General features: G+C 56.0%; 2 protein-coding genes across 3 annotated transcripts in view; one reads left to right on the plus strand and one right to left on the minus strand.

The window, feature by feature from the left end:
• Positions 1–131939: 131939 nt before the first annotated feature.
• Positions 131940–472721, minus strand: pomca (proopiomelanocortin a). 2 transcript variants are annotated; one of them, XM_072515473.1, is made up of 3 exons: positions 472636–472721; positions 211748–211895; positions 131940–133032 (listed from the first exon to the last, which is right to left on the minus strand). In XM_072515473.1, the coding sequence occupies exons 2-3, from the start codon at positions 211877–211879 to the stop codon at positions 132226–132228; spliced, it is 939 nt and encodes a 312-aa protein (XP_072371574.1). In that variant the 5' UTR covers positions 211880–211895; positions 472636–472721; the 3' UTR covers positions 131940–132225. The 2 variants fall into 2 exon arrangements, with proteins under 2 accessions (XP_072371574.1, XP_072371570.1); XM_072515469.1 differs by lacking the exon at positions 472636–472721 and adding an exon at positions 472483–472541.
• Positions 472722–550073: 77352 nt separating this feature from the next.
• LOC140428792 (fibroleukin) overlaps positions 550074–571032 on the plus strand; it is a 66873-nt gene continuing 45914 nt past the window's right edge. The window contains exon 1 of the mRNA XM_072515485.1: positions 550074–550831. Coding sequence (XP_072371586.1) covers positions 550406–550831 — 426 coding nt within the window. The 5' untranslated portion in view covers positions 550074–550405. The remainder of the gene's footprint in view (positions 550832–571032) is intronic.

Raw genomic sequence — 571032 nt, forward strand, 5'->3', positions numbered from 1 at the left:
TGTGTGCGGCTGGGATGAGTGTGTGTGGGGTGTGTAATGTGTGTGTGCGGCTGGGATGAGTGTGTGTGGGGAGTGTAATGTGAGTGTGCGGCTGGGATGAGTGTGTGTTAGGTGTGTAATGTGTGTGTGCGGCTGGGATGAGTGTGTGTGGGGAGTGTAATGGGTGTGTGAGGCTGGGATGAGTGTGTGTGGGGAGTGTAATGTGTGTGTGCGGCTGTGATGAGTGTGTGTCGGGAGTGTAATGTGTGTGCGGCTGGGATGAGTGTGTGTGGGGAGTGTAATGTGTGTGTGTGGCTGGGATGAGTGTGTGTGGGGAGTGTAATGTGTGTGTGAGGCTGGGATGAGCGTGTGTGGGGAGTGTAATGTGGGTGTGCGTCTGGGATGAGTGTGTGTGGGGAGTGTAATGTGTGTGTGCGGCTGGGATGAGTGTGTGTAGGGAGTGTAATGTGTGTGTGCGGCTGGGATGAGCGTGTGTGGGGAGTGTAATGTGTGTGTGCGGCTGGGATGAGTGTGTGTGGGGCGTGTAATGTGTGTGTGCGGCTGGGATGAGTGTGTGTGGGGAGTGTATTGTGTGTGTGTGACTGGGGTGAGTGTTTGTGGGGAGTGTAATGTGTGTGTGCGGCTGTGATGAGTGTGTGTGGGGAGTGTAATGTGTGTGTGTGGCTGGGATGAGTGTGTGTGAGGAGTGTAATGTGTGTGTGTGGCTGGGGTGAGTGTGTGTGGGGAGTGTAATGTGTGTGTGCGGCTGGGATGAGTGTGTGTCGGGAGTGTAATGTGTGTGTGTGGCTTGGATGAGTGTGTGTGGGGAGTGTAATGTGTGTGTGCGTCTGGGATGAGTGTGTGTCGGGAGTGTAATGTGTGTGTGTGGCTTGGATGAGTGTGTGTGGGGAGTGTAATGTGTGTGTGAGGCTGGGATGAGTGTGTGTGGGGAGTGTAATGTGTGTGTGAGGCTGGGATGAGTGTGTGTGGGGAGTGTAATGTGTGTGTGAGACTGGGATGAGTGTGTGTGGGGAGTGTAATGTGTGTGTGTGGCTGGGATGAATGTGTGTGGGGAGTGTAATGTGTGTGTGCGGCTGGGATGAGTGTGTGTGGGGAGTGTAATGTGTGTGTGCGGCTGGGATGAGTGTGTGTGGGGAGTGTAATGTGTGTGCCGCTGGGATGAGTGTGTGTGGGGAGTGTAATGTGTGTGTGTGGCTGGGATGAGTGTGTGTGGCAAGTGTAATGTGTGTGTGCGTCTGGGATGAGTGTGTGTGGGGAGTGTAATGTGTGTGTGAGGCTGGGATGAGTATGTGTGGGGAGTGTAATGTGGGTGTGCGTCTGGGATGAGTGTGTGCGGGGAGTGTAATGTGTCTGTGCGGCTGGGATGAGTGTGTGTGGGGAGTGTAATGTGTGTGTGTGGCTGGGATGAGTGTGTGTGGGGTGTGTAATGTGTGTGTGCGGCTGGGATGAGTGTGTGTGGGGAGTGTAAAGTGAGTGAGACTGGGATGAGTGTGTGTGGGGAGTGTAATGTGGGTGTGCGTCAGGGATGAGTGTGTGTGGGGAGCGTAATGTGTGTGTGCCGCTGGGATGAGTGTGTGTGGGGAGTGTAATGTGTGTGTGGCTGGGATGAGTGTGTGTGGGGAGTGTAATGTGGGTGTGCGGCTGGGATGAGTGTGTGTGGGGTGTGTAATGTGTGTGTGCGGCTGGGATGAGTGTGTGTGGGGAGTGTAATGTGTGTGTGCGGCTGGGATGAGTGTGTGTGGGGAGTGTAATGTGTGTGCGGCTGGGATGAGTGTGTGTAGGGAGAGTATTTTGTGTGTGTGGCTGGGATGAGTGTGTGTGGGGAGTGTAATGTGTGTGTGCGGATGGGATGAGTGAGTGTGGGGAGTGTAATGTGTGTGTGCGGCTGGGATGAGTGTGTGTGGGGAGTGTGTGCGGCTGTGATGAGTGTGTGTAGGGAGTGTAATGTGTGTGTACGGCTGGGATGAGTGTGTGTGGGGAGTGTAATGTGTGTGTGTGGCTGGGATGAGTGTGTGTAGGGAGTGTAATGTGTGTGTGCGGCTGGGATGAGTGTGTGCGCGGAGTGTAATTGTGTGCGGCTGGGATGAGTGTGTGTGGGGAGTGTAATGTGTGTGTGCGGCTGGGATGAGTGTGTGTGGGGAGTGTAATGTGTGTGTGCGGCTGGGGTGAGTGTGTGTGGGGAGTGTAATGTGTGTGTGCGGCTGGGATGAGTGTGTGTGGGGAGTGTAATGTGTGTGTGCGGCTGGGATGAGTGTGTGTGGGGAGTGTAATGTGTGTGTGCGGCTGGGGGGAGTGTGTGTGGGGAGTGTAATGTGTGTGTGCGGCTGGGGTGTGTGTGGGGAGTGTAATGTGTGTGTGCGGCTGGGGGGAGTGTGTGTAGGGAGTGTAATGTGTGTGCGGCTGGGATGAGTGTGTGTGGGGAGTGTAATGTGTGTGTGCGGCTGGGATGAGTGTGTGTGGGGATTGTAATGTGTGTGTGCGGCTGGGATGAGTGTGTGTGGGGCGTGTAATGTGTGTGTGCTGCTGGGATGTGTGTGTGTGGGGAGTGTAATGTGTGTGTGCGGCTGGGGTGAGTGTGTGTGGGGAGTGTAAAGTGTGTGTGTGGCTGGGATGAGTGTGTGTGTGGAGTGTAATCTGTGTATGCGGCTGGGATGAGTGTGTGTGGGGAGTGTAATGTGTGTGTGCAGCTCTGATGAGTGTGTGTGGGGAGTGTAATGTGTGTGTGCGGCTGGAATGAGTGTGTGTGGGGAGTGTAATGTGTGTGTGCGGCTGGGATGAGTGTGTGTGGGGAGTGTAATGTGTGTGTGCGGCTGGGATGAGTGTGTGTGGGGAGTGTAATGTGTGTGCGCGGCTGGGATGAGTGTGTGTTGGGAGTGTAATGAGTGTGTGCGGCTGGGATGAGTGTGTGTGGGGAGTGTAATGTGTGTGTGGGGCTGGGATGAGTGTGTGTGGGGAGTGTAATGTGTGTGTGCGGCTGGGGTGAGTGTGTGTGGGGAGTGTAATGTGTGTGTGGGGCTGGGATGAGTGTGTGTGGGGAGTGTAATGTGTGTGTGCGGCTGGGGGGAGTGTGTGTGGGGAGTGTAATATGTGTGTGCGGCTGGGATGAGTGTGTGTGGGGAGTGTAATGTGTGTGTGCGGCTGGGGGGAGTGTGTGTGGGAGTGTAATGTGTGTGCGGCTGGGATGAGTGTGTGTGGGGAGTGTAATGTGTGTGTGCGGCTGGGATGAGTGTGTGTGGGGATTGTAATGTGTGTGTGCGGCTGGGATGAGTGTGTGTGGGGCGTGTAATGTGTGTGTGCTGCTGGGATGTGTGTGTGTGGGGAGTGTAATGTGTGTGTGCGGCTGGGATGAGTGTGTGTGGGGAGTGTAAAGTGTGTGTGTGGCTGGGATGAGTGTGTGTGGAGTGTAATCTGTGTATGCGGCTGGGATGAGTGTGTGTGGGGAGTGTAATGTGTGTGTGCAGCTCTGATGAGTGTGTGTGGGGAGTGTAATGTGTGTGTGCGGCTGGAATGAGTGTGTGTGGGGAGTGTAATGTGTGTGTGCGGCTGGGATGAGTGTGTGTGGGGAGTGTAATGTGTGTGTGCGGCTGGGATGAGTGTGTGTGGGGAGTGTAATGTGTGTGCGCGGCTGGGATGAGTGTGTGTTGGGAGTGTAATGAGTGTGTGCGGCTGGGATGAGTGTGTGTGGGGAGTGTAATGTGTGTGTGGGGCTGGGATGAGTGTGTGTGGGGAGTGTAATGTGTGTGTGCGGCTGGGGTGAGTGTGTGTGGGGAGTGTAATGTGTGTGTGGGGCTGGGATGAGTGTGTGTGGGGAGTGTAATGTGTGTGTGCGGCTGGGGGGAGTGTGTGTGGGGAGTGTAATATGTGTGTGCGGCTGGGATGAGTGTGTGTGGGGAGTGTAATGTGTGTGTGCGGCTGGGGGGAGTGTGTGTGGGAGTGTAATGTGTGTGTGCGGCTGGGGTGAGTGTGTGTGGGGAGTGTAATGTGTGTGTGCAGTTGGGGGGAGTGTGTGTAGGGAGTGTAATGTGTGTGCGGCTGGGATGAGTGTGTGTACGGAGTGTAATGTCTGTGTGCGGCTGGGGGGAGTGTGTGTGGGGAGTGTAATGTGTGTGTGCGGCTGGGATGAGTGTGCGTGGGGAGTGTAATGTGTGTGTGTGCCTGGGATGAGTGTGTGTGGGGAGTGTAATGTGTGTGTGTGGCTGGGATGAGTGTGTGTGGGGAGTGTAATGTGTGTGTGCGGCTGGGATGAGTGTGTGTTGGGAGTGTAATGTGTGTGTGCGGATGGGATGAGTGTGTGTGTGGAGTGTAATGTGTGTGTGTGGCTGGGATGAGTGTGTGTTGGGAGTGTAATGTGTGTGTGCGTCTGGGAGGAGTGTGCGTGGGGAGTGTAATGTGTGTGTGTGGCTGGGATGAGTGTGTGTAGGGAGTGTAATGTGTGTGTGCGGCTGGGATGAGTGTGTGCGCGGAGTGTAATTGTGTGCGGCTGGGATGAGTGTGTGTGGGGAGTGTAATGTGTGTGTGCGGCTGGGATGAGTGAGTGTGGGGAGTGTAATGTGTGTGTACGGCTGGGATGAGTGTGTGTGGGGAGTGTATTGTGTGTGTGCGGCTGGGATGAGTGTGTGTGGGGAGTGTAATATGTGTGTGCAGCTAGGATGAGTGTGTGTGGGGAGTGTAATGTGTGTGTGCGGCTGGGATGAGTGTGTGTGGGGAGTGTAATGTGTGTGTGCGGCTGGGATGAGTGTGTGTGGGGAGTTTAATGTGTGTGTGCGGCTGGGGTGAGTGTGTGTGGGGAGTGTAATGTGTGTGTGCGGCTGGGATGAGTGTGTGTGGGGAGTGTAATGTGTGTGTGCGGCTGGGATGAGTGTGTGTGGGGAGTGTAATGTGTGTGTGCGGCTGGGGGGAGTGTGTGTGGGGAGTGTAATGTGTGTGTGCGGCTGGGGTGTGTGTGGGGAGTGTAATGTGTGTGTGCGGCTGGGGGGAGTGTGTGTAGGGAGTGTAATGTGTGTGCGGCTGGGATGAGTGTGTGTGGGGAGTGTAATGTGTGTGTGCGGCTGGGATGAGTGTGTGTGGGGATTGTAATGTGTGTGTGCGGCTGGGATGAGTGTGTGTGGGGCGTGTAATGTGTGTGTGCTGCTGGGATGTGTGTGTGTGGGAAGTGTAATGTGTGTGTGCGGCTGGGGTGAGTGTGTGTGGGGAGTGTAAAGTGTGTGTGTGGCTGGGATGAGTGTGTGTGTGGAGTGTAATCTGTGTATGCGGCTGGGATGAGTGTGTGTGGGGAGTGTAATGTGTGTGTGCAGCTCTGATGAGTGTGTGTGGGGAGTGTAATGTGTGTGTGCGGCTGGAATGAGTGTGTGTGGGGAGTGTAATGTGTGTGTGCGGCTGGGATGAGTGTGTGTGGGGAGTGTAATGTGTGTGTGCGGCTGGGATGAGTGTGTGTGGGGAGTGTAATGTGTGTGCGCGGCTGGGATGAGTGTGTGTTGGGAGTGTAATGAGTGTGTGCGGCTGGGATGAGTGTGTGTGGGGAGTGTAATGTGTGTGTGGGGCTGGGATGAGTGTGTGTGGGGAGTGTAATGTGTGTGTGCGGCTGGGGTGAGTGTGTGTGGGGAGTGTAATGTGTGTGTGGGGCTGGAATGAGTGTGTGTGGGGAGTGTAATGTGTGTGTGCGGCTGGGGGGAGTGTGTGTGGGGAGTGTAATATGTGTGTGCGGCTGGGATGAGTGTGTGTGGGGAGTGTAATGTGTGTGTGCGGCTGGGGGGAGTGTGTGTGGGAGTGTAATGTGTGTGCGGCTGGGATGAATGTGTGTGCGGAGTGTAATGTGTGTGTGCGGCCTTGATGAGTGTGTGTGGGGATTGTAATGTGTGTGTGCGGCTGGGATGAGTGTGTGTGGGGCGTGTAATGTGTGTGTGCTGCTGGGATGTGTGTGTGTGGGGAGTGTAATGTGTGTGTGCGGCTGGGGTGAGTGTGTGTGGGGAGTGTAAAGTGTGTGTGTGGCTGGGATGAGTGTGTGTGTGGAGTGTAATCTGTGGATGCGGCTGGGATGAGTGTGTGTGGGGAGTGTAATGTGTGTGTGCAGCTCTGATGAGTGTGTGTGGGGAGTGTAATGTGTGTGTGCGGCTGGAATGAGTGTGTGTGGGGAGTGTAATGTGTGTGTGCGGCTGGGATGAGTGTGTGTGGGGAGTGTAATGTGTGTGTGCGGCTGGGATGAGTGTGTGTGGGGAGTGTAATGTGTGTGCGCGGCTGGGATGAGTGTGTGTTGGGAGTGTAATGAGTGTGTGCGGCTGGGATGAGTGTGTGTGGGGAGTGTAATGTGTGTGTGGGGCTGGGATGAGTGTGTGTGGTGAGTGTAATGTGTGTGTGCGGCTGGGGTGAGTGTGTGTGGGGAGTGTAATGTGTGTGTGGGGCTGGGATGAGTGTGTGTGGGGAGTGTAATGTGTGTGTGCGGCTGGGGGGAGTGTGTGGGGAGTGTAATATGTGTGTGCGGCTGGGATGAGTGTGTGTGGGGAGTGTAATGTGTGTGTGCGGCTGGGGGGAGTGTGTGTGGGAGTGTAATGTGTGTGTGCGGCTGGGGTGAGTGTGTGTGGGGAGTGTAATGTGTGTGTGCAGCTGGGAGGAGTGTGTGTAGGGAGTGTAATGTGTGTGCGGCTGGGATGAGTGTGTGTACGGAGTGTAATGTCTGTGTGCGGCTGGGGGGAGTGTGTGTGGGGAGTGTAATGTGTGTGTGCGGCTGGGATGAGTGTGTGTGGGGAGTGTAATGTGTGTGTGTGCCTGGGATGAGTGTGTGTGGGGAGTGTAATGTGTGTGTGTGGCTGGGATGAGTGTGTGTGGGGAGTGTAATGTGTGTGTGCGGCTGGGATGAGTGTGTGTTGGGAGTGTAATGTGTGTGTGCGGATGGGATGAGTGTGTGTGTGGAGTGTAATGTGTGTGTGTGGCTGGGATGAGTGTGTGTTGGGAGTGTAATGTGTGTGTGCGTCTGGGAGGAGTGTGTGTGGGGAGTGTAATGTGTGCGTGCGGCTGGGATGAGTGTGTGTAGGGAGTGTAATGTGTGTGTGCGGCTGGGATGAGCGTGTGTGGGGAGTGTAAGGTGTGTGTGCGGCTGGGATGAGTGTGTGTGGGGCGTGTAATGTGTGTGTGCGGCTGGGATGAGTGTGTGTGGGGAGTGTATTGTGTGTGTGTGGCTGGGGTGAGTGTTTGTGGGGAGTGTAATGTGTGTGTGCGGCTGTGATGAGTGTGTGTGGGGAGTGTAATGTGTGTGTGTGGCTGGGATGAGTGTGTGTGAGGAGTGTAATGTGTGTGTGTGGCTGGGGTGAGTGTGTGTGGGGAGTGTAATGTGTGTGTGCGGCTGGGATGAGTGTGTGTGGGGAGTGTAATGTGTGTGTGCGGCTGGGATGAGTGTGTGTGTGGGGAGTGTAATGTCTGTGTGCGGCTGGGATGAGTGTGTGTGGGGAATGTAATGTGTGTGTGCGGCTGGGATGAGTGTGTGTGGGGAGTGTAATGTGTGTGTGCGTCTGGGATGAGTGTGTGTCGGGAGTGTAATGTGTGTGTGTGGCTCGGATGAGTGTGTGTGGGGAGTGTAATGTGTGTGTGCGGCTGGGAGGAGTGTGTGTGGGGAGTGTAATGTGTGTGTGCGGCTGGGATGAGTGTGTGTGGGGAGTGTAATGTGTGTGTGGGGCTGGGATGAGTGTGTGTGTGGAGTGTAATGTGTGTGTGCGGCTGGGATGAGTGTGTGTGGGGAGTGTAATGTCTGTGTGCGGCTGGGATGAGTGTGTGTGGGGAGTGTAATGTGTGTGTGTGGCTTGGATGAGTGTGTGTGGGGAGTGTAATGTGTGTGTGCGGCTGGGATGAGTGTGTGTGGGGAGTGTAATGTGTGTCCCGCTGGGATGAGTGTGTGTGGGGAGTGTAATGTGTGTGTGCGGCTGTGATGAGTGTGTGTGGGGAGTGTAATGTGTGTGTGCGGCTGGGATGAGTGTGTGTGGGGAGTGTAATGTGTGTGCCGCTGGGATGAGTGTGTGTGGGGAGTGTAATGTGTGTGTGTGGCTGGGATGAATGTGTGTGGGGAGTGTAATGTGTGTGTGCGGCTGGGATGAGTGTGTATGGGGAGTGTAATGTGTGTGTGTGGCTGGGATGAGTGTGTGTGGGGAGTGTAATGTGTGTGTGCGGCTGGGATGAGTGTGTGTGGGGAGTGTAATGTGTGTGTGTGGCTGGGATGAGTGTGTGTGGGGAGTGTAATGTGTGTGTGCGGCTGGGATGAGTGTGTGTGGGGAGTGTAATGTGTGTGTGTGGCTGGGATGAGTGTGTGTGGGGAGTGTAATGTGTGTGTGCGGCTGGGATGAGTGTGTGTGGGGAGTGTAATGTGTGTGTGTGGCTGGGATGAGTGTGTGTGGGGAGTGTAATGTGGGTGTGCGTCTGGGATGAGTGTGTGTGGGGAGTGTAATGTGTGTGTGCGGCTGGGATGAGTGTGTGTGGGGAGTGTAATGTGGGTGTGCGTCCGGGATGAGTGTGTGTGGGGAGTGTAATGTGGGTGTGCGGCTGGGATGAGTGTGTGTGGGGTGTGTAATGTGTGTGTGCGGCTGGGATGAGTGTGTGTGGGGTGTGTAATGTGTGTGTGCGGCAGGGATGAGTGTGTGTGGGGAGTGTAATGTGTGTGTGAGGCTGGGATGAGTGTTTGTGGGGAGTGTAATGTGGGTGTGCGTCTAGGATGAGTGTGTGTGGGGAGTGTAATGTGTGTGTGCGGCTGGGATGAGTGTGTGTGGGGTGTGTAATGTGTGTGTGCGGCTGGGATGAGTGTGTGTGGGGAGTGTAAAGTGTGTGAGACTGGGATGAGTGTGTGTGGGGAGTGTAATGTGGGTGTGCGTCTGGGATGAGTGTGTGTGGGGAGCGTAATGTGTGTGTGCCGCTGGGATGAGTGTGTGTGGGGAGTGTAATGTGTGTGTGTGGCTGGGATGAGTGTGTGTGGGGAGTGTAATGTGTGTGTGAGGCTGGGATGAGTGTGTGTGGGGTGTGTAATGTGTGTGTGCGGCTGGGATGAGTGTGTGTGGGGAGTGTAATGTGTGTGTGCGGCTGGGATGAGTGTGTGTGGGGAGTGTAATGTGTGTGTGGCTGGGATGAGTGTGTGTGGGGTGTGTAATGTGTGTGTGCGGCTGGGATGAGTGTGTGTGGGGTGTGTAATGTGTGTGTGCGGCTGGGATGAGTGTGTGTGGGGAGTGTAATGTGTGTGTGCGGCTGGGATGAGTGTGTGTGGGGAGTGTAATGTGTGTGTGGCTGGGATGAGTGTGTGTGGGGAGTGTAATGTGAGTGTGCGGCTGGGATGAGTGTGTGTGGGGTGTGTAATGTGTGTGTGCGGCTGGGATGAGTGTGTGTGGGGAGTGTAATGGGTGTGTGAGGCTGGGATGAGTGTGTGTGGGGAGTGTAATGTGTGTGTGCGGCTGTGATGAGTGTGTGTCGGGAGTGTAATGTGTGTGCGGCTGGGATGAGTGTGTGTGGGGAGTGTAATGTGTGTGTGTGGCTGGGATGAGTGTGTGTGGGGAGTGTAATGTGTGTGTGAGGCTGGGATGAGCGTGTGTGGGGAGTGTAATGTGGGTGTGCGTCTGGGATGAGTGTGTGTGGGGAGTGTAATGTGTGTGTGCGGCTGGGATGAGTGTGTGTAGGGAGTGTAATGTGTGTGTGCGGCTGGGATGAGCGTGTGTGGGGAGTGTAATGTGTGTGTGCGGCTGGGATGAGTGTGTGTGGGGCGTGTAATGTGTGTGTGCGGCTGGGATGAGTGTGTGTGGGGAGTGTATTGTGTGTGTGTGACTGGGGTGAGTGTTTGTGGGGAGTGTAATGTGTGTGTGCGGCTGTGATGAGTGTGTGTGGGGAGTGTAATGTGTGTGTGTGGCTGGGATGAGTGTGTGTGAGGAGTGTAATGTGTGTGTGTGGCTGGGGTTAGTGTGTGTGGGGAGTGTAATGTGTGTGTGCGGCTGGGATGAGTGTGTGTGGGGAGTGTAATGTGTGTCTGCGGCTGGGATGAGTGTGTGTGTGGGGAGTGTAATGTGTGTGTGCGGCTGGGATGAGTGTGTGTGGGGAATGTAATGTGTGTGTGCGGCTGGGATGAGTGTGTGTGGGGAGTGTAATGTGTGTGTGTGGCTGGGATGAGTGTGTGTCGGGAGTGTAATGTGTGTGTGTGGCTTGGATGAGTGTGTGTGGGGAGTGTAATGTGTGTGTGCGTCTGGGATGAGTGTGTGTCGGGAGTGTAATGTGTGTGTGTGGCTTGGATGAGTGTGTGTGGGGAGTGTAATGTGTGTGTGCGTCTGGGATGAGTGTGTGTCGGGAGTGTAATGTGTGTGTGTGGCTTGGATGAGTGTATGTGGGGACTGTAATGTGTGTCCCGCTGGGATGAGTGTGTGTGGGGAGTGTAATGTGTGTGTGTGGCTGGGATGAATGTGTGTGGGGTGTGTAATGTGTGTGTGCGGCTGGGAGGAGTGTATGTGGGGACTGTAATGTGTGTCCCGCTGGGATGAGTGTGTGTGGGGAGTGTAATGTGTGTGTGCGGCTGGGATGAGTGTGTGTGGGGAGTGTAATGTGTGTGTGTGGCTGGGATGAGTGTGTGTGGGGAGTGTAATGTGTGTGTGAGGCTGGGATGAGTGTGTGTGGGGAGTGTAATGTGTGTGTGCCGCTGGGATGAGTGTGTGTGGGGAGTGTAATGTGTGTGTGCGTCTGGGATGAGTGTGTGTGGGGAGTGTAATGTGCGTGTGAGGCTGGGATGAGTATGTGTGGGGAGTGTAATGTGGGTGTGCGTCTGGGATGAGTGTGTGCGGGGAGTGTAATGTGTCTGTGCGGCTGGGATGAGTGTGTGTGGGGTGTGTAATGTGTGTGTGCGGCTGGGATGAGTGTGTGTGGGGAGTGTAATGTGGGTGTGCGTCTGGGATGAGTGTGTGTGGGGAGCGTAATGTGTGTGCGCGGCTGGGATGAGTGTGTGTGGGGAGTGTAATGTGTGTGTGCCGCTGGGATGAGTGTGTGTGGGGAGTGTAATGTGTGTGTGTGGCTGGGATGAGTGTGTGTGAGGAGTGTAATGTGTGTGTGAGGCTGGGATGAGTGTGTGTGGGGAGTGTAATGTGGGTGTGCGGCTGGGATGAGTGTGTGTGGGGAGTGTAATGTGTGTGTGCGGCTGGGATGAGTGTGTGTGTGGAGTGTAATGTGTGTGTGCGGCTGGGATGAGTGTGTGTGTGGAGTGTAATGTGTGTGTGTGGCTGGGATGAGTGTGTGTGTGGAGTGTAATGTGTGTGTGCGGCTGGGATGAGTGTGTGTGGGGAGTGTAATGTGTGTCCCGCTGGGATGAGTGTGTGTGGGGAGTGTAATGTGTGTCCCGCTGGGATGAGTGTGTGTAGGGAGTGTAATGTGTGTGTGCGGCTGGGATGAGTGTGTGTGGGGAGTGTAATGTGTGTCCCGCTGGGATGAGTGTGTGTGGGGAGTGTAATGTGTGTCCCGCTGGGATGAGTGTGTGTGGGGAGTGTAATGTGTGTCCCGCTGGGATGAGTGTGTGTAGGGAGTGTAATGTGTGTGTGTGGCTGGGATGAGTGTATGTGGGGAGTGTAATGTGTGTGTGTGGCTGGGATGAGTGTGTGTGGTGAGTGTAATGTGTGTGTGCGGCTGGGATGAGTGTGTGTAGGGAGTGTAATGTGTGTGTGCGGCTGTGATGAGTGTGTGTGGGGAGTGTAATGTGTGTGTGCGGCTGGGATGAGTGTGTGTGGGGAGTGTAATGTGTGTGCCGCTGGGATGAGTGTGTGTGGGGAGTGTAATGTGTGTGTGTGGCTGGGATGAATGTGTGTGGGGAGTGTAATGTGTGTGTGCGGCTGGGATGAGTGTGTATGGGGAGTGTAATGTGTGTGTGTGGCTGGGATGAGTGTGTGTGGGGAGTGTAATGTGTGTGTGCGGCTGGGATGAGTGTGTGTGGGGAGTGTAATGTGTGTGTGTGGCTGGGATGAGTGTGTGTGGTGAGTGTAATGTGTGTGTGCGGCTGGGATGAGTGTGTGTGGGGAGTGTAATGTGTGTGTGTGGCTGGGATGAGTGTGTGTGGGGAGTGTAATGTGTGTGTGCGGCTGGGATGAGTGTGTGTGGGGAGTGTAATGTGTGTGTGTGGCTGGGATGAGTGTGTGTGGGGAGTGTAATGTGGGTGTGCGTCTGGGATGAGTGTGTGTGGGGAGTGTAATGTGTGTGTGCGGCTGGGATGAGTGTGTGTGGGGAGTGTAATGTGGGTGTGCGTCCGGGATGAGTGTGTGTGGGGAGTGTAATGTGTGTGTGCGGCTGGGATGAGTGTGTGTGGGGTGTGTAATGTGTGTGTGCGGCTGGGATGAGTGTGTGTGGGGTGTGTAATGTGTGTGTGAGGCTGGGATGAGTGTTTGTGGGGAGTGTAATGTGGGTGTGCGTCTAGGATGAGTGTGTGTGGGGAGTGTAATGTGTGTGTGCGGCTGGGATGAGTGTGTGTGGGGTGTGTAATGTGTGTGTGCGGCTGGGATGAGTGTGTGTGGGGAGTGTAAAGTGTGTGAGACTGGGATGAGTGTGTGTGGGGAGTGTAATGTGGGTGTGCGTCTGGGATGAGTGTGTGTGGGGAGTGTAATGTGTGTGTGCCGCTGGGATGAGTGTGTGTGGGGAGTGTAATGTGTGTGTGCAGCTGGGATGAGTGTGTGTGGGGAATGTAATGTGTGTGTGTGGCTGGGATGAGTGTGTGTGGCAAGTGTAATGTGTGTGTGCGGCTGGGATGAGTGTGTGTGGGGAGTGTAATGTGTGTGTGTGGCTGGGGTGAGTGTGTGTGGGGAGTGTAATGTGTGTGTGCCGCTGGGGTGAGTGTGTGTGGGGAGTGTAATGTGTGTGTGTGGCTGGGATGAGTGTGTGTGGCAAGTGTAATGTGTGTGTGCGGCTGGGATGAGTGTGTGTGGGGAGTGTAATGTGTGTGTGTGGCTGGGATGAGTGTGTGTGGGGAGTGTAATGTGTGTGCAGCTGGGTTGAGTGTGTGTGGGGAGTGTAATGTGTGTGTGCGGCTGGGATGAGTGTGTGTGGGGAGTGTAATGTGTGTGTGCCGCTGGGATGAGTGTGTGTGGGGAGTGTAATGTGTGTGTGTGGCTGGGATGAGTGTGTGTGGGGAGTGTAATGTGTGTGGGCGGCTGGGATGAGTGTGTGTGGGGAGTGTAATGTGTGTGTGCCGCTGGGATGAGTGTGTGTGGGGTGTGTAATGTGTGTGTGTGGCTGGGGTGAGTGTGTGTGGGGTGTGTAATGTGTGTGTGCGGCTGGGATGAGTGTGTGTGGGGAGTGTAATGTGTGTGTGCGGCTGGGATGAGTGTGTGTGGGGAGTGTAATGTGTGTGTGCGGCTGGGATGAGTGTGTGTGGGGAGTGTAATGTGTGTGTGCGGCTGGGGTGAGTGTGTGTGGGGAGTGCAATGTGGGTGTGCGGCTGGGATGAATGTGTGTGGGGAGTGTAATGTGTGTGTGCCGCTGGGATGAGTGTGTGTGGGGAGTGTAATGTGTGTGTGCCGCTGGGATGAGTGTGTGTGGGGTGTGTAATGTGTGTGTGCGGCTGGGATGAGTGTGTGTGGGGAGTGTAATGTGTGTGTGTGGCTGGGATGAGTGTGTGTGGGGAGTGTAATGTGTGAGTGAGGCTGGGATGAGTGTGTGTGGGGTGTGTAATGTGTGTGTGCGGCTGGGATGAGTGTGTGTGGGGAGTGTAATGTGTGTGGGCGGCTGGGATGAGTGTGTGTGGGGAGTGTAATGTGTGTGTGCCGCTGGGATGAGTGTGTGTGGGGAGTGTAATGTGTGTGTGTGGCTGGGATGAGTGTGTGTGGGGAGTGTAATGTGTGAGTGAGGCTGGGATGAGTGTGTGTGGGGTGTGTAATGTGTGTGTGCGGCTGGGATGAGTGTGTGTGGGGAGTGTAATGTGTGTGTGCGGCTGGGATGAGTGTGTGTGGGGAGTGTAATGTGTGTGTGGCTGGGATGAGTGTGTGTGGGGTGTGTAATGTGTGTGTGCGGCTGGGATGAGTGTGTGTGGGGTGTGTAATGTGTGTGTGCGGCTGGGATGAGTGTGTGTGGGGAGTGTAATGTGAGTGTGCGGCTGGGATGAGTGTGTGTGGGGTGTGTAATGTGTGTGTGCGGCTGGGATGAGTGTGTGTGGGGAGTGTAATGGGTGTGTGAGGCTGGGACGAGTGTGTGTGGGGAGTGTAATGTGTGTGTGCGGCTGTGATGAGTGTGTGTCGGGAGTGTAATGTGTGTGCGGCTGGGATGAGTGTGTGTGGGGAGTGTAATGTGTGTGTGTGGCTGGGATGAGTGTGTGTGGGGAGTGTAATGTGTGTGTGAGGCTGGGATGAGCGTGTGTGGGGAGTGTAATGTGGGTGTGCGTCTGGGATGAGTGTGTGTGGGGAGTGTAATGTGTGTGTGCGGCTGGGATGAGTGTGTGTAGGGAGTGTAATGTGTGTGTGCGGCTGGGATGAGCGTGTGTGGGGAGTGTAATGTGTGTGTGCGGCTGGGATGAGTGTGTGTGGGGCGTGTAATGTGTGTGTGCGGCTGGGATGAGTGTGTGTGGGGAGTGTATTGTGTGTGTGTGACTGGGGTGAGTGTTTGTGGGGAGTGTAATGTGTGTGTGCGGCTGTGATGAGTGTGTGTGGGGAGTGTAATGTGTGTGTGTGGCTGGGATGAGTGTGTGTGGGGAGTGTAATGTGTGTGTGCGGCTGGGATGAGTGTGTGTGGGGAGTGTAATGTGTGTCTGCGGCTGGGATGAGTGTGTGTGTGGGGAGTGTAATGTGTGTGTGCGGCTGGGATGAGTGTGTGTGGGGAATGTAATGTGTGTGTTATGCTGGGATGAGTGTGTGTGGGGAGTGTAATGTGTGTGTGCGGCTGGGATGAGTGTGTGTCGGGAGTGTAATGTGTGTGTGTGGCTTGGATCAGTGTGTGTGGGGAGTGTAATGTGTGTGTGCGTCTGGGATGAGTGTGTGTCGGGAGTGTAATGTGTGTGTGTGGCTTGGATGAGTGTGTGTGGGGAGTGTAATGTGTGTGTGCGGCTGGGAGGAGTGTATGTGGGGACTGTAATGTGTGTCCCGCTGGGATGAGTGTGTGTGGGGAGTGTAATGTGTGTGTGCGGCTGGGATGAGTGTGTGTGGGGAGTGTAATGTGTGTGTGCGGCTGGGATGAGTGTGTGTGGGGAGTGTGATGTGTGTGTGTGGCTGGGATGAGTGTGTGTGGGGAGTGTAATGTGTGTGTGCGGCTGGGATGAGTGTGTGTGGGGAGTGTAATGTGTGTCCCGCTGGGATGAGTGTGTGTGGGGAGTGTAATGTGTGTGTGCGGCTGGGATGAGTGTGTGTGGGGAGTGTAATGTGTGTGTGCGGCTGGGATGAGTGTGTGTGGGGAGTGTAATGTGTGTGTGCGGCTGGGATGAGTGTGTGAGGGGTGTGTAATGTGTGTGTGCGGCTGGGATGAATGTGTGTGGGGAGTGTAATGTGTGTGTGCGGCTGGGATGAGTGTGTGTGGGGAGTGTAATGTGTGTGCCGCTGGGATGAGTGTGTGTGGGGAGTGTAATGTGTGTGTGTGGCTGGGATGAGTGTGTGTGGCAAGTGTAATGTGTGTGTGCGTCTGGGATGAGTGTGTGTGGGGAGTGTAATGTGTGTGTGAGGCTGGGATGAGTATGTGTGGGGAGTGTAATGTGGGTGTGCGTCTGGGATGAGTGTGTGCGGGGAGTGTAATGTGTCTGTGCGGCTGGGATGAGTGTGTGTGGGGTGTGTAATGTGTGTGTGCGGCTGGGATGAGTGTGTGTGGGGAGTGTAAAGTGAGTGAGACTGGGATGAGTGTGTGTGGGGAGTGTAATGTGGGTGTGCGTCTGGGATGAGTGTGTGTGGGGAGCGTAATGTGTGTGTGCGGCTGGGATGAGTGTGTGTGGGGAGTGTAATGTGTGTGTGTGGCTGGGATGAGTGTGTGTGGGGAGTGTAATGTGTGTGTGAGGCTGGGATGAGTGTGTGTGGGGAGTGTAATGTGGGTGTGCGGCTGGGATGAGTGTGTGTGGGGTGTGTAATGTGTGTGTGCGGCTGGGATGAGTGTGTGTGGGGAGTGTAATGTGTGTGTGCGGCTGGGATGAGTGTGTGTGGGGTGTGTAATGTGTGTGTGCGGCTGGGATGAGTGTGTGTGGGGAGTGTAATGGGTGTGTGAGGCTGGGATGAGTGTGTGTGGGGAGTGTAATGTGTGTGTGCGGCTGTGATGAGTGTGTGTCGGGAGTGTAATGTGTGTGCGGCTGGGATGAGTGTGTGTGGGGAGTGTAATGTGTGTGTGTGGCTGGGATGAGTGTGTGTGGGGAGTGTAATGTGTGTGTGAGGCTGGGATGAGCGTGTGTGGGGAGTGTAATGTGGGTGTGCGTCTGGGATGAGTGTGTGTGGGGAGTGTAATGTGTGTGTGCGGCTGGGATGAGTGTGTGTGGGGTGTGTAATGTGTGTGTGCGGCTGGGATGAGTGTGTGTGGGGAGTGTAATGTGTGTGTGAGGCTGGGATGAGTGTGTGTGGGGAGTGTAATGTGTGTGTGTGGCTGGGATGAGTGTGTGTGGGGAGTGTAATGTGTGTGTGTTGCTGGGATGAGTGTGTGTGTGGGGAGTGTAATGTGTGTGTGCGGCTGGGATGAGTGTGTGTGGGGAGTATAATGTGTGTGTGCGGCTGGGATGAGTGTGTGTGGGGAATGTAATGTGTGTGTGCGGCTGGGATGAGTGTGTGTGGGGAGTGTAATGTGTGTGTGCGGCTTGGATGAGTGTGTGTGGGGAGTGTAATGTGTGTGTGCGGCTGGGAGGAGTGTATGTGGGGACTGTAATGTGTGTCCCGCTGGGATGAGTGTGTGTGGGGAGTGTAATGTGTGTGTGTGGCTTGGATGAATGTGTGTGGGGAGTGTAATGTGTGTGTGCGGCTGGGATGAGTGTGTGTGGGGAGTGTAATGTGTGTGCCGCTGGGATGAGTGTGTGTGGGGAGTGTAATGTGTGTGTGTGGCTGGGATGAGTGTGTGTGGGGAGTGTAACGTGGGTGTGCGTCTGGGATGAGTGTGTGTGGGGAGTGTAATGTGTGTGTGCGGCTGGGATGAGTGTGTGTGGGGAGTGTAATGTGGGTGTGCGTCCGGGATGAGTGTGTGTGGGGAGTGTAATGTGGGTGTGCGGCTGGGATGAGTGTGTGTGGGGTGTGTAATGTGTGTGTGCGGCTGGGATGAGTGTGTGTGGGGTGTGTAATGTGTGTGTGCGGCTGGGATGAGTGTGTGTGGGGAGTGTAATGTGTGTGTGAGGCTGGGATGAGTGTGTGTGGGGAGTGTAATGTGGGTGTGCGTCTGGGATGAGTGTGTGTGGGGAGTGTAATGTGTGTGTGCGGCTGGGATGAGTGTGTGTGGGGAGTGTAAATTGTGTGAGACTGGGATGAGTGTGTGTGGGGAGTGTAATGTGGGTGTGCGTCTGGGATGAGTGTGTGTGGGGAGTGTAATGTGTGTGTGCGTCTGGGATGAGTGTGTGTGGGGAGCGTAATGTGTGTGTGCCGCTGGGATGAGTGTGTGTGGGGAGTGTAATGTGTGTGTGTGGCTGGGATGAGTGTGTGTGGGGAGTGTAATGTGTGTGTGAGGCTGGGATGAGTGTGTGTGGGGAGCGTAATGTGTGTGTGCCGCTGGGATGAGTGTGTGTGGGGAGTGTAATGTGTGTGTGTGGCTGGGATGAGTGTGTGTGGGGAGTGTAATGTGTGTGTGAGGCTGGGATGAGTGTGTGTGGGGAGTGTAATGTGGGTGTGCGGCTGGGATGAGTGTGTGTGGGGAGTGTAATGTGTGTGTGCGGCTGGGATGAGTGTGTGTGGGGAGTGTAATGTGTGTGTGTGGCTGGGATGAGTGTGTGTGGGGAGTGTGTGCGGCTGTGATGAGTGTGTGTAGGGAGTGTAATGTGTGTGTGCGGCTGGGATGAGTGTGTGTGGGGAGTGTGATGGGTGTGTGAGGCTGGGATGAGTGTGTGTGGGGTGTGTAATGTGTGTGTGCGGTTGGGATGAGTGTGCGTGGGGAGTGTAATGTGTGTGTGGGGCTGGGATGAGTGTGTGTGGGGAGTGTAATGTGTGTGCGGCTGGGATGAGTGTGTGTAGGGAGAATATTTTGTGTGTGTGGCTGGGATGAGTGTGTGTGGGGAGTGTAATGTGTGTGTGCGGCTGGGATGAGTGAGTGTGGGGAGTGTAATGTGTGTGTGCGGCTGGGATGAGTGTTTGTGGGGAGTGTAATGTGTGTGTGTGGCTGGGATGAGTGTGTGTGGGGAGTGTGTGCGGCTGTGATGAGTGTGTGTAGGGAGTGTAATGTGTGTGTGCGGCTGGGATGAGTGTGTGTGGGGAGTGTAATGTGTGTGTGTGGCTGGGATGAGTGTGTGTAGGGAGTGTAATGTGTGTGTGCGGCTGGGATGAGTGTGTGCGCGGAGTGTAATTGTGTGCGGCTGGGATGAGTGTGTGTGGGGAGTGTAATGTGTGTGTGCGGCTGGGATGAGTGTGTGTGGGGAGTGTAATGTGTGTGTGCGGCTGGGATGAGTGTGTGTGGGGAGTGTATTGTGTGTGTGCGGCTGGGATGAGTGTGTGTGGGGAGTGTAATATGTGTGTGCAGCTAGGATGAGTGTGTGTGGGGAGTGTAATGTGTGTGTGCGGCTGGGATGAGTGTGCGTGGGGAGTGTAATGTGTGTGTGCGGCTGGGATGAGTGTGTGTGGGGAGTGTAATGTGTGTGTGCGGCTGGGGTGAGTGTGTGTGGGGAGTGTAATGTGTGTGTGCGGCTGGGATGAGTGTGTGTGGGGAGTGTAATGTGTGTGTGCGGCTGGGATGAGTGTGTGTGGGGAGTGTAATGTGTGTGTGCGGCTGGGGTGAGTGTGTGTGGGGAGTGTAATGTGTGTGTGCGGCTGGGATGAGTGTGTGTGGGGAGTGTAATGTGTGTGTGCGGCTGGGGTGAGTGTGTGTGGGGAGTGTAATGTGTGTGTGCGGCTGGGGGGAGTGTGTGTGGGGAGTGTAATGTGTGTGTGCGGCTGGGGTGTGTGAGGGGAGTGTAATGTGTGTGTGCGGCTGGGGAGAGTGTGTGTAGGGAGTGTAATGTGTGTGCGGCTGGGATCAGTGTGTGTGGGGAGTGTAATGTGTGTGTGCGGCTGGGATGAGTGTGTGTGGGGATTGTAATGTGTGTGTGCGGCTGGGATGAGTGTGTGTGGGGCGTGTAATGTGTGTGTGCTGCTGGGATGTGTGTGTGTGGGGATTGTAATATGTGTGTGCGGCTGGGATGAGTGTGTGTGGGGAGTGTAATGTGTGTGTGCGGCTGGGGGGAGTGTGTGTGGGGAGTGTAATATGTGTGTGCGGCTGGGATGAGTGTGTGTGGGGAGTGTAATGTGTGTGTGCGGCTGGGGGGAGTGTGTGTGGGAGTGTAATGTGTGTGTGCGGCTGGGGTGAGTGTGTGTGGGGAGTGTAATGTGTGTGTGCAGCTGGGGGGAGTGTGTGTAGGGAGTGTAATGTGTGTGCGGCTGGGATGAGTGTGTGTACGGAGTGTAATGTCTGTGTGCGGCTGGGGGGAGTGTGTTTGTGGAGTGTAATGTGTGTGTGCGGCTGGGATGAGTGTGCGTGGGGAGTGTAATGTGTGTGTGTGGCTGGGATGAGTGTGTGTGGGGAGTGTAATGTGTGTGTGTGGCTGGGATGAGTGTGTGTGGGGAGTGTAATGTGTGTGTGCGGCTGGGATGAGTGTGTGTTGGGAGTGTAATGTGTGTGTGCGGATGGGATGAGTGTGTGTGTGGAGTGTAATGTGTGTGTGTGGCTGGGATGAGTGTGTGTTGGGAGTGTAATATGTGTGTGCGTCTGGGAGGAGTGTGTGTGGGGAGTGTAATGTGTGCGTGCGTCTTGGATGAGTGTGTGTAGGGAGTGTAATGTGTGTGTGCGGCTGGGATGAGCGTGTGTGGGGAGTGTAATGTGTGTGTGCGGCTGGGATGAGTGTGTGTGGGGCGTGTAATGTGTGTGTGCGGCTGGGATGAGTGTGTGTGGGGAGTGTATTGTGTGTGTGTGGCTGGGGTGAGTGTGTGTGGGGAGTGTAATGTGTGTGTGTGGCTGGGATGAGTGTGTGTGAGGAGTGTAATGTGTGTGTGTGGCTGGGGTGAGTGTGTGTGGGGAGTGTAATGTGTGTGTGCGGCTGGGATGAGTGTGTGTGGGGAGTGTAATGTGTGTGTGCGGCTGGGATGAGTGTGTGTGTGGGGAGTGTAATGTGTGTGTGCGGCTGGGATGAGTGTGTGTGGGGAATGTAATGTGTGTGTGCGGCTGGGATGAGTGTGTGTGGGGAGTATAATGTGTGTGTGCGTCTGGGATGAGTGTGTGTCGGGAGTGTAATGTGTGTGTGTGGCTTGGATGAGTGTGTGTGGGGAGTGTAATGTGTGTGTGCGGCTGGGAGGAGTGTGTGTGGGGAGTGTAATGTGTGTGTGCGGCTGGGATGAGTGTTTGTGGGGAGTGTAATGTGTGTGTGCAGCTGGGATGAGTGTGTGTGGGGAGTGTAATGTGTGCGTGGGGAGTGGGATGAGTGTGAGTGGGAAGTGTAATGTGTGTGTGCAGCTGGGATGAGTGTGTGTGGGGAGTGTAATGTGTGTGTGCGGCTGGGATGAGTGTGTGTGGGGAGTGTAATGTGTGTGTGCGGCTGGGATGAGTGTGTGTGGGGGGTGTAATGTGTGCGTGGGGAGTGGGATGAGTGTGAGTGGGGAGTGTAATGTGTGTGTGCGGCTGGGATGAGTGTGTGTGGGGAGTGTAATGTGTGTGTACGGCTGTGGTGAGTGTGTGTGGGGAGTGTAATGTGTGTGTGTGGCTGGGATGAGTGTGTGTGGGGAGTGTAATGTGTGTGTGCGGCTGGGATGAGTGTGTGTGGGGAGTGTAATGTGTGTGTGCGGCTGGGATGAGTGTGTGTGGGGAGTGTAATGTGTGTGTGCGGCTGGGATGAGTGTGTGTGGGGAGTGTAATGTGTGTGTGCCGCTGGGATGAGTGTGTGTGGGGAGTGTAATGTGTGTGTACGGCTGTGGTGAGTGTGTGTGGGGAGTGTAATGTGTGTGTGCCGCTGGGATGAGTGTGTGTGGGGAGTGTAATGTGTGTGTACGGCTGTGGTGAGTGTGTGTGGGGAGTGTAATGTGTGTGTGCGGCTGGGATGAGTGTGTGTGGGGAGTGTAATGTGTGTGTGCGGCTGGGATGAGTGTGTGGGGAGTGTAATGTGTGTGTGCGGCTGGGATGAGTGTGTGTGGGGAGTGTAATGTGTGTGTGCGGCTGGGATGAGTGTGTGGGGAGTGTAATGTGTGTGTGTGGCTGGGAGGAGTGTGTGTGGGGAGTGTAATGTGTGTGTGCGGCTGGGGTGAGTGTGTGTGGGGAGTGTAATGTGTGTGTGGGGCTGGGATGAGTGTGTGTGGGGTGTGTAGTGTGTGTGTGCGGCTGGGATGAGTGTGTGTGGGGAGTGTAATGTGTGTGTGCGGCTGGGATGAGTGTGTGTGGGGAGTGTAATGTGTGTGTGCCGCTGGGATGAGTGTGTGTGGGGAGTGTAATGTGTGTGCCGCTGGGATGAGTGTGTGTGGGGAGTGTAATGTGTGTGTGCGGCTGGGATGAGTGTGTGTGGGGAGTGTAATGTGTGTGTGAGGCTGGGATGAGTGTGTGTGGGGAGTGTAATGTGTGTGTGCGGCTGGGATGAGTGTGTGTGGGGAGTGTAATGTGGGTGTGCGTCCGGGATGAGTGTGTGTTGAGTGTAATGTGGGTGTGCGGCTGGGATGAGTGTGTGTGGGGTGTGTAATGTGTGTGGGCGGCTGGGATGAGTGTGTGTGGGCTGTGTAATGTGTGTGTGAGGCTGGGATGAGTGTGTGTGGGGAGTGTAATGTGGGTGTGCGTCTGGGATGAGTGTGTGTGGGGAGTGTAATGTGTGTGTGCGGCTGGGATGAGTGTGTGTGGGGTGTGTAATGTGAGTGTGCGGCTGGGATGAGTGTGTGTGGGGAGTGTAAAGTGTGTGAGACTGGGATGAGTGTGTGTGGGGAGTGTAATGTGGGTGTGCGTCTGGGATGAGTGTGTGTGGGGAGCGTAATGTGTGTGTGCCGCTGGGATGAGTGTTTGTGGGGAGTGTAATGTGTGTGTGTGGCTGGGATGAGTGTGTGTGGGGAGTGTAATGTGTGTGTGAGGCTGGGATGAGTGTGTGGGGAGTGTAATGTGGGTGTGCGGCTGGGGTGAGTGTGTGTGGGGTGTGTAATGTGTGTGTGCGGCTGGGATGAGTGTGTGTGGGGTGTGTAGTGTGTGTGTGCGGCTGGGATGAGTGTGTGTGGGGAGTGTAATGTGTGTGTGCGGCTGGGATGAGTGTGTGTGGGGTGTGTAATGTGTGTGTGCGGCTGGGATGAGTGTGTGTGGGGAGTGTAATGTGTGTGTGCGGCTGTGATGAGTGTGTGTCGGGAGTGTAATGTGTGTGCGGCTGGGATGAGTGTGTGTGGGGAGTGTAATGTGTGTGTGTGGCTGGGATGAGTGTGTGTGGGGAGTGTAATGTGTGTGTGAGGCTGGGATGAGCGTGTGTGGGGAGTGTAATGTGGGTGTGCGTCTGGGATAAGTGTGTGTGGGGAGTGTAATGTGTGTGTGCGGCTGGGATGAGTGTGTGTAGGGAGTGTAATGTGTGTGTGCGGCTGGGATGAGCGTGTGTGGGGAGTGTAATGTGTGTGTGCGGCTGGGATGAGTGTGTGTGGGGAGTGTAATGTGTGTGTGCGGCTGGGATGAGTGTGTGTGGGGTGTGTAATGTGTGTGTGCGGCTGGGATGAGTGAGTGTGGGGAGTGTAATGTGTGTGTGCGGCTGGGATGAGTGTGTGTGGGGTGTGTAATGTGTGTGTGCGGCTGGGATGAGTGTGTGTGGGGAGTGTAATGTGTGTGTGCGGCTGTGATGAGTGTGTGTCGGGAGTGTAATGTGTGTGCGGCTGGGATGAGTGTGTGTGGGGAGTGTAATGTGTGTGTGTGGCTGGGATGAGTGTGTGTGGGGAGCGTAATGTGTGTGTGAGGCTGGAATGAGCGTCTGTGGGGAGTGTAATGTGGGTGTGCGTCTGGGATAAGTGTGTGTGGGGAGTGTAATGTGTGTGTGCGGCTGGGATGAGTGTGTGTGGGGAGTGTAATGTGTGTGTGTGGCTGGGATGAGTGTGTGTGGGGAGTGTAATGTGTGTGTGAGGCTGGGATGAGCGTGTGTGGGGAGTGTAATGTGGGTGTGCGTCTGGGATAAGTGTGTGTGGGGAGTGTAATGTGTGTGTGCGGCTGGGATGAGTGTGTGTAGGGAGTGTAATGTGTGTGTGCGGCTGGGATGAGCGTGTGTGGGGAGTGTAATGTGTGTGTGCGGCTGGGATGAGTGTGTGTGGGGAGTGTAATGTGTGTGTGCGGCTGGGATGAGTGTGTGTGGGGTGTGTAATGTGTGTGTGCGGCTGGGATGAGTGTGTGTGGGGAGTGTAATGTGTGTGTGCGGCTGGGATGAGTGTGTGTGGGGTGTGTAATGTGTGTGTGCGGCTGGGATGAGTGTGTGTGGGGAGTGTAATGTGTGTGTGCGGCTGTGATGAGTGTGTGTCGGGAGTGTAATGTGTGTGCGGCTGGGATGAGTGTGTGTGGGGAGTGTAATGTGTGTGTGTGGCTGGGATGAGTGTGTGTGGGGAGTGTAATGTGTGTGTGCGTCTGGGATAAGTGTGTGTGGGGAGTGTAATGTGTGTGTGCGGCTGGGATGAGTGTGTGTAGGGAGTGTAATGTGTGTGTGCGGCTGGGATGAGCGTGTGTGGGGAGTGTAATGTGTGTGTGCGGCTGGGATGAGTGTGTGTGGGGCGTGTAATGTGTGTGTGCGGCTGGGATGAGTGTGTGTGGGGAGTGTATTGTGTGTGTGTGACTGGGGTGAGTGTTTGTGGGGAGTTTAATGTGTGTGTGCGGCTGTGATGAGTGTGTGTGGGGAGTGTAATGTGTGTGTGTGGCTGGGATGAGTGTGTGTGAGGAGTGTAATGTGTGTGTGTGGCTGGGGTGAGTGTGTGTGGGGTGTGTAATGTGTGTGCGCGGCTGGGATGAGTGTGTGTGGGGAGTGTAATGTGTGTGTGCGGCTGGGATGAGTGTGTGTGGGGAGTGTAATGTGTGTGTGCGGCTGGGATGAGTGTGTGTGGGGAGTGTAATGTGTGTGCGCGGCTGGGATGAGTGTGTGTGGAGAGTGTAATGTGTGTGTGCGGCTGGGATGAGTGTGTGTGGGGAGTGTAATGTGTGTGTGCGGCTGGGATGAGTGTGTGTGGGGAGTGTAATGTGTGTGTGCGGCTGGGATGAGTGTGTGTGGGGAGTGTAATGTGTGTCTGCGGCTGGGATGAGTGTGTGTGTGGGGAGTGTAATGTGTGTGTGCGGCTGGGATGAGTGTGTGTGGGGAATGTAATGTGTGTGTGCGGCTGGGATGAGTGTGTGTGGGGAGTGTAATGTGTGTGTGCGTCTGGGATGAGTGTGTGTCGGGAGTGTAATGTGTGTGTGTGGCTTGGATGAGTGTGTGTGGGGAGTGTAATGTGTGTGTGCGGCTGGGAGGAGTGTATGTGGGGACTGTAATGTGTGTCCCGCTGGGGTGAGTGTGTGTGGGGAGTGTAATGTGTGTGTGCGGCTGGGATGAGTGTGTGTGGGGAGTGTAATGTGTGTGTGTGGCTGGGATGAGTGTGTGTGGGGAGTGTAATGTGGGTGTGCGTCTGGGATGAGTGTGTGTGGGGAGTGTAATGTGTGTGTGAGGCTGGGATGAGTATGTGTGGAGAGTGTAATGTGGGTGTGCGTCTGGGATGAGTGTGTGTGGGGAGTGTAATGTGTGTGTGCGGCTGGGATGTGTGTGTGTGGGGTGTGTAATGTGTGTGTGCGGCTGGGATGAGTGTGTGTGGGGAGTGTAAAGTGTGTGAGACTGGGATGAGTGTGTGTGGGGAGTGTAATGTGAGTGTGCGTCTGGGGTGAGTGTGTGTGGGGAGCGTAATGTGTGTGTGCCGCTGGGATGAGTGTGTGTGGGGAGTGTAATGTGTGTGTGTGGCTGGGATGAGTGTGTGTGGGGAGTGTAATGTGTGTGTGAGGCTGGGATGAGTGTGTGTGGGGAGTGTAATGTGGGTGTGCGGCTGGGATGAGTGTGTGTGGGGTGTGTAATGTGTGTGTGCGGCTCGGATGAGTGTGTGTGGGGAGTGTAATGTGTGTGTGCGGCTGGGATGAGTGTGTGTGGGGAGTGTAATGTGTGTGCGGCTGGGATGAGTGTGTGTGGGGAGTGTAATGTGTGTGTGTGGCTGGGATGAGTGTGTGTGGGGAGTGTAATGTGTGTGTGAGGCTTGGATGAACGTGTGTGGGGAGTGTAATGTGGGTGTGCGTCTGGGATGAGTGTGTGTGGGGAGTGTAATGTGTGTGTGCGGCTGGGATGAGTGTGTGTGGGGTGTGTAATGTGTGTGTGCGGCTGGGATGAGTGTGTGTGGGGAGTGTAATGTGTGTGTGAGGCTGGGATGAGTGTGTGTGGGGAGTGTAATGTGTGTGTGCGACTGGGATGAGTGTGTGTGGGGAGTGTAATGTGTGTGTGTGGCTGGGATGAGTGTGTGTGGGGGAGTGTAATGTGTGTGTGCGGCTGGGATGAGTGTGTGTGGGGAATGTAATGTGTGTGTGCGGCTGGGATGAGTGTGTGTGGGGAGTGTAATGTGTGTGTGCGGCTGGGATGAGTGTGTGTGGGGAGTGTAATATGTGTGTGCGGCTGGGGTGAGTGTGTGTGGGGAGTGTAATGTGTGTGCCGCTGGGATGAGTGTGTGTGGAGAGTGTAATGTGTGTGTGTGGCTGGGATGAGTGTGTGTGGGGAGTGTAATGTGTGTGTGCGGCTGGGATGAGTGTGTGTGGGGAGTGTAATGTGTGTGTGCGGCTTGGATGAGTGTGTGTGGGGAGTCTAATGTGTGTGTGCGGCTGGGAGGAGTGTGTGTGGGGAGTGTAATGTGTGTGCCGCTGGGATGAGTGTGTGTGGGGAGTGTAATGTGTGTGTGTGGCTGGGATGAGTGTGTGTGGGGAGTGTAATGTGTGTGTGCGGCTGGGATGAGTGTGTGTGGGGAGTGTAATGTGTGTGCCGCTGGGATGAGTGTGTGTGGGGAGTGTAATGTGTGTGTGTGGCTGGGATGAGTGTGTGTGGGGAGTGTAATGTGGGTGTGCGTCTGGGATGAGTGTGTGTGGGGAGTGTAATGTGTGTGTGAGGCTGGGATGAGTATGTGTGGAGAGTGTAATGTGGGTGTGCGTCTGGGATGAGTGTGTGTGGGGAGTGTAATGTGTGTGTGCGGCTGGGATGAGTGTGTGTGGGGTGTGTAATGTGTGTGTGCGGCTGGGATGAGTGTGTGTGGGGAGTGTAAAGTGTGTGAGACTGGGATGAGTGTGTGTGGGGAGTGTAATGTGAGTGTGCGTCTGGGATGAGTGTGTGTGGGGAGCGTAATGTGTGTGTGCCGCTGGGATGAGTGTGTGTGGGGAGTGTAATGTGTGTGTGTGGCTGGGATGAGTGTGTGTGGGGAGTGTAATGTGTGTGTGAGGCTGGGATGAGTGTGTGTGGGGAGTGTAATGTGGGTGTGCGGCTGGGATGAGTGTGTGTGGGGTGTGTAATGTGTGTGTGCGGCTCGGATGAGTGTGTGTGGGGAGTGTAATGTGTGTGTGCGGCTGGGATGAGTGTGTGTGGGGAGTGTAATGTGTGTGCGGCTGGGATGAGTGTGTGTGGGGAGTGTAATGTGTGTGTGTGGCTGGGATGAGTGTGTGTGGGGAGTGTAATGTGTGTGTGAGGCTGGGATGAGCGTGTGTGGGGAGTGTAATGTGGGTGTGCGTCTGGGATGAGTGTGTGTGGGGAGTGTAATGTGTGTGTGCGGCTGTTATGAGTGTGTGTGGGGTGTGTAATGTGTGTGTGCGGCTGGGATGAGTGTGTGTGGGGAGTGTAATGTGTGTGTGAGGCTGGGATGAGTGTGTGTGGGGAGTGTAATGTGTGTGTGCGACTGGGATGAGTGTGTGTGGGGAGTGTAATGTGTGTGTGTTGCTGGGATGAGTGTGTGTGTGGGGAGTGTAATGTGTGTGTGCGGCTGGGATGAGTGTGTGTGGGGAATGTAATGTGTGTGTGCGGCTGGGAAGAGTGTGTGTGGAGAGTGTAATGTGTGTGTGCGTCTGGGATGAGTGTGTGTCGGGAGTGTAATGTGTGTGTGTGGCTGGGATGAATGTGTGTGGGGAGTGTAATGTGTGTGTGCGGCTGGGATGAGTGTGTGTGGGGAGAGTAATGTGTGTGTGTGGCTGGGATGAGTGTGTGTGGGGAGTGTAATGTGTGTGTGCGGCTGGGATGAGTGTGTGTGGGGAGTGTAATGTGTGTGTGCGGCTTGGATGAGTGTGTGTGGTGAGTGTAATGTGTGTGTGCGGCTGGGATGAGTGTGTGTGGGGAGTGTAATGTGTGTGTGTGGCTGGGATGAGTGTGTGTGGGGAGTGTAATGTGTGTGTGCGGCTGGGATGAGTGTGTGTGGGGAGTGTAATGTGTGTGTGTGGCTGGGATGAGTGTGTGTGGGGAGTGTAATGTGGGTGTGCGTCTGGGATGAGTGTGTGTGGGGAGTGTAATGTGTGTGTGCGGCTGGGATGAGTGTGTGTGGGGAGTGTAATGTGGGTGTGCGTCCGGGATGAGTGTGTGTGGGGAGTGTAATGTGGGTGTGCGGCTGGGAGTGGTGTGTGTGGGGTGTGTAATGTGTGTGTGCGGCTGGGATGAGTGTGTGTGGGGTGTGTAATGTGTGTGTGCGGCAGGGATGAGTGTGTGTGGGGAGTGTAATGTGTGTGTGAGGCTGGGATGAGTGTTTGTGGGGAGTGTAATGTGGGTGTGCGTCTAGGATGAGTGTGTGTGGGGAGTGTAATGTGTGTGTGCGGCTGGGATGAGTGTGTGTGGGGTGTGTAATGTGTGTGTGCGGCTGGGATGAGTGTGTGTGGGGAGTGTAAAGTGTGTGAGACTGGGATGAGTGTGTGTGGGGAGTGTAATGTGGGTGTGCGTCTGGGATGAGTGTGTGTGGGGAGCGTAATGTGTGTGTGCCGCTGGGATGAGTGTGTGTGGGGAGTGTAATGTGTGTGTGTGGCTGGGATGAGTGTGTGTGGGGAGTGTAATGTGTGTGTGAGGCTGGGATGAGTGTGTGTGGGGTGTGTAATGTGTGTGTGCGGCTGGGATGAGTGTGTGTGGGGAGTGTAATGTGTGTGTGCGGCTGGGATGAGTGTGTGTGGGGAGTGTAATGTGTGTGTGGCTGGGATGAGTGTGTGTGGGGTGTGTAATGTGTGTGTGCGGCTGGGATGAGTGTGTGTGGGGTGTGTAATGTGTGTGTGCGGCTGGGATGAGTGTGTGTGGGGAGTGTAATGTGAGTGTGCGGCTGGGATGAGTGTGTGTGGGGTGTGTAATGTGTGTGTGCGGCTGGGATGAGTGTGTGTGGGGAGTGTAATGGGTGTGTGAGGCTGGGACGAGTGTGTGTGGGGAGTGTAATGTGTGTGTGCGGCTGTGATGAGTGTGTGTCGGGAGTGTAATGTGTGTGCGGCTGGGATGAGTGTGTGTGGGGAGTGTAATGTGTGTGTGTGGCTGGGATGAGTGTGTGTGGGGAGTGTAATGTGTGTGTGAGGCTGGGATGAGCGTGTGTGGGGAGTGTAATGTGGGTGTGCGTCTGGGATGAGTGTGTGTGGGGAGTGTAATGTGTGTGTGCGGCTGGGATGAGTGTGTGTAGGGAGTGTAATGTGTGTGTGCGGCTGGGATGAGCGTGTGTGGGGAGTGTAATGTGTGTGTGCGGCTGGGATGAGTGTGTGTGGGGCGTGTAATGTGTGTGTGCGGCTGGGATGAGTGTGTGTGGGGAGTGTATTGTGTGTGTGTGACTGGGGTGAGTGTTTGTGGGGAGTGTAATGTGTGTGTGCGGCTGTGATGAGTGTGTGTGGGGAGTGTAATGTGTGTGTGTGGCTGGGATGAGTGTGTGTGGGGAGTGTAATGTGTGTGTGCGGCTGGGATGAGTGTGTGTGGGGAGTGTAATGTGTGTCTGCGGCTGGGATGAGTGTGTGTGTGGGGAGTGTAATGTGTGTGTGCGGCTGGGATGAGTGTGTGTGGGGAATGTAATGTGTGTGTGATGCTGGGATGAGTGTGTGTGGGGAGTGTAATGTGTGTGTGCGTCTGGGATGAGTGTGTGTGGGGAGTGTAATGTGTGTGTGTGGCTGGGATGAGTGTGTGTGGGGAGTGTAATATGTGTGTGTGGCTGGGATGAGTGTGTGTGGGGAGCGTAATGTGTGTGTGCCGCTGGGATGAGTGTGTGTGGGGAGTGTAATGTGTGTGTGTGGCTGGGATGAGTGTGTGTGGCAAGTGTAATGTGTGTGTGCGTCTGGGATGAGTGTGTGTGGGGAGTGTAATGTGTGTGTGAGGCTGGGATGAGTATGTGTGGGGAGTGTAATGTGGGTGTGCGTCTGGGATGAGTGTGTGCGGGGAGTGTAATGTGTCTGTGCGGCTGGGATGAGTGTGTGTGGGGTGTGTAATGTGTGTGTGCGGCTGGGATGAGTGTGTGTGGGGAGTGTAAAGTGAGTGAGACTGGGATGAGTGTGTGTGGGGAGTGTAATGTGGGTGTGCGTCTGGGATGAGTGTGTGTGGGGAGCGTAATGTGTGTGTGCCGCTGGGATGAGTGTGTGTGGGGAGTGTAATGTGTGTGTGTGGCTGGGATGAGTGTGTGTGGGGAGTGTAATGTGTGTGTGAGGCTGGGATGAGTGTGTGTGGGGAGTGTAATGTGGGTGTGCGGCTGGGATGAGTGTGTGTGGGGTGTGTAATGTGTGTGTGCGGCTGGGATGAGTGTGTGTGGGGAGTGTAATGTGTGTGTGCGGCTGGGATGAGTGTGTGTGGGGTGTGTAATGTGTGTGTGCGGCTGGGATGAGTGTGTGTGGGGAGTGTAATGGGTGTGTGAGGCTGGGATGAGTGTGTGTGGGGAGTGTAATGTGTGTGTGCGGCTGTGATGAGTGTGTGTCGGGAGTGTAATGTGTGTGCGGCTGGGATGAGTGTGTGTGGGGAGTGTAATGTGTGTGTGTGGCTGGGATGAGTGTGTGTGGGGAGTGTAATGTGTGTGTGAGGCTGGGATGAGCGTGTGTGGGGAGTGTAATGTGGGTGTGCGTCTGGGATGAGTGTGTGTGGGGAGTGTAATGTGTGTGTGCGGCTGGGATGAGTGTGTGTGGGGTGTGTAATGTGTGTGTGCGGCTGGGATGAGTGTGTGTGGGGAGTGTAATGTGTGTGTGAGGCTGGGATGAGTGTGTGTGGGGAGTGTAATGTGTGTGTGTGGCTGGGATGAGTGTGTGTGGGGAGTGTAATGTGTGTGTGTTGCTGGGATGAGTGTGTGTGTGGGGAGTGTAATGTGTGTGTGCGGCTGGGATGAGTGTGTGTGGGGAGTATAATGTGTGTGTGCGGCTGGGATGAGTGTGTGTGGGGAATGTAATGTGTGTGTGCGGCTGGGATGAGTGTGTGTGGGGAGTGTAATGTGTGTGTGCGGCTGGGATGAGTGTGTGTGGGGAGTGTAATGTGTGTGTGCGGCTTGGATGAGTGTGTGTGGGGAGTGTAATGTGTGTGTGCGGCTGTGATGAGTGTGTGTGGGGAGTGTAATGTGTGTGTGTGGCTGGGATGAGTGTGTGTGGGGAGTGTAATGTGTGTGTGCGGCTGGGATGAGTGTGTGTGGGGAGTGTAATGTGTGTCTGCGGCTGGGATGAGTGTGTGTGGGGAGTGTAATGTGTGTGTGCGGCTGGGATGAGTGTGTGTGGGGAATGTAATGTGTGTGTGATGCTGGGATGAGTGTGTGTGGGGAGTGTAATGTGTGTGTGCGGCTGGGATGAGTGTGTGTCGGGAGTGTAATGTGTGTGTGTGGCTTGGATGAGTGTGTGTGGGGAGTGTAATGTGTGTGTGCGTCTGGGATGAGTGTGTGTCGGGAGTGTAATGTGTGTGTGTGGCTTGGATGAGTGTGTGTGGGGAGTGTAATGTGTGTGTGCGGCTGGGAGGAGTGTATGTGGGGACTGTAATGTGTGTCCCGCTGGGATGAGTGTGTGTGGGGAGTGTAATGTGTGTGTGTGGCTGGGATGAATGTGTGTGGGGAGTGTAATGTGTGTGTGCGGCTGGGATGAGTGTGTGTGGGGAGTGTAATGTGTGTGCCGCTGGGATGAGTGTGTGTGGGGAGTGTAATGTGTGTGTGTGGCTGGGATGAGTGTGTGTGGCAAGTGTAATGTGTGTGTGCGTCTGGGATGAGTGTGTGTGGGGAGTGTAATGTGTGTGTGAGGCTGGGATGAGTATGTGTGGGGAGTGTAATGTGGGTGTGCGTCTGGGATGAGTGTGTGCGGGGAGTGTAATGTGTCTGTGCGGCTGGGATGAGTGTGTGTGGGGTTTGTAATGTGTGTGTGCGGCTGGGATGAGTGTGTGTGGGGAGTGTAAAGTGAGTGAGACTGGGATGAGTGTGTGTGGGGAGTGTAATGTGGGTGTGCGTCTGGGATGAGTGTGTGTGGGGAGCGTAATGTGTGTGTGCCGCTGGGATGAGTGTGTGTGGGGAGTGTAATGTGTGTGTGTGGCTGGGATGAGTGTGTGTGGGGAGTGTAATGTGTGTGTGAGGCTGGGATGAGTGTGTGTGGGGAGTGTAATGTGGGTGTGCGGCTGGGATGAGTGTGTGTGGGGTGTGTAATGTGTGTGTGCGGCTGGGATGAGTGTGTGTGGGGAGTGTAATGTGTGTGTGCGGCTGGGATGAGTGTGTGTGGGGTGTGTAATGTGTGTGTGCGGCTGGGATGAGTGTGTGTGGGGAGTGTAATGGGTGTGTGAGGCTGGGATGAGTGTGTGTGGGGAGTGTAATGTGTGTGTGCGGCTGTGATGAGTGTGTGTCGGGAGTGTAATGTGTGTGCGGCTGGGATGAGTGTGTGTGGGGAGTGTAATGTGTGTGTGTGGCTGGGATGAGTGTGTGTGGGGAGTGTAATGTGTGTGTGAGACTGGGATGAGCGTGTGTGGGGAGTGTAATGTGGGTGTGCGTCTGGGATGAGTGTGTGTGGGGAGTGTAATGTGTGTGTGCGGCTGGGATGAGTGTGTGTGGGGTGTGTAATGTGTGTGTGCGGCTGGGATGAGTGTGTGTGGGGAGTGTAATGTGTGTGTGAGGCTGGGATGAGTGTGTGTGGGGAGTGTAATGTGTGTGTGTGGCTGGGATGAGTGTGTGTGGGGAGTGTAATGTGTGTGTGTTGCTGGGATGAGTGTGTGTGTGGGGAGTGTAATGTGTGTGTGCGGCTGGGATGAGTGTGTGTGGGGAGTATAATGTGTGTGTGCGGCTGGGATGAGTGTGTGTGGGGAATGTAATGTGTGTGTGCGGCTGGGATGAGTGTGTGTGGGGAGTGTAATGTGTGTGTGCGGCTGGGATGAGTGTGTGTGGGGAGTGTAATGTGTGTGCCGCTGGGATGAGTGTGTGTGGGGAGTGTAATGTGTGTGTGCGGCTGGGGTGAGTGTGTGAGGGGAGTGTAATGTGTGTGTGTGGCTTGGATGAATGTGTGTGGGGAGTGTAATGTGTGTGTGCGGCTGGGATGAGTGTGTGTGGGGAGTGTAATGTGTGTGCCGCTGGGATGAGTGTGTGTGGGGAGTGTAACGTGGGTGTGCGTCTGGGATGAGTGTGTGTGGGGAGTGTAATGTGTGTGTGCGGCTGGGATGAGTGTGTGTGGGGAGTGTAATGTGGGTGTGCGTCCGGGATGAGTGTGTGTGGGGAGTGTAATGTGGGTGTGCGGCTGGGATGAGTGTGTGTGGGGTGTGTAATGTGTGTGTGCGGCTGGGATGAGTGTGTGTGGGGTGTGTAATGTGTGTGTGCGGCTGGGATGAGTGTGTGTGGGGAGTGTAATGTGTGTGTGAGGCTGGGATGAGTGTGTGTGGGGAGTGTAATGTGGGTGTGCGTCTGGGATGAGTGTGTGTGGGGAGTGTAATGTGTGTGTGCGGCTGGGATGAGTGTGTGTGGGGAGTGTAAATTGTGTGAGACTGGGATGAGTGTGTGTGGGGAGTGTAATGTGGGTGTGCGTCTGGGATGAGTGTGTGTGGGGAGCGTAATGTGTGTGTGCCGCTGGGATGAGTGTGTGTGGGGAGTGTAATGTGTGTGTGTGGCTGGGATGAGTGTGTGTGGGGAGTGTAATGTGTGTGTGAGGCTGGGATGAGTGTGTGTGGGGAGTGTAATGTGGGTGTGCGGCTGGGATGAGTGTGTGTGGGGAGTGTAATGTGTGTGTGCGGCTGGGATGAGTGTGTGTGGGGAGTGTAATGTGTGTGTGTGGCTGGGATGAGTGTGTGTGGGGAGTGTGTGCGGCTGTGATGAGTGTGTGTAGGGAGTGTAATGTGTGTGTGCGGCTGGGATGAGTGTGTGTGGGGAGTGTGATGGGTGTGTGAGGCTGGGATGAGTGTGTGTGGGGAGTGTAATGTGTGTGTGCGGTTGGGATGAGTGTGCGTGGGGAGTGTAATGTGTGTGTGGGGCTGGGATGAGTGTGTGTGGGGAGTGTAATGTGTGTGCGGCTGGGATGAGTGTGTGTAGGGAGAATATTTTGTGTGTGTGGCTGGGATGAGTGTGTGTGGGGAGTGTAATGTGTGTGTGCGGCTGGGATGAGTGAGTGTGGGGAGTGTAATGTGTGTGTGCGGCTGGGATGAGTGTTTGTGGGGAGTGTAATGTGTGTGTGTGGCTGGGATGAGTGTGTGTGGGGAGTGTGTGCGGCTGTGATGAGTGTGTGTAGGGAGTGTAATGTGTGTGTGCGGCTGGGATGAGTGTGTGTGGGGAGTGTAATGTGTGTGTGTGGCTGGGATGAGTGTGTGTAGGGAGTGTAATGTGTGTGTGCGGCTGGGATGAGTGTGTGCGCGGAGTGTAATTGTGTGCGGCTGGGATGAGTGTGTGTGGGGAGTGTAATGTGTGTGTGCGGCTGGGATGAGTGTGTGTGGGGAGTGTAATGTGTGTGTGCGGCTGGGATGAGTGTGTGTGGGGAGTGTATTGTGTGTGTGCGGCTGGGATGAGTGTGTGTGGGGAGTGTAATATGTGTGTGCAGCTAGGATGAGTGTGCGTGGGGAGTGTAATGTGTGTGTGCGGCTGGGATGAGTGTGCGTGGGGAGTGTAATGTGTGTGTGCGGCTGGGATGAGTGTGTGTGGGGAGTGTAATGTGTGTGTGCGGCTGGGGTGAGTGTGTGTGGGGAGTGTAATGTGTGTGTGCGGCTGGGATGAGTGTGTGTGGGGAGTGTAATGTGTGTGTGCGGCTGGGATGAGTGTGTGTGGGGAGTGTAATGTGTGTGTGCGGCTGGGGTGAGTGTGTGTGGGGAGTGTAATGTGTGTGTGCGGCTGGGATGAGTGTGTGTGGGGAGTGTAATGTGTGTGTGCGGCTGGGATGAGTGTGTGTGGGGAGTGTAATGTGTGTGTGCGGCTGGGGGGAGTGTGTGTGGGGAGTGTAATGTGTGTGTGCGGCTGGGGTGTGTGAGGGGAGTGTAATGTGTGTGTGCGGCTGGGGAGAGTGTGTGTAGGGAGTGTAATGTGTGTGCGGCTGGGATCAGTGTGTGTGGGGAGTGTAATGTGTGTGTGCGGCTGGGATGAGTGTGTGTGGGGATTGTAATGTGTGTGTGCGGCTGGGATGAGTGTGTGTGGGGCGTGTAATGTGTGTGTGCTGCTGGGATGTGTGTGTGTGGGGATTGTAATGTGTGTGTGCGGCTGGGATGAGTGTGTGTGGGGAGTGTAATGTGTGTGTGCGGCTGGGGGGAGTGTGTGTGGGGAGTGTAATATGTGTGTGCGGCTGGGATGAGTGTGTGTGGGGAGTGTAATGTGTGTGTGCGGCTGGGGGGAGTGTGTGTGGGAGTGTAATGTGTGTGTGCGGCTGGGGTGAGTGTGTGTGGGGAGTGTAATGTGTGTGTGCAGCTGGGGGGAGTGTGTGTAGGGAGTGTAATGTGTGTGCGGCTGGGATGAGTGTGTGTACGGAGTGTAATGTCTGTGTGCGGCTGGGGGGAGTGTGTTTGTGGAGTGTAATGTGTGTGTGCGGCTGGGATGAGTGTGCGTGGGGAGTGTAATGTGTGTGTGTGGCTGGGATGAGTGTGTGTGGGGAGTGTAATGTGTGTGTGTGGCTGGGATGAGTGTGTGTGGGGAGTGTAATGTGTGTGTGCGGCTGGGATGAGTGTGTGTTGGGAGTGTAATGTGTGTGTGCGGATGGGATGAGTGTGTGTGTGGAGTGTAATGTGTGTGTGTGGCTGGGATGAGTGTGTGTTGGGAGTGTAATATGTGTGTGCGTCTGGGAGGAGTGTGTGTGGGGAGTGTAATGTGTGCGTGCGGCTGGGATGAGTGTGTGTAGGGAGTGTAATGTGTGTGTGCGGCTGGGATGAGCGTGTGTGGGGAGTGTAATGTGTGTGTGCGGCTGGGATGAGTGTGTGTGGGGCGTGTAATGTGTGTGTGCGGCTGGGATGAGTGTGTGTGGGGAGTGTATTGTGTGTGTGTGGCTGGGGTGAGTGTGTGTGGGGAGTGTAATGTGTGTGTGTGGCTGGGATGAGTGTGTGTGAGGAGTGTAATGTGTGTGTGTGGCTGGGGTGAGTGTGTGTGGGGAGTGTAATGTGTGTGTGCGGCTGGGATGAGTGTGTGTGGGGAGTGTAATGTGTGTGTGCGGCTGGGATGAGTGTGTGTGTGGGGAGTGTAATGTGTGTGTGCGGCTGGGATGAGTGTGTGTGGGGAATGTAATGTGTGTGTGCGGCTGGGATGAGTGTGTGTGGGGAGTATAATGTGTGTGTGCGTCTGGGATGAGTGTGTGTCGGGAGTGTAATGTGTGTGTGTGGCTTGGATGAGTGTGTGTGGGGAGTGTAATGTGTGTGTGCGGCTGGGAGGAGTGTGTGTGGGGAGTGTAATGTGTGTGTGCGGCTGGGATGAGTGTGTGTGGGGGGTGTAATGTGTGCGTGGGGAGTGGGATGAGTGTGAGTGGGAAGTGTAATGTGTGTGTGCAGCTGGGATGAGTGTGTGTGGGGAGTGTAATGTGTGTGTGCGGCTGGGATGAGTGTGTGTGGGGAGTGTAATGTGTGTGTGCGGCTGGGATGAGTGTGTGTGGGGGGTGTAATGTGTGCGTGGGGAGTGGGATGAGTGTGAGTGGGGAGTGTAATGTGTGTGTGCGGCTGGGATGAGTGTGTGTGGGGAGTGTAATGTGTGTGTGCGGCTGGGATGAGTGTGTGTGGGGAGTGTAATGTGTGTGTGCCGCTGGGATGAGTGTGTGTGGGGAGTGTAATGTGTGAGTGTGGCTGGGATGAGTGTGTGTGGGGAGTGTAATGTGTGTGTGCGGCTGGGATGAGTGTGTGGGGAGTGTAATGTGTGTGTGTGGCTGGGAGGAGTGTGTGTGGGGAGTGTAATGTGTGTGTGTGGCTGGGAGGAGTGTGTGTGGGGAGTGTAATGTGTGTGTGCGGCTGGGGTGAGTGTGTGTGGGGAGTGTAATGTGTGTGCCGCTGGGATGAGTGTGTGTGGGGAGTGTAATGTGTGTGTGCGGCTGGGATGAGTGTGTGTGGGGAGTGTAATGTGGGTGTGCGTCCGGGATGAGTGTGTGTTGAGTGTAATGTGGGTGTGCGGCTGGGATGAGTGTGTGTGGGGTGTGTAATGTGTGTGGGCGGCTGGGATGAGTGTGTGTGGGCTGTGTAATGTGTGTGTGAGGCTGGGATGAGTGTGTGTGGGGAGTGTAATGTGGGTGTGCGTCTGGGATGAGTGTGTGTGGGGAGTGTAATGTGTGTGTGCGGCTGGGATGAGTGTGTGTGGGGTGTGTAATGTGAGTGTGCGGCTGGGATGAGTGTGTGTGGGGAGTGTAAAGTGTGTGAGACTGGGATGAGTGTGTGTGGGGAGTGTAATGTGGGTGTGCGTCTGGGATGAGTGTGTGTGGGGAGCGTAATGTGTGTGTGCCGCTGGGATGAGTGTTTGTGGGGAGTGTAATGTGTGTGTGTGGCTGGGATGAGTGTGTGTGGGGAGTGTAATGTGTGTGTGAGGCTGGGATGAGTGTGTGGGGAGTGTAATGTGGGTGTGCGGCTGGGGTGAGTGTGTGTGGGGTGTGTAATGTGTGTGTGCGGCTGGGATGAGTGTGTGTGGGGTGTGTAGTGTGTGTGTGCGGCTGGGATGAGTGTGTGTGGGGAGTGTAATGTGTGTGTGCGGCTGGGATGAGTGTGTGTGGGGTGTGTAATGTGTGTGTGCGGCTGGGATGAGTGTGTGTGGGGAGTGTAATGTGTGTGTGCGGCTGTGATGAGTGTGTGTCGGGAGTGTAATGTGTGTGCGGCTGGGATGAGTGTGTGTGGGGAGTGTAATGTGTGTGTGTGGCTGGGATGAGTGTGTGTGGGGAGTGTAATGTGTGTGTGAGGCTGGGATGAGCGTGTGTGGGGAGTGTAATGTGGGTGTGCGTCTGGGATAAGTGTGTGTGGGGAGTGTAATGTGTGTGTGCGGCTGGGATGAGTGTGTGTAGGGAGTGTAATGTGTGTGTGCGGCTGGGATGAGCGTGTGTGGGGAGTGTAATGTGTGTGTGCGGCTGGGATGAGTGTGTGTGGGGAGTGTAATGTGTGTGTGCGGCTGGGATGAGTGTGTGTGGGGTGTGTAATGTGTGTGTGCGGCTGGGATGAGTGAGTGTGGGGAGTGTAATGTGTGTGTGCGGCTGGGATGAGTGTGTGTGGGGTGTGTAATGTGTGTGTGCGGCTGGGATGAGTGTGTGTGGGGAGTGTAATGTGTGTGTGCGGCTGTGATGAGTGTGTGTCGGGAGTGTAATGTGTGTGCGGCTGGGATGAGTGTGTGTGGGGAGTGTAATGTGTGTGTGTGGCTGGGATGAGTGTGTGTGGGGAGCGTAATGTGTGTGTGAGGCTGGAATGAGCGTCTGTGGGGAGTGTAATGTGGGTGTGCGTCTGGGATAAGTGTGTGTGGGGAGTGTAATGTGTGTGTGCGGCTGGGATGAGTGTGTGTGGGGAGTGTAATGTGTGTGTGTGGCTGGGATGAGTGTGTGTGGGGAGTGTAATGTGTGTGTGAGGCTGGGATGAGCGTGTGTGGGGAGTGTAATGTGGGTGTGCGTCTGGGATAAGTGTGTGTGGGGAGTGTAATGTGTGTGTGCGGCTGGGATGAGTGTGTGTAGGGAGTGTAATGTGTGTGTGCGGCTGGGATGAGCGTGTGTGGGGAGTGTAATGTGTGTGTGCGGCTGGGATGAGTGTGTGTGGGGAGTGTAATGTGTGTGTGCGGCTGGGATGAGTGTGTGTGGGGTGTGTAATGTGTGTGTGCGGCTGGGATGAGTGTGTGTGGGGAGTGTAATGTGTGTGTGCGGCTGGGATGAGTGTGTGTGGGGTGTGTAATGTGTGTGTGCGGCTGGGATGAGTGTGTGTGGGGAGTGTAATGTGTGTGTGCGGCTGTGATGAGTGTGTGTCGGGAGTGTAATGTGTGTGCGGCTGGGATGAGTGTGTGTGGGGAGTGTAATGTGTGTGTGTGGCTGGGATGAGTGTGTGTAGGGAGTGTAATGTGTGTGTGCGGCTGGGATGAGCGTGTGTGGGGAGTGTAATGTGTGTGTGCGGCTGGGATGAGTGTGTGTGGGGCGTGTAATGTGTGTGTGCGGCTGGGATGAGTGTGTGTGGGGAGTGTATTGTGTGTGTGTGACTGGGGTGAGTGTTTGTGGGGAGTTTAATGTGTGTGTGCGGCTGTGATGAGTGTGTGTGGGGAGTGTAATGTGTGTGTGTGGCTGGGATGAGTGTGTGTGAGGAGTGTAATGTGTGTGTGTGGCTGGGGTGAGTGTGTGTGGGGAGTGTAATGTGTGTGTGCGTCTGGGATGAGTGTGTGTCGGGAGTGTAATGTGTGTGTGCGGCTGGGATGAGTGTGTGTGGGGAGTGTAATGTGTGTCTGCGGCTGGGATGAGTGTGTGTGTGGGGAGTGTAATGTGTGTGTGCGGCTGGGATGAGTGTGTGTGGGGAATGTAATGTGTGTGTGCGGCTGGGATGAGTGTGTGTGGGGAGTGTAATGTGTGTGTGCGTCTGGGATGAGTGTGTGTCGGGAGTGTAATGTGTGTGTGCGGCTGGGAGGAGTGTATGTGGGGACTGTAATGTGTGTCCCGCTGGGGTGAGTGTGTGTGGGGAGTGTAATGTGTGTGTGCGGCTGGGATGAGTGTGTGTGGGGAGTGTAATGTGTGTGCCGCTGGGATGAGTGTGTGTGGGGAGTGTAATGTGTGTGTGTGGCTGGGATGAGTGTGTGTGGGGAGTGTAATGTGGGTGTGCGTCTGGGATGAGTGTGTGTGGGGAGTGTAATGTGTGTGTGAGGCTGGGATGAGTATGTGTGGAGAGTGTAATGTGGGTGTGCGTCTGGGATGAGTGTGTGTGGGGAGTGTAATGTGTGTGTGCGGCTGGGATGTGTGTGTGTGGGGTGTGTAATGTGTGTGTGCGGCTGGGATGAGTGTGTGTGGGGAGTGTAAAGTGTGTGAGACTGGGATGAGTGTGTGTGGGGAGTGTAATGTGAGTGTGCGTCTGGGGTGAGTGTGTGTGGGGAGCGTAATGTGTGTGTGCCGCTGGGATGAGTGTGTGTGGGGAGTGTAATGTGTGTGTGAGGCTGGGATGAGTGTGTGTGGGGAGTGTAATGTGGGTGTGCGGCTGGGATGAGTGTGTGTGGGGTGTGTAATGTGTGTGTGCGGCTCGGATGAGTGTGTGTGGGGAGTGTAATGTGTGTGTGCGGCTGGGATGAGTGTGTGTGGGGAGTGTAATGTGTGTGCGGCTGGGATGAGTGTGTGTGGGGAGTGTAATGTGTGTGTGTGGCTGGGATGAGTGTGTGTGGGGAGTGTAATGTGTGTGTGAGGCTTGGATGAACGTGTGTGGGGAGTGTAATGTGGGTGTGCGTCTGGGATGAGTGTGTGTGGGGAGTGTAATGTGTGTGTGCGGCTGGGATGAGTGTGTGTGGGGTGTGTAATGTGTGTGTGCGGCTGGGATGAGTGTGTGTGGGGAGTGTAATGTGTGTGTGAGGCTGGGATGAGTGTGTGTGGGGAGTGTAATGTGTGTGTGCGACTGGGATGAGTGTGTGTGGGGAGTGTAATGTGTGTGTGTTGCTGGGATGAGTGTGTGTGTGGGGAGTGTAATGTGTGTGTGCGGCTGGGATGAGTGTGTGTGGGGAATGTAATGTGTGTGTGCGGCTGGGATGAGTGTGTGTGGGGAATGTAATGTGTGTGTGCGGCTGGGATGAGTGTGTGTGGGGAGTGTAATGTGTGTGTGCGGCTGGGATGAGTGTGTGTGGGGAGTGTAATGTGTGTGCCGCTGGGATGAGTGTGTGTGGGGAGTGTAATGTGTGTGTGTGGCTGGGATGAGTGTGTGTGGGGAGTGTAATGTGTGTGTGTGGCTGGGATGAGTGTTTGTGGGGAGTGTAATGTGCGTGTGTGGCTGGGATGAGTGTGTGTGGGGAGTGTAATGTGTGTGTGGGGCTGGGATGAGTGTGTGTAGGGAGTGTAATGTGTGCGTGCGGCTGGGATGAGTGTGTGTGGGGAGTGTAATGTGTGTGTGCGGCTGGGATGAGTGTGTGTGGGGAGTGTAATGTGTGTGTGCGGCTGGGATGAGTGTGTGTGGGGAGTGTAATGTGTGTGTGTGGCTGGGATGAGTGTGTGTGGGGAGTGTAATGTGTGTGTGTGGCTGGGATGAGTGTGTGTGGGGAGTGTAATGTGTGTGTGCGGCTGGGATGAGTGTGTGTGGGGAGTGTAATGTGTGTGTGTGGCTGGGATGAGTGTGTGTGGGGAGTGTAATGTGTGTGTGCGGCTGGGATGAGTGTGTGTGGGGAGTGTAATGTGTGCGTGCGGCTGGGATGAGTGTGTGTGGGGAGTGTAATGTGTGTGTGTGGCTGGGATGAGTGTGTGTCGGGAGTGTAATGTGTGTGTGTGGCTGGGATGAGTGTGTGTGGGGAGTGTAATGTGTGCGTGCGGCTGGGATGAGTGTGTGTGGGGAGTGTAATGTGTGTGTGTGGCTGGGATGAGTGTGTGTGGGGAGTGTAATGTGTGTGTGCGGCTGGGATGAGTGTGTGTGGGGAGTGTAATGTGTGTGCCGCTGGGATGAGTGTGTGTGGGGAGTGTAATGTGTGTGTGTGGCTGGGATGAGTGTGTGTGGAGAGTGTAATGTGGGTGTGCGTCTGGGATGAGTGTGTGTGGGGAGTGTAATGTGTGTGTGCGGCTGGGATGAGTGTGTGTGGGGTGTGTAATGTGTGTGTGCGGCTGGGATGAGTGTGTGTGGGGAGTGTAAAGTGTGTGAGACTGGGATGAGTGTGTGTGGGGAGTGTAATGTGAGTGTGCGTCTGGGATGAGTGTGTGTGGGGAGCGTAATGTGTGTGTGCCGCTGGGATGAGTGTGTGTGGGGAGTGTAATGTGTGTGTGTGGCTGGGATGAGTGTGTGTGGGGAGTGTAATGTGTGTGTGAGGCTGGGATGAGTGTGTGTGGGGAGTGTAATGTGGGTGTGCGGCTGGGATGAGTGTGTGTGGGGTGTGTAATGTGTGTGTGCGGCTCGGATGAGTGTGTGTGGGGAGTGTAATGTGTGTGTGCGGCTGGGATGAGTGTGTGTGGGGAGTGTAATGTGTGTGCGGCTGGGATGAGTGTGTGTGGGGAGTGTAATGTGTGTGTGTGGCTGGGATGAGTGTGTGTGGGGAGTGTAATGTGTGTGTGAGGCTGGGATGAGCGTGTGTGGGGAGTGTAATGTGGGTGTGCGTCTGGGATGAGTGTGTGTGGGGAGTGTAATGTGTGTGTGCGGCTGTTATGAGTGTGTGTGGGGTGTGTAATGTGTGTGTGCGGCTGGGATGAGTGTGTGTGGGGAGTGTAATGTGTGTGTGAGGCTGGGATGAGTGTGTGTGGGGAGTGTAATGTGTGTGTGCGACTGGGATGAGTGTGTGTGGGGAGTGTAATGTGTGTGTGTTGCTGGGATGAGTGTGTGTGTGGGGAGTGTAATGTGTGTGTGCGACTGGGATGAGTGTGTGTGGGGAGTGTAATGTGTGTGTGTTGCTGGGATGAGTGTGTGTGGGGAGTGTAATGTGTGTGTGCGGCTGGGATGAGTGTGTGTGGGGAGTGTAATGTGTGTGCCGCTGGGATGAGTGTGTGTGGGGAGTGTAATGTGTGTGTGCGGCTGGGATGAGTGTGTGTGGGGAGTGGAATGTGTGTGTGTGGCTGGGATGAGTGTGTGTGGGGAGTGTAATGTGTGTGTGCGGCTGGGATGAGTGTGTGTGGGGAGAGTAATGTGTGTGTGTGGCTGGGATGAGTGTGTGTGGGGAGTGTAATGTGTGTGTGCGGCTGGGATGAGTGTGTGTGGGGAGTGTAATGTGTGTGTGCGGCTTGGATGAGTGTGTGTGGGGAGTCTAATGTGTGTGTGCGACTGGGATGAGTGTGTGTGGGGAGTGTAATGTGTATCTGCGGCTGGGATGAGTGTGTGTGGGGAGTGTAATGTGTGTGTGCGGCTGGGAGGAGTGTATGTGGGGACTGTAATGTGTGTCCCGCTGGGATGAGTGTGTGTGGGGAGTGTAATGTGTGTGTGTGGCTGGGATGAATGTGTGTGGGGAGTGTAATGTGTGTGTGTGGCTGCGATGAGTGTGTGTGGGGAGTGTAATGTGTGTGTGTGGCTGCGATGAGTGTGTGTGGGGAGTGGAATGTGTGTGTGCGACTGGGATGAGTGTGTGTGGGGAATGTAATGTGTGTGTGCGGCTGGGATGAGTGTGTGTGGGGAGTGTAATGTGTGTGTGCGGCTGGGATGAGTGTGTGTGGGGAGTGTAATGTGTGTGTGCGGCTGGGATGAGTGTGTGTGGGGAGTGTAATGTGTGTGTGTGGCTGCGATGAGTGTGTGTGGGGAGTGGAATGTGTGTGTGCGACTGGGATGAGTGTGTGTGGGGAATGTAATGTGTGTGTGCGGCTGGGATGAGTGTGTGTGGGGAGTGTAATGTGTGTGTGCGGCTGGGATGAGTGTGTGTGGGGAGTGTAATGTGTGTGTGCCGCTGGGATGAGTGTGTGTGGGGAGTGTAATGTGTGTGTGTGGCTGGGATGAGTGTGTGTGGGGAGTGTAATGTGGTGTGCGTCTGGGATGAGTGTGTGTGGGGAGTGTAATGTGTGTGTGCGGCTGGGATGAGTGTGTGTGGGGAGTGTAATGTGGGTGTGCGTCCGGGATGAGTGTGTGTGGGGAGTGTAATGTGGGTGTGCGGCTGGGATGAGTGTGTGTGGGGAGTGTAATGTGTGTGTGAGGCTGGGATGAGTGTGTGTGGGGAGTGTAATGTGGGTGTGCGTCTGGGATGAGTGTGTGTGGGGAGTGTAATGTGTGTGTGCGGCTGGGATGAGTGTGTGTGGGGTGTGTAATGTGTGTGTGCGGCTGGGATGAGTGTGTGTGGGGAGTGTAAAGTGTGTGAGACTGGGATGAGTGTGTGTGGGAAGTGTAATGTGGGTGTGCGTCTGGGATGAGTGTGTGTGGGGAGTGTAATGTGTGTGTGCGGCTGGGATGAGTGTGTGTGGGGAGTGTAATGTGTGTGTGAGGCTGGGATGAGTGTGTGTGGGGAGTGTAATGTGGGTGTGCGTCCGGGATGAGTGTGTGTGGGGTGTGTAATGTGGGTGTGCGGCTGGGATGAGTGTGTGTGGGGTGTGTAATGTGTGTGTGCGGCTGGGATGAGTGTGTGTGGGGTGTGTAATGTGTGTGTGCGGCTGGGATGAGTGTGTGTGGGGAGTGGAATGTGTGTGTGCGGCTGGGATGAGTGTGTGTGGGGTGTGTAATGTGTGTGTGCGGCTGGGATGAGTGTGTGTGGGGAGTGTAATGTGTGTGTGAGGCTGGGTTGAGTGTGTGTGTGGAGTGTAATGTCTGTGTGCGGCTGTGATGAGTGTGTGTCGGGAGTGTAATGTGTGTGCGGCTGGGATGAGTGTGTGTGGGGAGTGTAATGTGTGTGTGTGGCTGGGATGAGTGTGTGTGGGGAGTGTAATGTGTGTGTGCGGATGGGATGAGTGTGTGTGTGGAGTGTAATGTGTGTGTGTGGCTGGGATGAGTGTGTGTTGGGAGTGTAATATGTGTGTGCGTCTGGGAGGAGTGTGTGTGGGGAGTGTAATGTGTGCGTGCGGCTGGGATGAGTGTGTGTAGGGAGTGTAATGTGTGTGTGCGGCTGGGATGAGCGTGTGTGGGGAGTGTAATGTGTGTGTGCGGCTGGGATGAGTGTGTGTGGGGCGTGTAATGTGTGTGTGCGGCTGGGATGAGTGTGTGTGGGGAGTGTATTGTGTGTGTGTGGCTGGGGTGAGTGTGTGTGGGGAGTGTAATGTGTGTGTGTGGCTGGGATGAGTGTGTGTGAGGAGTGTAATGTGTGTGTGTGGCTGGGGTGAGTGTGTGTGGGGAGTGTAATGTGTGTGTGCGGCTGGGATGAGTGTGTGTGGGGAGTGTAATGTGTGTGTGCGGCTGGGATGAGTGTGTGTGTGGGGAGTGTAATGTGTGTGTGCGGCTGGGATGAGTGTGTGTGGGGAATGTAATGTGTGTGTGCGGCTGGGATGAGTGTGTGTGGGGAGTATAATGTGTGTGTGCGTCTGGGATGAGTGTGTGTCGGGAGTGTAATGTGTGTGTGTGGCTTGGATGAGTGTGTGTGGGGAGTGTAATGTGTGTGTGCGGCTGGGAGGAGTGTGTGTGGGGAGTGTAATGTGTGTGTGCGGCTGGGATGAGTGTGTGTGGGGGGTGTAATGTGTGCGTGGGGAGTGGGATGAGTGTGAGTGGGGAGTGTAATGTGTGTGTGCAGCTGGGATGAGTGTGTGTGGGGAGTGTAATGTGTGTGTGCGGCTGGGATGAGTGTGTGTGGGGAGTGTAATGTGTGTGTGCGTCTGGGATGAGTGTGTGTGGGGGGTGTAATGTGTGCGTGGGGAGTGGGATGAGTGTGAGTGGGGAGTGTAATGTGTGTGTGCGGCTGGGATGAGTGTGTGTGGGGAGTGTAATGTGTGTGTGCGGCTGGGATGAGTGTGTGTGGGGAGTGTAATGTGTGTGTGCCGCTGGGATGAGTGTGTGTGGGGAGTGTAATGTGTGAGTGTGGCTGGGATGAGTGTGTGTGGGGAGTGTAATGTGTGTGTGCGGCTGGGATGAGTGTGTGGGGAGTGTAATGTGTGTGTGTGGCTGGGAGGAGTGTGTGTGGGGAGTGTAATGTGTGTGTGTGGCTGGGAGGAGTGTGTGTGGGGAGTGTAATGTGTGTGTGCGGCTGGGGTGAGTGTGTGTGGGGAGTGTAATGTGTGTGCCGCTGGGATGAGTGTGTGTGGGGAGTGTAATGTGTGTGTACGGCTGGGATGAGTGTGTGTGGGGAGTGTAATGTGGGTGTGCGTCCGGGATGAGTGTGTGTGGGGAGTGTAATGTGGGTGTGCGGCTGGGATGAGTGTGTGTGGGGTGTGTAATGTGTGTGTGCGGCTGGGATGAGTGTGTGTGGGCTGTGTAATGTGTGTGTGCGGCAGGGATGAGTGTGTGTGGGGAGTGTAATGTGTGTGTGAGGCTGGGATGAGTGTGTGTGGGGAGTGTAATGTGGGTGTGCGTCTGGGATGAGTGTGTGTGGTGAGTGTAATGTGTGTGTGCGGCTGGGATGAGTGTGTGTGGGGTGTGTAATGTGTGTGTGCGGCTGGGATGAGTGTGTGTGGGGAGTGTAAAGTGTGTGAGACTGGGATGAGTGTGTGTGGGGAGTGTAATGTGGGTGTGCGTCTGGGATGAGTGTGTGTGGGGAGCGTAATGTGTGTGTGCCGCTGGGATGAGTGTTTGTGGGGAGTGTAATGTGTGTGTGCGGCTGGGATGAGTGTGTGTGGGGAGTGTAATGTGTGTGTGAGGCTGGGATGAGTGTGTGTGGGGAGTGTAATGTGGGTGTGCGGCTGGGGTGAGTGTGTGTGGGGTGTGTAATGTGTGTGTGCGGCTGGGATGAGTGTGTGTGGGGTGTGTAGTGTGTGTGTGCGGCTGGGATGAGTGTGTGTGGGGAGTGTAATGTGTGTGTGCGGCTGGGATGAGTGTGTGTGGGGTGTGTAATGTGTGTGCGGCTGGGATGAGTGTGTGTGGGGAGTGTAATGTGTGTGTGCGGCTGTGATGAGTGTGTGTCGGGAGTGTAATGTGTGTGCGGCTGGGGTGAGTGTGTGTGGGGAGTGTAATGTGGGTGTGCGTCTGGGATAAGTGTGTGTGGGGAGTGTAATGTGTGTGTGCGGCTGGGATGAGTGTGTGTAGGGAGTGTAATGTGTGTGTGCGGCTGGGATGAGCGTGTGTGGGGAGTGTAATGTGTGTGTGCGGCTGGGATGAGTGTGTGTGGGGAGTGTAATGTGTGTGTGCGGCTGGGATGAGTGTGTGTGGGGTGTGTAATGTGTGTGTGCGGCAGGGATGAGTGTGTGTGGGGAGTGTAATGTGTGTGTGCGGCTGGGATGAGTGTGTGTGGGGTGTGTAATGTGTGTGTGCGGCTGGGATGAGTGTGTGTGGGGAGTGTAATGTGTGTGTGCGGCTGTGATGAGTGTGTGTCGGGAGTGTAATGTGTGTGCGGCTGGGATGAGTGTGTGTGGGGAGTGTAATGTGTGTGTGTGGCTGGGATGAGTGTGTGTGGGGAGTGTAATGTGTGTGTGAGGCTGGGATGAGCGTGTGTGGGGAGTGTAATGTGGGTGTGCGTCTGGGATAAGTGTGTGTGGGGAGTGTAATGTGTGTGTGCGGCTGGGATGAGTGTGTGTAGGGAGTGTAATGTGTGTGTGCGGCTGGGATGAGCGTGTGTGGGGAGTGTAATGTGTGTGTGCGGCTGGGATGAGTGTGTGTAGGGAGAGTATTTTGTGTGTGTGGCTGGGATGAGTGTGTGTGGGGAGTGTAATGTGTGTGTGCGGCTGGGATGAGTGTGTGTGGGGCGTGTAATGTGTGTGTGCGGCTGGGATGAGTGTGTGTGGGGAGTGTATTGTGTGTGTGTGACTGGGGTGAGTGTTTGTGGGGAGTTTAATGTGTGTGTGCGGCTGTGATGAGTGTGTGTGGGGAGTGTAATGTGTGTGCGCGGCTGGGATGAGTGTGTGTGAGGAGTGTAATGTGTGTGTGTGGCTGGGGTGAGTGTGTGTGGGGAGTGTAATGTGTGTGTGCGGCTGGGATGAGTGTGTGTGGGGAGTGTAATGTGTGTGTGCGGCTGGGATGAGTGTGTGTGGGGAGTGTAATGTGTGTCTGCGGCTGGGATGAGTGTGTGTCGGGAGTGTAATGTGTGTGTGTGGCTTGGATGAGTGTGTGTGGGGAGTGTAATGTGTATGTGTGGCTGGGATGAGTGTGTGTGGGGAGTGTAATGTGTGTGTGCGCTGGGATGAGTGTGTGTGGGGAGTGTAATGTGTGTGTGCGGCTGGGATGAGTGTGTGTGGGGAGTGTAATGTGTGTGTGCGGCTGGGATGAGTGTGTGTGGGGAGTGTAATGTGTGTCTGCGGCTGGGATGAGTGTGTGTGGGGAGTGTAATGTGTGTGTGGCTGGGATGAGTGTGTGTGGGGAGTGTAATGTGTGTGTGCGGCTGGGAGGAGTGTATGTGGGGACTGTAATGTGTGTCCCGCTGGGGTGAGTGTGTGTGGGGAGTGTAATGTGTGTGCCGCTGGGATGAGTGTGTGTGGGGAGTGTAATGTGTGTGTGTGGCTGGGATGAGTGTGTGTGGGGAGTGTAATGTGGGTGTGCGTCTGGGATGAGTGTGTGTGGGGAGTGTAATGTGTGTGAGGCTGGGATGAGTATGTGTGGAGAGTGTAATGTGTGTGTGCGTCTGGGATAAGTGTGTGTGGGGAGTGTAATGTGTGTGTGAGGCTGGGATGAGTATGTGTGGGGAGTGTAATGTGGGTGTGCGTCTGGGATAAGTGTGTGTGGGGAGTGTAATGTGTGTGTGCGGCTGGGATGAGTGTGTGTGGGGTGTGTAATGTGTGTGTGCGGCTGGGATGAGTGTGTGTGGGGAGTGTAAAGTGTGTGAGACTGGGATGAGTGTGTGTGGGGAGTGTAATGTGAGTGTGCGTCTGGGATGAGTGTGTGTGGGGAGCGTAATGTGTGTGTGCCGCTGGGATGAGTGTGTGTGGGGAGTGTAATGTGTGTGTGTGGCTGGGATGAGTGTGTGTGGGGAGTGTAATGTGTGTGTGAGGCTGGGATGAGTGTGTGTGGGGAGTGTAATGTGGGTGTGCGGCTGGGATGAGTGTGTGTGGGGTGTGTAATGTGTGTGTGCGGCTCGGATGAGTGTGTGTGGGGAGTGTAATGTGTGTGTGCGGCTGGGATGAGTGTGTGTGGGGAGTGTAATGTGTGTGCGGCTGGGATGAGTGTGTGTGGGGAGTGTCATGTGTGTGTGTGGCTGGGATGAGTGTGTGTGGGGAGTGTAATGTGTGTGTGAGGCTGGAATGAGCGTGTGTGGGGAGTGTAATGTGGGTGTGCGTCTGGGATGAGTGTGTGTGGGGAGTGTAATGTGTGTGTGCGGCTGGGATGAGTGTGTGTGGGGTGTGTAATGTGTGTGTGCGGCTGGGATGAGTGTGTGTGGGGAGTGTAATGTGTGTGTGAGGCTGGGATGAGTGTGTGTGGGGAGTGTAATGTGTGTGTGCGACTGGGATGAGTGTGTGTGGGGAGTGTAATGTGTGTGTGTTGCTGGGATGAGTGTGTGTGTGGGGAGTGTAATGTGTGTGTGCGGCTGGGATGAGTGTGTGTGGGGAATGTAATGTGTGTGTGCGGCTGGGATGAGTGTGTGTGGGGAGTGTAATGTGTGTGTGCGTCTGGGATGAGTGTGTGTCGGGAGTGTAATGTGTGTGTGTGGCTGGGATGAATGTGTGTGGGGAGTGTAATGTGTGTGTGAGGCTGGGATGAGTGTGTGTGGGGAGTGTAATGTGTGTGTGTGGCTGGGATGAGTGTGTGTGGGGAGTGTAATGTGTGTGTGCGGCTGGGATGAGTGTGTGTGGGGAGTGTAATGTGTGTGTGCCGCTGGGATGAGTGTGTGTGGGGAGTGTAATGTGTGTGTGCGGCTGGGATGAGCGTGTGTGGGGAGTGTAATGTGGGTGTGCGGCTGGGATGAGTGTGTGTGGGGAGTGTAATGTGTGTGTGCGGCTGGGATGAGTGTGTGTGGGGAGTGTAATGTGTGTGTGTGGCTGGGATGAGTGTGTGTGGGGAGTGTAATGTGTGTGTGCGGCTGGGATGAGTGTGTGTGGGGAGTGTAATGTGTGTGTGCCGCTGGGATGAGTGTGTGTGGGGAGTGTAATGTGTGTGTGCGGCTGGGATGAGTGTGTGTGGGGAGTGTAATGTGTGTGTGCGGCTGGGATGAGTGTGTGTGGGGAGTGTAATGTGTGTGTGCAGCTGGGATGAGTGTGTGTGGGGAGTGTAATGTGTGTGTGCGGCTGGGATGAGTGTGTGTGGGGAGTGTAATGTGTGTGTGCGGCTGGGATGAGTGTGTGTGGGGAGTGTAATGTGTGTGTGCAGCTGGGATGAGTGTGTGTGGGGAGTGTAATGTGTGTGTGCGGCTGGGATGAGTGTGTGTGGGGAGTGTAATGTGTGTGCCGCTGGGATGAGTGTGTGTGGGGAGTGTAATGTGTGTGTGGGGCTGGGATGAGTGTGTGTGGGGAGTGTAATGTGTGTGTGGCTGGGATGAGAGTGTGTGGGGAGTGTAATGTGTGTGTGCGGCTGGGATGAGTGTGTGTGGGGAGTGTAATGTGTGTGTATGGCTGGGATGAGTGTGTGTGGGGAGTGTAATGTGTGTGTGCGGCTGGGATGAGTGTGTGTGGGGAGTGTAATGTGTGTGTATGGCTGGGATGAGTGTGTGTGGGGAGTGTAATGTGGGTGTGCGTCTGGGATGAGTGTGTGTGGGGAGTGTAATGTGTGTGTGAGGCTGGGATGAGTATGTGTGGAGAGTGTAATGTGGGTGTGCGTCTGGGATGAGTGTGTGTGGGGAGTGTAATGTGTGTGTGCGGCTGGGATGAGTGTGTGTGGGGTGTGTAATGTGTGTGTGCGGCTGGGATGAGTGTGTGTGGGGAGCGTAAAGTGTGTGAGACTGGGATGAGTGTGTGTGGGGAGTGTAATGTGAGTGTGCATCTGGGATGAGTGTGTGTGGGGAGCGTAATGTGTGTGTGCCGCTGGGATGAGTGTGTGTGGGGAGTGTAATGTGTGTGTGCGGCTGGGATGAGTGTGTGTGGGGAGTGTAATGTGTGTGTGTGGCTGGGATGAGTATGTGTGGGGAGTGTAATGTGTGTGTGAGGCTGGGATGAGTGTGTGTGGGGAGTGTAATGTGGGTGTGCGGCTGGGATGAGTGTGTGTGGGGTGTGTAATGTGTGTGTGCTGCTCGGATGAGTGTGTGTGGGGAGTGTAATGTGTGTGTGCGGCTGGGATGAGTGTGTGTGGGGAGTGTAATGTGTGTGCGGCTGGGATGAGTGTGTGTGGGGAGTGTAATGTGTGTGTGCGGCTGGGATGAGTGTGTGTGGGGAGTGTAATGTGTGTGTGAGGCTGGGATGAGCGTGTGTGGGGAGTGTAATGTGGGTGTGCGTCAGGGATGAGTGTGTGTGGGGAGTGTAATGTGTGTGTGCGGCTGGGATGAGTGTGTGTGGGGTGTGTAATGTGTGTGTGCGTCTGGGATGAGTGTGTGTGGGGAGTGTAATGTGTGTGTGAGGCTGGGATGAGTGTGTGTGGGGAGTGTAATGTGTGTGTGCGACTGGGATGAGTGTGTGTGGGGAGTGTAATGTGTGTGTGTTGCTGGGATGAGTGTGTGTGTGGGGAGTGTAATGTGTGTGTGCGGCTGGGATGAGTGTGTGTGGGGAATGTAATGTGTGTGTGCGGCTGGGAAGAGTGTGTGCGGAGAGTGTAATGTGTGTGTGCGTCTGGGATGAGTGTGTGTCGGGAGTGTAATGTGTGTGTGTGGCTGGGATGAATGTGTGTGGGGAGTGTAATGTGTGTGTGCGGCTGGGATGAGTGTGTGTGGGGAGTGTAATGTGTGTGCCGCTGGGATGAGTGTGTGTGGGGAGAGTAATGTGTGTGTGCGGCTGGGATGAGTGTGTGTGGGGAGTGTAATGTGTGTGCGGCTTGGATGAGTGTGTGTGGGGAGTCTAATGTGTGTGTGCGGCTGGGAGGAGTGTATGTGGGGAGTGTAATGTGTGTGTGTGGCTGGGATGAATGTGTGTGGGGAGTGTAATGTGTGTGTGTGGCTGGGATGAATGTGTGTGGGGAGTGTAATGTGTGTGTGTGGCTGGGATGAATGTGTGTGGGGTGTGTAATGTGTGTGTGCGGCTGGGATGAGTGTGTGTGGGGAGTGTAATGTGTGTGTGTGGCTGGGATGAATGTGTGTGGGGTGTGTAATGTGTGTGTGCGGCTGGGATGAGTGTGTGTGGGGAGTGTAATGTGTGTGTGCGGCTGGGATGAGTGTGTGTGGGGAGTGTAATGTGTGTGTGTGGCTGGGATGAATGTGTGTGGGGTGTGTAATGTGTGTGTGCGGCTGGGATGAGTGTGTGTGGGGAGTGTAATGTGTGTGTGTGGCTGCGATGAGTGTGTGTGGGGAGTGGAATGTGTGTGTGCGACTGGGATGAGTGTGTGTGGGGAATGTAATGTGTGTGTGCGGCTGGGATGAGTGTGTGTGGGGAGTGTAATGTGTGTGTGTGGCTGGGATGAATGTGTGTGGGGAGTGTAATGTGTGTGTGTGGCTGCGATGAGTGTGTGTGGGGAGTGGAATGTGTGTGTGCGACTGGGATGAGTGTGTGTGGGGAATGTAATGTGTGTGTGCGGCTGGGATGAATGTGTGTGGGGAGTGTAATGTGTGTGTGTGGCTGGGATGAATGTGTGTGGGGAGTGTAATGTGTGTGTGCGGCTGGGATGAGTGTGTGTGGGGAGTGTAATGTGTGTGTGTGGCTGGGATGAATGTGTGTGGGGAGTGTAATGTGTGTGTGTGGCTGCGATGAGTGTGTGTGGGGAGTGGAATGTGTGTGTGCGACTGGGATGAGTGTGTGTGGGGAATGTAATGTGTGTGTGCGGCTGGGATGAGTGTGTGTGGGGAGTGTAATGTGTGTGTGCGGCTGGGATGAGTGTGTGTGGGGAGTGTAATGTGTGTGTGCCGCTGGGATGAGTGTGTGTGGGGAGTGTAATGTGGTGTGCGTCTGGGATGAGTGTGTGTGGGGAGTGTAATGTGTGTGTGCGGCTGGGATGAGTGTGTGTGGGGAGTGTAATGTGGGTGTGCGTCCGGGATGAGTGTGTGTGGGGAGTGTAATGTGGGTGTGCGGCTGGGATGAGAGTGTGTGGGGTGTGTAATGTGTGTGTGCGGCTGGGATGAGTGTGTGTGGGGTGTGTAATGTGTGTGTGCGGCTGGGATGAGTGTGTGTGGGGAGTGTAATGTGTGTGTGAGGCTGGGATGAGTGTGTGTGGGGAGTGTAATGTGGGTGTGCGTCTGGGATGAGTGTGTGTGGGGAGTGTAATGTGTGTGTGCGGCTGGGATGAGTGTGTGTGGGGTGTGTAATGTGTGTGTGCGGCTGGGATGAGTGTGTGTGGGGAGTGTAAAGTGTGTGAGACTGGGATGAGTGTGTGTGGGGAGTGTAATGTGGGTGTGCGTCTGGGATGAGTGTGTGTGGGGAGCGTAATGTGTGTGTGCCGCTGGGATGAGTGTGTGTGGGGAGTGTAATGTGTGTGTGTGGCTGGGATGAGTGTGTGTGGGGAGTGTAATGTGTGTGTGAGGCTGGGATGAGTGTGTGTGGGGAGTGTAATGTGGGTGTGCGGCTGGGATGAGTGTGTGTGGGGTGTGTAATGTGTGTGTGCGGCTGGGATGAGTGTGTGTGGGGTGTGTAATGTGTGTGTGCGGCTGGGATGAGTGTGTGTGGGGAGTGGAATCTGTGTGTGCGGCTGGGATGAGTGTGTGTGGGGTGTGTAATGTGTGTGTGCTGCTGGGATGAGTGTGTGTGGGGAGTGTAATGTGTGTGTGAGGCTGGGATGAGTGTGTGTGGGGAGTGTAATGTCTGTGTGCGGCTGTGATGAGTGTGTGTCGGGAGTGTAATGTGTGTGCGGCTGGGATGAGTGTGTGTGGGGAGTGTAATGTGTGTGTGTGGCTGGGATGAGTGTGTGTGGGGAGTGTAATGTGTGTGTGAGGCTGAGATGAGCGTGTGTGGGGAGTGTAATGTGGGTGTGCGTCTGGGATGAGTGTGTGTGGGGAGTGTAATGTGTGTGTGCGGCTGGGATGAGTGTGTGTGGGGTGTGTAATTTGTGTGTGCGGCTGGGATGAGTGTGTGTGGGGAGTGTAATGTGTGTGTGAGGCTGGGATGAGTGTGTGTGGGGAGTGTAATGTGTGTGTGCGGCTGGGATGAATGTGTGTGGGGAGTGTAATGTGTGTGCGGCTGGGATGAGTGTGTGTGGGGCGTGTAATGTGTGTGTGCGGCTGGGATGAGTGTGTGTGGGGAGTGTATTGTGTGTGTGCGGCTGGGGTGAGTGTGTGTGGGGAGTGTAATGTGTGTGTGCGGCTGGGATGAGTGTGTGTGGGGCGTGTAATGTGTGTGTGTGGCTGGGATGAGTGTGTGTGGGGAGTGTAATGTGTGTGTGTGGCTGGGGTGAGTGTGTGTGGGGAGTGGAATGTGTGTGTGCGGCTGGGATGAGTGTGTGTGGGGTGTGTAATGTGTGTGTGCGGCTGGGATGAGTGTGTGTGGGGAGTGTAATGTGTGTGTGAGGCTGGGATGAGTGTGTGTGGGGAGTGTAATGTCTGTGTGCGGCTGTGATGAGTGTGTGTCGGGAGTGTAATGTGTGTGCGGCTGGGATGAGTGTCTGTGGGGAGTGTAATGTGTGTGTGTGGCTGGGGTGAGTGTGTGTGGGGAGTGTAATGTGTGTGTGAGGCTGAGATGAGCGTGTGTGGGGAGTGTAATGTGGGTGTGCGTCTGGGATGAGTGTGTGTGGGGAGTGTAATGTGTGTGTGCGGCTGGGATGAGTGTGTGTGGGGTGTGTAATTTGTGTGTGCGGCTGGGATGAGTGTGTGTGGGGAGTGTAATGTGTGTGTGAGGCTGGGATGAGTGTGTGTGGGGAGTGTAATGTGTGTGTGCGGCTGGGATGAGTGTGTGTGGGGAGTGTAATGTGTGTGCGGCTGGGATGAGTGTGTGTGGGGCGTGTAATGTGTGTGTGCGGCTGGGATGAGTGTGTGTGGGGAGTGTATTGTGTGTGTGCGGCTGGGGTGAGTGTGTGTGGGGAGTGTAATGTGTGTGTGCGGCTGGGATGAGTGTGTGTGGGGCGTGTAATGTGTGTGTGTGGCTGGGATGAGTGTGTGTGGGGAGTGTAATGTGTGTGTGTGGCTGGGGTGAGTGTGTGTGGGGAGTGGAATGTGTGTGTGCGGCTGGGATGAGTGTGTGTGGGGTGTGTAATGTGTGTGTGCGGCTGGGATGAGTGTGTGTGGGGAGTGTAATGTGTGTGTGAGGCTGGGATGAGTGTGTGTGGGGAATGTAATGTCTGTGTGCGGCTGTGATGAGTGTGTGTCGGGAGTGTAATGTGTGTGCGGCTGGGATGAGTGTCTGTGGGGAGTGTAATGTGTGTGTGTGGCTGGGGTGAGTGTGTGTGGGGAGTGTAATGTGTGTGTGAGGCTGAGATGAGCGTGTGTGGGGAGTGTAATGTGGGTGTGCGTCTGGGATGAGTGTGTGTGGGGAGTGTAATGTGTGTGTGCGGCTGGGATGAGTGTGTGTGGGGTGTGTAATTTGTGTGTGCGGCTGGGATGAGTGTGTGTGGGGAGTGTAATGTGTGTGTGAGGCTGGGATGAGTGTGTGTGGGGAGTGTAATGTGTGTGTGCGGCTGGGATGAGTGTGTGTGGGGAGTGTAATGTGTGTGCGGCTGGGATGAGTGTGTGTGGGGCGTGTAATGTGTGTGTGCGGCTGGGATGAGTGTGTGTGGGGAGTGTATTGTGTGTGTGCGGCTGGGGTGAGTGTGTGTGGGGAGTGTAATGTGTGTGTGCGGCTGGGATGAGTGTGTGTGGGGCGTGTAATGTGTGTGTGTGGCTGGGATGAGTGTGTGTGGGGAGTGTAATGTGTGTGTGTGGCTGGGGTGAGTGTGTGTGGGGAGTGTAATGTGTGTGTGCGGCTGGGATGAGTGTGTGTGGGGAGTGTAATGTGTGTGTGCGGCTGGGATGAGTGTGTGTGTGGGGAGTGTAATGTGTGTGTGCGGCTGGGATGAGTGTGTGTGGGGAATGTAATGTGTGTGTGCGGCTGGGATGAGTGTGTGTGGGGAGTGTAATGTGTGTGTGTGGCTGGGATGAGTGTGTGTGGGGAGTGTAATGTGTGTGTGCGGCTGGGATGAGTGTGTGTGGGGTGTGTAATGTGTGTGTGGCTGGGATGAGTGTGTGTCGGTAGTGTAATGTGTGTGTGTGGCTGGGATGAGTGTGTGTGGGGTGTGTAATGTGTGTGTGCGGCTGGGATGAGTGTGTGTTGGGAGTGTAATGAGTGTGTGCGGCTGGGATGAGTGTGTGTGGGGAGTGTAATGTGTGTGTGGCGCTGGGATGAGTGTGTGTGGGGAGTGTAATGTGTGTGTGCGGCTGAGATGAGTGTGTGTGGGGTGTGTAATGTGTGTGTGCGGCTGGGATGAGTGTGTGTGGGGAGTGTAATGTGTGTGTGCGGCTGTGATGAGTGTGTGTCGGGAGTGTAATGTGTGTGCGGCTGGGATGAGTGTGTGTGGGGAGTGTAATGTGTGTGTGCGGGTGGGGTGAGTGTGTGTGGGGAGTGTAATGTGTGTGTGGGGCTGGGATGAATGTGTGTGGGGAGTGTAATGTGTGTGTGCAACTGGGGGGAGTGTGTGTTGGGAGTGTAATGTGTGTGTGGGGCCGGGATGAGTGTGTGTGGGGAGTGTTCTGTGTGTGTGTGGCTGGGATGAGTGTGTGTGGGGAGTGTAATGTGTGTGTGCGGCTGGGTTGAGTGTGTGTGGGGAGTGTAATGTGTGTGTGCGGCTGGGATGAATGTGTGTGGGGAGTTTAATGTGTGTGTGCGGCTGGGGGGAGTGTGTGTGGGGAGTGTAGTGTGTGTGTGCGGCTGGGGTGTGTGTGGGGAGTGTAATGTGTGTGTGCGGCTGGGGGGAGTGTGTGTAGGGAGTGTAATGTGTGTGCGGCTGGGATGAGTGTGTGTGGGGAGTGTAATGTGTGTGTGCGGCTGGGATGAGTGTGTGTGGGGAGTGTAATGTGTGTGCGCGGCTGGGATGAGTGTGTGTTGGGAGTGTAATGAGTGTGTGCGGCTGGGATGAGTGTGTGTGGGGAGTGTAATGTGTGTGTGGGGCTGGGATGAGTGTGTGTGGGGAGTGTAATGTGTGTGTGCGGCTGGGGTGAGTGTGTGTGGGGAGTGTAATGTGTGTGTGGGGCTGGGATGAGTGTGTGTGGGGAGTGTAATGTGTGTGTGCGGCTGGGGGGAGTGTGTGTGGGGAGTGTAATATGTGTGTGCGGCTGGGATGAGTGTGTGTGGGGAGTGTAATGTGTGTGTGCGGCTGGGGGGAGTGTGTGTGGGAGTGTAATGTGTGTGTGCGGCTGGGGTGAGTGTGTGTGGGGAGTGTAATGTGTGTGTGCAGCTGTGGGGAGTGTGTGTAGGGAGTGTAATGTGTGTGCGGCTGGGATGAGTGTGTGTACGGAGTGTAATGTGTGTGTGCGGCTGGGGGGAGTGTGTGTGGGGAGTGTAATGTGTGTGTGCGGCTGGGATGAGTGTGCGTGGGGAGTGTAATGTGTGTGTGTGGCTGGGATGAGTGTGTGTGGGCAGTGTAATGTGTGTGTGTGGCTGGGATGAGTGTGTGTGGAGAGTGTAATGTGTGTGTGCGGCTGGGATGAGTGTGTGTTGGGAGTGTAATGTGTGTGTGCGGATGGGATGAGTGTGTGTGTGGAGTGTAATGTGTGTGTGTGGCTGGGATGAGTGTGTGTTGGGAGTGTAATGTGTGTGTGCGTCTGGGAGGAGTGTGTGTGGGGAGTGTAATGTGTGCGTGCGGCTGGGATGAGTGTGTGTAGGGAGTGAAATGTGTGTGTGCGGCTGGGATGAGTGTGTGTGGGGAGTGTAAAGTGTGTGTGCGGCCGGGATGAGTGTGTGTGGGGAGTGTAATGTGTGTGTGCAGCTGGGATGAGTGTGTCTGGGTAGTGTAATGTGTGTGTGAGGCTGGGATGAGTGTGTGTGGGGAGTGTAATGTGAGTGTGCAGCTGGGATGAGTGTGTGTGGGTAGTGTAATGTGTGTGTGAGGCTGGGATGAGTGTGTGTGGGGAGTGTAATGTGTGTATGCGGCTGGGATGAGTGTGTGTGGGGAGTGTAATGTGTGTGTGCGGCTGGGATGAGTGTGCGTGGGGAGTGTAATGTGTGTGTGTGGCTGGGGTGAGTGTGTGTGGGGAGTGTAATGTGTGTGTGTGGCTGGGGTGAGTGTGTCTGGGGAGTGTAATGTGTGTGTGTGGCTGGGATGAGTGTGTGTGGGGAGTGTAATGTGTGTGTGAGGCTGGGATGAGCGTGTGTGGGGAGTGTAATGTGGGTGTGCGTCTGGGATGAGTGTGTGTGGGGAGTGTAATGTGTGTGTGCGGCTGGGATGAGTGTGTGTGGGGTGTGAAATGTGTGTGTGCGGCTGGGATGAGTGTGTGTGGGGAGTGTAATGTGTGTGTGAGTCTGGGATGAGTGTGTGTGGGGAGTGTAATGTGTGTGTGCGGCTGGGATGAGTGTGTGTGGGGAGTGTAATGTGTGTGTGCGGCTGGGATGAGTGTGTGTGGGGCGTGTAATGTGTGTGTGCGGCTGGGATGAGTGTGTGTGGGGAGTGTATTGTGTGTGTGCGGCTGGGGTGAGTGTGTGTGGGGAGTGTAATGTGTGTGTGCGGCTGGGATGAGTGTGTGTGGGGCGTGTAATGTGTGTGTGTGGCTGGGATGAGTGTGTGTGGGGAGTGTAATGTGTGTGTGTGGCTGGGGTGAGTGTGTGTGGGGAGTGTAATGTGTGTGTGCGGCTGGGATGAGTGTGTGTGGGGTGTGTAATTTGTGTGTGCGGCTGGGATGAGTGTGTGTGGGGAGTGTAATGTGTGTGTGAGGCTGGAATGAGTGTGTGTGGGGAGTGTAATGTGTGTGTGCGGCTGGGATGAGTGTGTGTGGGGAGTGTAATGTGTGTGCGGCTGGGATGAGTGTGTGTGGGGCGTGTAATGTGTGTGTGCGGCTGGGATGAGTGTGTGTGGGGAGTGTATTGTGTGTGTGCGGCTGGGGTGAGTGTGTGTGGGGAGTGTAATGTGTGTGTGCGGCTGGGATGAGTGTGTGTGGGGCGTGTAATGTGTGTGTGTGGCTGGGATGAGTGTGTGTGGGGAGTGTAATGTGTGTGTGTGGCTGGGGTGAGTGTGTGTGGGGAGTGGAATGTGTGTGTGCGGCTGGGATGAGTGTGTGTGGGGTGTGTAATGTGTGTGTGCGGCTGGGATGAGTGTGTGTGGGGAGTGTAATGTGTGTGTGAGGCTGGGATGAGTGTGTGTGGGGAGTGTAATGTCTGTGTGCGGCTGTGATGAGTGTGTGTCGGGAGTGTAATGTGTGTGCGGCTGGGATGAGTGTCTGTGGGGAGTGTAATGTGTGTGTGTGGCTGGGGTGAGTGTGTGTGGGGAGTGTAATGTGTGTGTGAGGCTGAGATGAGCGTGTGTGGGGAGTGTAATGTGGGTGTGCGTCTGGGATGAGTGTGTGTGGGGAGTGTAATGTGTGTGTGCGGCTGGGATGAGTGTGTGTGGGGTGTGTAATTTGTGTGTGCGGCTGGGATGAGTGTGTGTGGGGAGTGTAATGTGTGTGTGAGGCTGGGATGAGTGTGTGTGGGGAGTGTAATGTGTGTGTGCGGCTGGGATGAGTGTGTGTGGGGAGTGTAATGTGTGTGCGGCTGGGATGAGTGTGTGTGGGGCGTGTAATGTGTGTGTGCGGCTGGGATGAGTGTGTGTGGGGAGTGTATTGTGTGTGCGGCTGGGGTGAGTGTGTGTGGGGAGTGTAATGTGTGTGTGCGGCTGGGATGAGTGTGTGTGGGGCGTGTAATGTGTGTGTGTGGCTGGGATGAGTGTGTGTGGGGAGTGTAATGTGTGTGTGTGGCTGGGTGAGTGTGTGTGGGGAGTGGAATGTGTGTGTGCGGCTGGGATGAGTGTGTGTGGGGTGTGTAATGTGTGTGTGCGGCTGGGATGAGTGTGTGTGGGGAGTGTAATGTGTGTGTGAGGCTGGGATGAGTGTGTGTGGGGAGTGTAATGTCTGTGTGCGGCTGTGATGAGTGTGTGTCGGGAGTGTAATGTGTGTGCGGCTGGGATGAGTGTCTGTGGGGAGTGTAATGTGTGTGTGTGGCTGGGGTGAGTGTGTGTGGGGAGTGTAATGTGTGTGTGAGGCTGAGATGAGCGTGTGTGGGGAGTGTAATGTGGGTGTGCGTCTGGGATGAGTGTGTGTGGGGAGTGTAATGTGTGTGTGCGGCTGGGATGAGTGTGTGTGGGGTGTGTAATTTGTGTGTGCGGCTGGGATGAGTGTGTGTGGGGAGTGTAATGTGTGTGTGAGGCTGGGATGAGTGTGTGTGGGGAGTGTAATGTGTGTGTGCGGCTGGGATGAGTGTGTGTGGGGAGTGTAATGTGTGTGCGGCTGGGATGAGTGTGTGTGGGGCGTGTAATGTGTGTGTGCGGCTGGGATGAGTGTGTGTGGGGAGTGTATTGTGTGTGTGCGGCTGGGGTGAGTGTGTGTGGGGAGTGTAATGTGTGTGTGCGGCTGGGATGAGTGTGTGTGGGGCGTGTAATGTGTGTGTGTGGCTGGGATGAGTGTGTGTGGGGAGTGTAATGTGTGTGTGTGGCTGGGGTGAGTGTGTGTGGGGAGTGTAATGTGTGTGTGCGGCTGGGATGAGTGTGTGTGGGGAGTGTAATGTGTGTGTGCGGCTGGGATGAGTCTGTGTGTGGGGAGTGTAATGTGTGTGTGCGGCTGGGATGAGTGTGTGTGGGGAATGTAATGTGTGTGTGCGGCTGGGATGAGTGTGTGTGGGGAGTGTAATGTGTGTGTGCGGCTGGGATGAGTGTGTGTCGGGAGTGAAATGTGTGTGTGTGGCTGGGATGAGTGTGTGTGGGGTGTGTAATGTGTGTGTGCGGCTGGGATGAGTGTGTGTTGGGAGTGTAATGAGTGTGTGCGGCTGGGATGAGTGTGTGTGGGGAGTGTAATGTGTGTGTGGCGCTGGGATGAGTGTGTGTGTGGAGTGTAATGTGTGTGTGCGGCTGGGGTGAGTGTGTGTGGGGAGTGTAATGTGTGTGTGGGGCTGGGATGAATGTGTGTGGGGAGTGTAATGTGTGTGTGCAACTGGGGGGAGTGTGTGTTGGGAGTGTAATGTGTGTGTGGGGCCGGGATGAGTGTGTGTGGGGAGTGTTCTGTGTGTGTGTGGCTGGGATGAGTGTGTGTGGGGAGTGTAATGTGTGTGTGCGGCTGGGTTGAGTGTGTGTGGGGAGTGTAATGTGTGTGTGCGGCTGGGATGAATGTGTGTGGGGAGTTTAATGTGTGTGTGCGGCTGGGGGGAGTGTGTGTGGGGAGTGTAGTGTGTGTGTGCGGCTGGGGTGTGTGTGGGGAGTGTAATGTGTGTGTGCGGCTGGGGGGAGTGTGTGTAGGGAGTGTAATGTGTGTGCGGCTGGGATGAGTGTGTGTGGGGAGTGTAATGTGTGTGTGCGGCTGGGATGAGTGTGTGTGGGGAGTGTAATGTGTGTGCGCGGCTGGGATGAGTGTGTGTTGGGAGTGTAATGTGTGTGTGGGGCTGGGATGAGTGTGTGTGGGGAGTGTAATGTGTGTGTGCGGCTGGGGTGAGTGTGTGTGGGGAGTGTAATGTGTGTGTGGGGCTGGGATGAGTGTGTGTGGGGAGTGTAATGTGTGTGTGCGGCTGGGGGGAGTGTGTGTGGGGAGTGTAATATGTGTGTGCGGCTGGGATGAGTGTGTGTGGGGAGTGTAATGTGTGTGTGCGGCTGGGGGGAGTGTGTGTGGGAGTGTAATGTGTGTGTGCGGCTGGGGTGAGTGTGTGTGGGGAGTGTAATGTGTGTGTGCAGCTGTGGGGAGTGTGTGTAGGGAGTGTAATGTGTGTGCGGCTGGGATGAGTGTGTGTACGGAGTGTAATGTGTGTGTGCGGCTGGGGGGAGTGTGTGTGGGGAGTGTAATGTGTGTGTGCGGCTGGGATGAGTGTGCGTGGGGAGTGTAATGTGTGTGTGTGGCTGGGATGAGTGTGTGTGGGCAGTGTAATGTGTGTGTGTGGCTGGGATGAGTGTGTGTGGAGAGTGTAATGTGTGTGTGCGGCTGGGATGAGTGTGTGTTGGGAGTGTAATGTGTGTGTGCGGATGGGATGAGTGTGTGTGTGGAGTGTAATGTGTGTGTGTGGCTGGGATGAGTGTGTGTTGGGAGTGTAATGTGTGTGTGCGTCTGGGAGGAGTGTGTGTGGGGAGTGTAATGTGTGCGTGCGGCTGGGATGAGTGTGTGTAGGGAGTGAAATGTGTGTGTGCGGCTGGGATGAGTGTGTGTGGGGAGTGTAAAGTGTGTGTGCGGCCGGGATGAGTGTGTGTGGGGAGTGTAATGTGTGTGTGCAGCTGGGATGAGTGTGTCTGGGTAGTGTAATGTGTGTGTGAGGCTGGGATGAGTGTGTGTGGGGAGTGTAATGTGAGTGTGCAGCTGGGATGAGTGTGTGTGGGTAGTGTAATGTGTGTGTGAGGCTGGGATGAGTGTGTGTGGGGAGTGTAATGTGTGTATGCGGCTGGGATGAGTGTGTGTGGGGAGTGTAATGTGTGTGTGCGGCTGGGATGAGTGTGCGTGGGGAGTGTAATGTGTGTGTGTGGCTGGGGTGAGTGTGTGTGGGGAGTGTAATGTGTGTGTGTGGCTGGGGTGAGTGTGTCTGGGGAGTGTAATGTGTGTGTGTGGCTGGGATGAGTGTGTGTGGGGAGTGTAATGTGTGTGTGAGGCTGGGATGAGCGTGTGTGGGGAGTGTAATGTGGGTGTGCGTCTGGGATGAGTGTGTGTGGGGAGTGTAATGTGTGTGTGCGGCTGGGATGAGTGTGTGTGGGGTGTGAAATGTGTGTGTGCGGCTGGGATGAGTGTGTGTGGGGAGTGTAATGTGTGTGTGAGTCTGGGATGAGTGTGTGTGGGGAGTGTAATGTGTGTGTGCGGCTGGGATGAGTGTGTGTGGGGAGTGTAATGTGTGTGTGCGGCTGGGATGAGTGTGTGTGGGGCGTGTAATGTGTGTGTGCGGCTGGGATGAGTGTGTGTGGGGAGTGTATTGTGTGTGTGCGGCTGGGGTGAGTGTGTGTGGGGAGTGTAATGTGTGTGTGCGGCTGGGATGAGTGTGTGTGGGGCGTGTAATGTGTGTGTGTGGCTGGGATGAGTGTGTGTGGGGAGTGTAATGTGTGTGTGTGGCTGGGGTGAGTGTGTGTGGGGAGTGTAATGTGTGTGTGCGGCTGGGATGAGTGTGTGTGGGGAGTGTAATGTGTGTGTGCGGCTGGGATGAGTGTGTGTGTGGGGAGTGTAATGTGTGTGTGCGGCTGGGATGAGTGTGGGTGGGGAATGTAATGTGTGTGTGCGGCTGGGATGAGTGTGTGTGGGGAGTGTAATGTGTGCGTGTGGCTGGGATGAGTGTGTGTAGGGAGTGAAAAGTGTGTGTGCGGCTGGGATGAGTGTGTGTGGGGAGTGTAATGTGTGTGTGCGGCCGGGATGAGTGTGTGTGGGGAGTGTAATGTGTGTGTGCAGCTGGGATGAGTGTATCTGGGTATTGTAATGTGTGTGTGTGGCTGGGATGAGTGTGTGTGGGGATTGTAATGTGAGTGTGCAGCTGGGATGAGTGTGGGTGGGTAGTGTAATGTGTGTGTGAGGCTGGGATGAGTGTGTGTGGGGAGTGTAATGTGTGTATGCGGCTGGGATGAGTGTGTGTGTGGAGTGTAATGTGTGTGTGCGGCTGGGATGAGTGTGCGTGGGGACTGTAATGTGTGTGTGTGGCTGGGGTGAGTGTGTGTGGGGAGTGTAATGTGTGTGTGTGGCTGGGGTGAGTGTGTGTGGGGAGTGTAATGTGTGTGTGTGGCTGGGATGAGTGTGTGTGGGGAGTGTAATGTGTGTGTGAGGCTGGGATGAGCGTGTGTGGGGAGTGTAATGTGGGTGTGCGTCTGGGATGAGTGTGTGTGGGGAGTGTAATGTGTGTGTGCGGCTGGGATGAGTGTGTGTGGGGTGTGTAATGTGTGTGTGCGGCTGGAATGAGTGTGTGTGGGGAGTGTAATGTGTGTGTGAGTCTGGGATGAGTGTGTGTGGGGAGTGTAATGTGTGTGTGCGGCTGGGATGAGTGTGTGTGGGGAGTGTAATGTGTGTGTGCTGCTGGGATGAGTGTGTGTGGGGCGTGAAAGGTGTGTGTGCGGCTGGGATGAGTGTGTGTGGGGAGTGTATGGTGTGTGTGCGGCTGGGGTGAGTGTGTGTGGGGAGTGTAATGTGTGTGTGCGGCTGGGATGAGTGTGTGTGGGGCGTGTAATGTGTGTGTGTGGCTGGGTTGAGTGTGTGTGGGGAGTGTAATGTGTGTGTGCGGCTGGGATGAGTGTGTGTGGGGAGTGTAATGTGTGTGTGCGGCTGGGATGAGTGTGTGTGTGGGGAGTGCAATGTGTGTGTGCGGCTGGGATGAGTGTGTGTGGGGAATGTAATGTGTGTGTGCGGCTGGGATGAGTGTGTGTGGGGAGTGTAATGTGTGTGTGCGGCTGGGATGAGTGTGTGTCGGGAGTGTAATGTGTGTGTGCGGCTGGGATGAGTGTGTGTGGGGTGTGTAATGTGTGTGTGCGGCTGGGATGAGTGTGTGTTGGGAGTGTAATGAGTGTGTGCGGCTGGGATGAGTGTGTCTGGGGAGTGTAATGTGTGTGTGGCGCTGGGATGAGTGTGTATGGGGAGTGTAATGTGTGTGTGCGGCTGGGGTGAGTGTGTGTGGGGAGTGTAATGTGTGAGTGGGGCTGGGATGAATGTGTGTGGGGAGTGTAATGTGTGTGTGCATCTGGGGGGAGTGTGTGTGGGGAGTGTAATGTGTGTGTGGGGCCGGGATGAGTGTGTGTAGGGAGTGTTCTGTGTGTGTGTGGCTGGGATGAGTGTGGGTGGGGAGTGTAATGTGTGTGTGTGGCTGGGATGAGTGTGTGTGGGTAGTGTAATGTGTGTGTGCGGCTGGGATGAGTGTGTGTGGGGAGTGTAATGTGTGTGTGCGGCTGGGATGAGTGTGTGTGGGGAGTGTAATGTGTGTGTGAGGCTGGGATGAGTGTGTGTGGGGAGTGTAATGTGGGTGTGCGGCTGGGATGAGTGTGTGTGGGGTGTGTAATGTGTGTGTGCGGCTCGGATGAGTGTGTGTGGGGAGTGTAATGTGTGTGTGCGGCTGGGATGAGTGTGTGTGGGGAGTGTAATGTGTGTGTGGCTGGGATGAGTGTGTGTGGGGAGTGTAATGTGTGTGTGAGGCTGGAATGAGCGTGTGTGGGGAGTGTAATGTGGGTGTGCGTCTGGGATGAGTGTGTGTGGGGAGTGTAATGTGTGTGTGCGGCTGTGATGAGTGTGTGTGGGGTGTGTCATGTGTGTGTGCGGCTGGGATGAGTGTGTGTGGGGAGTGTAATGTGTGTGTGAGGCTGGGATGAGTGTGTGTGGGGAGTGTAATGTGTGTGTGCGACTGGGATGAGTGTGTGTGGGGAGTGTAATGTGTGTGTGTTGCTGGGATGAGTGTGTGTGTGGGGAGTGTAATGTGTGTGTGCGGCTGGGATGAGTGTGTGTGGGGAATGTAATGTGTGTGTGCGGCTGGGATGAGTGTGTGTGGGGAGTGTAATGTGTGTGTGCGGCTGGGATGAGTGTGTGTTGGGAGTGTAATGAGTGTGTGCGGCTGGGATGAGTGTGTCTGGGGAGTGTAATGTGTGTGTGGCGCTGGGATGAGTGTGTATGGGGAGTGTAATGTGTGTGTGCGGCTGGGGTGAGTGTGTGTGGGGAGTGTAATGTGTGTGTGGGGCTGGGATGAATGTGTGTGGGGAGTGTAATGTGTGTGTGCATCTGGGGGGAGTGTGTGTGGGGAGTGTAATGTGTGTGTGGGGCCGGGATGAGTGTGTGTAGGGAGTGTTCTGTGTGTGTGTGGCTGGGATGAGTGTGGGTGGGGAGTGTAATGTGTGTGTGTGGCTGGGATGAGTGTGTGTGGGTAGTGTAATGTGTGTGTGCGGCTGGGATGAGTGTGTGTGGGGAGTGTAATGTGTGTGTGCGGCTGGGATGAGTGTGTGTGGGGAGTGTAATGTGTGTGTGAGGCTGGGATGAGTGTGTGTGGGGAGTGTAATGTGTGTGTGCGGCTGTGATGAGTGTGTGTGGGGTGTGTAATGTGTGTGTGCGGCTGGGATGAGTGTGTGTGGGGAGTGTAATGTGTGTGTGAGGCTGGGATGAGTGTGTGTGGGGAGTGTAATGTGTGTGTGCGACTGGGATGAGTGTGTGTGGGGAGTGTAATGTGTGTGTGTTGCTGGGATGAGTGTGTGTGTGGGGAGTGTAATGTGTGTGTGCGGCTGGGATGAGTGTGTGTGGGGAATGTAATGTGTGTGTGCGGCTGGGATGAGTGTGTGTGGGGAGTGTAATGTGTGTGTGCGGCTGTGATGAGTGTGTGTGAGGAGTGTAATGTGTGTGCGGCTGGGATGAGTGTGTGTGGGGAGTGTAATGTGTGTGTGCGTCTGGGATGAGTGTGTGTCGGGAGTGTAATGTGTGTGTGTGGCTGGGATGAATGTGTGTGGGGAGTGTAATGTGTGTGTGCGGCTGGGATGACTGTGTGTGGGGAGTGTAATGTGTGTGCCGCTGGGATGAGTGTGTGTGGGGAGAGTAATGTGTGTGTGTGGCTGGGATGAGTGTGTGTGGGGAGTGTAATGTGTGTGTGCGGCTGGGATGAGTGTGTGTGGGGAGTGTAATGTGGGTGTGCGTCTGGGATGAGTGTGTGTGGGGAGTGTAATGTGTGTGTGTGGCTGGGATGAGTGTGTGTGGGGAGTGTAATGTGTGTGTGAGGCTGGGATGAGTATGTGTGGAGAGTGTAATGTGGGTGTGCGTCTGGGATGAGTGTGTGTGGGGAGTGTAATGTGTGTGTGCGGCTGGGATGAGTGTGTGTGGGGTGTGTAATGTGTGTGTGCGGCTGGGATGAGTGTGTGTGGGGAGTGTAAAGTGTGTGAGACTGGGATGAGTGTGTGTGGGGAGTGTAATGTGAGTGTGCGTCTGGGATGAGTGTGTGTGGGGAGCGTAATGTGTGTGTGCCGCTGGGATGAGTGTGTGTGGGGAGTGTAATGTGTGTGTGTGGCTGGGATGAGTGTGTGTGGGGAGTGTAATGTGTGTGTGAGGCTGGGATGAGTGTGTGTGGGGAGTGTAATGTGGGTGTGCGGCTGGGATGAGTGTGTGTGGGGTGTGTAATGTGTGTGTGCGGCTCGGATGAGTGTGTGTGGGGAGTGTAATGTGTGTGTGCGGCTGGGATGAGTGTGTGTGGGGAGTGTAATGTGTGTGCGGCTGGGATGAGTGTGTGTGGGGAGTGTAATGTGTGTGTGTGGCTGGGATGAGTGTGTGTGGGGAGTGTAATGTGTGTGTGAGGCTGGGATGAGCGTGTGTGGGGAGTGTAATGTGGGTGTGCGTCAGGGATGAGTGTGTGTGGGGAGTGTAATGTGTGTGTGCGGCTGGGATGAGTGTGTGTGGGGTGTGTAATGTGTGTGTGCGTCTGGGATGAGTGTGTGTGGGGAGTGTAATGTGTGTGTGAGGCTGGAATGAGTGTGTGTGGGGAGTGTAATGTGTGTGTGCGACTGGGATGAGTGTGTGTGGGGAGTGTAATGTGTGTGTGTTGCTGGGATGAGTGTGTGTGTGGGGAGTGTAATGTGTGTGTGCGGCTGGGATGAGTGTGTGTGGGGAATGTAATGTGTGTGTGCGGCTGGGAAGAGTGTGTGCGGAGAGTGTAATGTGTGTGTGCGTCTGGGATGAGTGTGTGTCGGGAGTGTAATGTGTGTGTGTGGCTGGGATGAATGTGTGTGGGGAGTGTAATGTGTGTGTGCGGCTGGGATGAGTGTGTGTGGGGAGTGTAATGTGTGTGTGCGGCTGGGATGAGTGTGTGTGGGGAGTGTAATGTGTGTGCGGCTTGGATGAGTGTGTGTGGGGAGTCTAATGTGTGTGTGTGGCTGGGATGAGTGTGTGTGGGGAGTGTAATGTGTGTGTGCGGCTGGGAGGAGTGTGTGTGGGGAGTGTAATGTGTGTGTGCGGCTGGGATGAGTGTGTGTGGGGAGTGTAATGTGTGTGCGGCTTGGATGAGTGTGTGTGGGGAGTCTAATGTGTGTGTGCGGCTGGGAGGAGTGTATGTGGGGACTGTAATGTGTGTGCCGCTGGGATGAGTGTGTGTGGGGAGTGTAATGTGTGTGTGCGGCTGGGATGAGTGTGTGTGGGGAGTGTAATGTGTGTGCGGCTTGGATGAGTGTGTGTGGGGAGTGTAATGTGTGTGTGCGGCTGGGATGAGTGTGTGTGGGGAGTGTAATGTGTGTGCGGCTTGGATGAGTGTGTGTGGGGTGTGTAATGTGTGTGTGCGGCTGGGATGAGTGTGTGTGGGGACTGTAATGTGTGTGTGCGGCTGGGATGAGTGTGTGTGGGGAGTGTAATGTGTGTGTGTGTCTGGGATGAGTGTGTGTGGGGAGTGTAATGCGTATGTGCGGCTGGGATGAGTGTGTGTGGGGAGTGTAATGTGTGTGTGCGGCTGGGATGAGTGTGTGTGGGGAGTGTAATGTGTGTGTGCGGCTGGGATGAGTGTGTGTGGGGAGTGTAATGTGTGTGTGCGGCTGGGATGAGTGTGTGTGGGGAGTGTAATGTGTGTGTGCGGCTGGGCTGAGTGTGTGTGGGGAGTGTAATGTGTGTGGGGCTGGAATGAGTGTGTGTGGGGAGTGTAATGTGTGTGTGCGGCTGGGAAGAGTGTGTGCGGAGAGTGTAATGTGTGTGTGCGTCTGGGATGAGTGTGTGTCGGGAGTGTAATGTGTGTGTGCGGCTGGGATGAGTGTGTGTGGGGAGTGTAATGTGTGTGCCGCTGGGATGAGTGTGTGTGGGGAGAGTAATGTGTGTGTGTGGCTGGGATGAGTGTGTGTGGGGAGTGTAATGTGTGTGTGCGGCTGGGATGAGTGTGTGTGGGGAGTGTAATGTGTGTGTGCCGCTGGGATGAGTGTGTGTGGGGAGTGTAATGTGTGTGTGTGGCTGGGATGAGTGTGTGTGGGGAGTGTAATGTGGTGTGCGTCTGGGATGAGTGTGTGTGGGGAGTGTAATGTGTGTGTGCGGCTGGGATGAGTGTGTGTGGGGAGTGTAATGTGGGTGTGCGTCCGGGATGAGTGTGTGTGGGGAGTGTAATGTGGGTGTGCGGCTGGGATGAGTGTGTGTGGGGTGTGTAATGTGTGTGTGCGGCTGGGATGAGTGTGTGTGGGGTGTGTAATGTGTGTGTGCGGCTGGGATGAGTGTGTGTGGGGAGTGTAATGTGTGTGTGAGGCTGGGATGAGTGTGTGTGGGGAGTGTAATGTGGGTGTGCGTCTGGGATGAGTGTGTGTGGGGAGTGTAATGTGTGTGTGCGGCTGGGATGAGTGTGTGTGGGGTGTGTAATGTGTGTGTGCGGCTGGGATGAGTGTGTGTGGGGAGTGTAAAGTGTGTGAGACTGGGATGAGTGTGTGTGGGGAGTGTAATGTGGGTGTGCGTCTGGGATGAGTGTGTGTGGGGAGCGTAATGTGTGTGTGCCGCTGGGATGAGTGTGTGTGGGGAGTGTAATGTGTGTGTGTGGCTGGGATGAGTGTGTGTGGGGAGTGTAATGTGTGTGTGAGGCTGGGATGAGTGTGTGTGGGGAGTGTAATGTGGGTGTGCGGCTGGGATGAGTGTGTGTGGGGTGTGTAATGTGTGTGTGCGGCTGGGATGAGTGTGTGTGGGGTGTGTAATGTGTGTGTGCGGCTGGGATGAGTGTGTGTGGGGATTGGAATCTGTGTGTGCGGCTGGGATGAGTGTGTGTGGGGTGTGTAATGTGTGTGTGCGGCTGGGATGAGTGTGTGTGGGGAGTGTAATGTGTGTGTGAGGCTGGGATGAGTGTGTGTGGGGAGTGTAATGTCTGTGTGCGGCTGTGATGAGTGTGTGTGGGGAGTGTAATGTGTGTGTGTGGCTGGGATGAGTGTGTGTCGGGAGTGTAATGTGTGTGCGGCTGGGATGAGTGTGTGTGGGGAGTGTAATGTGTGTGTGTGGCTGGGATGAGTGTGTGTGGGGAGTGTAATGTGTGTGTGAGGCTGAGATGAGCGTGTGTGGGGAGTGTAATGTGGGTGTGCGTCTGGGATGAGTGTGTGTGGGGAGTGTAATGTGTGTGTGCGGCTGGGATGAGTGTGTGTGGGGTGTGTAATTTGTGTGTGCGGCTGGGATGAGTGTGTGTGGGGAGTGTAATGTGTGTGTGAGGCTGGGATGAGTGTGTGTGGGGAGTGTAATGTGTGTGTGCGGCTGGGATGAGTGTGTGTGGGGAGTGTAATGTGTGTGCGGCTGGGATGAGTGTGTGTGGGGCGTGTAATGTGTGTGTGCGGCTGGGATGAGTGTGTGTGGGGAGTGTATTGTGTGTGTGCGGCTGGGGTGAGTGTGTGTGGGGAGTGTAATGTGTGTGTGCGGCTGGGATGAGTGTGTGTGGGGCGTGTAATGTGTGTGTGTGGCTGGGATGAGTGTGTGTGGGGAGTGTAATGTGTGTGTGCGGCTGCGATGAGTGTGTGTGGGGAGTGTAATGTGTGTGTGAGGCTGGGGTGAGTGTGTGTGGGGAGTGGAATGTGTGTGTGCGGCTGGGATGAGTGTGTGTGGGGTGTGTAATGTGTGTGTGCGGCTGGGATGAGTGTGTGTGGGGAGTGTAATGTGTGTGTGCGGCTGGGATGAGTGTGTGTGGGGAGTGTAATGTGTGTGTGAGGCTGGGATGAGTGTGTGTGGGGAGTGTAATGTCTGTGTGCGGCTGTGATGAGTGTGTGTCGGGAGTGTAATGTGTGTGCGGCTGGGATGAGTGTCTGTGGGGAGTGTAATGTGTGTGTGTGGCTGGGGTGAGTGTGTGTGGGGAGTGTAATGTGTGTGTGAGGCTGAGATGAGCGTGTGTGGGGAGTGTAATGTGGGTGTGCGTCTGGGATGAGTGTGTGTGGGGAGTGTAATGTGTGTGTGCGGCTGGGATGAGTGTGTGTGGGGTGTGTAATTTGTGTGTGCGGCTGGGATGAGTGTGTGTGGGGAGTGTAATGTGTGTGTGAGGCTGGGATGAGTGTGTGTGGGGAGTGTAATGTGTGTGTGCGGCTGGGATGAGTGTGTGTGGGGAGTGTAATGTGTGTGCGGCTGGGATGAGTGTGTGTGGGGCGTGTAATGTGTGTGTGCGGCTGGGATGAGTGTGTGTGGGGAGTGTATTGTGTGTGTGCGGCTGGGATGAGTGTGTGTGGGGCGTGTAATGTGTGTGTGTGGCTGGGATGAGTGTGTGTGGGGAGTGTAATGTGTGTGTGTGGCTGGGGTGAGTGTGTGTGGGGAGTGGAATGTGTGTGTGCGGCTGGGATGAGTGTGTGTGGGGTGTGTAATGTGTGTGTGCGGCTGGGATGAGTGTGTGTGGGGAGTGTAATGTGTGTGTGAGGCTGGGATGAGTGTGTGTGGGGAGTGTAATGTCTGTGTGCGGCTGTGATGAGTGTGTGTCGGGAGTGTAATGTGTGTGCGGCTGGGATGAGTGTCTGTGGGGAGTGTAATGTGTGTGTGTGGCTGGGGTGAGTGTGTGTGGGGAGTGTAATGTGTGTGTGAGGCTGAGATGAGCGTGTGTGGGGAGTGTAATGTGGGTGTGCGTCTGGGATGAGTGTGTGTGGGGAGTGTAATGTGTGTGTGCGGCTGGGATGAGTGTGTGTGGGGTGTGTAATTTGTGTGTGCGGCTGGGATGAGTGTGTGTGGGGAGTGTAATGTGTGTGTGAGGCTGGGATGAGTGTGTGTGGGGAGTGTAATGTGTGTGTGCGGCTGGGATGAGTGTGTGTGGGGAGTGTAATGTGTGTGCGGCTGGGATGAGTGTGTGTGGGGCGTGTAATGTGTGTGTGCGGCTGGGATGAGTGTGTGTGGGGAGTGTATTGTGTGTGTGCGGCTGGGGTGAGTGTGTGTGGGGAGTGTAATGTGTGTGTGCGGCTGGGATGAGTGTGTGTGGGGCGTGTAATGTGTGTGTGTGGCTGGGATGAGTGTGTGTGGGGAGTGTAATGTGTGTGTGTGGCTGGGGTGAGTGTGTGTGGGGAGTGTAATGTGTGTGTGCGGCTGGGATGAGTGTGTGTGGGGAGTGTAATGTGTGTGTGCGGCTGGGATGAGTGTGTGTGTGGGGAGTGTAATGTGTGTGTGCGGCTGGGATGAGTGTGTGTGGGGAATGTAATGTGTGTGTGCGGCTGGGATGAGTGTGTGTGGGGAGTGTAATGTGTGTGTGCGGCTGGGATGAGTGTGTGTCGGTAGTGTAATGTGTGTGTGTGGCTGGGATGAGTGTGTGTGGGGTGTGTAATGTGTGTGTGCGGCTGGGATGAGTGTGTGTTGGGAGTGTAATGAGTGTGTGCGGCTGGGATGAGTGTGTGTGGGGAGTGTAATGTGTGTGTGGCGCTGGGATGAGTGTGTGTGTGGAGTGTAATGTGTGTGTGCGGCTGGGGTGAGTGTGTGTGGGGAGTGTAATGTGTGTGTGGGGCTGGGATGAATGTGTGTGGGGAGTGTAATGTGTGTGTGCAACTGGGGGGAGTGTGTGTTGGGAGTGTAATGTGTGTGTGGGGCCGGGATGAGTGTGTGTGGGGAGTGTTCTGTGTGTGTGTGGCTGGGATGAGTGTGTGTGGGGAGTGTAATGTGTGTGTGCGGCTGGGTTGAGTGTGTGTGGGGAGTGTAATGTGTGTGTGCGGCTGGGATGAATGTGTGTGGGGAGTGTAATGTGTGTGTGCGGCTGGGATGAGCGTGTGTGGGGAGTGTAATGTGTGTGTGCGGCTGGGATGAGCGTGTGTGGGGAGTGTAATGTGTGTGTGCGGCTGGGATGAGTGTGTGTGGGGAGTGTAATGTGTATGTGAGGCTGGGATGAGTGTGTGTGGGGAGTGTAATGTGTATGTGAGGCTGGGATGAGTGTGTGTGGGGAGTTTAATGTGTGTGTGCGGCTGGGGGGAGTGTGTGTGGGGAGTGTAGTGTGTGTGTGCGGCTGGGGTGTGTGTGGGGAGTGTAATGTGTGTGTGCGGCTGGGGGGAGTGTGTGTAGGGAGTGTAATGTGTGTGCGGCTGGGATGAGTGTGTGTGGGGAGTGTAATGTGTGTGTGCGGCTGGGATGAGTGTGTGTGGGGAGTGTAATGTGTGTGCGCGGCTGGGATGAGTGTGTGTTGGGAGTGTAATGAGTGTGTGCGGCTGGGATGAGTGTGTGTGGGGAGTGTAATGTGTGTTGGGGCTGGGATGAGTGTGTGTGGGGAGTGTAATGTGTGTGTGCGGCTGGGGTGAGTGTGTGTGGGGAGTGTAATGTGTGTGTGGGGCTGGGATGAGTGTGTGTGGGGAGTGTAATGTGTGTGTGCGGCTGGGGGGAGTGTGTGTGGGGAGTGTAATATGTGTGTGCGGCTGGGATGAGTGTGTGTGGGGAGTGTAATGTGTGTGTGCGGCTGGGGGGAGTGTGTGTGGGAGTGTAATGTGTGTGTGCGGCTGGGGTGAGTGTGTGTGGGGAGTGTAATGTGTGTGTGCAGCTGTGGGGAGTGTGTGTAGGGAGTGTAATGTGTGTGCGGCTGGGATGAGTGTGTGTACGGAGTGTAATGTGTGTGTGCGGCTGGGGGGAGTGTGTGTGGGGAGTGTAATGTGTGTGTGCGGCTGGGATGAGTGTGCGTGGGGAGTGTAATGTGTGTGTGTGGCTGGGATGAGTGTGTGTGGGCAGTGTAATGTGTGTGTGTGGCTGGGATGAGTGTGTGTGGAGAGTGTAATGTGTGTGTGCGGCTGTGATGAGTGTGTGTTGGGAGTGTAATGTGTGTGTGCGGATGGGATGAGTGTGTGTGTGGAGTGTAATGTGTGTGTGTGGCTGGGATGAGTGTGTGTTGGGAGTGTAATGTCTGTGTGCGTCTGGGAGGAGTGTGTGTGGGGAGTGTAATGTGTGCGTGCGGCTGGGATGAGTGTGTGTAGGGAGTGAAATGTGTGTGTGCGGCTGGGATGAGTGTGTGTGGGGAGTGTAAAGTGTGTGTGCGGCCGGGATGAGTGTGTGTGGGGAGTGTAATGTGTGTGTGCAGCTGGGATGAGTGTGTCTGGGTAGTGTAATGTGTGTGTGAGGCTGGGATGAGTGTGTGTGGGGAGTGTAATGTGAGTGTGCAGCTGGGATGAGTGTGTGTGGGTAGTGTAATGTGTGTGTGAGGCTGGGATGAGTGTGTGTGGGGAGTGTAATGTGTGTATGCGGCTGGGATGAGTGTGTGTGGGGAGTGTAATGTGTGTGTGCGGCTGGGATGAGTGTGCGTGGGGAGTGTAATGTGTGTGTGTGGCTGGGGTGAGTGTGTGTGGGGAGTGTAATGTGTGTGTGTGGCTGGGGTGAGTGTGTCTGGGGAGTGTAATGTGTGTGTGTGGCTGGGATGAGTGTGTGTGGGGAGTGTAATGTGTGTGTGAGGCTGGGATGAGCGTGTGTGGGGAGTGTAATGTGGGTGTGCGTCTGGGATGAGTGTGTGTGGGGAGTGTAATGTGTGTGTGCGGCTGGGATGAGTGTGTGTGGGGTGTGAAATGTGTGTGTGCGGCTGGGATGAGTGTGTGTGGGGAGTGTAATGTGTGTGTGAGTCTGGGATGAGTGTGTGTGGGGAGTGTAATGTGTGTATGCGGCTGGGATGAGTGTGTGTGTGGAGTGTAATGTGTGTGTGCGGCTGGGATGAGTGTGCGTGGGGACTGTAATGTGTGTGTGTGGCTGGGGTGAGTGTGTGTGGGGAGTGTAATGTGTGTGTGTGGCTGGGGTGAGTGTGTGTGGGGAGTGTAATGTGTGTGTGTGGCTGGGATGAGTGTGTGTGGGGAGTGTAATGTGTGTGTGAGGCTGGGATGAGCGTGTGTGGGGAGTGTAATGTGGGTGTGCGTCTGGGATGAGTGTGTGTGGGGAGTGTAATGTGTGTGTGCGGCTGGGATGAGTGTGTGTGGGGTGTGTAATGTGTGTGTGCGGCTGGGATGAGTGTGTGTGGGGAGTGTAATGTGTGTGTGAGTCTGGGATGAGTGTGTGTGGGGAGTGTAATGTGTGTGTGCGGCTGGGATGAGTGTGTGTGGGGAGTGTAATGTGTGTGTGCGGCTGGGATGAGTGTGTGTGGGGCGTGAAAGGTGTGTGTGCGGCTGGGATGAGTGTGTGTGGGGAGTGTATGGTGTGTGTGCGGCTGGGGTGAGTGTGTGTGGGGAGTGTAATGTGTGTGTGCGGCTGGGATGAGTGTGTGTGGGGCGTGTAATGTGTGTGTGTGGCTGGGTTGAGTGTGTGTGGGGAGTGTAATGTGTGTGTGCGGCTGGGATGAGTGTGTGTGGGGAGTGTAATGTGTGTGTGCGGCTGGGATGAGTGTGTGTGTGGGGAGTGCAATGTGTGTGTGCGGCTGGGATGAGTGTGTGTGGGGAATGTAATGTGTGTGTGCGGCTGGGATGAGTGTGTGTGGGGAGTGTAATGTGTGTGTGCGGCTGGGATGAGTGTGTGTCGGGAGTGTAATGTGTGTGTGCGGCTGGGATGAGTGTGTGTGGGGTGTGTAATGTGTGTGTGCGGCTGGGATGAGTGTGTGTTGGGAGTGTAATGAGTGTGTGCGGCTGGGATGAGTGTGTCTGGGGAGTGTAATGTGTGTGTGGCGCTGGGATGAGTGTGTATGGGGAGTGTAATGTGTGTGTGCGGCTGAGGTGAGTGTGTGTGGGGAGTGTAATGTGTGTGTGGGGCTGGGATGAATGTGTGTGGGGAGTGTAATGTGTGTGTGCATCTGGGGGGAGTGTGTGTGGGGAGTGTAATGTGTGTGTGGGGCCGGGATGAGTGTGTGTAGGGAGTGTTCTGTGTGTGTGTGGCTGGGATGAGTGTGGGTGGGGAGTGTAATGTGTGTGTGTGGCTGGGATGAGTGTGTGTGGGTAGTGTAATGTGTGTGTGCGGCTGGGATGAGTGTGTGTGGGGAGTGTAATGTGTGTGTGCGGCTGGGATGAGTGTGTGTGGGGAGTGTAATGTGTGTGTGCGGCTGGGGGGAGTGTGTTTGGGGAGTGTAATGTGTGTGTGCGGCTGGGGTGTGTGTGGGAAGTGTAATGTGTGTGTGCGGCTGGGGGGAGTGTGTGTGGGGAGTGTAATATGTGTGTGCGGCTGGGATGAGTGTGTGTGGGGAGTGTAATGTGTGTGTGCGGCTGGGGGGAGTGTGTGTGGGAGTGTAATGTGTGTGTGCGGCTGGGGTGAGTGTGTGTGGGGAGTGTAATGTGTGTGTGCAGCTGTGGGGAGTGTGTGTAGGGAGTGTAATGTGTGTGCGGCTGGCATGAGTGTGTGTACGGAGTGTAATGTGTGTGTGCGGCTGGGGGGAGTGTGTGTGGGGAGTGTAATGTGTGTGTGCGGCTGGGATGAGTGTGCGTGGGGAGTGTAATGTGTGTGTGTGGCTGGGATGAGTGTGTGTGGGCAGTGTAATGTGTGTGTGTGGCTGGGATGAGTGTGTGTGGAGAGTGTAATGTGTGTGTGCGGCTGGGATGAGTGTGTGTTGGGAGTGTAATGTGTGTGTGCGGATGGGATGAGTGTGTGTGTGGAGTGTAATGTGTGTGTGTGGCTGGGATGAGTGTGTGTTGGGAGTGTAATGTGTGTGTGCGTCTGGGAGGAGTGTGTGTGGGGAGTGTAATGTGTGCGTGCGGCTGGGATGAGTGTGTGTAGGGAGTGAAATGTGTGTGTGCGGCTGGGATGAGTGTGTGTGGGGAGTGTAAAGTGTGTGTGCGGCCGGGATGAGTGTGTGTGGGGAGTGTAATGTGTGTGTGCAGCTGGGATGAGTGTGTCTGGGTAGTGTAATGTGTGTGTGAGGCTGGGATGAGTGTGTGTGGGGAGTGTAATGTGAGTGTGCAGCTGGGATGAGTGTGTGTGGGTAGTGTAATGTGTGTGTGAGGCTGGGATGAGTGTGTTTGGGGAGTGTAATGTGTGTATGCGGCTGGGATGAGTGTGTGTGGGGAGTGTAATGTGTGTGTGCGGCTGGGATGAGTGTGCGTGGGGAGTGTAATGTGTGTGTGTGGCTGGGGTGAGTGTGTGTGGGGAGTGTAATGTGTGTGTGTGGCTGGGGTGAGTGTGTCTGGGGAGTGTAATGTGTGTGTGTGGCTGGGATGAGTGTGTGTGGGGAGTGTAATGTGTGTGTGAGGCTGGGATGAGCGTGTGTGGGGAGTGTAATGTGGGTGTGCGTCTGGGATGAGTGTGTGTGGGGAGTGTAATGTGTGTGTGCGGCTGGGATGAGTGTGTGTGGGGTGTGAAATGTGTGTGTGCGGCTGGGATGAGTGTGTGTGGGGAGTGTAATGTGTGTGTGAGTCTGGGATGAGTGTGTGTGGGGAGTGTAATGTGTGTGTGCGGCTGGGATGAGTGTGTGTGGGGAGTGTAATGTGTGTGTGCGGCTGGGATGAGTGTGTGTGGGGCGTGTAATGTGTGTGTGCGGCTGGGATGAGTGTGTGTGGGGAGTGTATTGTGTGTGTGCGGCTGGGGTGAGTGTGTGTGGGGAGTGTAATGTGTGTGTGCGGCTGGGATGAGTGTGTGTGGGGCGTGTAATGTGTGTGTGTGGCTGGGATGAGTGTGTGTGGGGAGTGTAATGTGTGTGTGTGGCTGGGGTGAGTGTGTGTGGGGAGTGTAATGTGTGTGTGCGGCTGGGATGAGTGTGTGTGGGGAGTGTAATGTGTGTGTGCGGCTGGGATGAGTGTGTGTGTGGGGAGTGTAATGTGTGTGTGCGGCTGGGATGAGTGTGGGTGGGGAATGTAATGTGTGTGTGCGGCTGGGATGAGTGTGTGTGGGGAGTGTAATGTGTGCGTGCTGCTGGGATGAGTGTGTGTAGGGAGTGAAAAGTGTGTGTGCGGCTGGGATGAGTGTGTGTGGGGAGTGTAATGTGTGTGTGCGGCCGGGATGAGTGTGTGTGGGGAGTGTAATGTGTGTGTGCAGCTGGGATGAGTGTGTCTGGGTAGTGTAATGTGTGTGTGTGGCTGGGATGAGTGTGTGTGGGGATTGTAATGTGAGTGTGCAGCTGGGATGAGTGTGTGTGGGTAGTGTAATGTGTGTGTGAGGCTGGGATGAGTGTGTGTGGGGAGTGTAATGTGTGTATGCGGCTGGGATGAGTGTGTGTGTGGAGTGTAATGTGTGTGTGCGGCTGGGATGAGTGTGCGTGGGGACTGTAATGTGTGTGTGTGGCTGGGGTGAGTGTGTGTGGGGAGTGTAATGTGTGTGTGTGGCTGGGGTGAGTGTGTGTGGGGAGTGTAATGTGTGTGTGTGGCTGGGATGAGTGTGTGTGGGGAGTGTAATGTCTGTGTGCGGCTGTGATGAGTGTGTGTCGGGAGTGTAATGTGTGTGCGGCTGGGATGAGTGTGTGTGGGGAGTGTAATGTGTGTGTGTGGCTGGGATGAGTGTGTGTGGGGAGTGTAATGTGTGTGTGAGGCTGAGATGAGCGTGTGTGGGGAGTGTAATGTGGGTGTGCGTCTGGGATGAGTGTGTGTGGGGAGTGTAATGTGTGTGTGCGGCTGGGATGAGTGTGTGTGGGGTGTGTAATTTGTGTGTGCGGCTGGGATGAGTGTGTGTGGGGAGTGTAATGTGTGTGTGAGGCTGGGATGAGTGTGTGTGGGGAGTGTAATGTGTGTGTGCGGCTGGGATGAGTGTGTGTGGGGAGTGTAATGTGTGTGCGGCTGGGATGAGTGTGTGTGGGGCGTGTAATGTGTGTGTGCGGCTGGGATGAGTGTGTGTGGGGAGTGTATTGTGTGTGTGCGGCTGGGGTGAGTGTGTGTGGGGAGTGTAATGTGTGTGTGCGGCTGGGATGAGTGTGTGTGGGGCGTGTAATGTGTGTGTGTGGCTGGGATGAGTGTGTCTGGGGAGTGTAATGTGTGTGTGTGGCTGGGGTGAGTGTGTGTGGGGAGTGGAATGTGTGTGTGCGGCTGGGATGAGTGTGTGTGGGGTGTGTAATGTGTGTGTGCGGCTGGGATGAGTGTGTGTGGGGAGTGTAATGTGTGTGTGAGGCTGGGATGAGCGTGTGTGGGGAGTGTAATGTCTGTGTGCGGCTGTGATGAGTGTGTGTCGGGAGTGTAATGTGTGTGCGGCTGGGATGAGTGTCTGTGGGGAGTGTAATGTGTGTGTGTGGCTGGGGTGAGTGTGTGTGGGGAGTGTAATGTGTGTGTGAGGCTGAGATGAGCGTGTGTGGGGAGTGTAATGTGGGTGTGCGTCTGGGATGAGTGTGTGTGGGGAGTGTAATGTGTGTGTGCGGCTGGGATGAGTGTGTGTGGGGTGTGTAATTTGTGTGTGCGGCTGGGATGAGTGTGTGTGGGGAGTGTAATGTGTGTGTGAGGCTGGGATGAGTGTGTGTGGGGAGTGTAATGTGTGTGTGCGGCTGGGATGAGTGTGTGTGGGGAGTGTAATGTGTGTGCGGCTGGGATGAGTGTGTGTGGGGCGTGTAATGTGTGTGTGCGGCTGGGATGAGTGTGTGTGGTGAGTGTATTGTGTGTGTGCGGCTGGGGTGAGTGTGTGTGGGGAGTGTAATGTGTGTGTGCGGCTGGGATGAGTGTGTGTGGGGCGTGTAATGTGTGTGTGTGGCTGGGATGAGTGTGTGTGGGGAGTGTAATGTGTGTGTGTGGCTGGGGTGAGTGTGTGTGGGGAGTGTAATGTGTGTGTGCGGCTGGGATGAGTGTGTGTGGGGAGTGTAATGTGTGTGTGCGGCTGGGATGAGTGTGTGTGTGGGGAGTGTAATGTGTCTGTGCGGCTGGGATGAGTGTGTGTGGGGAATGTAATGTGTGTGTGCGGCTGGGATGAGTGTGTGTGGGGAGTGTAATGTGTGTGTGCGGCTGGGATGAGTGTGTGTCGGGAGTGTAATGTGTGTGTGCGGCTGGGATGAGTGTGTGTGGGGTGTGTAATGTGTGTGTGCGGCTGGGATGAGTGTGTGTTGGGAGTGTAATGAGTGTGTGCGGCTGGGATGAGTGTGTGTGGGGAGTGTAATGTGTGTGTGGCGCTGGGATGAGTGTGTGTGTGGAGTGTAATGTGTGTGTGCGGCTGGGGTGAGTGTGTGTGGGGAGTGTAATGTGTGTGTGGGGCTGGGATGAATGTGTGTGGGGAGTGTAATGTGTGTGTGCAACTGGGGGGAGTGTGTGTTGGGAGTGTAATGTGTGTGTGGGGCCGGGATGAGTGTTTGTGGGGAGTGTTCTGTGTGTGTGTGGCTGGGATGAGTGTGTGTGGGGAGTGTAATGTGTGTGTGCGGCTGGGTTGAGTGTGTGTGGGGAGTGTAATGTGTGTGTGCGGCTGGGATGAATGTGTGTGGGGAGTTTAATGTGTGTGTGCGGCTGGGGGGAGTGTGTGTGGGGAGTGTAGTGTGTGTGTGCGGCTGGGGTGTGTGTGGGGAGTGTAATGTGTGTGTGCGGCTGGGGGGAGTGTGTGTAGGGAGTGTAATGTGTGTGCGGCTGGGATGAGTGTGTGTGGGGAGTGTAATGTGTGTGTGCGGCTGGGATGAGTGTGTGTGGGGAGTGTAATGTGTGTGCGCGGCTGGGATGATTGTGTGTTGGGAGTGTAATGAGTGTGTGCGGCTGGGATGAGTGTGTGTGGGGAGTGTAATGTGTGTGTGGGGCTGGGATGAGTGTGTGTGGGGAGTGTAATGTGTGTGTGCGGCTGGGGTGAGTGTGTGTGGGGAGTGTAATGTGTGTGTGGGGCTGGGATGAGTGTGTGTGGGGAGTGTAATGTGTGTGTGCGGCTGGGGGGAGTGTGTGTGGGGAGTGTAATATGTGTGTGCGGCTGGGATCAGTGTGTGTGGGGAGTGTAATGTGTGTGTGCGGCTGGGGGGAGTGTGTGTGGGAGTGTAATGTGTGTGTGCGGCTGGGGTGAGTGTGTGTGGGGAGTGTAATGTGTGTGTGCAGCTGTGGGGAGTGTGTGTAGGGAGTGTAATGTGTGTGCGGCTGGGATGAGTGTGTGTACGGAGTGTAATGTGTGTGTGCGGCTGGGGGGAGTGTGTGTGGGGAGTGTAATGTGTGTGTGCGGCTGGGATGAGTGTGCGTGGGGAGTGTAATGTGTGTGTGTGGCTGGGATGAGTGTGTGTGGGCAGTGTAATGTGTGTGTGTGGCTGGGATGAGTGTGTGTGGAGAGTGTAATGTGTGTGTGCGGCTGGGATGAGTGTGTGTTGGGAGTGTAATGTGTGTGTGCGGATGGGATGAGTGTGTGTGTGGAGTGTAATGTGTGTGTGTGGCTGGGATGAGTGTGTGTTGGGAGTGTAATGTGTGTGTGCGTCTGGGAGGAGTGTGTGTGGGGAGTGTAATGTGTGCGTGCGGCTGGGATGAGTGTGTGTAGGGAGTGAAATGTGTGTGTGCGGCTGGGATGAGTGTGTGTGGGGAGTGTAAAGTGTGTGTGCGGCCGGGATGAGTGTGTGTGGGGAGTGTAATGTGTGTGTGCAGCTGGGATGAGTGTGTCTGGGTAGTGTAATGTGTGTGTGAGGCTGGGATGAGTGTGTGTGGGGAGTGTAATGTGAGTGTGCAGCTGGGATGAGTGTGTGTGGGTAGTGTAATGTGTGTGTGAGGCTGGGATGAGTGTGTGTGGGGAGTGTAATGTGTGTATGCGGCTGGGATGAGTGTGTGTGGGGAGTGTAATGTGTGTGTGCGGCTGGGATGAGTGTGCGTGGGGAGTGTAATGTGTGTGTGTGGCTGGGGTGAGTGTGTGTGGGGAGTGTAATGTGTGTGTGTGGCTGGGGTGAGTGTGTCTGGGGAGTGTAATGTGTGTGTGTGGCTGGGATGAGTGTGTGTGGGGAGTGTAATGTGTGTGTGAGGCTGGGATGAGCGTGTGTGGGGAGTGTAATGTGGGTGTGCGTCTGGGATGAGTGTGTGTGGGGAGTGTAATGTGTGTGTGCGGCTGGGATGAGTGTGTGTGGGGTGTGAAATGTGTGTGTGCGGCTGGGATGAGTGTGTGTGGGGAGTGTAATGTGTGTGTGAGTCTGGGATGAGTGTGTGTGGGGAGTGTAATGTGTGTGTGCGGCTGGGATGAGTGTGTGTGGGGAGTGTAATGTGTGTGTGCGGCTGGGATGGGTGTGTGTGGGGCGTGTAATGTGTGTGTGCGGCTGGGATGAGTGTGTGTGGGGAGTGTATTGTGTGTGTGCGGCTGGGGTGAGTGTGTGTGGGGAGTGTAATGTGTGTGTGCGGCTGGGATGAGTGTGTGTGGGGCGTGTAATGTGTGTGTGTGGCTGGGATGAGTGTGTGTGGGGAGTGTAATGTGTGTGTGTGGCTGGGGTGAGTGTGTGTGGGGAGTGTAATGTGTGTGTGCGGCTGGGATGAGTGTGTGTGGGGAGTGTAATGTGTGTGTGCGGCTGGGATGAGTGTGTGTGTGGGGAGTGTAATGTGTGTGTGCGGCTGGGATGAGTGTGGGTGGGGAATGTAATGTGTGTGTGCGGCTGGGATGAGTGTGTGTGGGGAGTGTAATGTGTGCGTGCGGCTGGGATGAGTGTGTGTAGGGAGTGAAAAGTGTGTGTGCGGCTGGGATGAGTGTGTGTGGGGAGTGTAATGTGTGTGTGCGGCCGGGATGAGTGTGTGTGGGGAGTGTAATGTGTGTGTGCAGCTGGGATGAGTGTGTCTGGGTAGTGTAATGTGTGTGTGTGGCTGGGATGAGTGTGTGTGGGGATTGTAATGTGAGTGTGCAGCTGGGATGAGTGTGTGTGGGTAGTGTAATGTGTGTGTGAGGCTGGGATGAGTGTGTGTGGGGAGTGTAATGTGTGTATGCGGCTGGGATGAGTGTGTGTGTGGAGTGTAATGTGTGTGTGCGGCTGGGATGAGTGTGCGTGGGGACTGTAATGTGTGTGTGTGGCTGGGGTGAGTGTGTGTGGGGAGTGTAATGTGTGTGTGTGGCTGGGGTGAGTGTGTGTGGGGAGTGTAATGTGTGTGTGTGGCTGGGATGAGTGTGTGTGGGGAGTGTAATGTGTGTGTGAGGCTGGGATGAGCGTGTGTGGGGAGTGTAATGTGGGTGTGCGTCTGGGATGAGTGTGTGTGGGGAGTGTAATGTGTGTGTGCGGCTGGGATGAGTGTGTGTGGGGTGTGTAATGTGTGTGTGCGGCTGGGATGAGTGTGTGTGGGGAGTGTAATGTGTGTGTGAGTCTGGGATGAGTGTGTGTGGGGAGTGTAATGTGTGTGTGCGGCTGGGATGAGTGTGTGTGGGGAGTGTAATGTGTGTGTGCGGCTGGGATGAGTGTGTGTGGGGCGTGAAAGGTGTGTGTGCGGCTGGGATGAGTGTGTGTGGGGAGTGTATGGTGTGTGTGCGGCTGGGGTGAGTGTGTGTGGGGAGTGTAATGTGTGTGTGCGGCTGGGATGAGTGTGTGTGGGGCGTGTAATGTGTGTGTGTGGCTGGGTTGAGTGTGTGTGGGGAGTGTAATGTGTGTGTGCGGCTGGGATGAGTGTGTGTGGGGAGTGTAATGTGTGTGTGCGGCTGGGATGAGTGTGTGTGTGGGGAGTGCAATGTGTGTGTGCGGCTGGGATGAGTGTGTGTGGGGAATGTAATGTGTGTGTGCGGCTGGGATGAGTGTGTGTGGGGAGTGTAATGTGTGTGTGCGGCTGGGATGAGTGTGTGTCGGGAGTGTAATGTGTGTGTGCGGCTGGGATGAGTGTGTGTGGGGTGTGTAATGTGTGTGTGCGGCTGGGATGAGTGTGTGTTGGGAGTGTAATGAGTGTGTGCGGCTGGGATGAGTGTGTCTGGGGAGTGTAATGTGTGTGTGGCGCTGGGATGAGTGTGTATGGGGAGTGTAATGTGTGTGTGCGGCTGGGGTGAGTGTGTGTGGGGAGTGTAATGTGTGTGTGGGGCTGGGATGAATGTGTGTGGGGAGTGTAATGTGTGTGTGCATCTGGGGGGAGTGTGTGTGGGGAGTGTAATGTGTGTGTGGGGCCGGGATGAGTGTGTGTAGGGAGTGTTCTGTGTGTGTGTGGCTGGGATGAGTGTGGGTGGGGAGTGTAATGTGTGTGTGTGGCTGGGATGAGTGTGTGTGGGTAGTGTAATGTGTGTGTGCGGCTGGGATGAGTGTGTGTGGGGAGTGTAATGTGTGTGTGCGGCTGGGATGAGTGTGTGTGGGGAGTGTAATGTGTGTGTGCGGCTGGGGGGAGTGTGTTTGGGGAGTGTAATGTGTGTGTGCGGCTGGGGTGTGTGTGGGGAGTGTAATGTGTGTGTGCGGCTGGGGGGAGTGTGTGTGGGGAGTGTAATATGTGTGTGCGGCTGGGATGAGTGTGTGTGGGGAGTGTAATGTGTGTGTGCGGCTGGGTGGAGTGTGTGTGGGAGTGTAATGTGTGTGTGCGGCTGGGGTGAGTGTGTGTGGGGAGTGTAATGTGTGTGTGCAGCTGTGGGGAGTGTGTGTAGGGAGTGTAATGTGTGTGCGGCTGGGATGAGTGTGTGTACGGAGTGTAATGTGTGTGTGCGGCTGGGGGGAGTGTGTGTGGGGAGTGTAATGTGTGTGTGCGGCTGGGATGAGTGTGCGTGGGGAGTGTAATGTGTGTGTGTGGCTGGGATGAGTGTGTGTGGGCAGTGTAATGTGTGTGTGTGGCTGGGATGAGTGTGTGTGGAGAGTGTAATGTGTGTGTGCGGCTGGGATGAGTGTGTGTTGGGAGTGTAATGTGTGTGTGCGGATGGGATGAGTGTGTGTGTGGAGTGTAATGTGTGTGTGTGGCTGGGATGAGTGTGTGTTGGGAGTGTAATGTGTGTCTGCGTCTGGGAGGAGTGTGTGTGGGGAGTGTAATGTGTGCGTGCGGCTGGGATGAGTGTGTGTAGGGAGTGAAATGTGTGTGTGCGGCTGGGATGAGTGTGTGTGGGGAGTGTAAAGTGTGTGTGCGGCCGGGATGAGTGTGTGTGGGGAGTGTAATGTGTGTGTGCAGCTGGGATGAGTGTGTCTGGGTAGTGTAATGTGTGTGTGAGGCTGGGATGAGTGTGTGTGGGGAGTGTAATGTGAGTGTGCAGCTGGGATGAGTGTGTGTGGGTAGTGTAATGTGTGTGTGAGGCTGGGATGAGTGTGTGTGTGGGTAGTGTAATGTGTGTAAGCGGCTGGGATGAGTGTGTGTGGGGAGTGTAATGTGTGTGTGCGGCTGGGATGAGTGTGCGTGGGGAGTGTAATGTGTGTGTGTGGCTGGGGTGAGTGTGTGTGGGGAGTGTAATGTGTGTGTGTGGCTGGGGTGAGTGTGTGTGGGGAGTGTAATGTGTGTGTGAGGCTGGGATGAGCGTGTGTGGGGAGTGTAATGTGGGTGTGCGTCTGGGATGAGTGTGTGTGGGGAGTGTAATGTGTGTGTGCGGCTGGGATGAGTGTGTGTGGGGTGTGAAATGTGTGTGTGCGGCTGGGATGAGTGTGTGTGGGGAGTGTAATGTGTGTGTGAGTCTGGGATGAGTGTGTGTGGGGAGTGTAATGTGTGTGTGCGGCTGGGATGAGTGTGTGTGGGGAGTGTAATGTGTGTGTGCGGCTGGGATGAGTGTGTGTGGGGCGTGTAATGTGTGTGTGCGGCTGGGATGAGTGTGTGTGGGGAGTGTATTGTGTGTGTGCGGCTGGGGTGAGTGTGTGTGGGGAGTGTAATGTGTGTGTGCGGCTGGGATGAGTGTGTGTGGGGCGTGTAATGTGTGTGTGCGGCTGGGATGAGTGTGTGTGGGGAGTGTAATGTGTGTGTGTGGCTGGGGTGAGTGTGTGTGGGGAGTGTAATGTGTGTGTGCGGCTGGGATGAGTGTGTGTGGGGAGTGTAATGTGTGTGTGCGGCTGGGATGAGTGTGTGTGTGGGGAGTGTAATGTGTGTGTGCGGCTGGGATGAGTGTGGGTGGGGAATGTAATGTGTGTGTGCGGCTGGGATGAGTGTGTGTGGGGAGTGTAATGTGTGCGTGCTGCTGGGATGAGTGTGTGTAGGGAGTGAAAAGTGTGTGTGCGGCTGGGATGAGTGTGTGTGGGGAGTGTAATGTGTGTGTGCGGCCGGGATGAGTGTGTGTGGGGAGTGTAATGTGTGTGTGCAGCTGGGATGAGTGTGTCTGGGTAGTGTAATGTGTGTGTGTGGCTGGGATGAGTGTGTGTGGGGATTGTAATGTGAGTGTGCAGCTGGGATGAGTGTGTGTGGGTAGTGTAATGTGTGTGTGAGGCTGGGATGAGTGTGTGTGGGGAGTGTAATGTGTGTATGCGGCTGGGATGAGTGTGTGTGTGGAGTGTAATGTGTGTGTGCGGCTGGGATGAGTGTGCGTGGGGACTGTAATGTGTGTGTGTGGCTGGGGTGAGTGTGTGTGGGGAGTGTAATGTGTGTGTGTGGCTGGGGTGAGTGTGTGTGGGGAGTGTAATGTGTGTGTGTGGCTGGGATGAGTGTGTGTGGGGAGTGTAATGTGTGTGTGAGGCTGGGATGAGCGTGTGTGGGGAGTGTAATGTGGGTGTGCGTCTGGGATGAGTGTGTGTGGGGAGTGTAATGTGTGTGTGCGGCTGGGATGAGTGTGTGTGGGGTGTGTAATGTGTGTGTGCGGCTGGGATGAGTGTGTGTGGGGAGTGTAATGTGTGTGTGAGTCTGGGATGAGTGTGTGTGGGGAGTGTAATGTGTGTGTGCGGCTGGGATGAGTGTGTGTGGGGAGTGTAATGTGTGTGTGCGGCTGGGATGAGTGTGTGTGGGGCGTGTAAGGTGTGTGTGCGGCTGGGATGAGTGTGTGTGGGGAGTGTATGGTGTGTGTGCGGCTGGGGTGAGTGTGTGTGGGGAGTGTAATGTGTGTGTGCGGCTGGGATGAGTGTGTGTGGGGCGTGTAATGTGTGTGTGTGGCTGGGTTGAGTGTGTGTGGGGAGTGTAATGTGTGTGTGCGGCTGGGATGAGTGTGTGTGGGGAGTGTAATGTGTGTGTGCGGCTGGGATGAGTGTGTGTGTGGGGAGTGCAATGTGTGTGTGCGGCTGGGATGAGTGTGTGTGGGGAATGTAATGTGTGTGTGCGGCTGGGATGAGTGTGTGTGGGGAGTGTAATGTGTGTGTGCGGCTGGGATGAGTGTGTGTCGGGAGTGTAATGTGTGTGTGCGGCTGGGATGAGTGTGTGTGGGGTGTGTAATGTGTGTGTGCGGCTGGGATGAGTGTGTGTTGGGAGTGTAATGAGTGTGTGCGGCTGGGATGAGTGTGTCTGGGGAGTGTAATGTGTGTGTGGCGCTGGGATGAGTGTGTATGGGGAGTGTAATGTGTGTGTGCGGCTGGGGTGAGTGTGTGTGGGGAGTGTAATGTGTGTGTGGGGCTGGGATGAATGTGTGTGGGGAGTGTAATGTGTGTGTGCATCTGGGGGGAGTGTGTGTGGGGAGTGTAATGTGTGTGTGGGGCCGGGATGAGTGTGTGTAGGGAGTGTTCTGTGTGTGTGTGGCTGGGATGAGTGTGGGTGGGGAGTGTAATGTGTGTGTGTGGCTGGGATGAGTGTGTGTGGGTAGTGTAATGTGTGTGTGCGGCTGGGATGAGTGTGTGTGGGGAGTGTAATGTGTGTGTGCGGCTGGGATGAGTGTGTGTGGGGAGTGTAATGTGTGTGTGCGGCTGGGGGGAGTGTGTTTGGGGAGTGTAATGTGTGTGTGCGGCTGGGGTGTGTGTGGGGAGTGTAATGTGTGTGTGCGGCTGGGGGGAGTGTGTGTAGGGAGTGTAATGTGTGTGCGGCTGGGATGAGTGTGTGTGGGGAGTGTAATGTGTGTGTGCGGCTGGGATGAGTGTGTGTGGGGATTGTAATGTGTGTGTGCGGCTGGGATGAGTGTGTGTGGGGCGTGTAATGTGTGTGTGCTGCTGGGATGTGTGTGTGTGGGGAGTGTAATGTGTGTGTGCGGCTGGGGTGAGTGTGTGTGGGGAGTGTAAAGTGTGTGTGTGGCTGGGATGAGTGTGTGTGTGGAGTGAAATCTGTGTATGCGGCTGGGATGAGTGTGTGTGGGGAGTGTAATATGTGTGTGCAGCTCTGATGAGTGTGTGTGGGGAGTGTAATGTGTGTGTGCGGCTGGAATGAGTGTGTGTGGGGAGTGTAATGTGTGTGTGCGGCTGGGATGAGTGTGTGTGGGGAGTGTAATGTGTGTGTGCGGCTGGGATGAGTGTGTGTGGGGAGTGTAATGTGTGTGCGCGGCTGGGATGAGTGTGTGTTGGGAGTGTAATGAGTGTGTGCGGCTGGGATGAGTGTGTGTGGGGAGTGTAATGTGTGTGTGGGGCTGGGATGAGTGTGTGTGGGGAGTGTAATGTGTGTGTGCGGCTGGGGTGAGTGTGTGTGGGGAGTGTAATGTGTGTGTGGGGCTGGGATGAGTGTGTGTGGGGAGTGTAATGTGTGTGTGCGGCTGGGGGACGTGTGTGTGGGGAGTGTAATATGTGTGTGCGGCTGGGATGAGTGTGTGTGGGGAGTGTAATGTGTGTGTGCGGCTGGGGGGAGTGTGTGTGGGAGTGTAATGTGTGTGTGCGGCTGAGGTGAGTGTGTGTGGGGAGTGTAATGTGTGTGTGCAGCTGGGGGGAGTGTGTGTAGGGAGTGTAATGTGTGTGCGGCTGGGATGAGTGTGTGTACGGAGTGTAATGTGTGTGTGCGGCTGGGGCGAGTGTGTGTGGGGAGTGTAATGTGTGTGTGCGGCTGGGATGAGTGTGCGTGGGGAGTGTAATGTGTGTGTGTGGCTGGGATGAGTGTGTGTGGGGAGTGTAATGTGTGTGTGTGGCTGGGATGAGTGTGTGTGGGGAGTGTAATGTGTGTGTGCGGCTGGGATGAGTGTGTGTTGGTAGTGTAATGTGTGTGTGCGGATGGGATGAGTGTGTGTGTGGAGTGTAATGTGTGTGTGTGGCTGGGATGAGTGTGTGTTGGGAGTGTAATGTGTGTGTGCGTCTGGGAGGAGTGTGTGTGGGGAGTGTAATGTGTGTGTGCGGCTGGGATGAGTGTGTGTAGGGAGTGTAATGTGTGTGTGCGGCTGGGATGAGTGTGTGTGGGGAGTGTAATGTGTGTGTGCGGCTGGGATGAGTGTGTGTGGGGAGTGTAATGTGTGTGTGCAGCTGGGATGAGTGTGTGTGGGTAGTGTAATCTGTGTGTGAGGCTGGGATGAGTGTGTGTGGGGATTGTAATGTGAGTGTGCAGCTGGGATGAGTGTGTGTGGGTAGTGTAATGTGTGTGTGAGGCTGGGATGAGTGTGTGTGGGGAGTGTAATGTGTGTATGCGGCTGGGATGAGTGTGTGTGGGGAGTGTAATGTGTGTGTGCGGCTGGGATGAGTGTGCGTGGGGAGTGTAATGTGTGTGTGTGGCTGGGGTGAGTGTGTGTGGAGTGTAATGTGTGTGCGGCTGGGATGAGTGTGTGTCTCGGGAGTGTAATGTGTGTGTGTGGCTGGGATGAGTGTGTGTGGGAAGTGTAATGTGGGTGTGCATCTGGGATGAGTGTGTGTGGGGAGCGTAATGTGTGTGTGCCGCTGGGATGAGTGTGTGTGGGGAGTGTAATGTGTGTGTGTGGCTGGGATGAGTGTGTGTGGGGAGTGTAATGTGTGTGTGAGGCTGGGATGAGTGTGTGTGGGGAGTGTAATGTGTGTGTTTGGCTGGGGTGAGTGTGTGTGGGGAGTGTAATGTGTGTGTGCGGCTGGGATGAGTGTGTGTGGGGAGTGTAATGTGTGTGTGAGGCTGGGATGAGCGTGTGTGGGGAGTGTAATGTGGGTGTGCGTCTGGGATGAGTGTGTGTGGGGAGTGTAATGTGTGTGTGCGGCTGGGATGAGTGTGTGCTGGGTGTGTAATGTGTGTGTGCGGCTGGGATGAGTGTGTGTGGGGAGTGTAATGTGTGTGTGAGGCTGGGATGAGTGTGTGTGGGGAGTGTAATGTGTGTGTGCGGCTGGGATGAGTGTGTGTGGGGTGTGTAATGTGTGTGTGCGGCTGGGATGAGTGTGTGTGGGGAGTGTAATGTGTGTGTGGGGCTGGGATGAGTGTGTGTGGGGAGTGTAATGTGTGTATGCGGCTGGGATGAGTGTGTGTGTGGAGTGTAATGTGTGTGTGCGGCTGGGATGAGTGTGCGTGGGGAGTGTAATGTGTCTGTGTGGCTGGGGTGAGTGTGTGTGGGGAGTGTAATGTGTCTGTGTGGCTGGGGTGAGTGTGTGTGGGGAGTGTAATGTGTGTGTGTGGCTGGGATGAGTGTGTGTGGGGAGTGTAATGTGTGTGTGAGGCTGGGATGAGCGTGTGTGGGGAGTGTAATGTGGGTGTGCGTCTGGGATGAGTGTGTGTGGGGAGTGTAATGTGTGTGTGCGGCTGGGATGAGTGTGTGTGGGGTGTGTAATGTGTGTGTGCGGCTGGGATGAGTGTGTGTGGGGAGTGTAATGTGTGTGTGAGTCTGGGATGAGTGTGTGTGGGGAGTGTAATGTGTGTGTGCGGCAGGGATGAGTGTGTGTGGGGAGTGTAATGTGTGTGTGCGGCTGGGATGAGTGTGTGTGGGGCGTGTAATGTGTGTGTGCGGCTGGGATGAGTGTGTGTGGGGAGTGTATTGTGTGTGTGCGGCTGGGGTGAGTGTGTGTGGGGAGTGTAATGTGTGTGTGCGGCTGGGATGAGTGTGTGTGGGGCGTGTAATGTGTGTGTGTGGCTGGGTTGAGTGTGTGTGGGGAGTGTAATGTGTGTGTGCGGCTGGGATGAGTGTGTGTGGGGAGTGTAATGTGTGTGTGCGGCTGGGATGAGTGTGTGTGTGGGGAGTGTAATGTGTGTGTGCGGCTGGGATGAGTGTGTGTGGGGAATGTAATGTGTGTGTGCGGCTGGGATGAGTGTGTGTGGGGAGTGTAATGTGTGTGTGCGGCTGGGATGAGTGTGTGTCGGGAGTGTAATGTGTGTGTGCGGCTGAGATGAGTGTGTGTGGGGTGTGTAATGTGTGTGTGCGGCTGGGATGAGTGTGTGTTGGGAGTGTAATGAGTGTGTGCGGCTGGGATGAGTGTGTCTGGGGAGTGTAATGTGTGTGTGGCGCTGGGATGAGTGTGTGTGGGGAGTGTAATGTGTGTGTGCGGCTGGGGTGAGTGTGTGTGGGGAGTGTAATGTGTGTGTGGGGCTGGGATGAATGTGTGTGGGGAGTGTAATGTGTGTGTGCATCTGGGGGGAGTGTGTGTGGGGAGTGTAATGTGTGTGTGGGGCCGGGATGAGTGTGTGTAGGGAGTGTTCTGTGTGTGTGTGGCTGGGATGAGTGTGGGTGGGGAGTGTAATGTGTGTGTGTGGCTGGAATGAGTGTGTGTGGGTAGTGTAATGTGTGTGTGCGGCTGGGATGAGTGTGTGTGGGGAGTGTAATGTGTGTGTGCGGCTGGGATGAGTGTGTGTGGGGAGTGTAATGTGTGTGTGCGGCTGGGGGGAGTGTGTTTGGGGAGTGTAATGTGTGTGTGCGGCTGGGGTGTGTGTGGGGAGTGTAATGTGTGTGTGCGGCTGGGGGGAGTGTGTGTAGGGAGTGTAATGTGTGTGCGGCTGGGATGAGTGTGTGTGGGGAGTGTAATGTGTGTGTGCGGCTGGGATGAGTGTGTGTGGGGATTGTAATGTGTGTCTGCGGCTGGGATGAGTGTGTGTGGGGCGTGTAATGTGTGTGTGCTGCTGGGATGTGTGTGTGTGGGGAGTGTAATGTGTGTGTGCGGCTGGGGTGAGTGTGTGTGGGGAGTGTAAAGTGTGTGTGTGGCTGGGATGAGTGTGTGTGTGGAGTGTAATCTGTGTATGCGGCTGGGATGAGTGTGTGTGGGGAGTGTAATATGAGTGTGCAGCTCTGATGAGTGTGTGCGGGGAGTGTAATGTGTGTGTGCGGCTGGAATGAGTGTGTGTGGGGAGTGTAATGTGTGTGTGCGGCTGGGATGAGTGTGTGTGGGGAGTGTAATGTGTGTGTGCGGCTGGGATGAGTGTGTGTGGGGATTGTAATGTGTGTGCGCGGCTGGGATGAGTGTGTGTTGGGAGTGTAATGAGTGTGCGCGGCTGGGATGAGTGTGTGTGGGGAGTGTAATGTGTGTGTGGGGCTGGGATGAGTGTGTGTGGGGAGTGTAATGTGTGTGTGCGGCTGGGGTGAGTGTGTGTGGGGAGTGTAATGTGTGTGTGGGGCTGGGATGAGTGTGTGTGGGGAGTGTAATGTGTGTGTGCGGCTGGGGGACGTGTGTGTGGGGAGTGTAATATGTGTGTGCGGCTGGGATGAGTGTGTGTGGGGAGTGTAATGTGTGTGTGCGTCTGGGGGGAGTGTGTGTGGGAGTGTAATGTGTGTGTGCGGCTGGGGTGAGTGTGTGTGGGGAGTGTAATGTGTGTGTGCAGCTGGGGGGAGTGTGTGTAGGGAGTGTAATGTGTGTGCGGCTGGGATGAGTGTGTGTACGGAGTGTAATGTGTGTGTGCGGCTGGGGCGAGTGTGTGTGGGGAGTGTAATGTGTGTGTGCGGCTGGGATGAGTGTGCGTGGGGAGTGTAATGTGTGTGTGTGGCTGGGATGAGTGTGTGTGGGGAGTGTAATGTGTGTGTGTGGCTGGGATGAGTGTGTGTGGGGAGTGTAATGTGTGTGTGCGGCTGGGATGAGTGTGTGTTGGTAGTGTAATGTGTGTGTGCGGATGGGATGAGTGTGTGTTTGGAGTGTAATGTGTGTGTGTGGCTGGGATGAGTGTGTGTTGGGAGTGTAATGTGTGTGTGCGTCTGGGAGGAGTGTGTGTGGGGAGTGTGATGTGTGTGTGCGGCTGGGATGAGTGTGTGTAGGGAGTGTAATGTGTGTGTGCGGCTGGGATGAGTGTGTGTGGGGAGTGTAATGTGTGTGTGCGGCTGGGATGAGTGTGTGTGGGGAGTGTAATGTGTGTGTGCAGCTGGGATGAGTGTGTGTGGTTGTGTAATGTGTGTGTGAGGCTGGGATGAGTGTGTGTGGGGATTGTAATGTGAGTGTGCAGCTGGGATGAGTGTGTGTGGGTAGTGTAATGTGTGTGTGAGGCTGGGATGAGTGTGTGTGGGGAGTGTAATGTGTGTATGCGGCTGGGATGAGTGTGTGTGGGGAGTGTAATGTGTGTGTGAGGCTGGGATGAGTGTGTGTGGGGATTTTAATGTGAGTGTGCAGCTGGGATGAGTGTGTGTGGGTAGTGTAATGTCTGTGTGAGGCTGGGATGAGTGTGTGTGGGGAGTGTAATGTGTGTATGCGGCTGGGATGAGTGTGTGTGGGGAGTGTAATGTGTGTGTGCGGCTGGGATGAGTGAGCGTGGGGAGTGTAATGTGTGTGTGTGGCTGGGGTGAGTGTGTGTGGAGTGTAATGTGTGTGTGCGGCTGGGATGAGTGTGTGTCTCGGGAGTGTAATGTGTGTTTGTGGCTGGGATGAGTGTGTGTGGGGAGTGTAATGTGTGTGTGCGGCTGGGATGAGTGTGCGTGGGGAGTGTAATGTGTGTGTGTGGCTGGGATGAGTGTGTGTGGGGAGTGTAATGTGTGTGTGTGGCTGGGATGAGTGTGTGTGGGGAGTGTAATGTGTGTGTGCGGCTGGGATGAGTGTGTGTTGGTAGTGTAATGTGTGTGTGCGGATGGGATGAGTGTGTGTTTGGAGTGTAATGTGTGTGTGTGGCTGGGATGAGTGTGTGTTGGGAGTGTAATGTGTGTGTGCGTCTGGGAGGAGTGTGTGTGGGGAGTGTGATGTGTGTGTGCGGCTGGGATGAGTGTGTGTAGGGAGTGTAATGTGTGTGTGCGGCTGGGATGAGTGTGTGTGGGGAGTGTAATGTGTGTGTGCGGCTGGGATGAGTGTGTGTGGGGAGTGTAATGTGTGTGTGCAGCTGGGATGAGTGTGTGTGGTTGTGTAATGTGTGTGTGAGGCTGGGATGAGTGTGTGTGGGGATTGTAATGTGAGTGTGCAGCTGGGATGAGTGTGTGTGGGTAGTGTAATGTGTGTGTGAGGCTGGGATGAGTGTGTGTGGGGAGTGTAATGTGTGTATGCGGCTGGGATGAGTGTGTGTGGGGAGTGTAATGTGTGTGTGAGGCTGGGATGAGTGTGTGTGGGGATTTTAATGTGAGTGTGCAGCTGGGATGAGTGTGTGTGGGGAGTGTAATGTGTGTGTGCGGCTGGGATGAGTGTGCGTGGGGAGTGTAATGTGTGTGTGTGGCTGGGGTGAGTGTGTGTGGAGTGTAATGTGTGTGTGCGGCTGGGATGAGTGTGTGTCTCGGGAGTGTAATGTGTGTTTGTGGCTGGGATGAGTGTGTGTGGGAAGTGTAATGTGTGTGTGCGGCTGGGAGGAGTGTGTGTAGGGAGTGTAATGTGTGTGTGCGGCTGGGATGAGTGTGTGTGGGGAGTGTAATGTGTGTGTGTGGCTGGGATGAGTGTGTGTGGGGAGTGTAATGTGTGTTTGTGGCTGGGATGAGTGTGTGTGGGAAGTGTAATGTGTGCGTGCGGCTGGGAGGAGTGTGTGTGGGGAGTGTAATGTGTGTGTGTGTGGCTGGGATGAGTGTGTGTGGGGAGTGTAATGTGTGTGTGCGGCTGGGATGAGTGTGTGTGGGGAGTGTAATGTGTGTGTGCGGCTGGGATGAGTGTGTGTGGGGAGTGTAATGTGTGTGTGCGGCTGGGATGAGTGTGTGTGGGGAGTGTGATGTGTGTGTGCGGCTGGGATGAATGTGTGTGGGGAGTGTAATGTGTGTGTGCGGCTGGGATGAGTGTGTGTGGGGAGTGTAATGTGTGTGTGTGGCTGGGATGAGTGTGTGTGGGGAGTGTAATGTGGGTGTGCGTCTGGGATGAGTGTGTGTGGGGAGCGTAATGTGTGTGTGCCGCTGGGATGAGTGTGTGTGGGGAGTGTAATGTGTGTGTGTGGCTGGGATGAGTGTGTGTGGGTAGTGTAATGTGTGTGTGCGGCTGGGATGAGTGTGTGTGGGGAGTGTAATGTGTGTGTGCGGCTGGGATGAGTGTGTGTGGGGAGTGTAATGTGTGTGTGCGGCTGGGGGGAGTGTGTTTGGGGAGTGTAATGTGTGTGTGCGGCTGGGGTGTGTGTGGGGAGTGTAATGTGTGTGTGCGGCTGGGGGGAGTGTGTGTAGGGAGTGTAATGTGTGTGCGGCTGGGATGAGTGTGTGTGGGGAGTGTAATGTGTGTGTGCGGCTGGGATGAGTGTGTGTGGGGATTGTAATGTGTGTGTGCGGCTGGGATGAGTGTGTGTGGGGCGTGTAATGTGTGTGTGCTGCTGGGATGTGTGTGTGTGGGGAGTGTAATGTGTGTGTGCGGCTGGGGTGAGTGTGTGTGGGGAGTGTAAAGTGTGTGTGTGGCTGGGATGAGTGTGTGTGTGGAGTGAAATCTGTGTATGCGGCTGGGATGAGTGTGTGTGGGGAGTGTAATATGTGTGTGCAGCTCTGATGAGTGTGTGTGGGGAGTGTAATGTGTGTGTGCGGCTGGAATGAGTGTGTGTGGGGAGTGTAATGTGTGTGTGCGGCTGGGATGAGTGTGTGTGGGGAGTGTAATGTGTGTGTGCGGCTGGGATGAGTGTGTGTGGGGAGTGTAATGTGTGTGCGCGGCTGGGATGAGTGTGTGTTGGGAGTGTAATGAGTGTGTGCGGCTGGGATGAGTGTGTGTGGGGAGTGTAATGTGTGTGTGGGGCTGGGATGAGTGTGTGTGGGGAGTGTAATGTGTGTGTGCGGCTGGGGTGAGTGTGTGTGGGGAGTGTAATGTGTGTGTGGGGCTGGGATGAGTGTGTGTGGGGAGTGTAATGTGTGTGTGCGGCTGGGGGACGTGTGTGTGGGGAGTGTAATATGTGTGTGCGGCTGGGATGAGTGTGTGTGGGGAGTGTAATGTGTGTGTGCGGCTGGGGGGAGTGTGTGTGGGAGTGTAATGTGTGTGTGCGGCTGAGGTGAGTGTGTGTGGGGAGTGTAATGTGTGTGTGCAGCTGGGGGGAGTGTGTGTAGGGAGTGTAATGTGTGTGCGGCTGGGATGAGTGTGTGTACGGAGTGTAATGTGTGTGTGCGGCTGGGGCGAGTGTGTGTGGGGAGTGTAATGTGTGTGTGCGGCTGGGATGAGTGTGCGTGGGGAGTGTAATGTGTGTGTGTGGCTGGGATGAGTGTGTGTGGGGAGTGTAATGTGTGTGTGTGGCTGGGATGAGTGTGTGTGGGGAGTGTAATGTGTGTGTGCGGCTGGGATGAGTGTGTGTTGGTAGTGTAATGTGTGTGTGCGGATGGGATGAGTGTGTGTGTGGAGTGTAATGTGTGTGTGTGGCTGGGATGAGTGTGTGTTGGGAGTGTAATGTGTGTGTGCGTCTGGGAGGAGTGTGTGTGGGGAGTGTAATGTGTGTGTGCGGCTGGGATGAGTGTGTGTAGGGAGTGTAATGTGTGTGTGCGGCTGGGATGAGTGTGTGTGGGGAGTGTAATGTGTGTGTGTGGCTGGGATGAGTGTGTGTTGGGAGTGTAATGTGTGTGTGCGGCTGGGATGAGTGTGTGTTGGTAGTGTAATGTGTGTGTGCGGATGGGATGAGTGTGTGTGTGGAGTGTAATGTGTGTGTGTGGCTGGGATGAGTGTGTGTTGGGAGTGTAATGTGTGTGTGCGTCTGGGAGGAGTGTGTGTGGGGAGTGTAATGTGTGTGTGCGGCTGGGATGAGTGTGTGTGGGGAGTGTAATGTGTGTGTGTGGCTGGGATGAGTGTGTGTGGGGAGTGTAATGTGGGTGTGCGTCTGGGATGAGTGTGTGTGGGGAGCGTAATGTGTGTGTGCCGCTGGGATGAGTGTGTGCGGGGAGTGTAATGTGTGTGTGTGGCTGGGATGAGTGTGTGTGGGGAGTGTAATGTGTGTGTGAGGCTGGGATGAGTGTGTGTGGGGAGTGTAATGTGTGTGTGCGGCTGGGATGAGTGTGTCTCTCGGGAGTGTAATGTGTGTTTGTGGCTGGGATGAGTGTGTGTGGGGAGTGTAATGTGTGTCCCGCTGGGATGAGTGTGTGTGGGGAGTGTAATGTGTGTGTGTGGCTGGGAGGAGTGTGTGTGGGAAGTGTAATGTGTGTGTGCGGCTGGGAGGAGTGTGTGTGGGGAGTGTAATGTGTGTGTGTGGCTGGGATGAATGTGTGTGGGGAGTGTAATGTGTGTGTGCGGCTGGGATGAGTGTGTGTGGGGAGTGTAATGTGTGTGTGTGGCTGGGATGAGTGTGTGTGGGGAGTGTAATGTGGGTGTGCGTCTGGGATGAGTGTGTGTGGGGAGCGTAATGTGTGTGTGCCGCTGGGATGAGTGTGTGTGGGGAGTGTAATGTGTGTGTGTGGCTGGGATGAGTGTGTGTGGGTAGTGTAATGTGTGTGTGCGGCTGGGATGAGTGTGTGTGGGGAGTGTAATGTGTGTGTGCGGCTGGGATGAGTGTGTGTGGGGAGTGTAATGTGTGTGTGCGGCTGGGGGGAGTGTGTTTGGGGAGTGTAATGTGTGTGTGCGGCTGGGGTGTGTGTGGGGAGTGTAATGTGTGTGTGCGGCTGGGGGGAGTGTGTGTAGGGAGTGTAATGTGTGTGCGGCTGGGATGAGTGTGTGTGGGGAGTGTAATGTGTGTGTGCGGCTGGGATGAGTGTGTGTGGGGATTGTAATGTGTGTGTGCGGCTGGGATGAGTGTGTGTGGGGCGTGTAATGTGTGTGTGCTGCTGGGATGTGTGTGTGTGGGGAGTGTAATGTGTGTGTGCGGCTGGGGTGAGTGTGTGTGGGGAGTGTAAAGTGTGTGTGTGGCTGGGATGAGTGTGTGTGTGGAGTGAAATCTGTGTATGCGGCTGGGATGAGTGTGTGTGGGGAGTGTAATATGTGTGTGCAGCTCTGATGAGTGTGTGTGGGGAGTGTAATGTGTGTGTGCGGCTGGAATGAGTGTGTGTGGGGAGTGTAATGTGTGTGTGCGGCTGGGATGAGTGTGTGTGGGGAGTGTAATGTGTGTGTGCGGCTGGGATGAGTGTGTGTGGGGAGTGTAATGTGTGTGCGCGGCTGGGATGAGTGTGTGTTGGGAGTGTAATGAGTGTGTGCGGCTGGGATGAGTGTGTGTGGGGAGTGTAATGTGTGTGTGGGGCTGGGATGAGTGTGTGTGGGGAGTGTAATGTGTGTGTGCGGCTGGGGTGAGTGTGTGTGGGGAGTGTAATGTGTGTGTGGGGCTGGGATGAGTGTGTGTGGGGAGTGTAATGTGTGTGTGCGGCTGGGGGACGTGTGTGTGGGGAGTGTAATATGTGTGTGCGGCTGGGATGAGTGTGTGTGGGGAGTGTAATGTGTGTGTGCGGCTGGGGGGAGTGTGTGTGGGAGTGTAATGTGTGTGTGCGGCTGAGGTGAGTGTGTGTGGGGAGTGTAATGTGTGTGTGCAGCTGGGGGGAGTGTGTGTAGGGAGTGTAATGTGTGTGCGGCTGGGATGAGTGTGTGTACGGAGTGTAATGTGTGTGTGCGGCTGGGGCGAGTGTGTGTGGGGAGTGTAATGTGTGTGTGCGGCTGGGATGAGTGTGCGTGGGGAGTGTAATGTGTGTGTGTGGCTGGGATGAGTGTGTGTGGGGAGTGTAATGTGTGTGTGTGGCTGGGATGAGTGTGTGTGGGGAGTGTAATGTGTGTGTGCGGCTGGGATGAGTGTGTGTTGGTAGTGTAATGTGTGTGTGCGGATGGGATGAGTGTGTGTGTGGAGTGTAATGTGTGTGTGTGGCTGGGATGAGTGTGTGTTGGGAGTGTAATGTGTGTGTGCGTCTGGGAGGAGTGTGTGTGGGGAGTGTAATGTGTGTGTGCGGCTGGGATGAGTGTGTGTAGGGAGTGTAATGTGTGTGTGCGGCTGGGATGAGTGTGTGTGGGGAGTGTAATGTGTGTGTGCGGCTGGGATGAGTGTGTGTGGGGAGTGTAATGTGTGTGTGCAGCTGGGATGAGTGTGTGTGGGTAGTGTAATCTGTGTGGGAGGCTGGGATGAGTGTGTGTGGGGATTGTAATGTGAGTGTGCAGCTGGGATGAGTGTGTGTGGGTAGTGTAATGTGTGTGTGAGGCTGGGATGAGTGTGTGTGGGGAGTGTAATGTGTGTATGCGGCTGGGATGAGTGTGTGTGGGGAGTGTAATGTGTGTGTGCGGCTGGGATGAGTGTGCGTGGGGAGTGTAATGTGTGTGTGTGGCTGGGGTGAGTGTGTGTGGAGTGTAATGTGTGTGCGGCTGGGATGAGTGTGTGTCTCGGGAGTGTAATGTGTGTGTGTGGCTGGGATGAGTGTGTGTGGGAAGTGTAATGTGGGTGTGCGTCTGGGATGAGTGTGTGTGGGGAGCGTAATGTGTGTGTGTGGCTGGGATGAGTGTGTGTGGGGAGTGTAATGTGTGTGTGCCGCTGGGATGAGTGTGTGTGGGGAGTGTAATGTGTGTGTGTGGCTGGGATGAGTGTGTGTGGGGAGTGTAATGTGTGTGTGAGGCTGGGATGAGTGTGTGTGGGGAGTGTAATGTGTGTGTTTGGCTGGGGTGAGTGTATGTGGGGAGTGTAATGTGTGTGTGCGGCTGGGATGAGTGTGTGTGGGGAGTGTAATGTGTGTGTGAGGCTGGGATGAGCGTGTGTGGGGAGTGTAATGTGGGTGTGCGTCTGGGATGAGTGTGTGTGGGGAGTGTAATGTGTGTGTGCGGCTGGGATGAGTGTGTGCTGGGTGTGTAATGTGTGTGTGCGGCTGGGATGAGTGTGTGTGGGGAGTGTAATGTGTGTGTGAGGCTGGGATGAGTGTGTGTGGGGAGTGTAATGTGTGTGTGCGGCTGGGATGAGTGTGTGTGGGGTGTGTAATGTGTGTGTGTGGCTGGGATGAGTGTGTGTGGGGAGTGTAATGTGTGTGTGCGGCTGGGATGAGTGTGTGTGGGGAGTGTAATGTGGGTGTGTGGCTGGGATGAGTGTGTGTGGGGAGTGTAATGTGTGTGTGAGGCTGGGATGAGTGTGTGTGGGGAGTGTAATGTGGGTGTGCGGCTGGGATGAGTGTGTGTGGGGTGTGTAATGTGTGTGTGCGGCTGGGATGAGTGTGTGTGGGGTGTGTAATGTGTGTGTGCGGCTGGGATGAGTGTGTGTGGGGAGTGTAATGTGTGTATGCGGCTGGGATGAGTGTGTGTGTGGAGTGTAATGTGTGTGTGCGGCTGGGATGAGTGTGCGTGGGGAGTGTAATGTGTCTGTGTGGCTGGGGTGAGTGTGTGTGGGGAGTGTAATGTGTCTGTGTGGCTGGGGTGAGTGTGTGTGGGGAGTGTAATGTGTGTGTGTGGCTGGGATGAGTGTGTGTGGGGAGTGTAATGTGTGTGTGAGGCTGGGATGAGCGTGTGTGGGGAGTGTAATGTGGGTGTGCGTCTGGGATGAGTGTGTGTGGGGAGTGTAATGTGTGTGTGCGGCTGGGATGAGTGTGTGTGGGGTGTGTAATGTGTGTGTGCGGCTGGGATGAGTGTGTGTGGGGAGTGTAATGTGTGTGTGAGTCTGGGATGAGTGTGTGTGGGGAGTGTAATGTGTGTGTGCAGCTGGGATGAGTGTGTGTGGGGAGTGTAATGTGTGTGTGCGGCTGGGATGAGTGTGTGTGGGGCGTGTAATGTGTGTGTGCGGCTGGGATGAGTGTGTGTGGGGAGTGTATTGTGTGTGTGCGGCTGGGGTGAGTGTGTGTGGGGAGTGTAATGTGTGTGTGCGGCTGGGATGAGTGTGTGTGGGGCGTGTAATGTGTGTGTGTGGCTGGGTTGAGTGTGTGTGGGGAGTGTAATGTGTGTGTGCGGCTGGGATGAGTGTGTGTGGGGAGTGTAATGTGTGTGTGCGGCTGGGATGAGTGTGTGTGTGGGGAGTGTAATGTGTGTGTGCGGCTGGGATGAGTGTGTGTGGGGAATGTAATGTGTGTGTGCGGCTGGGATGAGTGTGTGTGGGGAGTGTAATGTGTGTGTGCGGCTGGGATGAGTGTGTGTCGGGAGTGTAATGTGTGTGTGCGGCTGAGATGAGTGTGTGTGGGGTGTGTAATGTGTGTGTGCGGCTGGGATGAGTGTGTGTTGGGAGTGTAATGAGTGTGTGCGGCTGGGATGAGTGTGTCTGGGGAGTGTAATGTGTGTGTGGCGCTGGGATGAGTGTGTGTGGGGAGTGTAATGTGTGTGTGCGGCTGGGGTGAGTGTGTGTGGGGAGTGTAATGTGTGTGTGCATCTGGGGGGAGTGTGTGTGGGGAGTGTAATGTGTGTGTGGGGCCGGGATGAGTGTGTGTAGGGAGTGTTCTGTGTGTGTGTGGCTGGGATGAGTGTGGGTGGGGAGTGTAATGTGTGTGTGTGGCTGGAATGAGTGTGTGTGGGTAGTGTAATGTGTGTGTGCGGCTGGGATGAGTGTGTGTGGGGAGTGGAATGTGTGTGTGCGGCTGGGATGAGTGTGTGTGGGGAGTGTAATGTGTGTGTGCGGCTGGGGGGAGTGTGTTTGGGGAGTGTAATGTGTGTGTGCGGCTGGGGTGTGTGTGGGGAGTGTAATGTGTGTGTGCGGCTGGGGGGAGTGTGTGTAGGGAGTGTAATGTGTGTGCGGCTGGGATGAGTGTGTGTGGGGAGTGTAATGTGTGTGTGCGGCTGGGATGAGTGTGTGTGGGGATTGTAATGTGTGTCTGCGGCTGGGATGAGTGTGTGTGGGGCGTGTAATGTGTGTGTGCTGCTGGGATGTGTGTGTGTGGGGAGTGTAATGTGTGTGTGCGGCTGGGGTGAGTGTGTGTGGGGAGTGTAAAGTGTGTGTGTGGCTGGGATGAGTGTGTGTGTGGAGTGTAATCTGTGTATGCGGCTGGGATGAGTGTGTGTGGGGAGTGTAATATGAGTGTGCAGCTCTGATGAGTGTGTGCGGGGAGTGTAATGTGTGTGTGCGGCTGGAATGAGTGTGTGTGGGGAGTGTAATGTGTGTGTGCGGCTGGGATGAGTGTGTGTGGGGAGTGTAATGTGTGTGTGCGGCTGGGATGAGTGTGTGTGGGGATTGTAATGTGTGTGCGCGGCTGGGATGAGTGTGTGTTGGGAGTGTAATGAGTGTGCGCGGCTGGGATGAGTGTGTGTGGGGAGTGTAATGTGTGTGTGGGGCTGGGATGAGTGTGTGTGGGGAGTGTAATGTGTGTGTGCGGCTGGGGTGAGTGTGTGTGGGGAGTGTAATGTGTGTGTGGGGCTGGGATGAGTGTGTGTGGGGAGTGTAATGTGTGCGTGCGGCTGGGGGACGTGTGTGTGGGGAGTGTAATATGTGTGTGCGGCTGGGATGAGTGTGTGTGGGGAGTGTAATGTGTGTGTGCGGCTGGGGGGAGTGTGTGTGGGAGTGTAATGTGTGTGTGCGGCTGGGGTGAGTGTGTGTGGGGAGTGTAATGTGTGTGTGCAGCTGGGGGGAGTGTGTGTAGGGAGTGTAATGTGTGTGCGGCTGGGATGAGTGTGTGTACGGAGTGTAATGTGTGTGTGCGGCTGGGGCGAGTGTGTGTGGGGAGTGTAATGTGTGTGTGCGGCTGGGATGAGTGTGCGTGGGGAGTGTAATGTGTGTGTGTGGCTGGGATGAGTGTGTGTGGGGAGTGTAATGTGTGTGTGTGGCTGGGATGAGTGTGTGTGGGGAGTGTAATGTGTGTGTGCGGCTGGGATGAGTGTGTGTTGGTAGTGTAATGTGTGTGTGCGGATGGGATGAGTGTGTGTTTGGAGTGTAATGTGTGTGTGTGGCTGGGATGAGTGTGTGTTGGGAGTGTAATGTGTGTGTGCGTCTGGGAGGAGTGTGTGTGGGGAGTGTGATGTGTGTGTGCGGCTGGGATGAGTGTGTGTAGGGAGTGTAATGTGTGTGTGCGGCTGGGATGAGTGTGTGTGGGGAGTGTAATGTGTGTGTGCGGCTGGGATGAGTGTGTGTGGGGAGTGTAATGTGTGTGTGCAGCTGGGATGAGTGTGTGTGGTTGTGTAATGTGTGTGTGAGGCTGGGATGAGTGTGTGTGGGGATTGTAATGTGAGTGTGCAGCTGGGATGAGTGTGTGTGGGTAGTGTAATGTGTGTGTGAGGCTGGGATGAGTGTGTGTGGGGAGTGTAATGTGTGTATGCGGCTGGGATGAGTGTGTGTGGGGAGTGTAATGTGTGTGTGAGGCTGGGATGAGTGTGTGTGGGGATTGTAATGTGAGTGTGCAGCTGGGATGAGTGTGTGTGGGTAGTGTAATGTCTGTGTGAGGCTGGGATGAGTGTGTGTGGGGAGTGTAATGTGTGTATGCGGCTGGGATGAGTGTGTGTGGGGAGTGTAATGTGTGTGTGCGGCTGGGATGAGTGTGCGTGGGGAGTGTAATGTGTGTGTGTGGCTGGGGTGAGTGTGTGTGGAGTGTAATGTGTGTGTGCGGCTGGGATGAGTGTGTGTCTCGGGAGTGTAATGTGTGTTTGTGGCTGGGATGAGTGTGTGTGGGAAGTGTATTGTGTGTGTGCGGCTGGGAGGAGTGTGTGTAGGGAGTGTAATGTGTGTGTGCGGCTGGGATGAGTGTGTGTGGGGAGTGTAATGTGTGTTTGTGGCTGGGATGAGTGTGTGTGGGAAGTGTAATGTGTGCGTGCGGCTGGGAGGAGTGTGTGTGGGGAGTGTAATGTGTGTCCTGCTGGGATGAGTGTGTGTGGGGAGTGTAATGTGGGTGTGCGCCTGGGATGAGTGTGTGTGGGGAGTGTAATGTGTGTCCCGCTGGGATGAGTGTGTGTGGGGAGTGTAATGTGTGTGTGCGGCTGGGATGAGTGTGTGTGGGGAGTGTAATGTGTGTGTGCGGCTGGGATGAGTGTGTGTGGGGAGTGTAATGAATGTGTGCGGCTGGGGTGAGTGTGTGTGGGGAGTGGAATGTGTGTGTGCGGCTGGGATGAGTGTGTGTGGGGAGTGTAATGCGTGTGTGCAGCTGGGATGAGTGTGTGTGGGGAGTGTAATGTGTGTGTGCGGCTGGGATGAGTGTGTGTGTGGAGTGTAATGTGTGTGTGCGGCTGGGATGAGTGTGTGTGGGGAGTGTAATGTGTGTGTGCGGCTGGGATGAGTGTGTGTGTGGAGTGTAATGTGTGTGTGCGGCTGGGATGAGTGTGTGTGGGGAGTGTAATGTGTGTGTGCGGCTGGGATGAGTGTGTGTGGGGAGTGTAATGTGTGTGTGTGGCTGGGATGAGTGTGTGTGGGGAGTGTAATGTGTGTGTGCGGCTGGGATGAGTGTGTGTGGGGAGTGTAATGTGTGTGTGCGGCTGGGATGAGTGTGTGTGGGGAGTGTAATGTGTGTGCGCGGCTGGGATGAGTGTGTGTGGGGAGTGTAATGTGTGTGCGGCTGGAATGAGTGTCTGTGGGGAGGGTAATGTGTGTGTGCGGCTGGGATGAGTGTGTGTGGGGAGTGTAATGTGTGTGTGTGGCTGGGATGAGTGTGTGTGGGGAGTGTAATGTGTATGTGCGGCTGGGATGAGTGTCTGTGGGGAGGGTAATGTGTGTGTGCTGCTGGGATGAGTGTGTGTGGGGAGTGTAATGTGTGTGTGAGGCTGGGATGAGTGTGTGTGGGGAGTGTAATGTGTGTGTGTGGCTGGGATGAGTGTGTGTGGGGAGTGTAATGTGAGTGTGCGGTTCGGATGAGTGTGTGTGGGGAGTGTAATGTGTGTGCCGCTGGGATGAGTGTGTGTGGGGAGTGTAATGTGTGTGTGCGGCTGGGATGAGTGTGTGTGGGGAGTGTAATGTGTGTGCCGCTGGGATGAGTGTGTGTGGGGAGTGTAATGTGTGTGTGAGGCTGGGATGAGTGTGTCTCTCGGGAGTGTATTGTGTGTGTGCGGCTGGGAGGAGTGTGTGTGGGGAGTGTAATGTGTGTGTGAGGCTGGGATGAGTGTGTGTGGGGAGTGTAATGTGTGTGTGCGGCTGGGATGAGTGTGTCTCTCGGGAGTGTATTGTGTGTGTGCGGCTGGGAGGAGTGTGTGTGGGGAGTGTAATGTGTGTGTGCGGCTGTGATGAGTGTGTGTGGGGAGTGTAATGTGTGTCCCGCTGGGATGAGTGTGTGTGGGGAGTGTAATGTGTGTGTGTGGCTGGGATGAGTGTGTGTGGGGAGTGTAATGTGGGTGCGCGGCTGGGATGAGTGTGTGTGAGGAGTGTAATGTGTGTGTGCGGCTGGGATGAGTGTGTGTGGGGAGTGTAATGTGTGTGTGTGGCTGGGATGAGTGTGTGTGGGGAGTGTAATGTGTGTGCGCGGCTGGGATGAGTGTGTGTGAGGAGTGTAATGTGTGTGTGCGGCTGGGATGAGTGTGTGTGGGGAGTGTAATGTGTGTGTGCGGCTGGGATGAGTGTGTGTGGGGAGTGTAATGTGTGTGTGTGGCTGGGATGAGTGTGTGTGGGGAGTGTAATGTGTGTGTGTGGCTGTGATGAGTGTGTGTGGGGAGTGTAATGTGTGTCCCGCTGGGATGAGTGTGTGTGGGGAGTGTAATGTGTGTGTGTGGCTGGGATGAGTGTGTGTGGGGAGTGTAATGTGGGTGTGCGTCTGGGATGAGTGTATGTGGGGAGTGTAATGTGTGTGTGCCGCTGGGATGAGTGTGTGTGGGGAGTGTAATGTGTGTGTGCGGCTGGGATGAGTGTGTGTGGGGAGTGTAATGTGTGTGTGTGGCTGTGATGAGTGTGTGTGGGGAGTGTAATGTGTGTCCCGCTGGGATGAGTGTGTGTGGGGAGTGTAATGTGTGTGTGTGGCTGGGATGAGTGTGTGTGGGGAGTGTAATGTGGGTGTGCGTCTGGGATGAGTGTATGTGGGGAGTGTAATGTGTGTGTGCCGCTGGGATGAGTGTGTGTGGGGAGTGTAATGTGTGTGTGCGGCTGGGGTGAGTGTGTGTGGGGAGTGTAATGTGTGTGTGTGGCTGGGATGAGTGTGTGTGGGGAGTGTAATGTGTGTGTGCGGCTGGGATGAGTGTGTTTGGGGAGTGTAATGTGTGTGTGCGGCTGGGATGAGTGTGTGTGGGGAGTGTAATGTGTGTGTGCGGCTGGGATGAGTGTGTGTGGGGAGTGTAATGTGTGTGTTTGGCTGGGGTGAGTGTGTGTGGGGAGTGTAATGTGTGTGTGCGGCTGGGATGAGTGTGTTTGGGGAGTGTAATGTGTGTGTGCGGCTGGGATGAGTGTGTGTGGGGAGTGTAATGTGTGTGTGCGGCTGGGATGAGTGTGTGTGGGGAGTGTAATGTGTGTGTGCGGCTGGGATGAGTGTGTTTGGGGAGTGTAATGTGTGTGTGCGGCTGGGATGAGTGTGTGTGGGGAGTGTAATGTGTGTGTGCGGCTGGGATGAGTGTGTGTGGGGAGTGTAATGTGTGTGTGAGGCTGGGATGAGCGTGTGTGGGGAGTGTAATGTGGGTGTGCGTCTGGGATGAGTGTGTGTGGGGAGTGTAATGTGTGTGTGCGGCTGGGATGAGTGTGTGCTGGGTGTGTAATGTGTGTGTGCGGCTGGGATGAGTGTGTGTGGGGAGTGTAATGTGAGTGTGAGGCTGGGATGAGTGTGTGTGGGGAGTGTAATGTGTGTGTGCGGCTGGGATGAGTGTGCGTGGGGAGTGTAATGTGTGTGTGTGGCTGGGGTGAGTGTGTGTGGAGTGTAATGTGTGTGTGCGGCTGGGATGAGTGTGTGTCTCGGGAGTGTAATGTGTGTTTGTGGCTGGGATGAGTGTGTGTGGGAAGTGTAATGTGTGTGTGCGGCTGGGAGGAGTGTGTGTAGGGAGTGTAATGTGTGTGTGCGGCTGGGATGAGTGTGTGTGGGGAGTGTAATGTGTGTTTGTGGCTGGGATGAGTGTGTGTGGGAAGTGTAATGTGTGCGTGCGGCTGGGAGGAGTGTGTGTGGGGAGTGTAATGTGTGTCCTGCTGGGATGAGTGTGTGTGGGGAGTGTAATGTGTGTGTGCGGCTGGGATGAGTGTGTGTGGGGAGTGTAATGTGTGTGTGTGGCTGGGATGAGTGTGTGTGGGGAGTGTAATGTGTGTGTGTGGCTGGGATGAATGTGTGTGGGGAGTGTAATGTGTGTGTGCGGCTGGGATGAGTGTGTGTGGGGAGTGTAATGTGTGTGCCGCTGGGATGAGTGTGTGGGGAGTGTAATGTGTGTGTGCGGCTGGGATGAGTGTGTGTGGGGAGTGTAATGAATGTGTGCGGCTGGGGTGAGTGTGTGTGGGGAGTGGAATGTGTGTGTGTGGCTGGGATGAGTGTGTGTGGGGAGTGTAATGTGTGTGTGTGTGGCTGGGATGAGTGTGTGTGGGGTGTGTAATGTGTGTGTGCGGCTGGGATGAGTGTGTGTGGGGAGTGTAATGTGTGTGTGCGGCTGGGATGAGTGTGTGTGGGGTGTGTAATGTGTGTGTGCGGCTGGAATGAGTGTGTGTGGGGAGTGTAATGTGTGTGTGCGGCTGGGGTGAGTGTGTGTGGGGAGTGTAATGTGTGTGTGCGGCTGGGATGAGTGTGTGTGGGGAGTGTAATGTGTGTGTGCGGCTGGGATGAGTGTGTGTGGGGAGTGTAATGCGTGTGTGCGGCTGGGCTGAGTGTGTGTGGGGAGTGTAATGTGTGTGCCGCTGGGATGAGTGTGTGTGGGGAGTGTAATGTGTGTGTGTGGCTGGGATGAGTGTGTGTGGGGAGTGTAATGTGTGTGTGCGGCTGGGATGAGTGTGTGTGGGGAGTGTAATGTGTGTGTGCGGCTGGGATGAGTGTGTGTGGGGAGTGTAATGTGTGTGTGCGGCTGGGATGAGTGTGTGTGGGGAGTGTAATGTGTGTGTGCGGCTGGGATGAGTGTGTGTGGGGAGTGTAATGTGTGTGCCGCTGGGATGAGTGTGTGTGGGGAGTGTAATGTGTGTGCCGCTGGGATGAGTGTGTGTGGGGAGTGTAATGTGTGTGTGCGGCTGGGATGAGTGTGTGTGGGGAGTGTAATGAATGTGTGCGGCTGGGATGAGTGTGTGTGGGGAGTGTAATGTGTGTGTGGGGCTGGGATGAGTGTGTGTGGGGAGTGTAATGTGTGTGTGTGGCTGGGATGAGTGTGTGTGGGGAGTGTAATGTGGGTGTGCGTCTGGGATGAGTGTGTGTGGGGAGTGTAATGTGTGTGTGCCGCTGGGATGAGTGTGTGCGGGGAGTGTAATGTGTGTGTGTGGCTGGGATGAGTGTGTGTGGGGAGTGTAATGTGTGTGTGAGGCTGGGATGAGTGTGTGTGGGGAGTGTAATGTGTGTGTGCGGCTGGGAGGAGTGTGTGTGGGGAGTGTAATGTGTGTCCCGCTGGGATGAGTGTGTGTGGGGAGTGTAATGTGTGTGTGCGGCTGGGATGAGTGTGTGTGGGGAGTGTAATGTGTGTGCCGCTGGGATGAGTGTGTGTGGGGAGTGTAATGTGTGTGTGTGGCTGGGATGAGTGTGTGTGGGGAGTGTAATGTGGGTGTGCGTCTGGGATGAGTGTGTGTGGGGAGCGTAATGTGTGTGTGCCGCTGGGATGAGTGTGTGTGGGGAGTGTAATGTGTGTGTGTGTCTGGGATGAGTGTGTGTGGGGAGTGTAATGTGTGTGTGTGTCTGGGATGAGTGTGTGTGTGGAGTGTAATGTGTGTGTGAGGCTGGGATGAGTGTGTGTGGGGAGTGTAATGTGTGTGTTTGGCTGGGGTGAGTGTGTGTGGGGAGTGTAATGTGTGTGTGCGGCTGGGATGAGTGTGTGTGGGGAGTGTAATGTGTGTGTGAGGCTGGGATGAGCGTGTGTGGGGAGTGTAATGTGAGTGTGCGTCTGGGATGAGTGTGTGTGGGGAGTGTAATGTGTGTGTGCGGCTGGGATGAGTGTGTGTGGGGAGTGTAATGTGTGTGTGCGGCTGGGATGAGTGTGTGTGGGGAGTGTAATGTGTGTGTGCGGCTGGGATGAGTGTGTATGTGGGGAGTGTAATGTGTGTGTGCGGCTGGGATGAGTGTGTGTGGGGAATGTAATGTGTGTGTGCGGCTGGGATGAGTGTGTGTGGGGAGTGTAATGTGTGTGTGCATCTGGGATGAGTGTGTGTCGGGAGTGTAATGTGTGTGTGTGGCTGGGATGAGTGTGTGTGGGGAGTGTAATGTGTGTGTGCGGCTGGGAGGAGTGTATGTGGGGAGTGTAATGTGTGTCCCGCTGGGATGAGTGTGTGTGGGGAGTGTAATGTGTCTGTGTGGCTGGGATGAATGTGTGTGGGGAGTGTAATGTGTGTGTGCGGCTGGGATGAGTGTGTGTGGGGAGTGTAATGTGTGTGCCGCTGGGATGAGTGTGTGTGGGGAGTGTAATGTGTGTGTGTGGCTGGGATGAGTGTGTGTGGGGAGTGTAATGTGTGTGTGCGGCTGGGATGAGTGTGTGTGGGGAGTGTAATGAATGTGTGCGGCTGGGATGAGTGTGTGTGGGGAGTGTAATGTGGGTGTGGGGCTGGGATGAGTGTGTGTGGGGAGTGTAATGTGTGTGTGTGGCTGGGATGAGTGTGTGTGGGGAGTGTAATGTGTGTGTGCGTCTGGGATGAGTGTGTGTGGGGAGCGTAATGTGTGTGTGCCGCTGGGATGAGTGTGTGTGGGGAGTGTAATGTGTGTGTGTGTCTGGGATGAGTGTGTGTGTGGAGTGTAATGTGTGTGTGAGGCTGGGATGAGTGTGTGTGGGGAGTGTAATGTGTGTGTTTGGCTGGGGTGAGTGTGTGTGGGGAGTGTAATGTGTGTGTGCGGCTGGGATGAGTGTGTGTGGGGAGTGTAATGTGTGTGTGAGGCTGGGATGAGCGTGTGTGGGGAGTGTAATGTGAGTGTGCGTCTGGGATGAGTGTGTGTGGGGAGTGTAATGTGTGTGTGCGGCTGGGATGAGTGTGTGTGGGGAGTGTAATGTGTGTGTGCGGCTGGGATGAGTGTGTGTGGGGAGTGTAATGTGTGTGTGCGGCTGGGATGAGTGTGTATGTGGGGAGTGTAATGTGTGTGTGCGGCTGGGATGAGTGTGTGTGGGGAATGTAATGTGTGTGCGCGGCTGGGATGAGTGTGTGTGGGGAGTGTAATGTGTGTGTGCGGCTGGGATGAGTGTGTATGTGGGGAGTGTAATGTGTGTGTGCGGCTGGGATGAGTGTGTGTGGGGAATGTAATGTGTGTGTGCGGCTGGGATGAGTGTGTGTGGGGAGTGTAATGTGTGTGTGCATCTGGGATGAGTGTGTGTCGGGAGTGTAATGTGTGTGTGTGGCTGGGATGAGTGTGTGTGGCAAGTGTAATGTGTGTGTGCGTCTGGGATGAGTGTGTGTGGGGAGTGTAATGTGTGTCCCGCTGGGATGAGTGTGTGTGGGGAGTGTAATGTGTCTGTGTGGCTGGGATGAATGTGTGTGGGGAGTGTAATGTGTGTGTGCGGCTGGGATGAGTGTGTGTGGGGAGTGTAATGTGTGTGCCGCTGGGATGAGTGTGTGTGGGGAGTGTAATGTGTGTGTGTGGCTGGGATGAGTGTGTGTGGGGAGTGTAATGTGTGTGTGCGGCTGGGATGAGTGTGTGTGGGGAGTGTAATGTGGGTGTGTGGCTGGGATGAGTGTGTGTGGGGAGTGTAATGTGTGTGTGAGGCTGGGATGAGTGTGTGTGGGGAGTGTAATGTGGGTGTGCGGCTGGGATGAGTGTGTGTGGGGAGTGTAATGTGGGTGTGTGGCTGGGATGAGTGTGTGTGGGGAGTGTAATGTGTGTGTGAGGCTGGGATGAGTGTGTGTGGGGAGTGTAATGTGGGTGTGCGGCTGGGATGAGTGTGTGTGGGGTGTGTAATGTGTGTGTGCGGCTGGGATGAGTGTGTGTGGGGTGTGTAATGTGTGTGTGCGGCTGGGATGAGTGTGTGTGGGGTGTGTAATGTGTGTGTGCGGCTGGGATGAGTGTGTGTGGGGAGTGTAATGTGTGTGTGCGGCTGGGATGAGTGTGTGTGGGGTGTGTAATGTGTGTGTGCGGCTGGGATGAGTGTGTGTGGGGAGTGTAATGTGTGTGTGAGTCTGGGATGAGTGCGTGTGGGGAGTGTAATGTGGGTGTGCGTCTGGGATGAGTGTGTGTGGGGAGCGTAATGTGTGTGTGCCGCTGGGATGAGTGTGTGTGGGGAGTGTAATGTGTGTGTGTGGCTGGGATGAGTGTGTGTGGGGAGTGTAATGTGTGTGTGAGGCTGGGATGAGTGTGTGTGGGGAGTGTAATGTGGGTGTGCGGCTGGGATGAGTGTGTGTGGGGAGTGTAATGTGTCTGTGCAGCTGCAGCTTGTCAGCCTCCCGAGTGCCAATCACGGACCCGGCCAATCCGGCCCCGTTTCCCATTGGAATGGATTAAAAAGAACAAAGAAATGTACAGCACAGGAACAGGCCCTTCGGCCCTCCAAGCCCGTGCCGACCATGCTGCCCGACTAAACTACAATCTTCTACACTTCCTGGGTCCGTATCCCTCTATTCCCATCCTATTCATATATTTGTCAAGATGCCCCTTAAATGTCACTATCGTCCCTGCTTCCACCACCTCCTCCGGTAGTGAGTTCCAGGCACCCACTACCCTCTGCGTAAAAAACTTGCCTCGTACATCTACTCTAAACCTTGCCCCTCTCACCTTAAACCTATGCCCCCTAGTAATTGACCCCTCTACCCTGGGGAAAAGCCTCTGACTATCCACTCTGTCTATGCCCCTCATAATTTTGTATACCTCTATCAGGTCGCCCCTCAACCTCCTTCGTTCCAGTGAGAACAAACCGAGTTTATTCAATCGCTCCTCATAGCTTATGCCCTCCATACCAGGCAACATTCTGGTAAATCTCTTCTGCACCCTCTCTAAAGCCTCCACATCCTTCTGGTAGTGTGGCGACCAGAATTGAACACTATACTCCAAGTGTGGCCTAACTAAGGTTCTATACAGCTGCAACATGACTTGCCAATTCTTATACTCAATGCCCCGGCCAATGAAGGCAAGCATGCCGTATGCCTTCTTGACTACCTTCTCCACCTGTGTAGCCCCTTTCAGTGATCTGTGGACCTGTACTCCTAGATCTCTTTGACTTTCAATACTCTTGAGGGTTCTACCATTCACTGCATATTCCCTACCTGCATTAGCCCTTCCAAAATGCATTACCTCACATTTGTCCAGGTTAAACTCCATCTGCCATCTCTCCGCCCAAGTCTCCAGACAATCTAAATCCTGCTGTATCCTCAGACAGTCCTCATCGCTATCCGCAATTCCACCAACCTTTGTGTCGTCTGCAAACTTACTAATCAGACCAGTTACATTTTCCTCCAAATCATTTATATATACTACAAAGAGCAAAGGTCCCAGCACTGATCCCTGTGGAACACCACTGGTCACAGCCCTCCAATTAGAAAAGCATCCCTCCATTGCTACCCTCTGCCTTCTATGGCCTAGCCAGTTCTGTATCCACCTTGCCAGTTCACCCCTGATCCCGTGTGACTTCACCTTTTGTACCAGTCTACCATGAGGGACCTTGTCAAAGGCCTTACTGAAGTCCATATAGACAACATCTACTGCCCTACCTGCATCAATCATCTTAGTGACCTCCTCGAAAAACTCTATCAAGTTAGTGAGACACGACCTCCCCTTCACAAAACCGTGCTGCCTCTCACTAATACGTCCATTTGCTTCCAAATGGGAGTAGATCCTGTCTCGAAGAATTCTCTCCAGTAATTTCCCTACCACTGAAGTAAGGCTCACCGGCCTGTAGTTCCCGGGATTTTCCTTGCTACCCTTCTTAAACAGAGGAACAACATTGGCTATTCTCCAGTCCTCCGGGACATCCCCTGAAGACAGCGAGGATCCAAAGATTTCTGTCAAGGCCTCAGCAATTTCCTCTCCAGCCTCCTTCAGTATTCTGGGGTAGATCCCATCAGGCCCTGGGGACTTATCTACCTTAATATTTTTTAAGACACCCAACACCTCGTCTTTTTGGATCACAATGTGACCCAGGCTATCTACACCCCCTTCTCCAGACTCAACATCTACCAATTCCTTCTCTTTGGTGAATACTGATGCAAAGTATTCATTTAGTACCTCGCCCATTTCCTCTGGAGTCACAATTTTAAGAGATACAGGGGCTAGTCAATCTTTAATGGTAAGAGATGAGGAATTATGTAGTTTGGGAAGAATGTTACCAGAAAAGGTGTTGATATGTGGAATTCAGGGTGAGAGGAATGGCGTTCCATTATATAAGGTAAGGTTGGAAAGTCCAGTGAAGAGTGGTGAAGTGGTAGTAGGAGTAATAGATAAACTATCTATTATCTACTATCTACTATCCAGGAATACAGTTTATCTTGGGTAATGATATAGTTGGATCTCAGGTGGGAGTGATGCCTACTGTGGTTGATAAGCCATTGGAAAATCAGCCAACTGAAGCGTTGAAGGACGAATATCCTGGGATTTTTCCGGATTGTGTAGTAACAAGGTCGGAAAGTCACAGGTTAAGACAAGAGGAAAAATCAAAGAGTGAAGTTGAAGTTGAAGTGCAATTATCAGAAATGATTTTTGATCAGATGGTTGAAAAAGAACAAGAACAGGTGGAGGATGAGGCGGATATTTTTAGTTCAGGAAAATTGGCGGAGTTTCAACAGAAAGATGTAGAAATAAAACGGATATATCAAAAAGCATATACGGAAGAGGAATCTGAGAGTATACCAGAGTGTTATTACCGTAAAAATGATGTCTTGATGAGAAAATGGGGACCTGTACATATGCAGGCGGATGAAAAGTGGGCAGAAGTTCATCAAATGGACTGACCTCATTAACACTACACCCTGTATGCTTCACCCGATGCCAGTGCTTATGTAGTTACATTGTATATGTTGTGTTGCCCTATTATGTATTTTCTTTTATTCCCTTTTCTTCTCATGTACTTAATGATCTGTTGAGCTGCTCGCAGAAAAATACTTTTCACTGTACCTCGGTACACGTGACAATAAACAAATCCAATCCAAGTAGTATAGCCGGTAGGGTATAGAAAGGAGGTGTTGCGAGTTGCACATGAGGTACCAGTGGGAGGTCATTTGGGAGTAAGGAAAACTCAAGCTAAAATCCAAAAACATTTTTATTGGCCTGGACTACATAAAGATGTAGTTCTATTTTGTCAATCATGTCACACATGTCAAGTGATAGGGAAACCTCAAGCAGTGATAAAACCAGCGCCCTTAATCCCCATTCCAGCATTTGAGGAACCTTTTATGAGGGTCCTAATTGATTGTGTAGGACCGCTTCCTAAAACAAATGGTGGGAATCAGTATCTTTTGACTGTAATAGATATGTCTACTAGATTACCAGAGGCCATTCCAGTACGTAATATTACAGCTAAAAGGATTGTGGAGGAGTTACTTAAATTCTTTACTAGATATGGACTACCCACAGAATTCAATCGGATCAAGGATCAAATTTTACTTCAAAGTTATTCAAAGAAGTTATGGATAGCTTCGGAGTAAAACAATTTAAATCAACTGCGTACCATCCAGACTCACAGGGAGCGTTAGAAAGGTGGCATCAGACATTAAAGACAATGTTGAGGGCTTATTGTCAAGATTATCCAGAGGATTGGGATAAAGGAATTCCATTCGTACTATTTGCAATTAGGGATGCACCTAATGAGTCAACCAAATTTAGTCCTTTTGAACTAATTTTTGGTCATGAGGTAAGAGGACCACTTAAATTGATTAAGGAAAGATTGGTGGGTGAGAAATCGGAAATTACATTATTGGATTACGTGTCAAATTTTAGGGAACGATTAAATAGAGCAGGTGAATTGGCTAGACAACATTTAAAAGTTGCACAAAATGTGATGAAATGGGTAGTGGACAAGAAATCCAAAGTTTGTAGTTTGCCAGTGGGGATAAAGTTTTAGTGTTGTTACCACTGGTAGGGGAGCCTTTAAAAGCTAGGTTTTGAGAACCGTATCAGATTGAAAGGAAATTAAGTGAGGTGAATTATGTGGTAAAAACACCAGATAGAAGGAAGACTCACCGAGTGTGTCATGTGAATATACTTAAAAGGTACTTTGAAAGGGAAGGAGAGAAAAAGGAGGTTTTAATGATTGTAACTCAAAGTGACGAACCAAATCCAGATGACTGTGAATTTGACATACCTCAAATTAAATTGGAAAATGAGGATGTTCTTAACAATTGTGATGAATTGTTAAGTTACCTTCCAGAGGAAAAACAAACTGACCTGAAAGAGTTACTGATACCACATGGGCAAGTTTGTAGAGATAAATTGGGAAGTACTAAAATGGCTATACATGATGTAGATGTGGGAAATGCTGTTCCTATCAAACAACATCCATATAGACTTAATCCTTTAAAATTGGCACAGGTTAACAGAGAGATTGAGAGTATGCTGAAGAATGGCATAATTGCAGTGGGTTGCAGCCAATGGAGCTCACCCATGGTGATGGTACCTAAACCAGACGGTACCCAACGGTTGTGTGTGGTCTATAGAAAGGGGAATGCAGTTACAAGAACGGACTCTTATCCTGTCCCACCATTGAAGGATTGCATGGAGAAAGTGGGACAATCTGCTTTTATTTCCACCTTCCAGACATGTAAAGAACATTTAAAACATCGTATGGAGTTCTTCGATCAACTTCAGGAGGCGGGTTTGGTGATGAACCTAGCCAAAAGTGAATTTGGAGAAGCCCGAATCACTTTCCTTGTGCACTTTCTGATATCTTCAAGATGAAGGGAAATACTGCAATTTCTTAGCATGAATGAATTTGATCGAACAGTTGTGCAAACGTTTTGTGGCGTGGTAACCCCACTGATGGAATTGCTGAAGAAACATAAAAAATGTCAATTGTCAGCCGACTTGCAACAGGCATTTGACAGCCTGAAAGCTGTGATCACCAATGCTCCTGTATTGGGGAATTGCAAGGGACGCTGTGGTCAGATTGAACTAAAGTATCTGATTCTAAAGAGAAATGCCGAGCAGTAGAGGAATGGATGGATTGTGCAGAGACTTTGTTCAAAGAGTCTGTCAATCGAGAAGGATTTCGGTTGGAGGAAGAAGAACAAAGAAAAATGGACTATATTGTTATAGCTGTTTGAGTGTGTTGTTTTCTTTAAACGGAAAGGTATATTTACTGTTTACATTCTTAGTGGATGGTGCAAAAGTGAAAAATGAAACCATCTTGAAGTTGATGGTTTATTTTTTTTTCTTGGGGGGAGGTGTCATGCGAAAGTGCCTTTAAGACATGGATGTTTAAGCAATGTACCTTTAAGAAAACAGTGATGTCAGAGAGTGGGTGGAGCTGAGGTCAGGTCAGCCATTTTGCAGTTTTGTTTTGCAGTTTTGAAAAGAGCTGGATGTGTGTCTGTGTTTTGCAGTGAGCTGGATCTCTGCCATCTCTGGATCATTTGGGTGATTTAAACTCATAATAGTGAAGCCTTTAACCTGATATGATTTTGTTTGAAGTTGTTAAGTCTCTTGGAAGTTTGAAGGAACATTTTAAGGAATTATTTACTGTTGCAATATTTTCTGAGTTATCTTTGAAGTAAGGGGTGTTAAGAGATCCAATGTTTATTTAAGATGTTAAGTTGAGTTCATGGAATAAACAGTGTTTTGTGTTTAAAAACCCACGTGTCCATAATTATAATCCCACACCTAGGGAACAAGCCGTGTGCTCGGAAAAGCAACAAATCCATTAAAGGGAGAGGTTGGTTGAACTCCATGATACATTTTGGGGTTCTGAAAACGCCTCGCCCATAACAACTTCAAAGAATTCCATACTGACTTTTTCTGATTACACCTCTGCTTTTCAAATGCTGTGCTATGAAATTCTTGAGAATGGACTCGAGCAACTTCCCTACTACCGACGTTAAGCTCACTGGTCTATAGTTCCCTGTTTTCTCTCTCCGTCCCTTTTTGAATAGCGGGGTTATTTTCGCTACCGTCCAATCAGTAGGAACCATTCCAGAGGCCAACGAATTTTGGAAAATGGCCACCAATGGATCTACTGGAAACAGTTGGTGTAGGAGGGAGGGTTTCAGTTATCTGGACCACTGGGAGCTCTGCTGGGGCAGGTATAAGAATGACTTGTATAAGAAGGACGGGTTGCATCTAAACTGGAGAGGCATAAATATCCTGGCCGTGAGGTTTGCTAGTGTCACACGGGAGGGTTTAAACTAGTATGGCAGGGAGAATTAGGGAATAGGGCCAGTATGGCTCTGAGGAAGAGCAGACAGGGAGATGTTGCTGAAAACAGCAGGACTGGTGGCCTGAAGTGCATATATTTTAATGCAAGAAGTATAACAGGTAAGGTAGATGAACGTAGAGCTTGGATTAGTACTTGACACTATGATGTTGTTGCCATTACAGAGACCTGGTTGAGGGAAGGACAGGATTGGCAGCTAAACGTTCCAGGATTTAGATGTTTCAGGCGGGATAGAGGGGGATGTAAAAGGGGTGGAGGAGTTGCCCTACTGGTTCGGGAGAATATCACAGCTGTACTGCGGGAAGACACCTCAGAGGGCAGCAAGGCTATATGGGTAGAGATCAGGAATAAGAAGGGTGCAGTCACAATGTTGGGGGTTTACTACAGGCCTCCCAACAGCCAGCAGGCGATAGAGGAGCAGATAGGTAGACAGATTTTGGAAAACAGTAAAAACAACAGGGTTGTGGTGATGGGAGACTTCAACTTCCCCAATATTGACTGGGACTCACTTAGTGCCAGGGGCTTAGACGGGGCGGAGTTTGTAAGGAGCCTCCAGGAGGGCTTCTTAAAACAACATGTAGACAGTCCGACTAGAGAAGGGGCTGCGCTGGACCTGGTATTGGGGAATATGAGGAAAGTAGGAAGGAACTTAAGCAAGGAGTCAGGAGGGCTAGAAGGGGTCATGAAATGTCATTGGCAAATACGGTTAAGGAAAATCCCAAAGCTATTTACACGTACATAAAAAGCACGAGGGTAGCCAGGGAAAGGGTTGGCCCATTGAAGGACAGGGGAGGGAATCTATGTGTGGAGCCAGAGGAAATTGGCGAGGTGCTAAATTAATACTTTGCATCAGTATTCACCAAAGAGAAGGAATTGGTAGATGTTGAGTCTGGAGAAGGGTGTGTAGATAGCCTGGGTCACATTGAGATCCAAAAAGACGAGGTGTTGGGCATCTTGAAAAATATTAAGGTAGATAAGTTCCCAGGGCCTGATGGGATCTACCCCAGAATACTGAAGGAGGCTGGAGAGGAAATTGCTGAGGCCTTGACAGAAATCTTTGGATCCTCACTGTCTTCAGGTGATGTCCCGGAGGACTGGAGAATAGCCAATGTTGTTCCTCTGTTTAAGAAGGGTAGCAAGGATAATCCAGGGAACTACAGGCCAGTGAGCCTTACGTCAGTGGTAGGGAAATTACTGGAGAGAATTCTTCGAGACAGGATCTACTCCCATTTGGAAGCAAATGGACGTATTAGTGAGAGGCAGCATGGTTTTGTGAAGGGGAGGTCGTGTCTCACTAACTTGATAACTTGATAGAGTTTTTTGAGGAGGTCACAAAGGTGATTGATGCAGGTAGGGCAGTGGATGTTGTCTATATGGACTTCAATAAGGCCTTTGACAAGGTCCCTCATGGTAGACTGGTACAAAAGGTGAAGTCCCTCATGGTAGACTGGTACAAAAGGTGAAGTAACACGGGATCCGAGGTGAGTTGGCTAGGTCACAGAAGACAGAGATTAGCAATGGAAGGATGCTTTTCTGATAGGAGGGCTGTGACCAGTGGTGTTCCGCAGGGATCAGTGCTGGGACCATTGCAATGGCAAACGCATAAATGTTTTCTAAGTTAGATGCCTCAAAAGGATTTTGGCAGCTACAACTTGAGGAGTCCAGCAGAAAGCTTTGTACTTTCAACACGCTGTATGGAAGATATTGTTTCAATCGCATGCCTTTTGGAATTAACTCTGCCTCTGAAATTTTCCATCGAGCAATGGAAACTATAACAGAAGGTATTGACGGGGTACGGGTGTACGTCAATGATATTATCATCTGGTCTGCAACACCAGAAGAACACAATTCCAGATCACTACAAGTGCTGTGACACATTGATTCGTGAGGATTGAAGCTCAACAAATCCAAGTGTCAATTTGGGATTTCCAAACTGCTGTTTTTGGGTGACCTCATATCGAAGGACAGTGTACACCGGACAGTGATAAAGTTAAAGCTATACAGACAATGCCTGTTCCGACAGACAGAAAAGCAGACATGAGAATACTTAGAGTTGTAACTTTCTTGGAAAATTTATTCCAATCTTTTGTCCAGGACGACAGTTCTTCAACAACTGACGAAGAAAAATGTTTCTTTTTCTTGGATTTCACAACATAAAGAAGGTCCGGCCTCAAATCCGCACTGACCACAGCCCCACTGACCACAGCCCCACTGACCACAGCCCCACTGACCACAGCCCCACTGCTCACATTATTTCATCCGACAAAGGAGACAAGGATCTCGACAGACGCGAGTCAGGATGGGATAGGAGCTGTTCTTCTACAGAAGGCATCAAAAGATGTGTGGAGACCGGTAGTGTGTGCTTCTTGAGCTGTGACGACACAGAACAACGCTGCGCACAGATTGGAAAAGAATGTCTTGGTCTGGTGACAGGTGTTGAAAATGTCACTGTTATATTTATGGTCTACCTAGATTTGTGATTCAGACTGATTATAGGACACTTGTGAATATAGAACATAGAACATAGAACAATACAGCGCAGTACAGGCCCTTCGGCCCACGATGTTGCACCGAAACAAAAGCCATCTAACCTACACTATGCCATTATCATCCATATGTTTATCCAATAAACTTTTAAATGCCCTCAATGTTGGCGAGTTCACTACTGTAGCAGGTAGGGCATTTCACGGCCTCACTACCCTTTGCGTAAAGAACCTACCTCTGACCTCTGTCCTATATCTATTACCCCTCAGTTTAAAGCTATGTCCCCTCGTGCCAGCCATTTCCATCCGCGGGAGAAGGCTCTCACTGTCCACCCTATCCAACCCCCTGATCATTTTGTATGCCTCTATTAAGTCTCCTCTTAACCTTCTCTCCAACGAAAACAACCTCAAGTCCATCAGCCTTTCCTCATAAGATTTTCCCTCCATACCAGGCAACATCCTGGTAAATCTCCTCTGCACCCGCTCCAAAGCCTCCACGTCCTTCCTATAATGCGGTGACCAGAACTGTACGCAATACTCCAAATGCGGCCGTACCAGAGTTCTGTACAGCTGCAACATGACCTCCCGACTCCGGAACTCAATCCCTCTACCAATAAAGGCCAACACTCCATAGGCCTTCTTCACAACCCTATCAACCTGGGTGGCAACTTTCAGGGATCTATGTACATGGCCACCTAGATCCCTCTGCTCATCCACACTTTCAAGAACTTTACCATTAGCCAAATATTCCGCATTCCTGTTATTCCTTCCAAAGTGAATCACCTCACACTTCTCTACATTAAACTCCATTTGCCACCTCTCAGCCCAGCTCTGCAGCTTATCTATATCCCTCTGTAACCTGCTACATCCTTCCACACTATCGACAACACCACCGACTTTAGTATCATCTGCAAATTTACTCACCCACCCTTCTGTGCCTTCCTCTAGGTCATTGATAAAAATGACAAACAGCAACGGCCCCAGAACAGATCCTTGTGGTACTCCACTTGTGACTGTACTCCATTCTGAACATTTCCCATCAACCACCACCCTCTGTCTTCTTTCAGCTAGCCAATTTCTGATCCACATCTCTAAATCACCCTTAATCCCCAGCCTCCGTATTTTTTGCAATAGCCTACCGTGGGGAACCTTATCAAACGCTTTGCTGAAATCCATATACACCACATCAACTGCTCTACCCTCGTCTACCTGTTCAGTCACCTTCTCAAAGAACTCAATAAGGTTTGTGAGGCATGACCTACCCTTCACAAAGCCATGCTGACTATCCCTGATCATATCATTCCTATCTAGATGATTATAAATCTTGTCCCTTATAATCCCCTCCAAGACTTTACCCACTACAGACGTGAGGCTCACCGGTCTATAGTTGCCGGGGTTGTCTCTGCTCCCCTTTTTGAACAAAGGGACCACATTTGCTGTCCTCCAGTCCTCTGGTACTATTCCTGTAGCCAATGATGACATAAAAATCAAAGCCAAAGGTCCAGCAATCTCTTCCCTGGCCTCCCATAGAATCCTAGGATAAATCCCATCAGGTCCCGGGGACTTATCTATTTTCAGCCTGTCCAGAATTGCCAACACCTCTTCCCTACGTACCTCAATGCCATCTATTCTATTAGCCTGGGGCTCAGCATTCTCCTCCACAACATTATCTTTTTCCTGAGTGAATACTGACGAAAAATATTCATTTAGTATCTCGCCTATCTCTTCAGACTCCACACACAATTTCCCATCCCTGTCCTTGACTGGTCCTACTCTTTCCCTAGTCATTCGCTTATTCCTGACATACCTATAGAAAGCTTTTGGGTTTTCCTTGATCCTTCCTGCCAAATACTTCTCATGTCCCCTCCTTGCTCGTCTTAGCTCTCTCTTTAGATCCTTCCTCGCTACCTTGTAACTATCCATCGCCCCAACCGAAACTTCACACTTCATCTTCACATAGGCCTCCTTCTTCCTCTTAACAAGAGATTCCACTTCCCTGGTAAACCACGGTTCCCTCACTCGACGCCTTCCTCCCTGTCTGACCGGTACATACTTATCAAGAACACGCAGTAGCTGATCCTTGAACAAGCCCCACTTATCCAGTGTGCCCAACACTTGCAGCCTACTTCTCCACCTTATGCCCCCCAATATGATTCACAAAAGTCTAAATGACCTATCACCCAGATTGCAACGAATGCGAATGAAACTAAGAAGATATGGAGCTGGATTCTCCAATCTGTGGCTATGTCCCCAGGATTCGTCTGGTCTTGCGACCAGAAAGTTGGTGCTGCCCCCGCACTGATCCTCCATCCGGAGGGAGGCTTGCAGCCGCGCAGCATGAAGCTCCCGGCTTTCCCTGTGGATACGGCTGGAGAATGGCCGGATCTGTGGCCATGCAACATGGCACCGGCCATGCTGAGACCCGGCCTGCCAAAACCTGCCCCCCCAGAGCTCCCCTCGACACCCCAGACCACCCCCCACCAGTCCCCTCAGCTCCCGACGAAGGCCCCCCTACCAGCGGAACCCCTGCCCCCCCCCCGAATGTGGCGACGCTGGACTCAGTCCGCAGCCGCCACACGAGGCCCTCGAGAGGGCCTCAGCTGACGTCCATACGGAGCACACCGGTTTGAGGGGGCGGAGCCGCCCCCGATTCCAGTGTAAGCAGGGCTTCTCCAGCCAATCGCCCGATTTCGGCGTCAGCGATTGGAGAATCCCGTCCATGATTTTTGTCCAGCATATACTCCCAGAAAAGATCTAATCCTTGCAGATACATTAGCTCAGTGGGCTAAACAGCTGGCTTGTAATGCAGAACAAGGCCAGCAGCTCGGGTTCAATTCCCGTACCAGCCTCCCCGAACAGGTGCCGGAATGTGGTGACTAGGGGCTTTTCACAGTAACTTCATTGCAGTGTTAATGTAAGCCTACTTGTGACAATAAAGATTATTATTATTACATGATTGATGGATGACCAAATGCAGCTGTTCCAGCTTAAGAAGTGTTAAAGGCGACCTCGCTGTGGCAAATGGATTTTTACTCAAACTGGATAGAATAGTCATTCTGGCAAAGTTTAAAAGACAGATTCTTCCCCAGATCCATGAAGGACAGCAGAGTATTGAGAAATGTAAGTGACGCGCGAGGCAATCTGTGTATTCACCTGGCATCAATTCAGACATTGAAAATTATGTTTCTGAATGTGACATTTGTCAAAGAAAACAGGCTGCTCAACAGAAAGAGAAATTCACAATGATGGATATTGTCACAATTCCATGGTCTAAAGTGGGAATCGATGTTTTCCACTTTCAAGGCAAAGACTACCTCGTCATTATTGACTATGACTCAAATTATCCAGAAGTGATTAAAGTTTCAAACTAAAGTTGTTTTTTCTAGACATGGGATACCATTGACGGTCGTAACGGACAATGGACCTTGTTTCAACAGTTGGGAATGGACTGAATTTTCTAAATACAACAATGTTAATCACGTCACGTCAAGCCCTCTATATCCCCAGTCGATTGGAAAGGCTGAGAGAGGTATAGGTATCGTGAAGAAATTGTTGAAGAAAGCATATGAGGCGAGATAAGATTTTATGCTAGCTTTACTAAGTTATCGAGCTGCTTCTTTATCGACAGGTCTCTCGCTAGCGATCCTCTCATGAATAGACAGCTGCATACCACATTGCCAAGTCTAACTGTACCAAATCTGGATGATAAATCAATTGTAAACAAGATGAGAAATCAGCAGCAAACTCAAAGCTTGTATTATAACAAGGCATCCAAACAGCTGATTCCACTAGTTCCAGGAGATTGTGTACCTGTCCAAGATCCAAACTTGACGTGGAGATGCCGGTGTTGGACTGGGGTGAGCACAGCAAGAAGTCTGACAGCACCAGGTTAAAGCCCAGCAGGTTTGTTTCAAACACTAGCTTTCGGAGCACTGCTCCTTCACCTGAGGATTCACCTGAGGAAGGAGCAGCGCTCCGAAAGCTAGTGATTCGAAACAAACCTGTTGGACTTTAACCTGGTGTTGTAAGACTTCTTACCAAGATCCAAACAGGCGGGTGGTCCTGTACCACTCGTGTTCTACTCAACGTCCTGATACAAATATCCATCAGGCCGGACAATTCTTACTCACTGAAAAGATCAACAAGATCAAGAAAGAAACCTGATCATCTCAATTTATGAACCGTAAAACACTGATTTAACTCGTGTGACTTTTAATGATGTTCATTATTGTACAATTCCCATACAGTAGCTATATGTATATTTGAATGCAAGTTCAATTTTTTCAAAGGAAGGGGGATGTCACCAATGTCCTCGGGGGTGTGTTTGCTAGTGCAGTTGGGGAGGGTTTAAACTAATGTGGCAGGGGGATGGGAACCGATGTAGGAAGTCAGTGGGGACAGAAACAAAAGGCAGGAAGGGAGAGTGTGTAAAGCATGACCAGAGAAAGCAGGGCAGAGAACAAGGAAGGTCTACATTAAACTGCATTTATTTCAATGCAAGGGGCCTGACGGGCAAAGCGGATGAACTCAGGGCATGGACGGGCACATGGGACTGGGATATTATAGCTATGACTGAAACATGGCTAAGGGAGGGGCAGGACTGGCAGCTCAATGTTCCGGGGTACAGATGCTATAGAAAGGATAGAACAGGAGGTAAGAGAGGAGGGGGAGTGGCGTTTTTGATTAGGGAGAACATCACGGCAGTACTTAGAGGGGATATATCCGAGGGTTCGCCCACTGAGTCTATATGGGTGGAACTGAAAAATAAGAAGGGAGAGATCACCTTGATAGGACTGTACTACAGGCCCCCAAATAGTCAGCGGGAAATTGAGGAGCAAATATGTAAGGAGATTACAGATAGCTGCAAGAATAATAGGGTGGTAGTAGTAGGGGACTTTAACTTTCCCAACATTGACTGGGACAGCCATAGCATTAGGGGCTTGGATGGAGGGAAATTTGTTGAGTGTATTCAGGAGGAATTTCTCATTCAGTATGTGGATGGACCGACTAGAGAGGGGGCAAAACTTGACCTCGTCTTGGGAAATAAGGAAGGGCAAGTGACAGAAGTGCTAGTGAGGGATCACTTTGGGACAAGTGACCATAACTCCATTAGTTTTAAGATAGCTATGGAGAATGATAGGTCTGGCCCAAGAGTTAAAATTCTTAATTGGGGCAAGGCCAATTTTGATGGTATCAGACAGGAACTTGCAGAGGTAGATTGGGGGAGACTGTTGGCAGGCAAAGGGACGGCTGGTAAATGGGAGGCTTTTAAAAATGTGTTAACCAGGGTGCAGGGTAAGCACATTCCCTTTAGAGTGAAGGGCAAGGCTGGTAGAAGTAGGGAACCCTGGATGACTCGAGATATTGAGACTCTGGTCAAAAAGAAGAAGGAGGCATATGACGTACATAAGCAACTGGGATCAAGTGGATCCCTTGAAGAGTATAGAGATTGTCGAAATAGAGTTAAGAGGGAAATCAGGAGGGCAAAAAGGGGACATGAAATTGCTTTGGCAAATAATGCAAGGGAGAATCCAAAGAGATTCTACAGATACATAAAGGGGAAAAGAGTAACTAGGGACAGAGTAGGGCCTCTTAAGGATCAACAAGGGCATCTATGTGCAGAGCCACAAGAGTTGGGTGAGATCCTGAATGAATAGTTCTCATCGGTATTCACGGTGGAGAAAGGCATGGATGTTAGGAAACTAAGGGAAATAAATAGTGATGTCTTGAGAAGTGTGCATATTACAGAGGAGGAGGTGCTGGAAGTCTTAAAGCGCATCAAGGTAGATAAATCCCCGGGACCTGATGAAATGTATCCCAGGATGTTGTGGGAGGCTAGGGAGGAAATTGCGGGTCCCCTAACAGAGATATTTGAATCATCGGCAGCCACAGGTGAGGTGCCTGAAGATTGGAGAGTGGCGAATGTTGTGCCCTTGTTTAAGAAGGGCAGCAGGGAAAAGCCTGGGAACTACAGACCGGTGAGCCTAACGTCTGTAGTAGGTAAGTTGCTAGAAGGTATTCTGAGAGACAGGATCTACAAGCATTTAGAGAGGCACGGACTGATTCGGGGCAGTCAGCATGGCTTTGCGCGTGGAAAATCATGTCTCACAAATTTGATTGAGTTTTTTGAGGGGGTGACCAAGAAGGTAGATGAGGGCAGTGCAGTAGACGTTGTCTACATGGACTTTAGCAAAGCCTTTGACAAGGTATCGCATGGTAGGTTGTTGCAGAAGGTTAAAGCTCACGGGATCCAGGGTGAGGTTGCCAATTGGATTCAAAATTGGCTGGACGACAGAAGACAGAGGGTGGTTGTAGAGGGTTGTTTTTCAAACTGGAGGCCTGTGACCAGTGGTGTGCCTCAGGGATCGGTGCTGGGTCCACTGATATTTGTGATTTATATTAATGATTTGGATGAGAATTTAGGAGGCATGGTTCGTAAGTTTGCAGATGACACCAAGATTGGTGGCACAGTGGATAGTGAAGAAGGTTATCTAGGATTGCAACGGGATCTTGATCAATTAGGCCAGTGGGCCGACGAATGGCAGATGGAGCTTAATTTAGATAAATGTGAGGTGATGCATTTTGGCAGATCGAATCAGGCCAGGACCTACTCAGTTAATGGTATGGCGTTGGGGAGAGTTATAGAACAAAGAGATCTAGGAGTATAGGTTCATAGCTCCTTGAAGGTGGAGTCGCAGGTGGACAGGGTGGTGAAGGAGGCATTCGGCATGCTTGGTTTCATTGGTCAGAACATTGAATACAGGAGTTGGGACGTCTTGTTGAAGTTGTACAAGACATTGGTACGGCCACACTTGGAATACTGTGTGCAGTTCTGGTCACCCTATTATAGAAAGAATATTATCAAACTGGAAAGAGTGCAGAAAAGATTTACTAGGATGTCGCCGGGACTTGATGGTTTGAGTTATAAGGAGAGGCTGGATAGACTGGGACTTTTTTCCCTGGAGCGTAGGAGGCTTAGGGGTGATCTTATAGAGGTCTATAAAATAATGAGGGGCATAGATAAGGTAGATAGTCAACATCTTTTCCCAAAGGTAGGGGAGTCTAAAACTAGAGGGCATAGGTTTAAGGTGAGAGATTCAGAAGGGCCCAGAGGGGCAATTTCTTCACTCAGAGGGTAGTGAGTGTCTGGAATGGGCTGCCAGAGGTAGTAGTAGAGGCGGGTACAATTGTGTCTTTTAAAAAGCATTTAGATAGTTACATGAGTAAGATGGGTATAGAGGGTTATGGGCCAAGTGCGGGCAACTGGGACTAGCTTAATGGTAAAAACTGGGCGGCATGGACTGGTTGGGCCGAAGGGCCTGTTTCCATGCTGTAAATTTCTATGATTCTATGATTCTATATGGATATTGTAAAGCACATAAAGGGTTAATGTAATGTTGCTGCTCTAGTCACTAGATGGTGCTACAGAGCAACCATATAAATATCACATGCCTCCTTGACTTCTCGGAGATAGATGGAGAGAGCAAGTCAGAGAAGTTGTGAGATAGTTGAACTAATAGTATAGTTAATTGTGTTGATGTGAAGTGTAATCTTTACTTCACTAATTCCGTAGTAATATGTTCAAATCTAATTCAGTGTAGTGTAATTGTTTATTAAACACAGCTTGCTGTTCTTTGTTAGCACTACATTTGGAAAAGAGTAAAAACAACAGTGTTGTTGTGATGGGAGACTTCAACTTCCCCAATATTGACTGGGACTCACTTAGTGCCAAGGGCTTAGACGGGGCGGAGTTTGTAAGGAGCATCCAGGAGGGCTTCTTAAAACAATATGTAAACAGTCCAACTAGGGAAGGGGCGGTACTGGACCTGGTATTGGGGAATGAGCCCGGCCAGGTGGTAGATGTTTCAGTAGGGGAGCATTTTGGTAACAGTGACCACAATTCAGTAAGTTTTAAAGTACTGGTGGACAAGGATAAGAGTGGTCCGAGGATGAATGTGCTAAATTGGGGGAAGGCTAATTATAACAATATTAGGCGGGAACTGAAGAACATAGATTGGGGGCGGATGTTTGAGGGCAAATCAACATCTGACATGTGGGAGGCTTTCAAGTGTCAGTTGAAAGGAATACAGGACCGGCATGTTCCTGTGAGGAAGAAAGATAAATACGGCAATTTTCGGGAACCTTGGATGACGAGTGATATTGTAGGCCTCATCAAAAAGAAAAAGGAGGCATTTGTCAGGGCTAAAAGGCTGGGAACAGACGAAGCCTGTGTGGCATATAAGGAAAGTAGGAAGGAACTTAAGCAAGGAGTCAGGAGGGCTAGAAGGGGTCACGAAAAGTCATTAGCAAATAGGGTTAAGGAAAATCCCAAGGCTTTTTACACGTACATAAAAAGCAAGAGGGTAGCCAGGGAAAGGGTTGGCCCACTGAAGGATAGGCAAGGGAATCTATGTGTGGAGCCAGAGGAAATGGGCGAGGTACTAAATGAATACTTTGCATCAGTATTCACCAAAGAGAAGGAATTGGTAGATGTTGAGTCTGGAGAAGGGGGTGTAGATAGCCTGGGTCACATTGTGATCCAAAAAGACGAGGTGTTGGGTGTCTTAAAAAATATTAAGGTAGATAAGTCCCCAGGGCCTGATGGGATCTACCCCAGAATACTGAAGGAGGCTGGAGAGGAAATTGCTGAGGCCTTGACAGAAATCTTTGGATCCTCGCTGTCTTCAGGGGATGTCCCGGAGGACTGGAGAATAGCCAATGTTGTTCCTCTGTTTAAGAAGGGTAGCAAGGAAAATCCCGGGAACTACAGGCCGGTGAGCCTTACTTCAGTGGTAGGGAAATTACTGGAGAGAATTCTTAGAGACAGGATCTACTCCCATTTGGAAGCAAATGGACATATTAGTGAGAGGCAGCACGGTTTTGTGAAGGGGAGGTCGTGTCTCACTAACTTGATAGAGTTTTTCGAGGAGGTCACTAAGATGATTGATGCAGGTAGGGCAGTAGATGTTGTCTATATGGACTTCAGTAAGGCCTTTGACAAGGTCCCTCATGGTAGACTGGTACAAAAGGTGAAGTCACACGGGATCAGGGGTGAACTGGCAAGGTGGATACAGAACTGGCTAGGCCATAGAAGGCAGAGGGTAGCAATGGAGGGATGCTTTTCTAATTGGAGGGCTGTGACCAGTGGTGTTCCACAGGGATCAGTGCTGGGACCTTTGCTCTTTGTAGTATATATAAATGATTTGGAGGAAAATGTAACTGGTCTGATTAGTAAGTTTGCAGACGACACAAAGGTTGGTGGAATTGCGGATAGCGATGAGGACTGTCTGAGGATACAGCAGGATTTAGATTGTCTGGAGACTTGGGCGGAGAGATGGCAGATGGAGTTTAACCTGGACAAATGTGAGGTAATGCATTTTGGAAGGGCTAATGCAGGTAGGGAATATACAGTGAATGGTAGAACCCTCAAGAGTATTGAAAGTCAAAGAGATCTAGGAGTACAGGTCCACAGATCACTGAAAGGGGCTACACAGGTGGAGAAGGTAGTCAAGAAGGCATACGGCATGCTTGCCTTCATTGGCCGGGGCATTGAGTATAAGAATTGGCAAGTCATGTTGCAGCTGTATAGAACCTTAGTTAGGCCACACTTGGAGTATAGTGTTCAATTCTGGTCGCCACACTACCAGAAGGATGTGGAGGCTTTAGAGAGGGTGCAGAAGAGATTTACCAGAATGTTGCCTGGTATGGAGGGCATAAGCTATGAGGAGCGATTGAATAAACTCGGTTTGTTCTCACTGGAACGAAGGAGGTTGAGGGGCGACCTGATAGAGGTATACAAAATTATGAGGGGCATAGACAGAGTGGATAGTCAGAGGCTTTTCCCCAGGGTAGAGGGGTCAATTACTAGGGGGCATAGGTTTAAGGTGAGAGGGGCAAGGTTTAGAGTAGATGTACGAGGCAAGTTTTTTACGCAGAGGGTAGTGGGTGCCTGGAACTCGCTACCGGAGGAGGTGGTGGAAGCAGGGACGATAGGGACATTTAAGGGGCATCTTGACAAATATATGAATAGGATGGGAATAGAGGGATACGGACCCAGGACGTGTAGAAGATTGTAGTTTAGTCGGGCAGTATGGTCGGCATGGGCTTGGAGGGCCGAAGGGCCTGTTCCTGTGCTGTACATTTCTTTGTTCTTTGTTCTTTGTTCAACCTTCACATCCTAAAAGAACTAAAACAAAGAACATAACAAGGGCCAATTCAGCCCGGCCAGTCCACCGACCCTGCCTATGCTTGGGTTGTGGGGGTGAGCCCCACGCAGACACGGGGAGAATGTGCAAACTCCACACAGATAGTGACCGGGGGCCAGGATATGAGATTAGAAAAAACAGCATTTTATAAGAGAAGAGGTTTGACAGATGTGTTCAAAATGTTGAGGTGTTTTAGGGTAAAATGTGAGAAAGAAACAGGTGAGATGATGAGAATGATTTTTACAACAAGTTGTGATGATTTTGAAAGCACCATCTCAAAGGACAGGAGAAGCAGATTTCATCATAACTTTCAACAGGAAGGATTTAAACGAGTATGGCAGGAAGATGGGTAAAGGGGGCGGGGTTGCATTGTCAGTAAGGAATGAAGTTAAACCGATAGCAAGGAGCGATATAGGATCAGAAGGCACAGAATCTCTGTGGGTAGAGTTGTGGAATCACAAAGGTAAAAAGACCCTGATGGGGGTATGTACAGGCCCCCTAGCAGTAGTCAGGATGTGGGGCAGAAAATAAATCAGGAGATAGAAAAGGCTGTAAAAAAGGCAAATTACAATAATCATGGGAGACTTCAATATGCAGGTGGACTGGGAAAATCAGGGTGGGAGTGGATCCCAAGAAAAGGAATTTGTGGAATGTCATAAGAGATGTTTTTTTGGAGCAGCTTGTGACAGAACCGACTAGGGAACAGGCAATTCTGGATTTGGTGATGTGTAATGATGCAGACTTGATTAGGGAACTTAAGGTGAAGGAACCCTTAGGGAGCAGTGACCACAATATGATAGAATTGACCCGGCAGTTTGAGAGGGAGAAGCTGCAATCAGATGTAACGGTATTACAATTAAATAAGGGTAACTACAAAGACATGAGGGAGGAGCTGGCCAGAGTTGATTGGAAAAGGAGCTGAGCAGGGAAGACAGTGGAACAGCAATGGCAGGAGTTTTGGGGGAGGCACAACAGAAATTCATCCCAAGGAGGAGGAAACATGCTGAGGGGAGGACAAGGCATCCATGGCTGGCGAGGGAAGTCAAGGACAGCATACAAGCAAAAGAAAAAGCAGACAAAGTGGCGAGTATTAGCGGAAAGCCTGAGAATTGGGAATCCTTTAAAAGCGAGCAGAGGGCAACTAAAAAGCAATAAGGGGGAGAAGATGAAATATGAGTGCAAGCAAACTAGTGTGAAAAGAAGATCAGAAGAGTTTTTTTTTAATATATAAAATGTAAGAGAGAGGCAAAAATAGACATTGGACCGCTGGAAAATGTGTCTGGAGAAGTAATAATAGGAAACAAAGAAATGGCAGAGGAACTGAATAGTTACTTTACATCAGTCTTCACGGTGGAAGACACCAGTGGGATGCCAGAGTTCCAGGAGAACCAGGGGGCAGAGGTGAGTGCAGTGACCATTACTAAGGAGAAGGTTCTGGGGAAACTGAAAGGTCTGAAGGTGGATAAATCACCTGGACCGGATGGACTACACCCCAGGGTTCTAAAAGAGATAGCTGAGGAGATTGTGGAGGCATTGGTGGTGATCTTTCAGGAATCACTGGAGGCAGGAAAGGTCCCAGAGGACGGGAAAGTGGGTAATGTAACACCGCTGTTTAGGAAGGCAGGGAAGCAGAAGACAGGAAATTATAGGCCGTTTAGCCTGATTTTGGTCATTGGTAAGATTTTAGAGTCCATTATTAAAGATGAGATTGCGGAGTACTTGGAAGTGCATAAAATAGGACTGAGTCAGCACGGCTTCGTCAAAGGGAGGTCGTGTCTGACAAATCTGTTCGAGTTCTTTGGGGAAATAACAAGGAAGTTAGACAGAGGAGAACCAGTGGACGTGATTTATTTAGATTTCCAAAAGGCCTTTGACAAGGTGCCGCACAGGAGACTTAAATAAGTTCAGAGCTCATGGTGTTCAGGGTAAGATCCTGGCATGGATAGAGGATTGGCTGACTGGCAGAAGGCAGAGAGTGGGGATAAAGGGGTCTTTTTCAGGATGGCAGCCGGTGACTAGTGGTGTGCCTCAGGGGTCGGTGCTGGGACCACAACTTTTCACAATATACATTAATGATCTGGAAGAAGGAACTGATGGCACTGTTGATAAGTTTGCATTTGGTACAAAGATCTGTAGAGGGACAGGTAGTATTGAGGAAGCAAGGGGGCTGCAGAAGGATTTGGACAGGCTAGGAGAGTGAGCAAAGAAGTGGCAGATTGAATACAATGTGGAAAAGTGTGAGGTTATGCACTTTGGAAGGAGGAATTTAGGCACAGACTATTTTCTAAATGGGGAAATGCTTCGGAAATCAGAAGCACAAAGAGACTTGGGAGTCCTTGTTCACGATTCTCTTAAGGTTAATGTGCAGGTTTAGTCGGCAGTTCGGAAGGCAAATGCAATGTTAGCATTCATGTCAAGAGGGCTAGAATACAAGAGCAGGGATGTACTTCTGAGGCTGTATAAGGCTCTGGTCAGACCCCATTTGGAGTATTGTGAGCAGTTTTGAGCCCCGTATCTAAGGAAGGATGTGCTGGCCTTGGAAAGGGTGCAGAGGAGGTTCAGAAGAATGATCCCTGGAATGAAGAACTTGCCGAATGAGGAACGGTTGAGGACTCTGGGTCTGTACTCGTTGGAGTTTAGAAGGATGAGGGGGGGGATCTTATTGAAACTTACAGGATACTGCGAGGCCTGGATAGAGTGGACGTGGAGAGGATGTTTCCACTTGTAGGAGAAACTAGAACCAGAGGACACAATCTCAGACTAAAGGGACGATCCTTTAAAACAGAGATGAGGAGGAATTTCTTCAGCCAGAGGGTGGTGAATCTGTGGAACTCTTTGCCGCAGAAGGCTGTGGAGGCCAAATCACTGAGTGTCTTTAAGACAGAGTTAGATAGGTTCTTGATCAATAAGGGGATCAGGGGTTATGGGGAGAAGGCAGGAGAATGGGGGTGAGAAAGTATCAGCCATGATTGAATGGCGGAGCAGACTCGATGGGCCGAGTGGCCTAATTCTGCTCCTATGTCTTCTGGTGTTATAAATGCACCATGGGCATCCTCTGATCATGTGCGATTCTCACACCTGTAAGGTTTTAGTCAGCTAAATATTGTCAGAATTTACTGAACTATTGATAGGCATTTGTGTCGGCATAAAACAAGAATCTTTGCTATTCACACCGCCTGGAAAAAAGTTGTGTAAAATTATTAGGAGTCCATCTGTGCTGTTTCTGGTCATGATCGCTGCTATTTCTGGAGCAGCTTGTTCTGGAGTTGTCAGAATTATTCTCATGGCAACAGAGGATTTAGGAACTAGAAATGTCTGGTTTGGCCAATGGGAGGCAGTGTCTGGACTATTGCCATTTTATTGAGGTTAGAGGATTTGCGTGAGAAAGCTGCAGAATGCACCAGGTAACTTGTGACTGTCATTGCTAAAGTCAGGGACTGCGCAACCCATTCCATACCACCAGTTTGAAACTACATGGAAATAACCACATACACCCAGGAGATTGACGTAGCTTGCAAATAGAGTGTATTTTTCATCCTTCATTTACATATTGTACAGCTCAATAAATAGGAAAATATCTTTGCACATCCCAGGACTGGTATCAGACTCATTGAAGCCTCTATGTACAACATTAACTCCTTTATTGATTGCTGGACACAATAAACAAGACATTGTACAGGTTCTATTTGAAAAAACTTTGTCAACAACAGCTTTTTAAGAATGCTATCATAGATCTATAGACTGCTCCTCTGTGTTTCAGCTACGAATCTTGATTGAGGGTTATCTATCTATTGGGTTTGAACCTTCTTCTCCTCACCATCCTTGACAATGACATTCCGGAAGAGAGTCAGAAGTGGCTTTTGGCCTCTCTCATCCCAGGCCTTCATGAAACCTCCATAGCGTTTATCTTTCATTGGCGTACCCCATCGAAAGTGGCCAATTCTGTAGTCCTCCTCATCTTTCTTCACCTCTTCTTCAGGCAGGTCATTGTCCATGTTTTCCTGGAGCACATCTTCAAGGTTGGGAAACTGCAGTGAGTGAATCCTGAGACGGTCAGGACCCAAGATATTTGGTTCCCTGCCCCACCTGAAGTGGGTCATTTTGTACATCTTCCCATCTTTCTTCTTCGCAGCTCCCTGCATCTCCTCATCACCCAGTCCAGACGGCTGGACAGGGTAATCCAATTCGACAGCTGCTTCGCGCTTCAGTTCGGGCCCTATATTCTCCACGGAATCAAAGCTATTTGGATAAACCTTGATGGCCTTCCTCTTCTTACCCATTGGCTTCCCCCATCGGAAATGTTCCATCGAATAGGATCTCTTTTCATCTTCCCTTGGAAACAGATTCTCCATCTCTTCATCTTCTACCTCAGATGTTTGGGATTGGACAGCGGGAAGGAATACTCTGACCGATTCAACTTCCCGCTTGTTGCCTGGAAAGTTGGTGTTGTTGCCTCTCTTTTTCCCAAATTTATTCCAGCGGAAATGACCCATGACATAATTCCTGATGCTTTCTGCAATTGGCTGCAGATGGTTGTTTCCAGGGTAGATTGGAGATTCAAGTGTCTTGTCCACTTTGCAAGCTTCAATACATTCCTTTTGAGAACAAGTGGAAGATGGATTGTTATTTTCATTCAAAATATTTGTGTTGCACCTTAACTCGACTGAACAATTCAATGTGAGTCAAAATATTATAATCAAACATTGTCTCAAAAAAAATAACTCTGCAAGTCCTTTCTTTCCCCGTTTGTATTCACGCCCAAAACTCTGGAGATTTTACCAAGTTGAGGTGTTATTTAGCTAAAATGGACGAGAAACAAGAACTAAACAAGTTACAAGTTAGCTAGGAAGGACCTAAAGAGAGAGCTAAGAAGAGCCAGGAGAGGACATGAGAAGTCTTTGGCAGGTAGGATCAAGGATAACCCTAAAGCTTTCTATAGATATGTCAGGAATAAACGAATGACTAGGGTAAGAGTAGGGCCAGTCAAGGACAGTAGTGGGAAGTTGTGCGTGGAGTCCGAGGAGATAGGAGAGGTGCTAAATGAATATTTTTCGTCAGTATTCACACAGGAAAAAGACAATGTTGTTGAGGAGAATACTGAGATTCAGGCTACTAGACTAGAAGGCCTTGAGGTTCATAAGGGGAGGAGGTGTTAGCAATTCTGGAAAGTGTGAAAATAGATAAGTCACCTGGGCTGGATGGGATTTATCCTAGGATTCTCTGGGAAGCTAGGGAGGAGATTGCTGAGCCTTTGGCCTTGATCTTTAAGTCATCTTTGTCAACAGGAATAGTGCCAGAAGACTGGAGGATAGCAAATGTTGTCCCCTTGTTCAAGAAGGGGAGTAGAGACAACCCCGGTAACTATAGACCAGTGAGCCTTACTTATGTTATGGGCAAAATCTTGGAAAGGTTTATAAGAGATAGGGTATATAATCATCTGGAAAGGAATAATTTGATTAGAGATAGTCAACACGGTTTTGTGAAGGGTAGCTCGTGCCTCACAAACCTTATAGAGTTCTTTGAGAAGGTGACCAAACAGGTGGATGAGGGTAAAGCAGTTGATGTGGTGTATATGGATTTCAGTAAAGCGTTTGATAAGGTTCCCCACGGTAGGCTACTGCAGAAAATACGGAAGCATGGGATTCAGGGAGATTTAGCAGTTTGGATCAGAAATTGGCTAGCTGGAAGAAGACAAAGGGTGGTGGTTGATGGGAAGTGTTCAGACTGGAGTCCAGTTACTCGTGATGTACCACAAGGATCTGTTTTGGGGCCACTGCTGTTTGTCATTTTTATAAATGACCTAAAGGAGGGCGTAGAAGGATGGGTGAGTAAATTTGCAGATGACACTAAAGTCGGTGGAGTTGTGGACAGTGCGGAAGGATGTTACAAGTTACAGAGGGACATAGATAAGCTGCAGCGCTGGGCTGAGAGGTGGCAAATGGTGTTTAATGCAGAAAAGTGTGAGGTGATTCATTTTGGAAGGAATAACAGGAAGACAGAGTACTGGGCTAATGGTAAGATTCTTGGCAGTGTGGATGAGCAGAGAGATCTCGGTGTCCATGTCCATAGATCCCTGAAAGTTGCCACTCAGGTTGAGAGGGTTGTTAAGAAGGCGTATGGTGTGTTAGCTTTTATTGGTAGAGGGATTGAGTTTCGGAGCCATGAGGTCATGTTGCAGCTGTACAAAACTCTGGTGTGGCCGCATTTGGAGTATTGCATGCAATTCTGGTCGCCGCATTATAGGAAGGATGTGGAAGCATTGGAAAGGGTGCGGAGGAGATTTACCAGAATGTTGCCTGGTATGGAGGGAAGATCTTATGAGGAAAGGCTGAGGGACTTGAGGCTGTTTTCGTTCGAGAGAAGAAGGTTAAGAGGTGACTTAATTGAGGCATACAAGATGATCAGAGGATTGGATAGGGTGGACAGTGAGAGTCTGTTTCCTCGGATGGTGATGTCTAGCACGAGGGGGACATTGCTTTAAATTGAGGGGAGATAGATATAGGACAGATGTCAGAGGTAGGTTCTTTACTCAGAGAGTAGTAATGGCGTGGAATGCCCTGCCTGCAACAGAAGTGGACTCACCAACACTAAGGACATTCAAATGTTCATTGGATAGACATAGGGACAATAAGGGAATAGTGTAGATGGGCTTTAGCGTGGTTTCACAGGTCGGCGCAACATCGAGGGCCGAAGGGCCTGTACTGCGCTGTAATGTTCTATGTTCTATGTACTAAAGACCAATCAGTGTCAGATCAGTGGAAAGTATTTCGAGAGATGGGTGTGTCTATGGTTCTTAATGAATACACGCTGCCCATTTTCACAAAAGAGAGAGATGATGAACTTGTTGGAGATTTGGTCCCTCACCTTAGGAAGGATATTACTGCCAGAGAGGGAGTTCAAGGAATATTCACCAGACTTGTTCCGGGGCTGGCGGGACTGTCTTGTGAAGAGAGATTGGGGAAACTAGGCCTGTATTCTCTGTTTGACAAAGAGTCATCCAGACTGGAAACATTCGCTCCATTCTCTCTCCACAGAGGCTGTCTGACCTGCTGAGATTGTCCAGTATTTTCTGTTTGTGTTGCTCTATTCTGTGTAGTTTTTAAGACTGAGGGAGTGATCTGATTGAAAAATATTTAACGTGATAGACTGGAGTCGATGGAGGTTAGATGTTCCTCCGGGTTGGGGATTGTAGAACCAGGGCTCACAATTTCAAAATAAGGGGGAATGCACTGCAGGCCGAGATGAGGAGGATTTATTTTACTCCGAAGGTTGGGAGCCATTGGGAAGCTCGTCATTAGGGAAAGCAGAGATGGATGGATTTCTGATGAACAATAACATAAAGGGCTATGGGGACAGTGTGGGAAAAAGGCATTGAACTGGATGGAGCCGCCATGATGGTATTAAATGGCAGTGACACGGCAGGTTCAATCGGCCTACCCCTGCTTTTATATCCTTATATTCCTGTGATAGTGACATTGCAATGAGGGGGCAGGTGAAATATTCTATCAAATTAGAAGAGTGAGAAAGGAAGTATTAAGGGGTTTAACATCTTTGAAAGTGGAGAAATGTATCCAAAGCTGGACACAGGCTGGACACTGGCTGGACACTGGCTGGAGACTGGTTGGACAGAGGCTGGACACTGGCTGGACACTGGCTGGATACTGGCTGGAGACTGGTTGGACAGAGGCTGGACACTGGCTGGACACTGGCTGGATACAGGCTGGACACAGGCTGGACACTGGCTGGGCACTGGCTGGATACTGGCTGGACACTGGCTGGACACTGGCTGGGCACTGACTGGATACAGCGTGGACACTGGCTGGATACAGGCTGGACACAGGCTGGGCACTGGCTGGACACTGGCTGGATACTGGCTGAATACTGGCTGGGCACTGGCTGGATACAGGCTGGACACAAACTGGACACTGGCTGGACACAGGCTGGGCACTGGCTGGGCACAGGCTGGATACTGGCTGGACACTGGTTGGATACAGGCTGGACACTGGCTGGACACTGGCTGGACACAAACTGGACACTGGCTGGACACAGGCTGGGCACTGGCTGGGCACAGGCTGGATACTGGCTGGACACTGGTTGGATACAGGCTGGACACTGGCTGGACACTGGCTGGACACAAACTGGACACTGGCTGGATACAGGCTGGACACTGGATGGATACAGGCTGGACACAGGCTGGACACTGGCTGGACACAAACTGGACACTGGCTGGATACAGGCTGGACACTGGCTCGATACAGGCTGGACACTGGCTGGATACAGGCTGGACACAGGCTGGACACTGGCTGGATACAGGCTGGACACTGGCTGGACACTGGCTGGAACAGGCTGGACACAGGCTGGATACAGGCTGGATACAGGCTGGACACTGGCTGGACACAGGCTGGACACTGGCTGGACACAGGCTGGAACAGGCTGGACACTGGCTGGACACATGCTGGACACTGGCTGGATACTGGCTGGATACAGGCTGGACACTGGCTGGACACAGGCTGGACACTGGCTGGATACAGGCTGGACACTGGCTGGACACAGGCTGGACACTGGCTGGACACAGGCTGGATACAGGCTGGACACTGGCTGGACACAAACTGGGCACTGGCTGGATACAGGCTAGACACTGGCTGGATACAGGCTGGACACTGGCTGGACACTGGCTGGACACAAACTGGACACTGGCTGGATACAGGCTGGACACTGGCTGGATACAGGCTGGACACTGGCTGGATACAGGCTGGACACAGGCTGGACACTGGCTGGATACAGGCTGGACACTGGCTGGACACTGGCTGGAACAGGCTGGACACAGGCTGGATACAGGCTGGATACAGGCTGGACACTGGCTGGACACAGGCTGGACACTGGCTGGACACAGGCTGGAACAGGCTGGACACTGGCTGGACACAGGCTGGACACTGGCTGGATACTGGCTGGATACAGGCTGGATACAGGCTGGACACTGGCTGGACACAGGCTGGACACTGGCTGGACACTGGCTGGATACAGGCTGGACACTGGCTGGACACTGGCTGGACACAGGCTGGACACTGGCTGGATACAGGCTGGACACTGGCTGGACACAGGCTGGACACTGGCTGGACACAGGCTGGATACAGGCTGGACACTGGCTGGACACAGGCTGGACACTGGCTGGACACTGGCTGGACACAGGCTGGATACAGGCTGGACACTGGCTGGACACAGGCTGGACACAGGCTGGATACAGGCTGGACACTGGCTGGACACTGGCTGGAGACTGGTTGGACACTGGCTGGACACTGGCTGGATACAGGCTGGACACAGGCTGGACACTGGCTGGACACAGGCTGCAAAAGGCTGGAACAGGCTGGACACTGGCTGGACACAGGCTGGACACTGGCTGGATACAGGCTGGACACAGGCTGGACACTGGCTGGGCACTGGCTGGATACTGGCTGGACACTGGCTGGACACTGGCTGGACACTGACTGGATACAGCGTGGACACTGGCTGGATACAGGCTGGACACAGGCTGTGCACTGGCTGGACACTGGCTGGATACTGGCTGAATACTGGCTGGGCACTGGCTGGGCACTGACTGGATACAGCGTGGACACTGGCTGGATACAGGCTGGACACAGGCTGGACACAGGCGGGACACTGGCTGGACACAGGCTGGGCACTGGCTGGGCACAGGCTGGATACTGGCTGGACACTGGCTGGATACAGGCTGGACACTGGCTGGACACTGGCTGGACACAAACTGGACACTGGCTGGATACAGGCTGGACACTGGCTGGATACAGGCTGGACACTGGCTGGACACTGGCTGGACACAAACTGGACACTGGCTGGATACAGGCTGGACACTGGCTGGATACATGCTGGACACTGGCTGGATACAGGCTGGACACAGGCTGGACACTGGCTGGATACAGGCTGGACACTGGCTGGACACTGGCTGGAACAGGCTGGACACAGGCTGGATACAGGATGGATACAGGCTGGACACTGGCTGGACAATGGCTGGACACTGGCTGGACACAGGCTGGAACAGGCTGGACACTGGCTGGACACAGGCTGGACACTGGCTGGATACTGGCTGGATACAGGCTGGATACAGGCTGGACACTGGCTGTACACAGGCTGGACACTGGCTGGACACTGGCTGGATACAGGCTGGACACTGGCTGGACACTGGCTGGACACAGGCTGGACACTGGCTGCATACAGGCTGGACACTGGCTGGACACAGGCTGGACACTGGCTGGACACAGGCTGGATACAGGCTGGACACTGGCTGGACACTGGCTGGACACAAACTGGGCACTGGCTGGATACAGGCTGGACACTGGCTGGATACAGGCTGGACACTGGCTGGACACTGGCTGGACACAAACTGGACACTGGCTGGATACAGGCTGGACACTGGCTGGATACAGGCTGGACACTGGCTGGATACAGGCTGGACACAGGCTGGACACTGGCTGGATACAGGCTGGACACTGGCTGGAACAGGCTGGACACAGGCTGGATACAGGCTGGATACAGGCTGGACACTGGCTGGACACAGGCTGGACACTGGATGGACACAGGCTGGAACAGGCTGGATACTGGCTGGACACTGGCTGGACACAGGTTGGACACAGGCTGGACACAGGCTGCAAAAGGCAGGAACAGGCTGGACACTGGCTGGACACACGCTGGACACTGGCTGGATACAGGCTGGACACTGGCTGGACACTGGCTGGAGACTGGTTGGACACTGGCTGGATACTGGCTGGACACTGGCTGCAAAAGGCAGGAACAGGCTGGACACAGGCTGGACACAGGCTGGACACAGGCTGGACACAGGCTGCAAAAGGCAGGAACAGGCTGGACACTGGCTGGACACACGCTGGACACTGGCTGGATACAGGCTGGACACAGGCTGGACACTGGCTGGGCACTGGCTGGATACTGGCTGGACACTGGCTGGACACTGGCTGGGCACTGACTGGATACAGCGTGGACACTGGCTGGATACAGGCTGGACACAGGCTGGGCACTGGCTGGACACTGGCTGGATACTGGCTGAATACTGGCTGGGCACTGGCTGGATACAGGCTGGACACAAACAGGACACTGGCTGGACACAGGCTGGGCACTGGCTGGGCACAGGCTGGATACTGGCTGGACACTGGCTGGATACAGGCTGGACACTGGCTGGACACTGGCTGGACACAAACTGGACACTGGCTGGATACAGGCTGGACACTGGCTGGATACAGGCTGGACACTGGCTGGACACTGGCTGGACACAAACTGGACACTGGCTGGATACAGGCTGGACACTGGCTGGATACAGGCTGGACACTGGCTGGATACAGGCTGGACACAGGCTGGACACTGGCTGGATACAGGCTGGACACAGGCTGGACACTGGCTGGACACAGGCTGGAACAGGCTGGACACTGGCTGGACACAGGCTGGACACTGGCTGGATACTGGCTGGATACAGGCTGGATACAGGCTGGACACTGGCTGTACACAGGCTGGACACTGGCTGGACACTGGCTGGATACAGGCTGGACACGGGCTGGACACTGGCTGGACACAGGCTGGACACTGGCTGGATACAGGCTGGACACCGGCTGGACACAGGCTGGACACTGGCTGGATACAGGCTGGACACTGGCTGGACACTGGCTGGACACAAACTGGGCACTGGCTGGATACAGGCTGGACACTGGCTGGATACAGGCTGGACACTGGCTGGGCACTGGCTGGACACAAACTGGACACTGGCTGGATACAGGCTGGACACTGGCTGGATACAGGCTGGACACTGGCTGGATACAGGCTGGACACAGGCTGGACACTGGCTGGATACAGGCTGGACACTGGCTGGAACAGGCTGGACACAGGCTGGATACAGGCTGGATACAGGCTGGACACTGGCTGGACACAGGCTGGACACTGGCTGGACACAGGCTGGAACAGGCTGGACACTGGCTGGACACAGGCTGGACACTGGCTGGATACTGGCTGGATACAGGCTGGATACAGGCTGGACACTGGCTGGACACAGGCTGGACACTGGCTGGACACTGGCTGGATACAGGCTGGACACTGGCTGGACACTGGCTGGACACAGGCTGGACACTGGCTGGATACAGGCTGGACACTGGCTGGACACAGGCTGGACACTGGCTGCACACAGGCTGGATCCAGGCAGGACACTGGCTGGACACTGGCTGGACACAGGCTGGACACTGGCTGGACACTGGCTGGACACAGGCTGGATACAGGCTGGACACTGGCTGGACACAGGCTGGACACTGGCTGGACACTGGCTGGATACTGGAAGGATACAGGCTGGACACTGGCTGGACACAGGCTGGACACTGGCTGGACACAGGCTGGATACAGGCTGGACACTGGCTGGACACTGGCTGGACCCAGGCTGGACACTGGCTGGACACAGGCTGGACACAGGCTGGATACTGGCTGGACACAGGCTGGACACAGGCGGGGCACAGGCTGGACACTGGCTGGACCCAGGCTGGACACAGGCTGGACACTGGCTGGGCACTGGCTGGATACTGACTGGACACTGGCTGGATACTGGCTGGATACTGGCTGGACACTGGCTGGACACAGGCTGGACACTGGCTGGATAAAGGCTGGACACTGGCTGGACACAGGCTGGATACTGGCTGGATACTGGCTGGAAACTGGCTGGACACAGGCTGGACACTGGCAGGATAAAGGCTGGACACTGGCTGGACACAGGCTGGACACTGGCTGGACACAGGCTGGACACTGGCTGGACACAGGCTGGACACACCCTGGACACTGGCTGGACACTGGCTGGACACTGGATGGAAACAGGTTGGAAACAGGCTGGATACAGGCTGGACACAGGCTGGACACTGACTGGACACTGGCTGGAACAGGCTGGACACGTCCCTGGACACTGGCTGGACACTGGCTGGACACTGGCTGGATACAGGCTGGACACTGGCTGGACACTGGCGGGAACGAGCTGGACACAGGCTGGATACTGGCTGGACACTGGCTCGACACTGGCTGGACACAGGCTGGACACTGGCTGCATACAGGCTGGAAACAGGCTGGACACTGGCTGGACACTGGCGGGAACGAGCTGGACACAGGCTGGATACTGGCTGGACACTGGCTGGAAACAGGCTGAACACTGGCTGGACACAGACTGGACACAGGCTGGATACTGGCTGAACACTGGCTGGACACAGGCTGTACACTGGCTGGATACAGGCTGGACACTGGCAGGACACTGGCTGGACACAGGCTGGACACTGGCTGGATAAAGGCTGGACACTGGCTGGATACAGGCTGGATACTGGCTGGACACTGGCTGGACACAGGCTGGACACAGGCTGGACACAGGCTGGACACTGGCTGGACACTGGCTGGACACAGGCTGGACACTGGCTGGACACAGGCTGGACACAGGCTGGACACTGGCTGGATACTGGCTGGATACTGGCTGGACACAGGCTGGAAACTGCCTGGACACAGGCTGGATACTGGCTAGATACAGGCTGTACACTGGCTGGACACAGGCTGGACACTGGCTGGACACTGGCTGGACACACCCTGGACACAGGCTGGACACTGGCTGGAAACAGGCTGGACACTGGCTGGATACAGGCTGGACACTGGCTGGATACAGGCTGGACACAGGCTGGACACTGGCTGGATACAGGCTGGACACTGGCTGGACACTGGCTGGAACAGGCTGGACACAGGCTGGATACAGGCTGGATACAGGCTGGACACTGGCTGGACACAGGCTGGACACTGGCTGGACACAGGCTGGAACAGGCTGGACACTGGCTGGACACAGGCTGGACACTGGCTGGATACTGGCTGGATACAGGCTGGATACAGGCTGGACACTGGCTGGACACAGGCTGGACACTGGCTGGACACTGGCTGTATGCAGGCTGGACACTGGCTGGAGACTGGCTGGACACAGGCTGGACACTGGCTGGACACTGGCTGGACACAGGCTGGATACAGGCTGGACACTGGCTGGACACAGGCTGGACACAGGCTGGACGCAGGCTGCAAATGGCTGGAACAGGCTGGACACTGGCTGGACACACGCTGGACACTGGCTGGATACAGGCTGGACACAGGCTGGACACTGGCTGGGCACTGGCTGGATACTGGCTGGACACTGGCTGGACACTGGCTGGGCACTGACTGGATACAGCGTGGACACTGGCTGGATACAGGCTGGACACAGGCTGGGCACTGGCTGGACACTGGCTGGATACTGGCTGAATACTGGCTGGGCACTGGCTGGATACAGGCTGGACACAAACTGGACACTGGCTGGACACAGGCTGGGCACTGGCTGGGCACAGGCTGGATACTGGCTGGACACTGGCTGGATACAGGCTGGATACTGGCTGGACACTGGCTGGACACAAACTGGACACTGGCTGGATACAGGCTGGACACTGGCTGGATACAGGCTGGACACTGGCTGGACACTGGCTGGACACAAACTGGACACTGGCTGGATACAGGCTGGACACTGGCTGGATACAGGCTGGACACTGGCTGGGTACAGGCTGGACACAGGCTGGACACTGGCTGGATACAGGCTGGACACTGGCTGGACACTGGCTGGAACAGGCTGGACACAGGCTGGATACAGGCTGGATACAGGCTGGTCACTGGCTGGACACAGGCTGGACACTGGCTGGACACAGGCTGGAACAGGCTGGACACTGGCTGGACACAGGCTGGACACTGGCTTGATACTGGCTGGATACAGGCTGGATACAGGCTGGACACTGGCTGGACACAGGCTGGACACTGGCTGGACACTGGCTGGATACAGGCTGGACACTGGCTGGACACTGGCTGGACACAGGCTGGACACTGGCTGGATACAGGCTGGACACAGGCTGGACACTGGCTGGACACAGGCTGGATACAGGCTGGACACTGGCTGGACACTGGCTGGACGCAAACTGGGCACTGGCTGGATTCAGGCTGGACACTGGCTGGATACAGGCTGGACACTGGCTGGACACTGGCTGGACACAAACTGGACACTGGCTGGATACAGGCTGGACACTGGCTGGATACAGGCTGGACACTGGCTGGATACAGGCTGGACACAGGCTGGACACTGGCTGGATACAAGCTGGACACTGGCTGGAACAGGCTGGACACAGGCTGGATACAGGCTGGATACAGGCTGGACACTGGCTGGACACAGGCTGGACACTGGCTGGACACAGGCTGGAACAGGCTGGACACTGGCTGGCCACAGGCAGGACACTGGCTGGATACTGGCTGGATACAGGCTGGATACAGGCTGGACACTGGCTGGACACAGGCTGGACACTGGCTGGATACATGCTGGACACTGGCTGGATACAGGCTGGACACAGGCTGGACACTGGCTGGATACAGGCTGGACACTGGCTGGACACTGGCTGGAACAGGCTGGACACAGGCTGGATACAGGATGGATACAGGCTGGACACTGGCTGGACAATGGCTGGACACTGGCTGGACACAGGCTGGAACAGGCTGGACACTGGCTGGACACAGGCTGGACACTGGCTGGATACTGGCTGGATACAGGCTGGATACAGGCTGGACACTGGCTGTACACAGGCTGGACACTGGCTGGACACTGGCTGGATACAGGCTGGACACTGGCTGGACACTGGCTGGACACAGGCTGGACACTGGCTGCATACAGGCTGGACACTGGCTGGACACAGGCTGGACACTGGCTGGACACAGGCTGGATACAGGCTGGACACTGGCTGGACACTGGCTGGACACAAACTGGGCACTGGCTGGATACAGGCTGGACACTGGCTGGATACAGGCTGGACACTGGCTGGACACTGGCTGGACACAAACTGGACACTGGCTGGATACAGGCTGGACACTGGCTGGATACAGGCTGGACACTGGCTGGATACAGGCTGGACACAGGCTGGACACTGGCTGGATACAGGCTGGACACTGGCTGGAACAGGCTGGACACAGGCTGGATACAGGCTGGATACAGGCTGGACACTGGCTGGACACAGGCTGGACACTGGATGGACACAGGCTGGAACAGGCTGGATACTGGCTGGACACTGGCTGGACACAGGTTGGACACAGGCTGGACACAGGCTGCAAAAGGCAGGAACAGGCTGGACACTGGCTGGACACACGCTGGACACTGGCTGGATACAGGCTGGACACTGGCTGGACACTGGCTGGAGACTGGTTGGACACTGGCTGGATACTGGCTGGACACTGGCTGCAAAAGGCAGGAACAGGCTGGACACAGGCTGGACACAGGCTGGACACAGGCTGGACACAGGCTGCAAAAGGCAGGAACAGGCTGGACACTGGCTGGACACACGCTGGACACTGGCTGGATACAGGCTGGACACAGGCTGGACACTGGCTGGGCACTGGCTGGATACTGGCTGGACACTGGCTGGACACTGGCTGGGCACTGACTGGATACAGCGTGGACACTGGCTGGATACAGGCTGGACACAGGCTGGGCACTGGCTGGACACTGGCTGGATACTGGCTGAATACTGGCTGGGCACTGGCTGGATACAGGCTGGACACAAACAGGACACTGGCTGGACACAGGCTGGGCACTGGCTGGGCACAGGCTGGATACTGGCTGGACACTGGCTGGATACAGGCTGGACACTGGCTGGACACTGGCTGGACACAAACTGGACACTGGCTGGATACAGGCTGGACACTGGCTGGATACAGGCTGGACACTGGCTGGACACTGGCTGGACACAAACTGGACACTGGCTGGATACAGGCTGGACACTGGCTGGATACAGGCTGGACACTGGCTGGATACAGGCTGGACACAGGCTGGACACTGGCTGGATACAGGCTGGACACAGGCTGGACACTGGCTGGACACAGGCTGGAACAGGCTGGACACTGGCTGGACACAGGCTGGACACTGGCTGGATACTGGCTGGATACAGGCTGGATACAGGCTGGACACTGGCTGTACACAGGCTGGACACTGGCTGGACACTGGCTGGATACAGGCTGGACACGGGCTGGACACTGGCTGGACACAGGCTGGACACTGGCTGGATACAGGCTGGACACCGGCTGGACACAGGCTGGACACTGGCTGGATACAGGCTGGACACTGGCTGGACACTGGCTGGACACAAACTGGGCACTGGCTGGATACAGGCTGGACACTGGCTGGATACAGGCTGGACACTGGCTGGGCACTGGCTGGACACAAACTGGACACTGGCTGGATACAGGCTGGACACTGGCTGGATACAGGCTGGACACTGGCTGGATACAGGCTGGACACAGGCTGGACACTGGCTGGATACAGGCTGGACACTGGCTGGAACAGGCTGGACACAGGCTGGATACAGGCTGGATACAGGCTGGACACTGGCTGGACACAGGCTGGACACTGGCTGGACACAGGCTGGAACAGGCTGGACACTGGCTGGACACAGGCTGGACACTGGCTGGATACTGGCTGGATACAGGCTGGATACAGGCTGGACACTGGCTGGACACAGGCTGGACACTGGCTGGACACTGGCTGGATACAGGCTGGACACTGGCTGGACACTGGCTGGACACAGGCTGGACACTGGCTGGATACAGGCTGGACACTGGCTGGACACAGGCTGGACACTGGCTGCACACAGGCTGGATCCAGGCAGGACACTGGCTGGACACTGGCTGGACACAGGCTGGACACTGGCTGGACACTGGCTGGACACAGGCTGGATACAGGCTGGACACTGGCTGGACACAGGCTGGACACTGGCTGGACACTGGCTGGATACTGGAAGGATACAGGCTGGACACTGGCTGGACACAGGCTGGACACTGGCTGGACACAGGCTGGATACAGGCTGGACACTGGCTGGACACTGGCTGGACCCAGGCTGGACACTGGCTGGACACAGGCTGGACACAGGCTGGATACTGGCTGGACACAGGCTGGACACAGGCGGGGCACAGGCTGGACACTGGCTGGACCCAGGCTGGACACAGGCTGGACACTGGCTGGGCACTGGCTGGATACTGACTGGACACTGGCTGGATACTGGCTGGATACTGGCTGGACACTGGCTGGACACAGGCTGGACACTGGCTGGATAAAGGCTGGACACTGGCTGGACACAGGCTGGATACTGGCTGGATACTGGCTGGAAACTGGCTGGACACAGGCTGGACACTGGCAGGATAAAGGCTGGACACTGGCTGGACACAGGCTGGACACTGGCTGGACACAGGCTGGACACTGGCTGGACACAGGCTGGACACACCCTGGACACTGGCTGGACACTGGCTGGACACTGGATGGAAACAGGTTGGAAACAGGCTGGATACAGGCTGGACACAGGCTGGACACTGACTGGACACTGGCTGGAACAGGCTGGACACGTCCCTGGACACTGGCTGGACACTGGCTGGACACTGGCTGGATACAGGCTGGACACTGGCTGGACACTGGCGGGAACGAGCTGGACACAGGCTGGATACTGGCTGGACACTGGCTCGACACTGGCTGGACACAGGCTGGACACTGGCTGCATACAGGCTGGAAACAGGCTGGACACTGGCTGGACACTGGCGGGAACGAGCTGGACACAGGCTGGATACTGGCTGGACACTGGCTGGAAACAGGCTGAACACTGGCTGGACACAGACTGGACACAGGCTGGATACTGGCTGAACACTGGCTGGACACAGGCTGTACACTGGCTGGATACAGGCTGGACACTGGCAGGACACTGGCTGGACACAGGCTGGACACTGGCTGGATAAAGGCTGGACACTGGCTGGATACAGGCTGGATACTGGCTGGACACTGGCTGGACACAGGCTGGACACAGGCTGGACACAGGCTGGACACTGGCTGGACACTGGCTGGACACAGGCTGGACACTGGCTGGACACAGGCTGGACACAGGCTGGACACTGGCTGGATACTGGCTGGATACTGGCTGGACACAGGCTGGAAACTGCCTGGACACAGGCTGGATACTGGCTAGATACAGGCTGTACACTGGCTGGACACAGGCTGGACACTGGCTGGACACTGGCTGGACACACCCTGGACACAGGCTGGACACTGGCTGGAAACAGGCTGGACACTGGCTGGATACAGGCTGGACACTGGCTGGATACAGGCTGGACACAGGCTGGACACTGGCTGGATACAGGCTGGACACTGGCTGGACACTGGCTGGAACAGGCTGGACACAGGCTGGATACAGGCTGGATACAGGCTGGACACTGGCTGGACACAGGCTGGACACTGGCTGGACACAGGCTGGAACAGGCTGGACACTGGCTGGACACAGGCTGGACACTGGCTGGATACTGGCTGGATACAGGCTGGATACAGGCTGGACACTGGCTGGACACAGGCTGGACACTGGCTGGACACTGGCTGTATGCAGGCTGGACACTGGCTGGAGACTGGCTGGACACAGGCTGGACACTGGCTGGACACTGGCTGGACACAGGCTGGATACAGGCTGGACACTGGCTGGACACAGGCTGGACACAGGCTGGACGCAGGCTGCAAATGGCTGGAACAGGCTGGACACTGGCTGGACACACGCTGGACACTGGCTGGATACAGGCTGGACACAGGCTGGACACTGGCTGGGCACTGGCTGGATACTGGCTGGACACTGGCTGGACACTGGCTGGGCACTGACTGGATACAGCGTGGACACTGGCTGGATACAGGCTGGACACAGGCTGGGCACTGGCTGGACACTGGCTGGATACTGGCTGAATACTGGCTGGGCACTGGCTGGATACAGGCTGGACACAAACTGGACACTGGCTGGACACAGGCTGGGCACTGGCTGGGCACAGGCTGGATACTGGCTGGACACTGGCTGGATACAGGCTGGATACTGGCTGGACACTGGCTGGACACAAACTGGACACTGGCTGGATACAGGCTGGACACTGGCTGGATACAGGCTGGACACTGGCTGGACACTGGCTGGACACAAACTGGACACTGGCTGGATACAGGCTGGACACTGGCTGGATACAGGCTGGACACTGGCTGGGTACAGGCTGGACACAGGCTGGACACTGGCTGGATACAGGCTGGACACTGGCTGGACACTGGCTGGAACAGGCTGGACACAGGCTGGATACAGGCTGGATACAGGCTGGTCACTGGCTGGACACAGGCTGGACACTGGCTGGACACAGGCTGGAACAGGCTGGACACTGGCTGGACACAGGCTGGACACTGGCTTGATACTGGCTGGATACAGGCTGGATACAGGCTGGACACTGGCTGGACACAGGCTGGACACTGGCTGGACACTGGCTGGATACAGGCTGGACACTGGCTGGACACTGGCTGGACACAGGCTGGACACTGGCTGGATACAGGCTGGACACAGGCTGGACACTGGCTGGACACAGGCTGGATACAGGCTGGACACTGGCTGGACACTGGCTGGACGCAAACTGGGCACTGGCTGGATTCAGGCTGGACACTGGCTGGATACAGGCTGGACACTGGCTGGACACTGGCTGGACACAAACTGGACACTGGCTGGATACAGGCTGGACACTGGCTGGATACAGGCTGGACACTGGCTGGATACAGGCTGGACACAGGCTGGACACTGGCTGGATACAAGCTGGACACTGGCTGGAACAGGCTGGACACAGGCTGGATACAGGCTGGATACAGGCTGGACACTGGCTGGACACAGGCTGGACACTGGCTGGACACAGGCTGGAACAGGCTGGACACTGGCTGGCCACAGGCAGGACACTGGCTGGATACTGGCTGGATACAGGCTGGATACAGGCTGGACACTGGCTGGACACAGGCTGGACACTGGCTGGACACTGGCTGGATACAGGCTGGACACTGGCTGGACACTGGCTGGACACAGGCTGGACACTGGCTGGATACAGGCTGGACACTGGCTGGACACAGGCTGGACACTGGCTGGACACATGCTGGATACAGGCTGAACACTGGCTGGACACTGGCTGGACACAGGCTGGACACTGGCTGGACACTGGCTGGACACAGGCTGGATACAGGCTGGACACTGGCTGGACACAGGCTGGACACAGGCTGGACACTGGCTGGACACTGGCTGGATACAGGCTGGACACTGGATGGACACAGGCTGGACACTGGCTGGACACAGGCTGGATACAGGCTGGACACTGGCTGGACACTGGCTGGACCCAGGCTGGACACTGGCTGGACACAGGCTGGACACAGGCTGGATACTGGCTGGACACAGGCTGGACACTGGCTGGACACAGGATGGACACTGGCTGGATACAGGCTGGACACTGGCTGGGCACTGGCTGGATACTGACTGGACACTGGCTGGATACTGGCTGGATACTGGCTGGACACTGGCTGGACACAGGCTGGACACTGGCTGGATAAAGGCTGGACACTGGCTGGACACAGGCTGGACACTGGCTGGATAAAGGCTGGACACTGGCTGGACACAGGCTGGACACTGGCTGGACACAGGCTGGACACTGGCTGGACACAGGCTGGACACACCCTGGACACTGGCTGGACACTGGCTGGACACTGGATGGAAACAGGTTGGAAACAGGCTGGACACAGGCTGGACACTGACTGGACACTGGCTGGAACAGGCTGGACACGTCCCTGGACACTGGCTGGACACTGGCTGGACACAGGCTGGACACTGGCTGGACACTGGCTGGACACAGGCTGGATACAGGCTGGACACTGGCTGGACACAGGCTGGACACAGGCTGGATACAGGCTGGACACTGGCTGGACACAGGCTGCAAAAGGCTGGAACAGGCTGGACACTGGCTGTACACGGGCTGGACACTGGCTGGACACTGGCTGGATACAGGCTGGACACGGGCTGGACACTGGCTGGACACACGCTGGACACTGGCTTGATACAGCCTGGACACAGGCTGGACACTGGCTGGGCACTGGCTGGATACTGGCTGGACACTGGCTGGACACTGGCTGGGCACTGACTGGATACAGCGTGGACACTGGCTGGATACAGGCTGGACACAGGCTGGGCACTGGCTGGACACTGGCTGGATACTGGCTGAATACTGGCTGGGCACTGGCTGGATACAGGCTGGACACAAACTGGACACTGGCTGGACACAGGCTGGGCACTGGCTGGGCACAGGCTGGATACTGGCTGGACACTGGCTGGATACAGGCTGGACACTGGCTGGACACTGGCTGGACACAAACTGGACACTGGCTGGATACAGGCTGGACACTGGCTGGATACAGGCTGGACACTGGCTGGACACTGGCTGGACACAAACTGGACACTGGCTGGATACAGGCTGGACACTGGCTGGATACAGGCTGGACACTGGCTGGATACAGGCTGGACACAGGCTGGACACTGGCTGGATACAGGCTGGACACTGGCTGGACACTGGCTGGAACAGGCTGGACACAGGCTGGATACAGGCTGGATACAGGCTGGTCACTGGCTGGACACAGGCTGGACACTGGCTGGACACAGGCTGGAACAGGCTGGACACTGGCTGGACACAGGCTGGACACTGGCTGGATACTGGCTGGATACAGGCTGGATACAGGCTGGACACTGGCTGGACACAGGCTGGACACTGGCTGGACACTGGCTGGATACAGGCTGGACACTGGCTGGACACTGGCTGGACACAGGCTGGACACTGGCTGGATACAGGCTGTACACTGGCTGGACACAGGCTGGACACTGGCTGGACACAGGCTGGATACAGGCTGGACACTGGCTGGACACTGGCTGGACACAAACTGGGCACTGGCTGGATACAGGCTGGACACTGGCTGGATACAGGCTGGACACTGGCTGGACACTGGCTGGACACAAACTGGACACTGGCTGTATACAGGCTGGACACTGGCTGGATACAGGCTGGACACTGGCTGGATACAGGCTGGACACAGGCTGGACACTGGCTGGATACAGGCTGGACACTGGCTGGAACAGGCTGGACACAGGCTGGATACAGGCTGGATACAGGCTGGACACTGGCTGGACACAGGCTGGATACTGGCTGGACACAGGCTGGAACAGGCTGGACACTGGCTGGACACAGGCAGGACACTGGCTGGATACTGGCTGGATACAGGCTGGATACAGGCTGGACACTGGCTGGACACAGGTTGGACACTGGCTGGACACTGGCTGGATTCAGGCTGGACACTGGCTGGACACTGGCTGGACACAGGCTGGACACTGGCTGGATACAGGCTGGACACTGGCTGGACACAGGCTGGACACTGGCTGGACACATGCTGGATACAGGCTGGACACTGGCTGGACACTGGCTGGACACAGGCTGGGCACTGGCTGGACACTGGCTGGACACAGGCTGGATACAGGCTGGACACTGGCTGGACACAGGCTGGACACAGGCTGGACACTGGCTGGACACTGGCTGGATACAGGCTGGACACAGGCTGGACACTGGCTGGACACAGGCTGGATACAGGCTGGACACTGGCTGGACACTGGCTGGACCCCGGCTGGACACTGGCTGGACACAGGCTAAACACAGGCTGGATACTGGCTGGACACAGGCTGGACACTGGCTGGACACAGGATGGACACTGGCTGGATACAGGCTGGACACTGGCTGGGCACTGGCTGGATACTGACTGGACACTGGCTGGAGACTGGCTGGATGCTGGCTGGACACTGGCTGGACACAGGCTGGACACTGGCTGGAACAGGCTGGACACAGGCTGGATACAGGCTGGATACAGGCTGGTCACTGGCTGGACACAGGCTGGACACTGGCTGGACACAGGCTGGAACAGGCTGGACACTGGCTGGACACAGGCTGGACACTGGCTGGATACTGGCTGGATACAGGCTGGATACAGGCTGGACACTGGCTGGACACAGGCTGGACACTGGCTGGACACTGGCTGGATACAGGCTGGACACTGGCTGGACACTGGCTGGACACAGGCTGGACACTGGCTGGATACAGGCTGTACACTGGCTGGACACAGGCTGGACACTGGCTGGACACAGGCTGGATACAGGCTGGACACTGGCTGGACACTGGCTGGACACAAACTGGGCACTGGCTGTATACAGGCTGGACACTGGCTGGATACAGGCTGGACACTGGCTGGATACAGGCTGGACACAGGCTGGACACTGGCTGGATACAGGCTGAACACTGGCTGGAACAGGCTGGACACAGGCTGGATACAGGCTGGATACAGGCTGGACACTGGCTGGACACAGGCTGGATACTGGCTGGACACAGGCTGGAACAGGCTGGACACTGGCTGGACACAGGCAGGACACTGGCTGGATACTGGCTGGATACAGGCTGGATACAGGCTGGACACTGGCTGGACACAGGTTGGACACTGGCTGGACACTGGCTGGATTCAGGCTGGACACTGGCTGGACACTGGCTGGACACAGGCTGGACACTGGCTGGATACAGGCTGGACACTGGCTGGACACAGGCTGGACACTGGCTGGACACATGCTGGATACAGGCTGGACACTGGCTGGACACTGGCTGGACACAGGCTGGACACTGGCTGGACACTGGCTGGACACAGGCTGGATACAGGCTGGACACTGGCTGGACACAGGCTGGACACAGGCTGGACACTGGCTGGACACTGGCTGGATACAGGCTGGACACAGGCTGGACACTGGCTGGACACAGGCTGGATACAGGCTGGACACTGGCTGGACACTGGCTGGACCCCGGCTGGACACTGGCTGGACACAGGCTAAACACAGGCTGGATACTGGCTGGACACAGGCTGGACACTGGCTGGACACAGGATGGACACTGGCTGGATACAGGCTGGACACTGGCTGGGCACTGGCTGGATACTGACTGGACACTGGCTGGAGACTGGCTGGATGCTGGCTGGACACTGGCTGGACACAGGCTGGACACTGGCTGGATAAAGGCTGGACACTGGCTGGACACAGGCTGGATACTGGCTGGATACTGGCTGGACACTGGCTGGACACAGGCTGGACACTGGCTGGATAAAGGCTGGACACTGGCTGGACACAGGCTGGACACTGGCTGGACACAGGCTGGACACTGGCTGGACACAGGTTGGACACACCCTGGACACTGGCTGGACACTGGCTGGACACTGGATGGAAACAGGTTGGAAACAGGCTGGACACAGGCTGGACACAGGCTGGACACAGGCTGGACACTGACTGGACACTGGCTGGAACAGGCTGGACACGTCCCTGGACACTGGCTGGACACTGGCTGGACACTGGCTGGATACAGGCTGGACACTGGCTGGACACTGGCGGGAACGAGCTGGACACAGGCTGGATACTGGCTGGACACTGGCTGGACACTGGCTGGACACAGGCTGGACACTGGCTGCATACAGGCTGGAAACAGGCTGGACACTGGCTGGACACTGGCGGGAACGAGCTGGACACAGGCAGGATACTGGCTGGACACTGGCTGGAAACAGGCTGAACACTGGCTGGACACAGGCTGGACACAGACTGGACACAGGCTGGATACAGGCTGGACACTGGCTGGACACAGGCTGGACACAGACTGGACACAGGCTGGATACAGGCTGGACACTGGCTGAACACTGGCTGGACACAGGCTGTACACTGGCTGGATACACGCTGGACACTGGCAGGACACTGGCTGGACACAGGCTGGACACTGGCTGGATAAAGGCTGGACACTGGCTGGACACAGGCTGGATACTGGCTGGACACTGGCTGGACACAGGCTGGGCACAGGCTGGACACTGGCTGGACACTGGCTGGACACAGGCTGGACACAGGCTGGACACTGGCTGGACACAGGCTGGACACAGGCTGGACACTGGCTGGACACTGGCTGGACACACCCTGGACACAGGCTGGACACAGGCTGGAAACTGGCTGGACACTGGCTGGACACTGGCTGGACACAGGCTAGACACAGGCTGGACACTGGCTGGAAACAGGCTGGACACAGGCTGGACACTGGCTGGATACAGGCTAGACACAGGCTGGACACAGGCTGGACACTGGCTGGACACTGGCTGGACACAGGCTGGAAACAGGCTGGACACTGGCTGGACACTGGCTGGACTCTGGCTGGATACAAGCTGGACACTGGCTGGACACAGGCTAGACACAGGCTGGACACAGGCTGGACACTGGCTGGACACAGGCTGGACACTGGCTGGACGCAGGCTGGACACAGGCTGGACACAGGCTGGACACTGGCTGGACACAGGCTAGACACAGGCTGGATACTGGCTGGAAACAGGCTGGACACAGGCTGGACACTGGCTGGACACTGGCTGGACACAGGCTGGACACTGGCTGGATACAGGCTGGACATAGGCTGGACACAGGCTGGACACTGGCTGGACACAGGCTGGACACAGGCTGGACACTGGCTGGACACAGGCTGGTCACTGGCTGGATACTGGCTGAATACAGGCTGGACATTGGCTGGACACTGGCTGGACACTGGCTGGACACAGGCTAGACACAGGCTGGACACTGGCTGGACACAGGCTAGATACTGGCTGGACACTGGCTGGATACAGGCTGGATACAGGCTGGATACTGGCTGGACACTGGCTGGACACAGGCTAGACACAGGCTGGACACTGGCTGGAAACAGGCTGGACACAGGCTGGACACTGGCTGGACACTGGCTGGACACAGGCTGGACACTGGCTTGATACAGACTGGACATAGGCTGGACACAGGCTGGACACTGGCTGGAAACTGCCTGGACACAGGCTGGACACAGGCTGGACACTGGCTGGACACAGGCTGGTCACTGGCTGGATACTGGCTGAATACAGGCTGGACATTGGCTGGACACTGGCTGGACACTGGCTGGACACAGGCTAGACACAGGCTGGACACTGGCTGGACACAGGCTAGATACTGGCTGGACACTGGCTGGATACAGGCTGGATACAGGCTGGATACTGGCTGATACTGGCTGGACACTGGCTGGACACTGGCTGGATACTGGCTGGACACTGGCTGGATACTGGCTGGACACTGGCTGGATACTGGCTGGATACTGGCTGGATACAGGCTGGACACTGCTGGATACAGGCTGGACACTGGCTGGACACTGGCTGGATACAGGCTGGACACTGGCTGGATACTGGCTGGATGCTGGCTGGATACAGGCTGGACACAGGCTGGACACTGTCTGGATGCTGGCTGGACACTGGCTCGTCACTGGCTGGACACAGGCTGGACACAGGCTGGACACAGGCTGGATACAGGCTGGACACAGGCTGGGCACTGGCTGGATACTGGCTGGATACAGGCTGGACACAGGCTGGACACTGGCTGGGTACTGGCTGGATACTGGCTGGTCACTGGCTGGACACTGGCTGGATACTGGCTGGACACAGGCTGGACACTGGCTGGACACTGGCTGGAAACTGGCTGGACACTGGCTGGATACTGGCTGGATACAGGCTGGACACAGGCTGGACACTGGCTGGACACTGGCTGGATACAGGCTGGACACAGGCTGGACACAGGCTGGACACTGGCTGAGCACAAACTGGACACTGGCTGGACACAGGCTGGAACAGGCTGGACAGAGGCTGGACACAGGCTGGACACTGGCTGGATACTCGCTAGACACTGGCTGGATACAGGCTGGATACTGGCTGGTCACTGGCTGGATACAGGCTGGACATGGGCTGGACACAGGCTGGATACAGGCTGGACACTGGCTGGATACTGGCTGGATACAGGCTGGACACTGGCTCGACACAGGCTGGATACTGGCTGGAAACTGGCTGGACACTGGCTGGACACTGGCTGGAAACTGGCTGGACACAGGCTGGATACAGGATGGACACAGGCTGGACACTGGCTGGATACTGGCTGGATACAGGCTGGAAACAGGCTGGACACTGGCTGGATAATGACTGGACACTGGCTGGTCACTGGCTGGACACTGGCTGGATACTGGACACAGGCTGGACACAGGCTGGACACTGGCTGCAAAAGGCTGGAACAGGCTGGAAACTGGCTGGACACTGGCTGGATACTGGCTGGATACAGGCTGGACACAGGCTGGATACTGGCTGGACACTGGCTGGATACAGGCTGGACACTGGCTGGACACAGGCTGGACACTGGCTGAGCACAAACTGGACACTGGCTGGACACAGGCTGGAACAGGCTGGACAGAGGCTGGACACAGGCTGGACACTGGCTGGATACTCGCTAGACACTGGCTGGATACAGGCTGGATACTGGCTGGTCACTGGCTGGATGCAGGCTGGACACTGGCTGGACACAGGCTGGATACAGGCTGGACACTGGCTGGATAGTGGCTGGATACAGGCTGGACACTGGCTGGACACAGGCTGGACATTGGCTGGACACAGGCTGGACACTGGCTGGAAACTGGCTGGACACTGGCTGGACACTGGCTGGAAACTGGCTGGACACAGGCTGGACACAGGCTGGATACTGGCTGAATACTGGCAGGATACAGGCTGGACACAGGCTGGACACTGGATGGACACTGGCTGGATACAGGCTGGACACTGGCTGGACACAGGCTGGACACTGGCTGAGAACAAACTGGGCACTGGCTGGACACAGGCTGGATACAGGCTGGACACTGGCTGGATAGAGGCTGGACACTGGCTGAACACAGGCTGAACACTGGCTGGATACTGGCTGGACACTGGCTGGACACTGGCTGGAACAGGCTGGACACTGGCTGGACACAGGCTGGACACAGGCTGGATACTGGCTGGACACTGGCTGGACACTGGCTGGACACAGGCTGGATACTGGCTGGACACTGGCTGGACACTGGCTGGAACAGGCTGGACACTGGCTGGACACTGGCTGGACACAGGCTGGATACTGGCTGGACCCTGGCTGGACACTGGCTGGACACAGGCTGGACACTGGCTGGACACAGGCTGGACACTGGCTGGATACAGGCTGGACACTGGCTGGATAGAGGCTGGACACTGGCTGAACACAGGCTGAACACTGGCTGGATACTGGCTGGACACTGGCTGGACACTGGCTGGACACAGGCTGGACACAGGCTGGATACTGGCTGGACACTGGCTGGACACTGGCTGGACACAGGCTGGATACTGGCTGGACACTGGCTGGACACTGGCTGGAACAGGCTGGACACTGGCTGGACACTGGCTGGACACAGGCTGGATACTGGCTGGACACTGGCTGGACACAGGCTGGACACTGGCTGGACACTGGCTGGACACAGGCTGGACACAGGCTGGACACTGGCTGGACACAGGCTGGACACTGGCTGGATACAGGCTGGACACTGGCTGGACACAGGCTGGAAACAGGCTGGATACAGGCTGGACACTGGCTGGATACAGGCTGGACACTGGCTGGACACTGGCTGAACACTGGCTGGATACAGGCTGGACACTGGCTGGAACAGGCTGGAACAGGCTGGACACTGGCTGGATACTAGCTGGACACTGGCTGGAAAAGGCTGGAACAGGCTGGACACTGGCTGGACTCTGGCTGGATACTGGCTGGACACAGGATGGACACTGGCTGGACACTGGCTGGAACAGGCTGGACACAGGCTGGATACTGGCTGGATACTGGCTGGACACTGGCTGGATACAGGCTGGACACTGGCTGGATACTGGCTGGACACTGGCTGGATACAGGCTGGATACAGGCTAGGCACAGGCTGGACACAGGCTGGACACTGGCTGGATCCAGGCTGGACACTGGCTGGACACTGGCTGGATACTGGCTGGACACTGGCTGGATACTGGCTGGACACTGGCTGGATACTGGCTGGATACTGGCTGGATACAGGCTGGACACTGCTGGATACAGGCTGGACACTGGCTGGACACTGGCTGGATACAGGCTGGACACTGGCTGGATACTGGCTGGATGCTGGCTGGATACAGGCTGGACACAGGCTGGACACTGTCTGGATGCTGGCTGGACACTGGCTCGTCACTGGCTGGACACAGGCTGGACACAGGCTGGACACAGGCTGGATACAGGCTGGACACAGGCTGGGCACTGGCTGGATACTGGCTGGATACAGGCTGGACACAGGCTGGACACTGGCTGGGTACTGGCTGGACACTGGCTGGTCACTGGCTGGACACTGGCTGGATACTGGCTGGACACAGGCTGGACACTGGCTGGACACTGGCTGGAAACTGGCTGGACACTGGCTGGATACTGGCTGGATACAGGCTGGACACAGGCTGGACACTGGCTGGACACTGGCTGGATACAGGCTGGACACTGGCTGGACACAGGCTGGACACTGGCTGGAAACTGGCTGGACACAGGCTGGATACAGGATGGACACAGGCTGGACACTGGCTGGATACTGGCTGGATACAGGCTGGAAACAGGCTGGACACTGGCTGGATAATGACTGGACACTGGCTGGTCACTGGCTGGACAATGGCTGGATACTGGACACAGGCTGGACACAGGCTGGACACTGGCTGCAAAAGGCTGGAACAGGCTGGAAACTGGCTGGACACTGGCTGGATACTGGCTGGATACAGGCTGGACACAGGCTGAATACTGGCTGGACACTGGCTGGATACAGGCTGGACACTGGCTGGACACAGGCTGGACACTGGCTGAGCACAAACTGGACACTGGCTGGACACAGGCTGGAACAGGCTGGACAGAGGCTGGACACAGGCTGGACACTGGCTGGATACTCGCTAGACACTGGCTGGATACAGGCTGGATACTGGCTGGTCACTGGCTGGATGCAGGCTGGACACTGGCTGGACACAGGCTGGATACAGGCTGGACACTGGCTGGATAGTGGCTGGATACAGGCTGGACACTGGCTGGACACAGGCTGGACATTGGCTGGACACAGGCTGGACACTGGCTGGAAACTGGCTGAACACTGGCTGGACACTGGCTGGAAACTGGCTGGACACAGGCTGGACACTGGCTGGATACTGGCTGAATACTGGCAGGATACAGGCTGGACACAAGCTGGACACTGGCTGGACACTGGCTGGATACAGGCTGGACACTGGCTGGACACAGGCTGGACACAGGCTGAGAACAAACTGGACACTGGCTGGACACAGGCTGGATACAGGCTGGACACTGGCTGGATAGAGGCTGGACACTGGCTGAACACAGGCTGAACACTGGCTGGATACTGGCTGGACACTGGCTGGACACTGGCTGGAACAGGCTGGACACTGGCTGGACACAGGCTGGACACAGGCTGGATACTGGCTGGACACTGGCTGGACACTGGCTGGACACAGGCTGGATACTGGCTGGACACTGGCTGGACACTGGCTGGAACAGGCTGGACACTGGCTGGACACTGGCTGGACACAGGCTGGATACTGGCTGGACACTGGCTGCACACTGGCTGGACACAGGCTGGACACTGGCTGGACACAGGCTGGACACTGGCTGGATACAGGCTGGACACTGGCTGGATAGAGGCTGGACACTGGCTGAACACAGGCTGAACACTGGCTGGATACTGGCTGGACACTGGCTGGACACTGGCTGGACACAGGCTGGACACAGGCTGGATACTGGCTGGACACTGGCTGGACACTGGCTGGACACAGGCTGGATACTGGCTGGACACTGGCTGGACACTGGCTGGAACAGGCTGGACACTGGATGGACACTGGCTGGACACAGGCTGGATACTGGCTGGACACTGGCTGGACACTGGCTGGACACAGGCTGGACACTGGCTGGACACTGGCTGGACACAGGCTGGACACAGGCTGGACACTGGCTGGACACAGGCTGGACACTGGCTGGATACAGGCTGGACACTGGCTGGACACAGGCTGGAAACAGTCTGGATACAGGCTGGACACTGGCTGGATACAGGCTGGACACTGGCTGGACACTGGCTGAACACTGGCTGGATACAGGCTGGACACTGGCTGGAACAGGCTGGAACAGGCTGGACACTGGCTGGATACTAGCTGGACACTGGCTGGAAAAGGCTGGAACAGGCTGGACACTGGCTGGACTCTGGCTGGATACTGGCTGGACACAGGATGGACACTGGCTGGACACTGGCTGGAACAGGCTGGACACAGGCTGGATACTGGCTGGATACTGGCTGGACACTGGCTGGATACAGGCTGGACACTGGCTGGATACTGGCTGGACACTGGCTGAACACTGGCTGGATACAGGCTGGACACTGGCTGGACACTGGCTGGACGCTGGCTGAACACTGGCTGGATACAGGCTGGACACTGGCTGGAACAGGCTGGATACTGGCTGGACACTGGCTGGAAAAGGCTGGAACAGGCTGGACACTGGCTGGATACAGGCTGGATACAGGCTGGACACTTGCTGGACACAGGCTGGACACTGGCTGGACACTGGCTGGATACAGGCTGGACACTGGCTGGACACTGGCTGGACACTGGCTGGATACAGGCTGGATACAGGCTGGACACTTGCTGGACACAGGCTGGACACTGGCTGGACACTGGCTGGATACAGGCTGGATACAGGCTGGACACTGGCTGGACACAGGCTGTATACTGGCTGGACACAGGCTGGACACTGGCAAGACACTGGCTGGACACTGGCTGGATACTGGCTGGATACAGGCTGGGCACTGGCTGGATACCGGCTGTACACTGGCTGTATACTGGCTGGATACAGGCTGGACACTGGCTGGATACTGGCTGGATACTGTCTGGACACTGGCAGGACACTGGCTGGACACTGGCTGGATACTGGCAGCACGCCGGCTGGACACTGGCTGGACTCTGCCTGGACTCTGGACACTGGCTGGAAACTGGCTACACATAGACTGGACACTGGCTGGACTAGGGAAGCTCAAGTATCCCTTTCAAATGCTGGCTGGACACTGGCTGGATACTGGCTGGACACAGGCTGGACACTGGCTGGACACTGGCTGGACACAGGCTGGACACACCCTGGACACTGGCTGGACACTGGCTGGACATTGGCTGGACACAGGCTGGACACTGGCTGGACACAGGCTGGACACTGGCTGGATACTGGCTGGACACAGGCTGGACACTGGCTGGACACAGGCTGGACACTGGCTGGACACAGGCTGGACACTGGCTGGACACAGGCTGGATACTGGCTGGACACAGGCTGGACACAGGCTGGACACTGGCTGGACACAGGCTGGACACTGGCTGGACACAGGCTGGACACTGGCTGGACACAGGCTGGATACTGGCTAGGTACAGGCTGTACACTGGCTGGACACAGGCTGGACACTGGCTGGACACTGGCTGGACACAGGCTGGAAACAGGCTGGACACATGCTGGACAATGGCTGGACACAGGCTGGACACAGGCTAGACACAGACTGGACACTGGCTGGAAACAGGCTGGACACAGGCTGGACACTGGCTGGATACTGGCTGGACACAGGCTGGACACAGGCTGGATACTGGCTGGACGCTGGCTGGACACAGGCTGGACACAGGCTGGACACTGGCTGGATACTGGCTGGACACAGGCTGGAAACAGGCTGGACACAGGCTGGACACAGGCTGCACACAGGCTGGACACTGGCTGGACACTGTCTGGACACAGGCTGGACACTGGCTGGATACTGCCTGGACACAGGCTGGATACTGGCTGGTCACTGGCTGGACACTGGCTGGACACAGGCTGGACACAGGCTGGACACTGGCTGGACACAGGCTGGACACTGGCTGGACACTGGCTGGACACAGGCTGGACACAGGCTGGACACTGGCTGGACACTGGCTGGACACAGGCTGGACACTGGCTGGATACTGGCTGGACACAGGCTAGACACAGGCTGGACACAGGCTGGATACTGGCTGGACACAGGCTGGACACTGGCTGGATACTGGCTGGACTCTGGATGGATACAGGCTGGATACAGGCTAGACACAGGCTGGACACAGGCTGGTCACTGGCTGGATACTGGCTGGGCACTGGCTGGATACTGGCTGGACACAGGCTGGGCACTGGCTGGATACTGGCTGGGCACTGGCTGGACACAGGCTGGACACAGGCTGGACACTGGCTGGAAACAGGCTGGATACTGGCTGGACACAGGCTGGACGCTGTCTGGATACTGGCTGGAAACTGGCTGGACTCTGGCTGGATACCGGCTGGACACTGGCTGGACACTGGCTGGACACTGGCTTGACACAGGCTAGACACAGGCTAGACACAGGCTGAACACTGGCTGGACACAGGCTGGATAGTGGCTGGACACAGGCTGGACACAGGCTGGACACAGGCTGGACACTGGCTGGACACAGGCTAGATACTGGCTGGACACTGGCTGGATACAGGCTGGATACAGGCTGGACACTGGCTGGATACAGGCTAGACACTGGCTGGATACTGGCTGGACACTGGCTGGATACTGGCTGGACACTGGCTGGATACTGCTGGATACTGGCTGGAAACAGGCTGGACACTGGCTAGACACAGGCTGGACACTGGCTGGATACAGGCTGGACACTGGCTGGATACTGGCTGGATACTGGCTGGATACAGGCTGGACACTGGCTGGATACTGGCTGGACACTGGCTGGATACTGGCTGGACACTGGCTGGATACTGGCTGGATACTGGCTGGATACAGGCTGGACACTGCTGGATACTGGCTGGAAACAGGCTGGACACTGGCTAGACACAGGCTGGACACTGGCTGGATACAGGCTGGACACTGGCTGGACACTGGCTGGATACTGGCTGGACACTGGCTGGATACTGGCTGGATACTGGCTGGACACTGGCTGGATACTGGCTGGATACTGGCTGGATACAGGCTGGACACTGGCTGGATACTGGCTGGACACTGGCTGGATACTGGCTGGACACTGGCTGGATACTGGCTGGATACTGGCTGGATACAGGCTGGACACTGCTGGATACTGGCTGGAAACAGGCTGGACACTGGCTAGACACAGGCTGGACACTGGCTGGATACAGGCTGGACACTGGCTGGACACTGGCTGGATACTGGCTGGACACTGGCTGGATACTGGCTGGACACTGGCTGGACACAGGCTGGACACTGGCTGGATACAGGCTGGACACTGGCTGGACACTGGCTGGAACAGGCTGGACACAGGCTGGATACAGGCTGGATACAGGCTGGACACTGGCTGGATACTGGCTGGATACAGGCTGGACACTGCTGGATACTGGCTGGAAACAGGCTGGACACTGGCTAGACACAGGCTGGACACTGGCTAGACACTGGCTGGATACTGGCTGGACACTGGCTGGATACAGTCTGGACACTGGCTGGACACTGGCTGGATACTGGCTGGACACTGGCTGGATACTGGCTGGACACTGGCTGGATACTGGCTGGATACAGGCTGGACATTGCTGGAGACTGGCTGGAAACAGGCTGGACACAGGCTGGACACTGGCTGGATGCTGGCTGGACACTGGCTCGTCACTGGCAGGACACAGGCTGGACACAGGCTGGACACAGGCTGGATACAGGCTGAACACAGGCTGGACACTGGCTGGATACTGGCTGGATACAGGCTGGACACAGGCTGGTCACTGGCTGGGTACTGGCTGGACACAGGCTGGACACTGGCTGGACACTGGCTGGAAACTGGCTGGACACTGGCTGGATACTGGCTGGATACAGGCTGGACACAGGCTGGACACTGGCTGGACACTGGCTGGATACAGGCTGGACATTGGCTGGACACTGGCTGAGCACAAACTGGACACTGGCTGGACACAGGCTGGAACAGGCTGGACAGAGGCTGGACACAGGCTGGACACTGGCTGGATACTCGCTAGACACTGGCTGGATACAGGCTGGATACTGGCTGGTCACTGGCTGGATACAGGCTGGACACTGGCTGGACACAGGCTGGATACAGGCTGGACACTGGCTGAATACTGGCTGGATACAGGCTGGACACTGGCTGGACGCAGGGTGGACACAGGCTGGACACTGGCTGGAAACTGGCTGGACACTGGCTGGACACTGGCTGGAAACTGGCTGGACACAGGCTGGATACAGGCTGGACACAGGCTGGACACTGGCTGGATACTTGCTGGATACAGGCTGGAGACAGGCTGGACACTGTCTGGATAATGGCTGGACACTGGCTGGTCACTGGCTGGACACTGGCTGGATACTGGACACAGGCTGGACACTGGCTGGACACTGGCTGGAAACTGGCTGGACACTGGCTGGATACTGGCTGGATACAGGCTGGACACAGGCTGGACACTGGCTGGACACTGGCTGGATACAGGCTGGACACTGGCTGGACACAGGCTGGACACTGGCTGCGCACAAACTGGACACTGGCTGGACACAGGCTGGAACAGGCTGGACAGACGCTGGACACAGGCTGGACACTGGCTGGATACTCGCTAGACACTGCCTGGATACAGGCTGGATACTGGCTGGTCACTGGCTGGATGCAGGCTGGACACTGGCTGGACACAGGCTGGATACAGGCTGGACACTGGCTGGATACTGGCTGGATACAGGCTGGACACTGGCTGGACACAGGCTGGACACAGGCTGGACATTGGCTGGACACAGGCTGGACACTGGCTGGAAACTGGCTGGACACTGGCTGGAAACTGGCTGGACACAGGCTGGACACTGGCTGGATACTGGCTGAATACTGGCTGGATACAGGCTGGACACTGGCTGGACACTGGCTGGACAATGGCTGGATACAGGCTGGACACTGGCTGGACACTGGCTGGATACAGGCTGGACACTGGCTGGATAGAGGCTGGACACTGGCTGAACACAGGCTGAACACTGGCTGGATACTGGCTGGATACTGGCTGGACACTGGCTGGAACAGGCTGGACACTGGCTGGACACAGGCTGGACACAGGCTGGACACTGGCTGGACACAGGCTAGATACTGGCTGGACACTGGTTGGATACAGGCTGGATACAGGCTGGACACTGGCTGGATACAGGCTAGACACTGGCTGGATACTGGCTGGACACTGGCTGGATACTGGCTGGACACTGGCTGGATACTGCTGGATACTGGCTGGAAACAGGCTGGACACTGGCTAGACACAGGCTGGACACTGGCTGGATACAGGCTGGACACTGGCTGGACACTGGCTGGATACTGGCTGGACACTGGCTGGATACTGGCTGGATACTGGCTGGATACAGGCTGGACACTGGCTGGATACTGGCTGGACACTGGCTGGATACTGGCTGGTCACTGGCTGGATACTGGCTGGATACTGGCTGGATACAGGCTGGACACTGCTGGATACTGGCTGGAAACAGGCTGGACACTGGCTAGACACAGGCTGGACACTGGCTGGATACAGGCTGGACACTGGCTGGACACTGGCTGGATACTGGCTGGACACTGGCTGGATACTGGCTGGACACTGGCTGGACACAGGCTGGACACTGACTGGATACAGGCTGGACACTGGCTGGACACTGGCTGGAACAGGCTGGACACAGGCTGGATACAGGCTGGATACAGGCTGGACACTGGCTGGATACTGGCTGGATACAGGCTGGACACTGCTGGATACTGGCTGGAAACAGGCTGGACACTGGCTAGACACAGGCTGGACACTGGCTAGACACTGGCTGGATACTGGCTGGACACTGGCTGGATACAGTCTGGACACTGGCTGGACACTGGCTGGATACTGGCTGGACACTGGCTGGATACTGGCTGGACACTGGCTGGATACTGGCTGGATACAGGCTGGACATTGCTGGAGACTGGCTGGAAACAGGCTGGACACAGGCTGGACACTGGCTGGATGCTGGCTGGACACTGGCTCGTCACTGGCAGGACACAGGCTGGACACAGGCTGGACACAGGCTGGATACAGGCTGAACACAGGCTGGACACTGGCTGGATACTGGCTGGATACAGGCTGGACACAGGCTGGTCACTGGCTGGGTACTGGCTGGACACAGGCTGGACACTGGCTGGACACTGGCTGGAAACTGGCTGGACACTGGCTGGATACTGGCTGGATACAGGCTGGACACAGGCTGGACACTGGCTGGACACTGGCTGGATACAGGCTGGACATTGGCTGGACACTGGCTGAGCACAAACTGGACACTGGCTGGACACAGGCTGGAACAGGCTGGACAGAGGCTGGACACAGGCTGGACACTGGCTGGATACTCGCTAGACACTGGCTGGATACAGGCTGGATACTGGCTGGTCACTGGCTGGATACAGGCTGGACACTGGCTGGACACAGGCTGGATACAGGCTGGACACTGGCTGAATACTGGCTGGATACAGGCTGGACACTGGCTGGACGCAGGGTGGACACAGGCTGGACACTGGTTGGAAACTGGCTGGACACTGGCTGAACACTGGCTGGAAACTGGCTGGACACAGGCTGGATACAGGCTGGACACAGGCTGGACACTGGCTGGATACTTGCTGGATACAGGCTGGAGACAGGCTGGACACTGTCTGGATAATGGCTGGACACTGGCTGGTCACTGGCTGGACACTGGCTGGATACTGGACACAGGCTGGACACTGGCTGGACACTGGCTGGAAACTGGCTGGACACTGGCTGGATACTGGCTGGATACAGGCTGGACACAGGCTGGACACTGGCTGGACACTGGCTGGATACAGGCTGGACACTGGCTGGACACAGGCTGGACACTGGCTGCGCACAAACTGGACACTGGCTGGACACAGGCTGGAACAGGCTGGACAGACGCTGGACACAGGCTGGACACTGGCTGGATACTCGCTAGACACTGCCTGGATACAGGCTGGATACTGGCTGGTCACTGGCTGGATGCAGGCTGGACACTGGCTGGACACAGGCTGGATACAGGCTGGACACTGGCTGGATACTGGCTGGATACAGGCTGGACACTGGCTGGACACAGGCTGGACACAGGCTGGACATTGGCTGGACACAGGCTGGACACTGGCTGGAAACTGGCTGGACACTGGCTGGAAACTGGCTGGACACAGGCTGGACACTGGCTGGATACTGGCTGAATACTGGCTGGATACAGGCTGGACACTGGCTGGACACTGGCTGGACAATGGCTGGATACAGGCTGGACACTGGCTGGACACTGGCTGGATACAGGCTGGACACTGGCTGGATAGAGGCTGGACACTGGCTGGACACAGGCTGGACACTGGCTGGATACAGGCTGGACACTGGCTGGACACTGGTTGGAAAAGGCTGGAACAGGCTGGAACAGGCGGGACACTGGCTGGAGACAGGCTGGACACTGGCTGGACACAGGCTGGACACTGGCTGGACACTGGCTGGATACAGGCTGGACACTGGCTGGACACTGGTTGGATACAGGCTGGACACTGGCTGGTCACTGGCTGGACACAGGCTGGATACTGGCTGGACACTGGCTGGATACAGGCTGGATACAGGCTGGACACTGGCTGGACACTGGCAGGCCACAGGCTGGATACTGGCTGGACACAGGCTGGACACTGGCAAGACACTGGCTGGATACTGGCTGGACACTGGCTGGATACTGGCTGGACACTGGCTGGATACTGGCTGGACACTGACAGGACACTGGCTGGACACTGGCTGGACACAGGCTGGACACTGGCTGGACACAGGCTGGATACTGGCTGGACACTGGCTGGACACTGGCTGGAACAGGCTGGACACTGGCTGGACACTGGCTGGACACAGGCTGGATACTGGCTGGACACTGGCTGGACACTGGCTGGACACAGGCTGGACACTGGCTGGACACTGGCTGGACACAGGCTGGACACAGGCTGGACACTGGCTGGACACAGGCTGGACACTGGCTGGATACAGGCTGGACACTGGCTGGAAAAGGCTGGAACCGGCTGGAACAGGCTGGACACTGGCTGGAGACAGGCTGGACACTGGCTGGACACAGGCTGGACACTGGCTGGACACTGGCTGGATACAGGCTGGACACTGGCTGGACACTGGCTGGATACAGGCTGGACACTGGCTGGATACAGGCTGGATACAGGCTGGACACTGGCTGGACACTGGCTGGACACAGGCTGGATACTGGCTGGGCACAGGCTGGACACTGGCAAGACACTGGCTGGACACTGGCTGGATACTGGCTGGACACTGGCTGGACACAGGCTGGACACAGGCTGGAAAAGGCTGGAACAGGCTGGACACTGGCCGGGTACTGGCTGGATACTGGCAGCACGCCGGCTGGACACTGGCTGGACTCTGTCTGGACTCTGGACACTGGCTGGAAACTGGCTACACATAGACTGGACACTGGCTGGACTAGGGAAGCTCAAGTATCCCTTTCAAATGCTGGCTGGACACTGGCTGGATACTGGCTGGACACAGGCTGGACACTGGCTGGACACTGGCAGGACACTGGCTGGACACTGGCTGGATACTGGCAGCACGCCGGCTGGACACTGGCTGGACTCTGTCTGGACTCTGGACACTGGCTGGAAACTGGCTACACATAGACTGGACACTGGCTGGACTAGGGCAGCTCAAGTATCCCTTTCAAATGCTGGCTGGACACTGGCTGGATACTGGCTGGACACAGGCTGGACACACCCTGGACACTGGCTGGACATTGGCTGGACACTGGCTGGACATTGGCTGGACACTGGCTGGATACTGGCTGGATACTGTCTAGACACAGGCTGGATACTGGCTGGACACAGGCTGGATACTGGCTAGACACAGGCTGGACACTGGCTGGACACTGGCTGGACATTGGCTGGACACTGGCTGGATACTGGCTGGATACTGGCTAGACACAGGCTGGATACTGGCTGGATACTGGCTGGACAGAGGCTGGATACTGGCTGGACACTGGCTGGATACTGGCTAGACACAGGCTGGATACTGGCTGGATACTGGCTGGATACTGGCTGGACAGAGGCTGGATACTGGCTGGACACTGGCTGGATACTGGCTAGACACAGGCTGGATACTGGCTGGATACTGGCTAGACACAGGCTGGATACTGGCTGGACACTGGCTGGACAGAGGCTGGATACTGGCTGGACACTGGCTGGATACTGGCTAGACACAGGCTGGATACTGGCTGGATACTGGCTAGACACAGGCTGGATACTGGCTGGACACTGGCTGGATACTGGCTAGACACAGGCTGGATACTGGCTAGACACAGGCTGGAAACAGGCTGGACACTGGCTGGACACTGGCTGGACACAGGCTGGACACTGGCTGGACACTGGCTGGACACAGGCTGGACACAGGCTGGATACTGGCTGGACACAGGCTGGACACACGATGCCAGATGTAATGATGGCAAACATTGTATCCTAGTTCAGGCGTAATTACCAGCCGGTCAGTGTAACCCCAGTGGTGAGAAAATCCTTGGGAATAATTCTGGTGGGGTGCGATGAATCTTCATTTCGAAAGGAGTGGACTCATCAAAGACAGTGAGACTGGATTTGTGAGGAGAAGGCGGTGTCTGGCTAACATTGATATTTCAATGTTGTATATTCCAGCAAAGCACCCACAAGGCAGACTGGTCACCACACATCGTGAATTGCATCGAAAATCGGCTCGGGTGCAGGGAGTGAAGGGGAGTTTGTGAATGTGAGGATGATTGATATATGATTGAGAGGGCTCCGTGTTGGATCAGGTGGGATTGACAGGGCTCCGTGTTGGATCAGGTGGGATTGACAGGGCTCCGTGTTGGATCAGGTGGGATTGAGAGGGCTCCGTGTTGGATCAGGTGGGAATGAGAGGGCTCCGTGTTGGATCAGGTGGGATTGACAGGGCTCAGTGTTGGATCAGGTGGGAATGAGAGGGCTCCGTGTTGGATCAGGTGGGATTGACAGGGCTCAGTGTTGGATCAGGTGGGATTGAGAGGGCTCCGTGTTGGATCAGGTGGGATTGACAGGGCTCAGTGTGGATCAGGTGGGATTGACAGGGAGCAGTGTTGGATCAGGTGGGATTGACAGAGCTCCGTGTTGGATCAGGTGGGATTGACAGGGCTCAGTGTTGGATCAGGTGGGATTGAGAGGGCTCAGTGTTGGATCAGGTGGGATTGACAGGGCTCAGTGTTGGATCAGGTGGGATTGACAGGGAGCAGTGTTGGATCAGGTGGGATTGACAGGGCTCCGTGTTGGATCAGGTGGGATTGACAGGGCTCCGTGTTGGATCAGGTGGGATTGACAGGGCTCCGTGTTGGATCAGTTGGGATTCACAGGGCTCAGTGTTGGATCAGGTGGGGTTGACAGGGCTCAGTGTTGTATCAGGTGGGATTGACAGGGCTCCGTGTTGGATCAGGTGGGATTGACAGGGCTCAGTGTTGGATCAGGTGGGATTGAGAGGGCTCCGTGTTGGATCAGGTGGGATTGACAGGGCTCCGTGTTGGATCAGGTGGGATTGACAGGGCTCCGTGTTGGATCAGGTGGGATTGACAGGGCTCAGTGTTGGATCAGGTGGGATTCACAGGGCTCCGTGTTGGCTCAGGTGGGATTGAGAGGGCTCCGTGTTGGATCAGGTGGGATTCACAGGGCTCCGTGTTGGATCAGGTGGGATTGACAGGGCTCAGTGTTGGATCAGGTGGGATTGACAGAGCTCAGTGCTGGATCAGGTGGGATTCACAGGGCTCAGTGTTGGATCAGGTGGGATTGAGAGGGCTCCGTGTTGGATCAGGTGGGATTGACAGGGCTCCGTGTTGGATCAGGTGGGATTGACAGGGCTCCGTGTTGGATCAGGTGGGATTGACAGGGCTCAGTGTTGGATCAGGTGGGATTCACAGGGCTCCGTGTTGGCTCAGGTGGGATTGAGAGGGCTCCGTGTTGGATCAGGTGGGATTCACAGGGCTCCGTGTTGGATCAGGTGGGATTGACAGGGCTCAGTGTTGGATCAGGTGGGATTGACAGAGCTCAGTGCTGGATCAGCTGGGATTCACAGGGCTCAGTGTTGGATCAGTTGGGATTGAGAGGGCTCCATGTTGGATCAGGTGGGATTGAGAGGGCTCCGTGTTGGATCAGGTGGGATTCACAGGGCTCCGTGTTGGCTCAGGTGGGATTGACAGGGCTCAGTGTTGGATCAGGTGGGATTGAGAGGGCTCCGTGTTGGATCAGGTGGGATTGACAGGGCTCCGTGTTGGATCAGGTGGGATTGACAGGGCTCCGTGTTGGATCAGGTGGGATTGACAGGGCTCAGTGTTGGATCAGGTGGGATTCACAGGGCTCCGTGTTGGCTCAGGTGGGATTGAGAGGGCTCCGTGTTGGATCAGGTGGGATTCACAGGGCTCCGTGTTGGATCAGGTGGGATTGACAGGGCTCAGTGTTGGATCAGGTGGGATTGACAGAGCTCAGTGCTGGATCAGCTGGGATTCACAGGGCTCAGTGTTGGATCAGTTGGGATTGAGAGGGCTCCATGTTGGATCAGGTGGGATTGAGAGGGCTCCGTGTTGGATCAGGTGGGATTCACAGGGCTCCGTGTTGGCTCAGGTGGGATTGACAGGGCTCAGTGTTGCATCAGGTGGGATTGAGAGGGCCCCGTGTTGGATCAGGTGGGATTGACAGGGCTCCGTGTTGGATCAGGTGGGATTGACAGGGCTCAGTGTTGGATCAGGTGGGATTGACAGGGCTCCGTGTTGGATCAGGTGGGATTGACAGGGCTCAGTGCTGGATCAGGTGGGATTGAGAGAGCTCCGTGTTGGCTCAGGTGGGATTGACAGGGCTCCGTGTTGGATCAGGTGGGATTGACAGGGCTCAGTGTTGGATCAGGTGGGATTCACAGGGCTCCGTGTTGGCTCAGGTGGGATTGACAGGGCTCCGTGTTGGATCAGGTGGGATTGACAGGGCTCAGTGTTGGATCAGGTGGAATTGACAGGGCTCCGTGTTGGATCAGGTGGGATTGAGAGGGCTGATTGTTGGATCAGGTGGGATTGACAGGGCTCAGAGTTGGATCAGGTGGGATTGACAGGGATCAGTGTTGGATCAGGTGGGATTGACAGGGCTCCGTGTTGGATCAGGTGGGATTGAGAGGGCTCCGTGTTGGATCAGGTGGGATTGACAGGGCTCAGTGTTGGATCAGGTGGGATTGACAGGGCTCCGTGTTGGATCAGGTGGGATTGAGAGGGCTCCGTGTTGGATCAGGTGGGATTCACAGGGCTCCGTGTTGGATCAGGTGGGATTGACAGGGCTCAGTGTTGGATCAGGTGGGATTGACAGGGCTCCGTGTTGGCTCAGGTGGGATTGACAGGGCTCCGTGTTGGATCAGGTGGGATTGACAGGGCTCCGTGTTGGATCAGGTGGGATTCACAGGGCTCCGTGTTGGCTCAGGTGGGATTGACAGGGCTCCGTGTTGGATCAGGTGGGATTGACAGGGCTCCGTGTTGGATCAGGTGGGATTCACAGGGCTCCGTGTTGGCTCAGGTGGGATTGACAGGGCTCCGTGTTGGATCAGGTGGGATTGACAGGGCTCAGTGTTGGATCAGGTGGGATTGACAGGGCTCCGTGTTGGATCAGGTGGGATTGACAGGGCTCCGTGTTGGATCAGGTGGGATTGACAGGGCTCCGTGTTGGATCAGGTGGGATTGACAGGGCTCAGTGCTGGATCAGGTGGGATTGACAGGGCTCCGTGTTGGATCAGGTGGGATTGAGAGGGCTCCGTGTTGGATCAGGTGGGATTGACAGGGCTGATTGTTGGATCAGGTGGGATTGACAGGGCTCAGAGTTGGATCAGGTGGGATTGACAGAGCTCAGTGTTGAATCAGGTGGGATTCACAGGGCTCCGTGTTGGATCAGGAGGGATTGACAGGGCTCCGTGTTGGATCAGGTGGGATTGACAGGGCTCCGTGTTGGATCCAATGGGATTCACAGGGCTCCATGTTGGATCAGGTGGGATTCACAGGGCTCAGTGTTGGATCAGGTGGGATTGACAGGGCTCCGTGTTGGATCAGGTGGGATTGACAGGGCTCCGTGTTGGATCAGGTGGGATTGAGAGGGCTCCGTGTTGGATCAGGTGGGATTGACAGGGCTCCGTGCTGGATGAGGTGGGATTGACAGGGATCAGTGTTGGATCCAATGGGATTCACAGGGCTCCGTGTTGGATCAGGTGGGATTGACAGGGCTCCGTGTTGGATCAGGTGGGATTGACAGGGCTCCGTGTTGGATCAGGTGGGATTGACAGGGCTCCGTGCTGGATCAGGTGGGATTGACAGGGCTCCGTGTTGGATCAGGTGGGATTGACAGGGCTCCGTGTTGGATCAGGTGGGATTGACAGGGCTCGTGTTGGATCAGGTGGGATTGACAGGGCTCAGTGTTGGATCAGGTGGGATTGAGAGGGCTCAGTGTTGGATCAGGTGGGATTGACAGGGCTGATTGTTGGATCAGGTGGGATTGACAGGGCTCAGAGTTGGATCAGGTGGGATTGACAGGGATCAGTGTTGGATCCAATGGGATTCACAGGGCTCCATGTTGGATCAGGTGGGATTCACAGGTCTCCGTGTTGGATCAGGTGGGATTGAGAGGGCTTCGTGTTGGATCAGGTGGGATTCACAGGGCTCCGTGTTGGATCAGGTGGGATTGACAGGGCTCAGTGTTGGATCAGGTGGGATTCACAGGGCTCCTTGTTGGCTCAGGTGGGATTGACAGGGCTCCGTGTTGGATCAGGTGGGATTGACAGGGCTCCGTGTTGGATCAGGTGGGATTGACAGGGCTCAGTGTTGGATCAGGTGGGATTGACAGGGCTCCGTGTTGGATCAGGTGGGATTGACAGGGCTCAGTGCTGGATCAGGTGGGATTGACAGGGCTCAGTGTTGGATCAGGTGGGATTGAGAGGGCTCCGTGTTGGATCAGGTGGGATTGACAGGGCTCCGTGTTGGATCAGGTGGGATTGAGAGGGCTCCGTGTTGGATCAGGTGGGATTGACAGGGCTCCGTGTTGGATCAGGTGGGATTGACAGGGCTCCGTGTTGGATCAGGTGGGATTGAGAGGGCTCCGTGTTGGATCAGGTGGGATTGACAGGGCTGATTGTTGGATCAGGTGGGATTGACAGGGCTCAGAGTTGGATCAGGTGGGATTGACAGGGCTCGGTGTTGGATCAGGTGGGATTGACAGGGCTCAGTGTTGAATCAGGTGGGATTCACAGGGCTCCGTGTTGGATCAGGTGGGAGTGACAGGGCTCCGTGTTGGATCAGGTGGGATTCACAGGGCTCCGTGTTGGATCAGGTGGGATTGACAGGGCTCCGTGTTGGATCAGGAGGGATTGACAGGGCTCCGTGCTGGATGAGGTGGGATTGACAGGGATCAGTGTTGGATCCAATGGGATTCACAGGGCTCCATGTTGGATCAGGTGGGATTCACAGGGCTCATGTTGGATCAGGTGGGATTGACAGGGCTCCGTGTTGGATCAGGTGGGATTGAGAGGGCTCCGTGTTAGATCAGGTGGGATTGACAGGGCTCCGTGCTGGATGAGGTGGGATTGACAGGGCTCAGTGTTGGATTAGGTGGGATTGACAGGGCTCCGTGTTGAATCAGGTGGGATTGACAGGGCTCCGTGCTGGATGAGGTGGGATTGACAGGGATCAGTGTTGGATCCAATGGGATTCACAGGGCTCCCTGTTGGATCAGGTGGGATTGACAGGGCTCCGTGTTGGATCAGGTGGGATTGACAGGGCTCCGTGTTGGATCAGGTGGGATTGACAGGGTTCCGTGTTGGCTCAGGTGGGATTGACAGGGCTCAGTGTTGGATCAGTTGGGATTGAGAGGGCTCCGTGTTGGATCAGGTGGGATTGACAGGGCTCAGTGTTGGATCAGGTGGGATTGACAGGGCTCCGTGTTGGCTCAGGTGGGATTGACAGGGCTCCGTGTTGGATCAGGTGGGATTGACAGGGCTCCGTGTTGGATCAGGTGGGATTCACAGGGCTCCGTGTTGGCTCAGGTGGGATTGACAGGGCTCCGTGTTGGATCAGGTGGGATTGACAGGGCTCCGTGTTGGATCAGGTGGGATTCACAGGGCTCCGTGTTGGCTCAGGTGGGATTGACAGGGCTCCGTGTTGGAGCAGGTGGGATTGACAGGGCTCAGTGTTGGATCAGGTGGGATTGACAGGGCTCCGTGTTGGATCAGGTGGGATTGACAGGGCTCCGTGTTGGATCAGGTGGGATTGACAGGGCTCCGTGTTGGATCAGGTGGGATTGACAGGGCTCAGTGCTGGATCAGGTGGGATTGACAGGGCTCCGTGTTGGATCAGGTGGGATTGAGAGGGCTCCGTGTTGGATCAGGTGGGATTGACAGGGCTGATTGTTGGATCAGGTGGGATTGACAGGGCTCAGAGTTGGATCAGGTGGGATTGACAGAGCTCAGTGTTGAATCAGGTGGGATTCACAGGGCTCCGTGTTGGATCAGGAGGGATTGACAGGGCTCCGTGTTGGATCAGGTGGGATTGACAGGGCTCCGTGTTGGATCCAATGGGATTCACAGGGCTCCATGTTGGATCAGGTGGGATTCACAGGGCTCAGTGTTGGATCAGGTGGGATTGACAGGGCTCCGTGTTGGATCAGGTGGGATTGACAGGGCTCCGTGTTGAATCAGGTGGGATTGAGAGGGCTCCGTGTTGGATCAGGTGGGATTGACAGGGCTCCGTGCTGGATGAGGTGGGATTGACAGGGATCAGTGTTGGATCCAATGGGATTCACAGGGCTCCGTGTTGGATCAGGTGGGATTGACAGGGCTCCGTGTTGGATCAGGTGGGATTGACAGGGCTCCGTGTTGGATCAGGTGGGATTGACAGGGCTCCGTGCTGGATCAGGTGGGATTGACAGGGCTCCGTGTTGGATCAGGTGGGATTGACAGGGCTCGTGTTGGATCAGGTGGGATTGACAGGGCTCCGTGTTGGATCAGGTGGGATTGACAGGGCTCGTGTTGGATCAGGTGGGATTGACAGGGCTCAGTGTTGGATCAGGTGGGATTGAGAGGGCTCAGTGTTGGATCAGGTGGGATTGACAGGGCTGATTGTTGGATCAGGTGGGATTGACAGGGCTCAGAGTTGGATCAGGTGGGATTGACAGGGATCAGTGTTGGATCCAATGGGATTCACAGGGCTCCATGTTGGATCAGGTGGGATTCACAGGTCTCCGTGTTGGATCAGGTGGGATTGAGAGGGCTTCGTGTTGGATCAGGTGGGATTCACAGGGCTCCGTGTTGGATCAGGTGGGATTGACAGGGCTCAGTGTTGGATCAGGTGGGATTCACAGGGCTCCTTGTTGGCTCAGGTGGGATTGACAGGGCTCCGTGTTGGATCAGGTGGGATTGACAGGGCTCCGTGTTGGATCAGGTGGGATTGACAGGGCTCAGTGTTGGATCAGGTGGGATTGACAGGGCTCCGTGTTGGATCAGGTGGGATTGACAGGGCTCAGTGCTGGATCAGGTGGGATTGACAGGGCTCAGTGTTGGATCAGGTGGGATTGAGAGGGCTCCGTGTTGGATCAGGTGGGATTGACAGGGCTCCGTGTTGGATCAGGTGGGATTGAGAGGGCTCCGTGTTGGATCAGGTGGGATTGACAGGGCTCCGTGTTGGATCAGGTGGGATTGACAGGGCTCCGTGTTGGATCAGGTGGGATTGAGAGGGCTCCGTGTTGGATCAGGTGGGATTGACAGGGCTGATTGTTGGATCAGGTGGGATTGACAGGGCTCAGAGTTGGATCAGGTGGGATTGACAGGGCTCCGTGTTGGATCAGGTGGGATTGACAGGGCTCAGTGTTGAATCAGGTGGGATTCACAGGGCTCCGTGTTGGATCAGGTGGGAGTGACAGGGCTCCGTGTTGGATCAGGTGGGATTCACAGGGCTCCGTGTTGGATCAGGTGGGATTGACAGGGCTCCGTGCTGGATGAGGTGGGATTGACAGGGATCAGTGTTGGATCCAATGGGATTCACAGGGCTCCATGTTGGATCAGGTGGGATTCACAGGGCTCAGTGTTGGATCAGGTGGGATTGACAGGGCTCCGTGTTGGATCAGGTGGGATTGAGAGGGCTCAGTGTTGGATCAGGTGGGATTGACAGGGCTCCGTGCTGGATGAGGTGGGATTGACAGGGCTCAGTGTTGGATTAGGTGGGATTGACAGGGCTCCGTGTTGAATCAGGTGGGATTGACAGGGCTCCGTGCTGGATGAGGTGGGATTGACAGGGATCAGTGTTGGATCCAATGGGATTCACAGGGCTCCCTGTTGGATCAGGTGGGATTGACAGGGCTCCGTGTTGGATCAGGTGGGATTGACAGGGCTCCGTGTTGGATCAGGTGGGATTCACAGGGCTCCGTGTTGGATCAGGTGGGATTGACAGGGCTCAGTGTTGGATCAGGTGGGATTGACAGGGCTCCGTGTTGGCTCAGGTGGGATTGACAGGGCTCCGTGTTGGATCAGGTGGGATTGACAGGGCTCCGTGTTGGATCAGGTGGGATTCACAGGGCTCCGTGTTGGCTCAGGTGGGATTGACAGGGCTCCGTGTTGGATCAGGTGGGATTGACAGGGCTCCGTGTTGGATCAGGTGGGATTCACAGGGCTCCGTGTTGGCTCAGGTGGGATTGACAGGGCTCCGTGTTGGATCAGGTGGGATTGACAGGGCTCCGTGTTGGATCAGGTGGGATTCACAGGGCTCAGTGTTGAATCAGGTGGGATTGACAGGGCTCCGTGTTGGATCAGGTGGGATTGACAGGGCTCCGTGTTGAATCAGGTGGGATTGAGAGGGCTCCGTGTTGGATCAGGTGGGATAGACAGGGCTCAGTGTTGGATCAGGTGGGATTGACAGGGCTCAGTGTTGGATCAGGTGGGATTGACAGAGCTCAGTGTTGGATCAGGTGGGATTGACAAGGCTCCGTGTTGGATCAGGTGGGATTCACAGGGCTCAGTGTTGAATTAGGTGGGATTGAGAGGGCTCCGTGTTGGATCAGGTGGGATTGACAGGGCTCCGTGTTGGATCAGGTGGGATTGACAGGGCTCAGTGTTGAATCAGGTGGGATTGACAGGGCTCCGTGTTGGATCAGGTGGGATTGACAGGGCTCAGTGTTGGATCAGGTGGGATTGACATGCCTCAGTGTTGAATCAGGTGGGATTGACAGGGCTCCGTGTTGGATCAGGTGGGATTGACAAGGCTCCGTGTTGGATCAGGTGGGATTGACATGCCTCAGTGTTGAATCAGGTGGGATTGACAGGGCTCCGTGTTGGATCAGGTGGGATTGACAGGGCTCAGTGTTGGATCAGGTGGGATTGACAGGGCTCAGTGTTGGATCAGGTGGGATTGAGAGGGCTCAGTGTTGGACCAGGTGGGATTGAGAGGGCTCAGTGTTGGACCAGGTGGGATTGAGAGAGCTCCGTGTTGGATCAGGTGGGAGTGACAGGGCTCCGTGTTGGATCAGGTGGGATTCACAGGGCTCCGTGTTGGATCAGGTGGGATTGAGAGGGCTCAGTGTTGGATCAGGTGGGATTGACAGGGCTCAGTGTTGGATCAGTTGGGATTGAGAGGGCTCAGTGTTGGATCAGGTGGGATTGACAGGGCTCCGTGTTGGATCAGGTGGGATTGACAGGGCTCCGTGTTTGATCAGTTGGGATTCACAGGGCTCCGTGTTTGATCAGGTGGGATTGACAGAGCTTCGTGTTGGATCAGGTGGAATTCACAGGGCTCAGTGTTGGATCAGGTGGGATTGACAGGGCTCAGTGTTGGATCAGTTGGGATTGACAGGGCTCCGTGTTGGATCAGGTGGGATTGACAGGGCTCAGTGTTGGATCAGGTGGGATTGAGAGGGCTCAGTTTTGGATCAGGTGGGATTGACAGGGCTCCGTGTTGGATCAGGTGGGATTGACTGGGCTCCGTGTTGGATCAGGTGGGATTGACAGGGATCAGTGTTGGATCAGGTGGGATTGACAGGGCTCAGTGTTGGATCAGGTGGGATTGACAGGGCTTCGTGTTGGATCAGGTGGGATTGACAGGGCTTCGTGTTGGATCAGGTGGGATTGACAAGGCTCAGTGTTGGATCAGGTGGGATTGACAGGGCTCAGTGTTGGATCAGGTGGGATTCACAGGGCTCCGTGTTGGATCAGGTGGGATTGACAGGGCTCAGTGTTGGATCAGTTGGGATTGACAGGGCTCCGTGTTGGATCAGGTGGGTTTGACAGGGCTCAGTGTTGGATCAGTTGGGATTCACAGGACTCCGTGTTGGATCAGGTGGGATTGACAGGGCTCAGTGTTGGATCAGGTGGAATTCACAGGGCTCAGTGTTGGATCAGGTGGGATTGACAGGGCTCAGTGTTGGATCAGGTGGGATTGACAGAGCTCAGTGTTGGATCAGGTGGGATTGACAGGGCTCCATGTTGGATCAGGTGGGATTGAGAGGGCTCCGTGTTGGATCAGGTGGGATTGACAGAGCTCAGTGTTGAATCAGCTGGGATTCACAGGGCTCAGTGTTGTATCAGGTGGGATTGAGACGGCTCAGTGTTGGATCAGTTGGGATTGACAGGGCTCAGTGTTGGATCAGCTGGGATTCACAGGGCTCAGTGTTGTATCAGGTGGGATTGACAGAGCTCAGTGTTGAATCAGCTGGGATTCACAGGGCTCCGTGTTGGATCAGCTGGGATTCACAGGGCTCAGTGTTGTATCAGGTGGGATTGACAGAGCTCAGTGATGAATCAGCTGGGATTCACAGGGCTCAGTGTTGGATCAGGTGGGATTGAGAGGGCTCCGTGTTGGATCAGGTGGGATTGACAGAGCTCAGTGTTGAATCAGCTGGGATTCACAGAGCTCAGTGTTGTATCAGGTGGGATTGAGACGGCTCCGTGTTGGATCAGTTGGGATTGAGAGGGCTCCGTGTTGTATCAGGTGGGGTTGAGACGGCTCCGTGTTGGATCAGGTGGGATTGAGAGAGCTCAGTGTTGGATCAGGTGGGATTGACTGGGCTCCGTGTTGGATCAGGTGGGATTGACTGGGCTCCGTGTTGGATCAGGTGGGATTGACAGGGATCAGTGTTGGATCAGGTGGGATTGACAGGGCTCCGTGTTGGATCAGGTGGGATTGACAGGGCTTCGTGTTGGATCAGGTGGGATTGACAGGGCTTCGTGTTGGATCAGGTGGGATTGACAAGGCTCAGTGTTGGATCAGGTGGGATTGACAGGGCTCAGTGTTGGATCAGGTGGGATTTACAGGGCTCCGTGTTGGATCAGGTGGGATTGACAGGGCTCAGTGTTGGATCAGGTGGGATTGACAAGGCTCAGTGTTGGATCAAGTGGGATTGACAGGGCTCAGTGTTGGATCAGGTGGGATTGAGAGGGCTCATTGTTGGACCAGGTGGGATTGAGAGGGCTCAGTGTTGGACCAGGTGGGATTGAGAGAGCTCCGTGTTGGATCAGGTGGGATTCACAGGGCTCCGTGTTGGATCAGGTGGGATTGACAGGGCTCCGTGTTGGATCAGGTGGGATTGACAGGGATCAGTGTTGGATCAGGTGGGATTGACAGGGCTCCGTGTTGGATCAGGTGGGATTGACAGAGCTCCGTGTTGGATCAGGTGGAATTCACAGGGCTCAGTGTTGGATCAGGTGGGATTGACAGGGCTCAGTGTTGGATCAGGTGGGATTGACAGAGCTCCGTGTTGGATCAGGTGGAATTCACAGGGCTCAGTGTTGGATCAGGTGGGATTGACAGGGCTCCGTGTTGGATCAGGTGGAATTCACAGGGCTCAGTGTTGGATCAGGTGGGATTGACAGAGCTCCGTGTTGGATCAGGTGGAATTCACAGGGCTCAGTGTTGGAACAGGTGGGATTGACAGGGCTCCGTGTTGGATCAGGTGGGATTGACAGGGCTCAGTGTTGGATCAGGTGGGATTGACAGAGCTCAGTGTTGGATCAGGTGGGATTGACAGGGCTCCGTGTTGGATCAGGTGGGATTGACAGGGCTCAGTGTTGGATCAGGTGGGATTGACAGAGCTCCGTGTTGGATCAGGTGGAATTCACAGGGCTCAGTGTTGGAACAGGTGGGATTGACAGGGCTACGTGTTGGATCAGGTGGGATTGACAGGGCTCCGTGTTGGATCAGGTGGGATTGACAGGGCTCAGTGTTGGATCAGGTGGGATTGACAGAGCTCAGTGTTGGATCAGGTGGGATTGACAGGGCTCCGTGTTGGATCACGTGGGATTGACAGGGCTCAGTGTTGGATCAGGTGGGATTGACAGAGCTCAGTGTTGGATCAGGTGGGATTGACAGGGCTCCGTGTTGGATCAGGTGGGATTGACAGGGCTCAGTGTTGGATCAGTTGGGATTCACAGGGCTCCGTGTTGGATCAGGTGGGATTGACTGGGCTCAGTGTTGGATCAGTTGGGATTCACAGGGCTCCGTGTTGGATCAGGTGGGATTGACAGAGCTCCGTGTTGGATCAGGTGGAATTCACAGGGCTCCGTGTTGGATCAGGTGGGATTGACAGAGCTCCGTGTTGGATCAAGTGGGATTGACAGGGCTCAGTGTTGGATCAGGTGGGATTGACAGAGCTCAGTGTTGGATCAGGTGGGATTGACAGGGCTCAGTGTTGGATCAGGTGGGATTGACAGGGCTCAGTGTTGGATCAGTTGGGATTCACAGGGCTCCGTGTTGGATCAGGTGGGATTGACAGGGCTCCGTGTTGGATCAGGTGGGATTGAGACGGCTCCGTGTTGGATCAGGTGGGATTGAGAGGGCTCAGTGTTGGATCAGGTGGGATTGACAGGGCTCCGTGTTGGATCAGGTGGGATTGACATGGCTCAGTGTTGGATCAGGTGGGATTGACAGGGCTCCGTGCTGGATGAGGTGGGATTGACAGGGCTCCATGTTGGATCAGGTGGGATTCACAGGGCTCAGTGTTGGATCAGGTGGGATTGACAGGGCTCCGTGTTGGATCAGGTGGGATTGAGAGGGCTCCGTGTTGGATCAGGTGGGATTCACAGGGCTCCGTGTTGGATCAGGTGGGATTGACAGGGCTCAGTGTTGGATCAGGTGGGATTGACAGGGCTCCGTGTTGGATCAGGTGGGATTGACAGGGCTCCGTGTTGGATCAGGTGGGATTGACAGGGTTCCGTGCTGGATCAGGTGGGATTGACAGGGCTCAGTGTTGGATCAGGTGGGATTGACAGGGCTGATTGTTGGATCAGGTGGGATTGACAGGGCTGATTGTTGGATCAGGTGGGATTGACAGGTTTCCGTGTTGGATCAGGTGGGATTGACAGGGATCAGTGTTGGATCCAATGGGATTCACAGGGCTCCGTGTTGGATCAGGTGGGATTGACAGGGCTCAGTGTTGGATCAGGTGGGATTGACAGGGCTCCGTGTGGAATCAGGTGGGATTGAGAGGGCTCCGTGTTGGATCAGGTGGGATTGACAGGGCTCAGTGTTGGATCAGGTGGGATTGACAGGGCTCCGTGTTGGATCAGGTGGGATTGACAGGGATCAGTGTTGGATCAGGTGGGATTGACAGGGCTCCATGTTGGATCAGGTGGGATTGACAGGGCTCCGTGTTGGATCAGGTGGGATTGACAGGGGTCAGTGTTGGATCAGGTGGGATAGACAGGGCTCCGTGTTGGATCAGGTGGGATTGACAGGGCTCCGTGTTGGAGCAGGTGGGATTGACAGAGCTCAGTGTTGAATCAGGTGGGATTGACAGGGCTCCGTGTTGGATCAGGTGGGATTGACAGGGCTCCGTGTTGGAGCAGGTGGGATTGACAGAGCTCAGTGTTGGATCAGGTGGGATTGACAGGGATCCGTGTTGGATCAGGTGGGATTGACAGGGCTCCGTGTTGGAGCAGGTGGGATTGACAGGGCTCCCTGTTGGATCAGGTGGGATTGAGAGGGCTCCGTGTTGGATCAGGTGGGATTGACAGGGCTCCGTGTTGGATCAGGTGGGATTGACAGGGCTCCGTGTTGGATCAGGTGGGATTGACAGGGCTCCTTGTTGGATCAGGTGGGATTGAGAGTGCTCAATGTTGGCTCAGGTGGGATTGAGAGGGCTCAGTGTTGGCTCAGGTGGGATTGACAGGGCTCCGTGTTGGATCAGGTGGGATTGACAGGGCTCCGTGTTGGATCAGGTGGGATTCACAGGGCTCAGTGTTGAATCAGGTGGGATTGACAGGGCTCCGTGTTGGATCAGGTGGGATTGACAGGGCTCCGTGTTGGATCAGGTGGGATTCACAGGGCTCAGTGTTGAATCAGGTGGGATTGACAGGGCTCCGTGTTGGATCAGGTGGGATTGACAGGGCTCCGTGTTGAATCAGGTGGGATTGAGAGGGCTCCGTGTTGGATCAGGTGGGATTGACAGGGCTCAGTGTTGGATCAGGTGGGATTGACAGGGCTCAGTGTTGGATCATGTGGGATTGACAGAGCTCAGTGTTGGATCAGGTGGGATTGACAGGGCTCAGTGTTGGATCAGGTGGGATTGACAGGTCTCAGTGTTGGATCAGGTGGGATTGACAAGGCTCCGTGTTGGATCAGGTGGGATTCACAGGGCTCAGTGTTGAATTAGGTGGGATTGAGAGGGCTCCGTGTTGGATCAGGTGGGATTGACAGGGCTCCGTGTTGGATCAGGTGGGATTGACAGGGCTCAGTGTTGAATCAGGTGGGATTCACAGGGCTCCGTGTTGGATCAGGGGGGATTGACAGGTTTCCGTGTTGGATCAGGTGGGATTCACAGGGCTCCGTGTTGGATCAGGTGGGATTGACAGGGCTCAGTGTTGGATCAGGTGGGATTGACAGAGCTCAGTGTTGGATCAGGTGGGATTGACAGGGCTCAGTGTTGGATCAGGTGGGATTGACAGAGCTCAGTGTTGGATCAGGTGGGATTGACAAGGCTCCGTGTTGGATCAGGTGGGATTGACATGCCTCAGTGTTGAATCAGGTGGGATTGACAGGGCTCCGTGTTGGATCAGGTGGGATTGAGAGGGCTCAGTGTTGGACCAGGTGGGATTGAGAGGGCTCAGTGTTGGACCAGGTGGGATTGACAGAGCTCCGTGTTGGATCAGGTGGGATTGACAGGGCTCAGTGTTGGATCAGGTGGGATTGACAGGGCTCAGTGTTGGATCAGGTGGGATTGAGAGGGCTCAGTGTTGGACCAGGTGGGATTGAGAGGGCTCAGTGTTGGACCAGGTGGGATTGAGAGAGCTCCGTGTTGGATCAGGTGGGAGTGACAGGGCTCCGTGTTGGATCAGGTGGGATTGACAGGGCTCCGTGTTGGATCAGGTGGGATTCACAGGGCTCAGTGTTGGATCAGGTGGGATTGAGAGGGCTCAGTGTTGGATCATGTGGGATTGACAGGGCTCAGTGTTGGATCAGGTGGGATTGAGAGGGCTCAGTGTTGGATCAGGTGGGATTGACAGGGCTCCGTGTTGGATCAGGTGGGATTGACAGGGCTCCGTGTTGGATCAGGTGGGATTGACAGGGCTCAGTGTTGGATCAGGTGGGATTCACAGGGCTCCGTGTTGGATCAGGTGGGATTGAGAGGGCTCAGTGTTGGATCAGGTGGGATTGACAGGGCTCCGTGTTGGATCAGGTGGGATTGACAGGGCTCAGTGTTGGATCAGGTGGGATTCACAGGGCTCCGTGTTGGATCAGGTGGGATTGAGAGGGCTCAGTGTTGGATCAGTTGGGATTCACAGGGCTCCGTGTTTGATCAGGTGGGATTGACAGAGCTCCGTGTTGGATCAGGTGGAATTCACAGGGCTCAGTGTTGGATCAGGTGGGATTGACAGGGCTCAGTGTTGGATCAGGTGGGATTGACAGGGCTCAGTGTTGGATCAGGTGGGATTGAGAGGGCTCAGTGTTGGATCAGGTGGGATTGACAGGGCTCCGTGTTGGATCAGGTGGGATTGACAGGGCTCAGTGTTGGATCAGGTGGGATTGACAGAGCTCAGTGTTGGATCAGGTGGAATTCACAGGGCTCAGTGTTGGATCAGGTGGGATTGACAGGGCTCAGTGTTGGATCAGGTGGGATTGACAGGGCTCCGTGTTGGATCAGGTGGGATTGACAGAGCTCCGTGTTGGATCAGGTGGGATTGACAGGGCTCAGTGTTGGATCAGGTGGGATTGACAGGGCTCAGTGTTGGATCAGGTGGGATTGACAGGGCTCCGTGGTGGATCAGGTGGGATTGACAGAGCTCCGTGTTGGATCAGGTGGAATTCACAGGGCTCAGTGTTGGATCAGGTGGGATTGACAGGGCTCCGTGTTGGATCAGGTGGGATTGACAGGGCTCCGTGCTGGATCAGGTGGGATTGACAGGGCTCCGTGTTGGATCAGGTGGGATTGACAGGGCTCAGTGTTGGATCAGTTGGGATTCACAGGGCTCCGTGTTGGATCAGGTGGGATTGACAGAGCTCCGTGTTGGATCAGGTGGAATTCACAGGGCTCAGTGTTGGATCAGGTGGGATTGACAGGGCTCCGTGTTGGATCAGGTGGGATTGACAGAGCTCAGTGTTGGATCAGGTGGGATTGACAGGGCTCCGTGTTGGATCAGGTGGGATTGACAGGGCTCAGTGTTGGATCAGTTGGGATTCACAGGGCTCCGTGTTGGATCAGGTGGGATTGACAGGGCTCCGTGTTGGATCAGGTGGGATTGACAGAGCTCCGTGTTGGATCAGGTGGGATTGACAGGGCTCAGTGTTGGATCAGGTGGGATTGACAGGGCTCAGTGTTGGATCAGGTGGGATTGACAGGGCTCCGTGTTGGATCAGGTGGGATTGACAGAGCTCCGTGTTGGATCAGGTGGAATTCACAGGGCTCCGTGTTGGATCAGGTGGGATTGACAGGGCTCCGTGTTGGATCAGGTGGGATTGACAGGGCTCCGTGCTGGATCAGGTGGGATTGACAGAGCTCAGTGTTGGATTAGGTGGAATTCACAGGGCTCCGTGTTGGATCAGGTGGGATTGACAGAGCTCCGTGTTGGATCAGGTGGGATTGACAGGGCTCAGTGTTGGATCAGGTGGGATTGACAGAGCTCAGTGTTGGATCAGGTGGGATTGACAGGGCTCCGTGTTGGATCAGGTGGGATTGACAGGGCTCAGTGTTGGATCAGGTGGGATTGACAGGGCTCCGTGTTGGATCAGGTGGGATTGACAGGGCTCAGTGTTGGATCAGTTGGGATTCACAGGGCTCCGTGTTGGATCAGGTGGGATTGACAGGGCTCAGTGTTGGATCAGGTGGGATTGACAGGGCTCCGTGTTGGATCAGGTGGAATTCACAGGGCTCCGTGTTGGATCAGGTGGGATTGACAGAGCTCCGTGTTGGATCAGGTGGGATTGACAGGGCTCAGTGTTGGATCAGGTGGGATTGACAGAGCTCAGTGTTGGAACAGGTGGGATTGACAGGGCTCCGTGTTGGATCAGGTGGGATTGACAGGGCTCAGTGTTGGATCAGTTGGGATTCACAGGGCTCCGTGTTGGATCAAGTGGGATTCACAGGGCTCCGTGTTGGATCAGGTGGGATTGAGAGGGCTCAGTGTTGGATCAGGTGGGATTGAGACGGCTCCGTGCTGGATCAGGTGGGATTGACAGGGCTCCGTGTTGGATCAGGTGGGATTGACAGGGCTCCGTGTTGGAGCAGGTGGGATTGACAGGGCTCCGTGTTGGATCAGGTGGGATTGACAGGGCTCCGTGTTGGATCAGGTGGGATTGAGAGGGCTCAGTGTTGGATCAGGTGGGATTCACAGGGCTCCGTGTTGGATCAGGTGGGATTGACAGGGCTCCGTGCTGGATAAGGTGGGATTGACATGGCTCAGTGTTGGATCAGGTGGGATTGACAGGGCTCCGTGTTGGATCAGGTGGGATTGACAGGGCTCAGTGTTGGATCAGTTGGGATTGACAGGGCTCCGTGTTGGATCAGGTGGGTTTGACAGGGCTCAGTGTTGGATCAGTTGGGATTCACAGGACTCCGTGTTGGATCAGGTGGGATTGACAGGGCTCAGTGTTGGATCAGGTGGAATTCACAGGGCTCAGTGTTGGATCAGGTGGGATTGACAGGGCTCAGTGTTGGTTCAGGTGGGATTGACAGGGCTCCATGTTGGATCAGGTGGGATTGAGAGGGCTCCGTGTTGGATCAGGTGGGATTGACAGAGCTCAGTGTTGAATCAGCTGGGATTCACAGGGCTCAGTGTTGTATCAGGTGGGATTGAGACGGCTCCGTGTTGGATCAGGTGGGATTGACAGAGCTCAGTGTTGGATCAGCTGGGATTCACAGGGCTCAGTGTTGTATCAGGTGGGATTGAGACGGCTCCGTGTTGGATCAGGTGGGATTGACAGAGCTCAGTTTTGAATCAGCTGGGATTCACAGGGCTCCGTGTTGTATCAGGTGGGGTTGAGACGGCTCCGTGTTGGATCAGGTGGGATTGAGAGAGCTCAGTGTTGGATCAGGTGGGATTGACTGGGCTCCGTGTTGGATCAGGTGGGATTGACTGGGCTCAGTGTTGGATCAGGTGGGTTTGACTGGGCTCCGTGTTGGATCAGGTGGGATTGAGAGGGCTCCGTGTTGGATCAGGTGGGATTGACAGGGCTCCGTGTTGGATCAGGTGGGATTCACAGGGCTCAGTGTTGGATCAGGTGGGATTGACTGGGCTCCGTGTTGGATCAGGTGGGATTGACAGGGATCAGTGTTGGATCAGGTGGGATTGAGACGGCTCCGTGTTGGATCAGGTGGGATTGAGACGGCTCAGTGTTGGATCAGGTGGTATTGACAGGGCTCAGTGTTGGATCAGGTGGGATTGACAGGGATCAGTGTTGGATCAGGTGGGTTTGACAGGGCTCCGTGTTGGATCAGGTGGGATTGACAGGGCTCAGTGTTGGATCAGGTGGGATTGACAGGGCTCCGTGTTGGATCAGGTGGGATTCACAGGGCTCCCTGTTGGATCAGGTGGGATTGACAGGGCTCAGTGTTGGATCAGGTGGGTTTGACAGGGCTCAGTGTTGGATCAGGTGGGATTGACAGGGCTCAGTGTTGGATCAGGTGGGATTGACAGGGCTCAGTGTTGGATCAGGTGGGATTGACAGGGCTCAGTGTTGGATCAGGTGGGATTCACAGGGCTCCGTGTTGGATCAGGCGGGATTGACAGGGCTTCGTGTTGGATCAGGTGGGATTGACAAGGCTCAGTGTTGGATCAGGTGGGATTGACAGGGCTCAGTGTTGGATCAGGTGGGATTCACAGGGCTCCGTGTTGGATCAGGTGGGAATGACAGGGCTCAGTGTTGGATCAGTTGGGATTGACAGGGCTCCGTGTTGGATCAGGTGGGTTTGACAGGGCTCAGTGTTGGATCAGTTGGGATTCACAGGACTCCGTGTTGGATCAGGTGGGATTGACAGGGCTCAGTGTTGGATCAGGTGGGATTGACAGAGCTCAGTGTTGGATCAGGTGGGATTGACAGGGCTCCATGTTGGATCAGGTGGGATTGAGAGGGCTCCGTGTTGGATCAGGTGGGATTGACAGAGCTCAGTGTTGAATCAGCTGGGATTCACAGGGCTCAGTGTTGTATCAGGTGGGATTGAGACGGCTCCGTGTTGGATCAGGTGGGATTGACAGAGCTCAGTGTTGGATCAGCTGGGATTCACAGGGCTCAGTGTTGTATCAGGTGGGATTGACAGAGCTCAGTGTTGAATCAGCTGGGATTCACAGGGCTCAGTGTTGGATCAGGTGGGATTGAGAGGGCTCCGTGTTGGATCAGGTGGGATTGACAGAGCTCAGTGTTGAATCAGCTGGGATTCACAGGGCTCAGTGTTGTATCAGGTGGGTTGGAGACGGCTCCGTGTTGGATCAGTTGGGATTGAGAGGGCTCCGTGTTGTATCAGGTGGGGTTGAGACGGCTCCGTGTTGGATCAGGTGGGATTGAGAGAGCTCAGTGTTGGATCAGGTGGGATTGACTGGGCTCCGTGTTGGATCAGGTGGGATTGACAGGGCTCAGTGTTGGATCAGGTGGGATTGTCTGGGCTCCGTGTTGGATCAGGTGGGATTGACTGGGCTCCGTGTTGGATCAGGTGGGATTGACAGGGATCAGTGTTGGATCAGGTGGGATTGACAGGGCTCCGTGTTGGATCAGGTGGGATTGACAGGGCTTCGTGTTGGATCAGGTGGGATTGACAGGGCTTCGTGTTGGATCAGGTGGGATTGACAAGGCTCAGTGTTGGATCAGGTGGGATTGACAGGGCTCAGTGTTGGATCAGGTGGGATTCACAGGGCTCCGTGTTGGATCAGGTGGGATTGACAGGGCTCAGTGTTGGATCAGGTGGGATTGACAAGGCTCAGTGTTGGATCAGGTGGGATTGACAGGGCTCAGTGTTGGATCAGGTGGGATTGAGAGGGCTCATTGTTGGACGAGGTGGGATTGAGAGGGCTCAGTGTTGGACCAGGTGGGATTGAGAGAGCTCCGTGTTGGATCAGGTGGGATTCACAGGGCTCCGTGTTGGATCAGGTGGGATTGACAGGGCTCCGTGTTGGATCAGGTGGGATTGACAGGGATCAGTGTTGGATCAGGTGGGATTGACAGGGCTCCGTGTTGGATCAGGTGGGATTGACAGAGCTCCGTGTTGGATCAGGTGGAATTCACAGGGCTCAGTGTTGGATCAGGTGGGATTGACAGGGCTCAGTGTTGGCTCAGGTGGGATTGACAGGGCTCCGTGTTGGATCAGGTGGGATTGACAGGGCTAAGTGTTGGATCAGTTGGGATTCACAGGGCTCCGTGTTGGATCAGGTGGGATTGACAGAGCTCCGTGTTGGATCAGGTGGAATTCATAGGGCTCAGTGTTGGATCAGGTGGGATTGACATGGCTCCGTGTTGGATCAGGTGGGATTGACAGGGCTCAGTGTTGGATCAGGTGGGATTGACAGGGCTCCGTGTTGGATCAGGTGGGATTGACAGGGCTCCGTGTTGGATCAGGTGGGATTGACAGGGCTCAGTGTTGGATCAGGTGGGATTGACAGAGCTCAGTGTTGGATCAGGTGGGATTGACAGGGCCCCGTGCTGGATCAGGTGGGATTGACAGGGCTCAGTGTTGGATCAGGTGGGATTGACAGAGCTCAGTGTTGGATCAGGTGGGATTGACAGGGCTCCGTGTTGGATCAGGTGGGATTGACAGGGCTCCGTGTTGGATCAGGTGGGATTGACAGGGCTCAGTGTTGGATCAGGTGGGATTGACAGGGCTCAGTGTTGGATCAGGTGGGATTCACAGGGCTCAGTGTTGGATCAGGTGGGATTGACAGGGCTCCGTGTTGGATCAGGTGGGATTGACAGGGCTCAGTGTTGGATCAGTTGGGATTCACAGGGCTCCGTGTTGGATCAGGTGGGATTGACTGGGCTCAGTGTTGGATCAGTTGGGATTCACAGGGCTCCGTGTTGGATCAGGTGGGATTGACAGGGCTCCGTGTTGGCTCAGGTGGAATTCACAGGGCTCCGTGTTGGATCAGGTGGGATTGACAGAGCTCCGTGTTGGATCAGGTGGAATTCACAGGGCTCCGTGTTGGATCAGGTGGGATTGACAGAGCTCCGTGTTGGATCAGGTGGGATTGACAGGGCTCAGTGTTGGATCAGGTGGGATTGACAGGGCTCCGTGTTGGATCAGGTGGGATTTACAGGGCTCCGTGTTGGATCAGGTGGGATTGACAGGGCTCAGTGTTGGATCAGTTGGGATTCACAGGGCTCCGTGTTGGATCAGGTGGGATTGACAGGGCTCAGTGTTGGATCAGGTGGGATTGACAGAGCTCAGTGTTGGATCAGGTGGGATTGACAGGGCTCCGTGTTGCATCAGGTGGGATTGACAGGGCTCAGTGTTGGATCAGTTGGGATTCACAGGGCTCCGTGTTGGATCAGGTGGGATTGACAGGGCTCCGTGTTGGATCAAGTGGGATTGAGAGGGCTCAGTGTTGGATCAGGTGGGATTGAGACGGCTCCGTGTTGGATCAGGTGGGATTGAGAGGGCTCAGTGTTGGATCAGGTGGGATTGACAGGGCTCCGTGTTGGATCAGGTGGGATTGACATGGCTCAGTGTTGGATCAGGTGGGATTGACAGGGCTCAGTGTTGGATCAGGTGGGATTGACAGGGCTCCGTGTTGGATCAGGTGGGATTGACAGGGCTCCGTGTTGGATCAGGTGGGATTGACAGGGCTCAGTGTTGAATCAGGTGGGATTGACAGGGCTCAGTGTTGGATCAGTTGGGATTCACAGGACTCAGTGTTGGATCAGGTGGGATTGAGAGGGCTCAGTGTTGGATCAGGTGGGATTGACAGGGCTCAGTGTTGGATCAGGTGGGATTGACAGAGCTCAGTGTTGGATCAGGTGGGATTGACAGGGCTCCATGTTGGATCAGGTGGCATTGAGAGGGCTCAGTGTTGTATCAGGTGGGATTGAGACGGCTCCGTGTTGGATCAGGTGGGATTGAGAGGGCTCCGTGTTGGATCAGGTGGATTGAGAGGGCTCCGTGTTGGATCAGGTGGGATTGACAGGTCTCCGTGTTTTATCAGGTGGGATTGAGACGGCTCCATGTTGGATCAGGTGGGATTGACAGAGCTAAGTGTTCGATCAGCTGGGATTCACAGGGCTCAGTGTTGTATCAGGTGGGATTGAGACGGCTCCATGTTGGATCAGGTGGGATTGACAGAGCTAAGTGTTGGATCAGCTGGGATTCACAGGGCTCAGTGTTGGATCAGGTGGGATTGAGACGGCTCCGTGTTGGATCAGTTGGGATTGAGAGGGCTCCGTGTTGGATCAGGTGGGATTGAGAGGGCTCCGTGTTGGATCAGGTCGGATTGACAGGGCTCAGTGTTCGATCAGGTGGGAGTGAGAGGGCTCCATGTTGGATCAGGTGGGATTGACAGGGCTCCGTGTTGGATCTGGTGGGATTGAGAGGGCTCTGTGTTGGATCAGGTGGGATTGACTGGGCTCCGTGTTGGATCAGGTGGGATTGACAGGGCTCCGTGTTGGATCAGGTGGGATTGAGAGGGCTCTGTGTTGGATCAGGTGGGATTGACAGGGCTCCGTGTTGGATCAGGTGGGATTGAGAGGGCTCTGTGTTGGATCCGGTGGGATTGACTGGGCTCCGTGCTGGATCAGGTCGGATTGACAGGGCTCAGTGTTCGATCAGGTGGGAGTGAGAGGGCTCCATGTTGGATCAGGTGGGATTGACAGGGCTCCGTGTTGGATCTGGTGGGATTGAGAGGGCTCTGTGTTGGATCAGGTGGGATTGACTGGGCTCCGTGTTGGATCAGGTGGGATTGACAGGGCTCCGTGTTGGATCAGGTGGGATTGAGAGGGCTCTGTGTTGGATCAGGTGGGATTGACAGGGCTCCGTGTTGGATCAGGTGGGATTGAGAGGGCTCTGTGTTGGATCCGGTGGGATTGACTGGGCTCCGTGCTGGATCAGGTGGGATTCACAGGGATCAGTGTTGGGTCAGGTGGGATTCACAGGCTCCGTGTTGGATCAGGTGGGATTGACAGGGCTCCGTGTTGGATCAGGTGGGATTGAGAGGGCTCAGTGTTGGATAAGGTGGGATTGACAGGGCTCCGTGTTGGCTCAGGTGGGATTGACAGGGCTCCGTGCTGGATCAGGTGGGATTGACAGGGCTCAGTGTTGGCTCAGGTGGGATTGACAGGGCTCCGTGTTGGCTCAGGTGGGATTCACAGGGCTCCGTGTTGGCTCAGGTGGGATTGACAGGGCTCCGTGCTGGATCAGCTGGGATTGGCAGGGCTCCGTGCTGGATCAGGTGGGATTGACAGGGCTCCGTGCTGGATCAGGTGGGATTCACAGGGCTCCGTGTTGGCTCAGGTGGCATTCACAGGGCTCCGTGTTGGCTCAGCTGGGATTGGCAGGGCTCCGTGCTGGATCAGGTGGGATTGACAGGGCTCCGTGTTGGATCAGGTGGGATTGACAGGGCTCCATGTTGGATCAGGTGGGATTGAGAGGGCTCAGTGTTGGATCAGGTGGGATTCACAGGGCTCCGTGTTGGATCAGGTGGGATTGAGAGGGCTCAGTGTTGGATCAGGTGGGATTCACAGGGCTCCGTGTTGGATCAGGTGGGATTGGCAGGGCTCCGTGCTGGATCAGGTGGGATTGACAGGGCTCCGTGTTGCATCAGGTGGGATTGACAGGGCTCCATGTTGGATCAGGTGGGATTGAGAGGGCTCCGTGTTGGATCAGGTGGGATTGACAGGGCTCAGTGTTGGATCAGGTGGGATTGACAGGGCTCAGTGTTGGATCAGGTGGGATTGACAGGGCTCCGTGTTGGATCAGGTGGGATTGACAGAGCTCCGTGTTTGATCAGGTGGAATTCACAGGGCTCAGTGTTGGATCAGGTGGGATTGACAGGGCTCCGTGTTGGATCAGGTGGGATTGACAGGGCTCCGTGCTGGATCAGGTGGGATTGACAGAGCTCAGTGTTGGATCAGGTGGGATTGACAGGGCTCAGTGTTGGATCAGGTGGAATTCACAGGGCTCCGTGTTGGATCAGGTGGGATTGACAGGGCTCAATGTTGGATCAGGTGGAATTCACAGGGCTCCGTGTTGGATCAGGTGGGATTGACAGAGCTCCGTGTTGGATCAGGTGGGATTGACAGGGCTCAGTGTTGGATCAGGTGGGATTGACAGAGCTCAGTGTTGGATCAGGTGGGATTGACAGGGCTCCGTGTTGGATCAGGTGGGATTGACAGGGCTCAGTGTTGGATCAGGTGGGATTGACAGGGCTCCGTGTTGGATCAGGTGGGATTGACAGGGCTCAGTGTTGGATCAGGTGGGATTGACAGGGCTCAGTGTTGGATCAGTTGGGATTCACAGGGCTCCGTGTTGGATCAGGTGGGATTGACAGGGCTCCGTGTTGGATCAGGTGGAATTCACAGGGCTCCGTGTTGGATCAGGTGGGATTGACAGAGCTCCGTGTTGGATCAGGTGGGATTGACAGGGCTCCGTGTTGGAACAGGTGGGATTGACAGGGCTCCGTGTTGGATCAGGTGGGATTGACAGGGCTCCGTGTTGGATCAGGTGGGATTGAGAGGGCTCAGTGTTGGAACAGGTGGGATTGACAGGGCTCCGTGTTGGATCAGGTGGGATTGACAGGGCTCAGTGTTGGATCAGTTGGGATTCACAGGGCTCCGTGTTGGATCAGGTGGGATTGACAGGGCTCAGTGTTGGAACAGGTGGGATTGACAGGGCTCCGTGTTGGATCAGGTGGGATTGACAGGGCTCAGTGTTGGATCAGTTGGGATTCACAGGGCTCCGTGTTGGATCAGGTGGGATTGACAGGGCTCCGTGTTGGATCAGGTGGGATTGAGAGGGCTCAGTGTTGGATCAGGTGGGATTGAGACGGCTCCGTGCTGGATCAGGTGGGATTGACAGGGCTCCGTGTTGGATCAGGTGGGATTGACAGGGCTCCGTGTTGGATCAGGTGGGATTGACAGGGCTCCGTGTTGGATCAGGTGGGATTGACAGGGCTCCGTGTTGGATCAGGTGGGATTGAGAGGGCTCAGTGTTGGATCAGGTGGGATTGACAGGGCTCCGTGCTGGATAAGGTGGGATTGACATGGCTCAGTGTTGGATCAGGTGGGATTGACAGGGCTCCGTGTTGGATCAGGTGGGATTGACAGGGCTCAGTGTTGGATCAGTTGGGATTGACAGGGCTCCGTGTTGGATCAGGTGGGATTGACAGGGCTCAGTGTTGGATCAGGTGGAATTCACAGGGCTCAGTGTTGGATCAGGTGGGATTGACAGGGCTCAGTGTTGGATCAGGTGGGATTGACAGAGCTCAGTGTTGGATCAGGTGGGATTGACAGGGCTCCATGTTGGATCAGGTGGGATTGAGAGGGCTCCGTGTTGGATCAGGTGGGATTGACAGAGCTCAGTGTTCAATCAGCTGGGATTCACAGGGCTCAGTGTTGTATCAGGTGGGATTGAGACGGCTCCGTGTTGGATCAGGTGGGATTGACAGAGCTCAGTGTTGGATCAGCTGGGATTCACAGGGCTCAGTGTTGTATCAGGTGGGATTGACAGAGCTCAGTGTTGAATCAGCTGGGATTCACAGGGCTCAGTGTTGGATCAGGTGGGATTGAGAGGGCTCCGTGTTGGATCAGGTGGGATTGACAGAGCTCAGTGTTGGATCAGCTGGGATTCACAGGGCTCAGTGTTGTATCAGGTGGGATTGACAGAGCTCAGTGTTGAATCAGCTGGGATTCACAGGGCTCAGTGTTGGATCAGGTGGGATTGACAGGTTTCCGTGTTGGATCAGGTGGGATTGAGAGGGCTCCGTGTTGTATCAGGTGGGGTTGAGACGGCTCCGTGTTGGATCAGGTGGGATTGAGAGAGCTCAGTGTTGGATCAGCTGGGATTCACAGGGCTCAGTGTTGTATCAGGTGGGATTGACAGGGCTCCATGTTGTATCAGGTGGGATTGAGAGGGCTCCGTGTTGGATCAGGTGGGATTGACAGAGCTCAGTGTTGAATCAGCTGGGATTCACAGGGCTCAGTGTTGTATCAGGTGGGATTGAGACGGCTCCGTGTTGGATCAGGTGGGATTGACAGAGCTCAGTGTTGGATCAGCTGGGATTCACAGGGCTCAGTGTTGTATCAGGTGGGATTGACAGAGCTCAGTGTTGAATCAGCTGGGATTCACAGGGCTCAGTGTTGGATCAGGTGGGATTGAGAGGGCTCCGTGTTGGATCAGGTGGGATTGACAGAGCTCAGTGTTGAATCAGCTGGGATTCACAGGGCTCAGTGTTGTATCAGGTGGGATTGAGACGGCTCCGTGTTGGATCAGTTGGGATTGAGAGGGCTCCGTGTTGTATCAGGTGGGGTTGAGACGGCTCCGTGTTGGATCAGGTGGGATTGAGAGAGCTCAGTGTTGGATCAGGTGGGATTGACTGGGCTCCGTGTTGGATCAGGTGGGATTGACAGGGCTCAGTGTTGGATCAGGTGGGATTGACTGGGCTCCGTGTTGGATCAGGTGGGATTGACTGGGCTCCGTGTTGGATCAGGTGGGATTGACAGGGCTCCGTGTTGGATCAGATGGGATTGACAGGGATCAGTGTTGGATCAGGTGGGATTGACAGGGCTCCGTGTTGGATCAGGTGGGATTGACAGGGCTTCGTGTTGGATCAGGTGGGATTGACAGGGCTTCGTGTTGGATCAGGTGGGATTGACAAGGCTCAGTGTTGGATCAGGTGGGATTGACAGGGCTCAGTGTTGGATCAGGTGGGATTCACAGGGCTCCATGTTGGATCAGGTGGGATTGACAGGGCTCCGTGTTGGATCAGGTGGGATTGACAGGGCTCAGTGTTGAATCAGGTGGGATTGACAGAGCTCAGTGTTGGATCAGGTGGGATTGACAGGGCTCAGTGTTGGATCAGGTGGGATTGAGAGGGCTCATTGTTGGACGAGGTGGGATTGAGAGGGCTCAGTGTTGGACCAGGTGGGATTGAGAGAGCTCCGTGTTGGATCAGGTGGGATTCACAGGGCTCCGTGTTGGATCAGGTGGGATTGACAGGGCTCCGTGTTGGATCAGGTGGGATTGACAGGGATCAGTGTTGGATCAGGTGGGATTGACAGGGCTCCGTGTTGGATCAGGTGGGATTGACAGAGCTCCGTGTTGGATCAGGTGGAATTCACAGGGCTCAGTGTTGGATCAGGTGGGATTGACAGGGCTCAGTGTTGGCTCAGGTGGGATTGACAGGGCTCCGTGTTGGATCAGGTGGGATTGACAGGGCTAAGTGTTGGATCAGTTGGGATTCACAGGGCTCCGTGTTGGATCAGGTGGGATTGACAGAGCTCCGTGTTGGATCAGGTGGAATTCACAGGGCTCAGTGTTGGATCAGGTGGGATTGACAGGGCTCCGTGTTGGATCAGGTGGGATTGACAGGGCTCAGTGTTGGATCAGGTGGGATTGACAGGGCTCCGTGTTGGATCAGGTGGGATTGACAGGGCTCCGTGTTGGATCAGGTGGGATTGACAGGGCTCAGTGTTGGATCAGGTGGGATTGACAGAGCTCAGTGTTGGATCAGGTGGGATTGACAGGGCCCCGTGCTGGATTAGGTGGGATTGACAGGGCTCAGTGTTGGATCAGGTGGGATTGACAGAGCTCAGTGTTGGATCAGGTGGGATTGACAGGGCTCCGTGATGGATCAGGTGGGATTGACAGGGCTCCGTGTTGGATCAGGTGGGATTGACAGGGCTCAGTGTTGGATCAGGTGGGATTGACAGAGCTCAGTGTTGGATCAGGTGGGATTGACAGGGCTCCGTGTTGGATCAGTTGGGATTCACAGGGCTCCGTGTTGGATCAGGTGGGATTGACTGGGCTCAGTGTTGGATCAGTTGGGATTCACAGGGCTCCGTGTTGGATCAGGTGGGATTGACAGGGCTCCGTGTTGGCTCAGGTGGAATTCACAGGGCTCCGTGTTGGATCAGGTGGGATTGACAGAGCTCCGTGTTGGATCAGGTGGAATTCACAGGGCTCCGTGTTGGATCAGGTGGGATTGACAGAGCTCCATGTTGGATCAGGTGGGATTGACAGGGCTCAGTGTTGGATCAGGTGGGATTGACAGAGCTCAGTGTTGGATCAGGTGGGATTGACAGGGCTCCGTGTTGGATCAGGTGGGATTGACAGGGCTCAGTGTTGGATCAGTTGGGATTCACAGGGCTCCGTGTTGGATCAGGTGGGATTGACAGGGCTCCGTGTTGGATCAAGTGGGATTGAGAGGGCTCAGTGTTGGATCAGGTGGGATTGAGACGGCTCCGTGTTGGATCAGGTGGGATTGAGAGGGCTCAGTGTTGGATCAGGTGGGATTGACAGGGCTCCGTGTTGGATCAGGTGGGATTGACATGGCTCAGTGTTGGATCAGGTGGGATTGACAGGGCTCAGTGTTGGATCAGGTGGGATTGACAGGGCTCCGTGTTGGATCAGGTGGGATTGACAGGGCTCAGTGTTGAATCAGTTGGGATTGACAGGGCTCAGTGTTGGATCAGTTGGGATTCACAGGACTCAGTGTTGGATCAGGTGGGATTGAGAGGGCTCAGTGTTGGATCAGGTGGGATTGACAGGGCTCAGTGTTGGATCAGGTGGGATTGACAGAGCTCAGTGTTGGATCAGGTGGGATTGACAGGGCTCCATGTTGGATCAGGTGGCATTGAGAGGGCTCAGTGTTGTATCAGGTGGGATTGAGACGGCTCCGTGTTGGATCAGGTGGGATTGAGAGGGCTCCGTGTTGGATCAGGTGGATTGAGAGGGCTCCGTGTTGGATCAGGTGGGATTGACAGGTCTCCGTGTTGTATCAGGTGGGATTGAGACGGCTCCATGTTGGATCAGGTGGGATTGACAGAGCTAAGTGTTCGATCAGCTGGGATTCACAGGGCTCAGTGTTGTATCAGGTGGGATTGAGACGGCTCCATGTTGGATCAGGTGGGATTGACAGAGCTAAGTGTTGGATCAGCTGGGATTCACAGGGCTCAGTGTTGGATCAGGTGGGATTGAGACGGCTCCGTGTTGGATCAGTTGGGATTGAGAGGGCTCCGTGTTGGATCAGGTGGGATTGAGAGGGCTCCGTGTTGGATCAGGTGGGATTGACAGGGCTCAGTGTTCGATCAGGTGGGAGTGAGAGGGCTCCATGTTGGATCAGGTGGGATTGACAGGGCTCCGTGTTGGATCTGGTGGGATTGAGAGGGCTCTGTGTTGGATCAGGTGGGATTGACTGGGCTCCGTGTTGGATCAGGTGGGGTTGACAGGGCTCCGTGTTGGATCAGGTGGGATTGACTGGGCTCCGTGCTGGATCAGGTGGGATTCACAGGGATCAGTGTTGGATCGAATGGGATTCACAGGCTCCGTGTTGGATCAGGTGGGATTGACAGGGCTCCGTGTTGGATCAGGTGGGATTGAGAGGGCTCAGTGTTGGATAAGGTGGGATTGACAGGGCTCCGTGTTGGCTCAGGTGGGATTGACAGGGCTCCGTGCTGGATCAGGTGGGATTGACAGGGCTCAGTGTTGGCTCAGGTGGGATTGACAGGGCTCCGTGTTGGCTCAGGTGGGATTCACAGGGCTCCGTGTTGGCTCAGGTGGGATTGACAGGGCTCCGTGCTGGATCAGGTGGCATTCACAGGGCTCCGTGTTGGCTCAGGTGGGATTGGCAGGGCTCCGTGCTGGATCAGGTGGGATTGACAGGGCTCCGTGTTGGATCAGGTGGGATTGACAGGGCTCCATGTTGGATCAGGTGGGATTGAGAGGGCTCAGTGTTGGATCAGGTGGGATTCACAGGGCTCCGTGTTGGATCAGGTGGGATTGAGAGGGCTCAGTGTTGGATCAGGTGGGATTCACAGGGCTCCGTGTTGGATCAGGTGGGATTGGCAGGGCTCCGTGCTGGATGAGGTGGGATTGACAGGGCTCCGTGTTGCAGCAGGTGGGATTGACAGGGCTCCATGTTGGATCAGGTGGTATTGAGAGGGCTCAGTGTTGGATCAGGTGGGATTCACAGGGCTCCGTGTTGGATCAGGTGGGATTGAGAGGGCTCAGTTTTGGATCAGGTGGGATTCACAGGGCTCCGTGTTGGATCAGGTGGGATTCACAGGGCTCAGTGTTGGCTCAGGTGGGATTGACAGGGCTCAGTGTTGGCTCAGGTGGGATTCACAGGGCTCAGTGTTGGATCAGGTGGGATTGACAGGGCTCAGTGTTGGATCAGGTGGGATTCACAGGGCTCAGTGTTGGATCAGGTGGGATTCACAGGGCTCCGTGTTGGATCAGGTGGGATTGAGAGGGCTCAGTGTTGGATCAGGTGGGATTCACAGGGCTCCGTGTTGGATCAGGTGGGATTCACAGGGCTCAGTGTTGGATCAGGTGGGATTCACAGGGCTCAGTGTTGGGTCAGGTGGGATTGAGGGGGCTCCGTGTTGGATCAGGTGGGATTGACAGGGCTCCGTGTTGGATCAGGTGGGATTGACAGGGCTCCGTGCTGGATCAGGTGGGATTGACAGGGCTCCGTGTTGGATCAGGTGGGATTGACAGGGCTCCGTGTTGGATCAGGTGGGATTGACAGGGCTCCGTGTTGGCTCAGGTGGGATTGACAGGGCTCCGTGTTGGCTCAGGTGGGATTGACAGGGCTCCGTGTTGGATCAGGTGGGATTGACAGAGCTCAGTGTTGGATCAGGTGGGATTGACAGGGCTCCGTGTTGGATCAGGTGGGATTGAGACGGCTCCGTGTTGGATCAGGTGGGATTGAGACGGCTCCGTGTTGGATCAGGTGGGATTGAGAGGGCTCTGTGTTGGATCAGGTGGGATTGACAGGGCTCCGTGTTGGATCAGGTGGGATTGACATGGCTCAGTGTTGGATCAGGTGGGATTGACAGGGCTCCGTGCTGGATCAGGTGGGATTGACAGGGCTCCGTGCTGGATCAGGTGGGATTGACAGGGCTCCGTGTTGGATCAGGTGGGATTGACATGGCTCAGTGTTGGATCAGGTGAGATTGACAGGGCTCCGTGTTGGATCAGTTGGGATTCACAGGGCTCCGTGTTGGATCAGGTGGGATTGACTGGGCTCAGTGTTGGATCAGTTGGGATTCACAGGGCTCCGTGTTGGATCAGGTGGGATTGACAGGGCTCCGTGTTGGCTCAGGTGGAATTCACAGGGCTCCGTGTTGGATCAGGTGGGATTGACAGAGCTCCGTGTTGGATCAGGTGGAATTCACAGGGCTCCGTGTTGGATCACGTGGGATTGACAGGGCTCCGTGTTGGATCAGGTGGGATTGACAGGGCTCAGTGTTGGATCAGGTGGGATTGACAGGGCTCCGTGCTGGATCAGGTGGGATTGACAGAGCTCAGTGTTGGATCAGGTGGGATTGACAGGGCTCAGTGTTGGATCAGGTGGAATTCACAGGGCTCCGTGTTGGATCAGGTGGGATTGAGAGGGCTCTGTGTTGGATCAGGTGGGATTGACAGGGCTCCGTTTTGGATCAGGTGGGATTGAGAGGGCTCTGTGTTGGATCCGGTGGGATTGACTGGGCTCCGTGCTGGATCAGGTGGGATTGACAGGGATCAGTGTTGGATCGAATGGGATTCACAGGCTCCGTGTTGGATCAGGTGGGATTGACAGGGCTCCGTGTTGGATAAGGTGGGATAGACAGGGCTCCGTATTGGCTCAGGTGGGATTGACAGGGCTCCGTGCTGGATCAGGTGGGATTGACAGGGCTCAGTGTTGGCTCAGGTGGGATTGACAGGGCTCCGTGTTGGCTCAGGTGGGATTCACAGGGCTCCGTGTTGGCTCAGGTGGGATTGACAGGGCTCCGTGCTGGATCAGGTGGCATTCACAGGGCTCCGTGTTGGCTCAGGTGGGATTGGCAGGGCTCCGTGCTGGATCAGGTGGGATTGACAGGGCTCCGTGTTGGATCAGGTGGGATTGACAGGGCTCCATGTTGGATCAGGTGGGATTGAGAGGGCTCAGTGTTGGATCAGGTGGGATTCACAGGGCTCCGTGTTGGATCAGGTGGGATTGAGAGGGCTCAGTGTTGGATCAGGTGGGATTCACAGGGCTCCGTGTTGGATCAGGTGGGATTGGCAGGGCTCCGTGCTGGATCAGGTGGGATTGACAGGGCTCCGTGTTGGATCAGGTGGGATTGACAGGGCTCCATGTTGGATCAGGTGGGATTGAGAGGGCTCAGTGTTGGATCAGGTGGGATTCACAGGGCTCCGTGTTGGATCAGGTGGGATTGAGAGGGCTCAGTGTTGGATCAGGTGGGATTCACAGGGCTCCGTGTTGGATCAGGTGGGATTCACAGGGCTCAGTGTTGGCTCAGGTGGGATTGACAGGGCTCAGTGTTGGCTCAGGTGGGATTCACAGGGCTCAGTGTTGGATCAGGTGGGATTGACAGGGCTCAGTGTTGGATCAGTTGGGATTCACAGGGCTCAGTGTTGGATCAGGTGGGATTCACAGGGCTCCGTGTTGGATCAGGTGGGATTGAGAGGGCTCAGTGTTGGATCAGGTGGGATTCACAGGGCTCCGTGTTGGATCAGGTGGGATTCACAGGGCTCAGTGTTGGATCAGGTGGGATTCACAGGGCTCAGTGTTGGGTCAGGTGGGATTGAGGGGGCTCCGTGTTGGATCAGGTGGGATTGACAGGGCTCCGTGTTGGATCAGGTGGGATTGACAGGGCTCCGTGCTGGATCAGATGGGATTGACAGGGCTCCGTGTTGGATCAGGTGGGATTGACAGGGCTCCGTGTTGGATCAGGTGGGATTGACAGGGCTCCGTGTTGGCTCAGGTGGGATTGACAGGGCTCCGTGTTGGCTCAGGTGGGATTGACAGGGCTCCGTGTTGGATCAGGTGGGATTGACAGAGCTCAGTGTTGGATCAGGTGGGATTGACAGGGCTCCGTGTTGGATCAGGTGGGATTGAGACGGCTCCGTGTTGGATCAGGTGGGATTGAGACGGCTCCGTGTTGGATCAGGTGGGATTGAGAGGGCTCTGTGTTGGATCAGGTGGGATTGACAGGGCTCCGTGTTGGATCAGGTGGGATTGACATGGCTCAGTGTTGGATCAGGTGGGATTGACAAGGCTCCGTGTTGGCTCAGGTGGGATTGACAGGGCTCCGTGTTGGATCAGGTGGGATTGACATGGCTCAGTGCTGGATCAGGTGGAATTGACAGGGCTCCGTGCTGGATCAGGTGGGATTGACAGGGCTCCGTGTTGGATCAGGTGGGATTGACAGGGCTCCGTGTTGGATCAGGTGGGATTGGCATGGCTCAGTGTTGGATCAGGTGGGATTGACAGGGCTCTGTGTTGGATCAGTTGGGATTCACAGGGCTCCGTGTTGGATCAGGTGGGATTGACTGGGCTCAGTGTTGGATCAGTTGGGATTCACAGGGCTCCGTGTTGGATCAGGTGGGATTGACAGGGCTCCGTGTTGGCTCAGGTGGAATTCACAGGGCTCCGTGTTGGATCAGGTGGGATTGACAGAGCTCCGTGTTGGATCAGGTGGAATTCACAGGGCTCCGTGTTGGATCAGGTGGGATTGACAGGGCTCCGTGTTGGATCAGGTGGGATTGACAGGGCTCAGTGTTGGATCAGGTGGGATTGACAGAGCTCAGTGTTGGATCAGGTGGGATTGACAGGGCTCCGTGTTGGATCAGGTGGGATTGACAGGGCTCCGTGTTGGATCAAGTGGGATTGAGAGGGCTCAGTTTTGGATCAGGTGGGATTGAGACGGCTCCGTGTTGGATCAGGTGGGATTGAGAGGGCTCAGTGTTGGATCAGGTGGGATTGACAGGGCTCCGTGTTGGATCAGGTGGGATTGACATGGCTCAGTGTTGGATCAGGTGGGATTGACAGGGCTCAGTGTTGGATCAGGTGGGATTGACAGGGCTCCGTGTTGGATCAGGTGGGATTGACAGGGCTCAGTGTTGAATCAGGTGGGATTCACAGGACTCAGTGTTGGATCAGGTGGGATTGAGAGGGCTCAGTGTTGGATCAGGTGGGATTGACAGGGCTCAGTGTTGGATCAGGTGGGATTGAAAGAGCTCAGTGTTGGATCAGGTGGGATTGACAGGGCTCCATGTTGGATCAGGTGGCATTGAGAGGGCTCAGTGTTGTATCAGGTGGGATTGAGACGGCTCCGTGTTGGATCAGGTGGGATTGAGAGGGCTCCGTGTTGGATCAGGTGGGATTGAGAGGGCTCCGTGTTGGATCAGGTGGGATTGACAGGGCTCCGTGTTGTATCAGGTGGGATTGAGACGGCTCCATGTTGGATCAGGTGGGATTGACAGAGCTAAGTGTTCGATCAGCTGGGATTCACAGGGCTCAGTGTTGTATCAGGTGGGATTGAGACGGCTCCATGTTGGATCAGGTGGGATTGACAGAGCTAAGTGTTGGATCAGCTGGGATTCACAGGGCTCAGTGTTGGATCAGGTGGGATTGAGACGGCTCCGTGTTGGATCAGGTGGGATTGACAGGGCTCCGTGTTGTATCAGGTGGGATTGAGACGGCTCCATGTTGGATCAGGTGGGATTGACAGAGCTAAGTGTTCGATCAGCTGGGATTCACAGGGCTCAGTGTTGTATCAGGTGGGATTGAGAGGGCTCCGTGTTGGATCAGGTGGGATTGAGAGGGCTCCGTGTTGGATCAGGTGGGATTGACAGGGCTCAGTGTTCGATCAGGTGGGAGTGAGAGGGCTCCATGTTGGATCAGGTGGGATTGACAGGGCTCCGTGTTGGATCTGGTGGGATTGAGAGGGCTCTGTGTTGGATCAGGTGGGATTGACTGGGCTCCGTGTTGGATCAGGTGGGATTGACAGGGCTCCGTGTTGGATCAGGTGGGATTGAGAGGGCTCTGTGTTGGACCGGTGGGATTGACTGGGCTCCGTGCTGGATCAGGTGGGATTGACAGGGATCAGTGTTGGATCGAATGGGATTCACAGGCTCCGTGTTGGATCAGGTGGGATTGACAGGGCTCAGTGTTGGATCAGGTGGGATTGAGAGGGCTCAGTGTTGGATAAGGTGGGATTAACAGGGCTCCGTGTTGGCTCAGGTGGGATTGACAGGGCTCCGTGCTGGATCAGGTGGGATTGACAGGACTCAGTGTTGGCTCAGGTGGGATTGACAGGGCTCCGTGTTGGCTCAGGTGGGATTCACAGGGCTCCGTGTTGGCTCAGGTGGGATTGACAGGGCTCCGTGCTGGTTCAGGTGGGATTCACAGGGCTCCGTGTTGGCTCAGGTGGGATTGGCAGGGCTCCGTGCTGAATCAGGTGGGATTGACAGGGCTCCGTGTTGGATCAGGTGGGATTGACAGGGCTCCATGTTGGATCAGGTGGGATTGAGAGGGCTCAGTGTTGGATCAGGTGGGATTCACAGGGCTCCGTGTTGGATCAGGTGGGATTGAGAGGGCTCAGTGTTGGATCAGGTGGGATTCACAGGGCTCCGTGTTGGATCAGGTGGGATTGGCAGGGCTCCGTGCTGGATCAGGTGGGATTGACAGGGCTCCGTGTTGGATCAGGTGGGATTGACAGGGCTCCATGTTGGATCAGGTGGGATTGAGAGGGCTCAGTGTTGGATCAGGTGGGATTCACAGGGCTCCGTGTTGGATCAGGTGGGATTGAGAGGGCTCAGTGTTGGATCAGGTGGGATTGACAGGGCTCCGTGTTGGATCAGGTGGGATTCACAGGGCTCAGTGTTGGCTCAGGTGGGATTGACAGGGCTCAGTGTTGGCTCAGGTGGGATTCACAGGGCTCAGTGTTGGATCAGGTGGGATTGACAGGGCTCAGTGTTGGATCAGGTGGGATTCACAGGGCTCAGTGTTGGATCAGGTGGGATTCACAGGGCTCCGTGTTGGATCAGGTGGGATTGAGAGGGCTCAGTGTTGGATCAGGTGGGATTCACAGGGCTCCGTGTTGGATCAGGTGGGATTCACAGGGCTCAGTGTTGGATCAGGTGGGATTCACAGGGCTCAGTGTTGGGTCAGGTGGGATTGAGGGGGCTCCGTGTTGGATCAGGTGGGATTGACAGGGCTCCGTGTTGGATCAGGTGGGATTGACAGGGCTCCGTGCTGGATCAGGTGGGATTGACAGGGCTCCGTGTTGGATCAGGTGGGATTGACAGGGCTCCGTGTTGGATCAGGTGGGATTGACAGGGCTCAGTGTTGGATCAGGTGGGATTGACAGGGCTCCGTGTTGGCTCAGGTGGGATTGACAGGGCTCCGTGTTGGCTCAGGTGGGATTGACAGGGCTCCGTGTTGGATCAGGTGGGATTGACAGAGCTCAGTGTTGGATCAGGTGGGATTGACAGGGTTCCGTGTTGGATCAGGTGGGATTGAGACGGCTCCGTGTTGGATCAGGTGGGATTGAGACGGCTCCGTGTTGGATCAGGTGGGATTGAGAGGGCTCTGTGTTGGATCAGGTGGGATTGACAGGGCTCCGTGTTGGATCAGTTGGGATTCACAGGGCTCCGTGTTGGATCAGGTGGGATTGACAGGGCTCAGTGTTGGATCAGTTGGGATTCACAGGGCTCCGTGTTGGATCAGGTGGGATTGACAGGGCTCAGTGTTGGATCAGTTGGGATTCACAGGGCTCCGTGTTGGATCAGGTGGGATTGACAGGGCTCCGTTTTGGATCAGTTGGGATTCACAGGGCTCCGTGTTGGATCAGGTGGGATTGACAGGGCTCCGTGCTGGATCAGGTGGGATTGACAGGGCTCCGTGCTGGATCAGGTGGGATTCACAGGGCTCCGTGTTGGATCAGGGGGGATTGACAGGTTTCCGTGTTGGATCAGGTGGGATTGACAGGGCTCAGTGTTGGATCAGGTGGGATTGACAGGTTTCCGTGTTGGATCAGGTGGGATTGACAGGGCTCAGTGTTGAATCAGATGGGATTGACAGGGCTCCGTGTTGGATCAGGTGGGATTGACAGGGCTCAGTGTTGGATCAGGTGGGATTGACAGGGCTCCGTGCTGGATCAGGTGGGATTGACAGGGCTCCGTGCCGGATCAGGTGGGATTGACAGGGCTCCGTGTTGGATCAGGTGGGATTAACAGGGCTCAGTGTTGGATCAGGTGGGATTGAGAGGGCTCAGTGTTGGACCAGGTGGGATTGACAGGGCTCCGTGTTGGCTCAGGTGGGATTGACAGGGCTCCGTGTTGGCTCAGGTGGGATTGACAGGGCTCCGTGTTGGATCAGGTGGGATTCACAGGGCACCGTGTTGAATCAGGTGGGATTGAGAGGGCTCAGTGTTGGCTCAGGTGGGATTGACAGGGCTCCATGTTGGATCAGGTGGGATTGACAGGGCTCAGTGTTGGATCAGGTGGGATTCTCAGGGCTCAGTGTTGAATCAGGTGGGATTGACAGGGCTCAGTGTTGGATCAGTTGGGATTGACAGGGCTCAGTGTTGAATCAGGTGGGATTCACAGGGCTCCGTGTTGGATCAGGTGGGATTGACAGGGCTCCATGTTGGCTCAGGTGGGATTGACAGAGCTCAGTGTTGAATTAGGTGGGATTGAGAGGGCTCAGTGTTGGATCAGGTGGGATTGACAGGGCTCCGTGTTGGCTCAGGTGGGATTGACAGGGCTCCGTGCTGGATTAGGTGGGATTGAGAGGGCTCAGTGTTGGATCAGGTGGGATTGAGAGGGCTCAGTGTTGGCTCAGGTGGGATTGACAGAGCTCAGTGTTGGATCAGGTGGGATTAAGAGGGCTCAGTGTTGGATCAGGTGGGATTGAGAGGGCTCAGTGTTGGTTCAGGTGGGATTGACAGGGCTCAGTGTTGGATCAGGTGGGATTGAGAGGGCTCCGTGCTGGATCAGGTGGGATTGACAGGGCTCAGTGTTGGCTCAGTTGGGATTGACAGGGCTCCGTGTTGGCTCAGGTGGGATTCACAGGGCTCCGTGTTGGATCAGGTGGGATTGACAGGGCTCAGTGTTGGCTCAGGTGGGATTGACAGGGCGACGTGTTGGCTCAGGTGGGATTCACAGGGCTCCGTGTTGGCTCAGGTGGGATTGACAGGGCTCCGTGCTGGATCAGATGGGATTGACAGGGCTCAGTGTTGGCTCAGGTGGGATTGACAGGGCTCCGTGTTGGCTCAGGTGGGATTCACAGGGCTCCGTGTTGGCTCAGGTGGGATTGACACGGCTCCGTGCTGGATCAGGTGTGATTCACAGGGCTCCGTGTTGGCTCAGGTGGGATTGACAGGGCTCCGTGTTGGATCAGGTGGGATTGACAGGGCTCCATGTTGGATCAGTTGGGATTCACAGGGCTCCGTGTTGGATCAGGTGGGATTGAGAGGGCTCAGTGTTGGATCAGGTGGGATTGAGAGGGCTCAGTGTTGGATCAGTTGGGATTCACAGGGCTCCGTGTTGGATCAGGTGGGATTGACAGGGCTCCATGTTGGATCAGGTGGGATTGACAGGGCTCAGTGTTGGATCAGTTGGGATTCACAGGGCTCCGTGTTGGATCAGGTGGGATTGAGAGGGCTCAGTGTTGGATCAGGTGGGATTCACAGGGCTCCGTGTTGGATCAGGTGGGATTCACAGGGCTCAGTGTTGGCTCAGCTGGGATTGACAGGGCTCCGTGTTGGATCAGTTGGGATTGACAGGGCTCAGTGTTGGATCAGGTGGGATTGAGAAGGCTCCGTGTTGGATCAGATGGGATTGACAGGGAGCAGTGTTGGATCAGATGGGATTGACAGGGCTCCGTGTTGGATCAGGTGGGATTGACAGGGCTCCGTGCTGGATCAGGTGGGATTGACAGGGCTCCGTGTTGGATCAGGTGGGATTGACAGGGCTCCGTGTTGGCTCAGGTGGGATTGACAGGGCTCCGTGTTGGCTCAGGTGGGATTGAGAGGGCTCCGAATGGCTCAGGTGGGATTGAGAGGGCTCCGTGTTGGCTCAGGTGGGCTTGAGAGGGCTCCGAATGGCTCAGGTGGGATTGAGAGGGTGTTGTATTCTTGCTTTCTGTGATATATATTCATGATTTGGATTTGAATGTAGAGGGATAAGAAGTTTGCAGATTCTTTTGTTCGTTCATGTATGTGAGCATCGCTGGTTAATGAATAATCTTTATTAGTGTCACAGGTAGGCTTACATTAACACTGCAATGAAGTACCTGTGAAAAGCCCCTCCTGGTTTGATACTGGTTAGGTCAGTATTGATCACCAATCACTAATTGCCCTTGAGAAGATGTGGTAAACCACCTTCTTGACCCGCTTTAGTCCCCAATGCACAGTTGTGTGGGAGGGTGAGCTGTGAGGAGGATACATAGATCCTTCAGTGTGATTTGGACAACTTGAGAGAGTGGGCAAATCAATGCAGATGTGGTACAATTTGGATAAATGCGAGGTTAACCACTTTGGAGACCGTTCGGCCTTCGAGCCTGCCCTGCCATTCATTATGATCAAAGAACAAAGAACAAAGAACAGTACAGCAGAGGAACAAGCCCTCCAAGCCTGTGGCGATCATAATAATAATCTTTATTATTGTCACAAGTATGCTCACATTAACACTGTAGGAAGTCTTACACCAGGTTAAAGTCCAACAGGTTTGTTTTGAATCACTAGCTTTCGGAGCACTGCTCCTTCCTCAGGTGAATCTTCCTCAGGAAGGAGCTGTTCTCCGAATGCTAGTGATTTGAAACAAAGCTGTTGGACTTTAACCTGGTGTTGTAAGACTTCTTACTGTGCTCACCCCAGTCCAACGCCGGTATCTCCACATCACATTAACACTGCAATGAAGTTACTGTGAAAATCCCCTAGTCGCCACACTCCGGCGCCTGTTCGGGTACACAGGGAGAATTCAGAATGTCCAATTCACCTAACAGCACGTCTTTCGGGACTTGTGGGAGGAATCCGGAGCACCCGGAGGAAACCCACGCAGACACGGGGAGAACATGCAGACTCCACACAGACAGTGACCCAGTGGGGAATTGAACCTGGGACCCTGGCGCTGTGAAGCCACAGTGCTAGCCACTGTGCTGCCATGCTGACCATGATGCTTTACCCAAAAAAAAAACGTCCGCCCTTACTCGGTCCGTATCCTCTATTTTCTCCCTATTCATGGACCCATCCAGGTGCCTCTTAAATGTTGCTAATGTGCTGTTTCCACCACATCCTCTGGCAGCGCGTTCCAGACACCCACCAATCTCTGTGTGAAAAACTTACCCCGCACATCTCCCACATTTCCCCTCTCACCCTGAACCTGTGTCCCACTTGTATTTGACACTTCCACCCTTGGAAAAAGCCTCTGACTATCCACCCTGTCTATACCTCTCGTAATTTTGTAGACCTCAGTCAGGTCTCCCCTCAGCCTCCGTCTTTCCAGTGAAAACAATCCTGGTTTATTCAACCTCTCCTCATAGCCAACACCCTCAAGGCCAGGCAACATCCTGGTGAACCTTTGCACTCTCTCCAAAGCTTCCACGTCCTTCTGATAATGTGGTGACCAGAACTGCACACAATACTCCAAATGCAGCCTAACCAGGGTTTTATACAGCTGCAACATGATTTCCCAACTCCTGTACTCAATGCCCCGGCTGATGAAGGCAAGCATGCCATATGCCTTCTTAATATGGCTACCTGTGTTGCCACTTTTAGGGAACATAGATACATAGAAGATAGGAGCAGGAGGAGGCCTTTTGGCCCTTCGAGGCTGCTCTGCCATTTATCACAATCATAGCTGATCATCCAACTCAATAGCCTAATCCTGCTTTCTCCCCATAGCCTTTGATCCCATTCTCCCCAAGTGCGATATCCAGCCACCTCTTGAATATATTCAAAGTTTTAGCATCAACTACTTCCTGTGGTAATGAATTCCACAGACTCACCACTCTCTGTGTGAAGAAATGTCTCCTCATCTCTGTCCGAAATGGTTTACCCTGAATCCTCAGGCTGTGGACCTGCACGCCCAGATCCCTCTGTATGTTAATGTTCCTCAGGATTCTGCCATTTACAGTATAATTCATACCTAGATTTGATCCTCCAAATTGCATCACCTCGCATTTGTCCGGATTAAACTCCCATCTGCCATTTCTGTGCCTAAGTCTCCAATCTATCTATATCCTGTTGTGTCCTCTGACAATCCTCGGCACGATCAGCAACTCCACCAATCTTCGTGTCATCCGCAAACGTACTAATCAGACCATCCACATTTTCCTCCAGATCATTTATAAACTACAAACAACAGAGGTCCCAGCACTGATCCCTGAGGAACACCACTAGCTACAGATCTCCAGACAGAAAAACACCCTTCCACCGCTACTCTCTATAATAATAATCTTTATTGTCACAAGTAGGCTTGCATTAACACTGCAATGAAGTTACTGTGAAAATCCCCTAGTCGCCACATTCCGGCGCCTGTTCGGGTACACTGAGGGAGAATTCAGAATGTTCAATTCACCTAACAAGCACGTCTTTCGGGACTTGTGGGAGGACTCCGGAGCCCCCGGAGGAAACCCACGCAGACACGGGGAGAACGTGCAGACTCTGCACAGACAGTGACCCAAGCGGGGAATCGAACCTGGGACCCTGGAGCTGTGAAGCAACAGTGCTAACCACTGTGCCACCGTGCCGCCCATTAGCGAGCATGTGGTTTTCAGCGGGAGATGGGTTGGGTGAGGGGCAGAGATGGACATCATCCAGGTGGGAGAAGGCAGGCTTTGTGAGGAAGAGGAAAAGGATTTTCAGGTTGTCTGGGGTTAAATAGGATTCCCAGAGCGGACACAATGTGGTTCTGCCTGAGACGGCGTGGCAGGGGCTGAACACAACGGCTTTTGTGTGATCATTACCGAGACTGATTGTGAGTATTGCGGTTGCATTCTGACTTACCAGCAGTTTGGGAGATGCAAACAGTTCCTTGCACTTATTCTGGTCCCAGCAGCCCCCCAGCTGGCAAGCGGCGAAGGTCCATACCATACTGAACACCGCCACGATTCCGCTCCACATCGACAGCTGCATCATAGACACACTCCCACCCCTGCTCGCAAAGAAAAGAGAAAGATCCATCAGTCAGAATCCCTCCCCAGCACACCGACTGTACCTGCTGGTGTTACACAGACATCCCCAGCACACCGACTGTACCTGCTGGTGTTACACAGACATCCCAGCACACCGACTGTACCTGCTGGTGTTACACAGACATCCCCAGCACACCGACTGTACCTGCTGGTGTTACACAGACACCCCCAGCACACCGACTGTACCTGCTGGTGTTACATAGACACCCCCAGCACACCGACTGTACCTGCTGGTGTTACACAGACACCCCCAGCACACCGACTGTACCTGCTGGTGTTACACAGACACCCCCAGCACACCGACTGTACCTGCTGGTGTTACACAGACATCCCTAGCACACCGACTGTACCTGCTGGTGTTACACAGACATCCCTAGCACACCAACTGTATCTGCTGGTGTTACACAGACATCCCTAGCACACCGACTGTATCTGCTGGTGTTACACAGAGACCCCTAGCACAACGACTGTACCTGCTGGTGTTACACAGACACCCCCAGTACACCGACTGTGTCTGCTGGTGTTACACAGAGACCCCCAGCACACCGACTGTACCTGCTGGTGTTACACAGACATCCCCAGCACACCGACTGTATCTGCTGGTGTTACACAGACACCCCCAGCACAACGACTGTACCTGCTGGTGTTACACAGACACCCACAGCACACCGACTGTATCTGCTGGTGTTACACAGACATCCCCAACACACCGACTGTACCTGCTGGTGTTACACAGACATCGCCAGCACACCGACTGTACCTGCTGGTGTTACACAGACACCCCCAGCACACCGACTGTACCTGCTGGTGTTACATAGACACCCCCAGCACACTGACTGTACCTGCTGGTGTTACATAGACACCCCCAGCACACCAACTGTACCTGCTGGTGTTACACAGACATCCCCAGCACACTGACTGTACCTGCTGGTGTTACATAGACACCCCCAGCACACCAACTGTACCTGCTGGTGTTACACAGACATCCCCAGCACACCGACTGTACCTGCTGGTGTTACACAGACATCCCCAGCACACCGACTGTACCTGCTGGTGTTACACAGACATCCCAGCACACCGACTGTACCTGCTGGTGTTACACAGACATCCCCAGCACACCGACTGTACCTGCTGGTGTTACACAGACATCCCCAGCACACCGACTGTATCTGCTGGTGTTGCACAGACACCCCCAGCACACCGACTGTATCTGCTGGTGTTACACAGACATCCCCAGCACACCGACTGTACCTGCTGGTGTTACATAGACACCCCCAGCACACCGACTGTACCTGCTGGTGTTACACAGACACCCCCAGCACACCGACTGTACCTGCTGGTGTTACACAGACACCCCCAGCACACCAACTGTACCTGCTGGTGTTACACAGACATCCCTAGCACACCGACTGTACCTGCTGGTGTTACACAGACATCCCTAGCACACCAACTGTATCTGCTGGTGTTACACAGACATCCCTAGCACACCGACTGTATCTGCTGGTGTTACACAGAGACCCCTAGCACAACGACTGTACCTGCTGGTGTTACACAGACACCCCCAGCACACCGACTGTGTCTGCTGGTGTTACACAGAGACCCCCAGCACACCTACTGTACCTGCTGGTGTTACACAGACACCCCCAGCACACCGACTGTACCTGCTGGTGTTACACAGACACCCCCAGCACAACGACTGTACCTGCTGGTGTTACACAGACACCCCCAGCACACCAACTGTGTCTGCTGGTGTTACACAGACACCCCCAGCACACCGACTGTATCTGCTGGTGTTACACAGACACCCCCAGCACACCGACTGTACCTGCTGGTGTTACACAGACACCCCCAGCACACCGACTGTATCTGCTGGTGTTACACAGACACCCCCAGCACACCGACTGTACCTGCTGGTGTTACACAGACACCCCCAGCACACCGACTGTACCTGCTGGTGTTACACAGACACCATGAGAACTGTATCCAATTCTGCTCAGATTGACGATACAGAGCTGAGTGGAGCTCTGCTGTTGAACCTTAGGGTCAGAGTTTGAGTTACTGGAAATGGCATTTGGCTCACATTGCTGAGAATGTGGTGCAGGTCGGTGCCATCGCCGCAGGTTGAGGTGGTTTCTGCGACCTGCTTCCTCACCTCACATCTCAGAGGCTGATGCGCGATCCATTAAACTCAAAGACGAGGTTGTAACATAACTGAAGGCTTTAATAGACTAGAACTGTCCCCCAGCAGCTTCGGTACAGAATGAGGCTGCTGGGACGGCACCGGTTCTTATACCCCGCCTGTCAGGGCGGAGCTACATACCAAACAGCCAATGGTAAACTCCGAGGTTTACCCAATGGTCTACAGCCTCTCGGGTACTGCAATACCTGATAATACCACATTCACCCCCTGTTAAAAAAGAGTCCGGCGGGGGTGATGGCCAGTGGTTACAATTGCATTTAACATGGTATGATCAGATATGGAGGCACCGTGATACCTCCTTACAGAGATGTCGAGAATATTTACAAGCGTGGAAGATATATACAGTCAGTGTTCATTTACAGTTACAGTGAAGCAATCAGTCGGTCGGGTAGCCTGGTCGTCCTCCTGGATCGTGTGAGCCTCGGTGGTGGTTCTGGTGGGGGTCCGGGCGTCTGCGACTCCGGGAGCGTGGCTTCGGCCTCCATGGCAGCTTCGTCACCCCTAGACGGCGCTGGTGGGGCAAACGGTTGGGCAGAGAGGGGGGCGCCTGTAGGGGGCGTCGGTGGGTGGATGGCCTAGGTAGGAGTGACGGGAGGACTGACCCTCCAGTGAGGTGCTGTGGGGGGGGGGAGGGGGGGGGGTAATGGTTCGGGTGCGCATGGGGTTCCGGCGGGCGCCAGGTCCCGGAGGGAGACTGTATCTTGCCGGCCGTCAGCGAACGCCATGTAGGCGTACGAGGGGTTAGCGTGCAGCAGGTGGACCCTCTCGACCAACGGGTCCGACTTATGCGCCCACACGTGCTTCCGGAGCAGGATGGGTCCGGGTGTCGCTAGCCAGGTTGGAAGCGAGGTCCCGGAGGAGGACTTCCTGGGGAAAACAAGGAGACGTTCATGAGGTGTCTGATTGGTAGTTGTACAGAGCAGCGACCGGATGGAGTGGAGGGCCTCCGGGAGGACTTCCTGCCAGCGGGAGACTGGGAGATTCCTGGACCGTAGGGCCAGTAGGACGGTCTTCCAGACCGTTCCGTTCTCCCTCTCTACCTGTCCGTTACCCCGGGGGTTGTAACTGGTCGTCCTGCTCGAGGCGATGCCCTTGCTGAGCAGGAATTGATGCAGTTCGTCGCTCATAAAGGAGGAACCCCTATCACTGTGCATGTAAGCGGGGAACCCGAACAGTGTAAAGACACCCTGGAGGGCCTTGATGGCGGTGGTTGCGGTCATGTCGGGGCAGGGGATGGCGAATGGGAACCGGGAGTACTCGTCAATCACGTTCAGGAAGTACGTGTTGCAGTCGGTGGAGGGGAGGGGGCCTTTGAAGTCCATGCCGAGGCGTTCAAAGGGACGGGAAGCCTTTATCAGGTGCGCCCTCTCTGGCCGGTAGAAGTGCGGTTTGCACTCCGCGCAGATTTGGCAATTCCTGGTGGCTGTCCTGACCTCCTCGATGGAGTGGGGCAGGTTGCGGGTCTTAATGAAGTGGAAAAAGTGAGTGACCCCCGGGTGGCAGAGGTCCTCGTGGAGGGCTCGGAGGCGGTCCACTTGTGCGTTGGCACATGTGCCGCGGGATAGGGCGTCAGGAGGCTCGTTTAGCTTCCCGGGACGATACAAGATCTCGTAGTTGTAGGTGGAGAGTTCGATCCTCCACCGCAAGATCTTGTTGTTTTTGTATCTTGCCCCGCTGTGCATTATCGAACATGAAAGCTACCGACTGTTGGTCAGTGAGGAGAGTGAATCTCCTGCCGGCCAGGTAATGCCTCCAATGTCGCACAGCTTCTCCTGTGGCCTGGGCCTCCTTTTCCACTGAGGAGTGGCGGATTTCTGAGGCGTGGAGGGTTCGGGAGAAAAAGGCCACGGACCTGCCCGCTTGGTTGAGAGTGGCCGCCAGAGCTACGTCAGACACATCGCTCTCGACCTGGAATGGGAGGGACACGTCGATGGCGTGCATTGTGGCCTTTGCAATGTCTGCTTTGATGCGGCTGAAGGCCTGGCGGGCCTCCGTCGACAGGGGGAAGGTTGTGGACTGGATTAGGGGTCGGGCTTTGTCTGCGTAGTTGGGGATCCACTGTGCGTAATAACTGAAAAACCCGAGGCAGCGCTTCAGGGCCTTGGAGCAGTGAGGGAGGGGGAACTCCATAAGGGGGCGCATGCGCTCAGGGTCAGGGCCTATAACTCCATTTCGCACTACGTAGCCGAGGATGGCTAGGCGGTCGGTGCTAAACACGCATTTATCCTTATTATACCTTAAGTTAAGGATTTTCGCGGTCTGGAGAAATTTCCGGAATTTGAAATGAAAATGAAAATCGCTTATCGTCACAAGTAGGCTTCAAATGAAGTTACTGTGAAAAGCCCCTAGTCGCCACATTCCGGCGCCTGTTCGGGGAGGCTGTTACGGGAATTGAACCGTGCTGCTGGCCTGCCTTGGTCTGCTTTCAAAGCCAGCGATTTAGCCCTGTGCTAAACAGCCCCAGTGCATTGGTTGGTGTCGTGGTCCTGCTGGTCGTGGCCGCAGATGGTGACGTTATCCAGAGACGGTAATGTTGCGCGTAAGCCGTATCGGTCAACCATTCGGTCCATCTCTCGCTGGAAGACCGAGACCCCGTTAGTGACACCAAAGGGAACCCTTAAAAATTGGTACCACCGCCCATCTGCTTCGAAGGCAGTGTACTGGCGGTCACTAGTGCGGAGGGGTAGCTGATGGTAGGAGGACTTGAGATCCACCGTGGAGAAGACCTTGTAATGCACGATCCTGTTTACCAGGTCGGATATGCGGGGGAGAGGGTACGCGTCCAGTTGCGTAAACCTGTTGATGGTCTGATTGTAGTCGATGACCATCCTATGTTTCTCCCCGGTCTTTACCACCACTACTTGAGCTCTCCAGAGACTGTTGCTCGCTTCGATGACCCCTTCCCTCAGCAGCCTTTGGACCTCGGACCTGATAAAGGTCCGGTCCTGGGCGCTGTACCGTCTGCTCCTGGTGGCGACGGGTTTGCAATCCGGGGTGAGGTTCGCAAACAGGGAAGGCGGGTCGACCTTAAGGGTCGCGAGGCCGCAGACAGTAAGGGGGGTATAGGGCCGCCTAATTTAAAGGTCAGGCTTTGCAAGTTACATTGGAAGTCCAACCCCAGGAGGGTGGCCGCGAAGAGGTGCGGCAGGACATAAAGGCGGAAATTGTTGAATTTCCTGCCTTGGACAGTGAGGTCTGCTAGGCAGAACCGCTTTATCTCCACCGAGTGTGACCCGGAGGCCAGGGAGATCCTTTGGTTTACAGGGTGAGTAACAAGTGAACAGCGCCTTACCGTGTTGGGGTGTATAAAGCTCTCCGTGCTCCCAGAGTCGATCAGGCAAAACGTCTCGTGGCCGTTGATGAAGACCGTCGTCGTTGCAGTCGCGAGTGTCCGAGGTCGATTTTGGTCCAACGTCACCGAGGCCAGATGGAGCAGTTGCGGGTTGTGATCGGGCAGCATGTAGTCGGCCGTGCTGGGGGCCTGGGGCCCCATCCAAGATGGTGTCTCCCATGGATCGCACATGGTGGTCGGGGATGGACAAAATGGCGGCGGGGATGGACAAAATGGCGGCGCCCACCCATCCAGCGTGGTGTCTGAGGGGCAAGATGGCCGCGCCCGTGGGTCGGACGTGGCCCTAGGATAGGGGGGTGGCGGTGAGTGCTGGCTGCCTCAGGCCCAAGGGGAGGATAGCCGCGGCGGTCCGGAGTCGCTGGAGACCGCGGCCATGGCCCGTGCTTGGCAGACCCCCACAAAATGGCCCTTCTTGCCGCACCCTTTGCAGGTGGAGGTGCGGGCCGGGCAGCGCGTGCGGAGATGCTTCGCCTGCCCACAGAAGAAACAGCGGGGCCTGACGGAGTTAGCGGGCTGTCTTACAGCGCAGGCCTGCGGGGACACGGGGAAGGTCAGTGGGGCTGCCGCTGCGGGATGCCACGCAGCCCAGGGGGCCGCCGCGCGGTCGGACGCATAGGACTGCACGTTTCTGGAGGCAACATCCATGGACCCTGCCAGGGCCCGTGCCTCTCACTCCCAGGGTGTCCTTTTCTAAGAGTCTTTGGCGGATCTCTGAGGAGCTCATACCTGCTACGTAGGCATCCCAGATTAGAAGTTCCGTGAGCTCACTGCCCGAAACTTGCGGGCAGCCACAGTTTCTGCCCAGCACCAGTAGCGCACGGTAGAAGTCCTCCAGCGATTCCCCGGGGCTTTGCTGTCTGGTTGCGAGCAGGTGACGTGCGTAGACCTGGTTTACAGGGCGTATATAATGTCCCTTTAACAGTTCGATCACAGCATCGAAGTCCTCCGCCTCCTCGATGAGGGTGAAGATCCCAGGGCTTACTCTCGAGTGCAGGAGATGCAGTTTCTGTTCCCCTGAGGGGGTGCCTCCGGCCGTCTCGAGGTAGCCTTTAAAGCACGCCAGCCAGTGCTTAAATATCGCCGCCGAGTTCTCCGCGTGGGGGCTGAGTTGGAGAGCCATTCTTTCAGCTTAAGTCTAGCTGATTGAATTGATGCACGGTCAATTAAAGTCAAAGAACAGCTTGTAACATAACTGAAGGCTTTAATCGACTAGATCTGTTCCCCAGCAGCTTCGGTTCTTATACCCCGCCCGTCAAGGCGGAGCTACGTACCAACAGCCAATGGTAGACTCCTAGGTTAAACTAATGGTCTTCAGCCTCTTGGGTACTGGAATACCTGATAATACCGCACAGGCTACAGCAGAGAAACGCCCTCTGGAATGGTGTGGATCCTCCTGCTCCTGACGGAAAGGTGAAACTGCCGAGGGATTGGAGGAAACTCATCTTCCAGGGTCACAGAATTCCTCCGGATGGTTTGCGCTGTGACGGGGTGTGATGTTTGAAATCACTTCCAGCCTGGCATGAACAATGAGGAGCCATGTGTGGGAGGAAGAGAGATGGACATTTCTCCTGGGAGAAGCTCATATGGAGGGAAATCTGATCATGGACAAGATGGAATAATTACATTGAAATATTACTTTGAATAGAACTAAAGAACTCCAGGTTTAAATGAGGAAAACTCGCAGAGTGTTTGTGGAATAGAAACGCAGAGTGGAATATTGAAGAAACCTAATTCCAACGGGTCTTTGCAGCCTTTGTCCAGGTGCTCTTACCTGCTCTAGTTATGATCATGTCTACTTCCAGCTCTCCTCATCTCTCTCCCTCCCTCGAGCTCTTCTCTCTCTCCAGTTCTCCTTGTCTCTCTATATCTCTCTCTCCAACTCTTCTCTCTTTCCAGCTCTCCTTGACTCTCACTCTCTCTCCCTCCCTCCAGCTCTTCTCTCTCTCCAGTTCTCCTTGTCTCTCTCTCTCCCTCCCTCCACCTCTTCTCTCCATCCAGTTCTCCTTGTCTCTCTCTCTCTATCTCTCCCTCCAGCTCTTCTCTCTCTCCAGTTCTCCTTGACTCTCTCTCTCTATCTCTCCCTCCAGCTCTTCTCTCTCTCCAGTTCTCCTTGTCTCTCTCGATCTCTCTCTCCAACTCTTCTCTCTCTCCAGTTCTCCTTGACTCTCTCTATCTCTATCTCTCCCTCCAATTCTTCTCTCTCTCCAGTTCTCCTTGTCTCTCTCTCTCTGTCTCTCTCTCCAACTCTTCTCTCTCCCCAGTTCTCCTTGACTCTCTCTCTCTCTATCTCTCCCTCCAGCTCTTCTCTCTCTCCAGTTCTCCTTGACTCTTTCTCTCTCTCCTTCCGTCCAACTCTTCTCTCTCTCCAGTTCTCCTTGACTCTCTCTCTCTATCTCTCTCTCCAGCTCTTCTCTCTCTCCAGTTCGCCTTGTCTCTCTCTATCTCTCTCTCCAATTCTTCACTCTCTCCAGTTCTCCTTGAGTCTTTCTCTCTCTCCTTCCGTCCAACTCTTCTGTCTCTCCAGTTCTCCTTTTACTCTCTCTCTCTATCTCTCCCTCCACCTCTTCTCTCTCTCCAGTTCTCCTCTCTCTCTCTCTATCTCTCTCTCCAACTCTTCTCTCTCTCCAGTTCTCCTTGTCTCTCTCTGTCTCTCCCTCCACCTCTTCTCTCTCCAGTTCTCCTCTCTCTCTCTCTGTCTCTCTCTCCAACTCTTCTCTCTCTCCAGTTCTCCTTGTCTCTCTCTCACTCTGTCTCCAACTCTTCTCTCTCTCCAGTTCTCCTCTCTCTCTCTCTATCTCTCCCTTCAGCTCTTCTCTCTCCCCAGTTCTCCTTGACTCTCTCTCTCTATCTCTCCCTCCAGCTCTTCTCTCTCTCCAGTTCTCCTTGTCTCTCTCTCTCCAATTCTTCTCTCTCTCCAGTTCTCCTTGTCTCTCTCTATCTCTCTCTCCAATTCTTCTCTCTCTCCAGTTCTCCTTGACTCTATCTCTCTCTATCTCTCCCTCCACCTCTTCTCTCTCTCCAGTTCTCCTCTCTCTCTCTCTATCTCTCTCTCCAACTCTTCTCTCTCTCCAGTTCTCCTTGACTTTTTCTCTCTCTCCTTCCGTCCAACTCTTCTCTCTCTCCAGTTCTCCTTGACTCTCTCTCTCTATCTCTACCTCCAGCTCTTCTCTCTCTCCAGTTCTCCTCTCTCTCTCTCTATCTCTCTCTCCAACTCTTCTCTCTCTCCAGTTCTCCTTGACTTTTTCTCTCTCTCCTTCCGTCCAACTCTTCTCTCTCTCCAGTTCTCCTTGACTCTCTCTCTCTATCTCTACCTCCAGCTCTTCTCTCTCTCCAGTTCTCCTTGTCTCTCTCTATCTCTCTCTCCAATTCTTCACTCTCTCCAGTTCTCCTTGACTCTTTCTCTCTCTCCTTCCGTCCAACTCTTCTCTCTCTCCAGTTCTCCTTGACTCTCTCTCTCTATCTCTCCCTCCACCTCTTCTCTCTCTCCAGTTCTCCTCTCTCTCTCTCTATCTCTCTCTCCAACTCTTCTCTCTCTCCAGTTCTCCTTGTCTCTCTCTGTCTCTCCCTCCACCTCTTCTCTCTCCAGTTCTCCTCTCTCTCTCTCTGTCTCTCTCTCCAACTCTTCTCTCTCTCCAGTTCTCCTTGTCTCTCTCTCACTCTGTCTCCAACTCTTCTCTCTCTCCAGTTCTCCTCTCTCTCTCTCTATCTCTCCCTCCAGCTCTTCTCTCTCCCCAGTTCTCCTTGACTCTCTCTGTCTATCTCTCCCTCCAGCTCTTCTCTCTCTCCAGTTCTCCTTGTCTCTCTCTCTCCAATTCTTCTCTCTCTCCAGTTCTCCTTGTCTCTCTCTATCTCTCCCTCCAATTCTTCTCTCTCTCCAGTTCTCCTTGACTCTCTCTCTCTATCTCTCCCTCCAGCTCTTCTCTCTCTCCAGTTCTCCTTGACTCTCTCTCTCTCTATCTCTCCCTCCAATTCTTCTCTCTCTCCAGCTCTCCTTGTCTCTCTCTATCTCTCCCTCCAATTCTTCTCTCTCTCCAGTTCTCCTTGTCTCTCTCTCTCTCTATGTCTCCCTCCAGCTCTTCTCTCTCCCCAGTTCTCCTTGACTCTCTCTCTCTCCAGCTCCCCTTGTCCCTTCTCTCTCTCTCTCTCCATTTCCGAGAATGTTACAATGCAGGAGGAGGCCGTTTGATCTGTACAGTTGTTTCCACTCTCCGCTCTTTCCCAACAATCTATAATCCCTCCCATCTGTCTAATTTCCATTTGAAAGTTGGAATTTTGTTGCCTCCAACATGGTGTCGGGAAGCTCCTTCCAGATTAGAACAATTCACTGCTCAAAAAGATCTGCATCTCAGCCACACTCTCTCGATGTTGTTCTCCCCTCCTCCATCACCTTTCTCCCTCACACCGCACTTCTCTTTCACCTCTGCCTTTTCTTCTATCTGTCTCTCTACCACTCTCTGATCCGTTCAACCGGCAAAGAGGCCTTGGCACCAGAATCAGGAATAGTCTGGGTCACTGCGGACATCAGTCTGGGTCACAGCGGAGTGTCGGAGTGTCGGAGAGACTGGACATCAGTCTGGGTCACTGCGGAATGTCGGAGAGACTGGACATCAGTCTGGGTCACTGCGGAGTGTCGGAGAGACTGGACATCAGTCTGGGTCACTGCGGAGCGTCGGAGAGACTGGACATCAGTCTGGGTCACTGCGGAGTGTCGGAGAGACTGGACATAAGTCTGGGTCACTGCGGAGTGTCGGAGAGACTGGACATCAGTCTGGGTAACTGCAGGGTGTCGGAGTGTCGGGGAGACTGGACATCAGTCTGGGTCACAGCGGAGTGTCGGAGTGTCGGGGAGACTGGACATCAGTCTGGGTCACAGCGGAGTGTCGGAGTGTCGGAGAGACTGGACATCAGTCTGGGTCACAGCGGAGTGTCGGAGTGTCGGAGAGACTGGACATCAGTCTGGGTCACTGCGGAATTTCGGAGAGACTGGACATCAGTCTGGCTCACTGCGGAGTGTCGGAGTGTAGGAGAGACTGGACATCAGTCTGGGGCACTGCGGAGTGTCGGAGTGTCGGAGAGACTGGACATCAGTCTGGATCACTGCGGAATTTCGGAGAGACGGGACATCAGTCTGGGTCACTGCGGAGTGTCGGAGAGACTGGACATCAGTCTGGGTCACTGCGGAGTGTCGGAGAGACTGGATATCAGTCTGGGTCACTGCGGAGTGTCGGAGAGACTGGACATCAGTCTGGGTCACTGCAGAGTGTCGGAGAGACTGGACATCAGTCTGGGTCACTGCAGAGTGTCGGAGAGACTGGACATCAGTCTGGGTCACTGCGGAGTGTCGGAGAGACTGGACATCAGTCTGGGTCACTGCAGAGTGTCGGAGAGACTGGACATCAGTCTGGGTCACTGCGGAGTGTCGGAGAGACTGGATATCAGTCTGGGTCACTGCGGAGTGTCGGAGAGACTGGACATCAGTCTGGGTCACTGCAGAGTGTCGGAGAGACTGGATATCAGTCTGGGTCACTGCGGAGTGTCGGAGAGACTGGACATCAGTCTGGGTCACTGCAGAGTGTCGGAGAGACTGGACATCAGTCTGGGTCACTGCGGAGTGTCGGAGAGACTGGATATCAGTCTGGGTCACTGCGGAGTGTCGGAGAGACTGGACATCAGTCTGGGTCACTGCGGAGTTTCAGAGTTACTGGACATCAGTCTGGGTCACTGCGGAGTGTCGGAGAGACTGGACATCAGTCTGGTTCACTGCGGAATGTCGGAGAGACTGGACATCAGTCTGGGTCACTGCGGAGTGTCGGAGAGACTGGACATCAGTCTGAGTCACTGCGGAGTGTCGGAGTGTCGGAGAGACTGGACATCAGTCTGGGTCACTGCGGAGTGTCGGAGAGACTGGACATCAGTCTGGGTCACTGCGGAGTGTCGGAGAGACTGGACATCAGTCTGGGTCACTGCGAAGTGTCGGAGAGACTGGACATCAGTCTGGTTCACTGCGGAATGTCGGAGAGACTGGACATCAGTCTGGGTCACTGCGGAGTGTCGGAGAGACTGGACATCAGTCTGAGTCACTGCGGAGTGTCGGAGTGTCGGAGAGACTGGACATCAGTCTGGGTCACTGCGGAGTGTCGGAGAGACTGGACATCAGTCTGGGTCACTGCGGAGTGTCGGAGAGACTGGACATCAGTCTGGGTCACTGCGGAGTGACGGAGTGTCGGAGAGACTGGACATCAGTCTGGGTCACTGCGGAGTGTCGGAGAGACTGGACATCAGTCTGGGTCACTGCGGAGTGTCGGAGAGACTGGACATCAGTCTGGGTCACTGCGGAGTGACGGAGTGTCGGAGAGACTGGACATCAGTCTGGGTCACTGCGGAATTTCGGAGAGACGGGACATCAGTCTGGGGCACTGCGGAGTGTCTGAGAGACTGGACATCAGTCTGGGTCACTGCGGAGTGTTGGAGAGATTGGACATCAGTCTGGGTCACTGCGGAGGGTCGGAGTGCCGGAGAGACTGGACATCAGTCTGGGTCACTGCGGAGTGTCGGAGAGACTGGACATCAGTCTGGGTCACTGCGGAGTGTCGGAGTGTCGGAGAGACTGGACATCAGTCTGGGTCACTGCGGAGTGTCGCAGTGTCGGAGAGACTGGACATCAGTCTGGGTCACTGCGGAGTGTCGGAGTGTCGGAGAGACGGGACATCAGTCTGGGTCACTGCGGAGTGTCGGAGAGACTGGACATCAGTCTGGGTCACTGCGGAGTGTCGCAGTGTCGGAGAGACTGGACATCAGTCTGGGTCACTGCGGAGTGTCGGAGTGTCGGATGGACTGGACATCAGTCTGGGTCACTGTGGACTGTCGGAGTGTCGGAGAGACTGGACATCAGTCTGGGTCACTGCGGAGTGTCGGAGAGACTGGACATCAGTCTGGGACACTGCGTCGTGTCGGAGAGACTGGACATCAGTCTGGGTCACTGCGGAGTGTCGGAGTGGCGGAGAGACTGGACATCAGTCTGTGTCACTGCGGAGTGTCGGAGAGACTGGACATCAGTCTGGGTCACTGCGGAGTGTCGGAGTGTTGGAGACACTGGACATCAGTCTGGGTCACTGCGGAGTTTCGGAGAGACTGGACATCAGTCTGGGTCACTGCGGAGTGTCGGGGTGTCGGAGAGACTGGACATTAGTCTGTTCACTGCGGAGTGTCGGAGAGACTGGACATCAGTCTGGGTCACTGCGGAGTGTCGGAGTGTCGGAGAGACTGGACATCAGTCTGGGTCACTGCGGAATTTCGGAGAGACGGGACATCAGTCTGGGTCACTGCGGAGGGTCGGAGTGTCGTAGAGACTGGACATCAGTCTGGGTCACAGCGGAGTGTCGGAGAGACTGGACATCAGTCTGGGTCACTGCGGAGTGTCGGAGTGTCGGAGAGACTGGACATTAGTCTGGGTCACTGCGGAGTGTCGGAGAGACTGGACATCAGTCTGGGTCACTGCGGAGTGAGGGAGTGTTGGAGAGACTGGACATCAGTCTGGGTCACTGCGGAATTTCGGAGAGACGGGACATCAGTCTGGGGCACTGCGGAGTGTCGGAGAGACTGGACATCAGTCTGGGTCACTGCGGAGTGTTGGAGAGACTGGACATCAGTCTGGGTCACTGCGGAGGGTCGGAGTGTCGGAGAGACTGGACATCAGTCTGGGTCACTGCGGAGTGTTGGAGAGAGTGGACATCAGTCTGGGTAACTGCGGAGTGTCGGAGAGACTGGACATCAGTCTGGGTCACTGCGGAGTGTCGGAGAGACTGGACATCAGTCTGGGTCACTGCGGAGGGTCGGAGTGTCGGAGAGACTGGACATCAGTCTGGGTCACTGCGGAGTGTCGGAGAGACTGGGCATCAGTCTGGGTCACTGCGGAGTGTTGGAGAGACTGGACATCACTCTGGGTCACTGCGGAGTGACGGAGAGACTGGACATCAATCTGGGTCACTGCGGAGTGTCGGATTGTCGGAGAGACTGGACATCAGTCTGGGTCACTGCGGAGTGTCGGAGTGTCGGAGAGACTGGACATTAGTCTGGGTCACTGCGGAGTGTCGGAGTGACTGGACATCAGTCTGGGTCACTGCGGAGGGTCGGAGTGTCGGAGAGACTGGACATCAGTCTGGGTCACTGCGGAGTGACGGAATGTCGGAGAGACTGGACATCAGTCTGGGTCACTGCGGAATTTCGGAGAGACGGGACATCAGTCTGGGGCACTGCAGAGTGTCGGAGACACTGGACATCAGTCTGGGTCACTGCGGAGTTTCGGAGAGACTGGACATCAGTCTGGGTCACTGCGGAGTGTCGGAGTGTCGGAGACACTGGACATCAGTCTGGGTCACTGCGGAATTTCGGAGAGACGGGACATCAGTCTGGGTCACTGCGGAGGGTCGGAGTGTCATAGAGACTGGACATCAGTCTGGGTCACAGCGGAGTGTCGGAGAGACTGGACGTCAGTCTGGGTCACTGCGGAGTGTCGGAGTGTCGGAGAGACTGGACATTAGTCTGGGTTACTGCGGAGTGTCGGAGAGACTGGACATCAGTCTGGGTCACTGCGGAATTTCGGAGAGACGGGACATCAGTCTGGGGCACTGCGGAGTGTCGGAGAGACTGGACATCAGTCTGGGTCACTGCGGAGTGTTGGACAGACTGGACATCAGTCTGGGTCACTGCGGAGGGTCGGAGTGTCGGAGAGACTGGACATCAGTCTGGGTCACTGCGGAGTGTCGGAGAGACTGGACATCAGTCTGGGTCACTGCGGAGTGTCGGAGTGTCGGAGAGACTGGACATCAGTCTGGGTCACTGCGGAGTGTCGGAGAGACTGGACATCAGTCTGGGTCACTGCGGAGTGTCGGAGTGTCGGAGAGACTGGACATCAGTCTGGGTCACTGCGGAATTTCGGAGAGACGGGACATCAGTCTGGGGCACTGCGGAGTGTCGGAGAGACTGGACATCAGTCTGGGTCACTGCGGAGTGTTGGAGAGACTGGACATCAGTCTGGTCACTGCGGAGTGTCGGAGGGAGTGGACATCGGTCTGGGTCACTGCGGAGTGTCGGAGAGACTGGACATCAGTCTGGGTCACTGCGGAGTGTCGGAGAGACTGGACATCAGTCTGGGTCACTGCGGAGGGTCGGAGTGTCGGAGAGACTGGACATCAGTCTGGGTCACTGCGGAGTGTCGGAGAGACTGGACATCAGTCTGGGTCACTGCGGAGTGTTGGAGAGACTGGACATCAGTCTGGGTCACTGCGGAGTGACGGAGAGACTGGACATCAATCTGGGTAACTGCGGAGTGTCGGAGAGACTGGACATCAGTCTGGGTCACTGCGGAGTGACGGAATGTCGGAGAGACTGGACATCAGTCTGGGTCACTGCGGAGTGTCGGAGAGACTGGACATCAGTCTGGGTCACTGTGGACTGTCGGAGTGTCGGAGAGACTGGACATCAGTCTGGGTCACTGCGGAGTGTCGGAGAGACTGGACATCAGTCTGGGACACTGCGTCGTGTCGGAGAGACTGGACATCAGTCTGGGTCACTGCGGAGTGTCGGAGTGGCGGAGAGACTGGACATCAGTCTGGGTCACTGCGGAGTGTCGGAGTGTTGGAGACACTGGACATCAGTCTGGGTCACTGCGGAGTTTCGGAGAGACTGGACATCAGTCTGGGTCACTGCGGAGTGTCGGAGAGACTGGACATCAGTCTGGGTCACTGCGGAGTGTCGGAGTGTCGGAGAGACTGGACATCAGTCTGGGTCACTGCGGAGTGTCGGAGTGTCGGAGAGACTGGACATTAGTCTGTTCACTGCGGAGTGTCGGAGAGACTGGACATCAGTCTGGGTCACTGCGGAATTTCGGAGAGACGGGACATCAGTCTGGGTCACTGCGGAGGGTCGGAGTGTCGTAGAGACTGGACATCAGTCTGGGTCACAGCGGAGTGTCGGAGAGACTGGACATCTGTCTGGGTCACTGCGGAGTGTCGGAGTGGCGGAGAGACTGGACATCAGTCTGGGTCACTGCGGAGTGTCGGAGTGTTGGAGACACTGGACATCAGTCTGGGTCACTGCGGAGTGTCGGAGTGTCGGAGAGACTGGACATCAGTCTGGGTCACTGCGGAATTTCGGAGAGACGGGACATCAGTCTGGGTCACTGCGGAGGGTCGGAGTGTCGTAGAGACTGGACATCAGTCTGGGTCACAGCGGAGTGTCGGAGAGACTGGACATCAGTCTGGGTCACTGCGGAGTGTCGGAGTGTCGGAGAGACTGGACATCAGTCTGGGTCACTGCGGAGTGTCGGAGAGACTGTACATCAGTCTGGGTCACTGCGGAGTGTCGGAGAGACTGGACATTAGTCTGGGTCACTGCGGAGTGTCGGAGAGACTGGGCATCAGTCTGGGTCACTGCAGAGTGTCGGAGTGTCGGAGAGACTGGACATCAGTCTGGGTCACTGCGGAGTGAGGGAGTGTTGGAGAGACTGGACATCAGTCTGGGTCACTGCGGAATTTCGGAGAGACTGGACATCAGTCTGGGTCACTGCGGAGTGTCGGAGAGACTGGACATCAGTCTGGGTCACTGCGGAGGGTCGGAGTGTCGGAGAGACTGGACATCAGTCTGGGTCACTGCGGAGTGTCGGAGAGACTGGACATCAGTCTGGGTCACTGCGGAGTGTTGGAGAGACTGGACATCAGTCTGGGTCACTGCGGAGGGTCGGAGTGTCGGAGAGACTGGACATCAGTCTGGGTCACTGCGGAGTGTTGGAGAGAGTGGACATCAGTCTGGGTCACTGCGGAGTGTCGGAGAGACTGGACATCAGTCTGGGTCACTGCGGAGTGTCGGAGAGACTGGACATCAGTCTGGGTCACTGCGGAGGGTCGGAGTGTCGGAGAGACTGGACATCAGTCTGGGTCACTGCGGAGTGTCGGAGAGACTGGACATCAGTCTGGGTCACTGCGGAGTGTTGGAGAGACTGGACATTACTCTGGGTCACTGCGGAGTGACGGAGAGACTGGACATCAATCTGGGTCACTGCGGAGTGTCGGATTGTCGGAGAGACTGGACATCAGTCTGGGTCACTGCGGAGTGTCGGAGAGACTGGACATCAGTCTGGGTCACTGCGGAGTGTTGGAGAGACTGGACATCACTCTGGGTCACTGCGGAGTGACGGAGAGACTGGACATCAATCTGGGTCACTGCGGAGTGTCGGAGTGTCGGAGAGACTGGACATCAGTCTGGGTCACTGCGGAGTGTCGGAGTGTCGGAGAGACTGGACATTAGTCTGGGTCACTGCGGAGTGTCGGAGTGACTGGACATCAGTCTGGGTCACTGCGGAGTGTCGTAGAGACTGGACATCAGTCTGGGTCACTGCGGAGTGACGGAGACACTGGACATCAGTCTGGGTCACTGCGGAGTTTCGGAGAGACTGGACATCAGTCTGGGTCACTGCGGAGTGTCGGAGAGACTGGACATCAGTCTGGGTCACTGCGGAGTTTCGGAGAGACTGGACATCAGTCTGGGTCACTGCGGAGTGTCGGAGTGTCGGAGACACTGGACATCAGTCTGGGTCACTGCGGAATTTCGGAGAGACGGGACATCAGTCTGGGTAACTGCGGAGGGTCGGAGTGTCATAGAGACTGGACATCAGTCTGGGTCACAGCGGAGTGTCGGAGAGACTGGACATCAGTCTGGGTCACTGCGGAGTGTCGGAGTGTCGGAGAGACTGGACATTAGTCTGGGTTACTGCGGAGTGTTGGAGAGACTGGACATCAGTCTGGGTCACTGCGGAATTTCGGAGAGACGGGACATCAGTCTGGGGCACTGCGGAGTGTCGGAGAGACTGGACATCAGCCTGGGTCACTGCGGAATTTCGGAGAGACGGGACATCAGTCTGGGGCACTGTGGAGTGTCGGAGAGACTGGACATCAGTCTGGGTCATTGCGGAGTGTTGGAGAGACTGGACATCAGTCTGGTCACTGCGGAGTGTCGGAGAGAGAGGACATCGGTCTGGGTCACTGCGGAGTGTCGGAGAGACTGGACATCAGTCTGGGTCACTGCGGAGTGTCGGAGAGACTGGACATCAGTCTGGGTCACTGCGGAGGGTCGGAGTGTCGGAGAGACTGGACATCAGTCTGCGTCACTGCGGAGTGTCGGAGAGACTGGACATCAGTCTGGGTCACTGCGGAGTGTTGGAGAGACTGGACATCAGTCTGGGTCACTGCGGAGTGACGGAGAGACTGGACATCAATCTGGGTCACTGCGGAGTGTCGGATTGTCGGAGAGACTGGACATCAGTCTGGGTCACTGCGGAGTGTCGGAGTGTCGGAGCGACTGGACATTAGTCTGGGTCACTGCGGAGTGTCGGAGTGACTGGACATCAGTCTGGGTCACTGCGGAGTGTCGTAGAGACTGGACATCAGTCTGGGTCACTGCGGAGTGACGGAATGTCGGAGAGACTGGACATCAGTCTGGGTCACTGCGGAATTTCGGAGAGACGGGACATCAGTCTGGGTCACTGCGGAGTGTCGGAGAGACTGGACATCAGTCTGGGTCACTGCGGAGTGTCGGAGAGACTGGACATCAGTCTGGGTCACTGCGGAGTGTCGGAGTGTCGGAGAGACTGGACATCAGTCTGAGTCACTGCGGAATTTCGGAGAGACGGGACATCAGTCTGGGGCACTGCGGAGTGTCGGAGAGACTGCACATCAGTCTGGGTCACTGCGGAGTGTCGGAGAGACTGGACATCAGTCTGGGTCACTGCGGAGTGTTGGAGAGACTGGACATCAGTCTGGGTCACTGCGGAGTGTCGGAGAGAATGGACATCAGTCTGGGTCACTGCGGAGTGTCGGAGAGACTGGACATCAGTCTGGGTCACTGCGGAGTGTCGGAGAGACTGGACATCAGTCTAGGTCACTGCGGAGTGTCGAGTGTCGGAGAGACTGGACATCAGTCTGGGTCACTGCGGAGTGTCGGAGAGACTGGACATCAGTCTGGGACACTGCGTCGTGTCGGAGAGATAGGACATCAGTCTGGGTCACTGCGGAGTGTCGGAGTGTCGGAGAGACTGGACATTAGTCTGGGTCACTGCGGAGTGTCGGAGTGACTGGACATCAGTCTGGGTCACTGCGGAGTGTCGTAGAGACTGGACATCAGTCTGGGTCACTGCGGAGTGACGGAATGTCGGAGAGACTGGACATCAGTCTGGGTCACTGCGGAATTTCGGAGAGACGGGACATCAGTCTGGGGCACTGCGGAGTATCGGAGAGACTGGACATCAGTCTGGGTCACTGCGGAGTGTCGGAGTGTCGGAGAGACTGGACATCAGTCTGGGTCACTGCGGAGTTTCGGAGAGACTGGACATCAGTCTGGGTCACTGCGGAGTGTCGGAATGTCGGAGAGACTGGACATTAGTCTGTTCACTGCGGAGTGTCGGAGAGACTGGACATCAGTCTGGGTCACTGCGGAATTTCGGAGAGACTGGACATCAGTCTGGGTCACTGTGGAGTGTCGGAGTGTCGGAGAGACTGGACATCAGTCTGGGTCACTGCGGAATTTCGGAGAGACGGGACATCAGTCTGGGTCACTGTGGAGTGTCGGAGTGTCGGAGAGACTGGACATCAGTCTGGGTCACTGTGGAGTGTCGGAGAGACTGGACATCAGTCTGGGTCACTGCGGAGGGTCGGAGTGTCGGAGAGACTGGACATCAGTCTGGGTCACAGCGGAGTGTCGGAGAGACTGGACATCAGTCTGGGTCACTGCGGAGTGTCGGAGTGTCGGAGAGACTGGACATTAGTCTGGGTCACTGCGGAGTGTCGGAGAGACTGGACATCAGTCTGGGTCACTGCGGAGTGAGGGAGTGTTGGAGAGACTGGACATCAGTCTGGGTCACTGCGGAGGGTCGGAGTGTTGGAGAGACTGGACATCAGTCTGGGTCACTGCGGAATTTCGGAGAGACGGGACATCAGTCTGGGGCACTGCGGAGTGTCGGAGAGACTGGACATCAGTCTGGGTCACTGCGGAGGGTCGGAGTGTCGGAGAGACTGGACATCAGTCTGGGTCACTGCGGAGTGTCGGAGTGTCGGAGAGACTGGACATCAGTCTGGGTCACTGCGGAATTTCGGAGAGACGGGACATCAGTCTGGGGCACTGCGGAGTGTCGGAGAGACTGGACATCAGTCTGGGTCACTGCGGAGTGTTGGAGAGAGTGGACATCAGTCTGGGTCACTGCGGAGTGTCGGAGAGACTGGACATCAGTCTGGGTCACTGCGGAGTGTCGGAGAGACTGGACATCAGTCTGGGTCACTGCGGAGGGTCGGAGTGTCGGAGAGACTGGTCATCAGTCTGGGTCACTGCGGAGTGTCGGAGAGACTGGACATCAGTCTGGGTCACTGCGGAGTGTTGGAGAGACTGGACATCAGTCTGGGTCACTGCGGAGTGACGGAGAGACTGGACATCAATCTGGGTCACTGCGGAGTGTCGGATTGTCGGAGAGACTGGACATCAGTCTGGGTCACTGCGGAGTGTCGGAGTGTCGGAGAGACTGGACATTAGTCTGGGTCACTGCGGATTGTCGGAGAGACAGGACATCAGTCTGGGTCACTGCGGAGTGTCGGAGTGTCGGAGAGACTGGACATCAGTCTGGGTCACTGCGGAGTGTCGTAGAGACTGGACATCAGTCTGGGTCACTGCGGAGTGACGGAATGTCGGAGAGACTGGACATCAGTCTGGGTCACTGCGGAATTTCGGAGAGACGGGACATCAGTCTGGGTCACTGCGGAGTGTCGGAGAGACTGGACATCAGTCTGGGTCACTGCGGAGTGTCGGAGTGGCGGAGAGACTGGACATCAGTCTGGGTCACTGCGGAGTGTCGGAGTGTCGGAGAAACTGGACATCAGTCTGGGTCACTGCGGAGTGTCGGAGAGACTGGACATCAGTCTGGGTCACTGCGGAGTGTCGGAGAGACTGGACATCAGTCTGGGTCACTGCGGAATTTCGGAGAGACGGGACATCAGTCTGGGTCACTGCGGAGTGTCGGAGAGACTGGACATCAGTCTGGGTCACTGCGGAGTGTTGGAGAGACTGGACATCAGTCTGGGTCACTGCGGAGTGTCGGAGAGAATGGACATCAGTCTGGGTCACTGCGGAGTGTCGGAGAGACTGGACATCAGTCTGGGTCACTGCGGAGTGTCGGAGAGACTGGACTTCAGTCTGGGTCACTGCGGAGTGTCGGAGTGACTGGACATCAGTCTGGGTCACTGCGGAGTGTCGGAGAGACGGGACATCAGTCTGGGTCACTGCGGAGTGTCGGAGTGTCGGAGAGACTGGACATCAGTCTGGGTCACTGCGGAGTGTCGGAGAGACTGGACATCAGTCTGGGTCACTGCGGAGTGACGGAATGTCGGAGTGACTGGACATCAGTCTGGGTCACTGCGGAATTTCGGAGAGACGGGACATCAGTCTGGGGCACTGCGGAGTGTCGGAGAGACTGGACATCAGTCTGGGTCACTGCGGAGTGTCGGAGAGACTGGACATCAGTCTGGGTCACTGCGGAGTGTCGGAGTGTCGGAGAGACTGGACATCAGTCTGGGTCACTGCGGAATTTCGGAGAGACGGGACATCAGTCTGGGTCACTGCGGAGTGTCGGAGAGACTGGACATCAGTCTGGGTCACTGCGGAGTGTTGGAGAGACTGGACATCAGTCTGGGTCACTGCGGAGTGTCGGAGAGACTGGACATCAGTCTGGGTCACTGCGGAGTGTTGGAGAGACTGGACATCAGTCTGGGTCACTGCGGAGTGTCGGAGAGACTGGACATCAGTCTGGGTCACTGCGGAGTGTTGGAGAGACTGGACATCAGTCTGGGTCACTGCGGAGTGTCGGAGAGAATGGACATCAGTCTGGGTCACTGCGGAGTGTCGGAGAGACTGGACATCAGTCTGGGTCACTGCGGAGTGTCGGAGTGTCGGAGAGACTGGACATCAGTCTAGGTCACTGCGGAGTGTCGAGTGTCGGAGAGACTGGACATCAGTCTGGGTCACTGCGGAGTGTCGGAAAGACTGGACATCAGTCTGGGACACTGCGTCGTGTCGGAGAGATAGGACATCAGTCTGGGTCACTGCGGAGTGTCGGAGTGACGGAGAGACTGGACATCAGTCTGGGTCACTGCGGAGTGTCGGAGTGTTGGAGAGACTGGACATCAGTCTGGGTCACTGCGGAGTGTCGGAGTGTCGGAGAGACTGGACATTACTCTGGGTCACTGCGGAGTGACGGAGAGACGGGACATCAATCTGGGTCACTGCGGAGTGTCGGATTGTCGGAGAGACTGGACATCAGTCTGGGTCACTGCGGAGTGTCGGAGTGTCGGAGAGACTGGACATTAGTCTGGGTCACTGCGGAGTGTCGGAGTGACTGGACATCAGTCTGGGTCACTGCGGAGTGTCGTAGAGACTGGACATCAGTCTGGGTCACTGCGGAGTGACGGAATGTCGGAGAGACTGGACATCAGTCTGGGTCACTGCGGAGTGTCGGAGTGTCGGATGGACTGGACATCAGTCTGGGTCACTGTGGACTGTCGGAGTGTCGGAGAGACTGGACATCAGTCTGGGTCACTGCGGAGTGTCGGAGAGACTGGACATCAGTCTGGGACACTGCGTCGTGTCGGAGAGACTGGACATCAGTCTGGGTCACTGCGGAGTGTCGGAGTGTCGGAGAGACTGGACATCAGTCTGGGTCACTGCGGAGTGTCGGAGTGGCGGAGAGACTGGACATTAGTCTGGGTCACTGCGGAGTGTCGGAGTGGCGGAGAGACTGGACATCAGTCTGGGTCACTGCGGAGTGTCGGAGTGTTGGAGACACTGGACATCAGTCTGGGTCACTGCGGAGTTTCGGAGAGACTGGACATCAGTCTGGGTCACTGCGGAGTGTCGGAGTGTCGGAGAGACTGGACATCAGTCTGGGTCACTGCGGAATTTCGGAGAGACGGGACATCAGTCTGGGTCACTGCGGAGGGTCGGAGTGTCGTAGAGACTGGACATCAGTCTGGGTCACAGCGGAGTGTCGGAGAGACTGGACATCAGTCTGGGTCACTGCGGAGTGTCGGAGTGTCGGAGAGACTGGACATTAGTCTGGGTCACTGCGGAGTGTCGGAGAGACTGGACATCAGTCTGGGTCACTGCGGAGTGTCGGAGAGACTGGGCATCAGTCTGGGTCACTGCAGAGTGTCGGAGTGTCGGAGAGACTGGACATCAGTCTGGGTCACTGCGGAGTGAGGGAGTGTTGGAGAGACTGGACATCAGTCTGGGTCACTGCGGAATTTCGGAGAGACGGGACATCAGTCTGGGGCACTGCGGAGTGTCGGAGAGACTGGACATCAGTCTGGGTCACTGCGGAGTGTTGGAGAGACTGGACATCAGTCTGGGTCACTGCGGAGGGTCGGAGTGTCGGAGAGACTGGACATCAGTCTGGGTCACTGCGGAGTGTTGGAGAGAGTGGACATCAGTCTGGGTCACTGCGGAGTGTCGGAGAGACTGGACATCAGTCTGGGTCACTGCGGAGGGTCGGAGTGTCGGAGAGACTGGACATCAGTCTGGGTCACTGCGGAGTGTCGGAGAGACTGGACATCAGTCTGGGTCACTGCGGAGTGTTGGAGAGACTGGACATCACTCTGGGTCACTGCGGAGTGACGGAGAGACTGGACATCAATCTGGGTCACTGCGGAGTGTCGGATTGTCGGAGAGACTGGACATCAGTCTGGGTCACTGCGGAGTGTCGGAGTGTCGGAGAGACTGGACATTAGTCTGGGTCACTGCGGAGTGTCGGAGTGACTGGACATCAGTCTGGGTCACTGCGGAGTGTCGTAGAGACTGGACATCAGTCTGGGTCACTGCGGAGTGTCGGAGAGACTGGACATCAGTCTGGGTCACTGCGGAATGTCGGAGAGACTGGACATCAGTCTGGGTCACTGCGGAGTTTCGGAGAGACTGGACATCAGTCTGGGTCACTGCGGAGTGTCGGAGTGTCGGAGACACTGGACATCAGTCTGACTCACTGCGGAATTTCGGAGAGACGGGACATCAGTCTGGGTCACTGCGGAGGGTCGGAGTGTCATAGAGACTGGACATCAGTCTGGGTCACAGCGGAGTGTCGGAGAGACTGGACATCAGTCTGGGTCACTGCGGAGTGTCGGAGTGTCGGAGAGACTGGACATCAGTCTGGGTCACTGCGGAGTGTCGGAGTGTCGGAGAGACTGGACATTAGTCTGGGGCACTGCGGAGTGTCGGAGAGACTGGACATCAGTCTGGGTCACTGCGGAATTTCGGAGAGACGGGACATCAGTCTGGGGCACTGTGGAGTGTCGGAGAGACTGGACATCAGTCTGGGTCACTGCGGAGTGTTGGAGAGACTGGACATCAGTCTGGTCACTGCGGAGTGTCGGAGAGAGAGGACATCGGTCTGGGTCACTGCGGAGTGTCGGAGAGACTGGACATCAGTCTGGGTCACTGCGGAGTGTCGGAGAGACTGGACATCAGTCTGGGTCACTGCGGAGGGTCGGAGTGTCGGAGAGACTGGACATCAGTCTGCGTCACTGCGGAGTGTCGGAGAGACTGGACATCAGTCTGGGTCACTGCGGAGTGTTGGAGAGACTGGACATCAGTCTGGGTCACTGCGGAGTGACGGAGAGACTGGACATCAATCTGGGTCACTGCGGAGTGTCGGATTGTCGGAGAGACTGGACATCAGTCTGGGTCACTGCGGAGTGTCGGAGTGTCGGAGCGACTGGACATTAGTCTGGGTCACTGCGGAGTGTCGGAGTGACTGGACATCAGTCTGGGTCACTGCGGAGTGTCGTAGAGACTGGACATCAGTCTGGGTCACTGCGGAGTGACGGAATGTCGGAGAGACTGGACATCAGTCTGGGTCACTGCGGAATTTCGGAGAGACGGGACATCAGTCTGGGGCACTGCGGAGTGTCGGAGAGACTGGACATCAGTCTGGGTCACTGCGGAGTGTCGGAGAGACTGGACATCAGTCTGGGTCACTGCGGAGTGTCGGAGTGTCGGAGAGACTGGACATCAGTCTGAGTCACTGCGGAATTTCGGAGAGACGGGACATCAGTCTGGGGCACTGCGGAGTGTCGGAGAGACTGCACATCAGTCTGGGTCACTGCGGAGTGTCGGAGAGACTGGACATCAGTCTGGGTCACTGCGGAGTGTTGGAGAGACTGGACATCAGTCTGGGTCACTGCGGAGTGTCGGAGAGAATGGACATCAGTCTGGGTCACTGCGGAGTGTCGGAGAGACTGGACATCAGTCTGGGTCACTGCGGAGTGTCGGAGAGACTGGACATCAGTCTAGGTCACTGCGGAGTGTCGAGTGTCGGAGAGACTGGACATCAGTCTGGGTCACTGCGGAGTGTCGGAGAGACTGGACATCAGTCTGGGACACTGCGTCGTGTCGGAGAGATAGGACATCAGTCTGGGACACTGCGTCGTGTCGGAGAGACTGGACATCAGTCTGGGTTACTGCGGAGTGTTGGAGAGACTGGACATCAGTCTGGGTCACTGCGGAGTGTCGGAGTGACGGAGAGACTGGACATCAGTCTGGGTCACTGCGGAGTGTCGGAGTGTTGGAGAGACTGGACATCAGTCTGGGTCACTGCGGAGTGTTGGAGAGACTGGACATCAATCTGGGTCACTGCGGAGTGTCGGATTGTCGGAGAGACTGGACACCAGTCTGGGTCACTGCGGAGTGTCGGAGTGTCGGAGAGACTGGACATTAGTCTGGGTCACTGCGGAGTGTCGGAGTGACTGGACATCAGTCTGGGTCACTGCGGAGTGTCGTAGAGACTGGACATCAGTCTGGGTCACTGCGGAGTGACGGAATGTCGGAGAGACTGGACATCAGTCTGGGTCACTGCGGAATTTCGGAGAGACGGGACATCAGTCTGGGGCACTGCGGAGTATCGGAGAGACTGGACATCAGTCTGGGTCACTGCGGAGTGTCGGAGTGTCGGAGAGACTGGACATCAGTCTGGGTCACTGCGGAGTTTCGGAGAGACTGGACATCAGTCTGGGTCACTGCGGAGTGTCGGAATGTCGGAGAGACTGGACATTAGTCTGTTCACTGCGGAGTGTCGGAGAGACTGGACATCAGTCTGGGTCACTGCGGAATTTCGGAGAGACTGGACATCAGTCTGGGTCACTGTGGAGTGTCGGAGTGTCGGAGAGACTGGACATCAGTCTGGGTCACTGCGGAATTTCGGAGAGACGGGACATCAGTCTGGGTCACTGCGGAGGGTCGGAGTGTCGGAGAGACTGGACATCAGTCTGGGTCACAGCGGAGTGTCGGAGAGACTGGACATCAGTCTGGGTCACTGCGGAGTGTCGGAGTGTCGGAGAGACTGGACATTAGTCTGGGTCACTGCGGAGTGTCGGAGAGACTGGACATCAGTCTGGGTCACTGCGGAGTGAGGGAGTGTTGGAGAGACTGGACATCAGTCTGGGTCACTGCGGAGGGTCGGAGTGTTGGAGAGACTGGACATCAGTCTGGGTCACTGCGGAATTTCGGAGAGACGGGACATCAGTCTGGGGCACTGCGGAGTGTCGGAGAGACTGGACATCAGTCTGGGTCACTGCGGAGGGTCGGAGTGTCGGAGAGACTGGACATCAGTCTGGGTCACTGCGGAGTGTCGGAGTGTCGGAGAGACTGGACATCAGTCTGGGTCACTGCGGAATTTCGGAGAGACGGGACATCAGTCTGGGGCACTGCGGAGTGTCGGAGAGACTGGACATCAGTCTGGGTCACTGCGGAGTGTTGGAGAGAGTGGACATCAGTCTGGGTCACTGCGGAGTGTCGGAGAGACTGGACATCAGTCTGGGTCACTGCGGAGTGTCGGAGAGACTGGACATCAGTCTGGGTCACTGCGGAGGGTCGGAGTGTCGGAGAGACTGGTCATCAGTCTGGGTCACTGCGGAGTGTCGGAGAGACTGGACATCAGTCTGGGTCACTGCGGAGTGTTGGAGAGACTGGACATCAGTCTGGGTCACTGCGGAGTGACGGAGAGACTGGACATCAATCTGGGTCACTGCGGAGTGTCGGATTGTCGGAGAGACTGGACATCAGTCTGGGTCACTGCGGAGTGTCGGAGTGTCGGAGAGACTGGACATTAGTCTGGGTCACTGCGGATTGTCGGAGAGACAGGACATCAGTGTGGGTCACTGCGGAGTGTCGGAGTGTCGGAGAGACTGGACATCAGTCTGGGTCACTGCGGAGTGTCGTAGAGACTGGACATCAGTCTGGGTCACTGCGGAGTGACGGAATGTCGGAGAGACTGGACATCAGTCTGGGTCACTGCGGAATTTCGGAGAGACGGGACATCAGTCTGGGTCACTGCGGAGTGTCGGAGAGACTGGACATCAGTCTGGGTCACTGCGGAGTGTCGGAGTGTCGGAGAGACTGGACATCAGTCTGGGTCACTGCGGAGTGTCGGAGTGTCGGAGAAACTGGACATCAGTCTGGGTCACTGCGGAGTGTCGGAGAGACTGGACATCAGTCTGGGTCACTGCGGAGTGTCGGAGAGACTGGACATCAGTCTGGGTCACTGCGGAATTTCGGAGAGACGGGACATCAGTCTGGGTCACTGCGGAGTGTCGGAGAGACTGGACATCAGTCTGGGTCACTGCGGAGTGTTGGAGAGACTGGACATCAGTCTGGGTCACTGCGGAGTGTCGGAGAGAATGGACATCAGTCTGGGTCACTGCGGAGTGTCGGAGAGACTGGACATCAGTCTGGGTCACTGCGGAGTGTCGGAGTGTCGAAGAGACTGGACATCAGTCTAGGTCACTGCGGAGTGTCGAGAGTCGGAGAGACTGGACATCAGTCTGGGTCACTGCGGAGTGTCGGAGAGACTGGACATCAGTCTGGGTCACTGCGGAGTGTCGGAGTGTCGGAGCGACTGGACATTAGTCTGGGTCACTGCGGAGTGTCGGAGTGACTGGACATCAGTCTGGGTCACTGCGGAGTGTCGTAGAGACTGGACATCAGTCTGGGTCACTGCGGAGTGTCGGAGAGACTGGACATCAGTCTGGGTCACTGCGGAGGGTCGGAGTGTCGGAGAGACTGGTCATCAGTCTGGGTCACTGCGGAGTGTCGGAGAGACTGGACATCAGTCTGGGTCACTGCGGAGTGTTGGAGAGACTGGACATCAGTCTGGGTCACTGCGGAGTGACGGAGAGACTGGACATCAATCTGGGTCACTGCGGAGTGTCGGATTGTCGGAGAGACTGGACATCAGTCTGGGTCACTGCGGAGTGTCGGAGTGTCGGAGAGACTGGACATTAGTCTGGGTCACTGCGGATTGTCGGAGAGACAGGACATCAGTCTGGGTCACTGCGGAGTGTCGGAGTGTCGGAGAGACTGGACATCAGTCTGGGTCACTGCGGAGTGTCGTAGAGACTGGACATCAGTCTGGGTCACTGCGGAGTGACGGAATGTCGGAGAGACTGGACATCAGTCTGGGTCACTGCGGAATTTCGGAGAGACGGGACATCAGTCTGGGTCACTGCGGAGTGTCGGAGAGACTGGACATCAGTCTGGGTCACTGCGGAGTGTCGGAGTGTCGGAGAGACTGGACATCAGTCTGGGTCACTGCGGAGTGTCGGAGTGTCGGAGAAACTGGACATCAGTCTGGGTCACTGCGGAGTGTCGGAGAGACTGGACATCAGTCTGGGTCACTGCGGAGTGTCGGAGAGACTGGACATCAGTCTGGGTCACTGCGGAATTTCGGAGAGACGGGACATCAGTCTGGGTCACTGCGGAGTGTCGGAGAGACTGGACATCAGTCTGGGTCACTGCGGAGTGTTGGAGAGACTGGACATCAGTCTGGGTCACTGCGGAGTGTCGGAGAGACTGGACATCAGTCTGGGGCACTGCGGAGTGTCGGAGTGTCGGAGAGACTGGATATCAGTCTGGGTCACTGCGGTGTGTCGGAGTGTCGGAGAGACTGGACATCAGTCTGGGTCACGGCGGAGTGTTGGAGAGACTGGACATCAGTCTGGGTCACTGCGGAGTGTCGGAGAGACTGGACATCAGTCTGGGTCACTGCGGAGTGTTGGAGAGACTGGACATCAGTCTGGGTCACTGCGGTGTGTCGGAGTGTCGGAGAGACTGGACATCAGTCTGGGTCACTGCGGAGTGTCGGAGAGACTGGACATCAGTCTGGGTCAATGCGGAGTGTCGAAGAGACTGGACATCAGTCTAGGTCACTGCGGAGTGTCGAGAGTCGGAGAGACTGGACATCAGTCTGGGTCACTGCGTCGTGTCGGAGAGACTGGACATCAGTCTGGGTCACTGCGGAGTGTCGGAGAGACTGGACATCAGTCTGGGGCACTGCGGAGTGTCGGAGTGTCGGAGAGACTGGATATCAGTCTGGGTCACTGCGGAGTGTCGGAGAGACTGGACATCAGTCTGGGGCACTGCGGAGTGTCGGAGTGTCGGAGAGACTGGATATCAGTCTGGGTCACTGCGGTGTGTCGGAGTGTCGGAGAGACTGGACATCAGTCTGGGTCACTGCGGAGTGTTGGAGAGACTGGACATCAGTCTGGGTCACTGCGGAGTGTCGGAGAGACTGGACATCAGTCTGGGTCACTGCGGAGTGTTGGAGAGACTGGACATCAGTCTGGGTCACTGCGGTGTGTCGGAGTGTCGGAGAGACTGGACATCAGTCTGGGTCACTGCGGAGTGTCGGAGAGACTGGACATCAGTCTGGGTCAATGCGGAGTGTCGAAGAGACTGGACATCAGTCTAGGTCACTGCGGAGTGTCGAGAGTCGGAGAGACTGGACATCAGTCTGGGTCACTGCGTCGTGTCGGAGAGACTGGACATCAGTCTGGGTCACTGCGGAGTGTCGGAGAGACTGGACATCAGTCTGGGTCACTGCGGAGTGTCGGAGAGACTGTACATCAGTCTGGTTCACTGCGTAATGTCGGAGTGTCGGGGAGACTGGACCTCAGTCTGGGTCATTGCGGAGTGTCGGAGAGACTGGACATCAGTCTGGGTCACTGCGGAGTGTCGGAGAGTCTGGACATCAGTCTGGGTCACTGCGGAATGTCGGAGAAAGTGGACATTGGTCTTGGTCACTGCGCAGAGTCGGAGTGTCGGAGAGACTGGACATCAGTCTGGGTCACTGCGGAGTGTCGGAGTGTCGGAGAGACTGGACATCAGTCTGGGTCACTGCGGAGTGTCGGAGGGACTGGACATCAGTCTGGGTCACTGCGGAGTGTTGGAGAGACTGGACATCATTCTGGGACACATCGTCGTGTCTGAGAGACTGGACATCAGTCTGGGTCACTGCGGAGTGTCGGAGAGACTGGACATCAGTCTGGGTCACTGAGGAGTGTCGGAGAGATTGGATATCAGTCTGGGTCACTGAGGAGTGTCGGAGAGATTGGATATCAGTCTGGGTCACTGTGGAGTGTCGGAGAGACTGGACATCAGTCTGGGTCACTGCGGAGTGTCGGAGGGACTGGACATTAGTCTGGGTCCCTGCGGAGCGTCGGAGAGACTGGACATCATTCTGGGACACATTGTCGTGTCTGAGAGACTGGACATCAGTCTGGGTCACTGCGGAGTGTCGGAGAGACTGGACATCAGTCTGGGTCACTGAGGAGTGTCGGAGAGATTGGATATCAGTCTGGGTCACTGTGGAGTGTCGGAGTTTCGGAGAGACTGGACATCAGTCTGGATCACTGCGGAGTGTCGGAGAGACTGGACATCAGTCTGGGTCACTGCGGAGTGTCGGAGAGACTGGACATCAGTCTGGGTCACTGCAGAGTGTCAGAGAGACTGGACATCAGTCTGGGTCACTGCGGAGTGTCGGAGTGTCGGAGAGACTGGACATCAGTCTGGGTCACTGCGGAGTGTCGGAGAGACTGGACATCAGTCTGGGTCACTGCGGAGTGTCGGAGAGACTGGACATCAGTCTGGGTCACTGCGGCGTGTCGGAGAGACTGGACATCGGTCTGGGTCACTGCGGAGTGTCGGAGAGTCGGGACATCAGTCTGGGTCACTGCGGAGCGTCGGAGAGACTGGACATCAGTCTGGTTCACTGCGTAATGTCGGAGTGTCGGGGAGACTGGACCTCAGTCTGGGTCACTGCGGAGTGTCGGAGAGACTGGACATCAGTCTGGGTCACTGCGGAGTGTCGGAGAGTCTGGACATCAGTCTGGGTCACTGCGGAGTGTCGGAGAGACTGGACATCAGTCTGGGTCACTGCGGAGTGTCGGAGTTTCGGAGAGACTGGACATTAGTCTGGGTCACTGCGGAGTGTCGGAGAGACTGGACATCAGTCTGGGTCACTGCGGTGTGTCGGAGTGTCGGAGAGTCTGGACATCAGTCTGGGTCACTGCGGAGTGTCGGAGTGTCAGAGAGACTGGACATCAGACTGGGTCACTGCGGGGTGTCGGAGAGACTGGACATCAGTCTGGGTCACTGTGGAGTGTCGGAGAGACTGGACATCAGTCTGGGTCACTGCGGAGTGTCGGAGAGACTGGACATCAGTCTGGGTGAATGCGGGGTCTCGGAATGTCGGAGAGACTGGACATCAGTCTGGGTCACTGCGGAGTGTCGGAGAGACTGGACATCAGTCTGGGTCACTGCAGGGTTTCGGAGAGACTGGACATCAGTCTGGGTCACTGCGGAGTGTCGGAGAGACTGGACATCAGTCTGGGTCACTGCGGAGTGTCGGAGAGACTGGACATCAGTCTGGGTCACTGCGGAGTGTCGGAGAGACTGGACACCAGTCTGGGTCACTGCGGAGTGTCGGAGAGACTGGACATCAGTCTGGGTCACTGCGGAGTGTCGGAGTGTCAGAGAGACTGGACATCAGACTGGGTCACTGCGGGGTGTCGGAGAGACTGGACATCAGTCTGGGTCACTGTGGAGTGTCGGAGAGACTGGACATCAGTCTGGGTCACTGCGGAGTGTCGGAGAGACTGGACATCAGTCTGGGTCAATGCGGGGTCTCGGAATGTCGGAGAGACTGGACATCAGTCTGGGTCACTGCGGAGTGTCGGAGAGACTGGACATCAGTCTGGGTCACTGCAGGGTTTCGGAGAGACTGGACATCAGTCTGGGTCACTGCGGAGTGTCGGAGAGACTGGACATCAGTCTGGGTCACTGCGGAGTGTCGGAGAGACTGGACATCAGTCTGGGTCACTGCGGAGTGTCGGAGAGACTGGACATCAGTCTGGGTCACTGCGGAGTGTCGGAATGTCGGAGAGACTGGACATCAGTCTGGGTCACTGCGGAGTGTCGGAGAGACTGGACATCAGTCTGGGTCACTGCGGAGTGTCGGACAGACTGGACATCAGTCTGGGTCCCTGCGGAGTGTCGGAGAGACTGGACATCAGTCTGGGTCACTGCGGAGTGTCGGAGAGACTGGATATCAGTCTGGGTCACTGCGGAGTGTCGGAGAGACTGGACATCAGTCTGGGTCACTGCGGAGTGTCGGAGAGACTGGACATCAGTCTGGGTCACTGCGGAATGTCGGAGAGACTGGACATCAGTCTGGGTCACTGTGGAGTGTCGGAGAGACTGGACATCAGTCTGGGTCACTGCGGAATGTCGGAGAGACTGGACATCAGTCTGGGTCACTGCGGAGTGTCGGAGAGACTGGACATCAGTCTGGGTCACTGCGGAGTGTCGGAGTGTCGGAGAGACTGGACATCAGTCTGGGTCACTGCGGAGTGTCGGAGAGACTGGACATCAGTCTGGGTCACTGCGGAGTGTCGGAGAGACTGGACATCAGTCTGGGTCACTGCGGAGTGTCGGAGAGACTGGACAGCAGTCTGGGTCACTGCGGGGTGTCGGAGAGACTGGACATCATTCTGGGTCACTGCGGAGTGTCGGAGAGACTGGACATCAGTCTGGGTCACTGCGGAGTGTGGGAGTGTTGGAGAGACTGGACATCAGTCTGGGTCACTGCGGAGTGTCGTAGAGACTGGACATCAGTCTGGGTCACTGCGGAGTGTCGGAGTGTCGGAGAGACTGGACATCAGTCTGGGTCACTGCGGAGTGTCGGAGTGTCGGAGAGACTGGACATCAGTCTGGGTCACTGCGGAGTGTCGGAGAGACTGGACATCAGTCTGGGTCACTGCGGAGTGTCGGAGAGACTGGACATCAGTCTGGGTCACTGCGGAGTGTCGGAGTGTCGGAGAGACTGGACATCAGTCTGGGTCACTGCGGAATGTCGGAGAGACTGGACATCAGTCTGGTTCACTGCGTAATGTCGGAGTGTCGGGGAGACTGGACCTCAGTCTGGGTCATTGCGGAGTGTCGGAGAGACTGGACATCAGTCTGGGTCACTGCGGAGTGTCGGAGAGTCTGGACATCAGTCTGGGTCACTGCGGAATGTCGGAGAAAGTGGACATTGGTCTTGGTCATTGCGCAGAGTCGGAGTGTCGGAGAGACTGGACATCAGTCTGGGTCACTGCGGAGTGTCGGAGTGTCGGAGAGACTGGGCATCAGTCTGGGTCACTGCGGAGTGTCGGAGGGACTGGACATCAGTCTGGGTCACTGCGGAGTGTCGGAGTGTCGGAGAGACTGGACATCAGTCTGGGTCACTGAGGAGTGTCGGAGAGATTGGATATCAGTCTGGGTCACTGAGGAGTGTCGGAGAGATTGGATATCAGTCTGGGTCACTGTGGAGTGTCGGAGAGACTGGACATCAGTCTGGGTCACTGCGGAGTGTCGGAGGGACTGGACATTAGTCTGGGTCCCTGCGGAGCGTCGGAGAGACTGGACATCATTCTGGGACACATCGTCGTGTCTGAGAGACTGGACATCAGTCTGGGTCACTGCGGAGTGTCGGAGAGACTGGACATCAGTCTGGGTCACTGCGGAGTGTCGGAGAGACTGGACATCAGTCTGGGTCACTGCAGAGTGTCAGAGAGACTGGACATCAGTCTGGGTCACTGCGGAGTGTCGGAGTGTCGGAGAGACTGGACATCAGTCTGGGTCACTGCGGAGTGTCGGAGAGACTGGACATCAGTCTGGGTCACTGCGGAGTGTCGGAGAGACTGGACATCAGTCTGGGTCACTGCGGAGTGTCGGAGAGACTGGACATCGGTCTGGGTCACTGCGGAGTGTCGGAGAGTCGGGACATCAGTCTGGTTCACTGCGTAATGTCGGAGTGTCGGGGAGACTGGACCTCAGTCTGGGTCACTGCGGAGTGTCGGAGAGACTGGACATCAGTCTGGGTCACTGCGGAGTGTCGGAGAGTCTGGACATCAGTCTGGGTCACTGCGGAGTGTCGGAGAGACTGGACATCAGTCTGGGTCACTGCGGAGTGTCGGAGTGTCGGAGAGACTGGACATTAGTCTGGGTCACTGCGGTGTGTCGGAGTGTCGGAGAGTCTGGACATCAGTCTGGGTCACTGCGGAGTGTCGGAGTATCGGAGAGTCTGGACATCAGTCTGGGTCACTGCGGAGTGTCGGAGAGACTGGACATCAGTCTGGGTCACTGCGGAGTGTCGGAGTGTCGGAGAGACTGGACATCAGTCTGGGTCACTGCGGAGTATCGGAGTGTCAGAGAGACTGGACATCAGACTGGGTCACTGCGGGGTGTCGGAGAGACTGGACATCAGTCTGGGTCACTGTGGAGTGTCGGAGAGACTGGACATCAGTCTGGGTCACTGCGGAGTGTCGGAGAGACTGGACATCAGTCTGGGTCAATGCGGGGTCTCGGAATGTCGGAGAGACTGGACATCAGTCTGGGTCACTGCGGAGTGTCGGAGAGACTGGACATCAGTCTGGGTCACTGCGGAGTGTCGGAGAGACTGGACATCAGTCTGGGTCACTGCGGAGTGTCGGAGAGACTGGACACCAGTCTGGGTCACTGCGGAGTGTCGGAGAGACTGGACATCAGTCTGGGTCACTGCAGAGTGTCGGAGAGACTGGACATCAGTCTGGGTCACTGCGGAGTGTCGGAATGTCGGAGAGACTGGACATCAGTCTGGGTCACTGTGGAGTGTCGGAGTGTCAGAGAGACTGGACATCAGTCTGGGTCACTGCGGAGTGTCGGAGAGACTGGACATCAGTCTGGGTCAATGCGGAGTGTCGGAGAGACTGGACATCAGTCTGGGTCCCTGCGGAGTGTCGGAGAGACTGGACATCAGTCTGGGTCTCTGGAGAGTGTCGAAGAGACTGGACATCAGTCTGGGTCCCTGCGGAATGTCGGAGAGACTGGACATCAGTCTGGGTCACTGCGGAGTGTCGGAGAGACTGGACATCAGTCTGGGTCCCTGCGGAATGTCGGAGAGACTGGACATCAGTCTGGGTCACTGCGGAGTGTCGGAGAGACTGGATATCAGTCTGGGTCACTGCGGAGTGTCGGAGAGACTGGACATCAGTCTGGGTCACTGCGGAGTGTCGGAGAGACTTGACATCAGTCTGGGTCACTGCGGAATGTCGGAGAGACTGGACATCAGTCTGGGTCACTGTGGAGTGTCGGAGAGACTGGACATCAGTCTGGGTCACTGCGGAATGTCGGAGAGACTGAACATCAGTCTGGGTCACTGCGGAGTGTCGGAGTGTCGGAGAGACTGGATATCAGTCTGGGTCACTGCGGAATGTCCGAGAGACTGGACATCAGTCTGGGTCACTGCGGAGTGTCGGAGAGACTGGACATCAGTCTGGGTCACTGCGGAGTGTCGTAGAGACTGGACATCAGACTGGGTCACCGCGGAGTGTCGGAGAGACTGGACATCAGCCTGGGTCACTGCGGTGTGTCGGTGTGTCGGAGAGACTGGACATCAGTCTGGGTCACTGCGGAGTCTCGGAGAGACTGGACATCAGTCTGGGTCACTGCGGAATGTCGGAGAGACTGGACATCAGTCTGGGTCACTGCGGAGTGTCGGAGAGACTGGACATCAGTCTGGGTCACTGCGGAGTGTCGGAGAGACTGGACATCAGTCTGGGTCACTGCGGAATGTCGGAGAGACTGGACATCAGTCTGGGTCACTGCGGAGTGTCGGAGAGACTGGACATCAGTCTGGGTCACTGCGGAGTGTCGGACAGACTGGACATCAGTCTGGGTCAATGCGGGGTCTCGGAATGTCGGAGAGACTGGACATCAGTCTGGGTCACTGCGGAGTGTCGGAGAGACTGGACATCAGTCTGGGTCCCTGCGGAGTGTCGGAGAGACTGGACATCAGTCTGGGCCTCTGGGGAGTGTCGAAGAGACTGGACATCAGTCTGGGTCACTGCGGAGTGTCAGAGTGTCGGAGAGACTGGACATCAGTCTGGGACACTGCGGAGTGTCGGAGAGACTGGACATCAGTCTGGGTCACTGCGGAGTGTCGGAGAGACTGGATATCAGTCTGGGTCACTGCGGAGTGTCGGAGAGACTGGACATCAGTCTGGGTCACTGCGGAGTGTCGGAGAGACTGGACATCAGTCTGGGTCACTGCGGAATGTCGGAGAGACTGGACATCAGTCTGGGTCACTGTGGAGTGTCGGAGAGACTGGACATCAGTCTGGGTCACTGCGGAATGTCGGAGAGACTGGACATCAGTCTGGGTCACTGCGGAGTGTCGGAGAGACTGGACATCAGTCTGGGTCACTGCGGAGTGTCGGAGAGACTGGACATCAGTCTTGGTCACTGCGGAGTGTCGGAGTGTCGGAGAGACTGGACATCAGTCTTGGTCACTGCGGAGTGTCGGAGTGTCGGAGAGACTGGACATCAGTCTGGGTCACTGCGGAGTGTCGGAGAGACTGGATATCAGTCTGGGTCACTGCGGAGTGTCGGAGAGACTGGACATCAGTCTGGGTCACTGCGGAGTGTCGGAGAGACTGGACATCAGTCTGGGTCACTGCGGAGTGTCGGAGAGACTGGACAGCAGTCTGGGTCACTGCGGGGTGTCGGAGAGACTGGACATCAGTCTGGGTCACTGCGGAGTGTGGGAGTGTTGGAGAGACTGGACATCAGTCTGGGTCACTGCGGGGTGTCGGAGAGACTGGACATCAGTCTGGGTCACTGCGGAGTGTCGTAGAGACTGGACATCAGTCTGGGTCACTGCGGAGTGTCGGAGTGTCGGAGAGACTGGACCTCAGTCTGGGTCACTGCGGAGTGTCGGAGTGTCGGAGAGACTGGACATCAGTCTGGGTCACTGCGGAATGTCGGAGAGACTGGACATCAGTCTGAGTCACTGCGGAGTGTGGGAGTGTCGGAGAGACTGGACATCAGTCTGGGTCACTGCGGAGTGTCGGAGTGTCGGTGAGACTGGACATCAGTCTGGGTCACTGCGGAGTGTCGGAGTGTCGGAGAGACTGGACATCTGTCTGCGTCACTGCGGAGTGTCGGAGTGTCGGAGAGACTGGACAGCAGTCTGGGTCACTGCGGAGTGTCGGAGAGACTGGACAGCAGTCTGGGTCACTGCGGGGTGTCGGAGAGACTGGACATCATTCTGGGTCACTGCGGAGTGTCGGAGAGACTGGACATCAGTCTGGGTCACTGCGGAGTGTGGGAGTGTTGGAGAGACTGGACATCAGTCTGGGTCACTGCGGAGTGTCGTAGAGACTGGACATCAGTCTGGGTCACTGCGGAGTGTCGGAGTGTCGGAGAGACTGGACCTCAGTCTGGGTCACTGCGGAGTGTCGGAGTGTCGGAGAGACTGGACATCAGTCTGGGTCACTGCGGAGTGTCGGAGAGACTGGACATCAGTCTGGTTCACTGCGTAATGTCGGAGTGTCGGGGAGACTGGACGTCAGTCTGGGTCATTGCGGAGTGTCGGAGAGACTGGACATCAGTCTGGGTCACTGCGGAGTGTCGGAGAGTCTGGACATCAGTCTGGGTCACTGCGGAATGTCGGAGAAAGTGGACATTGGTCTTGGTCACTGCGCAGAGTCGGAGTGTCGGAGAGACTGGACATCAGTCTGGGTCACTGCGGAGTGTCGGAGTGTCGGAGAGACTGGACATCAGTCTGGGTCACTGCGGAGTGTCGGAGGGACTGGACATCAGTCTGGGTCACTGCGGAGTGTTGGAGAGACTGGACATCATTCTGGGACACATCGTCGTGTCTGAGAGACTGGACATCAGTCTGGGTCACTGCGGAGTGTCGGAGAGACTGGACATCAGTCTGGGTCACTGAGGAGTGTCGGAGAGATTGGATATCAGTCTGGGTCACTGAGGAGTGTCGGAGAGATTGGATATCAGTCTGGGTCACTGTGGAGTGTCGGAGAGACTGGACATCAGTCTGGGTCACTGCGGAGTGTCGGAGGGACTGGACATTAGTCTGGGTCCCTGCGGAGCGTCGGAGAGACTGGACATCATTCTGGGACACATTGTCGTGTCTGAGAGACTGGACATCAGTCTGGGTCACTGCGGAGTGTCGGAGAGACTGGACATCAGTCTGGGTCACTGAGGAGTGTCGGAGAGATTGGATATCAGTCTGGGTCACTGTGGAGTGTCGGAGTTTCGGAGAGACTGGACATCAGTCTGGATCACTGCGGAGTGTCGGAGAGACTGGACATCAGTCTGGGTCACTGCGGAGTGTCGGAGAGACTGGACATCAGTCTGGGTCACTGCAGAGTGTCAGAGAGACTGGACATCAGTCTGGGTCACTGCGGAGTGTCGGAGTGTCGGAGAGACTGGACATCAGTCTGGGTCACTGCGGAGTGTCGGAGAGACTGGACATCAGTCTGGGTCACTGCGGAGTGTCGGAGAGGCTGGACATCAGTCTGGGTCACTGCGGCGTGTCGGAGAGACTGGACATCGGTCTGGGTCACTGCGGAGTGTCGGAGAGTCGGGACATCAGTCTGGGTCACTGCGGAGCGTCGGAGAGACTGGACATCAGTCTGGTTCACTGCGTAATGTCGGAGTGTCGGGGAGACTGGACCTCAGTCTGGGTCACTGCGGAGTGTCGGAGAGACTGGACATCAGTCTGGGTCACTGCGGAGTGTCGGAGAGTCTGGACATCAGTCTGGGTCACTGCGGAGTGTCGGAGAGACTGGACATCAGTCTGGGTCACTGCGGAGTGTCGGAGTGTCGGAGAGACTGGACATTAGTCTGGGTCACTGCGGAGTGTCGGAGAGACTGGACATCAGTCTGGGTCACTGCGGTGTGTCGGAGTGTCGGAGAGTCTGGACATCAGTCTGGGTCACTGCGGAGTGTCGGAGAGACTGGACATCAGTCTGGGTCACTGCGGAGTATCGGAGTGTCAGAGAGACTGGACATCAGACTGGGTCACTGCGGGGTGTCGGAGAGACTGGACATCAGTCTGGGTCACTGTGGAGTGTCGGAGAGACTGGACATCAGTCTGGGTCACTGCGGAGTGTCGGAGAGACTGGACATCAGTCTGGGTCAATGCGGGGTCTCGGAATGTCGGAGAGACTGGACATCAGTCTGGGTCACTGCGGAGTGTCGGAGAGACTGGACATCAGTCTGGGTCACTGCAGGGTTTCGGAGAGACTGGACATCAGTCTGGGTCACTGCGGAGTGTCGGAGAGACTGGACATCAGTCTGGGTCACTGCGGAGTGTCGGAGAGACTGGACATCAGTCTGGGTCACTGCGGAGTGTCGGAGAGACTGGACACCAGTCTGGGTCACTGCGGAGTGTCGGAGAGACTGGACATCAGTCTGGGTCACTGCGGAGTGTCGGAATGTCGGAGAGACTGGACATCAGTCTGGGTCACTGCGGAGTGTCGGACAGACTGGACATCAGTCTGGGTCAATGCGGGGTCTCGGAATGTCGGAGAGACTGGACATCAGTCTGGGTCACTGCGGAGTGTCGGAGAGACTGGACATCAGTCTGGGTCCCTGCGGAGTGTCGGAGAGACTGGACATCAGTCTGGGTCTCTGGGGAGTGTCGAAGAGACTGGACATCAGTCTGGGTCACTGCGGAGTGTCAGAGTGTCGGAGAGACTGGACATCAGTCTGGGACACTGCGGAGTGTCGGAGAGACTGGACATCAGTCTGGGTCACTGCGGAGTGTCGGAGAGACTGGATATCAGTCTGGGTCACTGCGGAGTGTCGGAGAGACTGGACATCAGTCTGGGTCACTGCGGAGTGTCGGAGTGTCGGAGAGACTGGACATCAGTCTGGCTCACTGCGGAGTGTGGGAGTGTTGGAGAGACTGGACATCAGTCTGGGTCACTGCGGAGTGTCGGAGAGACTGGATATCAGTCTGGGTCACTGCGGAGTGTTGGAGAGACTGGACATCAGTCTGGGTCACTGCGGAGTGTCGGAGTGTCGGTGAGACTGGACATCAGTCTGGGTCACTGCGGAGTGTCGGAGTGTCGGAGAGACTGGACATCTGTCTGCGTCACTGCGGAGTGTCGGAGTGTCGGAGAGACTGGACATCAGTCTGGGTCACTGCGGAGTGTCGGAGAGACTGGACAGCAGTCTGGGTCACTGCGGGGTGTCGGAGAGACTGGACATCATTCTGGGTCACTGCGGAGTGTCGGAGAGACTGGACATCAGTCTGGGTCACTGCGGAGTGTGGGAGTGTTGGAGAGACTGGACATCAGTCTAGGTCACTGCGGAGTGTCGTAGAGACTGGACATCAGTCTGGGTCACTGCGGAGTGTCGGAGTGTCGGAGAGACTGGACCTCAGTCTGGGTCACTGCGGAGTGTCGGAGTGTCGGAGAGACTGGACATCAGTCTGGGTCACTGCGGAGTGTCGGAGTGTCGGAGAGACTGGACATCAGTCTGGGTCACTGCGGAGTGTCGGAGTGTCGGAGAGACTGGACCTCAGTCTGGGTCACTGCGGAGTGTCGGAGTGTCGGAGAGACTGGACCTCAGTCTGGGTCACTGCGGAGTGTCGGAGTGTCGGAGAGACTGGACATCAGTCTGGGTCACTGCGGAGTGTCGGAGTGTCGGAGAGACTGGACCTCAGTCTGGGTCACTGCGGAGTGTCGGAGTGTCGGAGAGACTGGACATCAGTCTGGTTCACTGCGTAATTTCGGAGTGTCGGGGAGACTGGACGTCAGTCTGGGTCATTGCGGAGTGTCGGAGAGACTGGACATCAGTCTGGGTCACTGCGGAGTGTCGGAGAGTCTGGACATCAGTCTGGGTCACTGCGGAATGTCGGAGAAAGTGGACATTGGTCTTGGTCACTGCGCAGAGTCGGAGTGTCGGAGAGACTGGACATCAGTCTGGGTCACTGCGGAGTGTCGGAGTGTCGGAGAGACTGGACATCAGTCTGGGTCACTGCGGAGTGTCGGAGGGACTGGACATCAGTCTGGGTCACTGCGGAGTGTTGGAGAGACTGGACATCATTCTGGGACACATCGTCGTGTCTGAGAGACTGGACATCAGTCTGGGTCACTGCGGAGTGTCGGAGAGACTGGACATCAGTCTGGATCACTGCGGAGTGTCGGAGAGACTGGACATCAGTCTGGGTCACTGCGGAGTGTCGGAGAGACTGGACATCAGTCTGGGTCACTGCAGAGTGTCAGAGAGACTGGACATCAGTCTGGGTCACTGCGGAGTGTCGGAGTGTCGGAGAGACTGGACATCAGTCTGGGTCACTGCGGAGTGTCGGAGAGACTGGACATCAGTCTGGGTCACTGCGGAGTGTCGGAGAGGCTGGACATCAGTCTGGGTCACTGCGGCGTGTCGGAGAGACTGGACATCGGTCTGGGTCACTGCGGAGTGTCGGAGAGTCGGGACATCAGTCTGGGTCACTGCGGAGCGTCGGAGAGACTGGACATCAGTCTGGTTCACTGCGTAATGTCGGAGTGTCGGGGAGACTGGACCTCAGTCTGGGTCACTGCGGAGTGTCGGAGAGACTGGACATCAGTCTGGGTCACTGCGGAGTGTCGGAGAGTCTGGACATCAGTCTGGGTCACTGCGGAGTGTCGGAGAGACTGGACATCAGTCTGGGTCACTGCGGAGTGTCGGAGTGTCGGAGAGACTGGACATTAGTCTGGGTCACTGCGGAGTGTCGGAGAGACTGGACATCAGTCTGGGTCACTGCGGTGTGTCGGAGTGTCGGAGAGTCTGGACATCAGTCTGGGTCACTGCGGAGTGTCGGAGAGACTGGACATCAGTCTGGGTCACTGCGGAGTATCGGAGTGTCAGAGAGACTGGACATCAGACTGGGTCACTGCGGGGTGTCGGAGAGACTGGACATCAGTCTGGGTCACTGTGGAGTGTCGGAGAGACTGGACATCAGTCTGGGTCACTGCGGAGTGTCGGAGAGACTGGACATCAGTCTGGGTCAATGCGGGGTCTCGGAATGTCGGAGAGACTGGACATCAGTCTGGGTCACTGCGGAGTGTCGGAGAGACTGGACATCAGTCTGGGTCACTGCAGGGTTTCGGAGAGACTGGACATCAGTCTGGGTCACTGCGGAGTGTCGGAGAGACTGGACATCAGTCTGGGTCACTGCGGAGTGTCGGAGAGACTGGACATCAGTCTGGGTCACTGCGGAGTGTCGGAGAGACTGGACACCAGTCTGGGTCACTGCGGAGTGTCGGAGAGACTGGACATCAGTCTGGGTCACTGCGGAGTGTCGGAATGTCGGAGAGACTGGACATCAGTCTGGGTCACTGCGGAGTGTCGGACAGACTGGACATCAGTCTGGGTCAATGCGGGGTCTCGGAATGTCGGAGAGACTGGACATCAGTCTGGGTCACTGCGGAGTGTCGGAGAGACTGGACATCAGTCTGGGTCCCTGCGGAGTGTCGGAGAGACTGGACATCAGTCTGGGTCTCTGGGGAGTGTCGAAGAGACTGGACATCAGTCTGGGTCACTGCGGAGTGTCAGAGTGTCGGAGAGACTGGACATCAGTCTGGGACACTGCGGAGTGTCGGAGAGACTGGACATCAGTCTGGGTCACTGCGGAGTGTCGGAGAGACTGGATATCAGTCTGGGTCACTGCGGAGTGTCGGAGAGACTGGACATCAGTCTGGGTCACTGCGGAGTGTCGGAGTGTCGGAGAGACTGGACATCAGTCTGGCTCACTGCGGAGTGTGGGAGTGTTGGAGAGACTGGACATCAGTCTGGGTCACTGCGGAGTGTCGGAGAGACTGGATATCAGTCTGGGTCACTGCGGAGTGTTGGAGAGACTGGACATCAGTCTGGGTCACTGCGGAGTGTCGGAGTGTCGGTGAGACTGGACATCAGTCTGGGTCACTGCGGAGTGTCGGAGTGTCGGAGAGACTGGACATCTGTCTGCGTCACTGCGGAGTGTCGGAGTGTCGGAGAGACTGGACATCAGTCTGGGTCACTGCGGAGTGTCGGAGAGACTGGACAGCAGTCTGGGTCACTGCGGGGTGTCGGAGAGACTGGACATCATTCTGGGTCACTGCGGAGTGTCGGAGAGACTGGACATCAGTCTGGGTCACTGCGGAGTGTGGGAGTGTTGGAGAGACTGGACATCAGTCTGGGTCACTGCGGAGTGTCGTAGAGACTGGACATCAGTCTGGGTCACTGCGGAGTGTCGGAGTGTCGGAGAGACTGGACCTCAGTCTGGGTCACTGCGGAGTGTCGGAGTGTCGGAGAGACTGGACATCAGTCTGGGTCACTGCGGAGTGTCGGAGTGTCGGAGAGACTGGACATCAGTCTGGGTCACTGCGGAGTGTCGGAGTGTCGGAGAGACTGGACCTCAGTCTGGGTCACTGCGGAGTGTCGGAGTGTCGGAGAGACTGGACCTCAGTCTGGGTCACTGCGGAGTGTCGGAGTGTCGGAGAGACTGGACATCAGTCTGGGTCACTGCGGAGTGTCGGAGTGTCGGAGAGACTGGACCTCAGTCTGGGTCACTGCGGAGTGTCGGAGTGTCGGAGAGACTGGACATCAGTCTGGTTCACTGCGTAATTTCGGAGTGTCGGGGAGACTGGACGTCAGTCTGGGTCATTGCGGAGTGTCGGAGAGACTGGACATCAGTCTGGGTCACTGCGGAGTGTCGGAGAGTCTGGACATCAGTCTGGGTCACTGCGGAATGTCGGAGAAAGTGGACATTGGTCTTGGTCACTGCGCAGAGTCGGAGTGTCGGAGAGACTGGACATCAGTCTGGGTCACTGCGGAGTGTCGGAGTGTCGGAGAGACTGGACATCAGTCTGGGTCACTGCGGAGTGTCGGAGGGACTGGACATCAGTCTGGGTCACTGCGGAGTGTTGGAGAGACTGGACATCATTCTGGGACACATCGTCGTGTCTGAGAGACTGGACATCAGTCTGGGTCACTGCGGAGTGTCGGAGAGACTGGACATCAGTCTGGGTCACTGAGGAGTGTCGGAGAGATTGGATATCAGTCTGGGTCACTGTGGAGTGTCGGAGAGACTGGACATCAGTCTGGGTCACTGCGGAGTGTCGGAGGGACTGGACATTAGTCTGGGTCCCTGCGGAGCGTCGGAGAGACTGGACATCATTCTGGGACACATTGTCGTGTCTGAGAGACTGGACATCAGTCTGGGTCACTGCGGAGTGTCGGAGAGACTGGACATCAGTCTGGGTCACTGAGGAGTGTCGGAGAGATTGGATATCAGTCTGGGTCACTGTGGAGTGTCGGAGTTTCGGAGAGACTGGACATCAGTCTGGATCACTGCGGAGTGTCGGAGAGACTGGACATCAGTCTGGGTCACTGCGGAGTGTCGGAGAGACTGGACATCAGTCTGGGTCACTGCAGAGTGTCAGAGAGACTGGACATCAGTCTGGGTCACTGCGGAGTGTCGGAGTGTCGGAGAGACTGGACATCAGTCTGGGTCACTGCGGAGTGTCGGAGAGGCTGGACATCAGTCTGGGTCACTGCGGCGTGTCGGAGAGACTGGACATCGGTCTGGGTCACTGCGGAGTGTCGGAGAGTCGGGACATCAGTCTGGGTCACTGCGGAGCGTCGGAGAGACTGGACATCAGTCTGGTTCACTGCGTAATGTCGGAGTGTCGGGGAGACTGGACCTCAGTCTGGGTCACTGCGGAGTGTCGGAGAGACTGGACATCAGTCTGGGTCACTGCGGAGTGTCGGAGAGTCTGGACATCAGTCTGGGTCACTGCGGAGTGTCGGAGAGACTGGACATCAGTCTGGGTCACTGCGGAGTGTCGGAGTGTCGGAGAGACTGGACATTAGTCTGGGTCACTGCGGAGTGTCGGAGAGACTGGACATCAGTCTGGGTCACTGCGGTGTGTCGGAGTGTCGGAGAGTCTGGACATCAGTCTGGGTCACTGCGGAGTGTCGGAGAGACGGGACATCAGTCTGGGTCACTGCGGAGTGTCGGAGAGACTGGACATCAGTCTGGGTCACTGCGGAGTATCGGAGTGTCAGAGAGACTGGACATCAGACTGGGTCACTGCGGGGTGTCGGAGAGACTGGACATCAGTCTGGGTCACTGTGGAGTGTCGGAGAGACTGGACATCAGTCTGGGTCACTGCGGAGTGTCGGAGAAACTGGACATCAGACTGGGTCACTGCGGGGTGTCGGAGAGACTGGACATCAGTCTGGGTCACTGTGGAGTGTCGGAGAGACTGGACATCAGTCTGGGTCAATGCGGGGTCTCGGAATGTCGGAGAGACTGGACATCAGTCTGGGTCACTGCGGAGTGTCGGAGAGACTGGACATCAGTCTGGGTCACTGCAGGGTTTCGGAGAGACTGGACATCAGTCTGGGTCACTGCGGAGTGTCGGAGAGACTGGACATCAGTCTGGGTCACTGCGGAGTGTCGGAGAGACTGGACATCAGTCTGGGTCACTGCGGAGTGTCGGAGAGACTGGACACCAGTCTGGGTCACTGCGGAGTGTCGGAGAGACTGGACATCAGTCTGGGTCACTGCGGAGTGTCGGAATGTCGGAGAGACTGGACATCAGTCTGGGTCACTGCGGAGTGTCGGAGAGACTGGACATCAGTCTGGGTCACTGCGGAGTGTCGGACAGACTGGACATCAGTCTGGGTCTCTGCGGAGTGTCGGAGAGACTGGATATCAGTCTGGGTCACTGCGGAGTGTCGGAGAGACTGGATATCAGTCTGGGTCACTGCGGAGTGTCGGAGAGACTGGACATCAGTCTGGGTCACTGCGGAGTGTCGGAGAGACTGGATATCAGTCTGGGTCACTGCGGAGTGTCGGAGAGACTGGACATCAGTCTGGGTCACTGCGGAGTGTCGGAGAGAATGGACATCAGTCTGGGTCACTGTGGAGTGTCGGAGAGACTGGACATCAGTCTGGGTCACTGCGGAATGTCGGAGAGACTGGACATCAGTCTGGGTCACTGCGGAGTGTCGGAGAGACTGGACATTAGTCTGGGTCACTGCGGAGTGTCGGAGTGTCGGAGAGACTGGACATCAGTCTGGGTCACTGCGGAGTGTCGGAGAGACTGGACATCAGTCTGGGTCACTGCGGAGTGTCGGAGAGACTGGACAGCAGTCTGGGTCACTGCGGGGTGTCGGAGAGACTGGACATCATTCTGGGTCACTGCGGAGTGTCGGAGAGACTGGACATCAGTCTGGGTCACTGCGGAGTGTGGGAGTGTTGGAGAGACTGGACATCAGTCTGGGTCACTGCGGAGTGTCGTAGAGACTGGACATCAGTCTGGGTCACTGCGGAGTGTCGGAGTGTCGGAGAGACTGGACCTCAGTCTGGGTCAATGCGGAGTGTCGGAGTGTCGGAGAGACTGGACATCAGTCTGGGTCACTGCGGAGTGTCGGAGAGACTGGACATCAGTCTGGGTCACTGCGGAGTGTCGGAGAGACTGGACATCAGTCTGGGTCATTGCGGCGTGTCGGAGAGACTGGACATCGGTCTGGGTCACTGCGGAGTGTCGGAGAGTCGGGACATCAGTCTGGGTCACTGCGGAGTGTCGGAGAGACTGGACATCAGTCTGGTTCACTGCGTAATATCGGAGTGTCGGGGAGACTGGACCTCAGTCTGGGTCACTGCGGAGTGTCGGAGAGACTGGACATCAGTCTGGGTCACTGCGGAGTGTCGGAGAGTCTGGACATCAGTCTGGGTCACTGCGGAGTGTCGGAGAGACTGGACATCAGTCTGGGTCACTGCGGAGTGTCGGAGTGTCGGAGAGACTGGACATTAGTCTGGGTCACTGCGGAGTGTCGGAGAGACTGGACATCAGTCTGGGTCACTGCGGTGTGTCGGAGTGTCGGAGAGTCTGGACATCAGTCTGGGTCACTGCGGAGTGTCGGAGAGACTGGACATCAGTCTGGGTCACTGCGGAGTATCGGAGTGTCAGAGAGACTGGACATCAGACTGGGTCACTGCGGGGTGTCGGAGAGACTGGACATCAGTCTGGGTCACTGTGGAGTGTCGGAGTGACTGGACATCAGTCTGGGTCACTGCGGAGTGTCGGAGAGACTGGACATCAGTCTGGGTCAATGCGGGGTCTCGGAATGTCGGAGAGACTGGACATCAGTCTGGGTCACTGCGGAGTGTCGGAGAGACTGGACATCAGTCTGGGTCACTGCAGGGTTTCGGAGAGACTGGACATCAGTCTGGGTCACTGCGGAGTGTCGGAGAGACTGGACATCAGTCTGGGTCACTGCGGAGTGTCGGAGAGACTGGACATCAGTCTGGGTCACTGCGGAGTGTCGGAGAGACTGGACACCAGTCTGGGTCACTGCGGAGTGTCGGAGAGACTGGACATCAGTCTGGGTCACTGCGGAGTGACGGACAGACTGGACATCAGTCTGGGTCAATGCGGGGTCTCGGAATGTCGGAGAGACTGGACATCAGTCTGGGTCACTGCGGAGTGTCGGAGAGACTGGACATCAGTCTGGGTCCCTGCGGAGTGTCGGAGAGACTGGACATCAGTCTGGGTCTCTGGGGAGTGTCGAAGAGACTGGACATCAGTCTGGGTCACTGCGGAGTGTCAGAGTGTCGGAGAGACTGGACATCAGTCTGGGACACTGCGGAGTGTCGGAGAGACTGGACATCAGTCTGGGTCACTGCGGAGTGTCGGAGAGACTGGATATCAGTCTGGGTCACTGCGGAGTGTCGGAGAGACTGGACATCAGTCTGGGTCACTGCGGAGTGTCGGAGTGTCGGAGAGACTGGACATCAGTCTGGCTCACTGCGGAGTGTGGGAGTGTTGGAGAGACTGGACATCAGTCTGGGTCACTGCGGAGTGTCGGAGTGTCGGTGAGACTGGACATCAGTCTGGGTCACTGCGGAGTGTCGGAGTGTCGGAGAGACTGGACATCTGTCTGCGTCACTGCGGAGTGTCGGAGTGTCGGAGAGACTGGACATCAGTCTGGGTCACTGCGGAGTGTCGGAGAGACTGGACAGCAGTCTGGGTCACTGCGGGGTGTCGGAGAGACTGGACATCAGTCTGGGTCACTGCGGAGTGTCGGAGTGTCGGAGAGACTGGACATCAGTCTGGCTCACTGCGGAGTGTGGGAGTGTTGGAGAGACTGGACATCAGTCTGGGTCACTGCGGAGTGTCGGAGTGTCGGTGAGACTGGACATCAGTCTGGTTCACTGCGTAATGTCGGAGTGTCGGGGAGACTGGACCTCAGTCTGGGTCACTGCGGAGTGTCGGAGAGACTGGACATCAGTCTGGGTCACTGCGGAGTGTCGGAGAGTCTGGACATCAGTCTGGGTCACTGCGGAGTGTCGGAGAGACTGGACATCAGTCTGGGTCACTGCGGAGTGTCGGAGTGTCGGAGAGACTGGACATTAGTCTGGGTCACTGCGGAGTGTCGGAGAGACTGGACATCAGTCTGGGTCACTGCGGTGTGTCGGAGTGTCGGAGAGTCTGGACATCAGTCTGGGTCACTGCGGAGTGTCGGAGAGACGGGACATCAGTCTGGGTCACTGCGGAGTGTCGGAGAGACTGGACATCAGTCTGGGTCACTGCGGAGTATCGGAGTGTCAGAGAGACTGGACATCAGACTGGGTCACTGCGGGGTGTCGGAGAGACTGGACATCAGTCTGGGTCACTGTGGAGTGTCGGAGAGACTGGACATCAGTCTGGGTCACTGCGGAGTGTCGGAGAAACTGGACATCAGACTGGGTCACTGCGGGGTGTCGGAGAGACTGGACATCAGTCTGGGTCACTGTGGAGTGTCGGAGAGACTGGACATCAGTCTGGGTCAATGCGGGGTCTCGGAATGTCGGAGAGACTGGACATCAGTCTGGGTCACTGCGGAGTGTCGGAGAGACTGGACATCAGTCTGGGTCACTGCAGGGTTTCGGAGAGACTGGACATCAGTCTGGGTCACTGCGGAGTGTCGGAGAGACTGGACATCAGTCTGGGTCACTGCGGAGTGTCGGAGAGACTGGACATCAGTCTGGGTCACTGCGGAGTGTCGGAGAGACTGGACACCAGTCTGGGTCACTGCGGAGTGTCGGAGAGACTGGACATCAGTCTGGGTCACTGCGGAGTGTCGGAATGTCGGAGAGACTGGACATCAGTCTGGGTCACTGCGGAGTGTCGGAGAGACTGGACATCAGTCTGGGTCACTGCGGAGTGTCGGACAGACTGGACATCAGTCTGGGTCTCTGCGGAGTGTCGGAGAGACTGGATATCAGTCTGGGTCACTGCGGAGTGTCGGAGAGACTGGATATCAGTCTGGGTCACTGCGGAGTGTCGGAGAGACTGGACATCAGTCTGGGTCACTGCGGAGTGTCGGAGAGACTGGATATCAGTCTGGGTCACTGCGGAGTGTCGGAGAGACTGGACATCAGTCTGGGTCACTGCGGAGTGTCGGAGAGAATGGACATCAGTCTGGGTCACTGTGGAGTGTCGGAGAGACTGGACATCAGTCTGGGTCACTGCGGAATGTCGGAGAGACTGGACATCAGTCTGGGTCACTGCGGAGTGTCGGAGAGACTGGACATTAGTCTGGGTCACTGCGGAGTGTCGGAGTGTCGGAGAGACTGGACATCAGTCTGGGTCACTGCGGAGTGTCGGAGAGACTGGACATCAGTCTGGGTCACTGCGGAGTGTCGGAGAGACTGGACAGCAGTCTGGGTCACTGCGGGGTGTCGGAGAGACTGGACATCATTCTGGGTCACTGCGGAGTGTCGGAGAGACTGGACATCAGTCTGGGTCACTGCGGAGTGTGGGAGTGTTGGAGAGACTGGACATCAGTCTGGGTCACTGCGGAGTGTCGTAGAGACTGGACATCAGTCTGGGTCACTGCGGAGTGTCGGAGTGTCGGAGAGACTGGACCTCAGTCTGGGTCAATGCGGAGTGTCGGAGTGTCGGAGAGACTGGACATCAGTCTGGGTCACTGCGGAGTGTCGGAGAGACTGGACATCAGTCTGGGTCACTGCGGAGTGTCGGAGAGACTGGACATCAGTCTGGGTCATTGCGGCGTGTCGGAGAGACTGGACATCGGTCTGGGTCACTGCGGAGTGTCGGAGAGTCGGGACATCAGTCTGGGTCACTGCGGAGTGTCGGAGAGACTGGACATCAGTCTGGTTCACTGCGTAATATCGGAGTGTCGGGGAGACTGGACCTCAGTCTGGGTCACTGCGGAGTGTCGGAGAGACTGGACATCAGTCTGGGTCACTGCGGAGTGTCGGAGAGTCTGGACATCAGTCTGGGTCACTGCGGAGTGTCGGAGAGACTGGACATCAGTCTGGGTCACTGCGGAGTGTCGGAGTGTCGGAGAGACTGGACATTAGTCTGGGTCACTGCGGAGTGTCGGAGAGACTGGACATCAGTCTGGGTCACTGCGGTGTGTCGGAGTGTCGGAGAGTCTGGACATCAGTCTGGGTCACTGCGGAGTGTCGGAGAGACTGGACATCAGTCTGGGTCACTGCGGAGTATCGGAGTGTCAGAGAGACTGGACATCAGACTGGGTCACTGCGGGGTGTCGGAGAGACTGGACATCAGTCTGGGTCACTGTGGAGTGTCGGAGTGACTGGACATCAGTCTGGGTCACTGCGGAGTGTCGGAGAGACTGGACATCAGTCTGGGTCAATGCGGGGTCTCGGAATGTCGGAGAGACTGGACATCAGTCTGGGTCACTGCGGAGTGTCGGAGAGACTGGACATCAGTCTGGGTCACTGCAGGGTTTCGGAGAGACTGGACATCAGTCTGGGTCACTGCGGAGTGTCGGAGAGACTGGACATCAGTCTGGGTCACTGCGGAGTGTCGGAGAGACTGGACATCAGTCTGGGTCACTGCGGAGTGTCGGAGAGACTGGACACCAGTCTGGGTCACTGCGGAGTGTCGGAGAGACTGGACATCAGTCTGGGTCACTGCGGAGTGACGGACAGACTGGACATCAGTCTGGGTCAATGCGGGGTCTCGGAATGTCGGAGAGACTGGACATCAGTCTGGGTCACTGCGGAGTGTCGGAGAGACTGGACATCAGTCTGGGTCCCTGCGGAGTGTCGGAGAGACTGGACATCAGTCTGGGTCTCTGGGGAGTGTCGAAGAGACTGGACATCAGTCTGGGTCACTGCGGAGTGTCAGAGTGTCGGAGAGACTGGACATCAGTCTGGGACACTGCGGAGTGTCGGAGAGACTGGACATCAGTCTGGGTCACTGCGGAGTGTCGGAGAGACTGGATATCAGTCTGGGTCACTGCGGAGTGTCGGAGAGACTGGACATCAGTCTGGGTCACTGCGGAGTGTCGGAGTGTCGGAGAGACTGGACATCAGTCTGGCTCACTGCGGAGTGTGGGAGTGTTGGAGAGACTGGACATCAGTCTGGGTCACTGCGGAGTGTCGGAGTGTCGGTGAGACTGGACATCAGTCTGGGTCACTGCGGAGTGTCGGAGTGTCGGAGAGACTGGACATCTGTCTGCGTCACTGCGGAGTGTCGGAGTGTCGGAGAGACTGGACATCAGTCTGGGTCACTGCGGAGTGTCGGAGAGACTGGACAGCAGTCTGGGTCACTGCGGGGTGTCGGAGAGACTGGACATCATTCTGGGTCACTGCGGAGTGTCGGAGAGACTGGACATCAGTCTGGGTCACTGCGGAGTGTGGGAGTGTTGGAGAGACTGGACATCAGTCTGGGTCACTGCGGAGTGTCGTAGAGACTGGACATCAGTCTGGGTCACTGCGGAGTGTCGGAGTGTCGGAGAGACTGGACCTCAGTCTGGGTCACTGCGGAGTGTCGGAGTGTCGGAGAGACTGGACATCAGTCTGGGTCACTGCGGAGTGTCGGAGAGACTGTACATCAGTCTGGTTCACTGCGTAATGTCGGAGTGTCGGGGAGACTGGACCTCAGTCTGGGTCATTGCGGAGTGTCGGAGAGACTGGACATCAGTCTGGGTCACTGCGGAGTGTCGGAGAGTCTGGACATCAGTCTGGGTCACTGCGGAATGTCGGAGAAAGTGGACATTGGTCTTGGTCACTGCGCAGAGTCGGAGTGTCGGAGAGACTGGACATCAGTCTGGGTCACTGCGGAGTGTCGGAGTGTCGGAGAGACTGGACATCAGTCTGGGTCACTGCGGAGTGTCGGAGGGACTGGACATCAGTCTGGGTCACTGCGGAGTGTTGGAGAGACTGGACATCATTCTGGGACACATCGTCGTGTCTGAGAGACTGGACATCAGTCTGGGTCACTGCGGAGTGTCGGAGAGACTGGACATCAGTCTGGGTCACTGAGGAGTGTCGGAGAGATTGGATATCAGTCTGGGTCACTGAGGAGTGTCGGAGAGATTGGATATCAGTCTGGGTCACTGTGGAGTGTCGGAGAGACTGGACATCAGTCTGGGTCACTGCGGAGTGTCGGAGGGACTGGACATTAGTCTGGGTCCCTGCGGAGCGTCGGAGAGACTGGACATCATTCTGGGACACATTGTCGTGTCTGAGAGACTGGACATCAGTCTGGGTCACTGCGGAGTGTCGGAGAGACTGGACATCAGTCTGGGTCACTGAGGAGTGTCGGAGAGATTGGATATCAGTCTGGGTCACTGTGGAGTGTCGGAGTTTCGGAGAGACTGGACATCAGTCTGGATCACTGCGGAGTGTCGGAGAGACTGGACATCAGTCTGGGTCACTGCGGAGTGTCGGAGAGACTGGACATCAGTCTGGGTCACTGCAGAGTGTCAGAGAGACTGGACATCAGTCTGGGTCACTGCGGAGTGTCGGAGTGTCGGAGAGACTGGACATCAGTCTGGGTCACTGCGGAGTGTCGGAGAGACTGGACATCAGTCTGGGTCACTGCGGAGTGTCGGAGAGACTGGACATCAGTCTGGGTCACTGCGGCGTGTCGGAGAGACTGGACATCGGTCTGGGTCACTGCGGAGTGTCGGAGAGTCGGGACATCAGTCTGGGTCACTGCGGAGCGTCGGAGAGACTGGACATCAGTCTGGTTCACTGCGTAATGTCGGAGTGTCGGGGAGACTGGACCTCAGTCTGGGTCACTGCGGAGTGTCGGAGAGACTGGACATCAGTCTGGGTCACTGCGGAGTGTCGGAGAGTCTGGACATCAGTCTGGGTCACTGCGGAGTGTCGGAGAGACTGGACATCAGTCTGGGTCACTGCGGAGTGTCGGAGTGTCGGAGAGACTGGACATTAGTCTGGGTCACTGCGGAGTGTCGGAGAGACTGGACATCAGTCTGGGTCACTGCGGTGTGTCGGAGTGTCGGAGAGTCTGGACATCAGTCTGGGTCACTGCGGAGTGTCGGAGTGTCAGAGAGACTGGACATCAGACTGGGTCACTGCGGGGTGTCGGAGAGACTGGACATCAGTCTGGGTCACTGTGGAATGTCGGAGAGACTGGACATCAGTCTGGGTCACTGCGGAGTGTCGGAGAGACTGGACATCAGTCTGGGTCACTGCAGGGTTTCGGAGAGACTGGACATCAGTCTGGGTCACTGCGGAGTGTCGGAGAGACTGGACATCAGTCTGGGTCACTGCGGAGTGTCGGAGAGACTGGACATCAGTCTGGGTCACTGCGGAGTGTCGGAGAGACTGGACACCAGTCTGGGTCACTGCGGAGTGTCGGAGAGACTGGACATCAGTCTGGGTCACTGCGGAGTGTCGGAGTGTCAGAGAGACTGGACATCAGACTGGGTCACTGCGGGGTGTCGGAGAGACTGGACATCAGTCTGGGTCACTGTGGAGTGTCGGAGAGACTGGACATCAGTCTGGGTCACTGCGGAGTGTCGGAGAGACTGGACATCAGTCTGGGTCAATGCGGGGTCTCGGAATGTCGGAGAGACTGGACATCAGTCTGGGTCACTGCAGGGTTTCGGAGAGACTGGACATCAGTCTGGGTCACTGCGGAGTGTCGGAGAGACTGGACATCAGTCTGGGTCACTGCGGAGTGTCGGAGAGACTGGACATCAGTCTGGGTCACTGCGGAGTGTCGGAGAGACTGGACACCAGTCTGGGTCACTGCGGAGTGTCGGAGAGACTGGACATCAGTCTGGGTCACTGCGGAGTGTCGGAATGTCGGAGAGACTGGACATCAGTCTGGGTCACTGCGGAGTGTCGGAGAGACTGGACATCAGTCTGGGTCACTGCGGAGTGTCGGACAGACTGGACATCAGTCTGGGTCCCTGCGGAGTGTCGGAGAGACTGGACATCAGTCTGGGTCTCTGGGGAGTGTCGAAGAGACTGGACATCAGTCTGGGTCACTGCGGAGTGTCAGAGTGTCGGAGAGACTGGACATCAGTCTGGGACACTGCGGAGTGTCGGAGAGACTGGACATCAGTCTGGGTCACTGCGGAGTGTCGGAGAGACTGGATATCAGTCTGGGTCACTGCGGAGTGTCGGAGAGACTGGACATCAGTCTGGGTCACTGCGGAGTGTCGGAGAGACTGGACATCAGTCTGGGTCACTGTGGAGTGTCGGAGAGACTGGACATCAGTCTGGGTCACTGCGGAATGTCGGAGAGACTGGACATCAGTCTGGGTCACTGCGGAGTGTCGGAGAGACTGGACATCAGTCTGGGTCACTGCGGAGTGTCGGAGTGTCGGAGAGACTGGACATCAGTCTGGGTCACTGCGGAGTGTCGGAGAGACTGGACATCAGTCTGGGTCACTGCGGAGTGTCGGAGAGACTGGACATCAGTCTGGGTCACTGCGGAGTGTCGGAGAGACTGGACAGCAGTCTGGGTCACTGCGGGGTGTCGGAGAGACTGGACATCATTCTGGGTCACTGCGGAGTGTCGGAGAGACTGGACATCAGTCTGGGTCACTGCGGAGTGTGGGAGTGTTGGAGAGACTGGACATCAGTCTGGGTCACTGCGGAGTGTCGGAGTGTCGGAGAGACTGGACATCAGTCTGGGTCACTGCGGAGTGTCGGAGTGTCGGAGAGACTGGACATCAGTCTGGGTCACTGCGGAGTGTCGGAGAGACTGGACATCAGTCTGGGTCACTGCGGAGTGTCGGAGAGACTGGACATCAGTCTGGGTCACTGCGGAGTGTCGGAGTGTCGGAGAGACTGGACATCAGTCTGGGTCACTGCGGAATGTCGGAGAGACTGGACATCAGTCTGGTTCACTGCGTAATGTCGGAGTGTCGGGGAGACTGGACCTCAGTCTGGGTCATTGCGGAGTGTCGGAGAGACTGGACATCAGTCTGGGTCACTGCGGAGTGTCGGAGAGTCTGGACATCAGTCTGGGTCACTGCGGAATGTCGGAGAAAGTGGACATTGGTCTTGGTCATTGCGCAGAGTCGGAGTGTCGGAGAGACTGGACATCAGTCTGGGTCACTGCGGAGTGTCGGAGTGTCGGAGAGACTGGGCATCAGTCTGGGTCACTGCGGAGTGTCGGAGGGACTGGACATCAGTCTGGGTCACTGCGGAGTGTTGGAGAGACTGGACATCATTCTGGGACACATCGTCGTGTCTGAGAGACTGGACATCAGTCTGGGTCACTGCGGAGTGTCGGAGAGACTGGACATCAGTCTGGGTCACTGAGGAGTGTCGGAGAGATTGGATATCAGTCTGGGTCACTGAGGAGTGTCGGAGAGATTGGATATCAGTCTGGGTCACTGTGGAGTGTCGGAGAGACTGGACATCAGTCTGGGTCACTGCGGAGTGTCGGAGGGACTGGACATTAGTCTGGGTCCCTGCGGAGCGTCGGAGAGACTGGACATCATTCTGGGACACATCGTCGTGTCTGAGAGACTGGACATCAGTCTGGGTCACTGCGGAGTGTCGGAGAGACTGGACATCAGTCTGGGTCACTGCGGAGTGTCGGAGAGACTGGACATCAGTCTGGGTCACTGCAGAGTGTCAGAGAGACTGGACATCAGTCTGGGTCACTGCGGAGTGTCGGAGTGTCGGAGAGACTGGACATCAGTCTGGGTCACTGCGGAGTGTCGGAGAGACTGGACATCAGTCTGGGTCACTGCGGAGTGTCGGAGAGACTGGACATCAGTCTGGGTCACTGCGGAGTGTCGGAGAGACTGGACATCGGTCTGGGTCACTGCGGAGTGTCGGAGAGTCGGGACATCAGTCTGGTTCACTGCGTAATGTCGGAGTGTCGGGGAGACTGGACATCAGTCTGGGTCACTGCGGAGTGTCGGAGAGACTGGATATCAGTCTGGGTCACTGCGGAGTGTCGGAGTGTCGGAGAGACTGGACATCAGTCTGGGTCACTGCGGAGTGTCGGAGTGTCGGAGAGACTGGACATTAGTCTGGGTCACTGCGGTGTGTCGGAGTGTCGGAGAGTCTGGACATCAGTCTGGGTCACTGCGGAGTGTCGGAGTATCGGAGAGTCTGGACATCAGTCTGGGTCACTGCGGAGTGTCGGAGAGACTGGACATCAGTCTGGGTCACTGCGGAGTGTCGGAGTGTCGGAGAGACTGGACATCAGTCTGGGTCACTGCGGAGTATCGGAGTGTCAGAGAGACTGGACATCAGACTGGGTCACTGCGGGGTGTCGGAGAGACTGGACATCAGTCTGGGTCACTGTGGAGTGTCGGAGAGACTGGACATCAGTCTGGGTCACTGCGGAGTGTCGGAGAGACTGGACATCAGTCTGGGTCAATGCGGGGTCTCGGAATGTCGGAGAGACTGGACATCAGTCTGGGTCACTGCGGAGTGTCGGAGAGACTGGACATCAGTCTGGGTCACTGCGGAGTGTCGGAGAGACTGGACATCAGTCTGGGTCACTGCGGAGTGTCGGAGAGACTGGACACCAGTCTGGGTCACTGCGGAGTGTCGGAGAGACTGGACATCAGTCTGGGTCACTGCAGAGTGTCGGAGAGACTGGACATCAGTCTGGGTCACTGCGGAGTGTCGGAATGTCGGAGAGACTGGACATCAGTCTGGGTCACTGTGGAGTGTCGGAGTGTCAGAGAGACTGGACATCAGTCTGGGTCACTGCGGAGTGTCGGAGAGACTGGACATCAGTCTGGGTCAATGCGGAGTGTCGGAGAGACTGGACATCAGTCTGGGTCCCTGCGGAATGTCGGAGAGACTGGACATCAGTCTGGGTCTCTGGAGAGTGTCGAAGAGACTGGACATCAGTCTGGGTCCCTGCGGAATGTCGGAGAGACTGGACATCAGTCTGGGTCACTGCGGAGTGTCGGAGAGACTGGACATCAGTCTGGGTCACTGCGGAATGTCGGAGAGACTGGACATCAGTCTGGGTCACTGCGGAGTGTCGGAGAGACTGGACATCAGTCTGGGTCACTGCGGAATGTCGGAGAGACTGGACATCAGTCTGGGTCACTGTGGAGTGTCGGAGAGACTGGACATCAGTCTGGGTCACTGCGGAATGTCGGAGAGACTGAACATCAGTCTGGGTCACTGCGGAGTGTCGGAGTGTCGGAGAGACTGGATATCAGTCTGGGTCACTGCGGAGTGTCGGAGTGTCGGAGAGACAGGACATCAGTCTGGGTCACTGCGGAATGTCCGAGAGACTGGACATCAGTCTGGGTCACTGCGGAGTGTCGGAGAGACTGGACATCAGTCTGGGTCACTGCGGAGTGTCGTAGAGACTGGACATCAGACTGGGTCACCGCGGAGTGTCGGAGAGACTGGACATCAGCCTGGGTCACTGCGGTGTGTCGGTGTGTCGGAGAGACTGGACATCAGTCTGGGTCACTGCGGAGTGTCGGAGAGACTGGACATCAGTCTGGGTCACTGCGGAGTCTCGGAGAGACTGGACATCAGTCTGGGTCACTGCGGAATGTCGGAGAGACTGGACATCAGTCTGGGTCACTGCGGAGTGTCGGAGAGACTGGACATCAGTCTGGGTCACTGCGGAGTGTCGGAGAGACTGGACATCAGTCTGGGTCACTGCGGAATGTCGGAGAGACTGGACATCAGTCTGGGTCACTGCGGAGTGTCGGAGAGACTGGACATCAGTCTGGGTCACTGCGGAGTGTCGGACAGACTGGACATCAGTCTGGGTCAATGCGGGGTCTCGGAATGTCGGAGAGACTGGACATCAGTCTGGGTCACTGCGGAGTGTCGGAGAGACTGGACATCAGTCTGGGTCCCTGCGGAGTGTCGGAGAGACTGGATATCAGTCTGGGTCACTGCGGAGTGTCAGAGTGTCGGAGAGACTGGACATCAGTCTGGGACACTGCGGAGTGTCGGAGAGACTGGACATCAGTCTGGGTCACTGCGGAGTGTCGGAGAGACTGGATATCAGTCTGGGCCTCTGGGGAGTGTCGAAGAGACTGGACATCAGTCTGGGTCACTGCGGAGTGTCAGAGTGTCGGAGAGACTGGACATCAGTCTGGGACACTGCGGAGTGTCGGAGAGACTGGACATCAGTCTGGGTCACTGCGGAGTGTCGGAGAGACTGGATATCAGTCTGGGTCACTGCGGAGTGTCGGAGAGACTGGACATCAGTCTGGGTCACTGCGGAGTGTCGGAGAGACTGGACATCAGTCTGGGTCACTGCGGAATGTCGGAGAGACTGGACATCAGTCTGGGTCACTGTGGAGTGTCGGAGAGACTGGACATCAGTCTGGGTCACTGCGGAATGTCGGAGAGACTGGACATCAGTCTGGGTCACTGCGGAGTGTCGGAGAGACTGGACATCAGTCTTGGTCACTGCGGAGTGTCGGAGTGTCGGAGAGACTGGACATCAGTCTGGGTCACTGCGGAGTGTCGGAGAGACTGGACATCAGTCTTGGTCACTGCGGAGTGTCGGAGTGTCGGAGAGACTGGACATCAGTCTGGGTCACTGCGGAGTGTCGGAGAGACTGGATATCAGTCTGGGTCACTGCGGAGTGTCGGAGAGACTGGACATCAGTCTGGGTCACTGCGGAGTGTCGGAGAGACTGGACATCAGTCTGGGTCACTGCGGAGTGTCGGAGAGACTGGACAGCAGTCTGGGTCACTGCGGGGTGTCGGAGAGACTGGACATCAGTCTGGGTCACTGCGGAGTGTGGGAGTGTTGGAGAGACTGGACATCAGTCTGGGTCACTGCGGAGTGTCGTAGAGACTGGACATCAGTCTGGGTCACTGCGGAGTGTCGGAGTGTCGGAGAGACTGGACCTCAGTCTGGGTCACTGCGGAGTGTCGGAGTGTCGGAGAGACTGGACATCAGTCTGGGTCACTGCGGAGTGTCGGAGAGACTGGACATCAGTCTGGGTCACTGCGGAGTGTCGGAGAGACTGGACATCAGTCTGGGTCACTGCGTAATGTCGGAGTGTCGGGGAGACTGGACCTCAGTCTGGGTCATTGCGGAGTGTCGGAGAGACTGGACATCAGTCTGGGTCACTGCGGGGTGTCGGAGAGACTGGACATCAGTCTGGGTCACTGCGGAGTGTCGGAGAGTCTGGACATCAGTCTGGGTCACTGCGGAATGTCGGAGAAAGTGGACATTGGTCTTGGTCACTGCGCAGAGTCGGAGTGTCGGAGAGACTGGACATCAGTCTGGGTCACTGCGGAGTGTCGGAGTGTCGGAGAGACTGGACATCAGTCTGGGTCACTGCGGAGTGTCGGAGGGACTGGACATCAGTCTGGGTCACTGCGGAGTGTTGGAGAGACTGGACATCATTCTGGGTCACTGCGGAGTGTCGGAGAGACTGGATATCAGTCTGGGTCACTGCGGAGTGTCGGAGAGACTGGACATCAGTCTGGGTCACTGCGGAGTGTCGGAGTGTCGGAGAGACTGGACATCAGTCTGGGTCACTGCGGAGTGTCGGAGAGACTGGACATCAGTCTGGGTCACTGAGGAGTGTCGGAGAGATTGGATATCAGTCTGGGTCACTGTGGAGTGTCGGAGAGATTGGATATCAGTCTGGGTCACTGTGGAGTGTCGGAGAGACTGGACATCAGTCTGGGTCACTGCGGAGTGTCGGAGGGACTGGACATTAGTCTGGGTCACTGAGGAGTGTCGGAGAGATTGGATATCAGTCTGGGTCACTGAGGAGTGTCGGAGAGATTGGATATCAGTCTGGGTCACTGTGGAGTGTCGGAGAGACTGGACATCAGTCTGGGTCACTGCGGAGTGTCGGAGGGACTGGACATTAGTCTGGGTCCCTGCGGAGCGTCGGAGAGTCTGGACATCATTCTGGGACACATCGTCGTGTCTGAGAGACTGGACATCAGTCTGGGTCACTGCGGAGTGTCGGAGAGACTGGACATCAGTCTGGGTCACTGCGGAGTGTCGGAGTGTCGGAGAGACTGGACATCAGTCTGGGTCACTGCGGAGTGTCGGAGAGACTGGACATCAGTCTGGGTCACTGCGGAGTGTCGGAGAGACTGGACATCAGTCTGGGTCACTGCGGAGTGTTGGAGAGACTGGACATCAGTCTGGGTCACTGCAGAGTGTCAGAGAGACTGGACATCAGTCTGGGTCACTGCGGAGTGTCGGAGTGTCGGAGAGACTGGACATCAGTCTGGGTCACTGCGGAGTGTCGGAGAGACTGGACATCAGTCTGGGTCACTGCGGAGTGTCGGAGAGACTGGACATCAGTCTGGGTCACTGCGGAGTGTCGGAGAGACTGGACATCGGTCTGGGTCACTGCGGAGTGTCGGAGAGACTGGACATCAGTCTGGGTCACTGCGGAGTGTCGGAGTGTCGGGGAGACTGGACCTCAGTCTGGGTCACTGCGGAGTGTCGGAGAGACTGGACATCAGTCTGGGTCACTGCGGAGTGTCGGAGAGTCGGGACATCAGTCTGGGTCACTGCGGAGTGTCGGAGTGTCGGGGAGACTGGACCTCAGTCTGGGTCACTGCGGAGTGTCGGAGAGACTGGACATCAGTCTGGGTCACTGCGGAGTGTCGGAGAGACTGGACATCAGTCTGGGTCACTGCGGAGTGTCGGAGTGTCGGACAGTCGGGACATCAGTCTGGGTCACTGCGGAGTGTCGGAGTGTCGGGGAGACTGGACCTCAGTCTGGGTCACTGCGGAGTGTCGGAGAGACTGGACATCAGTCTGGGTCACTGCGGAGTGTCGGAGAGACTGGACATCAGTCTGGGTCACTGCGGAGTGTCGGAGTGTCGGAGAGTCTGGACATCAGTCTGGGTCACTGCGGAGTGTCGTAGAGACTGGACATCAGTCTGGGTCACTGCGGAGTGTCGGAGTGTCGGAGAGACTGGACCTCAGTCTGGGTCACTGCGGAGTGTCGGAGTGTCGGAGAGACTGGACATCAGTCTGGGTCACTGCGGAATGTCGGAGAGACTGGACATCAGTCTGGTTCACTGCGTAATGTCGGAGTGTCGGGGAGACTGGACCTCAGTCTGGGTCATTGCGGAGTGTCGGAGAGACTGGACATCAGTCTGGGTCACTGCGGAATGTCAGAGAGACTGGACATCAGTCTGGGTCACTGCGGAATGTCAGAGAGACTGGACATCAGTCTGGGTCACTGCGGAGTGTCGGAGAGTCTGGACATCAGTCTGGGTCACTGCGGAATGTCAGAGAGACTGGACATCAGTCTGGGTCACTGCGGAATGTCAGAGAGACTGGACATCAGTCTGGGTCACTGCGGAGTGTCGGAGAGACTGGACATCAGTCTGGGTCACTGCGGAGTGTCGGAGTGTCGGAGAGACTGGACATCAGTCTGGGTCACTGCGGAATTTCAGAGAGACTGGACATCAGTCTGGGTCACTGCGGAGTGTCGGAGGGACTGGACATCAGTCTGGGTCACTGCGGATTGTTGGAGAGACTGGACATCAGTCTGGGTCACTGAGGAGTGTCGGAGTGTCGGAGAGACTGGACATCAGTCTGGGTCACTGCGGAGTGTCGGAGGGACTGGACATCAGTCTGGGTCACTGCGGATTGTTGGAGAGACTGGACATCATTCTGGGACACATCGTCGTGTCTGAGAGACTGGACATCAGTCTGGGTCACTGCGGAGTGTCGGAGAGACTGGACATCAGTCTGGGTCACTGAGGAGTGTCGGAGAGATTGGATATCAGTCTGGGTCACTGCGGAGTGTCGGAGTGTCGGAGAGACTGGACATCAGTCTGGGTCACTGCGGAGTGTCGGAGAGATTGGATATCAGTCTGGGTCACTGTGGAGTGTCGGAGAGACTGGACATCAGTCTGGGTCACTGCGGAGTGTCGGAGGGACTGGACATTAGTCTGGGTCCCTGCGGAGCGTCGGAGAGTCTGGACATCATTCTGGGACACATCGTCGTGTCTGAGAGACTGGACATCAGTCTGGGTCACTGCGGAGTGTCGGAGAGACTGGACATCAGTCTGGGTCACTGCGGAGTGTCGGAGAGACTGGACATCAGTCTGGGTCACTGCAGAGTGTCAGAGAGACTGGACATCAGTCTGGGTCACTGCGGAGTGTCGGAGGGACTGGACATCAGTCTGGGTCACTGCGGAGTGTCGGAGTGTCGGAGAGACTGGACATCAGTCTGGGTCACTGCGGAGTGTCGGAGAGACTGGACATCAGTCTGGGTCACTGCGGAGTGTCGGAGAGACTGGACATCAGTCTGGGTCACTGCGGAGTGTCGGAGAGACTGGACATCGGTCTGGGTCACTGCGGAGTGTCGGAGAGTCGGGACATCAGTCTGGTTCACTGCGTAATGTCGGAGTGTCGGGGAGACTGGACCTCAGTCTGGGTCACTGCGGAGTGTCGGAGAGACTGGACATCAGTCTGGGTCACTGCGGAGTGTCGGAGAGTCTGGACATCAGTCTGGGTCACTGCGGAGTGTCGGAGAGACTGGACATCAGTCTGGGTCACTGCGGAGTGTCGGAGTGTCGGAGAGACTGGACAATAGTCTGGGTCACTGCGGTGTGTCGGAGTGTCGGAGAGTCTGGACATCAGTCTGGGTCACTGCGGAGTGTCGGAGTGTCGGAGAGTCTGGACATCAGTCTGGGTCACTGCGGAGTGTCGGAGAGACTGGACATCAGTCTGGGTCACTGCGGAGTATCGGAGTGTCAGAGAGACTGGACATCAGACTGGGTCACTGCGGGGTGTCGGAGAGACTGGACATCAGTCTGGGTCACTGTGGAGTGTCGGAGAGACTGGACATCAGTCTGGGTCACTGCGGAGTGTCGGAGAGACTGGACATCAGTCTGGGTCAATGCGGGGTCTCGGAATGTCGGAGAGACTGGACATCAGTCTGGGTCACTGCGGAGTGTCGGAGAGACTGGACATCAGTCTGGGTCACTGCAGGGTTTCGGAGAGACTGGACATCAGTCTGGGTCACTGCGGAGTGTCGGAGAGACTGGACATCAGTCTGGGTCACTGCGGAGTGTCGGAGAGACTGGACATCAGTCTGGGTCACTGCGGAGTGTCGGAGTGTCAGAGAGACTGGACATCAGTCTGGGTCACTGCGGAGTGTCGGAGAGACTGGACATCAGTTTGGGTCACTGCGGAGTGTCGGAGAGACTGGACATCAGTCTGGGTCACTGCGGAGTGTCGGAGAGACTGGACATCAGTCTGGGTCACTGCGGAGTGTCGGAGAGACTGGACATCAGTCTGGGTCACTGCGGAGTGTCGGAGAGACTGGACATCAGTCTGGGTCACTGCGGAGTGTCAGAGAGACTGGACATCAGTCTGGGTCACTGCGGAGTGTCGGAGTGTCGGAGAGACTGGACATCAGTCTGGGTCACTGCGGAGTGTCGGAGAGACGGGATATCAGTCTGGGTCACTGCGGAGTGTCGGAGAGACTGGACATCAGTCTGGGTCACTGCGGAGTGTCGGAGAGACTGGACATCAGTCTGGGTCACTGCGGAGTGACGGAGTGTCGGAGAGACAGGACATCAGTCTGGCTCACTGCGGAGTGTCAGAGAGACTGGACATCAGTCTGGGTCGCTGCGGAGTGTCGGAGAGACTGGACATCAGTCTGGGTCTCAGCGGAGTGTCGGAGTGTCGGGGAGACTGGACATCAGTCTGGGTCACAGCGGAGTGTCGGAGTGTCGGAGAGACTGGACATCAGTCTGGGTCACAGCGGAGTGTCGGAGTGTCGGGGAGACTGGACATCAGTCTGGGTCACAGCGGAGTGTCGGAGTGTCGGAGAGACTGGACATCAGTCTGGGTCACAGCGGAGTGTCGGAGTGTCGGAGAGACTGGACATCAGTCTGGGTCACAGCGGAGTGTCGGAGTGTCGGAGAGACTGGACATCAGTCTGGGTCACTGCGGAATTTCGGAGAGACGGGACATCAGTCTGGGGCACTGCGGAGTGTCGGAGTGTCGGAGAGACTGGACATCAGTCTGGATCACTGCGGAATTTCGGAGAGACGGGACATCAGTCTGGGGCACTGCGGAGTGTCTGAGAGACTGGACATCAGTCTGGGTCACTGCAGAGTGTCGGAGAGACTGGACATCAGTCTGGGTCACTGCGGAGTGTCGGAGAGACTGGACATCAGTCTGGGTCACTGCGGAGTGTCGGAGAGACTGGATATCAGTCTGGGTCACTGCGGAGTGTCGGAGAGACTGGACATCAGTCTGGGTCACTGCGGAGTTTCAGAGTTACTGGACATCAGTCTGGGTCACTGCGGAGTGTCGGAGAGACTGGACATCAGTCTGGTTCACTGCGGAATGTCGGAGAGACTGGACATCAGTCTGGGTCACTGCGGAGTGTCGGAGAGACTGGACATCAGTCTGAGTCACTGCGGAGTGTCGGAGTGTCGGAGAGACTGGACATCAGTCTGGGTCACTGCGGAGTGTCGGAGAGACTGGACATCAGTCTGGGTCACTGCGGAGTGTCGGAGAGACTGGACATCAGTCTGGGTCACTGCGAAGTGTCGGAGAGACTGGACATCAGTCTGGTTCACTGCGGAATGTCGGAGAGACTGGACATCAGTCTGGGTCACTGCGGAGTGTCGGAGAGACTGGACATCAGTCTGAGTCACTGCGGAGTGTCGGAGTGTCGGAGAGACTGGACATCAGTCTGGGTCACTGCGGAGTGTCGGAGAGACTGGACATCAGTCTGGGTCACTGCGGAGTGTCGGAGAGACTGGACATCAGTCTGGGTCACTGCGGAGTGACGGAGTGTCGGAGAGACTGGACATCAGTCTGGGTCACTGCGGAGTGTCGGAGAGACTGGACATCAGTCTGGGTCACTGCGGAGTGTCGGAGAGACTGGACATCAGTCTGGGTCACTGCGGAGTGACGGAGTGTCGGAGAGACTGGACATCAGTCTGGGTCACTGCGGAATTTCGGAGAGACGGGACATCAGTCTGGGGCACTGCGGAGTGTCTGAGAGACTGGACATCAGTCTGGGTCACTGCGGAGTGTTGGAGAGATTGGACATCAGTCTGGGTCACTGCGGAGGGTCGGAGTGCCGGAGAGACTGGACATCAGTCTGGGTCACTGCGGAGTGTCGGAGAGACTGGACATCAGTCTGGGTCACTGCGGAGTGTCGGAGAGACTGGACATCAGTCTGGGTCACTGCGGAGTGTCGGAGTGTCGGAGAGACTGGACATCAGTCTGGGTCACTGCGGAGTGTCGGAGAGACTGGACATCAGTCTGGGTCACTGCGGAGTGTTGGAGAGACGGGACATCAGTCTGGGTCACTGCGGAGTGTCGGAGAGACTGGACATCAGTCTGGGTCACTGCGGAGTGTCGGAGAGACTGGACATCAGTCTGGGTCACTGCGGAGTGTCGCAGTGTCGGAGAGACTGGACATCAGTCTGGGTCACTGCGGAGTGTCGGAGTGTCGGATGGACTGGACATCAGTCTGGGTCACTGTGGACTGTCGGAGTGTCGGAGAGACTGGACATCAGTCTGGGTCACTGCGGAGTGTCGGAGAGACTGGACATCAGTCTGGGACACTGCGTCGTGTCGGAGAGACTGGACATCAGTCTGGGTCACTGCGGAGTGTCGGAGTGGCGGAGAGACTGGACATCAGTCTGGGTCACTGCGGAGTGTCGGAGTGTTGGAGACACTGGACATCAGTCTGGGTCACTGCGGAGTTTCGGAGAGACTGGACATCAGTCTGGGTCACTGCGGAGTGTCGGAGTGTCGGAGAGACTGGACATTAGTCTGTTCACTGCGGAGTGTCGGAGAGACTGGACATCAGTCTGGGTCACTGCGGAGTGTCGGAGAGACTGGACATCAGTCTGGGTCACTGCGGAGTGTCGGAGTGTCGGAGAGACTGGACATCAGTCTGGGTCACTGCGGAATTTCGGAGAGACGGGACATCAGTCTGGGTCACTGCGGAGGGTCGGAGTGTCGTAGAGACTGGACATCAGTCTGGGTCACAGCGGAGTGTCGGAGAGACTGGACATCAGTCTGGGTCACTGCGGAGTGTCGGAGTGTCGGAGAGACTGGACATTAGTCTGGGTCACTGCGGAGTGTCGGAGAGACTGGACATCAGTCTGGGTCACTGCGGAGTGAGGGAGTGTTGGAGAGACTGGACATCAGTCTGGGTCACTGCGGAATTTCGGAGAGACGGGACATCAGTCTGGGTCACTGCGGAGTGTTGGAGAGACTGGACATCAGTCTGGGTCACTGCGGAGGGTCGGAGTGTCGGAGAGACTGGACATCAGTCTGGGTCACTGCGGAGTGTTGGAGAGAGTGGACATCAGTCTGGGTAACTGCGGAGTGTCGGAGAGACTGGACATCAGTCTGGGTCACTGCGGAGTGTCGGAGAGACTGGACATCAGTCTGGGTCACTGCGGAGGGTCGGAGTGTCGGAGAGACTGGACATCAGTCTGGGTCACTGCGGAGTGTCGGAGAGACTGGGCATCAGTCTGGGTCACTGCGGAGTGTTGGAGAGACTGGACATCACTCTGGGTCACTGCGGAGTGACGGAGAGACTGGACATCAATCTGGGTCACTGCGGAGTGTCGGATTGTCGGAGAGACTGGACATCAGTCTGGGTCACTGCGGAGTGTCGGAGTGTCGGAGAGACTGGACATTAGTCTGGGTCACTGCGGAGTGTCGGAGTGACTGGACATCAGTCTGGGTCACTGCGGAGGGTCGGAGTGTCGGAGAGACTGGACATCAGTCTGGGTCACTGCGGAGTGACGGAATGTCGGAGAGACTGGACATCAGTCTGGGTCACTGCGGAATTTCGGAGAGACGGGACATCAGTCTGGGGCACTGCAGAGTGTCGGAGACACTGGACATCAGTCTGGGTCACTGCGGAGTTTCGGAGAGACTGGACATCAGTCTGGGTCACTGCGGAGTGTCGGAGTGTCGGAGACACTGGACATCAGTCTGGGTCACTGCGGAATTTCGGAGAGACGGGACATCAGTCTGGGGCACTGCGGAGTGTCGGAGAGACTGGACATCAGTCTGGGTCACTGCGGAGTGTTGGAGAGACTGGACATCAGTCTGGTCACTGCGGAGTGTCGGAGGGAGTGGACATCGGTCTGGGTCACTGCGGAGTGTCGGAGAGACTGGACATCAGTCTGGGTCACTGCGGAGTGTCGGAGAGACTGGACATCAGTCTGGGTCACTGCGGAGGGTCGGAGTGTCGGAGAGACTGGACATCAGTCTGGGTCACTGCGGAGTGTCGGAGAGACTGGACATCAGTCTGGGTCACTGCGGAGTGTTGGAGAGACTGGACATCAGTCTGGGTCACTGCGGAGTGACGGAGAGACTGGACATCAATCTGGGTAACTGCGGAGTGTCGGAGAGACTGGACATCAGTCTGGGTCACTGCGGAGTGTCGGATTGTCGGAGAGACTGGACAGCAGTCTGGGTCACTGCGGAGTGTTGGAGAGACTGGACATCAGTCTGGGTCACTGCGGAGTGACGGAGAGACTGGACATCAATCTGGGTCACTGCGGAGTGTCGGAGTGTCGGAGCGACTGGACATTAGTCTGGGTCACTGCGGAGTGTCGGATTGTCGGAGAGACTGGACATCAGTCCGGGTCACTGCGGAGTGTCGGATTGTCGGAGAGACTGGACATCAGTCCGGGTCACTGCGGAGTGTCGGAGAGACTGGACATCAGTCTGGGTCACTGCGGAGTGTCGGAGTGTCGGAGCGACTGGACATTAGTCTGGGTCACTGCGGAGTGTCGGAGTGACTGGACATCAGTCTGGGTCACTGCGGAGTGTCGTAGAGACTGGACATCAGTCTGGGTCACTGCGGAGTGACGGAATGTCGGAGAGACTGGACATCAGTCTGGGTCACTGCGGAATTTCGGAGAGACGGGACATCAGTCTGGGGCACTGCGGAGTGTCGGAGAGACTGGACATCAGTCTGGGTCACTGCGGAGTGTCGGAGAGACTGGACATCAGTCTGGGTCACTGCGGAATTTCGGAGAGACGGGACATCAGTCTGGGGCACTGCGGAGTGTCGGAGAGACTGGACATCAGTCTGGGTCACTGCGGAGTGTTGGAGTGTCGGAGAGACTGGACATCAGTCTGGGTCACTGCGGAGTGTCGGAGAGACTGCACATCAGTCTGGGTCACTGCGGAGTGTCGGAGAGACTGGACATCAGTCTGGGTCACTGCGGAGTGTTGGAGTGTCGGAGAGACTGGACATCAGTCTGGGTCACTGCGGAGTGTCGGAGAGACTGCACATCAGTCTGGGTCACTGCGGAGTGTTGGAGTGTCGGAGAGACTGGACATCAGTCTGGGGCACTGCGGAGTGTCGGAGAGACTGGACATCAGTCTGGGTCACTGCGGAGTGTCGGAGAGACTGGACATCAGTCTGGGTCACTGCGGAGTGTTGGAGTGTCGGAGAGACTGGACATCAGTCTGGGTCACTGCGGAGTGTTGGAGTGTCGGAGAGACTGGACATCAGTCTGGGTCACTGCGGAATGTCAGAGAGACTGGACATCAGTCTGGGTCACCGCGGAGTGTCGGAGTGTCGGAGAGACTGGACATCAGTCTGGGTCACTGCGGAGTGTCGGAGAGAATGGACATCAGTCTGGGTCACTGCGGAGTGTCGGAGAGACTGGACATCAGTCTGGGTCACTGCGGAGTGTCGGAGTGTCGGAGAGACTGGACATCAGTCTAGGTCACTGCGGAGTGTCGAGTGTCGGAGAGACTGGACATCAGTCTGGGTCACTGCGGAGTGTCGGAGAGACTGGACATCAGTCTGGGACACTGCGTCGTGTCGGAGAGATAGGACATCAGTCGGGGTCACTGCGGAGTGTCGGAGTGACGGAGAGACTGGACATCAGTCTGGGTCACTGCGGAGTGTCGGAGTGTTGGAGAGACTGGACATCAGTCTGGGTCACTGCGGAGTGTCGGAGTGTCGGAGAGACTGGACATTACTCTGGGTCACTGCGGAGTGACGGAGAGACTGGACATCAATCTGGGTCACTGCGGAGTGTCGGATTGTCGGAGAGACTGGACATCAGTCTGGGTCACTGCGGAGTGTCGGAGTGTCGGAGAGACTGGACATTAGTCTGGGTCACTGCGGAGTGTCGGAGTGACTGGACATCAGTCTGGGTCACTGCGGAGTGTCGGAGTGTAGGAGAGACTGGACATCAGTCTGGGTCACTGCGGAGTGTCGGAGTGTCGTAGAGACTGGACATCAGTCTGGGTCACTGCGGAGTGACGGAATGTCGGAGAGACTGGACATCAGTCTGGGTCACTGCGGAGTGTCGGAGAGACTGGACATCAGTCTGGGTCACTGTGGACTGTCGGAGTGTCGGAGAGACTGGACATCAGTCTGGGTCACTGCGGAGTGTCGGAGAGACTGGACATCAGTCTGGGACACTGCGTCGTGTCGGAGAGACTGGACATCAGTCTGGGTCACTGCGGAGTGTCGGAGTGGCGGAGAGACTGGACATCAGTCTGGGTCACTGCGGAGTGTCGGAGTGTTGGAGACACTGGACATCAGTCTGGGTCACTGCGGAGTTTCGGAGAGACTGGACATCAGTCTGGGTCACTGCGGAGTGTCGGAGAGACTGGACATCAGTCTGGGTCACTGCGGAGTGTCGGAGTGTCGGAGAGACTGGACATCAGTCTGGGTCACTGCGGAGTGTCGGAGTGTCGGAGAGACTGGACATTAGTCTGTTCACTGCGGAGTGTCGGAGAGACTGGACATCAGTCTGGGTCACTGCGGAATTTCGGAGAGACGGGACATCAGTCTGGTTCACTGCGGAGGGTCGGAGTGTCGTAGAGACTGGACATCAGTCTGGGTCACAGCGGAGTGTCGGAGAGACTGGACATCTGTCTGGGTCACTGCGGAGTGTCGGAGTGGCGGAGAGACTGGACATCAGTCTGGGTCACTGCGGAGTGTCGGAGTGTTGGAGACACTGGACATCAGTCTGGGTCACTGCGGAGTTTCGGAGAGACTGGACATCAGTCTGGGTCACTGCGGAGTGTCGGAGTGTCGGAGAGACTGGACATCAGTCTGGGTCACTGCGGAATTTCGGAGAGACGGGACATCAGTCTGGGTCACTGCGGAGGGTCGGAGTGTCGTAGAGACTGGACATCAGTCTGGGTCACAGCGGAGTGTCGGAGAGACTGGACATCAGTCTGGGTCACTGCGGAGTGTCGGAGTGTCGGAGAGACTGGACATCAGTCTGGGTCACTGCGGAGTGTCGGAGAGACTGTACATCAGTCTGGGTCACTGCGGAGTGTCGGAGAGACTGGACATTAGTCTGGGTCACTGCGGAGTGTCGGAGAGACTGGACATCAGTCTGGGTCACTGCGGAGTGTCGGAGAGACTGGGCATCAGTCTGGGTCACTGCAGAGTGTCGGAGTGTCGGAGAGACTGGACATCAGTCTGGGTCACTGCGGAGTGAGGGAGTGTTGGAGAGACTGGACATCAGTCTGGGTCACTGCGGAATTTCGGAGAGACGGGACATCAGTCTGGGGCACTGCGGAGTGTCGGAGAGACTGGACATCAGTCTGGGTCACTGCGGAGTGTTGGAGAGACTGGACATCAGTCTGGGTCACTGCGGAGGGTCGGAGTGTCGGAGAGACTGGACATCAGTCTGGGTCACTGCGGAGTGTTGGAGAGAGTGGACATCAGTCTGGGTCACTGCGGAGTGTCGGAGAGACTGGACATCAGTCTGGGTCACTGCGGAGTGTCGGAGAGACTGGACATCAGTCTGGGTCACTGCGGAGGGTCGGAGTGTCGGAGAGACTGGACATCAGTCTGGGTCACTGCGGAGTGTCGGAGAGACTGGACATCAGTCTGGGTCACTGCGGAGTGTTGGAGAGACTGGACATCACTCTGGGTCACTGCGGAGTGACGGAGAGACTGGACATCAATCTGGGTCACTGCGGAGTGTCGGATTGTCGGAGAGACTGGACATCAGTCTGGGTCACTGCGGAGTGTCGGAGTGTCGGAGAGACTGGACATTAGTCTGGGTCACTGCGGAGTGTCGGAGTGACTGGACATCAGTCTGGGTCACTGCGGAGTGTCGTAGAGACTGGACATCAGTCTGGGTCACTGCGGAGTTTCGGAGAGACTGGACATCAGTCTGGGTCACTGCGGAGTGTCGGAGTGTCGGAGACACTGGACATCAGTCTGGGTCACTGCGGAATTTCGGAGAGACGGGACATCAGTCTGGGTCACTGCGGAGGGTCGGAGAGACTGGACATCAGTCTGGGTCACAGCGGAGTGTCGGAGAGACTGGACATCAGTCTGGGTCACAGCGGAGTGTCGGAGAGACTGGACATCAGTCTGGGTCACTGCGGAGTGTCGGAGTGTCGGAGAGACTGGACATTAGTCTGGGTTACTGCGGAGTGTTGGAGAGACTGGACATCAGTCTGGGTCACTGCGGAATTTCGGAGAGACGGGACATCAGTCTGGGGCACTGCGGAGTGTCGGAGAGACTGGACATCAGTCTGGGTCACTGCGGAATTTCGGAGAGACGGGACATCAGTCTGGGGCACTGTGGAGTGTCGGAGAGACTGGACATCAGTCTGGGTCACTGCGGAGTGTTGGAGAGACTGGACATCAGTCTGGTCACTGCGGAGTGTCGGAGAGAGAGGACATCGGTCTGGGTCACTGCGGAGTGTCGGAGAGACTGGACATCAGTCTGGGTCACTGCGGAGTGTCGGAGAGACTGGACATCAGTCTGGGTCACTGCGGAGGGTCGGAGTGTCGGAGAGACTGGACATCAGTCTGCGTCACTGCGGAGTGTCGGAGAGACTGGACATCAGTCTGGGTCACTGCGGAGTGTTGGAGAGACTGGACATCAGTCTGGGTCACTGCGGAGTGACGGAGAGACTGGACATCAATCTGGGTCACTGCGGAGTGTCGGATTGTCGGAGAGACTGGACATCAGTCTGGGTCACTGCGGAGTGTCGGAGTGTCGGAGCGACTGGACATTAGTCTGGGTCACTGCGGAGTGTCGGAGTGACTGGACATCAGTCTGGGTCACTGCGGAGTGACGGAATGTCGGAGAGACTGGACATCAGTCTGGGTCACTGCGGAATTTCGGAGAGACGGGACATCAGTCTGGGGCACTGCGGAGTGTCGGAGAGACTGGACATCAGTCTGGGTCACTGCGGAGTGTCGGAGAGACTGGACATCAGTCTGGGTCACTGCGGAGTGACGGAATGTCGGAGAGACTGGACATCAGTCTGGGTCACTGCGGAATTTCGGAGAGACGGGACATCAGTCTGGGGCACTGCGGAGTGTCGGAGAGACTGGACATCAGTCTGGGTCACTGCGGAGTGTCGGAGAGACTGGACATCAGTCTGGGTCACTGCGGAGTGTCGGAGTGTCGGAGAGACTGGACATCAGTCTGAGTCACTGCGGAATTTCGGAGAGACGGGACATCAGTCTGGGGCACTGCGGAGTGTCGGAGAGACTGCACATCAGTCTGGGTCACTGCGGAGTGTCGGAGAGACTGGACATCAGTCTGGGTCACTGCGGAGTGTCGGAGAGACTGGACATCGGTCTGTGTCACTGCAGAGTGTCGGAGTGTCGGAGAGACTGGACATCAGTCTGGGTCACTGCGGAGTGTTGGAGAGACTGGACATCAGTCTGGGTCACTGCGGAGTGTCGGAGAGAATGGACATCAGTCTGGGTCACTGCGGAGTGTCGGAGAGACTGGACATCAGTCTGGGTCACTGCGGAGTGTCGGAGAGACTGGACATCAGTCTAGGTCACTGCGGAGTGTCGAGTGTCGGAGAGACTGGACATCAGTCTGGGTCACTGCGGAGTGTCGGAGAGACTGGACATCAGTCTGGGACACTGCGTCGTGTCGGAGAGATAGGACATCAGTCTGGGTCACTGCGGAGTGTCGGAGTGACGGAGAGACTGGACATCAGTCTGGGTCACTGCGGAGTGTCGGAGTGTTGGAGAGACTGGACATCAGTCTGGGTCACTGCGGAGTGTCGGAGTGTCGGAGAGACTGGACATTACTCTGGGTCACTGCGGAGTGACGGAGAGACTGGACATCAATCTGGGTCACTGCGGAGTGTCGGATTGTCGGAGAGACTGGACACCAGTCTGGGTCACTGCGGAGTGTCGGAGTGTCGGAGAGACTGGACATTAGTCTGGGTCACTGCGGAGTGTCGGAGTGACTGGACATCAGTCTGGGTCACTGCGGAGTGTCGTAGAGACTGGACATCAGTCTGGGTCACTGCGGAGTGACGGAATGTCGGAGAGACTGGACATCAGTCTGGGTCACTGCGGAATTTCGGAGAGACGGGACATCAGTCTGGGGCACTGCGGAGTATCGGAGAGACTGGACATCAGTCTGGGTCACTGCGGAGTGTCGGAGTGTCGGAGAGACTGGACATCAGTCTGGGTCACTGCGGAGTTTCGGAGAGACTGGACATCAGTCTGGGTCACTGCGGAGTGTCGGAATGTCGGAGAGACTGGACATTAGTCTGTTCACTGCGGAGTGTCGGAGAGACTGGACATCAGTCTGGGTCACTGCGGAATTTCGGAGAGACTGGACATCAGTCTGGGTCACTGTGGAGTGTCGGAGTGTCGGAGAGACTGGACATCAGTCTGGGTCACTGCGGAATTTCGGAGAGACGGGACATCAGTCTGGGTCACTGTGGAGTGTCGGAGTGTCGGAGAGACTGGACATCAGTCTGGGTCACTGTGGAGTGTCGGAGAGACTGGACATCAGTCTGGGTCACTGCGGAGGGTCGGAGTGTCGGAGAGACTGGACATCAGTCTGGGTCACAGCGGAGTGTCGGAGAGACTGGACATCAGTCTGGGTCACTGCGGAGTGTCGGAGTGTCGGAGAGACTGGACTTTAGTCTGGGTCACTGCGGAGTGTCGGAGAGACTGGACATCAGTCTGGGTCACTGCGGAGTGAGGGAGTGTTGGAGAGACTGGACATCAGTCTGGGTCACTGCGGAGGGTCGGAGTGTTGGAGAGACTGGACATCAGTCTGGGTCACTGCGGAATTTCGGAGAGACGGGACATCAGTCTGGGGCACTGCGGAGTGTCGGAGAGACTGGACATCAGTCTGGGTCACTGCGGAGGGTCGGAGTGTCGGAGAGACTGGACATCAGTCTGGGTCACTGCGGAGTGTCGGAGTGTCGGAGAGACTGGACATCAGTCTGGGTCACTGCGGAATTTCGGAGAGACGGGACATCAGTCTGGGGCACTGCGGAGTGTCGGAGAGACTGGACATCAGTCTGGGTCACTGCGGAGTGTTGGAGAGAGTGGACATCAGTCTGGGTCACTGCGGAGTGTCGGAGAGACTGGACATCAGTCTGGGTCACTGCGGAGTGTCGGAGAGACTGGACATCAGTCTGGGTCACTGCGGAGGGTCGGAGTGTCGGAGAGACTGGTCATCAGTCTGGGTCACTGCGGAGTGTCGGAGAGACTGGACATCAGTCTGGGTCACTGCGGAGTGTTGGAGAGACTGGACATCAGTCTGGGTCACTGCGGAGTGACGGAGAGACTGGACATCAATCTGGGTCACTGCGGAGTGTCGGATTGTCGGAGAGACTGGACATCAGTCTGGGTCACTGCGGAGTGTCGGAGTGTCGGAGAGACTGGACATTAGTCTGGGTCACTGCGGATTGTCGGAGAGACAGGACATCAGTCTGGGTCACTGCGGAGTGTCGGAGTGTCGGAGAGACTGGACATCAGTCTGGGTCACTGCGGAGTGACGGAATGTCGGAGAGACTGGACATCAGTCTGGGTCACTGCGGAATTTCGGAGAGACGGGACATCAGTCTGGGTCACTGCGGAGTGTCGGAGAGACTGGACATCAGTCTGGGTCACTGCGGAGTGTCGTAGAGACTGGACATCAGTCTGGGTCACTGCGGAGTGACGGAATGTCGGAGAGACTGGACATCAGTCTGGGTCACTGCGGAATTTCGGAGAGACGGGACATCAGTCTGGGTCACTGCGGAGTGTCGGAGAGACTGGACATCAGTCTGGGTCACTGCGGAGTGTCGGAGTGGCGGAGAGACTGGACATCAGTCTGGGTCACTGCGGAGTGTCGGAGTGTCGGAGAAACTGGACATCAGTCTGGGTCACTGCGGAGTGTCGGAGAGACTGGACATCAGTCTGGGTCACTGCGGAGTGTCGGAGAGACTGGACATCAGTCTGGGTCACTGCGGAATTTCGGAGAGACGGGACATCAGTCTGGGTCACTGCGGAGTGTCGGAGAGACTGGACATCAGTCTGGGTCACTGCGGAGTGTTGGAGAGACTGGACATCAGTCTGGGTCACTGCGGAGTGTCGGAGAGAATGGACATCAGTCTGGGTCACTGCGGAGTGTCGGAGAGACTGGACATCAGTCTGGGTCACTGCGGATTGTCGGAGAGACTGGACATCAGTCTGGGTCACTGCGGTGTGTCGGAGTGTCGGACAGACTGGACATCAGTCTGGCTCACTGCGGAGTGTCGGAGAGACTGGACTTCAGTCTGGGTCACTGCGGAGTGTCGGAGTGACTGGACATCAGTCTGGGTCACTGCGGAGTGTCGGAGAGACGGGACATCAGTCTGGGTCACTGCGGAGTGTCGGAGTGTCGGACAGACTGGACATCAGTCTGGGTCACTGCGGAGTGTCGGAGAGACTGGACATCAGTCTGGGTCACTGCGGAGTGACGGAATGTCGGAGTGACTGGACATCAGTCTGGGTCACTGCGGAATTTCGGAGAGACGGGACATCAGTCTGGGGCACTGCGGAGTGTCGGAGAGACTGGACATCAGTCTGGGTCACTGCGGAGTGTCGGAGAGACTGGACATCAGTCTGGGTCACTGCGGAGTGTCGGAGTGTCGGAGAGACTGGACATCAGTCTGGGTCACTGCGGAATTTCGGAGAGACGGGACATCAGTCTGGGGCACTGCGGAGTGTCGGAGAGACTGCACATCAGTCTGGGTCACTGCGGAGTGTCGGAGAGACTGGACATCAGTCTGGGTCACTGCGGAGTGTTGGAGAGACTGGACATCAGTCTGGGTCACTGCGGAGTGTCGGAGAGAATGGACATCAGTCTGGGTCACTGCGGAGTGTCGGAGAGACTGGACATCAGTCTGGGTCACTGCGGAGTGTCGGAGTGTCGGAGAGACTGGACATCAGTCTAGGTCACTGCGGAGTGTCGAGTGTCGGAGAGACTGGACATCAGTCTGGGTCACTGCGGAGTGTCGGAAAGACTGGACATCAGTCTGGGACACTGCGTCGTGTCGGAGAGATAGGACATCAGTCTGGGTCACTGCGGAGTGTCGGAGTGACGGAGAGACTGGACATCAGTCTGGGTCACTGCGGAGTGTCGGAGTGTTGGAGAGACTGGACATCAGTCTGGGTCACTGCGGAGTGTCGGAGTGTCGGAGAGACTGGACATTACTCTGGGTCACTGCGGAGTGACGGAGAGACGGGACATCAATCTGGGTCACTGCGGAGTGTCGGATTGTCGGAGAGACTGGACATCAGTCTGGGTCACTGCGGAGTGTCGGAGTGTCGGAGAGACTGGACATTAGTCTGGGTCACTGCGGAGTGTCGGAGTGACTGGACATCAGTCTGGGTCACTGCGGAGTGTCGTAGAGACTGGACATCAGTCTGGGTCACTGCGGAGTGACGGAATGTCGGAGAGACTGGACATCAGTCTGGGTCACTGCGGAGTGTCGGAGTGTCGGATGGACTGGACATCAGTCTGGGTCACTGTGGACTGTCGGAGTGTCGGAGAGACTGGACATCAGTCTGGGTCACTGCGGAGTGTCGGAGAGACTGGACATCAGTCTGGGACACTGCGTCGTGTCGGAGAGACTGGACATCAGTCTGGGTCACTGCGGAGTGTCGGAGTGTCGGAGAGACTGGACATCAGTCTGGGTCACTGCGGAGTGTCGGAGTGGCGGAGAGACTGGACATTAGTCTGGGTCACTGCGGAGTGTCGGAGTGGCGGAGAGACTGGACATCAGTCTGGGTCACTGCGGAGTGTCGGAGTGTTGGAGACACTGGATATCAGTCTGGGTCACTGCGGAGTTTCGGAGAGACTGGACATCAGTCTGGGTCACTGCGGAGTGTCGGAGTGTCGGAGAGACTGGACATTAGTCTGGGTCACAGCGGAGTGTCGGAGAGACTGGACATCAGTCTGGGTCACTGCGGAGGGTCGGAGTGTCGTAGAGACTGGACATCAGTCTGGGTCACAGCGGAGTGTCGGAGAGACTGGACATCAGTCTGGGTCACTGCGGAGTTTCGGAGAGACTGGACATCAGTCTGGGTCACTGCGGAGTGTCGGAGTGTCGGAGAGACTGGACATTAGTCTGGGTCACAGCGGAGTGTCGGAGAGACGGGACATCAGTCTGGGTCACTGCGGAGGGTCGGAGTGTCGTAGAGACTGGACATCAGTCTGGGTCACAGCGGAGTGTCGGAGAGACTGGACATCAGTCTGGGTCACTGCGGAGTGTCGGAGTGTCGGAGAGACTGGACATTAGTCTGGGTCACTGCGGAGTGTCGGAGAGACTGGACATCAGTCTGGGTCACTGCGGAGTGTCGGAGAGACTGGGCATCAGTCTGGGTCACTGCAGAGTGTCGGAGTGTCGGAGAGACTGGACATCAGTCTGGGTCACTGCGGAGTGAGGGAGTGTTGGAGAGACTGGACATCAGTCTGGGTCACTGCGGAATTTCGGAGAGACGGGACATCAGTCTGGGGCACTGCGGAGTGTCGGAGAGACTGGACATCAGTCTGGGTCACTGCGGAGTGTTGGAGAGACTGGACATCAGTCTGGGTCACTGCGGAGGGTCGGAGTGTCGGAGAGACTGGACATCAGTCTGGGTCACTGCGGAGTGTTGGAGAGAGTGGACATCAGTCTGGGTCACTGCGGAGTGTCGGAGAGACTGGACATCAGTCTGGGTCACTGCGGAGGGTCGGAGTGTCGGAGAGACTGGACATCAGTCTGGGTCACTGCGGAGTGTCGGAGAGACTGGACATCAGTCTGGGTCACTGCGGAGTGTTGGAGAGACTGGACATCACTCTGGGTCACTGCGGAGTGACGGAGAGACTGGACATCAATCTGGGTCACTGCGGAGTGTCGGATTGTCGGAGAGACTGGACATCAGTCTGAGTCACTGCGGAGTGTCGGAGTGTCGGAGAGACTGGACATTAGTCTGGGTCACTGCGGAGTGTCGGAGTGTCGGAGAGACTGGACATCAGTCTGGGTCACTGCGGAGTGTCGGAGTGTCGGAGAGACTGGACATTAGTCTGGGTCACTGCGGAGTGTCGGAGTGACTGGACATCAGTCTGGGTCACTGCGGAGTGTCGGAGTGTCGGAGAGACTGGACATTAGTCTGGGTCACTGCGGAGTGTCGGAGTGACTGGACATCAGTCTGGGTCACTGCGGAGTGTCGGAGTGTCGGAGAGACTGGACATTAGTCTGGGTCACTGCGGAGTGTCGGAGTGTCGGAGAGACTGGACATCAGTCTGGGTCACTGCGGAGTGTCGGAGTGTCGGAGAGACTGGACATTAGTCTGGGTCACTGCGGAGTGTCGGAGTGACTGGACATCAGTCTGGGTCACTGCGGAGTGTCGTAGAGACTGGACATCAGTCTGGGTCACTGCGGAGTGACGGAGACACTGGACATCAGTCTGGGTCACTGCGGAGTTTCGGAGAGACTGGACATCAGTCTGGGTCACTGCGGAGTGTCGGAGTGTCGGAGACACTGGACATCAGTCTGGGTCACTGCGGAATTTCGGAGAGACGGGACATCAGTCTGGGTCACTGCGGAGGGTCGGAGTGTCATAGAGACTGGACATCAGTCTGGGTCACAGCGGAGTGTCGGAGAGACTGGACATCAGTCTGGGTCACTGCGGAGTGTCGGAGTGTCGGAGAGACTGGACATTAGTCTGGGTTACTGCGGAGTGTTGGAGAGACTGGACATCAGTCTGGGTCACTGCGGAATTTCGGAGAGACGGGACATCAGTCTGGGGCACTGCGGAGTGTCGGAGAGACTGGACATCAGTCTGGGTCACTGCGGAATTTCGGAGAGACGGGACATCAGTCTGGGGCACTGTGGAGTGTCGGAGAGACTGGACATCAGTCTGGGTCACTGCGGAGTGTTGGAGAGACTGGACATCAGTCTGGTCACTGCGGAGTGTCGGAGAGAGAGGACATCGGTCTGGGTCACTGCGGAGTGTCGGAGAGACTGGACATCAGTCTGGGTCACTGCGGAGTGTCGGAGAGACTGGACATCAGTCTGGGTCACTGCGGAGGGTCGGAGTGTCGGAGAGACTGGACATCAGTCTGCGTCACTGCGGAGTGTCGGAGAGACTGGACATCAGTCTGGGTCACTGCGGAGTGTTGGAGAGACTGGACATCAGTCTGGGTCACTGCGGAGTGACGGAGAGACTGGACATCAATCTGGGTCACTGCGGAGTGTCGGATTGTCGGAGAGACTGGACATCAGTCTGGGTCACTGCGGAGTGTCGGAGTGTCGGAGCGACTGGACATTAGTCTGGGTCACTGCGGAGTGTCGGAGTGACTGGACATCAGTCTGGGTCACTGCGGAGTGTCGTAGAGACTGGACATCAGTCTGGGTCACTGCGGAGTGACGGAATGTCGGAGAGACTGGACATCAGTCTGGGTCACTGCGGAATTTCGGAGAGACGGGACATCAGTCTGGGGCACTGCGGAGTGTCGGAGAGACTGGACATCAGTCTGGGTCACTGCGGAGTGTCGGAGAGACTGGACATCAGTCTGGGTCACTGCGGAGTGTCGGAGTGTCGGAGAGACTGGACATCAGTCTGAGTCACTGCGGAATTTCGGAGAGACGGGACATCAGTCTGGGGCACTGCGGAGTGTCGGAGAGACTGGACATCAGTCTGGGTCACTGCGGAGTGTTGGAGAGACTGGACATCAGTCTGGGTCACTGCGGAGTGTCGGAGAGAATGGACATCAGTCTGGGTCACTGCGGAGTGTCGGAGAGACTGGACATCAGTCTGGGTCACTGCGGAGTGTCGGAGAGACTGGACATCAGTCTAGGTCACTGCGGAGTGTCGAGTGTCGGAGAGACTGGACATCAGTCTGGGTCACTGCGGAGTGTCGGAGAGACTGGACATCAGTCTGGGACACTGCGTCGTGTCGGAGAGATAGGACATCAGTCTGGGTCACTGCGGAGTGTCGGAGTGACGGAGAGACTGGACATCAGTCTGGGTCACTGCGGAGTGTCGGAGTGTTGGAGAGACTGGACATCAGTCTGGGTCACTGCGGAGTGTCGGAGTGTCGGAGAGACTGGACATTACTCTGGGTCACTGCGGAGTGACGGAGAGACTGGACATCAATCTGGGTCACTGCGGAGTGTCGGATTGTCGGAGAGACTGGACATCAGTCTGGGTCACTGCGGAGTGTCGGAGTGTCGGAGAGACTGGACATTAGTCTGGGTCACTGCGGAGTGTCGGAGTGACTGGACATCAGTCTGGGTCACTGCGGAGTGTCGTAGAGACTGGACATCAGTCTGGGTCACTGCGGAGTGACGGAATGTCGGAGAGACTGGACATCAGTCTGGGTCACTGCGGAATTTCGGAGAGACGGGACATCAGTCTGGGGCACTGCGGAGTATCGGAGAGACTGGACATCAGTCTGGGTCACTGCGGAGTGTCGGAGTGTCGGAGAGACTGGACATCAGTCTGGGTCACTGCGGAGTTTCGGAGAGACTGGACATCAGTCTGGGTCACTGCGGAGTGTCGGAATGTCGGAGAGACTGGACATTAGTCTGTTCACTGCGGAGTGTCGGAGAGACTGGACATCAGTCTGGGTCACTGCGGAATTTCGGAGAGACTGGACATCAGTCTGGGTCACTGTGGAGTGTCGGAGTGTCGGAGAGACTGGACATCAGTCTGGGTCACTGCGGAATTTCGGAGAGACGGGACATCAGTCTGGGTCACTGCGGAGGGTCGGAGTGTCGGAGAGACTGGACATCAGTCTGGGTCACAGCGGAGTGTCGGAGAGACTGGACATCAGTCTGGGTCACTGCGGAGTGTCGGAGTGTCGGAGAGACTGGACATTAGTCTGGGTCACTGCGGAGTGTCGGAGAGACTGGACATCAGTCTGGGTCACTGCGGAGTGAGGGAGTGTTGGAGAGACTGGACATCAGTCTGGGTCACTGCGGAGGGTCGGAGTGTTGGAGAGACTGGACATCAGTCTGGGTCACTGCGGAATTTCGGAGAGACGGGACATCAGTCTGGGGCACTGCGGAGTGTCGGAGAGACTGGACATCAGTCTGGGTCACTGCGGAGGGTCGGAGTGTCGGAGAGACTGGACATCAGTCTGGGTCACTGCGGAGTGTCGGAGTGTCGGAGAGACTGGACATCAGTCTGGGTCACTGCGGAATTTCGGAGAGACGGGACATCAGTCTGGGGCACTGCGGAGTGTCGGAGAGACTGGACATCAGTCTGGGTCACTGCGGAGTGTTGGAGAGAGTGGACATCAGTCTGGGTCACTGCGGAGTGTCGGAGAGACTGGACATCAGTCTGGGTCACTGCGGAGTGTCGGAGAGACTGGACATCAGTCTGGGTCACTGCGGAGTGTTGGAGAGACTGGACATCAGTCTGGGTCACTGCGGAGTGACGGAGAGACTGGACATCAGTCTGGGTCACTGCGGAGGGTCGGAGTGTCGGAGAGACTGGTCATCAGTCTGGGTCACTGCGGAGTGTCGGAGAGACTGGACATCAGTCTGGGTCACTGCGGAGTGTTGGAGAGACTGGACATCAGTCTGGGTCACTGCGGAGTGACGGAGAGACTGGACATCAATCTGGGTCACTGCGGAGTGTCGGATTGTCGGAGAGACTGGACATCAGTCTGGGTCACTGCGGAGTGTCGGAGTGTCGGAGAGACTGGACATTAGTCTGGGTCACTGCGGATTGTCGGAGAGACAGGACATCAGTCTGGGTCACTGCGGAGTGTCGGAGTGTCGGAGAGACTGGACATCAGTCTGGGTCACTGCGGAGTGTCGTAGAGACTGGACATCAGTCTGGGTCACTGCGGAGTGACGGAATGTCGGAGAGACTGGACATCAGTCTGGGTCACTGCGGAATTTCGGAGAGACGGGACATCAGTCTGGGTCACTGCGGAGTGTCGGAGAGACTGGACATCAGTCTGGGACACTGCGGAGTGTCGGAGAGACTGGACATCAGTCTGGGTCACTGCGGAGTGTCGGAGTGGCGGAGAGACTGGACATCTGTCTGGGTCACTGCGGAGTGTCGGAGTGTCGGAGAAACTGGACATCAGTCTGGGTCACTGCGGAGTGTCGGAGAGACTGGACATCAGTCTGGGTCACTGCGGAGTGTCGGAGAGACTGGACATCAGTCTGGGTCACTGCGGAATTTCGGAGAGACGGGACATCAGTCTGGGTCACTGCGGAGTGTCGGAGAGACTGGACATCAGTCTGGGTCACTGCGGAGTGTTGGAGAGACTGGACATCAGTCTGGGTCACTGCGGAGTGTCGGAGAGAATGGACATCAGTCTGGGTCACTGCGGAGTGTCGGAGAGACTGGACATCAGTCTGGGTCACTGCGGAGTGTCGGAGTGTCGAAGAGACTGGACATCAGTCTAGGTCACTGCGGAGTGTCGAGAGTCGGAGAGACTGGACATCAGTCTGGGTCACTGCGGAGTGTCGGAGAGACTGGACATCAGTCTGGGTCACTGCGGAGTGTCGGAGTGTCGGAGCGACTGGACATTAGTCTGGGTCACTGCGGAGTGTCGTAGAGACTGGACATCAGTCTGGGTCACTGCGGAGTGACGGAATGTCGGAGTGACTGGACATCAGTCTGGGTCACTGCGGAATTTCGGAGAGACGGGACATCAGTCTGGGGCACTGCGGAGTGTCGGAGAGACTGGACATCAGTCTGGGTCACTGCGGAGTGTCGTAGAGACTGGACATCAGTCTGGGTCACTGCGGAGTGACGGAATGTCGGAGTGACTGGACATCAGTCTGGGTCACTGCGGAATTTCGGAGAGACGGGACATCAGTCTGGGGCACTGCGGAGTGTCGGAGAGACTGGACATCAGTCTGGGTCACTGCGGAGTGTCGGAGAGACTGGACATCAGTCTGGGTCACTGCGGAGTGTCGGAGTGTCGGAGAGACTGGACATCAGTCTGGGTCACTGCGGAATTTCGGAGAGACGGGACATCAGTCTGGGGCACTGCGGAGTGTCGGAGAGACTGCACATCAGTCTGGGTCACTGCGGAGTGTCGGAGAGACTGGACATCAGTCTGGGTCACTGCGGAGTGTTGGAGAGACTGGACATCAGTCTGGGTCACTGCGGAGTGTCGGAGAGACTGGACATCAGTCTGGGTCACTGCGGAGTGTCGGAGAGACTGGACATCAGTCTGGGGCACTGCGGAGTGTCGGAGAGACTGGACATCAGTCTGGGTCACTGCGGAGTGTCGGAGTGTCGGAGAGACTGGACATCAGTCTAGGTCACTGCGGAGTGTCGAGTGTCGGAGAGACTGGACATCAGTCTGGGTCACTGCGGAGTGTCGGAGTGTTGGAGAGACTGGACATCAGTCTGGGTCACTGCGGAGTGTCGGAGTGTCGGAGAGACTGGACATTACTCTGGGTCACTGCGGAGTGACGGAGAGACGGGACATCAATCTGGGTCACTGCGGAGTGTCGGATTGTCGGAGAGACTGGACATCAGTCTGGGTCACTGCGGAGTGTCGGAGTGTCGGAGAGACTGGACATTAGTCTGGGTCACTGCGGAGTGTCGGAGTGACTGGACATCAGTCTGGGTCACTGCGGAGTGACGGAATGTCGGAGAGACTGGACATCAGTCTGGGTCACTGCGGAGTGTCGGAGTGTCGGATGGACTGGACATCAGTCTGGGTCACTGTGGACTGTCGGAGTGTCGGAGAGACTGGACATCAGTCTGGGTCACTGCGGAGTGTCGGAGAGACTGGACATCAGTCTGGGACACTGCGTCGTGTCGGAGAGACTGGACATCAGTCTGGGTCACTGCGGAGTGTCGGAGTGGCGGAGAGACTGGACATCAGTCTGGGTCACTGCGGAGTGTCGGAGTGTTGGAGACACTGGACATCAGTCTGGGTCACTGCGGAGTTTCGGAGAGACTGGACATCAGTCTGGGTCACTGCGGAGTGTCGGAGTGTCGGAGAGACTGGACATTAGTCTGTTCACTGCGGAGTGTCGGAGAGACTGGACATCAGTCTGGGTCACTGCGGAATTTCGGAGAGACGGGACATCAGTCTGGGTCACTGCGGAGGGTCGGAGTGTCGTAGAGACTGGACATCAGTCTGGGTCACAGCGGAGTGTCGGAGTGTCGGAGAGACTGGACATCAGTCTGGGTCACTGCGGAGTGTCGGAGTGTCGGAGAGACTGGACATCAGTCTGGGTCACTGCGGAGTGAGGGAGTGTTGGAGAGACTGGACATTAGTCTGGGTCAATGCGGAGTGTTGGAGAGACGGGACATCAGTCTGGGGCACTGCGGAGTGTCGGAGAGACTGGACATCAGTCTGGGTCACTGCGGAGTGTTGGAGAGACTGGACATCAGTCTGGGTCACTGCGGAGGGTCGGAGTGTCGGAGAGACTGGACATCAGTCTGGGTCACTGCAGAGTGTTGGAGAGAGTGGACATCAGTCTGCGTCACTGCGGAGTGTCGGAGAGACTGGACATCAGTCTGGGTCACTGCGGAGTGAGGGAGTGTTGGAGAGACTGGACATTAGTCTGGGTCAATGCGGAGTGTTGGAGAGACGGGACATCAGTCTGGGGCACTGCGGAGTGTCGGAGAGACTGGACATCAGTCTGGGTCACTGCGGAGTGTTGGAGAGACTGGACATCAGTCTGGGTCACTGCGGAGGGTCGGAGTGTCGGAGAGACTGGACATCAGTCTGGGTCACTGCAGAGTGTTGGAGAGAGTGGACATCAGTCTGCGTCACTGCGGAGTGTCGGAGAGACTGGACATCAGTCTGGGTCACTGCGGAGGGTCGGAGTGTCGGAGAGTCTGGACATCAGTCTGGGTCACTGCGGAGTGTCGGAGAGACTGGACATCAGTCTGGGTCACTGCGGAGTGTTGGAGAGACTGGACATCAGTCTGGGTCACTGCGGAGTGTCGGAGAGACTGGACATCAGTCTGGGTCACTGCGGAGTGTCGGAGAGACTGGACATCAGTCTGGGTCACTGCGGAGTGTCGGAGAGACTGGACATCAGTCTGGGTCACTGCGGAGTGACGGAGAGACTGGACATCAGTCTGGGTCACTGCGGAGTGTCGGAGAGACTGGACATCAGTCTGGGTCACTGCGGAGTGTCGGAGAGACTGGACATCAGTCTGGGATACTGCGGAGTGTCGGAGTGTCGGAGAGACTGGACATCAGTCTGGGATACTGCGGAGTGTCGGAGTGTCAGAGAGACTGGACATCAGTCTGGGATACTGCGGAGTGTCGGAGAGACTGGACATCAGTCTGGGTCACTGCGGAGTGTCGGAGAGACTGGACATCAGTCTGGGTCACTGCGGAGGGTCGGAGTGTCGGAGAGACTGGACATCAGTCTGGGTCACTGCGGAGTGTCGGAGAGACTGGACATCAGTCTGGGTCACTGCGGAGTGTTGGAGAGACTGGACATCACTCTGGGTCACTGCGGAGTGACGGAGAGACTGGACATCAGTCTGGGTCACTGCGGAGTGTCGGAGAGACTGGACATCAGTCTGGGTCACTGCGGAGTGTCGGAGAGACTGGACATCAGTCTGGGTCACTGCGGAGTGTCGGAGAGACTGGACATCAGTCTGGGTCACTGCGGAGTGTCGGAGAGACTGGACATCAGTCTGGATCACTGCGGAGTGTCGGAGAGACTGGACATCAGTCTGGGTCACTGCGGAGTGTCGGAGTGTCGGAGAGACTGGACATTAGTCTGGGTCACTGCGGAGTGTCGGAGTGACTGGACATCAGTCTGGGTCACTGCGGAGTGTCGTAGAGACTGGACATCAGTCTGGGTCACTGCGGAGTGACGGAATGTCGGAGAGACTGGACATCAGTCTGGGTCACTGCGGAATTTCGGAGAGACGGGTCATCAGTCTGGGTCACTGCGGAGTGTCGGAGACACTGGACATCAGTCTGGGTCACTGCGGAGTTTCGGAGAGACTGGACATCAGTCTGGGTCACTGCGGAGTGTCGGAATGTCGGAGAGACTGGACATCAGTCTGGGTCACTGCGGAATTTCGGAGAGACTGGACATCAGTCTGGGTCACTGCGGAATTTCGGAGAGACGGGACATCAGTCTGGGTCACAGCGGAGTGTCGGAGAGACTGGACATCAGTCTGGGTTACTGCGGAGTGTCGGAGAGACTGGACATCAGTCTGGGGCACTGCGGAGTGAGGGAGTGTTGGAGAGACTGGACATCAGTCTGGGTCACTGCGGAATTTCGGAGAGACGGGACATCAGTCTGGGTCACTGCGGAGTGTCGGAGAGACTGGACATCAGTCTGGGTCACTGCGGAATTTCGGAGAGACGGGACATCAGTCTGGGGCACTGCGGAGTGTCGGAGAGACTGGACATCAGTCTGGGTCACTGCGGAGTGTTGGAGAGACTGGACATCAGTCTGGGTCACTGCGGAGTGTCGGAGTGTCGGAGAGACTGGACATCAGTCTGGTCACTGCGGAGTGTCGGAGAGAGTGGACATCGGTCTGGGTCACTGCGGAGTGTCGGAGAGACTGGACATCAGTCTGGGTCACTGCGGAGTGTCGGAGAGACTGGACATCAGTCTGGGTCACTGCGGAGGGTCGGAGTGTCGGAGAGACTGGACATCAGTCTGGGTCACTGCGGAGTGTCGGAGAGACTGGACATCAGTCTGGGTCACTGCGGAGTGTTGGAGTGTCGGAGAAACTGGACATCAGTCTGGGTCACTGCGGAGTGTCGGAGAGACTGGACATCAGTCTGGGTCACTGCGGAGTGTCGGAGAGACTGGACATCAGTCTGGGTCACTGCGGAGTGACGGATTGTCGGAGAGACTGGACATCAGTCTGGGTCACTGCGGAGTGTCGGATTGTCGGAGAGACTGGACATCAGTCTGGTTCACTGCGGAGTGTCGGAGTGTCGGAGCGACTGGACATTAGTCTGGGTCACTGCGGAGTGTCGGAGTGACTGGACATCAGTCTGGGTCACTGCGGAATGTCGTAGAGACTGGACATCAGTCTGGGTCACTGCGGAGTGACGGAATGTCGGAGAGACTGGACATCAGTCTGGGTCACTGCGGAATTTCGGAGAGACGGGACATCAGTCTGGGGCACTGCGGAGTGTCGGAGAGACTGGACATCAGTCTGGGTCACTGCGGAGTGTCGGAGAGACTGGACATCAGTCTGGGTCACTGCGGAGTGTCGGAGTGTCGGAGAGACTGGACATCAGTCTGAGTCACTGCGGAATTTCGGAGAGACGGGACATCAGTCTGGGGCACTGCGGAGTGTCGGAGAGACTGCACATCAGTCTGGGTCACTGCGGAGTGTTGGAGAGACTGGACATCAGTCTGGGTCACTGCGGAGTGTCGGAGAGACTGGACATCAGTCTGGGTCACTGCGGAGTGTCGGAGAGACTGGACATCAGTCTGGGTCACTGCGGAGTGTCGGAGTGTCGGAGAGACTGGACATCAGTCTGGGTCACTGCGGAGTGTCGGAGAGACTGGACATCAGTCTGGGACACTGCGTCGTGTCGGAGAGATAGGACATCAGTCTGGGTCACTGCGGAGTGTCGGAGTGACGGAGAGACTGGACATCAGTCTGGGTCACTGCGGAGTGTCGGAGTGTCGGAGAGACTGGACATTACTCTGGGTCACTGCGGAGTGACGGAGAGACTGGACATCAATCTGGGTCACTGCGGAGTGTCGGATTGTCGGAGAGACTGGACACCAGTCTGGGTCACTGCGGAGTGTCGGAGTGTCGGAGAGACTGGACATTAGTCTGGGTCACTGCGGAGTGTCGGAGTGACTGGACATCAGTCTGGGTCACTGCGGAGTGACGGAATGTCGGAGAGACTGGACATCAGTCTGGGTCACTGCGGAATTTCGGAGAGACGGGACATCAGTCTGGGGCACTGCGGAGTATCGGAGACACTGGACATCAGTCTGGGTCACTGCGGAGTGACGGAATGTCGGAGAGACTGGACATCAGTCTGGGTCACTGCGGAATTTCGGAGAGACGGGACATCAGTCTGGGGCACTGCGGAGTATCGGAGACACTGGACATCAGTCTGGGTCACTGCGGAGTTTCGGAGAGACTGGACATCAGTCTGGGTCACTGCGGAGTGTCAGAGTGTCGGAGAGACTGGACATTAGTCTGTTCACTGCGGAGTGTCGGAGAGACTGGACATCAGTCTGGGTCACTGCGGAATTTCGAGAGACGGGACATCAGTCTGGGTCACTGCGGAGGGTCGGAGTGTCGTAGAGACTGGACATCAGTCTGAGTCACTGCGGAGTGTCTGAGAGACTGGACATCAGTCTGGGTCACAGCGGAGTGTCGGAGAGACTGGACATCAGTCTGGGTCACTGCGGAGTGTCGGAGTGTCGGAGAGACTGGACATTAGTCTGGGTCACTGCGGAGTGTCGGAGTGTCGGAGAGACAGGACATCAGTCTGGTCACTGCGGAGTGAGGGAGTGTTGGAGAGACTGGACATCAGTCTGGGTCACTGCGGAGTGAGGGAGTGTTGGAGAGACTGGACATCAGTCTGGGTCACTGCGGAATTTCGGAGAGACGGGACATCAGTCTGGGTCACTGCGGAGTGTTGGAGAGAGTGGACATCAGTCTGGGTCACTGCGGAGTGTCGGAGAGACTGGACATCAGTCTTGGTCACTGCGGAGTGTTGGAGAGACTGGACATCAGTCTGGGTCACTGCGGAGGGTCGGAGTGTCGGAGAGACTGGACATCAGTCTGGGTCACTGCGGAGTGTCGGAGTGTTGGAGAGACTGGACATCAGTCTGGGTCACTGCGGAATTTCGGAGTGTCGGAGAGACTGGACATCAGTCTGGGGCACTGCGGAGTGTCGGAGAGACTGGACATCAGTCTTGGTCACTGCGGAGTGTCGGAGTGTCGGAGAGACTGGACATCAGTCTGGGTCACTGCGGAATTTCGGAGAGACGGGACATCAGTCTGGGGCACTGCGGAGTGACGGAGAGACTGGACATCAGTCTTGGTCACTGCGGAGTGTTGGAGAGACTGGACATCAGTCTGGGTCACTGCGGAGGGTCGGAGTGTCGGAGAGACTGGACATCAGTCTGGGTCACTGCGGAGTGTCGGAGTGTCGGAGAGACTGGACATCAGTCTGGGTCACTGCGGAATTTCGGAGAGACGGGACATCAGTCTGGGGCACTGCGGAGTGTCGGAGAGACTTGACATCAGTCTGGGTCACTGCGGAGTGTTGGAGAGAGTGGACATCAGTCTGGGTCACTGCGGAGTGTCGGAGAGACTGGACATCAGTCTGGGTCACTGCGGAGGGTCGGAGTGTCGGAGAGACTGGTCATCAGTCTGGGTCACTGCGGAGTGTCGGAGAGACTGGACATCAGTCTGGGTCACTGCGGAGTGTTGGAGAGACTGGACATCAGTCTGGGTCACTGCGGAGTGACGGAGAGACTGGACATCAATCTGGGTCACTGCGGAGTGTCGGATTGTCGGAGAGACTGGACATCAGTCTGGGTCACTGCGGAGTGTCGGAGTGTCGGAGAGACTGGACATTAGTCTGGGTCACTGCGGAGTGTCGGAGTGACTGGACATCAGTCTGGGTCACTGCGGAGTGTCGTAGAGACTGGACATCAGTCTGGGTCACTGCGGAGTGACGGAATGTCGGAGAGACTGGACATCAGTCTGGGTCACTGCGGAATTTCGGAGAGACGGGACATCAGTCTGGGTCACTGCGGAGTGTCGGAGAGACTGGACATCAGTCTGGGTCACTGCGGAGTGTCGGAGTGGCGGAGAGACTGGACATCAGTCTGGGTCACTGCGGAGTGTCGGAGTGTCGGAGAAACTGGACATCAGTCTGGGTCACTGCGGAGTGTCGGAGAGACTGGACATCAGTCTGGGTCACTGCGGAGTGTCGGAGAGACTGGACATCAGTCTGGGTCACTGCGGAGTGTCGGAGTGTCGGAGAGACTGGACATCAGTCTAGGTCACTGCGGAGTGTCGAGTGTCGGAGAGACTGGACATCAGTCTGGGTCACTGCGGAGTGTCGGAGAGACTGGACATCAGTCTGGGACACTGCGTCGTGTCGGAGAGATAGGACATCAGTCTGGGTCACTGCGGAGTGTCGGAGTGGCGGAGAGACTGGACATCAGTCTGGGTCACTGCGGAGTGTCGGAGTGTTGGAGAGACTGGACATCAGTCTGGGTCACTGCGGTGTGTCGGAGAGACTGGACATCAGTCTGGGTCACTGCGGAGTGTCGGAGTGTCGGAGAGACTGGACATTAGTCTGGGTCACTGCAGAGTGTCGGAGTGTCGGAGAGACTGGACATCAGTCTGGGTCACTGCGGAGTGTCGGTTAGACTGGACATCAGTCTGGGTCACTGCGGAGTGTCGGAGTGTCGAAGAGACTGGACATCAGTCTGGGTCACTGCGGAGTTTCGGAGAGACTGGACATCAGTCTGGGTCACTGCGGAGTGTCGGAGTGTCGGAGAGACTGGACATTAGTCTGTTCACTGCGGAGTGTCGGAGAGACTGGACATCAGTCTGGGTCACTGCGGAATTTCGGAGAGACGGGACATCAGTCTGGGTCACTGCGGAGGGTCGGAGTGTCGTAGAGACTGGACATCAGTCTGGGTCACAGCGGAGTGTCGGAGAGACTGGACATCAGTCTGGGTCACTGCGGAGTGTCGGAGTGTCGGAGAGACTGGACAGTAGTCTGGGTCACTGCGGAGTGTCGGAGAGACTGGACATCAGTCTGGGTCACGGCGGAGTGTCGGAGAGACTGGACATCAGTCTGGGTCACTGCGGAGTGTCGGAGAGACTGGACATCAGTCTGGGTCACTGCGGAGTGTCGGAGTGTCGGATGGACTGGACATCAGTCTGGGTCACTGCGGACTGTCGGAGTGTCGGAGTGTCGGAGAGACTGGACATCAGTCTGGGTCACTGCGGAGTGTCGGAGAGACTGGACATCAGTCTGGGACACTGCGTCGTGTCGGAGAGACTGGACATCAGTCTGGGTCACTGCGGAGTGTCGGAGTGGCGGAGAGACTGGACATCAGTCTGGGTCACTGCGGAGTTTCGGAGAGACTGGACATCAGTCTGGGTCACTGCGGAGTGTCGGAGTGTCGGAGAGACTGGACATTAGTCTGTTCACTGCGGAGTGTCGGAGAGACTGGACATCAGTCTGGGTCACTGCGGAATTTCGGAGAGACGGGACATCAGTCTGGGTCACTGCGGAGGGTCGGAGTTTCGTAGAGACTGGACATCAGTCTGGATCACAGCGGAGTGTCGGAGAGACTGGACATCAGTCGGGGTCACTGCGGAGTGTCGGAGTGTCGGAGAGACTGGACATTAGTCTGGGTCACTGCGGAGTGTCGGAGAGACTGGACATCAGTCTGGGTCACTGCGGAATTTCGGAGAGACGGGACATCAGTCTGGGGCACTGCGGAGTGTCGGAGAGACTGGACATCAGTCTGGGTCACTGCGGAGTGTTGGAGAGACTGGACATCAGTCTGGGTCACTGCGGAGGGTCGGAGTGTCGGAGAGACTGGACATCAGTCTGGGTCACTGCGGAGTGTCGGAGTGTCGGAGAGACTGGACATCAGTCTGGGTCACTGCGGAATTTCGGAGAGACGGGACATCAGTCTGGGGCACTGCGGAGTGTCGGAGAGACTGGACATCAGTCTGGGTCACTGCGGAGTGTTGGAGAGAGTGGACATCAGTCTGGGTCACTGCGGAGTGTCGGAGAGACTGGACATCAGTCTGGGTCACTGCGGAGTGTCGGAGAGACTGGACATCAGTCTGGGTCACTGCGGAGGGTCGGAGTGTCGGAGAGACTGGACATCAGTCTGGGTCACTGCGGAGTGTCGGAGAGACTGGACATCAGTCTGGGTCACTGCGGAGTGTTGGAGAGACTGGACATCAGTCTGGGTCACTGCGGAGTGTCGGAGAGACTGGACATCAGTCTGGGTCACTGCGGAGTGTCGGAGTGTCGGAGAGACTGGACATCAGTCTGGGTCACTGCGGAGTGTCGGAGTGTTGGAGAGACTGGACATTTGTCTGGGTCACTGCGGAGTGTCGGAGAGACTGGACATCAGTCTGGGTCACTGCGGAATGACGGAGTGTCGGAGAAACTGGACATCAGTCTGGGTCACTGCGGAATTTCGGAGAGACGGGACATGAGTCTGGGTCACTGCGGAGTGTCGTAGAGACTGGACATCAGTCTGGGTCACTGCGGAATGACGGAGTGTCGTAGAAACTGGACATCAGTCTGGGTCACTGCGGAATTTCGGAGAGACGGGACATCAGTCTGGGGCACTGCGGAGTGTCGGAGAGACTGGACATCAGTCTGGGTCACTGCGGAGGGTCGGAGTGTCAGAGAGACTGGACATCAGTCTGGGTCACTGCAGAGTGTCGGAGTGTCGGAGAGACTGGACATCAGTCTGGGTCACTGCGGAATTTCGGAGAGACGGGACATCAGTCTGGGGCACTGCGGAGTGTCGGAGAGACTGGACATCAGTCTGGGTCACTGCGGAGGGTCGGAGTGTCGGAGAGACTGGACATCAGTCTGGGTCACTGCGGAGTGTCGGAGAGACTGGACATCAGTCTGGGTCACTGCGGAGTGTCGGAGAGAATGGACATCAGTCTGGGTCACTGCGGAGTGTCGGAGAGACTGGACATCAGTCTGGGTCACTGCGGAGTGTCGAGTGTCGGAGTGACTGGACATCAGTCTGGGTCACTGCGGAGTGTCGGAGAGACTGGACATCAGTCTGGGACACTGCGTCGTGTCGGACAGATAGGACATCAGTCTGGGTCACTGCGGAGTGTCGGAGTGGCGGAGAGACTGGACATCAGTTTGGGTCACTGCGGAGTGTCGGAGTGTTGGAGAGACTGGACATCAGTCTGGGTCACTGCGGCGTGTCGGAGAGACTGGACATCAGTCTGGGTCACTGCGGACTGCCGGAGTGTCGGAGAGACTGGACATTAGTCTGTTCACTGCGGAGTGTCGGAGAGACTGGACATCAGTCTGGGTCACTGCGGAATTTTGGAGAGACGGGACATCAGTCTGGGTCACAGCGGAGGGTCGGAGTGTCGTAGAGACTGGACATTAGTCTGGGTCACTGCGGAGTGTCGGAGTGTCGGAGAGACTGGACATTAGTTTGGTCACTGCGGAGTGTCGGTGAGACTGGACATCAGTCTGGGTCACAGCGGAGTGTCGGAGAGACTGGACATCAGTCTGGGTCACTGCGGAGTGTCGGAGAGACTGGACATTAGTCTGGGTCACTGCGGAGTGTCGGTGAGACTGGACATCAGTCTGGGTCACTGCGGAGTGTCGGAGTGTCGAAGAGACTGGACATCAGTCTGGGTCACTGCGGAGTGTCGGAGTGTTGGAGACACTGGACATCAGTCTGGGTCACTGCGGAGTTTCGGAGAGACTGGACATCAGTCTGGGTCACTGCGGAGTGTCGGAGTGTCGGAGAGACTGGACATTAGTCTGTTCACTGCGGAGTGTCGGAGAGACTGGACATCAGTCTGGGTCACTGCGGAATTTCGGAGAGACGGGACATCAGTCTGGGTCACTGCGGAGGGTCGGAGTGTCGTAGAGACTGGACATCAGTCTGGGTCACAGCGGAGTGTCGGAGAGACTGGACATCAGTCTGGGTCACTGCGGAGTGTCGGAGTGTCGGAGAGACTGGACATCAGTCTGGGTCACTGCGGAGTGTTGGAGAGACTGGACATCAGTCTGGGTCACTGCGGAGGGTCGGAGTGTCGGAGAGACTGGACATCAGTCTGGGTCACTGCGGAGTGTCGGAGTGTCGGAGAGACTGGACATCAGTCTGGGTCACTGCGGAATTTCGGAGAGACGGGACATCAGTCTGGGGCACTGCGGAGTGTCGGAGAGACTGGACATCAGTCTGGGTCACTGCGGAGTGTCGCAGTGTCGGAGAGACTGGTCATCAGTCTGGGTCACTGCGGAGTGTCGGAGTGTCGGAGAGACTGGACATTAGTCTGGGTCACTGCGGAGTGTCGGAGTGACTGGACATCAGTCTGGGTCACTGCGGAGTGTCGGAGAGACTGGACATCAGTCTGGGGCACTGCACAGTGTCGGAGAGACTGGACATCAGTCTGGGTCACTGCGGAGTGTTGGAGTGTCGGAGAGACTGGACATCAGTCTGGGTCACTGCGGAATTTCGGAGAGACGGGACATCAGTCTGGGGCACTGCAGAGTGTCGGAGAGACTGGACATCAGTCTGGGTCACTGCGGAGTGTCGGAGTGTCGGAGAGACTGGACATCAGTCTGAGTCACTGCGGAGTGTCGGAGTGTCGGAGAGACTGGACATCAATCTGGGTCACTGCGGAATTTCGGAGAGACGGGACATCAGTCTGGGGCACTGCAGAGTGTCGGAGAGACTGGACATCAGTCTGGGTCACTGCGGAGTGTTGGAGAGACTGGACATCAGTCTGGGTCACTGCGGAGGGTCGGAGTGTCGGAGAGACTGGACATCAGTCTGGGTCACTGCGGAGTGTCGGAGAGACTGGACATCAGTCTGGGTCACTGCGGAGTGTCGGAGTGTCGGAGAGACTGGACATCAGTCTGGGTCACTGCGGAGTGTTGGAGAGACTGGACATTAGTCTGGGTCACTGCGGAGTGTCGGAGAGACTGGACATCAGTCTGGGTCACTGCGGAGTGTCGGAGAGCATGGACATCAGTCTGGGTCACTGCGGAGTGTCGGAGAGACTGGACATCAGTCTGGATCACTGCGGAGTGTCGGAGTGTCGGAGAGACTGGACATCAGTCTGGGTCACTGCGGAGTGTCGGAGAGACTGGACATCAGTCTGGGTCACTGCGGAGTGTCGGAGTGTCGGAGAGACTGGACATCAGTCTGGGTCACTGCGGAGTGTCGAGTGTCGGAGAGACTGGACATCAGTCTGGGTCACTGCGGAGTGTCGGAGAGACTGGACATCAGTCTGGGACACTGCGTCGTGTCGGAGAGATAGGACATCAGTCTGGGTCACTGCGGAGTGTTGGAGAGACTGGACATCAGTCTGGGTCACTGCGGAGTGTCGGAGTGTTGGAGAGACTGGACATCAGTCTGGGTCACTGCGGTGTGTCGGAGTGGCGGAGAGACTGGACATCAGTCTGGGTCACTGCGGAGTGTCGGAGTGTTGGAGAGACTGGACATCAGTCTGGGTCACTGCGGAGTGGCGGAGAGACTGGACATCAGTCTGGGTCACTGCGGAGTGTCGGAGAGACTGGACATTAGTCTGTTCACTGCGGAGTGTCGGAGAGACTGGACATCAGTCTGGGTCACTGCGGAATTTCGGAGAGACGGGACATCAGTCTGGGTCACTGCGGAGGGTCGGAGTGTCGGAGAGACTGGACATAAGTCTGGGTCACAGCAGAGTGTCGGAGAGACTGGACATCAGTCTGGGACACTGCGTCGTGTCGGAGAGATAGGACATCAGTCTGGGTCACTGCGGAGTGTCGGAGTGGCGGAGAGACTGGACATCAGTCTGGGTCACTGCGGAGTGTCGGAGTGTTGGAGAGACTGGACATCAGTCTGGGTCACTGCGGAGTGTCGGAGAGACTGGACATCAGTCTGGGTCACTGCGGAGTGTCGGAGTGTCGGAGAGACTGGACATTAGTCTGTTCACTGCGGAGTGTCGGAGAGACTGGACATCAGTCTGGGTCACTGCGGAATTTCGGAGAGACGGGACATCAGTCTGGGTCACTGCGGAGGGTCGGAGTGTCGTAGAGACTGGACATAAGTCTGGGTCACAGCGGAGTGTCGGAGAGACTGGACATCAGTGTGGGTCACTGTGGAGTGTCGGAGTGTCGGAGAGACTGTACATCAGTCTGGGTCACTGCGGAGTGTCGGTGAGACTGGACATCAGTCTGGGTCACTGCGGAATGTCGGAGTGTCGAAGAGACTGGACATCAGTCTGGGTCACTGCGGAGTGTCGGAGAGACTGGACATCAGTCTGGGTCACTGCGGAGTGTCGGAGAGACTGGACATCAGTCTGGGTCACTGCGGAGTGTTGGAGAGACTGGACATCAGTCTGGGTCACTGCGGAGGGTCGGAGTGTCGGAGAGACTGGACATCAGTCTGGGTCACTGCGGAGTGTCGGAGAGACTGGACATCAGTCTGGGTCACTGCGGAATTTCAGAGAGACGGGACATCAGTCTGGGTCACTGCGGAATTCCGGAGAGACGGGACATCAGTCTGGGTCACTGCGGAGGGTCGGAGTGTCGGAGAGACTGGACATCAGTCTGGGTCACTGCGGAGTGTCGGAGTGTCGGAGAGACTGGACATCAGTCTGGCTCACTGCGGAATTTCGGAGAGACGGGACATCAGTCTGGGGCACTGCGGTGTGTCGGAGAGACTGGACATCAGTCAGGGTCACTGCGGAGGGTCGGAGTATCGGAGAGACTGGACATCAGTCTGGGTCACTGCGGAGTGTCGGAGTGTCGGAGAGACTGGACATCAGTCTGGGTCACTGCGGAGTGTTGGAGAGACTGGACATTAGTCTGGGTCACTGCGGAGTGTCGGAGAGACTGGACATCAGTCTGGGTCACTGCGGAGTGTCGGAGAGCATGGACATCAGTCTGGGTCACTGCGGAGTGTCGGAGAGACTGGACATCAGTCTGGGTCACTGTGGAATTTCGGAGAGACGGGACATCAGTCTGGGTCACTGCGGAGTGTCGGAGTGTCGGAGAGACTGGACATCAGTCTGGGTCACTGCGGAATTTCGGAGAGACGGGACATCAGTCTGGGTCACTGCGGAGGGTCGGAGTGTCGGAGAGACTGGACATAAGTCTGGGTCACAGCAGAGTGTCGGAGAGACTGGACATCAGTCTGGGACACTGCGTCGTGTCGGAGAGACTGGACATCAGTCTGGGTCACTGCGGAGTGTCGGAGTGGCGGAGAGACTGGACATCAGTCTGGGTCACTGCGGACTGTCGGAGTGTTGGAGAGACTGGACATCAGTCTGGGTCACTGCGGAGTGTCGGAGAGACTGGACATCAGTCTGGGTCACTGCGGAGTGTCGGAGTATCGGAGAGACTGGACATCAGTCTGGGTCACTGCGGAATTTCGGAGAGACGGGACATCAGTCTGGGTCACTGCGGAGGGTCGGAGTGTCGTAGAGACTGGACATAAGTCTGGGTCACAGCGGAGTGTCGGAGAGACTGGACATCAGTCTGGGTCACTGTGGAGTGTCGGAGTGTCGGAGAGACTGGACATTAGTCTGGGTCACTGCGGAGTGTCGGTGAGACTGGACATCAGTCTGGGTCACTGCGGAGTGTCGGAGTGTCGAAGAGACTGGACATCAGTCTGGGTCACTGCGGAGTGAGGGAGTGTCGGAGAGACTGGACATCAGTCTGGGACACTGCGGAGTGTCGGAGTGTCGGAGAGACTGGACATCAGTCTGGGTCACTGCGGAGTGTCGGAGTGTCGGAGAGACTGGACATCAGTCTGGGTCACTGCGGAGTGTCGGAGTGTCGGAGAGACTGGACATCAGTCTGGGTCACTGCGGAATTTCAGAGAGACGGGACATCAGTCTGGGTCACTGCGGAATTCCGGAGAGACGGGACATCAGTCTGGGGCACTGCGGAGTGTCGGAGAGACTGGACATCAGTCTGGGTCACTGCGGAGTGTCGGAGTGTCGGAGAGACTGGACATCAGTCTGGGTCACTGCGGAGTGTCGGAGTGTCGGAGAGACTGGACATCAGTCTGGGTCACTGCGGAATTTCGGAGAGACGGGACATCAGTCTGGGGCACTGCGGAGTGTCGGAGAGACTGGACATCAGTCTGGGTCACTGCGGAGTGTTGGAGAGACTGGACATCAGTCAGGGTCACTGCGGAGGGTCGGAGTATCGGAGAGACTGGACATCAGTCTGGGTCACTGCGGAGTGTCGGAGAGCATGGACATCAGTCTGGGTCACTGCGGAATTTCGGAGAGACGGGACATCAGTCTGGGTCACTGCGGAGTGTCGGAGAGACTGGACATCAGTCTGGGTCACTGCGGAGTGTTGGAGAGACTGGACATCAGTCTGGGTCACTGCGGAGTGTCGGAGAGACTGGACATCAGTCTGGGTCACTGCGGAGTGTCGGAGAGACTGGACATCAGTCTGGGTCACTGCGGAGTGTCGGAGTGTCGGAGAGACTGGACATCAGTCTGGGTCACTGCGGAGTGTCGGAGAGACTGGACATTAGTCTGGGTCACTGCGGAATTTCGGAGAGACTGGACATCAGTCTGGGTCACAGCGGAGTGTCGGAGAAACTGGACATCAGTCTGGGTCACTGCGGAGTGTCGGAGAGACTGGACATTAGTCTGGGTCACTGCGGAGTGTCGGAGAGACTGGACATTAGTCTGGGTCACTGCGGAATTTCGGAGAGACTGGACATCAGTCTGGGTCACTGCGGAATTTCGGAGAGACTGGACATCAGTCTGGGTCACAGCGGAGTGTCGGAGAAACTGGACATCAGTCTGGGTCACTGCGGAGTGTCGGAGAGACTGGACATTAGTCTGGGTCACTGCGGAGTGTCGGAGAGACTGGACATCAGTCTGGGTCACTGCGGAGTGTCGTAGAGACTGGACATCAGTCTGGGTCACTGCGGAGTGACGGAGTGTCGGAGAGACTGGACATTAGTCTGGGTCACTGCGGAGTGTCGGAGAGACTGGACATCAGTCTGGGTCACTGCGGAGTGTCGGAGTGTCGGAGAGACTGGACATTAGTCTGGGTTACTGCGGAGTGTCGGAGAGACTGGACATCAGTCTGGGTCACTGCGGAATTTCGGAGAGACGGGACATCAGTCTGGGGCACTGCGGAGTGTCGGAGAGACTGGACATCAGTCTGGGTCACTGCGGAGTGTTGGAGAGACTGGACATCAGTCTGGGTCACTGCGGAGGGTCGGAGTGTCGGAGGGACTGGACATCAGTCTGGGTCACTGCGGAGTGTCGGAGTGTCGGAGAGACTGGACATCAGTCTGGGTCACTGCGGAATTTCGGAGAGACGGGACATCAGTCTGGGGCACTGCGGAGTGTCGGAGAGACTGGACATCAGTCTGGGTCACTGCGGAGTGTTGGATAGACTGGACATCAGTCTGGGTCACTGCGGAGGGTCGGAGTGTCGGAGAGACTGGACATCAGTCTGGGTCACTGCGGAGTGTCGGAGTGTCGGAGAGACTGGACATCAGTCTGGGTCACTGCGGAGTGTCGAGTGTCGGAGAGACTGGACATCAGTCTGGGTCACTGCGGAGTGTCGGAGAGACTGGACATCAGTCTGGGACACTGCGTCGTGTCGGAGAGACTGGACATCAGTCTGGGTCACTGCGGAGTGTCGGAGAGACTGGACATCAGTCTGGGTCACTGCGGAGTGTCGGAGAGACTGGACATCAGTCCGGGTCACTGCAGAGTGTCGGAGAGACTGGACATCAGTCTGGGTCACTGCGGAGTGTCGGAGTGTTGGAGAGACTGGACATCAGTCTGGGTCACTGCGGAGTGTCGGAGAGACTGGACATCAGTCTGGGTCACTGCGGAGTGTCGGAGTGTCGGAGAGACTGGACATTAGTCTGTTCACTGCGGAGTGTCGGAGAGACTGGACATCAGTCTGGGTCACTGCGGAATTTCGGAGAGACGGGACATCAGTCTGGGTCACTGCGGAGGGTCGGAGTGTCGTAGAGACTGGACATAAGTCTGGGTCACATAAGAGTGTCGGAGAGACTGGACATCAGTCTGGGTCACTGCGGAGTGTCGGAGTGTTGGAGAGACTGGACATCAGTCTGGGTCACTGCGGAGTGTCGGAGAGACTGGGCATCAGTCTGGGTCACTGCGGAGTGTCGGAGTGTCGGAGAGACTGGACATTAGTCTGTTCACTGCGGAGTGTCGGAGAGACTGGACATCAGTCTGGGTCACTGCGGAATTTCGGAGAGACGGGACATCAGTCTGGGGCACTGCGGAGTGTCGGAGAGACTGGACATCAGTCTGGGTCACTGCGGAGTGTCGGAGTGTCGGAGAGACTGGACATCAGTCTGGGTCACTGCGGAGTGTCGAGGGTCGGAGAGACTGGACATCAGTCTGGGTCACTGCGGAGTGTCGGAGAGACTGGACATCAGTCTGGGACACTGCGTCGTGTCGGAGAGATAGGACATCAGTCTGGGTCACTGCGGAGTGTCGGAGTGGCGGAGAGACTGGACATCAGTCTGGGTCACTGCGGAGTGTCGGAGTGTTGGAGAGACTGGACATCAGTCTGGGTCTCTGCGGAGTGTCGGAGAGACTGGACATCAGTATGGGTCACTGCGGAGTGTCGGAGTGTCGGAGAGACTGGACATTACTCTGTTCACTGCGGAGTGTCGGAGAGACTGGACATCAGTCTGGGTCACTGCGGAATTTCGGAGAGACGGGACATCAGTCTGGTTCACTGCGGAGGGTCGGAGTGTCGTAGAGACTGGACATAAGTCTGGGTCACAGCGGAGTGTCGGAGAGACTGGACATCAGTCTGGGTCACTGCGGAGTGTCGGAGTGTTGGAGAGACTGGACATCAGTCTGGGTCACTGCGGAGTGTCGGAGAGACTGGACATCAGTCTGGGTCACTGCGGAGTGTCGGAGTGTCGGAGAGCCTGGACATTAGTCTGTTCACTGCGGAGTGTCGGAGAGACTGGACATCAGTCTGGGTCACTGCGGAATTTCGGAGAGACGGGACATCAGTCTGGGTCACTGCGGAGGGTCGGAGTGTCGTAGAGACTGGACATAAGTCTGGGTCACAGCGGAGTGTCGGAGAGACTGGACATCAGTCTGGGTCACTGTGGAGTGTCGGAGTGTCGGAGAGACTGGACATTAGTCTGGGTCACTGCGGAGTGTCGGTGAGACTGGACATCAGTCTGGGTCACTGCGGAGTGTCGGAGTGTCGAAGAGACTGGACATCAGTCTGGGTCACTGCGGAGTGAGGGAGTGTCGGAGAGACTGGACCTCAGTCTGCGTCACTGCGGAATTTCAGAGAGACGGGACATCAGTCTGGGTCACTGCGGAATTTCAGAGAGACGGGACATCAGTCTGGGTCACTGCGGAATTTCAGAGAGACGGGACATCAGTCTGGGTCACTGCGGAGGGTCGGAGAGACTGGACATCAGTCTGGGTCACTGCGGAGTGTTGGAGAGACTGGACATCAGTCTGGGTCACTGCGGAGGGTCGGAGTGTCGGAGAGACTGGACATCAGTCTGGGTCACTGCGGAGTGTCGGAGTGTCGGAGAGACTGGACATCAGTCTGGGTCACTGCGGAATTTTGGAGAGACGGGACATCAGTCTGGGGCACTGCGGAGTGTCGGAGAGACTGGACATCAGTCAGGGTCACTGCGGAGGGTCGGAGTATCGGAGAGACTGGACATCAGTCTGGGTCACTGCGGAGTGTCGGAGAGCATGGACATCAGTTTGGGTCACTGCGGAGTGTCGGAGTGTCGGAGAGACTGGACATCAGTCTGGGTCACTGCGGAGTGTCGGAGAGACTGGACATCAGCCTGGGACACTGCGGAGTGTCGGAGAGACTGGACATCAGTCTGGGTCACTGCGGAGTGTCGGAGTGTCGGAGAGACTGGACATCAGTCTGGGTCACTGCGGATTGTCGAGTGTCGGAGAGACTGGACATCAGTCTGGGTCACTGCGGAGTGTCGGAGAGACTGGACATCAGTCTGGGACACTGCGTCGTGTCGGAGAGATAGGACATCAGTCTGGGTCACTGCGGTGTGTCGGAGTGGCGGAGAGACTGGACATCAGTCTGGGTCACTGCGGAGTGTCGGAGTGTTGGAGAGACTGGACATCAGTCTGGGTCACTGCGGAGTGTCGGAGAGACTGGACATCAGTCTGGGTCACTGCGGAGTGTCGGAGTGTCGGAGAGACTGGACATTAGTCTGTTCACTGCGGAGTGTCGGAGAGACTGGACATCAGTCTGGGTCACTGCGGAATTTCGGAGAGACGGGACATCAGTCTGGGTCACTGCGGAGGGTCGGAGTGTCGGAGAGACTGGACATCAGTCTGGGTCACTGCGGAGTGTCGGAGAGACTGGACATCAGTCTGGGTCACTGCGGAGTGTCGGAGTGTCGGAGAGACTGGACATTAGTCTGGGTCACTGCGGAGTGAGGGAGTGTCGGAGAGACTGGACACCAGTCTGGGTCACTGCGGAGTGTCGGTGAGACTGGATATCAGTCTGGGTCACTGCGGAGTGTCGGAGTGTCGAAGAGACTGGACATCAGTCTGGGTCACTGCGGAGTGAGGGAGTGTCGGAGAGACTGGACACCAGTCTGGGTCACTGCGGAATTTCGGAGAGACGGGACATCAGTCTGGGGCACTGCGGAGTGTCGGAGAGACTGGACATCAGTCTGGGTCACTGCGGAGTGTTGGAGAGACTGGACATCAGTGTGGGTCACTGCGGAGTGTCGGAGAGACTGGACATCAGTCTGGGTCACTGCGGAGTGTCGGAGAGACTGGACATCAGTCTGGGTCACTGCGGAGTGTCGGAGTGTCGGAGAGACTGGACATTAGTCTGGGTCACTGCGGAGTGTCGGAGAGACTGGACATCAGTCTGGGTCACTGCGGAGTGTCGGAGAGACTGGACATCAGTCTGGGTCACAGCGGAGTGTCGGAGAGACTGGACATCAGTCTGGGTCACTGCGGAGTGTCGGAGTGTCGGAGAGACTGGACATTAGTCTGGGTCACTGCGGAGTGTCGGAGAGACTGGACATCAGTCTGGGTCACTGCGGAGTGTCGTAGAGACTGGACATCAGTCTGGGTCACTGCGGAATTTCGGAGTGTTGGAGAGACTGGACATCAGTCTGGGTCACTGCGGAGTGTCGGAGTGTCGGAGAGACTGGACATCAGTCTGGGTCACTGCGGAATTTCGGAGAGACGGGACATCAGTCTGGGGCACTGCGGAGTGTCGGAGAGACTGGACATCAGTCTGGGTCACTGCGGAGTGTTGGATAGACTGGACATCAGTCTGGGTCACTGCGGAGGGTCGGAGTGTCGGAGAGACTGGACATCAGTCTGGGTCACTGCGGAGTGTCGGAGTGTCGGAGAGACTGGACATCAGTCTGGGTCACTGCGGAGTGTCGAGTGTCGGAGAGACTGGACATCAGTCTGGGTCACAGCGGAGTGTCGGAGAGACTGGACCTCAGTCTGGGTCACTGTGGAGTGTCGGAGTGTCGGAGAGACTGGACATCAGTCTGGGTCACTGCGGAATTTCATAGAGACGGGACATCAGTCTGGGTCACTGCGGAATTCCGGAGAGACGGGACATCAGTCTGGGGCACTGCGGAGTGTCGGAGAGACTGGACATCAGTCTGGGTCACTGCGGAGTGTTGGAGAGACTGGACATCAGTCTGGGTCACTGCGGAGGGTCGGAGTGTCGGAGAGACTGGACATCAGTCTGGGTCACTGCGGAGTGTCGGAGTGTCGGAGAGACTGGACATCAGTCTGGGTCACTGCGGAATTTCGGAGAGACGGGACATCAGTCTGGGGCACTGCGGAGTGTCGGAGAGACTGGACATCAGTCTGGGTCACTGCGGAGTGTCAGAGAGACTGGACATCAGTCTGGGTCACTGCGGAGTGTTGGAGAGACTGGACATCAGTCAGGGTCACTGCGGAGGGTCGGAGTATCGGAGAGACTGGACATCAGTCTGGGTCACTGCGGAGTGTCGGAGAAACTGGACATCAGTCTGGGTCCCTGCGGAGTGTTGGAGAGACTGGACATCAGTCTGGGTCACTGCGGAGTGTCGGAGAGACTGGACATCAGTCTGGGTCACTGCGGAGTGTCGGAGTGTCGGGGAGACTGGACATTAGTCTGGGTCACTGCGGAGTGTCGGAGAGACTGGACATCAGTCTGGGGCACTGCGGAGTGTCGGAGAGAATGGACATCAGTCTGGGTCACTGCGGAGTGTCGGAGAGACTGGACATCAGTCTGGGTCACTGCGGAGTGTCGGAGTGTCGGAGAGACTGCACATCAGTCTGGGTCACTGCGGAGTGTCGAGTGTCGGAGAGACTGGACATCAGTCTGGGTCACTGCGGAGTGTCGGAGAGACTGGACATCAATCTGGGACACTGCGTCGTGTCGGAGTGTCGGAGAGACTGGACATCAGTCTGGGTCACTGCGGTGTGTCGGAGTGGCGGAGAGACTGGACATCAGTCTGGGTCACTGCGGAGTGTCGGAGTGTCGGAGAGACTGCACATCAGTCTGGGTCACTGCGGAGTGTCGAGTGTCGGAGAGACTGGACATCAGTCTGGGTCACTGCGGAGTGTCGGAGAGACTGGACATCAGTCTGGGTCACTGCGGAGTGTCGGAGTGTCGGAGAGACTGGACATTAGTCTGTTCACTGCGGAGTGTCGGAGAGACTGGACATCAGTCTGGGTCACTGCGGAATTTCGGAGAGACGGGACATCAGTCTGGGTCACTGCGGAGGGTCGGAGTGTCGGAGAGACTGGACATTAGTCTGTTCACTGCGGAGTGTCGGAGAGACTGGACATCAGTCTGGGTCACTGCGGAATTTCGGAGAGACGGGACATCAGTCTGGGTCACTGCGGAGGGTCGGAGTGTCGGAGAGACTGGACATCAGTCTGGGTCACTGCGGAGTGTCGGTGAGACTGGATATCAGTCTGGGTCACTGCGGAGTGTCGGAGTGTCGAAGAGACTGGACATCAGTCTGGGTCACTGCGGAGTGAGGGAGTGTCGGAGAGACTGGACACCAGTCTGGGTCACTGCGGAATTTCGGAGAGACGGGACATCAGTCTGGGGCACTGCGGAGTGTCGGAGAGACTGGACATCAGTCTGGGGCACTGCGGAGTTTCGGAGAGACTGGACATCAGTCTGGGTCACTGCGGAGTGTTGGAGAGACTGGACATCAGTCTGGGTCACTGCGGAGTGTCGGAGAGACTGGACATCAGTCTGGGTCACTGCGGAGTGTCGGAGAGACTGGACATCAGTCTGGGTCACTGCGGAGTTTCGGAGAGACTGGACATCAGTCTGGGTCACTGCGGAGTGTTGGAGAGACTGGACATCAGTCTGGGTCACTGCGGAGTGTCGGAGAGACGGGACATCAGTCTGGGTCACTGCGGAGTGTCGTAGAGACTGGACATCAGTCTGGGTCACTGCGGAGTGACGGAGTGTCGGAGAGACTGGACATCAGTCTGGGTCACTGCGGAATTTCGGAGAGACGGGACATCAGTCTGGGGCACTGCGGAGTGTCGGAGAGACTGGACATCAGTCTGGGTCACTGCGGAGTGTTGGATAGACTGGACATCAGTCTGGGTCACTGCGGAGGGTCGGAGTGTCGGAGAGACTGGACATCAGTCTGGGTCACTGCGGAGTGTCGGAGTGTCGGAGAGACTGGACATCAGTCTGGGTCACTGCGGAGTGTCGAGTGTCGGAGAGACTGGACATCAGTCTGGGTCACTGCGGAGTGTCGGAGAGACTGGACATTAGTCTGGGTCACTGCGGAGTGTCGGAGAGACTGGACATCAGTCTGGGACACTGCGTCGTGTCGGAGAGACTGGACATTAGTCTGGGTCACTGCGGAGTGTCGGTGAGACTGGACATCAGTCTGGGTCACTGCGGAGTGTCGGAGAGACTGGACATTAGTCTGGGTCACTGCGGAGTGTCGGAGAGACTGGACATCAGTCTGGGTCACTGCGGAGTGAGGGAGTGTCGGAGAGACTGGACATCAGTCTGGGTCACTGCGGAATTTCAGAGAGACGGGACATCAGTCTGGGTCACTGCGGAATTCCGGAGAGACTGGACATCAGTCTGGGTCACTGCGGAGTGTCGGAGTGTCGGAGAGACTGGACATCAGTCTGGGGCACTGCGGAGTGTCGGAGAGACTGGACATCAGTCTGGGTCACTGCGGAGTGTTGGAGAGACTGGACATAAGTCTGGGTCACTGCGGAGGGTCGGAGTGTCGGAGAGACTGGACATCAGTCTGGGTCACTGCGGAGTGTCGGAGTGTCGGAGAGACTGGACATCAGTCTGGGTCACTGCGGAATTTCGGAGAGACGGGACATCAGTCTGGGGCACTGCGGAGTGTCGGAGAGACTGGACATCAGTCTGGGTCACTGCGGAGTGTTGGAGAGACTGGACATCAGTCTGGGTCACTGTGGAGGGTCGGAGTGTCGGAGAGACTGGACATCAGTCTGGGTCACTGCGGAGTGTTGGAGAGACTGGACATCAGTCTGGGTCACTGTGGAGGTTCGGAGTATCGGAGAGACTGGACATCAGTCTGGGTCACTGCGGAGTGTCGGAGAAACTGGACATCAGTCTGGGTCCCTGCGGAGTGTTGGAGAGACTGGACATTAGTCTGGGTCACTGCGGAGTGTCGGAGAGACTGGACATCAGTCTGGGTCACTGCGGAGTGTCGTAGAGACTGGACATCAGTCTGCGTCACAGCGGAGTGACGGAGTGTCGGAGAGACTGGACATCAGTCTGGGTCACTGCGGAATTTCGGAGAGACGGGACATCAGTCTGGGGCACTGCGGAGTGTCGGAGAGACTGGACATCAGTCTGGGTCACTGCGGAGTGTTGGAGAGACTGGACATCAGTCTGGGTCACTGTGGAGGGTCGGAGTGTCGGAGAGACTGGACATCAGTCTGGGTCACTGCGGAGTGTCGGAGTGTCGGAGAGACTGGACATCAGTCTGGGTCACTGCGGAGTGTCGGAGAGACTGGACATCAGTCTGGGTCACTGCGGAGTGTCGGAGAGACTGGACATCAGTCTGGGTCACTGCGGAATTTCGGAGAGACGGGACATCAGTCTGGGGCACTGCGGAGTGTCGGAGAGACTGGACATCAGTCTGGGTCACTGCGGAGTGTTGGAGAGACTGGACATCAGTCTGGGTCACTGCGGAGGGTCGGAGTGTCGGAGAGACTGGACATCAGTCTGGGTCACTGCGGAGTGTCGGAGAGACTGGACATCAGTCTGGGTCACTGCGGAGTGTCGGAGAGACTGGACATCAGTCTGGGTCACTGCGGAGTGTCGGAGAGACTGGACATCAGTCTGGGTCACTGCGGAGTGTCGGAGTGTCGGAGAGACTGGACATCAGTCTGGGTCACTGCGGAGTGTCGGAGTGTCGGAGAGACTGGACATCAGTCTGGGTCACTGCGGAGTGTCGGAGAGACTGGACATCAGTCTGGGACACTGCGTCGTGTCGGAGAGACTGGACATCAGTCTGGGTCACTGCGGAGTCTCGGAGAGACTTGACATCAGTCTGGGACACTGCGTCGTGTCGGAGAGACTGGACATCAGTCTGGGTCACTGCGGAGTGTCGGAGTGGCGGAGAGACTGGACATCAGTCTGGGTCACTGCGGAGTGTTGGAGAGACTGGACATCAGTCTGGGTCACTGCGGAGTGTCGGAGAGACTGGACATCAGTCTGGGTCACTGCGGAGTGTCGGAGTGTCGGAGAGACTGGACATCAGTCTGGGTCACTGCGGAGTGTCGGAGTGTCGGAGAGACTGGACATCAGTCTGGGTCACTGCGGAGTGTCGGAGAGACTGGACATCAGTCTGGGACACTGCGTCGTGTCGGAGAGACTGGACATCAGTCTGGGTCACTGCGGAGTGTCGGAGTGTTGGAGAGACTGGACATCAGTCTGGGTCACTGCGGAGTGTCGGAGAGACTGGACATCAGTCTGGGTCACTGCGGAGTGTCGGAGTGTTGGAGAGACTGGACATCAGTCTGGGTCACTGCGGAGTGTCGGAGAGACGGGACATCAGTCTGGGACACTGCGGAGTGTCGGAGAGACTGGACATCAGTCTGGGTCACTGCGGAGTGTCGGAGAGACTGGACACCAGTCTGGGTCACTGCGGAGTGTCGGAGTGACTGGACATCAGTCTGGGTCACTGCGGAGTGTCGGAGTGTCGGAGAGACTGGACATCAGTCTGGGTCACTGCGGAGTGTCGGAGAGACTGGACATCAGTCTGGGTCACTGCGGAGTGTCGGAGAGACTGGACATCAGTCTGGGTCACTGCGGTGTGTCGGAGAGACTGGACATTAGTCTGTTCACTGCGGAGTGTCGGAGAGACTGGACATCAGTCTGGGTCACTGCGGAATTTCGGAGAGACGGGACATCAGTCGGGGTCACTGCGGAGTGTCGGAGAGACTGGACATCAGTCTGGGTCACAGCGGAGTGTCGGAGTGTCGGAGAGACTGGACATCAGTCTGGGTCACAGCGGAGTGTCGGAGAGACTGGACATCAGTCTGGGTCACTGCGGAGTGTTGGAGTGTCGGAGAGACTGGACATTAGTCTGGGTCACTGCGGAGTGTCGGAGAGACTGGACATCAGTCTGGGTCACTGCGGAGTGTCGGAGTGTCGGAGAGACTGGACATCAATCTGGGTCACTGCAGAGTGAGGGAGTGTCGGAGAGACTGGACATCAGTCTGGGTCACTGCGGAGTGTTGGAGAGACTGGACATCAGTCTGGGTCACTGCGGAGTGTCGGAGTGTCGGAGAGACTGGACATCAGTCTGGGTCACTGCGGAATTTCGGAGAGACGAGACATCAGTCTGGGTCACTGCGGAGTGTCGGAGAGACTGGACATCAGTCTGGGTCACTGCGGAGTGTTGGAGAGACTGGACATCAGTCTGGGTCACTGCGGAGTGTCGGAGTGTCGGAGAGACTGGACATCAGTCTGGGTCACTGCGGAATTTCGGAGAGACGGGACTTCAGTCTGGGTCACTGCGGAGTGTCGGAGAGACTGGACATCAGTCTGGGTCACTGCGGAGTGTTGGAGAGACTGGACATCAGTCTGGGTCACTGCGGAGTGTCGGAGTGTCGGAGAGACTGGACATCAGTCTGGGTCACTGCGGAGTGTCGGAGAGACTGGACATCAGTCTGGGTCACTGCGGAGGGTCGGAGTGTCGGAGAGACTGGACATCAGTCTGGGTCACTGCGGAGTGTCGGAGTGTCGGAGAGACTGGACATCAGTCTGGGTCACTGCGGAGTGTCGGAGAGACTGGACATCAGTCTGGGTCACTGCGGAGTGTTGGAGAGACTGGACATCAGTCTGGGTCACTGCGGAGTGTCGGAGAGACTGGACATCAGTCTGGGTCACTGCGGAGTGTCGGAGAGACTGGACATCAGACTGGGTCACTGCGGAGTGTCGGAGTGTCGGAGAGACTGGACATCAGTCTGGGTCACTGCGGAGTGTCGTATTGTCGGAGAGACTGGACATCAGTCTGGGTCACTGCGGAGTGTCGGAGAGACTGGACATCAGTCTGGGACACTGCGTCGTGTCGGAGAGACTGGACATCTGTCTGGGTCACTGCGGAGTGTCGGAGTGTTGGAGAGACTGGACATCAGTCTGGGTCACTGCGGAGTGTCGGAGTGTCGGAGAGACTGGACATCAGTCTGGGTCACTGCGGAGTGTCGGAGAGACTGGACATCAGTCTGGGTCACTGCGGAATGTCAGAGAGACTGGACATCAGTCTGGGTCACTGCGGAGTGTCGGAGAGACTGGACATCAGTGAGGGTCACTGCGGAGTGTTGGAGTGCAGGAGAGACTGGACATCAGACTGGATCACTGCGGAGTGTCGGAGAGACTGGACATCAGTCTGGGTCACTGCAGAGTGTCGGAGTGTCGGAGAGACTGGACATCAGTCTGGGACACTGCGGAGTGTCGGAGAGACTGGACATCAGTCTGGGTCACTGCAGAGTGTCGGAGTGTCGGAGAGACTGGACATCAGTCTGGGTCACTGCGGAGTGTCGGAGAGAGTGGACATTGGTCTGTGTCACTGCGGAGTGTCGGAGAGACTGGACATCAGTCTGGGTCACTGCGGAATGTCGGAGAGACTGGACATCAGTCTGGGTCACTGCGGAGGGTCCGGGTGTCGGAGAGACTGGACATCAGTCTGGGTCACTGCGGAGTGTCGGAGAGACTGGACATCAGTCTGGGTCACTGCGGAGTGTTGGAGTGTCGGAGAGACTGGACATCAGTCTGGCTCACTGCGGAGTGTCGGAGAGACTAGACATCAGTCTGGGTCACTGCGGAGTGTCCGAGAGACTGGACATTGGTCTGTGTCACTGCAGAGTGTCGGAGTGTCGGAGAGACTGGACATCAGTCTGGGTCACTGCGGAGGTTCGGAGTGTCGGAGAGACTGGACATCAGTCTGGGTCACTGCGGAGTGTCGGAGAGACTGGACATCAGTCTGGGTCACTGCGGAGTGTCGGAGTGTCGGAGAGACTGGACATCAGTCTGGGTCACTGCGGAGTGTCGGAGAGCTGGACATCAGTCTGGGTCACTGCGGAGTGTCGGAGAGACTGGACATCAGTCTGGGTCACTGCGGAGTGTCGGAGAGACTGGACATCAGTCTGGGTCACTGCGGAGTGTCGGAGTGTCGGAGAGACTGGACATTAGTCTGTTCACTGCGGAGTGTCGGAGAGATTGGACATCAGTCTGGGTCACTGCGGAATTTCGGAGAGACTGGACATCAGTCTGGGTCACTGCGGAGTGTTGGAGAGACTGGACATCAGTCTGGGTCACTGCGGAGTGTCGGAGGGTCGGAGAGACTGGACAACAGTCTGGGATACTGCGGAGTGTCGGAGAGACTGGACATCAGTCTGGGTCACTGCGGAGTGTCGGAGCGACTGGACATCAGTCTGGGTCACTGCGGAGTGTCGGAGTGTCGGAGAAACTGGACATCAGTCTGGGTCACTGCGGAGTGTCGGAGAGACTGGACATCAGTCTGGGTCACTGCGGAGTGTCGGAGTGTCGGAGAGACTGGACATCAGTCTGGGTCACTGCGGAATTTCGGAGAGACGGGACATCAGTCTGGGGCACTGCGGAGTGTCGGAGAGACGGGACATCAGTCTGGGGCACTGCGGAGTGTCGGAGAGACTGGACATCAGTCTGGGTCACTGCGGAGTGTCGGAGTGTCGGAGAGACTGGACATCAGTCTGGGTCACTGCGGAGTGTCGGAGAGACTGGACATCAGTCTGTGTCACTGCGGAGTGTCGGAGTGTCGGAGAGACTGGACATCAGCCTGGGTCACTGCGGAGTGTCGGAGAGTCGGAGAGACTGGACTTCAGTCTGGGTCACTGCGGAATTTCAGAGAGACGGGACATCAGTCTGGGGCACTGCGGAGTGTCGGAGAGACTGGACATCAGTCTGGGACACTGCGTCGTGTCGGAGAGACTGGACATCAGTCTGGGTCACTGCGGAGTGTCGGAGTGTTGGAGAGACTGGACATCAGTCTGGGTCACTGCGGAGTGTCGGAGTGTCGGAGAGACTGGACATTAATCTGTTCACTGCGGAGTGTCGGAGAGACTGGACATCAGTCTGGGTCACTGCGGAGTGTCGGAGAGACTGGACATCAGTCTGGGTCACTGCGGAATGTCAGAGAGACTGGACATCAGTCTGGGTCACTGCGGAGTGTCGGAGAGACTGGATATCAGTCTGGGTCACTGCGGAGTGTTGGAGTGCAGGAGAGACTGGACATAAGACTGGATCACTGCGGAGTGTCGGAGAGACTGGACATCAGTCTGGGTCACTGCGGAGTGTCGGAGAGAGTGGACATTGGTCTGTGTCACTGCGGAGTGTCGGAGTGTCGGAGAGACTTGACATCAGTCTGGGTCACTGCGGAATGTCGGAGAGACTGGACATCAGTCTGGGTCACTGCGGAGTGTCGGAGAGACTTGCCATCAGTCTGGGTCACTGCGGAGTGTCGGAGTGTCGGAGAGACTGGACATCAGTCTGGGTCACTGCGGAGTGTCGGAGAGACTAGACATCAGTCTGGGTCACTGCGGATTGTCGGAGAGAGTGGACATCAGTCTGGGTCACTGCAGAGTGTCAGAGTGTCGGAGAGTCTGGACATCAGTCTGGGTCACTGCGGAGTGTGGGAGAGACTGGACATCAGTCTGGGTCACTGCGGAGTGTCGGAGAGAGTGGACATTGGTCTGTGTCACTGCAGACTGTCGGAGTGTCGGAGAGACTGGACATCAGTCTGGGTCACTGCGGAATGTCGGAGAGACTGGACATCAGTCTGGGTCACTGCGGAGGGTCGGAGTATCGGAGAGACTGGACATCAGTCTGGGTCACTGCGGAGTGTCGGAGAGACTGGACATCAGTCTGGGTCACTGCGGAGTGTCGGAGTGTCGGAGAGACTGGACATCAGTCTGCGTCACTGCGGAGTGTCGGAGAGACTGGACTTCAGTCTGGGTCACTGCGGAGTGTCGGAGTGGCGGAGAGACTGGACATCAGTCTGGGTCACTGCGGAGTGTTGGAGAGACTGGACATCAGTCTGGGTCACTGCGGAGTGTCGGAGAGACTGGACATCAGTCTGGGTCACTGCGGAGTGTCCGAGAGACTGGACATCAGTCTGGGTCACTGCGGAGTGTCGGAGAGACTGGACAACAGTCTGGGATACTGCGGAGTGTCGGAGAGACTGGACATCAGTCTGGGTCACTGCGGAGTGTTGGAGAGACTGGACATCAGTCTGGGTCATTGCGGAGTGTCGGAGTGTCGGAGAGACTGGACATTAGTCTATTCACTGCGGAGTGTCGGAAAGACTGGACATCAGTCTGGGTCACTGCGGAATTTCGGAGAGACGGGACATCAGTCTGGGTCACTGCGGAGTGTCGGAGAGACTGGACATCAGTCTGGGTCACTGCGGAGTGTTGGAGAGACTGGACATCAGTCTGGGTCACTGCGGAGGGTCGGAGTGTCGGAGAGACTGGACATCAGTCTGGGTCACTGCGGAGTGTCGGAGTGTCGGAGAGACTGGACATCAGTCTGGGGCACTGCGGAGTGTCGCAGAGACTGGACATCAGTCTGGGTCACTGCGGAGTGTCAGAGAGACTGGACATCAGTCTGGGTCACTGCGGACTGTCGGAGAGACTGGACATCAGTCTGGGTCACTGCGGAGTGTCGGAGAGACGGGACATCAGTGTGGGTCACTGCGGAGTGTTGGAGTGCAGGAGAGACTGGACATCAGTCTGGGTCACTGCGGAGTGTCGGAGAGACTGGACATCAGTCTGGATCACTGCGGAGTGTCGGAGAGACTGGACATCAGTCTGGGTCACTGCAGAGTGTCGGAGTGTCGGAGAGACTGGACATCAGTCTGGGACACTGCGGAGTGTCGGAGAGACTGGACATCAGTCTGGGTCACTGCAGAGTGTCGGAGTGTCGGAGAGACTGGACATCAGTCTGGGTCACTGCGGAGTGTCGGAGAGAGTGGACATTGGTCTGTGTCACTGCGGAGTGTCGGAGAGACTGGACATCAGTCTGGGTCACTGCGGAATGTCGGAGAGACTGGACATCAGTCTGGGTCACTGCGGAGGGTCCGGGTGTCGGAGAGACTGGACATCAGTCTGGGTCACTGCGGAGTGTCGGAGAGACTGGACATCAGTCTGGGTCACTGCGGAGTGTTGGAGTGTCGGAGAGACTGGACATCAGTCTGGCTCACTGCGGAGTGTCGGAGAGACTAGACATCAGTCTGGGTCACTGCGGAGTGTCGGAGAGACTGGACATCAGTCTGGGTCACTGCGGAGTGTCGGAGTGTCGGAGAGACTGGACATCAGTCTGGGTCACTGCGGAGTGTCGGAGAGACTGGACATCAGTCTGGGTCACTGCGGAGTGTCGGAGAGACTGGACATCAGTCTGAGTCACTGCTGAGTGTCGGAGAGACTGGACATCAGTCTGGGTCACTGCGGAGTGTCGGAGTGTCGGAGAGACTGGACATTAGTCTGTTCACTGCGGAGTGTCGGAGAGACTGGACATCAGTCTGGGTCACTGCGGAATTTCGGAGAGACTGGACATCAGTCTGGGTCACTGCGGAGTGTTGGAGAGACTGGACATCAGTCTGGGTCACTGCGGAGTGTCGGAGAGACTGGACATCAGTCTGGGTCACTGCGGAGTGTCGGAGTGTCAGAGAGACTGGACATCAGTCTGGGTCACTGCGGAGTGTCCGAGAGACTGGACATCAGTCTGGGTCACTGCGGAGTGTCGGAGGGTCGGAGAGACTGGACAACAGTCTGGGATACTGCGGAGTGTCGGAGAGACTGGACATCAGTCTGGGTCACTGCGGAGTGTCGGAGAGACTGGACATCAGTCTGGGTCACTGCGGAGTGTTGGAGAGACTGGACATCAGTCTGGGTCACTGCGGAGTGTCGGAGAGACTGGACACCAGTCTGGGTCACTGCGGAATTTCGGAGAGACGGGACATCAGTCTGGGGCACTGCGGAGTGTCGGAGTGTCGGAGAGACTGGACATCAGTCTGGGTCACTGCGGAGTGTCGGAGAGTCGGAGAGACTGGACTTCAGTCTGGGTCACTGCGGAATTTCAGAGAGACGGGACATCAGTCTGGGGCAGTGCGGAGTGTCGGAGAGACTGGACATCAGTCTGGGTCACTGCGGAGTGTCGGAGAGACTGGACATCAGTCTGGGACACTGCGTCGTGTCGGAGAGACTGGACATCAGTCTGGGTCACTGCGGAGTGTCGGAGTGTTGGAGAGACTGGACATCAGTCTGGGTCACTGCGGAGTGTCGGAGTGTCGGAGAGACTGGACATTAATCTGTTCACTGCGGAGTGTCGGAGAGACTGGACATCAGTCTGGGTCACTGCGGAGTGTCGGAGAGACTGGACATCAGTCTGGGTCACTGCGGAATGTCAGAGAGACTGGACATCAGTCTGGGTCACTGCGGAGTGTCGGAGAGACTAGACATCAGTCTGGGTCACTGCGGATTGTCGGAGAGAGTGGACATCAGTCTGGGTCACTGCAGAGTGTCAGAGTGTCGGAGAGTCTGGACATCAGTCTGGGTCACTGCGGAGTGTGGGAGAGACTGGACATCAGTCTGGGTCACTGCGGAGTGTCGGAGAGAGTGGACATTGGTCTGTGTCACTGCAGACTGTCGGAGTGTCGGAGAGACTGGACATCAGTCTGGGTCACTGCGGAATGTCGGAGAGACTGGACATCAGTCTGGGTCACTGCGGAGGGTCGGAGTATCGGAGAGACTGGACATCAGTCTGGGTCACTGCGGAGTGTCGGAGAGACTGGACATCAGTCTGGGTCACTGCGGAGTGTCGGAGTGTCGGAGAGACTGGACATCAGTCTGCGTCACTGCGGAGTGTCGGAGAGACTGGACATCAGTCTGGGTCACTGCGGAGTGTCGGAGTGGCGGAGAGACTGGACATCAGTCTGGGTCACTGCGGAGTGTTGGAGAGACTGGACATCAGTCTGGGTCACTGCGGAGTGTCGGAGAGACTGGACATCAGTCTGGGTCACTGCGGAGTGTCCGAGAGACTGGACATCAGTCTGGGTCACTGCGGAGTGTCGGAGAGACTGGACAACAGTCTGGGATACTGCGGAGTGTCGGAGAGACTGGACATCAGTCTGGGTCACTGCGGAGTGTTGGAGTGACTGGACATCAGTCTGGGTCATTGCGGAGTGTCGGAGTGTCGGAGAGACTGGACATTAGTCTATTCACTGCGGAGTGTCGGAGAGACTGGACATCAGTCTGGGTCACTGCGGAATTTCGGAGAGACGGGACATCAGTCTGGGTCACTGCGGAGTGTCGGAGAGACTGGACATCAGTCTGGGTCACTGCGGAGTGTTGGAGAGACTGGACATCAGTCTGGGTCACTGCGGAGGGTCGGAGTGTCGGAGAGACTGGACATCAGTCTGGGTCACTGCGGAGGGTCGGAGTGTCGGAGAGACTGGACATCAGTCTGGGTCACTGCGGAGTGTCGGAGTGTCGGAGAGACTGGACTTCAGATTGGGTCACTGCGGAATTTCAGAGAGACGGGACATCAGTCTGGGGCACTGCGGAGTGTCGCAGAGACTGGACATCAGTCTGGGTCACTGCGGAGTGTCGGAGAGACTGGACATCAGTCTGGGACACTGCGTTGTGTCGGAGAGACTGGACATCAGTCTGGGTCACTGCGAAGTGTCGGAGTGGCGGAGAGACTGGACATCAGTCTGGGTCACTGCGGAGTGTCGGAGTGTTGGAGAGACTGGACATTAGTCTGGGTCACTGCGGAGTGTCGGAGTGTCGGAGTGACTGGACATTAATCTGTTCACTGCGGAGTGTCGGAGAGCCTGGACATCAGTCTGGGTCACTGCGGAGTGACGGAGAGACTGGACATCAGTCTGGGTCACTGCGGAATGTCAGAGAGACTGGACATCAGTCTGGGTTACTGCGGAGTGTCGGAGAGACTGGATATCAGTCTGGGTCACTGCGGAGTGTTGGAGTGCAGGAGAGACTGGACATCAGACTGGATCACTGCGGAGTGTCGGAGAGACTGGACATCAGTCTGGGTCACTGCAGAGTGTCGGAGTGTCGGAGAGACTGGACATCAGTCTGGGACACTGCGGAGTGCCGGAGAGACTGGACATCAGTCTGGGCCACTGCGGAGTGTCGGAGAGAGTGGACATTGGTCTGTGTCACTGCGGAGTGTCGGAGTGTCGGAGAGACTGGACATCAGTCTGGGTCACTGCGGAGTGTCGGAGTGTCGGAGAGACTGGACATCAGTCTGGGTCACTGCGGAGTGTTGGAGTGTCGGAGAGACTGGACATCAGTCTGGCTCACTGCGGAGTGTCGGAGAGACTAGACATCAGTCTGGGTCACTGCGGAGTGTCCGAGAGACTGGACATCAGTCTGGGTCACTGCGGAGGTTCGGAGTGTCGGAGAGACTGGACATCAGTCTGGGTCACTGCGGAGTGTCGGAGAGACTGGACATCAGTCTGGGTCACTGCGGAGTGTCGGAGTGTCGGAGAGACTGGACATCAGTCTGGGTCACTGCGGAGTGTCGGAGAGCTGGACATCAGTCTGGGTCACTGCGGAGTGTCGGAGAGACTGGACATCAGTCTGGGTCACTGCGGAGTGTCGGAGAGACTGGACATCAGTCTGGGTCACTGCGGAGTGTCGGAGTGTCGGAGAGACTGGACATTAGTCTGTTCACTGCGGAGTGTCGGAGAGATTGGACATCAGTCTGGGTCACTGCGGAATTTCGGAGAGACTGGACATCAGTCTGGGTCACTGCGGAGTGTTGGAGAGACTGGACATCAGTCTGGGTCACTGCGGAGTGTCGGAGGGTCGGAGAGACTGGACAACAGTCTGGGATACTGCGGAGTGTCGGAGAGACTGGACATCAGTCTGGGTCACTGCGGAGTGTCGGAGCGACTGGACATCAGTCTGGGTCACTGCGGAGTGTCGGAGTGTCGGAGAGACTGGACATCAGTCTGGGTCACTGCGGAGTGTCGGAGAGACTGGACATCAGTCTGGGTCACTGCGGAGTGTCGGAGAGTCGGAGAGACTGGACTTCAGTCTGGGTCACTGCGGAATTTCAGAGAGACGGGACATCAGTCTGGGGCACTGCGGAGTGTCGGAGAGACTGGACATCAGTCTGGGACACTGCGTCGTGTCGGAGAGACTGGACATCAGTCTGGGTCACTGCGGAGTGTCGGAGTGTTGGAGAGACTGGACATCAGTCTGGGTCACTGCGGAGTGTCGGAGTGTCGGAGAGACTGGACATTAATCTGTTCACTGCGGAGTGTCGGAGAGACTGGACATCAGTCTGGGTCACTGCGGAGTGTCGGAGAGACTGGACATCAGTCTGGGTCACTGCGGAATGTCAGAGAGACTGGACATCAGTCTGGGTCACTGCGGAGTGTCGGAGAGACTGGATATCAGTCTGGGTCACTGCGGAGTGTTGGAGTGCAGGAGAGACTGGACATAAGACTGGATCACTGCGGAGTGTCGGAGAGACTGGACATCAGTCTGGGTCACTGCGGAGTGTCGGAGAGAGTGGACATTGGTCTGTGTCACTGCGGAGTGTCGGAGTGTCGGAGAGACTTGACATCAGTCTGGGTCACTGCGGAATGTCGGAGAGACTGGACATCAGTCTGGGTCACTGCGGAGTGTCGGAGAGACTTGCCATCAGTCTGGGTCACTGCGGAGTGTCGGAGTGTCGGAGAGACTGGACATCAGTCTGGGTCACTGCGGAGTGTCGGAGAGACTAGACATCAGTCTGGGTCACTGCGGATTGTCGGAGAGAGTGGACATCAGTCTGGGTCACTGCGGAGTGTCGGAATGTCGGAGAGACTGGACATTAGTCTGGGTCACTGCGGATTGTCGGAGAGAGTGGACATCAGTCTGGGTCACTGCGGAGTGTCAGAGTGTCGGAGAGTCTGGACATCAGTCTGGGTCACTGCGGAGTGTGGGAGAGACTGGACATCAGTCTGGGTCACTGCGGAGTGTCGGAGAGAGTGGACATTGGTCTGTGTCACTGCAGACTGTCGGAGTGTCGGAGAGACTGGACATCAGTCTGGGTCACTGCGGAATGTCGGAGAGACTGGACATCAGTCTGGGTCACTGCGGAGGGTCGGAGTATCGGAGAGACTGGACATCAGTCTGGGTCACTGCGGAGTGTCGGAGAGACTGGACATCAGTCTGGGTCACTGCGGAGTGTCGGAGTGTCGGAGAGACTGGACATCAGTCTGCGTCACTGCGGAGTGTCGGAGAGACTGGACTTCAGTCTGGGTCACTGCGGAGTGTCGGAGTGGCGGAGAGACTGGACATCAGTCTGGGTCACTGCGGAGTGTTGGAGAGACTGGACATCAGTCTGGGTCACTGCGGAGTGTCGGAGAGACTGGACATCAGTCTGGGTCACTGCGGAGTGTCCGAGAGACTGGACATCAGTCTGGGTCACTGCGGAGTGTCGGAGAGACTGGACAACAGTCTGGGATACTGCGGAGTGTCGGAGAGACTGGACATCAGTCTGGGTCACTGCGGAGTGTTGGAGAGACTGGACATCAGTCTGGGTCATTGCGGAGTGTCGGAGTGTCGGAGAGACTGGACATTAGTCTATTCACTGCGGAGTGTCGGAGAGACTGGACATCAGTCTGGGTCACTGCGGAATTTCGGAGAGACGGGACATCAGTCTGGGTCACTGCGGAGTGTCGGAGAGACTGGACATCAGTCTGGGTCACTGCGGAGTGTTGGAGAGACTGGACATCAGTCTGGGTCACTGCGGAGGGTCGGAGTGTCGGAGAGACTGGACATCAGTCTGGGTCACTGCGGAGTGTCGGAGTGTCGGAGAGACTGGACTTCAGATTGGGTCACTGCGGAATTTCAGAGACACGGGACATCAGTCTGGGGCACTGCGGAGTGTCGCAGAGACTGGACATCAGTCTGGGTCACTGCGGAGTGTCAGAGAGACTGGACATCAGTCTGGGTCACTGCGGACTGTCGGAGAGACTGGACATCAGTGTGGGTCACTGCGGAGTGTTGGAGTGCAGGAGAGACTGGACATCAGACTGGATCACTGCGGAGTGTCGGAGAGACTGGACATCAGTCTGGGTCACTGCAGAGTGTCGGAGTGTCGGAGAGACTGGACATCAGTCTGGGACACTGCGGAGTGTCGGAGAGACTGGACATCAGTCTGGGTCACTGCAGAGTGTCGGAGTGTCGGAGAGACTGGACATCAGTCTGGGTCACTGCGGAGTGTCGGAGAGAGTGGACATTGGTCTGTGTCACTGCGGAGTGTCGGAGAGACTGGACATCAGTCTGGGTCACTGCGGAATGTCGGAGAGACTGGACATCAGTCTGGGTCACTGCGGAGGGTCCGGGTGTCGGAGAGACTGGACATCAGTCTGGGTCACTGCGGAGTGTCGGAGAGACTGGACATCAGTCTGGGTCACTGCGGAGTGTTGGAGTGTCGGAGAGACTGGACATCAGTCTGGCTCACTGCGGAGTGTCGGAGTGACTGGACATCAGTCTGGGTCACTGCGGAGTGTCGGAGAGACTGGACATCAGTCTGGGTCACTGCGGAGTGTCGGAGAGACTGGACATCAGTCTGGGTCACTGCGGAGTGTCGGAGTGTCGGAGAGACTGGACATCAGTCTGGGTCACTGCGGAGTGTCGGAGAGACTGGACATCAGTCTGGGTCACTGCGGAGTGTCGGAGAGACTGGACATCAGTCTGAGTCACTGCTGAGTGTCGGAGAGACTGGACATCAGTCTGGGTCACTGCGGAGTGTCGGAGTGTCGGAGAGACTGGACATCAGTCTGGGTCACTGCGGAGTGTGGGAGAGACTGGACATCAGTCTGGGTCACTGCGGAGTGTCGGAGAGAGTGGACATTGGTCTGTGTCACTGCAGACTGTCGGAGTGTCGGAGAGACTGGACATCAGTCTGGGTCACTGCGGAATGTCGGAGAGACTGGACATCAGTCTGGGTCACTGCGGAGGGTCGGAGTATCGGAGAGACTGGACATCAGTCTGGGTCACTGCGGAGTGTCGGAGAGACTGGACATCAGTCTGGGTCACTGCGGAGTGTCGGAGTGTCGGAGAGACTGGACATCAGTCTGCGTCACTGCGGAGTGTCGGAGAGACTGGACATCAGTCTGGGTCACTGCGGAGTGTCGGAGTGGCGGAGAGACTGGACATCAGTCTGGGTCACTGCGGAGTGTTGGAGAGACTGGACATCAGTCTGGGTCACTGCGGAGTGTCGGAGAGACTGGACATCAGTCTGGGTCACTGCGGAGTGTCCGAGAGACTGGACATCAGTCTGGGTCACTGCGGAGTGTCGGAGAGACTGAACAACAGTCTGGGTCACTGCGGAGTGTCGGAGAGAGTGGACATCAGTCTGGGTCACTGCGGAGTGTCGGAGAGACTGGACATCAGTCTGGGTCACTGCGGAGTGTTGGAGTGACTGGACATCAGTCTGGGTCATTGCGGAGTGTCGGAGTGTCGGAGAGACTGGACATTAGTCTATTCACTGCGGAGTGTCGGAGAGACTGGACATCAGTCTGGGTCACTGCGGAATTTCGGAGAGACGGGACATCAGTCTGGGTCACTGCGGAGTGTCGGAGAGACTGGACATCAGTCTGGGTCACTGCGGAGTGTTGGAGTGCAGGAGAGACTGGACATCAGACTGTATCACTGCGGAGTGTCGGAGAGACTGGACATCAGTCTGGGTCACTGCGGAGTGTCGGAGAGACTGGACATCAGTCTGGGTCACTGCGGAGTGTTGGAGAGACTGGACATCAGTCTGGGTCACTGCGGAGGGTCGGAGTGTCGGAGAGACTGGACATCAGTCTGGGTCACTGCGGAATTTCAGAGAGACGGGACATCAGTCTGGGTCACTGCGGAGTGTCGCAGAGACTGGACATCAGTCTGGGTCACTGCGGAGTGTCGGAGAGACTGGACATCAGTCTGGGACACTGCGTTGTGTCGGAGAGACTGGACATCAGTCTGGGTCACTGCGAAGTGTCGGAGTGGCGGAGAGACTGGACATCAGTCTGGGTCACTGCGGAGTGTCGGAGTGTTGGAGAGACTGGACATTAGTCTGGGTCACTGCGGAGTGTCGGAGTGTCGGAGTGACTGGACATTAATCTGTTCACTGCGGAGTGTCGGAGAGCCTGGACATCAGTCTGGGTCACTGCGGAGTGACGGAGAGACTGGACATCAGTCTGGGTCACTGCGGAATGTCAGAGAGACTGGACATCAGTCTGGGTTACTGCGGAGTGTCGGAGAGACTGGATATCAGTCTGGGTCACTGCGGAGTGTTGGAGTGCAGGAGAGACTGGACATCAGACTGGATCACTGCGGAGTGTCGGAGAGACTGGACATCAGCCTGGGTCACTGCAGAGTGTCGGAGTGTCGGAGAGACTGGACATCAGTCTGGGACACTGCGGAGTGCCGGAGAGACTGGACATCAGTCTGGGCCACTGCGGAGTGTCGGAGAGAGTGGACATTGGTCTGTGTCACTGCGGAGTGTCGGAGTGTCGGAGAGACTGGACATCAGTCTGGGTCACTGCGGAGTGTCGGAGTGTCGGAGAGACTGGACATCAGTCTGGGTCACTGTGGAGTGTCGGAGTGTCGGAGAGACTGGACATCAGTCTGGGTCACTGCGGAATGTCGGAGAGACTGGACATCAGTCTGGGTCACTGCGGAGGGTCCGAGTGTCGGAGAGACTGGACATCAGTCTGGGTCACTGCGGAGTGTCGGAGAGACTTGCCATCAGTCTGGGTCACTGCGGAGTGTCGGAGTGTCGGAGAGACTGGACATCAGTCTGGATCACTGCGGAGTGTCGGAGAGACTAGACATCAGTCTGGGTCACTGCGGATTGTCGGAGAGAGTGGACATTGGTCTGTGTCTCTGCAGCGTGTCGGAGTGTCGGAGAGACTGGACATCAGTCTGGGTCACTGCGGAGTGTCGGAGTGTCGGAGAGACTGGACATCAGTCTGGGTCACAGCGGAGTGTCGGAGAGACTGGACATCAGTCTGGGTAACTGCGGAGTGTCGGAGTGGCGGAGAGACTGGACATCAGTCTGGGTCACTGCGGGGTGTCGGAGAGACTGGACATCAGTCTGGGTCACTGCGGAGTGTCGAAGTGTTGGAGAGGCTGGACATCAGTCTGGGTCACTGCGGAGTGTCGGAGAGACTGGACATCAGTCTGGGTCACTGCGGAGTGTCGGAGTGTCGGCGAGACTGGACATTAATCTGTTCACTGTGGAGTGTCGGAGAGATTGGACATCAGTCTGGGTCACTGTGGAATTTCGGAGAGACGGGACATCAGTCTGGGGCACTGCGGAGTGTCGGAGAGACTGGACATCAGTCTGGGTCACTGCGGAGTGTTGGAGAGACTGGACATCAGTCTGGGTCACTGCGGAGTGTCGGAGAGACTGGACATCAGTCTGGGTCACTGCGGAGTGTCCGAGAGACTGGACATCAGTCTGGGTCACTGCGGAGTGTTGGAGAGACTGGACATCAGTCTGGTTCACTGCGGAGAGTCGGAGAGACTGGACATCAGTCTGGGTCACTGCGGAGTGTTGGAGAGACTGGACATCAGTCTGGGTCACTGCGGAGTGTCGGAGTGTCGGAGAGACTGGACATTAGTCTATTCACTGCGGAGTGTCGGAGAGACTGGACATCAGTCTGGGGCACTGCGGAGTGTCAGAGAGACTGGACATCAGTCTGGGTCACTGCGGAGTGTTGGAGAGACTGGACATCAGTCTGGGTCACTGCGGAGGGTCGGAGTGTCGGAGAGACTGGACATCAGTCTGGGTCACTGCGGAATTTCAGAGAGACGGGACATCAGTCTGGGGCACTGCGGAGTGTCGGAGAGACTGGACATCAGTCTGGGTCACTGCGGAGTGTCGGAGAGACTAGACATCAGTCTGGGACACTGCGTCGTGTCGGAGAGACTGGACATCAGTCTGGGTCACTGCGGAGTGTCGGAGTGGCGGAGAGACTGGACATCAGTCTGGGTCACTGCGGAGTGTCGGAGTGTTGGAGAGACTGGACATCAGTCTGGGTCACTGCGGAGTGTCGGAGAGACTGGACATCAGTCTGGGTCACTGCGGAATGTCAGAGAGACTGGACATCAGTCTGGGTCACTGCGGAGTGTCGTATTGTCGGAGAGACTGGATATCAGTCTGGGTCACTGCGGAGTGTCGGAGAGACTGGACATCAGTGAGGGTCACTGCGGAGTGTTGGAGTGCAGGAGAGACAGGACATCAGACTGGATCACTGCGGAGTGTCGGAGAGACTGGACATCAGTCTGGGTCACTGCAGAGTGTCTTAGTGTCGGAGAGACTGGACATCAGTCTGGGACACTGCGGAGTGTCGGAGAGACTGGACATCAGTCTGGGTCACTGCGGAGTGTCGGAGAGAGTGGACATTGTTCTGTGTCACTGCGGAGTGTCGGAGTGTCGGAGAGACTGGACATCAGTCTGGGTCACTGCGGAATGTCGGAGAGACTGGACATCAGTCTGGGTCACTGCGGAGGGTCCGAGTGTCGGAGAGACTGGACATCAGTCTGGGTCACTGCGGAGTGTCGGAGAGACTTGCCATCAATCTGGGTCACTGCGGAGTGTCGGAGTGTCGGAGAGACTGGACATCAGTCTGGGTCACTGCGGAGTGTTGGAGTGTCGGAGAGACTGGACATCAGTCTGGCTCACTGCGGAGTGGCGGAGAGACTAGACATCAGTCTGTGTCACTGCAGAGTGTCGGAGAGACTGGACATCAGTCTGGGTCACTGCGGAATGTCGGAGAGACTGGACATCAGTCTGGGTCACTGCGGAGTGTCGGAGAGACTGGACATCAGTCTGGGTCACTGCGGAGTGTCGGAGTGGCGGAGAGACTGGACATCAGTCTGGGTCACTGCGGAGTGTCGGAGAGACTGGACATCAGTCTGGGTCACTGCGGAGTGTCGGAGTGTCGGAGAGACTGGACATTAGTCTGTTCACTGGGGAGTGTCGGAGAGACTGGACATCAGTCTGGGTCACTGCGGAATTTCGGAGATACGGGACATCAGTCTGGGGCACTGCGGAGTGTCGGAGAGACTGGACATCAGTCTGGGTCACTGCGGAGTGTTGGAGAGACTGGACATCAGTCTGGGTCACTGCGGAGTGTCCGAGAGACTGGACATCAGTCTGGGTCACTGCGGAGTGTCGGAGTGTCGGAGAGACTGGACAACAGTCTGGGATACTGCGGAGTGTCGGAGAGACTGGACATCAGTCTGGGTCACTGCGGAGTGTCGGAGAGACTGGACATCAGTCTGGGTCACTGCGGAGTTTCGGAGAGACTGGACATCAGTCTGGGTCACTGCGGAGTGTCGGAGTGTCGGAGAGACTGGACAACAGTCTGGGTCACTGCGGAGTGTCGGAGAGACTGGACATCAGTCTGGGTCACTGCGGAGTGTTGGAGAGACTGGACATCAGTCTGGGTCACTGCGGAGTATCGGAGTGTCGGAGAGACTGGACATCAGTCTGGGTCACTGCGGAATTTCGGAGAGACGGGACATCAGTCTGGGGCACTGCGGAGTGTCGGAGAGACTGGACATCAGTCTGGGTCACTGCGGAGTGTTGGAGAGACTGGACATCAGTCTGGGTGACTGCGGAGTGTCGGAGTGTCGGAGAGACTGGACATCAGTCTGGGTCACTGCGGAGTGTCGGAGAGACTGGACATCAGTCTGGGTCACTGCGGAGGGTCGGAGTGTCGGAGAGACTGGACATCAGTCTGGTTCACTGCGGAGGGTCGGAGTGTCGGAGAGACTGGACATCAGTCTGGGTCACTGCGGAGTGTCGGAGTGTCGGAGAGACTGGACATTAGTCTGGGTCACTGCGGAGTGTCGGAGAGACTGGACATCAGTCTGGGTCACTGCGGAGTGTCGGAGAGACTGGACATCAGTCTGGGTCACTGCGGAATTTCGGAGATACGGGACATCAGTCTGGGGCACTGCGGAGTGTCGGAGAGACTGGACATCAGTCTGGGTCACTGCGGAGTGTTGGAGAGACTGGACATCAGTCTGGGTCACTGCGGAGTGTCCGAGAGACTGGACATCAGTCTGGGTCACTGCGGAGTGTCGGAGTGTCGGAGAGACTGGACAACAGTCTGGGTCACTGCGGAGTGTCGGAGAGACTGGACATCAGTCTGGGTCACTGCGGAGTTTCGGAGAGACTGGACATCAGTCTGGGTCACTGCGGAGTGTCGGAGTGTCGGAGAGACTGGACAACAGTCTGGGTCACTGCGGAGTGTCGGAGAGACTGGACATCAGTCTGGGTCACTGCGGAGTGTTGGAGAGACTGGACATCAGTCTGGGTCACTGCGGAGTATCGGAGTGTCGGAGAGACTGGACATCAGTCTGGGTCACTGCGGAATTTCGGAGAGACGGGACATCAGTCTGGGGCACTGCGGAGTGTCGGAGAGACTGGACATCAGTCTGGGTCACTGCGGAGTGTTGGAGAGACTGGACATCAGTCTGGGTGACTGCGGAGTGTCGGAGTGTCGGAGAGACTGGACATCAGTCTGGGTCACTGCGGAGTGTCGGAGAGACTGGACATCAGTCTGGGTCACTGCGGAGGGTCGGAGTGTCGGAGCGACTGGACATCAGTCTGGGTCACTGCGGAGGGTCGGAGTGTCGGAGAGACTGGACATCAGTCTGGGTCACTGCGGAGTGTCGGAGTGTCGGAGAGACTGGATATCAGTCTGGGTCACTGCGGAATTTCAGAGAGACGGGACATCAGTCTGGGGCACTGCGGAGTGTTGGAGAGACTGGACATCCGTCTGGGTCACTGCGGAGGGTCGGAGTGTCGGAGAGACTGGACATCAGTCTGGGTCACTGCGGAGTGTCGGAGAGACTGGACATCAGTCTGGGACACTGCGTCGTGTCGGAGAGACTGGACATCAGTCTGGGTCACTGTGGAGTGTCGGAGTGTTGGAGAGACTGGACATCAGTCTGGGTCACTGCGGAGTGTCGGAGTGTCGGAGAGACTGGACATTAATCTGTTCACTGCGGAGTGTCGGAGAGACTGGACATCAGTCTGGGTCACTGCGGAGTGTCGGAGAGACTGGACATCAGTCTGGGTCACTGCAGAGTGTCGGAGAGAGTGGACATTGGTCTGTGTCACTGCGGAGTGTCGGAGTGTCGGAGAGACTGGACATCAGTCTGGGTCACTGCGGAATGTCGGAGAGACTGGACATCAGTCTGAGTCACTGCGGAGTGTCAGAGTGTCGGAGAGACTGGACATTAGTCTGTTCACTGCGGAGTGTCGGAGAGACTGGACATCAGTCTGGGTCACTGCGGAATTTCGAGAGACGGGACATCAGTCTGGGTCACTGCGGAGGGTCGGAGTGTCGTAGAGACTGGACATCAGTCTGAGTCACTGCGGAGTGTCTGAGAGACTGGACATCAGTCTGGGTCACAGCGGAGTGTCGGAGAGACTGGACATCAGTCTGGGTCACTGCGGAGTGTCGGAGAGACTGGACATTAGTCTGGGTCACTGCGGAGTGTCGGAGTGTCGGAGAGACAGGACATCAGTCTGGTCACTGCGGAGTGAGGGAGTGTTGGAGAGACTGGACATCAGTCTGGGTCACTGCGGAGTGAGGGAGTGTTGGAGAGACTGGACATCAGTCTGGGTCACTGCGGAATTTCGGAGAGACGGGACATCAGTCTGGGTCACTGCGGAGTGTTGGAGAGAGTGGACATCAGTCTGGGTCACTGCGGAGTGTCGGAGAGACTGGACATCAGTCTTGGTCACTGCGGAGTGTTGGAGAGACTGGACATCAGTCTGGGTCACTGCGGAGGGTCGGAGTGTCGGAGAGACTGGACATCAGTCTGGGTCACTGCGGAGTGTCGGAGTGTCGGAGAGACTGGACATCAGTCTGGGTCACTGCGGAATTTCGGAGAGACTGGACATCAGTCTGGGTCACTGCGGAGTGAGGGAGTGTTGGAGAGACTGGACATCAGTCTGGGTCACTGCGGAATTTCGGAGTGTCGGAGAGACTGGACATCAGTCTGGGGCACTGCGGAGTGTCGGAGAGACTGGACATCAGTCTTGGTCACTGCGGAGTGTCGGAGTGTCGGAGAGACTGGACATCAGTCTGGGTCACTGCGGAATTTCGGAGAGACGGGACATCAGTCTGGGGCACTGCGGAGTGACGGAGAGACTGGACATCAGTCTTGGTCACTGCGGAGTGTTGGAGAGACTGGACATCAGTCTGGGTCACTGCGGAGGGTCGGAGTGTCGGAGAGACTGGACATCAGTCTGGGTCACTGCGGAGTGTCGGAGTGTCGGAGAGACTGGACATCAGTCTGGGTCACTGCGGAATTTCGGAGAGACGGGACATCAGTCTGGGGCACTGCGGAGTGTCGGAGAGACTTGACATCAGTCTGGGTCACTGCGGAGTGTTGGAGAGAGTGGACATCAGTCTGGGTCACTGCGGAGTGTCGGAGAGACTGGACATCAGTCTGGGTCACTGCGGAGGGTCGGAGTGTCGGAGAGACTGGTCATCAGTCTGGGTCACTGCGGAGTGTCGGAGAGACTGGACATCAGTCTGGGTCACTGCGGAGTGTTGGAGAGACTGGACATCAGTCTGGGTCACTGCGGAGTGACGGAGAGACTGGACATCAATCTGGGTCACTGCGGAGTGTCGGATTGTCGGAGAGACTGGACATCAGTCTGGGTCACTGCGGAGTGTCGGAGTGTCGGAGAGACTGGACATTAGTCTGGGTCACTGCGGAGTGTCGGAGTGACTGGACATCAGTCTGGGTCACTGCGGAGTGTCGTAGAGACTGGACATCAGTCTGGGTCACTGCGGAGTGACGGAATGTCGGAGAGACTGGACATCAGTCTGGGTCACTGCGGAATTTCGGAGAGACGGGACATCAGTCTGGGTCACTGCGGAGTGTCGGAGAGACTGGACATCAGTCTGGGTCACTGCGGAGTGTCGGAGTGGCGGAGAGACTGGACATCAGTCTGGGTCACTGCGGAGTGTCGGAGTGTCGGAGAAACTGGACATCAGTCTGGGTCACTGCGGAGTGTCGGAGAGACTGGACATCAGTCTGGGTCACTGCGGAGTGTCGGAGAGACTGGACATCAGTCTGGGTCACTGCGGAGTGTCGGAGTGTCGGAGAGACTGGACATCAGTCTAGGTCACTGCGGAGTGTCGAGTGTCGGAGAGACTGGACATCAGTCTGGGTCACTGCGGAGTGTCGGAGAGACTGGACATCAGTCTGGGACACTGCGTCGTGTCGGAGAGATAGGACATCAGTCTGGGTCACTGCGGAGTGTCGGAGTGGCGGAGAGACTGGACATCAGTCTGGGTCACTGCGGAGTGTCGGAGTGTTGGAGAGACTGGACATCAGTCTGGGTCACTGCGGTGTGTCGGAGAGACTGGACATCAGTCTGGGTCACTGCGGAGTGTCGGAGTGTCGGAGAGACTGGACATTAGTCTGGGTCACTGCAGAGTGTCGGAGTGTCGGAGAGACTGGACATCAGTCTGGGTCACTGCGGAGTGTCGGTTAGACTGGACATCAGTCTGGGTCACTGCGGAGTGTCGGAGTGTCGAAGAGACTGGACATCAGTCTGGGTCACTGCGGAGTTTCGGAGAGACTGGACATCAGTCTGGGTCACTGCGGAGTGTCGGAGTGTCGGAGAGACTGGACATTAGTCTGTTCACTGCGGAGTGTCGGAGAGACTGGACATCAGTCTGGGTCACTGCGGAATTTCGGAGAGACGGGACATCAGTCTGGGTCACTGCGGAGGGTCGGAGTGTCGTAGAGACTGGACATCAGTCTGGGTCACAGCGGAGTGTCGGAGAGACTGGACATCAGTCTGGGTCACTGCGGAGTGTCGGAGTGTCGGAGAGACTGGACAGTAGTCTGGGTCACTGCGGAGTGTCGGAGAGACTGGACATCAGTCTGGGTCACGGCGGAGTGTCGGAGAGACTGGACATCAGTCTGGGTCACTGCGGAGTGTCGGAGAGACTGGACATCAGTCTGGGTCACTGCGGAGTGTCGGAGTGTCGGATGGACTGGACATCAGTCTGGGTCACTGCGGACTGTCGGAGTGTCGGAGTGTCGGAGAGACTGGACATCAGTCTGGGTCACTGCGGAGTGTCGGAGAGACTGGACATCAGTCTGGGACACTGCGTCGTGTCGGAGAGACTGGACATCAGTCTGGGTCACTGCGGAGTGTCGGAGTGGCGGAGAGACTGGACATCAGTCTGGGTCACTGCGGAGTTTCGGAGAGACTGGACATCAGTCTGGGTCACTGCGGAGTGTCGGAGTGTCGGAGAGACTGGACATTAGTCTGTTCACTGCGGAGTGTCGGAGAGACTGGACATCAGTCTGGGTCACTGCGGAATTTCGGAGAGACGGGACATCAGTCTGGGTCACTGCGGAGGGTCGGAGTTTCGTAGAGACTGGACATCAGTCTGGATCACAGCGGAGTGTCGGAGAGACTGGACATCAGTCGGGGTCACTGCGGAGTGTCGGAGTGTCGGAGAGACTGGACATTAGTCTGGGTCACTGCGGAGTGTCGGAGAGACTGGACATCAGTCTGGGTCACTGCGGAATTTCGGAGAGACGGGACATCAGTCTGGGGCACTGCGGAGTGTCGGAGAGACTGGACATCAGTCTGGGTCACTGCGGAGTGTTGGAGAGACTGGACATCAGTCTGGGTCACTGCGGAGGGTCGGAGTGTCGGAGAGACTGGACATCAGTCTGGGTCACTGCGGAGTGTCGGAGTGTCGGAGAGACTGGACATCAGTCTGGGTCACTGCGGAATTTCGGAGAGACGGGACATCAGTCTGGGGCACTGCGGAGTGTCGGAGAGACTGGACATCAGTCTGGGTCACTGCGGAGTGTTGGAGAGAGTGGACATCAGTCTGGGTCACTGCGGAGTGTCGGAGAGACTGGACATCAGTCTGGGTCACTGCGGAGTGTCGGAGAGACTGGACATCAGTCTGGGTCACTGCGGAGGGTCGGAGTGTCGGAGAGACTGGACATCAGTCTGGGTCACTGCGGAGTGTCGGAGAGACTGGACATCAGTCTGGGTCACTGCGGAGTGTTGGAGAGACTGGACATCAGTCTGGGTCACTGCGGAGTGTCGGAGAGACTGGACATCAGTCTGGGTCACTGCGGAGTGTCGGAGTGTCGGAGAGACTGGACATCAGTCTGGGTCACTGCGGAGTGTCGGAGTGTTGGAGAGACTGGACATTTGTCTGGGTCACTGCGGAGTGTCGGAGAGACTGGACATCAGTCTGGGTCACTGCGGAATGACGGAGTGTCGGAGAAACTGGACATCAGTCTGGGTCACTGCGGAATTTCGGAGAGACGGGACATGAGTCTGGGTCACTGCGGAGTGTCGTAGAGACTGGACATCAGTCTGGGTCACTGCGGAATGACGGAGTGTCGTAGAAACTGGACATCAGTCTGGGTCACTGCGGAATTTCGGAGAGACGGGACATCAGTCTGGGGCACTGCGGAGTGTCGGAGAGACTGGACATCAGTCTGGGTCACTGCGGAGGGTCGGAGTGTCAGAGAGACTGGACATCAGTCTGGGTCACTGCAGAGTGTCGGAGTGTCGGAGAGACTGGACATCAGTCTGGGTCACTGCGGAATTTCGGAGAGACGGGACATCAGTCTGGGGCACTGCGGAGTGTCGGAGAGACTGGACATCAGTCTGGGTCACTGCGGAGGGTCGGAGTGTCGGAGAGACTGGACATCAGTCTGGGTCACTGCGGAGTGTCGGAGAGACTGGACATCAGTCTGGGTCACTGCGGAGTGTCGGAGAGAATGGACATCAGTTTGGGTCACTGCGGAGTGTCGGAGAGACTGGACATCAGTCTGGGTCACTGCGGAGTGTCGAGTGTCGGAGTGACTGGACATCAGTCTGGGTCACTGCGGAGTGTCGGAGAGACTGGACATCAGTCTGGGACACTGCGTCGTGTCGGACAGATAGGACATCAGTCTGGGTCACTGCGGAGTGTCGGAGTGGCGGAGAGACTGGACATCAGTTTGGGTCACTGCGGAGTGTCGGAGTGTTGGAGAGACTGGACATCAGTCTGGGTCACTGCGGCGTGTCGGAGAGACTGGACATCAGTCTGGGTCACTGCGGACTGTCGGAGTGTCGGAGAGACTGGACATTAGTCTGTTCACTGCGGAGTGTCGGAGAGACTGGACATCAGTCTGGGTCACTGCGGAATTTTGGAGAGACGGGACATCAGTCTGGGTCACAGCGGAGGGTCGGAGTGTCGTAGAGACTGGACATTAGTCTGGGTCACTGCGGAGTGTCGGAGTGTCGGAGAGACTGGACATTAGTTTGGTCACTGCGGAGTGTCGGTGAGACTGGACATCAGTCTGGGTCACAGCGGAGTGTCGGAGAGACTGGACATCAGTCTGGGTCACTGCGGAGTGTCGGAGAGACTGGACATTAGTCTGGGTCACTGCGGAGTGTCGGTGAGACTGGACATCAGTCTGGGTCACTGCGGAGTGTCGGAGTGTCGAAGAGACTGGACATCAGTCTGGGTCACTGCGGAGTGTCGGAGTGTTGGAGACACTGGACATCAGTCTGGGTCACTGCGGAGTTTCGGAGAGACTGGACATCAGTCTGGGTCACTGCGGAGTGTCGGAGTGTCGGAGAGACTGGACATTAGTCTGTTCACTGCGGAGTGTCGGAGAGACTGGACATCAGTCTGGGTCACTGCGGAATTTCGGAGAGACGGGACATCAGTCTGGGTCACTGCGGAGGGTCGGAGTGTCGTAGAGACTGGACATCAGTCTGGGTCACAGCGGAGTGTCGGAGAGACTGGACATCAGTCTGGGTCACTGCGGAGTGTCGGAGTGTCGGAGAGACTGGACATCAGTCTGGGTCACTGCGGAGTGTTGGAGAGACTGGACATCAGTCTGGGTCACTGCGGAGGGTCGGAGTGTCGGAGAGACTGGACATCAGTCTGGGTCACTGCGGAGTGTCGGAGTGTCGGAGAGACTGGACATCAGTCTGGGTCACTGCGGAATTTCGGAGAGACGGGACATCAGTCTGGGGCACTGCGGAGTGTCGGAGAGACTGGACATCAGTCTGGGTCACTGCGGAGTGTCGCAGTGTCGGAGAGACTGGTCATCAGTCTGGGTCACTGCGGAGTGTCGGAGTGTCGGAGAGACTGGACATTAGTCTGGGTCACTGCGGAGTGTCGGAGTGACTGGACATCAGTCTGGGTCACTGCGGAGTGTCGGAGAGACTGGACATCAGTCTGGGGCACTGCACAGTGTCGGAGAGACTGGACATCAGTCTGGGTCACTGCGGAGTGTTGGAGTGTCGGAGAGACTGGACATCAGTCTGGGTCACTGCGGAATTTCGGAGAGACGGGACATCAGTCTGGGGCACTGCAGAGTGTCGGAGAGACTGGACATCAGTCTGGGTCACTGCGGAGTGTCGGAGTGTCGGAGAGACTGGACATCAGTCTGAGTCACTGCGGAGTGTCGGAGTGTCGGAGAGACTGGACATCAATCTGGGTCACTGCGGAATTTCGGAGAGACGGGACATCAGTCTGGGGCACTGCAGAGTGTCGGAGAGACTGGACATCAGTCTGGGTCACTGCGGAGTGTTGGAGAGACTGGACATCAGTCTGGGTCACTGCGGAGGGTCGGAGTGTCGGAGAGACTGGACATCAGTCTGGGTCACTGCGGAGTGTCGGAGAGACTGGACATCAGTCTGGGTCACTGCGGAGTGTCGGAGTGTCGGAGAGACTGGACATCAGTCTGGGTCACTGCGGAGTGTTGGAGAGACTGGACATTAGTCTGGGTCACTGCGGAGTGTCGGAGAGACTGGACATCAGTCTGGGTCACTGCGGAGTGTCGGAGAGCATGGACATCAGTCTGGGTCACTGCGGAGTGTCGGAGAGACTGGACATCAGTCTGGATCACTGCGGAGTGTCGGAGTGTCGGAGAGACTGGACATCAGTCTGGGTCACTGCGGAGTGTCGGAGAGACTGGACATCAGTCTGGGTCACTGCGGAGTGTCGGAGTGTCGGAGAGACTGGACATCAGTCTGGGTCACTGCGGAGTGTCGAGTGTCGGAGAGACTGGACATCAGTCTGGGTCACTGCGGAGTGTCGGAGAGACTGGACATCAGTCTGGGACACTGCGTCGTGTCGGAGAGATAGGACATCAGTCTGGGTCACTGCGGAGTGTTGGAGAGACTGGACATCAGTCTGGGTCACTGCGGAGTGTCGGAGTGTTGGAGAGACTGGACATCAGTCTGGGTCACTGCGGTGTGTCGGAGTGGCGGAGAGACTGGACATCAGTCTGGGTCACTGCGGAGTGTCGGAGTGTTGGAGAGACTGGACATCAGTCTGGGTCACTGCGGAGTGGCGGAGAGACTGGACATCAGTCTGGGTCACTGCGGAGTGTCGGAGTGTCGGAGAGACTGGACATTAGTCTGTTCACTGCGGAGTGTCGGAGAGACTGGACATCAGTCTGGGTCACTGCGGAATTTCGGAGAGACGGGACATCAGTCTGGGTCACTGCGGAGGGTCGGAGTGTCGGAGAGACTGGACATAAGTCTGGGTCACAGCAGAGTGTCGGAGAGACTGGACATCAGTCTGGGACACTGCGTCGTGTCGGAGAGATAGGACATCAGTCTGGGTCACTGCGGAGTGTCGGAGTGGCGGAGAGACTGGACATCAGTCTGGGTCACTGCGGAGTGTCGGAGTGTTGGAGAGACTGGACATCAGTCTGGGTCACTGCGGAGTGTCGGAGAGACTGGACATCAGTCTGGGTCACTGCGGAGTGTCGGAGTGTCGGAGAGACTGGACATTAGTCTGTTCACTGCGGAGTGTCGGAGAGACTGGACATCAGTCTGGGTCACTGCGGAATTTCGGAGAGACGGGACATCAGTCTGGGTCACTGCGGAGGGTCGGAGTGTCGTAGAGACTGGACATAAGTCTGGGTCACAGCGGAGTGTCGGAGAGACTGGACATCAGTGTGGGTCACTGTGGAGTGTCGGAGTGTCGGAGAGACTGTACATCAGTCTGGGTCACTGCGGAGTGTCGGTGAGACTGGACATCAGTCTGGGTCACTGCGGAATGTCGGAGTGTCGAAGAGACTGGACATCAGTCTGGGTCACTGCGGAGTGTCGGAGAGACTGGACATCAGTCTGGGTCACTGCGGAGTGTCGGAGAGACTGGACATCAGTCTGGGTCACTGCGGAGTGTTGGAGAGACTGGACATCAGTCTGGGTCACTGCGGAGGGTCGGAGTGTCGGAGAGACTGGACATCAGTCTGGGTCACTGCGGAGTGTCGGAGAGACTGGACATCAGTCTGGGTCACTGCGGAATTTCAGAGAGACGGGACATCAGTCTGGGTCACTGCGGAATTCCGGAGAGACGGGACATCAGTCTGGGTCACTGCGGAGGGTCGGAGTGTCGGAGAGACTGGACATCAGTCTGGGTCACTGCGGAGTGTCGGAGTGTCGGAGAGACTGGACATCAGTCTGGCTCACTGCGGAATTTCGGAGAGACGGGACATCAGTCTGGGGCACTGCGGTGTGTCGGAGAGACTGGACATCAGTCAGGGTCACTGCGGAGGGTCGGAGTATCGGAGAGACTGGACATCAGTCTGGGTCACTGCGGAGTGTCGGAGTGTCGGAGAGACTGGACATCAGTCTGGGTCACTGCGGAGTGTTGGAGAGACTGGACATTAGTCTGGGTCACTGCGGAGTGTCGGAGAGACTGGACATCAGTCTGGGTCACTGCGGAGTGTCGGAGAGCATGGACATCAGTCTGGGTCACTGCGGAGTGTCGGAGAGACTGGACATCAGTCTGGGTCACTGTGGAATTTCGGAGAGACGGGACATCAGTCTGGGTCACTGCGGAGTGTCGGAGTGTCGGAGAGACTGGACATCAGTCTGGGTCACTGCGGAATTTCGGAGAGACGGGACATCAGTCTGGGTCACTGCGGAGGGTCGGAGTGTCGGAGAGACTGGACATAAGTCTGGGTCACAGCAGAGTGTCGGAGAGACTGGACATCAGTCTGGGACACTGCGTCGTGTCGGAGAGACTGGACATCAGTCTGGGTCACTGCGGAGTGTCGGAGTGGCGGAGAGACTGGACATCAGTCTGGGTCACTGCGGACTGTCGGAGTGTTGGAGAGACTGGACATCAGTCTGGGTCACTGCGGAGTGTCGGAGAGACTGGACATCAGTCTGGGTCACTGCGGAGTGTCGGAGTATCGGAGAGACTGGACATCAGTCTGGGTCACTGCGGAATTTCGGAGAGACGGGACATCAGTCTGGGTCACTGCGGAGGGTCGGAGTGTCGTAGAGACTGGACATAAGTCTGGGTCACAGCGGAGTGTCGGAGAGACTGGACATCAGTCTGGGTCACTGTGGAGTGTCGGAGTGTCGGAGAGACTGGACATTAGTCTGGGTCACTGCGGAGTGTCGGTGAGACTGGACATCAGTCTGGGTCACTGCGGAGTGTCGGAGTGTCGAAGAGACTGGACATCAGTCTGGGTCACTGCGGAGTGAGGGAGTGTCGGAGAGACTGGACATCAGTCTGGGACACTGCGGAGTGTCGGAGTGTCGGAGAGACTGGACATCAGTCTGGGTCACTGCGGAGTGTCGGAGTGTCGGAGAGACTGGACATCAGTCTGGGTCACTGCGGAGTGTCGGAGAGACTGGACATCAGTCTGGGTCACTGCGGAATTTCAGAGAGACGGGACATCAGTCTGGGTCACTGCGGAATTCCGGAGAGACGGGACATCAGTCTGGGGCACTGCGGAGTGTCGGAGAGACTGGACATCAGTCTGGGTCACTGCGGAGTGTCGGAGTGTCGGAGAGACTGGACATCAGTCTGGGTCACTGCGGAGTGTCGGAGTGTCGGAGAGACTGGACATCAGTCTGGGTCACTGCGGAATTTCGGAGAGACGGGACATCAGTCTGGGGCACTGCGGAGTGTCGGAGAGACTGGACATCAGTCTGGGTCACTGCGGAGTGTTGGAGAGACTGGACATCAGTCAGGGTCACTGCGGAGGGTCGGAGTATCGGAGAGACTGGACATCAGTCTGGGTCACTGCGGAGTGTCGGAGAGCATGGACATCAGTCTGGGTCACTGCGGAATTTCGGAGAGACGGGACATCAGTCTGGGTCACTGCGGAGTGTCGGAGAGACTGGACATCAGTCTGGGTCACTGCGGAGTGTTGGAGAGACTGGACATCAGTCTGGGTCACTGCGGAGTGTCGGAGAGACTGGACATCAGTCTGGGTCACTGCGGAGTGTCGGAGAGACTGGACATCAGTCTGGGTCACTGCGGAGTGTCGGAGTGTCGGAGAGACTGGACATCAGTCTGGGTCACTGCGGAGTGTCGGAGAGACTGGACATTAGTCTGGGTCACTGCGGAATTTCGGAGAGACTGGACATCAGTCTGGGTCACAGCGGAGTGTCGGAGAAACTGGACATCAGTCTGGGTCACTGCGGAGTGTCGGAGAGACTGGACATTAGTCTGGGTCACTGCGGAGTGTCGGAGAGACTGGACATTAGTCTGGGTCACTGCGGAATTTCGGAGAGACTGGACATCAGTCTGGGTCACTGCGGAATTTCGGAGAGACTGGACATCAGTCTGGGTCACAGCGGAGTGTCGGAGAAACTGGACATCAGTCTGGGTCACTGCGGAGTGTCGGAGAGACTGGACATTAGTCTGGGTCACTGCGGAGTGTCGGAGAGACTGGACATCAGTCTGGGTCACTGCGGAGTGTCGTAGAGACTGGACATCAGTCTGGGTCACTGCGGAGTGACGGAGAGACTGGACATCAGTCTGGGTCACTGCGGAATTTCGGAGAGACGGGACATCAGTCTGGGGCACTGCGGAGTGTCGGAGAGACTGGACATCAGTCTGGGTCACTGCGGAGTGTTGGAGAGACTGGACATCAGTCTGGGTCACTGCGGAGGGTCGGAGTGTCGGAGGGACTGGACATCAGTCTGGGTCACTGCGGAGTGTCGGAGTGTCGGAGAGACTGGACATCAGTCTGGGTCACTGCGGAATTTCGGAGAGACGGGACATCAGTCTGGGGCACTGCGGAGTGTCGGAGAGACTGGACATCAGTCTGGGTCACTGCGGAGTGTTGGATAGACTGGACATCAGTCTGGGTCACTGCGGAGGGTCGGAGTGTCGGAGAGACTGGACATCAGTCTGGGTCACTGCGGAGTGTCGGAGTGTCGGAGAGACTGGACATCAGTCTGGGTCACTGCGGAGTGTCGAGTGTCGGAGAGACTGGACATCAGTCTGGGTCACTGCGGAGTGTCGGAGAGACTGGACATCAGTCTGGGACACTGCGTCGTGTCGGAGAGACTGGACATCAGTCTGGGTCACTGCGGAGTGTCGGAGAGACTGGACATCAGTCTGGGTCACTGCGGAGTGTCGGAGAGACTGGACATCAGTCCGGGTCACTGCAGAGTGTCGGAGAGACTGGACATCAGTCTGGGTCACTGCGGAGTGTCGGAGTGTTGGAGAGACTGGACATCAGTCTGGGTCACTGCGGAGTGTCGGAGAGACTGGACATCAGTCTGGGTCACTGCGGAGTGTCGGAGTGTCGGAGAGACTGGACATTAGTCTGTTCACTGCGGAGTGTCGGAGAGACTGGACATCAGTCTGGGTCACTGCGGAATTTCGGAGAGACGGGACATCAGTCTGGGTCACTGCGGAGGGTCGGAGTGTCGTAGAGACTGGACATAAGTCTGGGTCACATAAGAGTGTCGGAGAGACTGGACATCAGTCTGGGTCACTGCGGAGTGTCGGAGTGTTGGAGAGACTGGACATCAGTCTGGGTCACTGCGGAGTGTCGGAGAGACTGGGCATCAGTCTGGGTCACTGCGGAGTGTCGGAGTGTCGGAGAGACTGGACATTAGTCTGTTCACTGCGGAGTGTCGGAGAGACTGGACATCAGTCTGGGTCACTGCGGAATTTCGGAGAGACGGGACATCAGTCTGGGGCACTGCGGAGTGTCGGAGAGACTGGACATCAGTCTGGGTCACTGCGGAGTGTCGGAGTGTCGGAGAGACTGGACATCAGTCTGGGTCACTGCGGAGTGTCGAGGGTCGGAGAGACTGGACATCAGTCTGGGTCACTGCGGAGTGTCGGAGAGACTGGACATCAGTCTGGGACACTGCGTCGTGTCGGAGAGATAGGACATCAGTCTGGGTCACTGCGGAGTGTCGGAGTGGCGGAGAGACTGGACATCAGTCTGGGTCACTGCGGAGTGTCGGAGTGTTGGAGAGACTGGACATCAGTCTGGGTCTCTGCGGAGTGTCGGAGAGACTGGACATCAGTATGGGTCACTGCGGAGTGTCGGAGTGTCGGAGAGACTGGACATTACTCTGTTCACTGCGGAGTGTCGGAGAGACTGGACATCAGTCTGGGTCACTGCGGAATTTCGGAGAGACGGGACATCAGTCTGGTTCACTGCGGAGGGTCGGAGTGTCGTAGAGACTGGACATAAGTCTGGGTCACAGCGGAGTGTCGGAGAGACTGGACATCAGTCTGGGTCACTGCGGAGTGTCGGAGTGTTGGAGAGACTGGACATCAGTCTGGGTCACTGCGGAGTGTCGGAGAGACTGGACATCCGTCTGGGTCACTGCGGAGTGTCGGAGTGTCGGAGAGCCTGGACATTAGTCTGTTCACTGCGGAGTGTCGGAGAGACTGGACATCAGTCTGGGTCACTGCGGAATTTCGGAGAGACGGGACATCAGTCTGGGTCACTGCGGAGGGTCGGAGTGTCGTAGAGACTGGACATAAGTCTGGGTCACAGCGGAGTGTCGGAGAGACTGGACATCAGTCTGGGTCACTGTGGAGTGTCGGAGTGTCGGAGAGACTGGACATTAGTCTGGGTCACTGCGGAGTGTCGGTGAGACTGGACATCAGTCTGGGTCACTGCGGAGTGTCGGAGTGTCGAAGAGACTGGACATCAGTCTGGGTCACTGCGGAGTGAGGGAGTGTCGGAGAGACTGGACCTCAGTCTGCGTCACTGCGGAATTTCAGAGAGACGGGACATCAGTCTGGGTCACTGCGGAATTTCAGAGAGACGGGACATCAGTCTGGGTCACTGCGGAATTTCAGAGAGACGGGACATCAGTCTGGGTCACTGCGGAGGGTCGGAGAGACTGGACATCAGTCTGGGTCACTGCGGAGTGTTGGAGAGACTGGACATCAGTCTGGGTCACTGCGGAGGGTCGGAGTGTCGGAGAGACTGGACATCAGTCTGGGTCACTGCGGAGTGTCGGAGTGTCGGAGAGACTGGACATCAGTCTGGGTCACTGCGGAATTTTGGAGAGACGGGACATCAGTCTGGGGCACTGCGGAGTGTCGGAGAGACTGGACATCAGTCAGGGTCACTGCGGAGGGTCGGAGTATCGGAGAGACTGGACATCAGTCTGGGTCACTGCGGAGTGTCGGAGAGCATGGACATCAGTTTGGGTCACTGCGGAGTGTCGGAGTGTCGGAGAGACTGGACATCAGTCTGGGTCACTGCGGAGTGTCGGAGAGACTGGACATCAGCCTGGGTCACTGCGGAGTGTCGGAGAGACTGGACATCAGTCTGGGTCACTGCGGAGTGTCGGAGTGTCGGAGAGACTGGACATCAGTCTGGGTCACTGCGGATTGTCGAGTGTCGGAGAGACTGGACATCAGTCTGGGTCACTGCGGAGTGTCGGAGAGACTGGACATCAGTCTGGGACACTGCGTCGTGTCGGAGAGATAGGACATCAGTCTGGGTCACTGCGGTGTGTCGGAGTGGCGGAGAGACTGGACATCAGTCTGGGTCACTGCGGAGTGTCGGAGTGTTGGAGAGACTGGACATCAGTCTGGGTCACTGCGGAGTGTCGGAGAGACTGGACATCAGTCTGGGTCACTGCGGAGTGTCGGAGTGTCGGAGAGACTGGACATTAGTCTGTTCACTGCGGAGTGTCGGAGAGACTGGACATCAGTCTGGGTCACTGCGGAATTTCGGAGAGACGGGACATCAGTCTGGGTCACTGCGGAGGGTCGGAGTGTCGGAGAGACTGGACATCAGTCTGGGTCACTGCGGAGTGTCGGAGAGACTGGACATCAGTCTGGGTCACTGCGGAGTGTCGGAGTGTCGGAGAGACTGGACATTAGTCTGGGTCACTGCGGAGTGAGGGAGTGTCGGAGAGACTGGACACCAGTCTGGGTCACTGCGGAGTGTCGGTGAGACTGGATATCAGTCTGGGTCACTGCGGAGTGTCGGAGTGTCGAAGAGACTGGACATCAGTCTGGGTCACTGCGGAGTGAGGGAGTGTCGGAGAGACTGGACACCAGTCTGGGTCACTGCGGAATTTCGGAGAGACGGGACATCAGTCTGGGGCACTGCGGAGTGTCGGAGAGACTGGACATCAGTCTGGGTCACTGCGGAGTGTTGGAGAGACTGGACATCAGTGTGGGTCACTGCGGAGTGTCGGAGAGACTGGACATCAGTCTGGGTCACTGCGGAGTGTCGGAGAGACTGGACATCAGTCTGGGTCACTGCGGAGTGTCGGAGTGTCGGAGAGACTGGACATTAGTCTGGGTCACTGCGGAGTGTCGGAGAGACTGGACATCAGTCTGGGTCACTGCGGAGTGTCGGAGAGACTGGACATCAGTCTGGGTCACAGCGGAGTGTCGGAGAGACTGGACATCAGTCTGGGTCACTGCGGAGTGTCGGAGTGTCGGAGAGACTGGACATTAGTCTGGGTCACTGCGGAGTGTCGGAGAGACTGGACATCAGTCTGGGTCACTGCGGAGTGTCGTAGAGACTGGACATCAGTCTGGGTCACTGCGGAATTTCGGAGTGTTGGAGAGACTGGACATCAGTCTGGGTCACTGCGGAGTGTCGGAGTGTCGGAGAGACTGGACATCAGTCTGGGTCACTGCGGAATTTCGGAGAGACGGGACATCAGTCTGGGGCACTGCGGAGTGTCGGAGAGACTGGACATCAGTCTGGGTCACTGCGGAGTGTTGGATAGACTGGACATCAGTCTGGGTCACTGCGGAGGGTCGGAGTGTCGGAGAGACTGGACATCAGTCTGGGTCACTGCGGAGTGTCGGAGTGTCGGAGAGACTGGACATCAGTCTGGGTCACTGCGGAGTGTCGAGTGTCGGAGAGACTGGACATCAGTCTGGGTCACAGCGGAGTGTCGGAGAGACTGGACCTCAGTCTGGGTCACTGTGGAGTGTCGGAGTGTCGGAGAGACTGGACATCAGTCTGGGTCACTGCGGAATTTCATAGAGACGGGACATCAGTCTGGGTCACTGCGGAATTCCGGAGAGACGGGACATCAGTCTGGGGCACTGCGGAGTGTCGGAGAGACTGGACATCAGTCTGGGTCACTGCGGAGTGTTGGAGAGATTGGACATCAGTCTGGGTCACTGCGGAGGGTCGGAGTGTCGGAGAGACTGGACATCAGTCTGGGTCACTGCGGAGTGTCGGAGTGTCGGAGAGACTGGACATCAGTCTGGGTCACTGCGGAATTTCGGAGAGACGGGACATCAGTCTGGGGCACTGCGGAGTGTCGGAGAGACTGGACATCAGTCTGGGTCACTGCGGAGTGTCAGAGAGACTGGACATCAGTCTGGGTCACTGCGGAGTGTTGGAGAGACTGGACATCAGTCAGGGTCACTGCGGAGGGTCGGAGTATCGGAGAGACTGGACATCAGTCTGGGTCACTGCGGAGTGTCGGAGAAACTGGACATCAGTCTGGGTCCCTGCGGAGTGTTGGAGAGACTGGACATCAGTCTGGGTCACTGCGGAGTGTCGGAGAGACTGGACATCAGTCTGGGTCACTGCGGAGTGTCGGAGTGTCGGGGAGACTGGACATTAGTCTGGGTCACTGCGGAGTGTCGGAGAGACTGGACATCAGTCTGGGTCACTGCGGAGTGTCGGAGAGAATGGACATCAGTCTGGGTCACTGCGGAGTGTCGGAGAGACTGGACATCAGTCTGGGTCACTGCGGAGTGTCGGAGTGTCGGAGAGACTGCACATCAGTCTGGGTCACTGCGGAGTGTCGAGTGTCGGAGAGACTGGACATCAGTCTGGGTCACTGCGGAGTGTCGGAGAGACTGGACATCAATCTGGGACACTGCGTCGTGTCGGAGTGTCGGAGAGACTGGACATCAGTCTGGGTCACTGCGGTGTGTCGGAGTGGCGGAGAGACTGGACATCAGTCTGGGTCACTGCGGAGTGTCGGAGTGTCGGAGAGACTGCACATCAGTCTGGGTCACTGCGGAGTGTCGAGTGTCGGAGAGACTGGACATCAGTCTGGGTCACTGCGGAGTGTCGGAGAGACTGGACATCAGTCTGGGTCACTGCGGAGTGTCGGAGTGTCGGAGAGACTGGACATTAGTCTGTTCACTGCGGAGTGTCGGAGAGACTGGACATCAGTCTGGGTCACTGCGGAATTTCGGAGAGACGGGACATCAGTCTGGGTCACTGCGGAGGGTCGGAGTGTCGGAGAGACTGGACATTAGTCTGTTCACTGCGGAGTGTCGGAGAGACTGGACATCAGTCTGGGTCACTGCGGAATTTCGGAGAGACGGGACATCAGTCTGGGTCACTGCGGAGGGTCGGAGTGTCGGAGAGACTGGACATCAGTCTGGGTCACTGCGGAGTGTCGGTGAGACTGGATATCAGTCTGGGTCACTGCGGAGTGTCGGAGTGTCGAAGAGACTGGACATCAGTCTGGGTCACTGCGGAGTGAGGGAGTGTCGGAGAGACTGGACACCAGTCTGGGTCACTGCGGAATTTCGGAGAGACGGGACATCAGTCTGGGGCACTGCGGAGTGTCGGAGAGACTGGACATCAGTCTGGGGCACTGCGGAGTTTCGGAGAGACTGGACATCAGTCTGGGTCACTGCGGAGTGTTGGAGAGACTGGACATCAGTCTGGGTCACTGCGGAGTGTCGGAGAGACTGGACATCAGTCTGGGTCACTGCGGAGTGTCGGAGAGACTGGACATCAGTCTGGGTCACTGCGGAGTTTCGGAGAGACTGGACATCAGTCTGGGTCACTGCGGAGTGTTGGAGAGACTGGACATCAGTCTGGGTCACTGCGGAGTGTCGGAGAGACGGGACATCAGTCTGGGTCACTGCGGAGTGTCGTAGAGACTGGACATCAGTCTGGGTCACTGCGGAGTGACGGAGTGTCGGAGAGACTGGACATCAGTCTGGGTCACTGCGGAATTTCGGAGAGACGGGACATCAGTCTGGGGCACTGCGGAGTGTCGGAGAGACTGGACATCAGTCTGGGTCACTGCGGAGTGTTGGATAGACTGGACATCAGTCTGGGTCACTGCGGAGGGTCGGAGTGTCGGAGAGACTGGACATCAGTCTGGGTCACTGCGGAGTGTCGGAGTGTCGGAGAGACTGGACATCAGTCTGGGTCACTGCGGAGTGTCGAGTGTCGGAGAGACTGGACATCAGTCTGGGTCACTGCGGAGTGTCGGAGAGACTGGACATCAGTCTGGGTCACTGCGGAGTGTCGGAGAGACTGGACATTAGTCTGGGTCACTGCGGAGTGTCGGAGAGACTGGACATCAGTCTGGGACACTGCGTCGTGTCGGAGAGACTGGACATTAGTCTGGGTCACTGCGGAGTGTCGGTGAGACTGGACATCAGTCTGGGTCACTGCGGAGTGTCGGAGAGACTGGACATTAGTCTGGGTCACTGCGGAGTGTCGGAGAGACTGGACATCAGTCTGGGACACTGCGTCGTGTCGGAGAGACTGGACATTAGTCTGGGTCACTGCGGAGTGTCGAAGAGACTGGACATCAGTCTGGGTCACTGCGGAGTGAGGGAGTGTCGGAGAGACTGGACATCAGTCTGGGTCACTGCGGAATTTCAGAGAGACGGGACATCAGTCTGGGTCACTGCGGAATTCCGGAGAGACTGGACATCAGTCTGGGTCACTGCGGAGTGTCGGAGTGTCGGAGAGACTGGACATCAGTCTGGGGCACTGCGGAGTGTCGGAGAGACTGGACATCAGTCTGGGTCACTGCGGAGTGTTGGAGAGACTGGACATAAGTCTGGGTCACTGCGGAGGGTCGGAGTGTCGGAGAGACTGGACATCAGTCTGGGTCACTGCGGAGTGTCGGAGTGTCGGAGAGACTGGACATCAGTCTGGGTCACTGCGGAATTTCGGAGAGACGGGACATCAGTCTGGGGCACTGCGGAGTGTCGGAGAGACTGGACATCAGTCTGGGTCACTGCGGAGTGTTGGAGAGACTGGACATCAGTCTGGGTCACTGTGGAGGGTCGGAGTGTCGGAGAGACTGGACATCAGTCTGGGTCACTGCGGAGTGTTGGAGAGACTGGACATCAGTCTGGGTCACTGTGGAGGTTCGGAGTATCGGAGAGACTGGACATCAGTCTGGGTCACTGCGGAGTGTCGGAGAAACTGGACATCAGTCTGGGTCCCTGCGGAGTGTTGGAGAGACTGGACATTAGTCTGGGTCACTGCGGAGTGTCGGAGAGACTGGACATCAGTCTGGGTCACTGCGGAGTGTCGTAGAGACTGGACATCAGTCTGCGTCACAGCGGAGTGACGGAGTGTCGGAGAGACTGGACATCAGTCTGGGTCACTGCGGAATTTCGGAGAGACGGGACATCAGTCTGGGGCACTGCGGAGTGTCGGAGAGACTGGACATCAGTCTGGGTCACTGCGGAGTGTTGGAGAGACTGGACATCAGTCTGGGTCACTGTGGAGGGTCGGAGTGTCGGAGAGACTGGACATCAGTCTGGGTCACTGCGGAGTGTCGGAGTGTCGGAGAGACTGGACATCAGTCTGGGTCACTGCGGAGTGTCGGAGAGACTGGACATCAGTCTGGGTCACTGCGGAGTGTCGGAGAGACTGGACATCAGTCTGGGTCACTGCGGAATTTCGGAGAGACGGGACATCAGTCTGGGGCACTGCGGAGTGTCGGAGAGACTGGACATCAGTCTGGGTCACTGCGGAGTGTTGGAGAGACTGGACATCAGTCTGGGTCACTGCGGAGGGTCGGAGTGTCGGAGAGACTGGACATCAGTCTGGGTCACTGCGGAGTGTCGGAGAGACTGGACATCAGTCTGGGTCACTGCGGAGTGTCGGAGAGACTGGACATCAGTCTGGGTCACTGCGGAGTGTCGGAGAGACTGGACATCAGTCTGGGTCACTGCGGAGTGTCGGAGTGTCGGAGAGACTGGACATCAGTCTGGGTCACTGCGGAGTGTCGGAGTGTCGGAGAGACTGGACATCAGTCTGGGTCACTGCGGAGTGTCGGAGAGACTGGACATCAGTCTGGGACACTGCGTCGTGTCGGAGAGACTGGACATCAGTCTGGGTCACTGCGGAGTCTCGGAGAGACTTGACATCAGTCTGGGACACTGCGTCGTGTCGGAGAGACTGGACATCAGTCTGGGTCACTGCGGAGTGTCGGAGTGGCGGAGAGACTGGACATCAGTCTGGGTCACTGCGGAGTGTTGGAGAGACTGGACATCAGTCTGGGTCACTGCGGAGTGTCGGAGAGACTGGACATCAGTCTGGGTCACTGCGGAGTGTCGGAGTGTCGGAGAGACTGGACATCAGTCTGGGTCACTGCGGAGTGTCGGAGTGTCGGAGAGACTGGACATCAGTCTGGGTCACTGCGGAGTGTCGGAGAGACTGGACATCAGTCTGGGACACTGCGTCGTGTCGGAGAGACTGGACATCAGTCTGGGTCACTGCGGAGTGTCGGAGTGTTGGAGAGACTGGACATCAGTCTGGGTCACTGCGGAGTGTCGGAGAGACTGGACATCAGTCTGGGTCACTGCGGAGTGTCGGAGTGTTGGAGAGACTGGACATCAGTCTGGGTCACTGCGGAGTGTCGGAGAGACGGGACATCAGTCTGGGACACTGCGGAGTGTCGGAGAGACTGGACATCAGTCTGGGTCACTGCGGAGTGTCGGAGAGACTGGACACCAGTCTGGGTCACTGCGGAGTGTCGGAGTGACTGGACATCAGTCTGGGTCACTGCGGAGTGTCGGAGTGTCGGAGAGACTGGACATCAGTCTGGGTCACTGCGGAGTGTCGGAGAGACTGGACATCAGTCTGGGTCACTGCGGAGTGTCGGAGAGACTGGACATCAGTCTGGGTCACTGCGGTGTGTCGGAGAGACTGGACATTAGTCTGTTCACTGCGGAGTGTCGGAGAGACTGGACATCAGTCTGGGTCACTGCGGAATTTCGGAGAGACGGGACATCAGTCGGGGTCACTGCGGAGTGTCGGAGAGACTGGACATCAGTCTGGGTCACAGCGGAGTGTCGGAGTGTCGGAGAGACTGGACATCAGTCTGGGTCACAGCGGAGTGTCGGAGAGACTGGACATCAGTCTGGGTCACTGCGGAGTGTTGGAGTGTCGGAGAGACTGGACATTAGTCTGGGTCACTGCGGAGTGTCGGAGAGACTGGACATCAGTCTGGGTCACTGCGGAGTGTCGGAGTGTCGGAGAGACTGGACATCAATCTGGGTCACTGCAGAGTGAGGGAGTGTCGGAGAGACTGGACATCAGTCTGGGTCACTGCGGAGTGTTGGAGAGACTGGACATCAGTCTGGGTCACTGCGGAGTGTCGGAGTGTCGGAGAGACTGGACATCAGTCTGGGTCACTGCGGAATTTCGGAGAGACGAGACATCAGTCTGGGTCACTGCGGAGTGTTGGAGAGACTGGACATCAGTCTGGGTCACTGCGGAGTGTCGGAGTGTCGGAGAGACTGGACATCAGTCTGGGTCACTGCGGAATTTCGGAGAGACGGGACTTCAGTCTGGGTCACTGCGGAGTGTCGGAGAGACTGGACATCAGTCTGGGTCACTGCGGAGTGTTGGAGAGACTGGACATCAGTCTGGGTCACTGCGGAGTGTCGGAGTGTCGGAGAGACTGGACATCAGTCTGGGGCACTGCGGAGTGTCGGAGAGACTGGACATCAGTCTGGGTCACTGCGGAGTGTTGGAGAGACTGGACATCAGTCTGGGTCACTGCGGAGTGTCGGAGTGTCGGAGAGACTGGACATCAGTCTGGGTCACTGCGGAATTTCGGAGAGACGGGACTTCAGTCTGGGTCACTGCGGAGTGTCGGAGAGACTGGACATCAGTCTGGGTCACTGCGGAGTGTTGGAGAGACTGGACATCAGTCTGGGTCACTGCGGAGTGTCGGAGTGTCGGAGAGACTGGACATCAGTCTGGGTCACTGCGGAGTGTCGGAGAGACTGGACATCAGTCTGGGTCACTGCGGAGGGTCGGAGTGTCGGAGAGACTGGACATCAGTCTGGGTCACTGCGGAGTGTCGGAGTGTCGGAGAGACTGGACATCAGTCTGGGTCACTGCGGAGTGTCGGAGAGACTGGACATCAGTCTGGGTCACTGCGGAGTGTTGGAGAGACTGGACATCAGTCTGGGTCACTGCGGAGTGTCGGAGAGACTGGACATCAGTCTGGGTCACTGCGGAGTGTCGGAGAGACTGGACATCAGACTGGGTCACTGCGGAGTGTCGGAGTGTCGGAGAGACTGGACATCAGTCTGGGTCACTGCGGAGTGTCGTATTGTCGGAGAGACTGGACATCAGTCTGGGTCACTGCGGAGTGTCGGAGAGACTGGACATCAGTCTGGGACACTGCGTCGTGTCGGAGAGACTGGACATCTGTCTGGGTCACTGCGGAGTGTCGGAGTGTTGGAGAGACTGGACATCAGTCTGGGTCACTGCGGAGTGTCGGAGTGTCGGAGAGACTGGACATCAGTCTGGGTCACTGCGGAGTGTCGGAGAGACTGGACATCAGTCTGGGTCACTGCGGAATGTCAGAGAGACTGGACATCAGTCTGGGTCACTGCGGAGTGTCGGAGAGACTGGACATCAGTGAGGGTCACTGCGGAGTGTTGGAGTGCAGGAGAGACTGGACATCAGACTGGATCACTGCGGAGTGTCGGAGAGACTGGACATCAGTCTGGGTCACTGCAGAGTGTCGGAGTGTCGGAGAGACTGGACATCAGTCTGGGACACTGCGGAGTGTCGGAGAGACTGGACATCAGTCTGGGTCACTGCAGAGTGTCGGAGTGTCGGAGAGACTGGACATCAGTCTGGGTCACTGCGGAGTGTCGGAGAGAGTGGACATTGGTCTGTGTCACTGCGGAGTGTCGGAGAGACTGGACATCAGTCTGGGTCACTGCGGAATGTCGGAGAGACTGGACATCAGTCTGGGTCACTGCGGAGGGTCCGGGTGTCGGAGAGACTGGACATCAGTCTGGGTCACTGCGGAGTGTCGGAGAGACTGGACATCAGTCTGGGTCACTGCGGAGTGTTGGAGTGTCGGAGAGACTGGACATCAGTCTGGCTCACTGCGGAGTGTCGGAGAGACTAGACATCAGTCTGGGTCACTGCGGAGTGTCCGAGAGACTGGACATTGGTCTGTGTCACTGCAGAGTGTCGGAGTGTCGGAGAGACTGGACATCAGTCTGGGTCACTGCGGAGGTTCGGAGTGTCGGAGAGACTGGACATCAGTCTGGGTCACTGCGGAGTGTCGGAGAGACTGGACATCAGTCTGGGTCACTGCGGAGTGTCGGAGTGTCGGAGAGACTGGACATCAGTCTGGGTCACTGCGGAGTGTCGGAGAGCTGGACATCAGTCTGGGTCACTGCGGAGTGTCGGAGAGACTGGACATCAGTCTGGGTCACTGCGGAGTGTCGGAGAGACTGGACATCAGTCTGGGTCACTGCGGAGTGTCGGAGTGTCGGAGAGACTGGACATTAGTCTGTTCACTGCGGAGTGTCGGAGAGATTGGACATCAGTCTGGGTCACTGCGGAATTTCGGAGAGACTGGACATCAGTCTGGGTCACTGCGGAGTGTTGGAGAGACTGGACATCAGTCTGGGTCACTGCGGAGTGTCGGAGGGTCGGAGAGACTGGACAACAGTCTGGGATACTGCGGAGTGTCGGAGAGACTGGACATCAGTCTGGGTCACTGCGGAGTGTCGGAGCGACTGGACATCAGTCTGGGTCACTGCGGAGTGTTAGAGAGACTGGACATCAGTCTGGGTCACTGCGGAGTGTCGGAGTGTCGGAGAGACTGGACATCAGTCTGGGTCACTGCGGAATTTCGGAGAGACGGGACATCAGTCTGGGGCACTGCGGAGTGTCGGAGAGACGGGACATCAGTCTGGGGCACTGCGGAGTGTCGGAGAGACTGGACATCAGTCTGGGTCACTGCGGAGTGTCGGAGTGTCGGAGAGACTGGACATCAGTCTGGGTCACTGCGGAGTGTCGGAGAGACTGGACATCAGTCTGTGTCACTGCGGAGTGTCGGAGTGTCGGAGAGACTGGACATCAGCCTGGGTCACTGCGGAGTGTCGGAGAGTCGGAGAGACTGGACTTCAGTCTGGGTCACTGCGGAATTTCAGAGAGACGGGACATCAGTCTGGGGCACTGCGGAGTGTCGGAGAGACTGGACATCAGTCTGGGACACTGCGTCGTGTCGGAGAGACTGGACATCAGTCTGGGTCACTGCGGAGTGTCGGAGTGTTGGAGAGACTGGACATCAGTCTGGGTCACTGCGGAGTGTCGGAGTGTCGGAGAGACTGGACATTAATCTGTTCACTGCGGAGTGTCGGAGAGACTGGACATCAGTCTGGGTCACTGCGGAGTGTCGGAGAGACTGGACATCAGTCTGGGTCACTGCGGAATGTCAGAGAGACTGGACATCAGTCTGGGTCACTGCGGAGTGTCGGAGAGACTGGATATCAGTCTGGGTCACTGCGGAGTGTTGGAGTGCAGGAGAGACTGGACATAAGACTGGATCACTGCGGAGTGTCGGAGAGACTGGACATCAGTCTGGGTCACTGCGGAGTGTCGGAGAGAGTGGACATTGGTCTGTGTCACTGCGGAGTGTCGGAGTGTCGGAGAGACTTGACATCAGTCTGGGTCACTGCGGAATGTCGGAGAGACTGGACATCAGTCTGGGTCACTGCGGAGTGTCGGAGAGACTTGCCATCAGTCTGGGTCACTGCGGAGTGTCGGAGTGTCGGAGAGACTGGACATCAGTCTGGGTCACTGCGGAGTGTCGGAGAGACTAGACATCAGTCTGGGTCACTGCGGATTGTCGGAGAGAGTGGACATCAGTCTGGGTCACTGCAGAGTGTCAGAGTGTCGGAGAGTCTGGACATCAGTCTGGGTCACTGCGGAGTGTGGGAGAGACTGGACATCAGTCTGGGTCACTGCGGAGTGTCGGAGAGAGTGGACATTGGTCTGTGTCACTGCAGACTGTCGGAGTGTCGGAGAGACTGGACATCAGTCTGGGTCACTGCGGAATGTCGGAGAGACTGGACATCAGTCTGGGTCACTGCGGAGGGTCGGAGTATCGGAGAGACTGGACATCAGTCTGGGTCACTGCGGAGTGTCGGAGAGACTGGACATCAGTCTGGGTCACTGCGGAGTGTCGGAGTGTCGGAGAGACTGGACATCAGTCTGCGTCACTGCGGAGTGTCGGAGAGACTGGACTTCAGTCTGGGTCACTGCGGAGTGTCGGAGTGGCGGAGAGACTGGACATCAGTCTGGGTCACTGCGGAGTGTTGGAGAGACTGGACATCAGTCTGGGTCACTGCGGAGTGTCGGAGAGACTGGACATCAGTCTGGGTCACTGCGGAGTGTCCGAGAGACTGGACATCAGTCTGGGTCACTGCGGAGTGTCGGAGAGACTGGACAACAGTCTGGGATACTGCGGAGTGTCGGAGAGACTGGACATCAGTCTGGGTCACTGCGGAGTGTTGGAGAGACTGGACATCAGTCTGGGTCATTGCGGAGTGTCGGAGTGTCGGAGAGACTGGACATTAGTCTATTCACTGCGGAGTGTCGGAGAGACTGGACATCAGTCTGGGTCACTGCGGAATTTCGGAGAGACGGGACATCAGTCTGGGTCACTGCGGAGTGTCGGAGAGACTGGACATCAGTCTGGGTCACTGCGGAGTGTTGGAGAGACTGGACATCAGTCTGGGTCACTGCGGAGGGTCGGAGTGTCGGAGAGACTGGACATCAGTCTGGGTCACTGCGGAGTGTCGGAGTGTCGGAGAGACTGGACATCAGTCTGGGGCACTGCGGAGTGTCGCAGAGACTGGACATCAGTCTGGGTCACTGCGGAGTGTCAGAGAGACTGGACATCAGTCTGGGTCACTGCGGACTGTCGGAGAGACTGGACATCAGTCTGGGTCACTGCGGAGTGTCGGAGAGACGGGACATCAGTGTGGGTCACTGCGGAGTGTTGGAGTGCAGGAGAGACTGGACATCAGTCTGGGTCACTGCGGAGTGTCGGAGAGACTGGACATCAGTCTGGATCACTGCGGAGTGTCGGAGAGACTGGACATCAGTCTGGGTCACTGCAGAGTGTCGGAGTGTCGGAGAGACTGGACATCAGTCTGGGACACTGCGGAGTGTCGGAGAGACTGGACATCAGTCTGGGTCACTGCAGAGTGTCGGAGTGTCGGAGAGACTGGACATCAGTCTGGGTCACTGCGGAGTGTCGGAGAGAGTGGACATTGGTCTGTGTCACTGCGGAGTGTCGGAGAGACTGGACATCAGTCTGGGTCACTGCGGAATGTCGGAGAGACTGGACATCAGTCTGGGTCACTGCGGAGGGTCCGGGTGTCGGAGAGACTGGACATCAGTCTGGGTCACTGCGGAGTGTCGGAGAGACTGGACATCAGTCTGGGTCACTGCGGAGTGTTGGAGTGTCGGAGAGACTGGACATCAGTCTGGCTCACTGCGGAGTGTCGGAGAGACTAGACATCAGTCTGGGTCACTGCGGAGTGTCGGAGAGACTGGACATCAGTCTGGGTCACTGCGGAGTGTCGGAGTGTCGGAGAGACTGGACATCAGTCTGGGTCACTGCGGAGTGTCGGAGAGACTGGACATCAGTCTGGGTCACTGCGGAGTGTCGGAGAGACTGGACATCAGTCTGAGTCACTGCTGAGTGTCGGAGAGACTGGACATCAGTCTGGGTCACTGCGGAGTGTCGGAGTGTCGGAGAGACTGGACATTAGTCTGTTCACTGCGGAGTGTCGGAGAGACTGGACATCAGTCTGGGTCACTGCGGAATTTCGGAGAGACTGGACATCAGTCTGGGTCACTGCGGAGTGTTGGAGAGACTGGACATCAGTCTGGGTCACTGCGGAGTGTCGGAGAGACTGGACATCAGTCTGGGTCACTGCGGAGTGTCGGAGTGTCAGAGAGACTGGACATCAGTCTGGGTCACTGCGGAGTGTCCGAGAGACTGGACATCAGTCTGGGTCACTGCGGAGTGTCGGAGGGTCGGAGAGACTGGACAACAGTCTGGGATACTGCGGAGTGTCGGAGAGACTGGACATCAGTCTGGGTCACTCCGGAGTGTCGGAGAGACTGGACATCAGTCTGGGTCACTGCGGAGTGTTGGAGAGACTGGACATCAGTCTGGGTCACTGCGGAGTGTCGGAGAGACTGGACACCAGTCTGGGTCACTGCGGAATTTCGGAGAGACGGGACATCAGTCTGGGGCACTGCGGAGTGTCGGAGTGTCGGAGAGACTGGACATCAGTCTGGGTCACTGCGGAGTGTCGGAGAGTCGGAGAGACTGGACTTCAGTCTGGGTCACTGCGGAATTTCAGAGAGACGGGACATCAGTCTGGGGCAGTGCGGAGTGTCGGAGAGACTGGACATCAGTCTGGGTCACTGCGGAGTGTCGGAGAGACTGGACATCAGTCTGGGACACTGCGTCGTGTCGGAGAGACTGGACATCAGTCTGGGTCACTGCGGAGTGTCGGAGTGTTGGAGAGACTGGACATCAGTCTGGGTCACTGCGGAGTGTCGGAGTGTCGGAGAGACTGGACATTAATCTGTTCACTGCGGAGTGTCGGAGAGACTGGACATCAGTCTGGGTCACTGCGGAGTGTCGGAGAGACTGGACACCAGTCTGGGTCACTGCGGAATTTCGGAGAGACGGGACATCAGTCTGGGGCACTGCGGAGTGTCGGAGTGTCGGAGAGACTGGACATCAGTCTGGGTCACTGCGGAGTGTCGGAGAGTCGGAGAGACTGGACTTCAGTCTGGGTCACTGCGGAATTTCAGAGAGACGGGACATCAGTCTGGGGCAGTGCGGAGTGTCGGAGAGACTGGACATCAGTCTGGGTCACTGCGGAGTGTCGGAGAGACTGGACATCAGTCTGGGACACTGCGTCGTGTCGGAGAGACTGGACATCAGTCTGGGTCACTGCGGAGTGTCGGAGTGTTGGAGAGACTGGACATCAGTCTGGGTCACTGCGGAGTGTCGGAGTGTCGGAGAGACTGGACATTAATCTGTTCACTGCGGAGTGTCGGAGAGACTGGACATCAGTCTGGGTCACTGCGGAGTGTCGGAGAGACTGGACATCAGTCTGGGTCACTGCGGAATGTCAGAGAGACTGGACATCAGTCTGGGTCACTGCGGAGTGTCGGAGAGACTAGACATCAGTCTGGGTCACTGCGGATTGTCGGAGAGAGTGGACATCAGTCTGGGTCACTGCAGAGTGTCAGAGTGTCGGAGAGTCTGGACATCAGTCTGGGTCACTGCGGAGTGTGGGAGAGACTGGACATCAGTCTGGGTCACTGCGGAGTGTCGGAGAGAGTGGACATTGGTCTGTGTCACTGCAGACTGTCGGAGTGTCGGAGAGACTGGACATCAGTCTGGGTCACTGCGGAATGTCGGAGAGACTGGACATCAGTCTGGGTCACTGCGGAGGGTCGGAGTATCGGAGAGACTGGACATCAGTCTGGGTCACTGCGGAGTGTCGGAGAGACTGGACATCAGTCTGGGTCACTGCGGAGTGTCGGAGTGTCGGAGAGACTGGACATCAGTCTGCGTCACTGCGGAGTGTCGGAGAGACTGGACATCAGTCTGGGTCACTGCGGAGTGTCGGAGTGGCGGAGAGACTGGACATCAGTCTGGGTCACTGCGGAGTGTTGGAGAGACTGGACATCAGTCTGGGTCACTGCGGAGTGTCGGAGAGACTGGACATCAGTCTGGGTCACTGCGGAGTGTCCGAGAGACTGGACATCAGTCTGGGTCACTGCGGAGTGTCGGAGAGACTGGACAACAGTCTGGGATACTGCGGAGTGTCGGAGAGACTGGACATCAGTCTGGGTCACTGCGGAGTGTTGGAGTGACTGGACATCAGTCTGGGTCATTGCGGAGTGTCGGAGTGTCGGAGAGACTGGACATTAGTCTATTCACTGCGGAGTGTCGGAGAGACTGGACATCAGTCTGGGTCACTGCGGAATTTCGGAGAGACGGGACATCAGTCTGGGTCACTGCGGAGTGTCGGAGAGACTGGACATCAGTCTGGGTCACTGCGGAGTGTTGGAGAGACTGGACATCAGTCTGGGTCACTGCGGAGGGTCGGAGTGTCGGAGAGACTGGACATCAGTCTGGGTCACTGCGGAGGGTCGGAGTGTCGGAGAGACTGGACATCAGTCTGGGTCACTGCGGAGTGTCGGAGTGTCGGAGAGACTGGACTTCAGATTGGGTCACTGCGGAATTTCAGAGAGACGGGACATCAGTCTGGGGCACTGCGGAGTGTCGCAGAGACTGGACATCAGTCTGGGTCACTGCGGAGTGTCGGAGAGACTGGACATCAGTCTGGGACACTGCGTTGTGTCGGAGAGACTGGACATCAGTCTGGGTCACTGCGAAGTGTCGGAGTGGCGGAGAGACTGGACATCAGTCTGGGTCACTGCGGAGTGTCGGAGTGTTGGAGAGACTGGACATTAGTCTGGGTCACTGCGGAGTGTCGGAGTGTCGGAGTGACTGGACATTAATCTGTTCACTGCGGAGTGTCGGAGAGCCTGGACATCAGTCTGGGTCACTGCGGAGTGACGGAGAGACTGGACATCAGTCTGGGTCACTGCGGAATGTCAGAGAGACTGGACATCAGTCTGGGTTACTGCGGAGTGTCGGAGAGACTGGATATCAGTCTGGGTCACTGCGGAGTGTTGGAGTGCAGGAGAGACTGGACATCAGACTGGATCACTGCGGAGTGTCGGAGAGACTGGACATCAGTCTGGGTCACTGCAGAGTGTCGGAGTGTCGGAGAGACTGGACATCAGTCTGGGACACTGCGGAGTGCCGGAGAGACTGGACATCAGTCTGGGCCACTGCGGAGTGTCGGAGAGAGTGGACATTGGTCTGTGTCACTGCGGAGTGTCGGAGTGTCGGAGAGACTGGACATCAGTCTGGGTCACTGCGGAGTGTCGGAGTGTCGGAGAGACTGGACATCAGTCTGGGTCACTGCGGAGTGTTGGAGTGTCGGAGAGACTGGACATCAGTCTGGCTCACTGCGGAGTGTCGGAGAGACTAGACATCAGTCTGGGTCACTGCGGAGTGTCCGAGAGACTGGACATCAGTCTGGGTCACTGCGGAGGTTCGGAGTGTCGGAGAGACTGGACATCAGTCTGGGTCACTGCGGAGTGTCGGAGAGACTGGACATCAGTCTGGGTCACTGCGGAGTGTCGGAGTGTCGGAGAGACTGGACATCAGTCTGGGTCACTGCGGAGTGTCGGAGAGCTGGACATCAGTCTGGGTCACTGCGGAGTGTCGGAGAGACTGGACATCAGTCTGGGTCACTGCGGAGTGTCGGAGAGACTGGACATCAGTCTGGGTCACTGCGGAGTGTCGGAGTGTCGGAGAGACTGGACATTAGTCTGTTCACTGCGGAGTGTCGGAGAGATTGGACATCAGTCTGGGTCACTGCGGAATTTCGGAGAGACTGGACATCAGTCTGGGTCACTGCGGAGTGTTGGAGAGACTGGACATCAGTCTGGGTCACTGCGGAGTGTCGGAGGGTCGGAGAGACTGGACAACAGTCTGGGATACTGCGGAGTGTCGGAGAGACTGGACATCAGTCTGGGTCACTGCGGAGTGTCGGAGCGACTGGACATCAGTCTGGGTCACTGCGGAGTGTCGGAGTGTCGGAGAGACTGGACATCAGTCTGGGTCACTGCGGAGTGTCGGAGAGTCGGAGAGACTGGACTTCAGTCTGGGTCACTGCGGAATTTCAGAGAGACGGGACATCAGTCTGGGGCACTGCGGAGTGTCGGAGAGACTGGACATCAGTCTGGGACACTGCGTCGTGTCGGAGAGACTGGACATCAGTCTGGGTCACTGCGGAGTGTCGGAGTGTTGGAGAGACTGGACATCAGTCTGGGTCACTGCGGAGTGTCGGAGTGTCGGAGAGACTGGACATTAATCTGTTCACTGCGGAGTGTCGGAGAGACTGGACATCAGTCTGGGTCACTGCGGAGTGTCGGAGAGACTGGACATCAGTCTGGGTCACTGCGGAATGTCAGAGAGACTGGACATCAGTCTGGGTCACTGCGGAGTGTCGGAGAGACTGGATATCAGTCTGGGTCACTGCGGAGTGTTGGAGTGCAGGAGAGACTGGACATAAGACTGGATCACTGCGGAGTGTCGGAGAGACTGGACATCAGTCTGGGTCACTGCGGAGTGTCGGAGAGAGTGGACATTGGTCTGTGTCACTGCGGAGTGTCGGAGTGTCGGAGAGACTTGACATCAGTCTGGGTCACTGCGGAATGTCGGAGAGACTGGACATCAGTCTGGGTCACTGCGGAGTGTCGGAGAGACTTGCCATCAGTCTGGGTCACTGCGGAGTGTCGGAGTGTCGGAGAGACTGGACATCAGTCTGGGTCACTGCGGAGTGTCGGAGAGACTAGACATCAGTCTGGGTCACTGCGGATTGTCGGAGAGAGTGGACATCAGTCTGGGTCACTGCGGAGTGTCGGAATGTCGGAGAGACTGGACATTAGTCTGGGTCACTGCGGATTGTCGGAGAGAGTGGACATCAGTCTGGGTCACTGCGGAGTGTCAGAGTGTCGGAGAGTCTGGACATCAGTCTGGGTCACTGCGGAGTGTGGGAGAGACTGGACATCAGTCTGGGTCACTGCGGAGTGTCGGAGAGAGTGGACATTGGTCTGTGTCACTGCAGACTGTCGGAGTGTCGGAGAGACTGGACATCAGTCTGGGTCACTGCGGAATGTCGGAGAGACTGGACATCAGTCTGGGTCACTGCGGAGGGTCGGAGTATCGGAGAGACTGGACATCAGTCTGGGTCACTGCGGAGTGTCGGAGAGACTGGACATCAGTCTGGGTCACTGCGGAGTGTCGGAGTGTCGGAGAGACTGGACATCAGTCTGCGTCACTGCGGAGTGTCGGAGAGACTGGACTTCAGTCTGGGTCACTGCGGAGTGTCGGAGTGGCGGAGAGACTGGACATCAGTCTGGGTCACTGCGGAGTGTTGGAGAGACTGGACATCAGTCTGGGTCACTGCGGAGTGTCGGAGAGACTGGACATCAGTCTGGGTCACTGCGGAGTGTCCGAGAGACTGGACATCAGTCTGGGTCACTGCGGAGTGTCGGAGAGACTGGACAACAGTCTGGGATACTGCGGAGTGTCGGAGAGACTGGACATCAGTCTGGGTCACTGCGGAGTGTTGGAGAGACTGGACATCAGTCTGGGTCATTGCGGAGTGTCGGAGTGTCGGAGAGACTGGACATTAGTCTATTCACTGCGGAGTGTCGGAGAGACTGGACATCAGTCTGGGTCACTGCGGAATTTCGGAGAGACGGGACATCAGTCTGGGTCACTGCGGAGTGTCGGAGAGACTGGACATCAGTCTGGGTCACTGCGGAGTGTTGGAGAGACTGGACATCAGTCTGGGTCACTGCGGAGGGTCGGAGTGTCGGAGAGACTGGACATCAGTCTGGGTCACTGCGGAGTGTCGGAGTGTCGGAGAGACTGGACTTCAGATTGGGTCACTGCGGAATTTCAGAGACACGGGACATCAGTCTGGGGCACTGCGGAGTGTCGCAGAGACTGGACATCAGTCTGGGTCACTGCGGAGTGTCAGAGAGACTGGACATCAGTCTGGGTCACTGCGGACTGTCGGAGAGACTGGACATCAGTGTGGGTCACTGCGGAGTGTTGGAGTGCAGGAGAGACTGGACATCAGACTGGATCACTGCGGAGTGTCGGAGAGACTGGACATCAGTCTGGGTCACTGCAGAGTGTCGGAGTGTCGGAGAGACTGGACATCAGTCTGGGACACTGCGGAGTGTCGGAGAGACTGGACATCAGTCTGGGTCACTGCAGAGTGTCGGAGTGTCGGAGAGACTGGACATCAGTCTGGGTCACTGCGGAGTGTCGGAGAGAGTGGACATTGGTCTGTGTCACTGCGGAGTGTCGGAGAGACTGGACATCAGTCTGGGTCACTGCGGAATGTCGGAGAGACTGGACATCAGTCTGGGTCACTGCGGAGGGTCCGGGTGTCGGAGAGACTGGACATCAGTCTGGGTCACTGCGGAGTGTCGGAGAGACTGGACATCAGTCTGGGTCACTGCGGAGTGTTGGAGTGTCGGAGAGACTGGACATCAGTCTGGCTCACTGCGGAGTGTCGGAGTGACTGGACATCAGTCTGGGTCACTGCGGAGTGTCGGAGAGACTGGACATCAGTCTGGGTCACTGCGGAGTGTCGGAGAGACTGGACATCAGTCTGGGTCACTGCGGAGTGTCGGAGTGTCGGAGAGACTGGACATCAGCCTGGGTCACTGCGGAGTGTCGGAGAGACTGGACATCAGTCTGGGTCACTGCGGAGTGTCGGAGAGACTGGACATCAGTCTGAGTCACTGCTGAGTGTCGGAGAGACTGGACATCAGTCTGGGTCACTGCGGAGTGTCGGAGTGTCGGAGAGACTGGACATCAGTCTGGGTCACTGCGGAGTGTGGGAGAGACTGGACATCAGTCTGGGTCACTGCGGAGTGTCGGAGAGAGTGGACATTGGTCTGTGTCACTGCAGACTGTCGGAGTGTCGGAGAGACTGGACATCAGTCTGGGTCACTGCGGAATGTCGGAGAGACTGGACATCAGTCTGGGTCACTGCGGAGGGTCGGAGTATCGGAGAGACTGGACATCAGTCTGGGTCACTGCGGAGTGTCGGAGAGACTGGACATCAGTCTGGGTCACTGCGGAGTGTCGGAGTGTCGGAGAGACTGGACATCAGTCTGCGTCACTGCGGAGTGTCGGAGAGACTGGACATCAGTCTGGGTCACTGCGGAGTGTCGGAGTGGCGGAGAGACTGGACATCAGTCTGGGTCACTGCGGAGTGTTGGAGAGACTGGACATCAGTCTGGGTCACTGCGGAGTGTCGGAGAGACTGGACATCAGTCTGGGTCACTGCGGAGTGTCCGAGAGACTGGACATCAGTCTGGGTCACTGCGGAGTGTCGGAGAGACTGGACAACAGTCTGGGTCACTGCGGAGTGTCGGAGAGAGTGGACATCAGTCTGGGTCACTGCGGAGTGTCGGAGAGACTGGACATCAGTCTGGGTCACTGCGGAGTGTTGGAGTGACTGGACATCAGTCTGGGTCATTGCGGAGTGTCGGAGTGTCGGAGAGACTGGACATTAGTCTATTCACTGCGGAGTGTCGGAGAGACTGGACATCAGTCTGGGTCACTGCGGAATTTCGGAGAGACGGGACATCAGTCTGGGTCACTGCGGAGTGTCGGAGAGACTGGACATCAGTCTGGGTCACTGCGGAGTGTTGGAGTGCAGGAGAGACTGGACATCAGACTGTATCACTGCGGAGTGTCGGAGAGACTGGACATCAGTCTGGGTCACTGCGGAGTGTCGGAGAGACTGGACATCAGTCTGGGTCACTGCGGAGTGTTGGAGAGACTGGACATCAGTCTGGGTCACTGCGGAGGGTCGGAGTGTCGGAGAGACTGGACATCAGTCTGGGTCACTGCGGAATTTCAGAGAGACGGGACATCAGTCTGGGTCACTGCGGAGTGTCGCAGAGACTGGACATCAGTCTGGGTCACTGCGGAGTGTCGGAGAGACTGGACATCAGTCTGGGACACTGCGTTGTGTCGGAGAGACTGGACATCAGTCTGGGTCACTGCGAAGTGTCGGAGTGGCGGAGAGACTGGACATCAGTCTGGGTCACTGCGGAGTGTCGGAGTGTTGGAGAGACTGGACATTAGTCTGGGTCACTGCGGAGTGTCGGAGTGTCGGAGTGACTGGACATTAATCTGTTCACTGCGGAGTGTCGGAGAGCCTGGACATCAGTCTGGGTCACTGCGGAGTGACGGAGAGACTGGACATCAGTCTGGGTCACTGCGGAATGTCAGAGAGACTGGACATCAGTCTGGGTTACTGCGGAGTGTCGGAGAGACTGGATATCAGTCTGGGTCACTGCGGAGTGTTGGAGTGCAGGAGAGACTGGACATCAGACTGGATCACTGCGGAGTGTCGGAGAGACTGGACATCAGCCTGGGTCACTGCAGAGTGTCGGAGTGTCGGAGAGACTGGACATCAGTCTGGGACACTGCGGAGTGCCGGAGAGACTGGACATCAGTCTGGGCCACTGCGGAGTGTCGGAGAGAGTGGACATTGGTCTGTGTCACTGCGGAGTGTCGGAGTGTCGGAGAGACTGGACATCAGTCTGGGTCACTGCGGAGTGTCGGAGTGTCGGAGAGACTGGACATCAGTCTGGGTCACTGTGGAGTGTCGGAGTGTCGGAGAGACTGGACATCAGTCTGGGTCACTGCGGAATGTCGGAGAGACTGGACATCAGTCTGGGTCACTGCGGAGGGTCCGAGTGTCGGAGAGACTGGACATCAGTCTGGGTCACTGCGGAGTGTCGGAGAGACTTGCCATCAGTCTGGGTCACTGCGGAGTGTCGGAGTGTCGGAGAGACTGGACATCAGTCTGGATCACTGCGGAGTGTCGGAGAGACTAGACATCAGTCTGGGTCACTGCGGATTGTCGGAGAGAGTGGACATTGGTCTGTGTCTCTGCAGCGTGTCGGAGTGTCGGAGAGACTGGACATCAGTCTGGGTCACTGCGGAGTGTCGGAGTGTCGGAGAGACTGGACATCAGTCTGGGTCACAGCGGAGTGTCGGAGAGACTGGACATCAGTCTGGGTAACTGCGGAGTGTCGGAGTGGCGGAGAGACTGGACATCAGTCTGGGTCACTGCGGGGTGTCGGAGAGACTGGACATCAGTCTGGGTCACTGCGGAGTGTCGAAGTGTTGGAGAGGCTGGACATCAGTCTGGGTCACTGCGGAGTGTCGGAGAGACTGGACATCAGTCTGGGTCACTGCGGAGTGTCGGAGTGTCGGCGAGACTGGACATTAATCTGTTCACTGTGGAGTGTCGGAGAGATTGGACATCAGTCTGGGTCACTGTGGAATTTCGGAGAGACGGGACATCAGTCTGGGGCACTGCGGAGTGTCGGAGAGACTGGACATCAGTCTGGGTCACTGCGGAGTGTTGGAGAGACTGGACATCAGTCTGGGTCACTGCGGAGTGTCGGAGAGACTGGACATCAGTCTGGGTCACTGCGGAGTGTCCGAGAGACTGGACATCAGTCTGGGTCACTGCGGAGTGTTGGAGAGACTGGACATCAGTCTGGTTCACTGCGGAGAGTCGGAGAGACTGGACATCAGTCTGGGTCACTGCGGAGTGTTGGAGAGACTGGACATCAGTCTGGGTCACTGCGGAGTGTCGGAGTGTCGGAGAGACTGGACATTAGTCTATTCACTGCGGAGTGTCGGAGAGACTGGACATCAGTCTGGGGCACTGCGGAGTGTCAGAGAGACTGGACATCAGTCTGGGTCACTGCGGAGTGTTGGAGAGACTGGACATCAGTCTGGGTCACTGCGGAGGGTCGGAGTGTCGGAGAGACTGGACATCAGTCTGGGTCACTGCGGAATTTCAGAGAGACGGGACATCAGTCTGGGGCACTGCGGAGTGTCGGAGAGACTGGACATCAGTCTGGGTCACTGCGGAGTGTCGGAGAGACTAGACATCAGTCTGGGACACTGCGTCGTGTCGGAGAGACTGGACATCAGTCTGGGTCACTGCGGAGTGTCGGAGTGGCGGAGAGACTGGACATCAGTCTGGGTCACTGCGGAGTGTCGGAGTGTTGGAGAGACTGGACATCAGTCTGGGTCACTGCGGAGTGTCGGAGAGACTGGACATCAGTCTGGGTCACTGCGGAATGTCAGAGAGACTGGACATCAGTCTGGGTCACTGCGGAGTGTCGTATTGTCGGAGAGACTGGATATCAGTCTGGGTCACTGCGGAGTGTTGGAGTGCAGGAGAGACAGGACATCAGACTGGATCACTGCGGAGTGTCGGAGAGACTGGACATCAGTCTGGGTCACTGCAGAGTGTCTTAGTGTCGGAGAGACTGGACATCAGTCTGGGACACTGCGGAGTGTCGGAGAGACTGGACATCAGTCTGGGTCACTGCGGAGTGTCGGAGAGAGTGGACATTGTTCTGTGTCACTGCGGAGTGTCGGAGTGTCGGAGAGACTGGACATCAGTCTGGGTCACTGCGGAATGTCGGAGAGACTGGACATCAGTCTGGGTCACTGCGGAGGGTCCGAGTGTCGGAGAGACTGGACATCAGTCTGGGTCACTGCGGAGTGTCGGAGAGACTTGCCATCAATCTGGGTCACTGCGGAGTGTCGGAGTGTCGGAGAGACTGGACATCAGTCTGGGTCACTGCGGAGTGTTGGAGTGTCGGAGAGACTGGACATCAGTCTGGCTCACTGCGGAGTGGCGGAGAGACTAGACATCAGTCTGTGTCACTGCAGAGTGTCGGAGAGACTGGACATCAGTCTGGGTCACTGCGGAATGTCGGAGAGACTGGACATCAGTCTGGGTCACTGCGGAGTGTCGGAGAGACTGGACATCAGTCTGGGTCACTGCGGAGTGTCGGAGTGGCGGAGAGACTGGACATCAGTCTGGGTCACTGCGGAGTGTCGGAGAGACTGGACATCAGTCTGGGTCACTGCGGAGTGTCGGAGTGTCGGAGAGACTGGACATTAGTCTGTTCACTGGGGAGTGTCGGAGAGACTGGACATCAGTCTGGGTCACTGCGGAATTTCGGAGATACGGGACATCAGTCTGGGGCACTGCGGAGTGTCGGAGAGACTGGACATCAGTCTGGGTCACTGCGGAGTGTTGGAGAGACTGGACATCAGTCTGGGTCACTGCGGAGTGTCCGAGAGACTGGACATCAGTCTGGGTCACTGCGGAGTGTCGGAGTGTCGGAGAGACTGGACAACAGTCTGGGATACTGCGGAGTGTCGGAGAGACTGGACATCAGTCTGGGTCACTGCGGAGTGTCGGAGAGACTGGACATCAGTCTGGGTCACTGCGGAGTTTCGGAGAGACTGGACATCAGTCTGGGTCACTGCGGAGTGTCGGAGTGTCGGAGAGACTGGACAACAGTCTGGGTCACTGCGGAGTGTCGGAGAGACTGGACATCAGTCTGGGTCACTGCGGAGTGTTGGAGAGACTGGACATCAGTCTGGGTCACTGCGGAGTATCGGAGTGTCGGAGAGACTGGACATCAGTCTGGGTCACTGCGGAATTTCGGAGAGACGGGACATCAGTCTGGGGCACTGCGGAGTGTCGGAGAGACTGGACATCAGTCTGGGTCACTGCGGAGTGTTGGAGAGACTGGACATCAGTCTGGGTGACTGCGGAGTGTCGGAGTGTCGGAGAGACTGGACATCAGTCTGGGTCACTGCGGAGTGTCGGAGAGACTGGACATCAGTCTGGGTCACTGCGGAGGGTCGGAGTGTCGGAGAGACTGGACATCAGTCTGGGTCACTGCGGAGGGTCGGAGTGTCGGAGAGACTGGACATCAGTCTGGGTCACTGCGGAGTGTCGGAGTGTCGGAGAGACTGGACATTAGTCTGGGTCACTGCGGAGTGTCGGAGAGACTGGACATCAGTCTGGGTCACTGCGGAGTGTCGGAGAGACTGGACATCAGTCTGGGTCACTGCGGAATTTCGGAGATACGGGACATCAGTCTGGGGCACTGCGGAGTGTCGGAGAGACTGGACATCAGTCTGGGTCACTGCGGAGTGTTGGAGAGACTGGACATCAGTCTGGGTCACTGCGGAGTGTCCGAGAGACTGGACATCAGTCTGGGTCACTGCGGAGTGTCGGAGTGTCGGAGAGACTGGACAACAGTCTGGGTCACTGCGGAGTGTCGGAGAGACTGGACATCAGTCTGGGTCACTGCGGAGTTTCGGAGAGACTGGACATCAGTCTGGGTCACTGCGGAGTGTCGGAGTGTCGGAGAGACTGGACAACAGTCTGGGTCACTGCGGAGTGTCGGAGAGACTGGACATCAGTCTGGGTCACTGCGGAGTGTTGGAGAGACTGGACATCAGTCTGGGTCACTGCGGAGTATCGGAGTGTCGGAGAGACTGGACATCAGTCTGGGTCACTGCGGAATTTCGGAGAGACGGGACATCAGTCTGGGGCACTGCGGAGTGTCGGAGAGACTGGACATCAGTCTGGGTCACTGCGGAGTGTTGGAGAGACTGGACATCAGTCTGGGTGACTGCGGAGTGTCGGAGTGTCGGAGAGACTGGACATCAGTCTGGGTCACTGCGGAGTGTCGGAGAGACTGGACATCAGTCTGGGTCACTGCGGAGGGTCGGAGTGTCGGAGCGACTGGACATCAGTCTGGGTCACTGCGGAGGGTCGGAGTGTCGGAGAGACTGGACATCAGTCTGGGTCACTGCGGAGTGTCGGAGTGTCGGAGAGACTGGATATCAGTCTGGGTCACTGCGGAATTTCAGAGAGACGGGACATCAGTCTGGGGCACTGCGGAGTGTTGGAGAGACTGGACATCCGTCTGGGTCACTGCGGAGGGTCGGAGTGTCGGAGAGACTGGACATCAGTCTGGGTCACTGCGGAGTGTCGGAGAGACTGGACATCAGTCTGGGACACTGCGTCGTGTCGGAGAGACTGGACATCAGTCTGGGTCACTGTGGAGTGTCGGAGTGTTGGAGAGACTGGACATCAGTCTGGGTCACTGCGGAGTGTCGGAGTGTCGGAGAGACTGGACATTAATCTGTTCACTGCGGAGTGTCGGAGAGACTGGACATCAGTCTGGGTCACTGCGGAGTGTCGGAGAGACTGGACATCAGTCTGGGTCACTGCAGAGTGTCGGAGAGAGTGGACATTGGTCTGTGTCACTGCGGAGTGTCGGAGTGTCGGAGAGACTGGACATCAGTCTGGGTCACTGCGGAATGTCGGAGAGACTGGACATCAGTCTGAGTCACTGCGGAGGGTCCGAGTGTCGGAGAGACTGGACATCAGTCTGGGTCACTGCGGAGTGTCGGAGAGACTTACCATCAGTCTGGGTCACTGCGGAGTGTCGGAGTGTCGGAGAGACTGGATATCAGTCTGGGTCACTGCGGAGTGTTGGAGTGTCGGAGAGACTGGACATCAGTCTGGCTCACTGCGGAGTGTCGGAGAGACTAGACATCAGTATGGGTCACTGCGGAGTGTCGGAGAGAGTGGACATTGGTCTGTGTCACTGCAGAGTGTCGGAGTGTCGGAGAGACTGGACATCAGTCTGGGTCACTGCGGAATGTCGGAGAGACTGGACATCAGTCTGGGTCACTGCGGAGTGTCGGAGAGACTGGACATTAGTCTGTTCACTGCGGAGTGTCGGAGAGACTGGACATCAGTCTGGGTCACTGCGGAGTGTCGGAGTGTCGGAGAGACTGGACATCAGTCTGGGTCACTGCGGAATGTCGAAGTGTTGGAGAGACTGGACATCAGTCTGGGTCACTGCGGAGTGTCGGAGTGTCGTAGAGACTGGACATCAGTCTGGGTCACTGCGGAGTGTCGGAGTGTCGGAGAGACTGGACATCAGTCTGGGTCACTGCGGAGTGTCGGAGTGTCGTAGAGACTGGACATCAGTCTGGGTCACTGCGGAGTGTCGGAGTGTCGGAGAGACTGGACATCAGTCTGGGTCACTGCGGAGTGTCGGAGTGTCGTAGAGACTGGACATCAGTCTGGGTCACTGCGGAGTGTCGGAGAGACTGGACATCAGTCTGGGTCACTGCGGAGTGTCGGAGAGACTGGACATTAGTCTGTTCACTGCGGAGTGTCGGAGAGACTGGACATCAGTCTGGGTCACTGCGGAATTTCGGAGATACGGGACATCAGTCTGGGGCACTGCGGAGTGTCGGAGAGACTGGACATCAGTCTGGGTCACTGCGGAGTGTTGGAGAGACTGGACATCAGTCTGGGTCACTGCGGAGTGTCGGAGAGACTGGACTTCAGTCTGGGTCACTGCGGAGTGTCGGAGAGACTGGACATCAGTCTGGGTCACTGCGGAGTGTTGGAGAGACTGGACATCAGTCTGGGTCACTGCGGAGGGTCGGAGTGTCGGAGAGACTGGACATCAGACTGGGTCACTGCGGAGTGTCGGAGAGACTGGTCATCAGTCTGGGACACTGCGTCGTGTCGGAGAGACTAGACATCAGTCTGGGTCACTGCGGAGTGTCGGAGTGGCGGAGAGACTGGACATCAGTCTGGGTCACTGCGGAGTGTCGGAGTGTTGGAGAGACTGGACATCAGTCTGGGTCACTGCGGAGTGTCGGAGTGTCGGAGAGACTGGACATTAATCTGTTCACTGCGGAGTGTCGGAGAGACTGGACATCAGTCTGGGTCACTGCGGAGTGTCGGAGAGACTGGACATCAGTCTGGGTCACTGCGGAATGTCAGAGAGACTGGACATCAGTCTGGGTCACTGCGGAGTGTCGGAGAGACTGGATATCAGTCTGGGTCACTGCGGAGTGTTGGAGTGCAGGAGAGACTGGACATCAGACTGGATCACTGCGGAGTGTCGGAGAGACTGGACATCAGTCTGGGTCACTGCAGAGTGTCGGAGAGACTGGACATCAGTCTGGGACACTGCGGAGTGTCGGAGAGAGTGGACATTGGTCTGTGTCACTGCGGAGTGTCGGAGTGTCGGAGAGACTGGACATCAGTCTGGGTCACTGCGGAATGTCGGAGAGACTGGACATCAGTCTGAGTCACTGCGGAGGGTCCGAGTGTCGGAGAGACTGGACATCAGTCTGGGTCACTGCGGAGTGTCGGAGAGACTTGCCATCAGTCTGGGTCACTGCGGAGTGTTGGAGTGTCGGAGAGTGTTGGGGCAGCACGGCGGTACAGTGGTTAGCATTGCTGCCTCACGGCACCGAGGTCCCAGGTTCGATCCCGGCTCTGGGTCACTGTCCGTGTGGAGTTTGCACATTCTCCCCGTGTCTGCGTGGGTTTCGCCTCCACAGCCCAAAGATGTGCAGGTTAGGTGGATTGGCCACACTAAATTGCCCCTTAATTGGAAAAAATGAATTGGGTACTCTTAAATTTGGGCAGCACGGTAGCACAAGTGGATAGCACTGTGGCTTCACAGCGCCAGGGTCTCAGGTTCGATTCCAGCTTGGGTCACTGCGGAGTGTCGGAGTGTCGGAGAGACTGGACATTAGTCTGGGTCACTGCGGAGTATCGGAGTGTCGGAGAGACTGGACATTAGTCTATTCACTGCGGAGTATCGGAGAGACTGGACATCAGTCTGGGTCACTGCGGAGTGTTGGAGAGACTGGACATCAGTCTGGGTCACTGCGGAGTGTCGTATTGTCGGAGAGACTGGACATCAGTCTGGGTCACTGCGGAGTGTCGGAGTGTCGGAGAGACTGGACATTAGTCTGGGTCACTGCGGAGTATCGGAGTGTCGGAGAGACTGGACATTAGTCTATTCACTGCGGAGTGTTGGAGAGACTGGACATCAGTCTGGGTCACTGCGGAGTGTTGGAGAGACTGGACATCAGTCTGGGTCACTGCGGAATTTCAGAGAGACGGGACATCAGTCTGGGGCACTGCGGAGTGTCGGAGAGACTGGACATCAGTCTGGGTCACTGCGGAGTGTTGGAGAGACTGGACATCAGTCTGGGTCACTGCGGAGTGTCGTATTGTCGGAGAGACTGGACATCAGTCTGGGTCACTGCGGAGTGTCGGAGAGACTGGACATCAGTCTGGGACACTGCATCGTGTCGGAGAGACTGGACATCAGTCTGGGGCACTGCGGAGTGTCGGAGAGACTGGACATCAGTCTGGGTCACTGCGGAGTGTTGGAGAGACTGGACATCAGTCTGGGTCACTGCGGAGTGTCGGAGAGACTGGACATCAGTCTGGGTCACTGCGGAGTATCCGAGAGACTGGACATCAGTCTGGGTCACTGCGGAGTGTTGGAGAGACTGGACATCAGTCTGGGTCACTGCGGAGTGTCGGAGAGACTGGACATCAGTCTGGGTCACTGCGGAGTATCCGAGAGACTGGACATCAGTCTGGGTCACTGCGGAGTGTCGGAGTGTCGGAGAGACTGGACAACAGTCTGGGATACTGCGGAGTGTCGGAGAGACTGGACATCAGTCTGGGTCACTGCGGAGTGTTGGAGAGACTGGACATCAGTCTGGGTCACTGCGGAGTGTCGGAGTGTCGGAGAGACTGGACATCAGTCTGGGTCACTGCGGAGTGTCGGAGAGACTGGACATCAGTCTGGGTCACTGCGGAGTGTCGGAGAGACTGGACATCAGTCTGGGTCACTGCGGAATTTCAGAGAGACGGGACATCAGTCTGGGGCACTGCGGAATTTCGGAGAGACTGGACATCAGTCTGGGTCACTGCGGAATTTCAGAGAGACGGGACATCAGTCTGGGTCACTGCGGAGTGTCGGAGAGACTGGACATCAGTCTGGGTCACTGCGGAATTTCAGAGAGACTGGACATCAGTCTGGGTCACTGCGGAGTGTCGGAGAGACTGGACATCAGTCTGGGTCACTGCGGAGTGTCGGAGTGTCGGAGAGACAGGACATCAGTCTGGGTCACTGCGGAGTGTCGTATTGTCGGAGAGACTGGACATCAGTCTGGGTCACTGCGCAGTGTCGGAGAGACTGGACATCAGTCTGGGTCACTGCGGCGTGTCGGAGTGTTGGAGAGACTGGACATCAGTCTGGGTCACTGCGGAGTGTCGGAGAGACTGGACATCAGTCTGGGTCACTGCGGAGTGTCGGAGTGTCGGAGAGACTGGACATCAGTCTGGGTCACTGCGGAGTGTCGGAGAGACTGGACATCAGTCTGGGTCACTGAGGAATGTCAGAGAGACTGGACATCAGTCTGGGTCACTGCGGAGTGTCGGAGAGACTGGACATCAGTCTGGGTCACTGAGGAATGTCAGAGAGACTGGACATCAGTCTGGGTCACTGCGGAGTGCAGGAGAGACTGGACATCAGACTGGATCACTGCGGAGTGTCGGAGAGACTGGACATCAGTCTGGGTCACTGCAGAGTGTCGGAGTGTCGGAGAGACTGGACATCAATCTGGGTCACTGCGGAATGTCGGAGAGAGTGGACATTGGTCTGTGTCACTGCGGAGTGTCGGAGTGTCGGAGAGACTGGACATCAGTCTGGGTCACTGCGGAATGTCGGAGAGACTGGACATCAGTCTGGGTCACTGCGGAGTGTCGTATTGTCGGAGAGACTGGACATCAGTCTGGGTCACTGCGGAGTGTCGGAGTGTCGGAGAGACTGGACATTAGTCTGGGTCACTGCGGAGTATCGGAGTGTCGGAGAGACTGGACATTAGTCTATTCACTGCGGAGTGTTGGAGAGACTGGACATCAGTCTGGGTCACTGCGGAGTGTTGGAGAGACTGGACATCAGTCTGGGTCACTGCGGAATTTCAGAGAGACGGGACATCAGTCTGGGGCACTGCGGAGTGTCGGAGAGACTGGACATCAGTCTGGGTCACTGCGGAGTGTTGGAGAGACTGGACATCAGTCTGGGTCACTGCGGAGTGTCGTATTGTCGGAGAGACTGGACATCAGTCTGGGTCACTGCGGAGTGTCGGAGAGACTGGACATCAGTCTGGGACACTGCATCGTGTCGGAGAGACTGGACATCAGTCTGGGTCACTGCGGAGTGTCGGAGAGACGGGACATCAGTCTGGGGCACTGCGGAGTGTCGGAGAGACTGGACATCAGTCTGGGTCACTGCGGAGTATCCGAGAGACTGGACATCAGTCTGGGTCACTGCGGAGTGTTGGAGAGACTGGACATCAGTCTGGGTCACTGCGGAGTGTCGGAGAGACTGGACATCAGTCTGGGTCACTGCGGAGTATCCGAGAGACTGGACATCAGTCTGGGTCACTGCGGAGTGTCGGAGTGTCGGAGAGACTGGACAACAGTCTGGGATACTGCGGAGTGTCGGAGAGACTGGACATCAGTCTGGGTCACTGCGGAGTGTTGGAGAGACTGGACATCAGTCTGGGTCACTGCGGAGTGTCGGAGTGTCGGAGAGACTGGACATCAGTCTGGGTCACTGCGGAGTGTCGGAGAGACTGGACATCAGTCTGGGTCACTGCGGAGTGTCGGAGAGACTGGACATCAGTCTGGGTCACTGCGGAATTTCAGAGAGACGGGACATCAGTCTGGGGCACTGCGGAATTTCGGAGAGACGGGACATCAGTCTGGGGCACTGCGGAGTGTCGGAGAGACTGGAGATCAGTCTGGGTCACTGCGGAATTTCAGAGAGACTGGACATCAGTCTGGGTCACTGCGGAGTGTCGGAGAGACTGGACATCAGTCTGGGTCACTGCGGAGTGTCGGAGTGTCGGAGAGACAGGACATCAGTCTGGGTCACTGCGGAGTGTCGTATTGTCGGAGAGACTGGACATCAGTCTGGGTCACTGCGCAGTGTCGGAGAGACTGGACATCAGTCTGGGTCACTGCGGAATTTCAGAGAGACTGGACATCAGTCTGGGTCACTGCGGAGTGTCGGAGAGACTGGACATCAGTCTGGGTCACTGCGGAGTGTCGGAGTGTCGGAGAGACAGGACATCAGTCTGGGTCACTGCGGAGTGTCGTATTGTCGGAGAGACTGGACATCAGTCTGGGTCACTGCGCAGTGTCGGAGAGACTGGACATCAGTCTGGGACACTGCGTCGTGTCGGAGAGACTGGACATCAGTCTGGGTCACTGCGGCGTGTCGGAGTGTTGGAGAGACTGGACATCAGTCTGGGTCACTGCGGAGTGTCGGAGAGACTGGACATCAGTCTGGGTCACTGCGGAGTGTCGGAGTGTCGGAGAGACTGGACATCAGTCTGGGTCACTGCGGAGTGTCGGAGAGACTGGACATCAGTCTGGGTCACTGAGGAATGTCAGAGAGACTGGACATCAGTCTGGGTCACTGCGGAGTGTCGGAGAGACTGGACATCAGTCTGGGTCACTGAGGAATGTCAGAGAGACTGGACATCAGTCTGGGTCACTGCGGAGTGCAGGAGAGACTGGACATCAGACTGGATCACTGCGGAGTGTCGGAGAGACTGGACATCAGTCTGGGTCACTGCAGAGTGTCGGAGTGTCGGAGAGACTGGACATCAGTCTGGGACACTGCGGAGTGTCGGAGAGACTGGACATCAATCTGGGTCACTGCGGAATGTCGGAGAGAGTGGACATTGGTCTGTGTCACTGCGGAGTGTCGGAGTGTCGGAGAGACTGGACATCAGTCTGGGTCACTGCGGAATGTCGGAGAGACTGGACATCAGTCTGGGTCACTGCGCAGGGGCCGAGTGTCGGAGAGACTGGACATCAGTCTGGGTCACTGCGGAGTGTCGGAGAGACTGGACATCAGTCTGGGTCACTGCGGAGTGTCGGAGAGACTGGACATCAGTCTGGGTCACTGCGGAGTGTCGGAGTGTCGGAGGGACTGGACATCAGTCTGGGTCACTGCGGAGTGTCGGAGAGACTGGACATCAGTCTGGGTCACTGCGGAGTGTCGGAGAGACTGGACATCAGTCTTGGTCACTGCGGAATGTCGGAGAGACTGGACATCAGTCTGGGTCACTGCGGAGGGTCGGAGTGTCGGAGAGACTGGACATCAGTCTGGGTCACTGTGGAGTGTCGGAGAGACTGGACATCAGTCTGGGTCACTGCGGAGTGTCGGAGTGTCGGAGAGACTGGACATCAGTCTGGGTCACTGCGGAGTGTCGGAGAGACTGGACATCAGTCTGGGTCACTGCGGAGTGTCGGAGAGACTGGACATCAGTCTGGGTCACTACGGAGTGTCGGAGTGTCGGAGGGACTGGACATCAGTCTGGGTCACTGCGGAGTGTCGGAGTGTCGGAGAGACTGGACATCAGTCTGGGTCACTGCGGAGTGTCGGAGAGACTGGACATCAGTCTGGGACACTGCGTCGTGTCGGAGAGACTGGACATCAGTCTGGGTCACTGCGGAGTGTCGGAGTGTCGGAGAGACTGGACATCAGTCTGTGTCACTGCGGAGTGTCGGAGTGTTGGAGAGACTGGACATCAGTCGGGGTCACTGCGGAGTGTCGGAGCGACTGGACATCAGTCTGGGTCACTGCGGAGTGTCGGAGTGTCGGAGAGACTGGACATTAGTCTGGGACACTGCGGAGTGTCGGAGAGACTGGACATCAGTCTGGGTCACTGCGGAGTGTCGGAGAGACTGGACATCAGTCTGGGTCACTGCGGAATGTCAGAGAGACTGGACATCAGTCTGGGTTACTGCGGAGTGTCGGAGAGACTGGACATCAGTCTGGGTCACTGCGGAGTGTTGGAGTGTCGGAGAGACTGGACATCAGTCTGGGTCACTGCGGAGTGTTGGAGTGCTGGAGAGACTGGACATCAGTCTGGGTCACTGCGGAGTGTCGGAGTGTCGGAGAGACTGGACATCAGTCTGGGTCACTGCGGAGTGTCGGAGAGACTGGACATCAGTCTGGGTCACTGCGGAGTGTCGGAGTGTTGGAGAGACTGGACATTAGTCTGTTCACTGCGGAGTGTCGGAGAGACTGGACATCAGTCTGGGTCACTGCGGAGTGTCGGAGAGACTGGACATCAGTCTGGCTCACTGCGGAATTTCAGAGAGACGGGACATCAGTCTGGGGCACTGCGGAGTGTCGGAGAGACTGGACATCAGTCTGGGTCACTGCGGAGTGTTGGAGAGACTGGACATCAGTCTGGGTCTCTGCGGAGGGTCGGAGTGTCGGAGAGACTGGACATCAGTCTGGGTCACTGCGGAGTGTCGGAGAGACTGGATATCAGTCTGGGTCACTGCGGAGTGTTGGAGAGACTGGACATCAGTCTGGGTCACTGCGGAGTGTCGGAGAGACTGGACATCAGTCTGGGTCACTGCGGAGTGTCGCAGAGACTGGACATCAGTCTGGGTCACTGCGGAGTGTCGGAGTGTCGGAGAGACTGGACATCAGTCTGGGTCACTGCGGAGTGTCGTATTGTCGGAGAGACTGTACATCAGTCTGGGTCACTGCGGAGTGTCGGAGAGACTGGACATCAGTCTGGGACACTGCGTCGTGTCGGAGAGACTGGACATCAGTCTGGGTCACTGCGGAGTGTCGGAGTGGCGGAGAGACTGGACATCAGTCTGGGTCACTGCGGAGTGTCGGAGTGTTGGAGAGACTGGACATCAGTCTGTGTCACTGCGGAGTGTCGGAGAGACTGGACATCAGTCTGGGTCACTGCGGAGTGTCGGAGAGACTGGACATCAGTCTGGGTCACTGCGGAGTGTCGGAGTGTTGGAGAGACTGGACATCAGTCTGTGTCACTGCGGAGTGTCGGAGAGACTGGACATTAGTCTGTTCACTGCGGAGTGTCGGAGAGACTGGACATCAGTCTGGGTCACTGCGGAGTGTCGGAGAGACTGGACATCAGTCTGGGTCACTGCGGAATGTCAGAGAGACTGGACATCAGTCTGGGTCACTGCGGAGTGTCGGAGAGACTGGACATCAGTCTGGGTCACTGCGGAGTGTTGGAGTGCAGGAGAGACTGGACATCAGACTGTATCACTGCGGAGTGTCGGAGAGACTGGACATCAGCCTGGGTCACTGCAGAGTGTCGGAGTGTCGGAGATACTGGACATCAGTCTGGGTCACTGCGGAGTGTCGGAGAGACTGGACATCAGTCTGGCTCACTGCGGAGTGTCGGAGAGAGTGGACATTGGTCTGTGTCACTGCGGAGTGTCGGAGTGTCGGAGAGACTGGACATCAGTCTGGGTCACTGCGGAATGTCGGAGAGACTGGACATCAGTCTGGGTCACTGCGGAGGGGCCGAGTGTCGGAGAGACTGGACATCAGTCTGGGTCACTGCGGAGTGTCGGATAGACTGGACATCAGTCTGGGTCACTGCGGAGTTTCGGAGTGTCGGAGAGACTGGGCATCAGTCTGGGTCACTGCGGAGTGTCGGAGAGACTGGACATCAGTCTGGGTCACTGCGGAGTGTCGGAGTGTCGGAGAGACTGGACATTAGTCTGTTCACTGCGGAGTGTCGGAGAGACTGGACATCAGTCTGGGTCACTGCGGAGTGTCGGAGAGACTGGACATCAGTCTGGGTCACTGAGGAATGTCAGAGAGACTGGACATCAGTCTGGGTCACTGCGGAGTGTCGGAGAGACTGGACATCAGTCTGGGTCACTGAGGAATGTCAGAGAGACTGGACATCAGTCTGGGTCACTGCGGAGTGCAGGAGAGACTGGACATCAGACTGGATCACTGCGGAGTGTCGGAGAGACTGGACATCAGTCTGGGTCACTGCAGAGTGTCGGAGTGTCGGAGAGACTGGACATCAGTCTGGGACACTGCGGAGTGTCGGAGAGACTGGACATCAATCTGGGTCACTGCGGAATGTCGGAGAGAGTGGACATTGGTCTGTGTCACTGCGGAGTGTCGGAGTGTCGGAGAGACTGGACATCAGTCTGGGTCACTGCGGAATGTCGGAGAGACTGGACATCAGTCTGGGTCACTGCGCAGGGGCCGAGTGTCGGAGAGACTGGACATCAGTCTGGGTCACTGCGGAGTGTCGGAGAGACTGGACATCAGTCTGGGTCACTGCGGAGTGTCGGAGAGACTGGACATCAGACTGGGTCACTGCGGAGTGTCGGAGTGTCGGAGGGACTGGACATCAGTCTGGGTCACTGCGGAGTGTCGGAGAGACTGGACATCAGTCTGGGTCACTGCGGAGTGTCGGAGAGACTGGACATCAGTCTTGGTCACTGCGGAATGTCGGAGAGACTGGACATCAGTCTGGGTCACTGCGGAGGGTCGGAGTGTCGGAGAGACTGGACATCAGTCTGGGTCACTGTGGAGTGTCGGAGAGACTGGACATCAGTCTGGGTCACTGCGGAGTGTCGGAGTGTCGGAGAGACTGGACATCAGTCTGGGTCACTGCGGAGTGTCGGAGAGACTGGACATCAGTCTGGGTCACTGCGGAGTGTCGGAGAGACTGGACATCAGTCTGGGTCACTACGGAGTGTCGGAGTGTCGGAGGGACTGGACATCAGTCTGGGTCACTGCGGAGTGTCGGAGTGTCGGAGAGACTGGACATCAGTCTGGGTCACTGCGGAGTGTCGGAGAGACTGGACATCAGTCTGGGACACTGCGTCGTGTCGGAGAGACTGGACATCAGTCTGGGTCACTGCGGAGTGTCGGAGTGTCGGAGAGACTGGACATCAGTCTGTGTCACTGCGGAGTGTCGGAGTGTTGGAGAGACTGGACATCAGTCGGGGTCACTGCGGAGTGTCGGAGCGACTGGACATCAGTCTGGGTCACTGCGGAGTGTCGGAGTGTCGGAGAGACTGGACATTAGTCTGGGACACTGCGGAGTGTCGGAGAGACTGGACATCAGTCTGGGTCACTGCGGAGTGTCGGAGAGACTGGACATCAGTCTGGGTCACTGCGGAATGTCAGAGAGACTGGACATCAGTCTGGGTTACTGCGGAGTGTCGGAGAGACTGGACATCAGTCTGGGTCACTGCGGAGTGTTGGAGTGTCGGAGAGACTGGACATCAGTCTGGGTCACTGCGGAGTGTTGGAGTGCAGGAGAGACTGGACATCAGTCTGGGTCACTGCGGAGTGTCGGAGTGTCGGAGAGACTGGACATCAGTCTGGGTCACTGCGGAGTGTCGGAGTGTCCGAGAGACTGGACATCAGTCTGGGTCACGGCGGAGTGTCGTAGTGTCGGAGAGACTGGACATCAGTCTGGGTCACTGCGGAGTGTCGGAGAGACTGGACATCAGTCTGGGTCACTGCGGAGTGTCGGAGTGTTGGAGAGACTGGACATTAGTCTGTTCACTGCGGAGTGTCGGAGAGACTGGACATCAGTCTGGGTCACTGCGGAGTGTCGGAGAGACTGGACATCAGTCTGGCTCACTGCGGAATTTCAGAGAGACGGGACATCAGTCTGGGGCACTGCGGAGTGTCGGAGAGACTGGACATCAGTCTGGGTCACTGCGGAGTGTTGGAGAGACTGGACATCAGTCTGGGTCTCTGCGGAGGGTCGGAGTGTCGGAGAGACTGGACATCAGTCTGGGTCACTGCGGAGTGTCGGAGAGACTGGATATCAGTCTGGGTCACTGCGGAGTGTTGGAGAGACTGGACATCAGTCTGGGTCACTGCGGAGTGTCGGAGAGACTGGACATCAGTCTGGGTCACTGCGGAGTGTCGCAGAGACTGGACATCAGTCTGGGTCACTGCGGAGTGTCGGAGTGTCGGAGAGACTGGACATCAGTCTGGGTCACTGCGGAGTGTCGTATTGTCGGAGAGACTGTACATCAGTCTGGGTCACTGCGGAGTGTCGGAGAGACTGGACATCAGTCTGGGACACTGCGTCATGTCGGAGAGACTGGACATCAGCCTGGGTCACTGCGGAGTGTCGGAGTGGCGGAGAGACTGGACATCAGTCTGGGTCACTGCGGAGTGTCGGAGTGTTGGAGAGACTGGACATCAGTCTGTGTCACTGCGGAGTGTCGGAGAGACTGGACATCAGTCTGGGTCACTGCGGAGTGTCGGAGAGACTGGACATTAGTCTGTTCACTGCGGAGTGTCGGAGAGACTGGACATCAGTCTGGGTCACTGCGGAGTGTCGGAGAGACTGGACATCAGTCTGGGTCACTGCGGAATGTCAGAGAGACTGGACATCAGTCTGGGTCACTGCGGAGTGTCGGAGAGACTGGACATCAGTCTGGGTCACTGCGGAGTGTTGGAGTGCAGGAGAGACTGGACATCAGACTGTATCACTGCGGAGTGTCGGAGAGACTGGACATCAGCCTGGGTCACTGCAGAGTGTCGGAGTGTCGGAGATACTGGACATCAGTCTGGGTCACTGCGGAGTGTCGGAGAGACTGGACATCAGTCTGGCTCACTGCGGAGTGTCGGAGAGAGTGGACATTGGTCTGTGTCACTGCGGAGTGTCGGAGTGTCGGAGAGACTGGACATCAGTCTGGGTCACTGCGGAATGTCGGAGAGACGGGACATCAGTCTGGGTCACTGCGGAGGGGCCGAGTGTCGGAGAGACTGGACATCAGTCTGGGTCACTGCGGAGTGTCGGATAGACTGGACATCAGTCTGGGTCACTGCGGAGTGTCGGAGTGTCGGAGAGACTGGGCATCAGTCTGGGTCACTGCGGAGTGTCGGAGAGACTGGACATCAGTCTGGGTCACTGCGGAGTGTCGGAGAGACTGGACATCAGTCTGGGTCACTGCGGAGTGTCGGAGAGACTGGACATCAGTCTGGGTCACTGCGGAGTGTCGGAGTGTCGGAGAGACTGGACATCAGTCTGGGTCACTGCGGAATGTCGGAGAGACTGGACATCAGTCTGGGTCACTGCGGAGGGTCGGAGTGTCGGAGAGACTGGACATCAGTCTGGGTCACTGTGGAGTGTCGGAGAGACTGGACATCAGTCTGGGTCACTGCGGAGTGTCGGAGAGACTGGACATCAGTCTGGGTCACTGCGGAGTGTCGGAGAGACTGGACATCAGTCTGGGTCACTGCGGAGTGTCGGAGAGACTGGACATCAGTCTGGGACACTGCGTCGTGTCGGAGAGACTGGACATCAGTCTGGGTCACTGCGGAGTGTCGGAGTGTCGGAGAGACTGGACATCAGTCTGGGTCACTGCGGAGTGTCGGAGTGTTGGAGAGACTGGACATCAGTCTGGGTCACTGCGGAGTGTCGGAGCGACTGGACATCAGTCTGGGTCACTGCGGAGTGTCGGAGTGTCGGAGAGACTGGACATTAGTCTGGGACACTGCGGAGTGTCGGTGAGACTGGACATCAGTCTGGGTCACTGCGGAATGTCAGAGAGACTGGACATCAGTCTGGGTCACTGCGGAGTGTTGGAGTGTCGGAGAGACTGGACATCAGTCTGGGTCACTGCGGAGTGTCGGAGAGACTGGACATCAGTCTGGGACACTGCGTCGTGTCGGAGAGACTGGACATCAGTCTGGGTCACTGCGGAGTGTCGGAGAGACTGGACATCAGTCTGGGTCACTGCGGAATGTCAGAGGGACTGGACATCAGCCTGGGTCACTGCGGAGTGTTGGAGTGTCGGAGAGACTGGACATCAGTCTGGGTCACTGCGGAGTGTCGGAGAGACTGGACATCAGTCTGGGACACTGCGTCGTGTCGGAGAGACTGGACATCAGTCTGGGTCACTGCGGAGTGTCGGAGTGTCGGAGAGACTGGACATCAGTCTGGGTCACTGCGGAGTGTCGGAGTGTTGGAGAGACTGGACATCAGTCTGGGTCACTGCGGAGTGTCGGAGTGTTGGAGAGACTGGACATCAGTCTGGGTCACTGCGGAGTGTTGGAGAGACTGGACATCAGTCTGGGTCACTGCGGAGTGTCGGAGTGTTGGAGAGACTGGACATCAGTCTGGGTCACTGCGGAGTGTCGGAGCGACTGGACATCAGTCTGGGTCACTGCGGAGTGTCGGAGTGTCGGAGAGACTGGACATTAGTCTGGGACACTGCGGAGTGTCGGTGAGACTGGACATCAGTCTGGGTCACTGCGGAGTGTCGGAGAGACTGGACATCAGTCTGGGTCACTGCGGAATGTCAGAGAGACTGGACATCAGTCTGGGTTACTGCGGAGTGTCGGAGAGACTGGACATCAGTCTGGGTCACTGCGGAGTGTTGGAGTGCAGGAGAGACTGGACATCAGTCTGGGTCACTGCGGAGTGTCGGAGTGTCCGAGAGACTGGACATCAGTCTGGGTCACTGCGGAGTGTCGGAGTGTCCGAGAGACTGGACATCAGTCTGGGTCACTGCGGAGTGTCGGAGTGTCCGAGAAACTGGACATCAGTCTGGGTCACGGCGGAGTGTCGGAGTGTCGGAGAGACTGGACATCAGTCTGGGTCACTGCGGAGTGTCGGAGAGACTGGACATCAGTCTGGGTCACTGCGGAGTGTCGGAGTGTCGGAGAGACTGGACATTAATCTGTTCACTGCGGAGTGTCGGAGAGACTGGACATCAGTCTGGGTCACTGCGGAGTGTCGGAGAGACTGGACATCAGTCTGGGTCACTGCGGAATTTCAGAGAGACGGGACATCAGTCTGGGGCTCTGCGGAGTGTCGGAGAGACTGGACATCAGTCTGGGTCACTGCGGAGTGTTGGAGAGACTGGACATCAGTCTGGGTCTCTGCGGAGGGTCGGAGTGTCGGAGAGACTGGACATCAGTCTGGGTCACTGCGGAGTGTCGGAGAGACTGGATGTCAGTCTGGGTCACTGCGGAGTGTTGGAGAGACTGGACATCAGTCTGGGTCACTGCGGAGTGTCGGAGAGACTGGACATCAGTCTGGGTCACTGCGGAGTGTCGGAGAGACTGGACATCAGTCTGGGTCACTGCGGAGTGTCGGAGTGTCGGAGAGACTGGACATCAGTCTGGGTCACTGCGGAGTGTCGGAGTGTCGGAGAGACTGGACATCAGTCTGGGTCACTGCGGAGTGTCGGAGAGACTGGACATCAGTCTGGGTCACTGCGGAGTGTCGGAGAGACTGGACATCAGTCTGGGTCACTGCGGAGTGTTGGAGAGACTGGACATCAGTCTGGGTCACTGCGGAGTGTCGGAGAGACTGGACATCAGTCTGGGTCACTGCGGAGTGTCGGAGAGACTGGACATCAGTCTGGGTCACAGCGGAGTGTTGGAGTGCAGGAGAGACTGGACATCAGTCTGGGTCACTGCGGAGTGTCGGAGAGACTGGACATCAGTCTGGGTCACAGCGGAGTGTTGGAGTGCAGGAGAGACTGGACATCAGACTGGATCACTGCGGAGTGTCGGAGAGACTGGACATCAGTCTGGGTCACTGCGGAGTGTCGGAGAGAGTGGACATTGGTCTGTGTCACTGCGGAGTGTCGGAGAGACTGGACATCATTCTGGGTCACTGCAGAGTGTCGGAGTGTCGGAGAGACTGGACATCTGTCTGGGACACTGCGGAGTGTCGGAGAGACTGGACATCAGTCTGGGTCACTGCGGAGTGTCGGAGAGAGTGGACATTGGTCTGTGTCACTGCGGAGTGTCGGAGAGACTGGACATCAGTCTGGGTCACTGAGGAATGTCAGAGAGACTGGACATCAGTCTGGGTCACTGCGGAGTGTCGGAGAGACTGGACATCAGTCTGGGTCACAGCGGAGTGTTGGAGTGCAGGAGAGACTGGACATCAGACTGGATCACTGCGGAGTGTCGGAGAGACTGGACATCAGTCTGGGTCACTGCAGAGTGTCGGAGTGTCGGAGAGACTGGACATCAGTCTGGGACACTGCGGAGTGTCGGAGTGTCGGAGAGACTGGACATCAGTCTGGGTCACTGCGGAATGTCGGAGAGACTGGACATCAGTCTGGGTCACTGCGGAGTGTCGGAGAGAGTGGACATTGGTCTGTGTCACTGCGGAGTGTCGGAGTGTCGGAGAGACTGGACATCAGTCTGGGTCACTGCGGAATGTCGGAGAGACTGGACATCAGTCTGGGTCACTGCGCAGGGGCCGAGTGTCGGAGAGACTGGACATCAGTCTGGGTCACTGCGGAGTTTCGGAGAGACTGGACATCAGTCTGGGTCACTGCGGAGTGTCGGAGAGACTGGACATCAGTCTGGGTCACTGCGGAGTGTCGGAGTGTCGGAGGGACTGGACATCAGTCTGGGTCACTGCGGAGTGTCGGAGAGACTAGACATCAGTCTGGGTCACTGCGGAGTGTCGGAGAGAGTGGACATTGGTCTGTGTCACTGCAGAGTGTCGGAGTGTCGGAGAGACTGGACATCAGTCTGGGTCACTGCGGAGTGTTGGAGAGACTGGACATCAGTCTGGGTCACTGCGGAGTGTCGGAGAGACTGGACATCAGTCTGGGTCACTGCGGAGTGTCGGAGAGACTGGACATCAGTCTGGGTCACAGCGGAGTGTTGGAGTGCAGGAGAGACTGGACATCAGTCTGGGTCACTGCGGAGTGTCGGAGAGACTGGACATCAGTCTGGGTCACAGCGGAGTGTTGGAGTGCAGGAGAGACTGGACATCAGACTGGATCACTGCGGAGTGTCGGAGAGACTGGACATCAGTCTGGGTCACTGCGGAGTGTCGGAGAGAGTGGACATTGGTCTGTGTCACTGCGGAGTGTCGGAGAGACTGGACATCATTCTGGGTCACTGCAGAGTGTCGGAGTGTCGGAGAGACTGGACATCTGTCTGGGACACTGCGGAGTGTCGGAGAGACTGGACATCAGTCTGGGTCACTGCGGAGTGTCGGAGAGAGTGGACATTGGTCTGTGTCACTGCGGAGTGTCGGAGAGACTGGACATCAGTCTGGGTCACTGAGGAATGTCAGAGAGACTGGACATCAGTCTGGGTCACTGCGGAGTGTCGGAGAGACTGGACATCAGTCTGGGTCACAGCGGAGTGTTGGAGTGCAGGAGAGACTGGACATCAGACTGGATCACTGCGGAGTGTCGGAGAGACTGGACATCAGTCTGGGTCACTGCAGAGTGTCGGAGTGTCGGAGAGACTGGACATCAGTCTGGGACACTGCGGAGTGTCGGAGTGTCGGAGAGACTGGACATCAGTCTGGGTCACTGCGGAATGTCGGAGAGACTGGACATCAGTCTGGGTCACTGCGGAGTGTCGGAGAGAGTGGACATTGGTCTGTGTCACTGCGGAGTGTCGGAGTGTCGGAGAGACTGGACATCAGTCTGGGTCACTGCGGAATGTCGGAGAGACTGGACATCAGTCTGGGTCACTGCGCAGGGGCCGAGTGTCGGAGAGACTGGACATCAGTCTGGGTCACTGCGGAGTTTCGGAGAGACTGGACATCAGTCTGGGTCACTGCGGAGTGTCGGAGAGACTGGACATCAGTCTGGGTCACTGCGGAGTGTCGGAGTGTCGGAGGGACTGGACATCAGTCTGGGTCACTGCGGAGTGTCGGAGAGACTAGACATCAGTCTGGGTCACTGCGGAGTGTCGGAGAGAGTGGACATTGGTCTGTGTCACTGCAGAGTGTCGGAGTGTCGGAGAGACTGGACATCAGTCTGGGTCACTGCGGAATGTCGGAGAGACTGGACATCAGTCTGGGTCACTGCGGAGGGTCGGAGTGTCGGAGAGACTGGACATCAGTCTGGGTCACTGTGGAGTGTCGGAGAGACTGGACATCAGTCTGGGTCACTGCGGAGTGTCGGAGTGTCGGAGAGACTGGACATCAGTCTGGGTCACTGCGGAGTGTCGGAGAGACTGGACATCAGTCTGGGTCACTGCGGAGTGTCGGAGAGACTCGACATCAGTCTGGGTCACTACGGAGTGTCGGAGTGTCGGAGGGAGTGGACATCAGTCTGGGTCACTGCGGAGTGTCGGAGTGTCGGAGAGACTGGACATCAGTCTGGGTCACTGCGGAGTGTCGGAGAGACTGGACATCAGTCTGGGACACTGCGTCGTGTCGGAGAGACTGGACATCAGTCTGGGTCACTGCGGAGTGTCGGAGTGTCGGAGAGACTGGACATCAGTCTGTGTCACTGCGGAGTGTCGGAGTGTTGGAGAGACTGGACATCAGTCTGGGTCACTGCGGAGTGTCGGAGCGACTGGACATCAATCTGGGTCACTGCGGAGTGTCGGAGTGTCGGAGAGACTGGACATTAGTCTGGGACACTGCGGAGTGTCGGAGAGACGGGACATCAGTCTGGGTCACTGCGGAGTGTCGGAGAGACTGGACATCAGTCTGGGTCACTGCGGAATGTCAGAGAGACTGGACATCAGTCTGGGTTACTGCGGAGTGTCGGAGAGACTGGACATCAGCCTGGGTCACTGCGGAGTGTCGGAGTGTCGGAGAGACTGGACATCAGTCTGGGTCACTGCGGAATGTCGGAGTGTCCGAGAGACTGGACATCAGTCTGGGTCACGGCGGAGTGTCGGAGTGTCGGAGTGTCGGAGAGACTGGACATCAGTCTGGGTCACTGCGGAGTGTCGGAGAGACTGGACATCAGTCTGGGTCACTGCGGAGTGTCGGAGTGTTGGAGAGACTGGACATTAGTCTGTTCACTGCGGAGTGTCGGAGAGACTGGACATCAGTCTGGGTCACTGCGGAGTGTCGGAGAGACTGGACATCAGTCTGGCTCACTGCGGAATTTCAGAGAGACGGGACATCAGTCTGGGGCACTGCGGAGTGTCGGAGAGACTGGACATCAGTCTGGGTCACTGCGGAGTGTTGGAGAGACTGGACATCAGTCTGGGTCTCTGCGGAGGGTCGGAGTGTCGGAGAGACTGGACATCAGTCTGGGTCACTGCGGAGTGTCGGAGAGACTGGATATCAGTCTGGGTCACTGCGGAGTGTTGGAGAGACTGGACATCAGTCTGGGTCACTGCGGAGTGTCGGAGAGACTGGACATCAGTCTGGGTCACTGCGGAGTGTCGGAGAGACTGGACATCAGTCTGGGTCACTGCGGAGTGTCGGAGTGTCGGAGAGACTGGACATCAGTCTGGGTCACTGCGGAGTGTCGGAGAGACTGGACATCAGTCTGGGACACTGCGTCGTGTCGGAGAGTCTGGACATCAGTCTGGGTCACTGCGGAGTGTCGGAGTGGCGGAGAGACTGGACATCAGTCTGGGTCACTGCGGAGTGTCGGAGTGTTGGAGAGACTGGACATCAGTCTGTGTCACTGCGGAGTGACGGAGAGACTGGACATCAGTCTGGGTCACTGCGGAGTGTCGGAGAGACTGGACATTAGTCTGTTCACTGTGGAGTGTCGGAGAGACTGGACATCAGTCTGGGTCACTGCGGAGTGTCGGAGAGACTGGACATCAGTCTGGGTCACTGCGGAATGTCAGAGAGACTGGACATCAGTCTGGGTCACTGCGGAGTGTTGGAGTGCAGGAGAGACTGGACATCAGTCTGGGTCACTGCGGAGTGTCGGAGTGTTGGAGAGACTGGACATCAGTCTGTGTCACTGCGGAGTGACGGAGAGACTGGACATCAGTCTGGGTCACTGCGGAGTGTCGGAGAGACTGGACATTAGTCTGTTCACTGTGGAGTGTCGGAGAGACTGGACATCAGTCTGGGTCACTGCGGAGTGTCGGAGAGACTGGACATCAGTCTGGGTCACTGCGGAGTGTCGGAGAGACTGGACATCAGTCTGGGTCACTGCGGAGTGTTGGAGTGCAGGAGAGACTGGACATCAGACTGTATCACGGCGGAGTGTCGGAGAGACTGGACATCAGTCTGGGTCACTGCGGAGTGTTGGAGAGACTGGACATCAGTCTGGCTCACTGCGGAGTGTCGGAGAGACTGGACATCAGCCTGGGTCACTGCGGAGTGTCGGAGAGACTGGACCTCAGTCTGGGTCACTGCGGAGTGTTAGGGAGACTGGACATCAGTCTGGGTCACTGCGGAGTGTTGGAGAGACTGGACATCAGTCTGGGTCACTGCGGAGTGTTGGAGAGACTGGACATCAGTCTGGGTCACTGCGGAGTGTCGGAGTGTCGGAGAGACTGGACATCAGTCTGGGTCACTGCGGAGTGTTGGAGAGACTGGACATCAGTCTGGCTCACTGCGGAGTGTCGGAGAGAGTGGACATTGGTCTGTGTCACTGCGGAGTGTCGGAGTGTCGGAGAGACTGGACATCAGCCTGGGTCACTGCAGAGTGTCGGAGTGTCGGAGAGACTGGACATCAGTCTGGGTCACTGCGGAGTGTTGGAGAGACTGGACATCAGTCTGGGTCACTGCGGAGTGTTGGAGAGACTGGACATCAGTCTGGGTCACTGCGGAGTGTCGGAGTGTCGGAGAGACTGGACATCAGTCTGGGTCACTGCGGAGTGTTGGAGAGACTGGACATCAGTCTGGCTCACTGCGGAGTGTCGGAGAGAGTGGACATTGGTCTGTGTCACTGCGGAGTGTCGGAGTGTCGGAGAGACTGGACATCAGTCTGGGTCACTGCGGAATTTCGGAGAGACTGGACATCAGTCTGGGTCACTGCGGAGGGTCCGAGTGTCGGAGAGACTGGACATCAGTCTGGGTCACTGCGGAGTGTCGGAGAGACTAGACATCAGTCTGGGCCACTGCGGAGTGTCGGAGAGAGTGGACATTGGTCTGTGTCACTGCAGAGTGTCGGAGTGTCGGAGAGACTGGACATCAGTCTGGGTCACTGCGGAATGTCAGAGAGACTGGACATCAGTCTGGGTCACTGCGGAGGGTCGGAGTGTCGGAGAGACTGGACATCAGTCTGGGTCACTGTGGAGTGTCGGAGAGACTGGACATCAGTCTGGGTCACTGCGGAGTGTCGGAGAGACTGGACATCAGTCTGGGTCACTGCGGAGTGTCGGAGAGACTGGACATCAGTCTGGGTCACTGCGGAGTGTCGGAGTCTCGGAGGGACTGGACATCAGTCTGGGTCACTGCGGAGTGTTGGAGTGTCGGAGAGACTGGACATCAGTCTGGGTCACTGCGGAGTGTCGGAGAGACTGGACATCAGTCTGGGACACTGCGTCGTGTCGGAGAGACTGGACATCAATCTGGGTCACTGCGGAGTGTCGGAGTGTCGGAGAGACTGGACATCAGTCTGGGTCACTGCGGAGTGTCGGAGTGTTGGAGAGACTGGACATCAGTCTGGGTCACTGCGGAGTGTCGGAGCGACTGGACATCAGTCTGGGTCACTGCGGAGTGTCGGAGTGTCGGAGAGACTGGACATTAGTCTGGGACACTGCAGAGTGTCGGAGAGACTGGACATCAGTCTGGGTCACTGCGGAGTGTCGGATAGACTGGACATCAGTCTGGGTCACTGCGGAATGTCAGAGAGACTGGACATCAGTCTGGGTTACTGCGGAGTGTCGGAGAGACTGGACATCAGTCTGGGTCACTGCGGAGTGTTGGAGTGCAGGAGAGACTGGACATCATACTGGATCACTGCGGAGTGTCGGAGAGACTGGACATCAGTCTGGGTCACTGCGGAGTGTCGGAGTGTCCGAGAGACTGGACATCAGTCTGGGTCACTGCGGAGTGTCGGAGTGTCCGAGAGACTGGACATCAGTCTGGGTCACGGCGGAGTGTCGGAGTGTCGGAGAGACTGGACATCAGTCTGGGTCACTGCGGAGTGTCGGAGAGACTGGACATCAGTCTGGGTCACTGCGGAGTGTCGGAGTGTCGGAGAGACTGGACATTAGTCTGTTCACTGCGGAGTGTCGGAGAGACTGGACATCAGTCTGGGTCACTGCGGAGTGTCGGAGAGACTGGACATCAGTCTGGGTCACTGCGGAATTTCAGAGAGACGGGACATCAGTCTGGGGCACTGCGGAGTGTCGGAGAGACTGGACATCAGTCTGGGTCACTGCGGAGTGTTGGAGAGACTGGACATCAGTCTGGGTCTCTGCGGAGGGTCGGAGTGTCGGAGAGACTGGACATCAGTCTGGGTCACTGCGTAGTGTCGGAGAGACTGGATGTCAGTCTGGGTCACTGCGGAGTGTTGGAGAGACTGGACATCAGTCTGGGTCACTGCGGAGTGTCGGAGAGACTGGACATCAGTCTGGGTCACTGCGGAGTGTCGGAGTGTCGGAGAGACTGGACATCAGTCTGGGTCACTGCGGAGTGTCGGAGTGTCGGAGAGACTGGACATCAGTCTGGGTCACTGCGGAGTGTCGGAGAGACTGGACATCAGTCTGGGTCACGGCGGAGTGTCGGAGTGTCGGAGAGACTGGACATCAGTCTGGGTCACTGCGGAGTGTCGGAGAGACTGGACATCAGTTTGGGTCACTGCGGAGTGTCGGAGTGTTGGAGAGACTGGACATTAGTCTGTTCACTGCGGAGTGTCGGAGAGACTGGACATCAGTCTGGCTCACTGCGGAATTTCAGAGAGACGGGACATCAGTCTGGGGCACTGCGGAGTGTCGGAGAGACTGGACATCAGTCTGGGTCACTGCGGAGTGTTGGAGAGACTGGACATCAGTCTGGGTCACGGCGGAGTGTCGTAGTGTCGGAGAGACTGGACATCAGTCTGGGTCACTGCGGAGTGTCGGAGAGACTGGACATCAGTCTGGGTCACTGCGGAGTGTCGGAGAGACTGGACATCAGTCTGGGTCACTGCGGAGTGTCGGAGAGACTGGACATCAGTCTGGGTCACTGCGGAGTGTCGGAGAGACTGGACATCAGTCTGGGTCACTGCGGAGTGTCGGAGTGGCGGAGAGACTGGACATCAGTCTGGGTCACTGCGGAGTGTCGGAGTGTTGGAGAGACTGGACATCAATCTGTGTCACTGCGGAGTGACGGAGAGACTGGACATCAGTCTGGGTCACTGCGGAGTGTCGAAGTGGCGGAGAGACTGGACATCAGTCTGGGTCACTGCGGAGTGTCGGAGTGTTGGAGAGACTGGACATCAGTCTGTGTCACTGCGGAGTGTCGGAGAGACTGGTCATTAGTCTGTTCACTGCGGAGTGTCGGAGAGACTGGACATCAGTCTGGGTCACTGCGGAGTGTCGGAGAGACTGGACATCAGTCTGGGTCACTGCGGAATGTCAGAGAGACTGGACATCAGTCTGGGTCACTGCGGAGTGTCGGAGAGACTGGACATCAGTCTGGGTCACTGCGGAGTGTTGGAGTGCAGGAGAGACTGGACATCAGACTGTATCACTGCGGAGTGTCGGAGAGACTGGACATCAGCCTGGGTCACTGCAGAGTGTCGGAGTGTCGGAGAGACTGGACATCAGTCTGGGTCACTGCGGAATGTCGGAGAGACTGGACATCAGTCTGGGTCACTGCGGAGTGTCGGAGAGACTGGACATCAGTCTGGCTCACTGCGGAGTGTCGGAGAGAGTGGACATTGGTCTGTGTCACTGCGGAGTGTCGGAGTGTCGGAGAGACTGGACATCAGTCTGGGTCACTGCGGAATGTCGGAGAGACTGGACATCAGTCTGGGTCACTGCGGAGGGGCCGAGTGTCGGAGAGATTGGACATCAGTCTTGGTCACTGCGGAGTGTCGGAGAGACTGGACATCAGTCTGGGTCACTGCGGAGTGTCGGAGTGTCGGAGAGACTGGACATCAGTCTGGGTCACTGCGGAGTGTCGGAAAGACTAGACATCAGTCTGGGTCACTGCGGAGTGTCGGAGAGAGTGGACATTGGTCTGTGTCACTGCAGAGTGTCGGAGTGTCGGAGAGACTGGACATCAGTCTGGGTCACTGCGGAATGTCGGAGAGACTGGACATCAGTCTGGGTCACTGCGGAGGGTCGGAGTGTCGGAGAGACTGGACATCAGTCTGGGTCACTGTGGAGTGTCGGAGAGACTGGACATCAGTCTGGGTCACTGCGGAGTGTCGGAGAGACTGGACATCAGTCTGGGTCACTGCGGAGTGTCGGAGAGACTGGACATCAGTCTGGGTCACTGCGGAGTGTCGGAGTGTCGGAGGGACTGGACATCAGTCTGGGTCACTGCGGAGTGTTGGAGTGTCGGAGAGACTGGACATCAGTCTGGGTCACTGCGGAGTGTCGGAGAGACTGGACATCAGTCTGGGACACTGCGTCGTGTCGGAGAGACTGGACATCAGTCTATGTCACTGCGGAGTGTCGGAGTGTCGGAGAGACTGGACATCAGTCTGGGTCACTGCGGATTGTCGGAGTGTTGGAGAGACTGGACATCAGTCTGGGTCACTGCGGAGTGTCGGAGCGACTGGACATCAGTCTGGGTCACTGCGGAGTGTCGGAGAGACTGGACATCAGTCTGGGTCACTGCGGAGTGTCGGAGAGACTGGACATCAGTCTGGGTCACTGCGGAATGTCAGAGAGACTGGACATCAGTCTGGGTTACTGCGGAGTGTTGGAGTGCAGGAGAGACTGGACATCATACTGGATCACTGCGGAGTGTCGGAGAGACTGGACATCAGTCTGGGTCACTGCGGAGTGTCGGAGTGTCCGAGAGACTGGACATCAGTCTGGGTCACTGCGGAGTGTCGGAGTGTCCGAGAGACTGGACATCAGTCTGGGTCACGGTGGAGTGTCGGAGTGTCGGAGAGACTGGACATCAGTCTGGGTCACTGCGCAGTGTCGGAGAGACTGGACATCAGTCTGGGTCACTGCGGAGTGTCGGAGTGTCGGAGAGACTGGACATTAGTCTGTTCACTGCGGAGTGTCGGAGAGACTGGACATCAGTCTGGGTCACTGCGGAGTGTCGGAGAGACTGGACATCAGTCTGGGTCGCTGCGGAATTTCAGAGAGACTGGACATCAGTCTGGGTCACTGCGGAGTGTCGGAGTGTCGGAGAGACTGGACATTAGTCTGTTCACTGCGGAGTGTCGGAGAGACTGGACATCATACTGGATCACTGCGGAGTGTCGGAGAGACTGGACATCAGTCTGGGTCACTGCGGAGTGTCGGAGTGTCGGAGAGACGGGACATCAGTCTGGGGCACTGCGGAGTGTCGGAGAGACTGGACATCAGTCTGGGTCACTGCGGAGTGTTGGAGAGACTGGACATCAGTCTGGGTCTCTGCGGAGGGTCGGAGTGTCGGAGAGACTGGACATCAGTCTGGGTCACTGCGGAGTGTCGGAGAGACTGGACATCAGTCTGGGTCACTGCGGAGTGTCGGAGAGACTGGACATCAGTCTGGGTCACTGCGGAGTGTCGGAGTGTCGGAGAGACTGGACATCAGTCTGGGTCACTGCGGAGTGTCGGAGTGTCAGAGAGACTGGACATTAGTCTGTTCACTGCGGAGTGTCGGAGAGACTGGACATCAGTCTGGGTCACTGCGGAGTGTCGGAGAGACTGGACATCAGTCTGGGTCCCTGCGGAGTGTCGGAGAGACTGGACATTAGTCTGTTCACTGCGGAGTGTCGGAGAGACTGGACATCAGTCTGGGTCACTGCGGAGTGTCGGAGAGACTGGACATCAGTCTGGGTCACTGCGGAGTGTCGGAGAGACTGGACATCAGTCTGGGTCTCTGGGGAGTGTCGAAGAGACTGGACATCAGTCTGGGTCACTGCGGAGTGTCAGAGTGTCGGAGAGACTGGACATCAGTCTGGGACACTGCGGAGTGTCGGAGAGACTGGACATCAGTCTGGGTCACTGCGGAGTGTCGGAGAGACTGGATATCAGTCTGGGTCACTGCGGAGTGTCGGAGAGACTGGACATCAGTCTGGGTCACTGCGGAGTGTCGGAGTGTCGGAGAGACTGGACATCAGTCTGGCTCACTGCGGAGTGTGGGAGTGTTGGAGAGACTGGACATCAGTCTGGGTCACTGCGGAGTGTCGGAGTGTCGGTGAGACTGGACATCAGTCTGGGTCACTGCGGAGTGTCGGAGTGTCGGAGAGACTGGACATCTGTCTGCGTCACTGCGGAGTGTCGGAGTGTCGGAGAGACTGGACATCAGTCTGGGTCACTGCGGAGTGTCGGAGAGACTGGACAGCAGTCTGGGTCACTGCGGGGTGTCGGAGAGACTGGACATCAGTCTGGGTCACTGCGGAGTGTCCGAGAGACTGGACATCTGTCTGGGTCACTGCGGAGTGTGGGAGTGTTGGAGAGACTGGACATCAGTCTGGGTCACTGCGGAGTGTCGTAGAGACTGGACATCAGTCTGGGTCACTGCGGAGTGTCGGAGTGTCGGAGAGACTGGACCTCAGTCTGGGTCACTGCGGAGTGTCGGAGAGACTGGACATCAGTCTGGGTCACTGCGGAGTGTCGGTGAGACTGGACATCGGTCTGGGTCACTGCGGAATGTCGGAGAGACTGTACATCAGTCTGGTTCACTGCGTAATGTCGGAGTGTCGGGGAGACTGGGCCTCAGTCTGGGTCACTGCGGAGTGTCGAGTGTCGGAGAGACTGGACATCAGTCTGGGTCACTGCGGAGTGTCGGAGAGTCTGGACATCAGTCTGGGTCACTGCGGAATGTCGGAGAAAGTGGACATTGGTCTTGGTCACTGCGCAGAGTCGGAGTGTCGGAGAGACTGGACATCAGTCTGGGTCACTGCGGAGTGTCGGAGTGTCGGAGAGACTGGACATCAGTCTGGGTCACTGCGGAGTGTCGGAGGGACTGGACATCAGTCTGGGTCACTGCGGAGTGTTGGAGAGACTGGACATCATTCTGGGACACATCGTCGTGTCTGAGAGACTGGACATCAGTCTGGGTCACTGCGGAGTGTCGGAGAGACTGGACATCAGTCTGGGTCACTGAGGAGTGTCGGAGAGATTGGATATCAGTCTGGGTCACTGAGGAGTGTCGGAGAGATTGGATATCAGTCTGGGTCACTGTGGAGTGTCGGAGAGACTGGACATCAGTCTGGGTCACTGCGGAGTGTCGGAGGGACTGGACATTAGTCTGGGTCCCTGCGGAGCGTCGGAGAGACTGGACATCATTCTGGGACACATTGTCGTGTCTGAGAGACTGGACATCAGTCTGGGTCACTGCGGAGTGTCGGAGAGACTGGACATCAGTCTGGGTCACTGAGGAGTGTCGGAGAGATTGGATATCAGTCTGGGTCACTGTGGAGTGTCGGAGTTTCGGAGAGACTGGACATCAGTCTGGATCACTGCGGAGTGTCGGAGAGACTGGACATCAGTCTGGGTCACTGCGGAGTGTCGGAGAGACTGGACATCAGTCTGGGTCACTGCAGAGTGTCAGAGAGACTGGACATCAGTCTGGGTCACTGCGGAGTGTCGGAGTGTCGGAGAGACTGGACATCAGTCTGGGTCACTGCGGAGTGTCGGACAGACTGGACATCAGTCTGGGTCACTGCGGAGTGTCGGAGAGACTGGACATCAGTCTGGGTCACTGCGGCGTGTCGGAGAGACTGGACATCGGTCTGGGTCACTGCGGAGTGTCGGAGAGTCGGGACATCAGTCTGGGTCACTGCGGAGCGTCGGAGAGACTGGACATCAGTCTGGTTCACTGCGTAATGTCGGAGTGTCGGGGAGACTGGACCTCAGTCTGGGTCACTGCGGAGTGTCGGAGAGACTGGACATCAGTCTGGGTCACTGCGGAGTGTCGGAGAGTCTGGACATCAGTCTGGGTCACTGCGGAGTGTCGGAGAGACTGGACATCAGTCTGGGTCACTGCGGAGTGTCGGAGTGTCGGAGAGACTGGACATTAGTCTGGGTCACTGCGGAGTGTCGGAGAGACTGGACATCAGTCTGGGTCACTGCGGTGTGTCGGAGTGTCGGAGAGTCTGGACATCAGTCTGGGTCACTGCGGAGTGCCGGAGTGTCAGAGAGACTGGACATCAGACTGGGTCACTGCGGGGTGTCGGAGAGACTGGACATCAGTCTGGGTCACTGTGGAGTGTCGGAGAGACTGGACATCAGTCTGGGTCACTGCGGAGTGTCGGAGAGACTGGACATCAGTCTGGGTGAATGCGGGGTCTCGGAATGTCGGAGAGACTGGACATCAGTCTGGGTCACTGCGGAGTGTCGGAGAGACTGGACATCAGTCTGGGTCACTGCAGGGTTTCGGAGAGACTGGACATCAGTCTGGGTCACTGCGGAGTGTCGGAGAGACTGGACATCAGTCTGGGTCACTGCGGAGTGTCGGAGAGACTGGACATCAGTCTGGGTCACTGCGGAGTGTCGGAGAGACTGGACACCAGTCTGGGTCACTGCGGAGTGTCGGAGAGACTGGACATCAGTCTGGGTCACTGCGGAGTGTCGGAGTGTCAGAGAGACTGGACATCAGACTGGGTCACTGCGGGGTGTCGGAGAGACTGGACATCAGTCTGGGTCACTGTGGAGTGTCGGAGAGACTGGACATCAGTCTGGGTCACTGCGGAGTGTCGGAGAGACTGGACATCAGTCTGGGTCAATGCGGGGTCTCGGAATGTCGGAGAGACTGGACATCAGTCTGGGTCACTGCGGAGTGTCGGAGAGACTGGACATCAGTCTGGGTCACTGCAGGGTTTCGGAGAGACTGGACATCAGTCTGGGTCACTGCGGAGTGTCGGAGAGACTGGACATCAGTCTGGGTCACTGCGGAGTGTCGGAGAGACTGGACATCAGTCTGGGTCACTGCGGAGTGTCGGAGAGACTGGACACCAGTCTGGGTCACTGCGGAGTGTCGGAGAGACTGGACATCAGTCTGGGTCACTGCGGAGTGTCGGAATGTCGGAGAGACTGGACATCAGTCTGGGTCACTGCGGAGTGTCGGAGAGACTGGACATCAGTCTGGGTCACTGCGGAGTGTCGGACAGACTGGACATCAGTCTGGGTCCCTGCGGAGTGTCGGAGAGACTGGACATCAGTCTGGGTCTCTGGGGAGTGTCGAAGAGACTGGACATCAGTCTGGGTCACTGCGGAGTGTCAGAGTGTCGGAGAGACTGGACATCAGTCTGGGACACTGCGGAGTGTCGGAGAGACTGGATATCAGTCTGGGTCACTGCGGAGTGTCGGAGAGACTGGACATCAGTCTGGGTCACTGCGGAGTGTCGGAGAGACTGGACATCAGTCTGGGTCACTGCGGAGTGTCGGAGTGTCGGAGAGACTGGACATCAGTCTGGGTCACTGCGGAGTGTCAGAGTGTCGGAGAGACTGGACATCAGTCTGGGTCACTGCGGAGTGTCGGAGAGACTGGACATCAGTCTGGGTCACTGCGGAATGTCGGAGAGACTGGACATCAGTCTGGGTCACTGTGGAGTGTCGGAGAGACTGGACATCAGTCTGGGTCACTGCGGAATGTCGGAGAGACTGGACATCAGTCTGGGTCACTGCGGAGTGTCGGAGAGACTGGACATCAGTCTGGGTCACTGCGGAGTGTCGGAGTGTCGGAGAGACTGGACATCAGTCTGGGTCACTGCGGAGTGTCGGAGAGACTGGACATCAGTCTGGGTCACTGCGGAGTGTCGGAGAGACTGGACATCAGTCTGGGTCACTGCGGAGTGTCGGAGAGACTGGACAGCAGTCTGGGTCACTGCGGAGTGTCGGAGAGACTGGACATCATTCTGGGTCACTGCGGAGTGTCGGAGAGACTGGACATCAGTCTGGGTCACTGCGGAGTGTGGGAGTGTTGGAGAGACTGGACATCAGTCTGGGTCACTGCGGAGTGTCGTAGAGACTGGACATCAGTCTGGGTCACTGCGGAGTGTCGGAGTGTCGGAGAGACTGGACATCAGTCTGGGTCACTGCGGAGTGTCGGAGTGTCGGAGAGACTGGACATCAGTCTGGGTCACTGCGGAGTGTCGGAGAGACTGGACATCAGTCTGGGTCACTGCGGAGTGTCGGAGAGACTGGACATCAGTCTGGGTCACTGCGGAGTGTCGGAGTGTCGGAGAGACTGGACATCAGTCTGGGTCACTGCGGAATGTCGGAGAGACTGGACATCAGTCTGGTTCACTGCGTAATGTCGGAGTGTCGGGGAGACTGGACCTCAGTCTGGGTCATTGCGGAGTGTCGGAGAGACTGGACATCAGTCTGGGTCACTGCGGAGTGTCGGAGAGTCTGGACATCAGTCTGGGTCACTGCGGAATGTCGGAGAAAGTGGACATTGGTCTTGGTCATTGCGCAGAGTCGGAGTGTCGGAGAGACTGGACATCAGTCTGGGTCACTGCGGAGTGTCGGAGTGTCGGAGAGACTGGGCATCAGTCTGGGTCACTGCGGAGTGTCGGAGGGACTGGACATCAGTCTGGGTCACTGCGGAGTGTCGGAGTGTCGGAGAGACTGGACATCAGTCTGGGTCACTGCGGAGTGTCGGAGAGACTGGACATCAGTCTGGGTCACTGAGGAGTGTCGGAGAGATTGGATATCAGTCTGGGTCACTGAGGAGTGTCGGAGAGATTGGATATCAGTCTGGGTCACTGTGGAGTGTCGGAGAGACTGGACATCAGTCTGGGTCACTGCGGAGTGTCGGAGGGACTGGACATTAGTCTGGGTCCCTGCGGAGCGTCGGAGAGACTGGACATCATTCTGGGACACATCGTCGTGTCTGAGAGACTGGACATCAGTCTGGGTCACTGCGGAGTGTCGGAGAGACTGGACATCAGTCTGGGTCACTGCGGAGTGTCGGAGAGACTGGACATCAGTCTGGGTCACTGCGGAGTGTTGGAGAGACTGGACATCAGTCTGGGTCACTGCGGAGTGTCGGAGTGTCGGAGAGACTGGACATCAGTCTGGGTCACTGCGGAGTGTCGGAGAGACTGGACATCAGTCTGGGTCACTGCGGAGTGTCGGAGAGACTGGACATCAGTCTGGGTCACTGCGGAGTGTCGGAGAGACTGGACATCGGTCTGGGTCACTGCGGAGTGTCGGAGAGTCGGGACATCAGTCTGGTTCACTGCGTAATGTCGGAGTGTCGGGGAGACTGGACCTCAGTCTGGGTCACTGCGGAGTGTCGGAGAGACTGGACATCAGTCTGGGTCACTGCGGAGTGTCGGAGAGTCTGGACATCAGTCTGGGTCACTGCGGAGTGTCGGAGAGACTGGACATCAGTCTGGGTCACTGCGGAGTGTCGGAGTGTCGGAGAGACTGGACATTAGTCTGGGTCACTGCGGTGTGTCGGAGTGTCGGAGAGTCTGGACATCAGTCTGGGTCACTGCGGAGTGTCGGAGAGACTGGACATCAGTCTGGGTCACTGCGGAGTGTCGGAGTGTCGGAGAGACTGGACATCAGTCTGGGTCACTGCGGAGTATCGGAGTGTCAGAGAGACTGGACATCAGACTGGGTCACTGCGGGGTGTCGGAGAGACTGGACATCAGTCTGGGTCACTGTGGAGTGTCGGAGAGACTGGACATCAGTCTGGGTCACTGCGGAGTGTCGGAGAGACTGGACATCAGTCTGGGTCAATGCGGGGTCTCGGAATGTCGGAGAGACTGGACATCAGTCTGGGTCACTGCGGAGTGTCGGAGAGACTGGACATCAGTCTGGGTCACTGCGGAGTGTCGGAGAGACTGGACATCAGTCTGGGTCACTGCGGAGTGTCGGAGAGACTGGACACCAGTCTGGGTCACTGCGGAGTGTCGGAGAGACTGGACATCAGTCTGGGTCACTGCAGAGTGTCGGAGAGACTGGACATCAGTCTGGGTCACTGCGGAGTGTCGGGGAGACTGGACATCAGTCTGGGTCACTGCGGAGTGTCGGAATGTCGGAGAGACTGGACATCAGTCTGGGTCACTGTGGAGTGTCGGAGTGTCAGAGAGACTGGACATCAGTCTGGGTCACTGCGGAGTGTCGGAGAGACTGGACATCAGTCTGGGTCAATGCGGAGTGTCGGAGAGACTGGACATCAGTCTGGGTCCCTGCGGAGTGTCGGAGAGACTGGACATCAGTCTGGGTCTCTGGAGAGTGTCGAAGAGACTGGACATCAGTCTGGGTCCCTGCGGAATGTCGGAGAGACTGGACATCAGTCTGGGTCACTGCGGAGTGTCGGAGAGACTGGACATCAGTCTGGGTCCCTGCGGAATGTCGGAGAGACTGGACATCAGTCTGGGTCTCTGGGGAGTGTCGAAGAGACTGGACATCAGTCTGGGTCACTGCGGAGTGTCGGAGAGACTGGATATCAGTCTGGGTCACTGCGGAGTGTCGGAGAGACTGGACATCAGTCTGGGTCACTGCGGAGTGTCGGAGAGACTGGACATCAGTCTGGGTCACTGCGGAATGTCGGAGAGACTGGACATCAGTCTGGGTCACTGTGGAGTGTCGGAGAGACTGGACATCAGTCTGGGTCACTGCGGAATGTCGGAGAGACTGGACATCAGTCTGGGTCACTGTGGAGTGTCGGAGAGACTGGACATCAGTCTGGGTCACTGCGGAGTGTCGGAGAGACTGGATATCAGTCTGGGTCACTGCGGAATGTCCGAGAGACTGGACATCAGTCTGGGTCACTGCGGAGTGTCGGAGAGACTGGACATCAGTCTGGGTCACTGCGGAGTGTCGTAGAGACTGGACATCAGACTGGGTCACCGCGGAGTGTCGGAGAGACTGGACATCAGCCTGGGTCACTGCGGTGTGTCGGTGTGTCGGAGAGACTGGACATCAGTCTGGGTCACTGCGGAGTGTCGGAGAGACTGGACATCAGTCTGGGCCTCTGGGGAGTGTCGAAGAGACTGGACATCAGTCTGGGTCACTGCGGGGTCTCGGAATGTCGGAGAGACTGGACATCAGTCTGGGTCACTGCGGAGTGTCGGAGAGACTGGACATCAGTCTGGGTCCCTGCGGAGTGTCGGAGAGACTGGACATCAGTCTGGGCCTCTGGGGAGTGTCGAAGAGACTGGACATCAGTCTGGGTCACTGCGGAGTGTCAGAGTGTCGGAGAGACTGGACATCAGTCTGGGACACTGCGGAGTGTCGGAGAGACTGGACATCAGTCTGGGTCACTGCGGAGTGTCGGAGAGACTGGATATCAGTCTGGGTCACTGCGGAGTGTCGGAGAGACTGGACATCAGTCTGGGTCACTGAGGAGTGTCGGAGAGACTGGACATCAGTCTGGGTCACTGCGGAATGTCGGAGAGACTGGACATCAGTCTGGGTCACTGCGGAGTGTCGGAGAGACTGGACATCAGTCTGGGTCACTGTGGAGTGTCGGAGAGACTGGACATCAGTCTGGGTCACTGCGGAGTGTCGGAGAGACTGGACATCAGTCTTGGTCACTGCGGAGTGTCGGAGTGTCGGAGAGACTGGACATCAGTCTTGGTCACTGCGGAGTGTCGGAGTGTCGGAGAGACTGGACATCAGTCTGGGTCACTGCGGAGTGTCGGAGAGACTGGATATCAGTCTGGGTCACTGCGGAGTGTCGGAGAGACTGGACATCAGTCTGGGTCACTGCGGAGTGTCGGAGAGACTGGACATCAGTCTGGGTCACTGCGGAGTGTCGGAGAGACTGGACAGCAGTCTGGGTCACTGCGGGGTGTCGGAGAGACTGGACATCAGTCTGGGTCACTGCGGAGTGTGGGAGTGTTGGAGAGACTGGACATCAGTCTGGGTCACTGCGGGGTGTCGGAGAGACTGGACATCAGTCTGGGTCACTGCGGAGTGTCGTAGAGACTGGACATCAGTCTGGGTCACTGCGGAGTGTCGGAGTGTCGGAGAGACTGGACCTCAGTCTGGGTCACTGCGGAGTGTCGGAGTGTCGGAGAGACTGGACATCAGTCTGGGTCACTGCGGAATGTCGGAGAGACTGGACATCAGTCTGAGTCACTGCGGAGTGTGGGAGTGTCGGAGAGACTGGACATCAGTCTGGGTCACTGCGGAGTGTCGGAGTGTCGGTGAGACTGGACATCAGTCTGGGTCACTGCGGAGTGTCGGAGTGTCGGAGAGACTGGACATCTGTCTGCGTCACTGCGGAGTGTCGGAGTGTCGGAGAGACTGGACATCAGTCTGGGTCACTGCGGAGTGTCGGAGAGACTGGACATCAGTCTGGGTCACTGCGGGGTGTCGGAGAGACTGGACATCATTCTGGGTCACTGCGGAGTGTCGGAGAGACTGGACATCAGTCTGGGTCACTGCGGAGTGTGGGAGTGTTGGAGAGACTGGACATCAGTCTGGGTCACTGCGGAGTGTCGTAGAGACTGGACATCAGTCTGGGTCACTGCGGAGTGTCGGAGTGTCGGAGAGACTGGACCTCAGTCTGGGTCACTGCGGAGTGTCGGAGTGTCGGAGAGACTGGACATCAGTCTGGGTCACTGCGGAGTGTCGGAGAGACTGGACATCAGTCTGGTTCACTGCGTAATGTCGGAGTGTCGGGGAGACTGGACGTCAGTCTGGGTCATTGCGGAGTGTCGGAGAGACTGGACATCAGTCTGGGTCACTGCGGAGTGTCGGAGAGTCTGGACATCAGTCTGGGTCACTGCGGAATGTCGGAGAAAGTGGACATTGGTCTTGGTCACTGCGCAGAGTCGGAGTGTCGGAGAGACTGGACATCAGTCTGGGTCACTGCGGAGTGTCAGAGTGTCGGAGAGACTGGACATCAGTCTGGGTCACTGCGGAGTGTCGGAGGGACTGGACATCAGTCTGGGTCACTGCGGAGTGTTGGAGAGACTGGACATCATTCTGGGACACATCGTCGTGTCTGAGAGACTGGACATCAGTCTGGGTCACTGCGGAGTGTCGGAGAGACTGGACATCAGTCTGGGTCACTGAGGAGTGTCGGAGAGATTGGATATCAGTCTGGGTCACTGAGGAGTGTCGGAGAGATTGGATATCAGTCTGGGTCACTGTGGAGTGTCGGAGAGACTGGACATCAGTCTGGGTCACTGCGGAGTGTCGGAGGGACTGGACATTAGTCTGGGTCCCTGCGGAGCGTCGGAGAGACTGGACATCATTCTGGGACACATTGTCGTGTCTGAGAGACTGGACATCAGTCTGGGTCACTGCGGAGTGTCGGAGAGACTGGACATCAGTCTGGGTCACTGAGGAGTGTCGGAGAGATTGGATATCAGTCTGGGTCACTGTGGAGTGTCGGAGTTTCGGAGAGACTGGACATCAGTCTGGATCACTGCGGAGTGTCGGAGAGACTGGACATCAGTCTGGGTCACTGCGGAGTGTCGGAGAGACTGGACATCAGTCTGGGTCACTGCAGAGTGTCAGAGAGACTGGACATCAGTCTGGGTCACTGCGGAGTGTCGGAGTGTCGGAGAGACTGGACATCAGTCTGGGTCACTGCGGAGTGTCGGAGAGACTGGACATCAGTCTGGGTCACTGCGGAGTGTCGGAGAGGCTGGACATCAGTCTGGGTCACTGCGGCGTGTCGGAGAGACTGGACATCGGTCTGGGTCACTGCGGAGTGTCGGAGAGTCGGGACATCAGTCTGGGTCACTGCGGAGCGTCGGAGAGACTGGACATCAGTCTGGTTCACTGCGTAATGTCGGAGTGTCGGGGAGACTGGACCTCAGTCTGGGTCACTGCGGAGTGTCGGAGAGACTGGACATCAGTCTGGGTCACTGCGGAGTGTCGGAGAGTCTGGACATCAGTCTGGGTCACTGCGGAGTGTCGGAGAGACTGGACATCAGTCTGGGTCACTGCGGAGTGTCGGAGTGTCGGAGAGACTGGACATTAGTCTGGGTCACTGCGGAGTGTCGGAGAGACTGGACATCAGTCTGGGTCACTGCGGAGTGTCGGAGTGTCGGAGAGACTGGACATCAGTCTGGGTCACTGCGGTGTGTCGGAGTGTCGGAGAGTCTGGACATCAGTCTGGGTCACTGCGGAGTGTCGGAGAGACTGGACATCAGTCTGGGTCACTGCGGAGTATCGGAGTGTCAGAGAGACTGGACATCAGACTGGGTCACTGCGGGGTGTCGGAGAGACTGGACATCAGTCTGGGTCACTGTGGAGTGTCGGAGAGACTGGACATCAGTCTGGGTCACTGCGGAGTGTCGGAGAGACTGGACATCAGTCTGGGTCAATGCGGGGTCTCGGAATGTCGGAGAGACTGGACATCAGTCTGGGTCACTGCGGAGTGTCGGAGAGACTGGACATCAGTCTGGGTCACTGCAGGGTTTCGGAGAGACTGGACATCAGTCTGGGTCACTGCGGAGTGTCGGAGAGACTGGACATCAGTCTGGGTCACTGCGGAGTGTCGGAGAGACTGGACATCAGTCTGGGTCACTGCGGAGTGTCGGAGAGACTGGACACCAGTCTGGGTCACTGCGGAGTGTCGGAGAGACTGGACATCAGTCTGGGTCACTGCGGAGTGTCGGAATGTCGGAGAGACTGGACATCAGTCTGGGTCACTGCGGAGTGTCGGAGAGACTGGACATCAGTCTGGGTCACTGCGGAGTGTCGGACAGACTGGACATCAGTCTGGGTCAATGCGGGGTCTCGGAATGTCGGAGAGACTGGACATCAGTCTGGGTCACTGCGGAGTGTCGGAGAGACTGGACATCAGTCTGGGTCCCTGCGGAGTGTCGGAGAGACTGGACATCAGTCTGGGTCTCTGGGGAGTGTCGAAGAGACTGGACATCAGTCTGGGTCACTGCGGAGTGTCAGAGTGTCGGAGAGACTGGACATCAGTCTGGGACACTGCGGAGTGTCGGAGAGACTGGACATCAGTCTGGGTCACTGCGGAGTGTCGGAGAGACTGGATATCAGTCTGGGTCACTGCGGAGTGTCGGAGAGACTGGACATCAGTCTGGGTCACTGCGGAGTGTCGGAGTGTCGGAGAGACTGGACATCAGTCTGGCTCACTGCGGAGTGTGGGAGTGTTGGAGAGACTGGACATCAGTCTGGGTCACTGCGGAGTGTCGGAGAGACTGGATATCAGTCTGGGTCACTGCGGAGTGTTGGAGAGACTGGACATCAGTCTGGGTCACTGCGGAGTGTCGGAGTGTTGGAGAGACTGGACATCAGTCTGGGTCACTGCGGAGTGTCGGAGTGTCGGTGAGACTGGACATCAGTCTGGGTCACTGCGGAGTGTCGGAGTGTCGGAGAGACTGGACATCTGTCTGCGTCACTGCGGAGTGTCGGAGTGTCGGAGAGACTGGACATCAGTCTGGGTCACTGCGGAGTGTCGGAGAGACTGGACAGCAGTCTGGGTCACTGCGGGGTGTCGGAGAGACTGGACATCATTCTGGGTCACTGCGGAGTGTCGGAGAGACTGGACATCAGTCTGGGTCACTGCGGAGTGTGGGAGTGTTGGAGAGACTGGACATCAGTCTGGGTCACTGCGGAGTGTCGTAGAGACTGGACATCAGTCTGGGTCACTGCGGAGTGTCGGAGTGTCGGAGAGACTGGACCTCAGTCTGGGTCACTGCGGAGTGTCGGAGTGTCGGAGAGACTGGACATCAGTCTGGGTCACTGCGGAGTGTCGGAGTGTCGGAGAGACTGGACCTCAGTCTGGGTCACTGCGGAGTGTCGGAGTGTCGGAGAGACTGGACATCAGTCTGGTTCACTGCGTAATTTCGGAGTGTCGGGGAGACTGGACGTCAGTCTGGGTCATTGCGGAGTGTCGGAGAGACTGGACATCAGTCTGGGTCACTGCGGAGTGTCGGAGAGTCTGGACATCAGTCTGGGTCACTGCGGAATGTCGGAGAAAGTGGACATTGGTCTTGGTCACTGCGCAGAGTCGGAGTGTCGGAGAGACTGGACATCAGTCTGGGTCACTGCGGAGTGTCGGAGTGTCGGAGAGACTGGACATCAGTCTGGGTCACTGCGGAGTGTCGGAGGGACTGGACATCAGTCTGGGTCACTGCGGAGTGTTGGAGAGACTGGACATCATTCTGGGACACATCGTCGTGTCTGAGAGACTGGACATCAGTCTGGGTCACTGCGGAGTGTCGGAGAGACTGGACATCAGTCTGGGTCACTGAGGAGTGTCGGAGAGATTGGATATCAGTCTGGGTCACTGAGGAGTGTCGGAGAGATTGGATATCAGTCTGGGTCACTGTGGAGTGTCGGAGAGACTGGACATCAGTCTGGGTCACTGCGGAGTGTCGGAGGGACTGGACATTAGTCTGGGTCCCTGCGGAGCGTCGGAGAGACTGGACATCATTCTGGGACACATTGTCGTGTCTGAGAGACTGGACATCAGTCTGGGTCACTGCGGAGTGTCGGAGAGACTGGACATCAGTCTGGGTCACTGAGGAGTGTCGGAGAGATTGGATATCAGTCTGGGTCACTGTGGAGTGTCGGAGTTTCGGAGAGACTGGACATCAGTCTGGATCACTGCGGAGTGTCGGAGAGACTGGACATCAGTCTGGGTCACTGCGGAGTGTCGGAGAGACTGGACATCAGTCTGGGTCACTGCGGAGTGTTGGAGTGTCGGAGAGACTGGACATCAGTCTGGATCACTGCGGAGTGTCGGAGAGACTGGACATCAGTCTGGGTCACTGCGGAGTGTCGGAGAGACTGGACATCAGTCTGCGTCACTGCGGAGTGTCGGAGTGGCGGAGAGACTGGACATCAGTCTGGGTCACTGCAGAGTGTCAGAGAGACTGGACATCAGTCTGGGTCACTGCGGAGTGTCGGAGTGTCGGAGAGACTGGACATCAGTCTGGGTCACTGCGGAGTGTCGGAGAGGCTGGACATCAGTCTGGGTCACTGCGGCGTGTCGGAGAGACTGGACATCGGTCTGGGTCACTGCGGAGTGTTGGAGAGACTGGACATCATTCTGGGACACATCGTCGTGTCTGAGAGACTGGACATCAGTCTGGGTCACTGCGGAGTGTCGGAGAGACTGGACATCAGTCTGGGTCACTGAGGAGTGTCGGAGAGATTGGATATCAGTCTGGGTCACTGTGGAGTGTCGGAGAGACTGGACATCAGTCTGGGTCACTGCGGAGTGTCGGAGGGACTGGACATTAGTCTGGGTCCCTGCGGAGCGTCGGAGAGACTGGACATCATTCTGGGACACATTGTCGTGTCTGAGAGACTGGACATCAGTCTGGGTCACTGCGGAGTGTCGGAGAGACTGGACATCAGTCTGGGTCACTGAGGAGTGTCGGAGAGATTGGATATCAGTCTGGGTCACTGTGGAGTGTCGGAGTTTCGGAGAGACTGGACATCAGTCTGGATCACTGCGGAGTGTCGGAGAGACTGGACATCAGTCTGGGTCACTGCAGAGTGTCGGAGAGACTGGACATCAGTCTGGGTCACTGCGGAGTGTCGGAGTGTCGGAGAGACTGGACATCAGTCTGGGTCACTGCGGCGTGTCGGAGAGACTGGACATCGGTCTGGGTCACTGCGGAGTGTCGGAGAGTCGGGACATCAGTCTGGGTCACTGCGGAGCGTCGGAGAGACTGGACATCAGTCTGGTTCACTGCGTAATGTCGGAGTGTCGGGGAGACTGGACCTCAGTCTGGGTCACTGCGGAGTGTCGGAGAGACTGGACATCAGTCTGGGTCACTGCGGAGTGTCGGAGAGTCTGGACATCAGTCTGGGTCACTGCGGAGTGTCGGAGAGACTGGACATCAGTCTGGGTCACTGCGGAGTGTCGGAGTGTCGGAGAGACTGGACATTAGTCTGGGTCACTGCGGAGTGTCGGAGAGACTGGACATCAGTCTGGGTCACTGCGGTGTGTCGGAGTGTCGGAGAGTCTGGACATCAGTCTGGGTCACTGCGGAGTGTCGGAGAGACTGGACATCAGTCTGGGTCACTGCGGAGTATCGGAGTGTCAGAGAGACTGGACATCAGACTGGGTCACTGCGGGGTGTCGGAGAGACTGGACATCAGTCTGGGTCACTGTGGAGTGTCGGAGAGACTGGACATCAGTCTGGGTCACTGCGGAGTGTCGGAGAGACTGGACATCAGTCTGGGTCAATGCGGGGTCTCGGAATGTCGGACAGACTGGACATCAGTCTGGGTCACTGCGGAGTGTCGGAGAGACTGGACATCAGTCTGGGTCACTGCAGGGTTTCGGAGAGACTGGACATCAGTCTGGGTCACTGCGGAGTGTCGGAGAGACTGGACATCAGTCTGGGTCACTGCGGAGTGTCGGAGAGACTGGACATCAGTCTGGGTCACTGCGGAGTGTCGGAGAGACTGGACACCAGTCTGGGTCACTGCGGAGTGTCGGAGAGACTGGACATCAGTCTGGGTCACTGCGGAGTGTCGGAATGTCGGAGAGACTGGACATCAGTCTGGGTCACTGCGGAGTGTCGGAGAGACTGGACATCAGTCTGGGTCACTGCGGAGTGTCGGAGAGACTGGACATCAGTCTGGGTCTCTGCGGAGTGTCGGAGAGACTGGATATCAGTCTGGGTCACTGCGGAGTGTCGGAGAGACTGGATATCAGTCTGGGTCACTGCGGAGTGTCGGAGAGACTGGACATCAGTCTGGGTCACTGCGGAGTGTCGGAGAGACTGGATATCAGTCTGGGTCACTGCGGAGTGTCGGAGAGACTGGACATCAGTCTGGGTCACTGCGGAGTGTCGGAGAGACTGGACATCAGTCTGGGTCACTGTGGAGTGTCGGAGAGACTGGACATCAGTCTGGGTCACTGCGGAATGTCGGAGAGACTGGACATCAGTCTGGGTCACTGCGGAGTGTCGGAGAGACTGGACATCAGTCTGGGTCACTGCGGAGTGTCGGAGTGTCGGAGAGACTGGACATCAGTCTGGGTCACTGCGGAGTGTCGGAGAGACTGGACATCAGTCTGGGTCACTGCGGAGTGTCGGAGAGACTGGACAGCAGTCTGGGTCACTGCGGGGTGTCGGAGAGACTGGACATCATTCTGGGTCACTGCGGAGTGTCGGAGAGACTGGACATCAGTCTGGGTCACTGCGGAGTGTGGGAGTGTTGGAGAGACTGGACATCAGTCTGGGTCACTGCGGAGTGTCGTAGAGACTGGACATCAGTCTGGGTCACTGCGGAGTGTCGGAGTGTCGGAGAGACTGGACCTCAGTCTGGGTCAATGCGGAGTGTCGGAGTGTCGGAGAGACTGGACATCAGTCTGGGTCACTGCGGAGTGTCGGAGAGACTGGACATCAGTCTGGGTCACTGCGGAGTGTCGGAGAGACTGGACATCAGTCTGGGTCATTGCGGCGTGTCGGAGAGACTGGACATCGGTCTGGGTCACTGCGGAGTGTCGGAGAGTCGGGACATCAGTCTGGGTCACTGCGGAGTGTCGGAGAGACTGGACATCAGTCTGGTTCACTGCGTAATATCGGAGTGTCGGGGAGACTGGACCTCAGTCTGGGTCACTGCGGAGTGTCGGAGAGACTGGACATCAGTCTGGGTCACTGCGGAGTGTCGGAGAGTCTGGACATCAGTCTGGGTCACTGCGGAGTGTCGGAGAGACTGGACATCAGTCTGGGTCACTGCGGAGTGTCGGAGTGTCGGAGAGACTGGACATTAGTCTGGGTCACTGCGGAGTGTCGGAGAGACTGGACATCAGTCTGGGTCACTGCGGTGTGTCGGAGTGTCGGAGAGTCTGGACATCAGTCTGGGTCACTGCGGAGTGTCGGAGAGACTGGACATCAGTCTGGGTCACTGCGGAGTATCGGAGTGTCAGAGAGACTGGACATCAGACTGGGTCACTGCGGGGTGTCGGAGAGACTGGACATCAGTCTGGGTCACTGTGGAGTGTCGGAGTGACTGGACATCAGTCTGGGTCACTGCGGAGTGTCGGAGAGACTGGACATCAGTCTGGGTCAATGCGGGGTCTCGGAATGTCGGAGAGACTGGACATCAGTCTGGGTCACTGCGGAGTGTCGGAGAGACTGGACATCAGTCTGGGTCACTGCAGGGTTTCGGAGAGACTGGACATCAGTCTGGGTCACTGCGGAGTGTCGGAGAGACTGGACATCAGTCTGGGTCACTGCGGAGTGTCGGAGAGACTGGACATCAGTCTGGGTCACTGCGGAGTGTCGGAGAGACTGGACACCAGTCTGGGTCACTGCGGAGTGTCGGAGAGACTGGACATCAGTCTGGGTCACTGCGGAGTGTCGGAATGTCGGAGAGACTGGACATCAGTCTGGGTCACTGCGGAGTGTCGGACAGACTGGACATCAGTCTGGGTCAATGCGGGGTCTCGGAATGTCGGAGAGACTGGACATCAGTCTGGGTCACTGCGGAGTGTCGGAGAGACTGGACATCAGTCTGGGTCCCTGCGGAGTGTCGGAGAGACTGGACATCAGTCTGGGTCTCTGGGGAGTGTCGAAGAGACTGGACATCAGTCTGGGTCACTGCGGAGTGTCAGAGTGTCGGAGAGACTGGACATCAGTCTGGGACACTGCGGAGTGTCGGAGAGACTGGACATCAGTCTGGGTCACTGCGGAGTGTCGGAGAGACTGGATATCAGTCTGGGTCACTGCGGAGTGTCGGAGAGACTGGACATCAGTCTGGGTCACTGCGGAGTGTCGGAGTGTCGGAGAGACTGGACATCAGTCTGGCTCACTGCGGAGTGTGGGAGTGTTGGAGAGACTGGACATCAGTCTGGGTCACTGCGGAGTGTCGGAGTGTCGGTGAGACTGGACATCAGTCTGGGTCACTGCGGAGTGTCGGAGTGTCGGAGAGACTGGACATCTGTCTGCGTCACTGCGGAGTGTCGGAGTGTCGGAGAGACTGGACATCAGTCTGGGTCACTGCGGAGTGTCGGAGAGACTGGACATCAGTCTGGGTCACTGCGGGGTGTCGGAGAGACTGGACATCATTCTGGGTCACTGCGGAGTGTCGGAGAGACTGGACATCAGTCTGGGTCACTGCGGAGTGTCGGAGAGACTGGACATCAGTCTGGGTCACTGCGGAGTGTCGGAGAGACTGGACATCAGTCTGGGTCACTGCGGAGTGTCGGAATGTCGGAGAGACTGGACCTCAGTCTGGGTCACTGCGGAGTGTCGGAGTGTCGGAGAGACTGGACATCAGTCTGGGTCACTGCGGAGTGTCGGAGAGACTGTACATCAGTCTGGTTCACTGCGTAATGTCGGAGTGTCGGGGAGACTGGACCTCAGTCTGGGTCATTGCGGAGTGTCGGAGAGACTGGACATCAGTCTGGGTCACTGCGGAGTGTCGGAGAGTCTGGACATCAGTCTGGGTCACTGCGGAATGTCGGAGAAAGTGGACATTGGTCTTGGTCACTGCGCAGAGTCGGAGTGTCGGAGAGACTGGACATCAGTCTGGGTCACTGCGGAGTGTCGGAGTGTCGGAGAGACTGGACATCAGTCTGGGTCACTGCGGAGTGTCGGAGGGACTGGACATCAGTCTGGGTCACTGCGGAGTGTTGGAGAGACTGGACATCATTCTGGGACACATCGTCGTGTCTGAGAGACTGGACATCAGTCTGGGTCACTGCGGAGTGTCGGAGTGTCGGTGAGACTGGACATCAGTCTGGGTCACTGCGGAGTGTCGGAGAGACTGGACATCAGTCTGGGTCACTGAGGAGTGTCGGAGAGATTGGATATCAGTCTGGGTCACTGAGGAGTGTCGGAGAGATTGGATATCAGTCTGGGTCACTGTGGAGTGTCGGAGAGACTGGACATCAGTCTGGGTCACTGCGGAGTGTCGGAGGGACTGGACATTAGTCTGGGTCCCTGCGGAGCGTCGGAGAGACTGGACATCATTCTGGGACACATTGTCGTGTCTGAGAGACTGGACATCAGTCTGGGTCACTGCGGAGTGTCGGAGAGACTGGACATCAGTCTGGGTCACTGAGGAGTGTCGGAGAGATTGGATATCAGTCTGGGTCACTGTGGAGTGTCGGAGTTTCGGAGAGACTGGACATCAGTCTGGATCACTGCGGAGTGTCGGAGAGACTGGACATCAGTCTGGGTCACTGCGGAGTGTCGGAGAGACTGGACATCAGTCTGGGTCACTGCAGAGTGTCAGAGAGACTGGACATCAGTCTGGGTCACTGCGGAGTGTCGGAGTGTCGGAGAGACTGGACATCAGTCTGGGTCACTGCGGAGTGTCGGAGAGACTGGACATCAGTCTGGGTCACTGCGGAGTGTCGGAGAGACTGGACATCAGTCTGGGTCACTGCGGCGTGTCGGAGAGACTGGACATCGGTCTGGGTCACTGCGGAGTGTCGGAGAGTCGGGACATCAGTCTGGGTCACTGCGGAGCGTCGGAGAGACTGGACATCAGTCTGGTTCACTGCGTAATGTCGGAGTGTCGGGGAGACTGGACCTCAGTCTGGGTCACTGCGGAGTGTCGGAGAGACTGGACATCAGTCTGGGTCACTGCGGAGTGTCGGAGAGTCTGGACATCAGTCTGGGTCACTGCGGAGTGTCGGAGAGACTGGACATCAGTCTGGGTCACTGCGGAGTGTCGGAGTGTCGGAGAGACTGGACATTAGTCTGGGTCACTGCGGAGTGTCGGAGAGACTGGACATCAGTCTGGGTCACTGCGGTGTGTCGGAGTGTCGGAGAGTCTGGACATCAGTCTGGGTCACTGCGGAGTGTCGGAGTGTCAGAGAGACTGGACATCAGACTGGGTCACTGCGGGGTGTCGGAGAGACTGGACATCAGTCTGGGTCACTGTGGAATGTCGGAGAGACTGGACATCAGTCTGGGTCACTGCGGAGTGTTGGAGAGACTGGACATCAGTCTGGGTCACTGCAGGGTTTCGGAGAGACTGGACATCTGTCTGGGTCACTGCGGAGTGTCGGAGAGACTGGACACCAGTCTGGGTCACTGCGGAGTGTCGGAGAGACTGGACATCAGTCTGGGTCACTGCGGAGTGTCGGAGTGTCAGAGAGACTGGACATCAGACTGGGTCACTGCGGAGTGTCGGAGAGACTGGACATCAGTCTGGGTCACTGCGGAGGGTCGGAGTGTCGGAGTGACTGGACATCAGTCTGGGTCACTGCGGGGTGTCGGAGAGACTGGACATCAGTCTGGGTCACTGTGGAGTGTCGGAGAGACTGGACATCAGTCTGGGTCACTGCGGAGTGTCGGAGAGACTGGACATCAGTCTGGGTCAATGCGGGGTCTCGGAATGTCGGAGAGACTGGACATCAGTCTGGGTCACTGCAGGGTTTCGGAGAGACTGGACATCAGTCTGGGTCACTGCGGAGTGTCGGAGAGACTGGACATCAGTCTGGGTCACTGCGGAGTGTCGGAGAGACTGGACATCAGTCTGGGTCACTGCGGAGTGTCGGAGAGACTGGACACCAGTCTGGGTCACTGCGGAGTGTCGGAGAGACTGGACATCAGTCTGGGTCACTGCGGAGTGTCGGAATGTCGGAGAGACTGGACATCAGTCTGGGTCACTGCGGAGTGTCGGAGAGACTGGACATCAGTCTGGGTCACTGCGGAGTGTCGGACAGACTGGACATCAGTCTGGGTCCCTGCGGAGTGTCGGAGAGACTGGACATCAGTCTGGGTCTCTGTGGAGTGTCGAAGAGACTGGACATCAGTCTGGGTCACTGCGGAGTGTCAGAGTGTCGGAGAGACTGGACATCAGTCTGGGACACTGCGGAGTGTCGGAGAGACTGGACATCAGTCTGGGTCACTGCGGAGTGTCGGAGAGACTGGATATCAGTCTGGGTCACTGCGGAGTGTCGGAGAGACTGGACATCAGTCTGGGTCACTGCGGAGTGTCGGAGAGACTGGACATCAGTCTGGGTCACTGTGGAGTGTCGGAGAGACTGGACATCAGTCTGGGTCACTGCGGAATGTCGGAGAGACTGGACATCAGTCTGGGTCACTGCGGAGTGTCGGAGAGACTGGACATCAGTCTGGGTCACTGCGGAGTGTCGGAGTGTCGGAGAGACTGGACATCAGTCTGGGTCACTGCGGAGTGTCGGAGAGACTGGACATCAGTCTGGGTCACTGCGGGGTGTCGGAGAGACTGGACATCATTCTGGGTCACTGCGGAGTGTCGGAGAGACTGGACATCAGTCTGGGTCACTGCGGAGTGTGGGAGTGTTGGAGAGACTGGACATCAGTCTGGGTCACTGCGGAGTGTCGGAGTGTCGGAGAGACTGGACATCAGTCTGGGTCACTGCGGAGTGTCGGAGTGTCGGAGAGACTGGACATCAGTCTGGGTCACTGCGGAGTGTCGGAGAGACTGGACATCAGTCTGGGTCACTGCGGAGTGTCGGAGAGACTGGACATCAGTCTGGGTCACTGCGGAGTGTCGGAGTGTCGGAGAGACTGGACATCAGTCTGGGTCACTGCGGAATGTCGGAGAGACTGGACATCAGTCTGGTTCACTGCGTAATGTCGGAGTGTCGGGGAGACTGGACCTCAGTCTGGGTCATTGCGGAGTGTCGGAGAGACTGGACATCAGTCTGGGTCACTGCGGAGTGTCGGAGAGTCTGGACATCAGTCTGGGTCACTGCGGAATGTCGGAGAAAGTGGACATTGGTCTTGGTCATTGCGCAGAGTCGGAGTGTCGGAGAGACTGGACATCAGTCTGGGTCACTGCGGAGTGTCGGAGTGTCGGAGAGACTGGGCATCAGTCTGGGTCACTGCGGAGTGTCGGAGGGACTGGACATCAGTCTGGGTCACTGCGGAGTGTTGGAGAGACTGGACATCATTCTGGGACACATCGTCGTGTCTGAGAGACTGGACATCAGTCTGGGTCACTGCGGAGTGTCGGAGAGACTGGACATCAGTCTGGGTCACTGAGGAGTGTCGGAGAGATTGGATATCAGTCTGGGTCACTGAGGAGTGTCGGAGAGATTGGATATCAGTCTGGGTCACTGTGGAGTGTCGGAGAGACTGGACATCAGTCTGGGTCACTGCGGAGTGTCGGAGGGACTGGACATTAGTCTGGGTCCCTGCGGAGCGTCGGAGAGACTGGACATCATTCTGGGACACATCGTCGTGTCTGAGAGACTGGACATCAGTCTGGGTCACTGCGGAGTGTCGGAGAGACTGGACATCAGTCTGGGTCACTGCGGAGTGTCGGAGAGACTGGACATCAGTCTGGGTCACTGCAGAGTGTCAGAGAGACTGGACATCAGTCTGGGTCACTGCGGAGTGTCGGAGTGTCGGAGAGACTGGACATCAGTCTGGGTCACTGCGGAGTGTCGGAGAGACTGGACATCAGTCTGGGTCACTGCGGAGTGTCGGAGAGACTGGACATCAGTCTGGGTCACTGCGGAGTGTCGGAGAGACTGGACATCGGTCTGGGTCACTGCGGAGTGTCGGAGAGTCGGGACATCAGTCTGGTTCACTGCGTAATGTCGGAGTGTCGGGGAGACTGGACATCAGTCTGGGTCACTGCGGAGTGTCGGAGAGACTGGACATCAGTCTGGGTCACTGCGGAGTGTCGGAGTGTCGGAGAGACTGGACATTAGTCTGGGTCACTGCGGTGTGTCGGAGTGTCGGAGAGTCTGGACATCAGTCTGGGTCACTGCGGAGTGTCGGAGTATCGGAGAGTCTGGACATCAGTCTGGGTCACTGCGGAGTGTCGGAGAGACTGGACATCAGTCTGGGTCACTGCGGAGTGTCGGAGTGTCGGAGAGACTGGACATCAGTCTGGGTCACTGCGGAGTATCGGAGTGTCAGAGAGACTGGACATCAGACTGGGTCACTGCGGGGTGTCGGAGAGACTGGACATCAGTCTGGGTCACTGTGGAGTGTCGGAGAGACTGGACATCAGTCTGGGTCACTGCGGAGTGTCGGAGAGACTGGACATCAGTCTGGGTCAATGCGGGGTCTCGGAATGTCGGAGAGACTGGACATCAGTCTGGGTCACTGCGGAGTGTCGGAGAGACTGGACATCAGTCTGGGTCACTGCGGAGTGTCGGAGAGACTGGACATCAGTCTGGGTCACTGCGGAGTGTCGGAGAGACTGGACACCAGTCTGGGTCACTGCGGAGTGTCGGAGAGACTGGACATCAGTCTGGGTCACTGCAGAGTGTCGGAGAGACTGGACATCAGTCTGGGTCACTGCGGAGTGTCGGAATGTCGGAGAGACTGGACATCAGTCTGGGTCACTGTGGAGTGTCGGAGTGTCAGAGAGACTGGACATCAGTCTGGGTCACTGCGGAGTGTCGGAGAGACTGGACATCAGTCTGGGTCAATGCGGAGTGTCGGAGAGACTGGACATCAGTCTGGGTCCCTGCGGAATGTCGGAGAGACTGGACATCAGTCTGGGTCACTGCGGAGTGTCGGAGTGTCGGAGAGACTGGACATCAGTCTGGGTCACTGCGGAATGTCGGAGAGACTGGACATCAGTCTGGGTCACTGCGGAGTGTCGGAGAGACTGGACATCAGTCTGGGTCACTGCGGAATGTCGGAGAGACTGGACATCAGTCTGGGTCACTGTGGAGTGTCGGAGAGACTGGACATCAGTCTGGGTCACTGCGGAATGTCGGAGAGACTGAACATCAGTCTGGGTCACTGCGGAGTGTCGGAGTGTCGGAGAGACTGGATATCAGTCTGGGTCACTGCGGAGTGTCGGAGTGTCGGAGAGACAGGACATCAGTCTGGGTCACTGCGGAATGTCCGAGAGACTGGACATCAGTCTGGGTCACTGCGGAGTGTCGGAGAGACTGGACATCAGTCTGGGTCACTGCGGAGTGTCGTAGAGACTGGACATCAGACTGGGTCACCGCGGAGTGTCGGAGAGACTGGACATCAGCCTGGGTCACTGCGGTGTGTCGGTGTGTCGGAGAGACTGGACATCAGTCTGGGTCACTGCGGAGTGTCGGAGAGACTGGACATCAGTCTGGGTCACTGCGGAGTCTCGGAGAGACTGGACATCAGTCTGGGTCACTGCGGAATGTCGGAGAGACTGGACATCAGTCTGGGTCACTGCGGAGTGTCGGAGAGACTGGACATCAGTCTGGGTCACTGCGGAGTGTCGGAGAGACTGGACATCAGTCTGGGTCACTGCGGAATGTCGGAGAGACTGGACATCAGTCTGGGTCACTGCGGAGTGTCGGAGAGACTGGACATCAGTCTGGGTCACTGCGGAGTGTCGGACAGACTGGACATCAGTCTGGGTCAATGCGGGGTCTCGGAATGTCGGAGAGACTGGACATCAGTCTGGGTCACTGCGGAGTGTCGGAGAGACTGGACATCAGTCTGGGTCCCTGCGGAGTGTCGGAGAGACTGGATATCAGTCTGGGTCACTGCGGAGTGTCAGAGTGTCGGAGAGACTGGACATCAGTCTGGGACACTGCGGAGTGTCGGAGAGACTGGACATCAGTCTGGGTCACTGCGGAGTGTCGGAGAGACTGGATATCAGTCTGGGCCTCTGGGGAGTGTCGAAGAGACTGGACATCAGTCTGGGTCACTGCGGAGTGTCAGAGTGTCGGAGAGACTGGACATCAGTCTGGGACACTGCGGAGTGTCGGAGAGACTGGACATCAGTCTGGGTCACTGCGGAGTGTCGGAGAGACTGGATATCAGTCTGGGTCACTGCGGAGTGTCGGAGAGACTGGACATCAGTCTGGGTCACTGCGGAGTGTCGGAGAGACTGGACATCAGTCTGGGTCACTGCGGAATGTCGGAGAGACTGGACATCAGTCTGGGTCACTGTGGAGTGTCGGAGAGACTGGACATCAGTCTGGGTCACTGCGGAATGTCGGAGAGACTGGACATCAGTCTGGGTCACTGCGGAGTGTCGGAGAGACTGGACATCAGTCTTGGTCACTGCGGAGTGTCGGAGTGTCGGAGAGACTGGACATCAGTCTGGGTCACTGCGGAGTGTCGGAGAGACTGGACATCAGTCTTGGTCACTGCGGAGTGTCGGAGTGTCGGAGAGACTGGACATCAGTCTGGGTCACTGCGGAGTGTCGGAGAGACTGGATATCAGTCTGGGTCACTGCGGAGTGTCGGAGAGACTGGACATCAGTCTGGGTCACTGCGGAGTGTCGGAGAGACTGGACATCAGTCTGGGTCACTGCGGAGTGTCGGAGAGACTGGACAGCAGTCTGGGTCACTGCGGGGTGTCGGAGAGACTGGACATCAGTCTGGGTCACTGCGGAGTGTGGGAGTGTTGGAGAGACTGGACATCAGTCTGGGTCACTGCGGAGTGTCGTAGAGACTGGACATCAGTCTGGGTCACTGCGGAGTGTCGGAGTGTCGGAGAGACTGGACCTCAGTCTGGGTCACTGCGGAGTGTCGGAGTGTCGGAGAGACTGGACATCAGTCTGGGTCACTGCGGAGTGTCGGAGAGACTGGACATCAGTCTGGGTCACTGCGTAATGTCGGAGTGTCGGGGAGACTGGACCTCAGTCTGGGTCATTGCGGAGTGTCGGAGAGACTGGACATCAGTCTGGGTCACTGCGGAGTGTCGGAGAGTCTGGACATCAGTCTGGGTCACTGCGGAATGTCGGAGAAAGTGGACATTGGTCTTGGTCACTGCGCAGAGTCGGAGTGTCGGAGAGACTGGACATCAGTCTGGGTCACTGCGGAGTGTCGGAGGGACTGGACATCAGTCTGGGTCACTGCGGAGTGTTGGAGAGACTGGACATCATTCTGGGTCACTGCGGAGTGTCGGAGAGACTGGACATCAGTCTGGGTCACTGCGGAGTGTCGGAGAGACTGGACATCAGTCTGGGTCACTGAGGAGTGTCGGAGAGATTGGATATCAGTCTGGGTCACTGTGGAGTGTCGGAGAGATTGGATATCAGTCTGGGTCACTGTGGAGTGTCGGAGAGACTGGACATCAGTCTGGGTCACTGCGGAGTGTCGGAGGGACTGGACATTAGTCTGGGTCACTGAGGAGTGTCGGAGAGATTGGATATCAGTCTGGGTCACTGAGGAGTGTCGGAGAGATTGGATATCAGTCTGGGTCACTGTGGAGTGTCGGAGAGACTGGACATCAGTCTGGGTCACTGCGGAGTGTCGGAGGGACTGGACATTAGTCTGGGTCCCTGCGGAGCGTCGGAGAGTCTGGACATCATTCTGGGACACATCGTCGTGTCTGAGAGACTGGACATCAGTCTGGGTCACTGCGGAGTGTCGGAGAGACTGGACATCAGTCTGGGTCACTGCGGAGTGTCGGAGAGACTGGACATCAGTCTGGGTCACTGCAGAGTGTCAGAGAGACTGGACATCAGTCTGGGTCACTGCGGAGTGTCGGAGTGTCGGAGAGACTGGACATCAGTCTGGGTCACTGCGGAGTGTCGGAGAGACTGGACATCAGTCTGGGTCACTGCGGAGTGTCGGAGAGACTGGACATCAGTCTGGGTCACTGCGGAGTGTCGGAGAGACTGGACATCGGTCTGGGTCACTGCGGAGTGTCGGAGAGTCGGGACATCAGTCTGGGTCACTGCGGAGTGTCGGAGTGTCGGGGAGACTGGACCTCAGTCTGGGTCACTGCGGAGTGTCGGAGAGACTGGACATCAGTCTGGGTCACTGCGGAGTGTCGGAGAGACTGGACATCAGTCTGGGTCACTGCGGAGTGTCGGAGAGACTGGACATCAGTCTGGGTCACTGCGGAGTGTCGGAGAGACTGGACATCAGTCTGGGTCACTGCGGAGTGTCGGAGTGTCGGAGAGTCTGGACATCAGTCTGGGTCACTGCGGAGTGTCGTAGAGACTGGACATCAGTCTGGGTCACTGCGGAGTGTCGGAGTGTCGGAGAGACTGGACCTCAGTCTGGGTCACTGCGGAGTGTCGGAGTGTCGGAGAGACTGGACATCAGTCTGGGTCACTGCGGAATGTCGGAGAGACTGGACATCAGTCTGGTTCACTGCGTAATGTCGGAGTGTCGGGGAGACTGGACCTCAGTCTGGGTCATTGCGGAGTGTCGGAGAGTCTGGACATCAGTCTGGGTCACTGCGGAGTGTCGGAGTGTTGGAGAGACTGGACATCAGTCTGGGTCACTGCGGAATGTCGGAGAGACTGGACATCAGTCTGGTTCACTGCGTAATGTCGGAGTGTCGGAGAGACTGGACATCAGTCTGGGTCACTGCGGAGTGTCGGAGAGTCTGGACATCAGTCTGGGTCACTGCGGAATGTCGGAGAAAGTGGACATTGGTCTTGGTCACTGCGCAGAGTCGGAGTGTCGGAGAGACTGGACATCAGTCTGGGTCACTGCGGAATTTCAGAGAGACTGGACATCAGTCTGGGTCACTGCGGAGTGTCGGAGGGACTGGACATCAGTCTGGGTCACTGCGGATTGTTGGAGAGACTGGACATCAGTCTGGGTCACTGAGGAGTGTCGGAGTGTCGGAGAGACTGGACATCAGTCTGGGTCACTGCGGAGTGTCGGAGGGACTGGACATCAGTCTGGGTCACTGCGGATTGTTGGAGAGACTGGACATCATTCTGGGACACATCGTCGTGTCTGAGAGACTGGACATCAGTCTGGGTCACTGCGGAGTGTCGGAGAGACTGGACATCAGTCTGGGTCACTGAGGAGTGTCGGAGAGATTGGATATCAGTCTGGGTCACTGCGGAGTGTCGGAGTGTCGGAGAGACTGGACATCAGTCTGGGTCACTGCGGAGTGTCGGAGAGATTGGATATCAGTCTGGGTCACTGTGGAGTGTCGGAGAGACTGGACATCAGTCTGGGTCACTGCGGAGTGTCGGAGGGACTGGACATTAGTCTGGGTCCCTGCGGAGCGTCGGAGAGTCTGGACATCATTCTGGGACACATCGTCGTGTCTGAGAGACTGGACATCAGTCTGGGTCACTGCGGAGTGTCGGAGAGACTGGACATCAGTCTGGGTCACTGCGGAGTGTCGGAGAGACTGGACATCAGTCTGGGTCACTGCAGAGTGTCAGAGAGACTGGACATCAGTCTGGGTCACTGCGGAGTGTCGGAGTGTCGGAGAGACTGGACATCAGTCTGGGTCACTGCGGAGTGTCGGAGAGACTGGACATCAGTCTGGGTCACTGCGGAGTGTCGGAGAGACTGGACATCAGTCTGGGTCACTGCGGAGTGTCGGAGAGACTGGACATCGGTCTGGGTCACTGCGGAGTGTCGGAGAGTCGGGACATCAGTCTGGTTCACTGCGTAATGTCGGAGTGTCGGGGAGACTGGACCTCAGTCTGGGTCACTGCGGAGTGTCGGAGAGACTGGACATCAGTCTGGGTCACTGCGGAGTGTCGGAGAGTCTGGACATCAGTCTGGGTCACTGCGGAGTGTCGGAGAGACTGGACATCAGTCTGGGTCACTGCGGAGTGTCGGAGTGTCGGAGAGACTGGACAATAGTCTGGGTCACTGCGGTGTGTCGGAGTGTCGGAGATTCTGGACATCAGTCTGGGTCACTGCGGAGTGTCGGAGAGACTGGACATCAGTCTGGGTCACTGTGGAGTGTCGGAGAGACTGGACATCAGTCTGGGTCACTGCGGAGTGTCGGAGAGACTGGACATCAGTCTGGGTCACTGCGGAGTATCGGAGTGTCAGAGAGACTGGACATCAGACTGGGTCACTGCGGGGTGTCGGAGAGACTGGACATCAGTCTGGGTCACTGTGGAGTGTCGGAGAGACTGGACATCAGTCTGGGTCACTGCGGAGTGTCGGAGAGACTGGACATCAGTCTGGGTCAATGCGGGGTCTCGGAATGTCGGAGAGACTGGACATCAGTCTGGGTCACTGCGGAGTGTCGGAGAGACTGGACATCAGTCTGGGTCACTGCGGAGTGTCGGAGAGACTGGACATCAGTCTGGGTCACTGCGGAGTGTCAGAGAGACTGGACATCAGTCTGGGTCACTGCGGGGTGTCGGAGTGTCGGAGAGACTGGACATCAGTCTGGGTCACTGCGGAGTGTCGGAGAGACTGGACATCAGTCTGGGTCACTGCGGAGTGTCAGAGAGACTGGACATCAGTCTGGGTCACTGCGGAGTGTCGGAGTGTCGGAGAGACTGGACATCAGTCTGGGTCACTGCGGAGTGTCGGAGAGACTGGACATCAGTCTGGGTCACTGCGGAGTGTCGGAGAGACTGGACATCAGTCTGGGTCACTGCGGAGTGTCGGAGAGACTGGACATCAGTCTGGGTCACTGCGGAGTGACGGAGTGTCGGAGAGACAGGACATCAGTCTGGCTCACTGCGGAGTGTCAGAGAGACTGGACATCAGTCTGGGTCGCTGCGGAGTGTCGGAGTGTCAGAGAGACTGGACATCAGTCTGGGTCACTGCGGAGTGTCGGAGAGACTGGACATCAGTCTGGGTCACTGCGGAGTGTCAGAGAGACTGGACATCAGTCTGGGTCACTGCGGAGTGTCGGAGAGACTGGACATCAGTCTGGGTCAATGCGGGGTCTCGGAATGTCGGAGAGACTGGACATCAGTCTGGGTCCCTGCGGAGTGTCGGAGAGACTGGACATCAGTCTGGGTCACTGTGGAGTGTCGGAGTGTCAGAGAGACTGGACATCAGTCTGGGTCACTGCGGAGTGTCGGAGAGACTGGACATCAGTCTGGGTCAATGCGGGGTCTCGGAATGTCGGAGAGACTGGACATCAGTCTGGGTCTCTGGGGAGTGTCGAAGAGACTGGACATCAGTCTGGGTCACTGCGGAGTGTCGGAGAGACTGGATATCAGTCTGGGTCACTGCGGAGTGTCGGAGAGACTGGACATCAGTCTGGGTCACTGCGGAATGTCGGAGTGTTGGAGAGACTGGACATCAGTCTGGGGCACTGCGGAGTGTCGGAGAGACTGGACATCAGTCTGGGTCACTGTGGAGTGTCGGAGAGACTGGACATCAGTCTGGGTCACTGCGGAATGTCGGAGAGACTGGACATCAGTCTGGGTCACTGCGGAGTGACGGAGTGTCGGAGAGACAGGACATCAGTCTGGGTCACTGCGGAATGTCGGAGTGTTGGAGAGACTGGACATCAGTCTGGGGCACTGCGGAGTGTCGGAGAGACTGGACATCAGTCTGGGTCACTGCGGAATGTCGGAGTGTTGGAGAGACTGGACATCAGTCTGGGGCACTGCGGAGTGTCGGAGTGTCGGAGAGACTGGATATCAGTCTGGGTCACTGCGGAGTGTCGGAGTGTTGGAGAGACTGGACATCAGTCTGGGGCACTGCGGAGTGTCGGAGAGACTGGACATCAGTCTGGGTCACTGCGGAGTGTCGGAGAGACTGGACATCAGTCTGGGTCACTGCGGAGTGTCGGAGAGACTGGACATCAGTCTGGGTCACTGCGGAGTGACGGAGTGTCGGAGAGACAGGACATCAGTCTGGGTCACTGCGGAGTGTCAGAGAGACTGGACATCAGTCTGGGTCGCTGCGGAGTGTCGGAGTGTCAGAGAGACTGGACATCAGTCTGGGTCACTGCGGAGTGTCGGAGAGACTGGACATCAGTCTGGGTCACTGCGGAGTGTCGGAGTGTCAGAGAGACTGGACATCAGTCTGGGTCACTGCGGAGTGTCGGAGAGACTGGACATCAGTCTGGGTCAATGCGGGGTCTCGGAATGTCGGAGAGACTGGACATCAGTCTGGGTCCCTGCGGAGTGTCGGAGAGACTGGACATCAGTCTGGGTCACTGTGGAGTGTCGGAGTGTCAGAGAGACTGGACATCAGTCTGGGTCACTGCGGAGTGTCGGAGAGACTGGACATCAGTCTGGGTCAATGCGGGGTCTCGGAATGTCGGAGAGACTGGACATCAGTCTGGGTCTCTGGGGAGTGTCGAAGAGACTGGACATCAGTCTGGGTCAATGCGGGGTCTCGGAATGTCGGAGAGACTGGACATCAGTCTGGGTCTCTGGGGAGTGTCGAAGAGACTGGACATCAGTCTGGGTCACTGCGGAATGTCGGAGTGTTGGAGAGACTGGACATCAGTCTGGGGCACTGCGGAGTGTCGGAGAGACTGGACATCAGTCTGGGTCACTGTGGAGTGTCGGAGAGACTGGACATCAGTCTGGGTCACTGCGGAGTGTCGGAGAGACTGGACATCAGTCTGGGTCACTGCGGAGTGTCGGAGAGACTGGACATCAGTCTGGGTCACTGCGGAATGTCGGAGTGTTGGAGAGACTAGACATCAGTCTGGGGCACTGCGGAGTGTCGGAGAGACTGGACATCAGTCTGGGTCACTGTGGAGTGTCGGAGAGACTGGACATCAGTCTGGGTCACTGCGGAATGTCGGAGAGACTGGACATCAGTCTGGGTCACTGCGGAGTGTCGGAGAGACTGGACATCAGTCTGGGTCACTGCGGAGTGTCGGAGAGACTGGACATCAGTCTGGGTCACTGCGGAGTGTCGGAGAGACTGGACATCAGTCTGGGTCACTGCGGAGTGTCGGAGAGACTGGACATCAGTCTGGGTCACTGCGGAGTGTCGGAGAGACTGGGCATCCGTCTGGGTCACTGCGGAATGTCGGAGAGACTGGACATCAGTCTGGGGCACTGCGGAGTGTCGGAGTGTCGGAGAGACTGGACATCAGTCTGGGTCACTGCGGAATGTCGGAGAGACTGGACATCAGTCTGGGTCACTGCGGAGTGTCGGAGAGACTGGGCATCCGTCTGGGTCACTGCGGAATGTCGGAGAGACTGGACATCAGTCTGGGTCACTGCGGAGTGTCGGAATGTCGGAGAGACTGGACATCAGTCTGGGTCACTGCGGAGTGTCTGAGAGACTGGACATCAGTCTGGGTCACTGCGGAGTGTCGGAATGTCGGAGAGACTGGACATCAGTCTGGGTCACTGCGGAGTGTCGGAGGGACTGGACATCAGTCTGGGTCACTGCGGAATGTCGGAGAGACTGGATATCAGTCTGGGTCACTGCGGAGTGTCGGAGAGACTGGACATCAGTCTGGGTCACTGCGGAGTGTCGGAGAGACTGGACATCAGTCTGGGTCACTGCGGAATGTCGGAGAGACTGGACATCAGTCTGGGTCACTGTGGAGTGTCGGAGAGACTGGACATCAGTCTGGGTCACTGCGGAATGTCGGAGAGACTGGACATCAGTCTGGATCACTGCGGAGTGTCGGAGAGACTGGACATCAGTCTGGGTCACTGCGGAGTGTCGGAGAGACTGGACATCAGTCTGGGTCACTGCGGAGTGTCGGAGAGACTGGACATCAGTCTGGGTCACTGCGGAGTGTCGGAGAGACTGGACATCAGTCTGGGTCACTGCGGAGTGTCGGAGAGACTGGACATCAGTCTGGGTCACTGCGGAGTGTCGGAGAGACTGGACATCAGTCTGGGTCACTGCGGAGTGTCGGAGAGACTGGACATCAGTCTGGGTCACTGCGGAGTGTCGGAGAGACTGGACATCAGTCTGGGTCACTGCGGGGTGTCGGAGAGACTGGACATCATTCTGGGTCACTGCGGAGTGTCGGAGAGACTGGACATCAGTCTGGGTCACTGCGGAGTGTGGGAGTGTTGGAGAGACTGGACATCAGTCTGGGTCACTGCGGAGTGTCGGAGAGACTGGACATCAGTCTGGGTCACTGCGGAGTGTGGGAGTGTTGGAGAGACTGGACATCAGTCTGGGTCACTGCGGAGTGTCGTAGAGACTGGACATCAGTCTGGGTCACTGCGGAGTGTCGGAGTGTCGGAGAGACTGGACATCAGTCTGGGTCACTGCGGAGTGTCGGAGTGTCGGAGAGACTGGACATCAGTCTGGGTCACTGCGGAGTGTCGGAGAGACTGGACATCAGTCTGGGTCACTGCGGAGTGTCGGAGAGACTGGACATCAGTCTGGGTCACTGCGGAGTGTCGGAGTGTCGGAGAGACTGGACATCAGTCTGGGTCACTGCGGAATGTCGGAGAGACTGGACATCAGTCTGGTTCACTGCGTAATGTCGGAGTGTCGGGGAGACTGGACCTCAGTCTGGGTCATTGCGGAGTGTCGGAGAGACTGGACATCAGTCTGGGTCACTGCGGAGTGTCGGAGAGTCTGGACATCAGTCTGGGTCACTGCGGAATGTCGGAGAAAGTGGACATTGGTCTTGGTCATTGCGCAGAGTCGGAGTGTCGGAGAGACTGGACATCAGTCTGGGTCACTGCGGAGTGTCGGAGTGTCGGAGAGACTGGGCATCAGTCTGGGTCACTGCGGAGTGTCGGAGGGACTGGACATCAGTCTGGGTCACTGCGGAGTGTTGGAGAGACTGGACATCATTCTGGGACACATCGTCGTGTCTGAGAGACTGGACATCAGTCTGGGTCACTGCGGAGTGTCGGAGAGACTGGACATCAGTCTGGGTCACTGAGGAGTGTCGGAGAGATTGGATATCAGTCTGGGTCACTGAGGAGTGTCGGAGAGATTGGATATCAGTCTGGGTCACTGTGGAGTGTCGGAGAGACTGGACATCAGTCTGGGTCACTGCGGAGTGTCGGAGGGACTGGACATTAGTCTGGGTCCCTGCGGAGCGTCGGAGAGACTGGACATCATTCTGGGACACATCGTCGTGTCTGAGAGACTGGACATCAGTCTGGGTCACTGCGGAGTGTCGGAGAGACTGGACATCAGTCTGGGTCACTGCGGAGTGTCGGAGAGACTGGACATCAGTCTGGGTCACTGCGGAGTGTCGGAGTGTCGGAGAGACTGGACATCAGTCTGGGTCACTGCAGAGTGTCAGAGAGACTGGACATCAGTCTGGGTCACTGCGGAGTGTCGGAGTGTCGGAGAGACTGGACATCAGTCTGGGTCACTGCGGAGTGTCGGAGAGACTGGACATCAGTCTGGGTCACTGCGGAGTGTCGGAGAGACTGGACATCAGTCTGGGTCACTGCGGAGTGTCGGAGAGACTGGACATCGGTCTGGGTCACTGCGGAGTGTCGGAGAGTCGGGACATCAGTCTGGTTCACTGCGTAATGTCGGAGTGTCGGGGAGACTGGACATCAGTCTGGGTCACTGCGGAGTGTCGGAGAGACTGGACATCAGTCTGGGTCACTGCGGAGTGTCGGAGTGTCGGAGAGACTGGACATTAGTCTGGGTCACTGCGGTGTGTCGGAGTGTCGGAGAGTCTGGACATCAGTCTGGGTCACTGCGGAGTGTCGGAGTATCGGAGAGTCTGGACATCAGTCTGGGTCACTGCGGAGTGTCGGAGAGACTGGACATCAGTCTGGGTCACTGCGGAGTGTCGGAGAGACTGGACATCAGTCTGGGTCACTGCGGAGTATCGGAGTGTCAGAGAGACTGGACATCAGACTGGGTCACTGCGGGGTGTCGGAGAGACTGGACATCAGTCTGGGTCACTGTGGAGTGTCGGAGAGACTGGACATCAGTCTGGGTCACTGCGGAGTGTCGGAGAGACTGGACATCAGTCTGGGTCAATGCGGGGTCTCGGAATGTCGGAGAGACTGGACATCAGTCTGGGTCACTGCGGAGTGTCGGAGAGACTGGACATCAGTCTGGGTCACTGCGGAGTGTCGGAGAGACTGGACATCAGCCTGGGTCACTGCGGAGTGTCGGAGAGACTGGACATTAGTCTGGGTCACTGCGGAGTGTCGGAGAGACTGGACACCAGTCTGGGTCACTGCGGAGTGTCGGAGAGACTGGACATCAGTCTGGGTCACTGCAGAGTGTCGGAGAGACTGGACATCAGTCTGGGTCACTGCGGAGTGTCGGAATGTCGGAGAGACTGGACATCAGTCTGGGTCACTGTGGAGTGTCGGAGTGTCAGAGAGACTGGACATCAGTCTGGGTCACTGCGGAGTGTCGGAGAGACTGGACATCAGTCTGGGTCAATGCGGAGTGTCGGAGAGACTGGACATCAGTCTGGGTCCCTGCGGAATGTCGGAGAGACTGGACATCAGTCTGGGTCTCTGGGGAGTGTCGAAGAGACTGGACATCAGTCTGGGTCACTGCGGAGTGTCGGAGAGACTGGACATCAGTCTGGGTCACTGCGGAGTGTCGGAGAGACTGGACATCAGTCTGGGTCACTGCGGAATGTCGGAGAGACTGGACATCAGTCTGGGTCACTGCGGAGTGTCGGAGAGACTGGACATCAGTCTGGGTCACTGCGGAATGTCGGAGAGACTGGACATCAGTCTGGGTCACTGTGGAGTGTCGGAGAGACTGGACATCAGTCTGGGTCACTGCGGAATGTCGGAGAGACTGGACATCAGTCTGGGTCACTGCGGAGTGTCGGAGTGTCGGAGAGACAGGACATCAGTCTGGGTCACTGCGGAATGTCCGAGAGACTGGACATCAGTCTGGGTCACTGCGGAGTGTCGGAGAGACTGGACATCAGTCTGGGTCACTGCGGAGTGTCGTAGAGACTGGACATCAGACTGGGTCACCGCGGAGTGTCGGAGAGACTGGACATCAGCCTGGGTCACTGCGGTGTGTCGGTGTGTCGGAGAGACTGGACATCAGTCTGGGTCACTGCGGAGTGTCGGAGAGACTGGACATCAGTCTGGGTCACTGCGGAGTCTCGGAGAGACTGGACATCAGTCTGGGTCACTGCGGAATGTCGGAGAGACTGGACATCAGTCTGGGTCACTGCGGAGTGTCGGAGAGACTGGACATCAGTCTGGGTCACTGCGGAGTGTCGGAGAGACTGGACATCAGTCTGGGTCACTGCGGAATGTCGGAGAGACTGGACATCAGTCTGGGTCACTGCGGAGTGTCGGAGAGACTGGACATCAGTCTGGGTCACTGCGGAGTGTCGGACAGACTGGACATCAGTCTGGGTCAATGCGGGGTCTCGGAATGTCGGAGAGACTGGACATCAGTCTGGGTCACTGCGGAGTGTCGGAGAGACTGGACATCAGTCTGGGTCCCTGCGGAGTGTCGGAGAGACTGGACATCAGTCTGGGCCTCTGGGGAGTGTCGAAGAGACTGGACATCAGTCTGGGTCACTGCGGAGTGTCAGAGTGTCGGAGAGACTGGACATCAGTCTGGGACACTGCGGAGTGTCGGAGAGACTGGACATCAGTCTGGGTCACTGCGGAGTGTCGGAGAGACTGGATATCAGTCTGGGTCACTGCGGAGTGTCGGAGAGACTGGACATCAGTCTGGCTCACTGCGGAGTGTCGGAGAGACTGGACATCAGTCTGGGTCACTGCGGAATGTCGGAGAGACTGGACATCAGTCTGGGTCACTGTGGAGTGTCGGAGAGACTGGACATCAGTCTGGGTCACTGCGGAATGTCGGAGAGACTGGACATCAGTCTGGGTCACTGCGGAGTGTCGGAGAGACTGGACATCAGTCTTGGTCACTGCGGAGTGTCGGAGTGTCGGAGAGACTGGACATCAGTCTGGGTCACTGCGGAGTGTCGGAGAGACTGGACATCAGTCTTGGTCACTGCGGAGTGTCGGAGTGTCGGAGAGACTGGACATCAGTCTGGGTCACTGCGGAGTGTCGGAGAGACTGGATATCAGTCTGGGTCACTGCGGAGTGTCGGAGAGACTGGACATCAGTCTGGGTCACTGCGGAGTGTCGGAGAGACTGGACATCAGTCTGGGTCACTGCGGAGTGTCGGAGAGACTGGACAGCAGTCTGGGTCACTGCGGGGTGTCGGAGAGACTGGACATCAGTCTGGGTCACTGCGGAGTGTGGGAGTGTTGGAGAGACTGGACATCAGTCTGGGTCACTGCGGAGTGTCGTAGAGACTGGACATCAGTCTGGGTCACTGCGGAGTGTCGGAGTGTCGGAGAGACTGGACCTCAGTCTGGGTCACTGCGGAGTGTCGGAGTGTCGGAGAGACTGGACATCAGTCTGGGTCACTGCGGAATGTCGGAGAGACTGGACATCAGTCTGGTTCACTGCGTAATGTCGGAGTGTCGGGGAGACTGGACCTCAGTCTGGGTCATTGCGGAGTGTCGGAGAGACTGGACATCAGTCTGGGTCACTGCGGAGTGTCGGAGTGTCGGAGAGACTGGACATCAGTCTGGGTCACTGCGGAGTGTCGGAGAGACTGGACATCAGTCTGGGTCACTGCGGAGTGTTGGAGAGACTGGACATCAGTCTGGGTCACTGTGGAGTGTCGGAGAGACTGGACATCAGTCTGGGTCACTGCGGAATGTCGGAGAGACTGGACATCAGTCTGGGTCACTGCGGAGTGTCGGAGAGACTGGACATCAGTCTGGGTCACTGCGGAGTGTCGGAGTGTCGGAGAGACTGGACATCAGTCTGGGTCACTGCGGAGTGTCGGAGAGACTGGACATCAGTCTGGGTCACTGCGGAGTGTCGGAGAGACTGGACAGCAGTCTGGGTCACTGCGGGGTGTCGGAGAGACTGGACATCATTCTGGGTCACTGCGGAGTGTCGGAGAGACTGGACATCAGTCTGGGTCACTGCGGAGTGTGGGAGTGTTGGAGAGACTGGACATCAGTCTGGGTCACTGCGGAGTGTCGTAGAGACTGGACATCAGTCTGGGTCACTGCGGAGTGTCGGAGTGTCGGAGAGACTGGACCTCAGTCTGGGTCAATGCGGAGTGTCGGAGTGTCGGAGAGACTGGACATCAGTCTGGGTCACTGCGGAGTGTCGGAGAGACTGGACATCAGTCTGGGTCACTGCGGAGTGTCGGAGAGACTGGACATCAGTCTGGGTCATTGCGGCGTGTCGGAGAGACTGGACATCGGTCTGGGTCACTGCGGAGTGTCGGAGAGTCGGGACATCAGTCTGGGTCACTGCGGAGTGTCGGAGAGACTGGACATCAGTCTGGTTCACTGCGTAATATCGGAGTGTCGGGGAGACTGGACCTCAGTCTGGGTCACTGCGGAGTGTCGGAGAGACTGGACATCAGTCTGGGTCACTGCGGAGTGTCGGAGAGTCTGGACATCAGTCTGGGTCACTGCGGAGTGTCGGAGAGACTGGACATCAGTCTGGGTCACTGCGGAGTGTCGGAGTGTCGGAGAGACTGGACATTAGTCTGGGTCACTGCGGAGTGTCGGAGAGACTGGACATCAGTCTGGGTCACTGCGGTGTGTCGGAGTGTCGGAGAGTCTGGACATCAGTCTGGGTCACTGCGGAGTGTCGGAGAGACTGGACATCAGTCTGGGTCACTGCGGAGTATCGGAGTGTCAGAGAGACTGGACATCAGACTGGGTCACTGCGGGGTGTCGGAGAGACTGGACATCAGTCTGGGTCACTGTGGAGTGTCGGAGTGACTGGACATCAGTCTGGGTCACTGCGGAGTGTCGGAGAGACTGGACATCAGTCTGGGTCAATGCGGGGTCTCGGAATGTCGGAGAGACTGGACATCAGTCTGGGTCACTGCGGAGTGTCGGAGAGACTGGACATCAGTCTGGGTCACTGCAGGGTTTCGGAGAGACTGGACATCAGTCTGGGTCACTGCGGAGTGTCGGAGAGACTGGACATCAGTCTGGGTCACTGCGGAGTGTCGGAGAGACTGGACATCAGTCTGGGTCACTGCGGAGTGTCGGAGAGACTGGACACCAGTCTGGGTCACTGCGGAGTGTCGGAGAGACTGGACATCAGTCTGGGTCACTGCGGAGTGTCGGAATGTCGGAGAGACTGGACATCAGTCTGGGTCACTGCGGAGTGTCGGAGTGTCGGAGAGACTGGACATCAGTCTGGGTCAATGCGGGGTCTCGGAATGTCGGAGAGACTGGACATCAGTCTGGGTCACTGCGGAGTGTCGGAGAGACTGGACATCAGTCTGGGTCCCTGCGGAGTGTCGGAGAGACTGGACATCAGTCTGGGTCTCTGGGGAGTGTCGAAGAGACTGGACATCAGTCTGGGTCACTGCGGAGTGTCAGAGTGTCGGAGAGACTGGACATCAGTCTGGGACACTGCGGAGTGTCGGAGAGACTGGACATCAGTCTGGGTCACTGCGGAGTGTCGGAGAGACTGGATATCAGTCTGGGTCACTGCGGAGTGTCGGAGAGACTGGACATCAGTCTGGGTCACTGCGGAGTGTCGGAGTGTCGGAGAGACTGGACATCAGTCTGGCTCACTGCGGAGTGTGGGAGTGTTGGAGAGACTGGACATCAGTCTGGGTCACTGCGGAGTGTCGGAGTGTCGGTGAGACTGGACATCAGTCTGGGTCACTGCGGAGTGTCGGAGTGTCGGAGAGACTGGACATCTGTCTGCGTCACTGCGGAGTGTCGGAGTGTCGGAGAGACTGGACATCAGTCTGGGTCACTGCGGAGTGTCGGAGAGACTGGACATCAGTCTGGGTCACTGCGGGGTGTCGGAGAGACTGGACATCATTCTGGGTCACTGCGGAGTGTCGGAGAGACTGGACATCAGTCTGGGTCACTGCGGAGTGTGGGAGTGTTGGAGAGACTGGACATCAGTCTGGGTCACTGCGGAGTGTCGGAGTGTCGGAGAGACTGGACATCAGTCTGGGTCACTGCGGAGTGTCGGAGTGTCGGAGAGACTGGACATCAGTCTGGGTCACTGCGGAGTGTCGGAGTGTCGGAGAGACTGGACATCAGTCTGGGTCACTGCGGGGTCTCGGAATGTCGGAGAGACTGGACATCAGTCTGGGTCACTGCAGGGTTTCGGAGAGACTGGACATCAGTCTGGGTCACTGCGGAGTGTCGGAGAGACTGGACATCAGTCTGGGTCACTGCGGAGTGTCGTAGAGACTGGACATCAGTCTGGGTCACTGCGGAGTGTCGGAGTGTCGGAGAGACTGGACCTCAGTCTGGGTCACTGCGGAGTGTCGGAGTGTCGGAGAGACTGGACATCAGTCTGGGTCACTGCGGAGTGTCGGAGAGACTGTACATCAGTCTGGTTCACTGCGTAATGTCGGAGTGTCGGGGAGACTGGACCTCAGTCTGGGTCATTGCGGAGTGTCGGAGAGACTGGACATCAGTCTGGGTCACTGCGGAGTGTCGGAGAGTCTGGACATCAGTCTGGGTCACTGCGGAATGTCGGAGAAAGTGGACATTGGTCTTGGTCACTGCGCAGAGTCGGAGTGTCGGAGAGACTGGACATCAGTCTGGGTCACTGCGGAGTGTCGGAGTGTCGGAGAGACTGGACATCAGTCTGGGTCACTGCGGAGTGTCGGAGGGACTGGACATCAGTCTGGGTCACTGCGGAGTGTTGGAGAGACTGGACATCATTCTGGGACACATCGTCGTGTCTGAGAGACTGGACATCAGTCTGGGTCACTGCGGAGTGTCGGAGAGACTGGACATCAGTCTGGGTCACTGAGGAGTGTCGGAGAGATTGGATATCAGTCTGGGTCACTGAGGAGTGTCGGAGAGATTGGATATCAGTCTGGGTCACTGTGGAGTGTCGGAGAGACTGGACATCAGTCTGGGTCACTGCGGAGTGTCGGAGGGACTGGACATTAGTCTGGGTCCCTGCGGAGCGTCGGAGAGACTGGACATCATTCTGGGACACATTGTCGTGTCTGAGAGACTGGACATCAGTCTGGGTCACTGCGGAGTGTCGGAGAGACTGGACATCAGTCTGGGTCACTGAGGAGTGTCGGAGAGATTGGATATCAGTCTGGGTCACTGTGGAGTGTCGGAGTTTCGGAGAGACTGGACATCAGTCTGGATCACTGCGGAGTGTCGGAGAGACTGGACATCAGTCTGGGTCACTGCGGAGTGTCGGAGAGACTGGACATCAGTCTGGGTCACTGCAGAGTGTCAGAGAGACTGGACATCAGTCTGGGTCACTGCGGAGTGTCGGAGTGTCGGAGAGACTGGACATCAGTCTGGGTCACTGCGGCGTGTCGGAGAGACTGGACATCGGTCTGGGTCACTGCGGAGTGTCGGAGAGTCGGGACATCAGTCTGGGTCACTGCGGAGCGTCGGAGAGACTGGACATCAGTCTGGTTCACTGCGTAATGTCGGAGTGTCGGGGAGACTGGACCTCAGTCTGGGTCACTGCGGAGTGTCGGAGAGACTGGACATCAGTCTGGGTCACTGCGGAGTGTCGGAGTGTCGGAGAGACTGGACATTAGTCTGGGTCACTGCGGAGTGTCGGAGAGACTGGACATCAGTCTGGGTCACTGCGGTGTGTCGGAGTGTCGGAGAGTCTGGACATCAGTCTGGGTCACTGCGGAGTGTCGGAGTGTCAGAGAGACTGGACATCAGACTGGGTCACTGCGGGGTGTCGGAGAGACTGGACATCAGTCTGGGTCACTGTGGAATGTCGGAGAGACTGGACATCAGTCTGGGTCACTGCGGAGTGTCGGAGAGACTGGACATCAGTCTGGGTCACTGCAGGGTTTCGGAGAGACTGGACATCAGTCTGGGTCACTGCGGAGTGTCGGAGAGACTGGACATCAGTCTGGGTCACTGCGGAGTGTCGGAGAGACTGGACATCAGTCTGGGTCACTGCGGAGTGTCGGAGAGACTGGACATCAGTCTGGGTCACTGCGGAGTGTCGGAGAGACTGGACACCAGTCTGGGTCACTGCGGAGTGTCGGAGAGACTGGACATCAGTCTGGGTCACTGCGGAGTGTCGGAGTGTCAGAGAGACTGGACATCAGACTGGGTCACTGCGGGGTGTCGGAGAGACTGGACATCAGTCTGGGTCACTGTGGAGTGTCGGAGAGACTGGACATCAGTCTGGGTCACTGCGGAGTGTCGGAGAGACTGGACATCAGTCTGGGTCAATGCGGGGTCTCGGAATGTCGGAGAGACTGGACATCAGTCTGGGTCACTGCAGGGTTTCGGAGAGACTGGACATCAGTCTGGGTCACTGCGGAGTGTCGGAGAGACTGGACATCAGTCTGGGTCACTGCGGAGTGTCGGAGAGACTGGACATCAGTCTGGGTCACTGCGGAGTGTCGGAGAGACTGGACACCAGTCTGGGTCACTGCGGAGTGTCGGAGAGACTGGACATCAGTCTGGGTCACTGCGGAGTGTCGGAATGTCGGAGAGACTGGACATCAGTCTGGGTCACTGCGGAGTGTCGGAGAGACTGGACATCAGTCTGGGTCACTGCGGAGTGTCGGACAGACTGGACATCAGTCTGGGTCCCTGCGGAGTGTCGGAGAGACTGGACATCAGTCTGGGTCTCTGGGGAGTGTCGAAGAGACTGGACATCAGTCTGGGTCACTGCGGAGTGTCAGAGTGTCGGAGAGACTGGACATCAGTCTGGGACACTGCGGAGTGTCGGAGAGACTGGACATCAGTCTGGGTCACTGCGGAGTGTCGGAGAGACTGGATATCAGTCTGGGTCACTGCGGAGTGTCGGAGAGACTGGACATCAGTCTGGGTCACTGCGGAGTGTCGGAGAGACTGGACATCAGTCTGGGTCACTGTGGAGTGTCGGAGAGACTGGACATCAGTCTGGGTCACTGCGGAATGTCGGAGAGACTGGACATCAGTCTGGGTCACTGCGGAGTGTCGGAGAGACTGGACATCAGTCTGGGTCACTGCGGAGTGTCGGAGTGTCGGAGAGACTGGACATCAGTCTGGGTCACTGCGGAGTGTCGGAGAGACTGGACATCAGTCTGGGTCACTGCGGAGTGTCGGAGAGACTGGACATCAGTCTGGGTCACTGCGGAGTGTCGGAGAGACTGGACAGCAGTCTGGGTCACTGCGGGGTGTCGGAGAGACTGGACATCATTCTGGGTCACTGCGGAGTGTCGGAGAGACTGGACATCAGTCTGGGTCACTGCGGAGTGTGGGAGTGTTGGAGAGACTGGACATCAGTCTGGGTCACTGCGGAGTGTCGGAGTGTCGGAGAGACTGGACATCAGTCTGGGTCACTGCGGAGTGTCGGAGTGTCGGAGAGACTGGACATCAGTCTGGGTCACTGCGGAGTGTCGGAGTGTCGGAGAGACTGGACATCAGTCTGGGTCACTGCGGGGTCTCGGAATGTCGGAGAGACTGGACATCAGTCTGGGTCACTGCAGGGTTTCGGAGAGACTGGACATCAGTCTGGGTCACTGCGGAGTGTCGGAGAGACTGGACATCAGTCTGGGTCACTGCGGAGTGTCGGAGAGACTGGACATCAGTCTGGGTCACTGCGGAGTGTCGGAGAGACTGGACACCAGTCTGGGTCACTGCGGAGTGTCGGAGAGACTGGACATCAGTCTGGGTCACTGCGGAGTGTCGGAATGTCGGAGAGACTGGACATCAGTCTGGGTCACTGCGGAGTGTCGGAGAGACTGGACATCAGTCTGGGTCACTGCGGAGTGTCGGACAGACTGGACATCAGTCTGGGTCCCTGCGGAGTGTCGGAGAGACTGGACATCAGTCTGGGTCTCTGGGGAGTGTCGAAGAGACTGGACATCAGTCTGGGTCACTGCGGAGTGTCAGAGTGTCGGAGAGACTGGACATCAGTCTGGGACACTGCGGAGTGTCGGAGAGACTGGACATCAGTCTGGGTCACTGCGGAGTGTCGGAGAGACTGGATATCAGTCTGGGTCACTGCGGAGTGTCGGAGAGACTGGACATCAGTCTGGGTCACTGCGGAGTGTCGGAGAGACTGGACATCAGTCTGGGTCACTGTGGAGTGTCGGAGAGACTGGACATCAGTCTGGGTCACTGCGGAATGTCGGAGAGACTGGACATCAGTCTGGGTCACTGCGGAGTGTCGGAGAGACTGGACATCAGTCTGGGTCACTGCGGAGTGTCGGAGTGTCGGAGAGACTGGACATCAGTCTGGGTCACTGCGGAGTGTCGGAGAGACTGGACATCAGTCTGGGTCACTGCGGAGTGTCGGAGAGACTGGACATCAGTCTGGGTCACTGCGGAGTGTCGGAGAGACTGGACAGCAGTCTGGGTCACTGCGGGGTGTCGGAGAGACTGGACATCATTCTGGGTCACTGCGGAGTGTCGGAGAGACTGGACATCAGTCTGGGTCACTGCGGAGTGTGGGAGTGTTGGAGAGACTGGACATCAGTCTGGGTCACTGCGGAGTGTCGTAGAGACTGGACATCAGTCTGGGTCACTGCGGAGTGTCGGAGTGTCGGAGAGACTGGACATCAGTCTGGGTCACTGCGGAGTGTCGGAGTGTCGGAGAGACTGGACATCAGTCTGGGTCACTGCGGAGTGTCGGAGAGACTGGACATCAGTCTGGGTCACTGCGGAGTGTCGGAGAGACTGGACATCAGTCTGGGTCACTGCGGAGTGTCGGAGTGTCGGAGAGACTGGACATCAGTCTGGGTCACTGCGGAATGTCGGAGAGACTGGACATCAGTCTGGTTCACTGCGTAATGTCGGAGTGTCGGGGAGACTGGACCTCAGTCTGGGTCATTGCGGAGTGTCGGAGAGACTGGACATCAGTCTGGGTCACTGCGGAGTGTCGGAGAGTCTGGACATCAGTCTGGGTCACTGCGGAATGTCGGAGAAAGTGGACATTGGTCTTGGTCATTGCGCAGAGTCGGAGTGTCGGAGAGACTGGACATCAGTCTGGGTCACTGCGGAGTGTCGGAGTGTCGGAGAGACTGGGCATCAGTCTGGGTCACTGCGGAGTGTCGGAGGGACTGGACATCAGTCTGGGTCACTGCGGAGTGTTGGAGAGACTGGACATCATTCTGGGACACATCGTCGTGTCTGAGAGACTGGACATCAGTCTGGGTCACTGCGGAGTGTCGGAGAGACTGGACATCAGTCTGGGTCACTGAGGAGTGTCGGAGAGATTGGATATCAGTCTGGGTCACTGAGGAGTGTCGGAGAGATTGGATATCAGTCTGGGTCACTGTGGAGTGTCGGAGAGACTGGACATCAGTCTGGGTCACTGCGGAGTGTCGGAGGGACTGGACATTAGTCTGGGTCCCTGCGGAGCGTCGGAGAGACTGGACATCATTCTGGGACACATCGTCGTGTCTGAGAGACTGGACATCAGTCTGGGTCACTGCGGAGTGTCGGAGAGACTGGACATCAGTCTGGGTCACTGCGGAGTGTCGGAGAGACTGGACATCAGTCTGGGTCACTGCAGAGTGTCAGAGAGACTGGACATCAGTCTGGGTCACTGCGGAGTGTCGGAGTGTCGGAGAGACTGGACATCAGTCTGGGTCACTGCGGAGTGTCGGAGAGACTGGACATCAGTCTGGGTCACTGCGGAGTGTCGGAGAGACTGGACATCAGTCTGGGTCACTGCGGAGTGTCGGAGAGACTGGACATCGGTCTGGGTCACTGCGGAGTGTCGGAGAGTCGGGACATCAGTCTGGTTCACTGCGTAATGTCGGAGTGTCGGGGAGACTGGACATCAGTCTGGGTCACTGCGGAGTGTCGGAGAGACTGGACATCAGTCTGGGTCACTGCGGAGTGTCGGAGTGTCGGAGAGACTGGACATTAGTCTGGGTCACTGCGGTGTGTCGGAGTGTCGGAGAGTCTGGACATCAGTCTGGGTCACTGCGGAGTGTCGGAGTATCGGAGAGTCTGGACATCAGTCTGGGTCACTGCGGAGTGTCGGAGAGACTGGACATCAGTCTGGGTCACTGCGGAGTGTCGGAGTGTCGGAGAGACTGGACATCAGTCTGGGTCACTGCGGAGTATCGGAGTGTCAGAGAGACTGGACATCAGACTGGGTCACTGCGGGGTGTCGGAGAGACTGCACATCAGTCTGGGTCACTGTGGAGTGTCGGAGAGACTGGACATCAGTCTGGGTCACTGCGGAGTGTCGGAGAGACTGGACATCAGTCTGGGTCAATGCGGGGTCTCGGAATGTCGGAGAGACTGGACATCAGTCTGGGTCACTGCGGAGTGTCGGAGAGACTGGACATCAGTCTGGGTCACTGCGGAGTGTCGGAGAGACTGGACATCAGTCTGGGTCACTGCAGAGTGTCGGAGAGACTGGACATCAGTCTGGGTCACTGCGGAGTGTCGGAATGTCGGAGAGACTGGACATCAGTCTGGGTCACTGTGGAGTGTCGGAGTGTCAGAGAGACTGGACATCAGTCTGGGTCACTGCGGAGTGTCGGAGAGACTGGACATCAGTCTGGGTCAATGCGGAGTGTCGGAGAGACTGGACATCAGTCTGGGTCCCTGCGGAATGTCGGAGAGACTGGACATCAGTCTGGGTCACTGCGGAGTGTCGGAGTGTCGGAGAGACTGGACATCAGTCTGGGTCACTGCGGAATGTCGGAGAGACTGGACATCAGTCTGGGTCACTGCGGAGTGTCGGAGAGACTGGACATCAGTCTGGGTCACTGCGGAATGTCGGAGAGACTGGACATCAGTCTGGGTCACTGTGGAGTGTCGGAGAGACTGGACATCAGTCTGGGTCACTGCGGAATGTCGGAGAGACTGAACATCAGTCTGGGTCACTGCGGAGTGTCGGAGTGTCGGAGAGACTGGATATCAGTCTGGGTCACTGCGGAATGTCCGAGAGACTGGACATCAGTCTGGGTCACTGCGGAGTGTCGGAGAGACTGGACATCAGTCTGGGTCACTGCGGAGTGTCGTAGAGACTGGACATCAGACTGGGTCACCGCGGAGTGTCGGAGAGACTGGACATCAGCCTGGGTCACTGCGGTGTGTCGGTGTGTTGGAGAGACTGGACATCAGTCTGGGTCACTGCGGAGTGTCGGAGAGACTGGACATCAGTCTGGGTCACTGCGGAGTCTCGGAGAGACTGGACATCAGTCTGGGTCACTGCGGAATGTCGGAGAGACTGGACATCAGTCTGGGTCACTGCGGAGTGTCGGAGAGACTGGACATCAGTCTGGGTCACTGCGGAGTGTCGGAGAGACTGGACATCAGTCTGGGGCACTGCGGAGTGTCGGAGAGACTGGACATCAGTCTGGGTCACTGCGGAGTGTCGGACAGACTGGACATCAGTCTGGGTCAATGCGGGGTCTCGGAATGTCGGAGAGACTGGACATCAGTCTGGGTCACTGCGGAGTGTCGGAGAGACTGGACATCAGTCTGGGTCCCTGCGGAGTGTCGGAGAGACTGGATATCAGTCTGGGTCACTGCGGAGTGTCAGAGTGTCGGAGAGACTGGACATCAGTCTGGGACACTGCGGAGTGTCGGAGAGACTGGACATCAGTCTGGGTCACTGCGGAGTGTCGGAGAGACTGGATATCAGTCTGGGCCTCTGGGGAGTGTCGAAGAGACTGGACATCAGTCTGGGTCACTGCGGAGTGTCAGAGTGTCGGAGAGACTGGACATCAGTCTGGGACACTGCGGAGTGTCGGAGAGACTGGACATCAGTCTGGGTCACTGCGGAGTGTCGGAGAGACTGGATATCAGTCTGGGTCACTGCGGAGTGTCGGAGAGACTGGACATCAGTCTGGGTCACTGCGGAGTGTCGGAGAGACTGGACATCAGTCTGGGTCACTGCGGAATGTCGGAGAGACTGGACATCAGTCTGGGTCACTGTGGAGTGTCGGAGAGACTGGACATCAGTCTGGGTCACTGCGGAATGTCGGAGAGACTGGACATCAGTCTGGGTCACTGCGGAGTGTCGGAGAGACTGGACATCAGTCTTGGTCACTGCGGAGTGTCGGAGTGTCGGAGAGACTGGACATCAGTCTGGGTCACTGCGGAGTGTCGGAGAGACTGGACATCAGTCTTGGTCACTGCGGAGTGTCGGAGTGTCGGAGAGACTGGACATCAGTCTGGGTCACTGCGGAGTGTCGGAGAGACTGGATATCAGTCTGGGTCACTGCGGAGTGTCGGAGAGACTGGACATCAGTCTGGGTCACTGCGGAGTGTCGGAGAGACTGGACATCAGTCTGGGTCACTGCGGAGTGTCGGAGAGACTGGACAGCAGTCTGGGTCACTGCGGGGTGTCGGAGAGACTGGACATCAGTCTGGGTCACTGCGGAGTGTGGGAGTGTTGGAGAGACTGGACATCAGTCTGGGTCACTGCGGAGTGTCGTAGAGACTGGACATCAGTCTGGGTCACTGCGGAGTGTCGGAGTGTCGGAGAGACTGGACCTCAGTCTGGGTCACTGCGGAGTGTCGGAGTGTCGGAGAGACTGGACATCAGTCTGGATCACTGCGGAGTGTCGGAGTGTCGTAGAGACTGGACATCAGTCTGGGTCACTGCGGAGTGTCGGAGAGACTGGACATCAGTCTGGGTCACTGCGTAATGTCGGAGTGTCGGGGAGACTGGACCTCAGTCTGGGTCATTGCGGAGTGTCGGAGAGACTGGACATCAGTCTGGGTCACTGCGGAGTGTCGGAGAGTCTGGACATCAGTCTGGGTCACTGCGGAATGTCGGAGAAAGTGGACATTGGTCTTGGTCACTGCGCAGAGTCGGAGTGTCGGAGAGACTGGACATCAGTCTGGGTCACTGCGGAGTGTCGGAGGGACTGGACATCAGTCTGGGTCACTGCGGAGTGTTGGAGAGACTGGACATCATTCTGGGTCACTGCGGAGTGTCGGAGAGACTGGACATCAGTCTGGGTCACTGCGGAGTGTCGGAGAGACTGGACATCAGTCTGGGTCACTGAGGAGTGTCGGAGAGATTGGATATCAGTCTGGGTCACTGTGGAGTGTCGGAGAGATTGGATATCAGTCTGGGTCACTGTGGAGTGTCGGAGAGACTGGACATCAGTCTGGGTCACTGCGGAGTGTCGGAGGGACTGGACATTAGTCTGGGTCACTGAGGAGTGTCGGAGAGATTGGATATCAGTCTGGGTCACTGAGGAGTGTCGGAGAGATTGGATATCAGTCTGGGTCACTGTGGAGTGTCGGAGAGACTGGACATCAGTCTGGGTCACTGCGGAGTGTCGGAGGGACTGGACATTAGTCTGGGTCCCTGCGGAGCGTCGGAGAGTCTGGACATCATTCTGGGACACATCGTCGTGTCTGAGAGACTGGACATCAGTCTGGGTCACTGCGGAGTGTCGGAGAGACTGGACATCAGTCTGGGTCACTGCGGAGTGTCGGAGAGACTGGACATCAGTCTGGGTCACTGCAGAGTGTCAGAGAGACTGGACATCAGTCTGGGTCACTGCGGAGTGTCGGAGTGTCGGAGAGACTGGACATCAGTCTGGGTCACTGCGGAGTGTCGGAGAGACTGGACATCAGTCTGGGTCACTGCGGAGTGTCGGAGAGACTGGACATCAGTCTGGGTCACTGCGGAGTGTCGGAGAGACTGGACATCGGTCTGGGTCACTGCGGAGTGTCGGAGAGTCGGGACATCAGTCTGGGTCACTGCGGAGTGTCGGAGTGTCGGGGAGACTGGACCTCAGTCTGGGTCACTGCGGAGTGTCGGAGAGACTGGACATCAGTCTGGGTCACTGCGGAGTGTCGGAGTGTCGGAGAGACTGGACATCAGTCAGGGTCACTGCGGAGTGTCGGAGTGTCGGAGAGACTGGACATCAGTCTGGGTCACTGCGGAGTGTCGGAGTGTCGGAGAGTCGGGACATCAGTCTGGGTCACTGCGGAGTGTCGGAGTGTCGGGGAGACTGGACCTCAGTCTGGGTCACTGCGGAGTGTCGGAGAGACTGGACATCAGTCTGGGTCACTGCGGAGTGTCGGAGAAACTGGACATCATTCTGGGTCACTGCGGAGTGTCGGAGTGTCGGAGAGTCTGGACATCAGTCTGGGTCACTGCGGAGTGTCGTAGAGACTGGACATCAGTCTGGGTCACTGCGGAGTGTCGGAGTGTCGGAGAGACTGGACCTCAGTCTGGGTCACTGCGGAGTGTCGGAGTGTCGGAGAGACTGGACATCAGTCTGGGTCACTGCGGAATGTCGGAGAGACTGGACATCAGTCTGGTTCACTGCGTAATGTCGGAGTGTCGGGGAGACTGGACCTCAGTCTGGGTCATTGCGGAGTGTCGGAGAGTCTGGACATCAGTCTGGGTCACTGCGGAGTGTCGGAGTGTTGGAGAGACTGGACATCAGTCTGGGTCACTGCGGAATGTCGGAGAGACTGGACATCAGTCTGGTTCACTGCGTAATGTCGGAGTGTCGGAGAGACTGGACATCAGTCTGGGTCACTGCGGAGTGTCGGAGAGTCTGGACATCAGTCTGGGTCACTGCGGAATGTCGGAGAAAGTGGACATTGGTCTTGGTCACTGCGCAGAGTCGGAGTGTCGGAGAGACTGGACATCAGTCTGGGTCACTGCGGAATTTCAGAGAGACTGGACATCAGTCTGGGTCACTGCGGAGTGTCGGAGGGACTGGACATCAGTCTGGGTCACTGCGGATTGTTGGAGAGACTGGACATCAGTCTGGGTCACTGAGGAGTGTCGGAGTGTCGGAGAGACTGGACATCAGTCTGGGTCACTGCGGAGTGTCGGAGGGACTGGACATCAGTCTGGGTCACTGCGGATTGTTGGAGAGACTGGACATCATTCTGGGACACATCGTCGTGTCTGAGAGACTGGACATCAGTCTGGGTCACTGCGGAGTGTCGGAGAGACTGGACATCAGTCTGGGTCACTGAGGAGTGTCGGAGAGATTGGATATCAGTCTGGGTCACTGCGGAGTGTCGGAGTGTCGGAGAGACTGGACATCAGTCTGGGTCACTGCGGAGTGTCGGAGAGATTGGATATCAGTCTGGGTCACTGTGGAGTGTCGGAGAGACTGGACATCAGTCTGGGTCACTGCGGAGTGTCGGAGGGACTGGACATTAGTCTGGGTCCCTGCGGAGCGTCGGAGAGTCTGGACATCATTCTGGGACACATCGTCGTGTCTGAGAGACTGGACATCAGTCTGGGTCACTGCGGAGTGTCGGAGAGACTGGACATCAGTCTGGGTCACTGCGGAGTGTCGGAGAGACTGGACATCAGTCTGGGTCACTGCAGAGTGTCAGAGAGACTGGACATCAGTCTGGGTCACTGCGGAGTGTCGGAGTGTCGGAGAGACTGGACATCAGTCTGGGTCACTGCGGAGTGTCGGAGAGACTGGACATCAGTCTGGGTCACTGCGGAGTGTCGGAGAGACTGGACATCAGTCTGGGTCACTGCGGAGTGTCGGAGAGACTGGACATCGGTCTGGGTCACTGCGGAGTGTCGGAGAGTCGGGACATCAGTCTGGTTCACTGCGTAATGTCGGAGTGTCGGGGAGACTGGACCTCAGTCTGGGTCACTGCGGAGTGTCGGAGAGACTGGACATCAGTCTGGGTCACTGCGGAGTGTCGGAGAGTCTGGACATCAGTCTGGGTCACTGCGGAGTGTCGGAGAGACTGGACATCAGTCTGGGTCACTGCGGAGTGTCGGAGTGTCGGAGAGACTGGACAATAGTCTGGGTCACTGCGGTGTGTCGGAGTGTCGGAGAGTCTGGACATCAGTCTGGGTCACTGCGGAGTGTCGGAGTGTCGGAGAGTCTGGACATCAGTCTGGGTCACTGCGGAGTGTCGGAGAGACTGGACATCAGTCTGGGTCACTGCGGAGTATCGGAGTGTCAGAGAGACTGGACATCAGACTGGGTCACTGCGGGGTGTCGGAGAGACTGGACATCAGTCTGGGTCACTGTGGAGTGTCGGAGAGACTGGACATCAGTCTGGGTCACTGCGGAGTGTCGGAGAGACTGGACATCAGTCTGGGTCAATGCGGGGTCTCGGAATGTCGGAGAGACTGGACATCAGTCTGGGTCACTGCGGAGTGTCGGAGAGACTGGACATCAGTCTGGGTCACTGCGGAGTGTCGGAGAGACTGGACATCAGTCTGGGTCACTGCGGAGTGTCAGAGAGACTGGACATCAGTCTGGGTCACTGCGGAGTGTCGGAGTGTCGGAGAGACTGGACATCAGTCTGGGTCACTGCGGAGTGTCGGAGAGACTGGACATCAGTCTGGGTCACTGCGGAGTGTCGGAGAGACTGGACATCAGTCTGGGTCACTGCGGAGTGTCGGAGAGACTGGACATCAGTCTGGGTCACTGCGGAGTGTCAGAGAGACTGGACATCAGTCTGGGTCACTGCGGAGTGTCGGAGAGACTGGACATCAGTCTGGGTCAATGCGGGGTCTCGGAATGTCGGAGAGACTGGACATCAGTCTGGGTCCCTGCGGAGTGTCGGAGAGACTGGACATCAGTCTGGGTCACTGTGGAGTGTCGGAGTGTCAGAGAGACTGGACATCAGTCTGGGTCACTGCGGAGTGTCGGAGAGACTGGACATCAGTCTGGGTCAATGCGGGGTCTCGGAATGTCGGAGAGACTGGACATCAGTCTGGGTCTCTGGGGAGTGTCGAAGAGACTGGACATCAGTCTGGGTCACTGCGGAGTGTCGGAGAGACTGGATATCAGTCTGGGTCACTGCGGAGTGTCGGAGAGACTGGACATCAGTCTGGGTCACTGCGGAATGTCGGAGTGTTGGAGAGACTGGACATCAGTCTGGGGCACTGCGGAGTGTCGGAGAGACTGGACATCAGTCTGGGTCACTGTGGAGTGTCGGAGAGACTGGACATCAGTCTGGGTCACTGCGGAATGTCGGAGAGACTGGACATCAGTCTGGGTCACTGCGGAGTGACGGAGTGTCGGAGAGACAGGACATCAGTCTGGGTCACTGCGGAATGTCGGAGTGTTGGAGAGACTGGACATCAGTCTGGGGCACTGCGGAGTGTCGGAGAGACTGGACATCAGTCTGGGTCACTGCGGAATGTCGGAGTGTTGGAGAGACTGGACATCAGTCTGGGGCACTGCGGAGTGTCGGAGTGTCGGAGAGACTGGATATCAGTCTGGGTCACTGCGGAGTGTCGGAGTGTTGGAGAGACTGGACATCAGTCTGGGGCACTGCGGAGTGTCGGAGAGACTGGACATCAGTCTGGGTCACTGCGGAGTGTCGGAGAGACTGGACATCAGTCTGGGTCACTGCGGAGTGTCGGAGAGACTGGACATCAGTCTGGGTCACTGCGGAGTGACGGAGTGTCGGAGAGACAGGACATCAGTCTGGGTCACTGCGGAGTGTCAGAGAGACTGGACATCAGTCTGGGTCGCTGCGGAGTGTCGGAGTGTCAGAGAGACTGGACATCAGTCTGGGTCACTGCGGAGTGTCGGAGAGACTGGACATCAGTCTGGGTCACTGCGGAGTGTCGGAGTGTCAGAGAGACTGGACATCAGTCTGGGTCACTGCGGAGTGTCGGAGAGACTGGACATCAGTCTGGGTCAATGCGGGGTCTCGGAATGTCGGAGAGACTGGACATCAGTCTGGGTCCCTGCGGAGTGTCGGAGAGACTGGACATCAGTCTGGGTCACTGTGGAGTGTCGGAGTGTCAGAGAGACTGGACATCAGTCTGGGTCACTGCGGAGTGTCGGAGAGACTGGACATCAGTCTGGGTCAATGCGGGGTCTCGGAATGTCGGAGAGACTGGACATCAGTCTGGGTCTCTGGGGAGTGTCGAAGAGACTGGACATCAGTCTGGGTCAATGCGGGGTCTCGGAATGTCGGAGAGACTGGACATCAGTCTGGGTCTCTGGGGAGTGTCGAAGAGACTGGACATCAGTCTGGGTCACTGCGGAGTGTCGGAGAGACTGGACATCAGTCTGGGTCACTGCGGAATGTCGGAGTGTTGGAGAGACTGGACATCAGTCTGGGGCACTGCGGAGTGTCGGAGAGACTGGACATCAGTCTGGGTCACTGTGGAGTGTCGGAGAGACTGGACATCAGTCTGGGTCACTGCGGAATGTCGGAGAGACTGGACATCAGTCTGGGTCACTGCGGAGTGTCGGAGAGACTGGACATCAGTCTGGGTCACTGCGGAGTGTCGGAGAGACTGGACATCAGTCTGGGTCACTGCGGAGTGTCGGAGAGACTGGACATCAGTCTGGGTCACTGCGGAGTGTCGGAGAGACTGGACATCAGTCTGGGTCACTGCGGAATTTCGGAGAGACGGGACATCAGTCTGGGTCACTGCGGAGTGTCGGAGAGACTGGGCATCCGTCTGGGTCACTGCGGAATGTCGGAGAGACTGGACATCAGTCTGGGGCACTGCGGAGTGTCGGAGTGTCGGAGAGACTGGACATCAGTCTGGGTCACTGCGGAATGTCGGAGAGACTGGACATCAGTCTGGGTCACTGCGGAGTGTCGGAGAGACTGGGCATCCGTCTGGGTCACTGCGGAATGTCGGAGAGACTGGACATCAGTCTGGGTCACTGCGGAGTGTCGGAATGTCGGAGAGACTGGACATCAGTCTGGGTCACTGCGGAGTGTCGGAGAGACTGGACATCAGTCTGGGTCACTGCGGAGTGTCGGAATGTCGGAGAGACTGGACATCAGTCTGGGTCACTGCGGAGTGTCGGAGGGACTGGACATCAGTCTGGGTCACTGCGGAATGTCGGAGAGACTGGATATCAGTCTGGGTCACTGCGGAGTGTCGGAGAGACTGGACATCAGTCTGGGTCACTGCGGAGTGTCGGAGAGACTGGACATCAGTCTGGGTCACTGCGGAATGTCGGAGAGACTGGACATCAGTCTGGGTCACTGTGGAGTGTCGGAGAGACTGGACATCAGTCTGGGTCACTGCGGAATGTCGGAGAGACTGGACATCAGTCTGGGTCACTGCGGAGTGTCGGAGAGACTGGACATCAGTCTGGGTCACTGCGGAGTGTCGGAGAGACTGGACATCAGTCTGGGTCACTGCGGAGTGTCGGAGAGACTGGACATCAGTCTGGGTCACTGCGGAGTGTCGGAGAGACTGGACAGCAGTCTGGGTCACTGCGGGGTGTCGGAGAGACTGGACATCATTCTGGGTCACTGCGGAGTGTCGGAGAGACTGGACATCAGTCTGGGTCACTGCGGAGTGTCGGAGTGTCGGAGAGACAGGACATCAGTCTGGCTCACTGCGGAGTGTCGGAGAGACTGGACATCAGTCTGGGTCACTGCGGAGTGTCGGAGTGTCGGAGAGACTGGACATCAGTCTGGGTCACTGCGGAGTGTCGGAGTGTCGGAGAGACTGGACATCAGTCTGGGTCACTGCGGAGTGTCGGAGAGACTGGACATCAGTCTGGGTCACTGCGGAGTGTCGGAGAGACTGGACATCAGTCTGGGTCACTGCGGAGTGTCGGAGTGTCGGAGAGACTGGACATCAGTCTGGGTCACTGCGGAATGTCGGAGAGACTGGACATCAGTCTGGTTCACTGCGTAATGTCGGAGTGTCGGGGAGACTGGACCTCAGTCTGGGTCATTGCGGTGTGTCGGAGAGACTGGACATCAGTCTGGGTCACTGCGGAGTGTCGGAGAGTCTGGACATCAGTCTGGGTCACTGCGGAATGTCGGAGAAAGTGGACATTGGTCTTGGTCATTGCGCAGAGTCGGAGTGTCGGAGAGACTGGACATCAGTCTGGGTCACTGCGGAGTGTCGGAGTGTCGGAGAGACTGGGCATCAGTCTGGGTCACTGCGGAGTGTCGGAGGGACTGGACATCAGTCTGGGTCACTGCGGAGTGTTGGAGAGACTGGACATCATTCTGGGACACATCGTCGTGTCTGAGAGACTGGACATCAGTCTGGGTCACTGCGGAGTGTCGGAGAGACTGGACATCAGTCTGGGTCACTGAGGAGTGTCGGAGAGATTGGATATCAGTCTGGGTCACTGAGGAGTGTCGGAGAGATTGGATATCAGTCTGGGTCACTGTGGAGTGTCGGAGAGACTGGACATCAGTCTGGGTCACTGCGGAGTGTCGGAGGGACTGGACATTAGTCTGGGTCCCTGCGGAGCGTCGGAGAGACTGGACATCATTCTGGGACACATCGTCGTGTCTGAGAGACTGGACATCAGTCTGGGTCACTGCGGAGTGTCGGAGAGACTGGACATCAGTCTGGGTCACTGCGGAGTGTCGGAGAGACTGGACATCAGTCTGGGTCACTGCGGAGTGTCGGAGAGTCGGGACATCAGTCTGGTTCACTGCGTAATGTCGGAGTGTCGGGGAGACTGGACATCAGTCTGGGTCACTGCGGAGTGTCGGAGAGACTGGACATCAGTCTGGGTCACTGCGGAGTGTCGGAGTGTCGGAGAGACTGGACATTAGTCTGGGTCACTGCGGTGTGTCGGAGTGTCGGAGAGTCTGGACATCAGTCTGGGTCACTGCGGAGTGTCGGAGTATCGGAGAGTCTGGACATCAGTCTGGGTCACTGCGGAGTGTCGGAGAGACTGGACATCAGTCTGGGTCACTGCGGAGTGTCGGAGTGTCGGAGAGACTGGACATCAGTCTGGGTCACTGCGGAGTATCGGAGTGTCAGAGAGACTGGACATCAGACTGGGTCACTGCGGGGTGTCGGAGAGACTGGACATCAGTCTGGGTCACTGCGGAGTGTCGGAGAGACTGGACATCAGTCTGGGTCAATGCGGGGTCTCGGAATGTCGGAGAGACTGGACATCAGTCTGGGTCACTGCGGAGTGTCGGAGAGACTGGACATCAGTCTGGGTCACTGCGGAGTGTCGGAGAGACTGGACATCAGCCTGGGTCACTGCGGAGTGTCGGAGAGACTGGACATTAGTCTGGGTCACTGCGGAGTGTCGGAGAGACTGGACACCAGTCTGGGTCACTGCGGAGTGTCGGAGAGACTGGACATCAGTCTGGGTCACTGCAGAGTGTCGGAGAGACTGGACATCAGTCTGGGTCACTGCGGAGTGTCGGAATGTCGGAGAGACTGGACATCAGTCTGGGTCACTGTGGAGTGTCGGAGTGTCAGAGAGACTGGACATCAGTCTGGGTCACTGCGGAGTGTCGGAGAGACTGGACATCAGTCTGGGTCAATGCGGAGTGTCGGAGAGACTGGACATCAGTCTGGGTCCCTGCGGAATGTCGGAGAGACTGGACATCAGTCTGGGTCTCTGGAGAGTGTCGAAGAGACTGGACATCAGTCTGGGTCCCTGCGGAATGTCGGAGAGACTGGACATCAGTCTGGGTCACTGCGGAGTGTCGGAGAGACTGGACATCAGTCTGGGTCCCTGCGGAATGTCGGAGAGACTGGACATCAGTCTGGGTCTCTGGGGAGTGTCGAAGAGACTGGACATCAGTCTGGGTCACTGCGGAGTGTCGGAGAGACTGGACATCAGTCTGGGTCACTGCGGAGTGTCGGAGAGACTGGACATCAGTCTGGGTCACTGCGGAATGTCGGAGAGACTGGACATCAGTCTGGGTCACTGCGGAGTGTCGGAGAGACTGGACATCAGTCTGGGTCACTGCGGAATGTCGGAGAGACTGGACATCAGTCTGGGTCACTGTGGAGTGTCGGAGAGACTGGACATCAGTCTGGGTCACTGCGGAATGTCGGAGAGACTGGACATCAGTCTGGGTCACTGCGGAGTGTCGGAGTGTCGGAGAGACAGGACATCAGTCTGGGTCACTGCGGAATGTCCGAGAGACTGGACATCAGTCTGGGTCACTGCGGAGTGTCGGAGAGACTGGACATCAGTCTGGGTCACTGCGGAGTGTCGTAGAGACTGGACATCAGACTGGGTCACCGCGGAGTGTCGGAGAGACTGGACATCAGCCTGGGTCACTGCGGTGTGTCGGTGTGTCGGAGAGACTGGACATCAGTCTGGGTCACTGCGGAGTGTCGGAGAGACTGGACATCAGTCTGGGTCACTGCGGAGTCTCGGAGAGACTGGACATCAGTCTGGGTCACTGCGGAATGTCGGAGAGACTGGACATCAGTCTGGGTCACTGCGGAGTGTCGGAGAGACTGGACATCAGTCTGGGTCACTGCGGAGTGTCGGAGAGACTGGACATCAGTCTGGGTCACTGCGGAGTGTCGGAGAGACTGGACATCAGTCTGGGTCACTGCGGAATGTCGGAGAGACTGGACATCAGTCTGGGTCAATGCGGGGTCTCGGAATGTCGGAGAGACTGGACATCAGTCTGGGTCACTGCGGAGTGTCGGAGAGACTGGACATCAGTCTGGGTCCCTGCGGAGTGTCGGAGAGACTGGACATCAGTCTGGGCCTCTGGGGAGTGTCGAAGAGACTGGACATCAGTCTGGGTCACTGCGGAGTGTCAGAGTGTCGGAGAGACTGGACATCAGTCTGGGACACTGCGGAGTGTCGGAGAGACTGGACATCAGTCTGGGTCACTGCGGAGTGTCGGAGAGACTGGATATCAGTCTGGGTCACTGCGGAGTGTCGGAGAGACTGGACATCAGTCTGGGTCACTGCGGAGTGTCGGAGAGACTGGACATCAGTCTGGGTCACTGCGGAATGTCGGAGAGACTGGACATCAGTCTGGGTCACTGTGGAGTGTCGGAGAGACTGGACATCAGTCTGGGTCACTGCGGAATGTCGGAGAGACTGGACATCAGTCTGGGTCACTGCGGAGTGTCGGAGAGACTGGACATCAGTCTTGGTCACTGCGGAGTGTCGGAGTGTCGGAGAGACTGGACATCAGTCTGGGTCACTGCGGAGTGTCGGAGAGACTGGACATCAGTCTTGGTCACTGCGGAGTGTCGGAGTGTCGGAGAGACTGGACATCAGTCTGGGTCACTGCGGAGTGTCGGAGAGACTGGATATCAGTCTGGGTCACTGCGGAGTGTCGGAGAGACTGGACATCAGTCTGGGTCACTGCGGAGTGTCGGAGAGACTGGACATCAGTCTGGGTCACTGCGGAGTGTCGGAGAGACTGGACAGCAGTCTGGGTCACTGCGGGGTGTCGGAGTGTCGGAGAGACTGGACATCAGTCTGGGTCACTGCGGAATGTCGGAGAGACTGGACATCAGTCTGGTTCACTGCGTAATGTCGGAGTGTCGGGGAGACTGGACCTCAGTCTGGGTCATTGCGGTGTGTCGGAGAGACTGGACATCAGTCTGGGTCACTGCGGAGTGTCGGAGAGTCTGGACATCAGTCTGGGTCACTGCGGAATGTCGGAGAAAGTGGACATTGGTCTTGGTCATTGCGCAGAGTCGGAGTGTCGGAGAGACTGGACATCAGTCTGGGTCACTGCGGAGTGTCGGAGTGTCGGAGAGACTGGGCATCAGTCTGGGTCACTGCGGAGTGTCGGAGGGACTGGACATCAGTCTGGGTCACTGCGGAGTGTTGGAGAGACTGGACATCATTCTGGGACACATCGTCGTGTCTGAGAGACTGGACATCAGTCTGGGTCACTGCGGAGTGTCGGAGAGACTGGACATCAGTCTGGGTCACTGAGGAGTGTCGGAGAGATTGGATATCAGTCTGGGTCACTGAGGAGTGTCGGAGAGATTGGATATCAGTCTGGGTCACTGTGGAGTGTCGGAGAGACTGGACATCAGTCTGGGTCACTGCGGAGTGTCGGAGGGACTGGACATTAGTCTGGGTCCCTGCGGAGCGTCGGAGAGACTGGACATCATTCTGGGACACATCGTCGTGTCTGAGAGACTGGACATCAGTCTGGGTCACTGCGGAGTGTCGGAGAGACTGGACATCAGTCTGGGTCACTGCGGAGTGTCGGAGAGACTGGACATCAGTCTGGGTCACTGCGGAGTGTCGGAGAGTCGGGACATCAGTCTGGTTCACTGCGTAATGTCGGAGTGTCGGGGAGACTGGACATCAGTCTGGGTCACTGCGGAGTGTCGGAGAGACTGGACATCAGTCTGGGTCACTGCGGAGTGTCGGAGTGTCGGAGAGACTGGACATTAGTCTGGGTCACTGCGGTGTGTCGGAGTGTCGGAGAGTCTGGACATCAGTCTGGGTCACTGCGGAGTGTCGGAGTATCGGAGAGTCTGGACATCAGTCTGGGTCACTGCGGAGTGTCGGAGAGACTGGACATCAGTCTGGGTCACTGCGGAGTGTCGGAGTGTCGGAGAGACTGGACATCAGTCTGGGTCACTGCGGAGTATCGGAGTGTCAGAGAGACTGGACATCAGACTGGGTCACTGCGGGGTGTCGGAGAGACTGGACATCAGTCTGGGTCACTGCGGAGTGTCGGAGAGACTGGACATCAGTCTGGGTCAATGCGGGGTCTCGGAATGTCGGAGAGACTGGACATCAGTCTGGGTCACTGCGGAGTGTCGGAGAGACTGGACATCAGTCTGGGTCACTGCGGAGTGTCGGAGAGACTGGACATCAGCCTGGGTCACTGCGGAGTGTCGGAGAGACTGGACATTAGTCTGGGTCACTGCGGAGTGTCGGAGAGACTGGACACCAGTCTGGGTCACTGCGGAGTGTCGGAGAGACTGGACATCAGTCTGGGTCACTGCAGAGTGTCGGAGAGACTGGACATCAGTCTGGGTCACTGCGGAGTGTCGGAATGTCGGAGAGACTGGACATCAGTCTGGGTCACTGTGGAGTGTCGGAGTGTCAGAGAGACTGGACATCAGTCTGGGTCACTGCGGAGTGTCGGAGAGACTGGACATCAGTCTGGGTCAATGCGGAGTGTCGGAGAGACTGGACATCAGTCTGGGTCCCTGCGGAATGTCGGAGAGACTGGACATCAGTCTGGGTCTCTGGAGAGTGTCGAAGAGACTGGACATCAGTCTGGGTCCCTGCGGAATGTCGGAGAGACTGGACATCAGTCTGGGTCACTGCGGAGTGTCGGAGAGACTGGACATCAGTCTGGGTCCCTGCGGAATGTCGGAGAGACTGGACATCAGTCTGGGTCTCTGGGGAGTGTCGAAGAGACTGGACATCAGTCTGGGTCACTGCGGAGTGTCGGAGAGACTGGACATCAGTCTGGGTCACTGCGGAGTGTCGGAGAGACTGGACATCAGTCTGGGTCACTGCGGAATGTCGGAGAGACTGGACATCAGTCTGGGTCACTGCGGAGTGTCGGAGAGACTGGACATCAGTCTGGGTCACTGCGGAATGTCGGAGAGACTGGACATCAGTCTGGGTCACTGTGGAGTGTCGGAGAGACTGGACATCAGTCTGGGTCACTGCGGAATGTCGGAGAGACTGGACATCAGTCTGGGTCACTGCGGAGTGTCGGAGTGTCGGAGAGACAGGACATCAGTCTGGGTCACTGCGGAATGTCCGAGAGACTGGACATCAGTCTGGGTCACTGCGGAGTGTCGGAGAGACTGGACATCAGTCTGGGTCACTGCGGAGTGTCGTAGAGACTGGACATCAGACTGGGTCACCGCGGAGTGTCGGAGAGACTGGACATCAGCCTGGGTCACTGCGGTGTGTCGGTGTGTCGGAGAGACTGGACATCAGTCTGGGTCACTGCGGAGTGTCGGAGAGACTGGACATCAGTCTGGGTCACTGCGGAGTCTCGGAGAGACTGGACATCAGTCTGGGTCACTGCGGAATGTCGGAGAGACTGGACATCAGTCTGGGTCACTGCGGAGTGTCGGAGAGACTGGACATCAGTCTGGGTCACTGCGGAGTGTCGGAGAGACTGGACATCAGTCTGGGTCACTGCGGAGTGTCGGAGAGACTGGACATCAGTCTGGGTCACTGCGGAATGTCGGAGAGACTGGACATCAGTCTGGGTCAATGCGGGGTCTCGGAATGTCGGAGAGACTGGACATCAGTCTGGGTCACTGCGGAGTGTCGGAGAGACTGGACATCAGTCTGGGTCCCTGCGGAGTGTCGGAGAGACTGGACATCAGTCTGGGCCTCTGGGGAGTGTCGAAGAGACTGGACATCAGTCTGGGTCACTGCGGAGTGTCAGAGTGTCGGAGAGACTGGACATCAGTCTGGGACACTGCGGAGTGTCGGAGAGACTGGACATCAGTCTGGGTCACTGCGGAGTGTCGGAGAGACTGGATATCAGTCTGGGTCACTGCGGAGTGTCGGAGAGACTGGACATCAGTCTGGGTCACTGCGGAGTGTCGGAGAGACTGGACATCAGTCTGGGTCACTGCGGAATGTCGGAGAGACTGGACATCAGTCTGGGTCACTGTGGAGTGTCGGAGAGACTGGACATCAGTCTGGGTCACTGCGGAATGTCGGAGAGACTGGACATCAGTCTGGGTCACTGCGGAGTGTCGGAGAGACTGGACATCAGTCTTGGTCACTGCGGAGTGTCGGAGTGTCGGAGAGACTGGACATCAGTCTGGGTCACTGCGGAGTGTCGGAGAGACTGGACATCAGTCTTGGTCACTGCGGAGTGTCGGAGTGTCGGAGAGACTGGACATCAGTCTGGGTCACTGCGGAGTGTCGGAGAGACTGGATATCAGTCTGGGTCACTGCGGAGTGTCGGAGAGACTGGACATCAGTCTGGGTCACTGCGGAGTGTCGGAGAGACTGGACATCAGTCTGGGTCACTGCGGAGTGTCGGAGAGACTGGACAGCAGTCTGGGTCACTGCGGGGTGTCGGAGAGACTGGACATCAGTCTGGGTCACTGCGGAGTGTGGGAGTGTTGGAGAGACTGGACATCAGTCTGGGTCACTGCGGAGTGTCGTAGAGACTGGACATCAGTCTGGGTCACTGCGGAGTGTCGGAGTGTCGGAGAGACTGGACATCAGTCTGGGTCACTGCGGAATGTCGGAGAGACTGGACATCAGTCTGGTTCACTGCGTAATGTCGGAGTGTCGGGGAGACTGGACCTCAGTCTGGGTCACTGCGGAGTGTCGGAGAGACTGGACATCAGTCTGGGTCACTGCGGAGTGTCGGAGAGACTGGACATCAGTCTGGGTCACTGCGGAGTGTCGGAGTGTCGGAGAGACTGGACATCAGTCTGGGTCACTGCGGAGTGTCGGAGAGACTGGACATCAGTCTGGGTCACTGCGGAGTGTTGGAGAGACTGGACATCATTCTGGGTCACTGCGGAATGTCGGAGAAAGTGGACATTGGTCTTGGTCACTGCGCAGAGTCGGAGTGTCGGAGAGACTGGACATCAGTCTGGGTCACTGCGGAGTGTCGGAGTGTCGGAGAGACTGGACATCAGTCTGGGTCACTGCGGAGTGTCGGAGGGACTGGACATCAGTCTGGGTCACTGCGGAGTGTTGGAGAGACTGGACATCATTCTGGGTCACTGCGGAGTGTCGGAGAGACTGGACATCAGTCTGGGTCACTGCGGAGTGTCGGAGAGACTGGACATCAGTCTGGGTCACTGAGGAGTGTCGGAGAGATTGGATATCAGTCTGGGTCACTGTGGAGTGTCGGAGAGATTGGATATCAGTCTGGGTCACTGTGGAGTGTCGGAGAGACTGGACATCAGTCTGGGTCACTGCGGAGTGTCGGAGGGACTGGACATTAGTCTGGGTCACTGTGGAGTGTCGGAGAGACTGGACATCAGTCTGGGTCACTGCGGAGTGTCGGAGGGACTGGACATTAGTCTGGGTCCCTGCGGAGCGTCGGAGAGTCTGGACATCATTCTGGGACACATCGTCGTGTCTGAGAGACTGGACATCAGTCTGGGTCACTGCGGAGTGTCGGAGAGACTGGACATCAGTCTGGGTCACTGCGGAGTGTCGGAGAGACTGGACATCAGTCTGGGTCACTGCAGAGTGTCAGAGAGACTGGACATCAGTCTGGGTCACTGCGGAGTGTCGGAGTGTCGGAGAGACTGGACATCAGTCTGGGTCACTGCGGAGTGTCGGAGAGACTGGACATCAGTCTGGGTCACTGCGGAGTGTCGGAGAGACTGGACATCAGTCTGGGTCACTGCGGAGTGTCGGAGAGACTGGACATCGGTCTGGGTCACTGCGGAGTGTCGGAGAGTCGGGACATCAGTCTGGGTCACTGCGGAGTGTCGGAGTGTCGGGGAGACTGGACCTCAGTCTGGGTCACTGCGGAGTGTCGGAGAGACTGGACATCAGTCTGGGTCACTGCGGAGTGTCGGAGAGACTGGACATCAGTCTGGGTCACTGCGGAGTGTCGGAGTGTCGGAGAGTCGGGACATCAGTCTGGGTCACTGCGGAGTGTCGGAGTGTCGGGGAGACTGGACATCAGTCTGGGTCACTGCGGAGTGTCGGAGAGACTGGACATCAGTCTGGGTCACTGCGGAGTGTCGGAGTGTCGGAGAGTCGGGACATCAGTCTGGGTCACTGCGGAGTGTCGGAGTGTCGGAGAGTCGGGACATCAGTCTGGGTCACTGCGGAGTGTCGGAGTGTCGGAGAGTCGGGACATCAGTCTGGGTCACTGCGGAGTGTCGGAGTGTCGGAGAGTCGGGACATCAGTCTGGGTCACTGCGGAGTGTCGGAGAGACTGGACATCAGTCTGGGTCACTGCGGAGTGTCGGAGAGACTGGACATCAGTCTGGGTCACTGCGGAGTGTCGGAGTGTCGGAGAGTCTGGACATCAGTCTGGGTCACTGCGGAGTGTCGTAGAGACTGGACATCAGTCTGGGTCACTGCGGAGTGTCGGAGAGACTGGACATCAGTCTGGGTCACTGCGGAGTGTCGGAGTGTCGGAGAGACTGGACCTCAGTCTGGGTCACTGCGGAGTGTCGGAGTGTCGGAGAGACTGGACATCAGTCTGGGTCACTGCGGAATGTCGGAGAGACTGGACATCAGTCTGGTTCACTGCGTAATGTCGGAGTGTCGGGGAGACTGGACCTCAGTCTGGGTCATTGCGGAGTGTCGGAGAGACTGGACATCAGTCTGGGTCACTGCGGAGTGTCGGAGAGTCTGGACATCAGTCTGGGTCACTGCGGAATGTCGGAGAAAGTGGACATTGGTCTTGGTCACTGCGCAGAGTCGGAGTGTCGGAGAGACTGGACATCAGTCTGGGTCACTGCGGAGTGTCGGAGTGTCGGAGAGACTGGACATCAGTCTGGGTCACTGCGGAGTGTCGGAGGGACTGGACATCAGTCTGGGTCACTGCGGATTGTTGGAGAGACTGGACATCAGTCTGGGTCACTGAGGAGTGTCGGAGTGTCGGAGAGACTGGACATCAGTCTGGGTCACTGCGGAGTGTCGGAGGGACTGGACATCAGTCTGGGTCACTGCGGATTGTTGGAGAGACTGGACATCATTCTGGGACACATCGTCGTGTCTGAGAGACTGGACATCAGTCTGGGTCACTGCGGAGTGTCGGAGAGACTGGACATCAGTCTGGGTCACTGAGGAGTGTCGGAGAGATTGGATATCAGTCTGGGTCACTGCGGAGTGTCGGAGAGATTGGATATCAGTCTGGGTCACTGTGGAGTGTCGGAGAGATTGGATATCAGTCTGGGTCACTGTGGAGTGTCGGAGAGACTGGACATCAGTCTGGGTCACTGCGGAGTGTCGGAGTGTCGGAGAGACTGGACATCAGTCTGGGTCACTGCGGAGTGTCGGAGAGATTGGATATCAGTCTGGGTCACTGTGGAGTGTCGGAGAGACTGGACATCAGTCTGGGTCACTGCGGAGTGTCGGAGGGACTGGACATTAGTCTGGGTCCCTGCGGAGCGTCGGAGAGTCTGGACATCATTCTGGGACACATCGTCGTGTCTGAGAGACTGGACATCAGTCTGGGTCACTGCGGAGTGTCGGAGAGACTGGACATCAGTCTGGGTCACTGCAGAGTGTCAGAGAGACTGGACATCAGTCTGGGTCACTGCGGAGTGTCGGAGTGTCGGAGAGACTGGACATCAGTCTGGGTCACTGCGGAGTGTCGGAGAGACTGGACATCAGTCTGGGTCACTGCGGAGTGTCGGAGAGACTGGACATCAGTCTGGGTCACTGCGGAGTGTCGGAGAGACTGGACATCAGTCTGGGTCACTGCGGAGTGTCGGAGAGACTGGACATCAGTCTGGGTCACTGCGGAGTGTCGGAGAGACTGGACATCGGTCTGGGTCACTGCGGAGTGTCGGAGAGTCGGGACATCAGTCTGGTTCACTGCGTAATGTCGGAGTGTCGGGGAGACTGGACCTCAGTCTGGGTCACTGCGGAGTGTCGGAGAGACTGGACATCAGTCTGGGTCACTGCGGAGTGTCGGAGAGTCTGGACATCAGTCTGGGTCACTGCGGAGTGTCGGAGAGACTGGACATCAGTCTGGGTCACTGCGGAGTGTCGGAGTGTCGGAGAGACTGGACAATAGTCTGGGTCACTGCGGTGTGTCGGAGTGTCGGAGAGTCTGGACATCAGTCTGGGTCACTGCGGAGTGTCGGAGTGTCGGAGAGTCTGGACATCAGTCTGGGTCACTGCGGAGTGTCGGAGAGACTGGACATCAGTCTGGGTCACTGCGGAGTATCGGAGTGTCAGAGAGACTGGACATCAGACTGGGTCACTGCGGGGTGTCGGAGAGACTGGACATCAGTCTGGGTCACTGTGGAGTGTCGGAGAGACTGGACATCAGTCTGGGTCACTGCGGAGTGTCGGAGAGACTGGACATCAGTCTGGGTCACTGCAGGGTTTCGGAGAGACTGGACATCAGTCTGGGTCACTGCGGAGTGTCGGAGAGACTGGACATCAGTCTGGGTCACTGCGGAGTGTCGGAGAGACTGGACATCAGTCTGGGTCACTGCGGAGTGTCGGAGTGTCAGAGAGACTGGACATCAGTCTGGGTCACTGCGGAGTGTCGGAGAGACTGGACATCAGTCTGGGTCACTGCGGAGTGTCGGAGAGACTGGACATCAGTCTGGGTCACTGCGGAGTGTCAGAGAGACTGGACATCAGTCTGGGTCACTGCGGAGTGTCGGAGTGTCGGAGAGACTGGACATCAGTCTGGGTCACTGCGGAGTGTCGGAGAGACTGGACATCAGTCTGGGTCACTGCGGAATGTCGGAGTGTTGGAGAGACTGGACATCAGTCTGGTTCACTGCGGAGTGTCGGAGAGACTGGACATCAGTCTGGGTCACTGCGGAGTGTCGGAGAGACTGGACATCAGTCTGGGTCACTGCGGAATGTCGGAGTGTTGGAGAGACTGGACATCAGTCTGGTTCACTGCGGAGTGTCGGAGAGACTGGACATCAGTCTGGGTCACTGCGGAGTGTCGGAGAGACTGGACATCAGTCTGGGGCACTGCGGAGTGTCGGAGAGACTGGACATCAGTCTGGGTCACTGCGGAATGTCGGAGTGTTGGAGAGACTGGACATCAGTCTGGGGCACTGCGGAGTGTCGGAGTGTCGGAGAGACTGGATATCAGTCTGGGTCACTGCGGAGTGTCGGAGAGACTGGACATCAGTCTGGGTCACTGCGGAATGTCGGAGTGTCGGAGAGACTGGACATCAGTCTGGGTCACTGCGGAGTGTCGGAGAGACTGGACATCAGTCTGGGTCACTGCGGAGTGTCAGAGAGACTGGACATCAGTCTGGGTCACTGCGGAGTGTCGGAGAGACTGGACATCAGTCTGGGTCAATGCGGGGTCTCGGAATGTCGGAGAGACTGGACATCAGTCTGGGTCCCTGCGGAGTGTCGGAGAGACTGGACATCAGTCTGGGTCACTGTGGAGTGTCGGAGTGTCAGAGAGACTGGACATCAGTCTGGGTCACTGCGGAGTGTCGGAGAGACTGGACATCAGTCTGGGTCAATGCGGGGTCTCGGAATGTCGGAGAGACTGGACATCAGTCTGGGTCTCTGGGGAGTGTCGAAGAGACTGGACATCAGTCTGGGTCACTGCGGAGTGTCGGAGAGACTGGACATCAGTCTGGGTCACTGCGGAATGTCGGAGTGTTGGAGAGACTGGACATCAGTCTGGGGCACTGCGGAGTGTCGGAGAGACTGGACATCAGTCTGGGTCACTGTGGAGTGTCGGAGAGACTGGACATCAGTCTGGGTCACTGCGGAGTGTCGGAGAGACTGGACATCAGTCTGGGTCACTGCGGAGTGTCGGAGAGACTGGGCATCCGTCTGGGTCACTGCGGAATGTCGGAGAGACTGGACATCAGTCTGGGGCACTGCGGAGTGTCGGAGAGACTGGACATCAGTCTGGGTCACTGCGGAATGTCGGAGAGACTGGACATCAGTCTGGGTCACTGCGGAGTGTCGGAGAGACTGGGCATCCGTCTGGGTCACTGCGGAATGTCGGAGAGACTGGACATCAGTCTGGGTCACTGCGGAGTGTCGGAGAGACTGGACATCAGTCTGGGTCACTGCGGAGTGTCGGAGAGACTGGACATCAGTCTGGGTCACTGCGGAGTGTCGGAGGGACTGGACATCAGTCTGGGTCACTGCGGAATGTCGGAGAGACTGGACATCAGTCTGGGTCACTGCGGAGTGTCGGAATGTCGGAGAGACTGGACATCAGTCTGGGTCACTGCGGAGTGTCGGAGAGACTGGACATCAGTCTGGGTCACTGCGGAGTGTTGGACAGACTGGACATCAGTCTGGGTCACTGCGGAGTGTCGGAATGTCGGAGAGACTGGACATCAGTCTGGGTCACTGCGGAGTGTCGGAGAGACTGGACATAAGTCTGGGTCACTGCGGAGTGTCGGAGTGTCGGAGAGACTGGACATCAGTCTGGGTCACTGCGGAATGTCGGAGAGACTGGACATCAGTCTGGGTCACTGCGGAGTGTCGGAGAGACTGGGCATCCGTCTGGGTCACTGCGGAATGTCGGAGAGACTGGACATCAGTCTGGGTCACTGCGGAGTGTCGGAGAGACGGGACATCAGTCTGGGTCACTGCGGAGTGTCGGAGAGACTGGACATCAGTCTGGGTCACTGCGGAGTGTCGGAGAGACTGGACATCAGTCTGGGTCACTGCGGAATGTCGGAGAGACTGGACATCAGTCTGGGTCACTGCGGAGTGTCGGAATGTCGGAGAGACTGGACATCAGTCTGGGTCACTGCGGAGTGTCGGAGAGACTGGACATCAGTCTGGGTCACTGCGGAGTGTCGGAGAGACTGGACATCAGTCTGGGTCACTGCGGAGTGTCGGAATGTCGGAGAGACTGGACATCAGTCTGGGTCACTGCGGAGTGTCGGAGAGACTGGACATCTGTCTGGGTCACTGCGGAGTGTCGGAGAGACTGGACATCAGTCTGGGTCACTGCAGGGTGTCGGAGTGTCGGAGAGACTGGACATCAGTCTGGGTCACTGCGGAGTGTCGGAGAGACTGGACATCAGTCTGGGTCACTGCGGAGTGTCGGAGAGACTGGACATCAGTCTGGGTCACTGCGGAGTGTCGGAATGTCGGAGAGACTGGACATCAGTCTGGGTCACTGCGGAGTGTCGGAGAGACTGGACATCTGTCTGGGTCACTGCGGAGTGTCGGAGTGTCGGAATGTCGGAGAGACTGGACATCAGTCTGGGTCACTGCGGAGTGGCGGAGAGACTGGACATCAGTCTGGGTCACAGCGGAGTGTCGGAGTGTCGGAGAGACTGGACATCAGTCTGGGTCACTGCAGGGTGTCGGAGTGTCGGAGAGACTGGACATCAGTCTGGGTCACTGCGGAGTGTCGGAGTGTCGGAGAGACTGGACATCAGTCTGGGTCACTGCGGAGTGTCGGAGTGTCGGAGAGACTGGACATCAGTCTGGGTCACTGCAGGGTGTCGGAGTGTCGGAGAGACTGGACATCAGTCTGGGTCACTGCGGAGTGTCGGAGAGTCGGAGAGACTGGACATCAGTCTGGGTCACTGCGGAGTGTCGGAGTGTCGGAGAGACTGGACATCAGTCTGGGTCACTGCGGAGTGTCGGAGAGACTGGACATCAGTCTGGGTCACTGCGGAGTGTCGGAGTGTCGGAGAGACTGGACATCAGTCTGGGTCACTGCGGAGTGTCGGAGAGACTGGACATCAGTCTGGGTCACTGCGGAGTGTCGGAGTGTAGGAGAGACTGGACATCAGTCTGGGTCACTGCGGAGTGTCGGAGTGTCGGAGAGACTGGACATCAGTCTGGGTCACTGCAGGGTGTCGGAGTGTTGGAGAGACTGGACATCAGTCTGGGTCACTGCGGAGTGTCGGAGTGACTGGACATCAGTCTGGGTCACTGCAGGGTGTCGGAGTGTCGGAGAGACTGGACATCAGTCTGGGTCACTGCGGAGTGTCGGAGTGTCGGAGAGACTGGACATCAGTCTGGGTCACTGCGGAGTGTCGGAGAGACTGGACATCAGTCTGGGTCACTGCGGAGTGTCGGAGTGTCGGAGAGACTGGACATCAGTCTGGGTCACTGCGGAGTGTCGGAGAGACTGGACATCAGTCTGGGTCACTGCGGAGTGTCGGAGAGACTGGACATCAGTCTGGGTCACTGCGGAGGGTCGGAGTGTCGGAGAGACTGGACATCAGTCTGGGTCACTGCAGGGTGTCGGAGTGTTGGAGAGACTGGACATCAGTCTGGGTCACTGCGGAGTGTCGGAGTGTCGGAGAGACTGGACATCAGTCTGGGTCACTGCGGAGTGTCGGAGTGTCGGAGAGACTGGACATCAGTCTGGGTCACTGCGGAGTGTCGGAGTGTCGGAGAGACTGGACATTACTCTGGGTCACTGCGGAGTGACGGAGAGACTGGACATCAATCTGGGTCACTGCGGAGTGTCGGATTGTCGGAGAGACTGGACACCAGTCTGGGTCACTGCGGAGTGTCGGAGTGTCGGAGAGACTGGACATTAGTCTGGGTCACTGCGGAGTGTCGGAGTGACTGGACATCAGTCTGGGTCACTGCGGAGTGTCGTAGAGACTGGACATCAGTCTGGGTCACTGCGGAGTGACGGAATGTCGGAGAGACTGGACATCAGTCTGGGTCACTGCGGAATTTCGGAGAGACGGGACATCAGTCTGGGGCACTGCGGAGTATCGGAGTGTCGGAGAGACTGGACATCAGTCTGGGTCACTGCGGAGTGTCGGAGTGTCGGAGAGACTGGACATCAGTCTGGGTCACTGCGGAGTTTCGGAGAGACTGGACATCAGTCTGGGTCACTGCAGGGTGTCGGAGTGTTGGAGAGACTGGACATCAGTCTGGGTCACTGCGGAGTGTCGGAGTGTAGGAGAGACTGGACATCAGTCTGGGTCACTGCGGAGTGTCGGAGTGTTGGAGAGACTGGACATCAGTCTGGGTCACTGCGGAGTGTCGGAGTGTAGGAGAGACTGGACATCAGTCTGGGTCACTGCGGAGTGTCGGAGTGTCGGAGAGACTGGACATCAGTCTGGGTCACTGCGGAGTGTCGGAGAGACTGGACATCAGTCTGGGTCACTGCGGAGTGTCGGAGTGTCGGAGAGACTGGACATCAGTCTGGGTCACTGCGGAGTGTCGGAGTGTCGGAGAGACTGGACATCAGTCTGGGTCACTGCAGGGTGTCGGAGTGTTGAAGTAACAGAATGCTGTGAAGTGACAAGTTGAGGAATATTTGAAAGACCTGAAGATCTGCTCAGAAACAGGATCGGAAAGATTGTCGAGCATTCCGAGACTTGCAAGTATTTGTTAGATCGAAAACAGCGTTCTCTGGTGAGCTCCGAGTCCTTCCTCACAGTTGCAAAGAATCGCAGTGCTGCTTGCAGAGTCACCTTACCTGTTCTTGTTGAAGTGTGTCTGCGGGATCGAGCTGTGTACCTGCCTCTCCTGCAGCACCACATGCTTTTATACCCTCCTTTCCAATTGTATTTGATAGAAATTCGTCATCACGATTGAAACAACCTTTTCAAGGACAATAATGTCTGGAAAGCTGATCTTTCCCGCACTCCAAAGGAATCGGAGCTTTTAACAGACGTGGCATCTGTAAACAGGAGCTCTCCCCTGGTTACTGAGGGGGGGGGGGGGGATTAGCACCTCACCAGACTCAGGAGATTTTACACAATCCTGTCAAAACCCCGCGCCTCTCACAAATCCTCAGGCCACTGATGACACCATTTTTAATTTTGAACCTTTTCCTCTCCATGAAATGCGGATTTCAAGCTTCAGTGTGAATTTCCACAGAACCTTTTCACTGATCCGCTCTCTGTCAGGCCGGCAATTAGAGGCTGCGGTAACACAAGCTCACTTCTCAGCTTCTTTTGTTTCTGATTTTCCCCAGTCCGAGGAAAGCAGCCTCGCTTCACTGGAACGAACACCTTTCCCACCTCACTTCAGGCTGCAAAGGTCAGAAAACAACACAGTCCAGGAGAGCAGGGGTGGGGGTGGGGGACGGAATTGGGGGGGGGGGGGGGGGCTGGGAGTGGGCACGAGTGGGTGAGGGGACCAGTGGGATGTGGGAGCGTGGGGCAGGGTGCTGAGGGGAGGGGCAGGGTGCTGAGGGGGCGGGGCAGGGTGGTGAGGGGGGCGGGCAGGGTGCTGAGGGGGCGGGGCAGGGTGGTGAGGGGGAGGGGCAGGGTGCTGAGGGGGGCGAGGGAGAGCGGGGCAGGGTGCTGAGGGGGCGGGGCAGGGTGCTGAGGGGGCGGGGCAGGGTGGTGAGGGGGGCGGGCAGGGTGCTGAGGGGGCGGGGCAGGGTGGTGAGGGGGAGGGGCAGGGTGCTGAGGAGGCGGGCCAGGGTGGTGAGGGGAGGGGCAGGGGGCGGTGCAGGGATGTGAAGGGAGGGGCAGGGTGGTGAGGGGGAGGGGCAGGGGGTGAGGGGGAGGGGCAGGGTGGTGAAGGGGAGGGGCAGGGTGGTGAGGGGGAGGGGCAGGATGGTGAGGGGGAGGGGCAGGGTGGTGAGGGGGAGGGGCAGGGTGGTGAGGGGGAGGGGCAGGGTGGTGAGGGGGAGGGGCAGGGTGGTGAAGGGGAGGGGCAGGGTGGTGAGTGGGGGGGCAGTGTGGTGAGGGGGAGGGGCAGGGGGGTGAGGGGGGCGGGCAGGGTGGTGAGTGGGGGGGGCGGGGGACTGGGCAGGTTTGGGGTGGGGGTGGGGGGCCACGGGACTGGGCAGGTTTGGGGGAGGGGGTGGGAGGGGTTGGGGGACTGGGCAGGTTTGGGGTGGGGGTGGGGGGGCGGGGGACTGGGCAGGTTTGGGGTGGGTTGGGGTGGGGACGGGGCAGGGGACTGGGCAGGTTTGGGGGTGGGGGTGGTGAGGGGGCAGGGGACTGGGCAGGTTTGGGGTGGGGGTGGGGGGGGCGGGGGACTGGGCAGGTTTGGGGTGGGTTGGGGTGGGGGCGGGGCAGGGTGGTGAGGGGGGCGGGCAGGGTGCTGAGGGGGGCGAGAGAGAGCGGGGCAGGGTGTTGAGGGGGGCGGGGGAGAGCGGGGCAGGGTGCTGAGGGGGCGGGGCAGGGGACTGGGCAGGTTTGGGGGTGGGGGTGGTGAGGGGGCAGGGGACTGGGCAGGTTTGGGGTGGGGGTGGGGGGGCGGGGTGGGGGACTGGGCAGTGAAATGAAGCCTCCAGCTCAGCTCCCAGCCACTGAATGATACTCAAGCCAGGCTCAGCTGGTCTTCTGTGGAAGCCATGCAAGGCCCCAGCTGGTCACCCCCTCGGACCGAGCTGTTAGCTCAGCATGTTAGACAATTCCCCTGAGGACGGGGCCACAGTCAGCTCCTGGGCACGGGTCACTTCCTCCACTTCTCAGCCGAGCATGGGACCAATTTCCCTGAAACATTAGACAGAGGAGGTCACAGGCGGAGGGCAGCTTCCCCTCCAACAGGCCCAGACCCTGCTACCAGCTGAGAATGAACCAGTTGGAGGTTGTCCCTGGGACCTCCTTTCAGGACCTTCTCTCCAAAGGCTGGGGGCTCATCTCAGCTGGGGTTAGGCAGACTGAACATGGCCATTCGACAAATTGGGTAGCAGTCAGAGGGGGCGGGTTCTAACCAGATTCCCCATCAGCTTTTGTAAGGCCATGATGGGAGAATAAGTGAATGATTCTTTAGCTATTTTGCAGAAATGTACTCAGTTCCATGTGCACTCTATTCAATCAATGTTCCTGCCTTGGTTCTCATTTCTAGTCTGTACTGAAATGATTCACTCGTATTCTGAATGAATGTCCATCCATCAGCGACAAAAAGAACCCACGTGTCTGCTTTTCTCTTCAGGATGTGTTGAGAGGTGCCCAGCTGTTTGCACATTGCACTAATGTACACAGAAAGACAACAACAGCCTTTTAAGGATTTTTTGAACAATGTTGTGGAAAGTGGGCTGCAGGAATGCATTAGCAGGAAGCTGGACACATCTGGGTCAGCGCCCCACTCTGTACAAATCAGAGCCATTAGGACTGGGTGTGCGGGGCGGAGGTGAGAATGACAGAAGTGAAGATAATGAAATCACTCATTAACGATGGGAGGGGGAGCAGGGGACGGGCGAATTCTCCAAAGCCTGACAGAGGGGCCCTTTGGTGAACTATCTCCGCGCAGTCAGGGCTGGAGTCTTCAGCAGCCCATAAAACATCAACATACAAGTTCATTCTGAATACAAATCGAACTTTGTTCATCAAACAGAACGATAAAGTCCTTTCACTGACCTTCATCAGAACGGGTGGCGTTTTCACCAACTCCAGCCCTCTCGCCCTTTCACCCTCCCTTCATCCTTCTCCACATTTCCTTCTTGTCTTTATTTGCTGGACATGGTTTGTTCTTTATCCAGAATGGAGGCCAACAGAACGACTCGAGTTAAAACGCTCAAATTCTCATTTAGTTTGCGGTGACTGGGCTGCACTCGGCTGGGCTGAGCTGGGCTGGACTGGGCTGAGCTGGGCTGGGCTGGGCTGAGCTGGGCTACACTGGACTGGGCTGGACTGGGCTGGGCTGGACTGGGCTGAGCTGGGCTGGGCTGGGCTGAGCTGGGCTGGACAGGACTGAGCTGGACTGGACTGGACTGGGCTGGACTAGGCTGAGCTGGGCTGGGCTGGGCTGGGCTGAGCTGGGCTGGACTGGGCTGGGCTGGGCTGGACTGGGCTGGGCTGGATTGGCCTGGACTGGGCTGCACTGGGCTGGACTGGGCTGGGCTGGGCTGGGCTGGACTGGGCTGAGCTGGGCTGGACTGGGCTGAGCTGGGCTGGACAGGACTGGGCTGGACTAGGCTGAGCTGGGCTGGGCTGGGCTGAGCTGGACTAGGCTGAGCTGGGCTCGGCTGGGCTGGACTGGGCTGGACTGGGATGGACTGGACTGGACTGGGCTGGGCTGGACTGGGCTGGGCTGGACTGGGCTGGGCTGGGCTGCACTGGACTAGGCTGGACTGGGCTGAGCTGGACTGGGCTGGGCTGAGCTGGGCTGGGCTGGGCTGAGCTGGGCTGGACTGGGCTGAGCTGGGCTGGACTGGGCTGGACTGGACTAGACTGGACTGGGCTGGGCAGAGCTGGGCTGGGCTGGGCTGGGCTGGATTGGGCTGGGCTGGGCTGCACTGGGATGGACTGGACTGGGCTGGGCTGGACTGGGCTGGGCTGGACTGGACTGGGCTGGGCTGGACTGGGCTGGGCTGGACTGGACTGGGCTGGGCTGGACTGGGCTGGGCTGGACTGGGCTGCACTGGGCTGCACTGGGCTGGACTGGACTGGACTGGGCTGGACTGGACTGGGCTGGGCTGGGCTGCACTGGGATGGACTGGACTGGGATGGGCTGGACTGGGCTGGGCTGGACTGGGCTGGGCTGGACTGGACTGGGCTGGGCTGGACTGGGCTGGGCTGGACTGGGCTGCACTGGGCTGCACTGGGCTGGACTGGACTGGACTGGGCTGGACTGGACTGGGCTGGGCTGCACTGGACTAGGCTGGACTGGAATGGGTTGGGCTGGACTGGACTGGGCTGGGCAGAGCTGGGCTGGGCTGGATTGGGCTGGGCTGGGCTGAGCTGGGCTGGACTGGGCTGAGCTGGGCTGGACTGGACTGGGCTGAACTGTACTGGGCTGGGCTGGACTGGACTAGACTGGACTGGGCTGGGCAGAGCTGGGCTGGGCTGGATTGGGCTGGGCTGGGCTGCACTGGGCTGGGCTGGACTGGGCTGGGCTGGACTGGGCTGGACTGGGCTGAGCTGGACTGGGCTGGGCTGAGCTGGGCTGGACTGGGCTGAGCTGGGCTGGACTGGACTGGGCTGAACTGGACTGGGCTGGGCTGGACTGGACTGGTCTAGACTGGACTGGGCTGGGCAGAGCTATGCTGGGCTGGGCTGGGCTGGATTGGGCTGGGCTGGGCTGCACTGGGATGGACTGGACTGGGCTGGGCTGGACTGGACTGGGCTGGGCTGGGCTGCACTGGGATGGACTGGACTGGGATGGGCTGGACTGGGCTGGGCTGGACTGGGCTGGGCTGGACTGGACTGGGCTGGGCTGGACTGGGCTGGGCTGGACTGGGCTGGACTGGGCTGCACTGGGCTGGACTGGACTGGGCTGGGCTGCACTGGACTAGGCTGGACTGGAATGGGTTGGGCTGGACTGGACTGGGCTGAATTGGGCTGCACTGGGCTGCACTGGACTGGGCTGGACTGGACTGGGCTGAGCTGGGCTGAGCTGGGCTGCACTGGGCTGAGCTGGGCTGGACTGGACTGGGCTGGACTAGGCTGAGCTGGGCTGGGCTGGGCTGAGCTGGGCTGGACTGGGCTGAGCTGGGCTGGACTGGACTGGGCTGGGCTGAACTGGACTGGGCTGGACTGGAATGGACTGGAATGGACTGGGCTGGACTGGGCTCGGCTGGACTGGGCTGAACTGGACTGGGCTCGACTGGGCTGAACTGGACTGGGCTGGACTGGAATGGACTGGGCTGGACTGGGTTGGGCTGGGCTGGACTGGGCTGGACTGGACTGGGCTGAGCTGGGCTGGACTGGACTGGGCTGGACTGGACTGGACTGGGCTGGACTGGGCTGAACTGGACTGGGCTGGACTGGAATGGACTGGGCTGGACTGGGCTGGGCTGGGCTGGACTGGGCTGGACTGGACTGGGCTGGGCTGGACTGGGCTGGACTGGACTGGGCTGAACTGGACTGGGCTGGACTGGACTAGGCTGGACTGGACTGGGCTGGGCTGGGCTGGACTAGGCTGGACTGGACTGGACTAGGCTGGACTGGACTGGACTGGGCTGGGCTCAGCTGGACTGGGCTGGGCTGAACTGGGCTGAACTGGACTGGGCTGGACTGGGCTGGACTGGGCTGAACTGGACTGGGCTGGGCTGGGCTCAGCTGGACTGGGCTGGGCTGGACTGGGCTGAACTGGACTGGGCTGGGCTGGGCTGGGCTGGCCTGCACTGGGCTGAACTGGACTGGGCTGGACTGGACTGGGCTGGACTGGACTGGGCTGCACTGGTCTGGGCTCAGCTGGACTGGGCTGCACTGGTCTGGGCTCAGCTGGACTGGGCTGCACTGGGCTGGACTGGGCTGGGCTGGACTGGACTGGGCTAGGCTCACCTGGTCTGGGCTCGGCTGGACTGGGCTGGACTGGACAGGACTGGACTGGGATTGGATTGGATTGGATTTGTTTATTGTCACGTGTACCGAGGTACAGTGAAAAGTATTTTTCTGTGAGCAGCTCAACAGATCATTAAGTACATGGGAATAAAAGGGAATAAAAGAAAATACATAATAGGGCAACACAAGGTACACAATGTAACTACAGAACACCGGCATCGGATGAAGCATACAGGGTGTAGTGTTAATGAGGTCAGTCCATAAGAGGGTCATTTAGGAGTCTGGTGACAGTGGGGAAGAAGCTGTTTTTGAGTCTGTTAGTGCGTGTTCTCAGACTTCTGTATCTCCTGCCCGATGGAAGAAGTTGGAAGAGTGAGTAAGCCGGGTGGGAGGGATCTTTGATATACTGCCCGCTTTCCCCAGGCAGCGGGAGGTGTAGATGGAGTCAATGGATGGGAGGCAGGTTCGTGTGATGGACTGGGCGGTGTTCACGACTCTCTGAAGTTTCTTGCGGTCCTGGGCCGAGCAGTTGCCATACCAGGCTGTGATGCAGCCCGATAGGATGCTTTCTATGGTGCATCTGTAAAAGTTGATAAGAGTCAATGTGGACATGCCGAATTTCCTTAGTTTCCTGAGGAAGTATAGGCGCTGTTGTGCTTTCTTGGTGGTAGCGTCGATGTGGGTGGACTAGGACAGATTTTGAGATGTGCACCCCTAGGAATTTGGAACTGCTAACCATCTCCACCTCGGCCCCGTTGACGCTGACAGGGGTGTGTACAGTACTTTGCTTCCTGAAGTCAATTACCAGCTCTTTAGTTTTGCTGGCATTGAGGGAGAGATTGTAGTCGCTACACCACTCCACTAGGTTCTCTATCTCCCTCCTGTATTCTGACTCATCGTTATTCGAGATCCGGCCCACTATGGTCGTATCGTCAGCAAACTTGTAGATGGAGTTGGAACCAAGTTTTGCCACGCAGTCGTGTGTGTACAGGGAGTAGAGTAGGGGGCTAAGTACGCAGCCTTGCGGGGTGCCGGTGTTGAGGACTATTGTGGAGGAGGTGTTGTTGTTCATTCTTACTGATTGTGGTCTGTTGGTCAGAAAATCGAGGATCCAGTTGCAGAGTGGGGAGACAAGTCCTAGGTTTTGGAGCTTTGATATGAGCTTGGCTTGGATTATGGTGTTGAAGGCGGAGCTGTAGTCAATAAATAGGAGTCTGATGTAGGAGTCCTTGTTTTCGAGATGCTCTAGGGATGAGTGTAGGGCCAGGGAAATGGTGTCTGATGTGGACCGGTTGCAGCGGTATGCGAATTGCAGTGGATCAAGGCGTTCTGGGAGTATGGAGGTGATGCGCTTCATGATCAACCTCTCGAAGCACTTCATTACGATTGAAGTCAGGACCACTGGACGGTAGTCATTGAGGCACGTTGCCTGGTTCTTCTTTGGTACCGGTATGATGGTGGTCTTCTTGAAGCAGGTGGGGACCTCGGAGTGGAGTCGGGACAGGTTAAAGATGTCCGTGAATACCTCTGCCAGCTGGTCCGCGCAGGCTCTGAGTGCACGACCAGGGATCCCGTCTGGGCCCGTCGCCTTCCGAGGGTTCACTTTCAGGAAGGCCAATCGGACTTCGGAAGCTGTGATGGTGGGTATGGGTGAATTATGGGCTGCTGGGGCACTCGCCAGCGGATTGTTGGTTACCTGCTCGAACCGAGCATGCATTGAGTTCATCGGGGAGGGGTGAGCTGCTGCCAGAGATACTGGGGCGAAATTCTCCCCCAATGGCGGGATGTCCGCCGACTGGTGCCAAACACGGCGCCAATCAGACGGGCATCGCGCATGCCCAAAGGTGCGGAAGGCTCCGCATCTTTGGCGGCCTAGCCCCAACATTGAGGGGCTAGGCCGACGCCGGAGGGATTTCTGCCCCGCCAGCTGGCGGAAATGGCGTTTGTTGCCCCGCCAGCTGGCGCGGAAATGCGGCGCATGCGCGGGAGCGTCAGCGACCGCTGTCAGTTTCCCACGCATGCGCAGTGGGGAGAGTCTCTTCCGCCTCCGCCATGGTGGAGGCCGTAGCGGAGGCGGAAGGGAAAGAGTGCCCCCACGGCACAGGCCCGCCCGCGGATCGGTGGGCCCCGATCGCGGGCCAGGCCACCGTGGGGGCACCCCCCGGGGTCAGATCGCCCCGCGCCCTCCCCCAGGACCCCGGAGCCCGCCCACGCCGCCTGGTCCCGCCGGTAAATACCAGGTTTGATTTACGCCGGCGGGACAGGCAATTTCTGGGCGGGACTTCGGCCCATCCAGGCCGGAGAATCCAGCGGGGGGTCCCGCCAACCGGCGCGGCCCGATTCCCGCCCCCGCCCAATCTCCGGTACCAGAGACTTCGGCGAGGGCGGGGGCGGGATTCACGGTGGCCAACGGCCATTCTCCGACCCGGCGGGGGGTCGGAGAATGACGCCCACTGTTCGGCTTCGCTTTGTAGCCCGTTATGTTGTTTAGTCCTTGCCACAACCGCCGAGAGTCTGTCTGTGACTCTAGCTTGGTTTGATATTCTCTCTTGGCATCTCTGATGGCTTTGCGGGGGTCGTACCTGGATTTCTTGTATAGGTCAGGGTCGTCTGCCTTGAACGCCTCAGATCTGTCCTTCAGTAGGGAGTCAATCTCGCGACTGAGCCATGGTTTCCGGTTGGGGAACGCACGTACTGCTTTCTTTGACACGCAGTCATCCACACATTTGCTGATGAAGTCTGTGACGGGGGTGGCATACTCATTTAAGTTGGTCGCTGAGTTCTTAAATATGGACCAGTCCACTGTCTCTAAGCAGTCACGTAAGAGCTCTTCTGTCTCCTCGGACCAGCACTGCACAACCTTCTTAGCTGGATTCTCCCGCTTGAGTTTCTGCTTGTATGCCAGGAGAAGGAGCACCGTCTTATGGTCTGATTTCCCAAAGTGCGGTCGGGGGATGGAACGGTAGGCACCCTTGATTTTTGAGTAGCAGTGGTCAAGAGTGTTGTCGCTCGGCTCGGCTGGACTGGGCTGGGCTGGGCTGGACTGGGCTGGGCTGGACTGGGCTGGGCTGGACTGGGCTGGGCTGGACTGGGCTGGGCTGCACTGGGCTGGACTGGGCTGCACTGGGCTGCACTGGACTGGGCTGGACTGGGCTGGCCTGGACAAGGCTGGACTGGGCTGGGCTGGGCTGGACTGGGCTGGACTGGGCTGGGCTGGACTGGGCTGCACTGGGCTGGGCTGGACTGGACTGGACTGGGCTGGGCTGCACTGGGCTGGATTGGGCTGCACTGGGCTGCACTGGACTGGGCTGGACTGGGCTGGACTGGACTGGACTGGACTGGGCTGGGCTGGACTGGGCTGCACTGGGCTGCACTGGGCTGGACTGGACTGGGCTGCACTGGGCTGGACTGGGCTGGACTGGACTGGGCTGCACTGGGCTGGACTGGGCTGGGCTGGACTGGGCTGCACTGGGCTGGACTGGGCTGCACTGGGCTGGACTGGGCAGGGCTGGACTGGGCTGGACTGGACTGGGCTGGGCTGGACTGGGCTGGGCTGGACTGGACTGGGCTGGACTGGGCTGGACTGGGCTGGGCTGCACTGGACTGGACTGGGTAGGACTGGACTGGGCTGGACTGGGCTGGACTGGACTGGGCTGCACTGGGCTGGACTGGGCTGGACTGGACTGGGCTGCACTGGGCTGGACTGGGCTGGGCTGGACTGGGCTGCACTGGGCTGGACTGGGCTGCACTGGGCTGGACTGGGCAGGGCTGGACTGGGCTGGACTGGACTGGGCTGGGCTGGACTGGGCTGGGCTGGACTGGGCTGGACTGGGCTGGGCTGGACTGGGCTGGACTGGGCTGGGTTGGACTGGACTGGGCTGGGCTGGACTGGGCTGGACTGGGCTGGGCTGGGCTGGGCTGGGCTGGACTGGGCTGGGCTGGGCTGGGCTGGACTGGGCTGGGCTGGACTGGGCTGGACTGGGCTGGGCTGGGCTGGACTGGGCTGGACTGGGCTGGGTTGGACTGGACTGGGCTGGGCTGGACTGGGCTGGACTGGGCTGGGCTGGGCTGGGCTGGGCTGGACTGGGCTGGGTTGGACTGGGCTGGGCTGGACTGGGCTGGGCTGGGCTGGCCTGGACAAGGCTGGACTGGGCTGGACTGGGCTGGGCTGCACTGGGCTGCACTGGGCTGGACTGGGCTGCACTGGGCTGGAATGGGCAGGGCTGGACTGGGCTGGACTGGACTGGGCTGGGCTGGACTGGGCTGGGCTGGGCTGGACTGGGCTGGACTGGGCTGGGTTGGACTGGACTGGGCTGGGCTGGACTGGGCTGGACTGGGCTGGGCTGGGCTGGGCTGGGCTGGACTGGGCTGGACTGGGCAGGGCTGCACTGGGCTGCACTGGGCTGGACTGGGCAGGGCTGGACTGGACTGGACTGGGCTGGGCTGCACTGGACTGGACTGGGCTGGGCTGCACTGGACTGGGCTGAGATGCACTGGGCTGGACTGGGCTGGGCTGCACTGGACTGGACTGGGTAGGACTGGACTGGGCTGGGCTGGGCTGGGCTGCACTGGACTGGACTGGGCTGGACTGGGCTGGGCTGCACTGGACTAGGCTGGACTGGGCTGGACTGGACTGGGCTGGGCTGGGCTGGACTGGGCTGGGCTGCACTGGACTAGGCTGGACTGGGCTGGGCTGCACTGGACTGGACTGGGCTGGACTGGGCTGGGCTGCACTGGACTAGGCTGGACTGGGCTGGGCTGGACTGGGCTGGGCTGCACTGGACTGGGCTGGATTGGGCTGCACTGGGCTGCACTGGACTGGGCTGGACTGGACTGGACTGGGCTGGGCTGCACTGGGCTGGATTGGGCTGGACTGGGCTGGACTGGACTGGGCTGGGCTGGGCTGGACTGGGCTGGGCTGCACTGGACTAGGCTGGACTGGGCTGGGCTGCACTGGACTGGACTGGGCTGGACTGGGCTGGGCTGCACTGGACTAGGCTGGACTGGGCTGGGCTGGACTGGGCTGGGCTGCACTGGACTGGGCTGGATTGGGCTGCACTGGGCTGCACTGGACTGGGCTGGACTGGACTGGACTGGGCTGGGCTGCACTGGGCTGGATTGGGCTGCACTGGGCTGCACTGGACTGGGCTGGACTGGGCTGGACTGGGCTGGACTGGACTGGACTGGACTGGGCTGCAGTGGGTTGCACTGGGCTGGACTGGGCTGCACTGGGCTGGACTGGGCTGGGCTGCACTGGGCTGGATTGGGCTGCACTGGGCTGGATTGGGCTGCACTGGACTGGGCTGGACTGGGCTGGACTGGGCTGCACTGGGCTGCACTGGGCTGGACTGGGCTGCACTGGGCTGGACTGGGCTGCACTGGGCTGGACTGGGCAGGGCTGCACTGGGCTGCACTGGGCTGGACTGGGCTGCACTGGGCTGGACTGGGCTGGACTGGACTGGGCTGCACTGGACTGGGCTGGGCTGGACTGGGCTGGACAGGACTGGGCTGCTCTGGGCTGGACTGGGCTGGACTGGGCTGGGCTGCACGGGGCTGGACTGGGCTGGGCTGCACTGGACTGGGCTGGACTGGGCTGGGCTGCACTGGACTGGACTGGGTAGGACTGGACTGGGCTGGACTGGGCTGGGCTGCACTGGACTAGGCTGGACTGGGCTGGACTGGGCTGGGCTGGACTGGGCTGGGCTGCACTGGACTAGGCTGGACTGGGCTGGATTGGGCTGCACTGGGCTGCACTGGACTGGGCTGGACTGGACTGGACTGGGCTGGGCTGCACTGGGCTGGATTGGGCTGCACTGGGCTGCACTGGACTGGGCTGGACTGGGCTGGACTGGACTGTGCTGCACTGGGCTGGATTGGGCTGCACTGGGCTGGATTGGGCTGCACTGGGCTGCACTGGACTGGGCTGGACTGGACTGGACTGGACTGTGCTGCAGTGGGTTGCACTGGGCTGGACTGGGCTGCACTGGGCTGGACTGGGCTGCACTGGGCTGGACTGGGCTGCACTGGGCTGCGCTGGACTGGGCTGGACTGGACTGGGCTGCACTGCGCTGGACTGGGCTGGACTGGGCTGGGCTGGACTGGGCTGCACTGCGCTGGACTGGGCTGGACTGGACTGGGCTGGGCTGAGCTGCTCTGGGCTGGACTGGGCTGGACTGGACTGGGCTGGGCTGGACTGGGCTGGACTGGACTGGACTGGGCTGCACTGGACTGGGCTGAGATGCACTGGACTGGACTGGGCTGGACTGGGCTGGACTGGGCTGGGCTGCACTGGGCTGGACTGGGCTGGGCTGCACTGGACTGGACTGGGTAGGACTGGGCTGGACTGGGCTGGACTGGGCTGGACTGGGCTGGGCTGCACTGGACTGGGCTGGACTGCATTGGACTGGACTGGGTAGGACTGGGCTGGACTGGGCTGGGCTGGGCTGGATTGGGCTGGACTGGGCTGGACTGGGCTGGGCTGCACTAGGCTGGACTGGGCTGGGCTGGGCTGGGCTGGACTGGGCTGGACTGGGCTGGGCTGGGCTGGACTGGACTGGGCTAGACTGGGCTGGGCTGGGCTGGACTGGGCTGGACTGGGCTGGACTGGACTGGGCTGGGCTGCACTGGGCTGGACTGGGCTGGACTGGACTGGGCTGGACTGGGCTGGACTGGACTGGGCTGGGCTGGACTGGGCTGGGCTGGACTGGACTGGGCTGGACTGGACTGGGCTGGACTGGGCTGGGCTGGGCTGGACTGGACTGGGCTGGGCTGGACTGGACTGGGCTGCACTGGGCTGGACTGGGCTGGACTGGGCTGGACTGGACTGGGCTGGGCTGCACTGGACTGGGCTGCACTGGGCTGGACTGGGCTGGACTGGACTGGGCTGGACTGGACTAGGCTGGACTGGACTGGGCTGGGCTGGACTGGACTGGGCTGGGCTGGACTGGGCTGGGCTGCACTGGGCTGGACTGGGCTGGGCTGGACTGGACTGGGCTGGACTGGGCTGGGCTGCACTGGACTGGGCTGGGCTGGGCTGGGCTGGGCTGCACTGGGCTGGACTGGGCTGGACTGGTCTGGACTGGGCTGCATTGGGCTGGACTGGGCTGGGTTGGGCTGGACTGGTCTGGACTGGGCTGGGCTGGACTGGGCTGGACTGGGCTGGGCTGGGCTGGACTGGACTGGGCTGGACTGGGCTGGGCTGGGCTGGACTGGGCTGGACTGGGCTGGACTGGGCTGGACTGGACTGGGCTGGGCTGGGCTGGACTGGACTAGGCTGGACTGGACTGGGCTGGGCTGGACTGGGCTGGATTGGGCTGCACTGGGCTGGATTGGGCTGCACTGGGCTGGACTGGGCTGGACTGGACTGGGCTGGACTGGGCTGGACTGGACTAGGCTGGACTGGACTGGGCTGGGCTGGACTGGGCTGGATTGGGCTGCACTGGGCTGCACTGGACTGGGCTGGACTGGGCTGGACTGGACTGGACTGGACTGTGCTGCAGTGGGTTGCACTGGGCTGGACTGGGCTGGGCTGGACTGGGCTGGATTGGGCTGGACTGGGCTGGGTTGGGCTGGGCTGGACTGGGCTGGATTGGGCTGCACTGGGCTGCACTGGACTGGGCTGGACTGGGCTGGACTGGACTGGGCTGGACTGGGCTGGACTGGACTAGGCTGGACTGGACTGGGCTGGGCTGGACTGGGCTGGATTGGGCTGGACTGGGCTGGACTGGACTGGGCTGGGCTGAGCTGCTCTGGGCTGGACTGGGCTGGACTGGACTGGGCTGGGCTGGACTGGGCTGGACTGGACTGGACTGGGCTGCACTGGACTGGGCTGAGTTGCACTGGGCTGGACTGGGCTGGACTGGGCTGGACTGGGCTGGGCTGCACTGGGCTGGACTGGGCTGGGCTGCACTGGACTGGACTGGGTAGGACTGGGCTGGACTGGGCTGGACTGGGCTGGACTGGGCTGGGCTGCACTGGACTGGGCTGGACTGCATTGGACTGGACTGGGTAGGACTGGGCTGGACTGGGCTGGGCTGGGCTGGATTGGGCTGGACTGGGCTGGACTGGGCTGGGCTGCACTAGGCTGGACTGGGCTGGGCTGGGCTGGGCTGGACTGGGCTGGACTGGGCTGGGCTGGGCTGGACTGGACTGGGCTGGACTGGGCTGGGCTGGGCTGGACTGGGCTGGACTGGGCTGGACTGGACTGGGCTGGGCTGCACTGGGCAGGACTGGGCTGGACTGGACTGGGCTGGACTGGGCTGGACTGGACTAGGCTGGACTGAACTGGGCTGGGCTGGACTGGACTGGGCTGGGCTGGACTGGACTGGGCTGGGCTGGACTGGACTGGGCTGCACTGGGCTGGACTGGGCTGGACTGGGCTGGACTGGACTGGGCTGGGCTGCACTGGACTGGGCTGCACTGGGCTGGACTGGGCTGGACTGGACTGGGCTGGACTGGACTAGGCTGGACTGGACTGGGCTGGGCTGGACTGGACTGGGCTGGGCTGGACTGGGCTGGGCTGCACTGGGCTGGGCTGGACTGGACTGGGCTGGGCTGGACTGGGCTGGGCTGCACTGGGCTGGACTGGGCTGGGCTGGACTGGACTAGGCTGGACTGGACTGGGCTGGGCTGGACTGGACTGGGCTGGGCTGGACTGGGCTGGGCTGGACTGGGCTGGGCTGCACTGGGCTGGACTGGGCTGGGCTGGACCGGACTGGGCTGGACTGGGCTGGGCTGCACTGGACTGGGCTGGGCTGGGCTGGGCTGGGCTGCACTGGGCTGGACTGGGCTGGACTGGTCTGGACTGGGCTGCATTGGGCTGGACTGGGCTGGGTTGGGCTGGACTGGTCTGGACTGGGCTGGGCTGGACTGGCCTGGACTGGGCTGGGCTGGGCTGGACTGGACTGGGCTGGACTGGGCTGGGCTGGGCTGGACTGGGCTGGACTGGGCTGGACTGGGCTGGACTGGACTGGACTGGACTGGGCTGGACTGGTCTGGACTGGGCTGGGCTGGGCTGGTCTGGACTGGGCTGGGCTGGGCTGGACTGGACTGGGCTGGACTGGGCTGGACTGGACTGGGCTGGGCTGCACTGGGCTGGACTGGGCTGGACTGGACTGGGCTGGACTGGGCTGGACTGGACTAGGCTGGACTGGACTGGGCTGGGCTGGACTGGACTGGGCTGGGCTGGACTGGACTGGGCTGGACTGGGCTGGGCTGGGCTGGACTGGACTGGGCTGGGCTGCACTGGACTGGGCTGCACTGGGCTGGACTGGGCTGGTCTGGACTGGGCTGGGCTGCACTGGACTGGGCTGCACTGGGCTGGACTCGGCTGGACTGGACTGGGCTGGACTGGGCTGGACTGGACTAGGCTGGACTGGACTGGATTGGGCTGGGCTGGACTGGGCTGGGCTGCGCTGGGCTGGACTGGGCTGGGCTGGACTGGACTGGGCTGGACTGGGCTGGGCTGCACTGGACTGGGCTGGGCTGGGCTGCACTGGGCTGGACTGGGCTGGACTGGGCTGGGCTGGACTGGGCTGGGCTGGACTGGGCTGGGTTGGGCTGGACTGGTCTGGACTGGGCTGCACTGGGCTCGACTGGGCTGGGCTGGACTGGACTGGGCTGGGCTGGACTGGGCTGGACTGGTCTGGACTGGGCTGCACTGGGCTGGACTGGGCTGGGCTGGGCTGGGCTGGACTGGACTGGGCTGGACTGGGCTGGGCTGCACTGGGCTGCACTGGGCTGCACTGGGCTGCACTCGGCTGCACTGGGCTGGACTCGACTGGACTGGGCTGGACTGGGCTGGGCTGGGCTGCACTGGACTGGGCTGGACTGGACTGTGCTGGGCTGGACTGGGCTGGGCTGGACTGGGTTGGACTGGGCTGGGCTGCACTGGGCTGCACTGGGCTGGACTCGACTGGACTGGGCTGGACTGGGCTGGGCTGGACTGGGCTGGACTGGGCTGGACTGGACTGTGCTGGGCTGGACTGGGCTGGACTGGGCTGGGCTGGACTGGGTTGGACTGGGCTGGGCTGCACTGGGCTGCACTGGGCTGGACTCGACTGGACTGGGCTGGACTGGGCTGGGCTGGGCTGGACTGGGCTGGACTGGGCTGGACTGGGCTGGGCTGCACTGGACTGGGCTGGACTGGACTGTGCTGGGCTGGACTGGGCTGGACTGGGCTGGGCTGGACTGGGTTGGACTGGGCTGGGCTGCACTGGGCTGCACTGGGCTGGACTCGACTGGACTGGGCTGGACTGGGCTGCACTGGGCTGGACTGGGCTGGGCTGGGCTGGGCTGGACTGGACTGGGCTGGACTGGGCTGGGCTGCACTGGGCTGCACTGGGCTGCACTGGGCTGGACTCGACTGGACTGGGCTGGACTGGGCTGGGCTGGGCTGCACTGGGCTGGGCTGGACTGGACTGGGTTGGACTGGGCTGGACTGGGCTGGACTGGGCTGGGATACGTTGGGCTGAGCTGGGCTTGGCTGGACTGGGCTGGACTGCGCTGGGCTGCACTGGACTGGGCTGGACTGGACTGGGCTGCATTGGGCTGGACTGGGCTGGACTGGGCTGGACTGGACTGGACTGGGCTGGACTGGACTGGGCTGCATTGGGCTGGACTGGGCTGGACTGGGCTGGACTGGACTGGGCTGGACTTGGCTGGACTGGACTGGGCTGGACTGCGCTGGGCTGCACTGGACTGGGCTGGGCTGGACTGGGCTGGACTGGACTGGGCTGGACTTGGCTGGACTGGACTGGGCTGGACTGGGCTGAGCTGGACTGGACTGGGCTGCACTGGGCTGCACTGGGCTGGACTGGCCTGGACTGGACTGGGCTGGACTGGACTGGGCTGTGCTGGACTGGACTGGGCTGTGCTGCACTGGGCTGGACGGGACTGGACTGGGCTGGACTGGGCTGGACTGGGCTGGACTGGACTGGACTGGGCTGGACTGGGCTGGACTGGACTGGGCTGGACTGGGCTGGACTGGACTGGGCTGGGCGGGACTGGGCTGGACTGGGCTGGACTGGGCTGGACTGGGCTGGGCTCGGCTGGACTTGACTGGACTCGACTGGGCTGGATAGGACTGGGCTGGGCTGCACTGCACTGGACTGGACTGGGCTGGGCTGGGCTGGGCTGGGACTGGGCTGGACTGGGCTGGGCTGGACTGGGCTGGACTGGACTGGACTGGGCTGGACTGAACTGGGCTGGACTGCGCTGGGCTGCACTGGACTGGGCTGGGCTGGACTGGGCTGGACTGGACTGGGCTGGACTGGACTGGGCTGGACTGGACTGGGCTGGACTGAACTGGGCTGGACTGCGCTGGGCTGCACTGGACTGGGCTGGGCTGGACTGGGCTGGACTGGACTGGACTGGACTGGACTGGGCTGGACTGGACTGGGCTGCAATGGGCTGCACTGGACTGCACTGGACTGGGCTGGACTGGACTGGGCTGGACTGGACTGAGCTGGACTTGGCTGGACTGGACTGGGCTGGACTGGGCTGAGCTGGACTGGACTGGGCTGCACTGGGCTGCACTGGGCTGGACTGGCCTGGACTGGACTGGGCTGGGCTGGACTGGGCTGCATTGGGCTGCACTGGGCTGGACTGGGCTGGACTGAACTGGACTGGGCTGCATTGGGCTGCACTGGGCTGACTGGGCTGTGCTGGACTGCACTGGGCTGGACTGGGCTGGATGGGACTGGGCTGTGCTGCACTGGACTGGGCTGGACTGGGCTGGACTGGGCTGGACTGGACTGGGCTGGACTGGGCTGGACTGGACTGGGCTGGACTGGGCTGGACTGGACTGGGCTGGGCGGGACTGGGCTGGACTGGGCTGGATGGGACTGGGCTGGGCTGCACTGGACTGGGCTGGACTGGGCTGGACTGGACTGGACTGGGCTGGACTGGGCTGGACTGGACTGGGCTGGACTGGGCTGGACTGGACTGGGCTGGACTGGGCTGGGCTGGGCTGCACTGGACTGGGCTGGGCAGGGCTGAACTGGGCTGGGCTGGACTGGACTGGACTGGTCTGGGCTGGGCTGGACTGGACTAGGCTGGACTGGACTTGGCTGGGCTGGGCTGGGCTGGGCTGGACTGGACTGGACTGGGCTGGGCTGGGCTGGGCTTGACTAGGCTGTGCTGGACTGGACTGGGCTGGGCTGGACTGGGCTGGACTGGACTGGGCTGGGCTGGGCTGGACTGGTCTGGACTGGGCTGCACTGGGCTGGACTGGGCTGGGCTGGACTGGACTGGGCTGGGCTGGACTGGGCTGGACTGGTCTGGACTGGGCTGCACTGGGCTGGACTGGGCTGGGCTGGGCTGGGCTGGACTGGACTGGGCTGGACTGGGCTGGGCTGCACTGGGCTGCACTCGGCTGCACTGGGCTGGACTCGACTGGACTGGGCTGGACTGGGCTGGGCTGGGCTGCACTGGACTGGGCTGGACTGGAATGGACTGGACTGTGCTGGGCTGGACTGGGCTGGACTGGGCTGGGCTGGACTGGGTTGGACTGGGCTGGGCTGCACTGGGCTGCACTGGGCTGGACTCGACTGGACTGGGCTGGACTGGGCTGGGCTGGGCTGGACTGGGTTGGACTGGGCTGGACTGGGCTGGACTGGACTGGGTTGGACTGGGCTGGGCTGCACTGGGCTGCACTGGGCTGCACTGGGCTGGACTCGACTGGACTGGGCTGGACTGGGCTGGGCTGGGCTGCACTGGGCTGGGCTGGACTGGACTGGGTTGGACTGGACTGGACTGGACTGGGCTGGACTGGGCTGGACTGGGCTGGGCTGGGCTGCACTGGGCTGGACTGGGCTGGGCTCGGCTGGGCTGGGACTGGGCTGGACTGGGCTGGGCTGGACTGGGCTGGACTTGACTGGACTCGACTGGACTGGACTGGACTGGACTGGGCTGGACTGGGCTGGACTGGACTGGGCTGGACTTGGCTGGACTGGACTGGGCTGGACTGGACTGGGCTGGACTGGACTGGGCTGCATTGGGCTGGACTGGGCTGGACTGGGCTGGACTGGACTGGGCTGGACTTGGCTGGACTGGACTGGGCTGGACTGCGCTGGGCTGCACTGGACTGGGCTGGGCTGGACTTGGCTGGACTGGACTGGGCTGGACTGGGCTGAGCTGGACTGGACTGGGCTGCACTGGGCTGCACTGGGCTGGACTGGCCTGGACTGGACTGGGCTGGACTGGACTGGACTGGGCTGGACTGGCCTGGACTGGACTGGGCTGGACGGGACTGGGCTGGACTGGGCTGGATGGGACTGGCCTGGACTGGACTGGGCTGGACGGGACTGGACTGGGCTGGGCTGGACGGGACTGGGCTGGACTGGGCTGGACTGGACTGGACTGGGCTGGACTGGGCTGGACTGGACTGGGCTGGACTTGGCTGGACTGGACTGGGCTGGACTGGGCTGAGCTGGACTGGACTGGGCTGCACTGGGCTGCACTGGACTGGACTGGGCTGGACTGGACTGGGCTGTGCTGGACTGGACTGGGCTGGACGGTGCTGGATGGGACTGGGCTGGACTGGGCTGGACTGGACTGGACTGGGCTGGACTGGGCTGGACAGGACTGGGCTGGACTGGGCTGGATGGGACTGGGCTGGACTGGGCTGGACTGGACTGGGCTGGACTGGGCTGCACTGGGCTGGACTGGGCTGGACTGGGCTGGACTGGACTGGGCTGGACTGGGCTGGATGGGACTGGGCTGGACTGGGCTGGACTGGACTGGACTGGGCTGGACTGGGCTGGACTGGACTGGGCTGGACTGGGCTGGACTGGACTGGGCTGGGCGGGACTGGGCTGGACTGGGCTGGACTGGGCTGGACTGGGCTGGGCTCGGCTGGACTTGACTGGACTCGACTGGGCTGGATAGGACTGGGCTGGGCTGCACTGCACTGGACTGGACTGGGCTGGGCTGGGCTGGGCTGGGACTGGGCTGGACTGGGCTGGGCTGGACTGGGCTGGACTGCGCTGGGCTGGACTGGGCTGGACTGGACTGGGCTGGACTGGACTGGGCTGGACTGGACTGGGCTGGACTGGACTGGGCTGGACTGCGCTGGGCTGCACTGGACTGGGCTGGGCTGGACTGGGCTGGACTGGACTGGGCTGGACTGGACTGGGCTGGACTGGACTGGGCTGCACTGGGCTGTACTGGACTGCACTGGACTGGGCTGGACTGGACTGGGCTGGACTGGACTGAGCTGGACTTGGCTGGACTGGACTGGGCTGGACTGTGCTGAGCTGGACTGGACTGGGCTGCACTGGGCTGCACTGGGCTGGACTGGCCTGGACTGGACTGGGCTGGGCTGGACTGGGCTGCATTGGGCTGCACTTGGCTGGACTGGGCTGGACTGGACTGGACTGGGCTGCATTGGGCTGCACTGGGCTGACTGGCCGCGAGGTTTGCTAGTGTCACACGGGAGGGTTTAAACTAGTATGGCAGGGGGGTGGGCACGGGAGCAATAGGTCAGAAGGTGAGAGCATTGAGGGAGAACTAGGGAATAGGGACAGTGTGGCTCTGAGGCAGCGCAGACTGGGAGAAGTTGCTGAACACAGCGGGTCTGGTGGCCTGAAGTGCATATGTTTTAATGCAAGGAGCATTACGGGTAAGGCAGATGAACTTAGAGCTTGGATTACTACTTGGAACTATGATGTTGTTGCCATTACAGAGACCTGGTTGAGGGAAGGGCAGGATTGGCAGCTAAACGTTCCAGGATTTAGATGTTTCAGGCGGGATAGAGGGGGATGTAAAAGGGGAGGCGGAGTTGCGCTACTTGTTCAGGAGAGTATCACAGCTATACAGCGAGAGGACACCTCAGAGGGCAGTGAGGCTATATGGGTAGAGATCAGGAATAAGAAGGGTGCAGTCACAATGTTGGGGGTATACTACAGGCCTCCCAACAGCCAGCGGGAGATAGAGGAGCAGATAGGTAGACAGATTTTGGAAAAGAGTAAAAACAACAGGGTTGTGGTGATGGGAGACTTCAACTTCCCCAATATTGACTGGGACTCACTTAGTGCCAGGGGCTTAGACGGGGCAGAGTTTGTAAGGAGCATCCAGGAGGGCTTCTTAAAACAATATGTAAACAGTCCAACTAGGGAAGGGGCGGTACTGGACCTGGTATTGGGGAATGAGCCCGGCCAGGTGGTAGATGTTTCAGTAGGGGAGCATTTCGGTAACAGTGACCACAATTCAGTAAGTTTTAAAGTACTGGTGGACAAGGATAAGAGTGGTCCGAGGATGAATGTGCTAAATTGGGGGAAGGCTAATTATAACAATATTAGGCGGGAACTGAAGAACATAGATTGGGGGCGGATGTTTGAGGGCAAATCAACATCTGACATGTGGGAGGCTTTCAAGTGTCAGTTGAAAGGAATACAGGACAGGCATGTTCCTGTGAGGAAGAAAGATAAATACGGCAATTTTCGGGAACCTTGGATGACGAGTGATATTGTAGGCCTCGTCAAAAAGAAAAAGGAGGCATTTGTCAGGGCTAAAAGGCTGGGAACAGACGAAGCCTGTGTGGCATATAAGGAAAGTAGGAAGGAACTTAAGCAAGGAGTCAGGAGGGCTAGAAGGGGTCATGAAAAGGCATTGGCAAATAGGGTTAAGGAAAATCCCAAGGCTTTTTACACTTACATAAAAAGTAAGAGGGTAGCCAGGGAAAGGGTTGGCCCACTGAAGGATAGGCAAGGGAATCTATGTGTGGAGCCAGAGGAAATGGGCGAGGTACTAAATGAATACTTTGCATCAGCATTCACCAAAGAGAAGGAATTGGTAGATGTTGAGTCTGGAGAAGGGGGTGTAGATAGCCTGGGTCACATTGTGATCCAAAAAGACGAGGTGTTGGGTGTCTTAAAAAATATTAAGGTAGATAAGTCCCCAGGGCCGGATGGGATCTACCCCAGAATACTGAAGGAGGCTGGAGAGGAAATTGCTGAGGCCTTGACAGAAATCTTTGGATCCTCGCTGTCTTCAGGGGATGTCCCGGAGGACTGGAGAATAGCCAATGTTGTTCCTCTGTTTAAGAAGGGTGGCAGGGATAATCCCGGGAACTACAGGCCGGTGAGCCTTACTTCAGTGGTAGGGAAATTACTGGAGAGAATTCTTCGAGACAGGATCTACTCCCATTTGGAAGCAAATGGACGTATTAGTGAGAGGCAGCACGGTTTTGTGAAGGGGAGGTCGTGTCTCACTAACTTGATAGAGTTTTTCGAGGAGGTCACTAAGATGATTGATGCAGGTAGGGCAGTAGATGTTGTCTATATGGACTTCAGTAAGGCCTTTGACAAGGTCCCTCATGGTAGACTAGTACAAAAGGTGAAGTCACACGGGATCAGGGGTGAACTGGCAAGGTGGATACAGAACTGGCTAGGCCATAGAAGGCAGAGGGTAGCAATGGAGGGATGCTTTTCTAATTGGAGGGCTGTGACCAGTGGTGTTCCACAGGGATCAGTGCTGGGACCTTTGCTCTTTGTAGTATATATAAATGATTTGGAGGAAAATGTAACTGGTCTGATTAGTAAGTTTGCAGACGACACAAAGGTTGGTGGAATTGCGGATAGCGATGAGGACTGTCTGAGGATACAGCAGGATTTAGATTGTCTGGAGACTTGGGCGGAGAGATGGCAGATGGAGTTTAACCTGGACAAATGTGAGGTAATGCATTTTGGAAGGGCTAATGCAGGTAGGGAATATACAGTGAATGGTAGAACCCTCAAGAGTATTGAAAGTCAAAGAGATCTAGGAGTACAGGTCCACAGATCACTGAAAGGGGCTACACAGGTGGAGAAGGTAGTCAAGAAGGCATACGGCATGCTTGCCTTCATTGGCCGGGGCATTGAGTATAAGAATTGGCAAGTCATGTTGCAGCTGTATAGAACCTTAGTTAGGCCACACTTGGAGTATAGTGTTCAATTCTGGTCGCCACACTACCAGAAGGATGTGGAGGCTTTAGAGAGGGTGCAGAAGAGATTTACCAGAATGTTGCCTGGTATGGAGGGCATAAGCTATGAGGAGCGATTGAATAAACTCGGTTTGTTCTCACTGGAACGAAGGAGGTTGAGGGGCGACCTGATAGAGGTATACAAAATTATGAGGGGCATAGACAGAGTGGATAGTCAGAGGCTTTTCCCCAGGGTAGAGGGGTCAATTACTAGGGGGCATAGGTTTAAGGTGAGAGGGGCAAGGTTTAGAGTAGATGTACGAGGCAAGTTTTTTACGCAGAGGGTAGTGGGTGCCTGGAACTCACTACCGGAGGAGGTAGTGGAGGCAGGGACGATAGGGACATTTAAGGGGCATCTTGACAAATATATGAATAGGATGGGAATAGAAGGATACGGACCCAGGAAGTGTAGAAGATTGTAGTTTAGTCGGGCAGTATGGTCGGCACGGGCTTGGAGGGCCGAAGGGCCTGTTCCTGTGCTGTACATTTCTTTGTTCTTTGTTCTTTGTTCTTTGTTGACTGGGCTGGGCTGGACTGGGCTGGATGGGACTGGGCTGTGCTGCACTGGACTGGGCTGGACTGGGCTGGACTGGACTGGGCTGGGCTGGACTGGACTGGACTGGGCTGGACTGGGCTGGACTGGGCTGGACTGGACTGGGCTGGGCTGGACTGGACTGGGCTGGACTGGACTGGGCTGGACTGGGCTGGACTGGGCTGGGCTGGGGTGCACTGGACTGGGCTGGGCTGGGCTGGGCTGGGCTGGGCTGGACTGGACTGGGCTGGGCTGGGCTGGTCTGGACTAGGCTGGGCTGGACTGGGCTGGACTGGGCTGGACTAGGCTGGGCTGGACTGAACTGGGCTGGACTGGACTGGACTGGACTGGTCTGGGCTGGGCTGGACTGGACTAGGCTGGACTGGACTGGGCTGGGCTGGGCTGGGCTGGGCTGGACTGGACTGGACTGGGCTGGGCTTGACTAGGCTGTGCTGGACTGGACTGGGCTGGGCTGGACTGGACTGGGCTGGACTGGACTGGACTGGGCTGGGCTGGACTGGGCTGGGCTGGACTGGGCTTGGCTGGAATGGACTGGGCTGGACTGGACTGGACTGGGCTGGGCTTGGCTGGGCTGGACTGGGCTGGACTGGGCTGGGCTGGACTGGGCTGGACTGGGCTGGACTGGGCTGGGCTGGACTGGACTTGACTGGGCTGGGCTGGACTGGACTGGACTGCACTGGGCTGGGCTGGGCTGGACTGGACTGGACTGGGCTGGGCTGGGCTGGGCTGGGCTGGACTTGACTGGGCTGGGCTGGGCTGGACTGGACTGGACTGGGCTGGGCTGCACTGGGCTGGACTGGACTGGGCTGGGCTGGGCTGGACTGGACTGGACTGGGCTGGGCTGGACTGTGCTGGACTGGGCTGGGTTGGGCTATGTTGGGCTGAGCTGGGCTGGACTGGACTGGACTGGGCTGGACTGGACTGGACTGGACTGGGCTGGGCTGGACTGGACTGGACTGGACTGGACTGGACTGGGCTGGACTGGACTGGACTGGGCTGGGCTGGGCTGGGCTGGAGTGGACTGTGCTGGACTGGGCTGGGTTGGGCTGGACTGGACTGGGCTGGGTTGGGCTGGGCTGGGCTGTGTTGGGCTGGGCTGGGCTGGACTGGGCTGGACTGGGCTGGACTGGACTGGGCTGGGCTGGACTGGGCTGGGCTGGACTGGACTGGACTGGACTGGACTGGACTGGGCTGGACTGGACTGGACTGGACTGGACTGGGCTGGACTGGACTGGACTGGGCTGGGCTGGACTGGGCTGGAGTGGACTGTGCTGGACTGGGCTGGGTTGGGCTGGACTGGACTGGGCTGGGCTGGACTGGGCTGGGCTGGGCTGGACTGGACTGGGCTGGGCTGGGCTGGTCTGGACTAGGCTGGGCTGGGCTGGGCTGGGCTGGGCTGGGCTGGACTGGACTGGGCTGGGCTGGACTGGGCTTGTTGATCTTTTATTATCAACCCACAAGCTGCGGGTCTGTTTCTTGTATCGACCAAATGGCCACACAGCCAGTATGTTCGTTCAAAGGACAGTTTATTATTGTGGTAGTCTGTATTAGGGGTATTACGGTACCTAGGTTGTAAGATCATTTGTGTGGGAGGTACCTGAGACTGCTATTTCATTGGTGAAGCCTGCCTGCTGGTTCCGCCCAGTAAGGCGGAGTATAAGAGTCTGTGTCCCCCTAGCAGCTGCATTCTGTACCTGCGCTGCTGGGGAAACATCTAGTCCAATAAAGCCTTCCATTGTCATCCAATCTCGCTTCTGGAGTTATTGATCGAGCATCAATTTATTGGACTAGGTTTTAAAGAATTGAGCTCCGAATCAAGCCGGAGTGTCTGCAACTCAGCCCCCACGCGGCGAACTCAGCCCCCACGTGGCGAACTCAGCCCCCACGCGGCGAACTCAGCCCCCACGCGGCGAACTCAGCCCCCACGCGGCGAACTCAGCCCCCACGCGGCGAACTCAGCCCCCACGCGGCGAACTCAGCCCCCGCGCGGCGAACTCAGCCCCCGCGCGGCGAACTCAGCCCCCACGCGGCGAACTCAGCCCCCGCGCGGCGAACTCAGCCCCCGCGCGGCGAACTCAGCCCCCGCGCGGCGAACTCAGCCCCCACGCGGCGAACTCAGCCCCCACGCGGCGAACTCAGCCCCCACGCGGCGAACTCAGCCCCCACGCGGCGAACTCAGCCCCCACGCGGCGAACTCAGCCCCCACGCGGCGAACTCAGCCCCCACGCGGCGAACTCAGCCCCCACGCGGCGAACTCAGCCCCCACGCGGCGAACTCAGCCCCCACGCGGCGAACTCAGCCCCCACGCGGCGAACTCAGCCCCCACGCGGCGAACTCAGCCCCCAAGCGGCGAACTCAGCCCCCACGCGGCGAACTCAGCCCCCGCGCGGCGAACTCAGCCCCCGCGCGGCGAATTCTGACCCACTGGGAATCAACCCCTCTGACCCAGCTCCGCACCTTCTCCACATTCGCCGCCCAGTAGTAATACATCAGGTTCGGGAGACCCAAACCCCCTGCCTGCCTTCCCCTCTGTAGCAGCACCTTTCTCACTCTGGCCACCTTCCCTCCCCATATGAACGAGGTAATCGTTCCCTCAATCTCTCTGAAAAAAGCCTTTGGCAGGAAAATCGGTAGGCATTGAAAAATAAACAGGAATCACGGCAACACATTCATTTTAACCGCCTGTACCCGACCTGCCAGTGACAGAGGAAGGCCGTCCCACCTTGCCAGATCGGCTTTCACTCTCCCCACCAAACTAGTGATGTTGTACCTGCGAAGCCTCCCCCACTCCCGGGCAACCTGCACCCCCAGATACCTAAAATGAGCCCCTGCTCTACGGAATGGCAGCCCCCCCCACCCCCCACCCCGGCCGAGACACCACAAAGTACTCACTCTTGTCCAGGTTCAGCTTGTACCCCGAGAAAGACCCAAATACCCGCAGTAGCTCCAATATTCCTCCTATCGACGCACTCTGCTCCGACACATACAGCAGCAAGTAGTCGGCATATAAGGACACCCTATGCACTATCCCCCCCCCCCCCCCCCCCCCCCCGCACGATTCCTTTCCATGCTCCCGAACTTCTCAATGCGATGGCCAACGGCTCAATCGCGAGTGCAAACAGCAGGGGGACATGGGACATCCCTGTCTCGTCCCACGGTGGAGAGAAAAGTATCTCGAGCTGATGTTATTTGTGCGAACACTCGCCTTCGGCTCCTTATATAATAGCTTTACCCAGTTCACAAACCTTGGTCCAATCCCAAACCGCTCCAGCACTGCCATCAGGTACCCCCATTCTACCCGGTCAAACGCCTTCTGGGCGTCCAATGCCACAACTACCTCTGTTTCCTTTCTTTCCGCCGGTGCCATAACAACGTTCAAAACCCTCCTAATGTTCGTAAACAGCTGCCTCCCTTTCACGAACCCCGTCTGATCCTCCCCTATCACCTTCGGGAGGCACTCCTCCAGCCTACCCGCCAGTACCTTCGCCAACACTTTCAGAAGTGATATGGGCCAATACGACCCACACTCCGTCGGATCCTTATCTTTTTTTAGTAACAGTGAAATTGATGCCTGCCCCAAGGTTTGCGGCAACACCCCCTTCCCTATCGCCTCCTCAAACATCCCCACCATCAGGGGTGCCAACCTATCCTTAAATTTGTTATAATATTCCACCGGAAACCCATCCGGCCCTGCCACCTTCCCCGACTGCATCCTCCCAATCGCATCCTTTATCTCCTGCTCCACTATTGCTCCATCTAATGTAGCCCTGTCCCCCTCCCCTAGCCTCGGGTACTCCAACCCATCGAGAAATTCCTGCATCTCACGGTCTCCTCCGAGTGGCTCTGACCTGTACAACCTCTCATAAAACTCCTCAAAAACCTTGTTAATCAGCACTGGGGCCACCACCAACTTCCCTGCCCTATCCTTCACCTGAAGAATTTCCCTTGCCGCTGCACAGTGTGGTATTATAGGTATTACGGTACCAGATAGGCTAAAGCACCATTGGTGGAAACTGTATGCTTTCTATTGGTTAGAATGTATGATAGCTCCGCCCTGCTAGGCGGGGCATAAGAACCCGTGCCTCCCCAGCAGCCCTCATTCTGTACCCGAGCTGCTGGGGGAAACATCTAGCTTATTAAAGCCTTCAGTTGGACTACAACCTCGTTTTAGTGGTCAATGATTGTGCATCAGTTTAATAAGCTAGTTTTTTAAGAAGAAAGGACGGAGCTCCGAATCAAGCCGGAGTGTCTGCAACTTAGCCCCCACGCGGCGAACTCAGCCCCCACGCGGCGAACTCAGCCCCCACGCGGCGAACTCAGCCCCCACGCGGCGAACTCAGCCCCCACGCGGCGAACTCAGCCCCCACGCGGCGAACTCAGCCCCCACGCGGCGAACTCAGCCCCCACGCGGCGAACTCAGCCCCCACGCGGCGAACTCAGCCCCCACGCGGCGAACTCAGCCCCCACGCGGCGAACTCAGCCCCCACGCGGCGAACTCAGCCCCCACGCGGCGAACTCAGCCCCCACGCGGCGAACTCAGCCCCCACGCGGCGAACTCAGCCCCCACGCGGCGAACTCAGCCCCCACGCGGCGAACTCAGCCCCCACGCGGCGAACTCAGCCCCCACACGGCAAACTCAGCCCCCACGCGGCGAACTCAGCCCCCACGCGGCGAACTCAGCCCCCACGCGGCGAACTCAGCCCCCACCCGGCGAACTCAGCCCCCACGCGGCGAACTCAGCCCCCACGCGGCGAACTCAGCCCCCACGCGGCGAACTCAGCCCCCACGCGGCGAACTCAGCCCCCACGCGGCGAACTCAGCCCCCACGCGGCGAACTCAGCCCCCACGCGGCGAACTCAGCCCCCACGCGGCGAACTCAGCCCCCACGCGGCGAACTCAGCCCCCACGCGGCGAACTCAGCCCCCACGCGGCGAACTCAGCCCCCACGCGGCGAACTCAGCCCCCACGCGGCGAACTCAGCCCCCACGCGGCGAACTCAGCCCCCACGCGGCGAACTCAGCCCCCACGCGGCGAACTCAGCCCCCACGCGGCGAACTCAGCCCCCACGCGGCGAACTCAGCCCCCACGCGGCGAACTCAGCCCCCACGCGGCGAACTCAGCCCCCACGCGGCGAACTCAGCCCCCACGCGGCGAACTCAGCCCCCACGCGGCGAACTCAGCCCCCACGCGGCGAACTCAGCCCCCACGCGGCGAACTCAGCCCCCACGCGGCGAACTCAGCCCCCACGCGGCGAACTCAGCCCCCACGCGGCGAACTCAGCCCCCACGCGGCGAACTCAGCGGCAATCTTCAAACACTGGCTGGCGTGCTTCAACGGGTACCTCAGGACGGCCACGACTGAACCTACGGAGGACCAGAAACTGCAAGTTCTCCACTCGAGGGTGAGCCCAGAGATCTAAACCCTCATCGAGGATGCGGACAATTTTGAAGCCGCGATGGCCCTGTTGAAAGGACACTACATTCGCCCAGTAAACCAGGTATACGCCCGACATCTGCTGGCGACAAGGCGACAAATCTTGGGGGAATCGCTGGATGAATTCTACCGCACTCCTGGTACTGGGTAGGAACTGTGACTGCCTGCAAGTTTCAGCCAGCGACCACACAGAACTTTTAATCCGGGACGCATTCGTTGCAGGTATGATGTTCTCCCAAATCCGTCAGCGGCTGCTGGAGAAAGAGACACTAGGCCTCAAGGAGGCACGGGCCCTTGCTAGCTCCCTGGATGTGGCCTCCCGAAACACCCGCGCGTTTATGTGTTGCGGCGACCACGCAATCCCGGGGGACCCCGCTGTTATATGTGCAGGCAAGCCAAGCACCCCCGGCAGCGCTGCCTGGCCCGCTCCTCCACCTGCAAAGGTTGTGGCAAAAAGGGCCATTTCGTGGGGGTATGCCAAGCCCGGGCGGTCGCCGCTGTCTCCGGGGGCGAACCGGGGCCACCACCACAACTCTCTCCACGAGCCATGTGCAGGCCGTGGGTGCCGCCATCTTCATTTTCCCCAGCCATGTGCAGGCCCGGGCCCCGCCATCTTGTTCCCCAGGGACCACGTGTGATACGGGGGAGCCGCCATCTTGCCCACCCCCAGCCATGTGCGACCCGTGGGCGCCGCCATCTTGGCTGGAGTCTCAGGACCCCGATTCGGATGACCACACACCGCCCGAGGAAAATCTTCAACTTTTACCACGACTCACCTCGGTGACCCTGGGCCAGTCTCGGCCCCGACCGCTCTCGACCGTGATGACGACCGTGCTCATCAACGGGCGCAAAACATCCTGCCTGATCGACTCCAGGAGCACAGAGAGCTTCATACATCCCAACACGGTAAGGCGCTGTTCTCTCCCCATCCACCCAGTTAACCAAAGAATCTCCCTGGCCTCCGGGTCTCACTCGGTACAGATCAAAGGGTTCTGCGTAGCGAACCTCACGGTCCAGGGAAGAGAATTAAAATATTTCCGACTCTACGTCCTCCCTCATCTCTGCGCTGCCACGCTCCTGGGATTGGACTTCCAATGCAACCTCCAGAGCTTAACCTTTAAATTCGGCGGCCCTATACCCCCCCTCACTGTCTGCAGCCTCGCGACCCTCAAGGTCGACCCGCCTTCCTTTTTTGCAAACCTCACCCCGGATTGCAAACCCGTCGCCACCAGGAGCAGACGGTACAGCGCCCAGGACCGGACCTTCATTAGGTCGGAAGTCCAGCGGCTACTGAAGGAAGGTGTTATCGAGGCCAGCAACAGCCCCTGGAGAGCTCAAGTAGTGGTTATAAAGACCAGGGAGAAGCACAGGATGGTCATCGATTATGGTCAGACCATCAACAGGTATATGCAGCTTGATCATAGAATTTATCATAGAATTTACAGTGCAGAAGGAGGCCATTCGGCCCATCGAGTCTGCACCGGCTCTTGGAAAGAGCACCCTACCTAAGGTCCACACCTCCACCCTATCCCCATAACCCAGTAACCCCACCCAACACTAAGGGCAATTTTGGACACTATGGGCAATTTATCATGGCCAATCCACTTAACCCGCACATCTTTGGACTGTGGGAGGAAACCGGAGCACCCGGAGGAAACCCACGCACACACGGGGAGGATGTGCAGACTCCGCACAGACAGCGACCCAAGCCGGAATCGAACCTGGGACCCTGGAGCTGTGAAGCATTTGTGCTATCCACAATGCTACCGTGCTGCCCTCTCCCCCGCATATCTGATCTGGTCAATCAGATAGCGCAATACAAGGTCTTTTCCACGGCATACCTCAAACTGCCTACCACCAGCTCCCCATCCACCCTAGCGACCGCAGGTACACTGCATTCGAAGCAGATGGGCAGCTCTACCACTTCCTAAGGGTTCCCTTCGGTGTCACAAATGGAGTCTCGGTCTTCCAACGGGAGATGGACCGAATGGTTGTCCGGTACGGTTTGCGGGCCACGTTTCCGTACCTCGACAACGTCATCATCTGCGGCCACGACCAGCAGGACCACGACGCCAACCTCCGCAAATTCCTCCAGACCACAAAAACCCTTAACTTGACCTACAACAAGGACGAATGCGTGTTCAGCAACGACCGTCTAGCCTTCCTCGGCTACGTAGTGCATGATGGAGTAATCGACCCAGATCCCGAATGCACGCGCCCCTTCATGGAGCTTCCCCTCCCCCACTGCTCCAAGGCTCTGAAACTCTGCCTGGGATTTTTTTCATATTACGCCCGGTGGGTCCCCAATTATGCGGACAAGGCCCACCCACTAATCCAACCCTCAGTTTTCCCCCAGTCGGCAGAGGCCCACCAGGCCTTCAGCCACATCAAAGCGGATATCGCAAAGGCCATGATGCACACAATCGACGAGTCCCTTCCCTTCCAAATCGAGAGCGACGTGTCCGACGTAGCTCTGGCGGCCACCCTCAACCAAGCGGGCAGGCCCGTGGCCTTCTTCTCCCGCACCCTCCATGCTTCAGAAATCCGTCATTCCTCTGTTGAAAAGGAGGCCCAGGCCATAGTAGAAGCTGTGCGACATTGGAGGCATTACCTGGCCGGCAGGAGATTCACTCTCCTCACTGACCAATGGTCATAGAATTTCATAGAATTTACAGTGCAGAAGGAGGCCATTCAGCCCATCGAGTCTGCACCGGCTCTTGGAAAGAGCACCCTACCCAAGGTCAACGCCTCCACCCTATCCCCATAACCCAGTAACCCCACACAACACTAAGGGCAATTTTGGACACTAAGGGCATTTTATCATGGCCAATCCACCTAAAGTCGGTAGCTTTCATCGTTGATATTGCACAGCGGGGCAAGATAAAGGACGATAAGATCTTACGGTGGAGGATCGAGCTCCCCACCTACAACTACGAGATCTTGTATTGTCCCGGGAAGCTAAACGAGCCTCCTGATGCCCTATCGCGCGGCACATGTGCCACCGCACAAGTGGACCGCCTCCGAGCCCTCCACGAGGACCTCTGCCACCCGGGGGTCACTCGATTTTTCCATTTTGTCAAGACCTGCAACCTGCCCGACTCCATCGAGGAGGTCAGGACAGCCACCAGGAATTGCCAAATCTGCGCGGAGTGCAAACCGCACTTCTACCGGCCAGAGAAAGCGAACCTGATAAAGGCTTCCCGTCCCTTTGAACGCCTCAGCATGGACTTCAAAGGGCCCCTCCCCTCCACCGACTGCAACACGTACTTCCTGAACGTGATTGACGAGTACTCCCGGTTCCCATTCGCCATCCCCTGCCCCGACATGACCGCAACCACCGTCATAAAAGCCCTCCATAGCATCTTTGCACTGTTCGGGTTCCCCACTTACATGCACAGTGATAGGGGTTCCTCCATTATGAGCGATGAACTGCGTCAATTCCTGCTCAGCAAGGGCATCGCCTCGAGCAGGACGACCAGTTACAACCCCCGGGGTAACGGACAGGTAGAGAGGGAGAACGGAACGGTCTGGAAGACCGTCCTACTGGCCCTACGGTCCAGGAATCTCCCAGTCTCCCGCTGGCAGGAGGTCCTCCCGGATGCCCTCCACTCCATCCGGTCACTGCTGTGTACCACGACAAACGAAACACCTCATGAACGTCTCCTTGTCTTCCCCAGGAAGTCCTCCTCCGGGACCTCGCTCCCAACCTGGCTAGCGACACCCGGACCCATCCTGCTCCGCAAACACGTGCGGGCGCACAAGTCAGACCCATTGGTAGAGAGGATCCACCTCCTTCACACTAACGCTCAGTACGCCTACCCCGATGGCCGGCAGGATACGGTCTCCCGACGGGACCTGCCGCCCGCTGGATCCTCACCCACACCCCCCCCCACCCTCCCTCCCACCGGCGCACCCCATGGCTGCCCCCTTTCCAGATGGATGGGTTCTTCCACTGGTCCCACCCAGGGGTGATGAAGCTACCGAAGGAGCCGAAGTCACGCTCCTGGAGTCACGGATGCCCGAGCCGGCGCCTGCATCACCGCCGAAACTGCGACGATCAGAGAGGACGACCAGGGCCCCGATCGACTAATTGCTTCATCCTGATATGTACATGTAAAATGAATACTGTAAATAGTTGTGACATGTAATAAGGCAAAACACTGTACCACCGACGGGTACCACCATAACCTCTACCACTGTATGATGCGAGACCACCCCGCCCCCCCCCCCCCCCCCCCCCCCCCGCCGGACTCTTTTTTTTAACAGGGGGTGAATGTGGTAGTCTGTATTAGAGGTATTACGGTACCTAGGTTGAGGCTGTAAAATCGTTGGTGTGGGGGGTACCTGAGACAGGAAGATCATTGGTGCAGCCTGCCTGCTGGTTCCGCCCAGTAAGGCAGAGTATAAGAGTCTGTGTCTCCCCACCAGCTGCATTCTGTCCCTGCGCTGCTGGGGAAACATCTCGTCCAATAAAGCCTTCAATTGTCTCCAATCTCGCTTCAGGAGTTATTGATCGAGCATCAATTATTAAACACAGGACTGATCGCTCTGTGCAATGACACACGCGGCTACGTGTTAAACTACACCTGTCAACTAAGGTGACCTTTACTTAACTTCTGGGTGACCGGCTCTGTGCGGGTAGATAAGGCCTTTATCTGAGTCCCCAGGTGTGTTGGCTGGAAGTCGTCAGGTGCGTCTCGGCTGCGGCTCGTCTCTCTCAGGTCGCGATCGCGGGTCTTGAACTTGGCTGGTCGTTATGCTGCGATTGGTGTGGGCACAGGCCGATCCCAAAAGAGACCGATCCCTAGTGGCGCAGGGCCTCTTATCCTTCTCTTCATTCGTGCCCTTTTGGGTGGTCCCACCTCAGGATCCAATGGATCGACAGGGTCTCGATCACTCTGATCGATATCGGCCAATCAGGGGCGGGTACCTCGATGGCTGGGCGGGTCCTAGTCACCACTGTCCCAAGTACATCGGCCTTTCCAAATAAGGGGAGGTGGGCCGGGGAGTCTGCTCCTGTTGCTGTTTCTTAATCTGAGTCTATTGCCCTGGGGAAATCGGGGATTGATGTTTAACAGGTGCAAGTTTCAGTTCGGTCTGGTTTTCCTTTGCCCAATACACAGGAGCTGTGTACTGTCCGTGTCCCGACTTGACCACAATTCCCATTATCCTTTGCGGGCGGCCATTTTAGATGGCCACATATCCGTCCTCTTGACCCTGAACGCGAAGCGTGGTGGATCACAGACTCGAGCCCATGTCTACCTTATTGTGCCGGCCACCTGTCAGTCAGTTCAGGTCCGACTCTACTCTGTCCTAAGATTTATTGCACAGTTTTACCTAATTCATTACTATTACATACGGTTTCTCAAAATTAAATACATTGCAAATTATTGTCTCATCTTTAAATTACATTCGTACCAACAGTCCATTTCTAACTAACCTCTCAGCTAACCTCCTCTCATGCTGTTTGCTCACACATTAAAGAACTTTATTTACATAAATAGACCATAGAACATACAGTGCAGAAGGAGGCCATTCGGCCCATTGAGTCTGCACCGACCCACTTAAGCCCTCACTTCCACCCTAGCCCCTGTAACCCAATAACCCTTCCTAACCTTTTTGGTCACTAAGGGCAATTGATCATGGCCAATCCAGCTAACCTGCACATCTTTGGACTGTGGGAGGAAACCGGAGCACCCGGAGGAAACCCACGCACACACGGGGAGGACGTGCAGACTCCGCACAGACAGTGACCCAGCCAGGAATCGAACCTGGGACCCTGGAACTGTGAAGCCACAGTGCTATCCACTGTGCTACTGTGCTGCCCAAGTCACCAACTCCATCCCTCTCCCTGGCAACTCTCAGAGATCGAACAAGACTGTTTGCAGCCTTGGTACCATACCTAGCCCTGGACACCTGCACACCAACTTTTTGCGACTCGTGCACCAGCACACCCAGGTCCCTCTGCACAGCAGCATGTTTTAACATCTTACCGTTTAAATAATAATCCATTCTGCTGTTATTCCTCCCAAAATGGATAGCCTCACACTTGGCAACATTGAATTCCATCTGCCAGACCCTAGCCCATTCACCTAACCTATCCAAATCCTTCTGCAGACTTCCGGTATCCTCTGCACTTTTTGCTTTACCACTCATCTTAGTGTCGTCTGCAAACTTTGACACATTGCACTTGGTCCCCAACTCCAAATCGTTTATGTAAATTGTGAACAACTGCGGGCCCAACACTGATCCTTGAGGGACCCCACTAGTTACATCGTGATCATAATTGGCAAGTTATTGTTATCGTTGGCAGACAGACAACAAGATCAGAACACAACAATTAAGAGCCCCTGAATACACAGATAAAGAGAATAGATTTAATCAAACATTACAACGCAGTACAGGCCCTTCGGCCCTCATTGTTGTGCCGACCTGTGAAACCACTCTGAAGCCCATCTACACTATTCCCTTATCGTCCATATGTCTATCCAATGAACATTTGAATGCACTTAGTGTTGGCGAGTCCACTACTGTTGAAGGCAGGGCATTCCACGCCCTTACTACTCTCTGAGTAAAGAACCTACCTCTGACATCTGTCCTATATCTATCTCCCCTCAATTTAAAGGTATGTCCCCTCGTGCTAGACATCACCATCCGAGGAAAAAGGCTGTCACTGTCCACTCTATCTAATCCTCTGATCATCTTGTATGCCTCACCTCTTAATCTTCTTCTCTCGAACGAAAACAGCCTCAAGTCCCTCAGCCTTTCCTCATAAGATCTTCCCTCCAGACCAGGCAACATTCTGGTAAATCTCCTCTGCACCCTTTCCAATGCTTCCACATCCTTCCTATAATGCGGCGACCAGAATTGCACGCAATACTCCAAATGCGGCCGCACCAGAGTTTTGTACAGCTGCAACATGACCTCATGGCTCCGAAACTCAATCCCTCGACCAATAAAAGCTAACACACCATAGGCCTTCTTTTTTTTTTAATATATTTTATTCAAAATTTTTGGCCAACCATGACAGTACATTGTGTATCCTTTACACAGCAATAAAACAATATAAATAACAATGGCCAGTTTTATAAACAAGAAATAAATAATATATAAACAACACCAAATTAAAAAACAAAACTAAATGGCAACTGCCTTGTCCCAAATAAATACTTTCCAAAAATACAATTCAGCAGTCCAATGTACAATTACCTATAACAACAACCTATACATATTATACTTATACACTAACATCCCTGAGAGTCCATCTGGTCCCTCCCCCCACCCCCGGTTGAACCCTTGAGCTGGTGAACCCTTGAGCCGATCCCTTTAGGACGAACTTAATCCGTTCCAACTTTATAAACCCTGCCATGTAATTTATCCAGGTCTCCACACCCGGGGGCTTAGCTTCCTTCCACATCAACAGTATCCTGCGCCGGGCTACTAGGGACGCAAAGGCCAAAACATCAGCCTCTTTCGCCTCCTGCACTCCCGGCTCCTCTGCAACCCCGAATAGAGCCAGCCCCCAGCTTGGTTCGACCCGGACCCCCACCACCTTCGAAAGCACCTTTGTAACCCCCACCCAAAACCCCTGTAGTGCCGGACATGACCAGAACATGTGGGTGTGATTCGCTGGGCTTCTCGAGCATCTCGCACACCTATCCTCCACTCCAAAAAATTTACTGAGCCGTGCTCCAGTCATATGCGCCCTGTGTAGAACCTTAAATTGTATCAGGCTTAGCCTGGCACACGAGGACGATGAGTTTACCCTACTTAGGGCATCAGCCCACAGCCCCTCCTCAATCTCCTCCCCCAGCTCCTCTTCCCATTTCCCTTTCAGCTCATCTACCATAATCTCCCCACCGTACGCCTTCTTAACAACCCTATCAACCTGGGTGCCAACTTTCAGGGATCTATGTACATGGACACGGAGATCTCTCTGCTCATCCACACTGCCAAGAATCTTACCATTAGCCCAGTACTCTGTCTTCCTGTTATTCCTTCCAAAATGAACCACCTCACACTTTTCTGCATTAAACTCCATTTGCCACCTCTCAGCCCAGCGCTGCAGCTTATCTATGTCCCTCTGTAACTTGTAACACCTTTCCGCACTGTCCACAACTCCACCGACTTTAGTGTCATCTGCAAATTTACTCACCCATCCTTCTACTCCCTCCTCCAGGTCATTTATAAAAATGACAAACAGCAGTGGCCCCAAAACAGATCCTTGTGGTACACCACTGGTAACTGGAGTCCAGTCTGAACACTTCCCATCAACCACCACCCTTTGTCTTCTTCCAGCTAGCCAATTTCTGATCCAAACTGCTAAATCACCCTGAATCCCATGCTTCCGTATTTTCTGCAGTAGCCTACAGTGGGGAACCATATCAAACGCTTTACTGAAATCCATATACACCACATCAACTGCTTTACCCTCGTCCACCTGTTTGGTCACCTTCTCAAAGAACTCAATAATGTTTGTGAGGCACGACCTACCCTTCACAAAACTGTGTTGACTATCTCTAATCAAATGATTACTTTCTAGATGATTATAAATCCTATCACTTATAATCCTTTCCAAGACTTTGCCCACAACAGAAGTTAGGCTCACTGGTCTATAGTTACCGGGGTTGTCTCTACTCCCCTTCTTGAACAAGAGGACAACATTTGCTATCCTCCAGTCTTCTGGCACTATTCCTGTAGACAAAGATGACATAAAGATCAAGGCCAAAGGCTCAGCAATCTCCTCCCTAGCTTCCAAGAGAATCCGAGGATAAATCCCATCCGGCCCAGGGGACTTATCTATTTTCACACTTTCCAGAATTGCTAACACCTCCCCCTTATGAACCTCAAGCCCTTCTAATCTAGTAGCCTGTATCTCAGTATTCTCCTTGACAACATTGTCTTTTTCCTGTGTGAATACTGATGAAAAATATTCATTTAGCGTCTCTCCTATCTCCTCGAACTCCACGCACAACTTCCCACTACTGTCCTTGACTGGCCCTACTCTTAACCTAGTCATTCTTTTATTCCTGACATACCTAGAGAAAGCTTTCGGGTTATCCTTGATTCTACCTGTCAAAGACTTCTCATGTCCCCTCCTGGCTCTTCTTAGCTCTCTCTTTAGGTCCTTCCTGGCTAACTTGTAACTCTCAAGCACCCTAACTGAACCTTCACGTCTCATCTTTACATAAGCCTCCTTCTTCCTCTTGACAAGTGATTCAACTACTTTAATAAACCACGGTTCCCTCGCTCGACCACTTCCTCCCTGCCTGACAGGTACATACTTATCAAGGACACGCAGTAGCTGTTCCTTGAACAAGCTCCACATTTCCATTGTGCCCATCCCCTACAGCTTCCTTCCCCATCCGATGCATCCTAAGTCTTGCCTCATCGCATCATAATTGCCTTTCCCCCAGCTATAACTCTTGCCCTGCGGTATATACCTATCCCTTTCCATCGCTAAAGTAAACGTAATCGAATTGTGGTCACTATCACCAAAGTGCTCACCTACCTCCAAATCTAACACCTGTCCTGGTTCATTACCCAGTACCAAATCCAATGTGGCCTCTCCTCTTGTTGGCCTATCTACATACTGTGTCAGGAAACCCTCCTGCACACATTGGACAAAAACAGACCCATCTAAAGTACTCGAACTATAGCGTTTCCAGTCAATATTTGGAAAGTTAAAGTATCCCATAACATCTACCCTGTTACTTTCACTCCCATCCAGAATCATCTTTGCAATCCTTTCCTCTACATTTCTGGAACTTTTCAGAGGCCTATAGAAAACCCCCAACAGGGTGACCTCTCCTTTCCTGTTTCTAACCTCAGCCCATACTACCTCAGTAGATGAGTCCTCATCTACCACCGTAATACTGTCCTTGACTAACAATGCCATCCCTCCCCCTCTTTTACCACCTTCCACGAGCTTACTGAAACATCTAAACCCCGGAACCTGCAACAACCATTCCTGTCCCTGCTCTATCCATGTCTCCGAAATGGCCACAACATCGAAGTCCCAGGTACCAACCCATGCTGCAAGTTCACCCACCTTATTCCGGATGCTCCTGGCATTGAAGAAGACACACTTCAAACCACCTTCCTGCCGGTACACTCCTGCGACCTTGAAACCTTACTCATGACCTCACTACTCTCAACCTCCTGTACACTGGAGCTACAATTCAGGTTCCCATCCCCCTGCTGAATTAGTTTAAACCCTCCCGAAGAGCATTAGCAAATCTCCCCCCAGGATATTGGTACCCCTCTGGTCCAGGTGTAGACCATCCCGTTTGTAGAGGTCCCACTGTTTTTGAAAACTCACCACTATTCTTAGAAGTCCCCCTATACCAAAAAGGGCCGACATTCTAAATGGTGATCAGGGATTCTCACTCCCTGACTCCGATGCAGGCTTCAGTGGGTGCTATTCAGGTCAAACTATGTTTTCAAGTTATCCCCCGATATAACCTACACCTTCACCGAAGATTTCATCTATTTATCACTTAGTAGCATCGATCCTGGGTCCCGCATTGCTAAGTAAGTAAAGTAGACTTCGGAATAACCAATATTTCAGGTTAAATTAAGTTATTTTATTTATTTTTTTTTTCTTTTAAAAGCTGCAAATACTTTCTTTACAGAAAGGAAAAAGATCTTGCTTCTGGGTCCTTCTGGTTGGTTGAAGGGACCTTCAGGCCCAACTTGACAATCAATCTTTTTAAAATCTGGTCTTCTTTAGATGTATTCGCTGATGAGCTCGGTTGCTGTGTCCTATCTTTCCCATGTAGCGAGCTGTGAGAGCTGGCTCTGCTGGCTGTCTCTGAGCTGACTCTGAGCTGACTCTGCCTACTCTTTAAATTCTAGTCTTCCTTAGATGTATTAGCTATTTTAGCTCGGCTGCTTTGCCCTGTCTCTTTCCCATGGCCGAGCTGATTGTAATCTGACTCTGCTTCTCCCCTCTCTCTGAGTTCTGGTTCTGCCTGCTGTCCCCTTTCTTCGGGTTTATATATTTTTCTAACAGTTATCTAGTTTTTATGACTTTATTGTAAAGTAACTCTTACTTAACTTTGATTGTAAAAAGTATCTTTTATCTAAACTTTCTAATCCAACTAAGTATTCATTTTGACATGACTTCATCTCATAGATCTGATTACATTGTTTCCTTTGTGATGTTCAAAATGCTTTGACTTCAAGAGGTGTTACTTTTAATTCCTGTCATTTCTATAGTTTTATTTTCCAATTGTGTCCTCAGCTCATAATTTTGACTTTGATTTTGGCTTTGAATTATGTTTCTCATAGACTGATAGTCTCCAGTTTTCTTAATTTACCTGGTATTAGCAAAATTTCACACCTAGAATTGTCACCAAATTCAACTGAACCTCATCCTTTCCTTTCCAGCTGATAACTAAGACAGTTACTTTCAATGAAGGTGTGAGCCATTGTTTTTGGCTTCATTCAAAATCCTGTTTGTCTTGTTTGCTAAGCCTGCTTGACCAAGGATATCTGCATTTTACAATCCTGCTCTTTGCAGCTGCTGTTAACCCTTTGTGGGATCTTTCCCTGTATCCTCTCATGTTTCTCTCAGACCAGATATTGCCAGACTTCCATGTTTCAAATGACACATCTTTCCATATTTTCAATAACACCACCGACCCCAGAATGAGCCCCAATTATCCAGAAATCTGAAACCCTCCCTCCTGCATCATCCCTGTAGCCACGTGTTTAACTGTTCTCTCTCCCTATTCCTCGTCTCGCTAGCACGTGGCATGGGTAACAACCCAGAGATAATAACTCTGTTTGTCCTAGATCTAAGTTTCCACCCTAGCTCCCTGAATTCCTGCCTTACATCCCTATCCCTTTTCCTACCTATGTCATTGGTGCCTATGTGGACCATGACTTGGGGCTGCTCTCCCTCCCCCTTAAGGATCCCGAAAACATGATCCGAGACATCACGGACCCTGGCACCTGGGAGGCAACACACCAACCGTGAGTCTCTCTCGTTCCCACAGAATCTCTAATCTGTCCCCCTAACTATGGAGTCTCCAATGACTAATGCTCTACTCCTTTCCCCCCTTCCCTTCTGAGCAACAGGGACAGACTCTGTGCCAGAGACCTGCACCCCATGGCTTACCCCTGGTAAGTCCCCCCCCCCAACAGTATCCAAAGCGGTATACTTGTTACTAAGGGGAACGACCACAGGGGATTCCTGTACTGACTGCTTCCTCCCAGCCCCTCTCACCGTCACCCATCTATCTTCATTCTTCGGAGTAACTACATCCCTGAAGCTTCTATCTATAACCACCTCTGCCTCCCGAATGATCCGAAGTTCATCCAACTCCAGCTCCAGTTCCCTAACTCGGTCTTGGAGGAGCTGGAGATGGCTGCACTTCCTGCAGGTAAAATCAGCAGGGACACTAACGGCATCCCTCACCTCAAACATCCTGCAGGAGGAACATTGCACTACCTTCCCTGCCATCCCCCCTGGATAACTTGTGGATAAAACAAGAGAAAGAAAGAAAGTAAAAGCTTACCTGATATTCACTCAACCCCTTAGGTTGGAGGACGTGGCTCCTCTCCCGGTGTTAAATCTCCGGCTCCTCCCATGCGCTTTTAAATCTCCGGCTCCTCTCCCGGTTTTAAATTTAATTTGGAGATGTTAATTTCACAGAGTTCAGGGAGACAAACGGAGAGAAAAGAATCTGCAGTTCCCGAGTCAGTGTGATGGACGAGTGTGATGACCAAGGTTACCAATTACCTTTCTTTGTTAAATAGAACTTTGGTTGCTTAATAATCATCCCAATGCCACTGCATCAAGTGTCTCCTTGTCCCGAATTTATCGTCCCGTCTCTGAACCTCTTCCAGCTATGTAAGCACAAGGTTTTGTTGTTGTTGAGAAGGTTTGGTGGGACATGAAGATTAAGGCCTGCCCAAGGCAATGAAGCGTGCAGAAAACCATTCCAGCGAATTTGAGGATGACATGGGGTGCGTAGGGGCCGCTACGGGTCTGGGCGGGGGAAATACCGTTTCTCCACTACCCGACCTTTACTTGACCAGTTTTTTTTTGAGTCCTCAGGTAGGGCGGGGATCAGTGCCGTGTCTCCTTACCTGGGTGACCGTGGCGAACAGGAAGAGTTTGTGTTTGTGTGAAATCTCTCTCCATGGGGGTAGCAAGGCTGTGCCCACAGATTGTGTCTTTGACTGCCATTGGTCAGTATACTGCGTCTTTGGCTGCATTACCAAATTCTTGTGCGATGTGATATCGGGCCGACCTAAGTGAAAACTCTGCGTTAAAAAGAGAGGTGAGCAAGAAGAAGCAGAGCAGAGGCGGCAGGTTCCATCAGAAATTGGACACCTTAATTCTTAGTAGGCGTCTGTTGTCATCATCTGGACACCTCAGATATCTGCGTACATCAATTGTTCCGTTAAATCGTTTCCCAGAAGAGGCTCATTGTCTGAATCATCTTCCCCTCCTGGCTGCCAGATTCGCCTCTACAGGTTCATAACGTTACTCTGGGCGTTTGCCGCGTGGGCTGTGAATTGTCTGATCCATCATGTCGTACCAATCGGCGAGAAGGGTCACGGCACCATAGTGGAGGATTGGGGTTGTGGCTTGGGGGAGGGTAGTCATGATCTGGGGTCCTATAAGTGAGAGCAATGCAGTGAGGGGAGTGCAGATAGGTCAGTGGAGGACCCCAATCAAGCGTGGGGCGGAATCGAAACAAGTCGTTGCACTGGGGGCTGGGATAGCTGAAGTCAGAGAGATCAAGTAAGTTGCCAAGGTTACTAGTCAGATCCAGGCGGTCATCATCAAAGTCTAGTTCAAGTGCAAAGTCTGCACGTATGGGCGGGGTTAAGGGAAGGGTGTCGTCATGAGGGGGGGGGGTTGGATCGGGGGCAGGACAGATGCTTCAGTGGGCGGGGCATCGGCATGTCCCATTGCCAAGGTGACGTGGTGGCCGTGGTTACATTGGGTTCCGTAGGCTTTGAGTTGGTTGATGTGGAACCAAATTGTCTGACAGTTAGGGTATGCTATTTTGTACACGGAGTGGCTTACTTTGTGTTCTGGGCCAGGGTTTAGAGAGCCCCAAAGTGTATCATGGAGTTCACAACTTTTCCTAGATTGTGGTATGGGGAGCACACGGCCCACTCTACAGGTGTGGGACAGCAGAAATGGAAAAGTATTTTTTAAAGCAAAACAATGTTTATTCTATGAACTCAAGTTAACCTTTTTAAAACAGACAGTGAACATCTTAGCCACCATCAATTCAAATACACCCCCAAAGAATACAACACTAAGTAATCCTTGAGCTTTCCTTTTAACACCCATAAGACTTAAAACAAAATCTTTTAACATAAACACCTCAGGTTTAAATTCACTACTGAGAACAGTTACCACGTTGAAATCAGCAAATGGACATTCATAAGCTTGCAGAGATTCACACACATCCTGCTGTGATTGCAGCTTCTCCAAAACTAAAATTAAACCAAACCCACCCTGCAGCAAAAAGCCGAAAGCCGGGGGCAGCACGGTAGCATTAACATAGAACAATACAGCGCAGTACAGGCCCTTCGGCCCACGATGTTGCACCGAAACAAAAGCCATCTAACCTACACTATGCCATTATCATCCATATGTTTATCCAATAAACTTTTAAATGCCCTCAATGTTGGCGAGTTCACTACTGTAGCAGGTAGGGCATTCCACGGCCTCACTACTCTTTGCATAAAGAACCTACCTCTGACCTCTGTCCTATATCTATTACCCCTCAGTTTAAAGCTATGTCCCCTCGTGCCAGCCATTTCCATCCGCGGGAGAAGGCTCTCACTGTCCACCCTATCTATCCCTCTGATCATTTTGTATGCCTCTATTAAGTCTCCTCTTAACCTTCTTCTCTCCAACGAAAACAACCTCAAGTCCATCAGCCTTTCCTCATAAGATTTTCCCTCCATACCAGGCAACATCCTGGTAAATCTCCTCTGCACCCGCTCCAAAGCCTCCACGTCCTTCCTATAATGCGGTGACCAGAACTGTACGCAATACTCCAAATGCGGCCATACCAGAGTTCTGTACAGCTGCAACATGACCTCCCGACTCCGGAACTCAATCCCTCTACCAATAAAGGCCAGCACTCCATAGGCCTTCTTCACAACCCTATCAACCTGGGTGGCAACTTTCAGGGATCTATGTACATGGACACCTAGATCCCTCTGCTCATCCACACTTTCAAGAACTTTACCATTAGCCAAATATTCCGCATTCCTGTTATTCCTTCCAAAGTGAATCACCTCACACTTCTCTACATTAAACTCCATTTGCCACCTCTCAGCCCAGCTCTGCAGCTTATCTATATCCCTCTGTAACCTGCTACATCCTTCCACACTATCGACAACACCACCGACTTTAGTATCGTCTGCAAATTTACTCACCCACCCTTCTGCGCCTTCCTCTAGGTCATTGATAAAAATGACAAACAGCAACGGCCCCAGAACAGATCCTTGTGGTACTCCACTTGTGACTGTACTCCATTCTGAACATTTCCCATCAACCACCACCCTCTGTCTTCTTTCAGCTAGCCAATTTCTGATCCACATCTCTAAATCACCCTCAATCCCCAGCCTCCGTATTTTTTGCAATAGCCTACCGTGGGGAACCTTATCAAACGCTTTGCTGAAATCCATATACACCACATCAACTGCTCTACCCTCGTCTACCTGTTCAGTCACCTTCTCAAAGAACTCAATAAGGTTTGTGAGGCATGACCTACCCTTCACAAAGCCATGCTGACTATCCCTGATCATATTATTCCTATCTAGATGATTATAAATCTTGTCTCTTATAATCCCCTCCAAGACTTTACCCACTACAGACATGAGGCTCACCGGTCTATAGTTGCCGGGGTTGTCTCTGCTCCCCTTTTTAAACAAAGGGACCACATTTGCTGTCCTCCAGTCCTCTGGCACTATTCCTGTAGCCAATGATGACATAAAAATCAAAGCCAAAGGTCCAGCAATCTCTTCCCTGGCCTCCCATAGAATCCTAGGATAAATCCCATCAGGTCCCGGGGACTTATCTATTTTCAGCCTGTCCAGAATTGCCAACACCTCTTCCCTACGTACCTCAATGCCATCTATTCTATTAGCCTGGGGCTCAGCATTCTCCTCCACAACATTATCTTTTTCCTGAGTGAATACTGACGAAAAATATTCATTTAGTATCTCGCCTATCTCTTCAGACTCCACACACAATTTCCCATCCCTGTCCTTGACTGGTCCTACTCTTTCCCTAGTCATTCGCTTATTCCTGACATACCTATAGAAAGCTTTTGGGTTTTCCTTGATCCTTCCTGCCAAATACTTCTCATGTCCCCTCCTTGCTCGTCTTAGCTCTCTCTTTAGATCCTTCCTCGCTACCTTGTAACTATCCATCGCCCCAACCGAAACTTCACACTTCATCTTCACATAGGCCTCCTTCTTCCTCTTAACAAGAGATTCCACTTCCTTGGTAAACCACGGTTCCCTCGCTCGACGCCTTCCTCCCTGTCTGACCGGTACATACTTATCAAGAACACGCAGTAGCTGATCCTTGAACAAGCCCCACTTATCCAGTGTGCCCAACACTTGCAGCCTACTTCTCCACCTTATCCCCCCCAAGTCACGTCTAATGGCATCATAATTGCCCTTCCCCCAGCTATAACTCTTGCCCTGCGGTGTATACTTATCCCTTTCCATCATTAACGTAAACGTCACCGAATTGTGGTCACTGTCCCCAAAGTGCTCTCCTACCTCCAAATCCAACACCTGGCCTGGTTCATTACCCAAAACCAAATCCAACGTGGCCTCGCCTCTTGTTGGCCTGTCAACATATTGTTTCAGGAAACCCTCCTGCACACACTGTACAAAAAACGACCCATCTATTGTACTCGAACTATATCTTTTCCAGTCAATATTTGGAAAGTTAAAGTCTCCCATAATAACTACCCTGTTACTTTCGCTCATATCCAGAATCATCTTCGCCATCCTTTCCTCTACATCCCTAGAACTATTAGGAGGCCTATAAAAAACTCCCAACAGGGTGACCTCTCCTTTCCTGTTTCTAACTTCAGCCAATACGACCTCGGAAGAAGAGTCCCCATCTAGCATCCTCTCCGCCACCGTAATACTGCTCTTGACTAGCAGCGCCACACCTCCCCCTCTTTTGCCTCCTTCTCTGAGCTTACTAAAACACCTAAACCCCGGAACCTGCAACATCCATTCCTGTCCCTGCTCCATCCATGTCTCCGAAATGGCCACAACATCGAAGTCCCAGGTACCAACCCACGCTGCCAGTTCCCCTACCTTGTTTCGTATACTCCTGGCATTGAAGTAGACACACTTCAAACCACCTACCTGAACACTGGCCCCCTCCTGCGACGTCAAATCTGTGCTCCTGACCTCTATACTCTCATTCTCCCTTACCCTAAAACTACAATCCAGGTTCCCATGCCCCTGCTGCATTAGTTTAAACCCCCCGAAAGAGCACTAACAAATCTCCCCCCCAGGATATTTGTGCCCCTCAGGTTCAGATGTAGACCATCCTGTCTGTAGAGGTCCCACCTTCCCCAGAAAGAGCCCCAGTTATCCAAAAATCTGAATCCCTCCCGCCTGCACCATCCCTGTAGCCACGTGTTTAAATGCTCTCTCTCCCTATTCCTCATCTCACTATCACGTGGCACGGGCAACAACCCAGAGATAACAACTCTGTTTGTTCTAGTTCTGAGCTTCCATCCTAGCTCCCTGAAAGCCTGCCTGACATCCTTGTCCCCTTTCCTACCTATGTCGTTGGTGCCAATGTGGACCACGACTTGGGGCTGCTCCCCCTCCCCCCTAAGGACCCGGAAAACACGATCCGAGACATCACGTACCCTTGCACCTGGGAGGCAACATACCAAACGTGAGTCTCTCACGCTCCCACAAAATCTCCTATCTGTGCCCCTGACTATCGAGTCCCCAATTACTAATGCTCTGCTCCTCTCCCCCCTTCCCTTCTGAGCAACAGGGACAGACTCCGTGCCAGAGGCCCGTACCCCATGGCTTACCCCTGGTAAGTCGTCCCCCCCACAAGTATCCAAAGCGGTATACTTGTTTCTCAGGGGAACGACCGCAGGGGATCCCTGCACTGACTGTTTTTTCCCAGTCCCTCTTACAGTTACCCACCTATCTCCAATCTTTGGTGTAACTAATTCCCTGAAGCTGCTATCTATGACCCCTTCTGCCTCCCGAATGATCCGAAGTTCTTCCAACTCCAGCTCCAGTTCCCTAACTCGGTCTTGGAGGAGCTGGAGATGGCAGCACTTCCTGCAGGTAAAATCAGCAGGGACACTAACTGCATCCCTCACCTCAAACATCCTGCAGGAGGAACATTGCACTCCCTTCCCTGCCATTCCTCTAACTTTCTACCAAGATCTGGCTAACAACTAAATTAAATTTTTATAAAAAATAATAATAATATAATAAAATATGGTACTTACCTCAGACCAAAGGGTTTTATTATTAGGTTAGAGGAGGAGGGCGGGTGGGAGACACTACACGTGTAGTGTCTCGGGTTTCCTCTCCACCAGAATTTATTGGTGAGGGTCTTCCCAGACGTCCGCGGGTCGACTTCCTGTTCCCGCCTAAAAAACGAATTTTAAAAAAAAGAAAAATTCTCAGCTCCCGCTGAAACTGACTCACCAGCTGTTCTCCCGCCGAAATCGACTGGCCTGCCCCTGCAAAGACAAGTGCTTTTAAAGGACAGACTTACCTCCCAGCAGCCACTTCCGCACAGCTCCCGCTGAAACTGACTCACCAGCTGTTCTCCCGCCGAAATCGACTGGCCTGCCCCTGCAAAGACAAGTGCTTTTAAAGGACAGACTTACCTCCCAGCAACCTCCTTCCGCAATGCTCCCGCTGAAACTGACTCACCAGCTGTTCTCACGCCGAAATCGACTGGCCTGCCCCTGCAAAGACAAGTGCTTTTAAAGGTTGACTTACCTCCCAGCAACCTCCTTCCGCAATGCTCCTGCTATAACTGACTCACAGGCTGTTCTCCCACCGAAATCGACATGGTTAGCACAGTTGCTTCACAGCTCCAGGGTCCCAGGTTCGATTCCGGCTTGGGTCACTGTCTGTGCGGAGTCTGCACATCCTCCCCGTGCGTGCGTGGGTTTCCTCCGGGTGCTCCGGTTTCCTCCCACAGTCCAAAGATGTGCAGGTTAGGTGGATTGGCCATGCTAAATTGCCCTTAGTGTCCAAAATTGCCCTTAGTGTTGGGTGGGGTTACTGGGTTATGGGGATGGGGTGGAGGTGTTGACCTTGGGTAGGGTGCTCTTTCCAAGAGCCGGTGCAGACTCGATGGGCCGAATGGCCTCCTTCTGCACTGTAAATACTATGAAAGTAAAAAGCTGACAGACAGCTCAGCTCCACCCACTCTCTGACATCACTGCAGTAATAAACACCCATTTCTTAAAGGTACTCTCAAATGACACCTGCCCCCAAGAAAAAAAAAATTAACCATCAACTTCAAGATGGTTTCACTTTTCACTATTCTTTAAGAAATGCACACAGTAAATATACTTTTTCGTTCAAAGAAAACAACACACCCACACAGGTATAATAATATAGTCCATTTTTTTTCTTCTTCCTCCAACTGGAATCCTTCTCGATTGACAGTCTCTTTGAACAAGAAGGTCTCTGCACGATCCGTCCATTTCTCTCCGCCTCGGCATTTCTCTTTAAAGTCAGATACTTTAGTTCAATCTGATCACAGAGTCTTTGTAATTCTCCAACACAGGAGCATTGGTGATCACAGCTTCCAGGCAGTCAAATGCCTGTTGAAAGTCCGCTGTCCACTGAAATTTTTGATGTTTCTTCAGCAAGTCCATCAGTGGAGCAATCACGCTACAAACATTTTTCACAAATTTTCGATCAAATCCACTCATGCCAAGAAATCGCATTATTCCCTTTGTGTCGAGGGTATTGGAAACCTCTCAATAACTTTTGTTTTCACATCCCGTGCGACCAGTCGACCCTGTCCGATTGTATGGCCAAGGAAAGTGACTTGGGCTTTTCCAAATTCACTTTTGGCACATGTTTATCACCAAACCCACACCCTGAAGTTGATCGAATAACTCCCTCAGATGTTTTAAATGTTCTGTCCATGTCTTGGTGAAAATTACCAGATCGTCGATGTATACCACACAATTGGGTAATCCTGAAACAACTTTGTTAGTTAGCCTTTGAAATGTGGCTGGGGCGTTTTTCATGCCAAATGGCATAACTTTGAATTGGTATACACCATCTGGAGTCACAAAAGCTGAAATCTCCTTTGCCCTTTCCGATAAAGTAACCTTTAAGTAAATCCAGTTTAGAAATAAAACCTGATTGTCCCACTTTCTCAATGCAATCCTCCAAACGTGGGATAGGATAAGGGTCCATTCTTGTAACTGCATTAACCTTTCTATAGTCCACATCTGGGTACCATCTGGTTTTGGTACCATCACTATGGGTGAGCTCCATTGGCTGCAACCCACTTCAATTATGCCATTTTTAAGCATACTCTCAATCTCTTTGTTAACCTGTGCCAATTTTAAAGGATCAAGTCTATATGGATGTTGTTTACAGGTCGAGTGGCAGTTGGAGACTTCACTTCCTGGAGCGGGCCTATTGGCTCATTGGAAATCAGGCAGGGTACAAAAGGTGTGGCAAGAGTGCCTTTAGACACGGAGTGCTGATTGGAACAGAGTGCATCTGAGTTTAGGTGAGTGACTGAGTGCTGATTGGAACAGAGTGCATCTGAGTTTAGGTGAGTGACTGAGTGCTGATTGGAACAGAGTGCATCTGAGTTTAGGTGAGTGACTGAGTGCTGATTGGAACAGAGTGCATCTGAGTTTAGGTGAGTGACTGAGTGCTGATTGGAACAGAGTGCATCTGAGTTTAGGCGAGTGACTGAGTTCGGGTGAGTGGCGAGAGAGGGCTGTGTTTTTGTTGGTGTTCGGGTTTATCCTTGAGGTTCTATTAAAAAAAAAAATTATTTAAATTCATTAACTAATTGAATCTAGCTGGACAGGTGATGTGCTGTTGCTGTATGACGATGGAACTGGTGGATCCCATTGAGACCATCAGTGACCACATCTGCAGCAAGTGTTGGCTGCTCGAGGAACTTCGGCTCAGAATTGATGAGCTGGAGACCGAGCTGCACACACTGCGGCACATCAGGGAGGGGGAACATTACCTGGACGCTTTGTTTCAGGAGGCAGTCACACCCGGTAGAATAAGTTCTGTTAATTCGGACAGTGGTCAGGGACAGAGTGGTGTGACTGCAAGGGAGGCAGGTAGGGGGATCCTGAGTTTAGGAGTTGAGGCGCCTCAGCCCTTGACCTTGTCCAACAGGTATGAGGTACTTGCTCCCTGTGTGGATGAGGAAGAGGGCTGTAGGGAGGATGCGTTGACTGACCACTGCACCGTGGTACAGGAAGCCATTCAAGAGGGGGGAGCAAAAAGACAAGTGGTAGTTGTAGGGGATTCTATAATTAGGGGGATTGATGGCATCCTTTGTAAGCCAGATCGAGAGTCCCGCATGGTATGTTGCCTGCCCGGTGCCAGGGTGAGGGACATCTCTGATCGGCTTGAAAGGATTTTGGAGAGGGAGGGGGAGGATCCAGTTGTTGTGGTCCACGTTGGGACTAACAACATAGGTAAGACTAGGAAAGAGGACCTGTTTGGGGATTATCAAACACTAGGGACTAAATTAAAGAACAGATCCTCCAGGGTTATAATCTCTGGATTACTACCCGAGCCACGTGCCAATTGGCATAGGGTTGAGAAAAGTAGAGAAGTTAACACGTGGCTAAAGGAGTGGTGCGGGAAAGAGGGATTCCATTTCATGGGGCATTGGCATCAGTACTGGGGCAGGAGGGACCTGTACCGTTGGGACGGTCTTCACCTGAACCATTCTGGGACCAGTGTTCTAGCGAATAGGATAAATAGGTTGGTCACAAGGACTTTAAACTAGCAAGTTGGGGGGAAGGGAAGGGTAAAGCGATGGACAGTATAATGGTTAATGGAGAGCAAGGCAGCAGGTTACGTGACAGGTTATTATGTAGAGATATGGGTTCAAAGACAAGGAAAATTAGGAGAAAGGGTAAGAGGAAAAATAAATTGCGGAAAGTTACTGATCAAGGTGTTAGGATTCATAACAAAGACATAAAAAACAGCATAAGTGTACTTTACCTGAATGCTCGTAGTATACGAAATAAGGTAAATGAGTTGATGGCGCAAATCATCGTGAATGACTATGATTTAGTGGCCATTACTGAAACATGGTTAAAAGATGGTCACGACTGGGAGTTAAATATCCAAGGGTATCACACTATACGAAAGGATAGAATGGACGGTAAGGGCGGTGGTGTAGCTTTGTTGTTTAAGGATGGCATCCGGGCAATAGTAAGGGATGATATTGGTGCTATGGAGGACAAAGTTGAATCAATTTGGGTGGAAATCAGGAATAGTAAGGCGAAAAGGTCACTGATAGGAGTAGTCTATAGGCCACCAAATAGTAACAGGATGGTAGGGCAGGCAATAAGCAAAGAAATAACGGATGCATGTAGAAATGGTACAGCGGTTATCATGGGAGATTTTAATCTGCATATCGATTGGTTTAACCAGGTTGGTAAAGGCAGCCTTGAGGAGGAGTTTATAGAATGTGCCCGGGATAATTTCCTGGAACAGTATGTAATGGAACCTACAAGGGAACAAGCGGTCCTAGATCTGGTCCTGTGTAATGAGGCAGGATTGATTAATGATGTCATAGTTCGGGATCCTCTTGGAAGGAGCGACCACAATATGGTGGAATTTAAAATACAGTTGGAGGATGACAAGGTAAAATCAAACACTAGTGTTTTGTGCTTAAACAAAGGCGATTACAATGGGATGAGAGAAGAACTAGCTAAGGTAGACTGGGAGCAAAGACTTCATGGTGAAGCAGTTGAGGAACAGTGGAGAACCTTCCGAGCGATCTTTCACAGTGTTCAGAAAAGGTTCATATCGATAAAAAAGAAAGACGGTAGAAAGGGGAAAAATCGACCGTGGATATCTAAGGAGGTGAGGGAGAGTCTCAAATTGAAGGAAAAAACATACAAAGTGGCAAAAATTAGTGGGAGACTAGAGGACTGGGAAGTCTTTAGGGGACAACAGAAAGCTACTAAAAAAGCTATAAAGAAGAGTAAGGTAGACTATGAAAGTAAACTGGCTCAGAACATAAAAGCAGATAGTAAAAGCTTCTACAAATATATAAGACAAAAAAGAGTGGCTACGGTAAATATTGGTCCTTTGGAAGATGAGAAGGGAGATTTAATAATAGGAGACGGGGAAATGGCTGAGGAACTGAACAGGTTTTTTGGGTCAGTCTTCACAGTGGGGGACACAAATAACATGCCAGTGACTGATGGAAATAAGGATATGATAGGTGAGGACCTTGAGATGATTGTAATCACTGAGGAGGCAGTATTGGGCAAGCTAATGGGGCTAAAGGTAGACAAGTCTCCTGGCCCTGATGGGATGCATCCCAGAGTGTTAAAAGAGATGGCTAAGGAAATTGTAAACGCACTAGTGATAATTTATCAAAATTCACTAGACTCTGGGGTGGTCCCAGAGGATTGGAAAGTAGCAAACGTGACACCACTGTTTAAAAAAGGAGGTCGGCAGAAAACGGGTAATTATAGGCCGGTAAGCTTAACTTCGGCTGTAGGGAAAATGCTGGAATCTATCATTAAGGAAGAAATAGAGGGGCACCTGGAGGGAAATTGTCCCATTGGGCAGACGCAGCATGGGTTCATAAAGGTTAGGTTGTGTCTGAATAATTTGGTACAATTTTTTGAGGACGTTACCAGTGCAGTAGATAACGGGGAGCCAATGGATGTGGTATATCTGGATTTCCAGAAAGCTTTTGACAAGGTGCCACACAAAAGATTGCTGCATAAACTAAAGATGCATGGCATTGAGGGTAAAGTGGTAGCATGGGTAGAGGATTGGTTAACTAACAGAAAGCAGAGAGTGGGAATAAATGGGTGTTTCTCTGGTTGGCAACCTGTAACTAGTGGGGTCCCTCAAGGATCAGTGTTGGGCCCACAACTGTTCACAATTTACATAGATGATTTGGAGTTGGGGACCAAGTGCAATGTGTCAAAGTTTGCAGACGACACTAAGATGAGTGGTAAAACAAAAAGTGCAGAGGATACCGGAAGTCTGCAGAAGGATTTGGATAGGTTAGGTGAATGGGCTAGGGTCTGGCAGATGGAATTCAATGTTGCCAAGTGTGAGGCTATCCATTTTGGGAGGAATAACAGCAGAATGGATTATTATTTATAAACGGTAAGATGTTAAAACATGCTGCTGTGCAGAGGGACCTGGGTGTGCTGGTGCACGAGTCGCATGATCTCATTAAATGGCGGAGCAGGCTCGAGGGGCCAGATGGCCTACTCCTGTTCCTAGTTCTTATGTTCTTATGTTCTTATGTTTGATTGGAACAGCATTTCCCACATCTACATCACGTATAGCCATTTTAGTACTTCCCAATTTATCTCCACAAACTTGCCCATGTGATATCAATAACTGGGGCAGCGCAGTAGAACAAGTGAATATCACTGTTGCTTCACAGCTCCAGGGTCCCAGGTTCGATTCCCCACTGGGTCACTGTCTGTGCGGAGTCTGCACGTTCTCCCCGTGTGTGCGTGGGTTTCCTCCGGGTGCTCCGGTTTCCTCCCACGGTCCAAAGATGTGCAGGGTCGGTGGATTGGTCATGATAAATTGCCCTTAGTGTCCAAAAAGGTTAGGAGGGGTTATTGGGTTACGGGGATAGGGTGGAAGTGAGGGCTTAAGTGGGTCGGTGCAGATTCGATGGGCCGAATGGCCTCCTTCTGCACTGTATGTTCTATGTTCTAAATTCTTTCAGGTCAGTTCGTTTTTCCTCTGGAAGGTAACTCAACAATTTATCCCAATTTTTAAGAACATCCTCATTTTCCAATTTAATTTGAGGGATGTCAAATTCACAGTCATCTGGATTTGGTTCGTCACTTTGAGTTAGAATAATTAAAACCTCCTCCTTTTTCTCTCCTTCCCTTTCAAAGTACCTTTTCAGCATATTCACATGACACACTCGGTGCGTCTTCCTTCCATCTGGTGTTTTTACCACATAATTCACCTCACTTAATTTCCTTTCAATCTGATACGGCCCACAAAACCTAGCTTTTAAAGGCTCCCCTACCAGTGGTAACAACACTAAAACTTTATCCCCACTGGCAAAACTACGAACTTTGGATTTCTTGTCCGCTACCCGTTTCATCACATTTTGTGCAACTTTCAAATGTTGTCTAGCCAATTCACCTGCTCTATTTAATCGTTCCCTAAAATTTGACACGTAATCCAATAGTATAATTTCCGATTTCTCACTCACTAATTAATTTTTCCTTAATCAATTTAAGTGGTCCTCTTACCTCATGACCAAAAATTACTTCAAAAGGACCGAATTTGGTTGACTCATTAGGTGCATCCCGAATTGCAAACAGTACGAATGGAATTCCTTTATCCCAATCCTCTGGATAATCTTGACAATAAGCCCTCAATATTGTCTTTAATGTCTGATGCCACCTTTCTAATGCTCCCTGTGAGTCTGGATGGTACGCAGTTGATTTAAATTGTTTTATTCCTAAGCTATCCATAACTTCTTTGAATAACCTTGAGGTAAAATTTGATCCTCGATCCGATTGAATTTCTATGGGTAGTCCATAGCTAGTAAAGAATTTAAGTAACTCCTCCACAATCCTTTTAGCTGTAATATTACCTACTGGAATGGCCTCTGGAAACCTACTAGACGCATCCATTATCGTCAAAAGATATTGATTCCCACTTTTTGTTTTAGGAAGCAGTCCTACGCAATCAATTAGGACCCTTGTAAAAGGTTCCTCAAATGCTGGAATGGGTATTAAGGGTGCTGGTTTTATCACTGCTTGAGGTTTCCCTATCACTTGACATGTGTGACATGATTGACAAAATTTAACTACATCTTTATGTAGTCCAGGCCAATAAAAATGTTTCTGGATTTTAGCTTGAGTTTTCCTTATTCCCAAATGACCTCCCACTGGTACCTCATGTGCAACTTGCAACACCTCCTTTCTACACCCTACCGGCAATACTACTTGATGAACTTCTGCCCACTTTTCATCCGTCTGCATATGTAAAGGTCTCCATTTTCTCATCAAGACATCACTTTTACGGTAATAACACTCTGGTATACTCTCAGTTTCCTCTTCTGTGTTTGCTTTCTGATACATCCATTTTATTTCTACATCTTTCTGTTGTAACTCCGCCAATTTTCCTGAACTAAAAGTATCCGCCTCATCCTCCACCTGTTCTTGTTCTTTTTCAACCATCTGATCAAAAATCGTTTCTGATAATTGCATTTCAACTTCATCTTCACTCTTTGATTTCTCCTCTTGTCTTAACCTGTGACTTTGCGACCTTTGTTACTACACAATCCGGAAAAATCCCAGGATATTCGTCCTTCAACACTTCAGTTGTCTGATTTTCCACTGGCTTATCAACCACAGTAGGCATCACTCCCACCTGCGATCCAGCTATATCATTACCCAAGATAAACTGTATTCCTGGACAGGATAGTTTCTCTGTTACTCCTACTACCACTTCACACTCTTCACTGGATTCTCCAACCTTACCTTATATAATGGAACACTACCCCTCTCACCCTGAATTCCACATATTACCACCATTTCTGGCATTATTCTTCCCAAACTACATAATTCCTCATCTCTTATCATTAAAGATTGACTAGCTCCCGCATCTCTTAAAATTGTGACTTCTTTACCTGCTCCTCCTGATACACATGAGTAAACTTTACCCATACAAGTTAATTCTTTAAAGAGATCTGGCACCTTCTTATCAATCACCTCTTGATCAGGCTGTACAATCTTTTGCACTTCCTTCGCTTCACTTGGGCTTTCCTTTACCACTTTAACAAACCCCACTGTCTTATCCTGTTTTACCACATCAGCCTTCCCAGTGCTTTTCTTCAACCACCAACACTATGACTTTACATGGCCTAGTTTATTACAGTGAAAACATTTGAAACTTTCCACCCTCCTGGATTTCTTTTTTAATCTGAGGTGCAATCTCCTTATTATCTCCCATCAGATCACCTTTACCTCCACCACTTGAACATAGAACAATACAGCGCAGTACAGGCCCTTCGGCCCACGATGTTGCACCGAAACAAAAGCCATCTAACCTACACTATACCATTATCATCCATATGTTTATCCAATAAACTTTTAAATGCCCTCAATGTTGGCGAGTATTTCTCATGTCCCCAGTTTCTATCCCTCACAGGCTGAAACTGATTTATGAACTAACTCATAATCATCTGCCATTTTGGCTGCTAACTTCGCAGTTTTAACCCTCTGCTCTTCCACATGAGTTCTCACTACATCATGAATTGAATTTTTAAACTCCTCCAAAAGTATAATTTCTCTGAGAGCTTCATACGTTTGGTCTATTTTCAAAGCCCTTATCCACCTATCAAAATTACTCTGTTTGAGCCTTTCAAACTCCATGTATGTTTGACCAAATTCTTTCCTTCAATTTCTAAACCTTTGTCTGTAAGCTTCAGACACTAGTTCATATGCACTAAGCTGGATTTTTTTTCATCTCCTCATACATCCCAGATACCTCCTCCGGTAGTGATGCAAACACTTCGATAGCCCTACCTATCAGCTTTGTTTGAATCCTGTCCTGTGGCCATTTCATTTGTTTAGCCACCTTCTCAAATGAAATGAAAAAGGCTTCTACCTCCTTCTCATCAAACCTTGGCAATGCTTGGACATAGTTAAATAGATCCCCACCACGCCTTCGACGTTGACGCTCTTTCTCACTATCCTCATCACTATCATCCAACTGTACGTTTCCCTTTACGTCTGCCAATTTTAACTGACTGTCATGTTTCATGGCCATTTTCTGAAGTTCAAACTCTCTCTCTTTATCTTTTTCCCTGATCTGTATCTCCCTTTCTCTTTCTTTTTGTTCTGCTTGGGCTATTCTTTCTTTTTTCCTTTCTTCTCGCTCCTTTTCTTTTCCCTCTCTCTCTCTTTCTTTTTCCTCTCTATCTCTTTCTCTTTCTTTTTCCGCTCTCTCGCTTTCTTTTTCCTCTCCTTCATATTCAAGCTGCTTTAATTCTTTCTCATGTTCCATTTGTTTAATTTGTCACTGAATTTTTGCCATTTCCAATGAGTCAAACTGTATTTCAGGCAACTTTAAATGCTTAACCACTGCCATAATTACCTCATCTTTTCACATTTTGTCTGGTAATGTTAACTGCAATGTTTTTGCCAAATCTAACAGTCTGCTTCTAGTCTCTGTCCGTAAGGTACTGCGTGTGACCATCTCCCCCCAAAAAACTTCAGAACATCTGAGAGAGCCATTGTCCACAACACACTCCACACTTAAACTAAAATACCACACCTGAAAAACACCCACAATATGCTCACCCCTCACTGTCTTTAAGTTCACTAAGACAATTCATTAGATAGACTTTTATCCCCCGAGCCCCAGTTTGTTATGGGCCAGGGTTTAGAGAATCCCAAAGTGTATCATGGAGTTCACCTGATCCACAACTTTTAATAGATTGTGGTATGGGGAGCACACGGCCCTCTCTACAGGTGTGGGACAGCAGAAATGGAAAAGTATTTTTTAAAGCAAAACAATGTTTATTCTATGAACTCAAGTTAACCTTTTTAAAACATACAGTGAACATCTTAGCCACCATCAATTCAAATACAACCCCCAAAGAATACAACACTAAGTAACCCTTTAAGCTTTCCTTTTAACATCCTTAAGACATAAAAACAAAACCTTTAACAGAGGCACCTCAGGTTTAAATTCACTACTGAGAACAGTTACCACGTTGAAATCAGCAAATGGACATTCATAAGCTTGCAGAGATTCACACACATCCTGCTGTGATTGCAGCTTCTCCAAAACTAAAACCAAACCAAACCCACCCTGCAGCAAAAAGCCTAAAGCAAAAGTAAAAAGCTGACAGACAGCCCAGCTCCACCCACTCTCTGACATCACTGCAGTAATAAACACCCATTTCTTAAAGGTACTCTCACATGACACTTTGTCAGAAATGGAGTAGGGGCCTGCAAATCTAGGGGATAGGAAGGAGCTTGGGTAGTACAACGAGATCATACTTGGCTGGCCGATTGTATATTCTATGGGGTGGACCTTTTTCTCAAAGCTGGCTTTACTCTGCCTTTTTCTAGCCCCTAGTCGGACAGCAGCAGCCAGTTGTGCTGCTTTAATGTTTTCTGTGATTTGTTGCACTGCTTTTCCGTGGGTGGGAGCGGTTACTGCAGGATTTGCCAAATCGAGTCAATGCCTTTCATGGGCCTCCCTGTCATGAGCGTGTGGGGGGGGGGGGGGGGGTGAAAAACCTGGGGAACTGGAAACCGTGTTTCTCATGAACATGAGGGCGAAGGGAAGTACTGCGTCCCTCGTGGTGTTGTTCTGCTGTACCGTCTTTCTAATAGTCGTTTTTAAAGTGTCATTCATGCTCTCTACTATGACGCTGGACTGGGGGTGGTACGCTATGTGGAACTTCTGTTTCATGCCAAATATTGTCATTACGTTTTGCATTACCTGCCGGTGAAGTGGGAACTTGGTCTGACTCTGACTCTATGGTGCGTGGACGACCCCAGCGCATGAACATCTGATGGTTAAGATTTTAGCGGTGGCCTTTGCTGTGTTGGAACAAGTGGGAAATGCTTTGACCCATTTAGTGAATGTATCGCTAACGACCAGAACATATATGAAACCATTTCTGCAGGGGGGGGGGGAGGGGACCTATGTAATCGATTTGAAGATTTATCCAGGGACCCTGTACAGGTCAGGTGTGTCTTAATTGTCCCTTCTTTGCATCACGATCGGGATTGTTTGGCGCACAAATGAGGCAATTCTCGACATAATGGGTGACGTCGCTTTTCAATTCAGGCCACCAACACAGAGGGTTAAATGAGCAATGGTAGTGTCTATTCCCTGATGTCCGTGTGCATCATGGAACCGGTATATTAACTGGTTCTCGGGGAGGTGGGACCAGTACAAACCGGACGGTCTGCACCTGGGCAGGACTGGAACAAATAACCTAGTGGGGGTGTTTGCTAGAGCTGTTGGGGAGGGTTTAAACTAATGTGGCAGGGGGATGGGAACCGATGCAGGGAGGTGGAAGGTAGTAAAACAGGGACAGAAACAAAAGGCAGTAAGGGGGAAAGTGTAAGGCAGAGAAGCCATAGTCAAAAATCAAAAAGGGCGACAGTACAAGGTACAGTGACTGAGGAGAGTGTGAGAAGGGAGGTGGTCAATGCAGGACTGAGGGTGTTGTACCTAAATGCTCGCAGTATACGGAACAAGGTGAATGAGCTTGTTGCGCACATTGAAATTGGCCGGTACGATGTTGTGGGCATCACAGAGACGTGGCTGCAAGGGGATCAGGGCTGGGATCTAAATATCCAAGGATATGTGTCCTATCGAAAGGACAGGCAGATGGGCAAAGGGGGCGGGGTTGCATTGTCAGTAAGGAATGAAGTTAAACCGATAGCAAGGAGCGAGAGAGGATCAGAAGGCATAGAATCTCTGTGGGTAGAGTTGAGGAATCGCAAAAGTAAAATGACCCTGATGGGGGTTATGTACAGGCCCCCTCGCAGTAGTCAGGATGTGGGGCAGAAAATAAATCAGGAGATAGAAAAGGCTGTAAAAAAGGCAACTTTACAATAATCATGGGGGACTTCAATATGCAGGTGGACTGGGAAAATCAGGGTGGGAGTGGATCCCAAGAAAAGGAATTTGTGGAATGTCTGAGAGGTGGTTTTTTGGAGCAGCTTGTGACAGAGCCTACTAGGGAACAGGCAATTCTGGATTTGGTGATGTGTAATGAGGCAGACTTGATTAGGGAACTTAAGGTGAAGGAACCCTTAGGGAGCAGTGACCACAATATGATAGAATTGACCCGGCAGTTTGAGAGGGAGAAGCTGCAATCAGATGTAACGGTATTACAATTAAATAAGGGTAACTACAAAGACATGAGGGAGGAGCTGGCCAGAGTTGATTGGAAAAGGAGCTGAGCAGGGAAGACAGTGGAACAGCAATGGCAGGAGTTTTTGGGGGGTATTAGGGAGGCACAACAGAAATTCATCCCAAGGAGGAGGAAACATGGTAAGGGGAGGGTGAGGCATCCATGGCTGACGAGGGAAGTCAAGGACAGCATAAAAGCAAAAGAAAAAGCAGACAAAGTGGCGAGTATAAGTGGGAAGTCAGAGGATTGGGAAGCCTTTAAAAGCGAGCAGAGGACAACTAAAAAAGCAATAAGATTTGATTTTGATTTGATTTGATTTATTATTGTCACATGTATTAGTATCCAGTGAAAAGTATTCTTTCTTGCATGCTATACAAACAATGCGTACCGTACATAGGGAAGGAATGAGAGACTGCAGAATATAATGTTACAGTTATAGCTAGGGTGTAGAGAAAAGAAAAGAGAGCAATAAGGGGAGAGAAGATGAAATATGAATGCAAGCTAGCTAGTAATATAAAGGAAGATAGGAAGAGGTTTTTTCAATATATAAAAGGTAAGAGAGAGGCAAAAATAGACATTGCACCACTGGAAAATGTGTCTGGAGAAGTAATAATAGGAAACAAAGAAATGGCAGAGGAACTGAACAGTTACTTTGCATCAGTCTTCACGGTGGAAGACACCAGTGGGATGCCAGAGCTCCAGGAGAACCAGGGGGCAGAGGTGAGTGCAGTGACCATCACTAAGGAGAAGGTTCTGGGGAAACTGAAAGGTCTGAAGGTGGATAAGTCACCTGGACCGGATGGACTACACCCCAGGGTCCTAAAAGAGATAGCTGAGGAGATTGTGGAGGCATTGGTGGTGATCTTTCAGGAATCACTGGAGGCAGGAAGGGTCCCAGAGGACTGGAAAGTGGCTAATGTAACACCGCTGGTTAAGAAGGGAGGGAGGCAGAAGACGGGAAATTATAGGCCGGTTAGCCTGACTTCGGTCATTGGTAAGATTTTAGAGTCTGTTATTAAAGATGAGATCGCGAAGCACTTGGAAGTGCATGGTAAAGTAGGACTGAGTTAGCACGGCTTCGTCAATGGGAGGTCGTGTCTGACAAATCTGTTCGAGTTCTTTGGGGAAATAACAAGGAAGTTAGACAAAGGAGAACCAGTGGACGAGATTTATTTAGATTTCCAGAAGGCCTTTGACAAGGTGCCGCACAGGAGACTGTAAATAAGTTCAGAGCCCATGGTGTTCAGGGTAAGATCCTGGCATGGACAGAGGATTGGCTGACTGGCAGAAGACAGAGAGTGGGGATAAAGGGGTCTTTTTCAGGATGGCAGCCGGTGACTAGTGGTGTGCCTCAGGGGTCTGTGCTGGGACCACAACTTTTCACAATATACATTAATGATCTGGAAGAAGGAACTGAAGGCACTGTTGCTAAGTTTGCAGATGATACAAAGATCTGTAGAGGGCAGGTAGTATTGAGGAAGCAAGGGGGCTGCAGAAGGACTTGGACAGGCTAGGAGAGTGGGCAATGAAGTGGCAGATTAAATACAATGTGGAGAAGTGTGAGGTTATGCACTTTGGAAGGAGGAATGGAGGCATAGACTATTTTCTAAATGGGGAACTGCGTCGGAAATCAGAAGCACAAAGGGACTTGGGAGTCCTTGTTCACGATTCTCTTAAGGTTAACGTGCAGGTTCAGTCGGCAGTTAGGAAGGCAAATGCAATGTTAGCATTCATGTCGCGAGGGCTAGAATACAAGAGCAGGGATGTACCTCTGAGGTTGTATAAGGCTCTGGTCAGACCCCATTTGGAGTATTGTGAGTAGTTTTGGGCACCGTGTCTAAGGAAGGATGTGCTGGCCTTGGAAAGGGTCCAGAGGAGGTTCACAAGAATGGTCCCTGGAATGAAGAGCTTGTCGTATGAAGAACGGTTGAAGACTCTGGGTCTTTACTCGTTGGAGTTTAGAAGGATGAGGGGGGATCTTATTGAAACTTACAGGATACTGCGAGGCCTGGATAGAGTGGACGTGGAGAGGATGTTTCCACTTGTAGGAAAAACTAGAAGCAGAGGACACAATCTCAGACTAAAGGGACGATCCTTTAAAACAGAGATGAGGAGGAATTTCTTCAGCCAGAGGGTGGTGAATCTGTGGAACTCTTTGCCGCAGAAGGCTGTGGAGGCCAAATCACTGAGTGTCTTTAAGACAGAGACAGATAGGTTCTTGATCAATAAGGGGTCAGAGGTTATGGGGAGAAGGCAGGAGAATGGGGATGAGAAAATATCAGCCATGATTGAATGGCGGAGCAGACTCGATGGGCCGAGTGGCCTAATTCAGCTCCTATGTCATATGGTCTTAAGGTCTTGTGGTTTCGGTCCTGGGTGGGGACCACATAAAGTCCGCCTTTAAAAGTATGCCGTCCTGTATAGTGAGTGTGTCCTTCCATTTGTCATAAGGGGCTGGGGAGGTGCCGTTCAAAACCTGTTTAAGGGACTCGTCTGCCCCCTGTGGCTGGGACAGATCTTCGATATTGGTTTGAGATACCTGGAGTGAATGCTCGTCTTCGGGCAGTTGCCAGAAATGTTCATTGCGGGCTCCGGCTTTCGCTCAGGTATCGGCGTTCCGGTTCCCGGGTGGGGAGGGGCAGTGGTGACTTTTTACTTTAATGAGGCCAGATGTGCAGTATTTATATCCCCCTGAATGGCCTCCCTCACTCGCTCACAGATCTCACTGTCCGCTAACGGCCCTGCGTCTAATCTCCCCTGCGGGTGCTGGGCCTTTCCCGTGCTTACCCCCAGGTCTATCCAATGTGGCGCGTCGTCCGACACCACAATTGCTGAGTCCCCAGTGTCCTCCTCCCATTCTAACAGTGTTTTACCCAGAGAAATCTACCCTGGAGTACGCCTTGTGCACATGAGAGTTGAATGAATATTCCCTGCTCCTTGGTCTTTCAAATCTCCACGGATCAACCCCTCCCACATGCCCCATAAACCCCCGCAGCCATTGCTGATACCCTCCCTGGCCTAGAGCTCGACCGGTCCAGTCTCGGATCTAGGACAGTGTTGAAGTTACCCCCATAACCAACAGGTGCAAGTCGAGGTCCGGGATCTTTCCAAGCACCTTCCTAACAAACGCGACATCATCCCAGTTTGGGGCATATACATTTACCAACACCACTGCCATTGCCTCCAATTTCCTGTTAACCAGAATAAATCTGCTTCCCGGGTCTGCCTCTATCTTCCCTACCTCAAATGCCACCCTTTTGTTAATCAGGCTGGCCACCCCCTTTGTTTTAAAGTCCAGTTCCCAATGGAACACCTGTCCGACCCATCCTGGCCGACCCATCCCTTCTGCAGTCTAACTTGGTCTCCCAGCTTCAAGTGTGTCTCCTGTAACATGGCCACGAACACACGGGCCCGTTTAACCGGCCCATTCAGCCTACGAACATTCCACGTAACCAGTCTGGTCGGGAGGGCTCCTGCCCCCCTCCCCTGTCGATCAGCCATGGCCTTTCCTAGGCCAGCCCTCAGCCCATGTCCCGTACCTCCCCAGGCCCGCTCCTCTGCAGCCACTGCCATCTGGTGTCCATCTCCAATCTCCTAAAAGTCCCCCAGTCATCAGCAGTCCCCTCCCTCCCCCCTCCCCCCTCCCCCCCCCTCCCCCCTCCTCCATCTCTCTTCAGCTCTCCCCCTACTTTGCTCCCGTGAACCAGCTCTCCCAGCTAGCCTAGCAGCTCCCGCCCCTGGCGGCTAGCATTCTCGCTGGATCCCCCCCCCCCCCCCCTGCCCTGCTCCCATGTCTTGGTACACCCGGATCTCAGAGTCTTCCCACGTGAACCGTTTTGTCTGCCTGGCCCACCTCATAATGCGTTCCTTGTCCAGGAACCGATGTAACCTCACCACCATCGCCCCCGGGGGCTCACGCCCCTGGGGCTTACACAGGAGCACCCTGTGAGCCCCCTCCACCTCGAACGGCCTGTCGAACGCATCTTCCCCCAGCATCTTCTCCAACATCTTCCCCACATACGCACCGGCATTTGATCCCTCCTTTCCCTCCGGCAAACCGACGATCTGGATATTCTGCCTTCGAGAGCGATTCTCCAGGTCCTCCACCTTCTCCAACAGCCGTTTCTGCCGGTCCTGTAGGATAGTAATTTCCATTGCCATCGCAGCGGACTGCTCGTCTTGTTCCGCTGACAGCTCCTGTAACGTTTGGATCGCCTGTCCCTGGGTCGTCACTTTCTCCGTCACCCGGCCGACCACCTCCTCAATTGAGGCCACTGCCCGGGAGGCCCTCCGCGCACTCCTTACAATGCCGGGCGAACTTCTCATCCAAGTATTAAACCCACTGATCCAGCGTCCAGTCAGCTGCCGTGGTCGAACATCGCTTCTCTGCCATTGCATCCACCAAACTCGGAGCTTCACTGCCAAACAACTTTTGATTTCTTCTTTTACGATAGCTTCTTGGGCACAGCTTCATAAACTAGGGCCCGTCCTCTTCCCCTCTCACTTTTATCCACTTATGTTGAAAAATTCCCACGGAAATCCAGCTTAAAAGCCGTGAAAAGACCACGAAGAGCGGGAGCTGCTAAATGTGCGACCGTTCACTCCATGGTCGCCACCGGAATTCCGTGATTCTTCTTCAGCAGCAGGTGTAAGGGGGCCAGCGTAGTTGCCAGATTGGGAGGAACTTCCCGTAATAGTTTACGAGACCGAGAAAAGAACAAAGATGCGAAGTGTCAGTCAGGGCGGGGCCTGTTGAATCGCGCGCTCCTTCTCTGCGATGGGGTGCAAACCTTCGCGGTCCACCCAGGTAGACTACTTCCTTCACCTGAAAGACGCCCTTTGTGCGACGTAAACAGACTCCAGCCTCTGAGAAGCATCTAAGGACAGCCTCCAAATTTTCCAAATGTTCCTGCTACGATGTCCCTGTAATCAAGACGTTGTCTAAGTAGACAGCCACACGTGGTAAATCTCTCAAGATGCCCTCCATCATGTGTTGAACGATAGCGCAGGCAGAGGATACCGCAAAGGGCAACCGTGTATATTCATACAGGCCCCGGTGTGTAGTGATAGTTACATATGGCCAGGAGGCAGGGTCCAGCTCCAACAGTAGGTAGGCGTGACTCATATCTAATTTCGTTAACGAGAGTCCACCTGCAAGCTTCGCGTAGAGATCTTCTATGTGAGGCATTGGATATCAGTTGAGCCGGGAAGCCGTATTCACTATAAGTTTATAGTCGCCACACAAGCGAATCATGGCATCTGGGTTCATTACAGGTACAATTGGCGCTGCCCAGTCGGTGAAATGACAGGCCTGATAATACCCAAGGACTCCAAACGAGTGAGCTCCCCTTCTACCTTCTCGAGCAAGGCGTAAGGCACTGGGCGCGCCCGGAAATAGCGCGGCGTGGCTCCAGGTTCGACTTGGATACGGGCTACGGCCCCTTTTATTTTCCCCAAACCAGGCTGGAATACATCTGGGTATCGTCCTGGCACCTCAGTCAACCCTCCAGAAACTGTTTGGAGGATGTGCTACCACTGCAGCCACAAATGGCGCAACCAGTCCCGACCCAACAGGCTGGGCCCGTGGCCGCGCACCACGATAAGTGGGAAACGCCCCTCCTGGCGTCCATAAACAACAGGGGTCATCGTAGTTCCTGCAATGTCCAATGGTTCCCCCGTGTAGGTGGCCAACCTGGCCTGTGAGTCGGTTAATGTAAGGGTCTGTATACCCTGCTTGATGTGTTCGAATGTCCTCTGGGCGATCACTGAGACCGCTGCGCCAGTGTCCAACTCCATCTCAAGCGGGTGACCATTGACCCGTACTGCCACCTTAATGGGGGCCACACGGGGAGCTGCCACACAATGCAGCTGCAGGCAGTCGTCCTCCGTCTCCACGTCCTCAGGAGTGGTCGCCGCAGGTTCATCCACATGGAAGGTACGGCCTCTGGGCTGGTCCCAGTTACGGCCCCTGGGCTGGTCCCAGTTCCGGTCGGAACGACGGCGCCTCTGGTGCCCCCAGGACCGGCGTCCGCGACGGGGTCGGCGCCCACAAGTCTGGCACTGACATGGCTCCTCATCCATTAGCTCTGGAGAAGGCTCCCTTCGGGGAGGAATGTCCGACGGCCACTGGTGTCGGTCTGGTCGTTGCCTCGCCCAAGGTACCCCAGGGGTGTGGGGAGACGCTTTTGGATGGAAGGGGTTGCGCCCCAAGGCATGCACCTCCATTCCCTGTAGCTCCTGCACTCCCCGTTCTGCGCTCTCTCGGGACAATACTATTTGAATAGCCTGTTGAAAAGTCAATGTTGGCTCCGCTAACAACTTTCTCTGGGTGGCCACATTGTTAATACCGCAAACCAAATGGTCGCGTAACATTTCTGACAAGGTCTCACCATAGTCACAGTACTCCGCAATCCCGCGTAGCCTGGATAGAAAATCGGCAAGGGATTCTCCAGGGGTCCTCTCAGCGGTATTAAACCGGTAACGCTGGACTATCGTGGATGGGGTTGGGTTAGAATGTTGCCCCACTAAGACCATAGGTTCATCAAACGTTTTGGTGTCCGGCACAGCTGGGTATGCAAGGCTCCTAATCACCCCAAACGGATGCGGGCCGCAGGCGGTGAGCAAAATGACCACCTGCCGCCCATTTTCGGTGATGTTATTCGCCCGGAAATAGAAACGCATCCATTGTGCGTACTGCTTTGAACTTTGCAGTGCAGCATCAAAAACATCCAAACGAGGGCGGCATGTGGCACAGTGGTTAGCACTGGGACTGCAGCACCGAGGACCCGGGTTCGAATCCCGGCCCTGGGCCACTGTCCGTGTGGAGTTTGCACATTCTCCCCGTGTCTGCGTGGGTTTCACCCCCACAACCCAAAGATGTGCAGGGTAGGTGGATTGGACACCTTTATTGCCCCTTAATTGCAAAAAAATATATAATTCGGTAATCTAAATTTATGTAAAAAAATACATCCAAACGTCCGTACAGAGGCATGGTGTAACTGAAAAACAACTTCCAACCTGTATCCAACAAAAATCCAGGGAGGTGGCTTCAGCAGTGTAGACAGCTATTCACTTTCACCCTCGTCGCCAGTTTTGTGAGGGTCACGACGAATCCAGCACGAGTTTGTAGAGTCACTTTATTTACAATTACATATATACAGCAGCAGAAGTAGCAATTCCCTATTGCTTCACTCCTCTGGCTGGTACCACACTGGCTCGCTCTATTTATGCAGGTCAAACTGCCAATGATTTCTCCTCCCCCCTCATTGGAGGAGCTCATACTCAGGAGAACCAATTGATCCAGTCGCCTTCCGTGCTCGGTGGGCACCTCAGGGACTGCTTCATCGATCCCGATCTTCACATCTTGGTTTGACCTTTCCGTTTCCCTTCACGCTTTGTTCCTTTTGGGTTGTGTCCCCTTGTTCTCCGCTGCTGCCTTTAATGTATCCCTTAATTAGTTTCAGTTCTTCTAATTAATTGATTGGCCCTATAACACGCCAATTGCCCCCCAGCCAATAGTATTCAGGCAGGTTATTACACGAATATTTCCGTTAGAAGCACTGTTGTTCACCAAATACTGAACATATTTGGATTAAAAATTGGACTGGACCAGTCAAATAAATTGCAGGGCTGACAGAAGCTGCTGGGAGCTGGATAAGCGGTGGCAGTATCTCACCCACTGGCAACCAAATCACGGAGGAAGACGAGGACAAGGCCTGGTGTGATACCTCCCTGGGGCCAGGGTCCGGGAGGTCACTGAACAGCTCCAGGGCATCCTAAAGGGCGAGGGTGAAAGATCAGAGGTCGCAGTTCACATTGGTATCAACGATACAGGGAGAATAAAGGTTGACGTCTCGCATCAAGAATTCAGCGAATTAGGCAGCAGATTAAAAAACAGGGGGCTGGATTCTCTGCGAGTATGCTGCGTGCCATATCGACGGCGTCAGGACATTGCCTGAGGCACACTCCCCCCCCCCCCCCCCCGAATCTCCGCCCCCGACCGGCCGAGTTCCCGACAGCGTGTGTCTCTCGTGGTCTCACCCGTCGGTCGCGGACTCAATCCAGCACCGCCGCAGTACGGGGAGGACTGATCTGCGGGCAGGGGGCACTTTGCCAGAGGCTGTTGGGGCGTGGTCCGTGGCACACGAGCCAGCCAAAGGGGGGGGGGGGCACTATTTTGCAGGCCGTGTCCGCGAGCGGCCGCCGCCATGTTGAACATTCGAGGCTATGGGACAAGGGCTGGGATGTGGGATTGGTGTCGATTGGAATAGTATTTTTTTGCTGGGCCATAGGGGCCTCTTCAGGATGGTATGAGTCTATGATTCTAAGAGCAGCAGATGCAAGAGAACTGAATCATGTGCAAGACCCAATCACTCACCACGCTGACTGGGAAATATATCGCCGTTCCTTCACTGTCGTTGGGGCAACATCCTGGAACTCCCTCCCTAACAGCACAGTGGGTGTACCTACACCTCGAAGACTGCAGCGGTTCAGGAAGGCAGCTCACCCCCACGCCCAGCGATGCCCACATCTCAAGAATGTATTCTTTTTTAAGTTGGAGTTACGGTTTTGAAGTTTGAATTGTATTAGCTGGAGAATTAGGTTCGCGCCCGGCGCTGATTCCAATGTTGTTCTCTGGTCCCTCACAGGCGGACACCCATGCAAAACCGTCATTTGCAAGGATTTCAATAGCATAGTGTTACGGACCAGAGTTTAGAAACTCCAAAATGTATTGTGGAGACAAACTGACCTGTAACTGTTTGTTGAATTTGACTAGGGTGAGCACAGCGTCCTCCCTGTCAGGGGTCATTCAGCAGAGTTCTTAGGCGCTTTTGATTGAAAAAAACAAGCTTTATTCCAAGAATTACTTAACATTTGTACAAACACACAGCAAGAATTTTTATCAATTGCAAACATAAAGACTCCACGCAGCTACGGTGATCTAGGTATAACCCTGAATAAATTCCCCCTTAACTGTTCCAATTCAATAACAAGATCCCATAAACCAAAGCCCCCCTTTTTACCACAAACAGCAGGTAACTACAATCATTGGGCTTCTTCCTCAGACTAACTCTTTAAAATTGAAAACCGAGAGACAGGCCAAGATAATTCTCTGTCGGAGTCGACAGCAGCCAAATGTGAAAACAAAAGAAAAAACTCACAGTGCCACAGCCCAGCTCCACCCACACAATGACATCACTAAAGCCATGTGATAAGACAAAAAAACCTTTCTTAAAGGGATACTCCCATGATAATAGAATCATAGAATAACAGTGCAGAAGGAGGCCATTCGGCCCATCGAGTCTGCACCGGTCCTTGGAAAGAGCACCCTACCTAACCTACACTCTATCCCCACACCTCCCCCCTACCCCTGTAACCCCTCCTAACCTTTTTGGACACTAAGGGCAATTTATCATGGCCAATCCACCTAACCTGCACACCTTTGGACTGTGGGAGGAAACCGGAGCACCCGGAGGAAACCCACGCAGACACGGGGGGGATGTGCAGACTCCACACAGACAGTGACCCAAGCCGGGAATCGAACCCGGGACCATGGAGCTGTGAAGCAACAGTGCTAACCACTGTGCTGCCATGACGCTCCCGTCATTAGCAGGTTCGACACTTCATACTCCGCCCCTCCAAAATGCTCCGCCTCTCTGTGATTCTCCGCCCCTCTGTGATGCTTTGCCCTCTCAGGCGGGTGTCACACGCGCTGAATGGTGCAAGTATTTTCCAGCGGGGCTCTGGGTGTCCTGGCTGCAGAGGGGGAGTGCGAAGGTCAGAAAACGCTTTAAAAAACTCTCCAAAATTGTCGGACTTGCTGGGGGGGGAGGGGGGGGAGGAGTGGAGCGACTTGGTGCTAAGCCTGTGGGCTCGGGGTGTACCCCTTGGAATGGGGGGGGGTGCCCCTCGGGATCGGGGTTGGCTGGGCTCAGAGCACCATTGCTACAGTTTGTGTTTTAAACACACCCACTTGGTACAAGTTGCAGGCCCCTGGCTGTACACTGTGTCCTGTGGGGTGGGGTGTAGTTGAGGGGGATGTGTTGGCACCGCGGTACAGCTCAGGGTCACCTGTTGGATCCGGATGGGTAAGGGGATACCCATGATGCTGACATATTTCCTCTTTCCCCCTCTGCGGAGAATGAATTTCGGAGTAGAGCCCGGAATGCTCGCTCCGTTCCTGCCGGAGCTGCCGTTGTGGACAGGCGGAGGCTGGAGGCACAGGGCCTGCTCAGGGAGGTCCCTGCTCAAGAGGAGCCTGCCCCAGAGAGCAGGGGCCAGCCAGCGAGGCTCCAGTACCAGCTGTCCAACAGGCCTGTGCCAGGTGGGGGTGCACCTGGCACCGTGGGGGTTTGGGGAGGACGGCCGCTCCCAGTGGCCGTCAAGCTGATGGTTTCCCTGAACCCTCGACCCTCTGGATCATTCCGAGGACCTGTTTGGGATCTCGCAAGCATCCGCGCACAGGAACATCCGTGATGTGACGGATATCCTCGGCACCCCTGAACCAGCCCACTGGGGTGCCGGCGCAGCACGATTCATCACCATCGCGGGCAGGGCCCAGGCCCAAGGTGTCCCCCTACAAGCACCAGTTCATCAGGAGGTGCCTTCATCAATGAGCCACCAGCTGCTCATCATGCCCGTCTGTGCCCGTTACCCAGGCAGCGGGCACGACCCATTCATCACGGTGCACTGTGTGGTTCCCGGCTATTATGAAGCAGTCCCTCAGAGCGTTCATGGGTAACAGGGGTCACCCACTAAAATCATGGCTGATGATGCCTGTGCAGAGGTCCCAGACAGGACGGAGAGGGGGGAGGAGGAGGAGGGATAGAGGGAGGGGGACAGGACAGTGAGGAGGGGGAGGAGGAGGGGGTCGGGGAGGGGGACAGGACGGTGAGGAGGGGGAGGGGGACAGGACAGTGAGGAGGGGGAGGGGGACGGGGAGGGGGACAGGACAGTGAGGAGGGGGAGGAGGAGGAGGGATAGAGGGAGGGGGACAGGACAGTGAGGAGGGGGAGGGGGACGGGGAGGGGGACAGGACGGTGAGGAGGGGGAGGGGGAGGGGGACGGGGAGGGGGACAGGACGGTGAGGAGGGGGAGGGGAAGGGGGACAGGACAGTGAGGAGGGGACGGGGACAGGACGGTGAGGAGGGGGAGGGGAGGGGGACAGGACAGTGAGGAGGGGAGGGGGAGGGGGAGGGGGACAGGACAGTGAGGAGGGGGAGGGGGAGGGGGACAGGACAGTGAGCAGGGGGAGGAGGAGGAGGGATAGAGGGAGGGGGACAGGACAGTGAGGAGGGGGAGGGGGACGGGGAGGGGGACAGGACGGTGAGGAGGGGGAGGGGGAGGGGGACGGGGAGGGGGACAGGACGGTGAGGAGGGGGAGGGGAAGGGGGACAGGACAGTGAGGAGGGGGAGGGGGACAGGACGGTGAGGAGGGGGAGGGGAGGGGGACAGGACAGTGAGGAGGGGAGGGGGAGGGGGAGGGGGACAGGACAGTGAGGAGGGGGAGGGGGAGGGGGACAGGACAGTGAGCAGGGGGAGGGGGACAGGACAGTGAGGAGGGGGAGGCGGAGGGGGACAGGACGGTGAGGAGGGGGAGGGGGAGGGGGACAGGACGGTGAGGAGGGGGAGGGGGAGGGGGACAGGACGGTGAGGAGGGGGAGGGGGACAGGACAGTGAGCAGGGGGAGGGGGACAGGACAGTGAGGAGGGGGAGGGGGAGGGGGACAGGACGGTGAGGAGGGGGAGGGGAAGGGGGACAGGACAGTGAGGAGGGGGAGGGGAAGGGGGACAGGACAGTGAAGAGGGGGATGGGGAGGGGGAGGGGGGCAGGACGGTGAGGAGGGGGAGGGGAGGGGGAGGTGGAGGGGGAGGGGGAGGTGGAGGGGGAGGGGGAGGGGGACAGGACGGTGAGGAGGGGGAGGGGGAGGGGGACGGGGAGGGGGACAGGACGATGAGGAGGGGGTGGGGAGGGGGAGGGGAGGTGGAGGGGGAGGGGGAGGTGGAGGGGGACAGGACGGTGAGGAGGGGGAGGGGAAGGGGGACAGGACAGTGAGGAGGAGGAGGGGGAGGGGGACAGGACAGTGAGGAGGGGGAGGGGAGGGGGACAGGACGGTGAGGAGGGGGAGGGGGAGGGGGACAGGACAGTGAGGAGGGGAGGGGAAGGGGACAGGACAGTGAGGAGGGGGAGGGGAGGGGGAGGGGGACAGGACTGTGAGGAGGGGGAGGGGGACAGGACAGTGAGGAGGGGGAGGCGGAGGGGGACAGGATGGTGAGGAGGGGGAGGGGGAGGGGGACGGGGAGGGGGACAGGACGGTGAGGAGTGGGAGGGGGAGGGGGACAGGACAGTGAGGAGGGGGAGGGGGACAGGACGGTGAGGAGGGGGAGGGGAAGGGGGACCGGACAGTGAGGAGGGGGAGGGGGAGGGGGACAGGACGGTGAGGAGGGGGAGGGGGAGGTGGAGAGGGAGGGGGAGGTGGAGGGGGAGGGGGAGGTGGAGGGGGAGGGGAAGGGGGACAGGACGGCGAGGAGGGGGAGGTGGAGGGGGACAGGACGGTGAGGACGGGGAGGGGAAGGGGGACAGGACAGTGAGGAGAGGAAGGGGGACAGGACGGTGAGGAGGGGGAGGGGTTGGGGGAGGGGGACGGGACAGTGAGGAGGGGAGGGGAGGGGGAGGGGGACAGAATGGTGAGGAGGGGGAGGGGAGGGGGACAGGACAGTGGGGAGGGGGAGGGGGAGGGGGATGGGGAGGGGGACAGGATGGTGAGGAGGGGGAGGGGGAGGGGGAGGGGGACAGGATGGTGAGGAGGGGGAGGGGAGGGGGAGGGGGACAGAATGGTGAGGAGGGGGAGGGGAGGGGGACAGGACAGTGAGGAGTGGGAGGGGGACAGAATGGTGAGGACGGGGAGGGGGAGTGGGACAGGACGGTGAGGAGGGGGAGGGGAGGGGGACAGGACAGTGAGGAGGGGGAGGGGGACAGAATGGTGAGGAGGGGGAGGGGAGGGGGACAGGACAGTGAGGAGGGGGAGGGGGACAGAATGGTGAGGAGGGGGAGGGGGAGGGGGATGGGGAGGGGGACAGGACGGTGAGGACGGGGAGGGGGAGTGGGACAGGACGGTGAGGAGGGGGAGAGGGAGGGGGAGGGGGACGTGGAGGGGGACAGGATGGTGAGGAGGGGGAGGGGGAGGGGGACAGGATGGTGAGGAGGGGGATGTTGGTTTGCCAGGAAGGTGCTTTTGCGACGGGACTGTGGACAAATAGCCCCCTCAGATGGCGTCCTGCGAGGGCGCTGGAATATTTACCCAAGTACCAGGGCAAGCTGGCCGCAGTTTAAATAAACATTGATAAGCAAACCGCAGCCTGGACACCACTACAAACAGGAAATCGGTCATCCCCAGGCCAGCCCGGGACAGTAGATCTATCCTGTCAATCGCACTCGTTTACCAGACACAGTGGCACCCAAACTCCTTATTTGGAAAGGCCGACCTGCCCCCAACACTCGCAGGCTTGGCAACTGAGTGTCTGCCCCGAAATCGATGTGGCAGGCCCTGATTGGAATGGATCGATCAGGGTGATCGAGCCCTGATCACTTGATTGGCAATGACCCAGAGATTGCCCACAAGGGGCGTGAAATCCAGGAAGGTTAACAGGTGCTGCACATCCTGAGGATCCCTCTCTGAAGCAGCAACGGAGCAACAGTGATCTTCGCCGGACCCCACGGGCAGGACAGAGCCAGAGCATCAGACCCGAGCCAGAGCATCACACCCGAGCCAGAGCATCAGACCCGAGCCAGAGCATCACACCCAAGCCAGAGCATCAGACCACAGCCAGAGCATCAGACCCGAGCCAGAGCACCAGACCCGAGCCAGAGCATCAGACCACAGCCAGAGCATCAGACCCGAGCCAGAGCACCAGACCCGAGCCAGAGCATCAGACCACAGCCAGAGCATCAGACCCGAGCCAGAGCATCAGACCACAGCCAGAGCATCAGACCCAAGCCAGAGCATCAGACCCGAGCCAGAGCATCAGACCCGAGCCAGAGCATCAGACCACAGCCACAGCATCAGACCCGAGCCACAGCATCAGACCCGAGCCAGAGCATCAGACCCGAGCCAGAGCATCAGACCACAGCCACAGCATCAGACCCGAGCCACAGCATCAGACCCGAGCCAGAGCATCAGACCCGAGCCAGAGCATCAGACCATGGCCAGAGAATCAGACCACAGCCAGAGCATCAGACCTGAGCCAGAGCAAAAGACCCGAGCCAGAGCATCAGAACCGAGCCAGAGCATCAGACCCGAGCCAGAGCATCAGACCTGAGCCAGAGCATCAGACCCGAGCCAGAGCATCAGACCCGAACCAGAGCATCAGACCCGAGCCAGAGCATCAGACCCGAGCCAGAGCATCAGACCCGAGCCAGAGCATCAGACCCGAGCCAGATCATCAGACCCGAGCCAGAGCATCAGACCCGAGCCAGAGCATCAGCCCCGAGCCAGAGCATCAGACCCGAGCTAGAGCATCAGACCACAGCCAGAGCATCAGACCACAGCCAGAGCATCAGACCCCAGCCAGAGCATCAGACCACAGCCAGAGCATCAGACCCGAGCCAGAGTATCAGACCAGAGCCAGGACCGAACATCGAGGACAACAGGAGTCAGCGCTCAGATAAAGCGCAGTATCTGCCTGATACCTGCTAGTCACTCTGAAGTTAAGTTAAGGCCTAGTATGAACTTTTAAGGCTCTGTGGATGGAGCGATTGATTAATTGTGACATTGTGTGAGTGTGACCTCATTTTCTGCAGGTAATTGTAGTGATATCATGTTGTGTTGTAATTCACCGACTGACCACTAGGAGTCTCATTAGTATATAAGTGAATGAGTCAGGTAATAATAATCTTTATTATTGTCACATGTAGGCTTACATTAACACTGCAATGAAGTTACTGTGAGAGCCAGGTGTCCTCAGACTGGCTGGAGGAAGCTAGAGAGAGGTTGCTTGTGCATGATCTTGCTGTTATTCATCTGTTTTTTGTACATATTTGACGCACAGTTCATGTTAATAAATCATTTATAGCTTTAGCTACAAGTGTTCTTGTAATATTAATCAGGCCACCCGACAAGAACATTACATGGTACCAGGACTTGGTGGCATTAAACACTGAGAAAAAATATCATATAAGACCATAAGACATAGGAGCGGAAGTAAGGCCATTAGGCCCATCGAGTCCACTCCACCATTCAATCATGGCTGATTTCAACTCCATTTACCCGCTCTCTCTCCATAGCCCTTAATTCCTCGAGAAATCAAGAATTTATCAACTTCTGTCTTAAAGACACTCAACGTCCCGGCCTCCACCACCCTCTGTGGCAATGAATTCCACAGACCCACCACTCTCTGGCTGAAGAAATTTCTCCTCATCTCTGTTCTAAAGTGACTCCCTTTTATTCTAAGGCTGTGCCCCCAGGTCCTAGTCTCCCCTGCTAATGGGAACAACTTCCCTACGTCCACCCTATCTAAGCCATTCATTATCTTGTAAGTTTCTATTAGAACTCCCCTCAACCTCCTAAACTCCAATGAATATAATCCCAGGATCCTCAGACGTTCATCGTATGTTAGGCCTACCATTCCTGGGACCATCCGTGTGAATCTCCGCTGGACCCGCTCCAGTGCCAGTATGTCCTTCCTGAGGTGTGGGCCCAAAATTGCTCACAGTATTCTAAATGGGGCCTAACTAACGCTTTATAAAGCTTCAGAAGTACATCCCTGCTTTTATATTCCAAGCCTCTTGAGATGAATGACAACATTGCATTTGCTTTCTTGCTTCAACCTTCAAGTTTACCTTTAGAGAATCCTGGACTAGGACTCCCAAGTCCCTTTGGACTTCAGCATTATGAATTTTGTCACCGTTTAGAAAATAGTCCATGTCTCTATTCTTTTTTCCAAAGTGCAAGACCTCGCACTTGCCCACGTTGAATTTCATCAGCCATTTCTTGGACCACTCTCCTAAACTGTCTAAATCTTTCTGCAGCCTCCCCACCTCCTCCATACTACCTGCCCCTCCACCTATCTTTGTATCATCGGCAAACTTAGCCAGAATGCCCTCAGTCCCGTCATCTAGATCGTTAATATATAAAGAGAACAGCTGTGGCCCCAACACTGAACCCTGCGGGACACCACTCGTCACCGGTTGCCATTCCGTAAAAGAACCTTTTATCCCAACTCTCTGCCTTCTGCCTGACAGCCAATCATCAATCCATGTTAGTACCTTGCCTCAAATACCATGGGCCCTTATTTTACTCAGCAGTCTCCCGTGAGGCACCTTATCAAAGGCCTTTTGGAAGTCAAGATAGATAACATCCATTGGCTCTCCTTGGTCTAACCTATTTGTTATCTCTTCAAAGAACTCTAACAGGTTTGTCAGGCACGACCTCCCCTTACTAAATCCATGCTGACTTGTCCTAATCCGACCCTGCACTTCCAAGAATTTAGAAATCTCATCCTTAACAATGGATTCTAGAATCTTGCCAACAACCGAGGTTAGGCTAATTGGCCTATAATTTTCCATCTTTTTCCTTGTTCCCTTCTTGAACAGGGGGGTTACAACAGCGATTTTCCAATTCTCTGGGAATTTCCCTGACTCCAGTGACTTTTGAAAGATCATAACTAACGCCTCCACTATTTCTTCAGCTATCTCCTTTAGAACTCTAGGATGTAGTCCATCTGGGCCCGGGGATTTATCAATTTTTAGACCTCTTAGTTTCTCTAGCACTTTCTCCTTTGTGATGGCTACCATATTCAACTCTGCCCCCTGACTCTCCGGAATTGTTGGGATATTACTCATGTCTTCTACTGTGAAGACTGACGCAAAGTACTTATTCAGTTCCTCAGCTATTTCCTTGTCTCCCATCACAAAATTACCAGCGTCATTTTGGAGCGGCCTAATGTCAACTTTTGCCTCCCGTTTGTTTTTAATGTATTTAAAGAAACTTTTACTATCATTCCTAATGTTACTGGCTAGCCTACCTTCAAATTTGATCCTCTCTTTCCTTATCTCTCTCTTTGTTATCCTCTGTTTGTTTTTGTAGCCTCCCCAATCTTCTGACTTCCCACTACTCTTTGCCACATTATAGGCTTTCTCTTTTGCTTTGATGCATTCCCTAACTTCCTTTGTCAGCCATGGCTGCCTAATCCCCCCTCTGATAACCTTTCTTTTCTTTGGGATGAATCTCTGTACTGTGTCCTCAATTACTCCCAGAAACTCCTGCCATTGCTGTTCTACTGTCTTTCCCACTAGGCTCTGCTCCCAGTCGATTTTCGTCAGTTCCTCCCTCATGCCCCTGTAGTTACCTTTATTTAACTGTAACACCTTTACATCTGATTCTACCTTCTTTCTTTCAAATTGGAGATTGAATTCTACCATATTATGATCACTGCCTCCTAAGTGCTCCCTTACTTTAAGATCTTTAATCAAGTCTGGTTTAGCCACATGTGTTCTTGTAATATAAATCAGGCAATCCGACAAGAACATTACAGTAATGATTATGATTCCTGCTGGCAATGATATCATTTCCTGTTGGTAATGATTATGATTCCTGCTGGCAATGATCTCATTTCCTGTTGTTAATGAGCATGTTTTCTGCTGGCCATATTGAAAGCTTAGGAACTGGTTTGAGCTTGTAGAACACGCAGAGAAACATTCGAGCTGAGGGTTTGCAGTTCCATTATATCTCCAGGAGGAAGATTGTCTTCCTCCAGACCTGCGGAATGTGAATATTCTGTGTTCCTGATGCTTCTCTTTCAGTTCTTTAATTGACAGTGAGGCACAAAGGCAGCGTGTCCTTGATCAGATTGCCTGAGAGCTGAGGACAAGGAGAGAATGACTGAAAGAAGCAGCTCCACCTCCACGGAATGAATTCTCAAAACTAAACAAATCCCAGTGTTAAATTGCCAGGAGGCTGAGACCAGATAGATGTTGAGTGACTGTGTCCCGATGAACCGTCCCCGTTCCCAGCCTGTACACACAGCGATGAGGTACAGCAGTGGGATAGCAGAGGCTGGCCTGCGGGCCCTAGTTTGGAGTGCCTGCGTCTGGGTAACATCTGGTCTGACCCACAATGGCAGCAATGGGCATGGTCTGATCCAAACAGGCTTTCCACTGTACGGGCAGCACAATAACCTGGCCCTTCCCAGCAGGAGATGCAGACGCAGAGCCAGCCTTCGTCAGCTGGAGAACCAAGGGTGTCCTGACGTGTTTCGAAGTTGGGACCAGGTGTCTGACTGGCTGCAGGTGAACGGGAACAGCAGGCGACAGCTCCCGGGACTGAAGGAGGTGGTGTCCCAGATACAAGAGGAGCTGAGAAACCAAGAACATCGAATGAAACAGCTGGAGTTACAGGTGAGCTGGGGAAGCAAATACGAAAGTGAGAGAGCGTTGAAACATAGAGCAACCCCCGGGGCACCCTGGGGCAACCTTCCGCACAACCTCCAGGCAAGTTCAGGACCAGCCCTGGGGCAACCTGGGGGCAAACTGCGGGAAACCTCACACAAACTCACTGTCTTTAAATTCATTAATCCCAAACCAAACAAGTAATTATCCTGTTAAATCCCAGTAAAGAACCCCAATTTTATTACGATACCGGACCAGACCCAACAGTGTCTGGGATACAGGACAGAAACCCCAATGTTTCATTTTAATTTTGTCTGTGTGAGGACGGGATTCCTCGCTCCAGGAGTGATTCACACAAAATAGGGATGTGGTAAATTGAAACAAATCGTATTGCTAACACAATATTAAAACGTCTTTAACAACATAGCAGAAAATAGTTTACAATTACCCTTAGACAAAGCTGCTCAATACAGTGACACAATAACCCTTAACTGCTATCTTTACTCCCACTCAAACAACACCCATCTCAGGTCACAATCCACTTTTAAATAAGACCATAAGACATAGGAACAGAATTAGGCTGGAAGTCCCCAAAAAATTGAATCCTTCCACCCAAGGAGTGAATTTAGTGAATTTTCATTGCACTCGCTCTTTGGCAGTGTATCATTCTCTTCCCACCACACTCTGATCATCATTACCTTTATTGCTGCCTTAATCTATTGTTTCATCCCACACTTTCCATCTTTATAACTATAATATTTCTTATTGATTTTGATGTTCCTGCAAGTTTCCTTTCCTGATCCCTTTTAGTCTCTTTTAGTGCAGTTTTGGTATCCTTCTCTGAGGAAGGATGTTCTTGCTCTCGAGGGAGAGCAGCGAAGGTTTACCAGACTGATTCCTGGGATGGCGGGACTGTCATATGTGGAGAGACTAAGTGGGTTAGGATTATATTTATTGGAGTTTAGAAGAGTGAGAGGGGATCGCATAGAAACTTATAAAATTCTAACAGGATTAGACAGGGTAGATTTTGAAAGAATGTTCCCGATGGTGGGGGAGTCCAGAACTAGGGGTCAGAGTTTGAGGCTAAAGGGTAATTTCTCCATCCAGAGAGCGGTGAATCTGTGGAATTCACTCCCACAGAAAGTAGCTGAGGCCAAAATGTTGTGTAATTTCAAGAAGGAATTAGATTTCGCTCTTGGGGCTAAAGGGATTGAGGGATATGGGGGGAAGGCGGGGTCAGGGTATTGAACTTGATGATCAGCCGTGATCATAATGAATGGAGCAGGCTCAAAGGGCCGAATGGCCTCCCCCTGCTCCTGTTTTCGATGTATGTTTCTAAATGTTAGTTTTGACATGTTAGATCCCAGCTCTGGGTCACTGTCCATGTGGAGTTTGCACATTCTCCCTGTGTCTGCGTGGGTCTCGCCCCCACAACCCAAAGATGTGCAGGGTAGGTGGACTGGCCTCGCTAAATTGCCCCTTAATTGGAAAAAATATATAGAATTGGGAACTCTAAATTTTTTTTTTAAAGAGTGAAATACTTTGACAAAATATCTTGACGTGTAAGATGTTTTAAGGGTAAATAAAACATTACAAATATTTAATTTGAATAGATGCTTTTGGAAGTTGCTGTCTCTACATGATTGTAAGAGGTGAATATTTGAAGATATGAAGAGCAGGAGGAGGCCACTTGGACCCTCGAGACTATTCAATAAGATCACAGCTCATCTGATTGTAACCACCCCCTCTTCTCCCCCCCCCCCCACCCCGCATATCCCTGGTAAACTTTGACCTCTTTGTTTACAACGAATCTATCTCTCTCTGCCTTAAAAATATTCAAAGACTTTGCTTCCACTGCCTTTTGAGGAAGAGAGTCGGAGAGACTCACCGCACTCATTGTGGCTCACTCTGTCTTCAACAGGTGTCGTGTGAGAGTACCTTTAAGAAATGGGTGTTTATAAATGGGTGTGTATATAAATATCTGAAATGAAATGAAATGAAATGAAAATCGCTTATTGTCACAAGTAGGCTTCAAATGAAGTTACTGTGAAAAGCCCCTAGTCGCCACATTCCGGCGCCTGTTCGGGGAGGCTGGTACGGGAATTGAACCTTGCTGCTGGCCTGCCTTGGTCTGCTTTCAAAGCCAGCGATTTAGCCCTGTGCTAAACAGCCCTGTAGTGAGAGTACCTTTAAGAAATGGGTGTTTACTACTGCAGTGATGTCAGAGAGTGGGTGGAGCTGGGCTGCCTGTCAGCTTTTTACTTTCGTTTTAGGCTGTTTGCTGCAGGGTGTGTTTTAGTTTCGTTTTCAGAGCTGGATAGCTGCAGTGACAGCCAGAAGGTATATGAATACCTAAAGACTGTAAATCGATCCTTTAGTGATTTAAAACTAATAACAGGACTGACTTGGAACATAGAACATCAGAACTAGGAGCAGGAGTCGGCCATCTGGCCCCTCGAGCCTGCTCCACCATTCAATGAGATCATGGCTGATCTTTTGTGGACTCAGCTCCACTTTCCGGCCCGAACACCATAACCCTTAATCCCTTTATTCTTCAAAAACTCTCTATCTTTATCTTAAAAACATTTAATGAAGGAGCCTCGACTGCTTCACTGGGCAAGGAATTCCATAGATTCACAACCCTTTGGGTGAAGAAGTTCCTCCTAAACTCAGTCCTAAATCTACTTCCCCTTATTTTGAGGCTATGCCCCTAGTTCTGCTTTCACCCGCCAGTGGAAACAACCTGCCCGCATCTATCCTATCTATTCCCTTCATAATCTTATATGTTTCTATAAGATCCCCCCTCATCCTTCTAAATTCCAATGAGTACAGTCCCAGTCTACTCAACCTCTCCTCATAATCCAACCCCTTCAGCTCTGGGATTAACCTAGTGAATCTCCTCTGCACACCCTCCAGCGCCAGTACGTCCTTTCTCAAGTAAGGAGACCAAAACTGAACACAATACTCCTTGTGTGGCCTCACTAACACCTTATACAATTGCAGCATAACCTCCCTAGTCTTAAACTCCATCCCTCTAGCAATGAAGGACAAAATTCCATTTGCCTTCTGAATGACCTGTTGCACCTGAAAACCAACTTTTTGCGACTCATGCACTAGCACACCCAGGTCTCTCTGCACAGCAGCATGTTTTAATATTTTATCATTTAAATAATCCCTTTTGCTGTTATTCCTCCCAAAATGGATAACCTCACATTTGTCAACATTGTATTCCATCTGCCAGACCCTAGCCCATTCACTTAGCCTATCCAAATCCCTCTGCAGACTTCCAGTATCCTCTGCACTTTTTGCTTTACCACTCATCTGAGTGTTGTCTGCAAACTTGGACATATTGCACTTGGTCCCCAACTCCAAATCATCTATGTAAATTGTGAACAGTTGTGGGCCCAACACTGATCCCTGAGGGACACCACTAGCTACTGATTGCCAACCAGAGAAACACCCATTAATCCCCACTCTTTGCTTTCTATTAATTAACCAATCCTCTATCCATGCTCCTACTTTCCCCTCAATGCCATGCATCTTTATCTTATGCAGACTTTAATCTGATTTGCTTCTGGTAAAGGGTGTTTTAAGTCTTAAGGATGTTAAAAGGAAAGCTCAAGGGTTACTTAGTGTTGTATTCTTTGGGGGGTGTATTTGAATTGATGGTTGCTAAGATGTTCACTGTATGTTTTAAAAAGGTTAACTTGAGTTCATAGAATAAACATTGTTTTGCTTTAAAAAATACTTTTCCATTTCTGCTGTCCCACACCTGTAGAGTGGGCCGTGTGCTCCCCATACCACAATCTATTAACGGTTGTGGGTCAGGTGAACTCCACGATACACTTTGGGGCTCTCTAAACCCTGGCCCAGAACACAGGCAACCCCTTATTTTGAAAGGTGATGTCTTCCATTCCCAATGAGCTGCAAAGGGAACCTGTGGGGAGGGGCCACACACCCCGGGCTCATTCCCTGTGGGGAGGGGCCACACACCCCGGGCTCATTCCCTGTGGGGAGGGGCCACACACCCCGGGCTCATTCCCTGTGGGGAGGGGCCACACACCCCGGGCTCATTCCCTGTGGGGAGGGGCCACACACCCCGGGCTCATTCCCTGTGGGGAGGGGCCACACACCCCGGGCTCATTCCCTGTGGGGAGGGGCCACACACCCCGGGCTCATTCCCTGTGGGGAGGGGCCACACACCCCGGGCTCATTCCCTGTGGGGAGGGGCCACACACCCCGGGCTCATTCCCTGTGGGGAGGGGCCACACACCCCGGGCTCATTCCCTGTGGGGAGGGGCCACACACCCCGGGCTCATTCCCTGTGGGGAGGGGCCACACACCCCGGGCTCATTCCCTGTGGGGAGGGGCCACACACCCCGGCCTCATTCCCTGTGGGGAGGGGCCACACACCCCGGGCTCATTCCAGACACAATGCCAGCTTTATCCAGCAGCTGCCGCTCGGACAATCCTGAATTGGAGAACGAAAGCCGGGCCAGCACTCCTGCTGATGTCACTGCAGGTCAGGTGACGTTCCACCATCAGGGATTAATTATTTCAATACCTGATGGACCCCTGGTTTTAGAATCTCCCTGCCGCAGACACATCCGTTTGGGAGAGTGTTCTCCTGCCGGAGGGGAATTGCCCCCGTTTTACGATCCTCCTGGGAAAGCAAAGCAGGAGGAAATTCCGTATTCCCTGCCATGCAAATTGATATGTTGCAAGGAATACTAGGGATTCTTTATTTTTCTTTTTCTTTCATAAATTTAGAGTACTCAATTCATTTTTCTCCCAATTAAGGGGCAAGTTAACATGGCCAATCCACCCACCCTGCACATCTTTGGGTTGTGGGGGTGAGACCCACACAGACACGGGGAGAATGTGCAAACTCCACACGGACAGTGACCTGGGGCCGGGATTCGAACCCGGGTCCTTGACACCGTGAGGCAGCGGGTTCCTGAGGGAATCCCGCTATTGGAGCGCCAACTGCAGCAGGCGGATCAAATAGCGAAGTCCCGCAGCTGGCCACACCCCCACACCACAGATCAGCCCCGATTCCTCCCCCCCCCAGCGTTAATCAGCCCGACACCCCCGTCCCTGCACTGCAGCCCCCCCAAATCTGGATTGCCTGCGTCACCCCCTCTTTCCCCAAGTATGGGGGTGACCTGACCTGCCCCTCACAGGGATCCTCGAATGAGGGTGATGCCCCCAGAGACTCCTGTAATAGGGAGACCCCTCCAGGAACCCCTGTAATACAGAGACCCCCCCCCCAAAAACCCCTGAACTAAAGAGACCCCCACATGGACCCCGTGACTAAAGGGACCCACAGCACAGACCTCTGCCGCCTAGAAAGCAGTCCAGACAGGCACAGTGAAAATTAGCTACAGCTGTAGCACTTACCTGGAAGCTCCACGTGTCCATTCCTCGAGGGAAAACAGCTGTGACCTGATTTCAACCCCGCAGATCCATCAGCTGAAAACCATTCATAGTGTTCCAATAGTGGGCTGTGAGTGACAGTATCCACACCAGCTGCAGCATTGATTCATTCATCTCCCTTCATGGATTAATTACCCTAATTGGTGAAACCCCAACGTTTACAAAGATTGACCACGTCAAACAGAGGTAAGTTAATTCCGAGCACTAAGTACATTCTAATCACTGAAGCAAGAGAATGTACACTCCACAAAATGTTTCAATGTGTGTGAGTGTATATGTGTGTGCATGCATGTACAAGAGTGTGTGTGTCTGTGTGTGTGAGAGCATGTGTGAACGTGTGTGCGAGAGTGTGCGCATGTGTGTGAGAGCATGTGTGAACGTGTGTGCGAGAGTGTGCGCATGTGTGTGAGAGTGTGTGTGTCTGAGAAGGTGTGTCTGAGCATGTGTGGGTGTAAGAGCATGTGTGAGAGTGTGTGGGCAAGAGAGTGTGCATGAGTGTATGCTTGTGCATGAGTGTGTATGCGTGCACCTGAGTGCATGTGAGCATGTGTGTGAGTGCACATGAGAGTGTGTGTAAGTGAGTGCACATGTGCGAGTGTGTGTGAGTGTGCACGTGAGTGCGCATGAGTGCATGTGAGTTTGTGAGTGCATGAATGTGAGAGTGTGTGTGAGAATATGTGAGATCATTTGTGTGTGTACGAGTGTGAGTGTGTATGAATGTGTGTGTGAGGAAGTGAGTGAGAGTGTGTGAGTGAGTGTGAGTGAGTGAGTGTGTGCATGAGTGAGTGAGAAGTGAGTGTGTGAGTGAGTGAGTGTGAGTGAGGAGTGAGTGTGTGAGGAGTGAATGTGAGTGAGTGTGAGTGAGGAGTGAGTGTGAGTGAGGAGTGAGTGTGAGTGAGGAGTGAATGTGAGTGAGTGAGTGTGCCTGTGGGTGCGAGAGTGAGTGAGTGTGTGCCTGTGAGTGAGTGTGAGTGAGTGAGGAGTGAGTGAGTGAGTGAGTGAGTGTGAGTGAGGGTGTGCCTGTGAGTGAGTGAGGAGTGAGTGTGTGCCTGTGGGTGAGTGAGAATGAGTGAGTGAGTGTGTGCCTGTGGGTGAGAGAGTGAGTGAGTGAGTGTGAGTGAGTGTGTGAGGAGTGAGTGTGTGCCTGTGAGTGAGTGAGTGAGGAGTGAGTGTGTGAGTGAGTGAGTGAGGAGTGAGTGTGTGCCTGTGAGTGAGTGAGTGAGGAGTGAGTGTGTGAGTGAGTGAGTGAGGAGTGAGTGTGTGCCTGTGAGTGAGTGAGTGAGGAGTGAGTGTGTGCCTGTGAGTGAGTGAGTGAGGAGTGAGTGTGTGCCTGTGGGTGAGAGAGTGAGGAGTGAGTGTGTGCCTGTGAGTGAGTGAGTGAGGAGTGAGTGTGTGCCTGTGAGTGAGTGAGGATGAGTGAGTGAGTGTGTGAGTGAGTGAGTGAGGAGTGAGTGTGTGCCTGTGAGAGAGTGAGTGAGGAGTGAGTGTGTGAGTGAGTGAGTGAGGAGTGAGTGTGTGCCTGTGAGTGAGTGAGTGAGGAGTGAGTGTGTGAGTGAGTGAGTGAGGAGTGAGTGTGTGCCTGTGAGTGAGTGAGTGAGGAGTGAGTGTGTGACTGAGTGAGTGAGGAGTGAGTGTGTGCCTGTGGGTGAGAGAGTGAGGAGTGAGTGTGTGCCTGTGAGTGAGTGAGTGAGGAGTGAGTGTGTGCCTGTGAGTGAGTGAGGATGAGTGAGTGAGTGTGTGAGTGAGTGAGTGAGGAGTGAGTGTGTGCCTGTGAGAGAGTGAGTGAGTGAGTGTGAGTGAGTGAGTGAGTGTGTGCCTGTGAGTGAGTGAGTGAGGAGTGAGTGTGTGCCTGTGGGTGAGAGAGTGAGTGAGTGAGAGTGAGTGAGTGTGTGTGTGAGTGAGTGAGGAGTGAGTGTGTGCCTGTGGGTGAGAGAGTGAGTGAGTGAGTGTGAGTGAGTGTGTGAGGAGTGAGTGTGTGCCTGTGAGTGAGTGAGTGAGGAGTGAGTGTGTGAGTGAGTGAGTGAGGAGTGAGTGTGTGCCTGTGAGTGAGTGAGTGAGGAGTGAGTGTGTGAGTGAGTGAGTGAGGAGTGAGTGTGTGCCTGTGAGTGAGTGAGTGAGTAGTGAGTGTGTGAGTGAGTGAGTGAGGAGTGAGTGTGTGCCTGTGAGTGAGTGAGTGAGGAGTGAGTGTGTGAGTGAGTGAGTGAGGAGTGAGTGTGTGCCTGTGAGTGAGTGAGTGAAGAGTGAGTGTGTGAGTGAGTGAGTGAGGAGTGAGTGTGTGCCTGTGAGTGAGTGAGTAAGGAGTGAGTGTGTGAGTGAGTGAGTGAGGAGTGAGTGTGTGCCTGTGAGTGAGTGAGTGAGGAGTGAGTGTGTGCCTGTGGGTGAGAGAGTGAGGAGTGAGTGTGTGCCTGTGAGTGAGTGAGTGAGGAGTGAGTGTGTGCCTGTGGATGAGAGAGTGAGTGAGTGAGTGTGTGCCTGTGAGTGAGTGAGGATGAGTGAGTGAGTGTGTGAGTGAGTGAGGAGTGAGTGTGTGCCTGTGAGAGAGTGAGTAAGTGAGTGTGAGTGAGTGAGTGAGTGAGGAGTGAGTGTGTGCCTGTGGATGAGAGAGTGAGTGAGTGAGTGTGTGCCTGTGAGTGAGTGAGAATGAGTGAGTGAGTGTGTGAGTGAGTGAGTGAGGAGTGAGTGAGTGTGTGAGTGAGTGAGTGAGGAGTGAGTGTGTGCCTGTGAGTGAGTGAGTGAGGAGTGAGTGTGGGAGTGAGTGAGTGAGGAGTGAGTGTGTGCCTGTGAGTGAGTGAGTGAGTGTGTGAGTGAGTGAGTGAGGAGTGAGTGTGTGCCTGTGAGTGAGTGAGTGTGTGAGTGAGTGAGTGAGGAGTGAGTGTGTGCCTGTGAGTGAGTGAGTGAAGAGTGAGTGTGTGTGAGTGAGTGAGGAGTGAGTGTGTGCCTGTGAGTGAGTGAGTGAGGAGTGAGTGTGTGAGTGAGTGAGTGAGGAGTGAGTGTGTGCCTGTGAGTGAGTGAGTGAGGAGTGAGTGTGTGCCTGTGGGTGAGAGAGTGAGGAGTGAGTGTGTGCCTGTGAGTGAGTGAGTGAGGAGTGAGTGTGTGCCTGTGGATGAGAGAGTGAGTGAGTGAGTGTGTGCCTGTGAGTGAGTGAGGATGAGTGAGTGAGTGTGTGAGTGAGTGAGGAGTGAGTGTGTGCCTGTGAGAGAGTGAGTGAGTGAGTGTGAGTGAGTGAGTGAGTGAGGAGTGAGTGTGTGCCTGTGGATGAGAGAGTGAGTGAGTGAGTGTGTGCCTGTGAGTGAGTGAGAATGAGTGAGTGAGTGTGTGAGTGAGTGAGTGAGGAGTGAGTGAGTGTGTGAGTGAGTGAGTGAGGAGTGAGTGTGTGCCTGTGAGTGAGTGAGTGAGGAGTGAGTGTGTGAGTGAGTGAGTGAGGAGTGAGTGTGTGCCTGTGAGTGAGTCAGTGAGGAGTGAGTGTGTGAGTGAGTGAGTGAGGAGTGAGTGTGTGCCTGTGAGTGAGTGAGTGAGGAGTGAGTGTGTGTGAGTGAGTGAGGAGTGAGTGTGTGCCTGTGAGTGAGTGAGTGAGGAGTGAGTGTGTGAGTGAGTGAGTGAGGAGTGAGTGTGTGCCTGTGAGTGAGTGAGTGAGGAGTGAGTGTGTGCCTGTGGGTGAGAGAGTGAGGAGTGAGTGTGTGCCTGTGAGTGAGTGAGTGAGGAGTGAGTGTGTGCCTGTGGATGAGAGAGTGAGTGAGTGAGTGTGTGCCTGTGAGTGAGTGAGGATGAGTGAGTGAGTGTGTGAGTGAGTGAGGAGTGAGTGTGTGCCTGTGAGAGAGTGAGTGAGTGAGTGTGAGTGAGTGAGTGAGTGAGGAGTGAGTGTGTGCCTGTGGATGAGAGAGTGAGTGAGTGAGTGTGTGCCTGTGAGTGAGTGAGAATGAGTGAGTGAGTGTGTGAGTGAGTGAGTGAGGAGTGAGTGAGTGTGTGAGTGAGTGAGTGAGGAGTGAGTGTGTGCCTGTGAGTGAGTGAGTGAGGAGTGAGTGTGTGAGTGAGTGAGTGAGGAGTGAGTGTGTGCCTGTGAGTGAGTCAGTGAGGAGTGAGTGTGTGAGTGAGTGAGTGAGGAGTGAGTGTGTGCCTGTGAGTGAGTGAGTGAGGAGTGAGTGTGTGCCTGTGGGTGACAGAGTGAGGAGTGAGTGTGTGCCTGTGAGTGAGTGAGTGAGGAGTGAGTGTGTGCCTGTGGATGAGAGAGTGAGTGAGTGAGTGTGTGCCTGTGAGTGAGTGAGGATGAGTGAGTGAGTGTGTGAGTGAGTGAGTGAGGAGTGAGTGTGTGCCTGTGAGAGAGTGAGTGAGTGAGTGTGAGTGAGTGAGTGAGTGTGTGCCTGTGAGTGAGTGAGTGAGGAGTGAGTGTGTGCCTGTGGGTGAGAGAGTGAGTGAGTGAGAGTGAGTGAGTGTGTGTGTGAGTGAGTGAGGAGTGAGTGTGTGCCTGTGGGTGAGAGAGTGAGTGAGTGAGTGTGAGTGAGTGTGTGAGGAGTGAGTGTGTGCCTGTGAGTGAGTGAGTGAGGAGTGAGTGTGTGAGTGAGTGAGTGAGGAGTGAGTGTGTGCCTGTGAGTGAGTGAGTGAGGAGTGAGTGTGTGAGTGAGTGAGTGAGGAGTGAGTGTGTGCCTGTGAGAGAGTGAGTGAGTGAGTGTGAGTGAGTGAGTGAGTGTGTGCCTGTGAGTGAGTGAGTGAGGAGTGAGTGTGTGCCTGTGGGTGAGAGAGTGAGTGAGTGAGAGTGAGTGAGTGTGTGTGTGAGTGAGTGAGGAGTGAGTGTGTGCCTGTGGGTGAGAGAGTGAGTGAGTGAGTGTGAGTGAGTGTGTGAGGAGTGAGTGTGTGCCTGTGAGTGAGTGAGTGAGGAGTGAGTGTGTGAGTGAGTGAGTGAGGAGTGAGTGTGTGAGTGAGTGAGTGAGGAGTGAGTGTGTGCCTGTGAGTGAGTGAGGATGAGTGAGTGAGTGTGTGAGTGAGTGAGTGAGGAGTGAGTGTGTGCCTGTGGGTGAGAGAGTGAGGAGTGAGTGTGTGCCTGTGAGTGAGTGAGTGAGGAGTGAGTGTGTGCCTGTGGATGAGAGAGTGAGTGAGTGAGTGTGTGCCTGTGAGTGAGTGAGGATGAGTGAGTGAGTGTGTGAGTGAGTGAGGAGTGAGTGTGTGCCTGTGAGAGAGTGAGTGAGTGAGTGTGAGTGAGTGAGTGAGTGAGGAGTGAGTGTGTGCCTGTGGATGAGAGAGTGAGTGAGTGAGTGTGTGCCTGTGAGTGAGTGAGAATGAGTGAGTGAGTGTGTGAGTGAGTGAGTGAGGAGTGAGTGAGTGTGTGAGTGAGTGAGTGAGGAGTGAGTGTGTGCCTGTGAGTGAGTGAGTGAGGAGTGAGTGTGTGAGTGAGTGAGTGAGGAGTGAGTGTGTGCCTGTGAGTGAGTCAGTGAGGAGTGAGTGTGTGAGTGAGTGAGTGAGGAGTGAGTGTGTGCCTGTGAGTGAGTGAGTGAGGAGTGAGTGTGTGTGAGTGAGTGAGGAGTGAGTGTGTGCCTGTGAGTGAGTGAGTGAGGAGTGAGTGTGTGAGTGAGTGAGTGAGGAGTGAGTGTGTGCCTGTGAGTGAGTGAGTGAGGAGTGAGTGTGTGCCTGTGGGTGAGAGAGTGAGGAGTGAGTGTGTGCCTGTGAGTGAGTGAGTGAGGAGTGAGTGTGTGCCTGTGGATGAGAGAGTGAGTGAGTGAGTGTGTGCCTGTGAGTGAGTGAGGATGAGTGAGTGAGTGTGTGAGTGAGTGAGGAGTGAGTGTGTGCCTGTGAGAGAGTGAGTGAGTGAGTGTGAGTGAGTGAGTGAGTGAGGAGTGAGTGTGTGCCTGTGGATGAGAGAGTGAGTGAGTGAGTGTGTGCCTGTGAGTGAGTGAGAATGAGTGAGTGAGTGTGTGAGTGAGTGAGTGAGGAGTGAGTGAGTGTGTGAGTGAGTGAGTGAGGAGTGAGTGTGTGCCTGTGAGTGAGTGAGTGAGGAGTGAGTGTGTGAGTGAGTGAGTGAGGAGTGAGTGTGTGCCTGTGAGTGAGTCAGTGAGGAGTGAGTGTGTGAGTGAGTGAGTGAGGAGTGAGTGTGTGCCTGTGAGTGAGTGAGTGAGGAGTGAGTGTGTGCCTGTGGGTGACAGAGTGAGGAGTGAGTGTGTGCCTGTGAGTGAGTGAGTGAGGAGTGAGTGTGTGCCTGTGGATGAGAGAGTGAGTGAGTGAGTGTGTGCCTGTGAGTGAGTGAGGATGAGTGAGTGAGTGTGTGAGTGAGTGAGTGAGGAGTGAGTGTGTGCCTGTGAGAGAGTGAGTGAGTGAGTGTGAGTGAGTGAGTGAGTGTGTGCCTGTGAGTGAGTGAGTGAGGAGTGAGTGTGTGCCTGTGGGTGAGAGAGTGAGTGAGTGAGAGTGAGTGAGTGTGTGTGTGAGTGAGTGAGGAGTGAGTGTGTGCCTGTGGGTGAGAGAGTGAGTGAGTGAGTGTGAGTGAGTGTGTGAGGAGTGAGTGTGTGCCTGTGAGTGAGTGAGTGAGGAGTGAGTGTGTGAGTGAGTGAGTGAGGAGTGAGTGTGTGCCTGTGAGTGAGTGAGTGAGGAGTGAGTGTGTGAGTGAGTGAGTGAGGAGTGAGTGTGTGCCTGTGAGAGAGTGAGTGAGTGAGTGTGAGTGAGTGAGTGAGTGTGTGCCTGTGAGTGAGTGAGTGAGGAGTGAGTGTGTGCCTGTGGGTGAGAGAGTGAGTGAGTGAGAGTGAGTGAGTGTGTGTGTGAGTGAGTGAGGAGTGAGTGTGTGCCTGTGGGTGAGAGAGTGAGTGAGTGAGTGTGAGTGAGTGTGTGAGGAGTGAGTGTGTGCCTGTGAGTGAGTGAGTGAGGAGTGAGTGTGTGAGTGAGTGAGTGAGGAGTGAGTGTGTGAGTGAGTGAGTGAGGAGTGAGTGTGTGCCTGTGAGTGAGTGAGGATGAGTGAGTGAGTGTGTGAGTGAGTGAGTGAGGAGTGAGTGTGTGCCTGTGAGAGAGTGAGTGAGGAGTGAGTGTGTGAGTGAGTGAGTGAGGAGTGAGTGTGTGCCTGTGAGTGAGTGAGTGAGGAGTGAGTGTGTGAGTGAGTGAGTGAGGAGTGAGTGTGTGCCTGTGAGTGAGTGAGTGAGGAGTGAGTGTGTGAGTGAGTGAGTGAGGAGTGAGTGTGTGCCTGTGGGTGAGAGAGTGAGGAGTGAGTGTGTGCCTGTGAGTGAGTGAGTGAGGAGTGAGTGTGTGCCTGTGAGTGAGTGAGGATGAGTGAGTGAGTGTGTGAGTGAGTGAGTGAGGAGTGAGTGTGTGCCTGTGAGAGAGTGAGTGAGTGAGTGTGAGTGAGTGAGTGAGTGTGTGCCTGTGAGTGAGTGAGTGAGGAGTGAGTGTGTGCCTGTGGGTGAGAGAGTGAGTGAGTGAGAGTGAGTGAGTGTGTGTGTGAGTGAGTGAGGAGTGAGTGTGTGCCTGTGGGTGAGAGAGTGAGTGAGTGAGTGTGAGTGAGTGTGTGAGGAGTGAGTGTGTGCCTGTGAGTGAGTGAGTGAGGAGTGAGTGTGTGAGTGAGTGAGTGAGGAGTGAGTGTGTGCCTGTGAGTGAGTGAGTGAGGAGTGAGTGTGTGAGTGAGTGAGTGAGGAGTGAGTGTGTGCCTGTGAGTGAGTGAGTGAGTAGTGAGTGTGTGAGTGAGTGAGTGAGGAGTGAGTGTGTGCCTGTGAGTGAGTGAGTGAGGAGTGAGTGTGTGAGTGAGTGAGTGAGGAGTGAGTGTGTGCCTGTGAGTGAGTGAGTGAAGAGTGAGTGTGTGAGTGAGTGAGTGAGGAGTGAGTGTGTGCCTGTGAGTGAGTGAGTGAGGAGTGAGTGTGTGAGTGAGTGAGTGAGGAGTGAGTGTGTGCCTGTGAGAGAGTGAGTGAGGAGTGAGTGTGTGAGTGAGTGAGTGAGGAGTGAGTGTGTGCCTGTGAGTGAGTGAGTGAGGAGTGAGTGTGTGAGTGAGTGAGGAGTGAGTGTGTGCCTGTGAGTGAGTGAGTGAGGAGTGAGTGTGTGCCTGTGGGTGAGTGAGTGAGGAGTGAGTGTGTGAGTGAGTGAGTGAGTGTGTGCCTGTGAGTGAGTGAGTGAGGAGTGAGTGTGTGAGTGAGTGAGTGAGGAGTGAGTGTGTGCCTGTGAGTGAGTGAGTGAGGAGTGAGTGTGTGCCTGTGGGTGAGAGAGTGAGGAGTGAGTGTGTGCCTGTGAGTGAGTGAGTGAGGAGTGAGTGTGTGCCTGTGGATGAGAGAGTGAGTGAGTGAGTGTGTGCCTGTGAGTGAGTGAGGATGAGTGAGTGAGTGTGTGAGTGAGTGAGGAGTGAGTGTGTGCCTGTGAGAGAGTGAGTGAGTGAGTGTGAGTGAGTGAGTGAGTGAGGAGTGAGTGTGTGCCTGTGGATGAGAGAGTGAGTGAGTGAGTGTGTGCCTGTGAGTGAGTGAGAATGAGTGAGTGAGTGTGTGAGTGAGTGAGTGAGGAGTGAGTGAGTGTGTGAGTGAGTGAGTGAGGAGTGAGTGTGTGCCTGTGAGTGAGTGAGTGAGGAGTGAGTGTGTGAGTGAGGAGTGAGTGTGTGCCTGTGAGTGAGTGAGTGAGTAGTGAGTGTGTGAGTGAGTGAGTGAGGAGTGAGTGTGTGCCTGTGAGTGAGTGAGTGTGTGAGTGAGTGAGTGAGGAGTGAGTGTGTGCCTGTGAGTGAGTGAGTGAAGAGTGAGTGTGTGTGAGTGAGTGAGGAGTGAGTGTGTGCCTGTGAGTGAGTGAGTGAGGAGTGAGTGTGTGAGTGAGTGAGTGAGGAGTGAGTGTGTGCCTGTGAGTGAGTGAGTGAGGAGTGAGTGTGTGCCTGTGGGTGAGAGAGTGAGGAGTGAGTGTGTGCCTGTGAGTGAGTGAGTGAGGAGTGAGTGTGTGCCTGTGGATGAGAGAGTGAGTGAGTGAGTGTGTGCCTGTGAGTGAGTGAGGATGAGTGAGTGAGTGTGTGAGTGAGTGAGGAGTGAGTGTGTGCCTGTGAGAGAGTGAGTGAGTGAGTGTGAGTGAGTGAGTGAGTGAGGAGTGAGTGTGTGCCTGTGGATGAGAGAGTGAGTGAGTGAGTGTGTGCCTGTGAGTGAGTGAGAATGAGTGAGTGAGTGTGTGAGTGAGTGAGTGAGGAGTGAGTGAGTGTGTGAGTGAGTGAGTGAGGAGTGAGTGTGTGCCTGTGAGTGAGTGAGTGAGGAGTGAGTGTGTGAGTGAGTGAGTGAGGAGTGAGTGTGTGCCTGTGAGTGAGTCAGTGAGGAGTGAGTGTGTGAGTGAGTGAGTGAGGAGTGAGTGTGTGCCTGTGAGTGAGTGAGTGAGGAGTGAGTGTGTGCCTGTGGGTGAGAGAGTGAGGAGTGAGTGTGTGCCTGTGAGTGAGTGAGTGAGGAGTGAGTGTGTGCCTGTGGATGAGAGAGTGAGTGAGTGAGTGTGTGCCTGTGAGTGAGTGAGGATGAGTGAGTGAGTGTGTGAGTGAGTGAGGAGTGAGTGTGTGCCTGTGAGAGAGTGAGTGAGTGAGTGTGAGTGAGTGAGTGAGTGAGGAGTGAGTGTGTGCCTGTGGATGAGAGAGTGAGTGAGTGAGTGTGTGCCTGTGAGTGAGTGAGAATGAGTGAGTGAGTGTGTGAGTGAGTGAGTGAGGAGTGAGTGAGTGTGTGAGTGAGTGAGGAGTGAGTGTGTGCCTGTGAGTGAGTCAGTGAGGAGTGAGTGTGTGAGTGAGTGAGTGAGGAGTGAGTGTGTGCCTGTGAGTGAGTGAGTGAGGAGTGAGTGTGTGCCTGTGAGTGAGTGAGTGAGGAGTGAGTGTGTGCCTGTGGATGAGAGAGTGAGTGAGTGAGTGTGTGCCTGTGAGTGAGTGAGGATGAGTGAGTGAGTGTGTGAGTGAGTGAGTGAGGAGTGAGTGTGTGTCTGTGAGAGAGTGAGTGAGTGAGTGTGAGTGAGTGAGTGAGTGTGTGCCTGTGAGTGAGTGAGTGAGGAGTGAGTGTGTGCCTGTGGGTGAGAGAGTGAGTGAGTGAGAGTGTGAGTGAGTGAGGAGTGAGTGTGTGCCTGTGGGTGAGAGAGTGAGTGAGTGAGTGTGAGTGAGTGTGTGAGGAGTGAGTGTGTGCCTGTGAGTGAGTGAGTGAGGAGTGAGTGTGTGAGTGAGTGAGTGAGGAGTGAGTGTGTGCCTGTGAGTGAGTGAGTGAGGAGTGAGTGTGTGAGTGAGTGAGTGAGGAGTGAGTGTGTGCCTGTGAGAGAGTGAGTGAGTGAGTGTGAGTGAGTGAGTGAGTGTGTGCCTGTGAGTGAGTGAGTGAGGAGTGAGTGTGTGCCTGTGGGTGAGAGAGTGAGTGAGTGAGAGTGAGTGAGTGTGTGTGTGAGTGAGTGAGGAGTGAGTGTGTGCCTGTGGGTGAGAGAGTGAGTGAGTGAGTGTGAGTGAGTGTGTGAGGAGTGAGTGTGTGCCTGTGAGTGAGTGAGTGAGGAGTGAGTGTGTGAGTGAGTGAGTGAGGAGTGAGTGTGTGCCTGTGAGTGAGTGAGTGAGGAGTGAGTGTGTGAGTGAGTGAGTGAGGAGTGTGTGTGCCTGTGAGTGAGTGAGTGAGGAGTGAGTGTGTGAGTGAGTGAGTGAGGAGTGAGTGTGTGCCTGTGAGTGAGTGAGTGAGGAGTGAGTGTGTGAGTGAGTGAGTGAGGAGTGAGTGTGTGAGTGAGTGAGTGAGGAGTGAGTGTGTGAGTGAGTGAGTGAGGAGTGAGTGTGTGCCTGTGAGTGAGAGAGTGAGGAGTGAGTGTGTGAGTGAGTGAGTGAGGAGTGAGTGAGTGCCTGTGAGTGAGTGAGTGAGGAGTGAGTGTGTGAGTGAGTGAGTGAGGAGTGAGTGTGTGCCTGTGAGTGAGTGAGAATGAGTGAGTGAGTGTGTGAGTGAGTGAGTGAGGAGTGAGTGTGTGCCTGTGAGAGAGTGAGTGAGTGAGTGTGAGTGAGTGTGTGCCTGTGGGTGAGGGAGTGAGTGAGTGAGTGTGAGTGAGTGAGTGTGTGCCTGTGAGTGAGTGAGTGAGTGAGTGAGGTCATGTCTGACAAATCTGTTGAGTTCTTTGAGGAGGTAACAAGGAAGTTAGACAAAGGAGAACCAGTGGATGTGATTTATTTAGATTTCCAAAAGGCCTTTGACAAGGTGCCGCATCGGAGACTTAAATAAGTTCAGAGCCCATGGTGTTCAGGGTAAGATCCTGCCATGGATAGAGGATTAGCTGACTGGCAGAAGGCAGAGAGTGGGGATAAAGGGGTCTTTTTCAGGATGGCAGCTGGTGACTAGTGGTGTGCCTCAGGGGTCGGTGCTGTGACCACAACTTTTCACAATAAACATTAATGATCTGGAAGAAGGAACTGAAGGCACTGTTGCTAAGTTTGCATTTGGTACAAAGACCTGTAGCGGGACAGGTAGTATTGAGGAAGCAAGGGGGCTGCAGAAGGATTTGGACAGGCTAGGAGAGTGCGCAATGAAGTGGCAGATGGAATACAATGTGGAAAAGTGTGAGGTTCTGCACTTTGGAAGAAGGAATTTAGGCACAGACTATTTTCTAAATGGGGAACTGCGTCGGAAATCAGAAGCACAAAGGGACTTGGGAGTCCTTGTTCACGATTCTCTTAAGGTTAACGTGCAGGTTCAGTCGGCAGTTAGGAAGGCAAATGCAATGTTAGCATTCATGTCGAGAGGGCTAGAATACAAGAGGAGGAATGTACTTCTGAGGCTGTATAAGGCTCTGGTCAGACCCCATTTGGAGTATTGTGAGTAGTTTTGGGCCCCGTATCTTAGGAAAGATGTGCTGGCCTTGGAAAGGGTCCTGAGTGTAGTCTCCTTACCTGAGAAAGGACGTTCTGGCACTGGAGGGTGTGCAGAGGAGATTCACTAGGTTAATCCCAGACCTGAAGGGGTTGGATTACGAGGAGAGGTTGAGTAGACTGGGACTGTACTCGTTGGAATTTAGAAGGATGAGGGAGGATCTTATAGAAACATATAAGATTATGAAGGGAATAGATAGGATAGATGCGGGCAGGTTGTTTCCACTGGCGGGTGAAAGCAGAACTAGGGGGCATAGCCTCAAAATAAGGGGAAGTAGATTTAGGACTGAGTTTAGGAGGAACTTCTTCACCCAAAGGGTTGTGAATCTATGGAATTCCTTGCCCAGTGAAGCAGTAGAGGCTCCTTCATTAAATGTTTTTAAGATAAAAATAGATAGTTTTTTGAAGAATAAAGGGATTAAGGGTTATGGTGTTCGGGCCGGAAAGTGGAGCTGAGTCCACAAAAGATCAGCCATGATCTCATTGAATGGTGGAGCAGGCTCGAGGGGCCAGATGGCCGACTCCTGCTCCTAGTTCTTATGTTCTTATCTCTGTATATCAATATACATGATCAATGTGTGTAAAACTAGTCCAGTCAATTCAACATGAGATGTCTCACTATCAGATGGTACAAGAAAGACTTTCCCGCTTTTTCTCAGAGAGTGAACATCGAATAGCCTGAGAGAGTGAAGTTATACTTTATTCATTATTATAGTGTATAGTTAGCTTGTTATCTTTACTGTACCTTATTTCTTTTACTAGTTGAGTATTAAGTACAAAGGACGCAGAAATATTATTTATATTACTCAACAAATGAGTTCATCTTTACAAGAAGACTGTTGTTCATTCCATCAACCCGGTTGGTTCAAAGACTAATATATTACACAAAGTAATATAACACAGGAGGTTCACAAGAATGATCCCTGGAATGAAGAGCTTGTCGTATGAGGAACGGTTGAGGACTCTGGGTCTGTACTCGTTGGAGTTTAGAAAGATGAGGGGGGATCTTATTGAAACTTACAGGATACTGCGAGGCCTGGATAGAGTGGACGTGGAGAGGATGTTTCCACTTGTAGGAGAGACTAGAACCAGAGGACACCATCTCAGACTAAAGGGACAATCCTTTAAAACAGAGATGAGGAGGAATTTCTTCAGCCAGAGGGTGGTGAATCTGTGGAACTCTTTGCCGCAGAAGGCTGTGGAGGCCAAATCACTGAGTGTCTTTAAGACAGAGATAGATAGGTTCTTGATCAATAAGGGGATCAGGGGTTATGGGGAGAAGGCAGGAGAATGGGGGTGAGAAAGTATCAGCCATGATTGAATGGCGGAGCAGACTCGATGGGCCGAGTGGCCTAATTCAGCTCCTATGTCGTATGGTCTTATGGAGTAAGTGAGTGAGTGTGAGTGAGTGTGTATCTGTGAGTGAGAGTGTGTGAGTGAGTGAGTGAGTGTGAGTGAGTGAGTGTGCATTCGTGAGTGAGTGTGTGTTAGTGAATGAGAGTAAGTGAGACGGTGCGTGTGTAATTACCTGTGAGTGTGTGTGTCAGTGTGTGTGTCTGTGAGTGAGTGGTGAGTGTGTGTGTTAGTGAGTGAGTCTGAGTGAGTGTGTATTAGTGAGTGAGTGTGAGTGAGAGGGTGCGTGTGTAATTACCTGTTAGTGTGTGTGAGTGTGTGTGTTTGTGAGTGAATGTGAGTGAGTGTGTGTTAGTGAGTGAGTGTGAGTGAGTGAGAGTGAGTGTGTACCTGTGAGTGAGTGTGTGTTAGTGAGTGAATGTGAGTGAGTGTGTGTTAGTGAGTGAATGTGAGTGAGTGTGTGTTAGTGAGTGTGAGTGTGTGTGAGGGAGTGTGAGGGAGTGTGTATGTGTGTGTGTATTAGTAAGTGTGTATTAGTGAGTGTGTGTTAGTGAGTGTGTGTGAGTGAGTGTGTTGATGTGTTGGGTGTTCTGGATCACAAACAGGTCACCAACACTGGAAGTGGTGCAACTCTATTTTATTATAAGGTTAACTATATTAACATACTTGAACTGTGGGTAAATGCAATACCAGCTTTAACTGTTGACCCTTGCCTAGTCCTAACCAGGTGATGCACTCAGCACATGGTGAATGTCTGTGTTGCAGGCTGTGAGCTCTGTGCTCTGAGCTGGCTGCTGCTAGAATGAGCAGGAACTCTCCTGTCCCCTGTCTTTATAGTGCGTGTACTCTCACTGGTGATTGGCTGCGGTGTTGTGTATGCTGATTGGTCCCACTGCATGTCCATCAGTGTGTGTGTGTGTGTCTGCACCATAATATACTGGTGTATATTATGACATCCCCCTTTTATATAAAGAACATGTGCCTGCGTGACAATAAATATCATGTAGTGAATGTGCCTGACTATGTGTGTCCGTGTTATTTATATGACGATGTACATGAGGCTAATCTATTTACATGGGAAGGTGCCTGGTGCAGAGAAACAGGGTGTCACACCAACAACGAAATGAACATTATTTACAAACTACTGGAACGATGAAACAGGAGAACAGAACAGATCAAAGAGTCCAACATCGTAAAACTCATAAGTCAAGTCTCTGAGGTGGGCGACGAATTCTGGTTGACCGCCTCAAGGGTGGGTCAGGAGCCACCGGCTGAGGAACGGGCTGGGCCACGGCAGAGTGAGGAGGATGCAGAGTATTCGGAATCTCCACATAGTCCAGGTTGGGGACAACAGGAGGGTGTGGCACCGGTGGAGGATCACGTCGCGAGCGTGGAACGAGACGAAGGGCGCGCCGATTGCGACGGTGAATGGAACCATCTGGTAGACGAACCAGGAACGAGCGGGGAGACACCTGCCGAAGAACCACAGCAGTTGCAGACCAGTCACCCTCCGGAAGATGGATGCGGACGTTGTCATCCGGCGCCAGAGCGGGGAGATCAGTCGCCCGTGCGTCATGCACCGCCTTGTGTTGTGCACGAGACTGTTGCATCCGCTGAAGGACCGGAAAGTGGTCGAGGTCTGGGACGTGAATGGACG

This window comes from Scyliorhinus torazame, chromosome 1, assembly GCF_047496885.1.
Source record: "Scyliorhinus torazame isolate Kashiwa2021f chromosome 1, sScyTor2.1, whole genome shotgun sequence".
NCBI classification, from domain to species: domain Eukaryota; kingdom Metazoa; phylum Chordata; class Chondrichthyes; order Carcharhiniformes; family Scyliorhinidae; genus Scyliorhinus; species Scyliorhinus torazame.

What these genes read in the sequence shown, in the direction of transcription:
- pomca (XM_072515469.1), bottom strand. Translation starts at nt 472,526, where the DNA reads ATGCTCGACAATCTTTCCGATCCTGTTTCTGAGCAGATCTTCAG. An exon ending in GTTTCTGAGCAGATCTTCAG is followed by an intron (nt 211,896 to 472,482) that starts GTCTTTCAAATA and finishes CTTTGCGAGCAG; the next exon opens with GGGTGGGAGTGTGTCTATGA. An exon ending in TTGCATCTCCCAAACTGCTG is followed by an intron (nt 133,033 to 211,747) that starts GTAAGTCAGAAT and finishes TGTTCTCAAAAG; the next exon opens with GAATGTATTGAAGCTTGCAA.